Genomic DNA, 576716 nt, shown 5'->3' on the forward strand with positions numbered 1-576716 from the left:
TGTATTGCATTATAAAGCATATTTGCCATTGTCTTGCAGTAAATTAATTATGCAGGCTTACTTCTTTGTCTTTATGTTAATCTTTAATCCAGTTAGATATCACATTATCACTTATCTCTACATTTTGTTGTAACCCCCCAAAAAATAATATCCAAGGGAGTCTTTGCAAAACATGATTTTAATCTTTTCTAAATCCTGTTTTGCTGTTCTTGGGTATAGCCAGTGATTTGTTGATACTAATCATGTAAAAAATCTCCAAGCATGTTTCAAACTATCTTCCACGCTGTGTTTCAGTAAAATTTATATCCATTAAATAATTTATTTCAATGCTAAGGACAGAACTTTGAGTCTCAAAGACATTTCAAAGAGGAACAGATTAGAAGAGCACTTTTTTAGCTGACAAATAGTGGTGTAGGTAGATGTGGTGGGTAAAACCAATATTAAAACCATAAAATGTTTAATTGCCCATACTGAAAGATGAGAATAAAGAAGAGAGGGAGGCAGGGCAAAAGAACAAAGGACAGAGTGGAAGGGAGAGCGACAGAAAAGGAAGGGAGAATAGGAGGGATCACATGTACATTTCTTGTTTTAATTGTTCAGTTGCTGCTCAGAAACATATAATTCCATTGATTTTCATCCTCGAATTTATTGCAGAATATTGGAATTTCCTGCTGTTAATTATCAACACAAGGTTGAAAAAGTTCTTTGCATTTACTTGGTGCTTCTGCAGGAAGTTTGCAAGCCTTAGCCAAAATTCTAATACCTTGCCTTTTCTCATTTAACAATTTCTCTTTAGGCCTAAAATTATTCTATTAATGTGATAGGATATACGATAAAAGGTTCATCTCCACAAACATGAAAGAGCACAGAGGAACAATAGCAAGCAGGGAAACCCTGATAACCTAATATGAGAAACAAGAACACTGATTCTGCTCCCCTGTGATGTTCAGCCTCATGGGCCAGGAACAACAACCATCACCATGAGTAAGTGGAAGAGATTCTCCAGATCACCTCAGAAACTGAGAGGGGTTGCTACGCAATGGGTATAGGACACATTATGAAATGCAGAGGAAGTGCTTTTTTGGGATGGTAAAGGACATATGGGACTCTTAGAGGAAGAATCAAAGGGGAATAAAAAGGAGGCATCAAGGTTGTTTGGGAAAGAAAAAACATGGAAAAATTGATGGATAAAGGGTGTCTCTGTGTAAACAGGCTGCTGATTGGTACAATTGTCCGACCATGATCTACACCTGACCACCAGTTTTTCATATTGAAGTACAATTCTGTTTTTTGGGGTTGAGATTGCATTTTGTATATTCTGTGTAGCTCTGTGTGTGTCTGAAGGTTTATGTGCCAGTGATACCATGACTGGGATCATGGATCAGAGGGCACCATACCAGCAACTTGAGCAGGGGAGGGTGTCTAAGCCAGACTAACCAGCAAGTTGGATAAGTCTTGGGAGTCATAAGTCTGGGCCAGACTAGATAATGTATACATGAAAGGGAAGATCTACAAGTTGGCTACTGTAGGCATTAGGAAGTCCAAATTAACTACTTGAGAGACTGTTGGATCAACTGATAAGCAAATTTGCATGTGTGTGTCTGTGCATGCATGCATCAGGTAACTGGAGCCAAAAATTTCCATAGGTCTGTTACTGGGTAAGCAGAATGTCTGATTAGGGGGAGTTACTGAGACAGTTACCCTGTCTCTTTGTGTTTGTCTGTATGCATGAAAGTTGACCTTTTTTTCCAAGAACTTGAACGTGGCTTTAGGCCTCAGTGACTCACACACCAAGATGCCTGCAGCTGAGGAGAAAGGGGGGTACAGGGACAAACTGAATGTCTAAGTCCAGTTATCGATGGGATCCACTAACAGACTTACATCTCGCAGTGCCATAGAGAAGAACAGAACAAGACTGTTGGTGCTGTTTGTGTTTGCATGAGTGCTATGTTTTCTGACTTAATCTATGTGTCTGGCTTTACTTATATGTGTACTGTATAGATGTGTTTGTGTATGACTATCAAGAACATGTGCTTATCCACTCTACTAGTGAAACTTGGAACAGGGAGCTGAAAAACCTTGCCTCTAGCCAGTTACCAAATTCAGCAATGACTAGTCTACTCACTATTTCATCCTAAATATCTACTTAATTATGCTATGATTATATTTTAAGATTTACTGTAACTGCTTCATATTTTCCCCCTCATACACATGCAAAAGGATTAGAAAAAATGAAAACAAAGTTTTATTTTCAATGACTTAAAAATACAAATATATATATATGATTTTCTCTATACAGAAAAAAAAGCCCACAGCTTCTTCATATTTTCCTTAAGCTCGGCCTTTCCTTGAATTCTATATAATAATTGTAGAAACAGTGCTGAAGTAGAAATCTTAATAAAATTGCAAGGAAGACAAAGAGATTATGCTTTTTGTAGCAGGATATGTACTTTTAATAATGCTTCAGCAGAAGGAAAATAAATTACTATCCAGGTGTTGAGTATATAAAAGGTCACAAACTAAAACGAGGGCAGGAGTTTAATAATAATGACAGTAAAAAGTAATGAATAATTAACACAGATTAAACAAAAGTACTTGAAATGGTTTGTTATGCAAATTTGCCTTGCAGATTGCAAGCATTTCTCATTAGGGATGTATGAAATGCTTCAGGGAAAGTGTTTGGAATTTGAACTGATTCTTCGCTACCTGAACCAAACCTGAAAAACTTTAGATATTTTTTAAATGGAGAAGATTCAATATTTCTTAATGTTTAATGCAGACTGGAGAAATGGCCTGACAAGTTCCTCAGGAAATTTAACAAAGAGAAGTGCGAAGTCCTGCAACAACTTAAACAACTTAAATACCAATGCATGGTAGAACCAATCCATCTGGAAATCAACTTTGCCAGAAAGGGCCTGCAGGTTCTGATACACATCAAGTTTGGCCTAACCCATCAATGTGGCCTTATTGCAAAGAAGGCTAACAGTATACTGCCAGGATAATGAGGGAGGTGATCCTTGCTTTCTATTCAACACCAGTGAGTCCACAATCTGGAGTACTGAGTCCAACTCTGTGTTCCTTGGTACAAGAAAGACATGGACCAAGGAGACCAACAAATATCCACAAGTATAAAGCATCCTTAAAAGCATGACCTATAGTCTTGAAATCTTTAGGTTTCCTATTTTGCAAGTAAATGTTATGACCGGACAGGTGCTTTGTAAAAGACACAACTTAAGTACAATGTTGCTGCAGTGTGATGGAATTGGCTGTAGTTTGACCATAATAGATTTTTCTGACAAATTTTATTGAGTAGCTTTCTTCCTAAAAGTGGATATTAACAAAGCTTGGGTTGTCATTCATTGGGTTGATGTCTATCTTGGCAGTCTCCTGGACACAAAACACAATTTTCTAATACGAAGGGGAAAAAACCAAACCAAACAAATATCCACACCCCCCCCAAAAAAACCCAAAAAAACCAAAAACCCCAACACAAAATACCCCAATCCAACAAACCAATCAAAAAAGCTCAAAGAAGTCTCAATTGGAAGTCCCAATAAGGCAGGTTTTAAATGAGTTGAAGCTATTTACAATTTATACAGTTACTAAAGGAAAGATCATGGCCATTTTTTTCAAGGACTTACACAGGAAACAGGCAGTTCCTTCCCTATATGGATCAGTATGATAATTCTGAGCACTGCTTGGTCTAGTTAGATGTTACCCATTGTATTTTTGGTATTAAAAATGTGGTATCTCAGTGTGCCTTACAGTAAGATTAGCCCTATCCATTTCACAGTTAACCAACTCAGTTCACCCTAACTTAGGGTATCATTAATAACGATGCCTGTATGTGAACTAGGTGTATTTAAATTCCACTTGCATTTAAAGGGGATGCTGGTAGTGAATCTAGTTAGCAAATCCAAGAGAGCTAATACAATCGACTATATATTATGAAGCCATCTACCTCACATTTCGATGCAAGTTAGTGTTGTGGTTTTGCATGACAAGGTTCTGGTGGAGAAGCACCTTTCTGCAAGAAGCACCTTTCCACACACCCATCTGAGTAAACACCAGCTAACACGAGGCTGAATTCATTGTTGACCAAGCCGAAGCCAATCAGCAATGGTCATAGCGACTCTGTGAATCACATCTAGAAGAAAAAACCTGCAAGCAGCCACTTTTTTTTCCACTAGAGAAAGGAATGAGAAGATGTACGAAGCTCTGCAGACACTAGGGTCGGTGAAGAAGAGGAGGAGAAGGTGCCCTAGGTGCTGGAGAGAAAGATTCCTCTGCAGCCCGTGGAGAAACCCATGGTAGAGCAGGTGGAGACATATGGAAGATGCTGTGACTGATGTTGGAGCAAGCCCCTGGGGCCCAAGGAGAGAGACAGAGAGACAGCGAGAGGGAGAGAGATGCACACCAGAGCAGCTTTTTTGTGGGGGTTGTTGTGACTCTGTGGAGGACCAGGCCGGAGCAGCCTGGGCCTGAGAGACTCATAGACATTCTATGATTTTATCACTGCACCCCATAGAAGTGACCCACTCCGGGGCAGCTGGTGAAGAGCTGAAGCCCTGTGGAAAAGGACTCATGGGGAAGTTTGTGGAGGCCTGTCTCCCATGGGTGGGACCCCATGCTGCAGCAGGGGAAGAGTGTGAGGAATGCCACCCCTGGCTAAGAAGAACAACTCATGAGGAACTGACTGAAATCCTCATTTCCCCATTCCCCATCCCCCATCCCGTGCCACAGTGAGGGGGTGAAGGGAGAGAAAATATTAATAAAGTTAAGTCTGATAAGAAGGGAGGTGTGGGGTGAGGTGCTTTAAGATCTGGTTGCACTTCTCATTATCCAACTCTGGTTTCACTGTATGTGTAGTGTAATAAATTAAGAGACTTTTCTTTCCTTTATTCTGTATTGAGTCTGTTTAGCCCATGACACTAATTGAGGAATGATCTTTCCCTGTCCTTATCTCAACTCCTATGCTTCTCAATGTACATTTTCTCTCCTGTCCAGCTACAAAGGGGAGTGATAGAGTGAGTTTGGTGGGCATCTGGCCTCCATTCAGTGTCAAACTGCCACAGTTAGTGGTATGAATCTGGAACTAATGGTCTTGCTAAATTTGGTTTGTTGAATAACCCCTTGCATGTAATGGGTTACATTATAGTTTTGTATGTTAAACTTGGAGGAATTGAAGCCACAAGGAACTAGGCTTACATTAATTTTGTGAACTATACATAAGCACTTATTCACTGTCTCACTTGATGTCCTTTTTACAAGTTCCCTCTATAGAGAGACAAGTTAACTCAAAGCAATTTCAGTTTTAGGCAAGATAATTTTTTTCTTTAGATGCCCACAGACTCACACTGGCTTGCTGAGGGTAACTAGAGGTTTAATTTGATTTTTCAGCATATAGTCTAGATTTAAGTAGTTTAAAATCAAGTCAGTAACAGTTTATGTACATTTTTGCCTTCAAATTAACACATATCTTTGTATTTTAGTGTGATATTGTATGTTTTACTAGGGTTAGTGGACTTGTTTTGATATTGATATTACTTAGGTAGACATAAATTTGGAATTGAATGTTTTAGCAGAGGTTCATCATTACTTTCTGGGATTAATCTTCTGTTGAACCACAATTCACTTACTATATTTTTAAAAGCAGGGGTAGATAAAGTTTAAACTTTTATTCTTAGATTGTGATTTTACTTAATTTCATTGCATACAATTGTTTTGGATTTTTTTTTCTCGGTATTAATTTAGAAAAAAAACCACATACAAACCAAAACCACAAAACAATGTAAATTGCAGATATGCTTATAAAATAAAAGTGCAAATATTTTAATGAAGAAAATCAATGAAGCAAGCATGACAATTAACTATACTGGTTACCAGCCAGCACTTGTACTGGCACATACCAGAGTAAATGTGAAATTACTTTGCACACTGGCAGAATGTAGCAAACTACATTTGTACAGAGCGTCATGGGCATATCCTCATATTGATGAAATTTTACCATAAAACACAGAAAGTAATCGAAGGGCAAAGTAAAAGAGCTCAAAATAGCTGAAAATTTTGAAAGTATGTAATAGTGTTTAACTCATTATTAATTTACTATTTTTCATGAGACTAGAACTTATAAATTAAAACATGCATGGTAAATTCAGAAAGTATGCACAGAGTTTCTCACTTGGATTCTTCACATTTTAATACAAAAAGTTTGTCCATAGCAAGTTCTGAAAGGCTGGTGTTACAGGATTGCACACTCATCCTTTCTGTTTGCTTGCTAACCTTGTAAGTCAAAGTGTTGTTTCGTGGTGTAAGAGATGAAGAAATCTGAAATGGAAAAAAAAAAAAAAAACCAAACCCACGCTTATTTCTGCCCAGGACTTTTATCTAGACAGGAAGTGTTGTGATTTTTAATAGTAACTGTCTTACAGATCTTGGTAAATACCTGTTCTTTCTATTCATCTAATTTAAAGTAAATGGTAAGTACAACTCATAGCCATGATTTTATTCTGCTTTTAGTAAATCTCTAGCTATCCAAATCAATCTCAATTTCTTTATAAACTGTGGCTTTAAGCACTCTATTTCAATTATTTCATCTGAAATTATATTCCATGACTGGGGAAAAAATGGTATTTTATCCAAGGTATTTCTACTTTCTTGCTTTATGACCTCTGTGTCATTTTGTCCCAGTTTTTCCATTTGTACCACAAGGATACTAATTCTAATATTTCCTTGTCTATTGACATAATGCATGAAGAATGACATGGGGGAGAGAAAGGTTTGGACAGCTGAACTAATTAAAGTGCTTCAAATGCTGGCTGAGTGAAGTATTACCAATACATGCATCGCCATCTGCTTGCTTATTGATCTTACTAGTAACCCCATTATTGTGTTTTCAAAATCACTTGTGAACAATAGTAATGTTTGTTTCTGTACATATTTGCACAATAATAAGTTTAACAAAGCATGTTTCTTGTTATCCCAGCTAATACTTCAGTAATTTGGTGTACTGTTATCTTGGGGAAAAAAAAAATCTCCCCCACTCCTCCATTTTTCATGTTCAGTATTACCAAAGGCTATTTGGTGCTTGAAGTATCTATGGAGCTTTCTATTTACTTTATCTCCCAGTCTGTTAATTTAGTCTACTTTATCTTCTTGGTCTATCTTTGTTGGTCTTTTTTAACTAGTGCTTGCTTGGATGGCAGCTTTGCCCTTAGGCAAGGGTTTGATGAACTAGTGAATGGGCATAATGCCATCCAAACAGATGCAATTGATAGAAAATATTCAGCCAACAGGCTCTATGTATGTATCAAATATATTTGTAAAGACCAAGATTATAATCTGGAAATTTTCAAATAAGTGCTTGCACTATGTATATCTGTACGAAGGATCTGCCTTTGCTTATGTAGTCCTGTATTTTACTTGGGCACTTTGTTTCCAAGAAAATAAATAATACCTTTTGAAGTCACACAGACAAGTATTTTATAATGTTAAAAATAAAAATCAATGTGCTAGTAGAGCAAAAGGATTCCCCCTCTTTTTCTCTGGGTAAGAAATTTCATGCAGTGTGCCAAAGCTCATTTCTAAACCTTAGTTTCCTGTAATAGCAAGTTGCATAAGTTTCAAGCATTAACATTGGCATTCATCTCACTTAATTTTAGGCATCAAAAAGTTAACCTTATTTTTTAGATTAGTTATACAAAATCTTTTTATATTCAAAGGGAAAAAAAAAACTTTCTCCAGATGGCAGTTCAACCTAACTATCGTAGCTGTCTAATGTGGAAAAGAATACTTTACCTCCTAGAGTATCCTATCATTTCTCTTCACTGTTGCTATGGTCTTTACAAGTAAAATGAGGCAAAACCTTGGGCTACTAGAGCTATAATATAATAAATAAATATGTAAATGAAATTGATTGGAATAACCATATCAAATAAAATATTATACAATGTGATATGCCTATCAAATGTAAGCAATTTTGTTAAATGAGTACTATTTTTAACAAAAAATGAAATTAAAATTTACGGTACAAACAAAAAAATGAAGTTTGATTTACTTCAAATATGAAATATCTGAAGTTTGAAGTGGTAACAGCATTCTCAATTATTATATAAGCTTTTTTTATTCTTTTTGATAAGTAAATATAGAAATATATGGATGGATGGATGGATGGATGGATGGATGGATGGCTATTAATGTATATTTATTTATCCATCTATACATCCTCACAAGGGGGCGTCCAAAAATGGTTCACCAAAAGTATGTTGCTCATGGCCATATCCAGTCTGGTTTTGATTAACTCCAAGGATGGAAACTCCATAACCTCTCCAAGAAACCTATTGCAATGTTTTATGAATCTCATAGTAAAAACATGGTTTATTGTATCTTTAAATGGATGCATTGGGTTTGTGTGGAAAGGTTTTTGTAGGGGGAGTGGAGATGGGGCTACAAGTGTGGCTTCTGTGCAAAGCAGATAAAAGCTTCTTCCAGACCAGCTCCAAGACAGACCTGATGCTGGCCAAAGCCAAGCAATCAGTGATGGTCATAGTGCTTTGGGGAAAAGATAAGAAGGGGAAAAAAGCCAACAAAACCCCCCTAGGAACAGTATTTTCAACCAGAGAAAGGGATAAGAACATATGAAAAAACATTCTGTAGACACCAAGGTCAGTGAAGAAGGAAAAGGAGGAGAAGGTGCTCCAGGCACCACAGCAGACATTCACCTGCAGCGTATGGAAAAGGAGTTTTTGACCACATTGGACCAGTCTGTTCCTGAAGGACTGCTCCCTGTGGAAGAGACTCATGCTGGAACAGTTCTTGAAGTGCAGCCAGTGTGAGGGACCCCAGACTGGAACAAGTGAAGAGTGTGAGGAGTTCTCCCCCTGAGAAGCAAGGAGACAGAGAGACAGCATGTTAAGAACTTTTCACAATCCCTATTCCCCATTTCTCTGTTCTTCTGAGATGGGTAGGAGGTAGAGAAATCACAAGTGAAGATAAGCCTGTTATGAAAGCAGGAGTGGGGGAAAAGGTGTTTTAAGATTTAGGTTTATTTCTCACTACTCTCTTTTTCTTGCTACCATGTTTGATTTTTTTTTTTTTAATACTGGTTTTCCCGTGACAGTATTTGCTGAATGATCTTTTCCTGTCCCTTTCTCAAATCACAAGGCTTTCATCATATTTTCTCTCCCCATCCAGTTGAGGAAGGGGAGTGATAGAATAGCCTTCATGGGCACCTGGCCTCCAGACAGGTTCAACCCACCAAAGTGGAATTCCTGTGCTTCAATTTGTACTATTCCCTGTTGTCTTTTCACTAGGCATCATTGAGAAGTATCAGGTGTACTTTCCCCAATTATGTATTTAGACATACTGATAAGATCCCCCTGAGCCTTTACCAGGCCTAAAAAAACCCACAGCTGTCTCAGACTCTTTCCATATAACAGGTGATCTATTTCCTTCATTATCTGTGTGGTCATTCTGTAGATTCACTCAAGTCTGTCTCCCTTTTACCAGGCAGCCTAGAACTGGACAGAAGGCTCCAAATAATGATCTCGCCAGCGCTAAACAGAGAGGATCCTCTCCCTTGATCTGTTGGAGAATTTCTTCTTAATGTAACCCAGCTTGCTGTTGGTCTTATTTGCCACAAAAGAATGTTGCTAGCTGTTTTTCAACTTTTTGTCCACCAGAACCCCCAGGTCATCACTGCAAAGTTTCTTTCTAGGAAGCCAATTTCATGCTTCTCCTGGAAGCTAATGTTTTTCCTCTCTAGGGGCAGGATTTTGCATTTCCCTTTATTTAACTTCATTAGATACCTGTCAGATCATTTCTCCAGCCTGTCAAACTCCACTTGAATAGCAATAGAAACATCCATTATAAATACCACTCACAGAATCATAGAATGGTTTGGGTTGGAAGGGACCTTAGAGATCATCTTGTTCCAACTCCCCTGCTATGGGCAGGGCACTCCTCTAAGTTTTGTATCATCTGCAGATGATCTTTTCTGAGCATGTTCTTTATCCCATCATCCAGATCATTAGTGGAGATGCTGAACACCATTGACCTTGGTATTTACCCCTGAGTATATCTACAGTGACTGGCCTCCATGCTCTTGCTATCAATTTGTCAAGCCTGGAGGTTTTCATTCTAATTTCCACTCATTTAACAATGAATCAATTTGTCAATGACAATATTATGAGAGGTACTGCTGAAAGCTTTGTTAAAATTCATATAACCAATAAGATAATTGATATTCAATATATAAGCACTTCAGAGATGCACTGTGTCATGCTGATTTCCCAGAGAAAGCATGAAAGCTTTCCTCATAATGTTGTCCTGTTGGGGACAACATATCCTTATTTGTGTGCATACACTCAATGTTGTCTCTCTTCAGTGTTGGTTGTGGGATTTTTTAAATTATTATCAGGATCTTTTTTGTCCACTGCATCCTTCAACCTTTGCTTGCCAACCGAGTCCACTGCTTCCTCACTTGACTGTGAGTCATCTCTCTCCCTGAATGTGTCTTGTTCACAGTTTTCATCATCAGGTTGACAAGGTTCATAAAATAGCTTTTTTCCCCACTTCTAGACACACAGCTGAATTCAGTCATAAGGATGGACTCTTCATCAGGAACACAGACATCTAAATTTAGACTCCCAATTTTATAAATTTACAAGTAAAATTGTGGTCCAATTTCTTAGCAAGTATTACTTTACTGTAGGCTGTGTAGTAATCCAGCTTCAGCTGAAACTGACTATATTGACTATCTCCATTAATTATAAGGAGGCTTGAGAGACCTGGATATCATGCAGAATCCTATATTCAGTGTTCTCTTTAGGTGTCCTTTGGCATGCAGAGCCATCTGGAGTGTCCTAAATTATCCTTCTTGACCTCCAGCTACAAGCCCAGAAGCGTGTTGGTGAATTCTGTATATTCTGTGTCAAATCTGTTCCGATTTCTCAGATATCCTGGGGACCTTGGAAAAAACTTGCCTTAAGGTAACTGGTTTGAGCTGTTAGAGACCTAAATCCCACTCTAAATATTTTCAAGGGCCATAAGAACTGTAGTAGAGCATTGTGCTATTATTATCCTTGCACTGAGAAAGGAATTAGGAGAAATAAGTTGTCCTTTATATTGTTTTGTGCAGATATTTTTCCAATCAGGCATAAGGACTGTTCCAAAGCAGACACAGATTTGAAATTGCTTGCTTTACCAATGAAGGATCTTGATGCTACATGCACTCTGTAGCATGGATTGAGAGGCATGGAAAAAAAAACTGCTCTAAGTATAAGACCCTGTCATAGGCATTTGGCTGCAACAAAGCATGAAAGAAATAGGTAATATGAAATCGTAAGAAAATGGGCTTTATAAGTCCTATGGCATAGACAAGAGCATTTACTTTTTTAATAGGAAGTCTTATAATTATAAAAATATTACCAAGCAATATAAAAGAAACACATACATAAATTTCATTTTTGCTTTCTAAGTGAAAAATTAAATATAGTTTATTAATCATGCTATAGGTTAACACGTGCCTGACATTTTAAAGCCTTAAACCTCTTTTAAGGCCCGTTTCAGTATTTGATATTTTTATTAGCTTGTAGTTGGTAGGAGGACAGCTGCTGCTCTCAGTCAGTCAGTGAGGAATGAAGTGACAGCAACAGCAAGTACTATGGCCATGCGCTACTCTGAGGTGGACAGGGGGATCCCAGAGCTGAGGACACCCAAGGCAGAGTGGAGAGAGACATCAGGATCTGGCAGCTCTTGCCAATGAGGCTGACATGGCTTTGGTACTGCCAGGAGCAACCACGAGATTTACACAGCCTCAAGGAGTGACAGTGACTGACAGCATGGTGACCAAAGTGGGGCACGTCAGTGAGTGCAGGAGAGGGACGGAAAGAGCCTTTCAATCTGCTTGTAGGCCCACAGCCCAGGTAAGTGCTGTGGGTCTTTGACAAAATTATAGGCACTCACCTCAGAGCTAAAACCAGTGTTCTGAAAGAGAACATCTCTCCTGATATGTCTGATGCATTCACCCAAAATGAAGTGGTAAGGAAGTAGACATTAGTACAGGTGGTAGGCTGCAGCAAGTGCCAAGACCCTTTTACTGACGAAGAAGTAAATAACTGCACAAGGTGCGCACCAGTTGATGATCTGCTACATCAGTTGCAGGAAACAGTGAAAAGGCTGCAGAATATTACAGAAGTCGAGACAGTGATAGATATGTGGCTTCATAATCAAGTTGCAATAGCAGTCATCACTGGGAATGAGGCTTCTTCGACCATGGTGGCACACTAAAGCAGAACTCTGCTTCAGTTCCCTCCCACCGGCTTCACAACCAAAACCAAGTATGAAGCTTTAATGGCTAAAGACACCCATGAGCAAGGTCTGCAAGGAGAAACTGTACCAACAGCACACAGTGGATACCATAAAAAGAAACAATAAGTTCTCATAGTGGGTGACTCTCTGTTAAGGGGAACTGAGGTGCCCACCTGCTGACCTGACAGGGAGTCACGAGAGCCATGCTTGCTTCCAGGAACCAAGATCTAAGACATTACAGAAAGAGTGCCATAATTTGGCAAGACCACAGAGTTCTAGCCACTGCTATCCTTTCATTTGGGCATGGATGATACTGCAAACCAGAACCTGGGCTGAAACAACGAGGACTATAAAGCCCTGGGGATGCAAGTGAAAAACATCGGTGTCAAATCTTTCCTCCTGTTCCACCAGTTGGAAGGGGACAGCTAGATAGATGTATAACGCATATCAATCTTGGCTATGTGGCTGGTACCATCACAAGGGTATTGGCTTTTACAACAATGGGACATGCTCTGATGACTATAACCTGTTAAAGAGATGTGGGATGGTGGAAACTCTCAAAAAACCCTCCAAAGTGAAGGCTGGCCAACTTGGTGAAGCCGATTTTAAACTGAAGGACTTTGGGGGTGAGGTCCGAAGTGTTAATGTTTATGCCATCACATCTAACTGAGGAATAAACCAGGTCAGCCAAAACAGCAGCAGATGTTCCTCAGCTGCCTCCCAAGATAAGAAACAGAAAGCCAACTATCTGATGGGTGAGTATGGCTGTGGTTGACCTTCTTGCATCCCTCTTGCTTGATTACCTCTCTGAAATGCCACGACACCAACACCAACACACAGCATGGGGAATAAACAGGAAGAACTAGAGGTCTGTGTGTGGTCACAAAGACATGATTAGACAGATAGGGTAGTTTTCATGACTGGAATGCTGTCATGGATGGCTACGTACATTTTAGGAAAGACAGACCAGCAAGGCAAGATGGTGGAATTGCTCTTTATGCAAGAGAGCAACTGGAATGTTTTGAGCTCTTCTTAGGTGTGGATGAAGAATGAGTTGAGACCTTATGGATAAAAATTGTTATTTCTATGCCACTCACACATCTTTAAAAGGCCATGGAGATCAAGAGAGGTGGTTGAAGACTGGATGAAAGCCAATGTCACTCTAATCTTCAAAAAGGTTGGCAAGTGTGAGCCAGGAAACTGCAGTCCAGTCAGCCTCACATCCATCCCTGGAAAGGTGATGAAACTGCTCAATCCATGAGGCATCAATAAGCAAATAGAAGAAATGGAGTAGTTAACATGGATTCACCAGGGGAAATCATTCCTGACCAGTCTTGTAGCCTTCCCTGATGCCATAAGTAGTGTGAAAGACTGAAAGTATTAATGTCTTGAGCATCATGTAGGAAAACAATTACAGTCTTCATGGCAATGGGAAGCCACAGCAGGGGGGCTGCTCTACAAGAAATGGGGTGGGGACATGTCAGAAACGGTGCAGGTCTGTGTTCCGATTGCTGTACCTGGCTAGGGGTCCTACAGAGTTCATTTGAGGAAAATATTTCATTTGGACAGACCTAGATCCCTTCCACATTGCACCAAAAGACCCATCAGGCCATCCAGGTATTATATTTCTGATTGTGGATTTTAGTACCTGATAAGAAGCTAATCCTCCCTCTAGCAAGAGGCTGCATGGCTGCTTAGACAGGTTAAGTACAGGCAAATATATCTGCTATTCCTCTTGGTTTACGACATGAAATGTATATTGCCTACTTCTCAAGGAGTGCTGCTAAAATTGCTTTCTGTGCATTTTAAGCCTATAGGGCAATTTGTTGCAATAGTAAATCATTTTGGCCAGGTTCTCTGCAGCTTGCTTCCTATGTAGCTCTGCTATGATTAAAGTGGTCAAATGAAATATAGCCTTGGTCTGAACTCAATACAGCTATTGAAAAAGGAAAGGCAGAGAGGAAAATATTGCAAGTGGTACCAGCCTCTCCTTTCTTTCCTCATTGGCTATGAGCCTAAGTCAATTCTTCTAATAGGTATGGGATGAGTGACCCAGAATTTTACAAATTTTTCTTTACCCCACTATCCTGCCCGGGTAAGAACTGTTATTTTTGAGGATCCTTAGAAATGCAGGTTGGTGCACTACTGACATTTATATATAAGAATAGCATGTTTCCTTTCCAACTATCTCTCATTGCCAATAGAGTAACAATATCTAGGGCCAGGAGTCATGGATCTTCTACTCTTCCATTATATATGTTAATCATAGGATTTACCAGATAAAGTCATATCCCAGCAGAAGAAATGAAGGAGGCTTGGAGATTTAACAGGGAAGAATGAGGTGTGGGGGACCAAAATGTTCAAAAGTAGAAAACTTTGTTTATTAGGTCTGAGTACTGACAATATACTTTTTTATGCACTGTTCCTTCCAGTTTCCATGAATGCTGCATACTCCCTTTTTACCTCATGCTTAGTGTCTCTTTCTTCCATAACACTCCATAAACTCTTGTTACATTTTCTAAAGATTCTGTCTTACCATCAGCTAGCATTTGGGAAGCAGGAAACCTTTTGGCTTCTATCCAGTCACATCATTTTAGCAAGTATCCATAACTAAATAATTATCATGTATTGCTGTATTTGGTTACATGACAAGAGTTTAGTAGTGGGATGGGGGCTTCATTTGTGGCTTCTGTAAAAGGACACCAGGATCTGTCCTTATTCAACAGAACCAGTTCCAAGATTCTTATTAACTGGAAGTTCTCTTATTAATTGACAATCAAGTAATTAATTTCCCTCAACTCATGTTTTCGTTGCCTGTGACAGTAGCTGCTAAGTGATCTTCCTTTCTTTCAATCCATGAGTTTTTTCATCATATTTTCGTCCCTTTTACTGCTGAGGAGAGTGACAGAGCAAATTGGTGGACACCTGATGATAAACCAAGGTCAACCCACCACAGTTAATGTAGGATTGTCTAAAAAGAAATTCTTTTTTCAGTAAAGATAAAAGGGTAATTTGTGTTACAATCATGATCGGATAAAATAGAATGAACATAGTTGTACACCCTAACTGCAAAGTAAAAATCCCTTTAAAGAGGAGATTAATACGAATGCTTCAACAGTCAGAGTTGGTAATAGAGCTGAGAGGCACAGGGGAAAAAAATCAGACTCATCTTCAAGGATGTGGGATGTTTTTAGGGTTTGAATTGCTTTAGAGGAGGGAAAGTGAGAAAAGGAAAATGTCTGAGATACCTTTTTCAGTGAAGTAAAACCTGTTATTCTGACATGAAATAGCTAGTCTTTTGTCACACAAAAGATTACTGAGGGATGATTAGGTAGTGTTCAGAAATAGAGGCCATGTCAGAACTGTAGGGTAGCAACAACCCTCATGTCTGACAATTAATTGCTTTTGTCCAGCTCTGGCAACCAAGCACAGAGAGTAGACACTCTGAGACTCTCATGGCTGACTTAGTAAAAATCATCTGATTCTGCTAAAATAATACAATTGTGATGCTAACTGTCCAAAGGACAATAGTGAGAAAGAAGGGACGGAACTAAAATCAACTTCTTATGAAGTCTCTGCAAGACCACTATCTCTTCAGTCCTTCTTTTGGATAATCTCCAGATGAGATAGAGACTTAAAAAGGAAGCACTTAAAACACTGAATACATAGTAGTTGTACTGAGGGATTAATCCATTAAATAAAAAACTTTTTTATAATAGGAAGTATAAAACTTATGTTTCTCAGTTCCGGAAGAATTCACATTGTTCTTGTGAGTTAAACTTTTTAAACCTCTTATTTGTGGCTTCATTATCATGGCATGATTTTCTGTATCTAATTTGGCTGAAATTATTATTTGCAGAAGTCCTAACAAGTATAATGAACATAACTTCAAACATGCTTGCACTAACCACACAGGAAGTGAAGATTTTATATTTTAAAAATCTCAACATATAAAAAGTAAACCAAAACTTTGCTCCTGCAGTTTTGTTGTAGCTGTGATTGAATGGAAAGTTTCTTTGTATGGGAAACATTGAAAGTTTAAAATAATTTGCTTTCTTCCTTTTAGAAAACTTGGTCAATTTAGACTTAGGTTGTTCTTCCTGATTTTCAATCAAAAAAACCCCAAAAGAACAAAAGAAATAGAGAGAGACAGAAAAAATATAGGTAAGATATCAAGAGGAAAAAGGAAAAAAAAAAAAAAAAAGGAAAAAAAAAACCCCTTCTAGTGGCAACATGTGGGTATGGTGGAATTTATAAGTCCAAATAACCTAATGGAGATCTTATGGAACATGCCCTAGCTTGTACACTTTATGACTACTGTACGTCTGAAGATACCCTCACTATAGATTGTAGAACCTACTTGTTCATGACCTTGGAAACTGAAGTGTTTCTGAATCTTATACCTACCTAACTACTTCATTATTTATTCCCTTCCTTTTGGTAACTGGAGGGCCTTCTTCCTCCCGACTATGTCAGTGTGCACCTAACTGTTATGATTATTTAGGCTCTTTTTAATTCAGTAATTGTCTTGATTTCAAGTAATTTCTTCAAGCCTGTTGTGAAGAAATCCAGTCTGTTAAAAGATTTCACCTTTGCTTTTTCTCTCTGACTTGTCACATTCTATAGACTTTCCTAGAACAAACAGTTTTACTACTTTAATCACTAAAATGAACACCTCTGATAACATCTTTGTCCTTATCTTCTGTAATCGTCTGGTCAGCATCTCATCTGCTCTTCTTGATGTCACTAATTCTGTAAAGACATTTTGTGTCAACAAGCTTATCTACTTGGAAATGCCACTCATTCTTAAGTTGTTGGGCATTCTATGTTCTTTTATTTGAAATGTAGTCTGAAACCTATTTGAGTTTCGTGGAGTTACTGAAGTGCATTATCTAATAGGTGATATTTTCCAGAATCTGTGTTATCACAAGAATCTGAGCTACATTGTGCTTCACTCCTCTGGAAAAGTCACTGCCAGTACTTCTTCATTCACCTCTCTATCATCCCTGCAAATGCCAGTAGAATTAATAAGAATAGAATAGCTATTATTATTCAAAAGTTCTTTCACTTTTCTTCTCTCCTCTCCTTTCTTGCAGATTGACTTTCTCGTTTGCTCATGCTTGCTCTTTTCTGGAATCAGTGATAAATAGTTTTTAGATTTTGTATTCCTTGTATTGCTCACATTTTCTTGCATGATTGCAGAAGTGTCATTGTTTTATTCTTTGTTGTTTTCCCTTCCTGAACTTTTATTTAACAAGATATTTTTACTTTTTCTTTCAAGTATTCTGAGATTGGCTTTCCCTTATTTACTTGAGGAATATCTCTCCTGAGAGAAAGTTCACCAGACTTATTTCAGGTACTTTGAGTGCACACTGTAAACCTTTTCAAAATTTCATTTCGATTGCTTATTCATTTTATATCCTCAGTAATTTGTCAACAATTGTATCTCTCTGCCAACATCCCCAATTCAGATCTTTCAGTCATCTGCCTTATCTCATCACACAAGTCTTGTGTCACATTTCTACTCTCATATTTGTCTGCTGTTTTACATTCTTTGCTTATCAATTGTTCCTGTGTTCAATTTCTGGTTTGGATCTCAGTTCAACTTACTGTATTCTGCTTTCACTCATTTCTTCCATTTTATTCTTATTTAATGTCTTCTAACTGTTCATCATTTTATGCTTCATCTATTATCATCATCTATTCATCTCTTTATCTTAGAATAATGTTTTTCTGTCTGCTCCTCTAATATTTCAGTGATTCAGTTGTCTCATGGTCTTTCTTCACGTCTTCACTTTTATAAGTAGTTACATACAACAAATCAAGCCGTTTTCTTTCTACACAAATTAGACAACTTGATCCAGGTGAAGTTCACTTTCTTCACCTGCGATAAGCCAGTTTCCTGTATCATTTTCTGTAAATTATAGTTAACCTCCACTTAGTTTATCAAATGACATCACACTTGATACATCTTACAATAAGAGTTAAATGGGATTGCCTAGTGGTACCAGAAAGCAACTTTGTTGAAATGAACTCTCATCTTGGGAGTCCTGATGGGCACCAAGTTGAATGCAACTCAGCAGGACACCCTTGTGCTGGTGAAGGCCAGCTCTATAGTGGGCTACATTAGTGGGGACACAGCCCCAAATCAGAAGTAGCCAGTGGTTCCAAGGAAATGATTGTTCTTCACAATTTACCACTTGTAAGACTGCATGTGCAATAGTGGTTGGAACAACCAAATATGAGAAAAGCATTGGTAAACTGAAAAAGATTAGCAGATAACCACAAAGATGGCTGGGGGCTCTACGTTTATTCATCCTAAAGAAGAGACATAATTGCACCCCCTGCCCAGGGAAAGGGTAATCAATTGTCTTTAGCCAAGTACTAATGGCTACTAACAGGAAAAAGAAAAAAAAAAAAAGGTAAAAAATAGTTGCTTTCTTCTCAGAGGTCTGCAGTGAAAGGGTAATAGACACCAGGGACAAGTTGCAGCAAGAACAATTCCAAATAGATAAAAAGAATAATAATCACAGTGACAGTTGTCAGAAAGCGGAACAAGCTTCACAGAGGAGTTGTAGAATCTCAAACGCTCAAAATATGGGAAGTGCCATAATCAATCTAATATAATCTGACACAATTTTGGCCATGGAGGTTTACCTCCAAAGAACCATACCAATCTAATTTATACCATATTTAAAGCTAAGTACAGTTCTGGAATGACATTGTTACCTAATGTTTTAATATAGGATCATGGCCTCAACTTTGTCTAATATGTTTTTAAAAAGAGAATAAATAGTACTGCCCCTCATGCTGAGATGGAAATTCCTGTGTTCCTGTTTGTGCCCACTGCCCCTTGCCCTGTCACTGGACATGACTGAAAGCAGTCTGGCCCCATACTCTTGACGTACACCCTTTAGGTATTTCTAAGTATTGATGTGATTCCTTCTCAGTCTTCTCTTCTTCAGACTAAACAGATCCAGCTCTCTCAGCCTTTCCTCATAAAAGAGATGCTTCAGTCTTCTAATCATCTTTGTAGCCCTCCACTGGATGTTCTCCAGTAGTTCCATGTCTTCCTTGAATTAGGGTGTCTAGAACTGGACACAGTATTACACCTGCCATTGTTGAATTTCATTTGGTTCCTCTCCACCTCTGCAGCCTGGTAAGATCTCGTTGGATGGAAGCTCAGCCTTCTGGTGTGTCAACCACTCCTCCCAGTTTTGTATCATCAGCAAACTTGCTGAGCGGGCTAGTTGGGAAGAGGCAGTGTGGCTCCAGGATGTGTGTATCACCAGTTTTATATATATTTTATATGTCCTGTGGTTATTTCCTTCTCCTTTTGCTGACCCAGTAAACTGCCCTTATCCCAACCCATGAGTTATCTTTATGTTCTTACTCTCTGCAGGTCTGATTGACACTGTGTTTATATAACAAACAATTAAGAAAATATTTGTCAGGTTCTGTCTAGTAGCATCTCCTAAAATGTCAGATCTCAGATTTTGTAATATTTTGTAATGGCTGAAGCAGAAATGTTGATTGTACTCATGTGCGTTTTGCTGTAGTAATAAGGAAAATTACTTCAAAAAGATTGAATCACCCATTACCCGGCACACTATGTGTTAGATTACAAACATTTCTGTATGAAAATGGGGAGATAACAATTCTTGCAGTAAGAGAACCAAATATTTTATTCCATTTCTTCTCTCTTCTCTTTCCTACATGAAATCCCAATATTTTTCTTATTTAAACGTTATCAGCTAGATGATCATTGACTTTGTCAAGTGTTTAGTCAGCTTATTTAAAGGATGCCACACATGCCTTGTGTTAAGTAGGTTTCAGACTTCTGAAAAATTTTCATTGTATACCCCCCAAAAAAACCCTGCTTTCTACGACGGTTGTTTTTCCCTGTTTCTGAAGAGTGGGTGGGCAAACACTGCAAATAAATATTTAATCAGTACTGTATAAAAGGATACATCAGGATCACTAGTTCTCTTATGAGCCTGGAATTACTGTATGTAGTTTAGGTATCAAACCACTCTGTTTAAGATAAGTATGCACTGAAAGTCTATTACAAGAGAAAAATTGTCTTCTATACCTACAAGATTCTGTCACTATTGGGTGGAATTTTATTGCTTAATCTAATTAATGTCAGCCCTTATGTGATTTTTCCCTTTTTTTTTCTTCCACCCTGTCCCCAAGATTATTATACTCTTTCAGATTAGCATCTAAATCCTTAACTTCAAATCTAAAGGTTTTTTTCTTTTATGGATGGTTGTGAAAAACACTGATACGCATTTGATTTTTCTTGCTAATATTTGCCCTGCATCTGCCTATCATTCTCTAAAGGTATTGCAAAGCTCATATTCACTGCACAGATGTGGTTGTTTAGGTCTGGCTGGAGGCCAGACGCCCACAAAAGTTGCTCTATCACTCCCCTTTTTAGTAGGACAGAGGAGAAAATATATATTGAGAGGTTTAGGAGTCAAGATAAGGACAGGGAGAGTTCATCCTGTAATCAACAACATGGGCAAAACAGACTCAACACAGATTGAAGGAAAGAAAACTATCTAATTTATTACACTACACTATACACATAGTGAAACCACAGTCGGATAATGAGAATTGCGACCAGATCTTAAAGCACCTTCCCCCACCACTCCCTTCTTAGCAGACTTCACAATAGTCATGATTTCACTCCCTTCTTCCTCCCAGTTGTGGCACAGGAAGGGGCAGGGACTGGGAAAATGGGGGCTTTGGTCAGTTCCTTGCAATTTGGCTTCCTTCTTGTCTGGGGTCAGAGAAATTCATTCCACACACCCTTCCCCTGCACCGTGTGGTCCCACCCATGGGAGAGAGTCCTTCACACACTTCTCCAACGTAAGTCATTTCCCACAGGGCTTTGACTCGTCGCCAGCTGCCCCACCAAGGATCACTACTATGGCATCTCTCACTCATCTCTGTGTCTCTGTCTCTCTCCATGGGCTGCAAGTGCTGGAAGGGGCTTGTTCCAACGCAGGTCACAGCATCTCCTGTATGTCTCCACTTGCTCCATCCAGCATGGAGCCTCTCCACAGGCTACAGGTGGGGTCTCAGTCTTTTCCATGGGCTGCGGGGGGACACCTGATAGACCCTGGGTTTCTCCACAGGCTGCAGGGCCATCATTCTCTCCAGCACCTGGGATGACTCCTCCCCCCGCTTCCTGGCCTTGGTGTCTGCACAGTTCCTTACATCTTCTCACTCCCTTCTCTGGTGGCAAAATGCTGCTACTTGCATTTTTTTTTTTTTTTCTCTTCTCCTGTATGTGATTCACAAAGGTGCTGTGACCATTGCTGATTGGCTCTGGCCAACTCTGCCTTGAATTGGCTGACGGTTATTCTTCAGGGCCAGCAGAGAGCTCTAGCTGCTCCTTACAGAAGTCATTTTCTGCAGCCCCCATTCGCTCCCAGTACCCAGCTACGCAAAACTGCGACAAGAGAACAGACTGCAAAAAAGACTTAGGAAGTGTGTTTATAAAGTGATGGAGGGAAAAATAACTACTTTAAATTTATGATTTACATGGCTAACTTTGAAGAAAAATGCTGTGCATACTAACTAGAAAAGATGATTTCTGCAGTATTACAAGTGAAGAAATTCAAAAAAGCTAAAGGAAAAGAAGTTTATGTAACAGAAAATATTATAAATTCTGACATTTTCCATAGTCATTTCCTTTCTAAATGTCTCAGGAAAAAAAATATGAAAAGTAGGAAGTCCTGTCATAAAATACAAAATAGAAATTATAAGATATGTATTTGGAGTTCTGTGCTTAGTTGCTTAAATTTATTTATTTATGTTGATGTAATCACAATGGGGAAAAAACCCCCAATATTCATAGAATCATAGAATGGTTTGGGTTGGAAGAGACCTCAAAGATCATCTAATTCCAGTATCACTGCCATGGGAAGGGACACCTTCCAATAAACCAGGTTGCCCAAAATCCCATCCAACCTGACCTTCAACGCTTCCAGGAAGGGGGCAGCCACAACTTCTCCAGGCAACCTGCTTCATTACCTTAGTTAAAGATTTTTTGCCCATATTTAATGTAAATTTACCTCTTTTAGTTTAAAACCTTTGTTCCATCACTTGATGCCCTTGAAAACAGTCCTTCTTTAGGTGTACATATATGAACATCCCCAAGTCCTTCTCCTAGGTTCTCCTTTCAATCCATTCTCTGCCCACCTGTAGCTGTGTTTGAGATTGCATCACCCCACTTGCAGGACCTTTCACTTGGTCTTATTGAACTTCATATGGTATGCATGGGACCATCTCTCAATTCCCCTGAGGAATGTCAGTTGTTACTGGTCTCAGCTTAGACATTGAGACATTGACCACAACTTCCATGGGAACATTATTCCAATGGCTGATTGTTCTCGTGAAAATTTTTCCTCTTATACCCAGTTGGAATCTCCTCTGGATTAACTTGCACTCATTAACAGTTGTTTTTTCAATATGATTTCTAGCAAAATAGGAGCCTCCATTTTCTCTGTAGCCACTCTTTAATATTGGAACATGGTGCAGAGGTAACTTCTAAGTCTTTTTTTTTTTTTTTCTGAAGGCCGAACAGATCCACTTATCTCAGCCTTTCCTCATATGGCAGGCTTTGATCAATTTTGTGGCCCTTCTCTGGACTGTCTCCAGAGTGTCCGCATTTTATTTATACAGTCGTGACCAAAACTGAAGAGAGTATTCCAGGTGTGGCCTGCCAAGCACTGAATGGGGAAGGATTTAGTTTAGTTTAGGTATGCATTACTACTCCTAGTAACTACAGTATCCAGAAACAACCAGAAGCACATTAATTGCTTATCTAAAAATGCAAATAAGTGGAAACTGAAGCATGAAATTACTTTCTGTACAGTATACACTTGAATTGTCATTGATATGTTGCTTTAAGTATGACAATGCTATTCATTTATATATGTGATCATTAACCCTGACTCTTGTTTAATGCATTTTAACAAACTACTTGGAGGTAAATCTATGCATATATTTTACACGTGTTACTTAGGCTGTCTCATTTATTGTGGCTGACAAAAAACTTCTTCTTCCACCCACCTCATTTTGGGTGAGCCAAACACAATGTAAATGAAAACTAAGTAAATCTCTTTCCTGTCTTAATTGCTTTCCAATCAATTTTAGGAAACCTGAGTTCTCATGGCTCTTGCCTACTTTAGATTTTGGACAAATGCATACACATCTTACTGTAATCAGTGGGTCGCAGCATAAATACTTTCCCCCAGTCTTCCAGAGTTTTTTTAAAAGTACTTTTTTTAGATGCAGCATTTACGGATACATTCTTACCTCCAGAACAAATTGATGATTTATATTTCTGTGCAACTCCATATTTGTCAGAATCTCAGAATTGCAAGACCGCTAAATTAGATGTATAAAAATCCTAGAATACTTCATCATGGCATTGTGCACTTAAGTAAATGTCTTGCAAATGATAGTTTTGATAAAAAGTGTTTGTTTTCATTAAAATGTGATCTTTATATTTTAAATTTAATATACCCATTCTTACTCTAACGAGGATATTCAGATATCACTGCATGTCTACCAATGTACCTATGAAAACCTCGTTGTATGAAACAAAACCATCAAGTAGAAAAATAAATGTATCTGTACATATTTGGTTATACAATACTCACTACACATCTTGAACTATAATGAGGTCTGAGACAGAAATAAGGTTAGTTCTACCATTCCGTCATCTCAACAGCTTGAAATCTGACCCTCAGGGTTAGAGAAAGATGCTTAAAAATGGAAATCCAGAGTCATTTTAGGTGCCCTGGCTCTCATTCTTGAACTCTTGCTTCTTTTATAAAGGCTTATGTAAGTTTTATCTTCCTGAAGCACAGGTTTGTTTTTTTTTTTCTTGGGGGGTTTTAAATGAAAAAAAAAAAAAATTGGGCTCTAGATACCCATATTTTGCTAACAGAATTTTTCTCCAGTCTTCATAGAACTTCAAACTGTGCTTCTAGTGACTTCCAATGTGTCTATAAAAGAAACTCTTCTTTTTCTTTCTTTTGTGTCTTTGTCTAAAGGAGAACAGACAAAAATCTTTAAAGTTCATATGCATGTCAGATTTATGTACATCTACCTTACATTCTTAAAATTGATATTATGTGTTTTCATATATAAGTTTAATTGAATCCTGCGATCTACACTTGCTTTTCTTCCCAATGGAATCAGTGGGAACCTACTTATTTATTGTCAGTGTTTTTTACTTTGATATTTCTTCCTATAAGTATATTCACACAATAAGGGTTTTCCACAGCATTGATAAAATGAAACATGAGTTCGAAATTAATTAATTTATGTTTTTTATTGAAAATAAGCATAGTCTTGCACCTGGAATACAAGTGTATGCTGATAGTCTTTGCCTTTAAATTTCTTGTTTTAGTGTTTTGACATAATTAATTAATTTGTAAGAAAATTGATTTTCAGAACCTTTTATAATGCCTCTCTGAAAATTCTGCATGGAGTGAAAAAAACTACTCACAACAGAAGCCACATTCAAGCCTGTTTCTATTTTTCCTAATCTATTAGCTTCTCAAGAAAAATATTCTTGAAATGAATGAAATCAGTGAAATGAAAAGAAATTGGTGAAATGCCTAATTGTTCAAGATATAAGAAAAGGCTTTGCACAGGGATTAAACAAGATCCAAAAGTTACTGTTGATTCATTGCATTGCTCATCAAGGAGAATTAGTAGCTGGAAAAGTGATGAAAGACATTACTGGGCTTTGATCAATCAATTTAACAGTTTTAAGAGAAATTGTGTAAAGTATCTGCAGTCAATCAGTAGCAAAATGAAAGGGATCAGCAAGAATGTGTATGTGAGGCATCATCAGAGCTACTTTCGCATCAGCACAACTCTCATTGTGTGATGAGCAGCCAGCAGTGCTTAGAGGGCTGAATAATCCTTATTGAAGACAAGCAGTTCTGAACAGTACAGTTCATGTCCGCCTCAGCTCTCTCTTACAATATAGATAAATCAGTCCTGATGTGATCGCAATTGGGAAGAATCATGTGTGTTATTTTAAAAATTATTATTCTTGATTTACGTCAAACTCGTTTTTATCGAAAATGCTCTATGGAACGTTGACTTTTGTTTTGGGTTTCTCTCTTTTGCAAGAAACCTTGAAAAATAATCTTTTTCAGAAAACTGAAGGAAAATCTGTCTTCATTCATGGGCTAAATCTGCTTCAGGACTCTGTTTTTCTACTTCACAAAAGTCTGTGTGCAAATGGCAGATGCATGATACTCTTGAGACTTTTAATGTCACATTTACACATATACGCTATTAAGTGCAGCAATGAAATTTTTATGACCTTTGGTGAAGTAGTTCATATCTTAACAGATTTGAAAAAAATAAAGTAATAATGTTCTTCTTTCACTTGTCTTAACTACCTTTTTAACTATTAGCTGTTAGGCATGTTCATTCAATTATAACAGCTGAAGAGTAGTCAGAATTTTGATCCTGGACTAGACAGTGATTCAGAAAAGTTGAAAGTGCTCTTCTGCAGTCACAGAAGATAAAAGCTGTTAGGCATGTACCTTTTAAAAAGGGTGTTTTCAGAATGAAGCAGAAGATGAAATACAGTGCCGTTGGCTTTGGGGAAAATAACCAAGCCTGATGTTTTATTATCTTGCTTGGTTTTAATATCTATCTAAATAAAGCCCGAGTCAAACATCTAATCCGGAACTGGTTTTGTTTTTTTTTTTTTTTTTAAATTCTCACTTTGTATAGGAATAGGACATGGCACGTGATAAAGTTCAAGATCTGATTTCTAGCAGGTTTGATGTTTGAATACATCATCTAGCCTTCAGAACATGGGCAATGTTTTTATACAAAAGCAGTTTCAAGAACACAAAAGGAAAGAGGAAAAATAGGAAAAAAAATCCAATCATGTGAATGTATAAAATAATGCTGATAATCTTTGTATATCTACATTCACTTTGACAATTATTTTTTAAAACACAGAAGTAAAAGAAAGGTTTTTTTAAGTAGGAATCTAATCATTTTACACTGTAGTTTCCATTAATTTAGTTTCACATAGTGGAATTTCTGTATGTCAAAGATGATTCATGATATATCTTGTTTAATTTGGTTACTAATATTTTTCCTTCTAAACTATGAGATATCCTTTTATTATGAGACTTATCCAACAAAAAAAAAGATACTTAATTTTAAAAATAATAAATAAAAACCATTTATTTTTAATAACATTTGTCTGTGAGAAGTTAATTGCATTTCATTTTTGAATGCCATCTCTTATCTGGACTCAATAAAAAGAAGTGTGACCAGCAAGTCAAAGGAGTGATTCTCCTCCCTCTACTCTGCTCTTGTGAGACCTCATCTGGGCTCCCAGCACAAGAGAAATGTGGACCTGTTGGAGTAAATCCAGAGGAGGGCCCTGAAAATGACCAGAGGGCTAGAACACCTCTCCTGTGGAAGGGACCTGAGAGAACTGTGGGTGTTAAGTCTGGAGAATAGAAACATCTTAGCATTTTTTTACAATACTTAAAGGGAGGTTATAAAAGGAGACAGAGACAGTCTTTCTACCAGGGATTGCAGTGACAGGAAAAGTGCCAATGGTTTTGAACTGAAAGACAGTAGATTCAGATTGGAAATAAGAACTTTTTTTTTTTTTTTAATGGTGACAGTGGTGAAACACCAGAACAGGTTTCCCAGAGAATCTGTAAATGTTCAAAGTCAGGTTGGATAAGGCATGTATACTTAAAAGCAAAACACTTAAGAAAATTTCAGATGTTATTTGCAGTTTGTTACTTTTTATGGTATTACATGGATTTTGGTGAATTAAAATTTAAATATAAAAGATATAATAGTGTATTTTTTAAAGGTTATGTCAACTGAAAATTCATTGAGTTTTGAACATTTTGGAAAAAAACATACATTCATTGAAAAGAATTTTAGTATTTTAAATTATATTACACAGCAGTGTAATAATAATCTTAGTAATCATAATAATCGGTGTAATAAGCGGTGTAATAATAATCTTTTTCAATAATCTTATAATTCAGTACCTAGTGTTTTCTTGTTGGGGGTGGAAGAGGGAAGAGTAAGAAACCCCAGTGTTTCTGGTTTTTAACTTTTGATCTCAAGTTCTTTTCTGAACTATCTTAATGGTTTGTGTACAAGGTAAATCTTGATGGACAAACAGCAAAACAGTATTAGGTAGACAGGATGAAACATTATGATCCATCAGTACTGTCTCTAAAATAGGGAAGAATATAAAGAAATGTAATTTGCTTGGGCCCAAACTCTATTAATGTCTCATCTGAGGACAGCAATTACTTATTTACTTAAACTCAGAAGTTGTAATGGAAGTCTGTAATGGTTTCCACTTGATAGAGTGCTGCTGTGAACCCATTCAATGGTTTAGTACCAGTCAATTGTCCACGAACCCGGTGACTTCCTCTCATAGGTGCAGAAAACCCTGAGGCGGCCTTCAGACTTTATTGATGAGAGCCATCTGACCAAATGAAGAAGCCTGTAATTTGCACAGAACTCTTACCTCTGTGCTAGTCATCCTAGATTTCCTTTGCAGACAGTGAAGAAAAACAGGCATTTCTATGGAACAAAACTAATCCAAGAAGACATGCACATATATAGAAGGCAATGTGCACTGGTCTTGTGATAAGAGCAATATGTTGTTTGTTTTAATTAGACTTGGAAAAAGTTATCTTTTTTGCACCTCTGCCATCATACACCCTTCCTTTCCTTCCTCCCTTCCTCCCTTCCTCCCTTCCTTCCTTCCTTCCTTCCTTCTCAGACTTCATACATTTAATGGTTTTGGAAGTGTTCTGACCTGGAAGATAAAGGATTACTTAGGGGTATTATTTGCAACAGTACTTGCTTTCTTGAAAAGTCTAGGATTTAAAATGAAGACTGAACATTTTCATTTTAAATCTAATTAAAAAGAATCAAAATCAACCTCACATTACAATGAATATTTCTGAAAGTCTGTCTTTTGTTTAGAAGTTTTCTTTCCTTTCTTTGTGTGTCTGTCTATCTATTACTCCACTAGACACCCAATTTCCTACTGTGCTTAATAAATATGGATACTTCTAAGACTAATCCATACTAGGATAGGAATGCACCCTTTTTGTTCCATACTCTGTAGGTGTCAGTATGACTAACAGCACAGTCCAAGCTCTGGTTGTAGGAGAACCATTCCGCATTTCCTTACTTCTATCATAAAGAAGGATCAGTTCTGTAACATTATTTGTATAGTCACACTCCATCTTTTGGAAGAAATTGAGAGAATTGCTTATGCAGATGAGTAGAATGCCATTTACTCAAATTAAAAAAAGAAAAAGAATAAAAGTGGAAAACTGAATAATAATCTGAAAGTAGTTTCATGTGGCTGGTTTTGTTGTTTTTTTTTTTTTCCCAGCAATGTACAGCATTGATAGCACTCTCTGCCACTGTGTCTGATGCCTAAAAGAAACCAAAGCTTTATACTAACTGACCTATAAAAATAATTGATCTGGGAAACAAGTGTTGCCTCTGTTTTTGCTCAGAATATTTGCAGAGTTTTCACAGTCAGACCTTAGTTCCCCTTGGACTAAACAGTTTCCCTTTTCTTAGTCCCCTTTTCTTTCTGAAAGGCATTTGTTACAGAAATAAAAAGCGGTGTGATCTCTGAGCAGCTTCTATTCTTGCTTGATAATACATGAATAAAAATATCCATGAAACAGTAGTTTTCTTATCCTTGTATAATGGAAGACAGATATTAATACAGTATTATATTATAAGAATTATTTTTCCTAATGATAAGCATATAGAAATCTTATTCAGATTAGGAAAGCATCATTACAGATGAGAGGGACAGCTGTGATGTAAAAATATCTTTTTTTATATAACAAGTGTTTAAAATGACAGAAATCTGCACATCAAAGTCAGGAAGACAAAATAGGGAGTAAAATTAACACCAAATGATGTCTGTATACTAAAAATATATTGTATTTAAATATCTCTGTATTGCCATTTCTATGCCTTAAAAATGCATACAAATTACCAGGATTTGTAAAAACTAATGCTAAAACATGTCTGAAATGTTTTTTATTCTTTATTTAAAGTTTCTAAAGCAGAATTTAAAAACCAAATAGGAATAACTGACTAAACCACAGAATATATGTCCTGGTTATCCATAGAATGTCTTAAAGAAACAGAAGAGTGTATTTTTTATGTATGAATTTTTTTATTATTATTATTACTCCATCTGTATAAAAATGATCTCCAAACATGCTTGGTTTTTTAATAATTATATATATGTTAAGAAGTGACATTTATAAAGATAACGTGCTTGGCTGTATTGTGACATTTATGTGTGTTATCCAGATGTATTTATGGACATAACTTATTTTTTGGGGGGGAATCATTGCATGAGGAAGAAAACAACCAGGATGCAAACCAAAACCCTCAGAACAGAGGAGAGAGTTATACATCCTTTAAGTGAGATATCACAAAATTCAAAGTATATTTTATTTCCAGCACTCTTGGTTGGATGATCAGATGATTCTTGATTGCAATCAAATGCACCCAGCCAGGACTTGGAGTGTACATGATTTTTAACTCTGATTGGTACATCTCAGCTTAATAGCTTGCAGATTGAACATTCACAGAACACAATGTAAGTGAAGTTGGAATATCAACCTTTTGACTCACACTTAATGCTAATGGCAAATTTTTGGCTTAATGGAAAAACATTTAAATTGCAGGGAAATTAATGAGCTAATATCAGTGTTCAAAACCAAATAGCCTGATTAATGGTTTCTGTAGTTTGTATATCATACCTCCACAATGTTCCAAGTAAATATTTGAAAACGTAAATCATGCCTGAGTTATGAGCCAGCTCCACATAAACTGAATGTATTACAGCATGGTACCATATTTTATGTTCGTATTATCCAACACATTACAGTATTACAGAATTCTGTTTTAAGTATTTGGTTAAATATTTTTGCTCACCATTCCTATTTGCATTGCATTAAATGGAGCTAAGATTTTAGTAGGTATTTAGACATTTTCCTGTCACACCTCCGTCTTGCAACTGAGTTCATATTTCAGTTACCACTGTCAAGCCAAATATTATAACTTGAACAGTTTGCTAGGAAGGAGAACAAACAAAAAAAGACACTAGGTCATTCATTTGAATACAGTTCATGTCTGTGGCTTGTAAAAGTTATCATTCTCTGATATCTTTTCCAGTCCTCTATGAAATTAAGTCCTTGAGCAGGTCCTAATGAGCATTACAGTAAAACTGCTAGCTGGCATTGCTAAAATCAATGTATTTATTAATGACTGGAAAGATTTGGGCAGCTAGTAAGCTTGTTTGTCTGCTGAAGCTGTGCAAAGTAGTGGCTTGCACCAATTTACATTAAGAACAAATGCTTAAAATCAGTATTTCTGAAGTTACAGGCCTGTGACTGGATCTCTGCATTGACAATTCAAGTGGCATTTTCCTCCTATGTATTTGTACAGAATCTAAGACTACAGGCTACAAAGTAAAAAGCAAATTTCAGTGTTTCCACTGGAATATAAACATCACATGTTAATATGAATTAATGTGCTTTGAGGGTTTTTTGGAGAAGGTACAGAAGTTGTTTTCAAATGACAGCAAATCTAATAAAATAAGAATCATCTCAACTATTTCTCTGATGTTCAAGTTTATGATTCAATGTAAATGTTTCAATGAAGTAAAGAATCCATATTCAAGGCTCTGATTCAGCCTCATTGCAGTGATTGAAGATTAGTGTGTCAAAAAAGACTTAATGTTAAAGGGACAAAAGAATTCTAATTGCAGTGGAATTCAGAAAAGTAGTTGGGAATAACACTGGACTTGTAAAACAAATAACCACCTCCATGGTGAAAATGGAGATTTTAATCATTTCTCTCATAAGATCCAATAATATATATATATATATATATATTTAATAAGACTGTAGCTCCTCTTTTTCAAAAGTTAGTAGAAAAAGATGCCTCACCTACCGAAAAAAAAAAAAACAGGAAGAGGGGGATTTATTATTTAATTAAATTATAGTCTAGTAATGTACTGGGTTTGGCTGGGATATTGTTAATTTCAGTATTTCACCTCATATGGTGCTGTGTTTTGGATCTGTGACCAAAACGGCATCGATAACAGTCATTAATCTGTGCTTACACAGCATCAAGGCCTTTTCTGTTACTCATGCTGCCCTGTAAGCGAATAGCCTGGGGGTACACAAGATGTTGGAAGGGGACATAGCTGTGACCAAAGAGATATTCCGCACCTAGTTACCTGGGGTACCCAAGTAAGCATTACATGTGATGGAGCACTGGTTTTCTGGAAATAGCTAAGCACCTGTCTGCTGATGTGCCATAGTGAACGAATCCCTTGCATTGCTTCATTTGTGTGCACAGCTTTGCTTTATTAAAGTGTCTCTCTTTCAACCCACAAGGTTTCTTACTTTTATCCTTCTGATTTTCTTCCCCATCCCACTGTGGGGGAGTGAGTGGGTGGCTGTGTGGGTCTTGGCTGACTATGGGGTTTAATCATAAAAAGGGATAGCCATTTTTTAAAAAAAGATTCATGTCTTTCTTCCTTATTTGAAGGAGAAGGCATTGAAGGAAGAAATATAAAGCCCTAACAAAAGCTAAAAGTAATTTCTAAGTTTCAGGCTTCTAAAAAAGTTAAATAAACACAATAAAAACAGATTATGTGAGTCCTTCATACTGTGATGCTAAATTGGTGATGTGCAGACTATAGACAGTATTACACTGTCCGGTGATTATTTTCAACCAGTGATCCTCTAAATACAGGAGTCTGTAAAAGTGTGAAGTTCTAGAAATACTGGCAAAAAAAAATTATCCTGTTCCAAATTTCAGCAATTTGGCTACAAAACTGTCTTACTTTGAGTCTGAAAATGGTAACCTTTTGTTTTATGACAGAGCACAACTTCCTTGTGATGGTGACTGTCAGAGAAACCAAACCCCTTCTTTAAAGGAGAAACTTCAATGTACTCCTACACATTTAGGCCTTCAGAACTTTGCTTGAGATACTCCAGTAAATCAGAACCGGCATCAAATTGTCACACCAGAAGCACATGTGTGTCCCATAAATATTTGTTATATCTGCCTGTATTGTGTGGATAAATTTTATGCTCTAAGCCTTTATAAAATGTTACTAGACACCTGTGTGTCAGATTTCCATTAAACTCAGTCTGAGTTTAGATAGCCTATTTCACATGCAAACTTCCACAGTCAGATAAACAAACTGGGGTTTCTAAACCCTGAAGCTGCATCCCAGATAGAAAATATAGCTTTATCTAAGAGAGATGTAAAAAAATTGGAAAGACCAAAAATGAACTTTAAAAAAAAAGTTTTCAATCATACAATAATAGAATGCGTTAGGTTGGAAGGGACCTTTAAAGGTCATCTAGTACAACACCCCTCCAGTAAGCAGGGACATCTTCAGTAGATCAGGTCGCCCAGAACCCCATCAAGCCAAACCTTGAATAATACAGGGATGGGGCCTCCACCACCTCTCCGGGATACCTGTTCCAGTGATCCACCACCCTCATATTGAAAAACTTTTTCCTAATATCCAACCTAAATCATCCCTTTTCAAGCTTAAAATCATTATCCCTCCTCCTGTTACTACATGCCCTCACAAACACTTCTTCCCCAACTTTCCTATAGGCACCTTTCAGGTATTGGAAGGCTGCTATAAGGTTCCCATGGAGCCTTCTCTTCTCCAAGCTGAATAAGCATCTACACAGTAAAGGTGCTCTGGCTTTTTGATAATTTTTATGGCTCTACTCTGGACATGCTCCAACAGGTGCATGTCCATCTTGTGAAGGACGGATGTTTAAGGGACTAGGTCGAGACTGTGTTGGTAGTTGGTTGTGCCAGCAGATGTCTGTCTCAACGTTGCTGGAACATTGTATCACCTACCACTGCCACAAGACTACCCATTTCCTACTCTCATACGTACCAGCCTGTATAGAAAAGTCTAAGAACTTTAACCCAACCCATGTGCATGCACTCAGACCCGGGGCAGGAAAACAGAGGGGTCCAGAGACCCCTGAAGACCACCGAAGATGATGGGAGACTCCCTAGTGACGGTATTGGGCATGTGCACCGCTGCCGAGTGGTGGGTAGGGTTAAGCCAAACAGTTCTTAGAATATGCTAATCGATTCTTGGAAGGAGTGATGCACCTCAATAAAAGAGCTGTGACAACCAGCATCAAACAGAATTCCCCGCCTGACATAAAGTCAAGTTGGACTGATGGGACACCACAGCTCCATGATGGTAGCTATTGCACCTTTACTTTCCTTTTTTTCCATCTTTCTCTCTCTTTCTTGAATCTCCACAAATTTTGATGTAACTATTAAACAACTTCTTCTCCTTATGGCATCTGGCCTCATTTGTGTCTTAATTTCACTGTGGGAAAAACGACAAATCTCCCCCAGACCTGGTATTTACAGGTCAGGACACTTGTGTTGAGGGCTCCAAAGCTGTACACAGTATTCCAGGTGAGGTCTCACCAGAGCAGAGTAGAGGGGCAGAATCACCTCTCTTGCTCTGCTGGGCACACTTTTTTTGATGTGGCCCAGAGTATAGTAGGCCTTCTGGGCTGCAGGTGCACATTGGTGACTCATGGCCAGCTTCTCACCCACAAGTAGCTCCCAGTCCTGTTTCTCAGGGCTGCTTTCAAGCACATCATCTCCTAACTTGTATGAATGTGGTGGTTCAGCCCCAAAGCAGTGGCTGAACATCACATGCTGCTTGCTCAATCCCAGAGGACAAACAGACAGAACCTCCATGTGTTGGGATAAGGACAACTTACTGGCAAAAGCATGGTGAAAATAAAACAATAACAGCCCATCAAAAATTATACTCACATCCAATGATAACATTGAGCACTGCACAATGTGATGACCCAACACCCTGGCCACGCTTAGACTGCCCTGGAGGCACCCAGCATCACGCCTCCACTCCCAGCTCCTTTTAAGGGGGAGTGATGTCAGTTGGTGTGGAATTCTGACTCATAAGAAGAGACATTTCTTACATGTTGTTTACCACCAGGGAATGTTTGAATTAATCTGAGATTAGTATCACAGGAAAAAGTAGGGAAAAATGGGATTGATATTTCAAATTGCAGAAGAAATCTCTATGGCATGGGGCTCTCAACCTAGGGAACAGTTTATTATGTAAATAAATAACCTTAAGATAGTGTTTTGGGTTTGTGGTGGTCCCTTTTTGCCACCAGAGAAGAGAGTGAGAAGATATAAGAAACTGTGCAGAAACCATGGTCAGTGAAAAAGGCAGGGGGGTAGAGTTGCTCCAGGTGCTGGAGAAGAGATTCTATTGCAGCCTGTGGAGAAGATCGTGATGAAGTAGGCTGTCCCCCTGCAGCCCAAGGAAGGTGATGAGGAGTAGAGATTCCCTCTGCAGTTCGTGGAGGACCCCACAGTTGAGCAGTTGAAGAGACCTAAAGGAGGCTGCGCTTCAGTGGGAAGCCTGCACTCGAGCAAGCTCCTGGCAGGTCCATAGACAGAGGAACCCATGCTGGAGTAGTTTTTCCAGCAGGACTTGTGACTCCATGGGGGTAATGCTGAAGCATTCTTTTCCTGAAGGTCTGCACCCCTTGGAAGGCTTACTGGGGCAGTTCATGAAAAACTGAAGCCCACATGGGAAGGACTCATGAAGGATTGTCTCTCATGGGAAGAATCTCATGGTAGAGTAAGAGTGTGAGGAGTCCTTCCTCTGAGGAGGAAGGAGTGTCAGAGAGAACTCTTGATGAAATGACCCCAAACCCTTCCCTTTCTCCTTCTTTTCTGTTCAGAGGGAAGAGGTGGAGAAATCATGTATAAAGTTGAGCCCAGGAAGAAGGGAAGGGTGGGGAGAGATGGTTGTACTTCTCACTATCCTACTCTGTTTTTATTGGGTAATAAATTATATTAATTTTATCCCATTTGGAGTCTCTTTTGCTAAGGATGTTAATTGCTGTATGATCTCTCCCTGTCCTTATCTTGACCTATGTACCTTTCATTATATATTTTCTCCTCTGTCCAGCTGAAAAGGGGAGTGATAGAGTAGCTTTGGTGGGCATCTGGCCTCCAGCCAGTGTCCACCCACCATAGGTATGTGTACTGTTTACACACAGACCGTGTTCATACTATATTAAGAAGTTTTTATGAATTAAAAATAATAGCATTTTTTAAACCAGATATCTAGAATACACAGAAATCTTATATTACTTCTTTTTCCTTTTTCCCACTCTTCTGTAGCATGTCTGACACTAGTATAATCAAACTGTGTGGCAAAACCAAAGTGGGTTGATATGATTCATGCTGCATGATCAAAGATCCAAATAGTAACCAATGGTGAGTAAATTATATACTTCTATCTGTACTTTATTAATAATACTTATTTACTAATTTTCAACACATAAACAAAGTTTAATTTAGAATTATGGAATTATTTGAAAGAAAATCTAAGGAAGTAATTAACTGATTAGCTTCTCTTGAGAAACATTTAAATCACGTCTAAGTAGATCATCATGTAATTTTCCTAATAAAAAAGATATTCAATATTCATTTTTAAATTGTCTTTGTAAATAAATGTGTATGAAATCAAAAAGTTTTTTGATGACTGGTATGAAATAAAAAAACAGAATACAAATGATTTTTTTCCAGAAGAAACAAACAAAAAAAGTCCACTACTAGTAAAATCTACAGCTGGAATCATGCAATCTGCCACCTGAAACCTTTTTTCACCATCTCTTGAAGAAGAGATATCTTAAATGTGGTGGGAGAGGAAGGTCAGAGGTGTTAAGATGAAGCATTATTATGGCGGTAATGTGAGGACCTTAGCAGTAACTTAGTCTCAAGTATAATTTCACCTTTTTAGTGATGACAAACCAGTTCCTCACTTTTTCCTCCTTTGGGATGATGGTAGAGAAGTGCAGTGGACTTGAGTGAGGCACAACAAGGGAATATTTGCAAAGAATTTAATGCCACATTTACTTTTGAATATGTTCTTACTGTAAAGATGTTAACCTTAGCTCCACTGGAAAATTCTGAAATACTTAGAGTAAAAACAAATCCTCCCCAGTTTCTGCTATGAAATATAACTGTGGAAGGATCTAACAGTATTCTTTTTGATTCCTTTATTTGATGAATTTAGTTACTGATTACATATTTGACAGATTTACCAAAGAGATGTTAGAATACACTTGAAATGCAGCAACTACTAAATTATTTTCTTTTTGGTTAAGAGAATATAAAAATCATAACTATTAAAAATGAATGGTTATTTTTTCCTTAGTTTAATATCTGCACAAATTATAGGAGAAAATCCACATACTTTAACAATTTCTTGTTCAGCTTTGTCGTGCATTTGTTTTATGTCTCTATCAGCCATGACTCACTTCACTGATAATGTGTGACTCTCCTGTGATTTTCATCTTGCATAAAGTTACACATATTGATTGTGGGTGTATAAAGAATACTCATACTCTTTTCAGTTTTCAGATGTTACCCACATGGTGTTCCTAAACTTTTTACATGTCACAGCTTGTTTACTGAGGAGGCACTGAGCTTTTTCCACTCAAAAATATTTTGAAGAAAAGTGACAGATACGTTTTCTTAATTTTCAATGCCCTTCAAATGTGTGTCATACTTCCTCAGTCTTCAAGAACAAGTGTTTTAAAATTTATTAGACTGTGTAAATGCTACAGAAGATAAAATATTGATCACACAGTTGTATATCTCATGTCATACAGACCATATTAAACATGCTGAAATGAAACAGAAATGTGGCTATAGCATTATTTATTTAAAGAAAATTTATTGTAATCTGCTTTGTACCCAGTTCCATGCTATGCTTATGATGATCAAATCTATCACTACACAGTCTACGTATAACAGGAATTGCATCATGATGAAAGAGTATTTTAATACCAGTATTTTTTATTGTATTAATATTACTTTGCCTGCAGGATGTACCCTAGTTTTAAGAAACATTTTCTCTCTCTCTCTTTTTTTTTTCCTTTTTTTTAATTAGGTTTTGTTGAGCTTTTGTTTGTTTGCCTGTCTAACCTTTAGTGGTTCTCTCCAGACTTGAAAATGCCAATAAGGTCTTTGGATATACATTCACATGTCCATAATGCATGAATGTGCCATTCTGCCCATCCCTAAGCTCAGCAAAGGTCTTCAGTACATTGCAGGTTAGTGGCCTTTTCCACATGTATAGTCTCTTCATACATGGTAAATGAAGATTGCTCAGAATCCCTTGGGCGTAACACATCTGAAAAGAAATATGGAACACATTCATTCTTTCAAGAATAAAGAAGTAAAACAAACTCAAAACCAAACCAAACCCAACAACAACCCCCACATCCCCTCTCTCCAAAAAAATCCAAAACCACCTTTATGAATTCAGATAATTTATTTTCATTACTTTTTATTTTTAATTCTTCCCATACACTTAAATCAGAATTGGAAATGTGAAACTTCAAGAAAAACAAATACAGATCTTCAAGCTACCTGTTTCTATTTTTTTTTTTTAATAAATGATGACTTTTCAGAGGTGTTCTAACAAAACAAAAACATAGATTCTGTTCCTGGGAAAAGCAAGGAAACCATTTTGAGAACAGATATGAAGATAAAAAAAACCCAGGTCAGGAAAAAAAAATATGCAGAAAGGAACAGCAGGGCAATTTTTAAAAATAGCTGGAGGTAAAAAATTAGTGTAGATGTAATCTTATGGAAGTGATCAGAAATTCATGGCATGCAATAAAATAAAAATACTTTTTTTGCAAGCTATAAGGCCTTTTAAGAAAAACAAACAAACAAACAAAAAAACTCCCTAGTGATTTTCTAAGATGACTTTAAGATAAAGTACTAAAATATTCCCAATATCATGTGTCTTGTCTCTTACATGCAAAATGACTACTCCACTGCCCAAACATTTCTGATATAAATAGTAAAACTAGAAACCAATGGCTTATATTAGTCCACTGTGATGGGCATCCTAACCACAACAATTACAAAGACTTTATTTTTAAAAGCCTACTGAAAACACAGCTTGATGCCATGTAATTTAAAACAGAGGAATGCAGTGCATTAAAATACAGAATATGTTCACATACTTAAATTGTGCCTCAAATTGTCAAAGAAATGACAAGTGGTATATAAGCGAATCACAGAATGATAAGGGACCTCTGGAGATCATCTAATCCATCCCCCTTGCCAGAACAGGATCACCTAGATCAGTCTGCACAGGACAGCATTCAGGCAGGTTTTGAGTATCTCTAAAGATGGCGAATCCACAATCTCTCTGGACAGCCTGTTCCAGTGATCTGCCACACTCACCGTAAAGAAGTTCTTCCTCATCTTGAGGTGGATCTTCCTACAATCAAGTTTGTGCCTGTTGCCTCTTTTCTTGTCACTGTGCACCACAGAAAAAAGACTGACCCCATCCTCCTGACACCAACACTTTAAGTATTTATAAGCATTGATAAGATCTTCCCCCTCAGGCTTCTCTAGGCTAAAAAGTCACAAGTCACTCAACCTGTCTTCATAAGTGAGGTGTTCTAGTCCTCAAATCATCTTCATAGCCCTTTTTTATACCCTCTCCAGTTCTTGAACTGGGCAGCCCAGAACTGCACTCAATGTTTCAGATGAGGCCTCATCAGTGTAGAGTAGAGGGGGAGGAGAACCTCCTCAAACTGCTGCCCCTACTTTTCTTGATACAACTTAGGATGCCATTGGCTTTCTTGGCTGTGAGGGCATAAACTGGCTCATGGTTAACTGTTTACCAGGACTCCTAGGTGGTTTTTTCACAGAGGAAATATGTCTTTAAATAGATAAACACACATACACAAAAAACCCTTTTATTTGGAGGAAACAAAAGAATAGACTATTAAAATTTTGTACTATATTTAAATACTTGTAAGAAAGAATATCACCTATATGTTTAAACCATTTCTACTGGAAGATCGTGATGCTGTGGTGCCAGTGGCATGGGAAACACCTGTAGATATTGGTCATACAAAAAGGATGAATGAGTCCTACAGGATTGTCTATTTTTTTTTAATATTCCATTGTTGCCTTTGTGTGGCTGGCTTGTTCTTACCACACCTGTTATGAGGAACTCCTTGGGGTAGTATTGGCCTGTAAACTATACTTCAAGAGATTGCCACTATTTTAGCCGACTTTGTAGTGTTGTCTGCACAGAAAAACAGCCTTAGATATAGAAATGTTAGTTAGTTAGCTCTTGTCACTTAATACTCTTAAACTAACATGCATAAACTCTATTTTATGGGGACTTCTGGTAACTGGCTGCTTTCTTGTCAAGAAAGGGACTCCAGTCAGCTTATTGTAGCTAAGAAGTTACATTTTGGATTAAGGGATGGTGGTTTTGAAGGTGAGAAATTAATTATAAATTAGTAATTTTTTCTTTTCTGAAAATTAGTTACTTTTTTGGTAAGAATATTGCAATTGAACTGCTAACAAATAAAATAAGTAGAAAAAAAAATAAACATAGATTGATTCCTCCAGCTTTATGAATTGAAAGCTCATTGCTTACAATCAGCAGAACAGTCAAAATTCAAGAAAATGGACAATGGCCCCTAAAAATAAAAATGTTTTTAATGCATTAAATTAAACCTGCGAATGCATTTAACTCTTTTTATCCCAGCTCCATTTAGACTGAACTGAATATGTTGCCAGCAAATACAGGAGGTCCCTATGACTGAATCTCTTACACAAAATAAATTATTGTTCTCTTCCATCCACTATGTGTCTGAGCCACGTAATTTCCATAGTCTTGCTAATAGGTTAAAAGGTCACCCTTACATTCAAACACTCAGGATAATGGCAGGAATTTATTAGTTTTTTGGGGTTGTTTCTGTTTTTTGGTTTTTGGTTTTTTTTTTTAATCAGTAGAGATAGTGGTAAGTTAGCATTTTATATTCTAAATCTGGGGTGGGGTTTTTTGGTTTGGTTTAGGTTTTTTTTAGAAATGAAAATGCTTATTTATCTCCATTAATTTTTTCCAGGGGATGACTTAATGCACAGTACAATTGTACTTAACGCATTTTTGGGAAAAATATTGTCATATATTTCAATAATAAATGAGAAACAATTGAAAAACACAAGAAGAAAGAAATAAAATAAAATAAAGTCCTAGTCTTTTAAAAGCAGTGCCTGGGCAGAGTGAATTAAATGAATGCGCAGAATGAGAGTGGAACTGAAACATATGCTTGGTTCATATAATATAAATCACTTATATGATGCATTGCTCATTCATAATCAAATATATGGAATTTTAAAATGTTCCTATAATTCTTATCAAGACTTTTGTCATCATTCAATGTACATCGAAATAATTGAGAAACTCTCCACTTGCTTTAATGTGTTTTGGATCTGTTTTCACACTGAAAGGGTATTGTTCTACTTCTCTGATGATCCACAGATATCAAATTCTAAAAGGAGAACTGGGGCAGGAGGAGGAGGGTGTGGAGAGGTTATGGTTGGTGGGAGCAAATTAACTAGAGCTTGCTGCTATGACCAGTATTCAAACAAGGAAAAAAAATAAAAGAAAAACCCCTAACAGAAGCAGCACAAGTATCAAGTGCAGACCAAGTGAAAAGAGCTTATATATCTGAACATTATGATCCTGCTCATATCAGTTTAAAATAGCACGTTTTCCAGGCTGCAAGTAACACAGGTAGTGTAGTAAGTTGGTATCTATAAATTGATAAGGAAGTGCTTACTGCTCTGACAGATAATGTCAAACTTATAACAAGAGAAGATGACTGAGTTTATTCATTATTTACTATGGCTGGAATAAACTCCCAGATACAGTTTTCAGCAGTATTTTTGGTTGCTTGCTTGCTTGTTTGCTTGTGTGAACATTTTAAAGGTCATATACTGTATCCTTTCATGACAAAGGCCGAATTCAGCCGTGATTTCCAATTTAAATTCCTTCGTAAAGGAGAAGAAACAAAAGAAGTCATTAGATCCTGCACCAGGTGGTCTTTAAATAGATGGAGTCTTAGCACCAGTTGATACTAGCATCGAAAGCAAGAATTATAATCGTCTCAGTGGAAAGAATATCTGGGAAAACGCAACGAAAGGAAAAATCCACCCTGCTATTTTGTTTTGGTAACTTTGTCGCAGAAGACCTCTGTCTGCCCACCCCAATGAAGAAAGCTGTCATGTGAAGTATTCCGCAGATGGATCAACAGCAGGGACTCTTGTTTTCCCTCGGTAGCCCAGCAATTCTAGGAATTAACAACAATAGCAAATAATACTCTCCACACTCCAAGGGCCTTGCTGGCTTTCTGGGCCTTAAATGTGATTCCCACAGAATTTCTATCTGCTTTCATTTTTAGAATGCTCCTGCTTTCTCTGGGTAGCTGATCTTGCATGTACATCTTACTCTACTGTCTCTTTTTGTACTTTCTGGTATAAACGTAATTCCACGCTTAACTATAACATCTTTTATATTTTCCTTATTATATATCGTTATAACAGGAAAGCCATTACATCTTTAAGTCAGATATCAGAGAGAATTAATTAAGAAAATTAAATCTAAAATACACGTATTTCCTGTAAGTATAATAGATTATGAGATCATATAATATGATGTGGCTCAGTGCAGCTTTAAAGGTATAAATTGAAATTTGGTAATTAGCAGATTTTTCTACAGAGAAGTTTCAGAGAAAATGTTTTAAAAGTAAATTACTTTGTAATGCCTATCAATTACTAATGAATAATCACTTTCCTGATCAAATAATCCCCCATAGAATTCAGATCTAAAAGGACCTCATTTCTTAGTACTAAACCTGTTCAGTGGTATTTTATTTTTTGTATGTCAGACCTGTCTGGAACCAAACACAAAAGAACCAAGCATGTTATGTCATATGATAACAGGATTGCTGTTCCCAGTAATGCCAGGATTTCAGTGTTCTAAGATGCACTTTTAACACGATACTGAAATTGCCAGACCACAATCTAGTCTCTTTTATGTTTTTTCACTGGGTATTATATGTACTAAAAACCTTACAAGAGACATTTCGGGGTCAATTCTCAGATGGTGACTTTTTTTTCACCTAGCTCATGTAGTTATAAACATCTTCATGTAGACACCCAAATTTTGACCATTTAATATGGAACTGAATCCCACCTACCTAGTAATCCTACCTATCCCTAGTAATCCTACCTATCCCTACCTAGTAATGAGCTGATGGCTCATTACTATACATTGCTATTGCATATAGCATGGTGAAAGCCCATGCAGATTTTATTAAGACATCCTACAATACTCTCATGGAAACCCCGGATAACATATGAAAAGCAGAACAAGCAGTCACTCTTGTTAAAAGTAATGCATATAAGCAAGTATCTATGCGATAAATAAAGCATGACTATTTTTTAGAGAGTTTCTGACTGTACAGACAAAATAGCTGGTTACAATAAGGCAATTCTGCTGAGTCCTTTAAAGATTTACTTTGCTTAGCAATTCCACTGCGCAGCTTGTGCATAACTGTCATAGGGTACATGGTTTCAAGAAAGTTTATACATATATAAAATGAAAGTTTTTTTCATAATTAACTAGATGGGTTCCTCTGACATCTGTGACACAGTGCAGGCTATAGTAAAGACCTGGGGATTGAGCAAAATTCTGAAGATGTCCCTACTTTCTCACTCATATTAATCCCTGCCTTGTACTAAAGGTTACCTAAGAATGTTTCTTCATCTTTATAAATTACTTTCCTCATGTTCGTTTCATTTTAGGATTTTCTACAAATAAACCCTAGCTGCAGCTACTAGCAGTGGGTAGAAATTTCTGTGATTGTATACAGCAGACTTGCCAATGATTATGTGCAATATCACTGCTCCATTCATACCATACAGTGCACTGCTTCATCGTATGCAATGACAGTAACTGCCTATAGTGGGTTTCAAGAATGCAATCCTGCCAAGATGTGACCTTTGGTGCAAAGAGGAAAGAGTACAAGGTTGGTGAAGAATTCCATTGTGAGACCACAAACGAATCAGTTTTGAGGAAGAAGCAATCAGCTCTAAGAAGCATGCAAAAAAAAAAAAAAAAGGAAAACATTTAATCTTTAAGAGTCAGTGCAAAAAGGACACACTCTTAATGTCAAAATTAAATGCAACAAACAATGTTCACTCAGGTTTATTCCAAGTGCACGCTGGATGCATCTTCACTAACAGCTAATGAAAGGCGAAAGGATCAGAGGTTGCTCCACCAGGATTCCATGCATTCACAATCAGATGACAACTTTACCATCATGACCCTCAAGTCAGTTATTGGTCTGAAACATGCACAGACAGCAAAGTGCTAAATGACTGAATCTCCCCTTTGCCAGAGGGACATTTCTGAAGGTCCCCTGGTGCACAGTTTCAGCCCTGGTACTACATCAGGAAGTCATTCTAAATGCACAAGTGACACAGTGTAGTACGTAACAAATTCAGCAAGGGAAATTAGCACCAGAAAGATTTTCTGCATGCTGCAGCATGGTATAGGTGTACTCTGTGGAATTGGGAAACACCAGTGGTGTAAGAGAAGTTTTGGTTCACATGTCCACAAATACCATGGACTGCTTATGGAAAAGGGTTTAAACGCAATTTAAAGGGTTTTGAAGGACAAAATGACCAACCATTAGGCAAAACCACTCCCTGTTAGCAATCTTTCTGTAACTGTGTATTTTGATTTGAAGTATGAACTTCAAATTACTCCTGCTAATGCTTTACTACTCAGCTTCATGTTTTTCCTTCGGGTTTGTTTAGTTTGGTGTGATTTTTCATACAGCTGACTCCTTTTACTCCTTAAAACCACATTTTCTTAATAGGACTTTTCATTTCGAGATTTTTATCTCTGTACTACAGATATCTATTCACCAGTTCAGCTGGAGAAATGTTAAAATTATCATCAGAATCTATTTCATTCAGAAACCTCCTGGGAGCAGTAAGACTGAAAATAGGTCTCAGAAAAACAGCAATATATTCTAGAACTGTTTATTCCTTCTGCTTCCTTCTTGTTAGGAACTGTTCATCTGAGCTCTACCCTGGGTAGAGCATCTTGAAGGACCTCTTATGTCAACTAGAAAGCAAAAGAATGTCAAGATAAGACAATCTACAAGTTTTTCTAATAGCATAATAGCATTTTTTTGGCTATGTCCTTTCCATTTAAAATTTGAATGGCTTTGCTTCCCAAAACTTTCTAATAAAGTATATTTTAATACATCAGTACATATCATTACCTTTGCTCTTATTGGGGTTTAGGCAGAGTTTTTATTTGAATAGATTGAATTTGAAACTAGGAGAAAACTTCCTGAGTTTTATTGAGGCATATTCTGTCCTCTGCTGCATGCATTATTGACCTCATGCCATACATTTATTGTAAGCAACAACACACACTTTGATGGAAACTGACACCAAACTCTCAATGATAAAAGTAAAGCAGTTCAAGATAGGAGACAACACACTGTAACTTCTTTTCAGCACTAAAAAATAATAAGGCTAATCCCTTCAATGCTAATGGTTTCTTATTATAAGAATACATAATTGTTCTTAAGCACCTACCATTCATCCCACCCTTTGACCAAAACAGAAATTTGGTTGTTTTGTTAGTGAAGCACTTGAATTTTTTGTACATTTCTAAAATGAAAGACTTTGTGACAGTTTCTAGAACAAAGCAGACATATCTGTAGTGCTGCTTTTCTTCTCTTTGCCAGTACTGTCTGAAAAATGGTACCCTTTGATTATTGACAAAAAGTTCTTCCGTCTTCTAAATAACATCAGACACCAGTTTTCTCTGAAAGATTTTAAAGCCTTTTATGTTTTTCACAAGTATTTCTCAGTGCACTTCTGTCTCTCTGCAAGCTTCATAAATGCAGGGATGTCAGTGTCTATTTATTGCTTGAGATCGTTTTCTGTAGGACTTTTCTGTATGAACTACACACATTTAACGAACATTTGTTTTGCGATGAGCTTAACCACTTATTGTTGCACACTTCAGAGTAATACTTTTACACTAACAGTAACATGCCATTTGCCTGATACAGTATTTCTTTTATATCATATTTACCTTATTGGAGCAACTCCTAACTTTGACAAAAGTAGCGAAGTGCCCCTGCCATTTATTTTTAAGTTTTTGTTTTGCTAAATTGTTGTTGTTGTTCTTTTCTATTCTAAAATAATAAGAAACATCTGCATTCTTTTCAATGGATTTGGGGACAACTCTAATTGTAAAATATTTCTATTTAGAGATTATTTTTCTTTAATCAATACATATAAAAGTGAGTCATAAAACTCTCAGAATAACCGTGATCAGTCTCCAAACTTGGTAAAATGGACTCAAACAGCATAAAAGAGCTTTAGATTTAAAATTTCCATCCATTTGGAAATATTTGTCATGAACCTTCGTTTAAGACCTTTATAGAACTAGAGGAATTTGCAGAGTCTGCTTTGTACACATTTACACAATCCATTAGTTCAGGGTTGTTTGGCTCTATGGGCATAGTTCAGGATTAACTTTGTGAAAAATGAATGTGCTTGAAGTCTTCAATTAATGTCTTCTGAGATCACACAATTTCATTTCACTACTTTCAAAATATTATAAATGTATGAAAAGCTTTTACATTACAAGCTTGTGTAATTGGTTTTCCTTCATGAGATGTTCTATATTTCAAAATTAATTAATGCTACCAGCATACATGCTGTTTCACTTGTTTTATTTTCTAATTTGCACAGGAGGGTGCATTGTATGTTGATGTAACTGGTCTAAACAGCTTCCAGAGAGGCTCCTTCCCATGTATTGTATTTCTTTGTAGCCTTACAAATGCTAATACAATCATATCCAACCTCCCTCGGATGAGGGAGGGGGTCAATCAAAAAATAAGTTTTGTAGAATGTTTAAGATTACTTCTGTGAAAAATTACAGAAAGTATTTCAAATATGGCAAGTAGGTGGTTTTATCCTCATTTCACCTAGGTTCATCATCTGGGTCATTCTTACTTGGAAAACTGCACATTACAAGACACATTAGCTTTATGTCCTAAATTATATAACATGAAATACATTTTTAATTTGTGGAACCTGAACTTTCATTCATACAATATTTTTAAATTTAATTTCCATTTTCTTTCAATTAATTGATTGTAACATGAATCTTTGTGAATTTCTTCCTTCTCCTAGATCCCATAAACATGCAAAATGTTCCTACTTGCCCGACAAGCTTATTAAATGCCTCTGGGTTTCTGGAACTGCAACACATTTGATCAGAAAATGAAAATGCTGGCATGTAGCTGGCATTGTTCTTTCTAGTTTAGCTGGCTTTTGTACAACACTCACATTAGCTCTGTGCCCACAACCTCGAACTGAATAATACTGGATATGCAGGACGTATGGAAGAAGTTTGAGGGAAAAGTGCCAAATTAATATTGGCCTTTCATGTCCTTCTCTGTTGTTCACATGTGCAATCTGGATTCAGGGTAGAGAACAGATAGATGAATACTAAATATTCTCAATGCACAGTGAACTATAGTGTCTTAAAATTCATTTGTTTACAGCAAATCCAACATGTGATCCAGCCAATGATTTTTTTTTAACTTCTTGGTCTGGATATGATATAATTTACTGTAATAGGCAGTCATTTCCAACATAAAGAGGAACATAAAGAGTAATTTTGGGCCATAACACAAAACTAGTAAGAAACTAAATCTTCAGAGGGACAGAAGTGATTTATATTTTCAGTTTCCCGTATCTCAAACATGGACTGCTATACCTTATTTTATTGTTATAAACATTAATATTTTTTTAACATGCTCACAGTCAAAGTAATAATCTTTGAGCAAATGATGGAACATTTAGATGCTGTGCAAGAGCTTTTGTGCTGTTAGTAGTCATTTATTTGTTTCTTTAAAGGCAACTGACTTCTACCCTTTCTAAATTAATGCTTAAATATGTAAACTCTGGCTGATTCAGTCTCTGAAAAGCATGCAGGTACACATCAATACTTGAAAAGTGCATCATATTCTTCTCTTCCAGAGATGCAGGTTCTCTCCCCGATGCTTGTGAGGATCACTATGATGCAGGTAGTCACTGCAGACTGTAGAGAAGACCACATCAGGGCAGATAACCACACTGCAGCACATGAAGGACTCATCCTGGAGCAGTCTTTTCCCTGAAGGACTGTATCTTTTGGCATGGACCCCGTGACAGAGCAGGGGAATAGTATGAGGAATAACGAGAAGCAGATACGAAGTAGTATGTACTGATCACAAATGCTTTTCCCTTTCCCTCCTGCACTGCTTAACAATGGAGAGCTAGAGGCTCTACTCTTTCTTTAATTGACAATAAACTAATTTTCCCCAAGTCAAGTCTGATTTTGCTGTGATGGCAGCTGCTGATGCCCCTATCTTCAGCTCAACCCATGGAAGAGTAAATTATCATAAATTACACTTCTAAGATCTTGGAGAAACTGAATTTTTGAATGGTTGCAGAACAGGGGAAATTCTTCTACCTTCTTGCATTTTTTTTCAGTTTCTTGGCAATTAAGTTTAAGCAACACAAATGAATTCTAAGTAGCAATAAGGAGCATTTCCCGTTCTCCTCTTTTCTTTCTCTTTCCTTCAGGTCTAAGTTACATTTGTCTCCTCCTATTTTTTGAATTTGTCCTGATACCTAGATATTCCTAATATACAGATGCAACAAAATTCTTCACATTCAAGAACTTCAACAGAATCAAATGTAACCTAGTGTATGCACTTTTTCCTTTTATTTAATTTTAAAGTAGTTTGTTAAGAGAATCTAGTATTGGTTTTTTGGCCTTAATGAGTCAAATTTCCTATTAACTGTAATAAGCATTTTGCCAGAGTACTTAAAATTTAGCTGTAGCTTTTAACAGATTGATACCAGAAATGCTGAGTCTGGGACATTCTGCCTCATGGACTTCTATACTTTAATGTGCATTTAAAATAGTTTTTGATGCAAGGGTACTCATCCTCAGGTACGTAGTCAGAAAAAAAAAAGCCAGTTTTTTTGTGACTGCAGAGACATATTTTCTGTCTCCCCCACTGGAGGTTAAACCTTGATAAGCTCTGCAGAGTTTATGAGGTCTGCAGACACTCCTGGATAGGAGAGTTACAGTGTTGTCTGGAAGCTGTTATGTGCAGAAAGAAAAGTCAAAATGCTGTATGTAGTTGTTCAGGTAATGTAACACCAGTCTCAGCCAGAATACATGAGAAGATTAAAATTCATACAACAGAATCTAATCTGCACAGAGTTTAGATTCTAAATGAGACTTGGCACCAATGTTCAAAGGCCAGGATAACAACTATGTGAACAAAAATAGGCATCCATTTGTGTAGACAAACTGTATGAGCAATTGCTGTTGCTGTAGTCACACCTGAAAAACACAGTCCATACATTTAATTTTATCACAACTCTGTATCCAGTTCTAGCATTTGATGTTCTTCATTGACTGCCCTCTATTTTGAAAATCACCCCCCTATATTTTCTCATTTAGTACAACAATTACTGTAATTAAACCGACATTTTATGCTGTCATACTATCATCCCAGCAATAGGGTTTAGCATAATCTTACTATGATAATAAAAGAAAAATTTAAATCACTGTGATAAGTATTGGGCATTCACAAATATTTTTTTTTCCAACTATTTGGTCACTACAGTGCTATGGGTTTCCTTACCTGTAAAAAATATAGCTGCCTCAAGATTTTTCATTTAAACTCACATTTACATGCAAGAGCATTACATGCTGAAATAAGACGTAGACAGAAGACCTGTCATTCTTTCATGTACTTTTCTTGCTGGAAGCAGAAATCCACTTTTTTGGGTTGTTGGAAGAAAGTTGTAGCAAGGGGATTATAGTATCAAGTGAATAATAAAGTCATACAAGTAACCAAGAAGGACACATAACTTTTTTCAATTCCAAACACTGAAGCACCTAGATACATATCTGAAGTATTGTAATGAGAAATACCAGTGTGTTTGAGATGTCTTGACTACCTGAGAGCAAAGTTTGCTATCATATTTACTATTTTGTATGCAATGCCAACTTATGTACTGTTTGTATGTGTTATGCTGCAGCGGTTTACATGCAAACTGTTTAATTAGGAAATTGTTTTGGTTTGCATTGCTCCAGAAACCTGCTACATTCTTTTCACGGAACTCTTGTGCCCATGAATATTTTCATTGTTAATTCAAGACCATTTTCTTAAAACTGATTTTTCACCTTTCCACAATGATTCCTTTTTAGGGGTTTTAGTGCAGACAAAAGCCAGGGAGGAAAGGGAGGTGAGGAGAGAGGGAGGAAGGGAAAAAGAGAAACGGGAAGTAAGGATGGAAGGAAGGAAGATAATCGTATAAAAAAAATGCGCTTTAAAAAAAGTTCAGGTATAGAAATGACAGTATGAACATCTATCTGCCTTTTACAATTAGTAGATGAGGATGGTGTAAGGGTTACCATGATAAAACGTACAGTGAAAGTACATGTAAAGAATTGTGGAAAACAGCAGTGAAAAAAAGAAAGAAAAAGAAGGGAAGATGTGAACGGCAGAATGTTTCAGCTCCCAGATGGACAGGTAATACCATAATTATTATACAAGGAAGAGATAATTCTTTAGAGCATTTTAGGTCATAAATTCAACCTTGATTCAAAATATGGAGCTTATTTTTTCCTGAACAGCAGTGATGCTCTGGCAAGTGTGATTTGGTATTTGAAAAAGGCAGACGGTTTCTATTAAGAAGTTGGATAAGCCACTGATCCAGAGAACACTGCAACATGTAGTTGATAACTGTAAGGACACTGGAGCAAGTGTGAGAAAAATCTTGTTATAGATATAAACAATATATATTTTGTGAAAACTAGCTTTTTTTCTCCTACTAACAACAAAACAGTCTAGTTTTTTGAAAAAGAGGAAGAATATAATACAGACTGAGTATGAACTTGTGTTAATCTTCTATTTCCTCATGAACACAGGACAGCATCTTCAGTATGGTAGAGATCAGACCCTGAGATTCATCTTGGTTATGTTCAAATCTCTGGTGAAGAGTACACTGAGTTTATGGATTTATAAGGCCTTTTTACTTCATTTCAGACGGGGTAAAATTCTGTGGTAAAAATCACTTTCAGCAAATATGCTTCCATAGAATATAAAGATGTACACATTTTTCTCTAGTGAAATATCACTCATAGTCAAAAAGATTAAGAAACTACTTTCTTGTATTTGAGGATTGACAGTTGTTCATAGATACCAATTAATCACACCTAATGTAATCTTCCAGATCTACTCAGAAGTGCCACTCTATTATGTGCGTATACAAAACTTGAGAAATAATTTTATGTAGTTGAAACTACTTGATGAGCAATTATCACGGATGGAGAGATAAGAAAGATGCACTTCACTCTTAAGAGAGAGGCAATAATATGTTTATTGATATAAACCAAATAGTGTAACAGTGTTTGATAATAAATGTGACAGTGATTAAGGATTGATGGTAAAGTAATCCTGATTTTTTAGTACATACAGAACAGGTTCAGGTGAAGCTGTCACGGAGACCTTCCTGTTGTCATGAGGTTCAGAAAGGACCTCCTTGCTTTCTAAACTCCTTCTCAGAGAGGTACCTAGATGCAGCTGGATCTAGTCTTAGTCTCAGACTTGGTCAACTGTTTATGTCTAAGAGATTATATATATACAATCAAACCTTTATACTTCTTAGATAAGATTGCAAAGTTTAGTGCACTTATTCCCAATTCACCTACTGAGGGTCTGTTGTGGATCAGTTGGGACAAGGATTCCCTCAGCCTCCAGGAGAAACCTTGATGTGCAATTTGCTGTCATTTCAGTAGAGCCCAAGGGGCTCTTGGGCTGCTCACTATTTATGGAGTAAGATGATTGGCTCATATTTACATACCATCCACAGGTGCAGGTGGACACTGACCAGCATTCTGTCCAGGTGGGCACATTAGCATGGATAGCCCTTGGCAACTGTGTTGTTACCTGTTTTCCTGAAATTACAATGAGGTGGATGCACACATCATGACCATCACCCTTATCACTTAATCCAGATTTACGTGAAAAAGTCAGGCAAAGGTGGGAGCAGTGGGGATCAAGCATACTGTCAAAGCCATGACAGAAAGGAAAGGAAACTTAATTATATTTTCCTATACCCTGCTAGAAAGTAAAATTTGCTCCAGTTGCGACTTCCTCAAAATTGTTTTTAAGCAATTGTAAATTACGTAATCTCCTTGTGAGTATAATTTAGTTTTTTACCTTTAGTCTCAGTTGAGAATAGAAAAATGATTCTTGGAAATGAATTCTGCAGATTAAAACATGGGTGCACAGATAGGAAATTTCCAGATGTCTTGATTGAGATAATGCAGTCTATAATAGAAAAGAATGTATTTTACTCATAATGGAGAAGATTATCTTCAGGTAGCCACTTCTAAACACAGAAATAAATCTGGACTAGCATGAAAAAGTCAGAGGAGAAAAAAAATAGGAATATAGGTAATATCAGCAGTTCTGGAAAATAGAAGAACAGGTATTAGATGAGATAAATAGCATAGAACTTGAGAACATTTGAGAACAATGATATACAAATGAAGAGACTCCAGCAATTATTTGCAGAAAAACACTGTTAGTCCGTAATCAGACTTACTACACAACTTGCATCACAGAGTCTTTATTGGACATAAATAGAAAATCTTACTTAGGAAGAACTGAGAATGAAAAAAAAACCAAAAACCAAAACCACATGCTTACACTGAAAATCTGTCAGTTCTGATGCAAGTGTGATGAAAATTCTGGGGTAAAAATAAAAAGTCAAAAATGAGGAAATAAACTGCAAAGAGTAGCTAATTTGAGATTCTTCAGGAAAAAAAGGAAAATTAAACAAGGATTTTATTCTAATGAACTATCCAACAGACAGAATTTGCTAAGAATGGGATTTTTAAATACCAAACTATTCACTGGAAGCCCTCTCATAGACACACAGATTGATAACATAGTTGAACTCACTGTCTTTTGGATTTGAACTGTGATGGGTAGAAATATTATGTAAGAAGATGAATGAAGGGGTGATATGTGCAACTATACTGGCTTTCCTTTAATAGGTATTTGGATGAAAACTTACAAATAGATGAGAATTCAGTTGGATGTCCTTATGAAATTACATAATTAATTACTATTAGACAAGAAAAAAAGATATAAAGCACAAAAGGAAAAAACCTGACTTTAGAAAAAAGAACAAATTCAGAAAACTTGTGAAACTACTAAAGATATTGTCAGAAATATAATCAAAACCAAAGAAGCTAGGAGAACTGACCAGTTACTGAGAGTCTCTACTAACTGGTCTGGAAAAAATTAACAAGTATTTATAAAATATAGAAAGCCTATAGAGAAAATATTGTGAATGGTTGAGCTGAAAATCAAAATGGAAACATGTAAAAAGTTTGAAAGAAAGGAAAAGGGACCATAACAAAAGCAAAGTAAAATCAGTAAGGTTATTGTGCAAGGTGCACTTTAATTAACAGGAATTAAAGAGTAACAAGAAAATAATCTATCAATAATATAGTGTAATTAAAACCAAAACAAGATAAGGGAAGAGTAAAAAACATTATTAAGCAGAAGCACAACATACAACCGTTAAAGATTGTGTCACCATTGCTCTCTTTACTTTTGTCTTCTGTAATTAAAGATTAATTGTGATTAGGTCTTCAATAACACTAAACAGAAAAAAAGAATGCTGCCCAGTTTAGGAAAGGAAAAAAAGAAAAGGATATATACATGATATAGCTATTTTGTTTGTCAGCCTGATCTGATGAAACTGTTACTGTAGTTTCTAATAAAAGCTACTCAAAACAACCTCTACGTGATCATCAATTATCTTCTTTAACTTTTAGAGGACAAAGGGGATCTTGGAGCACTAGAGAAAACAAATATGACCTAAGCAAAGACGAAACAAAAGAGTTAAAGGAGGAACTTAACAATGATTATCATTCAGTCTCTGAAATGTTTTTGAATAAATTGCTAAAGAATTATAATATATATCCTTACTGTATATACTATGCACAAAACTGTAGCTAAAATGTAGTGGGTGAGGAAAAGTCATATCCAAAATCATCTAATTATTTTCTTTGACAAATAAAATAGTTTAATAGATGAAGGGAAAGCAGACAAATATTAAGTAAACTTTACGTTGTTAATGTTGTTCTTTACATCATGTTCTAAGTAAATGTAGTATATATAAAAATATTCACATGCATATATAAAAAAATGGTTTCAAAAGAAGATTTATAACTTCACTATCAACTGAAAGACATCTGCAGAACCTCTAGGAGATTGCCTGGATTCAGTCAGCATTTACACCAGCAAAATTCGCTTAAAGTGAGAAGTGTAGATGACATGAAGCTATGAGAATCACTAAAGTTTAGAAGACAAGATTGGAATTCATAATTATCTTTTCTGTGGAGATGGCATGATAAAAACAAGAGAAAAAATTATTCAGACATAGAATCATAGTATCACAGAATCATCATGTTTGGAAAAGACAGGTGAAAGTCTCTACCAAAAAAACCCCAAACCACAGTGGTAAAAAGGAAGGAAAAGGAAACATGATAAAAGACTTTGGTGAATGTCTGGCCTCCAGCCAGGGCTAAACCACACACATTGTTGGCTTCCAACCAGGTCACAGCTTCATTCAGATGTCTCCACATGCTCCAGCGTGGGACCTCTCCACAGGCTTCAGGTGGGATCTCTGCTTCCCATCATCTTCCATGGGCTGCAGGGTGACAAACTGCTTCATCATGGTCTTCTCCACAGGCTGCAGGGGAATTCCTCTGGAGCGTTGCCTCCCTTTCTTCTTCACTGGCCTTGGTGTCTGCAGAGTTTCTTGTGTCTGCAGCGTTTCTTGTATCTTCTCACTCCCTTCTTTGGCAGCAAAAAGCTGTTACTTGTCTTTTCATTTTTCCTTTTTAAATATGTTACCACAGAGGCACTTCCACTGTCACTGATTGTCTCAGCCTTGGTCAGCGGCAGGTCCATCCTTCAGCCAGCCGGCATTGTTTCAGTTGAAATTAGGGGAAAGCTTATAGCAGTTTCCTGCAGAAGCCAGCCCTGCAGTCTCCCCAGCCCCCTCAACTACCAGAACTTTGCCATGTAAACCCAAAAGAACAGAAAAGAGGCAAAGTGCACCTGAGCATCCTAATCATGCTTCTGCTAGTGGCTTTTGAGCAAGCAGATGTGGATTATGCCCAAATTTCCCTCCAGTATTTCTTTAACTGAAGTTTCATTCACACAGTCATATTTCAACAACCTTAATATTCACTAACTGACCATTTTATGGTTTGACAAAATTAATACATAGTTCTGTAACATTTTGTGTCATGCCTTACATGATTCCATACACAATATTCCTCTACTTTGCCATGTGATAGAAGCTCAGTTTCCCCTTATTTCAGTTGTCCTTTTGTCCAAAGCTGACGTAAGGTTGACTTAACAAAGTTATTTGTATCATGAGTTATTTTCCAACCAGTCAGGATGACAATACTGAGTGATATCATTCCTCCCAAGTAGTCAAATGATATAGGTTTCCTGTCATCACTGCTGTGAAAAACATAGGATCAGTTTTGATATTTACTAATGAAGAACATAAAACATCAGATGCTTCACAAATATCTATTCCCATATATATGCAGAGGGAGTGAAACCAGGGCCACAAACTGTACTGCTGCAGTATTAGCAGACAGAGTTTGACAGGCACTCTGTTCTTACGTCCTTTCATCTATAAAGATTATCTGCAAAGTTCTGCTGTATCATGATTATTGTTCTATCCATGCCATGATTCATCAAGTCTCCATTATGGCAATTCTATTCACATGAAAAACTAGCCAGATTGGCAAGCAGAATCTATTTTATTGGAAATAAAATATCCCTCTTTTCCTGATGTGGATCTAAGGAAGAAATTCTTCTGTAACATGGTAGTGAGGCAATGGTTCAGGTTGCCCAGAGAAGCTGGAATGCTCCATCCCTGGAAGTGCTCAAGGCCAGGCTGGATTGGGCTTTGAGCAACCTGATCTAGTGGAGAGTGTCCATGTCCATGGAAGAGGCACTGGAAGTAGATGATTTTTAAAGTCTCTACCAACCCAGGCCATTCTGTGATACTATGAAATTAATGCAAAACTGATTGTTGCATTTCAGTTGAACAGTTAGCAACATTTAAATTTTCCCTTTCAGTTATGGTGTTGTTTTTTGGGTAGAAAGAAATTATTAGAAAAACATGGTGATGACAGAAATTCATCGTTCTCTCAGCATTGATATCTGAACTGCAAAATATATATATATATTTTTTTTTAAAAAGGAGTTCTAATGTATTCTACTTTTCTTACAAAAAAAAAAAAACCTAATAATTTCAGTTTTTAGAATCTAAAAGAAGCTGTGAATTTACAAGATCATAAAAACTTATTGGCCAAGATGTCTTTCTGAATTTTACATTCCAAACTTTGCTAACTTAAGAAACTGGAAGAATCAGGCTGCTGACTGGGACTTTACATTGACATATATATTTATATATACTTACTACCAGTTGCAACATTATGCAAGTAAATGTGCTTAGGCAACCATCCAAAAAATATCAAACATTTGCTTATTCAAAACAGCCCATGATGATAATGCCAGAAACATTAGGGGTTTAGGGTGGAAAATTCCTTTTTTTGCTGTCAATTTCTATTGAGAATGATTTTGTGTTGCTACATAAGACAGGTGCTCCACAAAAAAACCCTCTTGCCCTGAGTCTCTGTGGCCCACAGTGCCTCACATGGGTGCTGCTCAGGGTCAGACACCTCCAGAGCAGATTGGATGCAGCTAAGAAGAAAACAGATCTGGATCCTTCCAAGGTCCCATGTGGTGCCTTCTAGACCTTGAACATAAATATTATTACACATTGTCATTTCAGAGTACCTGAAAGAACATGAAAGCTGTATTGCAGGCTTTCAGAGCAGTATTTTTATAGCACAAAAGTGTGGGTTGGTGTTGTATGCAATAGGTTATGCTAAGTGACCTAGTTTTATCAACACTTGCCGCATTTATTTGCTTTTATTTTTTTTAATTATTCAGTCTGGAGCTTATCTAACTACACATGAACTGGAGAATTTCTAAGAATGCTTTTAAGCTTCTGTATTTAACTGTATGCTGCAAACACATCCTTATTTTGAGACAGAGGCAAATATGTAGGAGTTCGGTCCTTTCCTGCCATGGAAGCACTGATTTCCACAGGAAGAAGACCCAAGATCGTAAGGACAGGAGCTGCGTGATGATCTGTTTCAGTCTTCAGATGGCAAAATAAGGCTATGTCTCATGCTAATAAGCAAAGAAAGGCAGGAACCAATGTCTGGCCCTTGGACCAAGCAGGACTATCAGGTTGACATCAGAAGCTGCTTAATACTACTGCCATCCATTACATATTTATCCTGGAAAAAGACAATGGGGGTGTTTGGAGTGTTGGTAGGGGTGGTACAAAGCACCACCAGAAAAGAGCTACCACTGCAGTAATACAGAGATAGATAGTTCAAGCCTGCCTATTAACAAAATTGATTTATTCATTAATATATTAAACATTTTTCTGAAGGAAAAATTACAGACCAAGTTAAACCACAACATGAATTATAGACAAGTTTTCACAATAACATCAATACGCCATCCTTCTGTAGGGCATTATTATTCTCAAAACCCAGCTATAGATATGGAAAATTGAGAAAAAATATATATTCACATGAATATTTAATTCTTATAAATAAATGTATAACATGGGTTCTGACACCCTGAGAGCTTAATCCCTTAATCCTAATCACCAAAGTACTAATTTATTTGGGTAGTCCCTACCCATTGACACTGCAGGTATTGCTCAGTTAATTTATAACTGGAAAATTTAAAGTAATGTAGCAGAATTAATCATAATCTTGGATTATAAAGACAAAAAGATATAAAGAAGAGTTATTTCACTTAAAAATATGCAAATTACCTTCACTATAGTTTTTATAGTTTTTTAGAATTGTTTCTCTGTATTCACTGAAATACTACACCATCAAAAAGTAAGTCTGCTCCAGTGTCTTCTCCTCTTCACGTGCTGCAGATCCTGCTAGGAGTTTTTTTTTTTCTCCCAGTGCAGGCTTCCCACCAGGTCATAGCCCCTTCAGGTGTCTTCCCCTTCAGCATGGAGCCCCATCATCTTCCATGGGCTACAGGGAGACAGCCTGCTTCACCATGGTCTTCTCTACAAGCTGCTGTGGAATCTGTCTACTCCAATGCATGGAGCATCTCATTCCTCCCTTTCTTCACTGACCTTGGTGTCTGCAAAATTTCTTACATCTTCTCACACTTTTCTCTGATGACAAAAAGCTGCTGCTTGACTTTTTCATTTTTTCTTTCTTAAATGTTTTATCATAGCTGCCACTGTTACTCATTGTCTTGGCCTTGGTCAGCAGTGGCTCCGTCCCTGAACCACCTGCCTTTGCCTCTAACAGACCTAGAGGAAGTTTCTAGAAGCTTCTTGTAGAAGCCACCCCCACAGCCCTCCCCATCAGTACCAAAACCTTGCCATAAAAATCCAAAAGAACTAGTCAGTCTAATTCCTAGTTGGTGTTCCTAGAGAGGTACAGAAACCTGAAAAAGTACCTGTAAGACAGTTAAAATACCAAGAGATATTGTAGGTGACTCTAGAAATTGAGTTGCCAGCAGTGGAACCAAAGCCCAGCAGTAGAGCAGAGGTCTCAGAAATTGTCTCTTGTATCTGCACATTATTTGGACTTTCAAATATCTTAGACATTCTCAAGTAGAACTAGAGAAGGAAAAGAAAATGCACATCTCAAGTGGGCAACTGATTCGAGCTTCTGAAGTTAGGTTTCTGAATGTTTAGTTGAAGGTCACCATTGGTCAAGCACTGGAACAAGCTCCCCAGGGAAGTGTTCACAGCACTGAGCTTGACTGAGTTCAGAAAGCGTCTGGATGATGCACTTGGTCACATGCTCTGACTTGGCTGTCCCTATGTGGAGCCAAAAGTTGGACTTGCTGATCCTTATGGGTCCCTTCCAACTCAGTATATTCTATGATTAATTACTGAACACCTTCAAAGAGATTTCTTATGTTTACTACAAAATATTAATCAAAAAATGGTGCTAATCTATTTAATTCAAATAAAGGGTGAATGCCATCAGCAAAAACACATGAAAAGTGATACATAGGTAACAGAATCTGAACTTACCAATCTGAAAAGATTGGTTTCAGGGGGTGGAAAACTAGCTTCCATCAAGTTGATGTATTTATAGAGCAATCATCTGACAAGATATCAAAACATGAGAGGAATTCCTGGAAATGAACACACATAATTACAGTGTAGAAGAAGTTTAAATGAACTTTCAAATTGTATAAACTTGTATAAACTTGTAATAAACTTGTAACTTACCCAAATAAAGCTGTCCATAGTGATCTTTGCCTTACTGTGTAACAGAACTTCATATGTAAAGTATGCATATACTAAAGTCAAAATGCCCACTAAGAATTAAAATTGGAACATAAAAGCAGCTCATTAATAATACATGTACATGACACACAAGATGCATTTTCACTTAAATGTCCACCCGAATGAAATCAGAAAGTTTTACATAGGGTAAATGATCAAGGTGTGCTACAAGGAACACAGATGTATCTGAGTTGCCAGTCCTGGAAAGGGAGAATTTTAATTCTGGATGACCCACTTATCTCCTCTGTGCCTATACTGTAGTTCATGCAATTCTGTTCACAAATCTAGAACAAATAAGCTCAAAATGAGATGTCAGTGCATGTTTGCAGCCTAGAAAGCCAAACTATATCCCAGGCTGCATCAAAACCAGCGTGACTAGCAGGTTTTGACCTACCCTCTACGCTTCTCTCATGAGTAGAGTACTCATGGAGTACTGCAACCAGCTCTGGGGTCCCCAGTACAGGAAAGTAATGGAGCTCTTGGAGTGAGTCCTGAGGATAACCACAAAGATGGTCACAGGTCTGGAGCACCTCTCTTATGAAGACAGGCTGAGAGAGTTGGACTTGTTTAGCCTGGGGAAGGGAAGGCTCTAGGGTGACCTTATTGCAGCCTTTCAGTACATAAAGGGGGCCTACAGAAAAGCTGGAGAGGGACTGTTTATCAGGGAGTGTAGTGATAAGACAAGGGTTAATGAATTTAAACTGTAAGTGGGTAGATTTAGACATTAGGAAGACATTCTTTACTGTGAGGGTTGTGAGATGAATGGAACAGGTTGTCCAGAGAAGCTGTGGAAGCCCTGTCCCTGGAAGCAGTGAAGGCCAGGCTGGATGGGGCTTTGGGCAACCTGGCATAGTGGAGGGTGTCCATGTGGCAGAGCGGGTGGAACTACATGGTTTCTAAGGTCTCTTCCAACCCAAACCATTCTGTGATTCTATGAAATCTATAGACAAAACTACATTTTACTTACCTATTGGAGTTCTGTGTCAACTTCACTAGTCTCTTATTCTCAGTTGTGTAATATTTTGGAATATTGCAACGTATGACATTGGATCAATAAAAATTGGATCATGTTAGCAACATTTTACTCCCCTGGTTCTGTATTACTTTTTTAACTCAGCTTGGCATTTTTGTATATTTCTTGAAGAATTTTAAATCTACAGTCTTTATGTGTGAGATATAAGGACAGTCTTTTTAACCTTCTATTTTAAATAAACCAAAAAATTTATTCTAAGGACCATTATCCACCCTTTAAGCAGAATTGGTAAACTTAAAAATACTTATAAATCCTTTTAACATGTTAAAGTCAACAAGAAAAAGCGTGTGGTACTTCCTATAATGTCAGTTTCTGTAGTCTAGACTCTTCACTAGATTTCAAGATATTGATTTCAAGCTCTTTTTAAATCTAGTTAGAATCTGTATTGTAAGACTTCTAGTCTGTATAAAACATATAGCAAAGATAATCTCTGCTTAATACATAATAAAAAAATCAATAATATATATTACCTCATGATCTTTCCCAGACAGTTATGCTTTTAAAAATTACATGGTGCACACTAAATAAGATTGATGGTATGTATAAATAAATACATTATGTGTATAACAGAGCTTAGACTATAAAGCACTTTCAAATTCATTAGTTTTTTCAGGTAATAATAATGTTAAAAGAACTATTAGGAGTTTCTACAAGCTAGCAAAAGACAGGAAACACTTTCCTACTGTGAAAAATAAATTTGAGGCTCTTGAAGTTCTATGGCACTAAATTCAAACATCTTTGGTTTAATTTCAAAAGAACAACAAAGAAAAATACCCAGTGAGTAGGGGAATGAGTTTTGTTTCCCTGCATTTCTACATCATACATTTTTAATTGAGTTTAACGTCTCCTTCCTTAGGTCCGACCACGGGGCTACAGGCCATGTAAATTTATATATTTTTCTCTCTGCTCAAAGGCAGGAATTCTTACCCACACCTGAAAATGGTCTTTAAAGAAAGTTAGGGCTTATTCATGACTGTGAGGGATTTCTGCTCTTATTTGAAGATCTAAAATATTTTGTCAAAATTCAATATTCAAAATAAATTGGATTTTCAGGTCTTCAAAACTTTCTTCAAGATGCAGATTTTTACCTTTGCAGCAAAGGTTCAAATAAGAACAGTGTGAGATAATCCATTAAAGAATGGATTAAAGAATGGACTGTTCTTCAACAGTCTCGGGGGGGTGTTTTTTAATATATTGGGAGGGAGGGGTTGTTGACTTATATTCAGCATCTTATTATGTGATTATCAATCTCTATTTTTTTTTATTATTTGAGAAGTCTGAAGCTATCTTATCATACCGAAAATTTCATAATTATCTTAAAAAACCCCTATTATTTCTACATTCATACATAGCATAATTGGCAGATATCTCATAAAAATAATAATCTAAATTTTATGTTATAAAAACAAGAAAATGTGGTGAACATTCTAATACTGAACTGAGAACTGCAAAAATCACTCTAAAAGTATCTGTTCTAACCATGCTTTCATTAAATTGTTCCTTGTAACACAGAGATACATGATTCACTTCTAATAGTACCCAGTAGGCAATTTTATTGAGATCCATAGCTTTTTATTGAAGTCTATTATATAATTTTATGAAGAATTTCCGAACAATATAGTGTACTAGCTATGCTGAGCTACTGTTGGTGAAGGAGGGATCTGCAGATGCTAGGACTGCAGCTGTTTTTTGATTACATAAGAAAACACTAAAAAACCCAAAGGTCTAAACAGAAAACTAAGTATGGACACCTCTGGGTGTCCAGGAAGAAAAGATTATGCTTCTGATTTGGATGAAGACCAGAAAATCAAATTTGGTGTGGTTTCCCTCTATCAATTACATGTAAGAATGGAGGAACATCTTCTGTTTATGTAATACACTATACAAAAGATGTGGCTTGCTTAATATATTTCAATTTGTAGTTCACGTATGCTGGAAGGACTCTTTTATACTTATTTTTAGAACAGATAAAAAGTGCATAGTTGAACTGTTGGTCCTGGCTCTGAATAGGCAATACTTCCTCTTGTTTTGCCTGAAAGACTCCTACATTCTCTTGCCCTTTAAATTTAAGGCATTGTCACAATCTAATAAGTGTAATAATAAAATGATTTTATATCAGATACCTATCCAACATTTTGTGGAAGCACCTTTTAGGTTAATGACTGCTGACACTGAAATTGCTAAACGCATTACCAATCTAAGTCTTTGAGTACAATACAAGGCATGTTGATGAATCAATCTCATCTTACAAGGATTGCAGCAGGAAGATATTGCTCATGAAATCTCCTTCAGACATCCTTGATCAGGGTATTTCTGCTTAGATTTATCTGACATGCAAAGAATCAATCATGTCCAATACAGCTAGGGTTAGTTTGTTGGGTTTTTGGGGGGTTGTTTTGGGGTTTTATTTGATTTCCAAATTATTTGTATTTTATTATCTATTTAATATTGGTTGTTTACAGCTAATCATCTGTATGGATTATAAGTTAGGTTTCATTTTATTCGGTTATTTAAGTCAGTAATAAACTAATAGTTCTGCTTATCTGTTCTAATACTGTATTTGAACATTTTGTTTTGTTTCTTCTGACAAAGTAATAGGCAGTTCTAATTCTGTTGTAGTTCACAGCACTGAAGTGTGGTCAAAACAAGCTTTTTCATTTAAAGTAATTTTAAATATGATTTATATACATGCAGATACCTGCCTAAAAACTGATCACATCAAAATGTGCTACAGACAAAATTACCTGCAGAGTTGAGTTTAAAATCATATATCTATATATTCATATTTCCCCCAAAAATAAAAATCTTTTCTCTTGATTGATAACAGTACTACATTTTTGTCATGATATCACGTCAAATTTTTTCAATAACTAGAAGTTTAAAACATTAGCATATATTCAGAGGTTCACATAATCTAAAGAAAGAAGTGAGGAATAGGATACTTCTCAAGATCTCTCATAAGGAATCTTACTTTTCAGATGTCATTAACAATATTTTTTATTGTGCCTGTAATTGGTAGTCTGAAGACACTGCATATGCTATTTATATCATTTAAGATTTAAATAATTTCAGTTAAAGTTTAAACATAACTTGCTTTCCTGGGAACAGTTCCTCACCCTCAATATCTATGCTTTTTCTGTTCATTTAAAGTAAAGGGGTTATAAAGTCTTGCTGAGAGTGACAATGTCATCTAAGAAGAAAGGAATAGAAGAAATAGAAAGGTTCCATCAAAGCAGGTACATTGAGAAATACTTCTGACAAGACCCAGACAGAAACTGACAGCAGCTGGATTATGCAATCAGTTTATGTAACTATGTAAAGAGATTGTCAAGAGTAGGTGAAGGTGTTTTTGAATTTTTTTGGATTCTATAACATCTGTGAATAGAATTTCACTGCTAGGCACAGGGAAAGCTTTTATGTTGCAACACATGAAATGAAAGATATGTCTGCAACATACAAACCCTGTTGCAGGAAAATTAATTAATTCTTTGCTACCCAGTGTACATTAAAAAGTAAGAGCAAGCAGTGAATATGCTGGCTGCTACTTTTCATGGATAATAGATATGTGCTGCATGGATCTTTAAGATCAAAAATCAGTTAGAGGAAAATTCTTTCTCTCAAGGTTTCTTTTGCCATTCCTATCCTTCCAAAGTGGTGATAGTAAACCCATTCAGTGTCCTAGCAGCAGTTTGACATTTCAAAACATCAAAAACTACCATCTTAGATGTCTAGGGAGCCTCCAGACTGCAGTAATACCAAAAAGGAAAGTAATAAAGTAAGAAGCAAGAATATGGCAAGTAGTTGCATTTCTTGCTATTGATTCTGAAACTGCTGAAGTGGAACTTCTTTATCAGCAGTTACATAATCAGCAAGTCAAAGCAATGCATCTCTGTCTGAAAATACAGTAAAACCCCTGTGTCAATTTAATCAAAAGGTATCAGTTAGAGAAACCTGGAGAATTACATGACATTACATACTGATGGCTGTAAGATTGTCAAGCCGGATAACTGACAAGCCAGTAAACTGCAAACTGCCAAGAAATGCCTGGAAACACACTGATATTGAATTATTAGACCAACGGATTTTCGCCCACAGTCATACATGGGAGTAGAGATTTGACTTACTGAAAGCGAAGATAAAAATGGATATTATAAATATCTGGTCAATATGCCATAAATATACTGTCAAAGTAGCAATTATGCAGCTGTAATTGAGGGCTTATCCTGTAGAATGTGAAAAGTTCTTAATGTTCACTAATTTTATATTTTCAGCACTATGGCATAGAGTAACTGGGTGGTAGGGCCTATTAAAAGACAGATTTTAAATGTAGCAGAGATTCTAGACTCCTGGACAAAACAACTGATCTGTGAACAATATCTGAGGAGAAATGTTAGATGTAGCCTTCTATATGTTGTTTCACTGATAAGAACCTTACACTGAAGGATTGCTGTAGGTATCTGGTTATTGGTATGCTACAATTGGAATCATCTGTGTTCCTGGCAGACACAAAAGTGTTTGGGCTCTACCTTTTGTTTCCAAATTTGTCAACATATAAGGGTATTAAAGATCAGCTGTGCTGTGCTTACAGCTTATCGGTGTGTCTAAATACCTGGAAATTGCATTTAAAAATACTTACTTGGACCAATGTGAATGTGTTGGAAAAAAGCATCATCTGTTGGAACTTCCTAACATGTATAGGAAATGCTTCCTTTGCTATACTCTTTAAAAAAGAATTATTTGTATACTCACTCAGAAGTGAGCCAGTTCTACTGACTGTATACATAGCTGGTGTTGCCATGTCTTCATCTTCTGCTTCTTGCTTTTGGAGTGATCACAATAATCAGTGGCACTTCAGCATATTCACAAGAAAAAAAAATGAGACAATTTGTAAATGTATAAAGGCTTTTTATTATAGATTTTGCTTTCTCATAAATTATACACAAGTCCAGATGCAATTTGAGTTGTCCTCCTTATTCTCTTAGATCCAAGGTGGTTTAGCTTCCAAAAAAAAAAAAAAAAAAGTTTTAACAGAGTATAAAAAAAGAAAATTAGTCCAAAGAAAGATAAAAACTAGGGAGAAAAAAATAATCATTTAACAGTATATTTAACTATGTCAATATGCCCCACTATTTAGCATCCATTACAATCCATACTTCATTCCACCGCAAATGGTAGCTCCCCAACCAAGAATTGTAGAGGAATAAGGTGGATGTATTATGCAGCATGTGGCTATACAGTACACAGATGAGGTGCTCAGGTAGAAAGGTCACATATACTTCATTGCCTTTCCATACAAAATCACAGAGAGAAGACTAACACATCTATAGTATTGTAGCTAATGATAATTTTGAAAAGACATGTGAGTTCAGTCCTTAAAAAAAATTTCATTATGAGACATGTTTTGACTTCACATTTTTTTATGTATAGAAGAACCAGATATTACTGTTCAGGTCAAGAAAGGGTTCGTTTACTCATTTTTTCAAGCAAAGTAATTATAAAAGTTTTGATTTTTTTCCATGTGCTGTTAATATCCACTTTGGCTTTTGGTCTATCATTTCAGCAGGACTGTTGTGGAGGTTTAGCCCTGGCTGAAGGCCAGACACCCACCAAAGCCACTCTATCACTCCCCTTTTCAGCTGGACAGAGGAGAAAATATATATTGAGAGGCTTAGGAGTCTAGACAAGGACAGGGAGAGATCATTCCACAATTAGTGTCACGGGCAAAACAGACTCAACACAGAATAAAGGAGAGAAAACTATCAAATTTATTATGCTACACTGCACACCCAGTGAAACCAGAGTCACATAATGAGAAGTGTGACCAGATCTAAAAGCACCTCCCACCACCACCACCCCCTCGTTAGCAGACTTCACTTTAGTGATGATTTGGTTCCCTTCTTCCCCCTTATTGTGGCATGGGGTGGGGCAGGGACTCAGGAAATGGGGGTTTTGGTAAGTTCCTCATAGGTTGGTTTCCTTCTTGGATGGGGGGGCATCCATTCCACAAACCCTTGCCCTGGGGTCCCACCCACAGGAGACAGTCCTTCACGAACTTCTCCAACATGAGTCCTTTCCCACGGGGCTACGGCTCTTCGCCAGCTGCCCCAGTGTCGGTCAGTGCTATGGTGGGCAGTCATAAATCACAATATCTCTCAGTCTCAGTCCCAGTCCTCCACGGGGTCACCAGCATCCCTCCAGCAAACCTGCTCAGGGGTGGACCTCTACCTTGCTCATCTCTGTGTCTCTCTCTCTCTCCATGGGCTGCAAGTGCTGGCAGGGGCTTGCTCCAAAGCAGGTCACAGCATCTCCTGTATGTCTCCACCTGCTCCAGTGTGTGGCCTCTCCACAGGCTGCAGGGGCATCTTTCTCTCTGGCACCTGGGGAGCTTCCTCCCCCACTTCACTGGCCATGGTGTCTGCACAGTTCCTTACATCCCCTCACCCCCTTTTCTGGGGGAAAGATGTCTCTGCTTGTGTTTTTTTTTTTCTCCTAAATGTGATTCCCAGTGGTGCAGAGAGCTGCATCTCTGCAGCCCCCCCACTCTCTACCAGTACCCAGCTATGCAAAACTGCTATAACTGTTTTAAATGAGAGCAATTTCTTAGATCTATTGAGTATGAAACCATGTTTAAAAAAAAAAGTTATAAACAATTAGAATTGAGATTTGAAAGATCAAATTTGCAGAAAAAAAAGAGAATATTTCATTCATCCTCAGAAGAAGTCCATTTTTATCTGTTAGAAGAACAACAAAACTCTCAAAGTTTTGTTTCTTTGAAGGATTCGAGGAAACAGATTGCTGCATCGGCTGCATACAAAATCATATAAAGGACCAGATCATTTGTTGGTGTTAGACATTATTGAACTTTACAAAGTGTGATATATTACTTCATTAATTTGTTTTATGACTGTAAAATCCATTTGTATGTATAATGCATAGACTGACCTTCCATAAAACATATTGAGACTTTACAGGTTGAACTTACCTGGTCCTTCTTGTAGGTTGCACCTGCAGTAGCAGGTAAAGCAGATTGGTAGAAGCAGATATAGAGTACAATATTTTTTCCTAAAAAGTCTACACTAGATACCTTTCATATTTTATTTATGCATGTATTTATTTATATCAGAATTAATTTTTGATTTTTCCACAGACTGAGTGCTCATTTGTGGCTAGATATGCTCCTGGCTATCTTCCAGTTTAAATATATCCAAAAGAAATACAGCTCATGAGCAATGTTCATTCCATGATCCAAACTAAGCACTGTAAGTGGCATAATATGAGGTTTACTTCCAACCACACTCCTGATCCTTACCAGAATGCTGTTGTAAACAGATATAGATGCTCATTGATATTATCTTTAATACAGTTCCAACGTGATGTCAAATTTGTTATTAGAGAATAGTTGGGTAAATAAGATGCTTGTTGACATAAAAGAAAGAAAAAACAGAGATGAAATGGTGGCATCCATGCTTTTTCTGCTTATTCCATTCTCTCAATCCTGTAAGAGTGAGTGCTACTGGTATGTATAGCATTTAGAGCTGATGTAAACTCTGATGCTTTGTCGAGACACCTGCATTATGAACTTAACAAACAGTCTTATTGCTTTTCTCGTCAAACAACATTTGGAGTGCTTGGATCCTACTTTGGATACAGATTCCTAACACTTCAGTAGTTTTTGCATATTCAGATATCCTCTCTACTGTTTATACTTAGTTTTTTCCTTTTTTTTTTTTTCCTTTTTCTTCCTGGAAGTACTTGTCAAAATTAAGTTACTTTGTAGAGCATTTGAAATCTAGCTTGTTATAAATTACTGTCTGTATAACAGTCATATGTACATGTATTTTCTTACACATGCATAGAAACACATATGTAACAGTCATCAAATAGAAATAACGTAATTTTTGCCTAATATGTATGTATACTATAATTCAGACATTACATATAGCAAGACGAAAATGACTGTCACACCAGTGTAAGAATTATGAAGGAACCTGTGTAAGAAAAGTCCTATCTACAGTTCAAGACCATGAATGTAGCTTTCCTGTTACCTTTCTTTCCAACTACAAACCTAGATATCAACCTAGCTGTCTGTCACATGGCCCTGGTTTTGGCTGAGACAAAGTTAATTTTCTTCCTATCATCTGGTATAGTGCTGTGATTTAGACTGAGGATGAGAATAATGTTGATAACACAGGGATGTTTTCAGCTTTTGCCAAGCAGTCAAGAAATTTTCAGCTTCAGGAAGAGGAGTGAGTAAAAGTCTGTGTGGTTGTTTTAGCTGCTGGTCAGGTTAAACCACAACACACATCTTTCTGTAATCATGAGCTATAAACAGTCTGTGTCAGTACTGTGACCGCGTGAGGATATTTTCCTTTATAATGTATTCTAAGGATTAATAACAATAATAGGTCATAGTACTACTTAGGTCCTACATGATTGCGAGCTTGGAGACCAATGTTACCTTAAGATTCACAAAACGCTCAAAGATATAAGGAAGATCCAAGTTTTACAGTGCCTGCCCTTGAAAAAAATTCTGTTCACAGTACTATTTGAAGAGTTTTGCACTGAATATACTGACATAATGATTACAGCAGCAGATTATAAATAGCTGTATTTATACATAGCTCTAAACTAGAAGAGCAGCAGCTTGCTTGAGACTTTTTTAGAAATATTTTTTTTCCCCTCCTCTTTAATTTATTCCTTTTTCCATTATGCTTCAGAGAATCCTGGGCTTGAAGCTTTAAAACTTATGATTCCTCAATAGGAAAACAGACAGTTCTTAATCAGATTTTAGGTGTTTTGGTTTTCAGAGAGAAGAGCGGCAGCTGTCCTGTTCCTTAGCAACAGAGTGAGGGGAGCTCAGGAGACTCTACTGGTGGGAGCCTGAGCTGCTCACATGTTGCTCTCAATATCTCTCCCCACCTGTCACAGCCTCCAGGAGGATCAAAATCAAAACCAGCTTTCCAAGGAAACATTCTGTATATATGATTTAATACTACTCCATACCAAAAGTGTGAAAACTGAACACCGAATTTGCTTGGTTAAGCATTCAATTTTCAGGAAAGAGGAAGAAAAAAGTTACAAACATTTATGCTAAGCTATCAGCTATGCCAGTTAGATTTTCTTATAAGGTTTGAAGTGTTTCTTTGAAATACTTGCTCACAGTGAAGATACTGAGTACAAATTTCCTAGTTGCAAGGACAGAAAAGTCTAATTATTTCCATTTCCCATACAGCCCAATTGGTGGAGCCACGGTAAATTCAGCTTTCCTATGAAAATGTAAATAACTTGTCTAACCTTCATGGCAATTCACAGCCACTAGAAAGTACATCTTAAAGGTAAGTAATAACTTAAACAGAATTTTAAAAAGTAAGAAGTAAGTAATTAAATAAAAAAATCCCAATCACACCCCTTCCCCAAATTTTTACCACTTGAGATTATATTAATCCTCTTTAATTTTTGTCACACTTCTGTGGCATTTTAGGATGGAATTGCTCTATTCTCCATCTGGAGAAGATAATGGAAAAGGTAACCTCTAATTTCTGATTCTATCCCCTCCACCTCTGTTGCAGCATGACCCCCATTGCAGCAGTGGCCTGCCAGGGTCTGGGATAAGGTCTTTTTACTTAAAAAATTAATTGAACTGATGGAGGTTTTGGTTGCAACATACATATGTTGTGTACTCCTTTTGGCCGTAACAAGATTTTGAGTATGACAGTAAGCTAAATCATCCTCTCAGAAGACCTTCATTTTTTTTTTTCTTCCCTTAGAAGGAAACCTAATGCAACTAGTTGTTTGGGACTTTTTTCCAGCAAGGTTCCACTGCTTCTTCCTCAAGTATGCGAGATCAATTTAGAAGACATCTCATGGTTTTTGGAACATGGAGGTGCCGAAATGGTTTTGTTGGTTCCAGATGCAGGCTCAAATAAGAAACACACCCCCCCCCAAAAGCCTCACCAGACACAAATCACAGAATCACTAGGTTGGAAAAGACCTTTGAGATCATTGAGTCGAACCATACCTGTCCTCTACAAAACTTATCCTTAAGCACCTCATCTACCCATCTTTTAAATACATCATGGGTTGGTTGGTGACTCAAGCACCTCCATGGGCAGCCTGTTCCAATGCCCCATAACCCTTTCGGTGAACTTTTTCTTAATGTCTAATCTGAACCTGACATGGTGCAGCTTGAGTCCACACTGCCTTATCACCTGTTGCTTGGGTAAAGATACCAACACCTATCTCTCTACAAGCTTCTCTCATTGTAGGCAATTATAAGGTTTCCCCTCATCCTCTTCTTCTTCAGGCTAAACAAGCCCTGTTCCCTCAGCCACTCCTCATAAGGTTTGCTCTCCAGACCCTTTCACCAGCCAGGTTGTCATTCTCTGGACACACTCCAGGGCCTCAATGTCTTTCTTGTAGTGAGTGGCCCAAAACTGAACATGGGACTCAAGGTGTGGCCTCACCAATGCTGACTACATCACTTCTCTGGACCTGCTGGTCACACTGTTTCTGATATAAGCCAAGATGCCATTAGCTTTCTTGGCCACCTGGGCACACTGCTGGCTCATATTCAGTCAGCAGTCAACCAATACACCCATGTCCTTCTCTGCCAGGCAGCTTTCTAGCCACCCATCCCCAAGCACTGCACAGAGTTATGTTCCACATGCAGAACTCTGCACTTGGCCTTGTTAAACTTCATCCTGTTGGTCTCAGCCTATCAATCCAGTCTGTTCAGATCCCTTCAAAGAGCCTCCCTAGCCTCAGGCAGATTGACACTTCCTCCCAGCTTAGTGTCTCAGCAAACTTACTGAGGGTACATTCAATCACTTCATCCAGGTCATTGATAAAGATATTGAACAGAACTGCACTCAGGTCTGAGCCCAGGGGAACACCACTTGTGACGGCCTCCAGATGGATTTACCTCCATCTTCTACAACTCTTACGGCCTGGCCACCCAGCCAGTATTTTATCCATCAGAGGGTGAGGCTGTCCAGGCCAGTTGTAGCCAGTTTCTTAAGGAGAATGCTATGTAAAATGCACCATTGTTGGATAACAGAGAGTTACAGGTGTTCCTACTTACTGCAAGGGTATTGGACTAGATGTCCTTTAAAGGTCCTTTCCAACCTAACACATTCTATGTTTCTATGATTCTACCACCTCATGACTTACTGAGCCAACAATCTAAACCTGAATTCTTATGCTCACAAAAAAATACTTCTGTCTGTCTCACAGATGTGATCTGTAGTAGCCTGAAATTGTGTATAGATGTCCTACTGTTCCTTGTGTGTACATTTACATTGTAATAGTAGAAGGAATACATATACTTTGGTTTTTTTAATACAAGCAAGGTGTTCATGGTGGTAACACAAAAAGAAGTGATGAGGTCTGTGATGAGGATAAATGACTCTAAGCTTTCTTAATGTATGGCATTTTCTGTGACTTTTGCCCAGAAAATTAATTTTCTTAATTATTTAAATCCTTTTTTCAAGTAATTATTATACAAATATTTACAGGATACTCAAAGCCCTTATGTGATTTATTTTAGTTCTTTATCACTTCAATCATCCACTTTGATAGACCATGAAGGAAATTTTCTTAGAACTCTTGCTCTTTATTTCTGCTGACAGAAGAGTAAATAGATTTCCAGTGAGTCAATGTATCAGGAGTTTCTTTTCTGTCTTCTAGCACTTCTGGTAAATCTTATAGAACTTTGGCCACTTTCAGGCTTTCAATTCTTTCATTTATAAAACTGAAATAATAACCATTACCTTAGTGCAACAAAAAGTGTGTGATTCAAAACTAGTCTTGTGAGATTAATTAAAATGAATAGGTAGAAGAAACACAAAGCAGCCTTATGTTTTTTCACTTGTTAAGGTTAAAACAATAAAGTAGGTGTTGAGATAGAACAGAACTGAGTAAATTTTCCAAAATCTACAGTTTATCAGTGTTTGGAAATAAGTCAGAATCACAGAATCACAGAATTACAAGGTTGAAAAAGACCTTTGAAGATCATCAAGTCCAACCATTCCCATCCTAAGCTAAACTATATCCCTAAGTACCTCAGCAACCCTTTTTTTGAACACATCCAGGGAAGGTGACTCAACCACCTCCCTGGGCAGCCTGCTGCAGGACCTGACAACTCTTTCAGTAATTTTTTTTTTTTTCTAATATCCAATCTAAACCTGCCCTGGCACAGCTTTGTGCCATTTCCCCTTGTTCTATCTTCTGTCACCTGGCTGAAGAGACCATCGCCCACCTCTCTACAACCTCCCTTCAGGTAGTTGTAGCTGGTGATAAGGTCTCCCCTCAGCCTCCTCTTCTCCAGGCTAAACAGCCACAGCTCACTCAGCCGCTCCTCATAGGATTTCCCCTCCAGCCCCTTCACCAGCCTGGTTGCCCTTCTCTGCACTCTCTTGAGGACCTCAATGTCCTTCTTATGGTGAGGAGCCCAGAACTGCACACAGCACTTGAGATGTGGCCTCACCAATGCCAAGTACAATGGCACAACTACCTCCCTAGACCTACTGGACACACTTTTTTTGATACAAGCCAAGATGCCATTGGCCTTCTTGGCCACCTGGGCACACTGCTGACTCATATTCAGCCTGCAGTCAACCAACACCCCTAGGTCCTTCTCTTCCTGACAGCTCTCCAGCCAGTCTCCCCCAAGCCTGTAGCGCTGCATGGGGTTGTTATGTCCCATGTGCAGTACTCTACACTTGGCCTTGTTAAACTTCATCCTGTTGATCTCAGCCCATCGGTTCAGTCTGTTCAGATCCCTCTGAAGACCCTCCCTACCCTCAGGCAGATCAACACTTCCTCCTAGTTTAGTGTCATCTGCAAACTTACTGAGGGAGCATTCAATCCCTTCATTGAGGTCATTGATAAAGATGTTGAATAAGACTGGACCCAGGACTGAGCCCGGGGGGACGCCACTCGTGACCGGCCTCCAGCTGGATCGTTCCATTCACCACCATCCTTTGGGCCCATCGATCCAACCAGTTTTTAACCCAGCTGAGGGTCCACCTGTCAAGGGCAGTGGCAGCCAGTTTCTCAGTCAGAATGCTGTGAGAAACCGTGTCAAAGGCTTTCCTGAATTCCAGGTAGACCACATCCACAGCCTTCCCCTTGTCCATTAAGTGGGTCACCTTGTCATAGAAGGTGATCAGGTTAGTTTGACAGGATCTACCTTTTGTAAACCCATGTTGACTAGGCCTGATCCCCTGGCCATCATGCATGTGCTGCATGATAGCTCCCAAGATGTGCCTCTTCATGATCTTCCCTGGGACTGAGATCAGGCTGACAGGCCTGTAGGTCTCTGGATCCTCCTTCCTGCCATTCTTATATATGGGGGTAACATCTGCCATCCTCCAGTCGAGTGGAACTTCCTCAGTCTGCCAGGATTTCTGGTAGAAGATGTAAGGGGGTTTGGCTAGCACACCTGCCAGTTCTCTCAGCACCCTCGGTTGAATCCCATCTGGCCCCATTGACTTGTTAGTGTCTAACTTGCCAAGTAGGTTGCTAATCATTTCCTCCTTAACCATGAGAATTTTGCTATTCTTCCCCTCTCTGTCAGCCAGTTCCTGAGGGTGAGTACTCAGGGAATATCCATCTTTACTATTATAGAGTGAGGTAAAGAAGGAATTAAGGACCTCAGCCTTGTCCTCATCCCCTGTCACTAATGTTCCCTCAGCATCCAATAAGGGCTGTACATTCTCCTTGACCCTCCTTTTACTGTTAATGTACCTACAGAAGGACATTTTATTACCTTTTACAGAACTGGCCAGTCTGAGTTCCAGTTCAGCTTTAGCCCTTCTGACTTTCTCCTTACATGATCTCACTAAATTCCTATAGTCAGCCCAAAACACCTGCCCCTCCTTCCAAAGCTCATATTTTTCCCTCTTTTACCAAAGATCTTCATGGATTCCAAAATCTACAGTTTATCAGTGTTTGGAAATAAGTCAGAGAACTAAGTATTTAAACATTAAAATATTCTTACAAGGCTGAAACTCTATTACTTAAATGTAAACATACAAAATTTTGCAAAAAATCAAGGCTATTCAATCTGCTCACCCACATGCATTCTGGCTGCAGAATGTAATTGTTAAAGGTGGTCCTCTGTCAAAACAAATCACCACACACTGTAGTTCCACTGAGAATTTTTTTTTTTAATTATCTGTGATACTTAGCCTTTTAAACAAGTTCAGGGTATTTTTATGCATTCATGATGTTGAGTTCTGTATGTGTCTTTATTTCACTCTGATTAGGACATAAAATGCTTTATGATTTCTTAAGTGTCTTGTTTTACAGCTGTTGTTACTGAATTGCTGTGTAAACTGAAAGAAATTTAGGTAGTTGTGCTGGGTTTTTTTTCCTTTTTATTAGAAATTAACACAGAAATCATTTTGCAATATGATTAGATAAAATAACAGATAGAAAGCATTAATATAGAACTAAAGAAATGTGTTTTATAAAGGAATTAATTTTCTGTAGAATGTCTCAAGCACAGACACTAGAAAGCAGAAAACTACTCCTACTTAACAATAGTCCAATATGTTATTAAAATACATCTTAGTAAGTAGTAGCAATAAGAGTTAGAAATTCAGGGGGGATTTCCTTCTGCAGATTGGTCGGCTACTTAGAGGCAGAAAGAACAAATAAAATAATAAATGCTTTACATAGAATTTTATGACATTTTAAATGCTTTGATTAAACCACTATAGCAACAATCAGGTCTTACCTAAGTACATTAATTCTGTAGTTTTAGTTGAATATTAATCACGTATTGTATTAATCTACTGCTTAATGGTGCTATGAAGCCTTAAAGAGCTGGCACATTTCACCACAAAGGTGTTTGCATTTAAGTTGCATGTAAAATGACTCCTCTGTTCCATTCTTTCCACATGAGACAACTGTGGGTTTAATTAATTCAAGTTTATAAAGCATTCTCATGTCTTTGCATTAATTTAACAATAGAAATGTAGTGTTAAATAGCAGAATTTAACAAAAACCCAACAACCAACCCCGTCCCCCAAGTATCACATCTTATGTTAAATTATTTAGATAGTAATATTTATGTAACATTCACATGGTTAATTAGAACAGGAAAAGTTTATGTTTTCATCTTCATTTCTCAATAAAATCTATGTGTAAAAGAAATTTATTTTCTATAGTTTCTGCAGAGACTTTTAGAGTACAAAATTTCATTATACCACACAATTTGATGCTGGATCATTCATTTAGCAGTTAGTAAAATATTCTAATACCAAATACTACTTCAAAACTATTCAGATTGTTTCAGGCTTAATCATGTACTCAGCTGAATCTAAAATGTACTGGTTTCAATATGGAAGTAGCACTAGCAGCTTCAATATTTTATTTAGAAAAGTAGTTTTTAGTTATGTATTCAGTAGAAAAAAAATATATATTGATTAGTATTATTATATGAATCTAGATTAATTCTTGGTTATGAACTTCCAAGCCTGCAGAATATTCCTAACCTGATAAAAACAGAAGAAAAAAAAAATCTCTGCAGTCATTTATAGCTACAATCCTGTATGGCACTGAACCTTATTAACTCCCACTGACATAGGTGAGAAAAAAAGACTGCTTAGTTCCTCACAGAAAATCTCTAAATTTTGATAAAGTTTCAATGTCTGAACAGGAAAAAATAGTGAGAATCTGTCTTTTACCATGAGACCTGCTCAATGAGAAAAGCAAAGATTTTTGTGGTTATCCTATTTGCTTCTGTATGTTGTCTCTTGAAGACCATTGTGTGCCCATGAATCCTTGAAAGACATTTGGTTCTCTCAGGTGGGCTTCACTTTGCAAAATTATTTTTGCTTTGCAAATACCACGACTCCAGGTCATTACAATATCTTGTAATGACCTGGAGTCGTGGTATTTGTACCACTTGTAGCAGCAGTCGTGGTATTTGTACCACTTGTAGCAGCATACCATCTTTGAGTCACCAAGGGGAGCTGCTCCAGTGCCAGCCTGACCTGCAGCAGAGCAACAGATCTCAGCACTCAGAGAGTTTCCTGACTATATTAAGTCAGGGAAGTGCCAGAGGAGTGGAAGACAGTTGCTGCAAGCCAGCAGTTCTCACAGGAGCTGCTAACAAGGCTTGGTCATTGCACACACATGGTACCCACTCCCACACATGTAAAAAGCAGCCTAGGGATCCCTATGGACAGAGCAGGCAGTGTGGTGCCACAGTTTGTATGGCAGTTTGTGTGTGAGGGTGCACAGGGAGGGCACAGTCACTGCTCAGGAGGTGAGTTCCATTGGTGGTCATCATCTTCTTGCAGGGTGTTTCAGCTATGTTATCCCCCTTCAGAAAGCTCTGTTCTCTGTACTCATAAGAATGGATATGTGTCGTGCTTTTACCCCGGCTGAGAGCCAAGATCCACGCAGCTGCCTGCTCCTTAAAGGAAAAGAGCAGGGGAAGAGGGAAAGGGGGGTGGGTGTGAGAGGCAAGGGAAGGGAAAAGGAAGGGGCAAATAACCCCAAAACCAAGAAATAAGAGGCCCATGGGTTGGGATAAGGATAGTTTACTAAGATAACAGAAAGATAAAATATAACAATGCTAACAGGACTTTAGAGCAAAAATATATGACGCTGTTGATACCCAATGCAGTTTCTCACTAAACCACACAACTCAGGCCGTGCCACCCAGAGCTGTCCCGGAACCCGACCGTCCCCCAAGAACCGCGCGTCCCGGAGCCGCCCTTGTTCTTCCTCCCGTCAGCCCCCGATATCCTGGGCAGGACGTAACTGGCGTGGAATACTCTCTTTGGTCAGTTGGGCCACCTGTCCTGGCTTCGCCCCTCCTTTCTCATGAAGAGCTAAGAAAGTCCTTGGCTGTCTGACAGCAACTAAAAACATCAGGGTGTTATCATCACTGCTTTCATTTTAACTCTCAAACACAGCATTCTATCCGCTGCTACAAATGAAGTTAACTCCATCCTGACCAAAACCAGGACATTATGGAAATCCAAACAGAGCTGCCACAAAAACATGCAGCCACCCAGCTCTCAGGCTGCAAGGAGTGCCAGAGTCTGTCACTGGGAATGGATGGCAGTAGTGAGAACAACTGTCTAAGTTGTGACCAAGTGGCTGATCTGCTCAGCCTAGTGGCAGAGCTATGAGAAGAAGTAGAAAGGGAGGCTGAGAAAGAGATTGACTGGTGGAGCCATGCTCTGCCCAACCTGAGACAGAAACAGGGACAGCCACCAGACAAAGCCCAAGATCAAGGGGAGCCTGTATCCTCCCCCTGCCAGATTGAATGTCATAGCTTAGAAGATACAAGTGGGTGGGAACAAGTCCACGCTCAGGGTGGCAGAAGAATGTCCTCTTTTCCCACCTCACCCTCCCAGGTGACACTGTACAACAGGTATGAGGCTCTGGCTGGGGAAGGTCAGGGAAGGACATGGATGACAGTTGAGCTATACCAAAGGTATCACCAAGGTCAGAAAGGTCCACACTCTTTACTGTGACCACCTCTGCAAGGAAGAAAAGGCAGGTTATAGTTATAGGTGACTTTCTTCTGAAGGGTACAGAGGGCTCCAATATGCTCTCAGGAAAGTTTTGTGCTTGCCTCGGGCCTGCATTAAGGACATTACTAAGAAACTTCTTAGCTTGGTATGGCCTAGGTCTACTAACCACTACTGCTCTTCCATGTGGACAGCAATAAAGCTGCAACATATAGTGCAAAAGTGATGGAAAGAGACTTCAGGGTCTTGGGATGATTACTGAGGAAATCTGTAGCACACATTATATTTTCCTCCCTCCTTCCCATTGCAGGCAGCAATGTCAGGAGGAACAGATGGACACAGTCTATTAATACATGACACTGTGGCTGGTGTAACTGCCATAATTTTGTTTGTGGTTTTTTTTTGTTGTTGTTGTTGGTTTTTTTTTAATGGGATGGCCTACACAACACTAGGTGTGCTGGAGTCAAAGGAGATTCCCCTGGGGAAAGAGGATCTTTGCCCAAGACCTAGACAGTCTCAGTGACAGAGCTTTAAACTAAGCTTGATGGCGAAGGAGGATAACACCAGTCTTCGCTATGACAAGATGTGGGATGACATGCCAAGGTTGGAAGGACAGGGTGCCACTGACCTGGACACACTGTAGCCACTTGAGGTCTAGTGGAGATGAGCCAGGGGTAATGGGTAATTTTATTTGAATTTTTTAAATTTATGACCTCTTGAGGTAATAAGAAACAAGAGGGAAACACTGTTAAAATACATCAAAGGAATTCCAACCACTGCAGCCAGCAAATCGGTCTCGTTGGAGCCCCAGCTTAAAAAAATGTACTATATAATGATCCTATAAATTTGTACAGCTTGTTTATGACCATCTTACGGACAATGTTTTCTTGAACACCTGAACTGACTCCCTAACTCCATTTCTAAAAAGGGACACATCATCTGTGTAATGTTTCACATAACTATTGTTATTTCAATTGCAAGGGTTCTCTGGTGACTATATGGTCACTACCTGGCTTGTTAATGCTTGCTTCAAAGGTATTTTAACTAATTTTCTAGTACATAAATCAGATGTCATTGTTAGATCAAAACACCTTCCAGCTGTAGAAGTATTTTCTGTGCTGCCTCTTATATACTGTTTCTTCTGCACTTTTGTATGATTTTCTATGTCTAAGAGAATGAAGTCCTGCTTCAGAATACTCAGTAAGGTGAGGTTGGACATGCATGATTTGTATAAACTGCAAAATTATCTATTTTATCTGTTCTCTGATTAATAACCAAATTTTCTTGGTGAAAGAATTGAAAAAGACACTCCACCTTTGAATTGCCTTGACCATACTTAATTTCATTATAATGAATTTCTCTTAAGAGTACTCTTGCTAATATTGAGTGGGTGTTCTCAGGAATGTGGACTAAGTCCCCTTCAATGGTTGGAGAGTAGGAGGAGAAAATATCTTCAGCCTACAACTATTTAAGATTAAATGTTGGAATTATCCTGCATTCCAAAACAAAACAATTTCTAAGTGTGTTATTTGACAAATGAACCTACAGATTTCCAACCCAGGGATGCTTAAGACACAGACAAAACTACTGTGCAACTTCCAAAATGCAAACATGGAAGAACGCTGTTCAATAAAGTAAGCTAAAAGCATTACTTAGATTTGAGTGTACAAGCGCTTCCAGTAGATAGACATCAAGATGGTACTTGATGCATTCTGTGACGTATTCTCTCTCTAGTCTAACATTTGAACAAGTCTCCGTGAATAAGTGAATTAACATTTCAGCAGAACATTAGTACATGTACTTTTAGGAATCTCTGCTTTGGAACCTGCCCTGACTTTTTTAATTTCTTCCTCAATTTCCATTCACAGGTTGGCTTAGAAAGACATTCTTATTTTCTTTTCTCTTTTTATTGCACTGTTGTGATAGATAAGCCTTTTTTCAATAAACCACATGTACCTTGAAACAGGTCGTAACATTCTGTTTTTGTAAGAATGATTGTGTAACGTGTATCGTTAGTTGCTAACGAAGCATGGAATTGAGTTATAGGTAACTTAGAAGTGGAAACCATAGAAATTAAATAGCCAATGAATGAGCTTGCTGTTAAAGATGACCAAATATGGGAGGGGGGTCAACTAAGGGACAAGTGAGGAAGAGGAACAGCTTCATCCCATCGACCACTAGGAGGTAGAAGATGATCCCCTAACAACAACTGGCACATGTGCAGTAGAAGCCTCAGTGAAACAGTCGGGACCCAGAACTAAAGGACTATAAAAACCTGAATTCGGACAGGGATGGTGCGTGCCGTTGGTAGAGCTGAGACGCTCTGGCCGCCCAGCGCTGTTTGCTTAATTGCCGCCTGCTAAATTAATAAAATTAAGTTTGTAACTGAATTAAATGTTTTCCGACTGGTGACTGGGAAACCCACAATCACACTGTCATATTTTTCTTTTTCAGTCTTTTTCTTTCTTTTGTTCTTCTTTTACCTGCTTTAACAAAATAAACCAAACCAAAACAAAACAAAACAAAACACAACAAAACAAAACAAAACAAAACATGCAAAACCAAAAAACCACAGCAACGCCCCTCACTTCCAACTTTGATGAGAGAGGGATTTACCACTATAAAAGGGTTGAGGGGGAGCATGAGGGCAAGACATTGATGGGTTATGATCTGGATGGGCTTACGCTGGGATAGGAACAGCTTTAAGGGTTTTTTAGAGAAATTTTAACATTAATATGTCTCTCTGGGACTGTATTGGAACCTTATCAGCATAGTCCTTATTTTCCCCACCAAAAGATGCATAAAATAAAAAAATCAGTTTCTATATCCCTTTCTACTCCTTCACTGGAAAGTAGTAAAAAGAGCAGAAAAAACTGAAATGTGTCAGAGAAAGTGCTGATGCACTCCTTCCAGCATAGTCATGACTGGATATTTTCAATCAATCAGGATTATTTTTATTTTGATATTGAGTGAAAAATCTTTAGGAAAGAATAAGTTAACATCTAAGACTTCTGCTTTTCAAGAGTCATTATTTGTTCTTATGCAGAAGCAAACAAAGCAAGACAGATCAAGTGGAAAGCTACAAATGGACAACTACAGTTACACCAGCACCTTGAATTAAACAATTTAACAAAAGGTTAGAATAAGCAATTTATTTTGCAGAGAACCAAAACTGACAACAGATAGAACACAAAGTTGTCAAAGATTCTGCTTATTTGGTACAGCAAAGAGAATGAAAAGAAATCCAGTTTCCCCATGTATTTTGTATCTGAAGTTTATAATAGTGTGAAGTGACAAGAAACTTAAAAAGATTTTATTATACCATGAGATTCTATCCTTATACAGGTGTGATGGTAGTTGGTAATGCTGTGACAGCACAAGTTTGACTGAAAAGTTATGAACTAAATTTCATGTCAGTTTGTTCTAATTGTGGGGCTTATTGACAGAGTAAACTTTAAAGTAGGCTTGAAGGGGGAGTAGAATAGTATCAGGCTTGCCTGGGATGATCTGTGGGATGACACTCCAAGGTTAGAGGGACAGGTTGCCATCAGGAGCCCCCAGCCTGTTTTTTGGAGACATGCCAGACATGCTGCTGCTCATAGAGATGAGCCAGGGGTTCCTAAGGAAGGTGGAACCAACAGAAAAACACCAGTGAAGAACATCAAAAGAATTCAAATCACTCCAGCCAGAAAATCACCCACATTGGATGCATAAATTAAACACCTCTATGAAAACATACATAGCATGGGAAACAACCACGAGGAATTAAAAACAGTGGTAAAGACGCCACACACCTGCGGGGCTATGATCTTAATGGCATCACAGAGATGTGGTGGGATGCTTCCTATGACTGGAATGTTGGGATGGAAGGTTACAGACAGTGGAGAAGAGCTGGGAGTGTCACCCTCTATGCCAATGACCAACTGGACTGCACGGACCTCCATATGGGGATGGATGAGGTGCCAGATGAGAGTTTATGGATCAGGATTAAAGGGAGGGCAGGGACAAGGGACATTATAATGGGGGTCAGATACAGGTCACTCAACAAGGAAGATGAATCACAGAATCACAGAATCACAAGGTTGTAAGAGACCTTTGAAGATCATCAAGTCCAACCATTCCCATCCTATGCTAAACCATATCCCTAAGTACCTCAGCAACCCTTTGTTTAATCACATCCAGGGAAGATGACTCAACCACCTCCCTGGGCAGCCTGCTCCAGGACCTGACAACTCTTTCAGTAAAAAATTTTTTTCTAATATCCAATCTAAACCTGCCCTGGCACAGCTTCTTGCCATTTCCCATTGTTCTATCTCCTGTCACCTGGCTGAAGAGACCATCGCCCACCTCTCTACAACCTCCCTTCAGGTAGTTGTAGCTGGTGATAAGGTCTCCCCTCAGCCTTCTCTTCTCCAGGTTAAACAGCCACAGCTCACTCAGCCACTCCTCATAGGATTTGCCCTCCAGCCCCTTCACCAGCCTGGTTGCCCTTCTCTGCACTTGCTCAAGGACCTCAATGTCCTTCTTATGGTGGGGAGCCCAGAACTGCACACAGTAGTCGAGGTGTGGCCTCACCAATGCTGAGTACAGGGGCACAATTACCTCCCTAGACCTACTGGCCACACTGTTTTTGATACAAGCCAAGATGCCATTCGCCTTCTTGGCCACCCGGGCACACTGCTGGCTCATATTCAGCCTGCAGTCAACCAACACCCCCAGGTGTTGGAAGCGGATGAGGATCTCTATAGGCAGGTAGGAGTAGTCCCATGTTCACAAGCCCTGGTCCACATGAGAGACTTAAGTCACACTTATAGCTATTAGAGGGACAACACAGCTGGGCAAAAGCGATCCAGAAAGTTCCTGGAATATATGGATTATAATCTTCTCCTTCAAGTGATAGAAGACCCAACAAGGAAAGGTATAATGCTGGACCTTGTTCTCACCAAGAAAGAGGGGTTGGTAGGGGGTGTGAAGATCAAGTGCAGCCTCAGCTGCAGTGACCATGAAAAGTCAGATTGCAAGATCCTTCAGGCAGCAAGGAGGGTGCACAATAAACTCACTACCCTGGACTTGAGGACAGCTGACTTTGGCCTCTTCAAGGACCTTCTTGGTAAAGCACTATGGAAGAAAGTCCTGGAGCAAAAAGAGACACAATATAGTTGACTAGTGTTCAAGGATCACCTCCTGCAAGCTTGGGAACAATGCATCCAAACAAAGAAACAGTCAGGCAAAAATACCTGGAGCCCTACAAGAATGAACAAGGAGCTGGGCACACTGAAACATGCGATGGAATCCTTCAGAGAGTGGAAGCAATTGCAGGTACCCTCTTGACTATGTGTCAGACATGGACAGTGTTTTCTAAAGTAATTTCTTCTAGGTGTAACCACTGTTTCCAAGAAAAGCAAAATTCTTACAGCACACATGAAAGTCTTTTAATCATGACAGGAACAAATCATATCAGAAAATATCTGAAAAATATCATCATCATGGCTTTTCTACTCTCATTGCCTACTGAAGTTCAAAGTCTAAAGTGTGTTTCTGACGTCTAAGGACAGATTTTGAGGGACACATTTACAATGAATTGGGACTTTAGTGAATAAATACCCAAAAGAAATAAATGTTGGGATCATATGGCATTTCTATTTTTACTTGCTAATTTCAGCTACGTTTCAGCTTGAGTAGATACACCTTTGTCAAAGAAAAATCTCAACAGTTGTATGCTGCATGCAATAGCAATAACAACATGGAAACTCCCTCTAGCCTTGAACTACTGAGCTATAAAAATCTGAATTGTGTGGTAATACCCTAATCAGTTGTACTTCTTTCCAGCATTATCAAATAATTATGTTCTTTTATTTCCCTTGTTCTTCATGAGGAAAACAGTACAAAAACATGCTATGATACAGATAAAATTCTATGCAATACAGTTTGTAGAGCAATGAAATGTGAAAAGCTAACAAAAAAATCCTGAAACCAAAGAACTTGAACTACAGACAAAACTTAAAGCTATATCTGTTTTAGACACCATTTTGGTGTCTAAACTTAAGTGGGGAGAATTTGATCTTCCATTTTCAAAACATCTTAAGCATTCTTGGACTGCTGAATAATTATTTGTGTTGTGTCTAAGTTAATGAAGATGTGTTGCATCAGACAAGCATGATGCAATATAGTGCTTTTATTGGAGTTTAAGTAAATTCTAAGGTTCTCTGTCTGTATTTATAGCTTATAACTGTGTGCTTTTGTTAACTTTTACTGATTTGATTTATTTAGTTAAGCCACTCATCTAATCCAGACATTATAATAAAAAAATCATCCTGATTTCAGGTGGACAGCAAGCATGCATCTGCATGGCCTGTCTACTCTGCACGATTCCACCCCCCCTCACACAACTGTTATCTCACAGTGGTACCATGTCTCATTATCTTCAATCACATCTGTTGACACTTACGTTCCAAAAATAAAAAATACTTCAACACTGGAGGAAAGGGAGGCTGAGATTATGGATATTACAGCAGGTGCTGGGAAGCCCACTGAGAGTAAACAGTGTCAAACCTATACAACACAAACACACAGCTTGCTGTTGCTTTGAGTAAAGGCAATTTTATGGCAAAGCAAGGGCACAGGGGAACACATTCAAGAACAAATAAGTAAATGGGAAACAGAACACAAAGTAACACAGGCAACCCCAAAAATAGGAAAATGGCCAAATGTGCATTTTTACCATCTGGCCAAGAGCAAGGTGCCTGATGCCTTTACACGTGGGATATTGGCAAAATGAAGAATACACATGATGTTTCATGCAATAAGTACAAAATACAGTTCCATCATTCATGGCTTTAACTTCAGAGTAAAAAGAAAAAAAAAATATTATTCTTCCTATCTGATTTAGTCAGGAAGTTTTCTGAGCTTCTTGAAATGCACAAATTATATTGGTGTTTATTCCTTTATAGGCAGCAGGCTGATGAAAAGTACATTGCAAACATAGAATAAACTCCACAAACCCCATTTAGGCATGACAGCCTAAATTATGTGATCAGCTGTTTCCAAGTAAAGGGACAAGTCAACTGATTAGGTCAAGTGTTTCTTTTGGTTTATATATACATATATATGTAATATATACACACACACTAATTTATTTTATATATTGGTAAAATTTAGATGTTAAAAATACGTAAAATATAGAATATTTTGTGGTCATGATACTGTGGCAAATCATGATAATATTATGCTTGTCCAAAAGTCATGTTGTAAAGCAATGTAACATCACAGAAAGAAGGATTGGGATTGAAGAACTAGGATCTGATAAACACAATTGTTTACAAATTTTAAATCTCTGAGAGATTTCTTGTGTGGTTCAGAAAATTTATTTGGTTATTGGGCATTTGTTTTTAAGAACCTTGTTTTGCCAGTGTCTGGAATAACAAGCCTCCAGAGCAGAAACACAGACTAGGTGGGACTGAACTCATTTTAACTTTAAATATCTACAATCTTGGTTACTGCAGATAGCATTTTACAGTGTTAGACTTCATTGACTATACTGACTACATCCACCTTCCCTATGGTCTTCATTCGGTTAGTTATACAGAATAACAAGTGACTCTTGAGGACTCCAGATATCACGCCTAGCCTTGAGCTGCTGTTCCAGGACACAGATCTCTATACACCCTGTGTGATACCTACCAACTCTGTGAAGATGATCACATAAACTGTAATCTCAAATTCCATTTTCAAGTTCTAGTAGTGCTTATAGAGTACCTCCCAAATTGGACAGTGAAAAAGAAATACACCACATCTCAATGTGCAAACAAAAAAAAGCTGGATAGTTACTGTGATCTCTTAGGTCTTCTCGTGCTTCGACACAAACATTCCTGTGTTTTCAGAACATTATATATGAAACTTTCATATGGTCTGTGACTGAAGTGATACGTGGCAGCTGAGTAGAATTTTGAGAGTGTCAAATTGGGTTATTCATGTGCCAGGACCATTACACTTAAATCCTTACTACTTAAATGTAATTTTATAGGAGGAAAAAAAAGAAAAAAAAAAGAAAAATAAACCTAAAAAAACCCCCAAACAACATTTTATACATGTATTAGGAATAGATGCAGAACATTATAATGTGAGAAATTTCTGTGTTTTGTAAATATAAAATGTGTGAGGTGTATGCTACCTGAGCTATCAGGTGAAAGAGCTGCAGAAAAAGGTCAAAGGCTATGCTTTAACTGGGAAGTGAATAGGAAATTTGTAGAATGCTACTAGAAGCTCTGAAAGTGCAAGAGATCAAGCCTTGAAGTGCAGACAAAACGGAAATATAAAAAGCTAGACTTGAAGATGAGGACACATTCACAGAACCAGGCATCTTGGAAACTCAGGCCCCATAGTAACCTGGAAAACTCAGATGAAGACTAGATATGGACTTGCCCAACAACTCCTGTTCAGCATGTCAAAACTGGCAGGAAGAAATAGCAGTGAGTGTTGGTAGTTGGGGCTCCCCTCTGTAAGCAACTGACTCACCCATCTGCTGACCCAGCCCTGAGTGTCAGAATTTCTTCTAATTGCCCAGAGATGAGGAAGTCATGGAGATGCTGCCTAGACTTGTCAAGCACAGAGAATTCTACCTCTTACTCCTTTTTGTACATGGGCATAAATGTGACTGGGAAAAAAATCAATAGGGAAAATAGATTCCTGGAGTGGAAATAAAAGGATGCTTATGTTCTGCTTCATCCTGCCAGTTAGTTGGAGGAGTATAGATAGAAACAGATGTATCAGACAGTTCAACCCTTGGCTGCATGGGTGATGTCACCAGCCAAGTTTCAGCTGGAATGACCATGGTATAAAGACTGAGGGCTCCTGGGCAGAGATGAGATACACTAATCAAAAAGTAGCAAAAGTCTGGCTTAGTTCATAAAGTGTCTTTTAACTTAAGCTTCCCCAGTAATTGTGTCCAAAGCAAGCACTTGTATGACAGTGTAAAACTGCACCATTAACAGGTTGGAGAAATGGGCTGAAAGGAAACCCATTGTGAAGTCCTGCACCTGGGGAAGAATAATCTGATGCACTATACATATTGGGCACTGGCTAGCTGGAAAGCAGCTTGGCAGAAAAGAACCTGGGAATTGAAAAGAGGGCTGAATCTAATGCAAACTTACTGTCTAGACTTTTGTAGATATTAGTAACATATTTTGCAGTAATGGTATTGTGGAATGTGTGTACCAGCATGTTGGAAGCTTTCTAGTAGGACTATCTCCAAGAACAAGAAAACTCAAGGCTACAAGGGGACCCAGGACCAGTCCTGCAGCCCCGGTAAACAAGAGGAAGATAAGGGCTGTAGTTCATGGCAAAAACACAGTGGTGAAGATGAGTGGATGAAGTAAACAACCACCAGGTTCCTTGAAGACCACCTAAAGACTGTAGTATGCATGTGGGAAAGGGTGGAAACCTATGATAATGAATTCCGAGGAAAACAATGCATATGTTAAACATTTCTCAAAGAGGTGGTGAATATGTGTGTATAACCTGCATATACACTGTGTAATTAACTAGTTCGGCACACAAATTAGGAGGCACGATCCTCTGTGCGCCCAGGGCTGCAATTAAGAATACGTGCTTAGTAGTTACCAAGGCTGTTGAGTTGTGATTTTGGCTTTTCACAGCATCAGGATCCTGGTGGACACCAAGTTGAACATAAGCCAGCAATGTCACCTTGAGGCAAAGAAGGGTAATCGTATACTGGGCTGCATTATGAGAAGTGTTACCAGCAGGCCCAGGATTATAAAACTTCCCCTCTACTCAGCACTGGAGAGGCCAAACTCTGTCCAGTTCTGAGCTCCCCAGTACAAATGGTGGAATATCTTGCATGATGGGAGGAGGAGGGCAGTGGATGGTTACAAGCTATTCAAGAACAACAGAAAAGGAAGGAGTAGGGTTTGCACTCTAGAAAAGAAAGTAGTTAAGAGTACATGGAGGCTAGCTGTGGAGAAAGGGACAGGTTTGCTTTGGAGTAAAAATCAGAGGCATCACTTAGTGGGACTTTACAGTATGTGTGTGCTACAGACACCCTGATCAGGGAAAATAGGTGAAAAATTCAAAGCGTCAGGTCTGCAGGACATGGTCCCCATAGGAGATTTCAACTGTCCTGATACTTGCTCAGAAATCACCAGAACAATGTATAGGCAAATCTAGTGTATTTCTGGAATGTGTCAGGGAAAATTTCATAGTGCTGTCAATAGGCATGACAGTTGTTGGGAGCAATGCTCCTCTGGATCTACTGCTTACTAATAAGAAAGCCTTGCCAGATGTGACCCTAGTAGGCAGCCTAGGCTGCAGTGATTATAGATCGTAAGGTCATAAAATTTAATATCCGAAGGCATGTGACAAATAGGAAAATAAAAACCATGACCTTCAGAAAAAAAGATTTTAAATTGCTCAGGAAACTGCTCTGAATGATCTCATGCAGATCTACCTTGGAGAGAAAGGAACTTAGGCATTCTGGAGACAGTGAAAAAGGATCTTCTCAAAAGATCCCCTAAGCAAGAAACCAGAATAATAAGAAGCCAACCTGGTTAAAGAGTGAGCTCGAATGCAAAGAAAGACGCATATGAGAGACTGTAAAGGGGACTGACTCCAAAGACAAAATATAGAAGTATTGTTCTCATGTGCATAGTGTTAGGTTATGCAATTAAAGGTGTATTTTGGCAAATACAAAGGAGAACTGAGGAAGAATGACAGATAGAAGAACTTCAACAACCTGAACAGAGAAAATGAAGAAAATTGCCATGGTTCCTCATAGGGCTTTCACAGGCAGATCAGTCCCATGGGCTGATGAGTGAGAGAGGCTTTCTAGATCACAGTACATACTGAAGAGGATTACTGACTCATTATGGGATCATAGAATCCCTTGAGTTGGAAGGGACACATAAGGATCATTGCATCCAACTTCCTTGTTTCCTCAAGACTAAACTAAGAGCATTGTCCAGACACAGGATGCAAGGGAAGAAATCTTGAACATTTGCAAAACTTACTTTCTAACTTTTAGGGTGTTTTGAGGAGAAACCAAAAGTGGGGAAAAGGAGAGGTAAAGAGGCCTTGGAGAAGGAAAAACATGGGAAAACAGATACATGTGAATTGAGAAGTTGGTCACATATAAACTTTGTTAAGTAAGTATGCTTATCTAGTCATGCTATATATCAGATCACTGGAATCTGTTCAACTCTGTATGTTTTCCTAAGCAGAAGGACTATGTTCTGTGTGCGGGAGTGTATATGGAAGTCAAAGTTCCAGCAGCTGGAGTGGGGATCATAGGTGTCTCTATGTATGGGGTGCCAGAAACTGAAGAGACCCATATATCCTGTTCATATGTATGTCTGTGTGTAAGCACTGACTGACATCACAAAATAGGATATAAGTGGCTTGGAAGCCAAGTATTCAGCCGTGAGTCTGTTCTGGATACTGGAGAGATCACAGCTGTTTGAACACTGAGTACTGGATGAACCAGGGAAGTTCAAGCCAAGTACTTGAATAGCCTTGGAGAGGCTAGGAAGTTTGCAGATCAGCTCTTCATAGTTCATAAGTCTGGATCAGCTACCCTTTCATGTTTTCCCTCTACTAAGTATGAGGCAGCTGGAATTGCCATAAATACTCTGCACATATACAGAAAGCTCAAAAAGGAAAATCCAGGAATCTACAGAATAGTCAGTCTCACTTCAGTGTCTGGAAGAGTTCCTCACACCAGCTATTAGCAAGCACATGAAGGAGTTTGTGAAAAAGCAACAAGGATGTACAAAAGAGGAATTGTGCTTGACCAACCTGATTGCTTTGTATGATGAAACAACTTGCTAAGCATCTGAAAGGAAGGTTGTGGTGACATGGTCTCCCAATGACATTTTTGTTGTAAAATGGATTGGATAGATGGACCAAAAGCTGTGTGAAAAACTGGTTAAAGAGACAAGTTCAGAAGGTGGTGGTTAATGGCAGTAATTAAGAGTGGAGTTCCTCCAGAGTTGATACTGGGTTCCATACTTAATAAATGATCTGCAAGACAGCACTGAATGCACCATCATTTGTAGGTAACACCAACCTAAGGGAAACAGTAGATATGGTAGAAGGAAAAAATAGAAGAATGGGACAACAAAAACTCCATGAAATTCAACAGAAGAAAATGCAAAATCCAGTATCTGGGACAGACTAATTCCCAGTAGAAGTGATTTGATGTAGCAATATTGGAAAATGTAGCAGTGAAGCAACTCATGTTCTGGGCTGTATAGGCACTTCAAGCCATATGACCATTTCACTCTGCCTGGTGCTTGTTGGTCCACATCTTGAATATTATTTCCATGCCTGTTCATCCTTGAACCATATGTCCAGCTTTGTTCCCTCTAGTTTATGAGTGACATTGAAAAATTTGACAGTGTTCCGACTACAGATACTGAAGAGTATTTCACAATAAAGTTTGAAGAAAATGGATTTGTTCAATGTAGAACGAAGAAAGCTCATGGGAAATCTAATCATAGTCTTTGAGTACACTATTCATAAGGCGCACAGTGACAGGATAAGAAACAACAGAAGTCACTTCAGGGGGAATGCCAGAAATGCCTGAAAATACATACACACACCTGAACTGACCGAATCTGTATGTAATTAAGAAAACCAAAACCCAAACAGACCTAAACCACAGAGAAAAACCTCAAAAAATAAACAAACAAGAAAGAAACAAAACCATAATTTGACAATAAATGTTGAGATAAAATGACTAGACAAGTGGTGGAAACTTTCAAAAAAAATCCCACAGTGAGGACATTCGGTTTTCCAAGAATGGGACATCTTTTGGTGACTATAGCTTGTTAGAAAGGAATGGAATCTTCCTGTCTAGAAGAGTTAATGAAATCTTTGGCAGCAGGCTAGCCAACTTGGTGAAGAGGGCTTTAAACTTAAGGACTCAAGGGGTGGGCTCCAAAGTGGCAATTTTAATGCCAACACATCCAACTGGGGAATAAACCAGGCCAACCACGGCACTGAGAATTGTTCAAATGTAGACCATTGAAGATAATTCTTTGATGCAGGTGGTGGAGGAACCCACAAGGAGTGATGCCTCGAAAAGACAGAATTAAAACTCAATAGCCTTGGTAACTATTAAGCAGGTATTCTTTGTCGCAGCACTGGGAACTCAGGGGGTTGCTCCTTCAAATATGTGCACCGAATAAAGCCTTTTTTTTTTCATTTTTATAATGATTAACTATACATATTCATTATAACTTCTTTTAAAAGGGCAGGGTTATGCAAATTATTCCCAGGAAGTAATTTACATTTCCTCCTAAAGAGACCATGCTCAGTGACACTCAGGGAGTCTTCTGGTGGTCTTCAGGGATGAAAGCTGGATGTCTTCTTCTCTTTTTCTCCATAGTTTCTAATACACATTCCTGAGCTCAAAAACACATTCCTGCACAAACTACTTAGTAACCCTTTTTAGCTGAAAGTAAGATATACTCTGTCTCTTAAGTGGTCAATGGTCTCATTATTTATGACTCCCCTGTCTTCACCTTCTTTATCTTCAAGGCTGTTCCACTATTATGGCTAAATTTTGTAGCTGCTCTCATAAAACAGCTCACACGGGTGTAGCCATATTCTATTAAAATCCAAAACAAATCTATTCTTAAAATATTAAAATTCTTAAGGTTATATTGATTGTCTCTTAAGATACATCTACATCAATCTACTCAGCATTGTTACATTTCATTGAATCAGCAGAGAGATGCTTCTGGACATCGTACTAACGAACAAAGAATTTGTTGAGGATGTGAAGGTTAGGGGCAGCCTTGGCTGAGATGACCATGACATGGTAGAACTCAGGATTCTACATGGAAGAAGCAAAGCAAGTAAGTGGTGATAGAGTCCTGGACTTCAGGAAAGCCAACTTTGGCCTCTTCAAATAGGTGTTCGAGTGAATCCCTTGGGCTAGGAGTCTAGACATTAAGGAGGCCTAAGAGACCTGGTCCATATTCAAGCACCAATTTCTCCTATCTCAAGACTGGTTCATCCCAGAGAACAGGAAATCAAGCAAAGGAGACAGGACACTTGCATCGATAAGCAAGGAGCTCCTGGAAGAACTCAAAGGAAAAAAGGAAGTTTCTTTTTTTTTTGAAATGCAGAAAGGGACTGGCAACTTGGGGAGAATATAGGGATGTAGTCACAGAATCAGAGAATGATAAGGATTGGAAGGGACCTCTGGAGATACACCCTTCTAGTCTAGCCATGCTACCTGAGCTGGATCACTTAGATCAGGTTGCATAGGGCAGAGTCCAGGCAGGTTTTGAATATCTCCGGAGATGGAGAATCCACAACTTGTTCCAGTGCTATGACATCCTCACAGTAAAGTTATTCCTTATCTTGAGGTGGATCTTCCTATATTCAAGTTTGTGCCAATTGCTTGTTTTCCTGTCACTAGGCACCACAGAAAAAAAGATTGACCCCATCCTCCTGACACACAGCCTCAAGTATTTATATATATTATAACATTGATAAGATCCCCCCTCAGTCTTGTCTAGGCTAAAAAGTCCCAAGTCCCTCAGACTGTCTTCGTAAGATGGATGCTCTAGTCCCCACATCATCTTCATAGCCTTTTATTGTACCATTTCCAGGAGTTCCCTGTCCTTGAACTAGGGAGCCCAGAACTGCACACTGTATTCCAGATGAGGCCAGAGTAGAGGGGGGAGAAGAACATCCCTTCACCTGCTGGCCACACTTTTTTTGATACACCCCAGGATGCCGTTTGCTTTCTTGGCCACAAGGGCTCATGGTTAACCTGTTTTCCACCAGGATTCCCAGGTCTTTTTCCATAGAGCTGCTTTCCATCAGGTCAGCTCCTAACCTGTACTAGTGGATGAGTTTTTTCCTTCCTGGGTATAGGACTCTATACTTGCCCTTGTTGAATTTCATAAGATTACACTAGACCCAACTCTCCAGACTGTCCAGATCTCGCTGGATGGCAACACAGCCTTCTGGTATGTCAGCTACTTCTACCAGTTTTGTATCATCAGCAAACCTGCTGATGGTGCACTCTATCCCTTGTTGATGAATATGCTGAACAGGGTTGGACCCAGGAAATTAACTGCTGAAGTTGTTCAATTTTGAAACAGAGCTCAGTTATAGCCTATAAAATATTTCAAGTCATCTTCTTTGAAGAATTTTATCAAACATATATTTCATTTCATATTATAGATGTCCCTCATTGTGATTGTAATTATACATCACCAACAGGGAAGGAACTTAAGGCATCTAGTGTTAAATGTCAGATTGTTTTTACTTTTTAGTTAAATTGCATCAGCAACCTCAAATTATTGTCCCTAGAAGCTCAGATTCTCTGTAGACCAGTTTCTAGCTAAAGGTGTTTTGTTATGCTCGCTGAGCAGCATATTATCCTTGAACTTTACTAAAATATGCATTCCTTATTCTATGTTATTCCTCTCTATACTCCAGTCTGGAGTATACAGTGTGAACTACTGATTTTAGATGGGGGGGTTTAAAATTATTTTTTAAATTTTGTTTTTCAGAAAGAGTTCACATTCTAATGCACACATTTTGAATTTCACAAGCTGATTTTGTATTATACTTGTGGGTACCAATATGTTTCATCCTTATCTACAACATTAGTTTCATAGCAACTGATGTAACTCAGAGGGAAAATAGTATAGAATACTAAAACCAGATTAAAATAAAGGAAAAAACCCCTAAAGATAAATGAAATAAACAGGACTATGAGGTACTGTAAAGATTTTATTGTCGCTTGTGGATATATTAATGTTACTATGGGAACTTCAGCTTTTGCGTTTGATGTGATTCAACTGTAACAAGTACTGACTGAAAACTGAAAATAACAGCAACAAAAAAGATATTGTGATTCTTTTTTCCTTAAAAAGTAAAAATTCATTTCCATTCTATGTCATCCAACAGATTTTATGAAAAAGAATGTGGAGAAACTAGATAAAGTATGAGAATTTCTGTCTCTCTGTGTCATGTGGGATTCACTGTCAAAGAAAGTAAGTAATAAGCTTTATGTGAACTTCATTTCAATAGTTAAAAGTCTTTCAATCACCCAGTGGGTGTATTTTTAACAAGACTCAATTAACTATATAAAAGAAAGTTTGCAGAACCTGCACTTAGTGCTAGAAAATATTTGTTGCCTTTTGAAAGAAGCTTGCCTTCTCTGAGCTTAAATTGAAGTCAGGCCAAAACTTTGAATGATGTCTTGCAGCAGCATATAGCAGGATATTACTTGCTTGTGTTCTGATAATTCAGCTTTTCCCTAATCCAATTTCTTATTTTGTCTATGTGAAGACTTAGATGTATTTAAAATACTATACATTATATTTGATAATCCATGAAGATGGGATCTATGCAATGTACCAGCCATTCAGTGCAGTGACAGGAACCAAATATTTCTGCCTACTATGGACAGGCTTGTCATTGATCCTGATAAGATTTGGCAGATTGGCTGCAGTAGCTGCTAGAAGAAAAGACTATTTACCCAACACTAGATGCCTACTCCCTCTGTACAGTATCACAGAAGAAGAAACCTGGTGTTCTAATCCAGGTACTTTTGTTGCTTGAAAAGCATTACTGAAAGAAAGACAGGATGGAAAATCATGAGGTCCATCAGAGCACTGTGTTGATATTTAAATTGGATTGATGAGATTCTATTTGAGAAAGAGTGGATTTGCTTATTTAAACATAGATACATAGCTATGAAAAATACGATATGCTTCTTTCAACTCTGTGACTGAGTTCTGATTTATATCACGGAATCTCATATTCTTCTACCCACATATTTACTTTAGTAGTTATTACTCCTCATCCCTCGCTTTTAAGAACAAAATGAACTGTGGAAGCACTGAAATATATACATGAAAACAGAACATCAGGATCTCTGTACTATGGCGATTAAATTTTTGAGACACTGACAAGTGAATCTTTTTAATTTAACTGCAAAGCTTTATTTAATGTTTAATTCCAGTATGTTGTGATAGATTGCAAAAATGAAGAAGAATCTCAATAGAGGCAAAGTGACAAAACAATTTAGCAATGAATACCTTCATTTTCTTAGTACTGTCCCCAATACTTAATTCACAGCTAGATGTGAGATCTTAATATAATTTGAAATGTATAAGACATTCAGAATGTCTCCATAACAGAGTTGAGCATTTGAATTGTATTTTATTAATTATCATATGGTTTCTTATTAATTCTTAAGAAGCTGCCTCCTTGAAAACTTTTATTTTTGTGGCTGACTTCTCTAGAGCTTCTGCCAGTGCCATCTGCTGTGGCCAGATCAGAGGATGAAACACACTAACATCAGTGTCTCATACATCCAAGATTCTTGTCTCGCTCAGACTTAACAGCCCAGATCCCTCTAGATTTTATGACCCTTTCATGTCAGTAGCATAGTTTTCCACATCACTGCACTGACATACATCTGATGAATTGACTACGATTCTGAGCTTGGTTAAACAACAGAAACTACCCAGACCTTTAGTAAGCAATTCCTGCTACAGAGAGAGACAATTTTCTGACTGACCTGAAAAGCTGTGAGAGAAAAATCTGAAGGCCTGTCACATCTACACATTTTCTTCCTTAATTGTTCGTGTACATGAATCTTACAGTGCCTCAGTGAGCAGAGCAAGAGTGAATTGTTTAAGTCACTTCCTTTTTAAGTAGAATAGCACACTTGGGATTTTTGTGAAAGAAAATAGTTCCTCCTGAAATTTATATGAGACTTCTTATCTTAGGAAACTAAATATATTCTCCAAACAGTTTCTTTTTTTCATACAATAAAATTGCTGCCTGTGTGATTGTCTCTTTGTGCAAAATTGAATTTCACTTTTACTACTGTAGAAATCTTGCTGATAATGTAGTGGCTGTGCTTAAAAACCTTCTGTGCTGTTTTTATGCTATAAAGCATCCTTTTCATGGCATTTGCAGGAAGTTAGAATTCCAAACTCAAATCATTAGAAAAGCACCTTTTCCTGTCAAAAAGTCTGATCTGTGTATGTTTCAGAGTCCTTCACACTTTGACCTCAAAATGTTGGGGAGTTTCTCATGTACAGGCTATTGTGAAGTAGAAATTGAGTATTTCTTCAGTGAGTTTCTAGGATGAGACACTAGTAGTTGAAACATGGAATTTGAAAAGGTCGTACCATCAGAATAGAGAATGTCAATCTTTTGTTGAAAGTGTCCTCTAAAAGTTAATAATATATTTTACAGGATTACGACTACTGAATTACATTAAATTGTCTAGTTCATGCAAACCCGAAATAGTGTTTAAAGATTAATTCAGTACTGCATCTTCAATTATTTTTTTCTTTCAAGTAACAGATGATGTTTTGGGGGTTTTTTTGGTCATGTTTAATTCAGCCCATTCATAAACCTTGTACAGCAATGCTGTACAGTAGATATACAGCATCTGCTAATACCAATCCCTTTTTGGGTCTTTACAATAATCAAACATGTGCCACAGCATGTCACTTATTGTCCTTATGGTCAATTTTGAATGAATGTGTCAAGATAGGGTTGCATAAAGTCATGGATTTTATATATACATCATATCACCTGGACACTACCCTTCATTTCAAGAATTTCCACAGACCCGATTAAGTCAACACTCTGAGATGCAAAGGGAGAATATTTGATACATATCCATGCTGAGTATCAGTATGTCTTGACTACAGCAGTAATCCTACCACACTGAACTGCTTTATCATGTCTGTCAATGTACAAAGCTAACATGTTTAACGGGAAGCTACTGGGAAAATATCCTTATGTTTTGTCACAGTCAAAAGGAATATTATGTATCTTTTTTATCCAGGATACTTGATATTAATAATATCAAGAGAAGCTGCAGTTTGAATAGAACTGTAACATTCTAATTTATAGACAATTATAAACAATCATAACACTATGAAGTGTAAGGTGTTCCACTTGGGACGGAAAAATAGATACAGACTGGGAGAAGAGCTTCTTGAGAGTAGCCCTGCTGAGAAGGACCTGGGTGTCATGGGGGATGAGAAACTGGGTGTCCCTTGGGGTCCCTTCCAACCCAGACCATTCTATGATTCTATGATAAAGGAAGAAGCTAGACAGATAACTTCATAATGACCTTTCACTAGCTCTAATATCCCCTGTTACACTTGTTACCTTTACTCTGTTATATTTTTGTGGTGCTTTTTTTTTTTTTTCTTTTCTCCAGTGCAAGTACGTGTTTTAATTCATATAGACCAATAGCACTGTAGGCATTCTAAGAGGAATGAAGTACATCTCCTTGCTTTTACAGGTCATACTTAGATTGTATTTGAAGTCATTTAATGAAGGCAGTTAATACGGATAATTAAAAAAAGACAATGCCAACCGTTTCCACTAAATCTTTCAGAGACAGAGGCCAATAAAGGTGCTCTAAATTTCTCTCTGGAAAAGCTTGTTTTTCTCCATTGAATAGGTAAGAAAGCAAGGACTGCCCTCTAGAAGGCACCCACTGTTAGTGCTGAACTAGACTGAGACATTTTGACTGTGGCCCAAATATTCATTATAAAGATCACAAAATCACAGAATCGTAGGGGTTGGAAGGGACCTCAAGAGATCATTGGGTCCAACCCCCCCTGCCAAAGACCACATACTACCTTATGGGATAACGATGATTCTAATGGAAAATATAATCATACATTCCACAGAAGTGTTCTGATCAGAATATGGCTAAGTAGATCAAGTTTATACACAAGCAAACATCATATCCTACCAAACCAAAATAGAGGTTGTGGCAATCCCTATATAAATATATCTAAAATTGGGGAAGGGGGGAAGAGGCCAGACTGATCTCCTACTGAATATAAGGAATACTAGGAAAAAAGTATGCGAAAGGCAAAGGCAGTAGGCAATAGAGACAGGAACACATTGACAAAATAGACTGTGCTACACAAATATTAACTAAAAGAAAAAAAAAATCAAATATAATCATACTGATAAATAAAATGTTGTCTTTATTTTGAAGAAAATAAAACAGCAAATTAGTGTACATGGATGTGCAGATAGCTTGTGTAGGTTTGGTCCTGATCCTTCATCTAATGTGCACTCCTGAAAATAAGTGATGCAAAAGAGCTGTAGTCTTCTATTACAAAAAGGAAGTATCTTTTGATGATACTTTTGCTGAAGGTTTTAGTCTAAAGGTTTCTGCAGGAATAATGCAAGTGGGCATCATCTAATTATTTCAGTGTTCATGACAGACAGTTGTCAAGTAGCATTTTCAATGCATGCTTTCTTTGAAACCACTTAGCTATCACGATGTAACCATTATTTAGTACTCAAAAAACAGCATGTGCACATTTCTAAGATTTCAAAGTTGGGACAAACATTTGATGTTTATCGGCTTGGGAATTCCCAAGTAAGCTGCAGATTCATTTCTCAGTTTTCTCTTTTTGAAGAGAACTCTAAATTTTAATTGCTGTAGTTAGGAAGTAACAGTACAGTCTGATGAAATGGCATGAATACTCAGAAGGCCATTACTGGTTCATGTCAATGGGTTTCAGAGTTATCATATTTTTTATGATCTATTGAATGACTTGCAAGTATAAAACATCAAGACCAATAATAAAATCAACCAATTTTTAAACTACTGGCTTTTAATAAAAATATAAGTAGGATTTATTAAACAAATACTTTAATCTTCACAAAATATATTCCTTCATTCATCTGTCCCAGCAAAAAAAAAAAAAAAGGAAATACTAAAGACAAATAATCTAGAATTAGTCATAGCTTATCATTCAAGACATTCTCTCCATTATGCCAGTGCAGACCTATTAATTTTAAAAGCATAAAAATTATGAAGGTGAAGGCATAGAAGGAATGAAGATTAATGTTAATTAGCAAAGGAATGGAAGATCTACTCACTGATATCTACTATGATAAAGGGTCTTAGCTATTGTTGTGTATTGTTTAGAGTTACTTAATATGGTCATCACTATCGTGTCTGGGGTCTGGTGCAGGAGGAGGAGGGACTGCAGGGGAAGCTTGTGTAAGAAGCAGCTAGAAGCCCTTTGCAGGCCCAAGAGAGAAAACACCAGCTCACTCAAGGCCCAAGTTGTTGCTGACGAATGCAGAACTACTCAGTGATGGGCACAGCACCTCTGGAAATCACATTTATTAGAAAAAAAACCCACAAGCAGACACTTTTTTCAACCAGAGAAGTGAGTGAGAAGATGTAAGCAACTGTGCAGGCCCCAAGGCCTGTGAAGGGGGGGAAGGAGGCACTCCAGATGCAGGAGAGAAAGATGCCCCTGTAGCCTGTGGAGAAACGCATGGTGGAGTGGGTGTCCCCCCTGCAGCCCATAGAAAAGGCCAAGACCCCACCTGCAGCCCATGGAGAGGCCCCATGCTGGAGCAGCTGGAGACATACAGGCGATGCTGTGAGCCGTGTTAGAGCAAGCCTCTGCCAGCACTTGCAGCCCATGATAGAGACAGAGATGCAGAGATGAGCAACAGAGAGAGAGATCCACACTGGAGCAGGTTTGCTGGCAGGGTGGGGGGGGAGGGGTGCTTGTGACTACATGGAGGACCAGGCTGGAGCAGGGACAGAGAAAAGCATATGGAGGAAACGGAAGTGGCACACAATTTTAATTTTGGACTTTGTAGAGTACTGCTTAAAGTCTTTTAAAGTGTTCAGCTATAAAATAGTAAAAAAGCTTTAAAACGTGAATTTAATTAAAAAAAGAAAAAAGGAAACTCATGGTATCTTTCTTCTAGAAGTAAAGCACAGATTAGAATAGACTGTGCTGTCGCTGTACACTTAAAGTTTGTCTTCTAGAATTTTTGTTAAAGACAAGAAGTCATTAACCACATTAATATTCAATGCTGCTTTATCACAGGGCAGATGTTTATATCCATACTTCATTGCCTTGTGAGCAGTGTAACAAATGCAATTGCCTTTCATGATGTGAAAACGCTTGGTATGCAGAAATCTAAATACATAGAATTTTCAAAAAGTTACAAGAACAATCTGTTTCATAGGTGGTAACATTTGTTAACTTAATTTCCTTACATACCATCACTGTTCCATTTTCTACACACAGATACATTTATTTCACTAAATTAAGCCTAGGATCCTATAATTTTCTGTTGAGAATTAATTAACTTTAAAAGTGCATATCTAGGTCTTAAAATTATTCTTATATCTGTGCTTACTAAAAAGTGAAAAAGTTTTGCTTTGTACTATATTTTTCTTTTATTAGATCAGGTTAATATTTTTCTTAGTGTAGAGACATAAGTACAATTAATCTTGCTGCAAAACAGACTAATAAAATTTGTCAGATAGGCTAATAGCTTAGAAGTGTCTTTTTTCCTGTTTGACTAGAAAGGATTCAAGAACAACAATCTATAAAGTCAATGTGCAGCTTCAGGTATATGTTGATGTGCAATCTCCTGCTTTTAAATCTTATCCTGTTACTAGACACATGGAAGAAGGAAGCAAAGGGAAAAAATTATTTAATGTATAATATAATATATGTAGAGATGACTGACAAGTGGCATTCCTCAGGGAAGTTTTATAACCTCACAGGTAAGATTTACCTTTACAATAAAATCTTCAGCCTTTAAAACTCAATCAAAATGGAAACTCCTTTGCACAGGAAGAGTTAGGTACTAATCTACCAAATCAACGCAGCATGAACTGTACTTCAAGTACAACAATGCCACTTATTTTCCTGAAGAATCTCAAAACCACTTACAAAATCATCTCTGCAGGGAACTGTATTTCATTTTTCTGCAAGCTGACAAGGTGCATCCAGACAAGATCCTCTCTTATAATAATGAGGGAAATTGATGAATACGTGAATATAAATGGAGTAACATGCTGATTTGGACATGTTCATATAAGATATAAAAATACCTACTGCATGAACAATACCTACTATATGAATAATATTTGACTTGTAGACAAGGCATGGTGCATTTCTTACTTAGATTGGAGTACAAATATGCATTTTGTAAGGCTGACCAATACTTGTCTATGGTACAAAGGCTCTTGAATTCTTACAATGTTTCCCTCTTGTAAAAGGCAACTACAGAAGATGGTAATTAGGACAAGGGTCTACAACATGAAGCAGAACACTAAGTAAAGAAATTTATTTCAATTCAAGACATAAAATTATATTAAAATATGTACAGAGATCTCAGATACAGGAAGTGGGTTTGGATTTTTTGCAACAAGATACTAGGGTAACAGATACTTTCAGAAATGCTCAACTTTCTGAGGTGGTTGTGAGAAAAGTGGAAGTTAATACCTGCTGACCCCTGTAGGAAATATGATCATTACTTATAAACAGTTTTCAGTTTCTGTATTATTTGATTCAAAACAAGAAAGGGTTCTTCAGGTACGTAAACAAGAAGCAGAAGCAGAAGGATAATATTGCCCCATTGTTAAATAGAAGAGGTGAATTAGTCACCAATAATGCTGAAAAGGCAGAGGTTCTCAACACTTTCTTCACCTCTGTCTTTACCAGCCCTATTGGACTTCAGGCTTTGGGAACAAAAACAAATGTAAATACAAACACAGACCTTCTTTTAGTGAAGGAAGTGTTGGTATGTGAAATATTAGAGGAGCTTGACCCCTACAATTGATGGGCGCTGACAAAATTCATCCAAGACTGTTAAGAGAGCTGGCTGATGTCATAGTGAGGCCACTTTCCACAATCTTTGAAAAGCCATGGAGATCAGGGGATATCCCAGAAGACTGGGAAAAGGCTAATGTCACCTCCATCTCCAGGAAAGGAAATTACAGGCCCATCAGTATTATTTCCATCCCTGGAAATGTTATGGAATGAATCCTCCTGTGAACTACAAGAAGACAAATAAAGAATGTGATTAGGAAAAGCCATTATGGATTCACCAAGGACCAGTCATGCTTCACAAACCTTATTTCTTTCTACGACAAAGTAACCTGCTCAGTTGAGCTGGGGCAAGTAGTGGACATTGTCTACCTGGATTTCTCCAAGGTTTTCAATACAGTGTCCCACAGACTCCTTGGAGAGAAAATTGTTATGTTATAGTCTAGACAAGTGGTCCTTGTGCTGGGTGGGGAACTGGATGACATGCCACACTCACAGGTTGGTGGCAAATAGCTCTATTTCAAATTGTAACCTGTCACAAGTGGAGCCATCCAGGGACTGACATTGCACCCAATGCTGTTTAGTATCTTCAGAAGTGATCTGGATGATGGGATCAAGTGTACCCTGATAAATTTTGAGGATGATACTAAACTGAGTGGGGAAGTAGGCAATTTGAAAAGGAGAGACACCCTGCAAAATGAGCTAGTAAGGTTGGAAGAGTGGGCTAACAAGAACCTTATGAAATTCAATAAGGACAAGTGTAAAGTCTTCATCCTGGTTTCAGCTGAGATGAAGTTAATTTTCGTCACAGCAGTTGTATGGGGCTGTGGTTTGGATTCGTGCTGGAAACAGTACTGATAACATAGAGATGTTTTTGTAAAATAAAGATGGTTTTGTTGTTGTTGAACAGTGCTTACAGAGAGTAAAGTTATTTTTGCATCATGTGGCCCTGCTATCCTGGAGATGGCTGAACAGCTGCTTGCCAATGGGAAACGCTGAATAAATTCCTTGTTTTGTTCTGTTTGTGAACATGGCTTTCGCTTTCCCTATCAAAGTGTTTTTATCTCAACCTGTGATTTTTTTCACTTTTACTCTTCTGAGTTTCAACCTCATCCTGTCAGGGGGAGTGACCAATCAGCTGTGTGGTGCTTAGTTGTCGACTGGGGCTAAAGCACAGCAGTCTTGCACCTGGGAAAACATAATCCAGGAGTTTGGCACAGGCTGGGATTCACCTGGCTGGAGAGAAGCTCTGTGGAAAGTTACCTAGGGTTCCTGGTGGACAAGCAGCTCAATATCAGTGACCGATGTGCTGAAGTGGCAAAGAAAGCCAATGAGATGCTGGGTTGCATCAACAAGGGCATCACCAACAGAGATAAAGAAGTCAATATCCCACTCTACTAAGCAATTGTCAGGCCTGTGTTTGCTTTTTGTTCCTGCTAGCCAAAAAAGATGTGGACAGGCTGGAGAAGGTCCAGAGAAGGTTTACTAAGATGATCAAAGAACTAGGAGCCTGCCATGCAAGAAAACCTTGAGAGAACTGGGCTGTTTCAACTGTGAGAAAAAGTGCTAGGTGAGACCTCATTAGCAAGTTCCAGTACTTAAAGGTAGCTATAAAAAGGATAGAAAAACTCCTTTTTTACAAGGAGTCACATGGAGGTGGCAAAGGCTAATGGGTACATTTGCCATCTCCTTAGGAGATTCTGACTGCACACAGGTGGAAAATTTTTCACAATAAGAACATCACCCATGGAATAATCTCCTCAGGGAAGTGGTGCATTCACCAACATTGCACACTTTTAAGGTTCTTACAGACAGGTTGCTGGACCATCTTTTCTAGACAGTGCTTTTGTCAGGACAGAGCTTTTGTCAAGAAAGGTTGGACCAGATGATCCTTGAGGTCCCTTCTAACCTGGTATTCTATGATTCTATGCTTCTGACATTTCACATTAAATGCCTGCACGTAAGATAGACCTATTAAGAAGAAGAAGAAAAAAAAAGTCAGATAGAATTTTTAATTGATACAGGGGAAAAAGCTAATCAAATCCATGATATCAAAAGACAGTTTCAAAGTCTTAGATATCCCATGTTGCTTTTTTAAAAAATAAAATTAGAAAATTGGAAAAGGATGGTGCAGGTCCCTGTAGTTGGACATGAAATATGGCAGATATTTTTTATGAAGGTGTCAGCAGTTTTGCAGAGCACGTATTTAACAAGCTTAATGTTACAGTGGAGATGATAATCACAAATACATGGGGATATGAAAGCAGTTCATGAAACAGCACAATGAATCTTTGGTCTGGAGAAGGGGTGGCCAAGATGAAAAAAGCAAGCAGTTTCATTACAGCTAGATTTCAAAACCATCATTAACAACAGCATGCAAACGAGCTGCAGCTTAATGATATGAAATGTTGGGTTTGCCTACTTAGTCATGAAGAAATCCTTTCCCCAGTATTTTGCATGAGGACTCAATCATTTCTCAGAGAACATACAGGCAGAAAATAACATAAGAATTCTTCACCATTTATCTCCCTACTGAGAATCCACACAGAGTTTTACCAATTTATAGCTGCCTAGTTGTATATTTGACATTTTCCACCATGAATTATGAATTAAATTAAGTATTGTAAAGGCACTATGGTCAGTGTTAGGAACTGAATCCCCAATCGCTTGCAATTTGGTGGCCTGAAGCCTTTTAAAAACCCCAAAATCCGAACTGTAGTATTATGACATGTATAAAATATTTTTTTTTTTTTTTTTTAGTGGGCAAGGTTTTAATTCTCATCTGTAATTTGGAGAAAAATGACATGTCATATTGCATAGGTGCACTTACATGAATAACCACAGAACCATAGAATATCCTGAGTTTGAAGACACCCATAAGGATCAAAGAGTAATTAGAATCACAGAGTAAAATTAGAAAGGACTTGATTTCTCATTGAGTGGCAGTTGATGATCAGAAAATAAAAATAAAAGGAATGTAAGGACATTTTAAAGTGTCAGGGGCAGGTATTGTTTTGGGTATTTGTCACAATATTACATCTGTGACTGCAATTGGTCATAGATGGAATTCAGTAACATGTGGCAAAGTTTTCATATTACAATTACTTTATTATTCACTATTTCCTGATGTCATAGCAAAAAGTATGAAGTTTTGACTGTGGCTTAAGTAATCCTTTTAGTTCTGCCTGCTGTTGTCATTTTATTGAGCGATATCAGTTATATTATAGTTTGCACTTAAATTATAGTGCCTTCATAGCAACATTGTAGCAATGGTATAGTAATATCAACATATGGTTCTACATCAGATCAATGTTTACACCAGACTGGTCTTGATCAAACAAGTGGAAACTTTAAGCAACTCAGAATTCTACAAGGCAGTATACTTTCAATGAAAATTCAAAACTATGAAGAATATGGCTGGGATATAAGTCTTTGGAAATTTAAAGTATATATATCATGAATACAAAACTGGCAGTCTTGAAAATAATAGCTTTTTTTTTTAATGCAGCTATATTTATTGGATATTTTAAGTGGATGTACTCTGGCACCTAATTCTTAAGCTGTAGAATTGGATTTAACAGAGCCCTAAGGGATTAATTCATAATTATGACATCTCTTAATATGTTTTGTAATAGCAACATTCCAATGTGTGCAGCTATAGTTTGAAAGAAACACAGAATTAATATGCAAATGCATACAAATATTTTTAATAGATTCTCATTAACATTGAAATGGTTTAATTAATTTGCATGTTCCAGTTGTCTGAAATTCAGAACTGCTGGGTCTGCTTTTCTGTTCTTCACTTTTCACTTATTATTATATGCTTATAAAATGTATATTATATTATGATTTCCAGTTTCTCATGCAAAAGTAAATAGTTTTTTTCTTTCTGTTTGTAATGAAAACATTAATTCTTGTTTAGTTGAGTGTTGACACCTGTGTGGTTTAGCAGAAGCATTCAGTTTGAATAGGTCTTATCAGATTTGGCCAATCAATTTAATTTTCCTCTGCTGGAAAAAAATCACATAAATTTAAAATAGAGCACACTAGAAGCAGTAGCTTTCACATATTTACAATAAAATAAAAAACAACTTGTGTAAAAGCAACTTAGTTCTGTTCTAAACTCTGCTGCTATTCTAAACTACTGAAAAATCAAGCAGAAACCTCTACTACTAGGTTTACAGACCTGTTTTCTTACATCACCTTTTACTGCATTCTGGCTTTTCAAAGATGAATCTCATCTTGTGTAAAGGTGTCTGTTTTCTAACCCAGATATCTTTGTTTCGTGTAGAGTGGCACCTGCAAGAGAGAGACAAGTTTCAGTTGAATGACTAGTCAAGCTTTTAAAAGTTTTTTTTACAGATCCCGTCCCACTGTATGCACACTAGATACACTGCTGGACACAGGTGTCAGTAGGTACATATTTCTGGCATTCATAAGGATTTTATTCATGATGAGGAATTCTGTGTGCAAATGTCCCTCCTTTGTTACTGTTCTGAGGTAACAAAAAGCAAGGGCATAAATTATCAGTTTAAGAAAACTGTCTATTAACAATTAAAAAAAAATCCTCGTTGAAAATCATTAGCAAAAAGATTTGTCATTGTCCTGGTTTTGGTCAGGATGGAGTTAAATTCATTTGTAGAAGCGGATGGAATGCTGTGTTTGAGAGTTAAAATGGGAGCAGTGCTGATAACATCCTGATGTTGTTAATTGCTGTCTGACAGTCAAGGACTGTCTAAGCTTTTCATGAGAAAGGTGGGGCGAAGCCAGGACAGGTGACCCAACTGACCAAAGAGAGTATTCCACGCCAATTACGTCCTGCCCAGGATATCGGGGGCTGACGGGAGGAAGAACAAGGGCGGCTCTGGGACGCGCGGTTCTTGGGGGATGATCGGGTTCTGGGACGGCTCTGGGTGGCACGGCCTGAGTTGTGTGGTTTGGTGAGAAACTGCATTGTGTATCAATAGCTTCATATATTTTTGCTCTAAAGTCCTGTTAGTATTGTTACATTGTATCTTTCTGTTATCTTAGTAAACTATCCTTATCCCAACCCACGGGCCTCTTATTTTCTTGGGTTTGGGGTTATTTGCCCCTTCCCTTTCCCTTCCTTTGCCTCTCACCCCCCCTTCCCTCTTCCCCTGCTCTTTTCCTTTAAGGAGCAGGCAGATGCGCGGATCTCGGCTCTCAGCCGGGGTAAAACCACGACAGTCTTTTTCTAAGTCTGTCTGTGGATTTGATTTACATGTGAAGATTTGTAGTTCAAGAAATGCATGATCTATTCTAAGGAAGCTTTAAGGAAAGACTGTAATTTTGAGAAAGTTTCTAAACATTGTTTTGTGACAAAATCAGTAATGTAGGATTATGTCATATGGTGATGTTGCCATATGAATGACTAAGATGTCTGAATTTTAATCCCAACCTTTCCTTAAGGCTACTTGCATCTTGTTTAAAAAACATATTTAAACAAATGGATAGGTCAGAAAGTTAGTCTTACTTGCAGTGACGGATGTGTAACAAAGCTGGACTCACGGAAAGTGGCAAGTTGTATTAACTAGGTTTAGTTCCATTTAGTCTGGTAGGTTCAGACCAAAGGTTTTAAAGTCACATCTCTCTTACCACAGTACTCTTGACTCTGCCCTTCCCACCACAGGCAGCTGTGAAAAAGAGGAAGAACAGAGACAATATTGACACAGTCTCCATTATGACATGTTAATGGCTATATGATTTATTAGAATCAGTGAAGTTGAAGTCATTAATGCAGTAGAAAATATGTTATTATGATGAAGTTTATTGCAAAGGAGAAACAGGTGAAAACTGGTGATTATACAAACAGTAATGGGTAACAGAATTACTGCAGCTGAGTTAGTAGTGCTGTTTCCTTTGTCTAATGTTTATATTGGTTTTGATGTAGTTGCCATATTATTTGAGGCACCTGTGGAGATTCCTCCTCTTGAACCTGATAAAGCTTATCCGTTACTCTATGAAAATAATTGGATTGCACTTCATGATGGCAGGTGATGTTCCCAGAGAAGAATAACGCATTAAAATTGTAAGTATATTTGCTATAAATAGCATTGACGCTATGACCAGAGGTCTTCCTGTCACTAGCAGCTTCAAGGAAATTAAAATCTTTTGGCTCTGTGGTGTGATTAGGGCTTCAGGAATGAATTTCTGTCAGTCTCTTGCACTTTGCAGCTCACACACCTGTACTAGGATAGTAGGCGAAGGGCTTAGGTGCTGACAAGATCCTAGCCTGAAGTGAGACATATTAAAAGGACATGGGAAACTGCAGAACAGGACATGAGTAATTGCTGAATAGGGCATGAGAAACTCCAGGATGTGACAGATAACAAGAACTAACTTACAGATATCTCCATGAATAATTGCTGGATCTCACAGGCTTTTAAGGGCAAGCTGGGAGACAAATGAACGCACAAGGGAGCACTGGAGGAACAGTCTTTCAAGGCCAGCAGCACCTAGGTAAATGATCAGTAAAACCTTTAAAGAAGAAATTGACCAGCTAGCCACATTAGAAACAGCAAATGTGAGTGTGTCTGTAGCAAAACTGGTACAAATGGAAAAAAAAAGGCATTAGGGGAATTCTCTTTATTGGGGATGATAATAGCATAGAGAAAGCGGTAGTAGGGGAGTGAAAAGGATCATGAGAAAAAGGGAAAAAGGATAATAAAGTATTAAAATTAAAGTATTAAAATTATGTATCCAGGGCTGAATGGGTTTAACTGCAGGATGCATCTCTGCTTGATGAACATTCTTGGAGCAGAACTTTAAATCACACCAGTTCTGACCACACCGAGTCAAATTTCCTTCTGTGGTCAAAGCTGGAAGTGCAGGTTGCTTGTCGTCTTTGATGAGGGAACATCCAATGCAAAGAGAAAATGTTCTGCTATTGTTTCACTGACACTGGTGTCTGTTCTGATCCAGAGGCATTGTGAAATAGAGCGGTTCAGAGGTACCAGACAAAGATAAAACAGAGATAACCAGTCAAAGGTTTTTATGATCAGTGTCATTGTATAGTCACTGAGGACTTGTACTCTTTGCAGTTATGGACTTATATACAGGGATATATTTAACTACTCAGTTTCCATATCATAAAAACTTTTGAAAGAAAAATAATAACATTTTAATAATATGGGAAATAATCAATTGAAATGAGAATCTTATTTTACTGGGTTTTCACAGATGTAGTTACTAAAATAGGAAGGTCTTTGGAGTATATGGAATTAGAGGACTTCATTGAATCACCACATATCTGAGGTCAGTTAAGATCAGAAATACCTTTTGGCCCACAGCTTATTACAGCTTCAGGTGTTGACATCCATTTGATATAGTCTAATTCTGAATTTATAATAAAAAAAATTTGGAACCATATATGAAGAAATACAACGTTAAGGCAAATAAATCAGAAGCAGATAACTTTTGTAAGGGAAAGTCAGCAAATTCAGTTAAAGTTACAGTGCATTATATAAATCACATAATTTCTTCACCGTTTTTCACATCAGGATGTATCTCATCACCTTTCCATGTTAAAGGTCACATAAATCTTGAAATTATTTCAAGTTTAATAAGTTTTAATCTATGTATTCATGTGATCCTTTGCTACGCATATTTTTGTAGTATCTACAATTTAAACTTTGAATAAAACAGTGGGAGTCAGGCACATGAGCCACACATGCTTATTCTTAAGGCATTCATAAACACCTTCTGATCATTGTAAACATTTTATGCTGTTGTAAAAAAATTGTTCAGAATTTCTCTATGCTTGCAATATTTTGTTACAGAAGGTATACATAATTTGACTGGGGCATCAGCAATTGGTTCTCATGCCCCACATCTACACCATGTGCACTTTGTGGGGTTTGTTTGAGAGTCATTTCAGTCTGCTGCTCCGGTCTGAATTTCCCTTCTGTGAATGTTGTTCAAGGTTGTTCCACCTGGTTCATTATTTCAGTGGACACTACAGTGGAGCTCTACAGTGGAGCTTCTGGTTTAAGGTTTCTCTGAATGGAATCTAGTTCACAGACATCAAATGTACTCTGTGAGCTAGACCCAAAAGCTCTAATGGACGATGGAAGGATTCATGTCAAAAACATGCTACTGCTCCCAACTAAAATGATACCAACCCACACATCATCACATAATATGATACAGCATTCTAACATGCTTTTTCCAGGCATCCCTCAAGAAAATGTCAGAAGTATAAGCATCAACTGAAAAATGTATAGTCAATATTTGTGAACACTTTATTACTAAAATTATCTCAGTTTTCTACGTTGTGGTTTTGGGTAGTGTTTGGGGTGTTTTGGGCTTTTTTTCTTTGGTTGGTTTTGGGTTTGGTTTTTTCCTCTTATGATAAATCATAAATATTTCTTCTTAATTTTAATTTTATTTGTATAATGCTGCCCCAACATTGAGGGAATGTATTATTTACAAAGGTTTTATTGTTGTTTTGTTTTGTTGATTTTCATTTAAAAAGGATTAATTTTAATTAGGAATTTATCAGTTACTATGGGTGAAAGAAACATGCAATCCCCTCCACCCACACAAATTCAGTTATACCATTTAAATGCAGCAAGAAACATAGTAATGTGACCACATTTACTATCAAACATGATATCAGCAAGTAGCTAGTGTTTATTCTGTGATGCTGTCATTCTCTTTGTTGCTGTCATTCTTTTTGACTTGTGTTTCTTGATATTTCAATGAGTGCTATAACATTTTTTTTAATATTATATGCTAATTCATTCCTTTATAAGTGCCACATATTATATATTCATCTCATGAGCACACCAAGCTTAAAAGCTATGGGTTGAATCTTGTGGCACTAGTTCAAACCTGAAGCAAACTCATTTATTGAAATTGTATTAAAATTAGATTATAATTAAAAGCTGACAAAAATTCCTTTTCTTCTTCCTGGATTAAAAATATGAAGAACACTTGGTGAGTTTATGACAGAAACTTCCTCCATGCCATTGTAGAATTGACCTTACAAAGAGATTAGAGTCATGCTTCTTCTTGAATCTTATAGTCTTATGATCTTAGATACTTGACTCTATAATTTGAGGATCTTAAAAGAGAATGTGAAAAGTATTTCCTGCTGTAGTGCCTTGATTTGTTCTGTAGCCATGTAATTCAAAGATGTTTATTAGAAATATATATGGGTTAATTTCTGAAAAAATTCCAAGTCCTTAGCTAATGAAAACTTTGTATTTACATCAATGAAAGACATTTATATATTACCAGCATATAATAGTGCTTTGAATTTAAAGTAGTTGCTGTTTATTTTAAAAAGTAACTTCCACACAGTAAGATTTACCTGAAGTTAAGCCTGATACAAACCAAGATTATATTTGATTAATCTGTTTGCTTCTTAGGGTTTAATATTTTAACAGTATTTCCCTAAGCTTTTCTAAGTTTTTATAACAAACAATTAAAAAATAATAAATACATAAATAAATAAAGTCTCATAGTCTTTAGAAAACAGGTGCATATTCAGGAAATTATTGGTAATCAAAAGTCATTTTCAAAAACTGAATAGCTTACGCTTTTGTTCTCCACAGGTATTTATATCTGAGAACCCATTTAAAATTTGATGAGTTATATATTTTAATTCACTTTAATAACAAAAGCTGTTTTTACACAACTACTGCAACAAAGAGTTTTCCATTTTACAATCATCTATTACAGAATTAAAACAAAGTACAGACGGAACTTTTTTTTTCTACTATCCTTAGGAATTTTCTGTCATCAAGTTCTTTCCTTATATCAAATCAACTGTTCAGTAAATCTTATTAGTTCAAGTCTTCATTCTCTGACTCTTCCCTGTGTATTACTTTCTTCTCTTGCTTATTCTCATATCTGCACATTTTTCTTGGGTATGATCATAGGCTGCAAAGTCATTGGTTTTATTTTTTTCTTTGCTGCCAAAAAGATTTTTATCAACACGATTAATTGATATATTAAATTTGGAATATCTTTGAAAATTATTTAATTTAAAAATATTTTAAATGACCAAAAGTTTCACACATTTCTTTTCTGAGTAAATCAAGTTATTCCTCAAATTTTCAATCGTCTCTAGAAAAATAGTAATATTATGTTTTGTTAAATGGCTTAGTATTTTTTTTCTTCAGTTTCCCTTCATTATTCTTTCTTATATTTCAATTTCAAATATGGAAAATAGGAAAAAAAATTAAAAAGAATAGTGGGAAATGAAGGACGGAATAATAAGAAATCAAAATATAATATTATTATACTTATTTCAATTTGAAGTTTCAGTATAAAAAATAAATACTCATGCAAGATAAATTTGTCATTTTCAAATAGCTTCATTATGCACTTCAAGTGGAATCACTTTTTGCATTCCTGGCTTGTGGGGTTGTTTGGGGTTTTTTTGGGGTGGGAGGAGGTTGTATTTTTGTTTTGTTTTGGGTTGTTTTTTTTATAATGGCTAAAAAATCAGGAAAGGGAGGTATCTAATTTTAAAAACATCTGTAGTTAGTGAAGTTATGGTTTACAATCAATTCACAAAGTGTTGTCCTAATTATAAGAAAGACACTGAAGAAAAGCAGTGAATATTGCAGTCAGACTGCAGTTGTGTATGAGAACAATGCTCAAAGAAGGAAAGGAACAAACAGATTTTCAGTCTTCTTAAGATGAGGAGTATGACAAACTACAGTGCAAGCAGACAGGAAAAGCATGCAGAGGAAAATGGCATCAATCTCTCAGCTGGAACTGCTAAAAGATGTCTTTGAGTGATACAGCATGACTGCAGTGCTTCAAGTATCTATTTGTACTGCCTAAAACAAAACAAAAAGCCAGAGAAATGGTTTCTTCCCTACAACTGACCTTCAAACCATGTCTCTTGACCAGACTCCGTTTAAAACAAGATTACTAACTCAGGTGTGTCAGAAATCTGATTTTGCAAGGAAGGCTTCAGCACATGAATCTTCCAGTTATGATGGTAAAATAGAATTGAGGTAACTGCATTTAAGATAAGCATATGTGCTGGAAAATAACACCTTTAAAGACATAACTTGATAGCTCTTTTGAACCTCTTGAAAGGTGCATACATGGCATCACAATTAGTATGTATTAGTTCATAACACTTTCCAAACACTGAGTATGCTGCCTTTTATAAGCTGATTCTCTTGTGGAATATTGCATGGGATTTCTAAATGTCCCCAAAAACCCAAGAGGTTGGAAGTACAAAGGGCTAAATAATCAAACTCTTCCTTTATGTACATGAGCACTTTTCTCAAAATCATCTTCATTAAATGCACTAATGTTTTGGTTTTGTTAATCATTGGGATATCAATAGGAAGTATAGGTGATGTTCGTACTACATAACATGCACTAAAACATGCATCATCCCTGAAAGCACACTTAAGACTGCACAAAAGGATGGAATTCTGATGGACTGTGCATTGCTTCCCACTTGAAAAACTAACCTCAACTGACAGAGTAACACCTATTGCTAATTTGGGTAGCTCTACTGCAAATTCAAAATGAAAATTGAAAATCTTGCTATAGTATTGAATGAACAGTTATTCCCTGTTCTCTTCTGTAGTCCATAATTAGAATATGTCATAGACATGAAATATAAGAACTAACAGGGTGGATCATGAAGAAATAAAAGATACATACATCACATTTCTATATACAAAGGGAGTCATGTTCCATAGACGGCTTAAAGGTTAACTAATGTAAGGCTAAAAGTTATATAATGTCCAGCAAAACATTTAGAAGTAACATGGACATTTATATGAAGAAGCTTGAGACCACAGGCTTCTGCCTTTTTCATTTCTATTTTTATTGTCTCCAGAGAGAATCAAAAACTCACCTTTTCCAGAAATAAGAATTAAAATAAGTAGAATTATGTTACTGTAATACTTAAAGCAAAGGCACTTTTTCTTCTAACACAAAAGGCTTTTAAAATTATCTCCAATGGCAAAAAATGTAGTGTGAGAAGTCCAGACCTCCACATTTTCACTTCAGTATCAAACCACACAGGGATACTCTTTGGATGATAAGCGTAATAATGTGTTTTAATTAATCTGAAATATATTTTGATTTTGATTGTGTTGGATTTATTTTTTTTTTTTAACCTGCCACTGACAACTTTATGAACTCTTGAAAAATATGGCAGACACCCAACCTTGCCAGCAATGTGCTGTTACCTATAAACAATAAACACTGTGTTACTTTTTCAATAATTGTATAGGTAAATTCACACTTTGTGTAGAACAGCCTACTAAATTAGATACATTTAACTAGGAGCCAGAAAATGATTGCAGATGGCGATCCTTACCAGATTATTTAAAAAAAAAAAAAAGGTTAAGGGCCAAAATTTTATATTAAAGGCAATCAGAGGGGTTCCAAAAATTATTCTTAATAAAAATTATAAATAATATAGAATATAATATAGAAATGTATAAATTATATAAAATTAAATTTTATGTAATGCATGATTCCTTTTTAATCTTGGGAGTTTTGTTTGTTTGTGATTTTTTTTCTCCAGAATTTTACAATGTATTCAGTTAGTTCCAGACTGTTAGTTTCTTGGTTGGGATGATGAAAAATACTGAAGACATCTTCAGAGGCAAGTAGTTTTAAAAAGAAATTTACTAAAACACATAGAATTTTACAGAGAGAAAACTCAGAATTTCCATGTCAGAGAGATCATATGGAAAAATACGTCTCTCACATTTTGTTAATGTATTTTTTCTGGGTGGAACTCTAGTTTTGCTTCCTATTCCAGCAACTTGTATTCTCTGCATAGTCTTTTCTACTTCCCCGGGAAAGCATTTTTCTCTTTACCCTTTCTTAACCTTGGCTATAAATCTGCTCCCTGCTTCACAGAGGTTCCTTTGTCATCTCAGAAATCTCCCATTTTTTCTCTATATCATAAAAATCTTTTAGTCATAGGAAAGTTGAGCAAATAAACTTATAGAATTAAAATTATATGTATGATAAAATGTAGTACTACATGAACTAAAGGGGAAGGGTTGGTTTGTCAATCTGACTTTCTTTTAGGCAACACTCTCAAATGCAAGACAGAATTTTCACAATTGCCAGACTACTGGTGAGTAGTGAGCAGTATCAACGGGCACATTTTTAAACAGTCAGAAGTCTCAGCCAGTCCCACAAATATGTTTTTGGAAAGTGGCTTTTCAACCAGTATTCTATTTCAAAAGTAAAAGGAGCGAGGAAGTTCTTGATCTTTTTAATGCAAAGAAAGAAGATAACTGTGGTTCCAACACGTGATTTAGCATGCTTTTTGACAGCTCATTGCCTCCATACTCTGAGTCATCTCCCTTGTGTCTCCCTACCATCAGCATGAGAAGTACTTGCTATGTTGAAAATGCCACATACAATTAGTGATACAAAGCATTTATTTAAAAGAAAAAATGATGAAATAAGGTGAAATTCAGTTACACTGTGTAACAAACTCCTTTTGAAATAGAATCAGACAGGTTCGTCACACACCTACATTTCTCCCTTTTAGTGAACTTTGCAAAAGCTTTGCAGAAAACTGCTTTTTTTATAGATAAATTTGTAAAACTAAGTTCAGTTACAGATTTCGTTAGCAAAAATAGTTGATAGCTTTCCCTTGTGGTACAATTTCTTTATTTCTTTTTTTCTCATTTTTTTTTCCCAGAACTCAATTTATTACCTCATCTGTGGAGCTATGGCCAGGGTCTTCTTCTATCATTTTCTTGTATTATTCATATATAAGCCTTAGCTGAATTTTAATGTTTATACACTATATGAAGAACATATGTCTCAGTCTTACAAAAATGAAGTGCAAACACAATATGAATCAAGAATTAGTGATGAAGGAGAAAGAACATGCTGATGCAGAAAATTAATTATAATGGAATTAACTCTTCTACTGTAAAATCTGCCTAGATACTTGATAGCAATATTTATACAAATATTTCTACTGAAATCACTGGAGTAAATTTTAGTATAAGATACAAAATTTGTCTAAATTTTTAGTCAGAATCGTGTTGCCTGACTTAGGACAGTTAACCAGGCTGTCTCTTTCCCAACACTAACTAATGTTAAGACATTTAAAATTATGTATTTTTTCCTGAGGCTTAAAGTTATATAAAATTTAATGCTAACTTTTGATGATGTTCAGAAGTATCAAGTTTGGGAGGATAAAGGAAAAGTAGTAACACACATGTCCCTCCTAAACTGAAAATAGACAGATACCCTACTGCGTTTTCAGAAGAGCCCACAGTGTCAGAGTGAGGCAAGTAAAATTCAGGTAAAATTAGCTCATTACTAAATCCTGTTTCACTTTAGCTCATTGTTTTAACAACTAAGATATCCTGAATTTTTCATAGAAGTACAAGATTTTTCTATGGTCCTGTAGAAAAACAATATTAAAAAGTTGAAGATTTTTTCATGCAAAAAGGATTGGATTTTTCTTTCTCCTGGACCACTCCTAAATCAGAATCTGACAGTAGAGGGAAACTGTGATTTTTTTTCAGGAACGTAACAGATGATTACTTAGTAAGCCCGCTGTGAAAATATGAAGTTGGGAATGAAATGAAGAAATTGAGTTTTGATGAACCTCTGTTTTAAGCTTCTCTCTTTACATTAGAGACTAGCACCATTCATAGTTCATTTCTTTTATAAAAACATCTTTTTTTTTTTTTCATTGACTTTGTAATTTGTCCTTAGGCTGAAATGCAGCCACAATTAATTAGCTTGAATGAAAACATAACCCCAGCTTGTAAAAAATATAAAATCTTCAAAAGTTTCTATACAAACTTATAAAGTTATCTGTGGTTTATTATAAATAAACTAGACTTTTTAAATAATATCCAACCCAAGCACTTTTTTTTCTGATTTTGTAATAGAAAAACATTTATGCTTCTCACAGATATGATGATGACACCTCTGCATTAAGACATGATCAAAGTTCTCTATTTTGGAAATGTAATGTAAGTGGACTAGAACTGATGCTTTTAGAGCCAAATGTCTTACAATATTATTGAATTAGATGTTTCTTCCATAGTTGAAAGACTACACTAGCAAAGAAGTATTGTGGCTTTGACTTGTGGCTGAACATATTTATCTTGACATAAATTACAATGGAATCCTGAGGGTTATTGGTAAAGATCACAGTTTATAATGGTTTGCTGTAGTTTGTCCTTTTTCTATTTACTCCAAGAATACATGGATGAAGAACATGGGTACAATAGAGAGAAGTTTTCTAACATTCTCTTACGTTTTAATACATACAACATATTTCTTTTTTCTTCTTAAAATTTGCACATTTTTGTAAGATTTATTAATGGAAATTAAATTTTATTTATTGAACATCAATTCAGAATAAAAGGAAATTTAAAGGAAAAGAGCAATTAGTGAGACATATGAAAAGATGTTGTGTAATGGATGAAAATCTTTCCCTAGGATGCCACTTAAGGAGAGAACTAAGAATGGTTTGGAGAATCTGCCTTAATGAAAAACTTTTAGTTTTTTACTAAAACCAAAGATACAAAGAAACAAAACCAAAACAGTGGAAATGGAAAAACAGTGCTTTAAGTGATGTACAATTAGGTGCATCACAGAGGCTGTCTCAAGGACTAACAGTAATGAATCAAATTCTTCAGTGAAAATACAGATTTATGGTAGGCATGATATCCCAATTATATTCCCGGAACAGAGAAATATGCTTCAAGAAATATTGCCTGCCCCTAGCTATATCTATTATTCTCAGGCTGTGTGAGATGGTGCATAAGATCATATTGACATTTCTTGTTTACTGGTTTCCAGTACCTAAGGATGTTGTGAGCAATGACTAATAGATGATATTGAAGTTTGTGTTCTTTGTACACAATTTAATTTTTAACATATACAATTGCAATTTTTTTTTTTTTTTTTTTTGTAAATGCAGATGAACTTTAAATACTTTTCCAAAACCTGGAATCTGAGTCCGTGAGCTGAGATATTTTGCTTCTGCCACAAACTTCATGGCTGGGTTTTAGTGTCTCTTGCTTTTATTTCTTCATACACATGGACATCATCTTTCCTCTGCTTCAAGACAATTCCTGCTTGCTTCAAGACAATTCCTGCTAACATTTATTTCCTCTAGAAATAGATAAGATAATATATCAGAAAAATAAATAAATAAATTACCACAGAAATTATTTACCACAGTAAAGTGATATTTGACTAAAAGCATTCTCAGGAGCAATAGTTCAGACGATATCAATGTTGGTATGACTAGCATGTGGGCAAGGCAGTGTTAATACTGAATCAGTCTTGATAGTAAATACAAATGATTCGGTTTATCCTATTGGGTACTCTCCTATCTGGATTCTGAAAATAACGGCCAGCATGCACTATTAATACCTTCAAAGCTATAATCTTGAAAAAAGAAAAAGTTAATGAACAATGTGCTCTGTCCAGTGCTATTATATAAACTTCTTACAAAACAAAAATCTCTTCCTTATAAACTTTCAGGCTACTATATGTTCCACCTGATGTTCAGCTTATCTGTAATTAATATTGCTGTAAGTGTTAATACAGACAGTACCAAGAAAATATCATTATTTCAAATTCACATACAGTTTTTTAAAACAGTTATTAAACAGAGAAAATATCATAAGTTCATATCTATTGCTTTCTATTTTCTTCCCTTTACTTAGTAAAAAAAAATTGATTTTGTTATAATAAAACTTTAAAATGAGATATGGTTGTGGTAATTCATCTTTTTCAAAACATGTGTAAGATGCCAAATTATATGATTAAAAACTATGACATTTTGAAGCAGCACTTTATTCCTTAAGAATAGTGTTCTTACAAAGTAGAAAAACTATTTTTTTATTTCATTACCAGTTTTAATTCACTTATATTATGAAACTTTAGGTTGATCCTATACAGACAGTTGGAATAGTTGTTTATTAATTTCCAGTATTGATTTCTCATAACCATATCATGTTTCAAACACTCTTAAGAAATCTAGTTTCCCTGATTTTTGATTTTGAAGGAAAAAATTAAAAAGCTCTGTCCTGATTTAATGCTGAAAATGTTATATATCTTGTTCTTTAATATGCCATTTAATACGTTTTGCATTCACAAATTACAGTCAGAAAGGAAAATCTTAAAACTGTATGTTGTTTTTCTTCTTTATTTTAAGTCAAATAAAAATATTACTATTGCTTCATTTCAGCCTCACAATTTTTTTCCCAACTGCTAATACAATCATATCTCTACATATTCAACGGTCATATTCATTTAATCTCTGGAGTAATGATCTGTGTGTAGGAAAATCCCTGTAACTTTCTGGAATGTTTCAAAGACTGTGTAATCCATGAGTTACGGGATAGTTGGACATGTGAGTTATGGGGGTTTGGACTCAATGATCTCTTGAGGTCCCTTCCAACACCTACAAATCTGTGATTCCGTGGTTATGTGACAGGATTTTTAACAGCACTTGGTTGGTTGTTTTACTTTTGATTCACAAGGGATGCATAGGAAAGCAATATGACTAGTTTATATAGATGGTACACGGTAGCATGGGTAGTTGTGTTTATTTATTTCACGTGTATATGTACTGCACTTTAATATCTGCTATCTCAGATCTGAAAATACCTTTATTCCATGTCCTAGTGACTACTATGGCAGAACATTCTCTAGCAGAAAAGGTGACTATGGGGCAATTCAACCTTTGTTCTTGGGGGCTATACCAAAAATTAAACTAAATACTGGCACAGGCTTGTATATAAAGTCTGGTCTTATTCCTTTGTGTATTTTTTTTATTATTTTGGTTTATTTTTTAGTAGAGGATTTGGAATTTACTCCCCTAATTTCTGCCCCCACTATTAATGAGACACGGGAAGTTAAAGGCACTATGTGCCAATTAAAACTATTGATTAAGTTTGCCAGAGTCTGTGAATGTCTTAATATGATGAAAATTTTTAATAGTATTCCTGCTGCCTGGTGTGTAATAACAGGAGTCACGAGTAATCCTTTCTGTTTTTCGGAAATGATACTCTGTGGCAGACAGTGCAAATGGCTTAGTGTATTTTGTCAAGGTCAGTGGAAAAAGTAACTGCCATAGTGTTAGTGTGGATTTCTTTCTGAGATGCCTTTTGGCACTGGTGGTTGCTGGCAGGGATTCATGCCTGCCTGTGCTTCATTTCAGCTGCTAATACTGATTTGACAGTTCTTGACCTGTGGGTAATACATGGTCTATCATCATCTTACTTTTCTTAGTCAATTTCTACTCTTTTTTTTTTTTTTTGGTCAGTCTAGCATTCCAAGCATTCCATCACATATCTAGTTTCAATCGAAACAGTATATTGCTGTAACTATGGCAGATATCTTTTAATGCATTTTACATCTATTCTGTTTGAAATTCTTCTACAGTGTTAACAAGATAAAACTGACTTTTTAAATTACAATTTTGTTGAAAAATGATGATAAGATATTTTTAAAACTTCACAGGTTGATGTTAGTTTCAAACTCATTGCACATAAAAAAATAAAACAAAAAATGTGGGAATAGTTTGGGGTTTTTTTCAGATCAAAAAAAGGGCTTGGTTTAAAACTTATATTTGAGAAAATTATAAGGAAACCAATCCACTGCAAATACTCTTTCTCAACTTGAGTGTGTAGATACTCACACAGCTTTTACAGAAATTAGTATTTCAAGACCATATGCATACCATGCTAGCAGTACTAAAGTTACACTAGGCAGCATGAGACTGTGAGTTTAGGGGACCTGGTAGGTTCATCTCACCAGTTTGGTATGTTTGCCTTTTATATATATATATATATATGACATAAACCATGGATATTTACCTTTAATTCATGTATATACAATACTCCAGATGGGGTCTCACAAGCACAGAACGGGGGTAGGAGAGGAGGGGGGTGGAAATTACCTCCCTCAACCTGCTGGTCACACTGGTTTTGATACAGCCTAGGATATGGTTGGCTTTCTGGAATGCAAGAACACATTGATGGCTCATGTGAAATCCATGAGTGCCTCCAAGTCCTTTTCTGCAGAGCTGCTCTGAATCCCTTCATCCCCCAGTGTCTTTTGATACTAGGGATAGTGATGACTCCTGTGCAGGACCTTGCACTTGGCCTTGTTGATCCTCACAAGATTCACACAGTCCCATTTCTCAAACCTGTCAAGGTCCCTCTGGACAGCATTTCTTCCCTCCAGCATATCAGCTGCACCAGTCAGCTTAGTGTTGTCTGAAAACATACATTCATTCCCACTATGTTGCTGATAAAGTTATGGACCTTTAAGAGACACCACTTGTTACTGATGTGACATCATAGAAGGACACTACAGTAGTCAGACAAGTATAAAAGTCAGTCTTACTCCTAAAGTAAGGGTTATTTGAATTCCATACAGTGACTGAATGATCACAAGAGGTATAATACAGGGATGAGCATTTGAAAACAATCATGATATAGACACTACCTGAATAAAGGTTTGGTGGTAAGGAAATGGGAGAAAAAAGTTTTTAAAAAAGACTTGGTTTCCTCTTGTCTCTTCTTGTACCCCACATTTATTTTTCTTTTCTTGCATAAAATCTTGGTATGTCGAATGAATGTCCATCTGTACTTGAAAAAAGAATAAAGTTTCTTCCTATAATTTCTTTATTTATTTTTGCAAGAAATGTACTACAGTAAATTATCTACTGTCTCAGGTATTTTACTACCTGAAAAACAACAAATAAGATAACAGACTCTTCTCTGTGCCCTCTAATTCCCAGGATGTGTGGCCAATAGCAGCAGTTCAGAAGACAGAGAAGGCCTTTTCATACAAGTCCAGAAGAATCTGTTCTTTCATTAAGCTGAGCAAAGAAATAGTTCGAGAAAACATAACCAAGCTGAGGTATTACAGTTGTTTTGTGGAGTTTTTTTAAAGAATCTTGTATTATATGCAAAAAGAAAAACATCTCAAATCAAATTCTATAACATAGATTTTTCACATAGTAACTCACTGTATTTTTTATTTTGGTTTTATTAGTTTTATAAAAATATAGAAAAATATATTACTTTTCCAGAAATACAGATGGAAAAACATTGTTTCCAAAAGAAAACTGTTACATTTCTATTTTCCTTATGCATAAAGTTATTTGATTTTGAAATATGTAAAGACACACCTACACTAGTTCCAGACAATACCAATGGGCAGGAAGAAAACCTTGTTTAGTTTCTTCTCCTCTGATAAAACATTACATGAACTATGAAGGAATTGATTAATAAAAATTCAATTATCATAACCGATATATTTTTATCCTAGTCATTAATGCTGCGATGTATACGTATTTTAAAAAAAAGTAAAATAAACATTGAGAAACTTTCTTCCCACATATCTTTTATACTCATATACTTATTTAACAGTTCTGTGAACCAGTCATTGGTCAATTAGTGGACACTAATGACTTAAATGTTATTTTGCTTACAAGAAGATATCTCCAATAACGATTAATGGAACTTTAACCAAGTACAAGCTAAGACTCAAATATGCAGTGAAGAAACTGACTTGAAAATTCATGGAAAAAAGCAAACAATAATTTTCTGTTGTTAAAATGATAAAAAAAAACCATGTTTTATACTAGAAGCCAACAATGTGAATGAATAACTTAGTGTGGAAAATTTGTAAAAAAACCTTCCCATTTTCTCCACAATAAACACAACAGCCATTCAAGATCCTGTAAAAAGCTTCATCTGTAGGAATATAAGTAATAATGATATAATTCTTTTCATATGTTTCTATGTGACCCATAGAAGTACGGTTTTAATTTTTTCCCTACTTTCACTATAACAGTGACGCAGTCCAGGATTTTTTTTTTTCCCTCATCTAGGCAATAGAGGGAGGGAGATGCTTTCCTAGGATTTCAGAGGAATCTAAACAAAAAACTCATGGTGATCCTTAAGAACAATTTGGAAGTATCTGTTTCTCTCCACTGTTTGGGATATCTAGGAAATTACTTAAGACAAAATTTACTCACTGTGGGTTGAAAAAGCTTCTCAAAATTAAGTGAAAACTCAGATGGAATGTCTTCCCACCAACCCTGCCCAAACCTTAGACTTGGTAACTAAAGCAATAGTAGCTTGCCTTGGCTTAGCAGAAAGAACCAACAACCTTATTCTTCTCAATATGAAACGAAGTACTAACAGGGACCAGAGATGTGTTTTATATTGATACTGATTTATTGTAATACGTGAATTAAAAAAGAACAAACTACGGTTGTGAAATCATTTGGGCCTACAGAAGTAATTTAACCTTTTTTAATTTGAAATTGGATAAACTAATATATTAATTTAAATTTCTTTCTTAGATCTTGAGAATTATAAAAGTTTGTATTTTTGCTGTTGCTGAGAATTTTCCTCCCCCCCCCTTATGTTTGGATTTTATTTCTGCATGTACTCTATTCAAATAGCTTTTCTCCTTGAATTACGTAACATATTGGGAGCTGGTACCTTTTATTCCTGTGATAACTCTGCAAAGCATAATTTTGTTTCTGTGTTTGTATGTGTATTCATTATAACAAGCACTTGGGAGGGCTACATGTGGTTAACGTTGCAGAACTCTGTCAGTACAACTGCATGCTTTCACACAGTAAGAACCCTCTAAAACGGTCTATCTGAATACAATATTCCTTGCATGTTAATTACATATCTGCTTGAAGAAGTATTTAAAGAATTTAAAAGCTCTTTTGGCAGGTCTGAGTGTGAAACAGGAAAGCAATAGTGTTTATAAGTTCAGAACAGCCATACTATGATGAATTGTATGTTTATGTGCATTTTCTGTAAAAATACTGTAGGAAATTTTGTTAAAATAAGGGAGAAGACATCACTTGCTTAATTCTCCTGGTCTAACTGGGAACTACAATCTTATCTCTTTCCCAGGAGTTTCTTTCCAACTACCATTTGCTGTGGGCAGGTGTCTCACTGTGAAAAAAAATAAAATCATCTATTTAAAAAGCTTTTCTTTATAAATGTTCTGTGATATCTTTTGATCTGAATGTTCCTTTTTTTTTTCCCTAAGTAAATTAATTTCTAGTAAAATACATTTTCACTGACAATACTCTAATAGTTTATGTGTTTTCTCGAGTGGGGTATTGCAGTGAAAGTTTTACTAAGTGCCCTGTTGAGTTTCCACAGTGCATATTCTTCACTGTGGTAGATACTGTAAATAATATCTAACCTTTATGTATTTAACTTGTACTTCTGGTTGATTATTTTAATAAAGACTCGAGATGGTACTCTTTTGTTAAGATGATGTTACAGATCTTAAGAACTCTGAAAATATATTCTGGACATTCTAGCCCTTTACATTCAGCATCGGTGTATCTCCTTATTTAGTGGTTTGGGGTTTTTTGTTTGGTTAAGTTTGATTTGTTTTTTTTTTTTAAGTTATATGATAGGTTAGATTTGACTGAGAGCCAAATACCCATCCTGCTGCTCACTCACTCCCATCTCTTAGTGGGACTGGGGAGAAAAATAGTATGAGAAACCTCATGGGTCAAGGTAAAGAGAGGGAGATGGCTTATCAATTTATATTTCAGGTAGAACAACTTTTACATGGGGAAAATTAATTTAATGTATTGCCAATTAAAATAGATTCCAGTAGTGACAAACAAAGGCAAACACTGAAATAAAATATTTTCCACTTCCATAGGTTCAACTTCACTCTGGAGCCTTTTACCCCTCCCTGATCAGCACAGGGGGTTGAATTGGACTACATTCTTTACATAGTGATTTCTCTTTACTGCTTCTTCTTTCTCACACTTTTTATTTGCTCCAGCATAGGCTCTATATGGGCTACAGTTGTTTGAAAAAATATCCATCTGTTCTGGCCTGGGACCTCTGCAGTCTGCAGTGAGTACATCTGCTCCACCACCATGGAAACCCTGTTCCTTGGTGTTCCCTCTGTTGCTTCTGCAGCTTCCGTCTTTCGCTGACATTTTTCACCCTTCCTTAAATATATTTTCACAGAATTGCCACACATTTGCATGACTGACTCATCCATGTTGTGAAATAGACTGTTTGTGGAGCCTGCTGGAACCAGCACAGGTCAGCACTTGACCTCTTACCACAGAGGCCACACTTTCAGCACCCTACCATATACCAAGACCTTTCCACCTACACCTAATATAATGTGTCATATCTGCCTTTGCTTTTCACTCTTCTGTCAAAAGTGTGTCCTGAAACTTATTTGAATGTTTGCATAATTTATATTGGTCTTCATTTAATTGTAATCCACTTTATAATGTGAAAACACCACATAAACAAAAAGGTATTTTTTACTGTGTTCCTGTTTTCAATGTTCTTCATAATTATTTCTTTTTCAAAATTACTTTCCTATGATTTCATTTTCTAAGGCCTCAATAATATATCTGTTTCAGCTGCATAATGATGATGGTCAGTAAGAATGAAGACAGTTGCTTTCCTATAGTCCTAGTTTCTTTTGTTAGCTGGAGCCAAACTCTGTTTGGAACCATGAACGTTGGACTACATACTTCAAATAATGAAAGTATTCAAGTGTACCGAGATAAACTGGAGTAAAGGCACTGACCAAAGTAGTGATGTTTTTCTTGTGTAGACACAGCTTGAAATTCATCATCATGTGCTTTTTGACAAACAGTTTAAATGAGTAGAAAGCTTGCAATATTTTTAGGAACATGAGTGAAAAGCAATTACATTTTTAGAAATTTAAAATATTTTTAAATTCAGCATTTCATGACTTCTTAATTTCAAGACTTCTTAATCTGATATGTTATTGGTGTACTTTGTAAAACAGTAGGTAAAGCAGTGGTAATATGCTTGTAATTGTTCTGTTTGGTTTTTTCCTCTGTTTAAAGTATTTTATAAAATATATTGTTCTGAAAAATAGCTATCACTTTACCTTTTTACCTTATCATCATCTTTTTGGAATCAAAATGGCACCCTAGTGTGGGAAATCACTGGAGTGAATGATAAGTATCAGTTTCTAATGCAGGTAAAAACTCATTATATGATTGCAATCTTTTTGTTCTAGGAAATAGTGAGGGACAGTAATTTACATGACGACAATAAGGATGATATTGATGAGGAAAATGCAGTGTTAGTTGAATTACAATATACTGTGATTGTATTATCAATTTAGAATGATAAAAATTTAGAGAACAGTAATTATATCGCACTTACAGAAAAATATTTTGTTACAAATTAACATACTAATAATCACGAAATAATTTCAGTCAGTTAATATCTGAGAATAAACAAGAAAATAGTTTTGGTCTTATGCTTTGTTTAGTCTTTGATTGGTTTGTTTTGTTCATTTCTCTGTGACTTTGTTCAAAACATTCCAAATTCTTGTACAAGTACTGAAGCTAGCAACACAAAATGCCTGCCTTCCTATCTAGATAAAAATCAATAAACTTAATCTGTAACTTGATTTTTCTCTTATATGATATTACAAAAGGCCAAACAGTCCGTTCTGATCCTGTGAACCATGTAAAATCACACAGAACTTTTTTTTTTTTTTGGTGTATTGAAACTTGCAATAATGCGAAAAATCCTGAACATTGTTAGTTGACATGAAGTGGATTAGTCACTCCCCAGACTAAAATACCCACATTCCTGGTTCATCTAACAACCACTCCAAGAAGCTATATAGATAAAAATAAGTTCCTTTCTTTAGCTGAGACTTCTAAATGTGTCCTGCAAAGTTTCACACTCTCTGACATCCCCTTCTATCTCAGCTGTATACAGATACAGCATGAAACTTTACTGTCATGCTACAAAGGTCTCTTCAACAAATATTATGAATAGTGTACCCAGACAATACAGAGGGAATTATGTGCAAAAACCTTCTTATTGAGTAGCAACTCACTCCAAGTGTGAACATGATTGGCATGTACTAGAAAGAATAAATATAAAAACACTTAATGCAAGGTACCTACTCCATACTAGTTGGGCTAAAGAACATGATTCACCTCATCTAAGGGATCATGATAGCAGTATAAATGTTGTCTTTGTTTGTAACATGAAATAGTAGTTCAATTCCTTCATGCAGGGATTCTATTTTCCATGCTGTGACAGGTATTTATGACTCATATTTATTATACATTGATTTGTTGTTCACAATCGTGTTTCAGAAAGAAATGGGTCAGGTTCTTAGAGTGTTACATATGTCAGAGAGATTGAAGAACCAGGAACCATCACAACTACTTGCAACTGTAGGTAGCTGTACAAATCTTTCAGCTCATCTTCACCAAATCATCTTCACTAATAAAACTAATAGTTCAATTATTTTTGTGGATTCCTTACTATGAACTTAAATGATCATGGCACATGATATTTTGCAAGTGTTATTTACTTACACAGCTTCTTTGGAATACATTTGAAACTGAAATTTTTTGTGTTTTTTATTCTAGATAGGCATGGTCACAGTTTTTCAACTGTGTTTTTTAGCAGTTAAATAAAATACCAATACAGTTTATATGTTTATGGTTTCCCTAAATCCTGAAATTAAAATTCTAGCTTTCATAATTATTAATTGTATAAACTATTTAATGCAACATAAATAAATAAGTATAGTAGAAAATTATCTTGAACTGAAACAAGTTGAGGAGTCCAGACACGTTTTTATTAGTCTGATTTAGTGTGCTGGTTTTGGTTCGGATAGAAAAAAATTCATCACAGTAGCTAGTATGAGGCTATGTTTTGGATTTGTGCTTAATAGTGTTGATAATACAGCGTGTTTCTCTCATTGCCTTTTCAGCTTCTTACACCACCCTACTTGTGAGTAGTCTGAAGTGCACGAGAAGCTGGGAGAGGACACAGACAGGACAGCTGAACTCAACTGACCAAATGAATATTCCATACCATATGATGTCATGGTCAATATAAAAAGCTGGGGGAAGACAAAGAGGAACAATATTTGGAATTGTGATTTTTTTTATTCCCAAGTAACTGTTCATGTGATGGATCCCTGCTTTACTGGATATGGCTGAACACCTGCATGATGATGGGAAGTGGTGAATGAATTTCTTGTTTTGCTTTGCTTGCTTGAGTGGCTTTTGCTTTACCTGTTAAACTATCTTTATCTCAATCTACAAGTTTTCTCACTTTTACTTTTCTAATCCTCTCTCCCATCCCACCCAAGCGAGCAGAGAGGGAGTGAGCCAGCAGCTCTGTGGTGCTTTGTTGCCATCTGGAATTTGTTGCCAGCTGGGATTAAAATATGACATTTAGCTATTATGATTTACAAGTTTTCAGTTGCTTTTCATTTGCTGATGTTTGGAGTGTCAGAACCACATTTTTGCAATTTGACCAATATTTTTATGTTTTATGGTATTTCATTAAAGATTTAATACTCTCTTTCTAGCAAATAAAATAATTCTGACACAATCTGCTGAAATATAACCCCTTGTAACTCTTCCATATTATGTTAAGTCTCTCATATTCTGTTAACTCTTCCATATTCTGTTAAGTCTAACAGTTATGGCATAAGAGATTAGGCACAATTTCTTGAAAGACATTTTAGAAGTTGCTAAAGAAAGGGTATTTGTTTGCTTGTTTCTTTTGTAATGGGCCTGATGCCCATATATTTTAAAAATACACCTTCTCTAAATCATGATTGTTGACAAAGATGTATTGTATATATTATGTCTTATCTACTCTTTGACAAACAATCCTATAAATAATTTAGTAAAAATATTTGTCATTATCTAATTTAATCCAAGTAGTATACATAAGAAATAAAGTGGTTACATATAAGTAAATATGCTAGTACTACTGGCAGTAAAACATGTTTAGTGATGTCTAGAGTCAAGAACTTCGAAAGTACTCTGTGATGGTCTAATACATACTGAAGCCCACTCCTTTGATGTCAACTATGTAAGCTCATTTGGATATATAAACTCATGTCTAAGAAAGAAGTTGAAACCATGTAGGTCTGATCTCAGTGGTTTGACTATGAATTATCATGAGTCTATTAAATTGTACAGGTTTCAGAACCATGATCTAAATCCCAGATGGGAATATAAATGGTAAAGTTTTACATTTACAGTTTTACAGCTACATTTAGTCATGCTCCTTCCTGATGGTTAGAAATCTACTGATGATTACTATAAAGCCTCAAAAGATGTTACATATCTTATACTCCTGTTGGTGGAACTCTAGGACTTCAAGACCTCATCTTTGCTCTAGCATGACCTCTCTACATCAATTTTAAGTATGTTACTAAATTTAATGGACATCTAGAAATGTAGAAGAAAATTAGCAGGAATTTTAGTACCAGAGAAATTATATCATTTGGGACATTGCTAAGACTAAGTACAGCCAGATAACTTTAAAACTGCCTTTTTATCACTTGTCCATTTAACCTTGTGATGTATTTGCAGAATGTAATGTAAGGGTAGTTTGATTAGTAAAAATCTTTCGTATTTCTTTTGAAATTACAGTTGGTATTTATCTCAACTAATTTAAATAATAAAAAGCTAAACATCTACACTTTAATTAGTCATTCTACATTTATTTTATATTCAATGGAGAGAAACAGGCACCCCCACAACACAACTTCTGTGTCCCAGTTTAGACATCTTTCTAAGAATAAAATTAATCTCATTGCAGGGCTATTTCTTTGACAAAATGGTTTGTTCAAACTGAGAAATAGAACTTCTAGATTCCTATGTTATAGCCAAATCTCATGATTAAATTATTGTTTTTTCTCATGTTAATGCATAATATTATGTGCTGAAGTCAACAAAAATATTTTGTCCTGAAGGAAAAACATCTAGTTCTGAAGTTAATGTAGAATGAAAGGGAAACACAGCTTTCTTCCTCTCTACTGGTCCATGTGTTGGAAACAATAAGAAGCCTCCCTCTCCCCAATTCCTTTTGCATCCAGTTTCAAATACTGATTGGCACAGTTACAGAATGGATGAATGACTAAGTTAATAAAGATTGTGTCTATTTTTTTATGTGTGAAAAGGATAAACTATAGAAGTAGATATCAAATTATGAGAAATAGTGTTAATTTGGTGGACACAGTATGATGACTATCTTTTTTTACAAATAGTTCAGTAGTTATTCCTTAAGTGTCCTGATTTTACTCACTGTTACGTGTTAGCAGACGATCTCCTGTTGGAGAGAACACGGAGAAGAATGTATGAGTTTGGTAAGGGATGAGCAACTAAGATAAAAATAAGAAAATATTTTTCACTTCATCAAAAATCCATCACATACACAAAAGCCTGAAATTCATAATGTAAAGAGTGTGTGCTAGATGCTCCTTACCGTACAAAGAAGCTTCTGGAAAGACAACACAGCACAGCATAAGCAATCCAGGAAATCCATGGAGTATATTGACAATGACTTCATCAATGATTTAGATTAGACATTAGGATGAATTTTTTTACCATGGGAGTGGTCCAGCACTGTAACAGGTTGCCCAGAGATGTTGTGGTTGCTTCCTCCCTGGAAGTGTTGAAGACCAGGTTGGATGGGGCTTTGAACTATTTGGTCTAGTGTAGTGTCCCTGCCCATGGCAGGGGGTTATAACTAGATGGTCTTTTAGGTCCCTTTCAACTGAAACCATTCTACAATTCCATGATTTTATACAAATGTGTGTGTGCTCATGTGCATCTGCCCACACATGAAGTATATCTATTCACTTAAGTCTGCTGTAACATTAACATACAAGAAGGTAGGAGAGATTTAGGTGAAGCCAATCAGTTTCATTTTGCAAGATATGGTTTCCACGTTTGGGTTTGTTTTTTTTTTCCAAAAAAAAAGAAAGAACTAGTGATTTTTTTTTTTTTTTTTTAAATGAAAACATAAGGAAATGTCAAAACCAGGTGACAATTCAGAGTCAATACAAAAGCCCTACATTTCTCTGGCTAAGAAGGCATATCTATACCATAAAACACAGCAAGGGAGCTCAGGCAGAGTCAAGACTGCTGGTTGCCCACATTTCTTGATTATTGTCTCACTTATTCACTCTATTTTGACAACACTAACTAGCTCTCTTCAGTATAAAGAGACAGGGTATTTAGGAGGTCATAGATAGAAATTATCTCATTCAGTTAGTGACAGGTGGTCTTGGGATATGAATCAATCAATTTATTTAACAGTCCGACTGTAGTGCAGGAGACACTACTAACACATTTTGTTCTGCCTGATACGTAAAGGCCTTGAAATGTAATGTCTTAGCTGAATGAATTGACCTTCCCTCTATGGGCTTTATTGAGACTTTGTAGAGACTATGATGTCCTTCCACTTATATAAATTATTAACTGGATGTGAAATTGAACAATAGTCTGCTTCTTTAGATAAGCAGTTATGGTAGTTTCAAGGCATCTTCCACATCTCTGCTGAAAGTAGTCATCCATTAACAGCTGGATTTTTGAATTCAGTCTTTTCCCATGGCTCTCTCTCCAGAGAATTCATTTGATGAAGAAAACATTCTTCGATAGATGTTTTATATAAAGTATGTATTTCTGTTAATAGTTTCTGCTTAGATAAATCAGCGCAATGCTATTAAAAAAAAAAAAACAAAAACAAAAACAAAAAAACCCAAGAAACTCTAATGTTAAAACAAGCTCTGCCTGAACATTATATTCTTGAAATTCATGTATTTTTAAAAGGTCAGACTCAGTACTATATATTAACTTTTTTCATGATGGGCATTAATCTTTAAGTAGAAAACATGTACTGTCATTTCCCATGATATTAACTTATATTCATGAGAATAAATAGTTCACTGCAGCTCAGTCTGATAGCTGGTTATGCAACTATTTTTCTAAGCATGACATGTGAGTAAATAACTAAAAGAAATTATAGTCTGGAGGCAATTTCCTATGCCAATTTTTCTATTCATCAACCAAAAGAATGCTGCTTTGTTTCTGACAGAAAGTTGTTAGGAAGATGCAACTTTCACCAGACCTGTAACAGTCACTGCAATGGTGATGGTGGCATCAGGATGCTTGACTGATATCGGTCAGGTTTTTCACCTATTAGCCAGAGGAAACACCTTTGCATCTGTCCCACCTAAGTCCTTCTGAGTGGTGAAGTACATCATCTGTTTGTGTGGTATGGAGAGGAAACCAGGTTTGGGTTTATTGACTAAATAATAATTGACCAAAATTCATTATTTAAGGTGAGGTCATCAAAGGCAAGGCTGCTGAACAGGTACCCTTGACATCATTGACCATGTGATTTTCATCTTTTGGTTTTTCTCATTTATTGCTTCTTTTTTTGTCTGTCCCCATAGGTTTCCTCCCAATTAAACAACCCACCTGGTGGGTTTCTCCTTTGAGTCAAGTTTTGTCCATAACCAGATATTCTGCGAGCATTATCATGGTCATCTTCTTTGTGTGGTATCACTGGTTGGATTATGAGGGTTCTGATGACTCTGATAATCAAAAAGCCCTCCTCAAAATGCCCCTAGCACTTGCCTAAAGCTCAGCTGTCTGGCATACTTTCTCCTGGACCATCTGTGTGATGCAAACATCTGTTATTTGGCTTACATGTAACTTCTTTCAGCTTCCTGCTCTGTTATTTGTCACCTCTAGCAGTTTCCTTAACCGTATCTGTCAGTTGTCAACACACTGTTCAGTTAGCTTAAACTCAGGTCAGAGCCTCAGCAGCAACCTAATCATTTGTTGAAAGACCAAATATTGTCATGACATTGATCATACCTGTAGAAATAAAATACCAGGAGAAAGTTGGTTTGTCAGGATCTAAGTTGTCTAACCTATTTTGAATTAAAGAAACATCCTCAATTTGTTTGTGCATCCACAGCTCTTCATTTCATATCTCTGCTACATAATGACACATCCTTTAATGGAACATATATACAACTGTCCTTTACCCAAAACAGAAACACATATTACTACCCAAAGTTAATTTCCTTGTTCAAGAACTATGTTAAGGGTTGGTTTTAACAGAAAGAGAGGAATACAGAATTACATCTGGATCAAGTCTAAATGTAAGGGAATTGGTAGTAAAACACAGGAAAAAAAACTTAGAGAAGAATAGAAAATAATTTTTCTCAAAAAAAAAAAAGTTTGACCAAGAGCATTTTTGATTAAAATACCGAGTGAAAAGGCTTGAGTATATTAGAAACAATGACCTGCTTGTTTGATTCCTTCTGTATTCAGGACTTCTTACACTATTTTGAAGTATCAGAGAATAATTCTGAATTCTTCATCAACTTTGTGGAAATAGCGGTAGTACCCCAATTATTGTCAATAGCTAAAAGACAACAATAGAAACCAGTTTGATGCCTCAGATGTCACCAATAAAATTATATAAAGTTCACAATAGATACTGAAATTATTCTGCAATTCAGCCATGCTGAAATGCTCTGTTCAACAAAGCGTTGAGTGAATATTATGTCTAACTTCACTTGAAATACATTTAGATCTATCTGAACAGTTATAGAATATAGTCCTTCATTCAGCCCACAGTAGAGTGCTGTAGCAGAAAAATGATATCAAAACGATCTGAAGATCCAACTGCTGATAAAGTGATTAGTAGTACTTGATACACAGGAATAAGATTAAAGTTGAAGGTCCTCACAGTCAATAGCACACTTGAGGAACTACTGTGGCAAGTCATAGGTAAAAATGAAAGAATTTGCCAGTATGAAACTAAACCTACAAGGCTTTAGCTACACTATTGCAGGTCTATGCATCTAGTAAATCTATTATAAAGGGTAGGCAGTCACCTTAAATTACAACAGAAGATATAAATTCACTATTTCTTCTGAGTAAAGTTTTCTTTCATTTAAATTAGCAGAAGGCATAGGAATAAGTATATCGTCACCTATAGATATTCCTTGCCAGGCTTTTGATTGCTCCTTGGGCTTCATGAACAAATGAAGCATTAAGCAGAATGACAAGAACATTCTGAGATGAAGATCACTTCCTGAAGTGTTCACTGTGAGCTTAACCTGCAGACAAAACTCATACTTTATTTCAATGACTATATGGTCTGAATAAAAACCGAAAATTTGCGCTCTGCCTCTAGAACCATTTCAGGGATACAGCTTTACAGAACTATTACTATTAATTAAAAATATGCATTTCTTAAACTCTAGAATAAAAATAAAAGCTTTGATACTCTTTTGTGAGTAAAAAATTTAATATTTTCCATGGGAAAATTTCAATACCTCATTATGTACAAGGACAAGAAAAAATCGCATCATAATACACATATGGGTATATGCATTTGACTTTGAAACTTCTTGACCTGAAGAGATATTTCACCTCTATGGTTATGAAAACCAAAAATTAAGTCTACAAATGTAGTGAAAGTAGTTCTTGTTCCTCTTTGGCAAACAGCCTAAGGAAAATGAACTGTCTTTCATATAGGTAACTCAATAGAAGGTGAGGAACACTTTCAGTTTGAACTCGTTTTGAACTAGTATTCTATTATTAATTCTTTTCACTATGTTTCTATTACATGAACAGAAAAAAATGTATGAGCCCTCAAGTAGCTGAATATGATATCTGTGTTTCTGTAGCTAATGTTATCTAAAGAGCATGTAGCCTGACAGACAAAATGCTTACTTTGTAATTCAAAAGGATATTGAATTTCAGTCCTAATGAAGTTATACTACTATTAAAATTTCTATTAAATTTATTCACATCAGCATAATTATATTAGTCTTTAATAATGAAAACAAATCAAAAGCAGTGAACTTGGATAAAATATTTCAGCTGCAGAACAGACTTGTGAAAAAAAAAACCCAATTATTTTAGCAAACTCTGGTTTAGTACATGTGGAACAAGATTAGGTACAAAAATGCATAGGTGACTAGGGCTACAGCCCTGGAAAAAAAACCAAAACACACAAACCTTTTAGTTTGCAGTGGAATCCATAGTAATTACCCAGGAAATAAACTGGAGGAGGGGGAGGGGGGAAGAAGGAAAAAAAAAAAAAAAAAAAACAAAGAACAACAGCCAACCAACCAAAAAAAACCCCCACACAAACAAAAAGATTGTGTTGTGAATTTTATGTTTTTCTATGCTAAGAAAAATAATGAGCTTTGACTGTGTGGTCTAGTAAATAGGATACTGATAAGTTATCTATTTCTCTATTTATAATCAATTCTATTAGCTTTGCAAGTGAGAGGAATAAGGTAAATTTCACGATTAATTCACATGTGATTCTTTTAGTATAAGCAACAATTCTTTCTTCTTAAACAGACGATGTTAATTGAAGAATTTTGAATATGAGTAAAGTTCATCAGTCAGTTCAAATGCCAACACCTATCAAGAAAAAGTTAAAATTTATTTGATGTTTATCTGGCAATTTTTTAATTATTTTACATAATCAAATTAATTCACTGGGCACCAATTCTATGACCATATTCCAATACGCAAAATCAGTTGACACTAAGTGAAAATATTTGTCACTGGTTAAATCAGGATTTAAATTGTGAATTGAATTCTACTGTCATCTTTTGATTATAGTGGATTACATTTGTTTGAAGTGAAACATTGTGCCTGATATGACAGCCTGACAAATGCAGCTTCATGGCCCCAGGTCCAACCTGTAAGTAGGCGGATCATGTATTCCCAGCTGATACATAGATGTAGACCATAGATGTAAACCAAATACGTCTGCACATGTCTGGTCACACAGATCACAGAGTAAGACACCGAGCAATCACACAAACACAGGCAATACCAATAGCCATCTCCCTGTCTGAGCAAGAAAGAGATGAGTGAAGATTTGTATGTACAAGCGTACAAGGTGGATCTCTGCAGCAGCTGGGCTCAAACACTCAGGCTCTTGAGTACCATGATTAATGGTTACAGTGGTGTAGGGCTGGCAGTTGGACTTGATGATCTGGGCGATGACTTGATGTTTTTTTAAAGGCCAAGAAGGTCAATGGCATCCTGGGGTGTATTAGAAGGGGTGTGATTGGTAGGTCGCAAGAGATTCTCCTCCCCCTCTACTCTGCCCTGGTGAGACCACACCTGGAATATTGTGTCCAGTTATGGGCCACTCAGTTCAAGGACAGGGAACTACTTGAAAGAGTCCAGCACAGGGTCACTAAGATAATTAAGAGAGTGGAACATCTTCCTTATGAGGACAGGCTGAGGGATCTGGGTCTCTTTAGCCTGGAGAAGAGGATACTGAGGGGTGACCTCATCAGTGTCTCTAAATATGTAAAGGATGACTGCTCCAGACTCTTCTCAGTGATATCCAATGATAGGACAAGGGACAATGAGTGCAAGTTGGGGCATAGGAAGTTCCATGAAAACATAAGGAAAAAACTATTTCATTATGAGAGTGACAGAGCACTGGAATAGGCTGCCCAGAGAGGTTGCGTAGTCTGATTCTCTGGAGTCATTCAAAACCTACCTGGACAAGTTCTTCTGTGACCTAATCTAGGTGATCCTGCTCTGGTGGAATGGTTAGACTAGATGATCTTCCAAGATTCCTTCCAACCCCTAACATTCTATTATTCTGTGATTCTGAGATTCCAACCCTGCTGATTCTATAATTTTAGCTCTCCCTGGATCCAGTGTCCTGTTTCTGGGACCCAGAACAAGCCTCTGAGGTCGCAATCCCCCCTCGGTTGCTCATATACTATATCTCATTCATGCTCTATCCCCGCCTCCTCCCCCCTCCCCCTCCCCACACACACAGACAGAGGTCTCCACAGGCCAACTCCCCTGTACTCATTAGAGAAACACATACCAGTGGGTCTTGTTCCTAGTGACCCCCTAGTGATGCCATAGATCCTCTGGGTGCTGTTTGAGATTCCCCTCATGCTTCTAATAGCCAGTTCCTCCCATGACCTAGCTCTCAGAGAAATGCACACATCCTTGGTGCCTGGCCATTTTTAGTTGCTGGCACGATGGACACATATGTCCCTATCACCCTTGTCCCAACCCAGTAGCTGGCACTAGACTTTACTCACTCTGGTTCCTCCAGCCCACCTTGCCTGTCCAGCAGCTGACGACCGAGACCCTCACTTGCTCCAGTTGCTGCACCATGTACACATGGGTGTCACAATCCACAACCAGATAGACTAATTTGGCAGAGGTTAAACACCCTTGTGTTCCAACTGACCTCAGATTGTGACCAGGTCTTCACAATTCTTGGGCACAGAATTAAGACTCAAAATGTAGTCAAGTGTCAAGTCACTTTATTTGGCCCATAATAAGCATGCAAGGGAAGGGGGAAAGAAAGAGAAAAGCATGAAAGAGAGGGAGAGGGAGAGAGAATGCAATAGCTGCCATTATGGATCTGCAGCGTCCCATCAGTCTGATGTCTTCAGGTCTAGTGTGGGAACATTCCTTTTTTGTCTTTGTTGGTCTTGCCTTTTTACAGTGTTATCTCATTGCATAGTCAATAAGTCCTTGGCATAGCCACACCTTCCACCTGGCTGTGGGAGGCATGCCCATTGCTGCCTCCAGAGGGTCCCCAAAATTTTGAGAGAGTCTGATCCCCCTCAAGAGGGTCTGAGCCCACTCACACTGTATATCCATTCCTGACATGTGGAATTCATTTTGTTGCATGGGTGTCGTGGGGATGAGGTTTTATGGTGATTGAGAGAGAGGAATGAGGGGGATAGAGTTAGAGAGAAGAAAGAGAGGGGGATATGGTTCTGTCAGCAATTGTTAAGGTATATCTCTAATATCTTAAAATGGGTCCTTGTGACCCTAGGTACCACTGTAGTTGTTTGCTCTTAAGTCTACTCTCTCCAGTTCCTGGTACCATGGGCACATGGGGCCTATGACCTCTGATGGAGATGAGAGGGCCTGTGTCTGATGGAAACTCAAGTCTGATGGAGGTCAAATGGCTGGTACCTACCATGGGATTAACTGACTTCTTTCATTTCCCCATATATACAGTGAGCACAAAAAAAAATTATTGAGTCAAGTTTCAGATAACTAAAGTTAGGAAATACTATTTCCATAATTTTATATCTGGTACATATAAAAACAGGTATTAAAGGAATACTGGCTAGATAAGGCATATTAGGTCATAGTTTCACATAGTTTGCATCTAAAAAGTTTCATAAAGATGGTTCTATTTACAATTGAAGTATGATCAGATGTGTTATATTGCTAAAAAGAAAAAAAAGACAAAACCTTTCCATTCAAACAGGTGGAACAAAATAGTTCCAAAAACTTCCTTGAAACTAACAAAGCAAAAAAAAAGTAATTTGCAAGATCCAAACAGCCTTTAGATAAGGAAAAAAATAAAGCTGTATATAATGTTAGCTTTTATCTACCCTGTGGTCCACTGTCTACAGAAGCAAAAAGGCATAAGGGCAGACCAAATATACACAGCATATGATGCTACTGGCAAACATATGTCTCTGCTAATAAGAGGGGTTAAACATCACGATATTCCGCAAAAGATTGTGTATACATGTTTAGTTTCTATTTTATCAAAACAAATTCAAGTACATTATTTTACTAAATTTACATCATTCATGCTGAAAACTGTTCCCTTCACTATGCATCTACAAAACCAAAAGAACCCCACATACTCCATCTTGTGCCCTGGGGGAATATGACCGTGATTACATCTGTGAAAATGTAAACACAGTTACTATACATCCATGTCCTGGTTTCGGTCGTGATGGAGTTAACTTCATTTGTAGCATTGGATGGAATGCTGTGTTTGAGAGTTAAAATGAAAGCAGTGCTGAAAACACCCTGATGTTTTTAGTTGCTGTCAGACAGTCAAGGAATTTCTCAGTTCTTCATACTTCTCTATTCATGAGAAAGGAGGGGTGGAGCCAGGACAGGTGATCCAAACTGGCCAAAGAGAGTATTCCATGCCAATTACGTCATGCTCAGTGTAAAGGGGGACTGATGGGAGGAGGAGCAGGTGGCTCCAGGACACGCAGTTTTTGGGGGACGGTCGGGTTCTGGGACGGCTCTGGGTGGCACGGCCTGAGTTGTGGGTTCGGTGAGAAACTGCATTGTGTATCAACAGCTTCATATATTTTTTGCTCTAAAGTCCTGTTAGCATTGTTATATTTGATCTTTCTGCTATTTTAGTAAACTATCCTTATCCCAAACCACGGGCTTTTGGTTTCTTGGTTTTGGGTTGTTATTTGCCCCTTCCTGTTCCCTTCCCTTGCCTCACCCGCCCCCACCTCACCCCCCCACCTCCCTACTTCTCCCCGTCCTCTTTTTTTCCTTTAAAGAGCAGACAGCTGCGTGGATCTCGGCTCTCAGCTGGGGTAAAACCACGACACTCCACCATATAAAGAGTAGTAATATTTGGATTACATATATTGCAACCCAACGACCTTAGTGGTGAGCCAGTTGTGGCTGTGACAGAATAGCCTTGACAGATAAGCGAAACAATCTTAAATATCAAGATTTGACCTTCATATGTGTGTGATGAGATTAATGTACATTGTCTAGTTGGCACCACAAGAATGCCAAGGGTTTTAAATAGAAAGTAAGTTGTTGTTGCACTAACAATATGGGATACAGAAAGTAAATTCAACATCCTTTGTTTCTGGGGGAAATGAACCCTTCAGATCACATTTGCAAGGGTGATTCTGAAGAGAGCAGGCATCTGGAAACAGAAATCATGCAAAGTTATTGGTAGGTATTCTGGGTCACAAAGCATGGGGCCTGCAAATCACCGGGAATGAAAGGATGTATTTACTCATTTCTTTATTGCCATTAACACTTTAATGTCAAGAGTCAGAAGTAACAGACACAGTTCAGAAAGGACAAGAACAAATTAAGATCTCAACCAACTAGCCCCATCATCAAGCAAAGAAAGAGCTATCATTATATTAAATATTAAACTGTACTGAGGGTGTTTCTGCATGTATCCCAAACGTGATGATAACCATATGGATTTAAAGCAGTAAGAGATATATTTAATAACTGTAGCAAGCCAGTTCTAAACTTATATTCATTAGTCAAAGGATTTTCATATAGAAGAGAGGATGACGGCTGCATTATATCCAGCATGTATTTGTGATTTGCTTTCTGTTTCAAATCTTCCTTCAGTGGCTGCAATTACTTAAATAAATTGCAACGGGTCAGTGTGAGTTCATCTGGAATCCATATTAACTAGTTCAAAAGTTCTAAAATTATTTTTTTTTCTTTACAGATGGATAGCTAGTATGAACATAAATTATTGATCCTATCAGTTTTACTAGCAATGCAGGTGTAAAATAATTTTGGGGTAACAGCCTTTATTATGGATCATTCCTGAGTTTTATACCTGGGATGGCTTTTTTTTTTTTTTCCCTTGAAATATGAGTAGCTCATATACCTCTTTTCTGGAAGTTTCATTAGGTACCACTGAGTCAAGTTTTATATCAGTTTTCATATGTGATAAAAATACAAATGAGGTTTGTTAAAAGATGGCATAAACTACTTGCTTCCAAATACCAGACCTGAAATATGAGGAGCTGTCTGGCTGAAGTTCATTTTTCAATGGCACATAAAATTCTCCTTTTTGTTTATTCATACTTAAGCAATTGTTAAATCTTTCAAAGCAAATTCAATATTAATTACAATAAATGGAAACCTTTATTTTCTATTTAAATCATTAAGTCTTAGTCAACACATTGCAGAAGCATGTGCAATAAGGCAGTGTTTTTAAATTTACTATACTATAAAGCACAATAGTTAGGACAAACCTCTCAGTGCAGTTTTATTTTGTTTCCTTGATTTTCTTTTGAACATTTCACCTTAAACAAGACTTTTGTAATTTTAACAATAAAATTAACTAAAAACTATTTCCAAGATATGTTCTGATAGTATACCATTGATACCATCATAATTTAATGCTATCCCTAAAATAATTGTGCTTCTTTTATGAGCATTTTCTGTCAGATTCCAGTTGTTTCCAGCTCTATGCTTTTCTTCCTCCTATGCACCACTGATAACCTCTCAATATTATGTAAGACCCACGCAAGACAACAGGGGGTCACAGATAAAAAAAAAGACCATGTCCTCATCCAAATCCTGATTTAATATGTTCCAAAATGTCAGGAGCAAGTTAGATGACTATAGTAAAATCTTCAAGGGACAAATCTTTCTAGACTTTATGAAGCCAGTTCATGTTTATTAATATTACTACAAAGCTTAAGGTCTTTTCAATGCTTTGATCACAAAATTGTATCCTTATTTACTTAGAAAAGAACCTTTACACGCCATTTGTTCTAATGCCCTGTTCAAAGAAAGACCAATGTAAAGGTTACATTAGGTTGCTCAGCTGTTTATACAGTCAAGTGCTCCAGACACAGCCTCATAAGTGTTGAGAAGAATAACTATTTCCTTCAATCCACTGGATACATTCCTGTGGATCTAGCTTACTAAGTGGTTAACCTTTATTTCCAGCATGAATGCTAACTGATGGTTGCTTGTATACTGGAACCTCCAGGTCCTATTTTTATGGCTTGTATGATGCCCATCAGTCCTTAGGTTATTCATGCACATACAGGACTTTGTGTTTTGTCATTGAGAAGGTCCTTTCAGGTTCAGCGCTCCAGTTGGCAGTGGAGTATACTGCCTCTGTATGGCAGCCCTATCCTCCAGTATGTGCGCAACACTCCCCCATCTAAATGTAGTGTCACCCACAAACTTGTTAAGGATGCAGTTCTTCCCATTGATCAGCTTATTAATGAGAACATTAAATAGTTTTCTCTCCGTTATTTACTTCTGAAAATAGTTGTGGTAAATAGTTTCTAGTTATAGGAATACTTTTTCATACCAAAGGTAGAGTGAGCCATCCATTCAGTCTTCATCCCCTCACTCTCCCACAGGATACCCCATCTAAAGCCTCAATAAACTCAAAATAAATGACATCTCCTCCATGAAGCCACAGACCTGGGAGGTGTCAGAGTAGAGCTTGCAGTCTTTTTTTGTTCCCTCAGGTCACGCACTCTATCGAACACTGGGTTAACAAATTTGCTTTCTTTTTGCTGTCGGTGTCCATAGAAATCATTCTTCTTACCTATCAAATCCCTTATGAATTTCAACTGTTTTCCTAATTCTATCTTAGCATTTCCAGAGACACTCTTTTACTCATTGACAGTTTCCAACTCCCAGTCACTTCCTTTATACATTCTACCTTGGTCATTGTTTGTTTGTTTAGCCTGCCACCTGCAATCATGGCCTTTTTTCATCGTACAGTATCAACAGCTCTTGTGCTGGATGCTGACCTTGAAGATCAAACAGCTCTAGTGAGCTACCTCAGCCTTCAAAACAGCTTTCTGCAGGATTATGCCTAGCATGTCCCTGAACAAGTTGAAATGTGTTCTGTTGAAGGTCAGAGTTTACTCTGCTACTTCTTTTCCTTCCTTTCCTAAAGATCTTAAATCCGCCTCTCTTGTGATCACTGCAGTTAAAAACTGCACTAGCAAGTTTTCCTATACTGGTGAGTAGCAGGCCCAGCAAAATACTTCTATTTGCTACCTTATGACAGCACTGTAGAAAACTCAGTGCATTACAGAGATGACATGGACTATTTGCATTCCAATATGTCACCCTTTTAGGAGGTGTCCCCTGTGAGAACCATAATTTGCAATTGCAAGGTATCTTCCAGTTATTTAAAGAAGACTTATCTGCTCCCTCTTTTTTATCTGATTCTGTATCCCCACTGATTCCAACTCACAAGCTCTCTGTTTCCATTTCATAAAAGACTTTTTTTCATGTGAGCTGCTCCTTGCCTGGAAAACTTGCCTGGTCTTGAATAAAGAGTTTAGAAGGAGTTCATCATCTCATTCCAGAAGGGCTATCATTTGTCCCACCATGTTGCTGTAATTCCTATGACATTGGTTTTGGGTTTGTATGGCAAGGTTTTGGTAGCAGGGCAGGGTTCAGGGGTGGCTTCTGTGAGAAGCTCCCCCTAGGTCTGACAGAGCCTAGACCAGCTGGCCCCAAGATGGACCTGCTGCTGGCCAAGGCCAAGACAATTAGCAACAGTGGTAGTACCTCTGTGACATATTTTAAGAAGGGAAAAAAAAGCCCCACCTATCAACAACTATTACAGCCAGAGATGTGATGAACTGACCACAATCCATATTCCCTGTCCCCCTTTGCAACTCAGGGAGAGGAGGTAGAGAAATTGGGAGTAAAGTTAGGTCCTGGAAAAAAGATTTGGTTTTATTTCTCATTATCCTACTCTATTTTGATTTGGTAATAAATTAGATGCATTTTGTTCCTAGTTGAGTCTATTTTGCCTGGGACAGTAATGGCTGAAGGATCTCTCCCTGTCCTCATCTTGACCAGCAAGCTTTTCATTACATATTTTCTCCCTTCTCCAGCTGAGAAGAGTGATACAGTAGACTTGGTGGGTATTTGGCCTCTATCGAGGGTAAACCTACCACAGACATCATAGTTCCATAACTGAACAAAGACTTATGGTTACCACAAGTTTCACTCTTTATTTCTCCACTCTTTTTCCTGTCTTCAGCCTTCAGATGATCCAACACTGATCTTCAATTCCTGTTTGTTGTTCCCCACTTCGATTTCCTGCAGAAGGCTGGTCTGTCATCTCAGGGTCCTTCTTGCTTTGTAGATTGTGCATGTTTATGTGTAGACATTTCAGATGGGCCTTCAATTATCCCACTTTCTCAAGGGGACTAAGAGGACACTTCCATTGTTCCAGGGGTGCTTCCTTATTGTGTGCAAACTTTGATCTCTACTCCACGACAAAATTAGGTTCTAGACACTAGCTCTGAAGAAGTCAGATTAAAATGTATAATCAGAAAACTATGCAGTGAGTCTGTTCTTTCCATCCTTAACACAGAAGGAAAAAAGTATTCATGGTAAGCAAATGGAATATAGAGAATTTGGGGGTTTTGATTCTTTTGGGTTGGGTTTTTTTTCTGTGTGCACTGTTACTTTGTCGTGTTAAAAATGCATTAAACAGTTGCTGGTATTGCTCTCAGATGTTAAAACATATAGGATTTCTGGATAGAGTAAGGAAATATATCTAACTGTTGTTAACTTCATATGGGAAGTAATCTACAATTTTTTACCTACACTTAAAAGTGTATTTTTTCTCTTAGAATTTTAACGTTTTTTCCCATGTTTCCTTCCTTGTGTCTTTCAGATGCACAGAAGCACCTTTATTGAGAGATGATGCTTCCAAAGTTTAATTAGGAGCATCTAAGAGAGTTTTAATTCCATCCTTGCTTGAAGATCAACTGATTGTCATCTGTCTTTTTAGCAGAGGAAACTATGAAACCTTTTCCTGCAAACTGTAGTAAGTAAGCAATCCTTCCAAGTATATGAACTATCGTATAAATTTCAATACTTAAGAATTTAATTTAGAGTGCAGTAAGCCTAAGATACCTAAAGAGTTAGTAAATAAGGCACATACATGCCCCAAAATCTGAATGTCCAGGGAGATTGCACTTTTAACTTAAAGTGCTTAAAGTTAGGTGTAATAAAGATAAACTCGATATTACACAATTAGAAAATTGTAAACTTATTTTTATAATAGCAGAGTTTAACAAAAAAAAGTAAATAAGACAGCTGAAAATGTTGGTTCACATTCAGGTAAAATCCTTACATAAATAGTTAAAAAGCAGACTCTTTACATGAAAAATGGTTCAGAAATACAAATTCTCAGATAATAGAAAAAATCTATCTAGACAAGTTTTCTATGCAGAATGAAGACCATTTCTACTGTTGTGGTGTAATGGGGTGTTACAGTGCAAGTAAATTCCATTTCACTCTTATTTTAAGACATCTTAAAGTGTCTTCAATAAGGCTAAATGATACCACTAAAGTGCTAATATTTACAGAACAGTATAAAGAAATCAGTCTCAAAGAGAAGTGTAGCGTTGGAGTTATTTGCAGTGAGTAATTTCACTATCATTAGCTAGATATTTCTTCAGTTCACTGTTATGCTATTCCAGTTTTATGCCAGTAAACCCAAACTAAATTAGTAGTATAAATCTAAAGCAGCTGTAAGTTTTGAATGAAGGTTAGCATTCATACATTTATGTAAGTTTTCTCATTTCCAAGCAAGAGTTCCTGATCTGTTTCAAGTTTATCAGAGTAGCAAGAATACATACTATACTCTATGCTGATTTTCTATCTATAGAATAGATTATATTTTTCAATCATATGCTGTACTAGGAAATGTATATATTTATTAAACTTAATCCGCTATTCATTCTACTTCAATAATAATTCTATTGATGTTATTTGGGATGTTCAGTTGCAGTCTTTGTTTTAGCAAGTTTTATTTAAAGAAACATAAACACTTTACAGTACACAGATGACTTTATATTTTAATTTTATATTGCTGAAGTAAAATATTGGTGTCACTTTTTTATGTTAAGAAAAATGTAAATTCAGAAAAATGTAAGACTACCTTCTTGACGTTATTAATAAATGTCTTCAATAAAATTATCACAGGATCCCTGAGTCACTGAGATTCTGTTTAGCTTTACGAGTTAAAATATTTCAGAAGAAGAGATAATACAGTATTTGTTCATGCAAGTTTGCAAGGAATAGACCGCATCTTTCAAAGCATATTTGTTCTTCATTATTTTCACAAACCCTCTGCAGAAAAACATGTTGCTGATTTAGCTTTCAATGAGAAGATTCCCCAGGATTATTTTCTCTGTTAGCCATCACTTATCAAATAAACAAAGATTATTGATTGAAAAATTACTACTAATAACACTGAAATAATGTAATCTTTAACAGGTTTGGAGCAGTAATAATCCTCAAAATCACACCATTGCTTAGTTTATTTTAGTGTCATTTTTTGACACAGAGTATAACTTTAAATCACATATATAGCCAACATTAAATACTATCTTGAAAATTAAGTAGTTTTGGTCATATGATTTGATACAAGAAAATATCTGAAAGCATTACTTTATTTGCTACATTTTCAGTATAACTATTTGGGTTTTTTTTTACAGACAACAGATGTTTTTCAAGGTGAAAATAAAAATAAAGGTTTAACTTCAACCTTTTCTTTTCCTAAGTGGTAGAATGCAACTTTAACCTTCTTGAAATTTCATGAAGGCCAGAAGAAATACTATAATCTACAGCAGTTCAGGGGGTAGATTTGTGTCTTGACGGATTGGGGGTTTTCTGATTTACAGCAGCTGCTTACAGCTGTCCTGGTTTTGGTCAGGATGGAGTTAATTTCATTTGTAACAGCGGATGAATGCTGTGTTTGAGAGTAAAATGGGAGTAGTGCTGATAACACCCTGATGTTTCTAGTTGCTGTCAGACAGTCAAGGACTTTCTCAGCTCTTCATGAGAAAGGAGGGGCGAAGCCAGGACAGGTGACCCAACTGACCAAAGAGAGTATTCCACGCCAGTTACGTCCTGCCCAGGATATCGGGGGTTGACGAGAGGAAGGCCTGGGGCAGCTCCGGGACACGCGGTTCTTGGGGGACGGTCGGGTTCTGGGACGGCTCTGGGTGGCACGGCCTGAGTTGTGGGTTCGGTGAGAAACTGCATTGTGTATCAACAGCTTCATATATTTTTGCTTTGAAGTCCTGTTAGTATTGTTACATTGTATCTTTCTGTTATCTTAGTAAACTATCCTTATCCCAACCCACGGGCCTCTTAATTTCTTGATTTTGGGGTTATTGGCCCCTTCCTCTTACTTTTTCCCTTCCCTTACTTCTCCCCGCCCCCCCCCCCCCCCCCTTCCCTTTAACCTGCTCTTTTCCTTTAAGGAGCAGGCAGCTGCGTGGATCTTGGCCCTCAGCCGGGTGAAACCACGACAGTAGCAAGGTTTCCTTTGTTTTGCCCCATCTCTATCAAATAGTGCCTCTATTTCTGAAACACTTAACAAAAAAAGCAACAAAAATTATATATCCATACAAAATACCTGTTTGTCATAAAGTAGAAAGGTTTTTGGTCATAATGTTTTGGATTTTTTTAATTTTTTTATAGCCCTTAGTACTTATGATATAGACTTCTGTTTAATGTAAGGTTACGTGGAAGGAAAAGAGGAACTGCCGTGAAGTTGTTGGATGAAGGAGTTTATGAAATGGCATGATACAGAATAGGACAAAGCCAAACAGAAAGAGATATAAACCTGACCAGGAATCAGAGACAACGGGAAACAAACCTGGCCAGTTCCACCTACTGGTAGAGGTGAAGTGTGAAAGTATTTAGTTCGGTAAACTATACATGACTGATGTCCTTTTTCAAAATTTAATGATAGGGTGAAAAGGGGAAAGGCAGTAAGAAGAGCACAGAGACATGAACCTCCCAGATGAGCAACAAGAGAGATAATGAGAAGAAATTAATTCCACCAGTCAGACTGATTGACAGACTCTCAAAAAATAATGCAAAAAATGCAAAAATCCCTTCAAAGATAACCAACCTGAACTTTGCAATTGTTAAGGATGCATGTCTGAAGATCAAGGGTACTGGAGAATGGACTGTGCCCACTGGTAAGCCAATGTTCAAGAAAAGGGGATAAAAGCAATAGACAGGGGGGTAGGCAGAAAGGGATATAAAAAGTGTAAGCCATGTGAAACAAATGGAGTGTAAGTGTGTATTCCCTAGCAAACATCAAGCATAATCACCTGTCAAGTAGGTCTAAGAAGGGATATCAGGTGGATGGAGGGTGTGTGCTTGTATATGGGAGGACCCACAAGAGTTTGTGTATGTGTGTGCTTTCCCATGTGCCTGTCTTGGGCATATACATTCAGCAAGCAGAAAAGCAGCGGCTGCATCCTTCACTCTGGGCAGAGACCTCAGGTTCCCAGGCACTGAACTGGGCACCAGGTCCTATGCTAGAGCTGCTGGAGGAAATGCCTTAACTCTACATGTCTTAATCATAATTAAAGATGGAAAGCAAGATCTGCAGGTCATGAATGTAAACACAGGCTGCAGCTTTAGAAAACATCTCTGCATTCCCTGCAGTACTCATTGTAAATTTTACCTTCAATAAAGCCTTTTTCAAACATAGTATATAATGCTAAAATTATGCATTAGAAGACATATCAGGAGTTTTCAATGGTCTGTAAGTAGTGATTACCCTTCCCCCCCCACCCCCTCCCACACACACTTCTTCATATGCAATAATGATCTTTTCCAAAGAAAATAAATGTTGCCATCACTGCTAAAGTGCTATAGTTGTCTTATCCGTTGTAATGAACTCTTTAAATGAAGAGATTCATTTGTATGAATAAAGTCAGTTTCAAGTGGCTCAGCAATTTGTAGGTTTTCATTCTGGAATTAAATATATCCTTCCTGTTGTACATAATTTGGGTCCCTTGAGAACCCTTGTTTTTGTCTGGTAGATCATAGTCCTGAGAATATGAAATCCCTTGAAATACTGTAACAATACTGTTTTCATAAAATAAATTTGAAGGAATAGCAAAGAGTAATATGATAGAACATGAAAGAATAAATTAATTTATTGTGTCCTAACTGAAAGTAGAAGCTGACATTTCAGTAATGATTATTCTAAATTCAAGAGCTTCTGCGATATTTTTACAACTACTAAATACATGCTTAAGTAATTGTTTAAAAGTATGAGAGAAAAGCTAGTTTAAATGTAAGAACAAGGGTATAACAGGGACATGCATTTTTCTCTTCTTCTGTTCCTTTTTTAAAAAAAAAATAACTGCACTAATGCTGCATCCTGCTTCTGATCAAAGGGTGCAAATCTGACTTCTTCCAGTATCTTGACTGTGCAGTTTCCATACTCCATACCATGCTATAAAAAACCAAACAAATAGGCAAGCCACCTCTCCCACTCCCTCCTCCTCCCCCCCACCCCCTCCCCATCCCAACCCCTTACATTCTTCCTCTTTGGAAAAAATGAACACAAAAAACTGCAGTTTGCAGTGATGCTGAGAACCGCAGCAATGATTAATGTAGCGAATCCAGCTTCACCCACAGTGTTTCAAGGAAAGAACACAGACAAACAAAGAAACAAACAGTTGTGTGTCTAAAATCCAGCATAAGGGCAAATCAGTAGCTGCACTTTTCAGTTTGGCAGGGCAAGAATGAGTAGCGCATTATCTTAAAATCTACTTCACCCTTGCCAGATGCAGGTGAGTCTCTAGCTGAAAACAGAACCCAAGGCTCCCATTGCACAGACATAGGGGCACTCAGCGATTGTCCAAGTTGCAGAGATCTTGCTGGTACAAATGTATAAGGCTGCTTCCCTTGCGGAAATATCTAACTTATGTGCTCTGTGAACCATTGTAACAGTAATTATAGAATTTAGCAGCAAGGCAGAGTATCAGCTTACACATTGACCTTTTCAATACTGTCAGAAGTCATTCATGGAATTGTTAAAAAAAAAAAAAAAACAAAACAAGCAAGCAAGCATCTGAAGAAAACTGCAATCACCCATTTTCTTTGGCAACCTAAGGAATGGAATTCGGATTTTCATCTGCATATTTTTGACTCTACTGTCTGTTCCCTTAATCTGTTATAATTTAAGCCAAGTACAATGTAAGTATATATTCTTCCGATGCCTCTATAAAGATGACTGGGAAGCCACAAAAAGGTGGAATCAGAGTGGGAAAGGAACAAAGAGGTTAAAATGGAGCATTTTCAATGTCTTCTGATTTACAAATAATATGTAAATATGAAAATATTTAGATGAATTTTTTTGCTTAGCCTTATTTTTAGGTTACATTTGAAGTATCTCTAATAAAAATCTTTATTCATGAAAGATCATAAAAATAATAATACTTCAAGGAAAAAGAAACCTGATCAAAGAAGAGATTACTACTTGTGGTATTTTAACCCTGGCTGAGGCCAGAGACCCACCAAAGCCACATGATTATTCCCTTTTCAGCTGGACAGTGGAGAAAATAAATATTGGGAGGCTTAGGAGTCGAGATAAGGAGAGGGAGAGATCATTCCGCAATCAGCATCATGGGCAAAACAGACTCAACACAGAATAAAGGAAAGAAAACTCTCTAATTTATTACACTGCACTGCACACCCAGTGAAACCAGAGTTGGATAATGAGAAGTGCAACCAGATCTTAAAGCACTTCCCTGCACCCCTCCCTTACTAGCAGACTTCACTTTAGTCATGATTTCGCTCCCTTCTTCCCACCCCATTGTGGCACAGGGAGGGGCAGGGAATGGCAGTTTTGGTCAGTTCTTCATGAGTTGTTTTCCTTCTTAGCTGAGGAGGGTGGGCATTCCTCACACCCTTCCCCTGCTGCACTGGGGTCTCAGCCTTTTCTATGGGCTGTGGGAGGACACCCGCTTCACTATGGGCTTCTCCATGGGGTGCAGGGACATCTTTCTTTCTGGTGCCTGGAACTCTCCTTCTTCACTGATCTTCGTACCTGCAGAGTCTCTTATATCTTCTCACTCCCTTTTCTGGTGGAAAAAAGTGTTTGCTTGCATTTTTTTTCTCCTAAATGTGATTCCCAGAGGCACTGTGACTGTCACTGATGGGCTCAGCCTTGGTCAAAAGCGACTCAAGCCTTGAGCCGGCTGGTGTTTGCTCTGTCAGGCCTGCAGAGAGCTTCTGGCTGCTTCTTGAAGAAGCCACTTCTGCAGCCCCCTCCTACTCCACCAGAATCTTGCCATGAGAAAACTGCGACACTACTTAAGAACAGTTGATTTTCTTCCTTATTTTTCATAAATAGGTATTTGAATCCCTAAAAAAAACCCTAATTGTCAGTGATTTTCATTACTGTTGGAAACCTCAGAAGACTGACCAGGGCAGTCTGAACATGAAGAGTGAACTGTGTTTTTACATCCTGCCTGCAATCACTCTGATTTAGTGTTAAGATAAGAAGCTGGCAGGTGAAACTGAAGAACTCTAACAGTATTAGGTGATATATGTCTTTTTGAATAAAATACTTAATTCCCTGATTTCCCAAAACATCATAGAAGTGAAGGAGAAGAAAAACTGTCATTTTTATGTATAGATATGTAAGCATAATATAATTTGTAACAATGTACCTTTTATCTTTCTCTCTTTTTTTTTTCCACTCCCCAGTGAAAGGAAATAGCTTCTATATGACATAACACATATATCTTATATTTCTGTATCTTTACACACACAAAAAATAAAGGGATATGGCTGACTCAGTTTTTATAGACCTTATGGGAAATAGCTATTCTGTCAGCAAATAATGTACATTCCATTAAAAGCGTCCTAGCAAAGTTTAGTTGCAATTTTTTTCAGTGTTATTAGAATAAAATTAACTTTGTTCATGTTTATAAACTGCCTACAATGATCTTTTTCATGAAATTAGTCTGCTGGTACCTTTAGTAACTGGATAAACTTGATGACTTGATCAGTCAATATTTTTCCAAAGCTATAACAAATTTTCTAAGTAATTCTATTGCAATAATACATTTTACATTCTTTTCAGTTCATTTGCTAGCTCTTTGTGTTGCCTTTAGCTGTTAAAAATCTTTAGGGAACTATTCATGAAATGTCTAGGTGGTAAGAGTAGTGTGAAAAGTATTAAGATAGAGCACAGATACTGCATAATTAAATTGTTATTCTACTCCTGTATTAGATGAGATTTAGTTTTCTGCAACTTATAATTTTTTTCTGAACTTCATAACACTAGATAAGGAAAGAAGGAGAATTTTAATAACTATGATTGAAATAGTAAAGGATTTCAATAATAGCAGCATGTGCACGTAAGGATTATACATATAGAAAAGTACATAGACTTAAATCTACAAAGGGGTCATGCTTTCATCTGTGGATGAAACTTGTCAATTCATGTTTTGCAACTGGTGTTTGAGTTAAGATTGCAGTTACAATTCTTCTTACCTCATTAAAAGTGCTTTTCTATGTCTCAGAAAAATATAGATGGGTAACAAAGGCTTTTCATCTATCAACTGTATTACACATAGTATCAGCAAAACTAGTTATATTTTTCTGTCGGAATGTAACTCCAATTTCTTTCTCCATTCTTATAGTCTGTCACATACTATACATAAGTTTTTATGCTATATATAGAAGCTTGCTGAAAAAAGTGAAATAAAATCTGAAAATACAAGGTAAAACTATGTGTTTAATGTATTTTATGTATTTCTTATGAAAAATTACTTAATTAAAGGCTCAGATATACCATTTTCCTCTTTTCTTGAACACCTCTCAATTTACAGAATAGAGAGGGTTTAGTCATTATAGACCATAATTTTCTTTGTACCATTAAATCTGTGTACCCTTTACTACACAAAAAGCAAACACTGTTTAAGGGTAAAATTAGTAATTTACTCTGAGTCTTTGTATCATGGTCTACTATATAAACTAAGCAAGACTCAGAATTAAGATCTGACATGAGCTATGCTACTTGTTTGCTAGACTAATTTGACTTTAACTACTACTTAAAACAAGAGTGTTTTCAGATTGCAGAAATTTAAACGTCTTTCTACAGAAAAAAAATAATCAGAAATAAAGACAGGAAACTACAAAATCACAGAATGTTTGATACTGGGAAGGACTTCTGGAGACCATCTGGTCCAAGCCCTCAGGTTTCACATTGCTGAGTGCTTTTGACACTCCATAGAGCTTTTGAGTGTCATAGAGAGAGAGTCCACAGCCTCCCTGGACAGCCTGTGCCACTGCTTGTGTACCCTCATAGTAAAAAAATGTTTCCTGATATTCAGATGGGATCTCCTGTCACTGGGTACCTCTGAAAAGAGACTGTTTCCATCCCCTTTACACTCTCAAGTATTTATATACATCCTCCTGAGCCTCTGTTCTCCAGACTAAACTGCTCCATCTCTCTCAGTCTGTTTTCATGGGACGTATGTTCCAGTCACCTCATCTTCACAGCCCTTCACTGGATTATCTCCCGTACGTCCATATCTCTTGTACTGGCGAGCCCAGAACGGAACACGGTATTCCATGTGTGGAATATCTCCTTGTGTTCGCTCACTACCCTATCTTATCTGTTCTTGTGTTTCTAGATGTCTTCTCCAATTCTTTAGCCCTTCTAATTGCATGTGAAATTTATATGATATTTTTTGAGAATCTGAACTACAAGGACTACCACTGAACTAAAAAGACTAGTAGAAAACACTAACTACACAGCACTACTGTAAGGCAAGTGGCAAACAGTGGCTGGGGTGTAAAAAACACCAGGCCCTACTTCAAGGATAAGTTATGTTAGCATCAATTTAGTAATTAAAATTGTCATGCAGGATAGGCTGTTTCATACTTGAGCTTTTCTCAGCCTTATGGAATATTGAGACACTCCATCAAAATGCACTGACTCTTAATATATATGATGAGGTGATTCTTCTTTGCAGAGGTTTTCCCTCCCATCTGGTTCAGACATGACATCTGCGTATAGAAAAAATCAGCCTCATTTAGTCAACCCTATTTACAACACTCTGACAGTACAATTTCTGTTCTCTGAGAAGTTTTACAGAGCATTTTATCCTTTTCCTTGCTTCATATGTGTAACTTAATACACGCATAGACCCTGAACACAGAAATCTGATGACTGGACATTCATTGTTGGTCCAGAACTAAGAGTGGTATTGAATATGGATCTTATGGGGCTCTTACTAAGGAAATTGAACTTCATAAATCTAAAGGTGTAGCATTTTGGCCAAATACAGAATATTTTACAGAGACTGGAGAACACACACATCTGAAAAAAATACCATTTTCATAAAGACACTTCAAATTAGAAGGATGTCAAGTCTCAACCAAGGTTCTCAGTTTCATTTTTCTGTTTGTTTTTTTTTATTATTAGTTTCCTTTTTGCTAACAATGAAAGCTTCAGGCCTTTTTCTCAGAATCAGATGTTCCATCTTTTATTATATTTTCCTCCTTTCATTCCCTGTCCTACAAATGAAAGCACAGAAACAAACAAAAATCACTCATTGAGGGACATCCTTCTTGAAGGATTTCAGACATGATGGGTAGCTTTAAAATTACAGAAATGACAACATGACTGACAACATGAGAAACATAAAGGAACCTAGTAACTGTCAGTGCTTCAAGTTGTGAAATTATTTTGAAGGGGTTAGCCATAATACAAAATTAACAGGTGAATTTTAAAAATGTTCTATTGCTTTCATAGAATCATAGAATGGTTTGGGTCAGAATGGACCCTAAAAATATCATCTAATTCCTCCCTCCCTCCCTGGGGCAAGAGGCATTATTCACTCGGTCAGGTTGTTCAAAGTCCCATCCAACCTGACTTTGAACACTTCTCTGTTAATCCTGTTCCAGTGTCTCACTACCCTCATCATAATTTTTTTTTATTTAATCTAAATCTAACATCTTTTAGTTAAACATTGTTACCCTGTGTCCTATTGTTATTGACCCTGGTAAAAAGTATTTCCCCATCTTTCTTATAAGCTTCTTTTAAGTTTTGTAAGAGGATAAGATCTCCATGGAGTCTTCTCCTTTCTTCACAGGAGAGGTGTTTCAGCCCTCTTATTATTTGCATGGGCCCAGGCCTCAAGTCTGCCAAGATTCTTCAGAATGGCATCCATCCCTCTCCATCTCTCTAGTGAATCAGCTGTACCACTCAGTTTGGTGTCATCGGCAAACTTGCTGAGGATGCATTAAAACACATTGTCTATGTCCTGAATAAAGATATTGAACATAACTGGCTTCAGCACAGATCCCTGAGGGACACCACATCTCACACATCTCAATGTCAACAATGAACTATTAACTGCAACTCTTTTGATGCGACCTTCCAGACAATTCCATGAAACCCTTATCTTTTCAATTTAGCAACAAGTGGTGTGTATAGGACTGTGTCAAAGGCCTCACATAAGTCAAGATGACATCAAGATCTCTTTCCCTACCCACCAAAAATGTGACTCCATCATAGAAGACCACTATATTAGTGAGGTATGATTTGCCTTTTGTGAGCCATGTTGTCTGTCTCTAATCCCCTCCCTATCATCCATGTGCTTTGAAATAGCTGCCAGGATGATCTTACTGAGCACTGAGGTGAGACCAACTGGCCAGCAGTTCTTAAGTCCTTTTTAGAAATGTCAGTCAGGTTTGGGTCTTGTACAGACTACTGTTCATGTCAGAAAAACTGGTCCAGCATGGGCTTTCCACAAGCTGCAGTGAAATATCTGCCTGGACCAATGAAGCATGTTCTCCTTATTTGACCTTCGTGTTCCCTCTGCCACTTGTTACACTTTTTGTTCCTTCCTCCTCTCTCTGTTCAGTATTTTTTTGCTCTTTCTTAAATATATTTTTCCTGAGGTAATCCCTTTGCTGTTTTACACTCTTTACCTTCCCTCAAATTAAAATATGAAGAATATAAAAATATTTGTCAGAAGAGCAGATTTTCACGTATATTCTTCCAGGTGATAAAAGAAGTTAAAAAATCATGATTTGTCACTTTTTTTTGTTGTGTATAGGAAGATATATTTCAAATGCTTTTTTATATTTTCCCTATGGTAAATGTTAGAAGACAAGAATCAGTAAAACGGGATTTAAATTCCAACAATATTGATGAAACTGCAACAGTTCCTGTGAGAGGAAGGAAACAATGAGGTATGCATATTGATAGTCAAAGAAAACAGTACTTAGTTTCCTTCTTTCTCTATCATAGGTTTAGAAACATGGAAAAGGACAGTGCTATTTTCATTTGAATTCATTGCAATCTACCATCTGAAAGTCTTTCTAAATCACAAAAGTATGGTACATAAGTGGTGCAGAATAACTATTTCAAAATTAAGGTGTTCCAGAGAAAATAAAGGGTTTTAAAGATATGCATAGGAAATAGTGTGTTTATGATATGCTTTAGATGGAAACAGTTTTTGAAGATCTAGAAATGCTGTGATGATAGCATGGGATGGTGTCCTGAAAGGAAATGTGATCAGTCATTTAAAAGAGATGCTGAAGATCTAAGGTTTCTGAGAAAATTTCTGGTTCATCAAAGGCTTCAACTTCTTGTTACAGTGTTCAATTAATAAATAGTTCTTTTAATTCAGAGTTACTAATTGTTCTGGAGTTTTCAAAGTCAAATGATTCTTTTTTAGAGTAGCCTAAATAAAAGCTGAGAAAGCCAGCTGAGAATTACAGCAGTATTTGTTTTACTGCTAATTTTTTTATCGTAATTGATGTACTTGTATATATTTTCACAAGAACAGGGTTGACATTATGTACTGTTTTGTTAACATGCCAAGAAGGTTGGCACTGCAAAAATTCTTATCGTTGACTAGTTATATCACCGTTTTTTGAGTAACAAAAATTCAAACAATATGAAATAAAAATATTAAAAACTACAAACTACTTTAATTAAATATTGCATATTGCTTTGGTGTACTATACATTGAAGCACCTTCTCAGAATAGTATTACTATTAATTTAGGAATTCTTTGATTCTTTGAAAGGAAGATATTTTTTGTTTGTATTGTTTGATTTTTTTTTTTTTTTTTTTTTTTTTTTTTTGTCCCAAGAGTGCTTGTAATTTAAATTCTCTGCTTCACACTGGGATAATATAAATTGTAGTTGTATGCTTTGTAGTCTGATATTATCAGGTCATTATTTGCTCTTAATTAACTCAAGATGCTGATAATATCTTTGCTAGGAGAAAATTAAAATATGTGTGAAGTTCTTGATATTGTCATTGATTTAACAAATAAAAAAGGCAAATAGATAAAGAGAAGTGAAATTTAACAAGTGGAAAGATTAAATAACTTTGTATCTAAATTGTATCTAAAAATTACAAGATTTCTTCACCTTGCTACAGCTAAAACTACATTTCATAGCTTCTACTTGACCTTTGAAATTGAAATTATCTTAGATTATAACTCATTCATTTGTTTTTTCCCAGGTTATTGGCAAGCTTAATAAATGAGATCGTCTGATAATTACTGCTGGAGCTGGGATTTGTATTTGACTTCTTAGTCATTGATCATTGCTTCAAAGAATGATTCATGGACTCTGCCTTTAGAATACAATTTCTCAAGGGAAAGTTCTAGTCTGAGACAGAGTTCACTAACTATCCAAAGAAACTTAAAGTGTCTCTTAAGCAAGTGGAATTTCTGCTTTTCAGGCCCTTGATTTTCAGGATCTTGACACTGCAGATCAAGAGATCCCTGGTTCAAATCCATGTGCCCCCTCCAAGGGAAGGGAAAAGGAAGGGGCAAATAACAACCCAAAACCAAGAAACTAAGAGGCCCGTGGGTTGGGATAAGGATAGTTTACTAAGATAACAGAAAGATACAATATAACAATGCTAACAGGACTTTAGAGCAAAAATATATGAAGCTGTTGATACACAATGCAGTTTCTCACCAAACCACACAACTCAGGCCGTGCCACCCAGAGCCGTCCCAGAACCCGACCGTCCCCCAAGAACCGCGCATCCCGGAGCTGCCCCTGCTCTTCTTCCCATCAGCCCGCCCGACATCCTGGGCAGGACGTAATTGGCATGGAATACTCTCTTTGGCCAGTTTTGGGTCACCTGTCCTGGCTTCGCCCCTCCTTTCTCATGAATAGAGAAATATGAAGAGCTGAGAAAGTCCTTGACTGTCTGACAGCAACTAAAAACATCAGGGTGTTATCAGCACTACTCCCTTTTTAACTCTCAAACACAGCATTCCATCTGCTGCTACAAATGAAGTTAACTCCATCCTGACCAAAACCAGGACATGTGATCACATTTTCATTTTACAGTTAATATTGTCAATAAAATGGATGGGTTTAGGATGTTTTTCTGTTTCGGAATGGGGCATAAGGGAGAGAATTTGTCACTCTGTTTTCATCATTTGTACAGTATGACAATTTCAAAATGTATGTGTTGTTGGATAATTTCTTTAAGAATTCATTCTTTCTGTTCAGAAAGTATGTTTGGCATTAAAAGATCCTCCTGTCATCAGAAAACCACAAGTGTTTAAGTAATGGAAACAATCAGATGTCCCTTATCTGGAATTATGCTATTGAAAAGTAGCTCACTGTGGCAAAAAACAAGGTCCTCACTGTTATCAAGAGACCGGGATTTTCCATACTACTACCTACAGAGGAATGTTATTAGTAGATAAAGATAATACTGTACTTCTAAGTTTTCAGATGTATGAGAAATGTGAATCTTCATATGATTAAATAAATAAAATACGATAAAGCTAAGCATAAAGGCAATAAATGGTAGGTTTTATGACTTCAGAGGAAAAGAGGATTGCAGCAGAACGCATGATTAAAAAATAAATGTGCTGCAGTAAAGGTAAAACTAGTACTTCCAAAAAGAACTAAGATTCACAATCTCCATGCTGAGGAAAGCTGAAACCCTTTGTGTTTAGAAAATAAATAGCCCAGAGATAAGAATAAATAACACAACAGCACAATGAAAAGGTAATTAACATTAGTAAAATTTTAAGTAAAACAGGGCCTATGTATACCTCATGAAATTCAACAAGGCCAAGTGCAAGGTTTGCACATGGATTGGGGAGATTATGACTATGAAAACAGGTTTGAGGATGAATGGATTGAGAGCAGCCCTACAGAGGCCTTGGGGATTCTGGTGGGTGAAATATTGACATGAGCTTGCCAAGTGCATTTGGAGGGCAGAAAGAAAATTCTATTTTGGACTGTATCAAAAGAAGTGTTGCCAGCAGGTTGAGGAAGGCAATTCTGACCCTCTACTCCACTCCCACCAGGAGTACTCCAATTCTGGGACCTCCAATGTAAGAAAAACATGGACCTGTTAGAGCAGGTCCACAGAAGTTACAGAACTGATCAGACAGCTGGAACATCTCTCCAGTGAATAAAGGTAAAGAAAGTTGGATTTGTTTAGCCTTAAGAAGAGAAGGCTCCAAGGGAGCCTTTTTCCTCAAACATATGAATAAACGAAATAATGTCATCCACTGGGTCAGTGACCTAATTGCAGGCTGGACAGGACTTTAAGCAATATGATCTAGTGAAAGATGTTCCTGCCCATGGCAGGAAGGCTACACTTAGACGATCTTTAAAGATTTTTTTCCAACCCAAAACATTCTATGCTTCTCTAAACATTTAATATGTGACAATAACAGATAATTTTATTAAAAATTTAATAAAAATGTACGTTTTTGAGTAAAGAAGAGCTTAGCAAACTTTCTGCCCAACTGAGCACAATCTAACTTATCAGTGTCTTGATGAAAATCTATTTTCCTTTTAGGCATGTAAGAGTGTACATGCCATTATTTTTCACTTTTTGTGTTCTGTATTTATTACCGCATTTAATAGCAGGAGTTATTAATTATTTCTTAAATAATGAATCAATCGATTCTGCTCACACTGAAATTCCAACACCCTAGCAATTAACATTCAAAGTATAATCTCTATTTAGAATTGTGTAGTATTTTTCATTTGCGTATCATGAAACAATTAGAAGTAAGATGTTCAATAAACAGAAACAGAATCAATTATGGGTGAAGGACATCATATCTTAAGGTACAGTGGTTATTCTTGTCAAATTATTTTCTTGGCAGAACATTTTATTTTTGTAAAATCAGCACTATTCAAAAATAGATGTTTTCTTTAATCACTTTCACTGTTTACAGTGCATAAAAATGCAGCTACACAATGAAGCTATTAATTTCTCCTTTCCTTCATGCTTTCTTGCTATTCCATTTCAAATACAAAACCGCACTCTGTTTCCATCTTTCAGTCTTTAGACATGCCTATGTTCACCTCCTAAGTTTATTCATTCTCTTTGCAACTAAATAGCAACATTTTCACTTTCAGAAGAAAACTATTAGTTCATTACTGGTTAATAGATAACTGAAAATTAAACACCTAAGGTATGAATTGTCTCATATAATTTGTCTACTGCTAAAGTAAGTATCTAAGGAAGGGCCTGTTTCCTCTTAGATACAGTGATTTTACTCCTATTCTTGACTATATTATGAGACGACCACTAGCTTAGACTAGACAACTGGTCTTAAGCAGTAAACTTAGTAAAGGATATTCCCATTATTAATTTAAGATATTATTTAGGCCTAAGAAGAAATTTAAATTATGAATATGACAATATATTTCTGAAGTAACATCAGTAACCTTATTATATTAACAAGCTACTTAGTGAAAGGGTACATTTTTTATTTTAATTGATAGCTTATACATTCTGCTTTCTAATCAGAATGGGTACTACAATCCCTTGGTGACAGTCAAGTATACTATGTAAATATATTTGATCATACATTAACACACAGATCAGTGCTATTTGGTATTAGTAAGAAAAGGAGGGGAGGGGAGGGAAGAGGAGGGACTATAATTTTTAACTACAAGTGTAAATAAAAATGAAGTACTGACAGGTTGACTCCTGTTCTTACCTTTGCTGTCAGAGTGGTTCCAAAGAATGCTTATCAATATGGTCATAGGTGCTTTATATATATAAATATATAAATATACATATATATATATATGTACGACTGAAAGTGGTGACAATTTTTTTATTATTATGGTTATCCACATAAAAACAGTGACCTTCCTCTCACTTTTAAATTCAATTCCATAGTGAAGTTGATGTTTTGTAGTGAAATAGAATAATCACAGAACATTATAATATTGCTGATTTATAAATGTTAAAAATGAACAAATAAAGATTGACTACAGTTAAAAGACAGTATAATTTGTTTGAAGATCTGTCTTTGTCAAATGAAAGCTTCCTATATTTTACTGTTTAAATAAAATGAAGCAAACACTGTTTTTCTGGCAATAGCTTTCATGACATTTATTTTTCATTAATTAATATTTATTTATTTTGCGAATTTGTCTTTGAAGTCAACTTTCTTTTTTTTTGGATAATTTGCATCATTTAGAGCTAGAATAATGATGCTAAACTTCCATGGAATTTGAATAGAAATATTTGACTGAGAAGTATAACAAAAATTTTACATTAATAGTTTTTGAAAAGATTGACTTGCGTCTTTTTTAAGAATTGTGCTGATGAATAACAATACTTTTTGGAATACTATAAATTTTGATAAATCATATTATGCACTAAAATCTGAAGTAGTCTGTTCACAATCTGTTATCAGTCATTACTGTAAATTTAGCTTGATAAATATGTGCTGACACAAAATAATATTCCTGAGACCACCATACTTACTCGGTTGCAAGGTTTTTTAATTGCAAATTCACAAAGGCAAGAGCTAACCATTTTTAATGCTTTCAAGGAGATAAAATTTGATTTTGACCTATAGCTTTTTCAAGACTTCGTATTTTATCACCAATAGTTCACCTTTATTACTCATAAAAACAGAGCTGAAATGACACATCTGGTCAGCATTTGTTTATATTCTCATATCCAATAAAGATATGCAATAACTAAAGAGAATGGGACATTTTGTATATGATAATACTCACAGGTGAAATAAATACTAGGCAAAAAATTATAGAGGGAGTAGCGTAAGCACAAAAGTTGTTTTAACTTAACCACAGTATGGGTGGAGCAGTAACTAGAATCTAGCCCAGCTGTTTTGTATAATAAATATAATTTATTGAAAACTGCTGTTTCCTTTTTGATCATCTGAAAATGTTATTTCCATGCTCATATATAATTCTATACCTTTATCAATGCATTTACTGTAGTATGTATATATGTATCTGTGTATGTACATCTTTATCTCTCTACTTCCTATAATTACTGCTGATGGTGTGATGAAACTGGACAGGAAAGAAAAATTCTAATACCAGACTTTGGTAAATTGTTATTTTTTGTGTGATTATAGGTGTCTGTCTGAAATTCGGGTACAATAAATTGGTATTTAATAACAACAGAATAAGAATATTGGTATTTCATTAGACCTTGACTACCACATCTGTCAGAAAAATTTATTGGAATAAAACGAGAAATTTACATTTTATTTTTTTATGATATTGGAAGACAGTGGAGGAAAAAACCCTGAAGAATCCAAACAAAAACCCCAACCAACCCTACCTGAAGTTTATTTACTGGTAATGCATTCTGGTAATGCATTAACATACAGTGTCTTGCAATCTGGTGCATTTTGTTTTGTTGTTTTGTTTTTCTGTGTGTCGTTCGTTGGGTTTTTTTTAGAAACTGACTAAGAATCAGTTAAAATGAAAATATCACTACATTCAAAACAGTTGTTCTGTGTCTCTGTTGCTTTTATTTTCCTTGTCTTCCTTCTAACACTTACGTCTATTTAGAACATGATTCCAATCTAAGAAGTGAAAATGTAGGAATGACATTTTATTTAACAGATTTATTCCTTATGCTCAGAATATTTTAGACATTGAAAGATGTTATGCTGGTTTTACAACTGTCACTCTACAAAACAAATACTTAATAATAAAGATTATTAAAAATTACTTTTTCATGTATCTTATCCACAGGTAGGGAAATCAGGATCACCTAAAACATAACATGGTCTGACTTCCCTGATATGCAGGGATTTTTATTATAGGGACTGCAGAATAGAACCAAACTCCTAGACGCTGAGTTAAACATCTGGGGACTTGAGGATGGTTTCTTTATGGGTATGTAAAAGAAATAAATCCAAAAAATATCTTTGTTCGGCAAAGTCTGTGCTCAAATTAATATTACATTTGAATTATAATTTCCAGACCCTTAGCTGATATAACTTAGCAGGGGGTTGAGTATTTACAACTATAGACATAACAAACTATTAAAATGCACACAAGAACTAGAAGAAATAGTCTAGGTAATTGTCAGCATTTATATTAATTCAGAAATGAATGTTGAGTACTTACATATTTTTTAAGCAAAATCTACATATTCCTTTCCAATAAAGAATATCCAGTGTAGAACTTCGTTATTGGGATTTTTTTTCTGAAAACATCATAGACACTTCATAACTTTTTGACTCATATTGATAACAAATTGTTTTTTTAATTCCCCTCAAAGGAAAGTATGTCTACCTTTCTCCCACAGAAAATTTTGAAATGATCTAATGCCTTATATATTGTTTCCTTTATTTAAAAAAAAATGGATGATAAGTGTAATTTACCTCTGTGTTGCGTTATTTCCTGTATGGCTCACAGTATGAAACAGACGGTGCAACATTGCTTCCAGACCAAATTCTATTATAATGACTTTTAGATCCATTAAATTAGGATAAGAAGGAGTCTGTCTATGCTAAATTTTCAGGTCTCTAAAAAATGCTTTATAGAGAACAGGCCTACAGAGAGATGAGTTGGACAAAGTATTAACTCCTTTCTTTTCTATTATATTGACTGAATCCTAGCAGAGTTTAACAATTTATTGCAGGCTTACTTCTCCTTTCTGTGATATTTCTAGAGGAGGATTTTGCCTGTCCATCCAAACTCATACACGAGAGAACGATGTATACACACACACAAATATAAAGTTTCACAGCTATGCATATATATTTTTACAAACACATAAACACATATGTGGAAATCTAGAACTCCTTAAATTCCAGGGGAATACTGACATCAAATTTACTAGTAATGGTTAATTATATGTAGTGCAACTGGTAATACAATAAGACTTTCATATGAAAAATACTATAAGAAAATGATACTGGAGTATTTTAACATTCAGTAAATATATGCTGTGTTTCCTGCTGAGAGGCATAGGAAAAAAGATGTAAGAGGTGTCATTTCAACCACCTCCTTCAGGAGTAATGCTCATGTAACATATTAGGGCACTTCACACATCCCGAGACTGTTATCGTCGTGGCTTAGGTGTTGTCATATACCCATAAACAAGGGCATATACAACTGTGTCCCAGTTAAAGGGTCAGAAAGCAACACAGAATGCTGAGGATATTGTGCCATATTGAGAACTTGGTAAACTCCTTTTCATCACCGTTATGTTATTATGGTTCACGCAGCTTGAATAACGATAGCAGAGTGGCCATATTGAATAGCTAATCATAATTAGTTGACACTGGCACGACAAGGGGGAATGGATTAAAACTAAAGGAAGGAAGGTTTAGATTAGATATTAGGAGGAAATTTTTTACAGAGTGAGTGGTGAGGTGCTGGAACAGGCTGCCCAGAGAGGTGGTGGATGCCCCATCCCTGGAGGTGTTCAAGGCCTGATTGGATGGGGCCTTGGGCAACCTTGTGTAGATCCAGGCTAGAGGTTGATGTCCCTGCATGTGTCAGGGGGGTTGAAGCTCTGTGATCCTTGGGGTCCCTTCTAGCCCATGCCATTCTATGATTCTATGATTCTATGATTTCCTTGTTCTTTCATTTCTACAGTAGCATAATCTTCAGGTTTTCAGAGAAAACTTTCAAAACAACAACCAAACAAATGCTCCCCAAAAACCTACAAAAAAGTAGTGCTGGTATAAACTTAATATTTTTAGTTGAAAATTTTTCAAGTTTTTGAATTACAGGCATCTGTAACTTTGGGATACTTTTCATGCAAGTAATAAAACAGCAGATATATATATATATATATATATATATATACACATATATATAATATATTATATATAATATATATGTATATTTATTACTGCTGTTTTTCATATTTGTAAAGAATAAAACCCCAAGCAACCAACACCCTTCCCTGCACTCTCAGCCAAAAAAAAAAAAAAAAAACCCCAAACATTTCAGATTGACTTTGACTGTAAAACCACTGGATACATTTCAGCTTAATGATTGCAAATTGTTCCTACACTCATAAACTCATGTCTTTTTTTCCTGAAATTTTGATTAAGATAATAAACCTAGTGTTGCTACTATGGAGTTTTCTTTTAACAACATCTTGGAGGCACTGAAATCAGTAGTGAAGCTTTCAATAACTTTAATTGTGCTTTAATGTAGTTTTCAATTTTAAGCTTGCCCTTTATTTTCCCATCAGAAAAAACAATCCAAACAAAAAACCCACCAAGCAAACAAAAACCTCTTTCAACGCTATAAAATTCTGTCTTTTTACTCCTTCTAATCTGATAACATAAAACCTTCCACACGGTGGACATATGTGTGTCTAGAGGTGATGTATTATCTTGACTGGAGGTCTGGAAGAATGTAGCCAGTTGATAGTGATTAAAGATCTTGTATTTAGAGGGAAAAAATACTTGCAGTGATAAATCTGTAAGCTTTCTTGAATTATATTTTCAAATTTCTTTTATATTCACAAGATCTCATTGTATTGCTGTATTTTTTATATTGATTCTAGCACATAATTTTCCAAATATTTCATTGAGTTTGCAGATTACAAAATGTAATACTAAAATAAATATTGTAGTCTTCTTTTAATTTTAAAATTAAAATGGTCTTACTTTCCAAATTACTGGTTAATCTTTCATTTCCAGAAAAATAACCTGAAAAATACTGTCCTAAAATTTAAAGCCAATGTATAGGTCAGAGTATGAGAGATACTTCATAACAAGGCAGGACTTCTGTCGTATATGAAGATCAGAGTAGGTTCAGTTCTGCTTAATGTACAACTCAAATTTGCACAAACTTTTTTTTGCTAACTATACTGGCCCTCCTAACTTCCCCTAATGAAAAAAGATTTGAGGACCTATTGAGGTACTGCCCACCTTGTCTCAAACCGAAGTTAGGCAAAGAACATCTGTAAAAACTCTGTGGCAAAGGCTGGAGTTATCATTTAATCCTGATGACAGAAACAGTTAATGTGGAACACTCACAAATATTTACGTTTAAAGTGGCAAGAACATGTGAAGAAGAAATGCAGCTTTTGTACATGTACAGTGGTCGTTTCCTTTGAAGGGTTCAAGACAGAGATTGTGAAGGGATTTCATTTCACCTGACTTAGATGTCCCTGATAGAAACATCTGTTTTTTATCTGGTAACCCTACTCATCATATATAGATGAAGGAAAATAGCAGTCAACCACACTGAAAGTTAAATTTATCTGATTCACTTTACTTCTACTTTCTTATAAAATGTGTAAGAGAACCAAACTACCTTCCCTTCCTCCTAGCTGTGATCTAAAGCCTAGTTTTGATAGAAAAAGTCTGCTGAGTAAGAGCCATGCGAGCCATGCAAGGTAAATATATAATTGTGGAAAGACGTAAAATTGCTGATACTTTCTGGAATCACTGAACAGTCTGCAGCTCAGTGATTCCAGAATAAGGAAACAAACCAAAACCAACTTCCCCTAGAAAATCCTAAAACCTCAACATGAACATAAAGAGATAAATAGGAAGCCTGAAGATAGCAACTGAGCAACACTGAGAATCAGGCTGATACAGGATAACAAAGGCTGAACCTTTCACCTGTTGCTGACAGCTGCCCAGCCAGAAAAGATTCTTTTGACACTGAGTCCATATTGTTTAACCTAGTAGTTTATTGATTCAAACCAAATAGTGGCTGACTTTTAAAATTTGTGTCTCTCAGACTTACTTCAAATACATATATGTATATGCACAGAACGTATTTAGAGTCCAAGGTGATTACTATAGGCTCCTATCCACCTTGTCCAGGAAAATTTCCAGAAAAGCTATGTGGACAAAGAAAACAAAACAAAACAAAAAACCAACCAAACAAAACAACCCCACACTCAATAGGACAGACAGAAAATATTCATAAATAATTCGTCCGTTGCTATGTAGGAAGAATTCAAGTGTAATATTCTTTAAGTATGTAAAAATATTTGAATTCAGCATTTTTTAAAAAATACCTTCATTTAGCACTGGTGATGTGTAGGAAAGTTCATACAAATGTGGTGATGGATGATGAAAAATGAAACATCAATGACAAGGTTAACCTTAATGGTCTCAATTGCTTATGTCAGACAGAACAGATATTTCTTCATTACAGAATTATGAAGTAATTGCTACATGAACTTATGGGATGAGTATGTTCAGTAATACATCAAAACCAAACATGGTTCATTTTTATAGACAAACAGGAAATGTAGTGGCTGTATTAAATAAAGATTAAAACACAAGGGAAGGTGTGAGTACAATGGCTAAATTTGGAAAGGAAAGTTACTTAATGACATTGAAGACTGAATTTAATAGAAAGCAGATAAAAAGTAAAAGGGATCTATCAAACTAACAGATTAACCTCATATGTTTCTTTGTTCAGAAAACTTCTAATTTGTTTTTTTCTACAGACAAAGGCAATGCTTTATCTAAACTACTTTATCTGGACTTCAGTAGAGCAGTTGATATATTGCCAGGGGAGATGTTATTAATTAAGATGAAGGAGATGGAGATTAATGTAAGAACAGCTGGACCAATCAGTGTGTACTGAAAAGGAAACAACTGGCAAGAAAGATGTTACTAGTAGAGTTTCACAAGACTTGTTTTTGGATTTGATTTTGCTTAAATTTTTGCTCATATTTTCTTTAGCAACCTGTGCACGAAAGAATTGGAAAATATGCTGATGACACAAAACTGGGATGCACCAATATAAAGGAAATATGAACAGGGTCAACTAGAGGACACCAATAATACAATATAACACAGTAAAAAATCAGATACTTGGGAACTAACAGTAAAAAATTCTGTACCTAGGTGGGACCTCCTCAGACAGAAACAATGAAGGAAGAGGAAAATCTAGATATTAGTAGATCACAGAATGATGCAATCCTTCGCATAAATTTCTTACAAACACAAGAAAATATTTCTATTTTTGTTCCCTTAGAAATATTGTCTTCAGGTCTGATCACCTTTGTTCAGAGAATATACCTTCAAAACTGGAAAGTAATAAGAATGTCCACTTATAATGAATTGAGGAATTAAGCTGGTTTATGTTTAAAGAATAAACCAATTAGGGAAAGATTTGTATTAAAGATGCTTGCTTCTGGCATACTAGTTGAAGGGGTTTGGGGGTCTTTTTGTGGGGGTATTTTTGGTTTGTTTGGTTGGTTTTTGGGGTTTGGTTTGGGATTTTTTTAGGAAATTATATGCAATGATTCTTTGAAACAAGAAGGGACTGGATTTTTTTTTTACCTGAGAATATAATCTTACACACCCCAGCAGCTGGCACCAGGCACATGGGTTGTTTGTTACCCACAGTCCTGCTACAACCACTAGTGCTGTGCCCCTCATTTTCTTCACTCACTCTGGTCCCCCCAGTATCTGGTTTTTGGGGACACACTCTGTTCCTGTCTCAGTGGCTGGAGGACCAACCCCCCACTGGCTCCAGTAGCTGACACGGTAGGTTAGGAACATCCATACCCCTGGTCTGACTCCAGTAGCCAGCCTTAGATTTCACTCGTACGTGTGCAGGTCTCACCAGCATCTGGCTTAGCCAGGGCAGTGTGTTTACACACAGACCCTTTTATACCCCTTTCTGCCTCCATCCCCATTCCTCCCTGCTTCTGCTTCCTCTTCCCCTGAACATTGCCTCACCAGTTGGTATTCTCCCTGTAATACCCTACAACATGGAGACTCACAGGTTTGCATCGTCATCTGTTGCAAGGTCACTGTTTGCCTGCAGTTCCTTGATGGCCCATCAATTAGTGTGATTGAATTTGTTTCAGTTTCTTGTTTGTTAACAGGTCAGGTTTTAAGTCTCTCTGTGTTCCAACCCCTCCCCCCCCACACCCCAGCCCCTTCCCCTCCCACCTTTCTTATCCTCCTAACTGAAAAGAAACCTCACACTACAATTTGTACTGCTGGCCACATTTTCTATTAGGATATCCCTTATTAAGCATTTGTCAGATCTTTTTGGCTCCTTTGACCAGTTACCCTTAAAGGACCACTATACTTCCACTTACTTTACTGCCTAAATCAGATTTAGCTCTTCTCAGAACAAATTAATCTTATCTAGCTATAATGACCACAGTGTAAACAGCTACAATGGAGCAAGACTATCAACTTCTACTTCAAGCTGAGCTGAGTTGTACTTAGATCTATATACAGCTCAGAAACAGTTACACTGCAGCGGTCTAAATTTTGGTGGAATACATCAACCCTAAGTACATGAGCAACAGTACTTTATATATATATATATATATGATGGAAAGTATGCCTGTTATAAATTAACATAACAGCTTAACAACATCTGGAGTTAGTACATCTTAAGGAGGGTTTGCACTGTTTTCCCATAGTTAACTTAAAGTCAATACACAAGCATCATTTTGACATAAACTCAATATTGTGTGCTTGATTGAATTAATAATATGTGATTGTGTATTTACAGATAATATGGATCACACTGGTACTTCTAAATACAAGGTAATTTACAGGTCCATATTAAAGATGGCGGAACTACTATAGAGGCAGAAATTGAGAATTTCACTCATCAGTTTCTGATTGCTGTAATAAGTCTTCTCCTAGTGCAAAATCAACTCCATAGGGTGTACATCATGATTTTTACACTTCTGTGTTAGTTCACATCATCTGCAAATTGTGAACTTCAAGGCTAAGATTAAACTGCATAGGAAGTGCAGGTATTTTCCATAAAATTATTCTATTCAAATTATTTTAGTAAACCAAATTACAATGTGGCTACACAAAAACCTGAATCAAAATAAATGACAGGGAACTGTTGTATGCTACTGGAAAGAAGGAAAGATGATAGAGATTTCTTCTGGTGACTTTGCTGGCAGACAAAATGTCTTTATTAACGCTGTCCTCATTTGGCACATTTGTAACAGTAGGTTTTTGTTCTCCATTCCAACTCTGCAAGAACCGCCCACTTTCAAGCCAGCTCAAGACTTCAGAAATTCAGTAAAAGCTTTTGAGTCATGTCTGCTTGTGGCCTGATGTAGTTGTAGAAGTTGTTCACTCTAGATGGGCCAGGGCCTAACTGTTTTCCTGAAAGAAATACTTTTTTATTTTTTTAATTATATATATAGTTATACACTCATATACACACATACATATATATAGATACACACATACACATATGTAGATACACATATATGCATTTATATAATTATCTATATATTGTATTTTATGTAATTATTATTTTAGCACATACAATCTCTCATATTGTATTACATTGCATTATAATATACGTTTTTATTAAAAAGATAAACCACGATTATTTACCTTGTGTTGAATAATATATGATTATACATTGCAGACTGAATTATCTTCTTAACATACTTAACTTTGAGGTTAGACATATTCCCCATACCTTTTCCTTAATTTTCTTTATTAAATATGTAATTTTTCAAAGCCAAATTGATACTTACTCAAGAAAAAATATAGAACAGTTTTGGTACCTCTCTGTATTATTTCTTCCTTCAGCTATTTTCTGTATACTCACATTCATTAGCAGAACTACCTACAGGCTAGGTTCTTCTAATGGAACAAGATGCATGTATGTATGGATGGATGTTCCTTACATATTGCTTAAGGAAACTTCAAGGTGGAAACTACCAATCTATTTCATAGTAGAATTTATGTTCCATCTGTCATTTGGGTTTTTTTCCTTCTATTATTTGTGGAAAGGACTCAAATGTGGTAGTGGCTGATTTTTTTTTTTTGGAAAAAAAACCTGAAGACTGAACAATTTCTGTGTTACTCATATTCTTAAGACGTAAAGGCAATTTAAATGAATTTTATTAATACTATTTTATTTAAAAAGACATTTTAATTTTATGAAATGTTTTTTTAATACTGTTTTGAAATATCTTTAAATAATAACAATTTTTTTAAAAAAGTATTATAAACTTTCTGTACAAAACCATTTCTGTTCATATTGTGCATGTCAATAGAATCTTACTGTGAAATCTGTCTTCCTGAAATTACTTAAAATATTTGCATAATAAAGGATATATTGTAATTCTACAGTAGCTCCCAAGGAAGACTAGGCTTCACTACACAGGTTTCATAATTAAACTAAGGCTTATACTTTGACTCATTTGTTCTGGGTGCTTTACTGTGTGACAGAGAAGCTAAAAGCTATACTTATTCTCTCAGGTTTTTCCCCTTGCATTTCCTGCCTACTAGAAAACAGAATCAATAGTTTCATGTACATCTATAACATGATCCGCCACGGATCATGGTGCTAGTCAGTAATGAAAACCATAGCATAAATAAAAGACTTAATGTTCGACGTCTCTTGGCAAAATGAACTCAAGGGAAGAGTAAGAAACTGGTCGGCTCAGCAATCATTGATTTGGTTTTGATTTACAGTAAATCAAATTTATGGTAAGAACAAATAGCTGGAAGTTTGCTGGTTCAAAGAGCTTGGAATGTAGCAAGAGAACAAATAAATTAATTAATAAATTATTAGTTGCACTGTTCGTCTTGATGGCTTTATAGTTACATAACTCTATTTCTATGTACTTACATAATTATTTTGTCACATAAGTTTTCCCAGAATTACCTAGCATTTCACTCATTTTTCCAAAGGTGGGAATAACTGTAATATAAATATTCACCACAAACCTGGTTCAGTCCATTGGTATCTGAATTTTTATGAAGGAAACTTAAGTAACAACTGGAAAATTCAGAGGTTTCACTACCACGACCACACTAGTCAAGGTTTACTTTCTTTAATCCTTGTGGCATTTGCAAGATGAATGTTTGCATCTGAATCTTCAAAGACATCTTAGAGGAAAGGCATTCTATGAGTACTCTTAATGCATGCAGTAATAATTGAACTCACTATAAAACAGAATAGCCGTGATTAAATCTATTAAATTATACAGGCAAAGCAAAGCGCTCCTATCTTGAATCTTTTATATAATAGTATAGTGGTTAAAGCAGTCAAACAGAAAATGAACTATTTTTAGCTATTCTTGATCCTTCCTTCTGAATTGTTTTATACCTCCTTTTGGTATTGTTTGCACATTTTATTTGATTTTTTTTTAATTAAAAATGTCAAAGCAGTACCCCGGTAAAAAGCCATTTTCTAGGATTCTTTTTCCCTTTCCCAAGCGTGCAGGGGTTACTTAGGTCTGAGTTTCAGGGTCAGTGCTTTTCTTGATTGATTTCTCTCTTGTTGGCTCCATGAATCATTATTTTCTTTTGGCACAATGATCAAGGTGCAAAGGGAAGACTAGGAAATTACTTAATCCTATATTTTTTTGTTAGGGTTCACTGCTTGGCAAGTCTTTTGGTGTCAGGGACTGCCAATGTCTCCTTCACCGCTTATTAAATTTTCACAATACAAAGTCAATCACAACCGTACTTTAAACCTACATAATGTGTTCTCAGTAAGCAGTGAACTGAAGAAAGACAAGTATCCCAATAAATGAAAAGTAATGAATCTGTATCAAGCCTCTTACTTTCAGTATGCAGTTCGGCTAATATTTACACTTCTTACCTTGAGGCCAGTGGTATCTGAAGTGTAATTTAAAGTGTTAGAAAAACAGTATCTCTGTCCTGCACTTAAATTATAAATGAGTAAACAACTTCACATGTCACATTCTTGAGAAGTATTCCCATCTCAATAGTAACCTCAATTCTGGGTCATGCAACGTTGTTACACAGTGACAGTGAATTCTTCAGGACTTAATAGAAGCTGTTTGTATCTTGTTCAGCGCAATGAGAATATTAAGAGAGCACTTTGTATTACTCCTGCAGTTCTCTTTAATGAGACATTCGTTCCTGATTTCAGTGGTAGAAGGACTAAGTATGCTTCATAGTATTTATTTGTAGTACATTTTTATTGCGTTATCAGGGCTGCTTAGAGAGGATGGGTGCAAGTCTCTGTCTCCGTCTCCACATAACCCTCTGCATGGGTGATGTGGGGGACCGTGCTAGACCCATGGGTTATTAGCTGTACCTGTTGTTACCATGCCGATCTCCTTCCAGACAAAAAACTGTAGCTGGCCCACTGACATCTGCAGGGCCGCCTGCTCCCTCCCCTCCTGAGACAGCTTAGAAGAGGAGTTGAAGAGGTTAAGGTGATGAGTAGGAACATGGCAACAAAAATGAGTCCTGTAACCAGGATCAGTATAGATTTGCATTGAATGAAAAATTTGCAAGTGTTGAAGGACAGGAATGAAATGACAGTGAACATGTGGTGGTTTTGATTTATTTTTTAGTGATAGGTGTACTCATCATGTTACTTACCAGCTGCTACATGTGCTGAGTGGAAATAAAGATTTATATTTTATTCTATCACTAGTTACTTAATTTTAACAGCTGAAGTTTGTTTAAATTATCTCCACTGCAACACAACGCATTCAGCACTTAAAAATCTGAAATGTCGGAAAAAAAAGTCACAAAATACTGAAATAATTTTCTAATCAAGCTCATGTTGAAAATGCTAGGCTGCAATTTTATATACACAATTTGCTCATCATTATGAGCTCTGTACTACAAAATCACTAGACTTTTTTTTTAATTACAACGTTAGTAATTTGATGAGGGGGACAATTAATTGAAAATTAGTTTTAACATAGTTTTTGTGTTTTGGAGGTTGCTTGGTTTGTTTAATTAAATTAGTGGCACTGCAAAAATGGTGCTGCTCATCACAGCTAAATACAGCCTTAATTTACAGTTGAACTGCTTTGGACTACCATCAGAGTTAATGACAGGAAGATGGAATCTATATGACAACTGAAACAAAGATTAATTTAAATGAAGAATTGAGTGGTTTTCTGTTATTCAAAAACTCTATTTCAGATGCAGGTGTCAGGATTTTAGATATCCTGTTTATTCAAATCAATCCTGCACATAGTACATTTCCTGATTTATGAAGGAATGAGAACAAATGTGACCAAATGTGATGAAAAGCAAAGATTTTTTTTTTACTTAGAAAGTAAGAAGGTTTAACTAAGCAAACTTTGTTTACTTGGAGTATCAAATTAAAAGCCATCACTCTCTGCATTGTTTTATCTTTATAACTTTTATATAGTGATCTTGAAGGCCTTTTCCAACCATGATGATTCTATGATTCTATGTCTCATATTCCCCCAAGTTACACTTCTCTGTTTCAAAGAAGGTAATACTGGTGTTCCATTTCTATAATAGCAAGTCAATTTCTCAGTAATTTTGTGATTACAGCCCTGATGACCAACAGTGAGCTGAGGAAAGGATGTAAAATAGCACAAGCACATTGAACATAAACCTCTATCCTTCACTTAACAATGACATTTGAAAAAAACCTATTTACTCTGACATAGTAATTTTTATTAGGTTCAATCTCATGGAGGGTATAACTAGTTCCGTAATAAAAATTGATTAATCCAACCTTGAGGGTAAACATGTATCTGTAATATTAAAGGAAGGGGATGGTTGTATGATTTTTTTTGTTTAATTTGTTAGGTTTTGGGTCTTTTATGTTCATCATGTTTTCCATTATTTTGCTGCATATCATAGAATCATAGAGTCACAGGGGTTGGAAGGGGCCTCAAGAGATCATTGGATCCAACTCCCCTGCCAAAGCAGATCCCTAGCTCGTATTGCACAGATAGGCGTCCAGATGTGTCTTGAATATCTCCAGAGAAAGAGACTCCACCACCTCCCTGGGCAGCCTGTCCCAGGGCTCTGTCACCCTCACTGTGAAAAAGTTCTTCCGCATGTTGGTGCGGAACTTCCTGTGCTCCAACTTGCAGCCATTGCCCCTTGTCCTGTCCCCATAGACCACTGAAATGGGGCTGGCCAATTCCCCCTGCATCCCATGCTTAAGATATTTATAAACATTAATTGGGTCCCCCTCTTAGTTTTCTTTAGGCTGAACAGTCCCAGCTCACTCAGCCTTTCCTCATAGGGGAGATGCTCCAGGTCCTTAATCATCTTCGTAGCCCTTCTCTGGACTCTTTCCAGGAGATCCCTGACTTTTTTATACCAGGAAGCTCAGAACTGGACACAATACTCCAGGTGAGGCCTAACTAAGGCAGAGTAGAGGGGGAGGATCACCTCCTTTGACCTGCTGGCCACACTCCTCCAGATGCACCCCAGGATCCCATTGGCTCTCTTAGCCACCGAGGCACACTGCTGGCTCATGGCCAACCTGTCATCAACCAGGACCCCCAGGTCCTTCTCCACAGAGCTCTTCACCAGCAGGTCATCCCCCAGCCTGTACTGATACAAACAGTTATTCCTTCCCAGGTGCAAGACTCTACACTTGCTTTTGTTGAATCCTATCTGGTTTCTCTCTGTCCAGCTTTCTAGCCTGTCCAGGTCTCCCTGGATGGCAGCGCAGTGTTCCTGCGTGTCAGCCACTCCTCCCAGCTTTGTATCATCGATGTACTTGTTGAGGGTGGATGCTGTTCCCTCATCAAGGTCATTGATGAAGATATTAAACAGGACTGGACCCAACACTGAGCCCTGGGGAACACCGCTAGTCACAGGTCTCCAGCCATACTCTGCTCCACTGATCACCACCCTCTGAGCTCGGCCCGACAGCCATATACTATGTTATGGGTAATATTTATGTTATCTGTCTATCTTTCGTTCTATTTTTTTATGTACATGGCAATGAAATTTCATACTATCTCTGTTTTGGCACTGTCAGATGTCCATGTGAACCCTGGCTTTAACTTCATTATTTGGTGACATAGTGGCCAATATTGAACCCTCTCATACATCTTCTTTATTTATAAACACAAACATGAAATATACACAGAAGGACTAGCACATGGTCCAAGACTGAAGGGAGCAGAGAACCAAACTGTCCTCTAACATACATGAGCAAGTAAATCTAGATATAGCTAATGGATGCATCTACACTGTTATTTTGAATCATTTCACACTTCCCTTGTATTTCTCATTCAGATGGCACATTTTCTAGGTTGCCTACAGGAGCCACTCTAGGGAAAACCAGGTAGGTCTTTTCAATGGTACAGCTATAAATGACCTGATTTGTGAGGCAGAGTTCTTACTATCTTTGGCACGAGAGAAGTAAATTTCAACTCTTTCAGAGCCTTCAGACATACTATTTATTCATCTTTCAATTGCAGAAATGTTCTCCAATCACACAAGGTTGTCTGGTGCAAAAGTATTTAAATAACTCTCAGCACTAGTGCTTGAAATTAAAAGCCAATTAGATACTGAAAAGATGAATGGGAGTTTGTGTGTGGAGGCACCCGCAAGAACATGCAACAAAGAAAGGGCTCTTGATGCTTGTGATAATGGCATCCAGATTAGCAGGTCATCAGCATCCAGCACATCCATATGCAGTTTCATAAAACACCCAGATTTGGAGGCAAGGATAGTTCTGGCTTATAGAGTTGTACCAGAATAGACACACTGCCAACTCTGAAAGGGTAAAGAAAAAATATCTGAAATCTGCACGTGGTAACTAACCCAGGAAACGTGAAGAGAACATGATAGTTGGCTTTTCCACTGTCTTGATTCTGGCCAGGCCAGAATTAACCTCCCCAAGCAGCCAGCACAAGTGAACTGAGTTACCCCAGGTGAGCTGAGTTAGCCCAGGATTTTTTTCCACATAACCTGACATAACTCCCCCATAAAAGGGTCTGGTGTGAGAAGGGTGTTCCTGGGTGCTTTCAGGGCAGTTTGAGTGTGGCTGGGGTGTTGGGTCAGTATCAACAATGAGTATGAGAATACTCATGCAGTATTCTATGTTATCATAAGGTACTCCGTGTTATCATGGGGTCTGAGTGAAATTTGCCACAGGCTGATATGGCTCTCCTTTCACAGTGCTTTTGACAGTAAACTGTCTTCCTTCCACAGATGGTCTATCTATTTCTCTTCTAGGAGTGAGCAAGTGGCCTGTAATGCTCAGCCCCTGTCGGGGCTGAACCACCACATCTTTGCATCTAACATCTAGATGTAATCACAGTGGTGGCTGACTGCTGGCAAGACAGTTTGGTCTCTGACCACTGGACAGACCTCTTGGGCGTCATATACATTCCAGTGTTTGCGTGGTAAGGGAGAATAAGACTGAGTGAAACAAGTTTTGTTTCAGCTTTGCTTTAAATAAAATCGCATTTCCCTCCTCTACTGTCTTGCATATGTATTCATTGCATTGTTAATACAGTGCCATGTTATTTCCCACAAAGGTGTGGAATGAGTATCTACAAAGTTATGGAGAGCAGGTTAAAGGTAGGTACAAGGCAAATAATCTACTGCAGCCTTTTAGGCATACAGCGAAGTAAGCCTATAGCATAGTACTGAACCATGCTTCACTTCTTACATGCAACATAGATCAGGCCAGTCTGCATCAGTAAGCTGTGTAAATGCAAACCAGTTTGTGGCAGGTGCCTAGGAACAGAGTATTACTCCTTGGCTGTTTTCCAGGACCTTTAAAAAGAGCTTTTTTAAGGAGACAGCAATAATAAACAGGTTAATATTGTTACAAGTATACGTAGCGCAGGGACTCGAGTGGTAGCTTACTGGCCCATTTCACAAAAGAAAAGCTTTAGGTTATATGTATGTAAATGAATATAGAGCATTTTTAAGGCAGAGAGACAGTTCTTATCACTTCTAATCTGCAATGAAAATTCATCATGTGAGAAATATTCATGAGGATTTGAATGGGCATGCATCCAGTGTATTATCATAACACAGGTACTGGAAACCATCCTTCTTAAGTAAGGAAGGACTACCCGCAAATAGCTGACATATGAAATATCTCCATATTGACATTGTAAAGCAGTAGTCCTTTCAGAAAAATGAAAATGGAGATGAATGGGGACTGATGTGTTATCTGATCAACTTCTTCTAGTCTGTCACATCTATAGGCAGCTTTCTTTGGCACTGCAGGCACCTTCATGCTCCACGCTGCTTCTAAATTGCTCAAAAAAAAAAATTAGTACCAGAAAGAGAAAATTGGAGGACTTCCATATGCAATATTCTTTCCAACTTTACAGCATCTGTGGTTTCCTTATTTTCAAACTTACTTGAGAAAATAGCTCAAAATTTGCTTTTCTTGCTATCGCTATCAGAATTTATTCAAGTACGCATTTTCCCTGACCAAAAAAAATCCTCTCACAGTACAGCTTATTACTATTCATTCTAGAAATCCAGGATGGGTTTTTGATTTTTCATTTGTTTCTAATTTAAGAGTGTTTGCACATTTCTTTATGATTTGTGTCAATTTGGACAATATTTCCACTAAGAAAACTGGAAATATTCAAGTTCTGAGTGCATGTCACTGCTGAAACCCAAAACTATCTCAAGAGCAAGATGTGAGTGTGCTCTGCTTTCTGTGGAAAAGAACTGTGCACGCATCTCCCAGATGAGAGATGTAGTGTACTAAATTTGACATCCTATTTTAACAACAACGAGCTTGGGATACCAAGTGTTTTGTGCTATATGCTAACATGTAAACACAGTCTTACAATGTAGTTTTAGTAGTTCTCCTAGCAGATACAGGCCTTTAATAGAAAAACAGCCACACTGACATCAGTAAGATTATTTGGGCAGGATTCTGCTCCAAATTGTTGACATCAATATTGAGTGGCATTTAACCAGTTGCATTTGCAGGTGTAGGTCATTATTTACTACAAATCTATATATCTCATTACAGTTGTTGGAACTTTAATTTCTGTATTCCCACCTTTCATAATGAAAGCAATTGTAAATACAGTGCTTTCAGATGGCAAATCAATAACCATCTTACAGCACAGGAACAATCACACTTCTTTCAGTGTCTTTTTAACAGAGGTCCCTTTACTATCCATCAAAAATGTTAATAATTAAAATCTAGTAAGATGAAAAGGAGAAAATCCTTTGGGGAAGATACAGGAGAGGGAACATATGGGAGTTTATATATCTTTATGGATATGTTGTTTTAATGGATAAAAACAAGTTAGACATTTCTCAGAAATTTCTCTTTTCATGAAATATCACACCAACAGAGAAATCAATACGCAATGAACATCAGTAAATTTAATTTGAATAAAATAAAGAGGAAGCATAGACACGCAAAAAGTACGCATCAAATACCACTTTAACAATTCTGCTTGGCAGAACAGTGATTCTGAAGGCAATTTCACAGTCAAAACTAATTTCAGACCATCAAAACCACTCTTATCTTTCTGCTTCCTCCAGTTATCAGCCTGACATATCCAAAAATCAGGTCTTCCCACCAAACAAACAAAATGTTGGCTAGTGCCAACATAAGGAAGGCAGCAGGACCACTGGATACTAGTAGATACCAACTGCTGCTTCTAGTGCACTGTAGTCTTCAATTAATCTAACCTTGCAAGAAGAACATAACTTATATTAGATGTTATTTTTTTAACTAGAACATTCCTATCAAATGTGCCTGTTCAATTTTTTTTTCCCAGATAGACATCCTAAGTTTATGTGTTAAGGAGAATTATAGCTAGAATAAAATCGGAATTGTTTTCTGGTGGAAATTCTGGAACTTTGGAAATCAGCTGAAATAGCAGCAAGCCAAAACCATAAGCCTTGGTGGAGCATCAGGTAAAGAATGTACTAGAATATTCTCTTTTCATACCACTGAGTGATTTTTAATGAGATTTTTTTTTTAAATATTGCATTGTATTGCTTGAAATATTTCTAAGTTTAACCATATAAAATATGTATTGCTCATCAATGAAGAAACTAAAACATTTTTATCTTAGTGAAACAAGATACTGTTATACTATTGCACTGAAATTCTCTGTTAAATAGTACAACCTACAAAAACCTTTGACAAATCTGTTAGTATTTCTCATAAAAAACTGTTCCAGTAAAAAAAAAATACTAGCTCTAAAAGGAAAAAATACATATTGCATATAGAAAATTCATTTCAGACTAGATTTTATTTTTTGAAACACAGTTCAAGTGATAGACAAGTAATTAGAATGCATTTTGATTCCTAAATAACACCATGTCTTATACTATGGAGAATTTTTATTGATATATTCTTGCAGTCTAAATTTGTCTTTTAAGTAAATCTATTTCATTTCCTACCATATTAGCAAATGTAAATCAGGTTTGGAAACAGTTAACTGCAAGTAAACATAAAAGTACAAATGATGCTCTAGCATTTAGGCATCTGCAAAAATTAACCACTGAGGTTCACAGAAATCATGATATCTTTTGCCACACTTCTTTAATTATTTTTTTCTTTATACACTTTACACACTTTATACACTACCAGGCAAATGCATTTTTCCTATGTAATGATTAAAAAAAAAGAAAAATAATAAATGAAAAGATAAGAAAATCTGTATTGAAAGCCAAAAATCTTTTCTCTTTTGGGATGCATACTTGGACAACTCATGACAAGTTGCCTGAAACCAACAAGCCCCATCTGTGGAGACAGGTAAAAGGAAGGAGTGGCAGCATGGAGTGCTATACCTACTCCCACTCACATCCTCAGCACAGGTTGCCATGCGGCTCTTCTGCCTCTCCATAGACGAGGGCTTTTTTTCATGGCAAATTCTGTGAAAAATTATTTCTTAGTAAATGTAATGAATATACATCTATATCAACCTTGTATGAGGCTTATGTGACTAACACAAAAGAGCTCAACTTGATTTCGTTTGTTTGCCTGAATAGTCTGAAGTCTTAGAATTGTTTTAGGAAGAAAAATTTTGCTGTGAAGGAGACAGAGGCAAAACTTCCACAAAACTCAGCTAGTAATTAAGAACCACCTTATTTTAAAAATTATAAGTAGCATAGAGTACAATGGGGTGTGACTCTGAGGACTTCAAATTCACTATAGTGAAAAGAATCAAATTCAGGCTTTCTACATTATTCTTCCTTAGTTCAGAGAATAAAATTAAAGGAGAAACTTAGAAAATTTTTTTCTCAATCATTTTAATTACATTAGCAATCAGTATGAAACTATTGGAATCCAAATGGACTAAGTAAGTATAGGGTTAGAAAACAATTTTATGAATTGGAGAGTTAAATGATTTTGCTTGTAGGTAAATTAAAAGTTTGAGCTTTCATTTTAGACTTGGATTATATAGCAAACTAGATGGAAAATTCCACAAACTTACTCAAAGTTTAGTAACGCACCCGTCTCTTCTTTTTATGTCTTGGTAAGTTTCAGTCTTCAGTGACCTTATCAATGGAAAGGATGAATTTTAAAACCATAATGTGTTAATCACAGGAAAATATTGTATCATTCTGTAATTTATTTTAGTGCTACTTATTTTGTAAGCCATATAAACACATTACCTCTGTTTATATTGAGTTGGGATGACAGCTGTAGATTCACAGCATCTCTGCTGAATCTAGAACTACTGTAATCTTCTCTCATTGTGTGAAGATGGTATCTCAATGTACAGAGTGAGGAAATTTACCGTTAGTGACAAGGTTAATGTATTAAAATCAGGTATCTGCTTGGCTGAGTTCTGTCAAATATTCTTGAGCTGCTATAGCCCTTTGAGACTCCAGATGGAATGAAATGGAAAACAATTTAATTAAATGTGCTGGGAATGTAATGTGGGACATTATGTATTTATTAAAGAAATCTGGGTTTGAACAACTGTATTACACTGGGAAATTATCATTACTGATAAACAGAATACATGTCAGCACAGCTTAACAGAGCATGTATAAAGATAATACGTAGATCTTTAACACAATTACAGATTAAAAATCTGGTAAATATTAAATCTGAAAATTTTTAAACAAAGTATCTTCATTGAACTTTCATAGTATATGAACTATGTATATGAACGTTCATAGTATATGAAAGTATGTTTGATTTGTAAACTCCAAGTAATATATTATAATTTCATCACATTGTAGTAGTTTGAATGAAGTATAGCTATGATTAATTTCAAACAAACATTAGTCCAGGGTTTTTACCATGCTAGTCTGCTGATTTACAAACTGTCATAAAAACTTTGGAATGGAAAACCTGTAGATGCAACAGTTCCTATTTAAAATTCCTTAAATCACATAGAAATTAAAATTTATTTTTCATTATCTGTATTGAGAAAAGACTGTTGTGTTTTTTTTCCCTATTTACCACTTTTTATTTTCACAAAGTCAGTATGGAAAGGGAAAAAAACAACCCAGTTACTTTCACCTAGATATTTGGATTTGAGGCTAAACATGTGTCATCCCTGTTCTTCAGGTCTGAGTTTGCTTTTATGTATTCATGTTTTTCACTGTTATTACCTCATACAGTTAATTTTGGATTTATTAACCCCACAATAAAAAAACAGAGAAACAGATTATCTGTGTTATACCCTGTTTATTTTTCTTTACTTCTTGAGTTACTACTTAGCACAGTCCATAAATTATTCAACTGAACTGTTCCCTGACAGTTGTGAGGCTTAACCAGTAAAGGGAATTTATTTTCTGGAAAGGGAATTCTTTCCTGCCCAGACACTGCTGTCTGCTTTTGGCTCCCTGAATAGATTCATATGAATAATTTGAAGTTTTTTCAGTTACTGGTCAACAGGGAAAATAATAATACAAAACTTGAGAAAATAATACAAAAAGTGTTCACATGAACTATCCTTATCTCCTCTCCCTACAAACAAGCTGTTGGGCTATTTACAATGAAGTGCTGAATGGATGATATTTGCAGAAACCCCTTTCATATGTGTCCACTTAGTGTAATTCACCAACTTGAATTCCTGTGAGCTTCATTTGATTCAGGTGTTTGAGACTTCAGCTTTTTCTCTTCCCTGTATTAGAAATACAGGGATTTTTTTAAATCAGTGTCGCAATGGAGTTACTTTGCTTTCCCATTTTGAAGCTTTTTTTTTTTTTAAAAAAAAAAGTGATTTATTGTGATCAGAAGCCTGAGTGAGAAAACTTGTTGGTTGAAATAAAAAAATAAAATAAAAAAAAAGCCCACATCTATCCAGTCTTTCAGCCCACCTCCCCTCATCTGTAAACAGAATGATGTCATAGTTTATGAGATGTCTCTTCAGCCAATTTGGTTCAGCTGTCCTGGCTGTACCCTCTACCAGCTTCCTGGGTGACCCTGACTTCTCCTTGGCAGGGCAGTGTGAGAAGCTGAAAAGTCCTTGAGTGCTTGGCAACAACTAAAAACATCAGTGTGTTGTCAACATTTTTCTGATCCTAAACCAAAAAAACACAGCACTTCACCAGCTACCAGAAAGAAAATTATCTCTGCCAAAACCAGGACACAAATAAAGCAAAAAAATATCAAAAGAGAAGGGGAAAGAGCACATACAAAAATTATCATTCAGTTGGTTAAAAAAGTGTTCAATTTCTAAACAGCTACATCCAGGCAGTTTGGTGGGGTTTTTGTTTGGGGTTTTTTAATAAATATTTATGTAGTGTCTGTGCCTGGAGTATGATACTCAAAAAGGAGATGGTTTATCCTGACTCAAGAATTTTTGTAGCTGAAGAAAAAGCAGGAATCAAACTCAGTACTGTGATATGCAAAATGAATGACTTAAACACTAGTCTATCAGAAAAAAATATATAATTCCAATTTCTTGTTTGTTTTCTTGTGGTTTTTTTCCATTTTGTAGTTGAATTTTTTGAGCACCAAGGTATAATAAAAAAAATCCTCCTGCCACTTCATTGCATCAAAGTTTGCCCTTACAATATAAATATTTTCTTGACCATCTTCTAGTTTTGTTTGCTATTAAAGATAGAAGATGGAGGGGGGGGGGAAGGTGTTTTACCTTTTTAAGAGTAAAGGGGAAAACAAAAAAGCCCGCTCATTACACAGTATGTGAGATGGACATTGAATAGTTCCAAGTGGCTACAGAGTTTACTTCTGTAGAGAAAACTTGCAAAGATCAAGTTTAACTTAATCTTAATCACATTTATTTTCATGGGTGAAATACATAGATATTGAAACATATTTTGGTCAAACAGACCAGTCAATGGTAGCCAATTTTGTACAGGATCCTGGCCTCAAAATAAAAGTATCTTCTTATGATAGACAACTTTGGGGATAGCAGATACAAATATATCCTTTAGATATTTATTCTGAACAATCTCTCTTGGAAAGAAAAAAAGTCTGTTTAATTTCACATTACACTATATATTTTTACCCCTTTAGACTGGATGTCAACTACCTAAAATAGCAGGATCTTCCTTTCAATCTGTAATGCATGCCCAAATATGTATGATACCCTTTCTTACCCTCCCCCCCCCCACACACACACACAGACCACCACCCCCCTACAACTTTTGGAAGCTGCTATAGTGAGAGAAACAATCTAGAGAGGATCTAAGCCATATTCAGAGATCAAGATCTCAAGTGCTATTTAAAGATTCATCTTGAAGATAATGAGATAACTATGTGTCTAGGTCTTTAAAAATAAAATAAAGGAAAAAGTTTTCTTCAGCCTAGAATTCATGAAAAAAAAAAAAAATAAAAATCAGATGTTGTTCCAGACTGGGTACCTTTCTCTGAGGAGGGGGATAAACCTGAGAGTAGTTCCTGTCCAGATTAGCCCTGACACTCTGATGACTGTGCTGAAATGAAAAAGCAGACATTATAAAGCTCAGGAGAAAAATGAAAACTTTTTATTTCTTCCTACCAGAAAACTACTCATCAGTGGTTAGAAATCAAAGAATGGAAATGCGTGTTGTAAAATAATTCAGGTGACTGATACTAGGTACAGTGCAGGCAATGGGGGTTAAAAATAGCAAAATGGATCAAAATCTGTTTATTAATTGAAATTTAGATGACATTTTTTACCTTTACAACACAAAACAAATATATAATTGAATATAGAGTGGGGGGGGGGCATTGTTTCAACAATGTTAATATTTCCTAAATTTCCATTTCCTAAATTACTGCACATAATGGGAAGTATAGTGCAAAGCAATACATTTTCAAATTCTTTTGGAATCTCTTTTTTCTTAAATTGACTTTCAATACATTAAATTTTCCTTGTAGTTGTTCTCACAAGTGACAATTATATTGTCCATTCTTATTGTCCATTCTCTATCAGTTTCTCTTTTATTTAAGATAATTTAAAGATTTCTGGTTTGTTCTTTGATACAGAATGTTTTTCTGAAGATAAAAATACTTCATTGAAATTAAAAGTATACAGTGGTCACGGGATGAAAATAATGCTTTCCCAGGGGGTGGAAAGCTGATGCTAAAGCGATGAAGTGCTAGTAGAAGCAGAATAAAGTGTTTAATCAAGAAAAAGAAAGGAACATAAGGGACCTTAAAATTGATAAATAAGTACTTCATCAAAAACATTTTTTGGGAGAGGGGGGAGGAGATAAGCACCACCTGCCTTAGACACTTGTTCATAATGTTCTGTGTTCATTCCTACATTTTTTCTTATATGTCAGTCTAAGATAGGATATCTGTCTAGGCAACTGCATAGAGAAGGAAAACAGACAAAATAAAGATTGTCTTTCTTTTTTTTTTTTTTTCCTCACCTTGAAAGGGGCAGAGATAGAGTTCTGAACTTTGCTTCCTGTTATCTTTAGGCAATTTGCACTACACTGTTAAGGTATTGAAGATAAAATAAGCATCTACATAGATTGGAGTTCCAGGACTTACTTTCCTAATGCTATCATCTTGATGCAAGATTGTCTGGATTTGTCTGGATATAAAAATGGCATAAGTTTTAGGCACTGTAATTCCTCATTTAGTTACTTAAATCAGTCGGAATCTTCCCCTATACTCCAATTATTTTTTTTTAAACATCATCAAAAACCCTTCAGAGATACAGAAATGAAACATAGTGAAGAGGAATCTGGGAAGTATGCTTCTATGTAGTTATTTAAGTAGACCACTCTGAAGTATTAAAACAAAACAAAACAAAACAAAACAAAACAAAAACAAACTTGTGAAAAAAAATGGAAATAACCTTGTGAGAGTTTTCTGGGGCAGAACTTATAACCAAAGCTGTTGTACCAAATTTGCAGTTGTCCACATAGACTAGGCTTAAACCTAGCAGAACACAAAGACACAATTCTATACGAAAAGTCATTGAAATACTTAAGAAATGACCTTCAGAATCTTTTGATAAAAAAAAAAATTAAAGCACAACTTGGGATACAAAACAGTTTAAAGGGAATGATTGATTCTTGACTTCAGATAGAATCATAGAATCATGGAATGGTTTAAGATGAAAGAGATCTCAAAGATCATCTAGTTCCAGTACTTCCACTACAACAGGTTGCTCCATCCAACCTGGCCTTGAACACGTCCAAAGATGAGACATCCACAATTTCTCTGGCCAGCGTGTTCCAGGGCCTCACTAATCTCATCATAAAGAATTTCTTTGTAATATCTAATCTAAGCCTACCTTCTTTCAGTTTAAAGTTATTACAACTTGTCCTATCACTACATGCCATTGTAAAAAGTTCCTTCCCAATCTTCTTGTTGGCCTCCTTCAGGTATTGTAAGGCTGCAAAATGTTCAGAGCCTTCTTTTTTTCTAGCCTAACTCTCTCAGATGTCTTTGTAGAAGAGGTGCTCCAGCTCCCTGGTCATCTTTGTGACTTTCCAATGGACTCACTCCAACAGCTGAATATCTTTTACTGATGACCCCAGAGCTGAACACAGTATTCCACATGGGGTGTCACCAAAGCAGACTAGACGGGCAGAAACAGTATTCCTCCCAGGCTACCTACCCCTGCTTCTACCCTCTCTATGATTTCTTTTTTAGTTTTCTCTGGAGCTCTTTGTTCATTCATGCAGACCTCCTGCCTTTTTTCTTAACTGTTTCTTTATTGGGATGCATTGCTCCACAGCTTGCAGTAGGAGATCCTTAATTACTAGCCAGCTATATTGGACCCCTCTTCCCTCCGGAGCTTTGTCCCATGGTACTCTACTGGCCAGATCACTGCAGAGGCCAATGTCTGCTCTTCTGAAATCCACAGAAATGAACTTCCAGTACACCCTCCATTCTGTCTTAAGAATCTTGAACTCCACCATTTCATTGGCACTGCAGTCAAGGCTGCCTTTGAGCTTCACATTCCCCACCAGTTCCTCCTTGTTGTTAAGAGCAAGGCCCAGCACAGAACTTCTTCTTGTTGCCTCCTCTATGATTTGGAGAAGGAAGATATAATCAACACATTACAGGAACTTCCTGAATTGCTTATGCTCTGTATTTTCTCTCCAACAGATATTGGGGTGGTTGCAGTCCCCCATGAAGACAAGGGCCTGTGAACGTGTGGCAGCCTCTTTCTTTAATGCAAAGGATATATGCAAAAGTGAGAATATTTTCTAGAATTCTCTGAAAATCATGCATTAGTGAAATAAAGGCTAAATTGTATATTGGAAGAATGCTAAAATTTGACTTTCCCTTAGGTTCCAAGCTGCAATTATAAAAAAGCTAAAAAAATGCATTAAAATATGCTAGAGCAGAGACCAGAAGTGGTCTATTTGCTTCCTTTCTCTAAGATACAATAGAGGCTGCTTGGCACATGATGATGGATTTCCTCACTGTTTCTCACAGCAGTCCTGGACAGAAAGCTATCAAAGTGATGGAAAACAGGAGAGGAGATGGTACATGAAGACAATCCTTCCCTTAAAATGTGTCAGATCTCTCATAAATGTATTAAATGAAAATATTAGTCATGTCATTGTGGCACACTTTTGACTTTAACATTTTCCACCATCAATCCATGTGCACATGAAAAAGAATAATTAAAAATGTAACACCAAGATGAGAATGGCAAGATTTTTATTTTATCCCAACTTTTTCTTCAGTGTCACTATTCCATTCTTTTAAAATTATATCCCAGAAGTCTAAATGAATGTTTGCGTTTGTAAGTTTATAAAATTGTATTTACCTGTTTACATTCACAAAGCAAAATCTTCCATCCTACATCTCATTAAGGTCAGGAGGGAAAAATGTGCTTCCTTACCATACTCAAGTAAGACAAGGGGTAGTGATCTTGGAAATTATTTAGCATGCTTAGTACTAGATGGCTTGCATTTCATCTCTTTGACTTACATGTTTAAACCTTTCATTGGTTTTACTGTATGGGATTGATGTGCTCCAGCAGAGTGTAGCTTATCACTGCAAGCCACATTCTATAGTGAGGCCTTTCTCAAAGAAAATATAAAAAGCATTTTCTCTGCAAATTCCATAGTGTGTGTTAAAGAATGGAAATCAAAGTGCACCATACTAGATCTGGTGTTTATATCAGCTGATTATGTATGTTTATTTGTAAACTCAAAACTACAGGGGAAAAAAAATCCAGGCACTAAAGTGAAGAAAACAAATTACCTTATAAAATACTACATAGTTTCTTTTTTTTCCCCTTCAGATTTATGGCATTTAAAGGAATTTCTACATCACAATGACAGGGAAAATTGTAGTGTGATCCCAGTACCATCTTTACAAATAATTGTTTGTGTGAAAAAGTATTATTTACTAACTTTTTTAATACACTTTTATGTATTTCATAATGTGGAAGGTAAAAAAGAATGAAAAAATGCAGACCAAAATGTTCATACTGTAATAGGTTGAACAACTCAGGTCAAATTAAAATTTATGGGTCAGATATTAACTTGTGTATTTTATAATCCAGACTATATGCTTTCATTCATCAAAATTAAATCAGAAGTTCTTGTTACCTCAAGATACCTTTCATAATTTAATATTTACAAGTTGTTAATACATTTAATTCTATATGATGGTTGTTCTTTATTTGAGTTCCTTACTATTCCAAATCTTGAAGAAACTGACAGAGAAATGATTTATTATACTTAAGCTTTTGATATGCAAATGATTTTGTTCATACAAACCCCTTTCAGAATCTAAACTGGAATAGTTTTGTAATAAATTGTGGTATTGAATCTAGACTATACTGAAGTCATTAAAAAAACAAATCTTTAGATTCTTGATAGTCTAAATATGGGAAACTTGAAGATCTTGCTGACAGCACATCTTTTTCTTGCACATGATAATAATTTTCTGAGCCCTCTTTATTTGAAAGACTTTTTTTTTTTAATTTCCATATAAATTAAAACCTCCAAAACATCTTCTAAACCCAAGAAAAAAACAAACTCAGTTTCCAAAATATTGGGAGTGGGTGTCTGTGTGTGTGAAGCTGATGATACCATGGAAACATCTTTCATTTCTTTTTGATTTTCAACTTTCCACATAGATCTTCTCATAGATATATTACTGCAAGAGTGGACATCTAAAAATATGTTTGAATATATGTAAAGCTTTGTCCTTTAGCATTTTTTTTTCAATGCATCATGCTCATGATCCTGGTTTCCACAGCAACTAAGTTATTTCCCACCTCCTTCTTTTCCTCTACCCTCTTGCCTGGCAGCGCTCCCTGTAGGACTGACATCTCTTTGTGTAAAAATAAGAAAGTATAATTTTGTGTGATACTGTCCAAATAATAATGTTGCAGTATCTGGATAAGACGTGTATTCTAACTGCCAAATGATGGGCTTAACTCCATGTTTTGTGCTCAGTTTTTTGTTGGGGTATTTTTGTGTTTTTTTTTTTTTTTTCACAGATGATTTGGGGAAGAAAAGAAAACAAGCAAGTCATTGGGAGATGCAATTTCTGCTTGTCACAAATGAGCCTGAAATATCTTAAAAGGCTAATGGTGAAGTTCTCAAAAAAACCCAAACCAAAAACACCAACACCAAAAAACCAAGAGTTTTTATGAATAGTAGAAACATTAATTCCTGAACTTATTTGAATTTCTCTGACTACCCATGTTACAGATCGGTATTCCCAAAATAGCTTTAATCAGGTATTTTCAGCCTAAGGGTGTCAGCAAATTGCTTGTTATGACTGTTTCTCATTCATTATTCATCCAGTGTAACTGTTCACATGAGTAACATGATATCACTGCTGTCAGTGCTGATGTCCAGAATTTATTCAACAAGATGATAAAAAATAGTCATCATCTTGTTGAATAGTAAGCTTTTTATATAAATACTATCATTGGTAATTACCTTTTATAAAATAAGCAAAACTTACACATTTTTTGAAAAGTTTATTTAATAATCTAGAAGCCATCTCATATATTATTTTAATGTGAACAACTGTATGTAGTGGACACAATGTGGGTTTTTTAAGTTAATAGATTAAAATTCATATAAATAAAATAAGGAAGATGAGTCTTTATGACTAGTTAGTTGCCTTTTGCTCTGAAAAATTCTGCTACATCCATCCACCAATTTATGTCAACAAAATTGCTCCAGGTAAAACCTGTGTGATTATAAAATCAAGCTGACGAGCATTCACACTTGATCATAAAACAACCATATATTAATGCTTCCAAGAAAAGCATCTAAAATTTTATGGAACATATTATTATGAATGAATTAATTTTTTTTGCATAGCTACCTATTCAGGAGGCATTCATAACAAAAAATATTTAATTATGCTGTAAATATCAAGCATTCAGTAATATTGAAAGGTTCAACGATCTTTCACATTGAAAAAAAAGTTTATAAAAATTCCCAAACACACAACAACAAAACAACAGGGTATAAAAAACCCACAATGAACCACATATACAATCATTAGTTTTATTTTTCTTCATCCAAAATTTATGGATAAAGTGTTGTCTCATATTGAGGTTCTTCTCTGCAACTATAAAATAAGAAATGTAGGAAAGATAATAGAAGGAAAGACATTATTGCACAAAACACCAGAAACTGAAGAGTAAGAAAAAAAAAGTTATAACTGCTATTTAAGTGAGTTCCAAGGGTTGGCAACAGTGATAAAAATGTAGGATTCTTCATTAATCTCTGTTTTCCTGTTACCTCTCACATCTTCACTGTTCTGTTGCATTAAAAATCCTGGTATTCTACAATCAGATAGACCTTATATTTGTACACCTTGTTTAAAAAAAAAAAAAAGTGTATTTTCATTTTGTCTTTGCTTCCCCATAGGTTTGGGCTTAATGCATATTTTCACAAATTTCTTCAATAACAGATTTGCAGGTTTCCAAGTTTTATGTTGGAAATGACTGGTTTCCAGTGACTGGTGCAAGTGACAATAGAATCATTTGACTAACAACTGGTTCTTACCTTATCACATGTGTGATGTGTCATGTTCTGTTAAAGATGATGTGATTGAGTGTTTATAAAAGTAATTTGATGTTGCTGTCCTTATTGCTCCACATGGTGACAACTAGGAACCCTTTCAGATTCCTCATCCCCTGGAGAAGTGAAAGAATTCCAGCTGGAGAAGTTTCTCAGTGGAGGAAGAAGAAAGATAAGAGACACAGCAAGACTACAGATTTGTCATATCTTGTGGAAAGCAGAATGCCTACCTGCAGCAGGGAGCAAACCTAAACCCGAGCCAAGTCACCATGAAAAGAAAGTTTCTTTCTTATGAGCAAAAATGAGACTATAGGGAGTTTTTCAACCTAGGAGGACACACTTCTGGATTAGAAAGCAAGACAAGAGAAGTGGCCCACAATATATATGAAATAGTTAGTGTCTGACATATAATTTTATATGGATGTCTCACACAGAATATCTGAGGTTTTCTTTCTAAATAATAGCTTTTCTTAGTTTATTATTCTGTGATCTAAGAACTGGAATGAAAGCTATTTGTTATTTTGGTGAAAATGGGGAAGAAAGTTCTACTTTACTGTATTCTGCTTCCATCACAGCATGCCACAGTACAAAATAAACACCAATATAGACTGTCAATACCATTAACTCCTGTGCTTGCTTAGACGCCAGGCTATCTGGAAAGAGAAGAGGAAACCTACTTCTTCATTACTAGACATAACTGGTCAAAAGCAGATGTCCAGGAAACACTGTTTAAGAAAGAATAGTACATCTTTCAAGTTCTGGTCCTAGAGTTGTGATGTCTCAAGATTTTTAAAATCTCTAAAATGTTTTATTAAATATTTTAGCCTTATTTTAGTTTTACACCTCTTAAAAGCAATATTGTTTTTCAGATCAATCTATGGCTTTGATCTGAGTAAGCTTTATTTGGTGGGAAAACAACTTTTGTAGAGACATTAACTACTGTCTCTTGCACATGATTAATATGATGGTCAACTTTTGGCAACATACAAGGGCTACACACAGCTATAGAAAACTGCTGTTTCAAAATGAACTGCGCTGTAGTTAATAGTCATAAAAACAGGTAATTCCCTTTCTTTCCTGTAACAGCACCTTCAATGAGCCGCTTGGCAGCTTGGGCCTAGGTCTGTAACATAAGTAGTTTTGTCCAAACAATTTGTACAAAAGAATCAATGCTTATGTAATCACATGTCAATATATTTGAAGGATCAGAGCCACAGACATCAACTGTAAACTGTCTTTTGATTTAAAACTTTAGCCTGTTATTCATATTACATAACTCAATATATAATTATATATTATATACTATATAATATATAATTATATGTTAAAATTAGTATATTATATATATAAATTATAATATATAATTTAATACCATATTATACTTTCTCTCCTTAAGATAATTATCTGATTGTTTACAAAGCTATATATTTCCTTGCTTATTGAACAAACACGCAAAGAAAAACAGAATAAAATGACCTCTTGTAAACAGTAAGAGAATAGTAGTTGTATACATGAGAAGAGCAAATGTTAAAATATTTATAATTATCTTAATACATAGCAATGTATTTTAATAACTTCTTCAGAAGCCTAAATATGTTGAAAGCAACATATAACAATATTGCAAAATGTATATATGCAGTGTTCTGATGACATTAAACAATAAAATATTGTTTATATTTAATAGCCAAGCTACTGTAAAAGTATTGAAATGGCTTTGAATTACTTTAGTAACTTGGAAGAAACCAAATTTCTTTTTAGTATTCCCTCAGAATTCAAATTTGCGTTTGATTTTTTTTGGTTTCTCATATTAACGGGATTAAACCAACTGGATTATTTTGTTTGTTTTCCAAATTGTTGCTTAGTGCTTTCATGTCACTTCACTTATGAATCAAGAGCTATTCCACTTGATAGATCAGCCAGCAGAGCCTGCTTTTAGACAGACAGATGGTATCTTGCCTCTTGAGATAGACTGTTCCACCTGCAAAAATAAACCTCCATTAGTCTTGAACCAGACTACTTTCCAGCATATTTGTAGGGGAAAATATTGTATTGACCATCTTACAGAGACTGAATCAATGGTGGTGGTTGTTGTTGTTGTTGTTATTATTATTATTGTTGTTGTTGTTGTTGTTGTTGTTGTTGTTGTTGTTGTTGTTATTGTTATTATTATTATTATTATTATTATTATTATTATTATTATTATTATTATTATTATTATTATTATTTCCTTGGTCTTTTTTTTTTTTACTTTTAGTCCAATTCTAATCCTGTTGTGACTTCCAAAGGGCAAAGGAGTTCAGGAAGTCTGGAGATTCTTCAAAAAGGAAATCTTAAAGGTGCAGGAGCAAGACAACTTTATGTGCCAAAAAATTGGCTGGTGAGGAGGGAGACTAACCTGGTTGACCAGGAAGCTTTGATTGGAACTCAGGAAAAAAAGGAGAGTTTGTGGCCTTTGGAAGATGGAGCAGATTACTCAGGACTACAGAAGATGGTTTTAGGCTATGCAGGGAGAAAATTGAAAGGGCCAGAGCCCTGCTAGAACTTAATCTGGCTACTGCTGTTAAAGACAAATAAATGTTTCTATAAATGCATTAACAAATAAAGAAGGACTAAAAAGAACCTCCATCTGTTCTTGGATGTCATGGAGGGAAGCATAGTGACAAAGAATGAGGAAAAAGCTGAGGTTATTAATGCTGTCTTTGCTTCAGTCTTTAGGAGTAAGATCAGTTGTCTTCTGAGTGCCCAGCCGTCTGAGCTGGAAGACTGGAGGGGTGAGCAGAATGAAGCCCCCATAATCTAAGGGGAAATGGTTAATAACCTGCTACGCCACTTAAATGCAGACAAGTCTACGTGGCCTGATAGGATCCACTCAAGGGAGCTGGCAGAAGAGTTCACCAAGCCACTTTTTCTATCTTATACCAGCAGTCCCAGCTAACTGGGGAGGTCCCAGCTGACTGGAAGTTAACAAATGTTTCATTTATCAACAAGAAGGACCAGCAGGATGATCTGAGGAACTAAAGGCCTGTCAGTCTGATGTCAGTGCTGAGGAAGGTTATGGAGCAACTCACCTTGAGTACCATCACATGGTATGCACACAACAACCAGATCATCAGGCCCAGTCATCACGGATTCATGAAAGACACATCCTGCTTGACCAACCTGATCTCCTTCCATGACAAGGTGATGCTTTGACGCTGTTTCCCACAGTATTCTATTGGAGAAACTGGCTGTTGATGGCTTGGATTGTAGTACAATTCATTGGGTAAAAAATTCTGGCTGGATAGCCAAGCCCAAAGAGTTGTGGTGGGTAGAGTTCGACCCAGTTGGTGGCTGGTCCAAGAGGTTTTCCCCCAGGGCTGAGTATTCTTTAATATATCATTATAATTATTTAATATATAAAGCAGACTGTTCTCTTTAATATCTTTATCAGTGATCTGGACAAGGTCCAGTGCACCCTCTCAACACATTTACAGACAACATCAAGTTGGGTGAGAATGTTGATCTGCTGGAGGGTTGGAAGGGTCTGCAGAGGGATCTGGACAGGATGAATTGATGGGCCAAGGACAACTGTATGAGGTTCACCAAGATTACAAGGTGGGTCCTGCACTTGGGTCACAATAACTCCATGCAATGATACAGTCCTGGGAAAGAATGGCTAGAAAGCTGCTTGGTGGAAAAGGACCTGGGGGTGTTGGTCAAGAGCTGGCCAACAGCGTCTTGGCCTGTATTAGGAATAGTGTGGCCAGCAGGACTGGGGAAGTAACCATCTCTGTGTACACGGCACTCGTGAGGCTATGTAATTAGTATATCATTAGTATGGAATGATACAACAGGGCGGAACAGAGATTTAAATAATAATATATCAATTAGAATGTCACATCTTAAAAATAAACTACAGTTATTTGATACCTTTGGGGATCTGGTCATAATCTGTAATTCTCTGGCTTTGAATAAATTAGACCTGAACTGTAATTGTATCTTTTGCCTTTGTGCTGCAGTGTAATAAGAAATATTAATCTAGTGTGATAATAAATAGTTTTGGTCTTGAAAACATTAATATAATTTATTTTAATTTCATTTAGAATAGTAAGGCTATTCTCCACCTGAAAAATGTGGAAACAGCAATTTATTCCAAGATCTAGACTGCTTAATATAAATAGTAAAATAAACACCACAGTACATAAAAATTAGATGTTTCACCAGACCAGGAAAGGCTCAATGATCTAAATTAGACAATTTCTAGGTAGCCAGTAGAATTTGTTATTCATGTTAAAAAAACAAACCAAGAAGGATTCACATTGGTACAACAGCCTTTTAGATATAACTCTAGTAGATGCATCTGAAATCCTGCCCTTTTTGTTCCTGGGCTTGCCTCTTTTATTCATAAGAATGACATTAAATGAGTGGAATCCTATCTTGTAAGTACTTTCTTACAATAACATTTTCTCATCTCCACAGAAACTATTATATCACTGCTATAATCTCTTTCTAAAAGAGAATGACTAGCAATGAACCTAGGGTAGGCATATATTCACTAATATGCTGATATTAAAATATGGTTAGTATTATATTTCTTTTACTCTGTCATCTTAATATATTTGTGTCTAGTCTTGTTTATGCAAACAATCCTGTTATTATCTTTTAATATAGCTAATTCTCTCTACTCATAAATACGTCCATTTCTTCTCCTATAAAGTTTTCCTGTGTAGAATTTTCACTTACCCTGACTTGTTTCCTAACACATACTTTTTTCTAATCAAAGAAATTTTTATTTGTTTGCTTCTTTGTTTTGCTTGTAAGGAAAAAGTCTGATCAGGTAACTGTAAGTCATCAATTACTTAGTGCTATGAGGTGAATAAACAATCTGAAGGCTATTGAATATTTCACTCTTACGTAGAATGTAGCTAAAAAAAAAAAGAAAATAGATGCAAATATAAATGAGTTTATAAATAATTTGCTTTAAATTTGAGGATCACTGTTTGAACACATCTCTAATTATAAAATACTGAGGTTATTGTAATATCCTTAATCATACTTAGTTACTCATCACCTACATTGATTTTACCATCTCTAAATGTAGAGTATATAAAAAAAAAAGGAAACGTGGAAAGTGTTTATGTATATGCAGTTTGCATATGAAGGTTTCTATTTAAACTGTACAAATCTGTATATCTTTGTGAGACTATTCCATGTTTTGGTTACAGAACATAGTAGCTAATCTGGTACATTAGAAATAAAATAGTTCATTAATGAAATAAATATGCTTTATTTCTAGGAAGTTACAATGTACTGTAAATTGCATTGGATACCTGGACAGTAAAAGAGATTAATGGATACATTAGAAGCAAATACACCACTGGAACCAAGTAACTGGAAATCCACTGCTTAACCCTCATCTCTCCATCCCTCATGAAGGTATACATCAGTGTTATTTTTAGTACTGTTATGGTTTTGTGTGGTGGGGTTCTGGTGGAGGAGGGGGGGACTGCTGGGGTGCCTTCTGCAAGAAGCAATCAGAAGCTCTCTGCTGGCCCCAGAGAGTGAACACCAGTTGGTTCAAGGCCAGAGTCATTGCTGACCAAGGCCAAGCCCATCAGCGATGGTCACAGCACCTCTGGGAATCACATTTAGGAGAAAAGAAAAACCACAAGCAGCCACTTTTTGCCACCAGAGAAGGGGGTGAGAAGATGTAAGAAACTGTGCGGACACCACAGCCAATGAAGTGGGGGGGGGGGGCGGGGATGAGGAGGCACCCCATGTGCTGGAGAGAAAGATGCCCCTGCAGCCCATGGAGAAGCCCCACTCTGGGGCAGCTGGAGATGTACAGGAGATGCTGTGACCCTTGTTGAAGCAAGCCTCTGCCAGCACTTGCAGCCCATGGAGAGAAATAGAGACAAAGAGATGAGTGAGAGAGAGAGAGAGATCCACACTGGATATATAATATATAGAATGTAAATAATGATGCAGAGTTTTATATGTTGTGTTCTTTCCAATGCATAGAGGGATGCAGGCAGAAAAAAACTTCACACAGATTTGTAAAACAATCATAAAACTATTTAAAAATTATTCAATTTTGTAACAAACTGATGACAGAAAAAAAAAAAGAGGAAACCAATGATGAAATATAAAGTATATTTTATTCAGAGGATAAAAATTTCTTCTTCAAAATATGCTAGTCTTTCAAAATAAAGGTAACAACTGTGGCAGCGTTAAACATCATCTGTAAGAAACCTCTAAAAGGAAATGGACATACAGGTTTAAAGGGAAGAAATTGTAAATCTGATTCACCATTGCTTCAATGGCTGTACATGTCTCAATTAGTTTTCAGTGTTCTTAGGAAGCTGCAGAGGTCCCAGTTGACTAGAATCTGGCAAACCTTGTCCCATTTTCCAAGAAGGGTAAGAAAGAAAACCCTGGTAATTATAGGCCTGTCAGTCTCACCTCAGTGCCTGGTAAAATTATGGAGAAAATCATACTAAGAGTTGTTGAAAATCACCTATAGGACAGCTCAGATCACAGCCAACATGAATTCAGAAGAAGAAGGTCTTGTCTATCCAATCTGATTTCCTTTTATGACAAGGTCACCAAGCTGGTTAACCAAGGGAAACAAGTTGATGTTTTTTTTTGAATTTCAGTAAGACTTTTGGTACTGTGTCTCACAGTATCTTGCTGGAAAATTGTCCAGCATACAACTAGACAAAGCCATAATGCGTTGGGTGAGCAATTGGCTGAAGGGTTGGGCCCAGAGCATGACAGTAAATGGAGTTACATCTGGCTGGCATCCAGTCACTTGCGTGTTTCCCCAGGGTTCCATCTTAGGTCCAGTTCTTTTTAATATTTTCATAAATGACATGGCAAAAGACTAGAGGGTGTCTTAAGTAAATTTGCAGATGACACCAAACTGGGAGGAGCTGTTGACTCTGTTGAGGGTGGAGAAGCCTTACAGAGAGACTTGTACAGATTAGAGAGCTGGGCAGTCACCAACAGCATGAAGTTTAAAAAGGCAAAGTGCTGGGTTCTGCACTTGGGAAGGGGTGACCCTGATTACTCATACAGTCTGAGGGATCAAATGCTGCAGGACAGCCATGCTGAGGGATTTGGGGGTCTTGATCGACAGAAAGTTAAATATGAGCCAGAATTGTGCCCAGGTAGCCAGGAGAGTCAAATGTATCCTGGGGTACATCAGGTATGGCATTGCCAGACTGTCCAGGGAGGTGAAGGACTACGCTGCAGTGTAGCATCAACTCAAGTACTGTGTGCAGTTCGGGCACCACAGTACAAGAGAAACACAAAAATGTTGGAGAGTGTCCAGAGGAGGGCAATGAGATTGGTGAAGGGTCTAGAGGTGAAGTCTTATGAGGAGAGGCTCAAGTCCCTTGGTTTGTTCAGCCTGGAGAGAAGGAGATTGAGGGGAGACCTCATTGCATTCCATGTCTTCCTGACAAGGGGGAGCGAAGTTGCAGGCCCCAATCTCCTGGGTCCACTTCTATTCAACATCTTTATCAATGACATCGATGAAGGGAATGAATGTTGCCTCAGGAAGCTTCCAGACAACACTAAGCTGTGAGGAACTGTCATTCTGCTTGAGGGTAGAGAGGCTCTTTAAAGGGATCTGAACAGTCTGGATCAATGGGCTGAGACCAATGGGATGAGGTTCAACAAGGCCAAGAACACAGTCCTTGCAGGCTTGGGGAAGAGTGACAAGAAAGCTGCCTGGTGGAGAAAGACCCACGGGTGTTGGTTGACTGCTACCTGAATATGAGTCAGCAGTGTGCCCAGGTGGCCAAGGAGGATGATGGCATCTTTGCTTGTGTCAGAAACTGTGGCCAGGGAAGTGATTGTGCCCCTGTATTCGGCATTGGTGAGGCCACACCTTGAGTACTGTGTGCAGTTTGGGCCCCTCACTACAAGAAAGACATTGAGGTGCTGGAGCATGTCCAGAGAAGGGCAACCAGGCTGGTGAAGGGGCTGGAGAGCAAACCTTACAAGGACTGGCTGATGGAGCTGGCTATGTTTAGTCTTGAGGAGGCTGAGGGGAAACCGTATCACTGCCTACATCTACCCAAAAGGAGGTTGTAGAGAAATGGGTGTTGGTCTCTTCACCCAAGCAACAGGTGATAGAACGGGGTGAAATGGACTCAAGCTGCACCAGGAGACATCAGATTAAAAATTGGGAAAAAGTTCTTCACCGAAAGGGTTGTTGGGCATTGGAACAGGCTGCCCAGGGAGGTGGTTGAGTCATCGGCTCTGGATGTATTTAAAAGATGGGTAGATTAAGTGCTTAGGTATATGGTTTAGTAGAGGACAGGTATGGTTGGACTCAATGATCTCAAAGGTCTTTTCCAACCTGTAATTCTGTCTTTAGTGACCAGTGATAGAACCTGAGGGAACAGCATGAAGCTGCAACAGGGAGCTTTAGGTTGGATGTTAGGAAGACGTTCTTTGCTGAGAGGGTGGTCAGGCACTGGAACAGGCTCCCCAGGGAAGTGATCACAGCTATGAGATTGACAGAGTTCAAGAAGCATTTGGACAATGCACTCAGCCTCATGCTGTGACTTGGCTGGTCCCTTCCAATTCAGGATATTCTGTGATTCTATGATCGATACTTTCTTTGATTAAGTAAAGCTGGTATAGTTCTGAAATAATACACAGCTGGATCATGCTCTCAATATGATCCTGTATGTTCACAGATGCATGAAAGACTTAAAAAGCTCAATCTATTTAGCTAGAAAAAGGAAATGTTAGGAAGCAATTTAATTGAAAGATTTTTTGTATCTCAAAGGGAAATTATTTCTGATAATAAAAGGCTTCTTAATCTAGCAGACAAAAGTGTAACTAAATCTAGTTGCTGAAAGCAGGTTAGTAACAAAATAAAACTGAAACTAAGGTGCATGTTTTAAAACATTTTGGGCGATTAGTTAGTATAGCATATTAGTGCAAATGTACAGCTTTTGTATTGAATTTTTAAAATACTTATCACAAATCCTTATCAGACCTACATTCGCAATCAAACAGAGATTTTAACAACCGATGTAATAGTTTGGGTTTGCATGGAAAGTTTTTGGTAGTGGGAAGGCTACAGGGGTGGCTTCTATAAGAATCAGAATAATTAATACTAGATCCTCTAGGATGAGAATTTATATCCAGATAACACAAAGAGCATAATATAGTCTTTACTTCTTCTTTGCATTGCACTGCAACACACCTGCTCTGTATTTTGGAGATGTACTTATGAACAGTTTCCTAAGTAGTTGGCCTTCAGGTTTTTTTAAATCAGTTATGCCTTGTGAAGAAAATCCCATCTTTTACATATTAGTAATTCTTAAGCACCCGCCCAGTTCTAAATTTTTGTTAAGCTGAAATAAAATTCTTCCTGCTTTAATATCCCTGATATCAGTAGAATTGTTTCAAAAGCGACAGCTTTTTCAGAAGCTATTTTGATTCTAGAAAAATAGTCCATGAATACTTAGATAATATGTCTATTGTTGTTAATATGCACTTAACACCATGTGTTTGGAAAACTGTTGAAAATCCAAAGTCTGCCTGCCACTGTCCATCTTCCTCTGCACCAATGATGTTGTTTTTTAAAAGGAAGTGCTTTTTTGCAGCCTGTGTAAACTGTAGGCATACTGGTTTTTAAAACAGATTGCCACTTGGCTTCTGTTCAGATTGGCAATCCACCTTTTATCAATTTTAGAAAGGAGATTTATACCCAAAGCTTCCCACCTCCTTAGAAGCACAATGAATGTGTTTTAACAAAAGTGATGGTGTGTTTACTGACACACTGCTACTACACACATGTGCAAAACAAAACACTGGAAAATCAGTTTCACTCTAAAACGAAGACACTTTTGAAAGCATATGGGGGAGTTGTTAGCCAGTCATACATCTCCATACTTCCTCCTTTTTTTCCATTGAACACTGCTGTCACTTCTATGCCTGTCTCCTTTCTTTAGTTACTGCAGGCACCAACACAAACAAGGCATGTCACATTGCTGACATCTCCATCCTCAATCAGTCAGATGGAGATTTTTGAAATGTTATGTAAGGTCATTGACCTAAGGATCACACATATACTACCAGCCTGCAATCCATAATGATCTTACCAGTAGCTGTAGCACACCCAAAACTTTAGACAAAGGGAGCTCTCCCATGCTACCCACACTCTCCGTGTGGCATCTAGAAATTCAGTTTGTGGTTCATTAATCTATTGGCTGGTTGTCTTTGTTCATACAAACACTTAACATGTCTTTTAGAGACTTAACATGACTTTATCTTATTGACCTCATGCACACACTCTTCTGAAGCTGAAATTTTGTTCTGGTTTTCCATTTTTGCAGACCATGTTGCCTGTGTCTTGCAGCACCATGCAAAGCCCAAAGTCTGACCCTGTAGTACTGTATTTCCATCCTATTCAGCCTATATGCTGGGGCTCTCACTCCAGCTCACAGGCTTGGGGCCTATTTGTTGACTTCCAAGGGAGTACTAAAGGACGCAGGCAGCCAGCCAGAGGACGATGTAAGAATACATGGGTATGATGGTGGCAAAAATGGCCATCAGCCAATCATAAAGCAGAATGAAAACACATGAGGAATGAAGCTCTCAGAAGTGGAATCCTCCCTGTATGTGGTGAGCAGACACTGCCTTTTATGATGTGCTTCTAAGCATTATGAAAACACGTGGGTCATGATGTCATAAAAATAAAAATATCCCCCTGTCATGAAATGGTTTATGGAACCAAATAGTGGACCCTGTGCATGTAGTGGGTGGGTCTTTCAGCTCTGATATCCTTTTGCTGTTTTCCCTTACATAAAATAGTGGATTAAACAACACGGCAGTCCCCCATGTCTGTAGGGGAAGGGGCTTCCTTGTCTAATGTACATTTGGGTAAGAAGGAAGTGGTGGATAGTCCTGCCAGTCATAATAGACTCTGTGGTCCAAGGAGGGTCATGACTTTCCGGGTCAATGATGCATAAGGCTGTCTGCAGGAGTTGGGACAATTTCTGTTGGAAGCTGGGAGTGGGATACCTGGTACTTCTAACCTTGAGTAAGAGTTGTCCCTGTATTATTATAAGGACAAGATCAGCAGAGGGCACCATGTCCTACTGCATAGTTTTGTTGTCCTTTGACACAATAAGGAAGTTCTCATTCCCATTCTGATCCATCACTGTTTTTCCATTACAATACAATCAGTGTTATAGGCTTTGCCAAAAATTGGAGAGGATCAGTGTTGATAGAGACCTACAGCATGTATTAACGTATCTTGTGTCCTGGTTTAACACCAACTGGTAACTAAGCACCACACAGACACTTGCTCATTGGGGAGAGAATTGGAAAGGTAAAAGTGAGAAAATTTGTGGGTTGATATTTAAAAAGTTTAATAATTGAAATATTAACATTATTAATAATGATGATGAAAAGAAAAATAAAAAAGAGAGAAAAAAATAAAACCCAAGAAAGACAACTGATGCAAATTAAAACAATTGCTCACCACCAACTGACCAAGTCACCAAGCAGCAATTCCTCCTGTCTAACTCCCCCCTTAGTTATATTTCCGAGTGTGATGTCATATGGTGTGGCATATCCTTTGGGTCAGCTGCCCCAAACATGTTCCTTCCCAACTTCTTGTGCACCCCCAGCCTAGTGACTGGTGGGGTGGTGTGAGGAGCAGAAAAGGCCTTGGTTCTGTGCAAAAACTGCTCAGCAATATTGACAACATCTCTGTATTACCAACATTGTTCTCAGCACAAATACAAAACACAGCCCTATATCAGGTATTTTACAAAAAAAAAAAAAAAATCTCTATCCCAGCCAAAGGCAGCACACCGTGTTTATGAAAATATGTTTTGAACAACTGATGAGGAACACATGAAACAGAAGAACTCTAAATATTAACAGACTATTATTACAGCATTTTGTATGTTGACAGCCATTATGTTTACTATTCCATTGTCCGCTTATGGTTCTTCATTGAACATATATATCTGCTGGAAAGCCCTGCATTTAGTGTACTTGAGGACACATATAAAGGCATGAGATATCATAGGAAGCTTATTCTACAGGTTGTAAGGAAAATATATGTTATCGCCCTGACCTTTTATTTTGAAAAAGGTTTAATTGCTACTTTTTTTCTTCTGTTTTTAAAATAGTATTCCAGGAATGGAAAGAATATTTTTATTCTGTGTTGGAGGCTGTTATAAATACTCTGCTTTCCTTATGACCATCACAACCAGGGAACTTGGCAGGTGCTTGCATTTTCTACAAGTGTTCCCTGCAAGCAGTGCTATACACCACTGGTACTAAGCTCCCCAGTGAGTCACTGAGATGACTCGTATCATTCCTGTGCGTCACTGACAACCCTATTTAGTATCAGGGCCTCTTTGGTTCCTTGCTGTGCTCCTGGGAGTAGATGTGGAAGATATATTTTCCTATGCAAGAATGAGTAGGAGGATTTACTCTTCCAAGATTGAGGTTTATCAAATGTCCTTGTGAGGATCATGTTTGGCTTCAGGATCATGCATAGTGTTCGAGAGAGCAGAAGGGGATGAAACAGTAGATCAAGCATGGCAAGCTCACACAGAGCCATGGCTATTAGTGGTGGTAGCTGCCTGCTGCAGCTCATCTACTCAGCCAGTAGTTTAGCAATTCAGATTTTTGCTATTTCTGGTTCAAAAAATGTAAAATGGGGCAGGGTTGGGGTCTCTCAGAGATGCTGTCATGGGACTGGGCTATTTGAAGCTGGTTGGAGCAGGCTAGATCTTGTTGGAACCAGTTTCTCCACCCTGCACTCATGTCTGTGACCGCCCTGTGGTGCTGGCAGTGGCTTGGGGAGTGCTGCTGGCTCGCCAGGATCAATGGCCTGACTGAGTTGGGGTGGGTGGAATGACAGCCTTTTGTGTCATTGTGCAAGGATGGAACCTGCTACCTCCCCCTCAAGAGCCCCAGAAGGAGATTCCAAGGCAGGAGACAAGCATGTCCACGGAGACCCAAAAGGGCCCTCGGTCCCAGGGGTGTGCACCTACTGTGAGCATCCTATTCTTCCTGGCACTGCAAAGTGTTGAACCTTACTGCAGCAACCACGACCCTCTGATGAGGGTAGTATTGCTTGGGGACATCAATAACCCAGAGACACATAACACCAGTGAAAAAGTGGTGGTGTTAGTCACTTTTCTTATATAAACCATTCAAGGGTATTATCAGTGAGACTTTTCTGTACTCAATTAAGAATTTAATTAGACAAAAATAAATTTCTGGATTCATAGCTTGAGTTTGTTCCCATTTGCCTATAATAAGATTTTGATTGTAAAGCTACATGAACTGGGAGAGGTCCAAAGTATAAAAAATCCAATAGTAACCTAATTATACAAAATTCCTGATCACCTCTTGCTGTTCAAATAGAAAAATATCTGTTTCTTTTGAAGCAATAACACATATATATGTGCATCTTGCGATGCTGGACTCTGCTCTCTGCTCCAGCTTACTGCAGAGGTCTTTGGCACAGCTCTTAGCCAATTGATAATGGAGACCCAAACTCAACAATAGGCTTGTATAGCCTCTTATTATCCTGGATGTCCCTTCTTGCCTTGCTCTATTCATTCCATAATTACATATGCCTCATTTTCTCTTACAACACTGGCACTTGTTTCTTCTTTATTGGTTTTTATGGACATATGTGGAAAATTGTTATTGTTCTATCTTTGCTACAGAGAAAATGCTTGGGTCTACCTGTTTTTCAAAGACTGTAATCCTTAGCTTATTTTTTTCTTGGATGAGATTATTTTTGCTGTTCTTTCTCACCGGGCATCACTGGCTGAAATACTGAGAAGGAAAACGTCTTGATTGTAAACATCTTGAGTTAGAATAGAGCTCTTGCCAGAGGCAGAAAGACTAGTTTATCTTCCCTCAGAAAAGCTCCTACAGACAGCAAGATACTGAGTATCCTACAGACTAAGATACTGTTTCTTACCGTTACAGGTCATGAAAAACACCATTTTTTCTCACCTCAGACCTCTTAATCAGTGTGTCCCAAAGTTGTTACTCAACCTTGTGCTGTGGAAACAGTTAACTGCAATAATGTAACTTATAAAAGATCAGTGAAAAACATTGCTAGTGCAGAGAAGTATCTAGGGACAGTTGTTTCACTGCACTAATCAGAAGTGGAATTTTATACACTCTTAGGTGTGAAGGCAAAACTGTTTGACATGTGATAAGTCCTCTGGTTGCAAAAATGTGAAGAAGATGCAATTTAGAGGGAAGGAAAATAATAAAGATCAAAATTTGTGGAGACGGGTCATAAGGACCAAGCTTTACTTTTGGAGCAGAAATTGAAGCAAATCTGATAGAGTCAAATCTGATTTGCTTTATTTCAGATTTTGCTATGTCAACATCATCATCATTTGGTTTGTATCTGATAAGTCTGGGATAATTGGATGGGAAGAGATTTAAAGAGGCACAAAAAGGGAAACACATGCCAAAAACTGCTACAGTAAATGGGAAAATTCATATAGCCAAGAAGAGGTATGTAAAAAAGACTGTGGCTACAGTCTTTTGATACTTGATTATTTTCTCCAACAGTGATCTAGGTTTCATTTTCTTCTTGAAAATAGATGATATACTCCCAAAATAAACAGAAATAGCACAGAAATATTATTTTCCCCTTGTATTTAAAGCATTACATCCACATTCCAGTTTAGGATGTGATTCTAATATGTAACATGAGCCAGCAGTGTGCCCAGGTGGCAAAGGAAGCCAACAACATCCTGGCTTTTATTAGAAATAGTGTGGCCAGCAGTACCAAGGATGTGATTGTCCCCCTCTACTCAAACTGGTGATGCTGCACTTCAAGTCCTGTGTTCAGTTTGTGCCCCTAACTATAAAAAAGATATTGGAGTGCTGGAACATGTCCAAAACAGGGCAACAAAGCTGGTGAAGGATCTAGAGTACAAGTGTTGTGAGGAGAGGCTGAGAGAGGAGAGACTGCTTAGCTTGAAGAAAAGAAGGCTGAGACCTTTCAGGTCTCTACAATGACCTGAAAGGTTGTTGTGAGGTGGATGTTGGTGTCTTGTCCTAAGGAACAAGTGATGGGAAAAAAGGAAATGGCCTCAGGTTGTAGCAGCAGGGGTTTAGTTTGGATATTATGAAAAATCTCTTCAACAAATGTTTATCAAGCACTTGAAGAGGCTTTCTAAGTATGTGGTTGAGTCACCATCCCTATAGGTTTTTAAAGGCCATGTAGATGTGGCAATTAGTGACATGGTTTAGTGGTTGGACTTGGCAAAGTTAGGTTAATGGTTGGACTTGATGATCTTAAAAGTCTTTTCCAACCCATATCATACTATAAATCTATTAATTCAATAATTTGAATAGGATACCTAGCTGCCCAACAATATAAATTTATTTTATTTGTATTCCTATAAGTCTGCCAAATATCCAGACCTTTAACATTTTTCTAGTCTATACAATATCATCAGATGACATCATTCCTCTAATTTAAAACATGGTTTACTGCACAGAGGCTACCCCTCCTTCCTGCAGCCCCAACCTTCTTCTATAGTCCATTTGAGATAAAAGTACATATGTCATGGGGAACAGAGTATGTTGTCCCTGCTGGGTGCATCTATGCCTTGGAACAGTCTTAGGAATCAGTCCAGGTGAAATGTCTCAAATGGGATTGTACCCATATACATTTAGGTCAGCTATTTCTACAGCAAAATTTGCTTGCACTGAACTCATTGGAATGGTCTAAACCAAAGCAGGAAAATGAATGAACAGTTAAGTATTACAAATAATCTAGAGTTGGTTTGTTCTCAAATTAATAGCCTGTTCCTATATTTTAACAGTCTCGAGGTCTCTGTCTCACAAGTCGCTTCCTGCATGATCTAAGGATCCACTAGCGGTGTTTCACTCTTGACCAGGACAAAGTAACCATACAGATAATGCTGGAGCACTGGCAGCAAAAGATCTGAAAAAGATCAGAAAGTGTTCAGCCAGGAAAGCATGGTCTTAAATGTAGGTGGGGTGTGTGTGTGTGTGTGTGTGTGTGTGTGTTTGTGCATCTATGTTCACAGACAGGAACAGCAACATCAGGAAGAACTGAAAAATGGGCCAGCAAAGCTCATAGGCTTGCCAAGAGAAGCCCAGGAGCATCGCTTGAATGCAAGATAATAGGAATGAATGCTTGCCTGAGGACTTACTCCATGGAATAATTTTGCATAATAGCAGAGTACCTTCATACCTGTTCAGCAGTACATAATTGGCAAGACAGTTTCGCACTCTGGTAATTACCTCTATGCTGTGGAACTATGGCATTGCTGCACAAAGTTCTATGCTCAGTGGTGATGGAGGAGGCAGGACTACACTGAATTAATGAAATTATAACTATCTGGAATATTCAGTAGCCACCTAATTCAGAGAGCCTGCCCTTGGTGCAAAATCAGAGTGGTGAGCACCAAGCAGATAGTTGGCAACTGTTCAACAGCCTTTTTACTATGCATTTGTACCTGTTTAAGACTCTGTCAACTAATCAGAAAAAGTTTAGATGACATACTAAAAATGCTGTCACTGCACATAGGGTGGGTGTCATGGGATAAAACATGCACGACTAATAAGTCACACTAAATGCACACTAATAAGCCTTTATGTATCAGGGTAAGAGGTAATTGTGAATTGGCTGCAGCAACATGAACATCTTCCTGTCCCACATTCAAGCTACCAAATCACAATATCTCATATACCCTTTTTATAAACACATCCAGGGAAGGTGACTCAACCACCTGCCTGGGCAGCCTGTTCTAGGCCTTGACAATTCTTTCAGTGAAAAATTTTTTCCTGACATCTAATCTGAACCTGCCCTGGTGCAGCTTTGGGACATTTCCCCTTGTGCTATCACTTGTCACCTGGCTGAAGAGGCCATCGCCCACCTCTCTACAACCTCCCTTCAGGTAGGCAGTTATAAGGCCTCCCCTCAGCCTCCTCTTCTCCAGGCTAAATATCCCCAGCTCCCTCAGCCACTCCTCATATGATTTGCCCTCCAGCCCCTTCACCAGTCTGATTGCCCTTCTCTGGACACACTCAAGGACCTTGATGTCTTTCTTGCAGTAAAGGGCCCAGAACTGGACACAATAAGGTTAAATGTGTCCACAATTTATGCAGCATTAATTATACACCCATTGCAAACTGCTCTTCCCAGGGCTAGTATCCAGACTTTTATAATAAATTAATACTCATATAATATAATACTGTACTGCTTTAATGTAAGACAAAACCATCATAGTCTACTGTTCTTCTCTTCTCCTCTTACCCATCCTTCACCCAAGACAAAGGTTTGGGAAGCATTCAATGAGATTTGCAAACATACTAAGAAATTATCATCCACAAACTTCAGGGTCATTAGATACGAACTATTAATTTTCAATACATTTTTGGACTAAATTCTAAATCCATTAGTTGTAGAAGTAAGTATAGTCTTCAAGCCAAGCGTTTGGAAGAGTTTATAACCAGACAGAGGAGTAGACGTCTAATAGTTGTATCCCCCTCCATAGTGGTAATGGTATATTTAACCCTTGATTTCTTATCTTCCCTTTCCTATCATTCATCCGTTGCATCATCAAAACATTACTAGTTTAGGTGATATTAAGTGAATTCCCAGTCATTTCTAATAGTTTGAAATATTATGTGGACTGTATTAAAATGCATATACGTAGTGTGTTTGTGAAATGATACCAAGTTGCTTCTTTACAAGTCCTTGAGTTCGACATGAGGAAGTAGTGAGACATTTGACTTTGCAAAGCCCACAGAGTTTTGGAAGACATTATGAGAAAGGAGGCCACCAAAGATTGTGGGTTGTTTTTTTTGTTTTTTTAGAGGTGAGGGAGATTGGCTTGAACTATGCTATGGCCATATCTGAGTTTTCTTTCAGAGGAAATTAATTCATTCTAAAACTTTGTAATGGATGAACATTTATGGGATTTGTGTAATTAAGGAGCCAGACCCATGAGTGAACCTGCTTAGTTATTTGAACCTGTATTAGTAGATAAATAATGTGCTGCTATTGTACAAATATCAAATTGCTCCTACCTTAGCTCTCAGAAGATTTTACCCAGAAAGGACTGTTACTTTCTTATTTTAAAGGTCTATTAATATTTTCATATTTAGGGAAAAAAAAAGGAATAAAAACATGTAGCAAGGAATAGTGATTTTTCTTTTAGTGTCTCTTACACAGACATCCATTGGATGGGAAAAGAAGACTAAGGGGGGACCTTATTAATGTTTATAATTATCTGAAGCAGGGGATGCAGGGGGAATTGGCCAGCCCTTTTTCAGTGGTCTGTGGGGACAGGACAAGGGGCAATGGCTGCAAGTTGGAGCACAGGAAGTTCCACACTGACATGTGGAAGAACTTTTTCACAGTGGGGGTGACAGAGCCCTGGAATAGGCTGCCCAGGGAGGTGATGGAGTCTCCATCTCTGGAGATATTCAAGACCCATCTGGACACCTATCTGTGCAATATGAGCTAGGGAGCCTGCTTTGGCAGAGGGGTTGGACCTGATGACCTCTCGAGGTCCCTTCCAACCCCTATGATTCTATGATTCTATGATTCTATGATTATTGTCCACATTTCTGAGAGACAAAAGTGATCTCTACTTTTCTCATGTGATATCACAGATTTCAAGGAAGCTTATTGTCTTGTTCTGGTAAATGCGAAAGACTGAACAAGGTCTGGCTTGGGCAGATGAAGGATCCTCATTGTTCAGTCAAGAAAGGAGTGGGAAAAGAATGGAATTATTTCTCAGCTTTTGGATTGCGAGATAGACAAGAAAAATTAATATAAAGGAATAGAACAGGGGTTTCTGAAGAAAGGCATAAAATCATCTTTTGTTTTCCAGTTAATTTCTGTATTGATTATAAGTTCTTTTTTCTGTTTTCTGACACTATATGGGTTTCATGTGCTGCCTGAATCACTAAAAAGAGTAAAAATTTGGAAACTACTTTGCACAGGCACTGACCAGTTCACAGCTCAAGTGACATCAAGTGTAAACCAGTCACATTTGAAAATAGAATTCTGAAGTACACATAGAGGGCTTTTTTGGTTTGGAGTTGAGTTGGGGTTTTTTGCTTTATTTTGTTGATTTGGTTGGGTTTTTTGTTTGGTTTGGGTTTTTTGGTTGGTTGGTTGGTTGGTTGGTTGGTTTGTTTGGTTTGGTTTTTTACTTCTGTGGGTTTTTTATTTATTAAAACATCCTATGTTTAAATCATGCCTTACATATTGTTAGAAGAAAGATACTCACACATAGATAATATAGGCTTGACAACTTAGAATAGCACCTACAGATTTTTAAGCCACTGACAACAGCACGTACTGTATACATAACCTGGTTTAGGTATGATTGGGAAGGAGAAAAAGAAGAATAAACCAAGTTACGCTATTTATCATGTTCTACATCCTGCACTTCTCTATTAAAGGCCTCCATTATTACTGTGTGAAAAAAAAGAACCTTTCCCTTTCTCCAGTTTGATAAGAATCTATGCTCTCATTTAGGCATTTCAGTCAGTTCCCTAAAGATAGGTGGAAACAATTCAGTCCTAGACCCAGCTATGTTTCATTTGGGAACTAGAAATGTAAGAAATATGGCATTAAGCTGAATGATAATTGCAAAGACCAGAAATAGAGATGAGTGAGATCTTACAAGATCTGTTTCTTGTAGGCTGTGTCTATATATATAAATCTACATTTTAGTAACTAAATAAGGTTTGGCTTTCAGAATGCTGAATCACTCAAGAAAGCTGTTGACATAGTTAAATCCATGGACACATGCACTCTTTGAAAAGAAAGCCACATCTTCTTATATACATAATTTGACTAAATTTATTTAAGTATTTTAATCAGAAATTATCTAACTCTTCTTTATGTGGTTTCCTACCATAACTTCCTGTTTTGTAATTCAGTTTCTCCATCATCATCTTGACTCCTATATATTGGACAACCAGTATCTCAAGAAACAACTTGAGATAAAAGTAAATCAAAACAAAGATCCAAATCCAGTAATTATTTCCTGGATGCATAACAAAAACTAGAACAGTTGTTCCTGAACTCTAGGGGAGTTAGTCTACAATTTTGCATGGTTGGCTGAGATCCAGACTCATCCATATTTTGCAGAAATTTGAGCAGGAATATATTTATAAATGTTTACTGCATTACCTCTCAGTTGGGCAATCTCTATGTTAAATTAAAGGATTATACTATAAGTTAGTTGGACCCGGAGGCTTCTAGAATTCTGTTTTGCAAATTATAACTAAGAAAATATTAACCACATTAGCAAGAAGAATATAGCAACAGTACAACTGTTTTGTTGATGCTAGTTCTCCTTTGGATATTAAGAGCTCACAAAGTCTAAAACCTACACATTTTAGCTATTAAATAATCAGTGTCATAACAACTAATGTTGAAAAGTAAAGGATGACATGTTAAAAGGTTTTGGGTTTTGTTTTTTGTTTTTAACTAGATGTAAGTCCAAGCGTACTTTAATCAATTATATGAAACCTAGTTTTGTCATCTATTCAGAAATTTCTGAACCTAGATTTTGGAAGGATGTTTCCAGATATTCTATATTCTTATTACGCATAAAGAGTTTAGATTTGCAATTATGATATCCACCCAGTTTATTCTCTGAGTAGTCTCTTTGATACATTAGTTCACTGTATTCATTTTACATAGCTGGGTTTTGGTACCTGGGGGCTGCAGGGGTGGCTTCTATGAGTCCTGAAGGACCGCATGCCATGGAAGGCACTCATGCTCCATGCTGGAGCAGGGGAAGAGTGTGAGCAGCAGAGACACCATGTGATGAACTGATGACAACTCCCATTCCCTGTCCCTCTGCACCACAGGAGGTAGATTAATCAGGAGTGAAGCTAAGCCTGGGAAGAGAAGAGGGTAGGGGGAGGTGTTTTAAGATTTGGTTTCGTGTCTCATTATCCAAATCTGATTGGTAATAAATTAAATTAATTTCCCCGAGCCATCTGTTTTGCTTTTTGATGGTACTTGCTGAGTGATCTCCCTTTCGATACCTTGACCGATGTTCTTTCATTATATTTGTCTCCCCTGTCTAGTTAGTGACAGAGACGTTTGGTGGGCACCTGGATTCCAGACAAGGTTAACCCACCACAACCATGAAAATTCTACTTAATATAAGCAACAGTTTACCATTATCAACCTATGATTGAACTCATAACAAAAACTGAAAACAATAGCTGGAATTGTGTAATGTAATACTTTCTAAATACAACAGAAGAAAATAAGGAAAGATCTATAATCACTGGAAGGAAAGGAAGTGCTAAAGTCAGAGGAGGCATTAATTTCCTGAAAGGAAGAGCTGTAAATAGACAAATATATAGATACACACAAACATACATAGATAAATTGATCAGAACAAAGAACCTTTGAGCACTTGGAAAAAGCTGAATTTCTCTTTGTAATTGGCTTGTTTCTAAGTTCCTGTCCAACAGCTTGGTAACTTATTTTTCAACAGGAACTACATGTCCTACTTGGATTTGCATAGCTGTACATGTGTCCAAAGACATTTGGAGAATGCAAATGACCAATGAATGTACTGAAAAGCTTAGTAGCAAGATAGAACAATATTTTAGTCTTTCACAGAGTATAACATCATTTTTCAAATATTCAACTCTTATCCTTTTAGTCTCTTTTCCTACCTTTTTCTCACAGCGTGATAAACACAAATCACCACCAGAACCCCTTGATATATGGGCAAGATATGGCTATCATTGTCTCCTTATAATAAACATGCATATATTCTTTTGTAGTATTTATTTTTCACCAAACATGGTAGGAAAATCTATAACTTTTTGCAACATATTTTAAAGGAGAAAATGTATTTTTAATTGTGGTGGGTTTGTTTTTGTGTTTTTTTTCCACCCATTAAGACAGTTCAGTTGAACCATTTCTATTTTTACAGAATTTTATCATCATTCCTTATGCAATTATCCCCTGGGACCATTTAATTGTAATTTTGGCAAACCAAAATAGTTTCAGTTATTACAACTACTGAATGCTTTCAGCTTTCAGTTCTTTTAACAGCTGGAAGCTTTCTTTTTTTTTTTTTTTGATTGGTTGGAAGCTGTAATACAAACCTCTCTTAACAGTGAGTTGAATTTCTCTGTCAGGGCTACATATCCAGGAGTCATATGCTTGGCTTACTGTATGATTGAACACATAATTTTTTGGTTTATCGTGAAAAGGACATTTTAAACCTTGCATAGAAGATATGCCATAAACAAGGAATAGGAACTAAAATTCCCATGAGTCTATATAAAAACATAAAGAGACACAACTTGATATAAATCAAAATGACTCATTTATGAAATAATCTGAGATAGTTTCAGGAGCAAAACAGAAAACATAAATGGTTTAGGTAGTCAAACAAGCATACATAAATGAAGTTTCATGCTATATATATGGTTAAGGTACTGAAATTATTCATTTACAGTCACAAAACTGTATAGTGGAAAGAAAATTAGTATTTTTGATTCACAAATTACAGAGAGTAATTTTGAAAATTCATGGTGGTTCATTATATTTTGGTTTAACTACTTATTGACATATTTATGTATTTTTCCCCCTCAGGAATGTGATATATCTATGTAAAGCTACAGTATTGAAGATATAAGTAAAGGGCTTCTACGCATCTCATATAATAAAGGATTTAGTTCTTGATCTACCAAGGTTATATTTAGTCTGTCCCAAATGTTTCTTTACTGTAGAAATCATAGAATGCTTTGGGTTGGAAGAGACCTCAAAGATCATCTAGTTCCAACGCCCCTGCCATGGGCAGGGACACTTCAGGTGAACTAAATTGTAATATTCTCTTGATTAAACAAGAAAGGCCATTTTGATCTTTTTTTCTTATTTCCAAAAGAGAGGAAATTTTACCTATGTCTGTTCTATTCCATTTTTGAGGGTCAAGACAGAAAGTTAATAACTTTGTCTTGGCCATTTGCTCTGACAGCTGGTGGTCAATTAGTATTCCCTCAACCCATAATTGGAATCGCTGATTACAAACCACTGTTGCTAAGACTCAAATATTGTGGCTCATTTGCAACTTCACTGCCAGGTGAGATTAAGGGAAATGTCCCCCTGGTTAAGACATGAGGAGCTGTGCCAAACTATAATCAGTCTTTTGCATACATCAGAGACCTACAAACACAGCAGAATGATTGTATAAGCAGCAGCTGCAAGTTAAAGCTGCATCAAATTCTTCAAACATATGCACTTTGCCAGATATCCAACCACTCTTGCAAATGCCAGTACCTCATTACTTGGCATGTTTTCTAAGACATACTTAGCTGTATGTCAAAGTAGAGGAATACCAATTGTCCACACAATGTGTAAAAGATTTTTTTTAACCACATATAAATAATAATTCTGATTCTGCTATTTATGAGATTATAATTGCTGCTCCCTCTGCATTCAGGCTCCAGAATACCTAATAGTGAATCCCAGTAAACACTGAATTTGTAGAAAATCCAATTTCTGAAGTAGCTTTTCCATTAAGAAGTACTTAGCATAATGTCACCATGTTTTTACCAAAGCAGGTCTAGCTCACACTGAACATTATCTGTGAAGTTCTTTGGGGGGTAAGAGAAAAATTTGCCATATAGATCTTTTTCAAAAATCTCCTAAATCGTGAGGTCTGAGGTGAGGAATATGGGCTCATTGCAGATGATTAATGTTTTGATACATCCATCCATCACTCTTTTTTTTTTTCCTTTTCTCAATATATCTCCATTTTTAATTCCTCAATCCTTTCCAAGGAGTTCTGTTTGACAATCAATCTTTCCAAATATTACCTCTTGCATTTTTTTGATGTGACTATTTCAGCTAGAACTATTACTGTATTCTAGGAAACAATCTGGGAATCAGGAGACTGTGGTTCTGCAGTTCACAAATGTAAAAATCCTGATCCAATGATTTATTCTTTTTCTCTAACTTCCACCACACTCCCCCCTCCTGCCCCCACCCTTTTTGTCTCACTTTGTTTAAATTATAACCTCTTTAGGACTAAGATTCTCTCACTATGCTTTTGATACCGTGTCTCAGCACTTTGAAGACCAATGAATGGGGGCTACTGTCTATTAACACAGTACAGACAATAATTGGAAGCTTAGGTCCTCAGCCCGTTCTTTCAGGCGACTGTACCTAGGAATGTGGTTAATTTTGTTCAGGTTTTCAGCGTTTGCTTCATTTTCCAGAAGAGCTTGTTGAAGTCCCCATCTTTATTAGTTGTTAGTCAGAAGTGAGCCTGCTCACTGAAAGCAATCAATGTGCTTAATGTTCTGGTATGTGCAATAGAAATAAGATTACTGTTCACTTCAGAGCAGTCCTTGCTCCACTCTGAAATGTGCCAATAGCAGTCCAAATGTCTACTTAACAGACTGCATTACAATATATGCTTCTGTCCTTATGCTTGAAATCCTTGCCAACCTCCTATCCTCTTACATCTACATGTAGAGCTGACATGTTGAAATGTGCATTTCTTAATGCCCAGTGAGTCTATGATTTCAAGTGACAAATTGGCTTTAACTGAACGGTATCTCTCACGGACTCTGGCTGCTTATCCATCCAATGTTGCAGCTTGCCAAACCAAAGTGTAAGGCCATCAGTGAAGTAACTGAGTGTCAGAGTTGTTTACTTCTCTTGCCCTGCTTGCCTTCAAAATTTTGAATTAAGAGAGTAACATAACATCTACCAAGAAGAATAACTTGCTTCATTAGCAACAAGGATGTGAATAGTCAAGGACTGGGCTGGGATGAGAAGATTAAACTCCCAACTATCCCAGAGAGTATATAAAGAGGTGCTTGGAAGTCAGCATCTGGAACAGTGAGTAGAGAGATAAAATGCAATACGTGTAAAGTTTTGAGTGTTGGCAACAGTGAAAGGGAGAAGAGATCCATTAGAAAGACAATGCCTGGGATGATAGAAAATTATAGGTGAGATGAGGCCATCACCTACCTATAACAATCTTTGGTAAAATGACTAAGGAGCCTGATCCTGTTTCTCAGCAATAAAGCTTGATCTTGCTTATACTGAAGAGGCATATTGAACATGTAAATAAAAAATGCCTATTTATAGCTTAAAATTGTCAATATTTCCATTTGTGGTTCAAAAACGAGAGGCATATAAGAACTATATATACAATAAAATCATCTGATAATGTTCTTACAATGATATATTCATGTGATTGCATCCAGTTTAATGTGTTCTCACAGATTCATTGTCATGGTTTGAACCCAGTATGCAAAAAAGTATCACACAGGCGCACACTCACCCCCTTCCCCCTCTCACCCCAATGGGATGGGGGAGAAAATCAGAAGGGTAAAAGTGAGAAAACTCATAGGTTTAGATAAAGACATTTTAGTAGATAAAGCAAAAGAAACACTTGCAAGCAAAGCAAGACAAGGGATTCATTATCTACTTCCCTACATCTGGCAAGTGTTCGGCCATCCTCAGGAAAGCATCACGCATAGCGAGCACTTGGGAAGACAAACGCCATCACTCCAAATGTACTTTCCCCTCCTTCATCTTTCCCCTGCCTCTTAGTAGTGTGAGAAGCAGAAAAGGCCTTGACTGCACAAGCACTGCTTCAGCATATTTAATATTTAAATTTGTGAGGTTTTATAGAAGATATATCAATATCCTCATTAGAAAAAACAATAAAAGGACAAAAAATATTACTATGTATTATTTGGTCTGACAAGTGCATAGAAGAAATGTAAAGAAGTGTCTTTTGTAGACAAAAGGAATAAAGTGGCCATTCTGCAGAAAAACACACCTCATAACACAAGCATTTGTATACATTGTGAGTATACAAATCACAATGGAATCACCCACTGACTATGAAAAGAACCTTTTGAAGTAACTTAGCTATATATATGTACACTGTGAATGTCTGGCATTAGTTTAAATGAACCATCACAAAGTTGAGCTTTTTCATATTCTTTGACACCAATGCCGTATACTGTAAGACTATCACTGACTGCAAAACTATTTACAGTTCTACCTTTCTTTCCCTGATTACCATGTTTTTCTGGAAGTACTGCAGATCTTATAGGACTACATTTTTATTCCGTTGTTAGTAATATGTGACAAAAATTTCTTTCTCCCCCCCCAGTTGTGTTTCAATTACATAATATCCCTATTTAAATTAAAATCTGTTTAAAACAGTTGCAAGCTTTGATACATTTAGAATTTGCAATCCAGAGATAAAAATGCAATGACAGCCACATGGAATTTAAACTAAACTTCTGGTAATTCATTCAGGTTTCTTGCTTATTATGCCAATAGTTTTATCCTTGACCTGGAAGAAATACACACTCTAGGGATTAGTGGTAATTATGTTCCAGTCTAAGATCATCTCCACAGAGCAAAGACTGCCAATTGAATCATATTGTGCTGAACTGCATAAAAATGATGCCAAATTATGTGCAGATACTTTAAAAGCAAGTTGCTCATAAAAAAAGGTAAGTAGCAGAATATTTTACCGCAAAATACTGTCAGTGACAAGAAAGATATCTGGATTTTTCCTAGGTAAATCTTTTTTTAATTTTACTGCCATACTGAAGCTTACAGAAAAAGTTGTATCTTGGAGATAAATAGCCAGTATTTACAGAAATGAAAAAAGTTCCTCTTTTAAAAGTGATATTTTGTATGCATGTTGTCTAATATTGGCTTTAAATTGCACCTAAATAGTATTACAGTATTCTGAACTGATTCTTACATATCTAGCTATTAATTTAGAAAAATAAAGTACCCTTTTCCTCATCTTGGCTTTGGTAGGTACTTCTGTTGTTACCTTCTTCAGCTCTCTTGCAAACTCATATATCTCTTTACTGAAGCAACTCCTTTTTGATGACATGTTATGTTTTTGCACTTACCATTATTTTATCATGAATTAAAGAAAATTCAGTATGACTCTAGAAGTCACAAATTAATTCCTAATTGCTTACCTAGATAAAATTTTGTTAGTTGACTGTACACAAAAATGTTTTTTATTTTATTTAATATTTTAAAATATTTTATTATTTTTTGATAAAAACAGGCATTGAAAACTACCCTGAAGTCCTCATATACAGAGTCAAACCTTCAAAAGAATATTTATCACACATATTTTAACTGTCTTTTATAAAAGCATATTATTAAGGGAGCAATCTCTGACCTCTGTAACAAGTTTTGAAGTGCATCCTGTATCCATACCAACTACCTGGACCAAGCCACTGTTTTCATAGTATATACTTGGCTGAGATGGAAGAGGATGAGAGGAAATAGCCTCAAGTTGTGCCCAGGGATTTTTAGATTAGAAACTAGGAAAAAAAATCTTCACCTATAGGGTTGTCAATCACTAGAACTCTGCCCAGGGAAGTGAGTCACCATCCCTGAAGGTTTTAAAAGACATGTAGACATGGTAGTTAGGGCCATGGTTTGGTGGCAGACTTGGCAGTGGGACTTGGTAGCGGGACTTTATGATCTTAAAGTTCTTTTCCAATCTAAGTGATTCTATGATTCTAGATTTTTATTAGATTTAATGCATGCTTAGGATGGGTCAGTTGGGGGGGGGGGGTTGTTTGTTTTGAGTTTCTGATGTTTTTTTTTTTCCTTATGACATTTTAGTTCAAGTTTTCTGAAATAATGTCTGTGTCAAAGCCAACCAGAGTAGTAATTTTTAACATGACACTAAGGTTATATGCTGTATTCAGTTGGATGTGATAGGACAGCATGGGGACATAAAAACCCACAAATTTGAGGCCTGATGAGATAGCACTTTGAGATGTTTTGTTAATTCGTTCTGTGGTACTTAATGTACAGTAGTTGCCAAGATTTTCTGATCATGTACCCCTATCAGTAAAAAAATTTTGACCATGTCCTCTCAACATGTGCAAGATTTTTTATTTATAAATTACATAAATCTCATGCTGTAGTCATAATATATTCATCTTGCACACCCCCAGGTGTAGTGTTCACCTCATTTGGACACTACTAGTCTACAGAACCTACAAATCCAGTTGGAGTTGCCAATTTAATGGCATAGCAATTTCTGCAAAAATCTAGTAATGCAATGCGAATTTCATAGCACCAATGGCATTGTTGAGGGATATCTAACTGACCTCCAGTTCTAGGTCCAACAAACCCATCTAATGAGGTCTCAAAAGTGTTCTGCTGCTAGTTTTACTTTTACTTTTGTGTATGATGCCTAGTTAGGACAATTAGATTGGTAAAACCACATCTAGCTAGTTGGTCTTGGACAGTGGTATTTAATGGATCACAGTCTATCTGGAGGTTGGTAACATAAGGAGTATCACAGGGACACATCTTGTTTAAAATATTTTATCTATACTTGGAGGTGAAAAAAGCATGTGCTTGTCAGTTTTGAAGATAACACCAAGCTAGGGAAGTTCAGGGCTGCCGTATAGAAGGAGCTAGTCAGGGTGAAGAAATAAGCTAACAGGTGCAACAAGAGCTCCAACAAGGATAAATACATAGTCCTGCCACCAGGAAGAAACATGCCCCTAGCAATGAGACAGGTTGGGGACCTGAGGGCTAAGAAGTCCTGAGGAAAAGGTCCCTGGGGACAGTGAGATGAACATGAGTCAGAAACTTCTCCTAGCAGCAAAATGGACAATAATATCTGGGGTCTGCTAACAGATCCTCACAGCAGCTCACCAGGAGAATACAAGGAGATTATTGCAAAGACAGAGACAGGCCCTTTCCAACAGTGCATGTGGAGAATAAGAGATAAAGGACATAAATTGAAAGAGGAGAGTTTCAGACTGAAGGATCTGAAGGCAGTGGATCATATTGTCCAGAGTGGCTGTGTAGACTTCAACCTAGGATAATATCAAGATGCAGCTGGAAAAATGCCTGAGCATCCTGGACGGATCTCAGAGCTGATCCAGGTATGAGCAGGAGGTCAGATCAAGGTCAATTCCAACATGAATTTGTCTGTGAAAATTCTACAACCACACAGTTGAAGTCTCAATAAACTATTTCCCTAATTAATATCATCTCACAATAACACATCAAAGTGCTGAGATCCAACATGTCACCTCAGGGTTTGGGACAGCGTTCCCCCTTACAACAAAAATTAATTGAAATATTTCTGCCATTGCACGGGTGAATTTCCAGTTCCCCATAATACTTGATGGAAAATGTTGTTTCAGGTTTCATTTGAGCTAATCAGGTAGATACTCTCTTCTTTGTTTTCATAGGACAAGTGTTAGCTAGAATTTTCTTTAATTTCTTCTTAGATGTTGCCTTTTTTCTAAATGTAGAGCTTCACAAGATTTATTTAATAAAGAAAACTGAAATTTCTAACTTTCCTTTAGTTTCTTTGACCACTGCATTTTCCACCACACAGTAGTGATTCTAGCTTTCTATAGTGTTGTCAGTTCAGCTTCAGTTTTCATTGCTTTCCACCAGTATTCTTGTCAGCAAATTTTTCTACCTACAAGGAGAAAACCCATAGTTTTTCACCTTTCCAATATAAATATTATGGCCTTTCATAAGTAATAGATGAGCAATGTTTCTCAAGATAATGGATACAGCTGTTCATAAACAAGACTTAATAATGTGTTTTCAAGCAACTCATCATGTTGTTACTCATAACTTTCAGCTCTCAGTCAGCACTGGTTCCATAAACACATTAACTGTCACTTATGCTACGACTACTACCTTTTAAGTTTTAAAAATAAAATTAGAAAATCTTTCATATGCTGTAATCCTTTTAAATGGAAATATGCTTCAAAATTTGTATCTTTAATGTCCAAACCAAGGCTGCTAAAATAAGTGGTTATAGATTTTTAGTTTGGCTCCTACAGCTGGAGTTCTAGTTTGAGTGTCATGGCTATTCTTACTGAACTTTAATGACCTATTAAGTTTCTGAAAAATGCAGAGTATCCATGTGCACAGAAGACATTAAGTTTCATAAAGCAAACTATCTACTACTTGAGCTCTAATCTCAGAAAAGTTAAATATGCATTATCTTGGTTCACTGGATGCTTTAAACATGGTCTTTTACTTAACAGACAAACCAGCAAGTTCAAGTGATTGTTTCATCTGCAGGGCAAGAACAGCAGAGATAAAGGGTCCTGTAGGTCCTGTAGATTACCTTTTTCCCAAATCTATAGACATTAAAGCCCTCTTAGTAAAGATACAAGTGTAACAGCTTCTATAAACTTATACTGAGTAAAATTCATACACAGTACCTAGAAAAAAATAAAAATATCAAAACATTCATGTTTCCCCCTCTCTGAAATGAATACTCTTAATTTTAAAAGTATTCCATTTCTTTTCTGAATGGTTACTCTTCTATGTATCTATGAATTAAGGATGTCTTTTTCTGTGGTTCCCTTGATCTGAAGGAATCTTCCAGAGACCCTAGCCTCTATTAGGCTGGAGATGATATTGCAGTTTGATAAGGGTTCTACCTTAAAAAAGATACCTATGGAATTTACAAGTATGAAGGAGAACACACTTTTCTGTATTTTCTGGGGTTTCTGGAAAAATTATTATTTATAGGTGCACTAGATGTGCTTTGAGTGCATTTTGGGTCATATTTTTCATGAGTTGCAAAAAGATACAATGTAAGAATTAAAAGCCTACTTCATGATGAAATAAGTGATGAGCACTTTGGTCAACATAGATCTTGGCAATGATCAAAATATAATTTAGGTATTCAGGGAATCCACTGGCAAAGTATTAGATATATAAGGAGCTGGTAAGGGATTTTTAGAATCAAATTTTCGATTAACCTAATTTAATTACCAAAATTGTCTTTTAGTTCTAATCTAGGAACCTAAGTCTTCCTTCAGAATTAAACATACATCTCTCTAATCAGAGACCTGAAGACCATGGTGAAGAATATGAGAAAAGAATGAAAAATATTGAGGGTTTTTTGGGTGGTTTTGTTTGTTTGTTTGGAGTGGTTTAGTTTTTCTTGGTTGGTGGGTTGGTTGGTTGGTTGGTTGGTTTGTTTGGGGTTATTTTTAGGACAAGTGTCTCACAAAGAACATTTTTACATTGGAAAAATAAATCTCAAAAAAAAGTTGGAACATAGAGGAATGTAGCAAAAAAAAAAAAAGAAGAAAGGCTTCAGAAAAGTAAAGCAATTTTTTTTGCTTTTTTTTTTTTTTTTTTAAATTCCAGCATGTGTTCAATGTGCAAATGCATTATTCTCTTTTAGAGAAAGAGAAAGTAAGTTAGCTATTTCATTTTTTTTTCCCAAGCTACAGAAAGACATGATCTTACATTTTCCCTCAGATTTTTCTCCCTTGGTCAGAAGTCACTTGGGAGCTGTGAATATGGTACTCTAAAGTTCAGCTGTTACCTGCTGAGCAGAGCAACTCTACTGCAGGATTCGCAGTTACTTTTTTTTAATCCCTCATACTCAGGCACTTCCATCACTCTCTGATGTCGCTAGGTATTATCTCTCTGAAACAGGCGTTGCTCAGACCGAAGTTGTTAGAGTGGTCTGACTACTTACACTGAGGAAAATAGAAGTACAATCCTTTCGGCCTGTTGTGTCCTTTTTTTCTTACTATTCTTTTTGCTGATAGGACAACTGTAAGTATTTTTGGGCAGCAACAATTCAGCACGAAGATACTAGTATTACTTTACCATTGTGCAACTATATATTTCAGATGTAAGAATAATGTCAGTTTTCACTCTGTTGTATGTGGGCCTGATAGGAAAAAGATAAGAAAGATAAATTTATGTTAATGCTTACTCATTTTGCTAAATTATTTTATTTTTACTTTTCATTGTTATCAGGGGGTATGAGCAGGAGGGGTTGCAGTGGTATCTTCTGCTGTAAACCTGTGTTAATTTCAAAAGTCGCTATTGATGTAATTCCTTTTTAAAGGAATTAGGAAACAGAAGTCTATGCATAAAAAAATATTCAATTCCCCATCTGAGTGGTTCAGAATTTGTAACCTGAAATACACAGACTGAACTATAAAAAGAAAAAGCATACACACACATATCTGTCCCCCAAAGAAACAAAAAAAAAGAGCAATATTCAAAACCTCATAAAAGTAACAGATAATTCTTTAATGAATGCAGCAATTTTGGGGATATTTAGTATGAATTTCAAAGGTGATTTCTGCTAAGATTCATTTTTTGCTCTGCTTAAAACTGAAAGATATATTATATACCCATGGGAAAGTTCAGACCTGATAAACCTTAGGCAATCTGCAGGAAAACAGCTCATCTGACCTTGTGTTCCTTGCAGTCTCCATAGCAGACTCTCCATTACAGAGGACTGTGTGGTCCTCTGCCAGTACTGCTGAGCTGAGATCTCATTTATTATCTGTAGAGCACCATTATGTATCTCTGATTTTGTGATCCAATATGCCAAACAGAAATAGCTGCCCTGGAATGCGGTCTGCTGGACAGTTTCCCGTGGGCTGGAGGGCACTGAGATTCTAATGCTGCAAAGGGCATGCCTGAAATATCACACTTGTGTGAATCCCACCAGAAGGGACTCTTAGCTCTGAGATTAGTAGCATCCCTCTTTCATGTTACCCAGTAAGTCTGGGAGCAGACCACAAACAGGGGACGATGAGACCTGCATCTTCTCCTAGTATTTTTTTACAAAGCTGGGAAGTGTGACACAGTGCTAAGGGAAAACAGAGTCAACAAAGGAGCTGCACTTTCATTTATGTGCTGTCATGATGTGGAGCATTCTGGAAGAGGGCCCAGGAGTAAGGCCTGCAACAACTACATATAGTGAGATTAGGAATTACTCTGTATTTTTCATATCAGCCTAGCAGATAGTCCTTTTTCTGAGAGATTTTCTACTTTTCTTCATCTGAAAAGATCTGAAGAAATAGTCTATATTCTACATTCAGTTGAATGGATTATTTATAAATAAACATGAAAGAAATCTTTTCTTAAAATCACCTTTTAAAAAAACCCAAATTTAATTACAATTGATCTAGTAATAATACAGAGGCACGTCCTGATTTCACTTTACTCATAGGAGTTATTCAACGGTTCATATAATGGTATTTTGAACTAGATACACTGTTGGATGAAATGTCAGTGTTCAAAACAAAAAATAATGTTTTCTTGAAAACAAACCTCCACACTGTGGACTCTGTCTCTTTCTTTGTCTCTTTCAATGTTAATTCCGTTTGTGACTGTAAGACTTGTGGGTGTTGGTCTCTTCTCCCAATAAACTTATGATAGGACAAGAGGAAATGGCCTCAAGTTGCATCAGGGCAGGATTTTTTTAACTTCATTTAATTATGCTTTATATATAGCATTTATAACATACATCGTACTTATCTGCTCTAATTCTATCAAGCTAAAAATAATGTTGGGGGGAAAAAGTTTGTTCATTTGGTTTGGTTTATTTTTTCTTTCTTTTCCTGCTTACTTGTTTTGTATTGGTATTCCGGTTTGACTTTTGTATTGCAAAATTCTCTGAGCTGGGAGTATTAACTCCTGTATATTTTCAGAATACTTTGCACAAAGATGTCAGCCTGGTTGAGGCTTCCTATGTTGTGAATAAAGAAAAATAGCTAGACTCTCTGGGATGTTACAGCTGTGTTAAACCTCTCTGATGGCACAAAGCAAATGCAAATGTCATTGTGGTAGCTAGATAAATCAGATTTATGGAAATTCTCAGCCCTAAAGAAGTCAAAAGTGAATAAAGCATTCAGTAAACTGCACTCAAATTCATAATACTATCCGGTTTACTGTGCAAAAAAATGGAAAAAGTGTAAATTGGAGAGAGAAGGGGGAATATAGGTTAAAGATGAATGTAGTAGCATTTGTAAAAAAGTACACCCCACAATCTATGTGCATAATATTTCATCCGATGCAATCCTAGTTAAATGGTGAAAGTGGTCATATTGCTTTACATATTAATCCCAGAAGACTTTTAGAATACATTTTAGTGATAATTTTTTTTAGTATTTTCTCTGAATGAGTGATACAGTGAAATTTATGGACTGATATAATGGTTTGCTAAAGAGTAGACCTAAATCACAGGAATTCTACGCATTTCATTTTTAATTTAATCTAAAACAGTGCATAAAAATCTTTGAAGTAAATTCTTGATCTAAATGTATCATACTAGATGGAAACAGAGGAAACAAAAATGCCTGGTCACCAGAAATATACTAAATAACTGACATAACAGCCTATTGACTACAAAGATTATTTTAAATTTGGTGTACATGTATTCAAACCCCTGTCTTTTCTATTTTAAATTTCATTATCAACCTATATATTACACTGTTCTCTCGGTAACCAGTATGGGCATTTCTTGTAATCATTTGTACGTAGGGACTCAATGTTTTTAATATCGTCCTACTTGCTCCCATTTTCACTTCAAAAGATTTTTCTGCCTTAAAGTAGTGTTGACCTTATTTCTTTTCATTTTATCTCCTGATATGTGGTTGCACATGACTGAGTTTCTTTTGCAAAGTATATTTCCTCTTTTTTTTTTTTTTTCACTTTTTTCTTAAGGGTACTAATGAAAAATTTCCAGCCTGCATCTGTCCTTAGTCAATTAGAATTTTCATTTGCATATTATATTTCCTAAGAACTCATGACAGTATAGATGCAGTGATTCTCAGACATAAGCCAGGGATGGCCACAGGGAAAGAAACTGTTAATGAATTTTACCTATCATCCTAAATTAGTACTACAAAAATCTCTATATGTAATTTAAATATTTATTTTTTTTTAGAAAAAAATTAAAAGATACTTGCTACATTGTAGAAGCAAAATAATATGAATTCCCTTAGTGATATAGAAAATAGTATGATAGAAAAAAATTAAAAATCATGTTTTAAAGAACCTTGTAAGTAAAATATGTAATTTAAGTATTTATTATGTAATTTATTTATTTATAATTTATGTTAATTTGTATGATACTACGGTGTGTTTGCTCTGTTATCTTTTGAGCTCACTCTGTTATCTTTTGAGCTAGGATACCATTTAATCCTCTCCTAAAAGTTTTGGGGACTAAATTATGTCCCACTCTCAAAAGGAGATCAATGGTAAGAATATAACAAGTCATATTCTCCTGGAAAGACCAATTTAGGCCAATCTTTCTCCAGTAGGGGTGATCAGAGAGAGATTTAGGAAGACCACACAAGCCTCATCCTTTTATGTGACCCACTCCCACCATACCTTCTCTGAGTCCATGATTTGTCTTTCTTGAACTGGGGAGCCCACAACGGGACACAGTAGTCCTGATGTGACCTCACCAGAGCAGAGTAAAGGGGACGCATAACCTCTCTTGACCATATGGCCTACTTTCTTTTATCTCGTTTAGACTGCTTTCGTTGAGGTTATCTTAATTTTAATGTTATGAAAGTTGGTGAATAACAAAGTTATCTACCACCTTTGTGATGTTCTGGATCTTGTTATTTTCGGTATCAACAGTTTCCTCTTCAAATCAGAACCCAAGACTTAGCCTCAGAGTTAAAAAAAATGATCAAATGATAGAAAAGCTGGGTTAGAAGGAGAGACTATATCACTATGATATTACTGTTATGTTTCTGTTATTCTGTGATATGCCTCTTGAGACAGTTCAGAATCACAGAACAGCTGAGATTAGAAGGGACCTCTGGACATCACCTGGAGTGAGAAAGAGTTGTGAGAGAACACACGGTCTATCCCAAACAAATTCCAGCATGTAGGTGATGCTTAATCTCTCATCCCATGTTGGATGGTAGTGCAGAACTTGAGCTGTCAAAACAACTTTCTGGGATGACAAGAAGGCAACACTGAGGTTTTTTATGCTTGTCTGGGGTCTCCGTTCCATTCACTTAGGCACCAGTCCCTTTCTGCATCTACCATTAAGTCATCTTTTAACAGAGAGACAGACTGTGGCTTCTGCATGCTGTCATGGTTTCTTTTGCATATATAGATAACCAGTGTGTTTACCTATGTATGTAGCATGCATATATATATATATATATTTATACACACACCCACCCCACTGATGTGTGTTTGTGAATGCACATATGTGCTTGTAACTAAGTATCCATCTAGCATCATTCTTTCTTTCTGTTTCATAATCAGCATATGAGCTCTTATTTGCAATTTGGGATGTCCAATGCTCCCATGGCTTAATCAAGACTCATTAGCAATCACCTTATTTTCCAGAAAAGACAACAGAAGACCATGATCACATGACAGTACAGAAGAAATGCCTGTAAAGCACAGAGTGCATGTGATAGCTGCAAAACCATCCAAAATGTTTACTGTGACTCCAGTATTAGTCAATTTATAACTCTGAGTTTCAGGGGACAACTTCTAGTTAAATACGTAAAGAGCTAAATGCTTCTTCCACAGCAGCTCTGACACTTGACACCACTGGTGGGCAACTGAGATCACAGAAACACTATATAAGATGTATCTTTTACAGTTGTATCACTCTTGGAATTTGTAGCATGGCCTAGGACTGTGGAACATCATACAATAGCACATCACTGGCCCAATGACCTCAGAGTTAGATAACAATGATGCACAAAAGTGGGACAAGATCCAGCAGCAGTTCAAAGATCTCAACCTACAGACAAGAAAAGGGCTCACTCTAGTGGTACAAGCCAGCAAAACATCAAAAATCTCTACCTGGAAGCATACATCTCGCAACCTGGAGGCTGGGGAGAAAGGCATTTATAAGGCCAAAAAAAGAGTGAAGAAATTGAAAAAAACCCACAAAACCATGCAAATTGCATGATTGCTGCTGGCTTAGGCTACCTTTTAGACAGCTCTGCACTCAAGTAGCACAGCCTAAAACAAGAAAGCCTGTTCTAAACGTACCACATAACCATATGGCCTGCTTTGGCAGTCTGGACCACCAGCAGTATGGTAGTGTGAGGTCCCTTCTCTGACCAACAGGAGAAAACATGGATGGACAGCACAGTGCCCATTTCAGATCTGAGAGTACCAAAATTTTCCCCATCACTTTCTAGCATACCATATAGCTTTACACACCAATATATTCACTATTCACAGTAGTAGGATGCAGTAGGTGGCTCCGCTGCTTGGAAGAAAGACCAATAGCTGACTGGATACTCCATTAGTTGGTAACAAATTGCAGTTTCTAACAGCTTTTGGTCTGTATTTCTTTTTCATTGCCTCCTCATTGCCACTGGGGCAGTGACATTCACTATTATAAAATTATTATTAGTTTTATGTCATTAAAATACTTTTAAAATTCCTGTTTTGGTTTGGGTTTTTTTCAGATAAAAATGTGTTGATTTTGTCCCACTGGTTTCACTGATGCCTTCAAAACAAACAAAAAACCCAAACCACCAGAGGTTCCCATAACAACTCAAAATGTTTGCAATTTCTTACAAAAAATATTGCATTAGCCCAGCTTTCACAGTCCCACACAGTTAACAGTCACCATAATAAAGGAAATATCCTTTCTTTAACAACATTTTCTGCTTCATATTCCGTAAACAAGCGTAACATCATAACAAAGGAGGAAAATAGGAGTCTAGGAACTTGGTGCAGTACTCTTCCTTTCTGTTTGTTTTTCTTTCCCTGTTTGTTGTCCCAGTACTCCCACTCCTTTATTGCATTTGCTTTTATCTCCTATATCTACTTATGAGATTTTCAAGGAAACGGCAGCATAGCTGTATTAGTTTCTGCCATTTAGCCATAAAAGACTCTGGAGTTGATACATATGAAATGATTACTCCATTGTGACATAGTATGAAATCCCAGTTCCACTATAATCAATAACAAAATGGCTATTAAATTCAGCAGGACAAAGATTACACTGACTGCATTAAAAGAGAGCTTCATCAAAAGCACTGAGAATTCTTTATTTCACACAGTTGTCGTAATCACCAAAGCCTCACTTGGGGTTACTTTCATTTCTGAAGGTGATGTTTTCAGAAGTGTTTACTATTGCCATAGAATATAATTTGGTCAGAGTTTGGTCAAAGGTGAGCACTTCTGAACGTTGCATTGAGAAGATAGAATAAATCTAGTTGCTTCTTTTTTATTATTATTATTATGATTTTTTTTTTATTGTTCCCTTATATCTGTGCAGCTATCAAAATCTTTCCATAGCTGTGCCAGATATTACAGTGGTACATTGGAAATCCCAGAACTAGCCCTATGTGAAAACATCTATGCTCGTGCTCTACAGACAGCCTAGTTCAGACTCAGCCCAGTTCCTTCAAGCCCACTGCAAAATAGATCAGCCACAGACTTCTTCAGCAGGGCTATAATGCTCCTTCCCGTTTCAGAGGCAGTCTGCCTGAGGATCTCTGCTCTCTATTCTACAGGGCAACAACATACTCAGGGTGTTCTAACAGAAACTGCATACTGCAGTGTCACTCTGAAAGCTAACTGAAGCTCAGGTAATATGTTAAGCATATTTTTGCAGTTAATTGGGTAATGTAAATACTACTTGAGGACTGAATAGGAAAATAACTAATATCATTAACAGAAACTCAGTGATAAGCAGAGATAAACAGCAGCAAATATTATTAATAATAACAATAAAAACAACAATGTTGACAATAATTTTTAAAAGAGTTCATTAGCTGTTTTATAAACATTTTTGTACTGAAATCTGCTGGTTTACTGCTATGGATGTCATACTAAAACAAAAAAAGTAAATTCAGGAAATACCTGATTGGAATGAGCAAAAAAAGACAGCCAGACTCCTTTCAGTGGCACGCAGTGACAGGATGAGGCAATGAGCAGAAATTGAAGCACAGTAAATTTCATTTAAATATAAGGTTATTTTATTTCAATATTTTTTTTTATGTGTGGTCAAACACTGGAACAGATAGTCAATAGTAAAGTGTTTCTATCCCTGGTGATGTACAAAATTTAACTCAACATGGCCCTGAAGAGCCAGTCGAGTGCTTTGAGCATGGAGGGTTAGACTAGATGATCTCAAGATCACTCTTTTTCCACAGTATTAGAAGATTTTAATTTGTTTAACACTTAATAATTTACTTTCTCTATATGCTGTTTTTTACTATTTAAAAAAATACTTCTTCTCAGCATATGCAGGACTGTAAGGTAAAATGAAATATGGATTTATAGGGCATACATTATTCTGCTGTAACAGCCTGCATATCAGGATTTATCCTACAGTATAAGAGATCGTTTCTTTTCCCTATAGATTAAAACTTATTTTGAATTAATATTTATGATTTATCAATAGGCAGCATTTTTACAAGCCTCTTGCACCAAGCAGGCCCTATTCTGTTACTCTCCAAAATGGGAATTCAATTCCATCAGATTTCTAAGAATGGCATTTATAAATCAAGAGGCTTTTCTGCAGTCATCATCGCTCTTCATAAGTTATATTTGTTTACTTAGTGGCATAATTAGAATAATGAAGTAATTTCTTCTGCCTTTGTCCCTAAGAAGGGATTCAGTTTAACAGTATAACCAGTAGACTTAACTGCCATGTAGAAAGAGAAATCATTGCACTTATCAGTTGTTTAGTGGCCAGTTAACCAGTTCATGATTTAATTTATTTCCCTTATGAAATAAATTACTAAAAGAGATGAGAAGTTAATCAAAACCCCTAAATTCAAATACCCGATTAAATTAATAGTTAATGTTTCTGATTAGAATAAATCAATGAGAAAACAGTAGATTTTCTTTCTCTATTCTTTGTTCCATTTTCCTTCTGAAATGAAAACTCTTGACAGAGTTTTGTCCTCCAAAAATCATGTTGTGATTTATGAAGACCATGTTTTCTTTAGGTTGTCTTCCCCCAATTTGAACTTCAGACAAAACTATAAATAAAAGCTAATAAATACAATTCCTAATAAATTAAAATGTAGACTTCGCTATCAATTAGTAATAGTACTAACTTAAAAGCATAATATGTGAATAATCAGTCTGTCAAGATCAAAGCTTTAATTTTGCAGTAAAAAAACCCAACATGGAAGTGGGCAAAACTTAATGAAAATTAAACAAGAACTACATATTCACAAAGGGGTTAATTGAGTCTGACATGTTATTGTTGCTATGACTCATATCATGTCACAGGTCAGTTAAAACAATTGAGATAGAATTTAGAAAGAAAAATTATTAGGCATATAGCAAAAGATTAATTACGAATAATTAGATAGTAACAGGATCAAATGCTGGGCTTATGCACATATTATCTATTGGACTACATACGATAAATCTGACATTTAACTAGATGTAGTTTTATGGCATAAGCATATCTTTGCCTGTGAAGTTTTTTTTAAGGAATTGCTTTTACACAAACACAAGTGAAACTTCAGATTATGGGGGAGTGATGGAATGAAAAGGAAAATGTGTTGATTATGGGAGGGTCTACTTGTGACCTGCTTGTTTCTGTAGGTAGCTGAGCTGGGGAAATGTAGGGAGATGTGGGTGGGTTTCTACGGTTACAGTTAATCAACATTTTACTGCTTTAGTTGCAATGAGTTATGGTATTAATAGCGTTGTGCCTGGCTAGGCGTTTTTGCAGCAACAGACAAATAATTTTTTCCTTTTCAGCATTTTCTGAGAGTTTAAAATTTAGTTTGGGTCAGTCTTGTGTGTTTTGGTTTTGGTGGGATTTTTAATTCTTTGCTTAAAGCAAAAGAAAAACTCAAACATTTAAAACAAAATCTGGACTGATTTGAATAGCTTTGTGCCATAGCTACAGTACTTCAGGAAATATCCATTTGAAAATAGATGCATAGAAAACACTGAGTAATGTGACCATTTGAAAAAGGAAACACAAGCAGGTGAGACTGTTGTCTAGAAATTTGTTTTTCAAATATATATATATATATATAAAATATAACTATATTCATGGAATCACAGAATCCAGAATGTTAGGGGTTGGAAAGGACTTTAAAAGATCTTCTAGTCCAATTCCCCTGCCAGAGCAGGATCACCTAAACTAAATCGCACAGGAATGCTTCCAGACGAGTTTTGAATGTCTCCAGAGAATGAGACTTCACAATGTCTCTGGGCAGCCTGTGCCAGTGCTCTGCCACCCTCACAATGAAAAAGTTTCTCCTTATATTCACATGGAACTTCCTATGCTCCAGCTTGCACCTGTTGCCCCTTGTCCTGTCACTGGACATCACTGAGAAGAGCCTGGCTGTGTCCTCCTGACTCTCGCCCTTTACATATTTATAGACATTGATGAGGTCACCCCTCAGTCTCCTCTTCTCCAGGCTAAAGAGGCCCAGCTCTTCCACTCCCTTAATCATCTTGGTGGCCCTGTGCTGGACTCTTTCAAGGAGTTTCCTGTCCTTCTTGAACTGGCCCAGAACTAGACACAATATTCCAGAAGGGGTCCCATGAGGGCGGAGTAGAGGGAGAGTAGAACATCTCTGGACCTACTAACCACACCCCTTCTAATACACCCCAGGACACCATTTGCCTTCTTAGCCATGAGGGCACATTTTTGGCTCATGGTCATCCTGCTGTGCACCAGGACCACAAAGTCCCTTTCCCTTGTGCTGGTCCCCAACAGGTCTGTCCCAAACCTATACAGGTACCTGGGGTTGTTCTACCCTAGATGCAAGACGCTACACTTGCCCTTGCATTTCATTAAATTTTTCCCTGCCCAGTTCTCCAGCCTGTCTTGGTCTTGCTGAATGGCAGCACAGATTTCTGGCATGTCAGCCACAGTTTTGTGTCATCAGCAAACTTGCTGATGGTTCACTCTGTTCCCCCCTCCAGGTCACTGATGAATATATTGAATAGTAGAGGTCCCAGTACCAACCCTTGAGGGACTCCACTAGGTACAGGCCTCCAGCTGTATTTTATACATTAAATTATTTCCATTTAGGTTTACATTATTTAATTATAGAATTAATATATGTATTATTATATTTTATGTTTTTAAAAAAATCTGATGTGATTTTCCTGATATTCATTGGTGTACAATTCAAAACTGAAGTTTTTTTAATTTGGTATAGGCACTGCAAGCAATAGTTGCCTAGTAAGCTCCAGCTTTCCAGCCTTCTAATTTTTTTTAATTTATTTTATTTTTGCTACAAAATATATTAAAAGCTCTTATATAAAATTACTCACTGGAAAGAAAATATTCAAGATACACAGGCAGACAAATATAAATATTTAATGAAGTTTTAAGACAATAGTCTTTCTAGAAGCTGAAAATTTGTCTGTGGTTGATTCCTAGTCAGCAGAGGGTCATAACTAGATATATTTTTCAAAAGATGTTTTAAAAGCTCTTTTGCTGAGAAGTATACTGAATTATTTAAACATTTTTTTTCTACTTCTGAGTAGCTTTAAAAATAGAAAACATTCCTGGTGAATTTTTCTATCTCTGTGTCAATCAATACTGATAAATGCCTATAGAAGTGCAATAAATACCTGTTGGAGTACATGGTGTATTGAAAACCACTGTATCTTTGAACAGCATTGAAAATCTTACAACTAAAAATCATGCCAGTGCCTTAGAAGGGAATTTCAAGTAATAATTTCAAAAATATATTTAATAGAGTCAATAAATTACTTCACAGGCCATTATTTCAGATACTTTCAAAATCAAGTGGCAAGCAATATTATTCAAGAAACACTAGGGTAGTATGGTAGGCTTTCACCTAGTTCTCCAAAAGATGTTTATCCTCCTGTACATCCATGAGGTTGTTCCGGTTTCTAAACATTTTCCAAAAGGCACCATACAACTGAATTGGGCTTCTAAGCAAAAAATCCTGTTACCAGAATTTGCTTTGGATAACCACATTTTGTTAAATGTAAAGAGAACTTAGGCTGATCAGATCAAATGTAAACATCTAATTGTGGACATCCAAATTTAATTTAAATGAATGATCCTAAGTAAATAAAGGTACAGTTTTCATAATGTTTATTATTTATTACAGCTACAGCAGTGGGTTGACCTGACTGGGCATCAGGTGCCCACCAAAGTCAGTCTATCACTTCCCTTCACAACTGGACAGAAGAGAAGATATAAAAAAAGGCTCATGGATTGAAGTAAGGACAGGGAGATATCATTCACCAATTACTGTCAGGGGCAAAGCAGACTTGGTTTGGGGAAAATTAATTTAAATTATTACCAATCAAAACAGAATTGGGTAATAAAAAATAAAACCAGATCTTAAAAACACCTTCCCCCTCCACACCCACCCCCACCCCGTTCTTCTGGGACTCAACTTTACTCCTGATTTTCTCTACCTTTTTCCCTACAGTAGCACAGGAGGATGGGGAATGGAGGCTGTAGTCACTTCATCACACATTGCCCCTGCTCCTTCTTTCTCCTTAGAGGAAGGGCTCACATTCTTTCTTTGCTTCAGAATGGGTTCCCTCCCATTGGATACAGTCTTTAATTAACTTCTCCAGTGTGAGTCCTATCCTTAGGCTACAGCTTCTTGAGCTGCTCCAACATAGGTCCCTTCCATGGGTCCTCTACAAAGTCATGAGTCCTGACAGGAAACCTTCTCCAGTGTGGGCTTCTGTCTCCACAGGTCCTGCCAGGTCCTTCAAGGATCCTGCTCAAGTACAGGCTTCCCACAGGGTCACAGTCTCCTTTGGACTTATCCACCAGCTCTGGTGTGGAGTCCTGCATGGGCTGCAGGTGGATATGTGCTCCATCATTAACCTCCGTGGGCTGCAGGGTAGGTGAATAACATAAGTATTTTTGTCAGCTTTTTCTATAGGCTAGCAAGGATCCTTTGAATAGCAGCCTTACCTTACAGAGTACCCATTGGTCTCCTCAATTTCATATCTTCTATGAATTTGCTGTGGCTACGGTCTGTCCCATTGTCTAGATGTATAATAAACCAGTACTGACCTCAACACATAATCAGTCAGCAGCAGACATGGTAATGCTAATCATAACCCTTTGAACTCAGTGATACTGCTACTTTTTCTATCACCTAATAGTCTACATATCCATGATATATATCATCAACTCTGCTAGAAGTGTATAAGCTGTCAATAGAGTTGCTGAAGTCAACATAAATAGGAACTGTTGATTTCCCACTAAGCACAAAGCCAGTATTTAGTTATAGAACAGGGTCACATATGATTGTATCTATATACTGTACTGACACATTATATATTTACATAAATGTGTGATGTTGTTTTGGGATCCATTTATGAGCACATAAAGGACAAGAAGATGCAGAGTAGCCAACAAGAGTTTAATAACATCAAATCATGTTTTAATAACTTAAATTGTTTTCTATGATAATATGACTGTGTGGATGATATAAAGGTGGTAAATGTAATAGATTTAGAGTTTCGGAATGCTTTTGACATAATATCCTTCTGAGCTTTAAGGAAAGACAACAGGAAAGCTTTAAGGCACAGTTTCCAAAGGCGTGTAGTGATAGGACAAAGGGTAATGGTTTTAAACTGAAGGAGGGTAGATACAGATTAGATATTAGGAAAAAAAATTTTACTATGAGGGTGGTGAGGCACTGGAACAGGCTGCCAGGAGCAGTTGTTGATGTCCCCTCCCTGAAATTGTTCAATACCAGGTTAGATGGAGCTTTGGTATCATGGTTTATCCCCAGCAGGTACCTGAAGACCATGCAGCTTCTTGATCACCCCTCCCCCAGTGGGACCGGGAGGAGAAATGGGCAAACTGTGGCATTGGGATTAAGGACAGTTTACTGAGACAGCATTGTGAGAGGATAAAAACAACAGAATTTAAGATAGAATACGCAGTGATAACACACTTTAATGACCAGTTTACCAACTGGATGCTCAGCCTGTACTCAAACTGTCTGGGAGCTGTGTGATCCAACTCATATTACTAGAAATTTTTTTTTTTCACTAAGAAGTGTCCAAGGCACTGCAACATGTTACCCAAATTGATGGTAGGGTCCTCATCCTTACATATTTTTGATATTTTCAAGACCTGAGACTACAGGGAAATTTTGTCCCTAGTCTTGATATTTTCTGGTTTGGGAGAATATGATTTCCTGTGAATGGGAATATGTAGGTTGTAGCTTTTATTCCTGTGATCGTGAATCAGATATTGGATGAAATTTAGAAATAATACAGGAAGAAGAGATTAGGGCCTATATCATTCCTCTTTGCTAAATAACCTAATTACACAGTACTAGTCATATCTCTCCTTTAAATTCATTTTTAAAAATGTATCTTGAAGTACATTAATCACAGTGAAAAAAGCTTTACTATTAAGACTGATTTGAACATGCTCAGATCATCTGGCAATCAGGACTTTCTTCTAGGATATTTGGGTCTGAATCTTCGTAGGTTGATGTGGGAACTCAGCATTTCCCGTAAATGTTTTTGGTTGAAACAAAAAGGCTTTTTTTAAAAAGATGCAGCTGAATGAAATCACCTATTATTCCAAGTGCATTAGAAAGTTCTAACAAAAATATTACAAAAAGCTGGAGCCTTTCAGTATTATTGACCATTCTCTGAAACTGCCAATCCCTTGGGTGGTTTACAGAGAAGCATGCAAAAGTTGCTTAGGTTACACGTAACACTGATGTGCATGGTATTGTCAAAACAGTGGCAAATGTGTAGTAATAAATGTTCTATCCTAAAAAATAATGTGGTGCTCACTGGACTCAGATTAGCAAATACTGAGGTATTCTCAGGCTCACAGCCTGGAATTTGGATGCCTAGATTTAATTTTAGTCCCACATTAGGCAAATAAAACAGACACAGGTTTGGTCACATGTGCTTCAGGGAATAGAGGCCATTAATGGTTCCACTAAAAATTAAAGGAAAGCAGCAAAATTGAAAGTTGATAAATATATTCACACCATATGTTTTAGCAATCTAATTTTACATGGCTGTGTCAGCAGCCTAAACTCTGTTCAGTTGCTTGAAAACACTTTCTGGAGGAGTCTTTATGTAGGCTGTTTCTTATGATTATACATGCTCTAACTTCAGTACTTAAATGCAGAATCCTTTTTTTTTTTTTCTGCTATATAAAGGAGATAAATGGCACAGACAGGAATAGACAAGGTTTTCAGGCTTTCTCTCTCTAGTTCCCTAGTCACTGGGCTCTATTGTCACTTGAGGGATTTTTTATCTGCCTCAAGACTATACTTTTTTTCCTTGTGTTTCTGTAAGAACAAGAGGACCTGTGTTGAACAAAATACTTCTGTACACAATGGTGTGAAAAGGAAGTAACTGGAAACAAAACAAAAAAAAAAAGGAGAGAGAGGATCTGATTACATTTTATAAATATCTGAAGTGTGGGACACAGGGGGAAACAGACAGCCTCTTTTCAGTGGTCTGTGGGGACAGGACAAGGGGAAATGGCTTCAAGTTGGAGCACAGGAAGTTCCACACCAATATGAAGAATGAACTTTTTCACAGAGCACCAGAATAGGCTACATAGAGGGGTTGTGGAGTCTCCTTCTCTGAAGACCTGTGTGACCTGTCCTAAGGAACCTGCTTTGGCAGAGGAGTTGGACTCAATCATCTCTGGATATCCCTTCCAAACCCTACAATTCTGTGAATTTGTGAAAATGGCCAAATGATTAGGGCACTTTACAATGTGTCCACTCCTTCATGGATTTTTGGTCGTTATTAACGATAGCATTTCATTGCAGCGTCTTGTATATATAGCACCTAAATAATTCTAATGTATCATACGTTCCTATGAAGCCGTAAAAATGCAGGAGGATTCAAGATTTGCAGCAGATCGTCTTATTTGCTTGAAATCGGTTGAAGCATTAATAACAGTATTTTGCAGAGTATAGAAACAAGGTAAGATCTCAAATTAGTTTGGTTTCAATAAATTTTCTATTTTTTCCTGTCAAAGAAACACAAAAAATGTTTCTATGAAGGAAGTCTAAGCAAAAAATTGTTTTAAAAAAAGCCAGTGCTATGTTTCATGTAATCAAGAACATGAGGAGATGAAAAGGTTATAAAAAACTTTCTTAGTGTGGTTTTTTTTACTTCAGAATTCTTTCTTTCATAGAACCAAAACTAGAGAGGGAAAATTACCTATTAGCTTATCATCATAAATTATTATTTTTTTACTATATTCATATATAATATATTACCATATATATATAATAATATTAACAATTTCTGCTCTACACTGTGCTGGTGTGGCCTCACCTCGAGTACTGTGTGCAGTTCTGTGCACAACAGTACAAGAAGGACAAAAAACAATTGGAGAGTGTCCAGAGGAGGGCAATGAAGATGTTGAAGGGTCTGGATGGGAAGTCTTATGAGGAGAGGCTGAAGTCCCTTCGTGTGTTCAGCCTGGAGAAAAGGAGGGTGAGAGGAGACCTCATTGAGGTCTATGGCTTCCTGACAAGGGGGAGTGAAGGGGCAGGCGCCCATCTCATCTCTTTGGTGACCAGTGATAGAACCCGAGGGAACAGTATGAAGCTGTGGCAGGGGAGGTTTAGGTTGGATATTAGGAAGAGGTTCTTCACTGAGAGGGTGGTCAGGCACTGGCACAGCCCCCCCCCAAGGAAGTGGTCACAGCACTGTGCTTGACTGAGTTCAAAAAGCGTCTGGAAGATGCACTTACTCCCATGCTCTGACTTTCCTGGTCCTTTGTGGACCTAGGAGTTGGCCTCAGTGATCCTTATGGGTCCCTTCCAACTCAGGATATTCTATAATTTTGTACTAATTTTAAAACCAACCCCCCCAAAAAAGAGTTCAAAATATTCTAATATAAATTAGAAAGCATGCTTTAGAGACACATAGGAATGTGAGATGTGTAATTTTAAAAAAAAGACAGTTTTCTGAAGTACTCTTTACTGTGTTAACATTTTCAAAATTCCTCTTCTTTAGAATAGCTAGAAGCTAATAATTGGCAGAGAAGTTTTGCCTACACTGCAGAAGTCTTGTAGACTTGTATCACACCCATTGATAGTTGTAGCAGTACAATTCATATGACATCATGCCAGAGTCCACAAATATGAGGCTAAAAATAATTCCATATAAAAAGAATAAAAAGAAAGGCTGTTTTTCCACTATTTGAGGATTTATTCATCAGGTTCTTTTATACTGATTACAATTATGGTTTTCAGTTGAAGAATATTTTTCTATAGAAGTGCTGATTGTTGTTATCTCTATAGATAAATGGACAAGCAGAAATAGAACTACTACAGATACAGATTAAAACAGCTTTTATGGTTTTGTTGCCTTAGATGACATGATCAGAAAATTCATGAAGTGGCACATCAGTAAAATATGAAATATGTAATATAAATAAGCTACTTAGTGTTGGCACTGTACACATAGCAGTGTTTAGAAATTAGAAATGGAGTTAGTTATCTAAATCAAATGTAATTGATTTAGCTCTATCAACTCAGCTGTGTTTATTCATTACACCAGAAGATCATCTAAAACTGTGCTGACCTTCATGGCTGCACAACAGTCTTGGCCCACTGGGGGGTGGTAGGGAGGGGGTTTGCAGGACTGGGGTAAAACAGTGAAAGGGAGAGTGAAAGCATGGTGGCTAGTCTACCTCCTGTGTTCTATCTGCATGCAAAATCATGAGGCACTGAGGACAATATAAGGTTGTCATGCAGAAAGATAGGTTAAATTTAATATAAGGAAATAAGAGTAGGATTAACAAATGTGCTCCATTGCCTACAGCTGTCTACATGCTTCAGCATGTTCCATCTGCCTTCCTCCTGCCTCCCAGAATGTGGTGAGTTTCCTGTGGGTGCTGCAAAATAACTGTAGGTCCCATACAAATGCTTTGGATATTGTTAGGGTCAGAAATGTCTCTAGGTAATTCAGTTGGCTGATAATGATGAGAAGATTTAGGCAAAATTAAATTATTTTGTTTACATAACTGAGTCTGCCCACTCTTAGATCACGATGGGATTCATTTGCCCAAACAGCAGTGCCTAGTGTTTTTCTGGGCTATTCCACCTTGTTTCCATTAGTCTCTCCAAAATAACACAACCATATCTGCCAGCCTGTCCAGATGTTTGGATATCCTAAGACATAGCAGATGGCACTAAATGTCTGCACGTAGGCAAACAAATTGATTCTCTGTTCAGTACAATCAGTGGTTGGGCTTTCAGTGTCATCTGAGGCACATAGTTCCATTTCCTGCAAGAAGCTTGCAAACCTCACACAGGAATTGTAGGAGACCCACGTCTTTTCAGAGCAGCACCTGAATATCAGCCAGGAATACCTAAAGACTTCTGGAAAACATTAAATACCTGTGCTTAGATGAATTAGTCATTGAGTGTAGAGAGCTATTCAGCTAAATAAGACCCATACATTTTATGGTCTGAAAGCTCTGCAGACTCCATTGACTGTGTTGAGTAGACACTAGATACAGTTCTCTGCACATGTATGACAGGAACTGCAGCCCATAGTGATGAGCAGCCTGTGGAGACTATCACAACACAGCAGACAGCTGCACTGTGCTTCATGGAGGACCCATGCTGGAGCTCGTTTAACATTAAGGACTGCAGGTCATATAGAGGATCCACAGTGATGACAGTGAAAAGTGGGAGGAAAGAGAGGCACAGAGGAACAGTTACGTGCTGACTGTAGCCACCTGTTCCCCAAACTCCCTGTCCTACTCAGGGCAAGGATGTAGGAAGTGAAGGAGTGAAATTAAGCCAGGGAAAAATGAGCAGCTTGGGGGAAAGGTGTTTTTGTTTGTTTCTCAACTTCCAAACCTATTTTAAGTGGCAATATTAAATTAATTTTCCCAAAGTTTAATAAGTTTCGCCTGTGAAAATAATTTGTAAGTGATCTCTCTGTCTTTATCTCAGACATTTAGTTTTTTTCATATTATTTCCTCCCCTTGTCCATGGAAATGAGAGCAACTGCATGGAGATCTGGCAGCCAGCATTGTAACCCACCACTCATAAGAATCTGGATTTTTTTTTTCTGTTTATCCAACTATCATGGATATTAGAGTATCTCATATTGTAATTGCAACAAATGAAGCTCCTGATCTCCTATGACTGTGTAAGGCAGTTGACTATGCAATTCATCTGTACAGATACACATTTTGACACCTAAATTTAGGCATCTGCAGCAAGGAAAAGAATGTTATCCCATGCAGCTGACAACGGAGAGATATAATTGCATGTGAACCTCCTTGAAATCAGATTCAGTCAGTATATAAGGGCAATACAGATGGGTATAATGAGAATTCAGCTATTCACCACACTTTGGAACAATGCCAAGACTACTGTCTTTTACCTAGTGTTAAGATTCACCTTTTGTAATGCTATGGTAAAAACATTGGGTAGGTAGGGACATAGGTAGGTAGGTAGGTAGGTAGGTAGGTAGGTAGGTAGACAGACAGGTAGATGGACAGATAAATCGATAGGTAGATAGATGTGTATTTTTTTTAATATATAGGAACATTTGTTTTGAAGATTAGGTTTGATTTTGTTAAAACAGCATCAACAGAATTAAGAACAACTCCAATTCCAATATAAGTCTGTAGTCAAAACAGACACACTTTCTTCAGGAACTTTTTTCAAGCTGTCAAAATTTTTCTAACGAAAGCTAGCCAAAAGAAGATGTCAAAAAAATCTTTAGAAAAGAAATAGTTGTTTTGTAACACATCATGAAGTGATTAGACTCCCCAAATGACTCCTGCTGCATAAAATGCTGCAAAAGAATTCCAGCTAGATCAAAAGATAAAATGCAAATGTGGATACCATGATTACAGTGATCAGAGAAAACAGACATTTTAGGCTGTGCAAGAAAGAAAAGGGTAAGGTCTTGATCTCATTTCATTTACTCAGAAGAGAAAGTAAGTACTGTCAACATTAAAATTAATTTATTTTATATTATTTTATTTTATAGCCATGTAGGGCTAACTCTGCTGTGATATACTGAAGCCCTGGTCTGACATGAAGACGCAGTGTTCTTTTAGGACACCAGCTTTGCTCCTGACTTGCAGTGCAGGCTCAGACAGCAAAATGCCTGTCTGCTTACAGAGTCTCAGGAGGACTCTGATTAACTTCCCTCTTCTAGTTAAATTTTGGCATATCATTTCATAAAACTGGAATACTAATTAGCTGGTACTTTGTTTTCTCATTTTGTCTCCTGCTTCTAGCTGGTACCAGCTGTATATAAATCCCACATTAGACAATTAAAGAGAAATTTTCTCATAGGGGAAATTTCTTTATAATCTCATCAGTTAGAAGCTGATTTATGCTTTCAAGGTTGATTTTTTAATATATATATGTGTGTGTGTGTGTATCTCCATTTTGGTTACATATGTGAACTATATCTGTGATTTCTCTTGGATAAGGCTTTTTAATCTGGGAATGTGAATATGTGAAAAGGTTAAATAATATTTAAAATTAAAATAAAATTAATAAATATTAGTGTCTTCCATAGTCTGGAAAAAAATCTATATGCATTTATGAAGAGTGGATAGGCATCCTGGAAAGTAATTGATCTGGTCGGATTCAGTCTTATTAGGATGTTGGATTACTGTTCATCATTAGATAAGTATGAAGCTACAGGTTATTTCCTGTAGCAAAAATAAAAGATATGTCATTTTCCTAATAAAAAGAGAAATACTAAGCAGTGAAAAGGTATACAGCATTGACTGAGTCATTATTTGAGTACCATATGTCTGTATTTTAAGAAAGCTGTAAAAATTTAAATAGTTGGTAGGGCCTAAAAATAGCATTACTTATCAGAAAGAAGCTTGGAAAAAATATATATAATGTGCACTCTATAAGAGGATCTATTTATAGTAGTTAGGATAGACCTCTTTACAAGTAGGTTTCTGTTGGAGGTGGAAGGATCTTTTAATTAGCAGGAGAAAAAAATATGAAATGTGATGGCCTCCAGTTGAAGTAATCAGAGTTTGTACTAGATATAAAATATAAACCTTTCGTAGTTAGATGTCCTAAAGTTATTGGATTTTTTCCATGACTTATAATCTTTAAAACAATATTGGATGTCTTTCTGATGTATTTTTATTTAACAACAAATTACTAGCTAGGTACAGCAAGGTATGAAATTAGTATAAGCATACCAGTCCCTTCCTGTTGCTTTGAAAATCCTCTATTTTTCCCCTCTTTAATGAGCTTAATCTAATATCCATTGAAATCACAGAGTCTTGCCATTGATTCCAGGCTGTTTATGACTCTGTTGTCTTGTCTCCAGTACAAGTCTTCCTTTTGTATTTCATAATGCAAACAAAAAGCATTGGTGCAAAAAGAATTTTATGGAAAGATTCAAAAACATTTTTTGCAAGATCCAATCATTATTAGAAATTATTTCAGACCCAGTCTAATCCTTTTTATTATCTGATTCTGACTAGTTTTCCTTTAATAAGATTCTGAGCCACTGGTTTCAGTCTGGAGAGCTTTCACTGTTATATTTCAGTGGTTATTTTTTTCCTTATGACAAAAATTTAAATTCAAATGTTTTGTCTCAACACTGCTTGCTGGATTAACTATGCTGACTTTGAAGGCCTTTTAGAAGTGAAACAGTGAAGTACAACTTGACATGGCACACTATAACATAGATCTTTACCTGAGAACCTGACCAAGTCCAGACCTGCTTCAGGTTTTAAAAACTGGGAAAAACAGCTAGATGTGAAAACAGTTGTGAGTCTTATGCTCAGCAGTGATAGTAATAGCCTTAAGCCTGGTATTTTTACTTATGATTAGGATGTAATTTTGTCTCTACATCATGCACTGTTTACTTTTCATGTTCTTCCTTCTGGTCATGAAGTCGTAGAAATGGTATACTGATAAAAGATTTGAAGCAGTTAGTATTTCACAGACTGCATCTCTGAAGATATAATTCAGTATTTTGTGTATCACATTTTTGAGCTTTTTACTGCCATCACCAAAGCAAGAAATAGATTTACTGAAAATCTGAGATTGTAAGAGATTCTTGGTTCCAGATTCCCAATTTGTCTACAATCATAGAATCACAGAATCACAAGGTTGGAAGAGACCTTTGAAGATCATCAAGTCAAACCATTCCCATTCTATGCTAAACCATATCCCTAAGTACCTCAGCAACCCTTTTTTTGAACACATCCAGGGAAGGTGACTCAACCACCTCCCTGGGCAGCCTGTTCCAGGCCCCAACAACTCTTTAAGTAAAAATTTTTTTTTCTAATATCCAATCTAAACCTGCCCTGGCACAGCTTCATGCCATTTCCCCTTGTCCTATCTCCTGTCACCTGGCTGAAGAGACCATCGCCCACCTCTCTACAACCTCCCTTCAGGTAGTTGTAGGTGGTGATAAGGTCTCCTCTCAGCCTCCACTTCTTCCGGCTAAACAGCCCCAGCTCCCTCAGCCACTCCTCATAGGATTTGCCCTCCATCCCCTTCACCAGCCTGGTTGCCCTTCTCTGCACTTGCTCAAGGACCTCCATGTCCTTTTTATGGTGGGGAGCCCAGAACTGCACAGAGTACTCAAGGTGTGGCCTCACCAACGCCGAGTACAGGGGCACAATTACCTTCCTAGACCTACTGGCCACACTGTTTTTGAGTTATCATCATTTTGAAATCCAAAATAATCCAGAAGAGGGAGAAAGATGTGGAGACCTCAGAGTATGATTCAACAGCTTAAACACTGGAACATAATGATGTTTTAGATACTTTAAGGTATTCTTACTCACTTCCACCTGCCAGTCCAGAAGGGTTGTGGTGGTTTGGCCCTGGCTGGAGGCCAGATGCCCACCAAAGTCATTCTATCACTCCCCTTTTCTGCTGCATAGGGGAGAAAATATATACTGAGAGGCTTAGAATTTGAGATGAGGACAGGGAGAGATCGTTCCGCAATTAGTGTCACGGGCAAAACAGACTCAACACAGAATAAAGGAAAGAAAACCCTCCATTTTATTACACTGCACTGCACACCCAGTGACACCAGAGTTGAATAATGAGAAGTGCGACCAGATCTTCAAGCACCTCCCCTCACCGCTCCCTCCTTAGCAGACTTCACTTTAGTCATGATTTCGCTCCCTTCCTCCCCCCACCCCCAGGATGTCATGAAGCTGCACCTAAAGGGTAGTAATGGGTTGTGGTCAGTTCCTCACAAGTTGTTTTCCTTCTTAACTGGGAGGGGGGCATTCCTCACATCCTTCCCCTGCTGCAGCGTGGGGTCCCACCCACAGGAGACAGTCCTCCATGAACTTCTCCAACATGAGTCCTTTCCCACAGGGCTTCAGCTCTTCACCAGCTGCCCCAGCGTGGGTCACTTCTATGGGGTGCAGTCATAGACTCATAGAATGTCTCTCAGTTTCTCAAGCCCAGACTGCTCCAGCCTGGTCCTCCATGGAGTTACAAGCATTCCCCGCCCAGCAAACCTGCTCAAGTGTGGATCTCTCTCTCTCTCTCTCTCTCTCTCTCTCTATCTCTATCTCTATCTCTATCTCTATCTCTATCTATCTCTCTCCATAGGCCGCAAGTGCTGGAAGAGGCTTGCTCCAATGTGGGTCAAAGCATCTCCTGTATGTCTGCACCTGCTCCAGAATGGGGCCTCTGCATGGGCTGCAGGAGGGGTCTCAGCCTTTTCCATGGGCTGTGGGGGACACACACCCCTTCCACCATGGGTTTCTCCATGGGCTGCAAGTGCATCTTTCTCTCCAGCACCTAGGGTTCCTCCTCACCACCTCCTTTCACTGACCTTGGTGCCTGCACATTTTCTTACATCTTCTCATTCCCTTTTTTGGTGGCAAAAAGTATCTGCTTGAGTTTTTTTTTCCCCCTAAAGATGATTCCCAGAGGCTCTGTGACCATCGCTGATGGGCTTGGTCTTGGTCAGCAATGACTCCGGTCTTGAGCCAGCTGGTGTTTGCTCTGTTGGGCCTGTAGAGAGCTTCTGGCTGCTTCTTGCAGAAGCCACCCCTGCAGTACTGTCCCCTTCTCCACCAGATGCCAGCCACACAAAACTACAGCAAAGGTACAAAACGTCTGCAAATTTCAAGTCATTTTATCAACTTTATGCTGATGTCCTGAGAATCCCAGATGCACTTAAATGAGAAAAACAAGATATTATGTTTAGGAAACTATATCACATCATCAGCATCTAAGCCTGTAGAGAACACCTAAATAGTGTTGCCCAGACTGCAGTAACAGATGAAAAACTGTCCAGTTGGAAAAAGAAGCAACATCTTCTGAACACCAACAGAGTCTGAGCAGCATGGGCATAAAGGAGAATAGCAGGAATGCTTACATAAAGGATTTCTTAATATCAATAATTGATAACACTGCAGTAGAAAATGAATAGTAGCTCTAAACTAACAAACAAGCAAACAAAATATTTAAATTTGTGTTGAATTTGCTGGCAAACTTACAAGTCAGTGCACTGTCAAAGTGATATTAAAAACCTGAATAAAAATGTAGAAGCTTGTTGAAAAGTGGGGAGAATCCATGAAACACATGAATTTTGGAATTGACTTGATGTCTTCCAAGGAAATGAAATTATATGATTGCACTAGCAGTTAAATGGAAATTTGCATCAGTACCAGGGGAAAGAAAATGAAAGTATCATCTACTGACTTAGCAGTTTTGAAAACAATAAATCTGGAGAGGCAATGGAGTAAATATATTTAGAAAAAATAAAACAGATCTTTCAAGAAAATAAGCAGCTCTTTAGAACATTGAAAACAGAACAATATTAGCAGCACTGGAGAAGTCTTGCAAACATGTGTTAAGTGTTCCTTTAAAGTTGTGTTTATATGAGAATCAGAGAGAAGTACGTCTAAAGTAGATTCACTCTGGTTATTAGCTAAAAAAGAACAGAAACCCTGGAAGACTCTGGTGAAGTACAGATGAAAAGAAGACAATACGTCTCTCTACCAAATACAGGAATGATGGGAAGGTGACTTGTCAAATATATTCTTCAATTTATATGAATTTTGAGAGTCGCGAGAGCAGTAAAGCAGAATCTATATTTGTTTTACATGTTCAACATTTCTTTGAGGAAGACATTGTTACTTCCTATTGTATTACTGTATTGTGCACAACATCCAGTATAGTTCATACTGGTATGTTACTGCAGCTCAGACGGCAAATGGTATCCTGGGCTCCATCAGAAGAGGGGTGGCCAGAAGGGACAGGGAGGTGATTGTCCCGCTCTACTCTGCCCTCGTGAGGCCCCATCTGGAGTCCTGTGTCCAGGTCTGGGGCCCCCAACACAAGAAAGGTGTGGAACTGTTGGAGAGGGCTCAGAGGAGGGCCACAAAGATGATTAGAGGGCTGGAGCACCTGCCCTACGAAGAGAGGCTGGGGGACCTGGGCTTGTTCAGCCTGGAGAAGAGAAGGCTGCAGGGGGACCTCATTGCAGCCTTCCAGTACCTGAAGAGAGCATACAAACAGGAGTGGAATCAACTTTTTAAAAGGGTAGACAATGGCAGGACAAGGGGGAATGGATTAAAACTAAATGAGGGGAGGTTAAAATTAGATATTAAGGGGAAGTTTTTTACAGAGAGAGTGGTGAGGTGCTGGAACAGGCTGCCCAGAGAGGTGGTGGTTGCCCCATCCCTGGAGGTGTCAAGACCAGGTTGGATGGGGCCCTGGGCAACCTTTGTAGCTCCAGGCCTGGAGGTTGGTGTCCCTGTCTGTGGCAGGGGGGTTTGAACTCTGTGATCCTTGGGGTCCCTTCCAATCCAGACCATTCTATGATTCTATGTTATTGATGCTGCAATAGTTTAAGTAAGGAATATTTTGATCATAAGGGGAAGAAAAGATTTAAAGAACTAAAACTATTAAAGGTAAGTGAATAAGAATCTTAATTATTTTGGAGAAGATAATTGGGAGAACATTTAACACAATGGAACAAATAGGTAGCTGGGACATCAGGCTACATGTACCCAAAACTAAAGGTTTGCTCTCTGCTACCTGAAAAGAGCTGCTTGCCGTAGCCCCTTCTTCCTGAATTTCTGAGGGATTTTGGTGAGCCAGCCTGACTCTGAGTACATGAAAATGATTTATTTTTTTCCCAGATATGGTACTTATACATCAGTGAGTTGAAAGCAATTTTTTATGTTATGCATCAGCTCATGTTATGTTAAGTCAGTACTCAAGCAGTACATGAAAAAAGATTTGTCACATTCTTTGCCTGAGTAATCAGCTTTCTATGCTAGCCAGTCATTTTTTTAAGAGAGTCTTTATTCACTAAAGAGTTGTGTGATTTCCTTTAAATTGGAGACAGAGACTTTTCTGACTGTTTTTAAAAAAAAATTATTAGCATTTCTATTTCTTAAAATACAACTCCAACAATGTATTGTATTCAGCAATCTCAGCTATCTACAAGAAGAAACCCTGTCTTCATCTACTGTGTATTAATTTTTTATATAGCTAAAGCTCTTTGAATTTAAACTTCTGAATTTGGCACTGCTTTTTTTTAAATTAGTATATGCCTTTTACTAATCAAAGTTATGTCCTATGTTAATGTGGAAGCAGTTTCCAAATCCTGCTAGGCCCATGAAATTTTTTAATTTTTTCAGATCGCTGATGTTTACGGGTGTGATCACACAATGTTACATTCTTCATCACTAGTTCTTTGCAAACAAAATGGAAATGCATTATAAAAAGCCTTCAGAAAACATGACCTCTGCTTCTTTTAAGAAGGTTGTAATGCATTTAAATACATTAACCTAGTGATCCATATTCCCATACGAATGTTAAAGTTGTACATGTTTAGCTTCCTGACACCACTCCTGACATTAAAGCAGGCTCAGACTGGGAAAAACTTATCTTACTATGGCTACTTTAGAATGTGCTTGGGTTTTTTTGTTTGTTAACTATGCTTAATGATTCTAGTAAATTATGTTTTTTCTCTTTTTTTTTTTTTAGAATTTCACAAATGGATTTTCTCACTATAATGATGAGGTTCTTTCCTATATCTTCCATGGAATTTAGGAATTTTGTTTTCCAGATGTCATTCAGAATCACATAAATGTATTAGAGTTAGTTCAAAGTTCTGTTGCTTTGCAAAACGTAGCAGCACAAACACTTTAGCATCATTTCAGAGTTGTCATATTTAACAGAATAATGCATTGTACTACAGGCTAGTCAATCTCACTTCTTGTCCCTGGAAAATCTTACAGCAAGTCAGATTGTCTTCTGTGATGAAGCGTGAAGAGCAACAGCATTTTTCTCCATTAACTTCAGCAGTTATCTCCTGATACCCAGACCCCTGAGTGGAAAGAAGGGGGTGGGAAGCAGATCAAAGATCCCATAATCCTAGGAGAATTGATTAGTGACCAAATAGATCCACACAAGTTGATGGATCTGCATGAAATCCACCCAAGGGTACGGAAGGAGCTGGTGGAATTGCTCACCAAGCCACTTTCCCTTACTTACTAGCAGTCCTGGCTGACTGGGGTGACACGTGATGCTCATCTACAAAAAAGGCCAGAAGGAGGACCCAGGGAACTACAGGCCTATCAGCCTGACCTTGATGCTAGGGAAGGTGATGGAACAAATCATCTTGAGTACCATCATGCAACACATACAGGACACTCAAGAGATCAGGCCCAGTCAGCATGGGTTTATGAAAGGCAGATCGTGCTTGACCAACCTGATCTCCTTCTGTGACAAGGTAATCAGATTAGTGAACAAGGGGAAGGCTGTGGATGTTGTCTGCCTGGACTTCAGTGAAGACTTCAACACCATCGCTCACAGAATCCTCCTAGAGAAACTAATCACCCATGGATTAGATGGGTACACTCTTCACTGGGTTAAAAACTGTCTGGATGGCTGGGCCCAAAGAGTTGTGGTAAATGGAGTTAAATCCAGCTGGCAGAAGGTCACAATGGGTGTTCCCCAGGGCTCAGTGCTGGGGACAGTCCTCTTTAACAGCATTATTAACAATCTCAATGAGGTGATCAAGTGCACCCTCAGTAAGTTTGCAGATGACATCAAATTGTGTGGGAGTGTCGACCTGCTGGAAAGCAGGAAGGCTTTTCAGAGGGACCTGGACAGGCTGGATCAATGGGCAGAGGCCAGCTTTATGGGGTTCACCAAGGCCAAGTGCTGGGTCCTACACTTTGGTCACAATAACCACAGGCAATGCTACAGGCTTGGGGTAGCATGGCTGGAGAGCTGCCTGGAGGAAAAGGACTTGGGGGTGTAAGTGAACACCTGGCTGACCACGAGCCAGCAGTGTGCCCAGGTGGCCAAGTAGGTTAACAGTATCCTGGCTTGTATCAGGAATAGTGTGACCAGCAGTAGGGAAGTATTATCCCATTATACTCAGCTCTGGTGAGGCAACACCTTGAGTACTGTGTCTGGTTTTGGGCCCCTCACTACAAGAAGGATGGTTGAGATGTTGGAGCTTTTCCAGAGAAGGGCAATGAAGCAGGTGAAGGGTCTGGAGCACAAGTTCTATCATGAACAGCTGAGGGAACTGGGGCTTTTTAGTGTTAAGAAAAGAAGGCTGAGGGGAGAGTTTATTGCTCTCTACAACTGCCTGCAAGGAGGGTGTAGAGAGGTGTGGGTCTGTCTCTTCTCTCAGATAACAAGCAACAGGACGAGAGGAAATATTTTCAAACTGCACCAGGGGAGATTTAGGAAGAATTTCTTTACTGAAAGGGTCTCAATTATCGAAACAGGCTGCCCAGGGAAGTGGTTGAGTCGCCATCCCTGAGGGTATTTAAAAGGCTTGTAGATGTTATGCTTGGGGATATGGTCTAGAGGTGGACTAGGAAGGGTTAGGCTATGGTTGGACTCAGAGATCTTAAAGGTCGTAAATTCTGCCATTAACATGTTAGAAATGAGAAAGGTCTTGTGTTATTTCACAAATATATCAATTTAAAAGCAAAATGTATTCATAAAAACAAGAGCATACCTCATTTACCACATCACCTGACATTGATTAAAGTTGCATCAGGCCAAGCTGTCTATGTATTTTACCCTTTTCTTAGCAACTTTTTTGTATAACTGTGAGTTTGCAAGCTGTATAGCTAATCAAGTTTATCATGAATCCACCTATGACATCTTAATCAAATCAAGAGGAAAAACTCATTGATGTTCTCATCAGATGAAAAATATGTATTGAGCAAAAAATCTGTTTAGGAATATAAGCAACAGTCATGGTAGGAAAACATAGAAAAGTATTTTTTTTAAATTTGTCTTTTTTTCTTTTTTGAGATTTTGAAGAAATGCATAAAAATCAAAAGAACAAATTGAATTTATATGTTCAATTTTATTTTTTTTAATTGACTCTTTATTCCAATGATGTAAATTGTGATTCAGATAGATTTTTGGAGACAATGAGAAGAACCCATGTTATGTGCTGGGGCGGGGGAAGGGTGACATATCTCATATGTGCATCAAATACTAATAAAGTTTTTGTTCTGATAGATCAGAGAAACCTGGCTAAAACTAAATGGAAAAATAGTTACTTTTGTAATTAAACAAACAAGCAAAACCAAGTGTACAGCCAAAATTATTAACATAATTTGTTGATTAAACTTTCTAAAATAATGCTGTAGTTTCACTAATGTCAAAACACTGGAGAAGTTTCAGAAAGTAAGACTAAAGCTTGAGTTACAATATAAAAGATAATTGAGTTTACTCAGTAAAGATGTTAATTCAGTGTTATAAATATTGTATTAGTTCGTATGTGGTATGATGATAGATAATGAACACATAACATAATACCAATGAATATCAATCATAAATAAATAGAAATTTTTAGACTCACACCTTATATGTTTGATGAGACTGTTTTAGTTGGTGAAGCTGAAAGTACCAATACAAGTTAAATCTCAGGAGGATATTTGTTTTGGTACTACTTGATATTTTCTGTAAAAATAAAACTTGAAACAAAATATATATATTTTTTACACCAAATGGATTATAAATTTAATTGAAATGGGTAGTAAAGGATGTATTTCTAATGATACTAATCAAAAAACAATTCTTAGTCTTAATATTTCATGTTATTTACTGAAAAAACAAAAGCATTTAAGTGTTAGTGTTAAAGTTTCTAAACAATATAAAATTATAATTACTGCTTTCATTGAGAAAGAAATGGGTGTTTTAATGTGAAGTAGAAATATTGGTCATTTTCTGTTATGGGTTTTTTTTTAATATAATCTCTAATGTTCTTGGCACAGTGTTGGTAAACTGACAGAATTGTCAAAGTTTCAAAGTAAAGCAGACATATTTAAAAAAAAGGATAAACCACTACTGATGAAGATGATTCTCTATGAAATTCTATATACTTTGAACATGTTTAAAGGTCTGTAAATATTCTGTTTATTTAGGGAAGCCTGGTGGGCCTGGATTCATGTTCCCAAAATTTAGGAATGTAATTAAATGTCCCAAGTTAGATAAAATGGATCCAGGCCAGAAGCTCAATTCATCTTCTAGAAGTCATATAAAAAGTTCTGCTATATAGAGGTACAGTACAGGAAGTTCATGAATCAGCTCAATCTCTTATCCAACATGAGATTCTTTGTTACTGTTTTATTTTCCAAATTTGAGCTTCCACCCACATTTCTGTTTCCAATAATATGCTGACTTATCCTTTATGATTACTTAATGGAAAATACATATTGTTATGTGCCGGTATGAAATTAAGAGCATCCAGATTCAAAATATTTTAGTTCAAAGGACTCGTGATGTTCCTTGCACTTATCCAGCACTCAGTAACTGTGTAAAGATATGTGAACAATCATGGCAAAATAAATAATTCAATTAATACTTGTTAATTGATGGAAATATTTTAGAAGAGACTGGGAAAGACACAAATAAAACCTAGAACATAGTTCTACTAAATTTTAATTCAAGTTAATTCTTATGTTTAATAAGTTAGAGACATAATCTATTTGAAAACTCACTGTTAAAATACCTGTTTGCATCCTTATTTTCTCATTTTAACATAATAACAGTTGGATGATAGCGAGATATGATGACACATGCATTTAAAATGCCAAAAGTAAACTAAAACATAGAAATCTATAAGACTGAATTCTCTTAAGGGATTATATGACAATAAAAATGCCGTAGGGAACAACTTTGCAAAACATGGAATATGATTTTAGGATGCCAGAACCACTTTTCTTCTTGCAGTTTTGATTTTACTTACAAATGCCTGTACTGTCCTTACATAACATAAGTTATAATAATCTCTTATCTATGCTGAAGTCACAGCAATCTATGCATTATGATCAGCCCTTCAGGTGTATTTTACTGTTTAACTTCAGCTCAGTTATAGAATTTAAAGCATAAAAAGAAGTACAATTTTAGATCTGTCTTTCTGATAAAGCAAGAATTTTCTCAAGCACATATACTTAAGAACAATCTTTTACTAATTTGCATTAAGATAGATTTAATGAATTTTTTTTAAGGTTGAAATTTTTAACAATCTTTGAGAGACTAATCATTGTGTCACAATGATTTTTTTTTTGTTGTCCTAACCCAGATTTTATACCTGAGTTCTTGTGAATCTATTCTTTACTTACGCCTTGTGTAGAGTTCCCCTACATCTCATAAGGAAGTCAAAACCAGCTCCCGTGCTGAAGCTGTGTCATGTGCCTGCCCGATGTCGAGTGCTAATGAAGGGATGTAAAAAGCAGTTAAGCAAGATAAATTTTGAAATGCATTGCACCTTTTATTCACCCATGGTTATCTACTGAGCACAAAATAATTTAGGTAACTATTCAGATGTTATATATTTAAATTCTCATAATCACCAGCACAGAAAAACCAAACCAAATCAAACGAAAACCAAAAAAAAAAAAAAAAAACCCACAAAAAAAGCACACATACATAGACAAAAAACATATCATCATCATCAACAACAACCAAAATGAAAGAAAACAAACCCCAACCAAATGAAAGAAAAATAAAGGTGCAGTTGAGCCAAGCATTTTATGTAGCTCTGAGGTCTAGTTACATATTCATTCTGTGATGGATGAGTGGCAACTCCAGGGATTTGTTTTTATCCTCAGTTTATGGAACACTTCTAGAAGGTATTCATCATCTCCTTGATGATGTAAGGAATGTGGTTATTTGCTTTCTGACTCTTTATCACATTAAAATGTAGCATGCAAAATATTTAAGGGTAGCATTTTCACTTCTGCTGTGATGTCATCCTTTTATTTAACTCATTCTTTTAATTTTTGTTTTTCAAACTGTTTTCAAAGGCTAAATTAATTTGCTTCAACTCAGATGTTTAGTGCCATTTAAGATTGTTTGGTTTCCAGTGGGTAGTTCAGAAGGGCAGAAGTCATGTTGTTTGTCTTCCAGTTTGAGTAGCCAAACTCAGGTACACAAGACCATCTCCAATAGTACAAAAGACACATGTATATGAAATTTAATCCAGTCACTAAAGTGTGAATCAGTTAGAGTTCCATTTTTTTCTTACTGTTTAGTTGGTGGAAAGAAGAGGCTGTTTTGAAGTGTGATTAATTTAATCCTATAGTAAACTAAAATCAAATGAATTATGCCCTTTAAAAGTCTGTTTCCCTCTTCTGGCAATAAGAAGCCTGAATAATTCTGTCATATTGATATTGTGGATTTCTTAAACTTGTAGAGAAGAATCTCACACCAAACATTTTATTGAATCTGTCTTTTAGGGTTTTGCTTACTTGCATTATGTGGGAATCGCACCTTAGAGGTTAAAAACACAGGTGTCCACTTATCTCCTAAGCAAATATTGTAGAGATCCACGATGTTGGTGTGAGAAGCAGCTGAAGGAAGGAGCCTTACAGCAGCAGTAGGACTGACTTGTTTTAGCTAGAGACTGCATAATGAACAGATAGATGGTTTCTACACAGAATTTTGAAGGCCACAGTGCCCAGAGTGAGGTCTTTTGCTTCATTAACTACAAAAATGAATATTAAAGCTGACACCCGTAAATATGCTAATGAGCAAAAATCAGTACATGATAAATGTGGATGACTATAATACTTGACTCTCCACACAAATCCCCTTAAACATCACCCCTCTGAGGGAACAGCAAAGATTAGGGTATAAGGCTATTGAGGAAGCTACCCCCATTGGGAAGAAGAGAAGAAATTGAAGACCCTGAAGACACGGGCAATGGGCTGTGCTCCCCCACCACCCAAGCAGGAACACCTACTTGTTAAGCAATTGTGATTTCACCCTTTCAGTGAGAATACCTGGATCAATATTTTGCTAGTATTTTAGTTACAGCGTTTTAATTATAATCATAGTCATATATTAGCGTTACTGCAGTAAGTGCATTTATTGATGGCAATCATGATCTTTTATATCTGTCACTTTCATAAATTTTCTATTAGTTTCAACTTGGTGAAAGTGTCTCTGTGAAAGTCCTTTGTGGGATCTGACAGGCAAACGTTGACTCTGGTATGTGTTTTTATTTATAATCCTTTAGACCTAAACCATTGACCAAGTCTGTGACTAGGTGAACCTAGCCACACATGATGTCTCTGAAGAGTTTAGAAAGCAAAGTGTCCCTTTCTGAACCTTGTGACTCAACGGAAGGGCCTCCCTCAGCCACACATCAGACTCTTACCCTTTACATGACACATTATCTTCCAAAAGTTCTTAAAATATTAGTATATAAACAGCAGTATGTGTACCCATTTGAAAAACTACATGTGAATCTGAAGTTCACTTGTTAAATACATATTTAGAATTATAATACTATAGTTAGCTTCATTTTTTTTCCTGATTGTGCAGAAGCAGGTTCTGCACCTTCTGTAAGCTGAACATATATGACTTTTCCTGGTCTGTCAGCACCTTAATACACATACTTGGTGAAATCATACCATCTGGCAAGTCCAGTTTAGATTAATGGATTTGACATTTTTTATTCCATGTAGTCTTTCTAACTTATACAACAAGGATACTAAAATTAGGTGTTCATCAATTTGTTCCAAAATTCTATCAAGAAAATAATGTAATTCTATATTTAAAAGTAATCAACCCCCTGAAAATAAGCCACACATTTTCAGGGCAAAATAACTTGGTTTTTTCTTTGGTTTTGGCCCAATCTTCAGTTTTATCCTGTCTAAGAAACAAGTTATTAAGCTTTCATAAATAGGGAAAAATGTGTAAATCAAATACAACACCAAAACTAGAAATATAAAACATAATTTCAGATACATGGTTTGCTTTTCCTATATAAATCAATAGGAAATGATTTCGCCATGTTTCCTTAACGTCAAAGTTGCAGAATATTTAAGACAATGAAAAAATAATGAAAGTTAGTCACTGCTCACAGTATTTTTCTAAGGTTTAATGCATGCATATATATTTCAAATGTATGAATTATCTTTACTTTTTAGCTTAAAATTCCAGATGATTTTACTTTTGAGAGTACTTTATCTTGAAATACCACTTGTTTGATGGAACAGCAGTATGAAGGAACAGCAGTGGTCCCAACATGAATCCCTGTAGTATGCTGACAAAAACTGTCTTAAGCTTTTAGCTCAGAGAGATTGGAATAGATTAAGCCTTTTCCACATGGTAATTTAGTTTTATTCCTTCCTATGTAGGTTTACCTAATTGTAAAGGGAAGTTGTCTTGTTTTCTGCTGTAATTGATTCTGCTGAAACCTTAGACGATTCTGTAATATTAATTATTGTTCCTATTAATACAAAGACTTTTCAAATTTACAATTTTCATATTCTTTACTTCCTGCACAGACAAAATTAAGTGCATTTTTCTCATTAAACAAAAATTAATTAACATTCCTATTCATATCTTTGCATCAAATTGATAAATAGTTTAATAGTTTTGGTAATTTTTGATTATCTAACCACTGTGTACCAAGGATGATGTTTTCTTTCTTTCATCCATTTTTCAAGTGAGTCGATTAATGAGTAAAGTTAAATATACTGCTTTTCTTTACTTTCATTTTAAGAATGTACCCAAAAATGCTTTCTGACTTTGATAAACTTAACTTCTTTCCTGAAAGCCACTATTATGAAAATAATGTACAAATTATGCTTTACGGACTATGTGGTCATTACAATCCTTAAAGGAGTCTTTTGTACTTCACAGGACTGTTGCACAACAGGTCTTTATACAGCATTATAGCAGAGAACTTAGTTGGCTAATTTTCTCCTGTGAAAAATACTTTTCCCTTTTTAATCTGCATCGAGAAAAGAGCAGTTTAGACCTTTACAAAAATCTCTTTCAAGACATCTCTTTTAAAAACACAGAAATTACTAACTCCATTATTCGCTTCTCCAGCCTGGACTGAACACTTGGAGGGAATAAACAATTACCTCTTCTTTATGTAAGTGGTGGAAAGTGGTTTAGCCCAGTAGTTGAGGTCACATAGCTTCAAATCAAATAGTTAGCTACTGGATTGAATGATTCACATTTAACTGCTCTGCAAAATCACTTGCTGTGACATTTAATGTACAGAGAAACACAGGAGTAATTATTCAGAGAGATTAAGTGCTTTTGTATGTTAAGTAAACAAATCCATTTGATTCAATATTTGAACAATATTAATTTAAAACATTATAAAAAAACTTTTTCCCCAGTGTTTGGATAACTCATCCAGTAAATCACTTGAAAACATTATATATATAAAAAAAAAGCCTAAATGAACAGTGTGTCCTAACCACTGTGAGCTGCTTTGCTGATGAAATGTAGCTGTAGTTGATAAGATACTAAACTGCTAGCCAGCTTTCTCTCAGATTTATAGAGATTTGTAGTGCTGTTCTGACGCACTGAAGAACAGTGACTTGGACTGAAACTTTAAAGTGAGGTTAAAAGATAATGATACACTTTTTAACTCTTTAAAATGTAACTATGTAACGTTTTGGTCAGGATCATGTTTTGGTGTTTGCAAGTAGAATTTGTTTTAATCAAAGGGAAAGGAAAAATATTTCATCTGCATCACAATACAAATCTATAAAGAACATAGAACAGCTTTTTGTATTTTTTTTAATTTATAAAAATATATTATATATATAAATTGGCAATTATCCCAATGCTAAGCAAAAGAAATTCTGAAAGCTTCTTAGTAATAGCCATTGCAAATTACCTCATTATATAGTTCTTATCTAAACCAACTAAAATCTTCCATAAAAATATAATTTACTTACTTTCATTCCTAATAAAATGACAGAAGTTGCAGTTCTCTGATGTGTGTATATATATGTTTAATACCGATACTGATTTCTTCACATACAAACCTGCTCTTAAACAGCTTTTTTAGCCCCCTTATTTTGTTTATCCCCTTTCCCTACGGTGACAAGCTGAGGTTAGGCCATATGCATGGCCAGAGAGGGGCTGCTCACCATCTCTTCCTCCAAGCTTGTATTGGGTTCACGCGGCGAGGGGCTGAAGGTGTGGCCTCTGCTCTGTCCCCATGTTGGACACAGCTAGTTTCAGATGACTCCAAAACTGGCCCACCGCTGGACAAAACTGAGCCCATCACATTGGTGCCACTTCTGTGATAAAATTTTTAAGAAGTAGTTAAAAACTGCTGTGCAACAGCAGTCAGAACTGAGGAGTGAGAAAGTATGAGATAAAGAGCTCTGCAGAGAGCAAGGCTGGAAAAGGAGGAGGAGATGCTCCCAGGGCCAGAGCAGAGATTTCCCTACAGCCTGTGGAAAGGATTGATACAGATTTCCACACTTCAGCCCATGGGAACTCCTTGTCAGAGCAAGTGTATGTGCCCTGAAAGAAGCTGCAGCCCGGGGAGAACCCACACAGGAGAGCAATATTATTAATTGGCAATAAATTAAATTTATTTCCCTAAGTCAAGGGTTTTTTTGCCTGTAATGGTAATTGGAGAATAATCTCCTTGTCCTTATCTTGACCAATGAGATTTCCATTGTGTGTTCTCCCTGTTCTGCTGAGGAGGAGAGTGATAGAGTGGCTTCATTGACCCCTGGCATTCAGCCAGTGTCAACCCACAACAAAGTTGCTTATAAAGGGCCCATTTAATATCTGTACTGACTACCAACAAACCAAAAATTACTAATTAGGTGAGTTAATGAACAGCTGTAATGAATACTCCAAAGTTTGCATTGGCATTACTATGGTGATATGGTGACTATAGAAATATTTCTAATAACCCAAACGTTAAAAAAGAAAAAACAAAATCAAACTCCCCACAAAAGACATTCTTCAAGAGGCAAAAAAGGCTGATGATATTTTTCAGAAGCCACCAAGAAAACCTGCTGTTGTCCCTGGAACACTTAAGGAAGATGGTGGAAATGTTCAAAATGTTCCATAGGAGTACTGACAAGCATTTGTTGAAGGATGCTTATCAATGTTATCTGAGAATTTTGTTCAAAAGTAGTTTGTATTGCTTTATGGGAAATCCTAAAGTTTATGTAAGCTTTTGCTTAGAATTTCTGTTTCTGGTTGAGATAAAAACAGCTTAATAGGACAAAAAAGATGATTATGATGATGATTATGTTATTTAATAATAATGATATATAGAAAACAAGTGATGAAAAGCACAGTTTCTCACCACTTGAAGTTGATGCTTAAAACCAAGACATCCATCTATCCAGCCTCTCATTCCCTGCCCCACCCCACCACCCACCACCCCGCCCCGCCCCCAGTTAAAAACAAAACATGACACTACGGTATGGAATATCCCTTTGGCCAGTCTGGGTCTGCTGTCCTGGTTGTGTCCCCTCCAGGCTGCTTGGGTGCCCACCGCCTTCTCTTTGGCAGGACAGTATGACAAGCTGAAACTTCCTTGGGTGTTTGGCAGCAACTATAAACATCAGTGTGTTATCAGCATTATTCTCATAATAAATCCAAAACACAGCACTGCACCAGCTGCCAGCAACAACAAGAACAACAACAAAAAGAAAAATTCTATCCCTCCCAAAGTCAGGAGAAAAATAAAGATTTTCTAAATAAATAAATAAAGAAATTAATATTGAAAAGGGAAAAGACGGATTAAAATGAGATACAGAACTAAATCATAATTTTATTGACTTCAGAGGTCAAAGGCATGCTTTTAGATCTGTTTGCAAAATATATGTAATAATTATGTCACTGCTTCTTTGCTATTCATATTTATTACAGTTCATATACTTAAAATTAAGTTAAACCAAGTGAAGTCCATTGCAAAGTCAGGACTGCTTGATGCGACTTTACCTGAGTTGTCTGGGGAATGCCATAACTCTGCATTTTCTCTACATTTTCTTATTTTTTGTGGAAAGAAAAATAACATAATACTTTTTTGTGGGGGGTTGTTTAATTGTTGACATCAAAACTGTTTCTTTGCTTGTTTTTTTATTATTGTTTTTGAATTGACCATTCAACAGATTCTCCAGGTTGTTTCTTTGATAAAATTTTAAGCATCTCTTCTACAATAAAAATCAGGGGAAAATATATAAATCAATCCAAAACTACTGTACAATGTAATACCTACTTCTGGAATTATGGGATGCTTTTTAATCACTTCACTTTTGGGGTTTTATTGTATATAATGATGACAAACCCACAATGATACATTGATGCTTTTTTCTTTTTTCCTTTCTGTGAGAAAATAACAGATTTTATTTTACAGTGGTCATAAAATGAGAAAAAAAATCTCTTCTTTCTATCTCTTCATTACATATTGCATTCTGTGATTCCTAATGGGATGCCTTGGTGCAAGTCAATGGGAAGTAAATAGAGAACAGCTGAGGTAGCAAGAGCTCTGTAATGTATTACAAAAGTGACTGGAGTGGCCTCAAGTTGTACAGCAGTGTGTTCCCAACATATTAAAAGGTCAGTCTCTGATTCAGCAGGGCACATCACAGGCATATTTGTAAGCATGTTTTTGATTGTTTAACTGATTCAAGGTCATATACGTACGGGCTAAGACCTTCAGTATGCTTAGTTGTGATGCACTGAACTAGTCCTTGCTTGAAGAAAGCAAAATCAAGAAAATTAACATATTATTCCTATAAGCATGTATTGCTATAATGCCTATTTTGGGAAAACCAAAAGGCTTCAACCATTACTGAATCTCTATTAAGCTGTATTCTGGCAGGAAGGAGTTTTTTTCTGGTGACATAGGTATATCTGTGAGGGTATCCTCCAGGAAAGCTGAGGATATTCTGTTAATGGAAGCTTCCAGGAAGGTTTTCTAGTGTAACTAGGCCGTACGAAAGTGCCATTGGATTGCCAAAAAAATGGACCTACAAGTAACGAATACTAGTCTAAGATGATTCTGGATTAGGCTCCTTTAAATGATTGATCAGTAGAAGATAATAAACAGAAAATGAAATTAATATTCTGTCCAGTTCCTCAAGCTGCATTTTCTGCAGGGTATCATTAGTATCTTACTTTACCTGAACTCAAGTCTGATGTTTTGCATCCATGTACATACCTCCCTTGCAGCAGCATGGAAGAAAGCACTAAATAAATCATCAGACAGGCTGAGCAAGAATTTAAAATCAGTTCCTCTAGCCCTTGGGAATTCATGGGACAGTGGAAAACATTAATTTTTAACTCTTCCACTATATATCAACAACAGATTTCTGCTGAATTCTTTTCTACTTCTGAGGGTTTTTTGTACTCCAGTCATATACAAGATTAAATTTGTGCGCTTTTTTCAGCAATTACTGAGTTTGGGATTCATCATGTTTTGCTTAAAAAATCTGAAGCTCCCATTATTATTCTCTTAGGTCCCTCTGTGGTGGGTAGATAAAGGGCATTTGGTGAAGGTATTTTCTTTCTCTGCAGCCTGTTAAAGGAGAATGAGCAGCTAAAAAGCCTGTCCCTGATGAACCCATTGGTGCTACCAGCTTTAATTCCGGTGATATATTAGTCGCATTTTCCTATGTGAACTTAAAATAGCAGTACTACTCAGTGTACTAAATTGTATGTTGAGTGTAATGCTTGACAAATTAAACCATAAACTGAAAACCTTATAGCCATTTTCAGAACCCATGGAAAGGTTGTTAATGCTGATGTCTTTTACGGATTATAGCCAAGATAATTCCATCTACACTCATTCACTCTGGGGTTGTAGTGTTTAACTTTTTTTTAAAAGTTTCTGTGTCATTAAAAAAATTTAAAAAAAGCCCTTTACTTTAGTGCCTAATTTATTCTGGTATAACACAATAACTGTTTAAAAATATTGCCATGCTGCAGAGCCATTTTTGTGCTCTGCAAGTCACTTTGGAATCTCCCATGATGAAATCTACCATAATCATAGATTATGATCTAGCAAATTCATTACTGAACAAACTAGACATATACTTAAGTGACCACACTCAGATTCTGCAGTTAGAGTAACAGAGATCCTGTGATGCAAGTTAGTACTATCATTTTATGTTGATGTTGCTTTCTCTGTTGGCATTGTTAACACTACTAATAGCTTGAATTTTTAGAAATTAGCTAATTTTTTTGCCTATTGTATTTTTATTATTATTATTTGTCTGCTTTTCTTTCTGGCAGAATCTGGTATAAAATTAGTTCAACAATACCCCTGTTTATCCATTCACTTATTTATTCGTTTGTTTTAGAAAAAAAGGAATAAAAACAGAAATTGCACTGAAAAAGCACTGAAAGTGGTAAGAGGCCTCAAAGCCAGATAAAGTGAAGTGACGCAGAGAAAATAAAGAATCATTCCAAGGATTAGTGCTGCATAGGATTAAGCTTTCATCCCTGCAAGAGGAAAAGCGTTAGATACATTTGAGTGGTAAGTAACAGGAATAATGACATGGGAGCAGAGAGTTAGCAACCTTGTACTTTTGCAGCTGAAGCTAAGGTGAGGTTTGCCACCCTCTTTAAGATACATGAAAAGCAGAAATTAACATTAATATAGCGCAATTGTCTATTGTATTTTAATACATAGGGAGAACAATGGGGTTTTTTTTGGATTTGGACTAGGAAAGGAAACCCAGTGAGACTAATTAAGTAATTCAAAATTAACTAACTCCAAATCCTTCTCAGATTATAAATAATTTTGTTAGGGAGACTTCTGCCAAAGTTAGTTGAGTGAATCAAATATACTTTCTCTGTTCCCGCTCTTCTCACTCATCCATTTAAAGATGTTGTTGTGTACAGTATACTGGGATTATGAACATACAGTCTGAAAAAATACAGCTGGTTTTATGTTGCTGAGGCATTGCCCATATGAGAAAGAGCTTGTGTTCTGTAGACACTGATGAGAAAATGCAGATCAGCTGTATCCAGGGTTTACAGATAAATTCTGCTCCTGCATGTGGGAAGGGGAGAAAATGTTCTTTCTAAATTTTCACTCCATAAAAGGAATTTTCTAAAGCAATGGCTTTTTTGGTTCTATCAAAACTTAGCTTAAAGTATTCCAAAGCACATGTCATGTTGTTCTGCATAAATGGATAGGAGGTCTCGTGGTGCTGAACCTACTGATACTATATCAGGAAATCACTATGCTGGCATATAAATGAGAATACACTTTAAACACTGACATGAAGTACTGTAGCCTATGAGATATTCCTATTCCTGCAAGATTCACTTGATTGCATGTTTATGGCACATGTGAAGACAATACTGTACTAAAAACTGGGAGAGAAGTTACTCAATAGAACATCTTTCTCCTTCCTGTTGTAAAACTATTTCTATATAATTATAATTAAAAACAAAGACACAGATCCAAAGCTGTCTTGTAGTATTGCATTCTTAAATCAGTAAACATGGTGCTACAGTCCAACTATCACCCTAACCTGCCAACCACCACTCAACCATATCCTTCAGCACAACATCTAACCACCTTTTAAACACCTCCAAGGATGGAGACTCCACCATATCCCTGAGCGGCACATTCCAATACTTAACAACCCTCTCTGTGAAGGTTTTTCTAATATCCAATCCTTCAAATGCAAATCAAAAGCAAAAAAATAGTGTGATTAGTAATGTGAGCAAAGTTTCTCCTGATCCTCTGTGTGTCCAACAAAGTCCTTAAAACTACATATGAGTCTTTCAATTCTTCTCCGCATCCCATCACAGGGGTGAATGAGTGAGTGGCCACGTGGTGCTCAAGCCGTCTGCTAGGGCTAAACCTCAATATAAGTCAATAACAAATGGTATTTTGCAGTTTTTCACATTTGAATTTTAACAAAACTCTGCTTTTTTTTGTTTGTTTCTCGATGGCCACATTTGTAGTTATTCTATGTATGACAATTTAGCAGATAGTTTAGCTTCTTCACAAGTTTAATCATTCATTCATACAGCCTGTTTTCAGTAACTATTCAGTACAATGGAATCCATGTGTTTTTTAAAAAGCCTGAACTAGAAAGAATAATCTAGAAATCTGAGTGGTTACCCTGATGTCATAGTAAATTATGCAATGAATATTGGCTGACTTAGCAAATAAAATGTGCGATCTTTAGCAGATTGTAGTCTTCTGATTAAGCTTGCATTGCAAGTCATAGAAGTCTTAATGCTATACCTGGATGTTTGACAATTTTCTTTCTTCTGATATTATTCAACCTTTCCATATTGACATCATCATATAGAATTCAAAATGTCAGTCTTGACGACTTCAGAAATCTAAATGATAAACGTATAACTGATAACAGTCAATTTATGACTTGAATGTCCAACACTTATATTAAGATAAAACCATAAATACACACATTAATATTATTCTAGACAAAATATTTTCTTTTCATATGTGCATTTTAATTTTTTATAACCTTTAATAAAAGTTTATAGGTGTTTAATAAATATATTTTTAAGTGACAATGATAATTGATTTTGTGAAGTTAGATCATGATCGTGAGTTATTGTAGCTTAGATAACAAGGTTCTAATAAAAGACATTAAAATGTTATTTTCAAAAGACCTATTCTTCATCTTGCATTACTTTAAGATTCTATCAAAGATGCATTAATATCCTTCCTCTTCACCAGATTTAGATTATGCAATGGAATGTAAGTTGTATTATTGAAGACACCATTTTATGCTATCATTCCATAAGTGTTTCCAGTTTCTAACCCAACAGATAAATTAACTCCTTTAGAAAAACAAGAAAAACAAAGCTATAGAGCACTTATAGCTAACGCTCCTATTTTTCATGCATGACCCAAAAGCAGAATTTAAATCCCATTACCTGAAACTAAACATGGTGCACTACCTAATACCTTAAAAATGCTGCTGTTTCTGTTTCAGATCTTGCCTGAAAATGGTATGAGGGATACACCTTTTCTTTAATGTCAAGATTATTTCCAAAACTTTTCATATTTTTCTAGCCTGCATAGCACTACATTGCCATAACTACTGTATCAGTTATGCACACATTTTTTGAGATGAAAGCATCACTAATATCAAGCAGAACATAAAATTGACATACTTCATAGGTACAGTTTCATGAAAATTATTTTTGTGTGTAATTTAAAAGCAAAACTCTAAACATTCACAATACTGGTTAATCTTTGCCCAAAACATCTTCCCATTTCCAAAATCAATTATTATGAATCAGACTGCTTTTATTCATGATTCTTTTAGAATATACTCACTTACGTGCTCTAACTCCGTTTGGATACATCTCTGCCTGCTGAGTTAGCATGTAGCTCAGTGCAAGCTAACTGCACAATTTTTTGCTTGATGTTTCATGTGGATAAACTTGCATCCTGTATCAACTTGCAGAAACTAAAGAAATTATTTAGTATGAGGGTGGTGAGGCACTGGAACAGGTTGCCCAGAGAGGCTATAGCTGCCCCCTCCCTGGCAGTGTTGAAGGCCAGGTTGAATAGAGTCTTGGGCAACCTGATCTGGTGGAGGGTGCCCCTGCCCATGGCAGGGTGGTTGGAACTTAATGATCTTTGAGGTCTCTTCCAACCCAAGCCATTCTGTGATTCTATTCTATGATTTTTATGTTTATACTCTTACCTATTAAAGACAGTACAAAACTATGTCTAAGGTTCATTACTGCGATGTCACCAATTGCAGGAAGGCTTTTTAAATAACGACAATTTTAATGATTCTCAACATCTGCAGAGAATATATCTGTGTCTTCCTTGGAGTGGGGTCTATTGATAAGGGTTATTCTGACAAAACCTGAAGATTTAAATAAAAACACTGGGACTAAATTTGACAAGCTGACTCAGAAGTACATTTTTCATAATGGAAAGCACATTTATTTATTTGGTCAATTCTTTATTTTACTCTCTATGCTAAATTACAATTGTTCTTTCCTAAACCTTTATTTTTATGGCTAAGAATGAAAGGGCTGCATTTATTGAAAAATGCAGGTAAAATAAAATGGCAAGTAGTTTTTACAACCTGTTATACAGTGTTCTAATCTATTACTTTTAAAATACTGATAGAAACAAGCAAGTGTGCAATGAGTAGGCAAAGAAGTACTTCCCAACAGCTCCTTTTCATTTGACAAAATTAATTCTATACATAGTCACAAAGTCTTATATAATTTATCAAAGAAGACCCTAAATTGGACAATTGTGTAAATTAAGATAGGATCTGATTAACTAAAAATTATTGGATTTTCTCTTTGGTTTTAAGCTATGCTTTCTTTCCGATTAGCACTTTGTCTGTATAAAAAGATAAATAATGTATATAGGTTTTTTGTTTGTGTGTTTGTTTTCCACAGAGAAGCCCAAACATTAGCTTTAGGATTAGAATTGCACCATTACGAGAAATACATTTAGGTTTCACTTGTTGTGAAACCTGTGCCTGTTGACAGTGGTGAAACTATGTTCCCTTTTAAAGCCCCATATAATCCAACATTTTTAGAAATTGTAACATAAAAATGATGGTTCATCTTGGGGTTTTTTTCTTATCTGTCCTCCATCTCTTGATTTATCCTGCCAGCTATTTGGGGCAGGAATTGCTTTATACAGCTCCTAACACAATGGTTCTGTGGCCTTTGATAGAGATGCAAGTGAGTGAACCATTCAGTTCCGTTGTGCTGGTAATCGGCTAGAAGATAGTGCAGAAAGAATTTCCTATGCTTTTCATCATGTATCTGAATTTATGATGTAAGAATAATCTATCTCTAGGTGTGATTGAACTGTACGGAGAAACATTAACCATTCTACATATCTTATGAATATGCAAGGCATCATATCTTAGAGATCCTTACAGATATTTCCAGATGCAGTTATATGCTCACAGGACCCTTTTTCCAAGAAGAGAGTGAAAAGGATGCTTACATCAATTCCCTCATATTTATCCCTCTCTTTTTTTTTCCCCAAAGGAGGTTGTTACAGATCATTGTTTTCTTCCCTCTGGAATGATTTAAATGCTTTCCCAGAGGTGTTTGATATTATCTTCTAGAGCTATAAATTAAATCTTTCTACAATTCATGATGATGCCTTGCTTTCCTGGAGATGTGTCAACACCTGCCTGCTGATGGGAAGGGGTGAGTGAATTCCTTGTTTTGCTTTGCTTGTGTGCACAGGTTTTGTTTTACCTATTAAACTGGTTTTACCTCAACTGGTAAATTTTATACCTTCTACAATTCTCTCCCCCATCCTCAGCCATGTGGTGTTTAGTTGTCAGTTGAACTTCAACAATGACAACATGTCATTATTTTTACTTTAAGAGTATACTTTATAGGATTTTTCTGAGTGAAATATTTTTATAAACACACATGATTTAAACCAATGTTCAGTTTTGAGTTTACAAGTGTTCCTCATTCTTCCACATATAGCCTATGGATGGAAAATCTAGTTGTAAAGAGAAAATAGATTGCTATTAAAACAGAAAACCACATTTCTTTCATTTTCTGAATGTTCTGTATCACAGACTCAAATTTCTTGTAGCTGAAAGTATCTATCCTCTAGATTATGATGGAGAGTTATTAATCATATCTAATAAGGAAAATATTTCAGATGCAAAAAAATCTTTTTAAAAATAATAACCATTTAACAGTATTAACTGAATAACATTTGACTATATACATAATATACTAAAGACCTTGAAATGCCTTTGAATATATCATTTTTCTTCCTCAGAATCAATATGCCATAAATTTTCCTTTGTTTCTGTTTTTTCTTCAATAAGAATATAATTTTCTTTGTAAGCTTTGCTTGGTTTTCCCCAGGTTGCTGTGGCTCACATCTTTTAACTGGATTAGCAATCTCATATAAATTGATTGAAAGAAAAGTGGGGAATAAATTAACGCTTCTTTTTCTCCCCACCATAATGTCCCTTGGGTAGCTCTGAGCTGTTTAGGTTCAGCTGAATTTTCCACTTTTATCTATGCCTGAGGAAGACCATCACTAATGTGAAATGTAGATTTCTGAAGATTACAGAAGAAAAATTGTTTTGTACTTCAAGATGCAGTTGGTTTTTGAGGTAGTTTTAACCTCTACTTACAATATTTTTTAAAGTGAGTATTCCTTTGCTTGATCATTCTTTCCTAATTAATTACTAATTTCTTTTTTCTTTCTTTTCCCAGCCTTGTTGTTGTATCTCATCATTAACTGTAGCACATTAACATAATGTGGATTTTGTTTAAGCCTAATGTATATAGCTTGCTCTTTTGGGATGTAATGACATTTTATGTTCATGTTAACGATAAAAATGTTTGTAGATCAGTGGACCTCTAAGTAGTATTCCTTACCTTTGTGAAATAGAACAGTTCTTGGTTCTGTAGCCAATGTACTCTTTCTTATTCTTGGACATTCTTATTTTTACCTAATTCAGTACTATTACTACTAGCAATTTCAGAAGTATGACTTAGTTTAATATATTTAACAAAATTCAAATTCAAATTTCCATTTTTTTTACCCAAGCAAAAAGGAATTATCAAACAACAACAAAGCCAAACCTCTCTATCTTGGGCACCATCATGTGTTAATCCATTTCTTCATCTTCCCATGGGAAAATAAAATTATGGTCACAAAAATATTACACTAAGTTAATTTAAAAACAGACTTAAAAAAAAAGAAGTGCGAGAAGAAAAATATACAGACCCTGCTTATCTGCATGTTGATTTAAGATTTGTGAGAGTAAACTCAACCAAGATGTTAGGAAATGAAGATTCATAAGGCATATTATAACATTAAATATTAAGATCTGTAATGTGTGTTTGAAACACCTAACAATGGCAGTACTTACATTTTGAGGTAATTTAGTAGGGTTTTTTTTTTAGAATATTGAAACACTAAGTTGCATTAGAAAATAACAGGAACTTTAGGGAACAATGTGAAAAGCATGGGGTTTAGAAGTTACTGTATAATAATAGAAGCTACTAGAAGTAATTAGAATAATAGAAGTTATTCTAATAATAGTTTATATTTGATTCATTATTTCTCTATGACATGATGAACCAAGATGTGCCACTGTGATACCTCACAGTAGTTATTCCTGATTTATACAGACATCAATAAATGATGAATAGGTCCATGACACAAACTCATGCATGAAATACTTGGAAAAAGATAATTTGAAACTTTTAAAAACACCCCCCTATTATTATAAAATAGAGCTCCACACAAAATTAAATATATATATATATATAGTAAATGCAAATGTTGGGTCAGAAAGGAAAGATCTTTTCCATTCAAGCCTTCTATTTTTTCTGCTTTAGCTGCCTTATGGTAGCAGGCCTGTTGTTTCTGGTGATTGGTATCACACCCCACTCATATAGAAGTAGCATAATACTTCCTGATGCATTGTCTTGCTCATGATCATGATGCTTGCCATTGCATAAAAATAAATATCACGTGTGTCATATCATCCTTCACTAGACATAGAAATTTGTGAAAGATCCCAAGTGCTGTCAGCTAACATGTGCTGTTAACAATATTTTTATTTTTTTTTTAAGTAGTCAATTATTTTTCATTTAGAAATAACATTTAGGTGCAGAGGTGATATCTTTCTCAATGCTTTAGCTACTAATTTCCATGTGAAGGACCTGTCAAGCATTTTCTAGTCTTATATCAAGGAAAAGCATCAAAGTCATAAGGGAAGCTGATGACATTCAACATCAACCTGCATTTAACATAAGTGAATCTTCAAGTATTTTAATAAAATCAGAATAATATTTACATAATTAGTCTCTGTACCTCTTGTGTGAGAAAGCTCTTTTCTTGAAAACTCTGCTTGCAAAATGACCCTTTTCGCCCTGCTTCTCAGGAAAAGTGTTCTTTCTTGACACAAGCATTTCTTGCATAAAAAGGCCTGTTTCCTTGTAACTACACTTGTAAGATAAGAGAAGACTAAAAAATTCAGTGAAACAGTAGTACTAGAAGATACCCGGAAAGAAATTATATTCAGGTCCCACTTTTAGTTAGATAATTATATATTTTAAAAATTTCGTGCATTACTGAGACAAACATTACATGGTTCAACCTGCATCTCTGCTGTGCATTCATCCTCAAAGAGGTAGATTGAAGAACAGTGGAGATTAATTCCCTGAAAATCTATAGAATCTAGCAATTCTCTACTATCTAGCTTTCAGATTCCAGCTTGCAGATGTTAGAGCTTGCAATTTAGACATATGCAGAAGTTTCTTGAAATTAGTCCATGTGACTAAAGTACATGTGAATAAAAAAAAAGTAAAACAAACACCTAAACCAACCAACATACAAGCAAACAAAGAGAAAAACAAAACAAAAAACCCCAAAATTTTAATTAGTTTTCAGATGGAAATAACATCTAGGAATTATATGGATGGGAGGATTTTGAGATAACTGGAGGAAAAAGAATTTGGCCTAAGATGTAATGCTCTGATACCAGGAAATATTTTACATTAATTATACAATTCAGTAGAAAATACTGAACCCTATAGTCTTCAGCAGACAAGTTTCCATTGCACTGAAAAGGTTTACATAAGAACTGCATGTAAAATCATAAGAATTAGAGGTCAATAAAATGTAATCAAATTCATTTTTCCCAGTCACTGCACAATAATTCTGTATTCTTCTTCTCTAGAATAATATTTCCAATCACCTTCTCTGTTTAGAAGATAATGAGGTTTCCCTGATTCTGATCATCACACTTCTACTGTTGAGTGCAAAATCACTAGAATGTATACAATATTCTCATCAGGTTGTTGGAACAAAGTCCATCACTCAATGCACCGCACACAGAATAATGCAAATAGACCCTATTTACTACTACAAATTATTTTATTAATTCAGAATGGTTTTAATCAGAATATTTTTCTTAATTCTAAGGACCTATTTCCTCTTTCCATCACAGTTTTTTCCACTAAAAAAATGATACTGTAACTTAAGAGATTCTTCTACTCCCCAACTAAATTCAACTTTTAAAGGCTTCCTGACATACTATCTTGCTACTTCCATTTCTCTGAATTGGCTATATTTACTTTTTTAAATTATTTTTATTGTAAATCAACTTTACCAAGTCAGCCAATCATTTTTGCAATTCAATTTATCAATACTTTTAGCATAATTAAATTCTTCAATTCTTATTCAATGTATGTATGCTCTGAGCATTAGATAATTATGTGCTCTGGAAAGTAAATTGATGCTACTGATTAAAGGGGTTTTTTTAGATAAAACCATCAATAGCAGTACAAATGTCTAGCGGCTTACATATGGGACCATGTTAAATGTCAGCATTCTGAAATTTGATCTAAGAGCCTATCATAAAATAGTCATGTCATATCAAAGTTGAAATGTTTCACTGTTCCTTTATTGGCCGCACAAGAGTCTCAAGCAAGGCCATAAATATTTTAAGACATCATTTTGGATGAGGTAGCTTAAATGTCTGTCAGGTGATGGCATTGTGATAGCAGTACGAAGGCACGCTGGCACAAAAAGAAACTTGATTTACAAGTTTTCTGTTCATTATACCAATTTTTTGTCATATAAGATATCCATGTGTACATCAACATTCATGAAAAACATCAGTCTAATATAGTTACCATTTTTCATAGTATTTTTTCCTGCTAATATTTTCAGAGTTCTAGCAGTCTTTTAATGTGGCCGTGGCCAGAATTGTAGAAAAAAAAATTATATATATATATTTGTGTTATGCACACATATAAAGTTGGTTTGTGGAATTTTTTTGGTTGTGGTGATTTATTTTTTTAAGCAGTACTAGTTGGTACAAAATAGCAGAAATAGCATGTTATTTCTTTGTTTGTGGGAATATGGGTGTATGTTTGCGTAAGCACTTCTGTGCATGTGTAGGAGAAAGATGGGAGGAGTTATATCTCCAGAGGGCTTTTTCTTCTGCAATCTCCATACTGACTGACAGCTAGTTATTTCAACAGACGCAAGGGAGCACACTGGTCTTCACAAGATGAATACATCTCACACACCAGGGAAGGCATTTTGCTGTGTATATGACAGTGTTGATGAATCCTTGAGATACTGTTTTGTTGAGAACAAAACACTTTTAACGTACAGAATGCAGAAGAATAGGTCTGCTGCCCTGATTTGAATATATTTGATTTTTAGACAGCAGAAATAACTCCCAATATACTTTCACTATGTGAAAGACAGATTGTGACTTCCACAAGTGTTTTCTTGGCTTACAATTGAAAACTTAAAAAAGGAAAATAATCTCCCATATATTGAATGAAATGGGTTTTTTACTGAATATTACTTAGAGTCTTGTTACACTCGTACGTCTCCAAGAAAGTTGTCTTTATTAATATTCAGCAACTATGTGTTTTTTTGTGATTTGAACAAAAGCAATAAAAAAGGGAACCTAACCATTCTTTTCCTGAAATAAATTTAAGACTTCCTCATGCCTTTAGTTTAAGGCTAGAGATTAAGTTTTCAATACAAAAATAATTTAATTTTCAGAGTGCATCTACTGATTGCAGTCTATGCTTCTTAATATGACCTTCTGTACTGAACTAATGTAGAAGCGAACATTCCTTCCAAGAAGGAAGTGAACTCATGCATTAAGGTTAGACCACCTCCACACTGAGTAGTGAATATCCTCTTAACAGCTTCAAGAAAAGCCAGTTCGGGTTTATGACTCTGATCAGTGCACACTGATTAGAATAAAGAATTTACCCTGAAATGAATATAAAGTGCACTTCTCACAATGAAATATTATAATAAAAGATAATTTGTAATTTCAAACACGAATGCATATTATGGTACCTAACTATAAATCTTTTATAATGTAGTAAGAATTCACACATAACTTTTCCTTTAGACCAGTGTAATTTCTAGCTGTATGCTGCCTACCGTAGCACTGCTTAAAACAGCTCAGGAAAGCCTGACTCAACATAGGTCTGATAATCTTAATGTGATCAAATTTTATTTTAATTTTGCAATGGTTGACTTCTAAAGGGACTGTGAGTAAGAATGTTTTAGGAAAGCTAAGCTAAAACCAAACTGCTATATATACACACCTAAAAGAGAAAGTACATCTGAGCTGGTACACTTTCAGAACCACTATTCAAAACAATAGAGCATTCATATGTCCATGCAATGAGGCAGGCCTAACATAGGAAAAAAAAACCACCCCAAAACAAGTTCAGCAAGTCAATATAATATCACATCAGTCAACTATAGAGTTAAGAAGAAAATTATTTTCTTCATTTAGAACTAATTAGGTAATGAAGTCTATAAATAATAGTAGTTTTATAAAGGAAATAATATGATAACTGAAAAATAATCTCAATTTTACTGATAATTAAAAGTTTGGAGGGGTGCTGCAATTCAAAATTATTTTTAATATATTTACAGTTCTTGTTAGCGATGGAAAAAATAATATATATAATATATATTATATAATATATATATATTATCATGTCATCGTGTCATAGCAAGATGAGTGAAAAATTGAAGTTCAATTAATGTCAGAAAATATGTGGCTAAGTATTTTTCAGCATACTGTTAACATTTTCTTATAATGATCAGAATTTTAATACCAGATTTTTCAAGCGCCCTGAATTTTTCCTGTTATTTGGGTCAATTTTCCTATATAATCTGCTGCATGTGTAATATTCAAAAATCTGGGTGCAATTTTTCATATACAATGTTTGTTTGTTGGTGTAAAATTTAGCATCTGCATTTGTGCATATTGGGTATAAACAAAATTTGCTTTTATATATATGTACATATATATAATTGTATAACACTTTCAACACTTCTTTTTCTCTCCAAATTATTAACCATATACCTAATATATTTTTCTTCCAGCTTTATCCAGGCTTCAGGCTAAATTTGTCTTGTGTTTTTCCTAAAACAAATGATTAAAAGCAATAGAAACAGTCTGTAATAATGACCAGACAACAAAGCTATTGAAACGGTTATCTAGAGCATTCTTGTAGAGCAAAAAAGATGCATAAAAGATTAGCAGCTATCAAGATATTGCTTTGTTGGAGGTCATATAGGATGTAATCACAGAATTATTATGACATTCAATATTGCAATACCTCAATAGAATGCATTTATTTTTAAAGTTCTTTCTTTATAAAGACGATCCTGAACCTAATATAATGAAAAGTGAAGATAAAAAAAACCCAACATTATTTTTTCAGTATGATATATCTCCGCACCTCCAAATCTGAGTTTGGAATAGTATTTGAAAAAAAAAAATAATACAGATAAGAACACTTGAATTCCCTTTACATGATGTCTACATGATGCACAGGATTTGCAGAAATGAAAACATTATGATGAAGCATCATCTCTGCTGTTTAAACATTGACAACTTCTTCCATGAGGTAAATACAAAAGAAAATATTAGTCCTGATGGAATTATGATGATATATCATGTTATTATGATATGGCTGTCATTTTGGGGTTTGGGGTTTTGTCATTCTCAATTATACGTGGTTGCACTGTAAAAGAGTCATCAGAATGTGAACTCTACTATGCTGTGAATTTTTATATCTGCCATATGTGAACTTTGCATCAGTTCCTTTTGAACATGTTGTACGCTAAATGAGTGACAATAGACCAAATTAGGTTTCCTGGATCTAGAATATAAATCTAATTTAAAGGTATTCGTTATTCTGAGATGCTTCACCTCAAGAAGCAGACTAAAGCACTCTGGACTCATCCTTTACACGCCTTTTCACTTAGTCTGATCTAAATCAGGAGTAACTGCCAGGCAGAAATGTCAATAGAGTTCATCAGTATGAGACGTGGAGAAATCAAGGCCACAATTTGTATAGCAATCCTCACAGGAAATCATTATGCAAATCAATTGTATATTACACAGGATGGATGCCACAGCTATCATATTTTTCTTAGTATGAAAGTTTTAGGCCACTATTTTGTTACAATCTTGTAAAAACCATGATATGGGAATCTATACATGTACTTTTTATATGTATATGTACAGAAACTAAAGATTACTACCAGCTAATTACACATATAGTTTGACTTAAAAAAAAACAGCCTGTGAAAGTTAAGGGAAGTATGTGTTACGTAACTAAATACTAATGTTTGATATAACAAGGATAGTCAGTGTTTATTCCTACCTCAGTTTTCCCCTTTGTCATCTCCATCCCCTATTCCATCCTTAAAACTACAAGACCACTGTCTCTAAACTTAATAGTCATATGGCTTACAATTGTACTACATTGCAAATCTCTGCTGTCACTTTCATAGACATAGGCACAGAACTGTAATTGCATCTCCCTCCAAACAATATCCATTTTCATCCATTTCAGTAGGTTTTCAGCTTGTCTATTTGTCATTCCTGTTGAGTCCTCCCTACAGTGTTGTTTCTTTTTTTTAAGCATGAGAGTTGTTCCTTGACACTCTGAGACCCAGTCCCGGATAATCTTTAGCTGAAGGGCAAAGGAGAGGGCAACAATAGGCAGAACCCTCGTGATTCAGTGCATGCCACGATGAAAGCTACCTGACATAGCAGACCTCCTTTGAGAGGGAGGAGGACAGATAGCAGAGGGAGGAAGATAGAAGGAAATGCCATCTCAGGCTTCTGAAACCTTGAAAGAAAAGAACACCCTGCTGCTGGCTTTAATAGTTCATAACAACAGCTGTCTGCCCCTTGTGAATGTTTCCTATGATGTAGAGTTCCCTCATATGACATTCTTCAGTTCCGTCTACCTCCGGTATTGCTTCATGCCTCACTGCACCACAGGAGGCACCGTATTGCAAAAAACCCTCTTCTCTTCTGAAGTGCCTCAGCACCGCAGGGATAGTACTCCACTGTCAGAATGGAAAGAGTCTTCATTACATATCCCAGGTTTTTGGTTTGTTTTGTTTTTTTTTTTTTCTTTTCCTTTACCCCCAGAAATATACCAGTAACAATGAAAATTATCTGACAACATTTAATAAACTAACATTGTAACAGAATTCAGGGAAAAACTGTCAGGATACATTATGGTGGAACTTTGCTGCATAATTTAGGTCTAATGTGCTTCCAAGTACACGAGACTTTATATACATATATAAGCATACATAGATATCATGTACACCTATGTTGCCGAATAAAAGTATACATAGCAAATGTGTCTATAAGGTTATGTGTATAATTTATGATGTTTTCTAATGTTTCTAATGCTTAATGTTTAATACTGCAAATATAAATATTATCAATCTAAAGACAGTCTTTGGATTATTAAGTATCTCACTGCATTTCTGAGGTATTATTTTATATTCGCTTTCTTTGCAGTTCATTAGAGGATAAAGTATCAAAAGGAAGGGTTTTTTGTTTGTTTTTTTTTTCATTGCTATAGGAAGCTGTCAGGTAAAAATACATGAACCAATTTTATGAGGTCAAAAGCTCCAGTGAATACTCAGTAGATCTTTTTCCAATTGATCAAACAATCACAAAATCAAACAATCAGTCCTGCAAGTGCTTAAATATATGAACAATTTTACTCCCATAAGTGGCTCTTTGTGGTATTATTAAACTTCTGAAAGTAAAATTAATCATATGGTTCAGAGCATGCAAGTCTAAATATCAGCCATATTTTAAACTATTAAAAGCATTATTTTTCTTATAGAACTGCACTTTAAATATACATTCTATTTGTCAACACATTTAAAACCATTCTGTGAAATTACATTGCTTGACCTTATGGGTTTTTGAATATGGCTTTTAAGGATCTATTAAAACAAATCTTAAATAATTATTAATCATTACTTATTTTGAAAACTAAGCAGCATAATGCATTGGTAAAATCCATTTTTATAATTTCAATTATGAGATGAATTTGTATGAAAATTTGTATTTTATACTCTTAATTACTATGTATATTAATTAAATTTAAGAGTACAAAGCAATGAATTCTGTGAGAGAGATGAATGCAACTGTTTCCAGCAGTTTAGATCAATATTTCTTTACTGACAGGTTTTGTTGAATTTTTGGGGGCAAGATTGGTCGTACACATCCAAATACTGAGAAATATTCACTTTTGAAAAAAGTTTATAGTTCAATATAAAACTAGATAAGTTTACTGGGATTGTTTTCATTTTAGGCAAAGTCATGCTTTGTTTGCCAGGAAAAAAAAATATTTAATAAATTCTAAAATACATTTCAAAAATAGTGTTTTCTCAGGAAATAAAAAGTTGGGGTATTTATATGGAGCTTGTGAAAAAAAAGGTTGCTATTTCCCCTTAACTTTCTAATATAAAGTTCATGTTTCCTATAATAGTTACAGATATGCCAAAGAAAACATGTTTAATGTAAATAAAAAAGTATTGTAGTACCCAGCACAGTCTTATAAAATATTTATTAGTGAAGAAATACAATATAAACGATTTTAAAGACTGGATCCTATGATGTTTCTGAGCAAGATGGAAATTAGAAAAATGCAGAATTTGACAACGGCTAATTTATTTGAAATACAAAATTGATATATGATTTTAGTATTGCATTAGGCATTTAGGCCTAGACCCTTAAAGGCAAAAGACTTCATCTTAATTATATTTTATTTGAAACTGTCATTTAGCCCTTAATTTATTATATATTTGTGTATGAACTAAGTAATTTGAAGATATTGAAAACTTCTTTACTAAGCAAAAGTGCACTGATTTATTTTGGTGTTTTGCCTGATTAAGGGCTGCAAAAACAGGCCTCAGGGAAGATCTAATAGGTAACATTAAGTGACCATGAGATCACACACTAATCCTATCCTGGGGATAAAATCTAATCCTGTTTTTTTACTGAAGTGTTAAATTCCTCCTGGCCTGGCATCATCACACCTATAGCTACTTCTTTCTTGCTTTTCTTTTTTTTTTCTTTTTTTTTTTTTTTATTTCTTTTGGGCGTAGGGTACGTGTCTGTGTGTGAGTGTGTGTGTAGTTCAGCATTTTAATATGCCTTTCTATAAACTATATAAACAAAAACCTCTAAAGTGTGTTTATTACATACTAACGTCTTTGTTAAAAAAATAATAAGACTATACTACTTTTATTGAAAACAGGTATGAAAGAAAATGAAAAGAACTGGCTGTTAACTTCAATGTTTTCTGTATCTGCCTGTAGCTTTCTGGAAGAGTTACTCAAATTATTTTTATTCATGTCATATTCTTATTGGGGAAGATGTGAGTCTTCTATCCAGAAATGTAGGAAAGAACATGATGTTTGTTCATACAAAACAGACTTACTAATTTTTGTATTTCCACGTTCTTATTTTCAGGAAAGTCTACAAAATAGCATGTTTCTAGTAGGGGGGGCATTTAAGTTCTAACTGAACTGATTTCCAGTTTAACAAATCAATTCTGAATTAAATTCTAAAAGAGTGCCTTCCCCAAACATATTCAAGACTACTTGCAAGCTATGTCTATGTAACAGATGCACACAGTATGCTGTGATTTCTCTGAAACACCTTTTTACAAACTACTTTCTTAAACTTATCTTCTGGGATGGCTACAGGAATACAGTTAAATAGTAAATATTTTATTGAGTGCTGGGTTGTTGTTTTTTTTTTGGGGGGGGGGGGTTTGTTCAGTTTTGGGGTTTTTTTTTTTAATTAAAAATTATAGTATTTCAATTAAGTATATAGAGTATTTTCATTCTGGACATGTAAAAAAATGCAAAGCTGCATCTGTGATTTTGCCAGCGGACTTAATAAATATTTATTCAGCAAGACTAGAAGGATTCAGTAAGACTACCACTGTTGAATTTATCTAGCTTTATAATCTTCAACATCTGTTTGAATATGCAGCCCGTACACATCATCTCATTCAGAGACTTCAGTCGATAGTCTATGAGGTCAGCTGTTCTGATGGTTTCTTACACATGGAGCTGCTTGTTTTTCAGCCCCATCCTAAAGCACCTAACTAGAGTCACACAAAACAGTCCAACAGCTAAGGATTGCTTTATGATGTCTTGAAAGTTTTCCTCTTCCATTTATTAAATTTTAATAATTTCAAAATTGCTAAATAATTTAATTGTTTAATCACTCAACAATCTGAATAGCTGAGAAAAAAAATGAGTGAAAAAAAAAATCAGGCCTCTTCATAATATCGCAAATAACTTCATTGGTTCTCACTTTTTTTCCATTATTGCATGCTACTTAGTGTTTTTGTAGATGACAAATTTTGTAGGAAAGGCCCTATATTAAAAATAAACAAATATATGGCATGAGGCTTTCTTATAACTGGCATCTCAGGTAGAGAAGCATCAAACCCTCTCCTTGACATACTGCATCAATCAACTTAATATGTAAAATGAAAGACTACTAAAATATATGCCAAGTATTAATTGTGATACCAAGCTTTCTTCAGGTAGCAATTAAAACATAATCAGCAAAAAGCTACAATAAATATAGAATGTTTCTTGCATTTCCATATTTATATTTTTTTGAAATTATTTTATACTATTGTAAAAAAATTGCAAATCTGAGCTACAAAATATGAGTCATGAAAGTGGTATCAGCCATTAGAACTACTAGTTTTCAAGTCTTCCAAGAAAAAAATATAAAAAGTGTTTGGATGGAGCCTCAAAAAGAAATCTTAACCAAAAGCTGGGATATTAACCCTAATATTTGGACCACATATCCCTTTAAAATTATATTTACGTTTTGAAATTTGCAATCTGCATATGATAATATTCACTTCCTGTCTTAAACCACTGGGGAGTATTGCTGTGTAAGTTGAACAGTTACACGTTTCAGTGGCAGAAGTGATGTCTGAATGCAGCTTTTATTAGCTTCTTAAGTGCCCAGTGCTGTTCCCATTGGCAGTGCTCCCATTGACTTCAATCAGGGTAGGAACAGGCCCTAATTTTGTAAGGCACTCTAGGATCCTTTGGGAAGAAAGGTGTTAGAAGAAAACAAGCCGTAATTATCAATTAGTTGTCAACAAAGTACTCTCACAAATATCTCCCATAGTCACAGAACATCATAACTTAATTTTGAATTTCAGTTTGCTGTAGCAATTTTAATGCTGCTACTGAATGATTATTTGTACAGGCACTGATACATTTTGTGACACCATAATTATCAACTTTGACCTGAAGAACTTTGATTCCTCTGTAACAAAACAAAACCAAAAACAACCCAAAAAAACCAAACAAACCAAAACTGTAAGCTGAGGAAAAGGATTTTTTCTAAGGTTATATAAAATAAGATTGACAAAAATACCTGCCCCTCTTCTGACTGTGCTGCCCCAACTATAGATAAAACCTCCTTTATATGAATGACTAATATCAAGGCTTAAAAGGTTATATATAACTAAAAAGGATGCTTACAAGTCCCTGCCCCGGGCAGGGTGGGTTGAAACTAGATGATCTTTGAGGTTCCTTCCAACCCAAACCATCCTGTGATTCTATGATTCCAAGTTAAGATTTTGTAACATCCTAAGCATCCAATAGTCTGTTTTCTGTTCAGTTTTGCATCTCTGAGTTTGGACAATGAAAATAAAACCATTTTTACTTCTGTTTACAATGGTACTTGCTTTCAAATTTTCTGCTCTGCAAAATAAAAAGTTTTGACAACATTTTTTCTTTTTGATATTTAAAATGCGGAGACAAATATAAATTGCCCATATTCCCAAAAACTCAATTCACTAAAAAGGGCTCCTATTTCATCACTGTGGCAATCTAGCAAGTTGTAACACAGCGAAATGCAAGGGCATTGGTCACTCACCTCCTAAAACCCCAGTGAGTCCCAAAAATAAACATGACCTGATTTTTCAGAGTACAATGACAACAACAGCAGCGATAATAATAACAGTTCTTATTGAAACCTTTGGATGACAGCTACTTAACATCTTTATATTTCATTCAAAGCCTGTATTGTCTGTGCAAATAAAAAATCTCTTTTAGAAGACAAGACAAAATGAAGGCATTTGGAACCTGTAACTACACATCTTCCATACATGGCTTTACAGTTCAAAGCTCTGAATAAATAAAGATGTTCATTATCCCTCCCAGCACCTTTTTGACATTAGACTTAAACATCATTGTGAGTAACTTTTTCAAGCCAGTAACATTCAATTTAAAAAAAGGAAAACAAAAAAGTAAGCATTTCAGAAATAGAACTAGCATTAACCTTCAAAGTCTTCAGGTCTTTTTGAGCGTATCAAAATGCTCTCTGATGCACACACATAATTGCATATCATCTACATGAGTAAAAACAGAGGGTTCCCTTTTTAGAGGAAGAAACACTTTGCTAGCAATAATCGTTATCCTAGTATGTTCAGAAACACTTCTCCATCAAATAAATCAGAACTCAGACTAGGGACTGACTTAAACCTGGATGTGTGTCAGACATACATCTGAATGCGTTTTCTTGAGACATGAAAGTGTGTTACACTAGACTTCTTACTGAACCTGATGAGGTTACTCACATCAATAAGCCTATTCACATGTGAACGTAGTCAAATAATAAAGATCTAGCTTTGAACCTTTGACTCCATTGTTGTGTTATCTATCCCTTAGGGTTGTGAAGTAATATTGAGCTTTAAAGATTAAATGATCACTTGTGAGTCCTTACATCAACACCACAGCGTGAGGTAAGGGTAACTAAATATAAGCTAAGGAAAAAGAGGTAAAAAAAAAAAAGTTTCACTATGTAAGTGTAAATTTAAATTATATAGTATTAATCAGGGCAAAATTGGGAATTTTTGATACTTCACCATGGATTATTACATATAGCAGTAAATAATTCCTAAGCATTCAAACAGAAAATGAGGTTAAATAAATATATATTTTAACATTTTAAAGAATAAGTCCAATTCATTTGGACAATTGTTCCTAAGATAAATATTATGAAGACAATGATGAGAGGATGTGTTTTTCTCCATAATTAAATCTCTGATCCTAACAAAATCTAGCAAAAACTTCTTAGTAATCCAAGAATTCTTAAGAAATATTTAATTACAGGTAATACTCTGTATATAAAATATATTGAAAATTATAGAACACATTCAGTATGTAAAACTACTTATGCATGAAAAATTATTGACCATTATAAATACATTTAATGATGTTTGTAAAAATTGCTGAGCTTATAATCATTACTTGAACTATTTTTCATATTTATAGAAACAGCTTTTCTCAAAAGAGTAGCAACTTCTTAGTCTTTAGGAAAAAATATGTTAAGCTTAAGAGTTGATGTACAATTTAGTACAATATGCGTTAGCAGATTTCTACCATTTAAAACTTATTAAGAAATATATTGCACAATAAAACTAATTGATTATACAGTTTGAAATTATATTATGGTACATTACCACTTACTTGTTGGTAGCTATTACCTGCCATGCCAAAAAGTTAAAAAGCAACATTTCAGACCTGATCAGAAATTGTCTTTGAGTTCATTTTACCATTTAAATTAATCTACTGAAAAGTTCATTATGTAAGCATTGACCACTTATTAGACAGTTCCCCTTTTTCAGACAAGATGCATTTAAAAAAAAATAAAAAATGAAATTAAATTTAAAAAAAAAAACAAAACAGGACCCCCCCCCCATTTCATTTTGTACTGTCTGGTGCCCTAAACATACATATATGTATGTTTACACATGTATGTATTTACACTAATGGTGCTTATAGATGGACTTAAAAAACCCCAAAAAAACAACAAACAAATCCCTACCTAGAACATAATATTCTTTGACACTGATGAGGATTTTGTGTAAGGTCTTACTCAAGTTATCAGAGCTACAAACGCAAACATGCCTCTTCACTGCCTCACAATGTAAGAATTGAGAGAGAAGGGGGAAATGTAGACCACATGATTCTGCTTAGAAAATCAATGACTATCTAATATAGAACAGTATTATCTTTAACAGAAAATACAAACACTTAAAAAACTATAGCTTAGATTCCTCTGCAGACAACTGCGCTCCATCCTTAAAATTTAAAATAAAAAATTTTAAAAAAAAGGCTTCAAAAGTAAGGCAAGCAGTTTGAGTCATTAATGACTAGGAGAAAAAGAACAGGACAAGGAAACAGAAAATTAAATAGAAAATGTGTAACAGTTAACTCCATTTTAAAGACTTAGAATGTTTTTAAACATTAATACTATAAACTTTATGAACCCATCAATATACAGTATTTTTAAATAATTTCAATAACTAGTATTGACTATATTGCATGCTGTATTTGTATGGAAAAAACCTAAAAATATCCACCCTTAAAAGACCAAGCATAATTTAATCACTGGAGAAAGAAAACAAACTTTAGAAACAGCCAATTTTGAAACCGATAGAGATATTAGAACCAACTGAAATTTCAAACACCTTTGCAGCACGTATTTTCCCTGTGCATGGCAAGCTAATAAAGTCTCTTAACAGGAAGAGACAAAAGCATAAGAAAAACTGTAAAGACATTCCATACTTTCAAAACATAAAATCAATGGGAGAATTTTCATTGAGCATCTTCAAAAGCATCAAATATAATGAATACCCATTTTTTTTGCCTTTGATGCCCTTTTCATCATCAGTAAAAGAAGATATTTGTACTTAAGAAGAAATGATTCAGCAGAATATTCATTCTGTGAAAGTATATGGTTCAAAAATAGTTATTTGATCTTCATGTAGGCATTTCTTTTAAATTTGAAAACAGAAAAATGTACATATTCCTGAATTTTGATCATAATAGTAAACATACTGTAATATATATTTGGGTTTGCTATAAATTATCAGATAATATCTAACTGAATGTACAGTATTGTATGTAACTACACATAAACTCATGTAACCATGTCATTATGTCATTTACAAGTAGTTCCATAAATGTCTTTAAAAAACAACTATGTGCAAACTATTTAAAACTGGGTGACTAATAAATTCCAGATAAAGTAATGACATATTTTATTTAATTTAATAAGCTGCCAACCTGAAAGTGCATTTAAAATGTTTAATATTATAAAATTTAGAATAGAATTTACAATGATAAATCTGTATCATAGCTAAAGAGTATCAATACTGTGAACAATCCTGCTTTAATTTTAGCAGAAAGCAACTGCCGTTGGGACTACAAGCTTTAATATAGCCATGAGTAAAAAATAGAATAGTTCACCTAAATTCTGCATTTAGAAAAAATCTTTGTCATGCAATAATTACTGCAGCATTTAATACAGTTCATAATTCAGTATTTTAAATCTAAATTCAGGTATCCAACAAGAGCTTTGCAAGCACGGTTTTCATTTTTGTGAGTAGTTCTGTTATGTGTTTATTTATCTATTTGGTGGGACAAATTATTTGCTATTGTAATGAAGTCCCAGCAAAGTGAAATTCAGGTCATTCCTGTTCTGGGGTACTACTTCAATGTAAAGGGTACGAGTTTTAAGGTGCAGCAATATTAATGTCCCTCAATCTCTGTTCAGCCAGTTGCAAACTCAATTTGGGCCTTCATGTCTGTTCCTAGAAACCTAAACCCAACATTTGTATTGCTGTATTGGACATGTTGAAGTCTTGAAGGACTGAAGTGACTTTTTGGTTACTCTGGATATAGAATTTATATGGTTCATATGCTATATGAAGCACCTCTGCTTCACTCCAGGCCTAAAAGCTTTCAAAACTCACATGCAAGTATTATTACATCATAATAAAGACAATGTTAATTAAAGAAATATACATGTATGCACAAATATATACATATATATGCATTCTTACACATATATATGTATACATGCACTTCCATACATATATAGACATATATATATTCATTTTTTAAATACAGATGGCAAAAGAATACAGATGGTAAAAGAATACAGATGGTTAAGATGTTAATCTGTATAATAATTAAACTCTGTTTTCAGAAATCAGAAAACTGTACTAGATTAGATTGTCACCTTTCAAGTTTTATTATAAGAATCTAAGTTAGTCAGAACTTTTATTTTAAAGTATTTTTGAATAAAGTTGATATGATGCCTCTGACAACAGCAATCTCACATTTTGTCTCATTTCCCAAATAGGAATATGAACTTTCTGCCACAGTATTGGTACCAAAAAAACCAGGAGGTGTTGATAATCTATTGTTCACAAAATCAGATATACTGTTAAAATAATGACAAAAAAATGGTTTATTACATGAAATACTGAACTAGACAGTTATTATTTCAACTTTTTATCTTAACCCACTCTAGACATATTTTTGGAAGGTCACCCAGAACCATGTCATGATGTACAAGAGTAATCATGTGTCCAAACAGGAAAGAAAAAAAAAAAATCATTTATATTTGACATGGTCTATAGTTTTCTGAAAAGTTTAAAAACACTGTAAATATGTGTCTGCAAAAATTGTAGTAGAAGTGGCTGCATCTTCCATGGTAAAAACACCACAAAGAGAACAGTTTTTATCAATAGTTATTTTATCTAATTCAAAGTTTCAGGACCAAGCCCACAGAATTAAAGGTACGTTATCAGTTCATATGGTCCATCATTCTGAGAAATCACATCTGTGTATGTGGCTGTAAACTAGACTTCTCATATAATCAGGACAATATGGTTCCAAGATAAATTTTACACTGTTATACTACATTAATGTTCAGTTAATTTGTCAGCAGATTGGAAATAGATGTAATTCATTTTGGAGGTACATAGCAGAACTACAAATGCATATCATTGCTATATTCAAGTTTTTCACTTTACAAAACAGAAATGCTAAGAGAATGGCTTATTTCAATGACAAAAAGCCAAACTCGTAAGAACAAGGTAAATGTTTTGTAACTTCCTCAAGTCAATTGAATCCAGTTTTGTACTTGCACAACTAGAAGCAAAATGTGGCCCATTAGCTGTAAGTTAAATAGTTAATTTGATAACCATTTAATTACAAACTTCATTACACTTTATTTCTTTGTATATTCAATTAACTAAATGCCTCTGGTTCCTAAGACCTAAATGTGCCTCTTTCTGTTTCCCAACTCTGTTCGGTTCAGTGTTTTAAGAACAAACAATTATTCTAAAGCATAACTGTGCTTAGTATTTCTGGAGTGTTATCATACCGCTAGGTACTCTGAAATGTAGTTGAATAATCAACAGAATAAAAAAAAAAGCAATATAAATCGCAAAAACTCGTAATATTTATATGAGGATAGTATTTGTACATAGATGGGTAAACACAAATCTGTAAGACACTATTGCTGGACTGCACGGAGATCTATGTGCTCTCATTTCATCAGAACACACTGAAAAGCTTCTTAGAAGGGTCGGGAAATGGTGAAAATGAACAAGTAGCACAGCCGCCCCGTTCAGAGTGCTGCTATCCTGCCAGCTCCTCCCAGAGACCCGTCTCATTTGTCTACTCCTCCATCCTCTTGTCACTCCTTAGCTGGAGGTTCTACATTTTCCGAGTAAATGGATGCTGCAGAAAGGAGGTACAAGTTTCCTACAATCAAATAATCAATAGAAATGTGAAGAGCATTTGAAAGCTGACAGCTATGGAATTGTATCTGCCATTCACTCTCTCTTTTCTCCCCATTTTTCTTGTTTAATGCCAGTAGTGCCAACAGCATGCTCAGTTCTGCATAAGACAACCAAAGATTTTGGCCCCTTCTCTAGAGGGTGGTTCTGAGATGCTGCATTTCAGTATGTCAGTCTTTAACGAAATGAAAGGTAATTCAGGTTCCCCAGAGACACTGAGCAATATAAAGAATCTGTCCTCTAAAAATGAAGAAGTTCTTGTTCACCCTGTCCTTCAGAATGTAGTGCCTTAATGGATTCTACCCCGAGAGGGAACCATATGCATGAAGCAGACTCTTAAGTTTCTGTAAGAAACACCAACGTGTTGGTTAGACATTTTAGCTCCAGCTAAACGAAAGTCTAAACAACCTACAAAACAAGGATGTTACCTTTATATTTTGCCAACAACCATGATTAGCTCTTCTTGCCTTTCCATTTACTTCTAAATTGTGTTTTCCATGGGTCGGAGGTGTTTGTTTTGTTTGGGTTTTTTTGTTTTTTGGGGTTTTTTAATCATAGCATTAGTTTTGTTATATGAAGAACTGAATTAATATGGGATATGAGAAAAGATACCACTGCATCTGTTTCCATAAATAAAAGGAATACTCCTAAGAATTAGCTGTAAGCTTTAAAAAAACCCACAAAAATATTCATAAATTAAATACTGCAGCATATGGAAACAACTGATTTTTTTACAAATATAATGGGAGGTAATTCTAAAGAAAAAAAAATAAAAACCACACTGAGGATTTGAGCTCTAGAAGTATAAAAGTGGAAGCTGCCTTTATATCAGTCTTTTAATTGATGATGGGACTGACATAGAATTTGATGCTTCAAATAGTGTCTAGAAATAATAGGGGATTTCTTCTGGGATTAACCAATTGAAATTCATCTCATTTTATCAAAGATGGGAATAAAGTATGTTGAAGAGATTATGAGATGAGATGAGATGAGATGAGATGAGATGAGATGAGATGAGATGAGATGAGATGAGATGAGATGAGATAAGATGAGATGAGATGAGAAAGAAAAGAAAAAAGAAAAAGGAGAAAAAAGGATAAAAAGAAGAAAAGGAAAAAAAGAAGAGAAGAAAAAAGAAAGGAAAGAAAAAGAAAAGAAAAAGAAAAGAAAAGAAAAGAAAAGAAAAGAAAAGAAAAGAAAAGAAAAGAAAAGAAAAGAAAAGAAAAGAAAAGAAAAGAAAAGAAAAGAAAAGAAAAGAAAAGAAAAGAAAAGAAAAGAAAAGAAAAGAAAAGGAAAAAAAGAAAAGAAAAGAAAAGAAAAGAAAAGAAAAGAAAAGAAAAGAAAAGAAAAGAAAAGAAAAGAAAAGAAAAGAAAAGAAAAGAAAAGAAAAGAAAAGAAAAGAAAAGAAAAGAAAAGAAAAGAAAAGAAAAGAAAAGAAAAGAAAAGGAGAAAGAAAAAGAGAAAGGAGAAAGAAAAAGAGAAAGAAAAGGAGGAAAATGTGTGAAAGAAAAAGTTATCTCACTCCAAACCTGACCATTAGCACACAAGACGTTAAATTGGCACAATATGAGAAAACAAAGTACAAAGACTATTTCTTTTACTTCATAATAATAAATATTCTATATTATCACAATCCATGTTTTGATTCCAGTAATTACATTGAGAAATTAGGATTCTCTTCCACCCTTTTTCCTCTTTTATCACAGAATTATATGAAAATAAAATGTGAGGCCATGTAAGTGATTCAACAAGCTCAGCATTTCCTGTCAAAAGACTAAAAAAAAAATTTAAAAGGGGAAAAAACCCCTCTAGTAACCAACCTTTACCAACCGAAATGCAGATGAAATAATATTCATAATTCTAAAAATAGAAATATTTTTTCTTCTTATACTTTTACCCCTTTGGCCAGCACTAACTCAGCAGATCATCATGCAGAAGGTTTCACTGATCTTTCTAATGAAACAAAGGCCATATTCTTACACAAACAGTTTTTCTTTAAGTAAATTACCCTGTTTTCAAAGCAGAAGCACATCTCCCTTTATTACGTCATATTCCCATCTATTTTTTTCTTACTATAATTTTTCACTGATGATATATCATTGTAGTCACTAACTGGGAAATCCTACTTCCACTAAAGTCCTCAGGTGCATTTCAGGATAATTATGGACTTAAGAATATTACTTTGCACTCTGTATGCTTTTTTAAGGATTAATGTTCAAGAATGCACTTCTTGAAGGCAATTAATGCCATTTAAATTTTTCTCCAATAAAAGAACAGGTAATATTTTTTTCTACTGAAGATGAGAAGTCAAAGAGATTTACACTAGCCGTCCCGATTTTAGTGTAGGCCATTAGAAAAGTTCTTCATTACCAGTTATTATGCACGTGTAGAAAACATGGAAGCAGCAGTACTACTGGCTTCAGAAATGGCAGCATCAGAATGTAAGCATAAACAAGCTGCCAAGGCATTTCTACCAGCTATTTCTTACAAATCCAAGCAATTCCTGCTCATTTACTCATTTGTGGATGCTGCCTCTTTGTGGCAGAATGCCATGTAAAATGTACCCTTCACATTAAGGACCTAACTCAACGTTTGTATTGATGGCTTTGCAAACTCCCGTTTATGAGTTTAGAAACATACAGAAAAAAAAAATTATATATATATATATACACACGTGTACAGACACATAGTTCATAGGGGCTTCTCTTTCAATCCTTACTGTGTAAGCCTTTCTCTTAGTGAATGACAAAGTCATCGAAGCTGAAAATTTTCTTACTTATACCCACTTAACATCAGCGTGCCTCTACTGAGTTTAAATGGAAGGAGAACCAGGCTGCTGGTTTCAGCAAGTTATAAAGGCGGGAATTCAAAATAAGGGCTCCAAAAGTGCACCTCAGGCAGCGACATTCACATCTCTCCTGAGTGTCAATGGGAAGTCTGCAGGAGACCGAGAGCAGTGCGCAGAATAGCCATGTGTTATGTCTCTTGAGACAAAAGAATACTCCTTCTAGCCCCATTTCAAACTGAAATAACACTCCACTCACTAAACTGTCCAAGCTAAATACAGTCATGCTTTTTTTTCCTTTTTTTTTTCTTTTTTTTTCCCCCTTTTGCTTTTGCTCAGTGTGGGTGGCACAGAGGGAAGAACACATGCCAACAAAACATTTATCTTGAATTCCAACAGACCGGTTATATAGCTTTGTTTTTGTAGAAAGTGACAGATTGTACATGGATAGGAAAAGCAGAACAGAACAGAGCCCTTTTGTGATAAAAAATGCACTAGTGAGCAACTCTGCAAACAATACCGAACACGACAACCTAATGAAGAAAGATGAAACCACATATGAAGTATCACTTACCCTGTTCCATATATTAAAAGAATACTTCGGTAAGGAAACAAAACGTAAATATAAAACTATCCTGTTGAGTATGTTGGTGAAACATGTATCCATCCCTGTGTTGCTCTCTGACCCATGTTATGTATGCTGGTAATTACCATATGCCATGTTTTGAAAATAGAGAACACATTATGTTTTGCCTAAAAATGTTAGATCTTTATGATGAGCCATAATTGCCAGTAAAGTGAATCCAACGTACAAACAGATGATTTTGGCAAGAAATTTTAAACTTCAGATACTCATTACTTCATGATCTTGCATTTGAAATATTTATCAAGTGTTTATTCAGAAACTATTAAAAAATCACATGTGCTGGGATACATATGAGACATCGGTTGTCCCATCTTACAGTGATGCTGTGTTTATATCCTTGCCATTGCCTGCTGCCCAAAGGGGTAAAGACATTTTATATAAATGTGTACAGTCCATCATTTGGTCTTTCAAGATGCCAGTAAACGTGGATCTGTACAAGTGCAATTGTACTTGACTAAACAATCAGAAACTGGCTACAACAGTTGTAAAATCATTTTTTGGTTAATTAATAAAAAAGAAAGAAAAAAGGGAAAAAAATAGAAGTGACAAATCAAAAATGAGACATATTTTTTTCCTGCTAAAATGAATGCCTTCTACACATCCCTCACTAGTTTGCCCAACCAGATGCCTGAGCTGGAGGTTGCTGAAAGGTACATTTTTAAATAGAGAAACAAGGTGGGTTTGTTGTTTTTTTTTTTTTCCTCTTGTGATCAGATTTTATGTCTTAGATTGTCTATTAGGATTTGGTCGTAATTGGCATTATCTGTAATGAATTAAAAGGTCCTTCTGGTACTACATCAGCTTTGGGAAAAAAAAAGCTCTCAATGTAGTGCAACACTTTAAAGCAATCTGCAGACTTTGGACCCCATCCTGAAAAAAAAGACATCATCCCAGTAGTTTTTCTTGTAAGAATGGTTCTGTATCCTCTGTCCTAATCTTCTGGGCGTTTGAGTAACTTTGCTCAACGAGTGAGTCTATGGGACCACACACATTGGCAAAGTTGCTCACATGGTTGTTCTTAAGTGCCTGCTGGATGAAGGCCTAAACTGGGACTTCTTCCACAAGTTAAACTATACTCGAGTAAGAGTTTGCAGGATTAGGCCCTAAAATAGTGAAGGAAAGAGAAATGCTAATGTGCATATAAAAATAGGTGCTACAATAAAATATTTTTTTTATATTTCATCAATAAGTTATTTTCACTAACCAGTTATGGATCATATATCTCTGCACTCTTTAATGATTTGTCCACATCTACAGTGATCCTTTTAAAGATCATAATATATTTTTTTTTTAATTCAAAAGTCCAGAAAGCATACAAACACATCCTTAAAAAAAGGAAACCTTGTATTAAAGTCGGGGTGTGCTAATCTCTCCATAAAAGCCATTTAAACTCACCCATGGCTAAAAGGGGGAAATGTGCGCTGTACTCTTCAACCAGAAAGAAAAGAAAATTAAACGATGTCTGTGCAAGAAAATAGAAATTAAAATAAAATAAAATAAATGACCGTGACTTTTGTACTTGTAACCTGAATATGACCTGACAAGACCCTCCTGCCACCTTCCCCAAGCACACATGGACACACACACACAATGTCAGCGTTGTGTCCAATTTATACAATAGGTGGTTCCCTGCTTCCAAACACAGTAAAAGAAAAATCCACAAACAAACAAACAAAAAGCAACCAAAAAAAACCCAAACCCTGGAAACAAAATAAACAGCACACCCTTTAAGAATCATTCCCCGAAGCTGAAAAATCCTGTGCCAAGGCACTTCACCCTACAATAAAATGAATTAAAGGGCGAAAAAAAAGGAGGAGGGGGCAAGGTGGGGAGGGGGGAGGTCAGCATTTACGTTTCTTTGTTTTGCGTGTGGTTGTTAAATACAAATACTCTAGAGAAGGAGCTGCTGTGGCTGGCGGGGGGGCCGGGGGGGAGGGCGGGGGAAAGGGGGGCTGTTTCTCAGAACTGGCTGAATGTGGTCTGTTTTTCCAGCACTTCGAGGTAGTCCGGCTCTGCGTTTAGTTTTGCTTTTAGCTCCAGGTACTCGTTCCTGTTGGGCTCTACATAGACAGTACTAGGGGGACTGTAGAGCACCGTCTCCCGGAGTCTGCCGTCCCCCGGCCCCGGGTGCAAGTACTGGTGGGCACGCCTAAGGTCATAGTTGGGGGAGTAGGTGTAGGCGGCGGGGAGCTTGGGGTAGTCGGGAAGGGTGGAGCCGGGTGTGCCCAGCGTGGAGGAGGAGGAGTGTTTGTCGGGCTCCAAAATGCCCCTGTAAAAGCGATCGGCGTCTTGCACCGGAGAGAGCAGCTCTTCCCGCGGCTCGATGGTGCTCACGCTGTACGCGGGGCTGCGCACGGGCGCATCCTCCCCGCCGGGCGCCGCCGGCGGCGGGGGCGGCGGGGCCGGCGGCGCTCCCCCCCCGGGTTGCAGGGGGTGGCTGCTGTAGGTGACCTTGAGCTCGTGGAGGTCTTTGTAATCCTCGCCCGCGTTGCCCTCCCGGGAGCGGTAGATGGGGTTTTTGCACATGTGGCCCAGGGGGTGCGGGATGTACTCGTAGACGTGGCCGGCGGGGGTCTTCACTTTGGGAAGGGCCGCGCCGCTCCCGCTCCCGCCGCCGCCGCCGCCGCGGTGGGGCGGGTGCTGCTGGAGGTGGGGGTGGTGGTGATGGGGGTGGTGGCCGCCGCTGTAGACGCTGTACTGCATGTTGAAGGAGCTCACGTCGGAGTTGTTGGCGCTGGCGTGGTCCCCCTGGCCCTTCTTGCGCCGCTTCATCACCAGGACGAAGAGCCCCGCCGCCACGAAGACGGACATGATGAAGACAAGCAGCAGACTGAGGATCAGCACCGAGAGCGGCACCGAGGAGCTGCCGCCGCCGGCGCCACCCGCGGGCGCGGAGCCGCCCGCCGCCGCCGTGCCGTTGAGGCGCACGGTGGAGGAGGAAGGGGTGGTCCTGGCCGGCAGCTGCCCCGGGGACGGCGTGGGCGTGGAGACGACGATGTCCGAGTAGTCCGGGCACAGCAGCTCCGCCCGGACGGCCCGCATGTCGCTCTGGGCGAACTTCTTAGGGGACTCGCAGATAACCTGGTCCACCAGGACACCGGTGTTGAGCTGCTCCAGCCACAGCTTCATGCCCACCACGTCGCACGTGCAGTCCCAGGGGTTCTCGTGCAGGTCGATCTGCAGCAGGGATTTCAGCTGGTCCAGCACCCCGCTCACCGGCAGGTAGGAGAAGTGGTTGCTCCGCAGGCTCAGCCTGTAGAGAGACAGACCAGAAAAAATGTTCCCCGGCAAAGACCTTAGCAGATTGTTGTTCAAAAACAAGAGCTGAAGGTTGGGGACAGGTTCAAAGGTGCCTGCCTCTATCTCCCGGATGACGTTGTACTGCAGGAACAGGTACTGCAGGCTTTGCAGCCCATAGAACAGCTCCGGACTCAGCCGCTCGATCCGGTTCCCATTCAGGTACAGCCTTCGCAAATTGGTTAAATCCCCAAAAGCCCGGTCCTGAATGACCGAGATCCGATTATTGCCTAGATGCAGCAAATCCAGCCCAGTGGCATCCACAAAATCTGCCCTGCGTACCAGAGCAATGTAGTTTTCCGTTAGATACATCTTCTTAGGATTGTAAGGTTTGGGTTGCAGTTCAGAGATGCTTTCGATCTTCCTCTCCTGACAATTGACATTGAGGCCCAGGTCAGAAATCTGCAAGTTGCAAGTGCAGGCAGTGGGGCACTCCAAAGGCACCGGAGATTTGGTCTGGTAAGCAATGCTGGGGCCATAGTTGCTGTATCCCAGATCTTTTGAGGGCAGGCGTGAGGTTGGGCGCACCCTTGTCTTGTTGGGTTGGCGGGTCCCTTTGGGGGGCTTCAAGGGGGATTTGTAAACAGCTGAGGAAGAAGTGGCCACGGAGTTGACAGAGGCCGGGGTAGTGTGGAAATACCCCGTGGTGCTCAGTGGTGTCTGCGGTCTCATCTCATAATCCGAGATGAGCCTCCTGGGGCAAAGCTCCTGTTTGGAGACTTCATCCAAGTCTCGACCATGTAAGCGGAAAGGGGTCTCACAAACCACGTCTCCCACCAGAGCAGAGTAGGAGATACTGTCCAGCCAATCCTTTAGAGCAATCAACTCACAAGAGCAATTCCAGGGGTTTTCCTCCAGCTGCAGCTCTACCACTTTATCCATGTGCTGCAAAAGGCCCACATAGGGCAAGAGCTTCAGCCGGTTACCCCTCAGGTCCAGGTGAGTTAAGGGCACAAAACGGAAAAGGTTGTTGGGCAAACTGGAGAGGAGGTTATCATTGAGAATCAGCACCTGCAGCAAATGCAGCTTGCTGAAGGCATTGGGTTCGATGACACTAATATAATTATAATCGACCTGTAGGTATTCCAAACTCTCTAGCCCAAGGAAAGTGTCATCCCGTAAAAGTTCCAGCTTGTTATTGTTCAGGTGCAGCCTCCTTAAACCTCTCAGACCATGAAAGGCCCCGGTTTCGATGTCTTGTATGTCGTTGCTCCCCAGATGCAAAATTGAAGCCCCCGTGTAATTGACAAACTGGTTCGGGTACAGCCTGTTCAAAAGGTTCCCCGACAGCAAGAGGTGGTAGACAGGGAACCTTGGTGGACTGATCTCAAAAAGGCTGATGATCCCTCTGTTTTCACAGCTCACTGTTAAGATGCTGTCCTTCTCCTCACAAGGACACGCATTATCACAGATTTCCCCATAATATTCGATGCTTTCTGCCCACGAAAGGACTAGCGATGTTACAGCAAACGCGATCGTCTGCAGCATCCAGATATGCATTTTTTTGTTGAGGTCCTGTTCCAAAGTTACTGTAGAGCAGCAAGCGTACATTTTATTTCCTGCAAGGATAAGGAGAAAAAAGAAAAAAAGAAAAAAAAAAAAAAGAAAGCAGCATAATCGCATAGCCCCGTAACATCTAAAATGGACACAAAGTTTATGCGTGTATCTTCAGTGGGGTAGAGAATGGGATTGTTAATCAACCTCCCAAAAAAAAAAACAACCCACAAACCACCCTCTTGTCACTTCTAATTCCCACACTTTTGAAAACTGGATGACATGCATTGATTAGAAGGTTGATGGGCAACTCCTAGCGAGTCAAATGCCTGCGGTGTTTAAAAAGGTGAGGTCACAGTAGGAATTGTTCTGGTTCTGTTCTTGTGGGGTGCATTTCAGTGCCTCCTTGGATTTCTTTTTCACGACCAGCCCCATAAATATACATAAAATGGCTGTCAGTTCTGTTTCACGGTTCTAATTTAAGAGAAAAGAAGCACCATTTTACGAGGTTTCCCACCTCCCCTATTACCCAGCTCCCCCTTCCCTTCAGAACCTCCCCAGTGAACAGCGCACCAAGGTCTTCCCCTCCTTCTACCTTGATTTTTAACCTGTGGTGGAAATGCCATGGTAGGAATCCAAAGAGGGAGGGGGGAAAAAAAAAAATCTAAAAAAATCTCAGTGCTGAAAACAGCAGCTTAATTCGGCAGAGAGAATACTGATACATTCTCCACATCACACATTTCTTAAAACTCTTTTATGATTTTTTTTTCCTCTCCTTTCCTATCTATACATTTACAAAGCACACACCCACCCACACAGGCACGCACACACACACACACACACACGCACACACAGATGACTTTTGTGGAGGAATTCTTCAGTAATGAGATTAAATATGTTAACCTCCTACTTCAGTGCACTTAACAGCTCTCTTCAGGGAGAGAAATGTTGCATCTTTACACAAGTAAATCATTTTAATTGATCCTCCACCACCACCCCCCCCGTTATATACAATATAACAGAGATGACTATCAAGCAGAGGTCTTCAGCTTTCACACACACACACACACATACACACATATACACACTCTTGCACTTAAAGGAAATGTTTTAACCACTCACCCAAAATTTGTGAAAAATGCAAAGCATGCGGATCATCTTCGGAGCCTCAGCCATATCTGACATACCGCTTATTCCCAACGTTCTGCAAAACTAGCCTGGTAGAAGTGGAGAGATCTAAATAGGTCTCATGGAAATATCTCATCGCCAACACTCCAAGCATCAGAGTTACTGATTATAAGCAGCAATGGCTGTCAGTACTCTTCATCTTTTAGGGGAGAAGACACCCAGGCTGATTAAAAGCCAAGGGGGGGTGGAAGGGAAACCCTACCATTGACCTACGTCAGTAATTTAATACCCAAATTTCACCTAGCTGGAAAGAAACCCAATTTCCACTCTTTCTTGCAGTCTTTCTGACTCCTTGGCTGGCTTTCTTCTACTTCTACTAGTCTAAAAGAAATACAGATAGGGAAAATAAATGCACTGTGTGTCGGTAAGGGAATAATAACATATTATCCAGGCTTAAATGCTGGGATCCTGAAGCAGGCTTGCATTTTGTATTGTCCACCTCAGAGCTTCAATCCTCCTGACACAACTCTGGTTTGCAGGAATGCATCCTGAAAACTGGGAAGTCTCAGTACTGCAAGACATCTCCTGTGGCATCAGGTTCAAGGCTGCAAACCTAGCACTTGCAGCAAAGGCAGTCATGCAGCAAGAAATCGGAAGTCTCGGCGAATCTCCCTCTAATTCTGACCAGACGTCAACTGGATCGGGATTACTCAAAGCAAAAGGCTTCACTGCATAAAGGCAGCAGAAATCTTACTCAAAGGCATGTATCTAGCATATTCTTTCTCAGCTCGATCAGATCCATTCATCCATTAACCAACAGTTCTTCAGACGGGGAGAAAAAAAAAAAAAAGAAAAAAAAAAATTGAAATCCTGCCCGGTCAGTGTTAAACTCCCAGGCATTTTACAACTTTAATTCAATTATGGTTAGTAAAGGAGGAAAATACAATATTGCCCCCCTCCTCCTCCTCCTCCTTTTTTTTTCCCCCTTTCCCTGAAAAAAAAAAATTAATAATAAAAATGGGGGGGGGGGGGGGATGGGAGGCAAAGAAAATAAAGTTGTAGCTGGCTGTATGCAAGGTTGCAATCCCGCCCTGGAAACCCCTCTGTGATGACTGCGTGCTGCTGTTCGCCAGCTCCCTACAGAGGTTCAGATGGGGGGGGTGGGGGGGGAGGGGGTGCTGGGGGTGGAGGGGGGGGGGAGGGGAGGGGAGAAAAGGGAAGGGATTGCATCGGGATTTTTCTTGTGTGTGTGGTTTTTCTCCCCGAAGAGTTCAACCCTTAGATTACCGCACTGCATATCCGGCTCGAAGCAGCTTTCAGTACCGCCGACAGCAGCAGCAAAGCAAGCGGCCCCAGCCGGACACTGCCACCCAACTGAGCAGCACCCAGAGTGGGGAGAAATGCCTTGCCGGGAGGGGGGGTGTGTGTGTGGGGGACACGGGACGGGGGAGGCGTTGGGGTGGAAAGCAACAGCAACGAAAGACCCGGCGGCGAAGGAGGAAGGGGGAGGTTTGGGGGGGGGGGGGGGGAGAGAAAGGGAGGAAGGAAAGAGAAGGGGGGGGGGCGCGAGAAAAAAAGTCAACCCCGGTACTTACTTCGCCCGAAACCTCCGGGGCCCAAGCATGGTGGCAACCCATGAAGATGCCCGACCCCGCTACGCGGGCGCTGCGCGGAGCCGCCGGGGCGGCGGCGGCGGCGAGAATCGCAGCAGCCGGGGAGGCTCGGCGCGGAGCGCGCACAAACACCCCCCGCACGCAGGCGGCGCCGAGACACCAGCGCTCGCACAGGGGCGCACACACACTCACACACTCACACTCACACACACACACAGGCACGCTCACTCACACACGCTCACACACACACTCACACGCACACGCGTGCACAGGCGCGCGCGCACAGAGTCTCCTCTCACACACTCCCTCGCGCGCGCGCGCGCGCGGGGGGGGGGGGGGCGCGCGGCCCCGCACGCGCACTCCGGCGCGCGCCCTAACGGCGGGGGCGGCCAGCGGAGCCCCCGCGCTCTCCCCGCCGCCGCTGAGCGCAGCGGGAAGGGGGGAGCGGGGCGGGGGGGGGGGGGGAGGGGGGAAGAAGGGGGTGGCGGTGGGAAGGCGATGGGAGGGGAGCGGGGGCGGGGCGGCGGCGGGCTGAGTGGGGCGGGGGTTGGGGGGGGGGTGCGGGGAGGAGAGAGGCGGCGGAGGGGGGAGTTTTTTGGGGGGGCGGGTGGGTGGCGAAGGAGGCGGAAGGGAGGGGGCCGCGTGGGGAGGGCCCGCGGTCCGGAGCGGCGCGGGGGATGTCCCCGGCTGACGGCGCGGCGGGGCGGGGGGCCCCGCTCGGCGCCGCGCACCCCGCACGAACAGGCACACACCGCACACGCGCGGGCACACACATGCCGGTACGAGCGCCGCGCTCCCGCCCCCGCCACACCCCCCCACCCCACGCACCGCGGGGCTGTACTCACACTTTGCCCGGCCAACTTTCCCCGCGCTCCGCCGCCTCCCCGGGCACCGCTCCCGCTCTCCCTCCACACCCTCGGGCCGTAGTCCCGGGACCCGGCGGCCTGCGCGGCAGCGGAGCCGCCCTGGTCCTCTCCCTGCAGCGCTCGCTGGCCATGGCTGGGCGGTGCGGTGCGGAGCGGGCGGCAGGAGCTGGTGGTGGGGCGGCAGCCGCCGCTGCTGCTCGCCCTGCGGGAGCTGCCGCTGCGTCCGCGGAGACCGCGGGGAATTGCGTGGTCGCGGTGAAAGTAAACGGCGAGTTTCGCTACACGCGTCCTCCCAAACCGGGGATGCGGGGTGTGTGTCGCGGTCGCTTGTTTTACCTTCTCCCGTCTGCCCACCCCAGCCACGGGGCGGAAAGGGTCGGGGGGATCGGAGGGGGGGAAACGCAGTAGCAACAGTTAAGCGAGTCCGGGGACACCCTACATCCCTGCCCGCCCGCTCTCCGAGGCAACAGGGCAGGCCGCGGTGCCGGCGGCGATCCCGGGCGCTCGGGGCGGCCACCGCCGCGGGGCTGTCTGGCCGCGGGGCTGCTGCCGCGGCTCGGTGCGGTGCCTCCTGCCGCCGCCAGGTGGCAGCGCAGGGCGGCGGATGGGCCGCGCTGCCCCAGCCGCGGGCACCCCGCAGGCCGCGGTGGTGATGGTGAAGGGGGGATGGGATGGGGAACCGGGACAGCGGCGTGCCGGGGCGCTGCGACGGGGAGAGACAGAGTGGGCGACGCCGTGCTGGCTCCTGCGATCTCGGCGTCGCCGGTTGAGAGAACTGCCGTTACTCCCTTTGCGAACGGAACACGGAGGGGCTTTATTTCGTAGCAGCGACGGTGGGGTTTGTGTTTCACTTGAGGTTTTAGTTTCCCAGGAAATTACTGTATCTGGCTGATCTTAAACAAAAGCCCCCAAAAAAGCCAATCCAATGATTTTTCCCTTAATTCTGTACATGCAGAGATAGGCGCGTATTCTCATCTGCATGTTCGGGGCTGTTCTGCGGTGCGAGCACCTCAGGCAGGTACTTCGCACAGAGGAAGGCACAGAGTGCCTCACACGTGTGCGGCACTAAGGCTGGAATCCAGCTGTAACTCCAGTGTGGTGCTAGGCACACTTCTGCCTTCGTGGGTTGTCTGGTGCAAGCCTCGATACTGAAGAGAGCACGGTGCCTGTGATGGGTGAATTCATCCCGTCCAGATCTCCAACAGGCCGCGGTCTACTTGTAACACCCTTGCATGCTAAATCTGGGGATGTAAAGGACCACATTGTTCTTAATGCCCAGCCTTGCCCGAAAGGTGTGTTCTCTTCGCCCATGTAAAAGGAGTGTGACTCAAATCCTCTTTCCTAGGCCTGAAGTACAGCAAGATCTGGTGCCTGGACGTAAGACAACTTTCTTATATAAACCAGGTAATATTCCTGACCTTGCAGAAGCTTTTGGAACATAGTGCTTCTGTTATGAAAGAATCTCTGACATTCCTGTTTTGATGCAGGAGCAATTAATCCAGTTGAAGGTTTTGAATGGCTTTAGATTGAATTCCAAGATACTACTTTTAGTCAGGAAAAGAACACCAAGCCACTTCCCCCCTGCCCCCACACATACACACTCTTTAAAGCTTTTCTAATATTCCACATGAAATATATGATAATGAAATACCCCCCCTCCCCCAGATAATAAATACGGATGTTTTACAGGCATTTCTTATGGCTTCACTATTTTTTAAAAACATTTATGTTTAGAATTAATTCTGTATTTTGAATATATGGGATTTTATGCATATATGCTTGCATTTTTAAGGCCTGTCATATTTATAGCATCTGTCTGTGTTTCTATGCTATTTTTCTGTCTGACACACAAAATTAGGCATACAGAAATGCTTTTTTATTCGTAAGAGAAGGATATTTTAAATAACCTTGGCAGCTAGGCTGAGCTTAACTCTTTCAATGACAATGTTTCAGAAAAGTTGACATTTCATAAACCTGAAATCCTTTTAAAAACTATTATGTAAAAGTCAGTATTGTACATATGTTTGAGTTTAATTATTCTGGCCCTGTGCTAATGAGATATTAAAAAGTATAATGAATAGAAAATCCGATTTAATAAAATCTTACTTTCATGTTGTTAGACTGCTAGATGATTTTAGTAGCACGCACGCTGTTCCATTCATTCTTGTTATGATTAACATTATATTTTTAGTAAAGTACCTTGAAGTTCTGTAGAGTTTTGCAGAATATTTACTTCGGTATACATGACTAGCATGAGAAGGCAAAGCTCTCTATTCCATGCTGAAATCAGTGAGGAATTAGACTCTGTTTGAATGGAGTCTACATAGTCTGAAAGTATTCCTTACAGTGAAAAGTTTTGTCTGAATGGTCATTATAAACTAGAATGAACTAGAATGGTCATTATAAACCTGAGCACACAAACATCAAATGATAAATGCTGCTAAATTTATGAGAAATAAAGAGGACTTTATTGCTACAGTGTGTTGCTTTTTGCTAATTTATCTTTCATCTGCCTTTCATTAAACCAGGATATCCTAAAAACCTTTTAAACTGAAATACTCAGGAGGGAAGTGGGAAGTAACTCGTACAATTCTCATATGGAATACAAATAGAGGGATGTGAATGAGGGTGGAACAACAGAAAAGATAGATAAGCAGAAGGATATGATAAATTCAATGGATTATATCTACAACAAATTGCAGCTGTACAAGTCTACTCCCTTCTTATAGCACTTTGATCAGTAAGAGTAGCAGGAACAGTTGATACGGAATGTGGAACCAGAGGTTATGGAACGTGGAGGTACCAAAGTCGTTAGTGAAATGTATTGAGACTGGTGGATGCACACTGTTTAGGAAGGACAAAAAGGCGGTTAAATAAATTCATATTAATGCACTAAAACCTGTTAAGAAGCAAAGACTGTTTAACATCAGTGCAGTAATGATGTTGAATTTGAGGGTGAAGATGAAACACTATCTGCTTGAATTAAAATTACTAAGAAAAGGATAGGAAAAAAGCTTCACAGGGATTTATACATATTTGATCTGGGAAAGCATGCCTAAAAGTGTGTGTGTGGGGGGTGGAACAAGAAAAAAATAATTGATACTGTGTGATTATGCAGATTTCTGTGATTTCTCACAGGCGAGTATCAGAAAAAAAAGTCAACCATTGATGTTAGGGTTGATACAAATTTGTACATGATATAGGATGGCTCCTTCTATGGAACAGGCATTGAGCAAGCAAGAGATGAGGATAACTTAGACTTAGTTTTAGTGAATGGTAGGATCTGCAGGAAAAAACTGATGATAGCAAATAATCTTAAATCTGGTGATTTTGAGTTTTTCCACTTCATGTGAAGCTCTAAGACAGGAAAAGGTGAAGGATCTCTAATTGCTGTCTCGTGTTTTAGAAAGGCAAACTGAGAAGCAAAAAAGTTTAGTGAGATACTCGAGTGTGACAAGCACCAGAATTAGAATTCAGATAAGGCATGATAATACTTTATGTTTAAAAACCACTATTGGATGTTTAGATTAAGGGAGAGGGGGAGAAACCAATGGGGATACAAAAGAATTCCTGGAAGGTAAAAACCTTAAGCAAGTTGTTAAGGGTAAGAATAAAACCTATAAAGAAACAAAGCGAGATACTGATTGGCAAGGAGAAATCTACATCAATAATTAGAAGATACAAGACCAAACTGAGAATGGTCCAAAATGTTGTTCAACCAAAATCTGCACAGAAAACTGAAACATAGTAAAAACTGAAGCATAGTAAAAACTTCTTGAGCCATGTAATAAAATGAGTATTTAAGAAGTGGGATGAACATTATGTAAATAGAGATACATAATGGAAGTAGGAATAGGGCAAGAGAAATTACATCAGCATCGTATCTGGTACTGTGTGGCACAAACATTTGGGCCAGAAAATTTCTGTCTTTGAGATGATGCAATCAGCACCTGAAATGCACACTCAGAAGTGAGCAATCTAGAACGTCCGAGAAGCTTTGACAAAGCGACAGTACATAGTGTTCAGGGGGGAGTTATCTAAATGGATGGCAGTTGTTGGTGGAATTTCTTGGTCAACAGTTTTGAGCCCAGCAGATGGGACAAGAAGACTTGTAATAACACACATATACATACATATTCACGTGTGTATATGCACACACATATACAGACATAGACATATATCTCTATATATGTATTTGTGTGTTGAGATATGTGTATATGTAAATACATATACAGTATATAAATATTTAATGTTACAATATTTTAACACAATAATATTTATAAATTTAATGTGTAATATTTTTTTGCCTGGATTGATAGGAATGATGTGAAATAGGACAATGCAATCTACAAAGTCATGAATGAAAACTTTTGCTACAAACTGGAAAGATTCAATTTCGTACAAGTTCTAAAAATCAGAAGGTAGTGGTCATTCAGGAAGTCACTGTGTATTTCCATTATAAAAGATGTACTGACATAAAGGGAAAAAAGAAATGTGATTCTATGATGTATTAGGTGGGAAGGCGTTAATACTGTTATAAATTAGGATGTGCTTTTTCACACGCTCCTCTTATGTATGGGTCTAGTTGTACCTTCAAGGAAGATCTTAACATGAAATTTAAAGATCAGAAAGAATCTAAGGTAATTAGTGCATGGAAAATATTTCTACAGAAGAGAGGGTTTTTTTGGTTTTATTTTTGTTTTGTTTTTTAAAAGGCATACATAGCCAAATAGCTATTGAAAGGCATGTGAATCCTTACAAATGCATTTTTAGTTAAATACTAAAAAAGAAAGACATTGAACCAAAGACTGATGTTGGCATGACATCAAGTACTGGTCTATTGATTATGTTTTAATGTGGCCAAAAACGTGAAGAATTTTATTGACCATCTGAGAAGTGAGATACCGGGGAGGTCTTCCAAATAGGTAATGAGGCCAATAAACTAAAGTTGTTTTAAGGTGGGACTTACAGAGAATATTGTGTAATTGAATGGGACTTTTCCTGTTAGGAAGGGGACATTTGTGTGAGCTGAGGAGGAAAGGGCTTTCTTTTTGAAAAAGATGTAATATGGTTGTTCTGCATTTACACTGTATCTGTTCTCTGCCTCAGGGCTTACTGCAGGCTCTCAGGTCAGGAAGGATGTTTTTCTCCCCTCGTATAATTTAGGTTCTGAGTTATGTTAATTTTTCACTTTCTTTTGTTCTCCTTTGTAAAATGGGACATGTTTTAATTCCTAGAACATTCTGCAAACAATTTCTAGCATATTTCCTCTCACTGCAGACACTTCAGTCGACAATTGGCAGTACCCTCGTTCCCCTTCCTCCTCCCTTTTTTCTTTTTCCCCAAGGAGCATTAGAGGCCTGTCTTTTCATCTTAACTTCAAAATTAAAGGTTTTGAGTCACTATTGGAAACTGGCTAGTACTATCCAGAGCAAAAGTTCATTTATTTTTCCTGCATGTCTAGTATATGGTTACTTGTGAGGATGTAGAAATTTGCATAGTCCCTTCCAGCTCTATGTTCCTATTACTACTTGTTACAAAAATCATATTAAAACTCAGTCCATTGTCCTAAAAATACTAGCCAAACTTTGGGATTTTCCAATAGGACATGTAATGGATTAAGCACAATATGGGAACAATAAATCTCTAAAAATTTCCTAAATTGTTCTGTGATTATACATTAGATCTGACTTCTCATCTCTCTTATCTCCTTGCTATACTTAGGATTACCATATGATTACTATTATATTATGTCAAATATGTTTAATATTAGGTATCTAAATCTATCCATAATAACTGAAATAAAAGGATTCTGATTTAATATGGATCTGAACACTTCCTCTGGGGTAGCATGTTAAGGTTTTTTTCTGATGGAAATTGATAGGAATTATACAGAGTTTTATTCATATTCTCACACACAGGGGTAACCCTAAGGTACAAACATATTAAGTTATTCTTTTCTTTCTGCTTTAATTTTCTTACAGTAAGTAAAACAGAAGAAACTAGAAGAATTACCGAGTGTTTTCTGCCTTAATGGTTAAGACATTCAATAGAAGGAGCTGGGTTATTTTTTCTACTCCAGATTACTTAGAAATTTGAATAAGGTGTGTATACTATCCCTGAGACATAGAGATTGATCTATCTTGTTCCTGCTCACTGTGTGGGAGTTAACGCATCCCACGAGAATGTCTGTTGAGTTGCACCTCACAAAAAAAACCAAACAGGGGCAATTGAAAATCAGGGATTATGTATAAATAAGTCTTCCAAGTGACTCAGTAGTAACAGCACTAATGTGATTCTCAATGTCTATTAAAAAAACCGAAACCCAAATTAAAAACCAAACCAAACCAACAAACAAACAAAAACATAGGAAAAGACCCTGTCTAGTTCAATGTTATTGGCAATGAAATATGCAGCGAGGAATGTGCTTCCTTGGGGCACATGAAAGTACCCAGCGAGAACTTTTGGCAGTCTCAGTGGTTTCTGAATACTGGATCTGGGCCCTGTAAATCATAAGTAGGAGCGTGTATATGTTTTTGTAAACTTAGCCCTCTGTGACTGCAAGTGGATACCACTGCTTCGCTTTATGTTTTATGTCAATAATTTTGCCTGCGAATACTTCTTCGCTTTTTTGGAAGTGTTATTGAAGACAACCTATTTATAAAAAAATAATAATAACAACAAAGTCAATCCTCAGCTTGCTTTCTAAAAAAAAAAAAACCCAAACAGGTCCAGTCTTACGGATTTCTATGCTGTATGTTTACACATAGGTTTACAAAGATAGTACATGCTAGTTGCACATATTTACGTAGCCGCATTCACTTAGTAACACAGAATAGGAGAGCAGGATGATTCCTGATGAGATAGTTTAGTCCTTATCTGGGATAAATACGAAGCCTAATTTGCACGGTGCTAACTTCAAACCAATCTGATATTTAGCCATTCTGCCTAACAGGCTCTATAACAATGCCATGTTGCATTAAAAGCTCAGGGATTTTTAAAATTTTTATTATTTATTTATTTGTTTGTTTATTTATCTTTTGCTCTTGTAAGCAAGTGGGTTGACTCCAGACGAAGCACTGACACCATAACTGTGAGCTGAAGCCTCCCTGCTTCCGGGCATTCCTCGTGATTTGGGTTTCGTGCCACTGGTGACTCCTCCAGGTCTGTCTGACTGGGGGAGTTTCCCCCATCCGATTCCACTAGGTGTCCCCATACGCACCTGTGTGCGGGGAAGTGCGCAATGAGGCGTGCGCTGACCTGCCAAGGAAGGGGAAGGGACATCGCGCCGGAGGGGTGAAGAGAAAAAAAAACAACCCCAAAACATGATGCCAAACTCACCTAGTGATTTTTTTAAGAGTTCTAACAACTGTCTTGCACATTATGAGAACGTATTAATAGTTGCACGATCGCCTTGTGGGATATCCAAGACAAACTTTTTTTAGACAACTGGATATTTAATGTGCTCATAGTGGTTTTGGTGTTGTGCAGGTATGTAGATAAAGTCTGGAAAAAGTGTCAGTTTAAGTTTTCTGTTTGGCAAATTTATTGCAATTTTTAAATTGTTCATGCAGTTTTCTGTCAAAATGGATTTTGAGATAGTACACTCTTTTACTTAATTATATATGCTTGAGAGAGATGAAGAAACTTGTGCTGTTACAAGCTTTTCTAGAACATCCTGATAAAGGGCATGTTAAAAAAATTAAAGGCCTTTAATGGGTTGTACAGCCGTCTAACCCTTAAACCTAATGTTTAAGTAGGTCACTGAATTATAGCATAATTCTTTTCATAATCAAGTTGTTATTAAATATTATGCAAACTTAGTTCTAATGGGCATTTTTAATCAAAGCAGCAATTAAGACATTGGAGTTTTGAAAATAATAATAAAAAATAATGATGTATAAGACTGGGAGCTGGATTGTACTGATAGTGTCTGGAAAATGTGAGCTCTTGAGCAGTGCCTTCTTTTTTTTTTTTTTTTAATACAGACCTTTAATTAAAAACAAACAGACAATATTTTGTTCTTCTCAATACTTTTTAAAACATAACTGCAGAGAAGCTGCTTTTCTGAACCTGCATGCCGTACTCCTGAAACAGTAATTCTGAGTTTACTTGTTTTGAACTTGCAGAGACTGGTAATTTTTGTTTGGAAATGACAGTGCTGTCAGACATTTTAGTGCAGGGCATTTGTATCACACATGGTCTAAGAATTTGGGAGAAAGGAAGGAGGTTTTGATTTAAAGGTATTTAGTAACAACATAAATTTGTTGGAATGTCTCTACTGGTTTTAAGAGAGTCACGGTTTTGATTTAAAATCTGAGTCCAGTCTTTTAACCCAAAGGTGAGAGAGTTACAAGTCCACTGCACTGAAGAGTCACAAATTGATGAATTCATTCATGAACCATAGCTTGTTATTCTTAGCCAGCTTTGTTTATTTCATGTTACTGGTTCTTTTTTGGAAGTAAACTGATTGAAGGTGAAAGTGAAAGCAACTTGTATCAAGACAGCTATGATAATCTCATGTTTGATTTGGATTTTCACTTGTCTATTTTAAATTAAATTTAAATCTAGATATATCTGGCTATTTGATGAGACCTACTGTTGGTTGTTTGTGTCTCAAGAAGCTGTGAGACAAATATATTATAAAACTGAAAATCCACCTTTAAAGGTATTGTGGTGTGGTCCCGTATTCTTTGAACTATGGACTGGAATAATGCTATTTTAATCAACTTTATTGATTACAGTTTTTATGGTAATTGTTGATTACAGTTTTAGTGGTAATACATAAAAAGAAAAGTAGTATGTAAGGACTGGCCTTTGCTTTATTTACTCTTAACTTTATAATTGCTGTAACTGATAACCAACTCAAATTCCTGTACAATAGGCAACGTAAAGAAGAGGGCTGCTGCTTTACCATTCAAAATGAAGAAATAGAACACAATTTGTGAGCCAGGGATTTTAACCATTATTAAAGACCAGTAGAAAACACAAATAAGAATCTGTGGTTTATTATCAATAAAATAACTGAATACCAGTGTTTTATTAGTTTACCAATGAAGGTACTAGTTAAAGTGAAAAACAATAGTGATGTATGTAAGAAAATCTTCTTTATTGCATATATATATAAATTATACGGATATCTTGCAGGTCACTAAAAATGTAATACACTGAAAAAAAAGAAAAGAAAGTCATAACTATATGATACACCTTAGCTAAGAGTATCAAAATGCCCTGAAAACATTAAGTCTTATTCTATCATTTAGTTATAACACACCCTACACCCCTCCATACCCTCTGTCAAAAAAAAAAAATATGGAACTACAGGCTTCAGAGGAAAAAATTGCTGATGAGAGGTTGTAACAGTGGTAACAAATTAATTACTCAATGGAGCTATCAGCTCTAGATTTCTGTACTTGTCTCTGTGGAACATGAACATCATACAGAGATTAAGTATAAAGCCACATGGTATTTTGCTATGTTTATCGATACTGTAGTGATACCTCATAGTTACAAATGACATCCAGATTCTCTGTTAGAGCTATGTAATGACATAGTCTTGATACATGCTGCATTATTACAGCTTGTGACCCAGAGAAAAATCAGTCGGAGTGAGAGTGCCAGTCCTCTTGAAATCCAGTAGTAAATGAATAGTGTGAAGTTACTTAACTGTACTTGGCTACCTGGAAATGTGCAGCCAAAGTAGAAAAAGCAGATGAAGGAGAGGTGAAAGGAAATATCATCCCCTGTCTTCATTTCTGGGACTAAAGCAAAATGAGATCAGTTAACTGAAATGTTGCATATGGAATACTTCAATGAATGAATTCAATTCATTTCTCAGAGCTTCCTCTCCAATATCTCATCCGGAAAATGATTCCAACTCTTAATACAGTAATATGTTGGAAACGTTTAATGTCTTTTTATGTCGTGCTTCAATCCATTTTTTAATGCAAATGTATTTCTGAAATGGATGGCAACAGAAAAGTTTAATAAATAAGAGTATCAGTACCTAAATCATGAGGTCTGTCTCGCCTAAGATAAACTTTAGCACTTTGAAGCCTGTGTAGGATTTGTGAGCTTCAAGCTTTGTTAGGAAGCTGTCTTCCTTTACAAAACGTTGCCTACTTCTGAAATGCATCTATGCAGTGCTAAATGAAATTAATTCCTTCCACTTGAACAATTTCTCAGCTGTTGTAGGAAAGGCAAGAGATATTTTACTTAGCTTTATAAAATAGAACATACTTCTTAAAGGAAGACAGGTACCATGTTTCAAAATAGTCTTGTTAGGCAACCATGCACGGTTTCTAAATCTGGGCCAATTAATTTTTAACTCTGTCCTATAGATAATGATGTATGATGAGCATCTTCAGTGGATGATTCTACTTATGTGACCTGAAGTCTGCTCTAAATGCATGTTCTTCTCCACTGATCGTGGGGACATAATGCATTTAACTTGGTGTCTGAGCTGATACCTAAAATCAATTCTGCTAAATGCATACTTTTTGGATGGTCAGTCCGTATATTAAAACTAGAGATAGCTAAATAAAACTGTAAAGAGATTAAAATAAAGATTTTATAGGTTATATGATCTCTAGTTTTATTGATTGGGTGGGACTTCTTGGGAAATGCAGAGCTACTAGTTGTGAGGCAGATATTGTATCAAAATTCAGAATTGCATTAGGACAAGTATTTATAAACTTAATATTGCAGAAAACACCTTAAATTCTCTTCCCAAAAAACAGTTCATATGGTTACTAGCAACTGCACATTAAAGCTTCTTTATGACTAAGTTTATTTTATGCAGTTATATCCATAATAATATGTGGGTATTTGTTCGTTATTCTGTTACATTGATGTGGATGAACATATGGGTTTTGAAACATTGCTGTTAACATTAATGATACAATAGCAGACCTGTGTAGCCAGAAGTGGGGATGTTTGTTTGTTTCCCTTTTTTCTGTTATACGTGGATTAAAATGTCATGTGGATGCCATAATAAGAAATCAATTTCCTTGCTTTGTGGTTATGTTTTCTTATCATAGCAATTATTATTTAGTCAGCAAATTGCCTTTAATGAAAAGAGTTTTCTGTTAATTTATATTTTATTTTCTTTCATTACATATTCTATTGTTCTCAATAATATTTTATATCTGCATTTTGTGTTTGCATACAGTTAATAGAGCTCAGTGAGTCAATAGAGCTCACATCCAAGATAAAACATAATAAGTGTCTTTGCTATGCTGAAAGAAAACTATAAAATCCCACCAAAATGCTGTCATCAGTCTCGCCAATGAAATTTTCAGATTTGGCTAGATATCCAGAATAGCAACTGCCACATGGTTTATCAATAATGACTGGTGACTGCCACATAATTCAATTTTATACACTAACACCCAAAATGCTACTATAAAACATAACATGATTTATTTTCTATTGCTGCTTTTGACAAAAACTTATGTGTCCCATATGTATTTTGACTCCAGTTTTTTAGCTGGAGTAACCTAGCACTCTCAAGAAAAATCTTCCGACCCTTGTAGGTACTACTAATATGTAGTCATTTATCATATGCTGCTGCTTACATCATTGTAAGGATCATCTGGCTCAGAGTTCCACAAACTGGTTTTGGCAATGTCAGCCAGCAGGCGACTCATGAGGGGTTGTAAAGTGACTCAGCCTTGGATTGCCTTGAGGCCTCATCTCAGCAAAGGCAGCCCATGTAGAGCTGTGTAGATGGCTCAGACTTGAGTTGTCCTGCAAAATGAGACTAAATGGTGAACAGAAACCTGGGTTGAGCCTTGGAATTGTTTCAGCAAACAATAGGCCCTATTGAGCTCTCTAGCAGTAAGATAAAGGCCAGCCAGAGGGTCTACAATGCAAAGATATGCAACAGATAGTGCATAAAATAAGGGGGATCACTGTTAATGACAAACATAGAAGGTGGCATTGTCCACTAGGACACAGTCCTGCCCACTGACATGTACATCAGACAAAAAATGAAATAAAACCCCCTTGGATTCAGTTTAACATGGGGGAGCTACTTTTCCAACTCTGCGAGGAGCTCTTCCCCCTTGGCCAGGATGCTGGCTAAAGTAACATACTGAGAGCCCTTACCAGAGAGATGGGTAAGTGAATATTTGCTATGCTTTTAGTTTGTAGTCTCAGGTGATTAACTAACATGCATGTGGTATTAGTGCGCTTGTGATAGTGTGTTCTGTGAATCTGCTGTGAGTGTAATAATGAACCTTGTGAATTGCCTGCGGGTGGTAACAGTGAGTGACCTGACTCTGTTGCTGGTGATAATGCTGCATGCCGTGACTGTTGTGTTGGCAGTGGTGTATTTTGTGACTCTCTTGTGGTTGTAGTAAGTGTAGTCGTACTTCCAAACAGCAGTAGTGCATTTCTCCACTGTATTCACGAAACCTGCAGTAGTGACGTACTGAATGCATGTGGTTCAAAAATTAATTATCCTTATTTTTATTTTTAAAACCCTGCACTTGAGTGTCTTCCCATCACAATCATACTCTTTCAAAGAAAGAGTGTATTTTAACTATCATATCTATTACTTACATAGACTAAGAAGTAATAAATATTTTTAATAGTTTGTGTCATGGATTCATGTTAGATTATCATATAGTTTTTGAATAGTAAAACAATAATCTCTTATGTTTATTTAACACATACTATTTTGACGATCCTCCATCTGGTTTCAGGGTTTTTTTTTAATCTTTATTAAATTTCAGTCATGATTTGTGAAAAATGATTAATACTTTCTGATTGTGAGGAACAACCATATCACTGCAATTTATTTATATTTTATTTTTCTAATCAAATTATCTCTGTGTTTTATTGCAGTTTCCTATGTTACGTAAATCTTTGTTTCATTCTGAAACAAATGCTGACCTTATGGGTAGGATTTCACTGCACTGATACTATTAGTCCCGAAAATGGAAGCGCTGGCAACAAATTGTGTTAGTGGAGAGATTTCACTTTTCATTTTAGGACTTCTCCGTAAAAAAATCTGTATTTTTACTCTTTCAAAGAAGTTGTAATAGGTGACATTTACCCCATTTCCCAAATCCTGTCCATGATAATATGCCCCACACATGTGCAGATTAAGATTTAAACCTCAACAACCTGTAGGTTCCTCAGTCACAAGTTTGTTCCTTTTTCTGAATTCTATTTTGCAGAATATGATGCCCGCAAAAGTTATTTATTGCCTTGAATATTCTTCCACTATGGATAGAGTCTTTTCAATAGTTTTCATGAATGAAATTGTTAGTTAAAACTGTTAACTTAAAGACTGGCAAATCTTTAAAGAGTATTTCCTTTGACATCTAACATCTACATTGGATTATTACTTAATTGGCACCTGAGAAAGTGCATCACATGGTGTTTATTATCATTATTTACTCTCTCTTATTTACATAAGTTTCAGTAGAAAGTTGTTGATAGCAACAGATTACACAATTAAAACTTATGTGAACTAAAAAATATATTAAATAATAACTTGAGTTAAACCCGTGGATAAATTCAGGGACTTCCATACTAAAAGGGAGCTGAAATGGACTTCCAGTAAACTGGAATATAGTTACAAACAATTCTGCTCAGAAAAGTCCTTCTGTGACATTTAACCCTGAAGAGGCCAGAAATCACTCCTGTGGGACACAAGTTGCTCTTACTGGGAAAATTAAAGTACAGCAAATAGGTACTGGAACCTGTTTTAACAGAGGCTTATTTTGTCTAGGCTGCCTCTGTACTGAAACAGGTGTTAAAAGCCTCCTTAAGAACTGATTCACTCTCTGAAGATAGCTGTTTCTTTTAGTTGACTATGTCCCCTTGCCTCGCAGGGAAAGTAGGGGTCTAAGATAATTTAAAGGCCCATTTCAGTATTGAAAGCTCGACGGGAGAAGCTCAAGTTCAAGAATCTATTTTTGGCTATGCCAGAGCTCTCTAAAAATGAGTAAGTATCCATGTTCCTAACCTCAGTTTCAGAAACTAAGAGAAGTAGCTTACATGAGAAATCTACACTATTATGTTACGTTTTTTAAAGAGTAGTAATGAGAGCTTGAGTTCATGTCTGTGTGAAGTCTTTAATCATAAAACAGATGAATTAAAAATTCTGAGAGACAAAAGATTCTAATGCAGACAAAAATATGTTTGACTGAGTCAGAGTTCTAACAGAAATTTTTATTATTTATCTGTATCAAAATGTTCCTTGATGTGATATAAAATTCAGTACAAGCTCGTTCAAGAGTTAATAAGACTTGCATCAGCTCTTCATATCTCTGAAGAGAAAAACAGTGCACATGAGAAATTCACACTTGGTTGCTGAGGTGTTGTGGGTCTTAAAAGCAGCTGATGACTTCAAATCTCTTCACTGCTCAGCTCAGTTTTCTGACCTGCTAACTTTTCTGCAGTCCATTTGGTTTTGGAGCATGAAAAATCAGAAGCCATCTCTTGTCTAATACTTTAAAAAAAGCTTTTTAGCATGAGTGGCATTCTATAATTTAATGTAACATCTACATCCTGCACAGAAAAGTGCAGGGAGCTTTCCTTGTGATATCCTTCAACATATGTTCCAACGAAAAACATAATTGTCATTATAATGCTTATACTAGATCAGAGAGTGATGCCTCCTCTCCCCGGCCTTAACATTATGACTCAACACACCTGACTCGTCCTGACCTCAGCCATCAAAAACTTAACCAGATAATGGTGCTTATAATGACATAACACCAGATAAGGCACTTACACTGATACTGAGGGTGCTTCAAATACTTAATGTTAGGTTAACTCTACATTTTTATCAGGTACAAAACTGGTTGGTTTGTTTGTGTTTTGAAAAACCATTAAAACCAGCTGCCATGTGAAGGCATTGACCTTAGGAGGCTGAGACAGGTAAGCTGGCTGGACAGCTGAGCGCAGACAGTTGTGGTGAATGGAGTAAAATGCAGCTGGCAGCCAGCCAAAAGCAGTGATCCCCAGGGCCAGTCTTGTTCAGTGTCTTTATCAGTGATCTGGATGAGAGGATTGATTATGCCCTCAGTATATTAGCAGATGACACCAGGTTGAGCAGGAGTGTCAATCTGCTCAGGGGCAGAAGACTCTGAAGAGTCATCTCTACAGGCTGGATCAATGGGTTGAGGTCAACTGCATAAAGTTCAATAAGGCCAATTGCCAGGTCCTGCACTTGGGTCACAACAATCCAAGCAGTGCGGCTGGAAAGCTGCCTGGCAGAAAAGGACCTGGGGCTGATGATTGACAGCCAGCTGAACGTGAGCCAGCAGCATGTCCAGGTGGCCAAGAAGGCCAACAGAATCCTGACCTGTATTAGGAATAGTGTGACCAGTAGGATTAGGGAAGTGATCGTGCCCCTGTACTTGGCACTGGTGATACTGCACCTTCAGTCTTGTGCTCAGTTTTGGACCTCTCACTACTATAAGGATATTGAGATGCTGAAGCTTGTCCAGAGAAGGGCAATGAGGCTGGTGAAGGGCCTGGAGCACAAGTCTTATGAAGAGTCACTGAAGGAACCAGTGTTGTTTAACCTGGAGAAAAGGAGACTGAGAGGAGACCTTATCACTCTCTGCAACTGTCTGAAACAAGGTTTTAGTGAGCTGGGAATTCGTCTCTTCTCCTAAGTAACTAGCAACACGAGAAGAGGAAATGGTCTCAACTTGCATCAGGGGATGTTTAGTTTTGATATTAGGAAGCATTTCTTCACCGAGAGAATGGTCAGGTATTGGAACAGGCTGCCTGGAGAAGTAGTGGAGTCACCATCCCTAGAGGTGTTCAAAAAACATGTAGATGTGGCACTTCGGGATATGGTTTAATAGACATCATGGTGTTAAGTTGATGGTTGGACTTGATGATCTAAGTGGTCTTTTCCAACCTTGAAGACTGCATGATTCTACTCTATGATTAGTACCAGCCCACAGCATTTTCAGTCTAAATGCTATAAGCAAATGCTATAATGGAGAATAAAATGCTATAAGCTTTGCCTTGAGAATCCTGGAGGTTTTTTTGACACGTTACAATATTCTGAAAAGGCCTTACAGGAATTTTAGTCTCTTTCTTCTTGTTATTTTGGTTTTGCTAGTCTGTTGGCTGTGGCATTGTTCTTTTTTCTTTATATAACATTTACTCTTACTTGATTCTGCCACAAAGCCTGTATTTCATTATATAAAAAATATATTATCTGTGCTTAATTTAATACCTTGGGGTTTTTTTCATCTCAGTGTCTCTGAACTCTGATGTAATTTGATGCCAAATTCTTGGTTTTACAGATCACTAAAACCAGAGAATTTGGCTCAGCTATCCCAAATACGTCATTCAAGAAACATTCTAGGAAGTGCACATCCTTCACAGCATGCTATTGTATTTTAAAATGTGGGGAGACAACTCCTTTCCTACAGAAATTTAATGATAAGAAAATTTGACCAAGGAACTTGATAACATGAGTTCAACGGTCTCTTCAAACAGTCAGATTTCAAAATCACTTCTTCCCAGTCAGAAGATGCTCTGAGCATAGCAGGCTAGGGCTAGGCTTTTATATTTTATGAAGCCATTAGGGATATAAACCTTTAATATTTTTACTCTGTTTCATTTGGCTGGTTTACACATCCTTTTTTCATTTATAGAAGTCAGTTAATTATCTTTGAAATGATCTGAGCAGCCTTAGCCTGGCATTCCACTCCAGGAATGCCTTTTTAGTCACTGACTGCTGTAGAATTCAATTCTTTCATATAGCAGTTTGGCATGACCTTTTCAAACTCTAAATGAACAAGTGCAGGGTTACTTTTAACCATGATTTAAATTAACCAATATAAAAAGAATTGTGTGAATCTGTAAAGCTTAGTATAGTGCTTATCAATGTTGGCTAGATCCTCCATGCGCTGACAACACTAGTAAAAAGTTGTATTTTCCTTTGGTGATTTTTTCACCAGAGAAGTGAAATGACTAAGGAACTGATGGTCAATGCTTGCAGTTATATTTCCCAGTTTAAAAATATATTGGTAAATACCACAGTTTACAAAGGTCTGGAAAAGATAACTTTGCAGTCTTCTTCAGTTCTAATAGAGTGCGCAGATAATATTTTCTTTCCTTCCACCCCATTTCTGTCATGCTTTTTCAGTGGAGAATAAATCATCATAGTTACCAGACTTTAGAATATTCTCATGTAAACTGAAACCAGAGACTCTAAAGATTAACAAGAGATGAACTTTGAGATCCAGATGAAGTCTACTGTGTGGCATTATATGTTTTCAGCTGATCACTTTTTATTTTGCAAGATGCTCTCCATTAAAATGCCAGGATATGTAAATGCACCAGACTGCAAGTGCCAAAACTTTTAACTGAATAAGACTTCAGAATTCAGTTTTGCAGCATGGAATTTGCTACTCCTCTGTGAATTAAATTTGTGGTGATGATAATTTAGTTCTTTGAAATCAGGTAGTTAATATGTACTGAAAAAAATAAGCAATACATTCTGTAACACCTACTACATGCTGAAAAATACTGAAAAAAGTCTTTTTCTTAAGAAATGGCACTAAAGCAGGACAATTTTAATTCCTAAATGTGTATTTTTCTGGGACATGCCCTCCTATTCTCTTACAATGTTATCTGTATTGCAAATATGAGAAAGTAAAAATGCAAGGATAAATACATACACTTGCCTTTGTTTCATATAGCCTATGGTTACATCACATTTCAAAAGCAGTATTGAATCTGCTTCTCCAAAAGATTGTTAAGGTCAGTCTGACCCCGAATGAGGTTTTTCTCCACTGAAAACTGATATAGCTGCATGATAAGAGAGGAAAATGCTTGCAGCATCAGTTTGAGAGAAGCATGAGGGGAAGTGACTCTGCAGATGGCAGAGTGCATGTGAAGGTCCTAGAGGTGTAACTCTCCTATATGCATATATGTATGTCTGTGTGTACATGTAGGAGAACATATAAATGTTATCTCCTGTCCAATATCTCTCTGATATTGGATCTACAAGCATAACGGAGTTTTTTGGGCTAGGGCGGCAGGGGGGGTTGCCTTGCTACTCACTAGTAACGCATCATTCCTCACTCATCTACCGTCTTTAAGATGACACACTACCGAGGAAAAGTGATCAAACAGTTCCCCAAGACACAGTGGCTGCATTTGCTCTGTGCATACATGCAGGGTACATGAATATAGGCATAACTTTTCTACATGCTCCACTACTAATCTGACCCCCGTAAAGCAGAATATTCCCTTTTAAATGAGGTTTTCACACGTTCATCATGCAGGGCTGCATGCTTTGTGAGTTTGGGTACTTTGAGAATTCTGTAAGTTAACATACAACAAAGAATTTAATGTATCTGTAGGAACTGCAAGTGGAATATCACGTTTTGTGACAATGAATCTAGATGAAGTGGAGGCATTTGAAAAGGAGCTAAGGACCATTGAGGACCAGCTTTTTGAAAACATGCTTGAAAATCAGTGGAAGTTCAGTGTCTAAATGCCTTGGAGAATCTGGGTGTACAGATTGCCTAAGTGATGTCTGAGGTGGCAGCATCAGAGTAATTGCCGAGAATGCTCTAAGTATGTCATTCTCAACAAAGGGAAAAATAAATCAGAATATACAATCAAGAGGCTTCCTAAACTGAAAGGTTGTGTGGTTAGAAAAGGAAAACTCAGGATAAAGGAGTCTTTTAAATACATTCCGTACCAAGAAAACAGCTGAATTCTCACCAATTTTAATTGGGATAGTATAAATAATGATTGAAAAGATACTGTTGAAACAAAGTCTTTTTGAGCTGAGTTGATCATGCTGCTATAAAGTAATTTTTGTCTCTAGCATCTTTAAACATTGTGAAGTTACTGTACTGACAGGGTGTTGGATTATTTGAAACCTGAGTTACTGTTTACATTAGCTCAGTGTCACTCTGTTGCAATGTGGCTCTGACCCTGCATTTCTCTGGTACTCCTTTTTACCCTCTGAAGTTCCTCAGTTTTAACTATGCGGGAAATGCAAGACAGGCAACTTGCAATCGTGATACGGGGAAAGAAAGATAGAGCATCAACAGATTTTACGTGTATTTGGATATGCCTTGTCTGCCACGCCATCTCCTAGCATGCATTTAGAGCATTTTTCAGCCACACAAGAGTGGCTGTTTTGGAGCTTTTCCAGAAGCTCAGCTTTGAGTCAAAGAGAGAAGTCTACATTTACAAAGAACCATTCACAGCTGTCAGAAGTTAGATGTCTGTGGGACTCAAAGTACAGCTGCAGTTTTTCCAGAATACTGACAACTTCTGTGGCAACCAGACTCCGTTTGCTAGTATCGGGATTTCTGAAGCTTTATCAGGGAAAAAAGCCTCGGTGCCCTATGTGTGTAATTTCCATTTCTATGTTTTTATTGCTTTTATTGTTTTGTATTCCAATGACATACTGCACTTTTCCCTAAATTAGGAAATTATAAGGCGTCGAACTTTGAAATAAAATGCTTATTATCTTCAGAGTTTGGGGTATTTTTTAAGCTTCCAGAATGAACTGAAAGCAGTAAACTCTATTATTTGGTTTTTCTGAGACATATAAAATTGTGTTTGTAGCATTTATGAAGAAGAAACAGCAGCAATATTTAAACTAAATAGGAGTGATGGGATTGTATCCTCCCAATTTTGCTACAGTCAAAAGTGTAGTAATATCCTTCTCTTTTTGCTTTAGTAAGGGTGCTATCCACAACGCCATTTATCCTGCAGACACTCTGAATGTATGTTCCTCATCTTTTGACCATACTGAATATACAGAGAAAGAAGCACATTGTGATCTAATGCAGTATAAAGGTTTAATTTTATTTTGTAGAATTCCTCTGAAACTGCATTTCTCAAAAATGCAGCAATAACTTGAGCGAGAATGTTAGTGTTATGCCACATTTTCTGAATTCTTTTTCTAGTCCTCTCATTGTCTCCTTGAGAAGTTTGCATAATTACAGGAAGGAGATTAAAACCAATTTGGAACAGAAAACATAATTTCTTATTTCTTCTGGGAAGTGCACAATCCACATCAGAGTAATATACATTGTATATCGTGAACACTATAATTTTTTAACTATATTGCAGACTTTCATCTTAAAGAATAGGTCTAATATGAAAGGATGAGGGGAAAAAAAACAAACTACTATGAAGCCAGACAGATCCAAGTGTAGATTTGATACCAGTCAAGAACTAAAGTCAAGATACTGTTTATGACCTGTATTTTATGTCTATAGCAGTTTCAAATTTTTCTTTTAGCAGTTGTTATTGGTTTGTTTGTTTGTATTTGTTGGGGTTTTGTTTTGTTTGTTTGTTTTTAACTTTATGAGTAAACCTGGTAGTTTTCAGGCTACCATTTAATATATGAAAATTTTAGGTGTCAATGCAGAGGGGACTTCAAGCTTAACCAAGGAACCTTAGCCCAACTCTCTTTTATTTTTCTTTGTGTTACTTTGAAACAGCTGAAAATGTTTGCCTGTTCATACAAGGAATTGCTGTTAAGAAAAAGGAGGGGAGGAAAGAGGGGGATGACATTTTAAGAATCACGACTTCTCTTTGTTCTGTTGTTCATAACCCTGATCCACCTTACTTGTGTGTTTCTTATTGCTTCTAACTTTATTACCTTGTTGAGGCTGACCATGTAGCACAGAAATACAGAAGACCCCTATGGAGTTACAGCAAAAATCCCTCTGCAATCAGGGCTGGGGTGTCTCAGGCTGTCAAGCTGTTCTCTTGTGTGTAGCACAGTAGCTGACTGCTGCTAAGTGGAAGCCTTTCTAGATGTCCAGTTTCTCTGAGTAGACTGATTTCATCTTTATAACCTCAATTTTGGTACTGATTTCCAGGGGGAGTGTTGGGGGCGGGAAATAATTAAATGAACTCTGTTCATGGAAAAGGAAAAGACCTGTAAATGCATATTCTCAGTACATAAAGTGTTTTTTTTAAAAAAAAACCCAACATTTTTTCCAGTTTCTTTTTCTTCTGCAGTTACAAGCAGATGCCACAGGCCAGTGATTTTGCATATGTCTGTGATACTAATATCGTGGATACAGAAGCATTTGTACGAATGAGTCTGTGTCTTATCACGTACAGGACTTCCTCAGGAAGACAATCTCCTGGGTTTGAATATGTTGTCATATTCTGAGTAGTGCTGCCTTGCTGTATTCAGTTGCATCAGGATGCCACTCAGCGAAAGTTACTTTCCCACTGTGTTGCCATTACTTGGTGTTTTTTCATAGCAAGTGGGTTTTTTTGGTTGGTTGGTTTTTATGCTTTTACGGTGGCTTTTCCTCTCCCTTCTTTTTCAAAGCCAGATCCAAATCAAAGTATTTTAATCGTTCACCATTATCAAATAACTCTAAGCACTGTAACACATATATGAGTAAGATGACCTCCATGATTTTCAAATGAATGTTCAGAGAACACTGTTGAAAGAAATGCTTAAAGATAAATTTGATATATTATTTCAAAAGACATCTTAAGAAGCATATTTTCTTCCCATTTCTGAAAAGAGGAAAGAAAAGCCATATTGACATATGTATTCGTTAATCTACCCTGTGGAGCCCAAGAAAATATTTATATCAAATAGCACATTATTATGGTTTTGCCATCATGTTGCCAGAGGTTTCTAAGCAGCCTCAAGGCATTCGCTTTCTAAACTATTTGGAGCTCTTTATCTCATGAAATTTGACATGCACATTTTGGGTAGAAAAGTACTCAAATGAAGTCACCTTTCATCATCCCAGGACTTGAGTGTTGTCAAAAAGACTAGGCTTCCAAAAGGGATTTGAAAGAGTGGATATTTGTCATTGTTTGGATTCTGTCTACTACTTTGGCCACTGTTTATGGAATAAAAGGTGAAATGTTCAGGGAAAAAAAGAAATAATCTTGCAATGTTATTGCTGTTTCTTTTTGAAACCCTTGTGCCCTGTTTCTAGCACAATAATAAACTGTCACTCAATCACAATGAAAAGCAGAACATCAGATGATGATCTTGAAAAATGTATACAAAGATATTTAGTTATACACCTGTCCATCTAATTTTCAGGTCACCCACTCTGATGTGACTAAGCACTAGAACCAATGATTATTTTTTTCCCATTGTGAAATTTATGCTGATTTAAGAGGTTAATTTTGTTTTTATTGAAGTTCTTTTTAAGGAATATTTTATTAGGGTTTATTTACCTGGTTCCAATTTTAGTTTTCATACAGCATTTGGAGACTTGATAGAGTTACCAATGTTCAGATCGCAGAATCATAAGATCATACAATGTGTTAAGTGAGAAGAGACCCTTGGAGGTCACCATGACTCCCCATTCAGAGAAGGGCCAACCTCTAAATACCAGTCTTTTTGTAAATACTGCTGTTGACACAATCATCAAGGGAGTAACTGAATATTTATACCTGTGAAGGAATTTCTGTTGACTTACCTCGACTTTCAATTAGTCCAGACTCATTGATAAGAAATGCCTTTTGCCTTCCTTTGAAAATCAGCTTGTACTACTTTTGAGTTGTATGCAGTCCAGACAGTTCTGTGGAGACAGGACAAGGGGCAGTGGCTGCAAATTGGAGCACAGGAAGTTCCGCACCAACATGCGGAAGAACTTTTTCACAGTGAGGGTGACAGAGCCCTGGGAGCTGCTTTGGCAGGGGGGTTGGACCCGATGATCTCTTGAGGTCCCTTCCAACCCCTACAATTTTATGATTATTGCATATATGTGGGTGGGCTGACCATGGCTGGAGGCCAGGTGCCCACCAAAGTCACTCTGTCACTCCCCTCCTCAACTGGACAGGGGAGAGAAAATATAACAAAAGGCTCTTGGGCCAAGATAAGGACAGGAAGAGATCACTCACCAATTACTGTCATGGGCAAAACACACTTCAACATGAGGAAAACTAATTTTACTTATTAACAGTCAAGTCAGAGTAGGGTAATGAGAAATAAAAAAACCCAAACAAAACAATTTTCCCCCACTCCTCCTTTCTTCCCAGGCTCAACTTCACTCCCAAATTCTCTCTTTCCTCTGAGCAGTCCAGGGGAACAGAGAATGGGGATTCATTACATGTTGTCTTGTCCACTCCTTCCTCCTCAAACTCTTCCCCTGATCCAGCATGGGGTCTCTCTCACAGGAGACAGTCCTCCACCAACTCCACTCACTCCAATGCGAGTCCTTCCCATAGGCTGCAGTTCTTCACCAACTGTGGCTCTCTTCCACAGGGTGCAGACCTTCAGTAAAATACTGCTCCAGCAAGGGTGTCCCTTGGGGTCACAAATCCTGACAGCAAGCCTCCTCCAGTGTGGGCTCTTCTCCACAGGTGCACAGGTCCTGCCAGGAACCTAGTCTAGTGTGGGCATCCTATGTGGTCACATTTTCCTTCAGGGCACATCTAGCTGTTCTGGTGTGGGATACTCCATGGGCTGCAGGTGGATACCTCCTGCACTGTTTATCTCCATGGGATGCAGGGGAACAGCCTGCCTCACCATGGTCCTCTCCAGAGGCTGCAGAAGAATCTCTGTTCCAGCTCTGGGGACATCTCTTCCCCCTCCATTTTCACTGACCTTGCTGTCTGCAGAGGTTTTCCTCTCACATATTCTCACTCCTCTCTGGCTACAATTACTCATGTTTTTCCCCTTAAAGGTGGTATCACAGAAGTGCTGTCACTGTTGCAGGTGGACAGTGGGGGGACCTTATAGTGGCCTTCCAATACCTGAAAGGTGCCTATAGGAAAGCTGGGGAAGAACTGTTCACGAGGGCATGTATCAGTAGAACAAGGGGTAATGGTTTTAAACTAGGAAAGAGGAGATTTAGGTTGGATGTTAGGAAAAAAATCTTCAGTATGAGGATGGCAGATCATTGGAACAGGTTGCCCAGAGAGGTAAAGGAGGCCTCATCCCTGAAGCTATTCAAGGTAAGGGTCAATGGGGCTCTGAGCAACCTGATCTAGTGAAGACGTCCCTGCTTACTGCAGAGGGGTTGGACTACATGACCTTCAAAGGTCCCTTCCAACCTTACACATTCTATGATTCTGTGATTCTGTTACATGGCTTCAGCCAGATGGAACTGGCTCTATCAGACACGGAGGAAATTTCTGGCATCATCTCACCAAAGCCACCTCTGCAGCCCTCCTGATACCAAAACATTGCCACCGAAGCCCAATACAATACATAAAACCAGGCTATATATGAAGTGCAATGGGCTATGTCACAGACATATTTTTTAGCTGATAGCTCATCACTTCTGCAAGATCCAGTTCTACCCACTCTGGAAATATCTGTGCAAGAACTCTAAAAAATGTCCAATGAACTTGGCTTTATTTCCAATAGTCTCCTTTCTGCACCTTGACAAAAATGTCCTTTATATTAGGAGTTGTTTAGGCAACAGGAAATTGCCTTTCCTGTCTCATGAAGTTCCTGCAATAATTATCCAACATTCCTGGGTGAACAAAGTGTGGGAATTAACTTACTGTTGATTAAGAACAACAAACAGTTCTTAAATGTAGTTCATCTCATACTAAAATACGCCAAGTAAGGTGTTCACACGCAATTTCCCAATGTATAAGAAACCATTCCTCTTTATATCACTCTAAAGGGAAGCAAGGCAGATCATATCACAAATCCTATATATGCACTGAAGACACCTAAATTTTTGTCAGATAATTTCTTATCCAAAGAATAAAATCCCCATTTTCTTATTTTTTGCTAAAGATTGTCAGGATTGTGATTGAGGACACTGCTGCCTCATAGCGCTTTCACATTCTTTGGATTCTCCATATTGTAGCACTAGTATTGACCTTTCTTTCACAATCTTTTTGTCATTTTGTTGGCAATAGAATCACAGAGGTTGGAAGGGACCTCGAAAGATCATCGGGTCCAACCCTCCCCAGCTCATATTGCACGGATAGGCGTCCAGACGGGTCTTGAATATCTCCAGAGCTGGAGGCTCCACCATCTCCCTGGGTAGCCTATTCCAGTGCTCTGTCACCCTCACTGTGAAAATAGCTTTAGTTCATCATGCTTCAGCCGTATGCTTTCCGTTCTTGTGAAATCCAGTTGAAGGATGATATAAAGTTACTCCAGGTCCTTCAGTGAGTTCCCAAAAAAGGGAGAAAAAAATGCATTTGCTATTTATTCTTGGTTTATCTAATATTTGCAATGAAGTTCAATGTGATGTCATTTGTTTAAAATTTAAAACCTTTTTCTCTGTCATAGCAGTATAAATATTGTTCTTTGTTCATGAACAGGAAAATGAAAACCTTAAGGAAATCTGTTATATTTATGGTTTAACTACCTATTCTTTTGTAACGAGTATCTTTCTGTCTTTATGATGTCTTTTTACTTTGACAAACCACCAAACCCACAGATCTTTTATGTCCCTACTTCTCCACAGGCATATCTTTCCAAGTGCCTATTATTTGAAAAAAAACCCACGAAACTTTCAACCTAATGTGAGACCCTATTAAAATAGATTTTTAAGGGTATGTCTTTTGGCCTAGTGACTTATAAAATTAGCTTGATTTGTGAGAGAAAAACATGACCTCAGCCTTAATGAATGGAATCCCATTCTTTCCAGAATTACAGTTTGTAAAATGGACCAGCACAGTGAATTATCTATTCAGACTGAGACACTATAAACTCCAGTATGATTAGCAACTTGTATGAGGTAATAAAATAGAAATTAATAGAAACAATTTTATAAATAATTAAATAACAAAAAGTCAAACACAGAAGTCTTTATTTCATTCTTCAGCTTTAGCAACACTTTACTTGGTTCAATTGCTTTGAATGTGTTTTGTGTAGGAAAGTAAAATACCTGCTCTTTTTGTCAGCATTTGGATCTATATTTAAAGTATGTTCTCAGATTTATTTAACATATATATACACATATATAATATTTTGTGTACTTTTTGCCAATATTATTTGCATTGATGCATCTTATCATGACATGATATTGCATGCTTTATTTATTTCAGGAATACCATGAAGCATCTGAGCTGTCCTTTCATTGAAATATGAAATCCTCGTATGTCAGTCTGATCTACTTCCTAAACATTTGGTGTGGAGGTAGTGGTTTTATTATTAAGCTGTTTTTCTAAGGAAGTTCCTACAAAAAAATTAGCACTTTTAACATTTTCTGGATGGAATTAATATGGGTGCCAATACTGAAGGATGGTCAAAATTAAAAAAGAACCCAAAACCAAACCTAAAAAACCACCAAAACAAAGAAAAACTGTCAGTCTTAGAAGGCTAAGAAAAGTGGAAAGTATTGTAGGAATATTTACTGTCATTTGTATTCACTAATAGTTTTAATTAGAGAGTTGGGATAAGTGATACTAACAGAAGTACTTTGAACAGAGATTGCTATGTCTATCATTAAGTAGGTCATCCAAACAAATTAGCGTAACCATTTCACTAAAGGTGTGTGAATTATCACAGAATCACAGAATCACAAGGTTGGAAAAGACCTTTGAAGATCATCAAGTCCAACCATTCCCATCCTATGCTAAAACATATCCCTAAGTACCTCATCAACCCTTTTTTTGAACACATCCAGGAATGGTGACTCAACCACCTCCCTGGGCACCCTGTTCCAGGTCCTAACGACTCTTTCAGTAATTTTTTTTTTTCTAATGTCCAATCTAAACCTGCCCTGGCACAGCTTCATGCCATTTCCCCTTGTCCTGTCTCCTATCACCTGGCTGAAGACACCATCGCCCACCTCTCTACAACCTCCTTTCAGGTAGTTCTGTGTGGTGATAAGGCCTCCCCTCAGCCTCCTCTTCTCCAAGCTAAACATCCCCAGCTCCCTCAGCTGCTCCTCATATGGTTTCCCCTCCAGCCCCTTCACCAGCCTGGTTACCCTTCTCTGCACTTGCTCAAGGACGTCAATGTCCTTCTTATGGTGAGGAGCCCAGAACTGCACACAGCACTCAAGATGTGGCCTCACCAATGCCGCATACAAGGGCACAATTACCTCCCTAGACCTACTGGCCACACTGTTTTTGCCATTGGCCTTCTTGTCCACCCAGGCACACTGCTGGCTCATATTCAGCCTGCAGTCAACCATACCCCCAGGGTCCTTCTCTGCCTGACAGCTCTCCAGCCAGTCTCCCCCAAGCCTGTAGTGCTGCATGGGGTTGTTATGTCCCATGTGCAGTACTCTACACTTGGCCATGTTAAACTTCATCCCATTGTTCTCAGCCCATCGGTCCAGTCTGTTCAGATCCCTCTGAAGAGCCTCCCTACCCTCAGGCAGATCAACACTTCCTCCTAGTTTAGTGTCATCTGCAAACTTACTGAGGGAGCATTCAATCCCTTCATCGAGGTCATTGATAAAGATGTTGAACAAGACTGGACCCAGGACTGAGCCCTGGGGAACGCCACTCGTGACCGGCCTCCAGCTGGATTTTGTTCCATTCACCACCACCCTTTGGGCCTGTCCATCCAGCCAGTTTTTAACCCAGCTGAGGGTTCACCTGTCAAGGCCAGTGGCAGCCAGTTTCTCAGTCAGAATGCTGTGAGAAATGGTATCAAAGGCATTACTGAAGTCCAGGTAGACCACATCCACAGCCTTCCCCTTGTCCATTAAGCAGGTCACCTTGTCATAGAAGGTGGTCAGGTTAGTTTGACAGGATCTACCTTTTGTAAACCCATGTTGACTGGGCCTGATCCCCTGGCCATCACGCATGTGCTACATGATAGCTCCCAAGATGAGCCTCTTCATGATCTTCCCTGGGTCTGAGGTCAGACTGACAAATCTACAGCCAAATCTTTAAACAGAAAAAATATTGCCTAGAGATGGTTGTCAAAAGATGTTAAGCATGGGAAGGGTATTATGGGTTAGCCCCAACAGATGGTTTCGGCTTGTCATTGCCTCAGAGTGCGTTAGGGAGAAAACTGGAAGGGTGGAAGTGATAGCAATCCAGTGATAGTCATTCTTTCTTTAGACAATGTGAAATGAAAATTTCTGACACACTGATTTTTCAGCTACATTAATAATGGACTAATTTTTTTTTCTATTTTATTTTTATTTAATAGGAGGGAGTGTACACTGTTAGCAAAATTCATTCACCATTTTATGTCTCTGACATTCAAAATAAAGTAGTTGAGGATGCAATGCATTTTAAATAACAATAATAACTACTATGGATAGGAAAAATATCATGTAGCATAAGTGAAACCCAGCTGCATTTTGCAAAAAAATATACCCTACTCACCAAAAAAGACCTGAAAACAACTAAGTTGATATAGTAGTTTTAACACAAAACTTAATATCTCCATGCATAAAAATGATTCTCATGATAGAGAACTGAGATTGAGAGACGTGATTCTGCCCCTCTGCTCTGTGGAGACCTCTCCTGGAGTACTGTGTCCAGCTTTGGAGCCCTCAATACAAGAAGGGCATGGAGCTGTTGGAGTGCATCCAGAGGAGGGCCACAAAAATGATACAAAGGACTGAAGCACCTTTCCTATGAAGACAGGCTGAGAGAGTTTGGCTTGTTCAGCTTGGAAAAGATAAGGCTCCGGGGGGACCTTATAGGTGCCTGTAAGAAAGGTGGGGAAGAACTGTTCATGAGGACATGTAGCAATAGGAGGGGGTAATGATTTTAAACTAGAAATGGGAGATTTAGGTTGGATATTAGGAAAAAAAAAATATGTTCAATATGAGGGTGGTAGATCACTGGAACATGTTGTCCAGAGATATAGTAAAGGCCCCATCTCTGGAGCTATTCAAGGTCAGGCTTGATGGGGCCCTGAACAACTCAATCTAGTGAAGATGTCCCTGCTTACTGCAGGGGCATTGAACTAGATGGCCTCTAAAGGTCCCTTCTAACTTTACACATTCTGTGATTCTGTGATTCTGTGATAACATGTTGTAATACAAAAAAAATACATCAATGAATATGTGTAGTGACAAAGAAAACATGTTTTCATATAACCATATTTTGAAGAATAACTGTGAAAAATTAAGAACAGTGCACATGAGAAGATTGTTAAAAAGATTGGTGTTGTAAAAAGAGATAATTCCCAGAATTACAGAAAAGCAAATCCCTAAGATAGGCACTGAAATATTTTAGAATTCTAATTAATCTATGTAGATCAGCATGGTCAAGAGTCTTGATTAACAGTAGACTCAAGAAATTTTAGGATCACAGAAAAAAAATAATCTTTGCTAAGTGAGATAACAGACCCTCATTGTTGCCATGGCAAACGCTGGCACTCATCAGTATATCCTTACATATTATCACCAGCTAGCTGGAGTACTCCTTTCAGGACCCGAAACTGCTGCCTGGTACATTGAGATAGTGCCATTGCAAGAGATACGGATGATAAAGGCTAAAACCAAGAGGGAATGATTTCCTATCCCCAGCCATCAAGCTGAAAAACTGTTTAGGTAGGAAGTAGTTTAGCTGAGAAAAAAAACAAGTCAGTTTTGGCTGTAGTTTAGTGTTATATTGGGACAAGAGTCTCAGATTCTTGTCTCTGCAGACAATGTTTGTGCCTTTCATTTACGCTGCAGGAAAGCTGCAATATAAAGAACATTTTATGCTGTGACCAGAACTCTGTGTTTTGCCTTTTAAAAGGGCTAATGAAAAATTTTAACAAGCTTGATTTCAACCTAAGTGTTCAAAGAACATTTTTATTGTACTATGAAACCAAATTTAAATAAACAGGTATACACATGTGAATAAATCAATACAGACTAGAAAAAAATATTCTAGCATTGTTAATTTTATATATAAAGCACAGTAGTAGATTTTTTTTTCTTCATGATTCTCTAGTGTGAAGATTCACAGAATCTCAGGGGTTGGAAGGGACCTCAAGAGATCATCGGGTCTAACCCCCCTGCCAAAGCAGGTTTCCTAGGACATATTGCACAGGTAGGAGTCCAGACGGGTATTGAATATCTCCAAAGACTGAGACTCCACAACCCCCCGGGCAGCCTGTGCCAGGGCTCTGTCACCCTCACTGTGAAAAAGTTCTTAGGCGTGTTGGTGTGGAACTTCCTGTGCTCCAAATTGCAGCCATTGCCCCTTGTCCTGTCCCCACAGACCACTGAAAAGAGGCTGTCTATTTCCCTCTGTGTCCCACACTTAAGATATTTGTAAACATTAATAAGTTCCCCTCTCAGTCTTCTTTTCTCAAGTCTGAACAGCCCCAGTTCATTCAGCCTTTCCTCATACAGGAGATGCTCCAGGCCCTTAATCATCTTCGTAGCCCTCCACTGGACTCTTTCCAGGAGATCCCTGTCTTTTTTATACCAGGGAGCCCAGAACTGGACACCATATTCCAGGTGGGGCCTGACCAGGGCAGAGTAGACGGGGAGGATCACCTCCTTCGACCTTCTGGCCACGCTTTTTTTGATGCACCCCAGGATCCCATTGTCCTTCTTGGCCACCAGGGCACATTGCTGGCTCATGGCCAACCTGTCATCCACCAGGACCCCCAGGTCCTTCTCCACAGAGCTCTTCTACAGTAGGTCATCCCTCAGCCTGTACTGATACAAACAGTTATTCCTTCCCAGGTGCAGGACTTTACACTTGCTTTTGTTGAACTTCATCTGGTTTCTCCCTGCCCAGCTCTCCAGCCTGTCCAGGTCTCTCTGGATGGCAGCGCAGTGTTCCTGCGTGTCAGCCACTCCTCCCAGCTTTGTATCATCGGTGTACTTGCTGAGGGTGGATGCTATTCCCTCATCAAGGTCATTGATGAAGATATTAAACAGGACTGGACCCAACACTGAGCCCTGGGGAACACCGCTAGTCACAGGTCTCCAGCCAGACTCTGCTCCACTGATCACCACCCTCTGAGCTTGGCCTGTCAGTCAGTTCTCAACCCACCTCACTGGCCTGTCATCTATCCCACATTTTCTCAGTTTTGTTATCAGGATGTTGTGGCAGACCATTTCAAAAGTCTTGCTGAAGGTACCCTGGTAGTTGCGAACATTCTTTGATTATGAATTAAATTTAGGTTGAGTCTGAAGAAAAATATAAATGAAAAATTATTATATCTTTTCTATATGAGTTTAAGTTTCTTTATGATTCCATACTTAGCTAATTATCAGGGAGAACTCAATTCTAGCCAGAACAAGGACAGATTATTATTTCCATCTGTGTTGTCTAAAGAAATTTAATTTTCCTTCATTCAAACTCAGGATACTTCACTGTAGTGTGTAATTTCTGTGCATTTGAGGGTTTTGTTTTGTTTTGGGGTTTTTTTGGTTGGTTGGGATTTTTTGCTTTTGGTTTTTTTTTTGTTTGTTTTGTTTTCTGAATGGTGAAACTAAATTGAGGCATACAGTAGCTTAAAAAATATGCTTTCAGTAGTTAAAATGTAAAACATCTAAGATTAAGGTTATACATAATTGTATCCTTTTTCTTCTCAATTATCTTCTTTAGGAATAATATTTGAAAAATAAGACAGTGTGACAGTTATACCATTACTTTGCAGATCACGATTAAGATCAAACTGGAAAAAGTAATGAATACAGTATAGGCAGCTTAATGTGGACATTCAGTATCTACACTGTAACTCACTGAAATAGCAAAGGTTTTAAATTACACATTTAATACCTGTAAGCCATTCAAATGCATGAAATACTTGTGTTTATATGTTTGTATAATTCGCATACATTTTATTGACATGTGGATGTCTGTGGTGTGATGTGATCTGTTTTATGTTATATAAATTTGCAGAATCAATAATTACTACTATACAATACAGCAGTCTAAAATGTTATAAAATCTAATTCTTTATTTGCATAGAGGTGCTGAGATTATGTGGATTTAATGACACCATCACAAGGAAATTCACAAGACTATTTTTTAACAAGAAAAAATCCAGTGCGTAATTTCGCTTAAGATAAACCTACCCTTCTTCAGTGAAGAGGCTTGTAAAATATTTTGGATCAAAAGCATGTAAAGATTTGGATTTTGGAAGGGTCCTGGGAAATAGGCTGCTATTGCCTTCTCCATTGGTCTTCTTGGCTATTCCGTCTTGTAGTGAAATCGTCGAGATGTAGGATAAAATAATTTAACATCACAGTAATTTTTGATTAACTTTCCCCTCTTTTTTTCTAGTTTAAGTAAACAACCCACAAAATGTATTAGTCCTACTGCAGTAAGTCAAGGAAATGATGCAGTAAAAGGCTGGAGCACCTCTTAGATGTGACAGTCCTTGACCACCCGTATCTTGCCTTAATTTTCAATGAGCTTTATAGTAGGTAAATAATTTCAGTCAGAATTAACAGACAGTTAATCAATACCATCAACAATTATATAACCTAGAACAGGTACACCAAAAAGGATGGAAGTCTCAACTGGAAGTATAATTGATAACACTTCATTAATCAAACCTTTCAAGAAAGTTAAAGAATTTAACATGTAGGGATTTAATCTGAGGAATTAGATGAAATTAATATGAATAGCCTGAAATTACTCCTGAACAATTAACTGAGGATAATTAAAATTTACAACATTTGTAAAAACTGAGTAATGCTACCAATGTTCCTAGATTTCCTAACTGTCCTGGTTTTGGTCAGGATGGAGTTAACTTCATTTGTAGCAGCGGATGGAATGCTGTGTTTGAGAGTTAAAATGAAAGCAGTGTTGGTAACACCCTGATGGTTTTAGTTGCTGTCAGACAGTCAAGGACTTTCTCAGCTCTTGATATTTCTCTATTAATGAGAAAGGAGGGGACGAAGCCAGGACAGGTGACCCAAACTGGTCAAAGAGAGTATTCCATGCCAATTACGTCACGCTCAGTGTAAAGGGGGGCTGAATGGTGGAGGAGGAGCAGGGGTGGCTCCGAAACACGTGGTTTCTGGGGGACAGTCGGGTTCTGGTAGGGCTCTGGGTGGCAGGGCCTGAGTTGTGGGTTTGGTGAGAAACTGCATTGTGTATCAACAGCTTCATATATTTTTTACTCTAAAGTCCTGTTAGCATTGGTTTTTTTGTATCTTTCTGTTATCTTAGCAAACTATCCTTATCCCAACCCATGGGCTTTTGGTTACTTGGTTTTGGGGCTGTTATTTGACCCTTCCTTTTCCCTTTCCTTGCCTCTCACCCGCCCCCACCCCACCAGCCCCCGCCTCCTCTTCCCCTGCTCTTTTCCTTTAAGCGTGGATCTCAGCTCTCAGCCGTGGTAAAACCACGACACTAACTCATCTAACTAATCAGCAATCAAGAACAACATTTACAGTCCCTTTTTTTGGCCTGCACCGCTAGAGAAGTTCCTTTGCTGGAAAATTCAAAGCAAGTGAAAGAAAAAAGTATTACAAACATGGTTGGAATTTATTAATTTGGTTTGTAAATGTGGAACTTCAGCAGTTCTGATTGTATTCTTCTTACTGGGTGAGTTATAGTTTATGTGGTCACGTATAATAAATAAGCAACCATTCAGCTGGCTTCAGGCAACATAATAGACCTAAAATAAAATAAAATATCTTAGTGCAATTATAAATAAGTATCCTCACAAATCCATTTTTAATGGGGAGCCTATCAGACATTTTCACATGCCAGATAGGATGCCAGCTAATTTCTCTATTTTTTAATCACATCCTACATTTTGGCCTACTGCCTAATCTGAGCTCTTTACGCTCTCTTTTCAGATTTAGCAAATGCCAAACACTGATTGCTTCATAGTCACCTGTGTGTCTACCTTTTTCTTCCACTTGGATTTTAGAAAAGAGCCCATATTCCATTGCCATCTGTGAAACCAAGACATATCCACATCTGTAAGCTTACTGGTTTTGTACTATAGTATATAGTATTTTGATATGTTTAGCATTAAAATTAAATGTATGTATTAGCAGTGTATATATTTAGAAATCCTGGAATGCAAAACCGTGTATGAGAGTGATGGGGAGAAGGAAGAAATTTTAGCCTTCACATTAGCCCTCGTGTCCATCTTTCCTGCTGCAGCACTGGTGCTCTCAGAGCAGCAACCCAGCTGTTAACTTGTGCCTTGATGTTATGAGTGCAGTTCAATTACTTAAATACTTGAAAGGATTTTGGGTGTCTGAGACAATTACATGGAACCTGCATATATGAAACCTGATTTGTAGAAAGCCCTTGTCTTTCTGAAAAGGAAAGACTATAATTTAGTTTATTATAAATATAATTTAGTGATTTTGGTATTTTTAGTAATTTATACAGCATAAAAAGTGCAATGATACTAGGTTGTAATGTAAGGAATTAAAGAAAACAGGAGACAAGAACCTGCTGTTTTCAACTGTGAGAAAGTGGAGACTGGAGAAACAGCACATCTATTGGACCTCTTTGATCCTCAGAGGTTGACCAAAAGAAAAAAGGGCATCTTAACACAGCTATGTATGAATTCGCAGTTGTGTTTAAAATGCTTCTTTCATGGTGTTTTTTTGAATTTGTTATGATAAATTAAAACTGCATAATACCCAGCCATATGAATATTTAGCAAAGTTCTAAGGAAAAAATAGATTTTAAATGGACTGATGTTCTGAGCAACACAAGAAAACAAACAACAAAGGAGAGATTCTAAGTAAGAACAAAGATCTAGAGTTTAGAAAGGATTCATGTTTCTAAAGGATATAATCTCCTATCATAAGACTTCCTTTAAGAAAGATTAATTCTATGACATTACTCAGTGCAAGGGACAGGGTAGGTAAAATTAAATATTTTTTTTTCTTCCCTTCACCTACTGAACTTAACAAAGGCAATAATATTTAATTTACAAAAGTTCAGTAAAACTCACCTTTGCTATTGGATGGTATTTATAGTCTCTCTCCATGACTCCTGTGCCTGTACAAATGTCACTGATTCCTCAGGGTTGAGAGTAGTTAAGACCAGGCACTACATTTTATTGAAATCCATGCTGGGTAGGAAACAACATCTTGAATAGCCACAATTTACAATTTCGCTTTCATAACAGCTAAGCCTTCGGTAATGTCAGTTTAAGGTGGTGCTATGACTTGAAACAGAAGTGTCTCAAAATTGCTTGACACACTGAATAGAAAAGCAGTGAAGGCCCATTATACTCTTTTCAAACAGCAGAGCCACAGAAGTACAGACAGCATCATGAGCCAACGTTTTAAGATGCCTAAGCTGGCATAGCTACCCTTTGCATCTGTCCTGTTCCCTGTAAAAGCTGTCTATACACTGATGATTTTCAGCAGAGCTTTATTAATGTCTAATAGTAAGTTAACAAGTTTTCCAGATATACTTCTTCTAACTTAAAGTTATCAGAAATTTGAATTTCTGACATCATTTTAAAGAAGTTTACTTTTAATAGCGTGACATACATGACTATGAACCATATTTTAAAGGTAACCATCTACCTCTCTCTCAATGTCACCGAGAGATTGGCATGTGCTTGTTTTTCTTTAAATACCTTGTCTCTTCTGCGTATTTATTTATAATAGAGTGCATATTATACAATCACATGCTTGTTTTAATATGGTGTGATGGTTTGACCCTGATGGGAGGCCAGATGCCCACCAAAGTCTCTGTATCACTCCCCTTTTCATCTGGACAGGGGAGAAAATATATCGAGAGGCGTAGGACTCAAGAGACTCCTAAGACCTGAGAGAGATTTGGAGATCTTGGTTGACAGCAAGTTAAACATGAGCTAGCAGTGTGATCAGGCAGCAAGGAGGGCCAACCATATCCTGGGGTGCATCAAGCAAGCTGTACACTGTGCTGGTGTGGCCTCACCTCAGTACTCACTTCAAGTACTGTGTGCAGTTTTGGGCACCACAGTACAAAAGGAACACAAAAATGTTGGAAAGGGTCCACAGAAGGGCAACAAGGATGGTAAAGAGTCTGGAGGGGAAGTCTTATGAGGAGAGGCTGAAGTTCCTTGGTCTGTTCAGCCTGAGGAGGCCAAGAGGAGACCTCTTTCAGGGATTTCTTTCCCTTCTCCCCCTTCCAGCGTTGCACAGGGTAGGGGATGGGGACAGGGAATGGGGTTTTTGGTCAGTTTCTCATGAGTTGTTTTCTTTCTTAGTCAGGGGGAAGGGGGAGGCATTCCTCAGACTCTTCCTCTGCTCCAGCATGGGGTCTTACCAATGGGAAATAGTCCTCCATGAACCTCTCCAATGTGAGTCCTTTTCCACAGGGCTTCAGCTCTTCGCCAGTTTTCAAATTTTGACTCTATATAGTCATGAAACTATACTCAAAAAACTGTATTTATTCTTTTGATAATAAAATACAAAAGAAGCAGAATACATCATTTTTTAAACTCTTTCTTCAAGCAGTTAATGAAGCAATAAAAGTAAGATTAAAGCAATAGTCACTGGATTACAAAATGTTAGAGATACAGGGACCTTCTCCTTTTAACCTGAAAACCATTTAAATCTATTTTAATCTTAAAGCCTACAAGCCTTAGCTTGTATGCTTTATCTCCTGTGTATAAGAAGCAAAAATATGTAGTATATTTATATAGTATAGTGTGTGTGAACACTGTTTATGTATGTTCTTTCTAAATAGAATAAAACTGGCAATAGTGAAACCTTGCAATCCCCTCCTACATTCTCATATTCACACTTAAAAACAGGGCTGGAAATAGCTCTGATGGTACGCTGCAATTACATTACCTTGTAATTTCAAGAGAGAACTGGCTGCTAATAGCTAGAGTTAGTTTTGGCTGCATCCATCTTCTTCTTGACGTCCTCCTCATTCCTGTCATGTAACAGGAAATGAAAAAAAAAAACCAAAACCCCACAAAAACAATGAAACAAAACCCAGTCTGGAGACAAAATCATTTCTCTATGCCAACTCGAGCAACTATTCTCACTGCACAAAGGACTTGTTAGAAATCTTTTTGAACAAAGTGTGTTTAAATGCTTGCCTTGGAGGGAATCTGAGACACATGACAGTTTCTGTAAAATCCTCATCAGTACCTTATGATCTGTGAAAAGGAATGTAAGAAATTTGGTAAGAGAATATATGTATCAAGACCTTATTTAATTCTTCTCCTTGGTCAGCCTTCCTCTGTGTATTTTTATGGTCCAACTGTCACACAAAACCACCTCTTTAGATGAGTATTCCCAATACAGTTAATCCTATATAGTTGTGTCTGTGCAAACTTGCACTTACAGAACAGGTTTGCCTGCCCAAAGGGGTCTTGACTTCTCTTGCAAGACTTTTTATCAAGCATTTCCCATTGTTATGCAGGTGTTCATGATGTTGGGGATGCTGCCAAAAGAAAACATTCCTTTAAAAGAAATTAAGAACCAGTTCAGATGTGGTATAATGCAGCTCCTTTTCTTAAAGCAAGTAGGGAATGGAAGAATCACAGCAGCAGTACTGCATTCAAAACAAACTGAATCAGAGCTGGGTATCACCTAAAGGCAAAAGTAGTTCTCTGAAGATTTGGAGACACCTGTAGTTGTGACAGATAATAATTGTGTTGGAAGAGTGAATTTCTGCTACATCTGAAAATGAACTGAAGAGTTTGAGAAAGTACCAGAGGCTAGTAGGAATGTATGCACAATCAAAACAGCATTTGAGAAGGAAGAGCAGACTACCATAAATCACAGAATCACACAATCACAGAGCACTTGAGTTTGGAAGGATCATCTGGTCTAGCCCCCTCAAGCAGGGCCACCTAAAGCCAGTTGCCCAGGATCATGTCTATATGGCTTATGAATATTTCCAAGGAGGGACTCTTCACAACCTGAGCAACCTGCATCAGTTTTCAGTACTTCACAGTGAAAAAGTGTTTCCAGATGTTCAGAGGGAACCTCCTGTGTTTCAGTTTGTTCTGATTGCCTCTGATCCTGTTGTTGGGCACCACTGAAAAGACATGGGCTCTATCTGTGGTACCAGTACTGTTTAATATCTTCATCAATGGCACAGAAAGTGGAATCAATTTCACTCTAAGTAAACTTGAACATGACAACAAGCTAAGAGCTGGAGCTGACAAACCTGAGGGACAGAATGCCATTCAGAGGGACCCTGACAGGCCTGAGAAGTGGGCCAATATCAACCTCATGAGGTTGTCCAAGGTCAAGTGCAAAGTCTTGCACATGGGTCAGTGCAGTACCAGACACAAATATGGGCTGGGTCATGAAGGGATTGAGAGTAGCACTGAATAGGAGGGCTTGGGGCACTGGTGGAGGAAAACATGAACGGGAGCCAACAACATTTCTCTCAGCACAGAAAGCCAACTGTATCCTGGGCTGCATCAAAAGTTGCATGGCCAGCTGGTTGATGGGGGTGTGTCTCTCTGCTCCTCACCCCCCTCTCCTTGCCCTCCACAGAGTACTGTTTCAAGCACTGGGGTTCCCAGTACAAGAAAGACATGGAGCTGTTGTAGTGAGTCCAGAGGAGGGCCACAAAGATGATCAGAAGGCTGGAGCACCTTTTGTATAAATAAAGAGAGGCTGAGAGAGCTGGGCTTGTTCAGCTGGGAGAAGAGAAGGCTGGTGGGATACCTTATTGCAGCCTTCTCTTACCTGAAGGGGAATACAAGAAAAATAGAGACTTTTTAGCAGTGCCTTTAGCAATAGTTTGAGTAAAGTTTTTTAAACTAAGGGTAGATTCAGACTAGATATAAGGAAGAGATTTTTTATAATGAGGTTGGTGAAACACTGGGACACGTTTCACCATATTGTTTCCCTGGAAACATTCAAGGCCAGGCCGGATGGGGCTTTGAGCAAACTGAAGTAGTTCAAGATATCTGAGTTCATTCCTGGGGGGCTTTGGACTGTATGACCTTTAGAGATCCCTTCCAACCCAAACCCTTCTATAATTCTATGACTCTGTGATCTTCTTTGCACCCTCCCTTCAGGTATTTATATACATTGATGAGATCCCCCATAGCTATTAACGGCTGAGTGCCACTTCCCTAAATGAAACTCAAGAATTACCTCCTTTGAATGGCCTCACTTATCAGCAATTCCAGTTAGTACAAAAAGTCTGTAACCTCATCAAAATGTGATACTGTTATTAATGGACAAATACAGTACTCTAGATGATTAATTTTTCAAATACCCTCTACTCTTCACAAAGGCAAACCAGAAATATGATATTCACAGATGCACACCAGCTGATTAGCTTATCGCCCTGTTAGTTAGAAACGAGATTAAATTATTATTTTCAAAGAAATGTACTTGCTACTGAGTGATAGGTCTAGTAAAGTACCTTGAGTTCTTAAACACTGCACTGATTCATGGATTCTACCTCACAATCCACGAGAAAAGTATGCAAATTATTTCTTCTCCTTCTCTATTTTGAAATGTTAATTCATCACACATATGTAAATATTAATAAAAAAATATTTTCAAAATCATTATTTATGCTCTTGGTGTTTGTGAGTACTGCTAAATATATTTTGACAAGTGACACTTCTTCATTTCTAATATATATTTTTACATGATATGCTCAGCATTTAAGTCAGTTTGTGAAGAACTGTAATGGGGAAACATGTAAATTATTACAGCTAAATAGAGAAAGGAAAATTTCATTACAACCAGCAGTTTTTCCCAACCCCCTGTATCCAAATTGCAAGACATATGACCTTATTTCTCTTTTCTTTTGAAGGAGCACTTCTGCAACAATTTTTCCTATTAAATTCAGAAAACATTTTATTTCTACTTAAAAAGAAATAAAAAATCAGAACAACAAATCAGACGGGATGTACTCGAAAGTCTAGAGCAGCTGAGCAACATGATGCAAAGCTGTCATTTCCTACCCTTCTACCATTCGCATTTCAAGTGATCTGTGAAGTATTGTCAGTATGCTGAGGCAACTGTTCTAAGCAAATGGCATTGATTTAGCTTCAAGGATGACATGAAAACATCCAGATGGCATGCATGCTTTACATTATAAACATCAGATAAATTATGACTTAAAAATTTAGAAAGGTGTTCACAGTAACTATTGTACCAGTAAACAGGAAAAAATAGACTGGTAATGGGTTTTCAAAATAGCAGTATACGTACGCCTTTTTTGTCTGAGAGACGGTGATGTGTACCATAGGCTATAATTAAGATTTGAAATCTAATCAGAGTCAGCTGAAATAATTATTGCCCCTTTCTGAATCTAATATTACTGAAATGAAATAAGAAGGAATTGTGAGATATATTTTTTTTTTTGATCAGCTGTCACACACATCTCCTGAAGAAAGATCCTGTTTAATGAATGAACAGAAAGTAATTTTGAAAGGAATTCTCTGAGGAGGAATTTTCTTATCATCTACAATTCATGTTAGTAACAGGGGAGTATTATCTTATGCTACCAACCCATCCAGTAATTACATTCAAAGGACACTGAAGATTTGTCATTCTGTGCAAAAGTCAAAACTCAGAATTTCATTCACTTGCAAAGCTTGACATTTTGGGGAAGGCAAGGGAAACAAACTAAGAAAAATTGCTCGTAAAGAAATTGATGCTTAAGAGTAATCTCCTATGGTAGGAAAAAACCCCACCCAACCTTAATGGAAGCAACTGAGGAAACATTAGTCATAAACTGCAAGTTTTGAGGTGTGAGAAGTGCAAAGATGTAAAAAAGCTAATTAAGTTGTGTTTCATTGTATACTGAGTATCAATATACCACTGGAAGAAAAATAAGTCATATTTTAAACCTAACTTTTCTGTATTGCATACTGCAGCCAGTGACAGTACAACACAGGCATTTTTGAGCCAAACATCTTCTTAGGGCAAGATTATTCAGACTTAAATGGAACACTCAAAAACACTCTCCTGCAAATTTGTTTTTATGTAATTGTTGTTATAATGATTAAGAGCTCTTTGTTTCCAAAGACTACTCAGTAATTAAAGATTAGTTTAAGTGCAGAAATAATTACAGAAAACAAAAGAGCTTTTATCATTAAACTTTCCACCAATATTGTAAAATGGAACAATTTCCTACTTTTGACAAACATTTGACTAAAGAGATTACTGGATCTACTTTTAAGTACGTAGGTGATGTTCAAATAAATTATTTATTTCAACATATGCCGTAGCAATATTTATCATACATAGCATTTGGAAGACAATTTAAGAAATTCTACTCATTTTGGATAAGCAGATAAGTAGTAGAAAACTTGATTCGATCTTCTATGTCTATATGGAGAGTAATCAAAAAGGATGTTTTTTTATAGGAGTTCTTACCCCCCTGCTTCCATATATTTAAAATACTAAGAAAACAAACTATTTATAGCCCATGGTAGCAGAAAAATATCCCTTGTGAGAACAAAACTAGAAAGTGTAGTCATATTCAAAACTTGAACACTGCCTGCCCCCTCCCAAAAAAAAAAAACAAACTAAAAAAATCATGTTAGATTTGGATAGCAAACTTTGGAGCTGCTCAGGTGTTAAACACCAAGGGCAGTAAGCCACTTAATGTTGAAAGAAATTCACATGTCCAGACAACACACAAGAACATGTTGAAGAACATGTTTTTCCCTTCTACAACACAGGGAGTTAATTCATCATTGATAGATTGATTAATTGATCATTGATAGAGTAAGGACAGCAGTATAAATGTATGATTTATGTTCCCTGGTTTCAGCCTAGTTTAGGCAAAAAAATCCAGATGCTTAATAACTATTCTTTCAATAAAATCCCTCTAATTTCCATTACAATATTTTGTTAAATTTGGCCAAAGAACACAGATTAAAAAAGCATTTGTAGCACAGAGGGGAAAGGTGACATTCTTTGGCTTGCCTTCTCCTGGGAGTAACATTAGTTCACTCAGCAATATGTTTAAAGGAATTCATAATTTTTACATTTTCTTAGTCGCACCACCAAAACTTTTCTGCTGCAGAGATCCAAAACCCCATTATATTAAGTGGCCAGGCCAAGTTGTTCTACCAGGAGAAACAGGTTTTTCTATCTGTGGCTACATTTACCTATCATAACACTGCAATTAAGGATTATAAATGCATTCTCCAGCTGAAGAATGAAGGACTCTGGTGGGTGGAAGGTGGAAGGAAACCTTTTTTTTTTTTTTCTTTTCTCTCAGGGAAATTAAATCATGGTAATATTCCATAAAACCAGTAAAACCAGTATGTTCTCTTTAGAAGAATCAGTGCATACTATTTTTCACTATAGTAGGAAAAGGCTATACCATGGTACCAAATAAAAGCCAAAATAAATCCAAATATTGACAAAGTGCATTAAATAACAGGAAACATTGGGTAGTAATAATTTATTTACTGTAAAGATAACATTAGTGAATTTTACCAGCTACTTTTGTCTACTGAAATTGAAATGGTATCATGTAAGCTCTGTAGAGGACCCAATGATCTCTTGAGGTCTCTTCCAGCCCCTGCAATTCTGTGATTCTGTGAACAATACATGTAATACAATACATGCAATTACCATTGGAGATAAATCATGCTAAACTAAGAGTAAAAAGAAACATAGTGATGCTATTGATATTGCTGGCTGCAGTATCTCATTTGCAAATTATTATACAGTAACTACTCTCAGTAGCACTGCTGGAATTCCCAATCTTTAAGTGTTTTAATTCTATGCCTTTTCTTCAAGATTTAACACCTCAGCCACCTACAGGGCTGCATATATAAGACACATAAAACTGTATCTTAAACCAGTATTCAAGCCTGTTTAACTGTGTTCCATTTAGTAAAAAGGAAAATGCTTTAAATTATATGAAAGTTTTCTTTAAAAATAAAAGTAAGTCTAGACAAATATGACAAAATAAATAACACTCTAAGACAGTGTTTGCTTTTTATTGTTATGATGACTCCCATAACTCCTCACTGCCCTTTACTCTTGAGACTGAGTTTTGATGGAAATCTTGCAATTGCCCTTGTATTTTGTTTTTTCCACCCAGAAGCCCTCATTCTCTTACTCTCACAATCAGCAAAGATTCCAGAGGTACCCTTACAGGCTGGAGAGGAGGTCTCGTGTCTTCTGCACTGAAGTTCAACAAGGCCAAGTGCAAGGCCTGCATGTGGATCAGCACAATCCCAAGCACAACTACAGGCTGAGGGGAAAATGGATTAAGAACAGCCCTGAGAAGAAGGACTTGGGGGTGTTGGTGGATGAGAAACTCAACATGACCTGACAATGTGCATTTCCAGCCCAGAAAGCCAAACATAACCTGAGCTGCATCAAAAGATGCATGGCCAGAAGGTTGAGGGAGGTGTTTCCCTCTGCTCTGCTCTCATGAGACAACCGCTGAAGTACTGTGTTCACCTCTAAGGTCCCTGGTACAAGAATGACTTGGAGTTGTTCAAGGCCAGGTTGGATGGGGCTTTAGACACCCCCATGGCAGGGGGGTGGGAACTAGAGGGTCTTTGAGGTCCCTTCCAACCCAAACCATTCTGTGATTCTATGATTCTATGCTTTTATGATATCTTGCTATTTAGGTTTAAAACAGTTCAGCTGAAGCATCTGAATCTCTTATTTTGTTTTTTTTTTTTAATTATTATTTTATTTTAAAATTATATTTTGAGAGGGTTTGGGTTTTTTTTTTAAATATATAGAACAAATTTACCTCAATATCTCATTGTATTGTAAGCAAATAAGAATTTCAGAATTAGCCTACAAAACATAGCCAGCAGTTCTAATTATAATGTATATATTAACATTTTCTAATTGAATTACAAGATTTATTCATAAATGAACTTACTAAGAAAGTATACTGCAAAGTATATAAACTGCAAAATGTATATATTGTGAAATATGTATATACTAGTACCAGAATTAATCTGAGCCCAACAGTCTCTGTTGAAGTGTGTGTGTGTGTGGGGGAGGGGCTGTAAATGGAAGAGAATTAGTTTGAGGGGAAAAAAATAATGATGAGAACTCTGGAGCTTTTCCTTTGTCTTCTTATTTCTCCAAACAGGGCTGAGTCTTTCATTCAGCTTTAAAAAAATATCAATAAATCTACTCCTCCCTCCCCCTTATTTTTTGGTAATAATATGGAATTTATTTAGATCCATTTTAACTTTCAGGTCTCAGAATTAAGGAACAATTCAACATTGTGAGGTTTGAACACCACTTGGCAGTGACAATAGACGTAGCTTTGAATAGTCGTGTTTTCTTTATTTCCCTCAGAATCACAAAAGGACAGTGGTGATAACTTCCCTACTTGTATTACAGAAGCTTTGATCAGAGTCCAGCAAGTGCTTTTTGCAGTATCTTTAAAAACAGTGCTTTGATAGAAGGAAGAAGAATCTGTGCAATTCGATTTAGCTTCATGAAACACATAACATTTAACACAAAGAATTCCGGAACACTTATTAAATAAAGCACAGCTCAAAGCCTTTCAGGAACTTCTGGTTTTTTTTTCTTGAGAGAGGAAGAAATTTCTGTAATGTTCTTTACTGTCGGTACCCCAAAAATCTGGCTTGACTAAAACATAGTGGTTTTGATCATAACTTTGAAAATACAATGCTTTCAGGTCAGATTTACTTTCAGCTCTTCAGTTTTCACCAACACAAAACCTGCAGTGAAATACATATAGACCAAAATAATACCGTTGCATACCACTTCACTCAGCAGTCTGAACAGCAGGATTTGCACTTCCGTGACAGCAGCAGTCCCTTTTGAGTTTCATTAACTTCCTATGAGATTCTGTGTAGAATTAATACGTTAAGGATTCACCTTCAAAAGCCTAAAATGTTTCTGGCTAGCCTGTTTCTTTTCTTGCACCGTATTGCCTGAGCTATGATAACCAGAAATTCCTGACCTAGAGCTTCCTTCCATGTAATCAGCTGTCAGGCTGTTTGATTTAGGACCAGTTGATTCAGGGTGCTATTTTTTTTCCCTCCTTGGTCTGCTACAGCTCATATCTGTTAATCTCATGGTCTCATTATAAAACCCATCTTTTCTCCTGTGCAGCTTTATAGAGTCTGGATGAAACGCATTAACGTGATTGCTGTTTTCTGGTAAGCATACATTTAGAGAGACAGGTTAATCTACTATGTTGCAAATAAATGTAGGTAATCTCATTTATGTCAGGGGTATAAGGGATTGGAATCCTTTGGATTGTATTATTTTAATTAAAAAGAAATAATCAGTCATACATCATGTTTGATGAAGTCTAACAAATCTGTTAGGAAGTGCCAAACCGGCCAATACATTGTTATGGGAAGGATGAAGTGAAATTTAGTGACTTCAGTATTTTATTCTACACACATATTGGGATGATCTAAATATTGCCTTATTTGTTTATGCATATCTATTTCTCAAATAATAATAATAATTAAAAACCTTTAAATAAATATTTTTGCAAGGTAACTAGAGATGCAGTTCATATTTTTCATTATTCAAGATCAGTTTGTAATGAAAAACCAACCATATGCCTTTACATTGTTTGAATAATGAAAGACCTAAGCTTCATCAGAATTATAGTTTCCCATCTCAGCTACAATGGATTGCCATTTTCATTGCATTAATTTGGATTAAAATAATCACAAGAATAATAAAGTTTCTGGTGAATCTAATATATTATCATGAATATGGAATAGGTGACTGTAAATTTACCTGTAAAAAAAAAAAAAAAGAAAAAATTAGAGTCTGACTAGACTAGATCAGGCCAGACTATTTCTGCTGGAAGAGTCCTACAAAGATGATCTAACCCAACTGCCTGAACAAAAAGTTGAAGCATATTATTAAGAACATTGTCCAAATGCCTCTTAAACACTGACCAGGATGGGGCTTTGGCCACCTTTCTGGGAAGCCTGTTCCACTGTTTGACCCCCACCTCAGCAAAGAAATCTGTCCCAATGTCTGGTCTAAACCTCCCCTGATGCAGCTTTGAACCATTCCCAGTGCTTATCACTGGATTCTGTTGAGGGAGAGGTCAGCACTTCCCTCTCCACTTCCCCTCCTCAGGACACTGTAGAGAACGATGAGGTCACCCTTCAGCATCCTTCTCTCCAAACTAGACAAGCCCAAAGTCCTTAGCCACTCCTCATAGGATATGCCTTCAGCCCTGTCAACAGCTTTGTTGCCTTCTTCTCAACACATTCAAGTACTTTAAACGGATCCAGAGGACTACCATGGATTTCCCTAGGCCCTTAATTTCCTATTTGAATTTCTATTAGATGTTAGCTTTTTTAAAAAAGGAACAAGGTCAAGTAGTTGATCTATGTTAAACTCATCTTTTTGTAAACAAGGCCACTATCTATGTACCTAAATAAGAACAAAAACTTACTACCGTTCTACCTCTTTATTCAGATATTGAAATAAGAATTTCTACAGCTCCAGAGCTCACAGGAGAGTTAGAGATCAGTCAGTTCATTTCTCTGTACTTGTGAAATGTTGTATTAAAAAAAAAAAAACAAACCAAAAAGTATTTGGACCCTTTATTTAGAGCCTAAATGAATAGTGTTATATACTCCCTCAGCTATCTGTAATGCTGCAATTAGTAATATAAATGGTTTCCTAAATTCTGTTGATATCACTATTGTGCTTGTCCTCATCTATAATTGGTTTTAGGCTCAGATAGAAAATACTTTTCTTTGATGTTTTCAAGAGTGTGAAAAAACTACGTGCCTTTTTGTGCATATCTCAACAGAAAGTAAACAATATTAATAGCCTGTGGGATTGTTAATTAGAGCTAATTGTGACTTGATTGACCTATCTTGACAGTAAGTACCTTACAAAACTGTCTTTCTTCACAAAATGAGGATTTGTTTGTATGAGTAACTTGTATGCACTGAACCTCAGAGGAAGAGAGATATTTGGCTATGATCCTCTGAATTTGTTAATTTATATTTCATAACTTCTTATCCACTTATAAAACAATGGCAAAAACTCAGGCTCATCACTTGTGTATTGAAACATCTACTTTCTTATTCTGTTGACGTCTACAAAATCAGAAACTAACACAAAGTCTGTAGTGAATAAAGATCTGAATATCATAGATAAGTTGTTCTCTGTACAAACACAGAAAAATAGTCAAAAGCAAAAGATGAAATTCCCATATTTTAAGAGTAAGGTAGACTAAAATGAAATTACGGACTTTTCCAGATCAATAGAAAAACCTCTTTCTCATTTCTCCAGACATAGGGTTTTCCTCCAAATTTTTGTTGTGTTTCTATTAAAAAATTTTGTCAAGTGCTGAATGCTTTGCATCATGTGTATTGCCATACAGCATTCTGAACTTTGTGAATGTTTTTTTTTGAACATGCTTATTACTTCCTTTTGACATATCAGCTGCTATAACTGAATGTAGCCTACCCAGTAGTACCATGCCGACAAAAGAGACCTAGCTAAAACTGCACTGCACCCCTTTAAATGACTAGGCTGACTCAGTATGATCTGGGTAACAATGACAACATTTTTTTCATAACACGCTCGGGCAACAACCTAGAGTGACAGAAATTGGAGCTGTAAAACTAGTTGGCCCCTGGGATGGAAGAAGTCAAAGACATTGACCCAAGGTTATAAAAATAGCAGCCATTGGTGGTTTATGCTGATAGGAAGTGATAAATAGTTAAAACAATATCACCCCATGGGGCAGAGGGTCACACAATATACAGTATTCAGTGCAGAAGCTGTGCAGAAGTTGAAACCCAAGGAGAAGGACTTCTACCATGTAAGAGACAATCTTAGCTATGGATTGATTGGAGTGAGTATCTTTTTCTACCAGGTCACTGGCTTTCAACTGGTTTCAGATGAGCAGATGGGCCTGCAGACACAATTTGTTGGATGGGTATAAAGGGTGGATAACAATCACTGTCCTGCAAACGTAACTGTTACATACCTGCTATACCCATCCTATCAAGCAAATGAACTAGACTTATGTCCTTGAAGGGTATGCTCTAGCAGGGCTAGCAGCTACCTTACCCAGTCTTCCCACACTAAACTCCCATGGACTGTGTTAAAGCCTAAACTGCGTCATTCCAAACTAGGTTGTTCAAATAGAAACCATACAGATTTTGAGAAATTACTAAAAGTGGTTTACGAACTTGTCAAAACCAGGTTCAAGTCTTGATTCTGAGCTACTCAAAGTCAGTGGAGAAACACACTAAATAAGAAGTAAGTAGCAGACAAAGTGAGTTTGTATTTGGAAAGTAATGAGCATACAAAACCATGACAAAAATTAGGAGGAAAAATGTGTTCTGGTAATTTTCCAGTAGTTGTTTTCATGATAAAAAGAACTAGGGGTTTCATGATACGAAGAAACAAAAATTAACTTTCTAAGAATACTGCATCTAGGAATGACTAAGTCTATTCATTATGTCTGTTGCTCTGTAGCTTAAGTCAAGAATGACACAGTCCTGTTTGTTGTGACTGCACACAAGGAGCTAGAATGTGTATCCCCAAAAAGCCCCTCAAGAATGGATACCCAAGGCAAAACTGAAAAAAATAAGCACCTGGAATACAAACAAAAGAAATAAAGAAAGGAGAATAAAAGCCAGGCTTCAAAAGTTACACAGTTATAGCTACATTATACTTGAAAATATCTGTATGATTTTTTATAGCTCATTATGCATAGGAATTAAGAAGGGAAAGTATTTTCTGTTTATACAGATGATTACTGTGTACTATGTTAGAGATTTTAAGAACAGGGGAGTGTGCACAGAATAGACATAATCTATTAATATAATATACATTTAATCTGCTTTTTTGGATTCTGACATTTGCATAGTACCTGAATGTTGTTTTCTGTGTTATTCAGAAAGGACTCTGAATTTGTAGGGTCTGAAAAGTGAACTCTTACAGGTTAGAGGGATCCAGCTACGTCAAGATTCATGTGGAATGGGTAAAATATCACTATTTGCCACAAAGTGCTTCCTTCCATGCAGTTAGTATCAATGGTACCACAATAGTAATGTACTCTATATAATTTCAACAATTTCTCTGTGTTTGTGCAACTGTCTTTAGTATCAAAGAGACAAAGGGTGAATGTGAGCCTTTACATAATAAACCAAAATATAGTAAAGGGAAGAGTGTAAGAAAGGAAGGAATATAAACTAAACTAAGGAATATAAACTAAACTAAGGACATGATCTAGAGATGGACTAGTCAGGGTAAGGCTATGGCTGGACTCGATCTAATGGGTCTCTTCCAACCCAGGTGATTCTATGATTCTATGTTTCTACTGGATTAATTTAATTATTTCAGAATGCATAAATAAATGCAATTATATAGTTATAAAGACAATAAATTGTCAAAAATGAAGATTGAATAATTTCTTCATGTGATCATTTGTTAGTTAAATGGTCTGTATATGTTATTTGACCAATAGCAATATATGAATCTGCTTGGATGATGGATGTAAATGGGTGCTTCTCCAAAGAGCTCAAACAGGAGAAGTGACAACCCAAGCACAGATTACAGATTGAAATAAAATAAAATAAAATGGTTCAGTATTTATTCAAGCTGCCTACATTAAAACCAAGAAAAACAAATATTCCACTCCTGTACATACTGAAGTACCAAAATCCAAATACCTGTCCTGTGTGGACTTTGAGCAAGAATACAAAGAAGAGTCAGAGAGAAGTTCTGTTTGTCAAGGAAAAGCAGACAAGAGTAACATTTCTCAGGACAATTTAATTATTTTCCTAATTTTTTTGACTGAACTTCTTCATGCTTTCTCCAGATTATCTGTGGGTTTTAAAACAGCCATGTTTGATGAACTCATTTAACTTCATCTTTACATCACCAGCCTTGCTTATCTCCTCCCATTCCTCTGTCCTTTCAAACTGACTCATTCATTTTATCTCCTCCTAAATAACCTCCTAGTTAAAACTATGTGTAGTAATAAATTTTGTTTTAATTTCTCCAGAGGCTACTTGAACAGAAACCATGGTCACCATGGGAATAGGGCTTTTAATCTGTGCTTTTCCAGGAAATGTGCATCTTTATGTAACCTAATGTAAAGGACGAATTGCAGAAAGACCTTTAATGTAGTTTTGATATAAATTGTTTATAAAATTCCATTGTCTTAATATAGGCTCATATAGAACTCTGAGACAGAGTGAACTGTGTAAGGCTTGTAGAAACATGCTGACTGTGAGCTGCAGTATTCTCATCCATTAGGTAAAATTTTACAACAATTCCCTCTTACGTGATGAGTGAATCAAATGCAGAACATGTTTCCAGAATTTAAGCAATCGTCATTTTGAAAAACAGCCAAAAAAGTGCTACACAGTTCTTTTTTTTTGCCTGATGACTGAAAAAGCTCACTTGTGTATGTCATTCTTAGTAAATTTTACAAATTTGCTATCCTTACTGCAATGTCATGTATAAAAAATATTATTTTCCTGTTCTAGGAGAAGAGAAAATCTGTGTAATTTTTTTGCATTAGTCCTTCTGCTATAGTATTTTTACCAGAAAAAAAAGTATCTAAACCTGATATGAGCCAGTATCTGATCTCGCAAATGACTACTGTGTAGCAGGCAAACTACAAACTGTTTGTTTTGATGCCTTGAGGGGAAGGCACAAATAAAACTAAAGAACACAGCTGGACAAGCCTAAAGCCTTAAGAAATTTTAAGAATTTCTACATGAGCCTAGTAGTCTTAGGGCAGCACTTGCTATAGCTCCATGCCACAATTAAAAAGCTAGACTTGTATTTTGAAATTTGAACCATAGACTCACAGAATACCCTGATTTGGAAGGGATCCATAAGGATCATTAATTCCAATGCCTGTCTCCACACAGGGCCAGCCAAGTCAGAGCATGGCACTGAGTGCATCATCCAGATGCTTCTTGAACTCAGTCAAGCTCAGTGCTCCCTGGGGAGCCTGTTCCAGTGCTCAATCACCCTCTCAGTAAAGAATCTTCCTAATATCCAACCTAAAGCTCCCCTATCACATCTTCATATTCTTCCTCAGGTTCTATTGCTGGTTGCCAAGGAGAGGAGATCAGCACCTGCCCCTTCACTTCCCCTCATCAGGAAGCCATAGACTGCGATGAGGTGTCCCCTTAGTCTCCTTTGAACAGACCAAAGGACTTCAGCCTCTCCTTGTAAGACTTCCCCTCCAGACCCTTCACTGTCCTTGTTGCCCTCCTCTGGACACTTTCCAACACTTTTGTGTCCCTTTTGTACTATGGTGCCCGAAAGTGCACACAGTACTTGAAGTGAGTACTCTCTTCCTCTCTTCCTGTTGTCCTGCCATACTCAGATAAAGGGCTATGGGCTGAGGACAAGAGCAACAAAAAAAAAATTGAAATCATAATCTTACAAATCTGAGTTGAATGCAGGGGGTGTAATATACATAAGACTGACAAGGATTTTGACGTGACAGTCAGGATTTTTCAAGTATTCCATCATTTCAAGCTCTGCAGCACCTACAGTAAACTATACCACAGAAGAAGTCCTAGCAAACTGTCAGAATTTCAGAAGTGTCAGAAAAACTGGCTGAATTACAAAATAGCTTCTACGAGGGAAAAAGAATGCGAATCAAAGACCTTGAATGATTCTAAACTGTAAGGCAGACAGAGAATTATGCCTGAATACACAAGTTGACTGAAGAAAAAAATCAGGCTCCAGGGTAATTCTAAAATTAAAATGCCTAAAATTTCTGAACAGCCTAGGAAAATGACAAGACTATTACATGTCCAAGCATGTGAACATTGTCTCTTTTCACTGTAGGACTTTGTCAAAATTAATTTCCTCTATTATGGTTGTCAAATACCAGTTCCATGATCTGGTCCATAACATTCTAAGGACTTGATTGATTAACTAATGGGCATGCACACCACTTGTGTATTGCAAAGCCTGTTGGAGATGTGCACAACTAAGTCAACATTTGAAAGTTTAACAGAACTGTGGGACCCTGAATCGCTGTCAAAGACTTGGTCTGTGTGATAATGCTAAAAAAGTTTCAAGATACCTTTTTTCAGGTGTTATCTGCTCCCATCACATTCATTCTTCTTTTCATGAGATTCAGATATTTGCTCTGTGTAACTTCATATCTGAGGTTTTTCAGACATCATGGAAGAACTGGAAAGTTTGACATCTGGGTTCATGTCAGGAACTTCCAAATCCAGTAGCCCAATAGAATAGAGGCTGTTGCAGCTCTCTGTTCCCAGGTCCAGCCGTCAGTGAGGCTGAGCATGTATTGCCAGTAGACATATGCCCAAACACACATACACAGTGCATACAGGCATGTATACATAGCTGTCTGCACAGCTCAGCACACTCAGAAACACTCAGGCAAGTACAGCTGCCACAAATAGCTTCACCCCATTCCCAACTCTGGATGATCATGTTACAAGTCTGCCAGTGGGAAATTATATATATAGGTTTTTTTTTATATATAAAAATATGGATCACATCAGTAACTAACCTTACACACTTATAAAGGATGCCTCAGTAATTTGACCTTGATCTTCGCTCTCCTCAGACACTGGCACCTGAGTGTGTAAACCCCTAAACCCCACAGTGTCACTGTAGTTTCTCATACCCAGACCCCTGGCACACACCAATGTACACATAGATAGATACACTATGGATCCATCCAGTAAATGCTGTTAAACACCCTTGTTTACCAAGTAGCTGTCCCTTGGATCCTCTCCTGACCATCTGCCTTATACACACACACTCACTCACATGCAAATGAATTTCCAATTAACCCCGAGGAACCATGGTCTCTCCAGCAGTCAATCCAGTATTAAACTTGCAGACCCTCTGGACTTTCCAGTACCCAGCCTGGACTTGTGGCTGCTTCAGTACCTGGTTCCCAGGTATTACTAGCAAGTCTGATGATATTTGATTTGAATTTATAGAGCAATACAAATCTATAGGGAGCGTGTAAGGGAAGAGGGACTAAGGAAGAACAGAAGATGAGACATAAAGGACAGGTTGTATGTAAAGGCTTTCAGAAACAGACTGCTCCAGTGTGGGTCCTTCATGAGCTACAGGTCCTGCCAGGAGCCTGCTCTGGGATAGGCTCTCACCAGGCTGCCATGTCTCCCAGTGTGAGGTTCTCCAGGGACAGTAGGTATGTGCTCCACCATGGCTCTCCACGGGCTTCAGGGTGACATTCTGCTGCCCAATGGCACCAGGGAGCCACTGAGAAGACCTGGGTGTTGCCAGAGTGGGAGAATTAAATGTGCCAAGGGGAGCTGCTCTGGTGCCAGCCTGACTCACCATGGACCAGCACATACTGACACTCAAGGGTTTTTCCTGACTGTCCTGACACTGGAAGCACCAGGGCAGAGGAACAGGCCCACCACTCTCTGGCGGTTTTTGCTGCTGAGATCTGGGAATTGCCAGGGCACCCACGCCTGTAAAGAGCCACCTGGGGAGTGCCAGTGACTCAGGAAGCAGAGGAGAGATGTGATGTGACAGTTTGTGTGGGAGGGCGCGCAGGGACAGCCAAGTCATACTAACTGCTCAAGCCATGAGTTCCACTGGTGGTGGAACACCCTCGGAAAGCACTTAGCCATGGCGCCCACCCGTCAGAGAGCTCTGACCTCTGTACATGCCAGAATGGATGCAGCAACCCAGAGAGAGCTCCTGCGAAAGCATGCAGCCCCCCAGCTGAATGCTGCAGGGAGTGCCAGAGCCTATCAGGGGTTTTTTTTTCACTCATTTCTCACAGCTCCCGCGAGGCAGCTTTTTACCCTTTCTTTGATGTAATATCACAGGGGCACCACCATTGTCACTGGTGGACTCAGCTTTGGCTAGCAGTGGGTTCATCTTCAAGATGGCTGGAGCTGGCTCTGCTCAACATGGGGCTGCTCCTGATCTCCTGGAGTCAGTCCCTGTCATGATCCCCTGCTACCAAAACCTTGCCACAGAAATCCTCAGTGCCAGGTAAACACAAAAACGTGCTAATAATAACAAAATCTTGTTTACTGACATAGATATTTCACTATAAATTGTGTTAGCAAAAGACAAAATTCATTTTCATTAGATAGGATGTTTCCATGTAGATTGCCCAGGCAGAAAATAAATTTGAGTAAAGATTTATAAAGTACTTTGCAAAATACCATTGTGTAGTCTGTGTCAGTTTGTCTCACCTCCCCATGGTCCAAGTATTGTTGAGCCAATAATAAATACAGTAGAGCTATATGTATTGTTTTGGCCCACATTAATAGTTTCAAATGGTTTTCACATTTTTTATGAACTTCTCATGAAGACCCCCATTTTCCTATTGATTCCAGATAGCATTTTGTGGGTGAAATCCTATATACCCCTACAGTTCCTATGTATACAGTCTGAGATAATTGAAAATGCACACCAAAATCAACAAAATCTTATGATAGACCTCAAAGAAAGTGAAAACTTCCCAGTTCAAAACCAAATGATCATCAACAAATCGATGAGACTGAGCAGATTTTCTACTCAAACATTGCAATATATGTCTATGTGTAGATAATCTGGGAATCAACCCAGATTACAGCAGCAAACTGATGTCAATTCCATGTTCAATCTTTGTGTCAACTGTTCTTACTGCACTTCCACTGACAACAGCAATTCAGGATTGACACAGATTTATAAGGAAGTATATGCTAATAAATAAGAATGTTATATTCAAAACCAGCCACAACAGTAGTGCAATTTAAATGATGATGGATTTCTTTCAAGACTTTGTAGTCTACAGTTTCAACACAGAAGACCAGAAACTTTTTTTATTTTTTTCTGTTCTGTTGCTAAAATAATACAAAATGCGGTATTTTATCTGTTCACTAGCTCTACATTTTCAGAACTATAAATACTTACATGTATTTACATATACAAAACAGAATCTGAATTTGACTGTTAGGCTTGGCAAGCATAGAGCTTTAAAACCAGAAGTGTTCTAATTATGAAGGTTTGGTTATAGATTTTAGGGCTGAATTCAAGAAGACTTGAGTAAGTAGACCCTGTAAGAGCAAGATTAGTAACACATGTATGCAGTAAATGTCTATAAAATATATGAAATTATTTTTCCATTAGTGGTACACCATATTAATATATTTTTTGTTAGTGCTTCTCTGACCATATTAATCAGTTCTTTATACTCTCACTTATCTTGCATCTATTTGTAGATAGGTGGATGTATAGATAGAGGTACTGTACACTTCAAAACATGCTGAAATTGTATTTAGAAAGAAGCATTAGGACAATGATGTATGGAAGAAAAGTTGAAACAATAAGCTGCTATTTTCAAAATGTTTAGAGAGGACAGTATATGAGGCAATCAGAGTGGGGGGCATTTACATGTTCACTCTGTGTATATATGTGGAAACAACATAGATATATCTGAACTTGTATAGTGAAATGCATGTTTAGTGCAGCTAATACAATACAGCACCTTTTTTACTGCTATAAAAGGAATAGCATTAAAGCTTTTATGTAAAGAGTTGTTAAGGCTTTTTAAGTAAAACTGAAAGCTAATTTCACAAAGCTATTTGTAGAAAGAATGTTCTGTCCTGTGGGCTGTGTGTCAAGAAGCAGAAGCAATCGCATCTGAATTTTCTGTTGCTTTTATTCCTGTTGCCTTGACATCCTGTATTAGCTGTTTGTAGTATTATATATGCCCCTGTGATAGAGGAAGTGGCATTCTGGGATGATTATTTTCTTTAAATTAAAAAAAAAAAAAAGAGAAGAGCCCATTTGCTTTTATTTCCAATAAAAATGAAAACTGGTAAAGGAACCACAGCTCTGTTCTTACTTGATGTTGCTAGTACCTTTAAGCACAGTTCTTTAAGGAAGGTACAGAAAGAAAGGAGGGAGGAAAGGGGGAAGGAGGGAACAAGAAGGGAGTGACAAATGATATTACTAATCACAACAGAATTTTTCATTACTGATTAATAAATAGGATTAAATCAAATTAAAATGAAAATAATTTTGGTTTATGGAAAGAAGATAAAAGGTGATTACCAAAGACATTAATCATGTTTTTGTACGTAATTTCTTCCTCACTATGCTAACAAAAATGGCTTTTTTTTTATATAAGGGACTATAAATATTCCAATGCATTATAAAAATAGATACCGATAAACTAAAGGTTCAAAGATGATCAAATATAATTTAGGAATATAAATCTTAATAACTCATTAAATGCTAAAGATGTGTTTTGTGCTAACTTGTGTCAACTAAAACTTCTTAAAAGAGATCAAGACTATACACCAATATCTGCATCAGTAACTATTTGCTATTGACTACAGAAGTGGTGAAATCTAGTTTACAGGTACTAGAGAATCTCAGTATAAAATATTTATAAATGTCTGTATTCCTTGGAAATATGAATGCCACCTCCACAACTTAATAATCACATTCCTCTGTAAGCCCCTTTGTTGGGATTTCACCAAGAAAAAATCCTCAATGAACTTAGCTGAATGATAAGCAGCAAGCTTATGCATCTTCCTTTCTTTCTCAGGTCCTTAACTTTTATTCAAAACCAAAATTATAATCCCTGTGATTTACCTGTGATATCCTGTATCAGTGAAAATATTCATCATCTTGTTGCATCTGAGCAAGTCATAGCCATTTTAATGATTCACTAACAATGATTCTTCTGAAATCTTTCTTGCAATTCACACTACAGTGGTTAGCAATGACGTAAAATATTAGACTATTAAGACAGAATCCCAATTGACTGTAAAGATAATAATAAAAAAAGTACTTGACACAAATACTCTTGAGACTTTAAAAAATATTCTTATCTTGTTTTCTGAAGGACAAATGAAATACTCACATTTACAAAATAATGTTTTTTATTCAAAGTTGTGGTGGTTTCACCCTGGCTGGAGGCCAGACGCCCACCAAAGCTGCTCTATCACTCCCCTTTTCAGCTGGACATGAGAGAAAATATGTATTGAGAGGCTTAGGAGTCAAGATAAGGACAGGGAGAGATCATTCTGCAATCAGTGTCAGGGGAAATCAGACTCAACACAGAAGAATGGAAAGAAAACTCTTTAATTTATTACACTGCACTACACACACAGTGTATTTAAGAAAGGGTAAAAAACACTGTCCAGCAGCTGCACAAGGGAGTAGTAAGGAAAATGTGAGACAAAGAACTATGCAGACACCAAAGTCAAAGAGGAAGGAAAGGGAGGAGGTGCTTCAGCATCTGATGGAGCAGGTACTTCTCTGCAGCCACTGAAGAGGACCACACTGGAGGAGATATCCAGACTGCAACCAATGTAGATGGTAATTTCCTGAAGGACTGCAACCAATGAAGAGGACCCACACTGCAGCATAGGAAAAGAGTGAGGAGGAAGAAACAGCAGAGACAAACTGTTATGGGCTGACCAGAACACCCCATGGCTCAGCAGGATAGGGAGAAGATTGAAGAGCTGGGAATGAAGGAGGGAAGTTCAGACTGGAAAACTGGGAAGGTTGAGGTAGAAGGTGTTTTAATTTTTTTTGCCTTTGTTTCTTACAAGCCAAATTATTTTAATGGGAAATAGATTACATTATTTTCCTCCAAGTTAATTCTGTTTTTCCCAATTGCAGTAACCTGCAAACAATTTCTGTGGGTTTATTTCATCCCACAAGCTTTTTCATCGCATTTTCTCTCCACGTACTACTGAGAAGGGGGAGCAAAAATGTATCTGTGTGGGAGTTTGGCCCCTAGTGGAGGTTAACCCTCTACAAAGACAAACTCGTGTCTTATGAAAGCACTAAAAAAAAATAGTTCCAAATATTTCATCTCAGTGTTACATGCTAATACAGAAAAGAACAGATTTATTAGCTGCCATCAATTCTACTTTGAACTTTATTTTTCCTTTATAAGTTACCTCAGCTATCATCAGTTGATTGTAAAAAAACAACTTCCTGGATCAGAGAGATATGTTTCTGTGAAAGGAAAATAGGTCACTACATGCTACATAAGAAAATACAAAGAAAACATTGAAACAAATAATCATTCCCAAGGTCAATAAAATACGAAAGCTAATATTTTAGATGCAGCAAAGTGAAAAACTTACAAAGTGAAAAAAATTCAACTGCGTATTTATGGATAGAAATTTACAGATGCTAGAGGATGCAAATCCGAAATCACACATAAATCTCATTCAAGTTCAAGAATTTCTATAGAGTCCAGAATTTCTTACTTAAGATCAGTACTACTCTAGTTGGTAATCACATTTACTTCAGTGAGATGTCAAGATTTAACTCAATGTGAACATGCATATGGAATTACTATTGATTTCAGGTAGTACTATTAAGACAATTAAGTCCAGTCGTCATGATCTCTTTCATTGCAGAGTTGGTTATGTGATTAATATAATTGCTTTCAATAATGATACAAATAACTATCCACATTTATAATTTTTTTTCATACAGATATATTGCAGTATCTGTCTTTAAAACTTTACAGTAGGATGCAACTGTTTTAGCTTACATAATTCTCAGCTGAGCACTCCAGACTTCTTTTTATACTCAAGGAAGAGAAATAATCACTTTTAGGGAATAATTCTCACTGTCTATTTTAGAAGTCTAAAAATTTTATGAGAGGGGAAATGTTTGCTTCTCTCCATTGCTTTCTATTGACTATAAGCAAGACCTTGCTGTAAATTCAGATGTAGAATTCTACTTTGTATTTTGCTGTAGTCAGCCATGTTTCAACTGATGAGTCCCATCCCAGTAATTGTTTTAGGATAAGTTTTTCTATGTATGTAATGCATAGAAAAAAATCCCACCCAAGCAGCATTGGAAGGTTCATCAACATCCTAGCTTGTATCAGAAATCATATGGCCAGAGGAGTAGGATCATCCTCCTACACTCGGCACTTGTGAGGCCATGTCTTTTGCACTGCATTCAGTTTTGGGTCCCTCCCTACAAGAAAGGCATTGAGGTGTTGAAGTGTGTCCAAAGAAGGGCAACAGGAGTGATGAAAAGTCATATAAGAACAGGTCATATGAGGAGTGGCTGAGGAAACTGAGGCTGTTTATTCTGTAGAAAAGGAGGCTGAGGGGGGACCTTATTGCTCTCTAAAACACCTGAAGGAAGATGGTAGCAAGGTGAATGTTGGTCTCTTTACCCAAGTAACAAGCAGTAGAACAAGTGGAACTTACTCAAATTAAGCCAGAGGAACTTTAGACAGGATACTAGGAAAAATTTCTTCATAGAAAGGGTTCTCAAACATTGGAACAGGCTGCGCAGGGAAGTGGTGGAATCTCACCACCCCTGGAGATAGTTAAGATACATGTAGATGTGGCACTTAGGGACATGGCTTAGTGGTGGATGTGGCAGTATGAGGTTAATAGTTGGACTTCATGATCGTAAAGGCATTTTCCAACCAGAACCATTCTATGACTCTAAAAATAGTACAACATTTTTCATTAAATATCTGGTTCAGTTCTGAACTACATACATCTCATGAAAAAGAGTAGTTACTTTTACAGGATTTCAGTCAATCTTGACAAGTGAAATGTAGATAATAAAAACATTCAATCTGGGTATATATCTCAAACTGAATCAATTTATATAAATACTGTCACTCATATCACATAGTATCTAAACTTTTTTTGAGAATATTACTGTGGCAGTTTGATCCTGGCTGGAGGCAAGATGCCCACCAAAGTCACTCTTCTTTTAAGCTGGACAGGGGAGAAAATATATAGTCAACAATGACTCTGGCCTTGAGTCAGCTGATGTTTACTCTGTTGGGCCTAGGGAAAGCTTCGAGCTGCTTCTTGCAGAAGCCATCCCTGCAGGCTCCCCTCCTCCACCAGAACCCAGCCACACAAAACTACAAGAATGAGGCCAAAGCTTTTTCCAAATCAGTACAATTCTCCTGTGCTTGGAATGCATTATGTTATGAAGTCATACTGCATGTCATTTGCCACAACTTGAGAGGATTAGTTAATGGAAGCATTACTGGATTAGGTATATTTTCTTTTTTGACACTAAAGCCAAACTGAATTCAGTCTAATGATGGTCAAAGGTAGCTTCCTGATGTTCTCCTTTCTTTGAGAGAAATGTCTTCATGATGTTCATAACTTAAATGCCCTCAGACTACCTGTACTGCATTGCAATAAAAATTATTGAAAGTTACATTGTTTTGAACAACAAACTATATCAGGGAAAGGAATTCTGTGAGATTGCTGCACAGTAATTTTTACTTGTGTGAATGACAAGCTTAGTCGAAAAATATCTTTGTAGGACCTTTCATTGTTGCAACCTTCCTGGTAAACTGGTTACTTCATGACAAAGTTATGAGAGAAAATCCTGTCAAAATTTAAGTCTATTTGGTGCATGACTTTCTGGTATTAGGGGAAAGATTGCTGACCATTATGTTCTATATGATAAATAATTCTAAAAAAAAAAAAAAAAAAAAAAAAAAAAAAGACCCTAGAATTCATTATAAAGCTTGCATTCCAGTTTTAAAATTTGTGATTGTTTTCTGAAAGAGGTATAATTTTACAAATAAATTGTATTTTAAGTCTACTTCAGGACAACCACATTTGTAGAGAATTACAGAAAAGCAGCCAGTTAGAACATACTATTTTGTTCAAGAGACAGAAAAACAACTCCTGAAATAATTTTCTGGAAGGTGATTTGATAGCCTTACATGTCAAACTATTTCATTAATCTAACCTAAGTTCCCATAAAACATAGGCCAAAAAGTTTTGAACATTGATTCCTGCAATAAAGAAATTGCTTTTCCTGGGTGTATTGACATTCTTTGTCATAATAACTAACTGGTCACGCTACAAAAATGACAGGTGTCGTTAGGGATTTGTGAGTCATTTCATTTAATGCTGAACTATCTATGATGCAAGACAGCTATTTCTTCCATACTTCAAAAAATACTCAGTTTAAGTCTTCCTAATTAAAATTGTCAAGGCAATTCCTAAATTCATCATCATAGAATCATGGACCCATAGAATCATAGAATTGTTTGGATTGGAATGGACCTTAGAAATCATCTGGTTTCCAATCCCCATGCCTAGGCAGGGATACCCTGCACTAGACCAGGTTTCTCAAAGCTCCATCCAAACTGGTCTTGAACACTTCCAGGGAAGGGACGTTCCTCTGTTCCCTCTCTTGCCTTTAAATCTTAAGGTTCTCACTGATTTCCAAGCATGTTACAGTTTCATGATCTTGTTTTTATCTCCATGCTTTAATGTAATTTTAACTACTATTTTGGAATCAGGGACAGGCATGAGCAGAAGTATATTTTTTCCTACTACCTCAGAGTAAATATTGCACTCTTTAAATAACACAGGCACACCTAGACCTGGATGTGTTTTCCTGATCTCAGTTGAAAGTGAGTATTTGTGTACCTACAAAAGATGCAGGGAAGATGAAAATTATGATTCCTTACAGGAAGTCTGTTCATTCTGGATGGCTGGCGAACTAGGATACAAGGATTTTCTAATGCACACACACAACCTAATCCCTCAGGTTATTTTGTTTTCCTACCATTGCCCACCATGTTATTGTCTTTAACTGCTAAGAAATTTTGTTGTTGGAATTCTTCAGGATACGTATCTCAGGAAAGTCTTCCTTACTTTTTGCTTTTTAATCAATAAATCTCTGTGCTCTTCCAAATGTCCCCAATCAAGCAATTCTATGCAAATGGTCCTTTTCCCAGAGTGCTATCTAATGTCATTCCTTTTAAGCAATTGTCTTACTACTATTAAAATTAAAAAAGTAATAAAAGATGATACACTCACAGCTACTTATTTGATAAAGTCCTTTATGCTTCTGCTAATACAATGTATTTTACAAACACTACATTCATTAAAATGGAAAGAAATGTACACGTATTTTTTCTGTTTTCCTGATTATTTTGTAATGCTACAGGAAATATTTTTCATTCATTCAGCTGGTATCAGCAGGAAATCTAAGCATATTAATGAGTCATTAATGGCATTGCAATAACTTGGAGCAGGTGCACCATTAAAATCAATAATTGAAATTATTTATGGACCTCTGGATAGGAATGTATGGGTAATTTTAATAACACTGTCACATTTGATACAGAAAATAGGTAAAATGTCTGGCACTGGTTGTCTAAGAAAGGTGCTAAAAGGTAGAGAGAAGAACAAAGTGTTTGCTATATGTCTCACTTTCGAAACTTCAGACCTCTTTTTTCAAAGTGAAGATACATGGACTTATATTTAGACTCATGGATACATCTACACAGTTAAACAAGCTTGAGCATTCACCCCCTAATCATCCACATTGATTGAACATTAATTTGCTTCCTGATTGCTTGGCTAACTACCCCTTCCCAAAATAACTCTTTTAAGACAAAGCCTGAATACATTTGTGGGGAGTCTATGGGCTGCCCTCAAAAGGGGAAGAAAATAAACAGCCTTCATCCTCCTTTGTCTTCCAACACTACTGAGGCTTTGCCTAAGTAGCTCTTTAAATTGTCCTTCCTAATGATCATGCCACATCCCATGACATAGAGCATTGTGCACACTGAATTTTGAACTAAAATGATGAGTCTGTTGGTCTTCCACACAGCCCTCACATTTTCTTTTGCATAATTTGAGCTGACAATCACAGTCAAAGAAAATGGCAAAGTATTCTGTCAGTAGGGTATCACTTGCACCATGAGGAGACCCACAAACAAGTGCTACATGTCAACCTCTTCTCTAACAAAAGCTAGTCCTTCAGCAGAGAGGAAACAAACCAATTGGTGTCACCGTGCCTCGGAACCATTTAGTCTGGTAGAAAGAGCATTGCCATCGCTAGTACAGGCCAGAGGCTTTGCACCAGCTGGGATGAGGCTCATCAGTGTCTTAACTCCTCTTGGTCTGCTTGGAGATTTGTTTTAGACTGTTTAGCTGTAACAGCAATTTCTTAATGACCACGTAGTTATTAATTCATTTGTTTCACTTTACTTAGTTTTCTAAGATTGTGTGGCATAACCACAATTTTTATCAGATAGCAGTAACATGTTGGTAATATGTGTGGATAGAAATATTCACTATTAACATAAAAAGTAGTGTAGACACAATTGGATCTAATATGATAGAAAGTCAAGGTTGAGGATGCAGGGTAGAGGAGTCCTGATATGAGACAACAATACAACAGACACAGGGTTATACTGGGGATCCTGGGACTATAAACAACTAAACAAACAAAACAAAACAAACCCCAAACATGTGCTATATGTAGAACAATATATCAAATTCAGGACCAAAAGACCCTGAGGGGCAGTGGGAGGGTAACCTTAACACAAGAAAAAATGATAGATACATGGAAGCATGTCTGCAATAATTTAAATATAATTACATTATTATGAAACTTTTTCTGAAATGTATTCTTTTTTATTTTTAACTTCTTTAATAATTAAACAACGAAAAATAATTTATTGTATAGACTGTTAAGATTTCAACTACATTAAAAGTAAATTCTTCATTTTATATGTGAGATAAATTTCCTTTCACCCAAAACGAGGGTTTGAGCAGCTGACTCTACATCTTTTCAAATTGTTTGTGCATACCCATACTTGCTTTGAGTTTTCAAAAGCAAGACTTCTCTTAATTTGTTATTTAAAAGAATATATAAATACAATGAGTACGTATAAAACTTTTTAAAAGAATTAAAATCTCATATTAACTTAAGTTCCTCGAAGAGGCAATGTCCTATTACATAATACTTCCTGTAACTTTATGTTACTTTACTTCCCTTTGTAGCTTTATGCTACTAATAATCCATAAATAGATGCATTTTAAATATTTTTATGAAGCATTTTTTCAAAAAAAAATGCATTGCTTTGGTACATTAAATATTTTTCAATAAAAAGACATTTTTTTAATGTATGAGCATTACAGTAATATTGATTACAACCACAGTAACATTCACTTACAATTATTTTTAATTAACCCCATTCAAAACATGCTTATTCAGATTTAACTTGTCTTATATATTTTATCTAAATTCAGTGAGATATTTAATATTTCCTTTTAATGCTCTAGGGTGATTTTTTCTGTTAACAGCTACATAACTATAAAACATGTGGAAAATAAAAGATTTTGTATTTTCCAATCCATTCACACAGTGATTTATTTAGATGAAAAAAACTTCTTTTCAATTTCAGTTTAGGAAAATTCAGAAAAGTCAGAAGATCTCAGTGAATAAAAATCATGGTTGGTCATCTCTACCTAAGGTTGTAAATAACCCATAATTAATTTATTAATTGTATATGCAATTAAACAGCGCATAAAATTATATATGTTTTCATATCTTTAATTATCTGCCCTTAAGTATGTTTTATTTTAACAAGAAATTCAAGGGAATTTGATTTTTTTTTTTTTTTTTGGTAAATGTGGTTGCTATGGTGAGTCAGAAATCCACAAAGATAATGTGTCCATAGATTCAATGAAAATTCCTTAACAGTATGATTCAGTGTAGTTAAGTAGCTTAACAGTTCTGATTCACTCCCTTTTTGTTTCTCCAGTTCAGTAAAATGCCACATTTTAGTAATTTCATTATGTATTCTTAACCTACCATGGAAATAGTTTTAAAAAGGCACATATGCACCTTATCACAATAAACATTACTGTGCATGATTTACCTTTGAAGTTGTAGGCATTTTGAACATATGAGGATTTTATTTATTTTTATCACTTAACAGATATGAAATGTGGTAGCAACTTAATGGCTGACCTTATTGTCCTGCATTGACTAGGCAAATTTCCAACTAAAAGAACTTTAGGATTCTATGCAAGACTGGAGAAATGTAGATACAATATTCTTGTACAATAGGAATTTTCCAGCATAACCTCTCTGATTTAATGTGAATAATTCTTGCTTGCTTTAGGCTCGGTAGCAGGTGTCTTAATAATTATTACCCTCCACAGATTCTCTGGCTGTAAAATCAAGCTGTAAACGATCAAGATAATCATAGCTGGTTTTAACAGACAGAATATATTTTTGTGGCCCGTTTTCAAATACCAAACTAGTAGGAAATATTTTATCCAAATAATCCAAGCAATGCAGCATGAGAGACCAAGAAGGCATTTGCTACCTATGCTAGCCTCACAATCTGCAGCAGATAAAAATCACAATCAGAATCACAGAAGAGAAGAGCATTGGCGTCAGAAAATCATGGTGGCATCTTTCCTTTGTCTGAATCGTGAAGAAGGGAAGGATTTGCATTTTTAAGCACTGGTCAAAGACTTTGTTATTTACAAGTCAATTTTTGGCAAGAAACTGTAAAAGAAACCTGGCAATAACAGACGGATAAATATCGTGAAGTGGTGAACATTTTGGGAGCTATCTGCTGCCTCCTGTAGAGTCTGTTAAACAGTACTGCGGTAGGTCGTGAGCTGATACTATATATACTACTACAGAAAATGTTAGCAGCAGTTCTAGATAATAGAAAAGTCCATCAAAAATAATTTGCTGTCTATTTTGCAAACTTTTCACCCATAGAAACTCAGGGTTACTCAAATCTGATGAAGGCCGTAGAGCTAGAGTGCTAGCAGCTGAGCCTCTCCTCTTCATCTGCAAAGTGATTTCCAGGACCATTTCAAATCAGCGGAGGCTCCAGCATGGTCTGTTACGGCCAGCTGTAAGCTTGGAGGCTATTGCTTTGTGCTAATACAGATTTTAATCATTTGCTAAATAAAGATTAGGTGGCAGAAATATAATGTGGATTTAGTGAGAAATAGAGAAATTAAAATATACACAGAATGAATCCCGTGGGTTTAACTCCAAAGGCATATTAGACACAGCAAATACGCCTCAAATTTTATGGTTCACGTTGTATAATGTTTTAGCTCTGTCTAAAATTCCTAAGCTTTGAAATTGATTCAGCCATGCATTTTGTATTTGACTTATATCCATGAACTATTTTTTTTTTTTCCACAACAGGGCAGACAATATTCTAAAATAAAATTATACAGATAATAACATAAAGAAATTGTATAGAGAGAATTTTCAGACATTTTCTGAAATATTTAAGATTTTCCTATGTTCTGGTTAAAATAAAACAAAACATAAAATATTTCTTGCATTTATTAGATTCATAGCACCCAGAGAAGAAAGATGCATATTTCTCTCTCATTATTGAAAGACTGTTATGATGGGCCAATTTCCACAAATTTTTATTGTCTCAGCTTGACCTCTTGTCAGAGAGAAAGACAAAAGTACAAAATATGATTCATATCACAAATATTAAGAATGGAAATTGACAGTGCACTCTACTGCAGTTTCTTGTTTGTAAAATAAGAATACAAATACTTACTAGCATCAATGAATGTATTATATCTAAATCAGTAGAATTTATTGCCTGGTCAGATATTACATCCGCAGAAGATGTATCTAGAAATGAACAACTTAGTGTATTTTGAACAAAACTTGATATGTTTATTTGCTATTATTGATTTCACCTAGGATAGCAGCTATGAAATTTCAGATTTTTAATTATTAGGAAGGAAATTTTTCTCTTTCTTGCTTATTTTATTTGAAAAGTTATGGTCAGGTTGAATGTACCCAAATTAAAACCAACTCAAATTCTTTGATCATACTATCCAATGTTTTGGTACAAGTAAGTAACACGGAAATATTTAAGGTGTTTTGGGGTTGGTTTTTTTTTGGTTGGTTGGTTGGTCGGTTGGTTTTGTTTTGTTTATAAATTAAAGCTATATTGTATGGAAATTATCATCTTTCAGTACTAGTTTCTCTTCAATCATTTAAAAGAAATACGTGACTTTTAGATATCAATTCCCAATCTTTTATGAAGATTCCACCTTGTAGCCCCAAGATTCCACCTCATAGCCCTGAGGACTTGATTGTGAATCCTCTCCTATTGAATGACTGGTTAAAAAATCTCTGACAAGAAAACCTTTTATCTTCCAGTTATCCCTTCATTCTAATGAACTTTGATGTACCACTTCATCAGAAGAAAATGTAAGGCTTATATTAAATCATTTAGGGGGGCTTCATCTATTGCTTATTAATTTTTCAGTAACTTCTAGCAGGTCAAAAAGCGTAATTTTCACTTTTATTAATTTGTGCTTCTAGCGTGATACTGAGTCAGATATTTTACTAAGTTTACTTTAATTACTTTCTAAATCAATTTCATATAGCACTGAGATGAAGCACCAAGGTCTGTAATTCCCCAGATACATGTCACTCACAACTTTTAAAATAGTGGTTTCTTTTAAGGAATTTAATCAAAATGCAGAAAACCAATCTAAGAACCTACAGAATGGGTAAATTCAAATTCACACTGATTTTCTATAACAATGGTAGCAGAAAATACAAACAAACAAACAACAACAAACTACCAAAGACATTGCATGTTTAGGTCATCATTTCCTAAATACATCAGAATGTTTTAAAGCATTTGTTTAATGAATATACAGTGGAAAAGCCTAACATTAATATCGATCTGAGGCAGTATTATTTCTCAGTAATTGGAGTAGTCAGAAGGGAGAAGTTGTGCTATAGAAACTAAGGTGTATTTCCTCTAGTCCTCAATGACTTTGTTAATATTTACCAAAACACTGTAATTTCAAAAAAGAGAATGGGTTCCACCAAAATCTTATTTTGCCAGAATGGTATTTATTTGCCCTTTAATTACAACCTATATGTGGACTATTGTCATTGAAAATCAGTAATTTAAGTACTTCATAGCTTTTTCTTACTATATTCTCAGAAGCATGAACATGACTTGCCAAATGTCCTACCCTTCTGAACTGGGAGGGACAGAAAAAATAGAGTATTATCTCTATGATACAGAACTGTAAAAAACGAAGCATATTTTTCATTGGGTTGGCAAATTGTTCCTATCCTGCTTACAACTGAGCATCGTAAATTGCCCTGTATCTACAGCAATAGCACTAAATTTAAAAAAAGCAGGAAAAGGTGTATGACCTTGAGGCCAAGTGGAACTGCCTGTTCACAGTATTTATTGATGGTCCTCTCCAGAGGAGCCCTGGCCATCTCCATACCCCACACTTGGGCCTGATTTTCCTATGAACCTCCTGTGGTGCTCCATGCACACAATTACTCTTCTTTTTATTGTTTTGATGTGCCTCAAATAAATTTGTGACTATGCTGCCACACCCAAGAAACTGATGTTTTTTGAACATGGAATCCAAGGTATATGTTGCATACTCATGTGTGTGGCTGGACAGTATGAGTCATATCTCTGTGTTTGATTTTTTTCTAGGACACTGGAGAGAAAAAACTGTCTGAGAGTACGCTCTCCTGAGGTTTATGGCCAGAAGCATACAAGCTTTATCTTGGAGAGAGCTAAATGGAGGCATCTAAAAACATATCCAGAGTGAGCTAAAAAGTGCTGTGACTGAGCAGAAGTTGAAGCTGATTCTCTCTTTCATTTAGCATTATGGACATAAAGTGCAATACTATGCTAGTCAAGGGAGGAAATTTTACCATAATTATGGTATAAGCTACTGGAACACAATCTTACTTCTATATAGCCTTCTACGATCTCATGACAGGCTGGGTAAATGGAGGGAGAGCAGTGGATGTCATTTACCTTGACTTCAGCAAGGCCTTCGATACTGTCTCCCATGACATCCTGATAGCAAAGCTGAGAGAGCATGGGATAGATGAGTGGACAGTGAGGTGGGTTGAGAACTGGCTGTCGGACTGAGCTCAGAGGGATGTGATCAGTGGAGCAGAATCTGACTGGAGGCCTGTGACTAACGGTGTTCCCCAGGGCTCGGTGTTGGGTCCAGTCCTGTTTAATATCTTCATTGATGACCTTGATAAGGGAATAGCATCCACCCTCAGCAAGTACACCGATGATACAAAGCTGGGAGGAGTGGCTGACACGCAGGAACACTGCGCTGCCATCCAGAGAGACCTGGACAGGCTGGAGAGCTGGGCAGTTAGAAACCAGATGAAGTTCAACAAAAGCAAGTGTAGAGTCTTGCACCTGGGAAGGAACAACCATTTGTATCAGTACAGGCTGGGGGATGACCTGCTGGAGAAGAGCTCAGTGGAGAAGGACCTGGGGGTCCTGGTAGATGACAGGTTGGCCATGAGCCAGCAGTGTGCCTCGATGGCTAAGGGAGCCAATGGGATCCTGGGGTGCATCCGGAGGAGTGTAGCCAGTAGGTTGAAGGAGGTGATCCTCCCCCTCTACTCTGCCCTGGTCAGGCCCCACCTGGAGTATTGTGTCCAGTTCTGGGCTCCTTGGTATAAAAAGGACAGGGATCTTCTGGAGAGAGTCCAAAGAAGGGCTACGAAGATGATTAAGGGCCTGGAGCATCTCCCCTATGAGGAAAGGCTGAGTAAGTTGGGACTGTTCAGCCTTGAGAAGAGAAGACTAAGGGGGGACCTAATTAAAGTCTATAATTATCTTAAGCAGGGGATGCAGGGGGAATAGCCAGCCCCTTTTCAGTGGTCTGTGGAGACAGGACAAGGGGCAATGGCTGCAAGTTGGAGCACAGGAAGTTCCACACGAACATGAGGAAAAATTTTTTCCCAGTGAGGGTGACAGAGCCCTGGAATAGGTTGCCCAGGGAGGTGGTGGAGTCTCCATCTCTGGAGATATTCAAGACCCGTCTGGGTGCCTATCTGAGTGATATGTCCTAGGGAGCTGCTTTGGCAGAGGGGTTGGACCAGATGATCTCTCGAGATCCCTTCCAACCCCTACAATTCTATGATTCTATGATTACTGTCAGTTAGAGTCTCCTAAATACCCTGTCATAACATTTTGCACTCTGTTGGTCTTAGAACTTAACTTGCAAGAGTTTTGCCTATAAAATCTTTGAATCTGTTTAACAGGTGCACCCTTGTTCAATTTAATAAATATTTACATACATGTGCACACAAATACATATATAAAAGAGATTTTTATCATATATATTTATATGACAATTTAAAAGGAAACTCTCTGATGACACTCTAGGTTTGTGGTACACAGTTTCAGCTGCCAGTGCCTCACTCACCTCACTCCAGTCCTCTGAGTAGTTGGGTTTTGGGACACACAACATTCCTGTCCCAGTGGCTCAGGGATTAAAAACTCCTGTTGCTGACACTGAGACCCCCACTGCCTCCCACAGCTGACATCATGGGCCAGGGGCACCCACACCAACATTCTGACTTCAGTGGCTGACACCAGATTTTGCTCACAGAGACACAGCTCTGACTAAGAGCTGGCACTGAGTCGTTGAAGTACACACACACACACAGAGGACAGAGAGTGAGATTATGCAGAGAGTGAAGAAAAGGTTTATTGAGAAGATGTAAGAAGACAGGACAGGTTGTAATGATTGGTCATAAGACACAGCCAAACAAGTGTATTGATCAGTCCTCTTTTGCATGTGACCAGTCACTTCTGTCCCCATATCTGCCCATTCCCTTCACTGTTCCCCTCTTCTCCCCCTTCTCTGAATATTGCTTCATCAGCTGGCACAGTCCCACTGACCCCATCCACCATGCAAGACCCCAGGTTTGGTTTTCTTTGGTGGAAGACTGTATCATTTTGATAGTGAATAGAATCCTTTAGAATCACAGTATCATAGAACAGTTTGGATCAGAAGAGACCTCAAAGATCATTTAGTTCTAACCCCCCTGCCATGGGCAGGGACACCTTCCACTAGATCAGTTTGCCCAAAGCCCCATCAAACCTGGCCTTCAAACTTGGAGGGTGGGGGCATTGACAACTTCCCTGGGCAACCTGTGCAAGTGTTTCACCACCCTCATTTAATTACTTTTATAGGTTTTAAGTTTTAAGATGGGGAGAAAGAAAATGAAACAAAACATATTTTCAGTATTTGTTTTGAGAGGCTAAACTCCTAATCATTAAAATACTTTTTTTTTCATTTCTGTCTCAGTCTTTTAGATAAAAATATGCTACATTTATAAACTAGACAGTTGCAGTAAAGAATATTTCTTTCCTTACTTAAGAAATTATATGGTAATTTAACCTTTAGTCTACTGTTTTCAAATGTACTCACTAAATTAAATTAGCTATCAAATTGTTATATTCTGATATTTAATATGTCCTAAGTCATTCATTATTTTTTTCTGGTCCAGAGTTCCTGCCTATGAGTTATACCTATATAAACACTAAAAAATTATTATACAGTCACAATATTACAGGATTTTCCTGAAAACAGCCCCAGATAAAGTGTAGGCCAGCCAACTCCTTCATATTTAAAAGGTCACACATTCAATAGAGAAAACTCAAATAAAATCAGGGTTTATTTGCCACTCAAGTTCATAAAAGACATAGAATGCTTTGAGTCGTTTAGCAAGTAACTTCAGATCCAAGACAAAATGACCTTAGAGCATGTCTGGTATAGTAACTTTCATAAAAACTCTTGACCCATGCTCCTCTAAGAAATTTTTTAGAACCCTTAAACCCATATATAGTGCTTAGAAATTCCACTGTAAATACTTTAAGATGGCTTAAAGCTGCAAACTCAATAATAAAAACAGATCTTGTTTTATATTTTTTGTCTGTTCTGCTCAGTTGTGTTTTAATTACTGAGGCCTAACACAACCACCAATAACTAATACCTCACAGTTCGGTATCATCCATTTTTAGTTTAGCTTCTGTTCAGCATTTTAAATCTCTGGGCTAGGAGACCACTGCTTCTTGTTTACATGTTTACTGAAAAGAATGGTTACACCTCCTAAAATCATGTAGGAAGCGAAAAATTACTTCAGAGACTCAGCCTATGTTTAATATTTGGGATTTGGATTCCATCAAGCATTCTTCCTGGACAAATGCCATTCAGGATTTAATTTGCTTTAAAGAGTAAAGGCGTAGGGCCAAACTACATACTGAGGGGCAATTCATGCAAATCCTGGCTTTAAATATCCATTCAATTGCATTTAGTCTCCCAATTCCTGGAATAGTTTAATCTTTTTTGTAAGTGAAATGATGAAAGAGGTGCTGTGTCACAAAAAAGCACAAATAAGGGCCAGGATGATCAAGGTTTGATAGAAGAATAGGAAGAAAACTACATTTAAACATCTTCCAGTTAGTTGCCAAGAAAAACAAAGAGTTCAGAATGCATTTATAATTAAATTTATATACATAGTCTTTAGTATGCAATCTTTAGACCACTAGTAAGAATTTCTACTAGAGGACAACATTTCTTTAAGAAGAAAGAAGAAATATCTCAGCCTTTCATGTGAAGAGACTTCAGCATGGCAAGACACAACATAAGTAAAATAAAAATTCAAGTTTTCGAACAGGAATTCCTTTCAAAATCAAACTTTGTCTCAGTCTTTCCTACCTCCAAGAAGTTTGAAAGTAGAATTCTAATCATAGACAAACTAACTGTTGATATAGATAGAAACCTAAGGCCAGGGACGAAAACAATGTAGAATGTTCAGGAAACAAACACCTGATCTCTCCAAAGATGGCTCCCCCACAGAAACAGGACCTGCTGTTACACAATAGGAATTTCTAACATATGCAAGCTGGAGAAGCTTGGTTTTGTTAATAAGTTTCAGCTTGCTTTCTTTACATCCCATCTATTAGATGAGATCTAAATCTGTGATATTTCCTTAACATCTGTTCACACGAGAGCTTAGTTATATGTAAAGTACATGGACAGACTTTGAATCCAGTGGCCATATTCAGGAATTGGAAATATTCAGTATTAATTAGTATATCTTCCTTCCCTCTGGAGATCAGTTCCAAATGGTACTCTCAAACTGTCCCTCCTAGATAAATTAATCCCATCCCAAGATGTTTCTAGCTTCCAGCTTTCTATAATTTTATTATGTCCCCTTTTGTTGGGAAAAGGGAATTAGTTAATTTTTCAAGCTTTTCTAATTAAGAGCATAGAATTTTAAACATTATTTCCATTATTCAAATAACAGGCAGTAATATTTCTTACAAAATGGCCCTTGTGGCCATTTCTACAATCATTCCTAGGTCCCTAACTTATACCTAGGAGACTTAACTCCTGTTGAAATCTGTACCAGTTTAAGAAAGAGGTGTCTCCCACATAACAAGTTTAAAAAAAATCCAGAAAAGATTTAGGTGCTTAACTCCTAAACTGTAATTGACTATTCAAGTCTACTCTGAGGAAACAATGTATTTCCTCCATAAAGTAACTTAGTTTCTTCATAAATGACTGCTAGGCAAACCAGCTTCATGATATAAATAAACATTGCTAGGGGTTAGGAAAGAAAACAAATGTTTTGCTTTGTTTTTTTTAACTTTACCAACATGCGTCCATAAAGAATGCATAATGGACGTTACTTCTTTTTATTGCTTCCAGGTGGATATAAATCTGATCACTTAAGAATGACCCTTGTTTACTACTTTTGGAGAGAAAGCAGCTGGCTGCAGAGAAATGTCATACTCTGCGTATATACAGAAGTGGGCAGAGAGAAAATATAATGAAATACTAAGTGGGAGAAGGTAAAATAGTGGAGATAGTTGATAGGACCTCACAACATGCAGAAGTCTAGGAATCATATAACAGGCTGAGATTAAGAGAAATGTGAGTTACAGCATTATTTTGGAAGATGGAGAGGAGGAAAAAAAATAAGACTAGATACATTATTAGATTTCATGCTCATTTTCAGCTTTCCTATCATCAAATTTGGTTGTTTTTACGTGTTTAAGACTATGAAACTATTTACAAATTTGACATTGTCCTTAGCAGTATCTGTGTTCATTACTGTTACTTACTGATGATGTTAATATTTGAGCTATGTAGACTCCGTATCTGACTACTGAACTTTTAATGTTCTTCATAAATGACATGTAAAGTGACTTTTTTCATGCATCAGAGCAGATTTTTGGGTTTTTTTTTCTTCATGTAACTATCAAAATTATTTCTTATTGGCACAACTCTACAAAGGTAATGTACTAAATCAGAGATTTTTTTTCCTTTTCTAACTTTGTAATTGCATTCACCCTTTAGGAAATTGAAAATTTCATCTCTATGGTGTCCTACCACATCTATCAACATAATCAGCGATGTGCTTCTTTAACGATATGTTGATATTGGAAAAATGAGAACTACGACCTTTGTGCTAATTAGTTATAGAAGAATCCAGTGAGATGCAAAGTGTTAGACTTAATGGTACCTCAGATTACACATTCTAATCAAAACTGTGAAGGTAATACATAATGCTAATTATACCACAGAAATGAATTAAAACAGATACACTGTAACATACTTGTAGGCTTAAGTGCATTTCTCTTTAGAGGTTTCTAATCTGCTTCCTAATTATCTAATTAGTAACAAGCATTTCTAATTATTTAAACTTTTAATGAGAAATCTTGGCAGGCTGAATACTGTTCCTTTTTAGGCAGAAAAATATATAAAATGCAATTGCTACTTTGTGAGCAGCAGTGTATCTATATCAACTTGTATGACAAAATGTCAAGACAATATGTTAAAGCTTATACTTGGCAGTAAAATCCGATGACTATATAACCTTTCTATGAGGTCTAGCACTTTGGAGGGTGCTAAGGAAAAGGTTTAGGTAGCAGCAATATCCTTCTGGACATATTTTGATGCTCTGCATATGTTAACTAAAAATGTTCATGCCCTTGTCTATTTTCATTCTTCCAGAACACCAAGGTTTGAGAAGATAAAGTAAAACAACTTCAGCTCATGAATTTTGTACTTCCTACTCCAGTGAATCTGACTCATTTGTAGCAATGATAAGAGACTGATACATTAATCTGGACCCATTTATAAAACCTTTATCCATGTGCATAGTATTCCATTCTTTTAAATAAATGGAACTGCTAATGTTCTATTCAGTGAGGTAAAAGAGAAAAGCAAGTAAGCAAGCTTATGAAGAATATAAATTACTTATACATGTGATTTTCTTGTGCATTTTACTAGAGTAGAAGTGCAGTAGACAATTTTTATTAGAAAACAGAACACTCTACAAAAAAACCCAAAAAACCCCAAAAAACCCACCAAACCACAAAACAAATCTCTTCTACTTTCCTTGGAAATTCAAGGTAAAATTCTGTTACTCAGCTAAGTGGAAGCCTGACACAATTTTTTTCTCCACCATATATCATCACTTACCTAGTCTGTAGAGAGCAATAAAGCATCCCATCAGCCTCCTCCTCTCCAGGCTAAAAAAACCCAGTTCACTCAACTGCTTCTCATAAGACATGTGCTCCAAACCCTTTGCCAGCTTTGATGCCCTTCTCTGGACTCACTCTAACACCTCAATGTCCTTCTTGTAGCCCAGAACCGAACACAATACTTCAGGTATGGCCTCACCAGAGCCAAGTACAGGAGGGAAATCATTTCCCTAGTCCTGCTGGCCACACTATACCTGATACAAGCCAGTATGCTGTTGGGCTTCTTGGACACCTGAGCACACTGCTGGGTCTTGTTCAGCCAGCTATCAACCAACACTCACTCTTTTCTTCCAGGCAGCATTCCAGCCACTCTTCCCCAAGCCTGTAACTGTGCACAGAGTTGTTGTGACCCAAGTGCAGGACCCAGTACTTGGCTTTGTTGTACTTCAAACAGTTGACCTCAGCCCATCAATCCAGCCTGTTCAGATCCCTCTGCAAAGATATCCAATCCTCAAGCTGATAGACACTGCCACCTAATTTGGTGTCATCTGTAAATTTACTGTGGGGGTACTCAACCTCCTCATCTGGATCATTGATAAAAGATGAAGATAATAACAGATTGATAAAGATATTAAACAATACTGGCCCCAAGACTGACCCTTGGGGACACTACTTGTGACCTTCTGGACAGTTTTTATGCAGTGGAGAGTGTACTGGTCTAAGTCATGACCCACCAGCTTTGCAGGAGAACTCTTTGGGAGACAGAAGAAGACTTTGTTGAAGTCTGGATAGATAATATTGACAGCATTTCCCTCATCCACTGAACACATCACTGGGTCATAGAAGAAAATCAGGCTGGTCAAGCCAGGCCTGATTTCATGAACACATGATGGCTGGGCCTGATCCCCTGGTTATCCTGCATATATAGTGAGTGCACTCAAGATGGGCAGGTCCATGATCTTCCCTAGTACAGAGGTCAGTCTGAAAGGCCTCTAATTCCCTGGATCTTCATTTCAGACCTTCTTGTAGATGGGTGCCATATTGTCAAGCCTCCAGTCATGCTCCATTTGTTAACTGCTGTTAACCAGGACTGTTGATAGTGGCTGAATGGAGAGTGGCTTGGCAAACTCCTTTGCCAGGTCTCAGTATTTTTGTGTGGTTCCCATCTGGTCCCAGGGACTTTTTGGCCTTCCCCCTTGTCCTTACCCATAAGCACTTCACCTTATTATGATCATCGAGCTCTATGCTATTGACACTCTCCCTAACATACAGTCACCCCACTGTCTCTCCTTAAATTTTTACCCTTCTGAAGAGCTTATAGCCATCTATTGCAGCACTGCAGTCATAAGAGTCATCCCACCATGTTTCTGTGATGGCAACTAAGTTATAGCTATCTTGCTGCATGATGGCTTCCGGCTCCTGTTTGCTGCCCATGGTGCATGCATCGGAGTAAATGCACTTCAGCTGGGCTTTTGCTTTTACTGCCAACACTGGCATGCCACCCCTGGTAATATCCCTCTTCCCCTTTGGACTTAGTTTAAAGCCCTCTCAATGAGCCCTGCCAACTCATGAGTTAGTATCCTTTTCCCCTGTGAGACAGCTGGACTCCATCAGTTCCCATCAGGCCTGGTGCTGTGTAACCTCCCCATGATGAAAGAAAATGAAATTTGACCTCTGACACCAGCTTCTGAGCCACATGTTAATCAGATGAATTTTACTTTTCCACCCAGTTTTGTGTTCTGCCAATGACGGAATTGAGGAAAACACTACCTACATTACCCTAGTGCCCTTAAGTCCCTTTTGATTGTTTTTGGGTTTCTCTCTGCAACTTCATCACTTCATACCTGTATAACCAAGAATGGGTAGCAATCAGAGCGCCATACCAGACCAGGGAGTTTCCTGGTAACATCTCTAATCCAGGCTCCAGGAAAGCAGCAGACTTCCCTGTGGGATGGGTCAGGTCAGCCTGTTGGGCCCTCTATATCCCTCAGAAGGGAATTGCCTATGACAATTAGCCTTCTTTTTTTTCCTAACAGAGCCAGTTATAAGGCGTGGAGTTCACTGGCTCATCCTAGGCGACCCCTTAGATGGACCTTCACCTACATATTTGCCTGGCCCTCCACTTTCAGAGCACCATAGCTGGTGCTCTTCTGGAAGGGTCATGACCACCAGTGGAGTTCCCCTTTAGATGGGACTGCACCTTAGTTGCATGCCCTGCCTTCATGAACTACCTGGAACACTGACTCACCATGCCCTACTGATGAGCCAAGTGTTGTTCACCAGGGTCCTGGTAGATTCTGTTCCCTGGGGGCTGCTCTTGTAGGGGGTGGAAGGGGTGTGTGGTGTGTATTAGCTGCCTTCCCTCTTGCCCCTGCCCACATTGAGTCAGAGCTGCCTGTTGTTGGATGCTCCCTCCTTTCTGCCCTGGGGGACCACAGCTGAGGAACCCTCACTCCTGTGCTTTAGCCTGTGGGTTTTTTGCAATGTTTCTGCTGTTTTAGGAAGGGACCTCAAGACCCTCTGTCCCAGAGCCCTTCACCTTAGTGGCTTTGCTGAAATGGCAGGTTCACTGATTTCTTCCCTGAACATCAGCTCTCCCACAAAATAATTTCACTATGACTGCTCATGCATCAGAAGGATCAGATTTCTCTTCAGTAATAAAATATTGATCTTTATATCAACATTTAGCTCAAAATGAGCTTACAAAAAACGTTTCTTCTTAAGATCTTCCTTCAGTTACACAGTAAAACAAATAGAATAATTTTTTTCCACAAAGAAGTTTCATGAAACACTGGAAAGAGTGTTTTGTTCAAAGGGTGGACAGTAAAAAGTAAGGCATTTTTGCCAAAATATTTCTCATAATCTCTGTATGGTTTTTTATATCAAAATCTTATGGACAAAAAGGAGTACACCTCCTGTTAGTGCAATTAATGGTTCAGCATTCTAATATTGCAAAATACTACAGAAAAATCTTACTAATGATACATTTCAAACTTTCATACAATAAATATATTTACAGTATCCTTTCCTCTGGTAGTGTGCTTGTTTTCCCAATGTCCCCATGGGTTCCAAAGCTAACACTCCCATTTTCCTTAGGCATAGTGAGGGTGAGCAAGAGGGTTGCCAGGAACCATTAGCATCATTTGGTACTTGCCAGAAAAAATACTATGGCTACGTTAGAGTTCGTTATCATGTTTTGAGTAGGTTGGCTGCTCCCCAGGGACCACAACTTACGTGTGCTCCCTAGGGGAGTGAGGCAGGCCATGATCTGGCAACCGAAGCATGTCCCTCTGCCCATGGGTGGGAGCAGAGCAGCTGATGAGCACTGTGACGGCCCTGTCCCTGGGAGTCCTGGCACGTACCAGGCCACCAGCTGGGTGTCTGTCAGGCCAAAATCCCAGTCTGGTGAGTGGCACTCCTGAGGCTGTGACAGCCTATGATAATCAGTGACAGTCGTTTGGGTGGGTGGAGAACCAAATCCAACTGACTCTAACTAGCTAAGGCCCTGGGAGAGACCTGCTGTTCCCCTGCCCAGGCTGCAGCGCTGTGGGGGTCTGGGAAGGTAGACACCAGCTTCCCTCATTGACTCTGAGCACTCACACCAGATTGAAGTGACAGGTGGCTTAATAAACTGAAGGTAGGTAATGCAGGTGTAAAAGACTATGCTGAAGACAGGGATGCTTGGTGAGTTATAACCCACTCTGAGCTGAGTAAATTAGCTTTACAAAGAAAATTGCAATTAAAATTGCCAATTTTACCTCTTTTGGTAGTCCGAAGTAACGTGTTCACATTGTCTACCTGTAATAAAAAAGGAAGAACTGAAAATACGGAAAGCATTTTCAAAATAAATATTTGGTTCAATTTGAATCTATTTTATAGCTTATCTAATAGATAATTACAGAAATACAATTAGTATGTTAAATATAAAAATATCAGCAGCCCTACTTTAGAAAGCCAAGGAATTATTTCAGATTTTTTCTTATATCATTTTTTTATGCTTAAATATTTTTTACTTCATTCATATTCAGAAAAATCTTTGTTTTACCTTCCTGTTTATTTTAAATTGTTCTGCCCTTCATCATAATTAATTACTAAGAAAACTGTGTTGGCATCCATAATACTGACAATTTTGTAGCAGAAGTCTCTCACTGGGATCTCACTTCTAGATCCCAGAGAATTGTATTAAGGTGTCTTTCACAAAGAGTCACAAGTAAGTCACTAAGGCAATCATTCTAATCATATAGCAGTGCTTCAGAGTGTGGATTGCTTTTGCTCTTTGATCAACATAGAAGTGCTGAACTCTAGTGGTTGGGTTTGTTTTGGTTTTTGGGGTTTTTTTGTTGGGTTCTTTTTTTTTTGGTTTAAATCCATTTCTAATGAGTGCATTAGAGAGAACAGATAATGATAGAAGTAAGGTAGATTACAAAGAAAACATATTTGAAAATGCTTTTAATAAATGACTCACAAAAATGCTAAACCACAGATGTCAAATTACTCTGACTGTACAATCTCAGATACTCTCTGGCAAAATTTTCCACTCAGCGGGTGCTCTGTATTCCATTGTGTACTGAGTAGCATTGGTAGAAGCAAATTAAATTCACCCTCAGTTTCTTTCTCTTCCCCCCCAAAAGCCCACTGGAAGGTCTGAAGCCAGTAAAATTGAAACCAAATATTTTTAAAACCAATGTTCTCAATTGGTAAAATGAAGCTCAAGTGATTTACTGCTTTAAATAATAATCTCAAGGATTTTTACATTAATGCTTCAAAATTAGAAACCCCTGGAAACCCCTTCCAGTTCAGCTTTTAAAACTGGATATTCAGATTCTCAGCTGATGTAAACCAGTTTGATGGGATTATCCAGTTAAGAGCATCAGAGAAATTGGCTAGAGTGTATTATCACCCTATTAAAATAGGGAGTCCTGTCTTTCTTTCCCCGCCCCCCTCCCCCCCCCCCTCCTTAGTTTGGGGTACTTAACAGCCACAATGACGTACAAGCAGAGACAATGATACAGTGCACATTGTTCACATTGTTCCCCAGAGGGACTGGGGCACTTCATTAATAATACCAGCCAACACTATCACAGGGTCAGTCACCCTTCAGTAGTCTAATCTCCAAGACCAAACTACTCTAAAAGTATATGAAAACCCCATCTGGCTAGTTCATGAAAACTCAGAAGCTTATCATTTGTCAAAAAGTGAGCTTTCTTGCTCAGACTCTCCGTCTTTCTCTTTTATTAAATATAACTGTTCATCCTCATCCACAAGTGCTGCAGATCTATCTGCCTTTTTGACAGAACAGAATCTTCTGAAACTTCTGAAGTTTTCAGAATCAACTTCTGTGGCCATTTTCTTACATTTCAGCCATTTAGATCTGGGTGCTATATTTTATAATGTAGATCCAAACCTCCTAGCTCCTAGCATTTTTCTGAGAAAGAAAAAGGAAGGTAAAACAGTAATTCACTTACAGTCTACACCTATCAGGAAAGGAAAGAAAAATAAGGTAAAGTTTGTTAGTTCATAAAACAGGTCTTTTCTAAAGGAGATTGCTAATAAAACAAACCAATAAATTAAAACAGCAGCACTATAGAAAATTATGTTTATAGTACTTTTATTCTTAAGTAAACTCGAGGACTGCTTTTCTAAAATATTTGTGGAAAACTTGAAGATCTACAAATAAAAATTAATTGAGTGAAAGCAAAATAAAGAGCATTTTTTGGAAGATTTAAATTTTCCAAAGAAGAAAAAAGTTACTTGAAACAAAGCACAGGACATTAAGCCTGCCTTGTTCAATAAGTAATCTTAACCTCTACTGAGATTCTGTGACATAAACCTGCCTCTAATTTTTATGTATGTTTTTTGGAAAGTGAGAATGAATTTTTTTCCTAATAGCATTCCTGTGTTGGTTTACTGAAGATTCACACAATTATTTTCAGACTCTTTATTTCATTTAGCTGATCAATACATTTGCTTTAATTACATTATTTGGTGTGCACGAGACTGAGAAATAAACTCTTGGTAAGTCCCAGACTGGCATGCTTTCTTTGTGAACACAAGTAAGCAATTTAATTGTCCTAATTTATCAATTTGTAAAATGAAAAAAATAAATCAATGTTTCCTTATTTAAGGATTTTTTCTAAAATTATCTGTGTCTTTAGAGTCTTCAGAGCATATAAAGATTAATGATGTCTAAATAAGACACAACTTTTATAAATTAATACCAGTTTAAATATAGAAAATAAAGGCTATGGTTAGTTTTCATAATTCAGGGTCATTTCCAGCAATGTCATCTATGACATTTCTGACAAAAAAATATATGGAGATGGATTCCTTTGACACCCCACAAGGTATTTATTCTGAGGCTACTTTGTCTCATCTCAGATTTCCATTTTTATCTACCTTATTACACCCTGAGCTGAGATCTCACAATCTACAGCACTTGCCAAAGGAAATGTCCTGAATGGCTGATCTTCCATACCTGTCTTAAAAAGTCCAACCTTCCCTTCAGTCATAGCCTTTCAAACAGGTCTAGTTTCTTCTGCTCCAAGTAGCAACTAGTTTTGCCACCAGACTTGGCTCCCTCTCAAGTCCCTAAACCTCTAGATTTTGTCATGTTTCTCCCCTGCCTTTGACTTTGGTATTCCACCAAATCTGTATTCCCAGCCTTGAAGTTTCTGTGTTCATAAACCTTTTCTTTCTTGTCCTCCAAGTCCTATAAATAGTATAGTCAGCTCAACTGCTTTTTACATAATTTAAAAAGTGTCTCCTGGGTCTTGTGACTACTGCTGGTTCTCTCCACTGATCACAGAAACATGCTCTTCTTCCCCGTCTTCCTTACTCTCTAATTGGCCAGTAACATAGTCTTGGAATTGCTGTGGAAGGGATTTAGCATAAGAAGACACTGGCCAAAAGCCATTTTGATACAAACAATGTCACAAAAAAAGACATCCAAGAACAAAAGGTGGAAAAACATCACCCAAGAATCTATGTTATTTGACCCTTTTTACAAGTCTTAAATGATAAAACGGAGAAGGGAACAAATGTTGTAATTGTTGGACAAATGTGAAATGGATGGTAGAGACTTGTGAAGGATTTGAAAATTTGTTGTGAGTAGCTGATGGAATAGAAGATGAAATTCAGTGTTGATAGGAGCAAGGTAATAACTCTGAGAAAGAAATTACTAGAAGTTAGCTTACTTCTCATGAAAGTGATCCTGAAACTAGTGTTGACAGTTCTTTGAAAAATTTAACTCAATGTTCATCATCAGAGAGGCAAATGATATATTAACTTAAAAACCAAAACAAACCAACAACCAAACATACACACACACACACAAAACCCAAAACAACCCCCTCCCCCGCACCCCAAAAAACCAAAAATAACCAAACACCCAGGAAAGAAAAGAAACAAACTAAAAAGATTTTTTTATTCATATTTAATGTATGGCTTGCAACTACTTCCACTGCTATGTGCTGTTCTTTTCATCTGTATCTTCACCCAAAAAATACCTCAACAGAAGCTGAAGATTTCTGTATCCAAAATTAATTAATATTATGGGGCATGGGGGTTTTAGCTGTAATAAGCACATCAGATAATGAAAATAAGCTATGTTAGGGAGACCTTGATAGAGACAGTTAAAATTGTGAATAAATCGAAGAGGTGAATAGTGATTATTTGCTATTTCTTGTTTTCCTAATAATAAGTAATGCCTAATGAAATTATCAGGCAACTGTTTAACTGGTTTAATCAAGAACTTCAGTGTACCTTTGTGTGTAATTAGCATGGTTATGTAACATTGGAATGTGTATGTATATTCATGGCTTGGGTCCACATTTAGCTTAGTAACATTTAGTCATAGGCTAGTTTTGGAATGACATCTCATATTGCAGGGAAGATTTATACAGTCCATGCACTATTTCCTATACAATGAAATTAAACATCTGCCATTGGACAGTGTCAGAACTACAGTTGGTTAGTTGAATGCTTGACAGACACAATACAGAAGATAGAACAAATTAAACCCAAAGATCAATGGAAATTATTCATTTACTGTGCATTTTTGACAGTGATTGGAAGGTGTATTGACATTAAACACACCCTTTTTAGTCCTGATGTCATGTTACTTACAACACACTTACTTTGCTACTGGTTCCAATTGGAATGGAGGTTGCTAGCAAATTGATAATATCCAGGATCAAACTGTGCAATAAAACCTATGTGAAAGAAAAAGGAACAAATGTGAAAATCCTTGAGGCTTGCCACAGCTCCCCTACCACACATATGCACACAAAAGATATTCTATCAAAAAAGAAAAAATACCTTTACTGTTTAAGAATAAAACATCGTACTTGATGGAAAAGTGTCACCTAGTGCGACCAGACTGCTGCCAGAATGGTGTAGATGTTAAAGGTGAATTATGAATCAGATTTGCAGGGAACAAATGTTTTTAATGGATGAGCCCTTGAGAAAAGTGTATCGTTTTATAAAATGGTCCTGAGGAAGTCAGCTTGGAAAAGAAATTAAGATGAAATTCTGGTGCCTAAAGCCAAAGATCTAAAAAGAAGGAAAAATATTAAATGTAGTTAAAAAAGAAGAGGTGCAAGAAAAGGATTTTAATAGATTCATAGAATGGTTTACATTGGAAGGGACCTTAAGCATCAGCTAGTTCTAACCTGCCTGCCATGGACAGGGAGACTCTCCACTGGACCATATTGTCAAAAGCCCCATCCAACCTGGTCTTGAACACTTACAGAGAAGGCACATCAATAAGATCTCTGAGAAACTAGTTCCAGTGCTTCACCATGCTCAAAATATAGATTTTTTACTTATATACAATCTATAACTAACCTCCTTCAGCTTAAGGACATTAGTCCTCAACCTACATGCTCTGGCAAAAAGTCCCTCTCCAGATTTCTTGAAGACCTCTCCAGGTACTGTAAGGCTGCAATAAGGTCTCCCCAGAGTCTTCTCTTCTCCAGGCTGAAGCCTAACTCTCTCAGCCTTACTTCACAGGAGAGGTCATCCAGCCTTCTGGTCATCTTCATGGCACTCTGGAATTGCTCCAACAGCCCTATGTCTTTGTTACACTGGGGACCCCAGAGCTGGATACACTAGTTCAGGTAGGGTCTCACAAGAGTGAAGTACATGTAGAATCACCTCTCTTGACCTGCCGGTTATGATGGTTTTGATGCAGGCCAGGATATGGTTGACTTTTTTGGCTTCAAGTGCACATTGGAGGAACACTTTAAGCTTCTTGTCCACCAACATCCACAACTCCTTCTCCTTAGGGTTGCTCTCAATCCATTCTCCTCCCAACCTGTAGCTGTGCTTGGGATTGCATGAGCCATGTGCAGGACCTTGCACTTGGAATTCTGGAATGCATCCCTCTCTTTCTCTGTGTCTCTATCTCTTTCCAGGGGGCCACAGATCTGCTGGCAGAGGCTTGGTCTGACACGAGTCACAGTGTCTTCTGTATGTCTCCAACTGCTCCAGCATGGGTTCCTTCAAAGGGCTGCATGTAGGATCTCTGCTGCCCATCCTCTTCCATGGGCTGTGAGGGTACACCAGCTCCACCATGGTCTTCTCTACGAGCTAGAGGGGAATCACTCCTCCAGCTCCTGGAGCAACTCCTCCTCCTTTTCTTCACTGACCTTGGTGTCTGCACAGTTTCTTACATCCTCTCATTCCCTTCTCTGGTGGCAAAAAGCATCTGCTTGCAAGTTTTTTTCTCGTAAATGTGATTCACAGAGATGCTATGACTGGTGCTGATGGGCTAAGCCTTGGTCTGCAGTGGGTCCAGCCTTGAGTCAGCTGGGGTTTAGTCTGTCAGGCCTACAGAAAGTTCTAGCTGATTATTGCAAAAGCCACCTCTGCAGCCGCCCCCTTCTCCACCAGAACCTTGCCATGTTAAACCATATTCTTCACCTGCTCTAACAGATCAACTTCATCAGCCCCTAGTGGACCAGGCTTCTCAAAGCCAGTCCTGTGGTCTATCTAGCTGAAGCCCTGGCTGTGGTATAGTCTTGTAATCATTTGCTGACCTGCCAGATTCAACTGGCCCTTTCAAAAACCTTTCCTTTGACCAGGATGATTGATGGAAAAACTACCTGTGCACCAGAATCCCTTACTGACACTCCCAGGGCTCTGTAATCCTTCTTTATACTCCTCAGACTGTTCCTGCCTGCATTGCTAGTGCCCATGTGAAAAACAGCAGTACACAGAACAAGACTTAGTCTCTTGGTGACATCCTTGATCTGGTGACATCCCTGATCTGAGTCCCTGGAAATCAACATTTCCCTAGAGAGTGCATCAGGTCAGTAAATGGGTGCTTCTGTACCTCTCAGAAGAGAATTGCCCACTATTATCATGTGTCACCTTTTCTTAGTTGTGCGGATTGTTATGCGAGGAGCAGATTGGGCTGCCTTACTCAGCTTCAGTGTCTCTTCTGATGTGATGGGTCTTTCCTCTTCTTTCTGCAAAGCAGTGAAGCAGTTCTGCAAGGGCACCTCAGTCTTTGGGGGAAGTCTTTTCTTCCTGCTGGTCCTGGCCATCGCAAGCTTCCATTCTTCTGCATTATTGGTTCCTTTCCTTTCTGTGGTTTCCAGTGTGGGAGGTTTTGGCTGTTTAGCTGCGGGATCACTGCAGACTACACTTGGAACCATCTATCTAACTTCTGATCTCAGCACCCCTGATGTTCCTCCTGCAGCTCAGACACCTGCTGCAGGAGGTCCCTGCCCTGGACACACCTTGTGCAGGCAAATCTGCTGCCTGTCTCTGCCCCAGGAGAAAGGTCTAGGCACTCCCTGCAGCCTGAGGGCTGCACTGCAGCCTCTTCCTTCAGCAGCTTCATCTGGGTGGAGGCACCAGCCACTGCTGGGGGAGATGGTGCAATCCCTCCAGGTGGAGCTGCAGCTTTTGCTCTCAGACGAGTGCCCACCATTCTGCCTTGAGGGTCAGGCAGGATGGCTGCCCTTGGCCTGTCACAGAACATGAACACACAAGCAGGGGTACAGGCATTGCAGATCTCGTTCCATAGTAGAAGTTTACTGAAGCTGATGGTTTTGCCTGTATTTGAAGAATTGAAGCAGCATCATAGTTTACCACTGTGCTTTGATCTTTCCCACAGCAGGTCATGAATCTGAAGCATGTTCAATAGCTGCCTCTGAGTCTATGTTATCTGAAAACAGATGTTCTACTTGTTCAACTCACAAAGCTAAACAACAATTAGTATGATATATGTGGTGCTCTACACCCCAGATGCAAGTAACTTTAGTGTGTTTCACAATCTTCCTCACCAAACTTCTGTTATTTTCCCACAGAGGGTTATAAATAGTTATAAATATGTTATAGATATAAACAAATGTGAGGGATTATCCAGCCAGAGGTCAATAAGGATGCTATGTTTTTCTTGATGCCAAAAAATATGTGTTTTTCACAGCTAATATATGTTCCCTAGTGTTTTATGTATAACTGTGATAGAATTGATGTAGGTACAAATTGATGTTCTAACAGGGAAGGACCACTGCAAACATATACATACCTTGTAATTTTATATGTTGAAATAAAAATGGATTTATAGGCAATCTTTTTTTCCTCCTAGATTAATATGAACTCTTTCTTATTTTTTTCCAATATAGTTATTTTCCCCTCTTACATCTAAAGGGACAAATGAAACCGGAACTTGCAATTTTCTGATTTATTTAGTGTATTTGTCCATGTAGAGGAAATTTTGACCCCAAAAAAAAAAGTCAGAAAAATAGTGTCATTCACAAATGAGAGAAAGAAAGCAGGTCTTTGAGCCAAATAAAATGTGTACGTTTCAGAGATAGCTGTAGTGTATGCCATGTGGCTGTTAAGAAAGCAGTAGGGATTTAGAGAATCAGAGAAAGAAGAGAAGGATACTGTAGCTCAGTCAGGTTCAGTGAGCTATATAATCTACTTAAGAGTTTGATTAGAAATTCTATTGTGTCCGGACACTAGGCAGGCTGCCTTGTGGACATGAAGGAAAGCAACGGGTTCTTAAACTTTCATGTGACAGCACTCCCATTGTTGCCGCTTTTTACTTAATGACATGGAGGCAACTGTGATAAGTCTAAACGGGCAGAGCATGGATTGGCTTAAGTGAACTTCCTATCTATAAAGTCCTGATATTCTGCTTGTCTGCTGGATTTCTATAGCAACAACCGAAGGGCAGCAGCACATTGAGAAAAAAAGTAGTACAACACTTTCCAGCAGTATAATTTGTTCTTATCTTAACTCTAGTTCTTTTTCAAAGATTACTCTTACTTTATTGGGGGATGTCAAACTGTGATTGCTTCACAGAAAGGAAAATGTTTAAAACAGTCATGCCTGCAGTCCTACAATAACATCCACTCCAGAACACATATAAACGTACATGAATATCTGTATTGCATGCACACATTGTTAATATGCACTCATACTCCCTACATGTATCTTGTATTTTACTACTTATTTATTTTAATACTTTCAAAAATTATCTGAGGTAAGTTCAAAGGATGAAACTTGAGATTTTTTTCTAAAATTTTCATCTGGTTTTGCTCGAAGAAGTCCTTGGGACAGTTATATGTTATAAAAGTAAATCAGTAGAATGTGATTTTACCGTAACCCCTGTAAACAAGCTATAAAAGGGAAAAAATGTCTTTAAACAGCCTGTAAAAAGTGAAACAATTTCAGTAGTGCATATATTAATGAGTTTCACTATACTATCTCAGCATAGTAATCTTTATATAGTCTAAGACTACAATTTTTAAATATGCATGCTATTATAGAAAATTCATTTTTGCTCATTTCACACTGCAGAGACCGCTGCATGTTGCAAAGTGCATAAGTGCTGGTTTGCCATTAACACTTAAGATTGTAAGTATGATGGGCTTTAAGCTTACTTCACTTACAGGGTAAATAAAGAGGATTACAAGGTCATAGGATAAATATATTTCTATACTAGCACTGCATATGCAATAACACTAACTATACACCACACATTCATGTCATCATTATTATAAAGACTAATGTTCAGCATTTTGCTACATGTGAGATTATATAAGTATTCAAGCCTTTCCAACAATTGTTACTTTTCCTACAGCTCATTACAACACATTAATTTTCTTCTCTATAAAGTATATTTTATTCCAAGAGCATGCAAGGTGATAGTACCAGCTATACCGTAATGTGTTCATGTTATCAACTGTTTTGAGCAGAATTTTACCTGATGTATCCATTTCAGAAAGGTATAGTGAATTAACTGCAAAATCCTTGAAAAGATGTCCTTAATCTGACAAACTTCAAATGGTTCTTCAGAGTTTCTAATATAAATTTATATGAGTTTCTACTAAATTGCTTAAAAAAAACAGGAATAGCACATATTTTATCCCTTAATAACAGCCTATGTTCACCAGGTTTCAGTAAATCTGTTTCAGTAAATCTTTTTTTTTTTCCTTGATTGCATTTAGGAACAGAACTTCAAAAATCAAGCGAGAACATTCAGATGGAAGAAAGATTTTAGGTTTCTTTATTATATTTTATAATGGATGTTTTTCATCCATTATGTCCACTGAAGATTTATTTCACTATTGGGGATTTTTAGTTTTCCCTTCCTTTCAAATACCTGCAGAAATTGCTAGATAACTTATTGCTGGCTGCTGGATTTGATGTACATCATGGATTTTTATGCTGGTAGGCTCAGGTAAATTAAGTTAACATCACAATATTCTAAAATGAAAATAGTCACATTTCAGTAGTGAAAAGTGAATTACTTTAATTATCATAAGTCTTAATGAGGATAAAGTCTAGTTATTGAACTCTGCTTTACATCTCAGAGATGGTAATGAAGGCTTCGCATTACATACAACATGTTTTTACTTTTTCAGCATATTTATATTCTGCTGAATGAATTAATAGACAAAAAAAGATTAAATTTACTTCAACATATATATGATATTTCCTTTCATTTCAGCAGACCTTAATAGTTACGGGAAGCACTTTCAAGAGAACACAGAAAAGACATGATCAAAATGCATTTTAAGCCCTCAGGTCTTCCAGTGCTTGGAAAACAATGTAAACTCCTGTGTTAAAAAATGTCTCCTGTGCTAAAAAAAGTCAGCATAAAATTCCAGATCAGCTCTGTGCCTCAGAAAAGACATGATCTACTAGCTTTTATAGGACACTCTTCAATATTCATGGGAGCAGCAAAAAATATTTGCAGCATCATGGACACTAAAACATATATGGAAAAAATTGCAGAAGGAGATAAACCAGAAATAATACAATTCAAAGTCATCAAAGAAACATTATAGGAAGAAAGGAGGAACAATGCAACTAAATAACTATGAAGCATAGCAATGCCCTTTCCCTTGCTGAATATTTGACAAGGAATTCTTAGAAAAGGACAGATATATGTGTGACAGGGGCAGGAGAGATAATCTGGAGAAATCTCTGCAGAAGAAAATGTTTCTTTCCTGTTCTGTTATATACTGAAGATGTGAGGACATAACTGATGCTGAGATAATGTAACTACTGCATTTTGTCTTGTAAGTAGATCAGCGAGGTTTGTATCTGCAGTGAAAGATGAAGCAAGGCAGTATCTGCTGAAATGAAACACTTCTGGAAGAACCATTCAATGTATCTTATGCATATCTTTGGTGGAGATGTTTATAATACTTTATAAATACTTTATACTTTATAAATATATAAGTACTTTATCAAATATAGAGATAGTATTTTTAACAATCATTAAGAAACTATTAATATACTTCCACAGTTATCATAGCAGCATATTTTATTTCTTTACCTTACTTGGCCACTAAGGACTTGATTTCATATGTTTTACTATCTTTGTAAGATATAACAGGTGAGATTCCATCACACGAGTAGGATTCATGCTGCATGACTGCCAGATATAAACTAAAGCATATATTATGTTTGTAATGTTTCTAAGACAAATGCTAGTATAGGCTTTTTATGTGTAAAGAATCTAGATAAATAAGATAACATAGACATTCAGTTTCTAGATTGGTAAATGTAGGTGTCGTGACTTCTACCCCTGAAACTTCAAGTTTTAGTCTAACTTATTTTAGTATCTGACTGAGTCAAAATATCTATAATAACCAAGAAATCAGAAGCATCAAACAAGTGATGCTCTTCAGTCAGCAGCTATTGAACAAATATTGATGATAAGAAAAAGATAACTTAATTGTTAACTTAAAATACAAAGAGAAAAAAAAAAGTTAATTGTAATACAGCAGAAATTGACATATTCTAAGTTCCTAAACAGAAACGTACTGTTATTTTTTTTCCTCAACAATATGACATGGAAAGCAAAGGATCACTTAAAATACAGAATTAATAATTCCTGTACTGAAGGAAATAGAAGTCATAAGAAACTTTGGAAATGATGAAAAACAGTGCAAATAGGAGATCAAAACATATTTTTTCCTATTTATTTTTTCTTTTCCAGGCAACTCAAATTTGTGCAAATTAATTCCTTGTGCACTTTGTTTTTCAGAAGACTACAGAAAACAGGATAATTGCATTGCTTAACTCCTAGAAAATCAGAGAAACAATAAGGAAAATGTCCAGCTGTGCATTGTGAGGTCTTCATAACAACACAAATCCCCAAACCAGCATGATATCTAATGACATGCATTTGATGTGCTTACCCTCTTTAGGGTGAGAAATTGTGAAGGGCAAGTACAGTGAGGCTGTTATCTCAAATCTGCAGTCATTCAAAGGAAAGACATAAAGAAAACTTTGAAATTGTAAAGAAAATAGTTAATGATCATCACAGGATAAATGGTATACATAGAAAAATGAGATGTGCATGTGTGAGTGTGTCTGAAGACATCAGAATGAAGATGAGGGAGAAGCATCCACTAACTTGTGATATTATGGAAATTGCCACCCTGTAGAGGGATTAGATTATGCTACTTAAAGGATCTTGAACTTTAAGGATCCTGCACTGCTTGTGCATGGGACAGGTGTTCTGGAGCATATTGCAAACATCTTGGTTGTTCAATGAAACAATGTAAAGAATTGTTAGAATGGAAGTTAATTTTCTAGCTGCTTGAGTTCCAAGGGTGAAGTTTTGTCTGTCTTTGCCCACGACAAATTGCAACAGGACAATGGGAACTTTGATTGGGTCTAGAAGACATATTAAAGCAGAGTGAGTTTCATTTAAAGGGAGTTGCCACAGTCAGTTCTGAGGATCTAACCAAATCTGTTAGCATCATATAAGAGTCTGCATGTAGCAAGTGGGTGACATTTCTTCCACACAATTAAACAAATTTACTTGCAGCATGTCGCAATATAAAAAGAAATGAAAGGTGGCACAATGGGATAACGTAGGTGGTAGACCCAAAGGAATTCAAAGCCTGTTGGTAAAACCTCGGGAAACAACACTAACCCTATAACAACAACAACAACAACAACAACAACAACAACAACAACAACAACAACAACACAAATAAAAATTAAAGTGGGTTGACAATGGCAAGTTACGTATTGGAGTCAGTAGCTACAGTAATTCAAATTCCTTTCTAACCTATGTTCTTTCAATGCACAAGAGATTGCAGATTAGACTGGTGATGAAATCTGGAGAGAAATGATAGTCCCTTACATTGTCCCAGAGGACAGCAAGCAGAGTATAAATTTTGGACAATAAGGAAAACTGAACACTTCTGGCAGCTAGCCAGTCTTGACCAGAATGATAAATATATAACAGATGAGCTTGTGGGACTGTCCAGGTTTTTGGCTGGGATAGAGTTAATTTTCAGAAGACACTTTGAGGGGGTACAGCCAGGACAGCTGACCCAAACTAGTCAAAGGCATATTCCTTGTCATGTGATGTCATAGTCAACATATAAAGGGGGAAGCTGCCTGGGAAGGAAGGGTTGCAGCTTGGAGACCAGCTGGGCATTGGATTCCAGGCTGTGAACTCATTGCTTTGTGTATCACCTACTTTGTATATTCTTTTGTAACTGTTACTGTTATTTTCTTCTCCCTTTTGCTGCCCAAGTAAACTGTCCTTCTCCCAACCTACGAATGTTGCCCTTTTCTTCTGATGGTCCTCCCCATGTACAAGGACCTTCCCTACATGGGTAAGGGGTGAGTGAGCAGCCATGTGGTGCTCATCTACTGGTTGGGGCTAGCTAGACCATGATGGAAAGACATCAGGGCCTGGTCATTCAGATTAAGCAAAAGGAGGAACACCTGGCTATGCTTTCTGGAAGACCTTGCCTTGTGATGCCCAGGTGATGAGAGAGGAGGGAAAAAATTAGCCTTTTATTCCTAAGATGTTTTGGTGTTTTTTTTTTTTTTTTTTTTTTTTTTCTTTTTTTTTTTTTTTTTTCTGCCTAATGCTTTGAATTGAAGAAGAGTGCAGGGAAGTGAGTGTCGAACCTTTTATCTCTGAGAAGAAATCAATGAGCAATTTCATAAATGTTTCCATGTGATGTCTGCCCCCTGAGGTTTTCACAGAACAGCTTTTTGGAAAAAAAGAATATAGATCTCACTGATCTTGAAAACCATCCTGAAAATCTCTTATTTTCAAGAAACTCAGCTTAAAATGCGAAGGCAACACTGGCTGTTAGAGTTTAATACTTCTGAGTTTCTGTCCTGAATAGAGAAGTCTATGTAATACTGTTCAAACCGATTAGGTAAAATTTAAAAATAAAAATAACACTACTTTAGAAATGAGTAAATTAAAATTCATAATGATGACCTTCAGTTTTAAGTATATCAGTTTGGAACCATAAATACATTAACGTGGGCTCCTTGTTGAAGCATTCTTAAGCAAGTATTTTGGTCTATCCGGCATCCTTCCTTTTCCTACATAGTCTGTTCTCCAGACCACAGGACTGTATTTTCCCTTGCTATGAAATAAATTTAAAAAAAAATAATAGTAAGATCGGACAGACTGCATCATCAGGCACAGGGCTTGGTCAGACAAATAAACTAACCAGCCACTATTTACACATGACCAGAGGCTTTTATATCCCTTTCTCTCTGTTCCTCCTTTATTTCTCTCTTCTAGCACTTGCCTTATCAGTTGGCACAGTCCCATCATCCCTGCTCCAGCATCCTGGACCCTCAGGTTTGCATCCATGCCAGCTGCAAAGTCAGTTTGCAGTTTCATGATTCACAAGATCATTTCACACTCCTCAATTAGTGTGACTTAAAAAATGTTTGCTTCTTTTCTTTGTCTCCATTACATTTTTCTAGTCTATGCCTCCTAATGTTTTGATTAAGGTGTTCCTCTTTTCCATGGTGTTCTATTTGAAAAGTTTATCAGGTGATCTTACTGAAATAAATATTTCCACATTCAAGATACCTTTAGCAATTAGTCTGACTGGCTACATTTGGTTCTCATTGCCTCTTCCTTATCATTTACCAGTCAGGTTTGTGTCTCTGTGTGTTCTTGTGTATGGCTTTCCTCCTATCTCATTACCCCCTTTTACACTGAAAATGTCCGTGATCAGACATTCTTAAAGGAGCAGAGGTTCTCTACTTCCTCATTTCCTTAAGTATAACTTTCATCATATTTTTTCCATTTCTTTCTCTTAGTTCCTTTATAATCCAACACAGTGTCTCCTAAATACCCTTAATATTTCATATATTTGCTAGTTCCAGTCTTATGAAACAGGCCAGTGCTTTCTGCATCCCTTTCATGGTCAGCTCTTAGTTGCCTGGCCTAAATTGTCAAAGATCTTTCATCGCACCTTTCTTCACTATTCTCCATTCCGAGCTTTTTCAATCAGCCTGTCTCTTGCCTGTCCTTTGGTTTTGGTTGGGGTTTTTTTGGTGGGTTTTTTTTTTTTTTTTTTTTTTTTTTGTGTGTGTGTTTCCTTATCTTTACTTAATGCATTTGCTTTTCAAAATAATTAAAACTAGATGAAGAAAGAAGCAAGTAGATCAAAATCAAAAGAAAGAAGTCAGAGCTAAAGTGGCTTCTAAGTCTGAGTTACAGACAACTTCTATAAAGGTAGAAGATGTTGTCATTTCTAGGTCAGATTTTCCTACCACTTGATCATTGCTTATTTTCCCATTGGCTACTGTTATAACTGTGAATGTAAAAAACCAAGAGCTGGTATGTCAGGCCTGACCTTTAACAGACTTTCTCACAGTTATATTTGATCTTACACTCAAAACATTACATGAAGAAACTCTTTCATTCACTCTTGTCTGATTAAAGTTGAATAAAGCAGGACAAAAGATTAAAAAGTAACAAGGGGTATATACAGACCAAGTGAAATGGAAAAAGTAGGATTTCCAGTTGTATTGCAGATAGTGCTGATTTCAGAGATCTGTGAACGCTTGCATCACATCAGTATTGGAAGTATTAGTCAAATCTGTCTGTAGTTATTTATGGTCAAGATATTTGTTGATTTTCCAATTAGAAAAGTTTTATTTTTATGATTGTGAAGTAGCATCTTGTAGTGATTTGACCCTGGCTGGAGGCCAGATGCCCACCAAAGCCATTCTGTCACTCCCCTTTTTGGCTGGACAAAGGAGAAACTACATATTTAGAGCATTAGGAGTCGAGATAAAGACAGGGAGAGATCATTCCGTACTTAGCATAATGGGCAAAACAGACTCAACACAGAAGAAAGGAAAGAAAACTCGCTCATTTATTACACTGGACTGCACACACAGTGAAACCAGAGTCGGGTAATGAGAAGCACAACCAGATCTTAAAGCACCTGCCCCCACCCCTCCCTTCTTAGTAGACTTCACTTTAGTCATGATTTCGTTCCCTTCTTCCCACACCATGGTGGAACAAGGATGGGCAGGGAATGGAGGAATGGGGGGTTTGGTCAGTTCCTAATGAGTTGTTTTACTGCTTAATCAGGGGAGGAATTCCTAACACTCTTCCCCTGATTAAGCATGGGGTACCACCCGTGGGAGACAGTCCTCCATGAACTTGGCCAATGCGAGCCCTTTCCCACAGGGCTTCAGCTCTTCACCAGCTGCCCCAGCATGGGTCACTGCTATGGGGTACAGTCATAGAATCATAGAATGTCTCTCAGTCTCTCAGGCCCAGACTGCTCCAGCCCTGTCCTCCATGGAGTAACCTCCCCGCCCCATCCACACCCTCTCCCCCGCTCTCTCGCTCATCTTTGTGTCTCTGTCTCTCTCCACGGGCTGCAAGTGTTGGCAGAAGTTTGCTCCAATGCAGGTCACAGTGTCTTCTGTAGGTCTCAGGCTCCCTCAGCATGGGGCCTCTCCATGGGCTGCAGGTGGTGTCTCAGCCTTTTCTATGGGCTGTGGGGGGACACCTGCTCCACCATGGGTTTCTCCATGGGCTGCAGGGGCATCTTTCTCTCCAGCACCGGGGATGCCGCCTCCTCCTTGCTCCATTCTTCATAGACCTTGGTGTCTGCACAGTATCTTGCATCTTCTCCCTCCCTTCTCTGGTGGCAAAAAACAGCTGCTTGTGGTTATTTTTTTCTTAAATATGATACCCAGAGGCACTGTGACCATTTATGATGGGCTTAACCTTGGTCAGCAATGACTCTGGCCTTGAGCTGGCTGGTGTTTGATCTGTCAGGCCTGCAGAGACCTTCTGGCGGCTTCTTGCAGAAGCCACCCCTGCAGCCCCCCTCCTCCACCAGAACCCAGCCATACAAAACTACAATATCCTATTCTTTTTTATAATTGGATTTTATAGGTTTAAATATGCATTTAATTTTGAATTTTCTCATTATCCAAAATAAAGTATGGAATATTACAGATTATATTATTTAGATGTATACACAAATATAAAAATATACTTTACAATATATTGTTTTACATGCAATGATTATGTATGATTAAGTATTTGCAGTATTTTTTCTTCTTCTTTTCTTAATTTATTTTGAAGGACAAAACCCCAAAGTTTCTTTCCAAACAGCATCATAACTGAACTAAGAAAGATTAAAATAATGAAAAATGCCTAATTCAGTTAATTATGCCTGCAAATGACACGTGAACTTTTTATTATAATATTTTCCCACTTATATTCCATCTCATTAAAAAAATAAATTATTGAAAAAAAACCACTAATACATAAACATGTATATTTTCTTTTAGATGGTTGTTTAATAGAACCATGGAATCATTAGTTGGAAAGGACTTTGGAAGCTTACAGAGAGAGTGGTGAGGTGCTGGAACAGGCTGCCTAGAGAGGTGGTGGATGCCCCATCCCTGGAAGTGTTCAAGGCCAGGTTGGATGGGGCCCTGGGCAACCTTGTGTAGATCCAGGCCTGGAGGTTGATGCCCTTGCCTGTGACAGGGTGGTTGGAGCTCTATGATCCTTGGGGTGCCTTCCAATCCATGCCATTCTATGATTCTATGAAGCTTACCTAGTCCAACCTCTTACACAGCTCTGAACTGAAAGCAAAGTTCTTCAGAGCTTTTTCTTGAAACCTCCAACCTATCACTAACAACCATGATGCATAACTTTCACATCAAACGGAGCATAGCAGCCATGTATTTCCACCACTGTCCACAATTAGGAACAAGAGAAGACACAGACAACCCATTTACTGTTACCTTCTGTTGACTTTTAAAAGACTCAGCCCCACTCAACTAGAGGCACCCATAGAAATATTTAGGATTTTAATATTAAATGAATGTAGATGCCTAATTTACAGTGTTCTCATTGCATATGTCTATATTGCTAAATGAAGGATGTTGAGTGAATGAGCTGTTGTACTGCATCCCTGACTATTACTTGCTTAGTTGTTAGACTGTTTCCTGGCTGAGCTTTAGATTACTCCTGAATAACTCGGTCCTTGAGTATTTTGACACAGAAAGGGCTGTTCATTAGCCATATGCAAGCAAGTGCCATCGTGCCACTAGACCTTAGGGAGTAATCACTGGGGTTGGTTTCTGTTAGCTTTAGGAATAGATATTAAATTAACATGAACATACATTTCTGAAACATCGAATATCTTTGTAGCTACGTGTTTCTTACCTGAAAAAACAAATCACATGATTAAAAAAGAAATCATATATATGGTTATCATCTAGTTACTCCATATACATATGATTTTGGAGCCTATATATCTCATACAGAAATTAAGAAAAGAAATCATAGATTTGCCTGCAATATCAAATCTGAAAGATTAAAATATATAATTTCCATTTTATTTTTTCATTCCCGAATATCATACCATTTGCACTAGACAAGTAAACACTGGATGCATCAGTTCAATTACTACATTAATTATTCAGTTCAACTACATTATTCAATTAAATTGGAATAAAAATTATGTTTAAATGACAATCTGCATAAACTGTAATGAAGGAAGTTATAAGAAGTTTTGTCTTTGTGCTACACTTGTGTTGCATTTCATTTAAAATTCACATAGAAATATAATGAAATAGGTATTAGTCACTTAGTTTCGTCTTAATTATATTTTATTGGAAACACAAGAATAAACAGGAAAATCACAATTAAGCAAGAATTTTATTTACAGGTCTAATGATAACTCCCTAGGGTTTTTTGTTTAAAGACCATACTTTTTCATACTTGTGTCTGCTGTAATGGAAAACAAAATGGTAGTTAATGTATACAAGGATATGCTTGAGATCTCTGTTGATGGTTTGCAATACCTTCACGTCTTGTTACCTCTAAATTATTTGTAGAGTAAATCGCTCCTCAGTGTAACATCAAAATGTAATACAAAAATATATCAAAATAGTCATTGGCATATCTTAGGCTTTATAGAAAATGGCTTCTGTCATCATTCCCGGTTAGGAGTGTTTGGTTTTGGTTTTGAGCATTATCAAGCAAGCATTTTTTTCTACAAATTTAATAACACATAAAGTCTCCCAGTTTACATATGGCAGAAGACAATCTGACTGTTTTCAATAACAATAATAAAAAGCTGGGCATTTTTTATTTGCTTAAGTGCATATACTGAAATTTTATTTCTCATGTATCATCATCACAAAATGAAACTATAATAACTCATGCAGGTCATTTTACAGTTATGAATCCAACTTAAATATATGTTATGCTGGAAATGATATTTAAAATGTTTAAGCTAAACATTAAAAAAATATTTTAAAAAGTATTTGTGCACATTTTTAAAATCTTTTTTCAACAAGGAACTGTCAAAATGTTTGGTTAGTGTTTGAAGGTAAAGATTATAGAGTATTGATAGGGTTATAAATTATTATTTTTATAGCAAAATCAGCTAAATAAATTGTGTGGAACAACAGATGTAAAAATTGAAATGGTACAGCTATGAAGGAAGAACTTACTTGTTCCTAATTTGCTTGCCTTTATTAGTAATGATTCAGTATATCTAGAAAGATTCTGTAAGTTCTGAGAATTACATCAAGTAGTCTTCTTCATGACTTGAGATCATGAACAACCAGTCTTCAAAAGATGTAACCCTTTTCAAGGAAAACTTGTTAAAAAAATGACTTGGGCACATGAGACCTATTGGGTATATTGTACTGACTGCAGGGAGAAATTCTGAAGCACATATGATGCAGTTTGTCCCTCACCATTGCCTTTGTGGAGAGAATGAGTTTTTATCTTTAAAATAAAACCCAGACAAACATCAAAGAACAAAAAACCACAAACATTCAATGTATGACTCATATACTGTTACAGTGTTACATGTTAATGGTGACGAACATATGAGCAAATAGTGAATAGACCAGCCTTTGAAACAACAGGAATAGAGTCTGAGTGGAATAGTAAAGGTCTACTCATGGGAATGTCTATACTCAGAAACCATGTGTGGTGGTTTTGTCTGGGAGAGTTAAATTTCTTCATAGTAGCCAGGATGGAGCTATGTTTTGGATTTGTGCTGAAAACAATGTTGATGATATAGAGAAGCTTTTTGTTGATAATACAGAGAAATTTCTGTTATTGCTGAGCAGTGTTTACACAGAGCCAAAGCCTTTTCAACTTCCCACATCACCCTACCAGCCAGTAGACTGAGACTGCACAAGAAATCGGGAGGAGACACCTCTGGGTCAACTGGCCCAAACTGACTGAGGGGACATCCCATATCATGTTTAGTGTATGGAGCTGAGGAGGAGGGAGGGAAGAGGAAGGGGACATTCAGAGTTGTGGCATTTGTCTTCTTGAGGGGTTGTTGTTTATGATGGAACCCTGCTTTCCTGGAGGTGGCTGAACATCTGCCTGTATGATTCTTTCCCCTTTCCCACCAGTGAGGAGGAGTGACTGAGTAACTGCATGGTGCTGGGTAGCTGCCTGGGTCAAAACAATGACACCATGAATACATTAATAATCTAAAAAAAAAAAATTCAGTGATCATAATGTTTTAATTTCCTAGTGGAAAAGTATGAGAAAACGTGCAAGAAATCAAGAGAAAATGCTTGGTAAAAAGAAAAAATAAAAGGACAAATAACACTTATGCTCATTTACTGTCATGTAAATCTATAATGTCTTTAATACATAGTTGGAATACAGAGTAAATGTATTCCTCTGACAGATTTATTTCCCTTTCATACTTTAATTTATGAAGATTTCACCCTCAATAGGGCCTGAGTATCAACGAGGAACAGCAAATTTATTCTTTTAATATGTTTGGTCGCTCAACGTACTTGATATCCATATTTCACTTTTCCTTTTTGTCAATTGAACATATTTCTCCTTTATGAAGTAGTTTTATACTCCATTTTGTTTGAAATTAAATATGTATATCCATTGTACAATTTATTTTTGTTGTATCACTCTCTTTTCTTTAATGTTATTCCGACACTTAAATTATTCCAGGTTTTCAAATGCCTAAAACTACACTGCTAAGATGAATTTAAAAATATAATTTATTTTAATTCCAATATCCTTATAATGCTATCTAAAACCACAAACATGGCATATATATATATATTTGCTTATTTTATGAATTGCACTAAGATACTTACCTGAGATCAAAATACTGTATTTTGCGAAAAGCTATTTTAAAATTAAAAATGATGTATTACAAAAGCAGCATCTCAATCTTTTCAAACTTCCATCCAATCCCTGAGCATTAAGTAACCACATTTATATGTAAGCAAATATATTTACATATATGAATATACATAGATATTTATATATGATTACATATATGCATGGAGAGATATTTATGGGATTCTATCATTCTTTCAGCAACACTAAAGTGCACTGAAGTTCAAGAAAAGCTGGCCAATGACTTCAGCAGCTACTCTAACAAGATAAAGACTAATAATCTTTTCCTGCAAGTACAAGAAACAAACTGCTGAACTGATGAACTTCTCTAAAGATCTGCTGTTTACCATACTCAAGAGGTCAATTTTGTTAATCTGTCTGATGCAGTTTCTGAACCTTCTGAGGCTCCTGGAGTAGCAGACAGCTCCTTAGAAAGCTGGGCCTATGGATTTATGGCCATGTGCACCAGAGTCTCTACTTAAAAAAAAACCAAACAAGCAAACAAAGGAAAAAATAAACAAATATTTCCCTTTCAGCTGTTCAGTCAGGTGATCTTAGAATACAATGCAAGGTACACAAGAAAAAAACATGCAAACGTACAAAACCAGCATTAAGAGAGTATCACTGGGATGCCACTGGATCATCATGAAAGCTAAAGAAAACTGAATGCAAGAGAATAACTACTGAAAGTGCATGAGTTATGCTTTCAAAAGCATTTGATAGTACTAACTCAGAACAGCATTGCTAACACCTTACATTATTAATGAGCATACAGCTTACGAAAGGCTTCTTATTTTTGCTCATAAATAAGGAGGTTTTCAAACGTTTTACAGACACTTTTGCACTTAGGTATCTGTAGGAGAACATTACTGAGTTATATATGGGATGGATGCACTTATTGACAAGGAAAAGATGATCCTCTTAGCTTCTAACATAACTGTCAGAAACAGTTTCTTCTCATATACAGCAAAATCCTTTAATGACAAACATCTTTGAAACCTGCTGTCTCAAGCTCAAGTGCCTGATTCAACACTAAATTTATTCAGTCAAAACCTCCCCCTTTCCTCCTGTTGGTAACCCAACTTTTATCCTTACGCTATAGGACAGCAGCTGTTTTCCTGGAGACTGAGAGGAAATGAGACTCCTTTCAAAGCAGCTGTAAATAACATTTCATGAAGCCACTAGAAGTAGAACTCTTACAACTGTTTTTATAATAAATGGCATTTCTTAATGAGTAGCAGAACAGTTTTATAAATAAAAATGCTGAATTCCTTAAAGAAGTGTCAGAAAAATTATCATTGTAGAAAATGTTTGCTTGGAAAACATGTCAAACTTTCAAATCAGTTTTCAGTAGTTATAACTTCATATAGGGATACAGACTGAGTTCCTCTTACTTCTATCATTTAGCTTGCTTTGACTAATTGCAAGGAAGTTATTCTTGATTTATAATAGAGAGGAAAATAACCTCTATATTTTATGTAATTTATGTCTGTCCATATTCCAACACATTAAATAAATCATACTGTATTTCAAGAGAATTACTTTTCCTGACATACACTTGAGTACCCCTTAGTAAGGAAATAAAAAAAATCTTCTATGAATTTTTAAGATTAAAATTGGAATCAAACTGAGTATGCAAGTAGGATACGGGACCTACTGATTAAAGGCTGGTTATGGCAGCTCTGATTCCTTCAAATGCCTTTTTGTAGCTGCCTTGGCTCTGATCACATCCTTCAAAAGATGATTGCACCAAGCAATTTTAGTAACCTTAATAAGTTATAGTTCTTTCTGCAGTACTATCACAACAAATAAAATCAGTGGGGCAACTAGTAGGGTAATGTGTCAGCCTGTGACCCATCTAATAGTGTCATGTCAAAGCATCTTATCCATGAGACTCTATTTAAATTTCCCCTTTGAATATTTGATCATTTTTTGGTACTATCACATTTATTCAAAGTTTGATTGGCTAACTTGTTGCAGGTCCTGCAAAACAGAAATTTGTTGAGTTAATTCTTTTTTAGAAAAAAAGAAAGGACAATATACAAACAAATACAATTTAACTATTGTGATGTTTTTGTCTGAGGTGGAGTTAATTTCTTCATAGTAGCTAGAATGGGGATGTGGTTTAGATTTGTGCTGAAAAGAGCGTTGATACTACAGAGATATTATATAATAATAATAATAATAATAATAATAATAATAATAATAATAATAATAATGACGACCAGTGCTTACAGATCCAAGGCCTTGTCTGCTTCTCACATCACCCCACCAGCCAGTAGCCTGGGGGTGCACAACAAGTTGGGAGGTGACACAGCTAGGACATCTGGCCCCAACTGGCCAAAGGGATATTCCATACCATATGATGTCATGCTCAGCATATAAGTCTGGGAGAAGAAGGAGGAAGGGGAGGACATTTAAGAGTGAACACTTGCCTGCTGATGGGAAGTGGTGAATGAATTGCTTATTTTGCTTTGATGGTGCACACAGCTTTTGCTTTACCTATTAACTGTCTTTATCTCAACCCAGGAGTCTTTTTACTTTCACTCTTCTGATATTCTCCCCCATCCCATGGGAGGTAAATAAGTGGCTGTGTGGTGCTTAGTTGCTGGCTGGGGTTATACCATGACTCTATAATGTATGGAACCAAGGCTTTTTAAAATGGTATATTAATATGAGGTGAATTCAAATGGGCACAGAGTAATGATCCTGCAGTCATAGTCAATAGAAGGTTTGGGTGTCTTTTATGATGAGAGTGCTTCTCAATGTTACTAATATATGTTGCAAAAGTGATGGCCTGAAGACAAGTGGAATAAACAGCACCCCAACTGAAAGACTGTATTTATAGTGCACTTGGACATTTAAGACAGGGAAAATCAGATAAACTATTTCAGGTTTTCTTTTTTTAATGGTGTAACATAGTTAAATCTTTTTTAAAAGGAGCAACAAACCACAGTGAGAAAACCAGTATTTTTTGTTGATTTAAGATAACAAAGCTAATACAGGAGACTAGTGTGCAATGGTAAATAATATTTTGAAAATTATCAACATTCAGGAGTGTATTGTTTAAAGGGATGGCCTAATAAATGCTTCATAAAAGAAAAAAAAAAAAGGCTATATGTCTTAAAAAATGCCTAAAGCAATAGCAATACCAAATATAGAACCCTCTTAAATGCATAGGCTACATGGTGTTCCAGTGCTGCTAAAATTCAGGTTTACAGTACATATAATTCTTAGAAGCATCATAAGCTTTTTAGATAAAAGCATTTGGTTATGTAGTTTATGAACAATATAAAAATTGCATGCATCAAACACTGTAAAAGATGTTTGAAATAATATGGGTACCTTTCAAAGATAGATCATTAGGCTACAGATCTAATAATGATAGTTATACAGATTTTGCCCTTCTGATGATATTCCATACAATCATATAAAAAGCACAAACATATGTGCTTGCATATGCTTTAGCAAATGTTGATATATATATTTTCTTCTGTGGGTTTTTTTGAAAGATAAATTAGCAGGCTTTATGACATATGCATCTCTTGTGCTATGCAGTGCTTGAAGTCTTCATAGGTTTTAAAGTAGCAGCTTTGTCCTTCAGAATTACTTCACAATTATGTCAGGAAACAGTAGCAAAAAAGCTTCAAAAATCAGCTGCATTTTCGCTGTTGATTTTTACTGTGAATAAATAATCAATGAGACATTAATCAATAGCTAAAATGCAGCTGATTAATTACTTGTTTGTAGTAAAAAATAAACTTTCAGTTTCACAAGAAGTAGTTTTGGTCCGGCTACGATTGCGTGCTGAGCCTGCATAGATGTGTGTGATCCGGTTACCACTCTGTTCCCTGACAGCTCCATTTTCATTGGACACATAACAAAATCTTCTTTCAAAGCTTCACAAGAAGCTACAAAGAATATTCACTACTTGTTATGTTCTGTTTCTTTTTCCCTCTGGGACCTTCCCTCTTAATAAGACATTCTGCCTATCTATGGAGACAGAAAATTCCAACTAAAATCTTTCTACTTTACCCTACCTTGTGCTTTGACCTTGGATGAAAGGTCATCTTTCATCCTATATTTATGCTGTGTTCTGCAATATTTAGGTATTTCTATTTTTTCCTATTAATATAATTCAAAAAATTCAGATATCTCTGAGCCGTATAGAGTGATACATTCTTCTCCTTTAAGGTTTTCAGAAGAAATCAGTCATGTGGCAATTATTCTCTTATTTCATTACCTCAGAAAATGATTTTTTATGCATTTTAATGCTACAGCATTAGCTTTGATATAATTGCTTTTGAAAGAGTAGAACAGGATGAATAAGGTGGCAGGAAATGGTCTGTTATGTGATACTTCCTGCAAGATACTTCCTGTGTTATGCTTTCAGATAGCTAGCTTTAATATTATAGAGATGAATAAACAAATTATGTTAATGCTGATATATACATATACATGTTTACTTGCTGCATATTGTTCATTTGTATCTTCATAATTTAAAGAGACACGCATAAGTATGTGTCTAATCACTCAGAAATTGAATATTAGAATATGTGGCACCTTAACTTAAGCAAGAAAGGAACATACATCTGGGAACCTTATGGGAACATAGCTTTCTGTATTGGCCACAAAGAGAAAATCTCCTCAAGGAAAGTCAGATATTGGATGTATTTCCTTTCCTAATTTTATAGGTAGCTTAGGGCAACGCTACTCCTTGTTCTAAGTGTCTTATTTTGATCCTTTAATAGGTACCACTGTAGATATGGAAGATGGATCAACAGAAAAAGAAAAGGAGAAGTTTTGGGAACATCAGCTTTTCTGTGAGACATGATCTCTGTGCAGTAATAAAATGCTTTACTTCTTCATTCTTCTTTTTCTTATCCTTTCCTTTTCTATATCCTTTGATTGAAGCCTTAATCAGTGAAGGCTCAACAATTTAGGAATTTCAGTTTCATACTGCTGCGAAGTCCAGAGGATTTAGAAAAGGCTTTTGATGGGAATCACTCATGAATAATTTTGACATTCTACCGATTCTCAGATAAAGCTGTCATAATTGTTGCATGCTATTAGACCAAAAATCAACATTGTATCATTAACAGAAAAAAATAGAACAGTTGACAGCAATGGGAAAGGAATTATGGTTGTTACTATAATCCTACTAACATAGAAATCTATGGAAAAATACATATATATATAGTGAATGAGAACAAACATGAGCATTCTATTACATAAATTAGCCTGGGATAATGTAAACAAATATAAACTACATCTTTTTTCCCTGCTGTGATCACCCATGTCCAGGAAAGATTTATCCATAGAAAAAGGAGGTAGATGTTTCTCCATGAACCAGCACCTTAGGAAGGTTTCTAACTTATAACAGCATTTAACATTATACATGAGTTCCCAAGAGCTCTGACACTAATAAGCTGCTTAGGGAGTACGTTGAATCAGTGTACCCTTTGACAGTCTTAGTTGCAATCACTTCCTCTCCCCTTTCAAGTCTGTTTTGGCTTCTGGAAGATTCCTTAGTAAAAGAAGAGATGAAAGTTGATCAAAGATAAGCATTCAAAGAAAGCTTATCAAAAGCAGTTAGTCTGTGTGAGCCTGACCCCATGTAAGGAGCATCAGGCTGAGCTTGAACACTTTTGAAAATGTTACCTCTAGCTCCCTCAGGAACTATGATGTCTTCCTAGTAGTCAGTGTAATTATATACCCCAAAAGCAAAATACAAGCCACTAGCATGACACAGTTAATATTCACACTTATGTGTTGGCATCTAGATCATGCTGCAGTAGAAAGAAACAGCTTTAGGATGGGGATACTACTGCACATAATGTGGTGACCTATTTCCCCACTCTATCAACGTATTGTGGTCATCGACAAATGGAGAATGGAAAATGTTAATTTACAATTTAATTTAAATGCCTGCTTTAAACAATTGTCACTTCCAACCAAGGTGACATGACAGAAAAAAATCCAGTTCTGAACAATATGACAGCAGTAGAGAAAGGAGAAAAATCAACAACAGAGTGAGTACTTCCAAATTAATCGAGAGGGATAACAAAAATCCCCAGTTTATGTATATAAATAGACAAATTGTGCTGCAAGAGGAGGACTGTAACTGTGGCACAATAACAGAATATCTTTGGGCTTTGAAGAGCTTGATCCACATGACATTCTGATACTACCACAGATTGTGACAGAAGCTTATAAATATTAATCACCTATCATGAGGAACAAGAAGAAACAAAATGGAGGCAAAAAAGGTAGTTCTATTTATATCAGGATCAATAAACTGACATTAAATAAAAATATAATCAACAACATTAATATTTGTTGATAAATTAACATAAATAAGATTAAGATTAATATTAATAGCTGATGGGGAATTAAATTTAGACTTCTGACCCTGTTTTTAAATGAAAATCTGATTTTTTTTCTGAAAGACTGCTAAGTAAGAAAGATCATCTGAATTTATATAGTGATATCTTTATTCTCAGGAGAAATGGTCTGGTCTAACTAAATTAATGGTTATTATACATGTATATGAACTTTAAGGTAATTAAGGCCCATTAGGGATTAGGTAAATGCTAAACTTTTGAACTGCTTGGCAGTAACTTTTTTTCACATGACTAGAGATTTAAGTTATAGATTCACTGGAGAATTTATGGCATCATTACCCAATACACTTCTAAAAGTGCATTTCAACTCTCTCAGTTTCTAGTGTGATTCTCACTGCTGTGGGTGAGATTTGCAGAAAAGATGATAATGGACATACAGATCTAGCTCCTGTGGACTTGCATTAAATAATCATTTGGTAAAATACAAAACCAGTATTGAGGCAGAGATAAAACCATCAACTCTTTGCATCACAGAATTATCCTAGCCATTACATAAAAATGTCATAGCTAATATTGCTCAATCTTTCTTTCTTGAGAAATTAATTCTTAATTCTGTTATGCAGTGAGGACCAGCTGCATAAAAACATGTCCTCAAAAACCCCAAAACAAAACAAAAACCAAACCAACCAACCAAACAAAAAAGCCCACAAAAAACCCCCTTCCAAAAACCTAGCAGAGCACGTGTGACTTGTTTCCTCACAGAAAAGAGGACTCTCCAACATCTTAAACAGATGTTGAGTAAAAATTATGTTCTGAATGCATGCACTTTATTTTGGCCTGTGGATCTGAATTGGTTATTCTGGGGGTTTTGAGTGTGATGGTGTGTTTTTTAAACAGAATACACTAAAACACCCAAACCATTAGATGGTATAAATTCAGGCAAAAGTATAGCTCATCAGTTCCAAGATAAGGATGGTAAGATTCTAGTCTATCTACACCTATTTTTCAGTGTCTTGTTGACCGCATCAGAGACACATGGTGCTGATTGCCACGAATCCCTTTACCACATAGCCAGCCATTTCATAGAACCATAGAATGATTTGTGTTGGAAATGACCTTTAAATATCATCCAGGCCAAAGCCTCTGCTGTGGACAGGGACATCTTGTGCTTCGTCAGGTTGCTCAAAGCTCTATCCAACCTCACCTTGAATACTTTCAGGGATGGGGCGTGCACAACTTTTCTGTGCAACCTGCTGCAGTGTCTCAGTATAGTCAGTGTAAATGATTTATTTCTTATATCTGAATCTAAACTAAATCTACCATTTTTTAGTTTAAACCATTACGCTGTATCCAATGGTGGGGGTTGGAAGGGACCTCTGGAGTTATAGTCCAATCACCCTGCTAAACCAGGATCACCTAGGGCATGCCACACAGAATTGTATACAGGCAGGTTTGGAATATCTCCAGAGAGGGAGACTCTTCATCCTCTCTTGGCAGCTTGTGACAGTGATCTGTCACCCTCAAAGTGAATAAATCTTTTTTCATATTGAAATGGAACTTCCTGTGTTCCAGATTGTGCCCATTGCACCTTATCCTGTCACATAGGCATCATTCTCTGGACTGAAAACCCTCAATTCTCTTAGCCTTTCCTCACAGGAGAGGTATTCCATGCATCTGATCACTTTTTTTGCCTTCCTGTGGCACCACCACCATCTAATAGATACCTGTCTTTCTTATACTAGAGGTGTCAGAGCTGAAGGCAGAACAAAAGGTGGTATCTCACGACAGTGGAGCAGAGGAGGAAAAACACCTCCCTCACCCTGTCAACCACCCTTCATAAAAAATTGGAATGGTGTGGTGGTTTCACTCTGGGTGAAGGCCAGACACCCACCAAAGTTGCTCTATCACTCCCCTTTTCAGCTGGGCAAGGAAGAAAATATATATTGAGAGGCTTAGGAGTCGAGATAAGGACAGGGAGAGATCATTCCACAATTAGAGTCATGGGCAAAACAGACTCAACACAGAATTTTTAAAAAAATAAAGCCATCTGATTTATTACGCTGCACACACACACACAGTGAAACCAGAGTAGGATAATGAGAAGACTAAATCTTAAAAAACCTCCCTCCACCCCTTCACTTCTTTTCAGGCTCAACATCTAGCTGCTTCTTGCAGAAGCCACCCCTGCACCCCGCCTCCCGCTCCCACTACAACATTTCCATGCAAAACCACAACAAATGGTTTGGGTTGGAAGTGACCTTTAAGATCACCTAGTTACAACCTGCCTGCCATGATCAGGGACACACTCCATGAGGTCACGTTGCTCGAAGCCCCATCCAAACTCCCCGTGAACACTTACAAGGAAGAGGTATCCACAGCTTCTCTGTGAAACATCTTGTGGTGCCTCACCACTTTCACAGTAAAGAAATTCTTCCTAATATCTAATCTAAATCTACCTTTCTTCAGCTTAAAGCTATTGCCCTTTGTCCTATCACCACATGCCCTTGTAAAAACTCTCTCAAGAATTCTTGCAGGCCCCTTCCTGGTAGGATAAGGCTGCAATAAGTTCTCCACCTATCAGGTCTTATTCTGTCCTCACATGACAGGTGCTCCAGCCCTCTGATCATCTTTGTGGCCTTCCTCTGGACTTTCTCCAATAGCTCTATGTCTTTCTTGCACTGGGGATCCCAGAGCTGGACACAGTATTCAATGTGATGTCTCACAAGAGTGGAGTAGAGAAGGAGCCTAGTTTTTTTCAAGCCTAGTTTAAAGCCCTTTCAATGAGCCCCACAAGCTCCCGAGCAAAACCCTTTTTTTCCTCTTTAAGACAGGTGAATCCTTTGTGATCCGAACAAACCTGATGCTGAATAGGCCATCTCATTATCGAAAAACTCCAAATCGTGTTGGTGACACCAGTCTCAGATTCATGTATTAATAACTGTGTTCATCTGGTACTTTTTACGTCTCTGGCCACAAATGGAAGGAGAGAAGAAAACATGACTTGTGCTCCATCTTCCCTCAGGGACTGTCCTAAGGTCCTGAAATCTCTTTTGATAACTCTTGGACTACACATTACAGCTTCATCACCACCCACATGGAAGACCAGTAGTGGGCAATAGTCCAAGAGCTGTATCAGGCTAGGAAGGTTTCTGATGATTTCCTTAAATCAGGCCCCTAGAGAGGCATGAGAGTTCCCTTGGAGGAATTTGTCCAGCATATTGAACCCTCTGTAACACTCAGAAGGGGACACTTGGTGCAGCCCAGGATGCAAGTACACATTGTCACACATAATACACAGAAACGGTTTGCAAGACTTTTGGATTCTGCAACAGCAGTCAGATACTTAAAAAGGCATTAGTTTGGTACTGAATTCTGTAATAATTAAGAGAAATATGTCTATAATCTAAATAGTAAGTCTAATGAGTGATGCAGTAGATGAGTAACATATTAAAAAGGGGTTTATATGAGGATCAGCACACTGAATTGGTCAAATTGAACATAAGGAAATGCTGAGATTAAGAGTATCCTGAAAATATTGCTGTTGAGATTAAGGTTATATCAACAACAGCAAGATATTTTTCAGAGAAATTCCTATTCTTTGCTAGGAATTTATCAGTAAATCAAAACCATTTTGATGAGGTTTCTGCATTTACAATGTGTTGGTTGGTTGCTTGCTTGCTTGCTTGCTTGTTTTTCCTTTAGAGTAAGTTTGGTTGTTCTCTTGGACTGAATATCACTAACGTGCATATTGTTCAAAGGTATACAGAAGATCAAGCATTTCTGCATTAGGCATTTGATCAGTGCCTGGAACAGAATTTGCAATTAAGTTTTTTTCTATAGGAAGGTGTTTTTCAGGGGAGTGGGGGATGTGGCAGGGGAGAGATATAAAAATAATAGTTCACCTTCATCAAACCTCATTAAAACTGCTTCAAAAACCCAACCAGTGAGTGGCATGGGATGATCAGGAGAATTTCTTCAAAAACATATTTTTGTTCCAAACTACAGTTTAATGTAGATGTGGCCTAGGGCATCTTAGCGTGGGCTATAGCTTTATGCAACAAAGGGAAGCGTTTCAGAAATTATTTTCTGAACTTCAGTTCAAAGCTGTTATGAATCAGTGATGCTATGGGTCTTGAATTCGTTATTACTTTTGTGAGTCTGTCTCTAAGAACTGTTTTTTATAAAATTTATTTTATTAATATGTTTAAGCAATTAAAAGTTCAAGTAGCAAAAGTGCCAAATTCAAGGCACGATTTCTGCATCTACTGATAAAACTGTTCTTCGCTTTCACATGACAAGATCAAGCTCAAAAATTTGCTATGTCTAATAATGAGGATAGAGTATTTGGGTATTAACCTCTGCTGTTTTAAATTTTCTAGGTCCAGATATTATTACTAAGAAGTCAGTTACAGTGTTTAGAAACTTCGTGGTGCTTTAGTACTAGACAGTTGTAAGAAAATCTTAATTTACAAATGAAATATACCACTTGTTGACAAAAGATATTAAATCAAATTTTGGACAAATTATGTTTGTATGCTTAGTGATGTACAGTGGCATAAGACATCATGCATTAATATAAAATTGACCAATACCTATGTGATGAAAGATGTGAGGTTTTGTTTCATCAGTTTTGGGGTTTTTTTAAAGTTAATAAATACATTTTAAACTTTAAAGATTATGAAATAGAAGAATTTTAATTGTCCCAACAGCAGATTTTTTTTCTGCAGAAATGCTATAGATTTTGCATCTCTACTCCATAGTAACTAAGGCTGTGAGGATGCACTATTTAAATGTTCTTTCTTTACTTGAAAATGGAGAAAAATGGTAATATTTTGTCTTATCCTCAAGAAAGTGTTTATCTCAATAAATAATTATTTGATACTATACATATGCCAAGTACTGGTCTGATCTGAATTCACTTTCAGTTTCTAATTAGACATCTGCTAAAGTCCATAACAGGAAATCTAATAGAGTTGTGGTGCAATTTGTCAAAGTGATTAATGATTCACAGTGTTAAAGTACCCATAAATGGAGCTCTATGTGAATCATTATACAAGTTGGAATTAAGCTCTTTTGCTTTTATGAAGAATGTTTCGAACTTGTATTATTACCAGCAATTACTACAGAAAAACACACCAAAAAGGAAAAGATCAAATGATAAATTTATTTTTTGCCATCATTCCCTAATTGGAATACTTATGTTCAAAGTAGCTGCCAAAACTAATGAAAAAAATGTTTTGTCGCCTTTTTTTTCTGTCCTTTTCTCTCTAGCTTTTTGATATTCCAAGATTTTAATGAAAATGTGTAGAGAACTCATAGCTGTACATTTTACAAGTTGATGGGAAAATTTCTGAAATAACCTTCATTATTGCTGGTACTATTTAATGAGTTACACAAAAAACTCTCTTGTATTGAAATTCTGATGAATGCAAGTGAAGGATTCATATTATTTTCTATAGCCACTTACAGTTCTTCAGAAAATCAGCAGAAAGTCAGCATGGCAGCAAGATTTTTTATTGTTGTCAACTTCAGAGTATTTTTCAGTGTTAAATCTCTGTCTTATTTCAATCAGGTTTGATTAAAAAGAAAAAACAACAAACAAACAACAAAACAAAACAAAAAACATTATTGGCAATAAATATAAGACATTTCCTTTGGCAAAATAGGTAAATAAATAAATAAATCTTATATGTCAGTGAAGTTACCATGGGGCTTGTGAGCCCCATGACTTAACAATAATTTATTGAGTGAAAAGATGATGGCAATCTGTTTCCTCGCTTTGCAGAGGAAGTCACTTGTGTTCTGTCATGTAAAATTCCCTTTACACATCTTCGAAGGCAGATGGTATTCAAGATTTTCTCCTGCTGCTCTAGAAAATATGTGTTTTACCAACAGTGTGTCACTTGTCTGTGGCAATACCTTTTCTTACTCACCATGTAGACAGATAGTACAAATCACTGAAACCCTGCCCACAGTTCTTGTATACCTTCAAAGCATTTTTAAGAGGCTGTGACCTTTAGAACTTGTACTATTGTGGTTTCCTGTTGCTCATTTTTTGGGGGGTTTTTGATAATGGGAGTTGTCCCTTATTAGAAAAAGAACAGAATTGTGACAGTACATGGTGAATCAGAGAGAACACAATGTACAAGGTCGAAATTCCATCTGTTTTTTTGGAGCAAGCTTGGTAACGTTCATCATGAGATCAACAAGTTCCATTTCATATGGATTATGCTTTGGAAGGTGTCGTATTTTGAGTAGTTTATAAAATATATGGCCTTGTAAAGGTTTGTATATGCTTTCCAACATCCTTGACTTAAAATAAATGACAAAACATGACATTTGGATGCTATGGATAAAATTCTAATTTAAAAAAAATCAATGCTAAAAAAATAAAATCTAATGCTTTATTAACGTCAAGTAATATCTGAAAACTTCTCTCTGCAAAATCATCATTATTTCTTTGAAAGAAGTATATGAAAATTGCAATCATATGATGGATATTAATAAATATAATCATGTGCAAATTAGGAAAAAATGCTACATAATACCTTAAAAGTTATTTCACAGAATAATAACATATTTGAGCTCTTAGTCAAATAGATCGAAAATTTATTTTGGAAATAGACATAAAAAAGCATTCTACATGGTAGAATATTGAAAACTTCTACTTTTTGATGAAAAAAAAACCAGCTTTAACTCTTATTTGTAAATATCTAAACTCAGGACCTGATACTATTGTGAGCAGCTGTTATCTCTCACTGCATTACATGATTAGCATGAAATAAATGTTGAGACATTTTCTTTACCATTGCAATTACTGGACACTTAAGCTAGCTTTGGGCACTAGGACATGTAAATTTTTTCACAGCAAATCACTAAATTAAACCATAGTTTTTTCTACTCAATTAGCAAAATTAGCTATTTTAAAACATTGTATGAACTAAAACAAAACCAACCAATTAGCCAAACAAAACCCATCCTCTACCAACCAAATAAAACTGGCACGGATAACTGAAAGTGTTCTGAGAAGCTGAAAGACGTGCTTTAGATATTGTGAATAAAGTTCTGAAGTCTAGCAAGTAGAATTCATGTGCATTAATTAATATGTACTTTAGCATTCATAGTTACATACAGTGGCCTCTATTATAACTGAATTCTGATGGCAGCATTAATGTATCGCTTTTTTATTTTTACAATATCTGCTTCTCACATAATGTATTACAGGTGGTTATGTAATCAAACTCAGAAGTAGTAAGGGAGACCAATCCACTTAAAATGAAGGATATAATCGCATGAATGGAGTTGTTCACCGACAAATCACTTTAACTGTGGCCTAGTTATCCCACTGAATATTTACACCTGAAAAGGGAATGTAAAACTTAATTTGTGTCTACGGAACTGCTTGAGAATGACTTCCTGGACAACTTCAGGATGTATTACCAAGAGTCTCTGGAATGCAGCTAAGCTGAAAAGACAAAGCTAGACAGTTTGAATGATGTGTGACACACGGGGAAAGAAGTCCCCCTTTGAAAATATTATCCGGAAAATTTTTACAAAATTGCAGGAAAGTGGAAACGTCCAAGGATTATCAGAGAATCACAGAATCACAAGGTTGGAAGAGACCTTTGAAGATCATCAAGTCTAACCATTCAAATCCTATGCTAAACCATATCCTTAAGTACCTCAGCAACCCTTTTTTTTGAACACATCCAGGGAAGGTGAGTCAACCACCTCTCTAGGCAGACTGTTCCAGGCCCTGACAACTCCTTCAGTAAAATTTTGTTTTCTAATATCTAATCTAAACCTGCCCTGGCACAGCTTCATGCCATTTCCCCTTGTCCTATCTTCTGTCACCTGGCTGAAGAGACCATCGCCCACCTCTCTACAACCTCCCTTCAGGTAGTTGTAGGTGGTGATAAGGTTTCCCCTCAGCCTCCTCTTCTCCAAGCTAAACGTCCCCTGGTTGCCCTTCTCTGCACTTGCTCAAGGATCTCAATGTCCTTCTTATGGTGGGGAGCCCAGAACTGCACACAGTAATCAAGGTGTGGCCTCACCAATGCTGAGTACAAGGGCACAATTACCTCCCTAGACCTACTGGCCACACTGTTTTTGACACTAGCCAAGAAGCCATTGGCCTTCTTGGCCACCTGGGCACACTGCTGGCTCATAGTCAGCCTGCAGTCAACCAACACCCCCAAGTCCTTCTCTGCCTGACAGCTCTCCAGCCAGTCTCCCCCAAGACTGTAGCGCTGCATGGGGTTGTTATGTCCCATGTGCAGCACTCTACACTTGGCCATGTTAAACCTCATCCCATTGGTCTCAGCCCATCGATCCAGTCTGTTCAGATCCCTCTGAAGAGCCTCCCTACCTTCAGGCAGATCAACACTTCCTCCTAGTTTAGTGTCATCTGCAAACTTACTGAGGGAACATTCAATCCCTTCATCAAGGTCATTGATAAAGATGTTGAACAAGACTGGACCCAGGACTGAGCCCTGGGGGACACCACTCGTGACCAGCCTCCAACTGGATTTGGTTCCATTCACCACCACCCTTTGGGCCCGTCCATCCAGCCAGTTTTTAACCCAGCTGCGGGTCTACCTGTCAAGGCCAGTGGCAGCCAGTTTCTCAGTCAGAATGCTGTGAGAAACTATGTCAAAGGCTTTACTGAAGTGAAACCGTGTCAAAGGCTTTACTGAAGTCTTTATGTTCTCACATGCATATTTACCACATGTGTTTAGAAGCTGAGCATATCAAAATTGAAGTATTAGCAAAATGGTGTATCTTGTTATTTTACAAAGAGAGCTGTGCCTGCCTCAGCTGTGTCTGGACTGTCAAATTTTAATCCGACACTTCAGTCATGTTGGAGTACTGAAGACCCCAGTAGTTAAGAATCAAGCACTATGAGTAAGAAGCTGCTGCAAAGCATCCTTTCCAGGGCACCTTGACACACCTGGCAGGATGCCCTGGCTGATCTGTGCTTTGAAAGTGGATTGTCAGGACCAATAGAGGAGTCTTGTGGGCCTTTTTGGGTTGTGAGACCTCAGGGATTTGATGATTGCCTATCTCAGCCATAGTACTGGATTGCTAGTACTTCTATGACAACATATTTCTTATAACTATCCACTGTCATTGTCATACTTTTCTCACAGTTATCTCATTATTTTAGTAATCAACTGCTACAGTTTAGTTTAGAGTTATAGTTAAATATTGCTAAACTATAGTTAAATATCACTAAACAATTGTTTTATCTGCTACAGCTGTGCTTAAATGTGATGCTTTTTTGAGAATTAAACAATGAAGCTCCAGGTAATTGCCAAAATACAGCTATGGAGTGTCATTTAGGGGTGTATAAATTTAGATGCATGCTTAGCCACTATCTGCTATTCAAGAAAATTAGAGGTGTCATATGTCACACTTTCGGTGACGTGGATGTCTAGGATGCCTTAGAGTATTTAAAGTGGCCTAAACCCCTGTCTTTAAGCAATTGTCTTGTGTCCATGGTGTCAGGTATTTGCTGTAGGATTTAACCAATCCAATATATGGAGGTCATAGTGAGTCTGGCTCTTGCAACTAGTGGTAGCTACTCATAGAGTGCAAATTTTGTTTTAAAAATACATATTTAGTATTTATAAATACTAGTTCATCCACCTAGTTCAGGGCCCTGGATTGCATGCCTTTCACAGAAAAAAAAATTCCTGGCCAAAGAAACCTAAAATTCACAAAACTCTTTTTTCCCATGTTTTCCTTCAGAAATTTTAGCATGTGATGGCTCATATTTGAAGTCCTCTCTTGGAAGCTCAGTAAACTTATTTTGTCTTAGGAACCGAATCATTTAGCAAGGGTACTCATGGCAGTCTTGTGGCAATTTTAGACTCCTATTCTGGAGGGTAATTCCTCAGTTCTGGGAGGACACTTATTTGGTTGGCACCTGATGTATCACCAAATGTTGGGTTTATGGTTTCATTGCTTGGAAAAGATTCAATTTTTTATAATTGTTCTGGGTTCAGATAGAATAGGGTTAGCTTTTACCAGAAGCTGGGATAGGACACAGCCAGGACAGGTGACCCAAACTAACCAAACGGAGTATTCCATACCATATGACATCATGCTCAGTATAAATGGGGCTAGTCAGGGAGGAGAAACACAACTTCAGGGTGTGTTTTTTAGGAACACTCCAGCTTTGGAATGGATCTGAACGGTATGTTTTGAGTTGTACCGTTCAGTGAGAAACTATTGCTTATCACCAGTTTTTTATATTCTAAGTCCTGTGTTATTATTTCCCCCTCCCTTTGCTGTGTCAGTAAACGTTCCTTATCCCAACCCATGAGGTTTGCCTTTGTCTACCCATTATCCTCCCCATCCTGTGGGGAAAAGGGCAGAGTGGAAGCAGGCAGTGAGCAAGCAATCACCTGGTGCTCAGCTGCCAGCTAGGGTTAAACCACATCAGTAATGTAGGAGTCTACAAAATTACTAGGTCAGAAGCAATTGAAGTTATTATGACCTAAATTTCAGTTTGTTCTCTCCCATAGGAATAGCCTGGCACTAGGGAAAAAATGGGAGATTCTTCTTCTGTCACAATCTTCAAAACATCAGCATTCAGAAGCTCCAGGATGAGAGTGTCTGTGTGTACCCTGAACTACTCTATGTATTTCTTACATGCACATTTAAGTGGATCGGTATCACATATATATTTTTTTCAAATAGACCTGAAGCATTTGCAGGGTTAAAGTTGAGTGCTAATTTCAGCCAGCCTGGATGAATTCCAAAAATTAAGATGATGGCAACAGTCTCTATGTTTCACTGTTAGTGGGAACATTTTGTTTGATGAGGCTATTCTATCTAAATCAATTTCAGCATGGCAGGATTATTCAGGTCCTAAACATCAGGTCCTAACCTGCCACCATTGTGATTAACAGCCCCAGAGAGGAAACTAAGTGCGTAAGTGTTAGCAGTCATTTAGTTCAAGGTGAGCAATAACAGAGCATGACATGCAACATCTGGGTCCTCATGGTCAGTGAATGAGATCTCTGAATGACCTAGATGTTCTTACCCCCTCCCTTTTTTATATTTTTCTCCTAGATAAATGAAGCAGAAATACTAACCAAGCCATTTCTAAATTCTGCTAACAGAAATGAATCCCTTCCATATTCATACACACTAAAGAAAGTACACTCAATACCTTCTCCGCATACATATAAATTAGACATTTGGCTTTGCTTCTGTAGTTCCATTAACCTTTGTGAGTATATTTTCTTTCACCAATTAATTCAAGAACGTAGTGGTTTGACCCTGGCTGGCAACTAAACCCTACACAGCCACTCACAAACTCCCCCTGCTCCCAGAAGGATCAGAGGACAGAAGAGGAAGAGCAAAAGATCCCAACAGTTTTGGGTCAAGATAAAAATAGTTTAATAAGTAGAGGAAAGAGGAAAAGGAAAGAAAGCAGAAAACCAAACAAAATGTGATAGAATGACAATCACTCACTGCTTCGAACTGCAAACCAATTCCCAGGCAGTCCCTGAGCAATAGCTACCTACCAACACCCACCCCCATTCCATTTTGTTTATATCTGAAGATTATATGGCATGGAATACCCCTTCAGTGATTTTGGGTCAGTTTTCCTGGCTATAATAGCTCCCCACTTGCCCACTCCCAGCCTACTCACTGGTAGGGCAGCATAAGAAGCAGAGAAGGCCTTGACTCTGTTTAAGGACTGCTCAGTAACAGCTAAAACATCACAACTATTTTGTGACACACCCAAAGCATTGCACTGTAACAGGCTGCTATGAAGAAATTTAACTCCATCCCAGACAGACCCAGCACAAAGAACAAAAGGTAGCTGTGACCTTCTGTCATCTAGGGAGAGGCTGAGAGAACTGGGACTGTTCAGCCTAGAGAAGAGACGAATCAGGGGGAATCAAATCAATATGTGGAGTGGAGTAAAGGCAAAGTCAGACTCTACTCAGAAGTATCCAGTGACAGGACAAGAGGTGATAGCCACAAATTGTTCTACAAGAAACTCTGTTAAACTGTGAATGACAGTCTGAGTCATACCTTGGAACACATTGCTCAGAAAGGTGGTGAAATCAGCATCCCTGGATCAGTCAAAAACTTGACATGACATGGAGGGTGTACAGCAACCTAACCAACCTGCCCTAGCCAGCGCTTCTCTGATTACATCAGTTAGACTAAGGGTTGTCAGGCTCGCCTCTGTACCTGGGAAGATCACAGAACAGATCCTTCTAGAAGTTATGCTGAAGCACATGAAGGACAGGGAGGTCATTTGAGACAGACAGAATGGCTTTACTAGGGGAAAGTCCTAGTATCATCTGGTCCAACCTTCTTGGCAAACAATCTGTCCAGATAAAAGCATTGTCAAGATATGATGTCCCATCTTCCTATACAGATGAATCTTAAAAGTGTCCAATGTTGGTGAATCCACCACTTCCCTGGGTAGATTATTGTAATGGTTGATTATATTTATTGTGAAAAATTGTCTTCTTGTTTCCAATTGGAATGTCTCCAGGAGTAATTTGCACCCATTACTCCACATCTCTTCCATGTGACTCCTTGTAAAAAGGGAGTCTCCATGCTCCTTGTAGCCACCCTTAAAGTACCGGAACATCATGATGATTTCTCCCCTAAGCCTTCTTTTCTCAAGGCTGCAACAAACCCAATCCTCTCAACCTTTCCTCATGTGGCAGTCCATTGATTATCTTAGTGGACACTCTCCAGCCTGTTCACATCTTTTTTGTATAGCATGGAACAAAACACAGTTTTCCAGGTGTGGCCTGAGAAGCACTGCATAGAGTGGAATAATGACTTCATCTTTGCTGGTGATGCCTATGTTGATGCAACTGAGTATCCCATTGGCTTTCTTTGCCATTGCAGCAGACTGATGACTGATACTGAGCTGCTTGTCCACCAGGACACCTATGTCCCTTTCCACAGAGCTTTTCTCCTGCCAGGTGGATCCCAGTCTGTTCTGCACTTCTGTATTATGTTTTCCCATGTGCAAGACCTTACATTTGCCTTTGTTGAACTTAATAAGGCTCTTGTTATCCTACTCTTCCAGCCTGTCTAGGACTTCCTGCAGGGTGGGTATCCCCTTCTAAAATGTCCACTTCCCCACTTAGTTTGGTATCATTTGCAAACCTAAGCAGAGTGCATTTGATCCCATCATCCAGACTACTTATGAATATATTAAATGGCATTGTGCCCAATATTGATTCCTGGGTGACCCCACTTGTGACATGTTGCCAGTTCAAAAAAGATCTATTTACCACCACCCTCTCTATGTAGCCTGTGAGTCACTTCCCCATCCACCACTTGTCTAGACTGTAATACATCACTTTCTCTAAGAAGAAGCTGTGAGGAACCATACCAAAAGCCTTGGAGAATGCCACGTCTTCTGCCTGCTCCACATCTACCCAGCAGGTTACTTTGTCATAGCAGGTGATCAGGTTTATCAAGCATGATTTGACCTTGGTGAATCTGTGCTGGGTTTTCTCCATCATGTGCTTCATTTGACTTGTGATAGTGCCAAGGAGGATTCGTTCCTTTTTCTTTTCTCAGAGTCCTAGTCCTGTCTCCGGACCTTTCAGTCATTGTCATATCTTTTGCAGATATTCATAACAGGCCAACAAACTAACCAGCTAGTTGAGTAATAAGAAGGATGCTCTGTAGCCTGCAGGAAAAAAGAAAAACAACCCACAAAACTTTTTTACAGTATGCTTACAGATACATTCACAGATACAATGTGTGAGATGTGTTCACAGGGGTGTTGCATGAAAGGAGGGAAGCGTCCTGTGATGCCTGGTGCTGTTGTAAGTGAAATAGTTTTTAAGATTGGGTGGGAAGTGTGAAACTAGCTCTTTCACTGTCCATATTGTTTGTAAGGAACAAACAATTTTCATAATTGCTTTTTCATTTTCTCCTGAAGGAAGATTTTTTTTTTTTTTTTTACTAAAAATGAATGTAGAGGAACAAAGTATCACAAGTCCAGTGCAAAGAGTCTAGGGACCAGAGCTCTGTGGAGAAACAGTCACCATACTGACAATATAAACACATCTAAAATCTTGTCAGTCATTTTGTTACTCTCCTGTAGTGAATAAAGTCCATTGAAAAGAATACAGGACTGCAGTAGTAGCTTTTGTGCTTCTCCTTATGCTATTTGATGACTAAACATACCAGAAAGCAAAGACATAATTACAAAGAATAAAATATATTGCACAGATGTCATGGCAACAACCAAAGGAAACTAGAGAATAGGCCCTTCAAGGCAATTTTCACTTACACAGATGAGCAAACCAGAGAACAGGGATGAGGGGAAAAACAGTACAAGCATATCCACAAAAGAAAACCTTGCTACCTGTTTAGTAGCTGGATAATTATTGTTCCTTCCTTCCCTCATAAAATACTGTTTTTCAGTTTGCATATAAGCATTTTCCTAAGTCTAGATCTTACCTGAATCCTGATGGCCTCCATCATATCTCCCCCATCTGTGAGAAGGAAAAGGGCTGCTCTGGAGGCACCCATGTGTCACACCATTTTTGAATGATTCATGTATCAGCAGCTGTCAAGCATGTGAGCATAGCCAGGGGGTCATGCACACATGGGACATACCAAACTAACTGATACACTTTGCTCTTGAAAAGATCAAATTAAAGAAGAAGATGACTACTAGTAAGATTAAATTGAAAAACTAGCAGTCAGTAGCTAAGGGGAACCTGCTTCAGTGCTAGCCTGACCTGCAGTGGAGCACTGGGGGTGTTCCTGAAGCAGGGAAGTGCTAGGGGACTGAAAAGACCCACCAGGAGCTACCAGCATGTCAGTGGGAGTCACTGGCATGGTCTGGGCATTGACAGAGCAACACTACCCTCCCCAGTGCCTACACACAGCAGTCCAGGGAGGGTGAGCCACCAGGAGCACCTGGGCAAACAGGGCATGTCGTGGCAGCTTGTGCGACACTAAGCATGGGAAGGCGCTCAGGAAGGCAGTTCAATTGAAGGAGGCGTGTTCCACTGGTTGAGTGGGAGAAATGAAGTACGCATAACCCAGAAACCTGCATGGTTCTGTGACAGGCCAAGGGCAGCCATCCTGCCTGACCCTCAAGGCAGAATGATGGGCACTCATCTGAGAGAAAAAGCTGCAGCTTTGGCTGCACCACCTGCCCCAGCAGTGGCTGGTGCCTCCACCCAGACAGAGCTGCAGAAGGAAGAGGCTGTAGTAGAGACCTCCAGCTGCAAGGAGTGCCTAGACCTTTCTCCTGGGGCAGAGACAGGCAGCAGATCTGCCTGCACAAGGTGTGTGCAGGGTGAGGACCCCTTCAGCAAGTGTCTGAGCTGCAGGAGGAAGCGAGAAGGCTGAGGAACATCAGGGAGGCTGAGAAGAAGTTAGATAGATGGTTCAAGGTGCAGTCTGCAGTGATCCTACAACCAAACAGCCAAAACCTCCCACACTAGAAACCACAGAAAGGAAAGGAACCAATAATGCAGAAGAATGGAAGCTTGTAATGGCAAGGACCAGCAGGAGAAAGAAACTTCCTTCAGAGACTGAGGTGCCCTTGCAGAACTGCTTCACTGGTTTGCAGAAAGAAGAGGAAAGACCCATCACAACAGGAGAGACACTGGAGCTGAGTAAAGCAGCCCAATCTGCTCGTCATGTAACAATCAGCACAACTGGTGGTAGCAGTAGGTGACTCCCTTCTGAGAGGTGTGGAAGCACCTATTTGCTCACCTGAGACACTCTCTAAAGGGGTGTGCTGCTCAGATCAGGGATGTGACTATAAGACTACCAAGGGACATGCATTCCACTGAATGCTGTTGTTTCATGCAGGCAGGAGCAGTCTGAGGAGTATCAAGGATTACAGAGCCCTGGGAGACACAGTAAGGGATTCTAAAGTGCAGGTAGCTTTTTTATAAGTTCTCCTGGTCTCACCCCAACCCCCTGCCCAGGCCAGACAGTACAGCAGCTCCTTGGGTGATGGGATCTGTTTGCACCTAGCAGTGACTTGACAGTGTGGTGCCAGCATGCAGGGTCACCCGCCTGAGTCTGGGGACCCCTCCCAGGATTTGTTTTCACCATCTGCTACATGAGGAGTTCCAGAGGGGCATGCCAAATTGGGGAATGGGTGACAGCAACCCCTATACCCAGGTGATGCACGTGTATTGCTGGGTTGCAACTTCACAGAATTAGCTCTTAACAGATGTTTATAAATTATTAGGCCTTTATTAGGATCTCTTAATTTATCTATAATTATGATTTGTTGATTGTACTAAGGATGTTGATTCTGAATATATAGTTCATAGATTGCCAGTTAGTTACATGTCATTAATAAATCAATAAACTGCTTCAATCCTAATTTCATTTAAACAAAGAGTTGAGCAGTTTTTCACTGTGACAGGATAGTAAAAATAATTATCCACAGTTTCAAAAGGACATGTATTTTTAAATGCCCTCTGCTAAAAAGAGCAACTTGCTGTTGTCGTTTGCAAACTGCATCAATAAAATGTGTGATAGCACGCTTCCCTTTTAAAGCCTCTAAATGGAGCTTCATAGCCTTATTGTCTTCAAATCCTTAACTCAGAATTCGACAAAGCAGTTAATAATTTAATTTTTATCAGGGTTCCTTGCAGTTTTTGATTCTATATGAGGATCGAGAAATTATGAGTTCTTAGCACTAATGTCTACCCAGTTTAACACTGCTTAAAAAACCCCAAACAGACAACAACAAGAAACCCACCCCAAAACGCCCCAGAACCCTGATTTGGTTATAGCTTCCTAGGTTTCCACTCCTCATCCCAGAATACAGAACTACAGAAATAGAGTACAGGGTACATCTCTACTTCCCACCTGTTCCCTTGTTTACCCTGTTCTCTCCCAAAAGAATCACTTTAGATGGATATGATGTACTCCTCTTGGATGTACTTTGTATAGACAAATATGTGTATTATAGCAAATTACATGCGCCTCAAATACAGTTGCAGGTTCAAAGGCTGTTATCCAGTTTGAGCTCTGCAAACTCTGCAGCGCTTCTGACATCAAAGAAAAATCATTGTTTGATGGAAGGGAAAGTAGTCAAAAAGGCAACCAAAGTGGGCAGATCATTCAGAAGAACAAGATTTGGAAAAACAGTATGTGGCTGATGAAATTCTGGGGCTGTTAAATAAAGACACTTTTCCTTGTACAGAATCTTTATACTGTGATTGCCCATATTCCAGTATATGCTGTTCTTTTTACAGTGTGATTAGATAAATGACAGTACCTTAGTGAGTTACAGCATGGCATTGTCTTTGTGCAATGCAAACTGGTACTTAAATTATGCTATCTATGTTTCTATCTGGTGCAGTAACTTTTTGTTTTCTCATGTTTACTATCCTAATGCAGTATTTTCACTTTATTCACCTGCTATATAACAGTTTTGGTTACACGGTGTCTCAAATCGATTTTGCACATTTTTGAGGTAGCAGCTATTTAAGATTTATTAACACTCATGCTAAATCACAAGATGAGCTTGTCATTTGTCAATTATCAGCCATTTAAAAAAATACGTGGTTTAGCACAGTTTGATATATTAAAAATTTTGAAAGAATTCTCCTTTTTATTTTTGGGTTCATGTGATCACATGCTTGAGCTATGCCATTTCCATGGGAATCTCTGTGATCAGGTTTTTGTGCCTACTTAACTAGCATCTTTTCTGCACAGAGAATGAAGGTGAACAGGTTAGTCTTTACAGATATTCAGCAAGTATCTGTGGTTTTGTTTTTTTTTTTCTTTTTTTTTGTTTTGTTGTTGTTTGTTTTGGGGTTTGTTTGATTGGTTTGGGGTTTTTTTGTTTGGTTGGTTAGTTTTTATTTATTAATATAGTATTTTAAAATGCTTTCCTGGCAGACTTTTCCAAGGGGATATAATCTCCATTTCAAAAATCATTCAATTAATAGTCCAACTGTTAATGAAACAAGTATTTAAAGTTTGCAGTGAAGAAATATAGAAAAGAAGGTGAAAAATCAGAGTGTTCTAGAATTTGTAACATCTTTTCTAAACATTTTTTTTTTTCAAATGCAAATCATATTTCATTTGGGATGTGCACTTTTGATATGTAAGCACTCCTTTCCTTCATGAATAGAATAAATCTGTGTGTTTAAAATCTGTTCCTCAACTCCTCTGAATCTTAATTAGACATATTCACCAGATATAAAAGGCAAAATTAGTTTTAACCAGGAGTTGTTGATATTTTGCTTCTCTGTTATTTGTTTGGAGATTTTTTTTTCCCTAGAAAGAGTAAAATTCAGAAATAATCCAGTACTGTATTGAAGAAAAACTTTAAAGGCCTTAGGATTTAATAAGCAATTTTCTTCATTGTCTCAAAATATAAAAATATAAAAGATCCTTATTGCCTTTAGCCATGGGCAATTCGTTGTTTAATGGTTCAGATTTTCATTCCTCAACTATTTTGAAGCCATTTATGATTTTTTTTTTTCAATAATATTGTTTGTACTTTATTTCCCATTTTCGCTGGAAAACTCCTATATTTCTCAAAAAATTGCTTACATATGCTATTACCACTAGTGTGTATCTAAAAATATATAATCATGGTGGTTTTGTAGCTCAAAATATTCTAGATACACTAGTCTAATGACTTCATAAAGTCATTATGCACAGTACTCATTCTAGCAGATACTATGTGAGAGCATATATACTTCGAGTGGTTCTTAATTTAATTATAAAGCAGTATAAAGACAATGAGTGGCCATAGAGGTTCATATCAAGGATACATCACTGCTGTACCTGACTCCAATACAGGCAGCAGCGAGAGGGTGATCATTCCCACCCACTTCCTTCAGCTTTGTCAGGAGAAACCACTCACTGTCATAGAAGCAGGGTCTCTTGCTTCTTGAAACTCTACCTCTGTTTTCTCCAGGTAAGAGATGGTGAACTGAGCAGAACCAACAGTTCTGGATTGTATCAGCTTCCCTGGTCTGATGAAACATGCATCGTGACTCCTGATATTTTTTGCCAAAAACTACCACCTGAGCTCTCTGTACTGTAACTCTTAACTTTCTCAAGATGTAGAAGCTACTACACCTAATGCCTCTCTAGACTGCGAAAGAGGTGGCTCCTGTGGGGTCCAGGCTCTCCATGACACCTCATCACCTGTCCCAAAAAAGAGTAGGATGCAGATATAGGATGTACCTGCAGATTAGGATGGATGGCTATGTGCCTCCTCATTGCCCCTTCATCATCCTCGGCAACCTAGACACAGACACTGACATGGATTGTGGGGCTAGACCTAGGTGAAAACCTGCTGCTAGTCTTCTCATTTCATACTCCACTGATACCAGGGAGTCTGATCTCCCCCTTCCTCCAATCCACTGCTGCCTTGCAAGACCCAATTCTCTGCCATCTTTGGATTCACACTTCCTCCATCAGAGACCACACAAACTTTGCAGCTTCCCTGGACCCTGAGCAAATTTGCTGTCTGCTTCACCAGGAGGAAAATGCTTCATGGAGTGGATCCTCGGAACTGTGAGGACAGTTTCTGACAAAAACAGATTTCAGGGGAGTGTATCTTCAGATACAGAGCAAATTGGACCCTTTTTATTCAGTTGTAGGTATATTTAGGTATTTCACATCAGATGTGTTCATCCTTTTTCATAATTGTGTTGCTTATTTAATGAAATGCACTACCTTTTCTTCAATATGAAAACCTAATTTAATCAGATTTATTTGACACTACCCCAGTTCTTGTATTAGAAAGAATAGTATTCATCAAACACTACTCATCCTTTCAAGACACTAATTATCTTTCTGGCCTCAATCTTGTTTATATTTTCTAGATTTCAGAGTTACAGCTTACTTAGTCATACCTCACAATGCAGACATTTCACACTTCATAAAAACACCTGATGTTTTTTTCTTTTAAACCTCTACTGAACAGTGAGCTGGTATTTAGTTAGAAATGTCTGTCATAACTATTACAAACTTTTTCAGAATTAGAAGTGGCCAGTTTAGATCCCATAACTTTATGTGCAAAGGGCTTTTTTTCCCTTATTTACACAATTTGCGTGGAGTGAATTTAATTTGCTTTGTTGTTATTTGATTGATCTCACAAGATCTTTATTCAGTTCTCCACAGTGGTTTATTTTTACTGTCCTGAAAAACTCGACTGTCACTTTACAATTGTTTATGGACTTCCTGACTGGACAGATCCTGATTTCGTTCCAGATAGCGAACCAAAATTTGCAAGTTTGTCACAGCTGGCCAAGAAACATATACTAATTCCCTTGTACCTGGTTAAGGAATTGGAAATTAGCCAAGAAATATTTTACTCTGAAAATGAGGAAGTGGTGATGAGCCAGTTAACTAAAACTGAGACCACCACTGACACTAGCCAAGGTGGGGAAGCCCCACAAGTTACTACTCGGGTGGTGCCATACTTGGTGACAGAAATGTCACAAAATCAGGAACAATACACTGGATTAGGTCAAGGAACTGAGACAGAGTATGCATGGAGAGTGTCATTGACCAGTAGTGACCGAGTTTTGCTGCCAACAGATGAGGCCCGGGCATGATCCAGGAGATTCATGGTCACTGGATAAAATGGGCCACGTATTGGCTAGGGTACCTGGACACCTTGGAAAGGAGAGAACCAACATATATCAAAATTCCAACTATAAACCATCTAACTGAAAGTCTGTAAAAATTGCTTATCTCCAATTAATGCATGATAGGTGTTATCCCTCAACAGCCTCCTCCAATGTTATTACATCCTAACCCTGATAGAATGACTCCCCTGACTCAAGGTTTACCCAATTCCTTGAAATAATATGCAGTGCAACTGCACAACAATTTGTAGGACGTATTGGCCCCATGAGGGGGTAGAAAGGCCTGATGGGTTGCACCCATGACTTGGGGGAGGTACCCTGAGTTAATAAACTCTGTTAGAAGGATGGGAAATGTGGGGGGAGCTACAAAATCAAAGTCTGCGGTAAGAAGGATGAAACAGCAAGAAAATTGCACCCCACTGTGAGCCTTGGGGGCAAAAAGAAAACTATTGTAGGCTGAGGGAATCAAAGGGGGTTTCCCTGGGATTTAATGAATAGGATGCCTACTGTCATTCAAGCTCATTCAAGCATGGAAAAATAAAGGGGAGGTACTGCCTCAAACTGAGAAACCCACTCGCATGAGCATGAGGGTGGAACCTACATCCAAAGACATGTCAGTAACTGCTTCAAGGGCACTTTCTGCCCCAGAAAAGGACTTGATAAGTAACCCCCACTTCCTACTCCCCCATGGTATTTGGGGTGGGTGGGCAAGGAGTAGATTTGAGACGGGAATGAAGGAGTGAACTTGAACATGGGGAAAAGGAAAGTGGGGGGGAAGGTGTTTTAGTTTTTTCTCTTTATTTTTTCCCATTCTTTTCTATTTTTAATTAGCAATAAATTAAATTATTTTTTCATAGAATATCTTCAGTTGGAAGGGACCCAGGAGGATCATCGAGTCCAACTCCTAGGTTCACACAGGACCAGGCAGAGCATGGGACTAAATATACCACCCAGATGCTTCTTGAACTCAGTCAAGCTTGGTGCTGTGACCACTTCTCTGTGAGCCTGTTCCAGTGTTTGATCACCCTCTCAGTAAAGAACCTGTTCCTAATATCCAACATAAACCTCCTCTGTTGCAGCTTCGTAGTGTTCCCTTTGGTTCTATCAGTGGTCACCAAAGAGAGAAAAAGAAAACGTTAAAAAATGTTAAATGTCACAGAGATTAACAGTTTCAAATTAAAATTCCTACAACCAATTATCAAATTAATCTAATAACAGTATGTAATGCTAATGTTTCAAATACACTAGGTCATTTATGCTACACAGGTTGGTGATTACCTTTTTAACACATAAATAAAAATGTATGTAATATTTTAAACTTTGCAGAACAGGGAAGAAATGTAAAATTCTTCCTTTTATGTTCTGATGATTTAAAATCTTCAAGAAAACATAAGAAACACTGTCTCAGGGTCCAACTGTAAAATGCTGTCATTGGTAATGAGACACTTCTTAGACATAATCAGTATCATTAATGGCTTTTAAGTCCATTAAAACAAATCTGTGGAGGTGCTTGGCTGTTTGTCAAATAAACCCTCTGACAATACATATATCAACACCTCCTGTTAATTGAACATGTACATTATCTCATAGTTAATAAGACTATGTAAGGCACTTGAGTTTATTTTACATTCCTTCATGCAGACTGGGGGTTCAGATGCTGGAGGCCAGCCATGCTGAGAGAAATTTGGGGGTTTTGGTCCACAGCAAGTTAAAAATGAGCCATAAGTGTGCCCAGGCAGCCAAGAGGGCCAACCTTGTCCTGGGGTGCATCAAGCACAGCATGGCCACCTCGTCCAGGGAGGAGATTGTCCCACTCTACACTGCACTGGTGCAGCCTCACCTTGAGTACTGGGTGCACTTTTGGGCGCCACAATACAAGAGGGGCAGAAAAATATTGGAGAGTATCCAGAGGAGGGCAATGAGGATGGTGAAGGGTCTGGAGGGGAAGTCTTATGAAGAGAGGCCGAAGTCCCTTGGTAAGTGGTCACAGCACCGAGCTTTTCCGAGTTCAAGAAGCATCTGGAAGATGCACTCCATCCCAAGTGCTGACTTGCCTGGTCCTGTCTGGAGCCAGGAGCTGGTCTTGATGATCCTTATGGGTCCCTTCCAGGTCAGTATATTCTATGATTCTATAATAACTCCACATTTACCTGTGTTCATCTTATTTATTATTATTTTTTTCTTCAGAGTATTCACTTACTCTTTAATACTAGGATATTTAATAAAGTAGACATTAATTTTGCATTCTGTTGGATTCACTGTGATTACTGTAACATCAAAAGCTTTGAGTGAGACATTCCTGCCAATCAAAATCCTCATAAAGCTCAAAAATTTCTTCTAACATGGTTCCCATTCTCATTCGCATTCTAATCCAAGTTGAAGAGTGGTAGACCCCTCCATTTACATATCCTACATGAGCAGGGGCAGAATCTGACATATAGAATATTAGAATTTTTCTGCCAGGTTTCACCACTGGTTCAGACTAAATTGTTCTCTATTAATCTCAGGAATAGTTTCCTCCACCTAATATTATTCCATCCCACATGCACTGCTGCTGAAAATAACACTCACTAAAAGCCTAAATTCTTTTAAGTGCTTCATCAAAGCATGTGTATTAATGAATTCATCCAATAGTGATAGCACAATATGTGTTGATAAGGATTCCATGCTGATGGTGCACATCTCTCTTTATTGACTATAGAGGAAAATTTGGTAAAAAACATTCTATATTTAGCCAACTTAATTTAGTGCCTGAAAATAGGTGGGATACATTTGAAATTAAGTGTTTATCAGATTAATTTATCATCAAATTTGTCTTTATTTCAAATTGCTTTTTTTTTTCCCAGCTACCTTACATGAATGGTAACAATGATAAACATCTACTGTTTAACCAAAGAAACCGAAAGACAATATTTTCAACAAAGCTGAAAATGTAATGGCCTCACATCTGCAGTAGTTATTTCTTGTATATTATTCTCAGGCATAAAAATAAGCAAAAGAAGAAAAATAAAGAAACATAAACAGCCAACACACAAGACTGAATTGCTGTATATTTCTTTGTAAGAGAGAGAGCATCTTCTGTCCTCTACAGCAGCAAGCAGCTTACACTGTCACAAGACCGAACTGTTTTGCTCTTGTTCATTTTATTGAACTTCTGTTATCTACAACTATTCGACTGACAATAAGTAATTTAAAATCTAGTTGATCTTTTCTAGAAACCTCATTACCCACATTTACTCATTTTATTACTGACATGGGATAAAGATGCTATGTTAAAAATAGTTCAGTAACAGCATTTGTACAAAGAAGCTGAAGTAATACCATTGAGTAGATCAAATCTGGGCATTTTTCACCTTTTGATTGCGTAACCATAACACGTTTTTAATATAAATTTAGACAAATTGTTAAATGAATTACACAAGCATTTATTGCACTAATAGAATATATTAATGTCCTCTCTTGTATGCTTTACTAATCTACTCAAGAGGAAAATAACTGTAAGTTTTAATTACTGTTATTATTAAATCATTATTAATACAAGGAAATGTTCTGCTTTGACTTTAGGATACATTTCAAAGTCTGAAATTTAATCTTTGCATATCACCACGCTAAGAGGCTTCCAAAAATATCCATTTGGAATTGATCATATGAAGTTCTCCTAGCTTTGCTGTCTTTTACTTTGCAAACTGAAACTCTGTCCTGTTAGTTCCATGTAAAATTATAAACTGGTAGTTGAAATCACCATGTGGTTAAACAGTTTCTCATGTTTTACTAATTTCTATTTATTTGCTTTGGTTTGTTTGCAATTTTTATACTATGAGAAGAGAGAGAGTTTCTAAATCTCTCATGTGATGCACTGAAGTGGGGATGGGGCCAAGCCAAGGCCAGGCCAGGATGCCATCCCACAAGTAGGGATCATATTCAGCTTGGATAATGGGAAACAGGGTTAGCCACAGGAAAACTGAGCCAGGGAGATGGGAATGGGATGGGATGTCTGTCTGTGGGTTGGACCTTGGTGTGTTCAGACCTCTCCAGGGCTGTGGTGGAGCTGGTGAGCAATACCGCTGCAATATCGCTGGTGTGGGAACTGACAGCCTTGGGCTTGAGTGCAGCAGGGTCATAGACCTATGGGCATTTTCAGCTGTGAAAAGCCACTAAGAAAAGTAAGAAATGAAAATGTTATTGATTTGTATTTAACAGATCCTTTTCTTGCTGCCTTGGTGTCTTAGCACAGGATGTGAGCCTCTTAGCCAAGCCATCTCCCCCTGTAATTGATATTGATCTCACCACCGGGCTAGTCCCTGAACTTGTAACCCTCCTGTTTTTATTTTCTAACAGAACAAGCAGGTAGACCCAGGGCAGCTTCTCCTGGGTAAAGCTTTTCTTTGGTTTTGTTTCTCCATAGACTTGCAACTACTTTGTTTCTCAACTTGTTTGGTTTGATCTATTACTTTTCATTGATTCTTCACAAGTGCATGCTTTCTTACTCTCCAGAACTGGCCAGGAGGATATTTATGCTGAGGCAGGAGAATGAGGTGCTTCCTTTTTGTCCTTGTTAATGTCTTTCAATTTACATGACCACTTTATTCCTTAATTTACGTGTCTTTTCCTGGCAGGTTGTTACTGCTAATTACTTTCTTGTAACATTGGTAGACTACAGTAATCATCTCTCATGATTTGTACACAGAAATCAGTGGCTTAATAGCTTGTATTTCAGACTACACAGAGTCCATCACCATCAGTTAATAGCATAGATGATAGCTTCAAAATTCACTCTCTAGTAATCAGTTCTAAGGGTTATGTCAATACATACTTGAACATACAAAATAAAGTGTCTGTAAAAGAAAGAATAAAAAGAAAGAAAAGAAAAAATAGTGGTTGATGTCTTCTTGTACTGAGTAAATCCAATGTATTATCACTGATTAAAATGGAAGTGTCTAATAATAAAGATTTCCAAGACAAAGATAATTTACTTAAAAGGAAGTTCCCTGAATTAGATTGCCAAATAATATAGTTAATAGATAAAAAATAACACGGAAATGGGGGATAATATAGAGGGAGTAGGAGGCAAAGGGGGAGAGGAGGGAAAAAAGATAAAAAGGAAGAAAAAGGTAAAAACAGAGAAAAATAGGGAAAAAAAGAGAATCAAATTTCATTTAAACTTAGATCAAACATTGTAAAAAACCCAAGAATTGACTAATAAAACTCCTAATTTCAGAGTTCATATATCCAGCTTTTGCCATCTGGATCAATTCTTATCAGCAAAATTAGTTATTATTAGAAGTAATATTTTTTTCCACTACCTGTTGGGGATGTGGCAGAGTGTACTATGTTAAGATTGAGGTAGACATCCTTTTTTTTAGGTTAATTTCTCATTTGAGATTATATACTACTTCAAATGGTCAGGAGGTAAAATTAGCATGACTGCTGCCAGGAAAGACTGAAGACTGAGTACAAGAAGGAGATGTGCTGAGAGGTGTTTTGTGACTCTGCAAGTACTACTGAAGTCTGAAGATCAAAATATGTTAAAATGTCATATGGGCTTTCTGTGATGCCATATATTGTTCCATATCAAATGTTGTCTTCATATTCTTGAACATCATACCATAAATATACAAGAGTTTTTACAGGCAGGTTTTTTGTTTGGGTTGGTTTTTTTTTTCAGAATGTTTTTGACATCTGTAATTCATTTAACTTATTCCCTTAGCAGCGAACACGTGTTTTCTGTAGACTTTGCTCAGTTTAACATTTCGTGGTTGATGACAACTGTGATAACCACTTTCCTGTGAAGTAAATCTCACTCGTCCTCTAATTGTACTTTCCCCGACATAGTAAAAAATATTCCACATTTACTTTTGTTGTAGTTTTTGCATGTCTGAGTTCTGGTGTAGAAGGGGCGGTGTGGTGCGGCTGAAAGCGTGGCTTCTGCAAGAAGCTGCCATTTAAGAATACATACCTAGTCACAGGACCCCATTAATTGAATTGCTGTTCTTCATTAGGTTCTCATGTAAAACATTAAAGATTTAATTCATGCTTGTGGACCCCTTTAGGATGAGAAAGCCTCACACTAGTGATGCTCCTAGTAGTGGGAGCTTTAAAATGCAGAAAAGCATCTGCTCTTAGACTGTCAGAAGGAGCACTTGAGAGTTTTCCTCAGTGAATGGGAAGGAATTAACTCAGGGAAGGACATTTACATAATCAGCTGATCCACCCTGATGATAAAGAGACAGCTGATCCATTTGTCTAAAGCCACAGTCTTATGGCCACACTTTGTCCCCTTTGTATTGAGATAATTTCAGCTTTCTTTAGACCAGCTGTGATCATTCCCCATATTCTACCCTGAGCTTCATAAGCGTACTGACCGTGTTCATCTCCTCTGAGCCTCCTTTCCCTGTAGGGGTTTTTTGATCTGACACATATGTATATATCTCTGTGCATGAATAGCTTCATAACTTTCTTGGGAACAATTTTAATACCACTGTTTTGCAGCCATGACACGTAGGCTTGATGTGCATATGAAGAACTTTTATCCCGGTGTCCCTACTTCAGATTTTCCCCTTCATACAGTTCTTACATGTACACATAAAGTAAACATAATTTTGACAGGATTTTGAGAATGAGTATCAGAGATTTGTAAAATTAATTGGAGCTATTGAAGACTGTGAAGATTGTAGTGTAAGACATGAATGGGGAAAAACTGTTACTCAGATGAGGAGAAAAATGTGGAGTTTCTTTTAAACGGTTATAGGAAGTTTCTCATTCATTAATCTGGCAGACCTATTAATTTAAAATAAGAACTATACTGTTTTAATTATGTCAGATATAAAAGTCTATGAAGTCTATAAATTAATATTGTATTCTGCTTTTCATCATCATTTGCATCAGTCTTTTCTCTCTCTAGAATATATACCTAAAATTTAATGAAGTTCTTAACATGTGTTCCTGATTTAGGTACCTTATATTATGCACCAGAAATACCTTACTAGGCTTTATGTCATTTGAAACATGCTGTCATTAACCTCTTAATACAAAACCAAATATGTTTTTCTTTGTGTTTCCTGTGGTAAAAGTATTCTGCAGTTTTCTATCCAATGTAGTGCTGTAAGCCAAAGGGTTTTTCCGTTGTACTACTGATATGATATTAAATGGAAAAGTAGTTCCTGCTCCAGTGTGGGGTCCTCCACAGGCTTCATTGTGAATATCTTTACCAGCAGGGTCCTCAATAGGCTTCAAGGGCAAAACCTGTTTCACCATGGTCTTCAACACAAGCTTCAGGAGAATGTCTGCTGCAGTGTCCTGCAGTGCCTGGGCCATCTCCTCTCTACGTTTCTTCCCTAACCTTGGTGTCTGTCTATCTCTTCTCTCACATTTTCTCACTCCTCTCTCACAGTTCCTGTGTGGTGTTTTTTGTTGGTTTTTTTTTTTACTCTTTCTAACATGTTATCACAGAGTTACTACTAACATCACTGATAGGCTCAGGTTTGGCCAGCACTGTAACTGTCTGACACGGGGGCAGCTCCTGGTGGCTTCTCACAAAAACTCCCCATGTAGCACCCCCTGCTACCAAAACCTTGCCATGTAAACCCAATACAGAGGATAAATTGAACGTAAAGGCTTAGGAATGGTAGCAATAGCAAATTATAATAACATAAAGAATTTTTAAAATGTAATTACTTCGTTAAGTGTGTGAGTTTTTTGTTTACTTGATTTGATTTGTTGTGGTTTGTTTTTTGTTTGTTTGCTTGTTTGGGTTTTTTGTATAGGACTTCATTTCATTATCATTCATTTTGAATGATAATCTGGATGACTAATTCTGTAGGTGTCCCTACCAAGGCATTTCAAATACTAGAATTTGGTTATATAGGCCCAAACAAATATAGTTCATTAGGAAAGTTAAGACATTTTTTAACAGCTCAAAAACTACATGAGCGGAAAATTCTTCTACTAAATCAGAATTATGTGAGTCTAAGTTCAATTTGTACAACATCACTTTACAGCAGTTAAAACATGTCTTGACTGAGGTCATGTAATGCTGCTCATTTCTTGTATCTACAGGAACATTAAAAAGCTTTGTTCAAATTCCTGACTGTAGAAAAATAGATTGAAATGCACTCTTTTTCACATAAAGTAGTAAAATGTTCTATTACATTAAAGTTTAATTTTAGTGGAAGTAAAATATGATGGTATTTCAGTGCCCATACTCATTCACTGCATTTTCAAATGAAGAGATATTTAAAATAGTTAGGACATTTTAGTGCAAAATTATATATTTTCTTGGTAGTTTTGAGAACAAATGAAGAACTAATGAAACACTAAAAGCTTTTTGCATCAGCTAAAGAATAGCTATAAATTTTATAAAATTGTTAGGACCAACTTATACCAGTGATTCCTGATGCCAAGGGGCTGTTTGGACAACTAGAGATTAAAAGCCTACATAAATGTGTATACGCATTGAATTATGTTGGATTTTATCAGCTGAACTTCTTAAACCCATGATATCTTGTCTAAATTATGCACTGTCTGTTTAATAAACATAAAATGTTTTATTGGACTTAAAAATACAGTTTGAAATAACAGATGAGCTTGGTTACTTGAAAAAGACATGGTGTTTCTAAAGGTTGTCAGGCACAGACACTTCAGGATAGATATCTAAGGACAACTGAATTATCCTGTAGGTATGTTCCAAGAATTAGTTTTGAAAAATTTGTTTCGATTGTCCATTAACTCAGAATTTTTGAGAAGAAATTTCTGTTGGGAACACCTGAGAGCTTTTCTGCTTCTTTTGTGTAGCTGAAGTCATACAGCAGATTCCACAATATGGTACAGGAAAACTCCCTCACTATTACTGCTTTGTTGAAAAAAATCTAGTTTTATGTGCAAACCTGATAGAGTATTATTTAGGTTAGCATACCACAAAGCATATTGCAATTTTTTATCTCATTATTGTAAAATTCTGAGTGTTCAGGCTCATCAGAGTTTTACTAACGTTAGCAAATCAATTATTTGATTAAGTCTTCATTCCTATGGGTGTCACATACAGTTTACGGCTTTATAATTCTGATCATTGTAATAAACCCAGTGTAACATGCTTGGGAAAATCTTGAAATGACTTGAATGACACAGAAGTTACTTGTGTTTTGGTCATTCACCAGCTTTTGTTTTTTGCTGCAATAAACATATATGCTATTCTCACTTTACAGTTCTGCTTTCTGCTAAACAGGGGGAGTTTCTGCTGCTGTACCAGTGAGCTAGCCAATAACGTAATCTTTCTTCCTCACTGTCTGTGTTTCACTTTTTACATCACGACAGCCTGGCCCTGCTACAGATACGGTGTCAAATGGGTACATATTGGCATTTCTCCCAAAGCCCAGGAATGAATGAAATATTTTTCATTAATTATTGATTTTTTATAAAGATGAAAGTTAAAGGTGTTTCAGGTGTCCTTTTTTGCCTCAGCTGTGTGTCTTCAGTAACAACCAATCAATATGAGTCATTTATCATACATTTTGTTCCATATTCAAATACTTTGTTTAATTGCAACATAATTCTAGAAGCCACAAGTTTTTCCATAAATCTTCCAACAGAAATACTATTCAGTTTGGATAAAGAGATACATCTTTTATACATAGTTTCCACCCATTCAGTTGTATAAATAAAATGTTTCACATGCTGCATGTCACATGGATTTCCCCAAAGTAGCTGTTTTTCTTGCTTTCTTTACTAAGATAAGTATTGATTATAGATAAGAATTGAGTACATTAAAATTTTGTTTATATGATCTTGTCATCTATTGTACCTACTATAAAAGTTTAACAGTTGTTTTTTCCCCTCCTTTTTCCAAAGTCTTTTTTCCAAAGTTTTTTCAGACATTGTATTGTCTGTAGGTGTCAAGGTTTTGGTAGTGTGGGGATTGAAGGGGCGGCTTGTGTGAGAGGAGGTCAGGGGTTGCACTGTGCCAGGCACAGCTAGTTCCAGGTGGCTCCAAAATGGACCCACTGCAGGGCATGGCTGAGCACCTCAGACAAGATGGTGGTGCCTCAGGGGAAGCATTTTTAGGAAAGGCCAGAAAGCAACAGATAGGCTGAAAAAGAGGAGGGGAAAAAAGAGTGAAAATGGCAGATGGCTGACAAATTTCAGAGACGGAGGAAGGTGTGGTCCATGATGCCAGAGCAGGTATTCCCCATGCAGCCCATGGGAGAGACCAGGTTGTAGTAGACTGCAGTCCATGGAAGACCACATGTTGGGGCAGTTGGTTATTCCTGAAGGAAACATAACCTATGGAAAGTGCACAATGGAGCAGAGGAAAGGTCTTAGAAGGAAGGAGCAGCAGAGAGAAACTTCTATGTATTGACCATATCCACTCCCCCACCAGCCTCTTGCTGTTTGGGAAGGAGGTACAGAACTCTGGAATGAAGAATCAAAGCTAACCCTGGGTTAGAGGAAAAATGTTGTTTTAATGCATGACATTCTGTTTCTCACTACTTGAATCTATTGTACTGAATAATGATTTAATTTCCCCCAGGTTGAGTCTTTTTTACCTGTGTCAGTAACTGGTAAGCTTGAATATTCTTACCAACATATTACTTTTGAGTAATAAATTTCACTATGACAACTAGGCTTACTCATGCATTTTGTAGAACATTATTTTCTATCAGTAAAGAAAGTCTCTCCACTTAAGCTTTTTTTTCTACTAAGGGATGGATGTCACGGATGTATTCATTTTCTATAGTCAGTATCTACAAAACTTTTAGTCTGTTGCTATCAATCTTATCATTCAAGTATATTTTATAAGTACTTTTTCAGATGCTTAGTATTTTTTGTTACCCACTCATTAGTGGTTTTCACAGGTTTTAATTACAGCATGAGTCTGCCATTTACTAGCATGCAGTCTGGAGAGTTTCACATTGGCATTTTAAGGTGGAATATCCCTTTCATGTGTTCAGGGGAAAATATCCTTGAAAACATTACATTAACCAATGAGAAATACTTGATGCAGACTGCTTTTTTTTTTAATCTCCATTACTATGGCAAACCTGTGAGCAAACATGTTGGCCTGCATGCCTGCCTCCTTCTCTCTCTCTCTCTCTTACTCAGTCCTTTCCTCCCACACTTCTTCCCTTTATTCCTTCCTTCTATGTAATTAAAGATGAATCTGTTACTATATTCAGAATGTGTATAATGTATAAGAAAGCCAAAGGTAGGTTCTGTAACTTGAGTTAATTCAGAATATTGGGAGGTTGTCTAACTGTAGGGAGGGGTCATTTATATTTCATATTTTAACTTACATTATAATTTGTAACAGAATGAGATTGAGAAATACTGCTAACTTGTGCAGTTTTCATTTACTGAACAGTTTTAGTAAATCCCAGATGTTGTTTATCTTATCTTCAGTCAATCAAATGCTTTTTGTCAGTATGATCCCAAAGCTGAGTTAATCTAAGTTCTCTCTGCAGATATAGAGGGAGGGACAGAGTGGGAGAGAACAAATCTGCAGGGTTCCCAAGGTAATTATCTTGCCATCCTGAAATGCAACCTAGAATATCATCCTAAACTTTTAAGAAGATACTAATGATAGGTGAGATTATAATAAAAGGCAGTCAATTTAATAGATAGATTTTATTTGGAGCCTAAATCTGTTCTGAATATAGAATTCAGATCTTTTTAATGCTATCCATATTGCACAGCTATTTGAAGAAATGTCTGGAAAAAAATACTGCATGCAAACCCACATTATCCAGGATGGAATAAGAGAACAAAATGCAAAATAATATCCTGACATTTATAAAAGTAGCACTTAAGCTGCATATAAAGAGTAATTACCTGGCAAAGAAGTTATTTGTAGGAAAAGCAATCACCTAAGGTGAAAACCTCAATACCTAGTTACATTCAAATTATATTGATAATAATGTTAAATGAAAGTATTTCTACTAAATTATTATTAAAGCCATAAATACCTGAAAGCTTTATCATTCACAATCACTGTGAAATAAGTATAAATTGTTTTTATCAAAATACAGGCTATGATTTTTATCATAAACCCCCAAAATTATGGATGTTAATATACCCAAAAGAGTAAGAATGAAACGCAATACCCAAGGAAACTGTTAACCTTACATATAAATGACTTTCCCTACAAGCAAAACAAAATAAAACAAAAAATTGTATCAGATGGAGGAAACATAGGAAATTTAGGGTGTCTTCCGGAGTACTTATTATTACCATTTTTGTCATCTAACTTTGTATTCAAGGCTTGAAAAATATGATTAAGCCATGAATCTGCTTTCTGAAAAAAAATAATTGCTCAATAATTCTTCTTGAGATTTTTATAAATAATGCAATTTGCCTCGGCTGTAATGCAAACAGACTGAAACATTTAAAGAGTCTTACTGCATACTACAATTATCATGCATTAAAATGGTGCTACTATCCTACTTCACACATAAATTTTCATTCAGTAGTTTATACTCTAATATAATTAAACTCAAATGTCTGTCTTGGAAGCTATCATTCAAGTAGTTGTGGGTTGATGTTAGATCATGTCTTAACCTCCACTGTGCAAGATTGAAGAAGACCATCTCTCTGTTTGCGTTTATGTCCTCTGGGCTCCAGGCCAACTTGGCAGCCTTATCCAATTTCTTCACATTCCTTTTGAGCAGGAAAATCCCAAACTGGACACAGTATTCCAGGTGCAGGCTCACTAGATGCAAAGGAAAAAAAAACCAACCCAAAACCAAACAACCCAAAACATTTGTTCATTCTGATGATCGTATTTACCCTAATGCAGCATAGCAGAGCTAGCTTTGCTTTAAAAGACATAGGAGCACACTGTTACCTCACGTTTGGCCCAGCTTGTACTGTGTCTCCCCGTCCTTTTGCCCAGGTTTCATCTGAGATAGAGTTAATTTTCTTCATAGTAGCTAGTATGGGACAAAGTTTTGGATTTGTGCTGAAAACAGCGTTGAAAATTCTCATGGTTTAGCCCCAGTCATCAATTAAGCATCATGCAGCCACTTGCTCTGCTGCTCAGCCAGGTGCTTCCCAGATTCCTCTGTTGGTAGGACTCCCTATTGCCCCTCGGGTGCAGGCCTTTGCAATTCTGCTCATTGAACTTAAGGAGTCTTGTATAGGCTCCATGTTCAAAGGTATCACAGCTTCTCTGGGATGTGAGTCTACTATATGGAATATCATGCATTTTGCTTCCCTCACATTTCTTATTGTTCTCACATTTGCTGAGTGTGCATTCTGTCTTCTCATGTTGATGAAAATGAGGTAGTCTGCTATCTACCACCTGTCTATGGGCAGCTAAGCTCTTGCTTATTAGTAGCTGATGCTCCAAATTCAAGGTCTTCATCTGAAATTCTGAATGTTTGGGTGAATTCAGAAACAAGCTCACTGTGTGGAGAAATCGCAAAATCCTGATCTGACATAAATTTGTTGATACTTTCAGCATAATGGGCAATAAGTATCTCTATCCTACAGCCAATATGTGCTCTTTACACTCCTATCAGGAAGAGTGTTTATATAGACAAAGAAGAGTGAAAAAGACCTATAAAAAATACTGAAGAAGGACTGAAGAACTGAAAGGAAGTATAACCTACAGACTATTGCTGACCAGAATTCTGTGAGGTAATCAGAAGATTTGGCTTTGGATCAAGTGTGTCTGCAGACAAGGTTGCTGGTTTTAAGATACAGTCTCATTTTATGTTCTTTATTATCATTATCTTTCATTGTTGCAATAATTTTTATGATATTTCATTAACCTTTTTAAAAAATTTTGTCAAATTATGTGTTATCAAAAGAGTGGATACTGTTTCTTAAATTCTTGGGAACAGAAACAATGCAGTAAATACTGTTTGTCTTCCTCAAGCATGCCTATAAAATGGAAATCCTCCTCAGAGTTCCCTGCTCATCTATCCATTTAAAGCCATGAAGCTTCAAGATATGAGAGTAGTGTAGAGCAGATAGGTGTTAACATTTCTCATACGTTCCACACACTAATGTCTCCTTAGAATTTAAGATGTGTTTTCTTCACAGCACTTTGAAGTATCTTTTTAGAAACTGCAGAAAAGTAGGCCAAATCATCTGAAAAACAGAAGCAGGGAACAGATGGTTCTTTGGAAATTTGAACTCGAGTACACAGTGAAAAAACTACAATAAATTCTTTGGAGAAGTAGTTTAATCTACTTTTAATTCTTACATGTTCAAATAATGTCTAATATTTGATATTTATTCTGGACACTGGCCAGAAATATATTAATCACAAACCAAAGAATTATTTATTGATTAAAATGGTCTCATATTCACAGGAGGTGTACTAGATTACTCTAGGATGGAGTCAACTTTCTTCATAGCAGCCAGTGTGGTGGTGTGTTTTGGATTTGTAACAGAAATAGTGTTGACAGTAAATCAGAGTTTTAGCTGTTTCTGAAGAGTGCTTACACAGCATTTGGGATCTTCTCACTCTGCACCACCAGTGAGTAGGCTAGGGGTGCACAAGAAGCTGGATGGGAACACAGCCTCCTGGTTCCCCAAATGAACAGAGTTATATTCCATATTGTATGATGTTATGTTCAGCAGTAAAAGTTCAGGTGTATTTGTGATTATGGTATTTGTGTTCTCATTTATTAACTGTTATGCACGCTGAAGCCCTGTTTTCCAGGAAGGGGCTAGACATCTCTCTGCTGACAGGAATTAGTGAATTAATTCCTCCTTTGGTTTTCTTGTGTGTGCAACTTTGTTTCATTTATTAAACTGTTGTGTTTCCTGGTTGTATTTTGTTGGTGGTTTTTGTTTGTTTTTTCCCAACACACTTGTCTTCAGCTTTTGTTCTTCCAATTCTTTACCCCACACCACTCATTGTGGAGTCAGCGAACAACTGGGTACAGGCCTAGATTCTGGACAAGGTCAACCCACAAAAGTAGGAAAAGAAGATATTTTCTTTAAAATGTCCTATATTTCAATTAATTTAAGTAAGCACATTGCAGTGATGAACAATAACAAAAAAGAAAAAAAGAAAACACAAGAAACTGCTGATAATATCAAGTAAGATAGATGGAATACCTAGTTCTATAATTTTTTGCCTGATGTAGAGTTCATTCAAAGCATTGCTGAAGAAACTTTCTAATAATTCTTGAACACAGCCTTTAATATTGTCAATATAAAAATGTAAGTGCTTTAGGGTATATATTTCAGGGTTGAAATTAAGGAGTATATAAAGTAATTGTACCTGGGTTTAAAGAGATAATTAGATGGACTTTTAATAATATTTATCATTTTAGATAAAGTTGGCTATTTTCTTCTTTATAATCTCAATTTACTCATTACAGTTCCCTAAATGATGTGCATGCTTTCTATCTGTAATGTCTTTTTCATGTGATTTCACATATATTGTTTTGTCTTTTCTATCCATTCTTTCTCCTATCCGTATTCTTCTTTAAAATGTTTCCCAACATCATATTTTCTCTTTTTGTGTCAATACATTTGTATTTAAATCCTAACTGCTACTAGTTAAATAAAGGCAAGAGTCCAAAATAAACATCAAATAATCGATGTAGTACTTCATCTATTGAAAATTAGCACAGGATCTATATCAGAATATATATTCACTTAAAGCAATGTGAGAAAAACAAATTAGTCCTGATGATGTTATTCTGAATTGTCTCCAGATTAGTATGATAACAATAATAAGAAAAGATACAGAGCAACAGAGCAATATATGCAATTACAGTGTCTATATACTGAATTATGAAATAGATTGTATGATGGATCGTGAGACATCTTGGAGACAACCAAATGTCTTTAATTAAGAAGGAATTGTTGGTTGTAGAGAGCCACTGTGTATCCTGTTCTTCCTAAGTAGAGCAGTGTAATCAGCCTTGAAGGATTAATATCCTAACATCCCTATGCTGAAGCCAAGAGCCATAGACTCATAGAAGCAATAAACACTTCCTTTTTAAAAAAAAAAAAAGCCATCAACAATATCCTTCTCTCCCTGTACTTATTAATTTCTTTACAAAATTACCCATTTTGTTTTGGAATTATTTACATGAAGATGTAACAGGGGAAAATTCTTACTTTATACTTCCAAGAAAGCTAAAAGGTTTAATGAAGACAAGCATCAGATCCTGAACTTGATTTACAACAACCCAATGCAATGCTGCTACAGGCTTGGGAAAGAGTGTCTGGAAAGGGTCCTGGTGGTAAAGGACCTGGGGCTGTTGGTCCCCAGCTGGTTGAATATGAGCTGTCAGTGTGCCCAGGTATCCAAGAAGACCAACAGCATCATAGCTCGTATAAGAAATGGTGTGGCCAGCAGGAGTAGGGAAGTGATCATGTCCCTGTGCTCAGCTCTGAGGAGGCTGCATCTTGCATACTGTGTTCAGTTTTGGGTCCCTCACTACAAGAAGGACTTGAAGGACATTGACGTGCTGGACCATTGTGGTGGTTTGACTCTGCCTGGAGGTCAGATGCCCACAAAAGCCACCTATCTCTCTCCTTTTCATCTGGACAAGGGAGAAAATATACATTGGGAAGTTTTAGGAGTTGAGATAAGGACAGGGAGAGATCATTCCGCCATTAGTGCCTTGGGCAAAACAGACTCAACACAGAATGAAAGAAAGAAAACTCTAATTTAATACACTGCACTGCACACCCAGTAATACCAAAGCTGGGTAATGAGAAGTGTGACCAGATCTTGAAGCACCCCACGCCTCCCTTCTTAGCAGACTTTATTTATGATTTCTCTCCCTTCTTCTCCCCAGGGTGGAATAGGGAAGAGGGGAGGGGTGCAAATGGGGGGTTCGGTCATTTCCTCAAAAGTTGCTTTCCTTCCTGGAGGCAGGGAGGGGGCCGTGGCATTCCTCACACTCTTCCCCTGCTCCAGTGTGGGGTGTCACCCAAGTGAGACAGTCCCCCACAAATGTCTGCAATGTGAGTCCTTTCCCATGGGGCTTCAGCTTTCCACCAGCTGCCCCAGAGTGGGTGACTTCTATGGGGTGCAGTCATAGACTCATAGAATGTCTCTCAATCTCTTAGGCCTAGACTGCTTGGGCCTGGTCCCCCCAGAGTCACAAGTCCACCAGCAAACCTGACCAGTGTGGACGGTCTCTTCACAGGCTGCAGCTCCTTTCAGGATCTTGCTCCAACACAGGCTTCCCACGAGGTCACAGTGTCCTTCAAGTACATCCACCCTGTCTGGTATGAGGCCTCTCCATGGGCTGCAGGTGGGGTCTCTGTTCCCCATCATCTTCCATGGGCTGCAGGGGAACAACCTGTTCCACCATGGTCTTCTTCATGGGATGCAGGACAATCTTTCTTTCCAGTGCCTGGAGTTCCTCATTCATTCTTCACTGACCTTGGTGCCTGCAGAGTTTCTTACATCTTCTCACTTACTTCTCTGGTGGCAAAAAGTGGCTATTTGTCGGGTTTTTCTGCTAAATGTGATTCCCAGAGGCTCTGTGACCATTGCTGATGGGCTCGGCCTTTGTCAGTGATGACCCGGGCCTTGTGCTCCACTGGTGTAGCTCTGTTTGGCCTCGAGAAAGCTTCTAGCTGATTCTTGAAAAATCACCCCTGCAGCCCCCCATCCTCCACAAGTATGCTGCCACACAAAACCACAAGTATGCATGCAAAACCACAAGCATGTCCACAGAGGAGCAGCAAAGCTAATGAAGAATCTATAGCACAAAACATATGAGGAGCAGTTGAGGTAACTGGGATTATTCAGCCTGGAGAAAAGGAGGCTGAGTGTGACCTTTTTGTTCTTTGCAACTACTTGAAAGGAAGCTGTAGCCAGGTGGGTGATGGTCTCTTCTCCCAAGGAACAAATGATAGGACAATTATAAATGGCCTCAAGTTACACTACAGGAGGTTTGGACTGGATATTAGAAATGGTTGAGTTACCATCCTTGAAGGTATTTAAGATTCATGTAGATGTGGTACTTTGGGGCATGCTTTAGTGGTTGGCTTGACAGTATCAGATTAATGATTGAGCTAAATGATGTTATTTAACATAATTCAGTGATTCTATGACTTCCACATTTAACATAATTACTTTAGTCTCCTTAGTTGACAACAGAGAAAAAATAACACTTTAGAGAGATGTATTGTTATGCTATGTTATATATTTTTTAGAGTGTGATTATTGTCTCTCTAAGCCTGCTGAAGTAAACAGGGTGTTGGAATCTGATACATATATCAACATTTATTGAATTGAATCTGACCTTGGAACAGAAATCTTGCCTGCCGACTGGGTGTACTAGCTAATTGCCTAACTTTCTCTCTAACCCTGTCACCTCTTCTGCAGATTAAATATTTTGCACAAAGAGGTCCTGGAAAGGACAACACAAAAATATCCATTCTAACTTTTTTTTTTTTAATGTAAGAGGTAGGTGCTCTGCAGGATACAGCCAGTTTTAAGTAAGTTCCTGTGGTTAAGTATGACAGCTGAGCTAGATACTGTCTATAATAATCCATTTCTATTCCTCAGGAGTATTGCAGTGTATTTTGATCTTCCTCCAAGATTTAGAAATATAGTTAACAAGATGACATGTAACTATCATTGCAGGAGAGAAGTGTTGGCACACATCTCTACAATGACAAACTTGAGGAGTTAAGTATCAGTTAATAGGAGTTAAATAATACTGTGAGTTTTAGGAGGTATTCACATCAAGATTAAGACAGCTCAGATTAGGCTTCTATTGTAGGAGTCTGCAAATGAGCAAGATATCCAGGCTTCCATTGTAGACATTGGGGAGACTATATTTGCCAAGATGTGTGTGGTTTTTAGTATCATTTGTCATTCCTTAGATGATTGTACCTGGCCTCCAGCTGCCTCCCCAGAAGTGCAGGTTTCCCATACATCCCCTTTCTTATTTGCCTGTGCCCTGAAGTTTCTTAAATATCATGAAATGATGCCAGATTGGCATGATTTAGGAAGTGAACTGGGCCGTAAATCTCTAGTTAAGTATTTTGAATATCTAAATTCCTTTGAATGAACATGATTTTAAAGACTGTTTCTGTTTTGGGATTGGAGCTTTTTCTCTACACTGTATGAAGCAGTTAAAATCAGTGCAATTATTGATTTTGGTACTTCTGATTTTAACTGTATCAGTGAATGCTTTAAGAAAACCAGATTTCCTAATGGTTGTTCTCAGTGTACATAGAAAAACTGAAAAGTACCTGTTTTCTTACGGGCATTAAGAGAACTTTTCTTAACTTTTGAAAACTATAACAAAGTAGGAGGGTAGCAGATGACCTAATATTTCTTCAAAGGGGGGAAATTTACAAATGTGCTATTTCTTTTCTCAATTAAGATATTACTAGATGAGGTTAGATGTTTTGCTTCATGGCATGACTGGGAAATTGTCAAATATGTAGAACAAAGGATAAATAAATACTCTTACAAGGTGCAAATTTTGCTAACAGAAATTACAAATATTTAACAGATCACTAGGAAACAAACCCAAACTGAACTAGATTAATTCATACATTAATATGCTTTTTAAAAACCCCATCATATAAACAGAGATGAGACTGTTTTTTATGAATATTCTAGAAATGAAAAAAAATAATTAGTATTAGTACTACATATAGATTGAAAAGACAGCCTGTGTTTTTGAGAATTTCTGACTCTCTATCTGCCTGTTGTTCCTCTCTGCTGGCAAACCGACAGGCTGCTTCTGCTATAAATTACTCTAAACCAATTTAACATAAGTGCTGATACAACATGAAAGGCTCTAATAAATGCTTTTCATGTTATCAGGTATCTTTGCCACCAGAAGGCTTACAAGGCTTTTTTAATAATTTGAATACAGAGATTTTCAGAGCAATGATAAATGATGCAGCCCCTTATGGTGAAGGACATTGTTAAACCAACTAAAATTATGACTTTAAAAGTTAGTGGAAATATTTCAAATAGAAACAATTGAAAACAGATTGGTAAAACAGTTTATCTTAGGTTTCTATATTAGAGAGTATGTACATTCAATAAGAAATAGAGATACTCCATAAAATTAATTAATACCTATAGACTATATTAAAAATCACTGTTGAAGCAATCTGTGGTCTTATACCTCTAATGTGGAAACTGAGGAAAATATGCAGAAGCAGTGTGTGAAAAAAAAAGGATGTTTTGGGGTTTTTTTAATTAAAGATTTCTCTCAGTAGTGAAGTAGATGTGTGTGTGACTGGCTGTGGGTGAGTGAGAGAGTGGGAGAGGGCTACATAGTGACTTAAATTCATGGAGAGTTAAATTAGTAAATTATGTCTCAGAGAAGTGAATTATGAAACCGCAGACTTAACAAATGGATATTTTATAACAATTAATAAGATAAAACTTTAAAAATTTTTGGATCAATGTTTTGTGAGGTTAGTTTGGTTTTGTTTTTGTTTGGGGGAGGGGGGCTGTATGTTTGTGGGGGGTTTTTTGGTTAGTTTTCTTTTTTTAGTTAATTTTTGTTTACCTTTTTTGAAACATGGTCCATACACTTGTCTGTGATAATCCCGTGGGAGCTCTATGGCAGGTTATTTTTTTGTTTGTTTTTATCATAGACTTCTAAAATCTTTAATGATGTTCCAAAACCTTTAATTCTGGAAAAGACCACTAAGATCACAAAGGTAAACATCCCCCATCAGGATGACTGCCTGCGACCGCGATGCCTCCTGCAGCTGAAGGCAGAAAGCCTCATCAGAAGTCTCTCTTTGATCAGTAGACCCCTATCACCAGCTATTTTTTATTAGTCCAATCCCTAATTCTGACCCACAGGCTCTCAACATGCTCCTGACCACTTATCAGAGAGCGCTCCTCACAGTCTATTCACTTTTTAACATAGAGGGCAACTCCACCACCCTTTCTACCTAGCCTACCCCTTCTAAAAAGCTAATACCCTTCTACGGGGGTATTCCAGTTGTAGGAATCATCCCACCATGTTTCCATGATTGCAACTAGATCATAATTTTCCAGTGACATCACGGTTTCCAATTTCTCCTGCTTCTTACCCATGCTGTGTGCATTCGTTTATAGACACTTCAGCTGGGCTTTCTGACTCAATACCTTTTCTGAGGAGCCCTCCCTCAAACCTCTGGGACAAATCTGCAGTTTTCCCCCACTGCCTCCTAGAGGGACATTAGAAGGTTCTGGAAGGGGTGTCAGCAATACTACCTTCTCTGAGGAGTCCCCAGAAGTTCCTATGGGACACTTCAGATGTATTTCCCTGCAATCTTGTAGTATTTCAGCATCCCCAAGCCCTTCTCTATCTCGTTGAATATCACCCTCTTCACCCGTCGAACCTAGTATAAAGCTAGAGGCTACTTGCTCTAGCCTAGCAAGCCTCACTATATCCCCACTATGTATCAATTTTATTAGTAAGAAACTACATTTTTCAATACACCAATGCACTGAAATGATCTCTATTTTATAGTAGTTTCAAGTTAATATCTATGCTACTATGTCTGAAACAAATGTTTCATAACACTGTTCTATGTAGCGTTCTAATTACCAGTATATTTAGTCCCTATTAATAGTCACTATCAGCAATGCCTAGTGGTAACAACTCACATAGCGTGATACAGTTTAAATATCTTTTGAAAAGGGTTGAATATGCTCAAATTTTCTTACCCACGATTTTAACTTAGAAAATACAGGTAATGTTCTATACAAATCTTCCAACAGCATGATATCAATTACTCAAATAATCACAACACATTACAATTTGAATTACAATTATTATTTTTCATAATTTCATGCAATCATAGAATGGTTAGGACTCGAAGGGACCTGAAAGATCATAAAATTCCAACCTCTCTGCCATGGGCAGGGATACCTGTCATCAGACCAGGCTGCTGAAGGCCCCATTGAACCTGGCCTTGAACAGCTCCTGGGAGGGGGTATCCACCACCTCCATGGGTAACCTGTTCCAGTGCCTCACCACCCTCATAGTGAAGATTTTTTTTCCCTAAAATCCAACCTAATTTTACCCTTTTCTAGTTTAAAACCATTCCCCCTGGTCCTATGACTACATACCCTTCTAAAAAGTCCCTCCCCAGCTTTCTTGTAAGCCCCCTTCAGGTACTGGAAGGCCACTATAAGATTTCCTTGGAGCCGTCTCTTCTCCAGGCTAAACAAGCCCAACTCTCTCAGCCTGTCTTCATAGGTGAGGTACTCCAGCCCTCTTCTGGACCCATTCCAACAGTTTCCTGTCCTTCTTATGTTGAGGATTCCAGAAACGGACACAGCATTCAAGATATGCTCTCACAGGATGAGAGTAGAGGGGCAAAATCATCTCTGTTGACCTGCTGGCCACACTCCTTTTGATGCAGCACAGGATGCAATTGGCCTTCTGGGTTGCGAGCACTCATCAGCTCATGTCAAGCTTCTCATCAACCAGTACCCCTAAGTCCTTTGCAGGTCTGCTCTCTAGCACATCATCTCCCAGCCTGTATTGATGAGGTGGTTTGCCCCAACCCAGGTGCAGGACCTTGCGCTTATTCTTGTTGAAACTCATTATTTTCACATAGACCTGCTTCTCCAGCTTCTTCAGGTATTAGTACATTCTTCTTCACAGTCATTACGATTGTTATGCACCCATGAGAATACCTGATCTCCTCACACAGTTAGGTAGCATGTTCCTTTTCTGGAGATACTATGTCCAGGTCTATGCACAAAGCAGATTAAAGACAACCTAGGAGAGCACCATAAAAACTTTAAAAAATATCGAGTATCTATAAAATAAGTGTTTGTGTTTTTTAATTCTTAACTAAGAAAAAATGAGGTTGCATATATATAGTTGCTCTCCAAGTCCAGAGACAGAACTGCCAGACTCTGTTCATCCAGCTGTACTAATCTCATTAAATTTAATTAACACCTTTTTCAGTGGCTTTTGCTTGTGCCAAAATGGCAATGTGGTTTTCTTTCCTGTACATTTGCATTGACTATTTTAATAATCAAATCATATCATGCATTAGTAGTATAAATCTGCTGCAAATTAAATTTATATTTACTTATAATACAAAATAATTCAGAATCATGAAGCCTTGGTAGTTGGTGAACCATTAGTGGGGCATTTGTCTCATTTAATTTAGGTCACTTAAAAGAGTCTTTAAAGCTAGGAGCCTGCCTGCCTTATGTTCCTTCTACTGTCAATGGAGATTGAGAATTCAGGTGTGAGCTATCTTGGCAAGGTATTTACTCTTAGGTAGACACATTTTCCTTACAGAAGCTTTTGCAGTCAATAACTAGATTCACCTCACACATGATTAGAAAAACAGTATAAATGGTAATCTATCATTTAAAATTATGACCTTGTTCTGAATATTATTTTCTATTGTGAATCACTCCTGTAGTTAGAAGTGATATGAATTTATTTAGCCTGTCATTAACATTGCAGTATGTCTACCCTCTTGTTGGATGCCTAAGGGAGAATTTAGGGTTTGAAGACACAAAACATGAACCCAACTGAACTCACTTGGATATCAGCTTGTGAGGCCTCACATACTAGTGCTTAAGTCCTTATAAAATAAAATGGGTTCAGTGAAAACTTTTTCTGAGAAATATTTTCTATGACAACAGTATGCAATACATTTCAAATAGTGAAGTTAAAACATCATCAACAAGTAAAACCCCCAGTTACACAGTTATTTCTGAGGTCATTTATGTTACTTTACTTAAAATTAATACAATGTTGAACATTCATATATTTAAAATTTCTATGCATTTTTTGTTTATTTAGCATTATAATCAGAAAAATTAGTGATTTAAAAGAACACAACCACTCAGCTGTACAAAGGGAACTCCTGCAGACCTCATTACCTTTGTAGTATTACACTGCCTGCACAGAACATGATCAAAGACACACATGAATGCTAGTTTCCTTTTATTATACTCACAGATAGCGATCAGGGCTCATAAAAAGTATAGCTGGCAACTTTGTGAAAACATAACAGTTTGTTTGTAGAGGTTCCTTCAAACTATCTAACAAAATAGTGCTTTAAAATAAAAATAGGTAGCAGCTGTTTATGTCATCACTAGCTGCCTTATTTGTCACAGTTCAATTCTCACTGTACTGTAGTTTATAAAGAGAGGAACTCTCTACTACCTATTGCTCAAAATCAAATGCACAATATTAGGATGTTAGATGAAGTCTAAATATTAAGGATTAGAACTTTCTGAATTATGCAGAGGTCACCTTTAGATGGGTGCATTCAGATTCCACTTAGACATTGCTATACATTTAATAGTTCATTTTCTGAATAATTACATAGAAATATACACATTGAAAAATATTTAGGAAATTATATTCTCATTAAAAATACTATTTTTTTCTTGTGGACAGGTGTTTTTTGTGTTCTTTTATTATTCATCACTCATTTGCTTATTTTGCCATTTTAAGAATTACAGTTATGCAATAACAAAAAAAAAAAAAAAATGTGCATCACAAAGGTGAGCAGTCCTGCCAGTCGTGCACTGGAATGAAAAATGGCAATAGAGAGTTCAGGTAGTTGTAGAGACCAAAAGTCTCCCCTCAGCATTCTTTTTTCCAGTCAAAACAACCCCCTGTTGCCTCAGCCACTCCCCACAAGACTTGTGCTCCTAACCATTTACCATCTTCCTTGCCCTTTTCAGGACAAGCTCCAGCACCTCCATGTCTTTCTTGTATTGAAGGGCCCAAAACTGAACACAGTACTCATGGTGTGGCCTCACCAGTGCCAAGTACAGGGGACGATCTCTTTCTAATTCCTTCAAGCCAGGATGCTGTTGGTCTTGTTGGCCACCTGGGTACACTGCTGGCTCATATTCAGTCAGCTGTGGACCAACACCCCAGGTCCTTCTCTGCTGCCAGGCAGCTTTCCAGCCACTCTTCCCCAAGCCTGTAGCAGCACTGCATGAAGTTGTTGTGACCCAAGTGCAGGTGACCTAGCACGGACTCTTGTCGAAGTTCATACAGTTGTCCTAAGCCTGTTGATTCAGCCTGTCCAGATCTTTCTGTACAGCCTGTCTACCATCAAGCAGATCAACACTTCTGTCCAACTTTGTGTCATCTACAAACTTACTGAGGGTGTATTCAATTCCCTTGTCCAGATCATTGATAAAGATATTAGTGCCCCCAGTGCTGAACCCTAGGCAACTCTACTTGTGACTGGTAACTGCACTTTACCTATTTCATCTACTGTTCTCAAATCATCCACTGAGGCGATCAGTTCATTAGCTAATGTATTGTGCTTGGTCAGGCATGATTTTGCCATGGTAAATCCCTGCTGAGTTCTCGTTATGACATCCTTCTTTTTCCCATATTTGAAAGGATATTGTGAGAGGTCATTCTCTATATTCTTTGCAGGGACTAAGGAGAGCTTGCATAGTTTATAAATCCTGGGTCCTCTTTCTTGCTTTTCAGAAAGATGTGCTTTGTATATATTTTATTCAGTCTCCAAGGGTCTTTTCCAATGTCCAGGATTTTTCATAGAAAGTGAGGTAAGGGGATACAGTTATAAAAACTGACAGTGAATGAATTGGATACCTACAGTTAGGAAAAAAAAAAACCCAAACCATACAATGGTGGATAGGAGAATTGTTAGAAGGATTTAATATCAGCCATATATGAAAAAAAGTATGCTTGTTCTTTGAGATTTACAAAGTAGAAAGGGAGAAATTATTTGGATGGACAGAAACAGATTTATTTATAGATTATGAGTTGGAAGAAAAAGAATAAACCGATCCATGCAGAATCAAGATGGGAATGTAAAACTGGAGAAAGTGCACATTAAGATGAAATGGAATTTGAAATGTATGTTTGTCTTTCTAGACAGTGGTAAAATTCAATGAGAAATTAATGAAAGACCAAAAATCAAAAAGTTTTTCTAATCTATTCTGAAACAAAATACATTAATATAGATATATCATCAGTGTAAACCAAGAGACTGAATATTAGAAGAAAGGCAAATGAAACTTGAAAAGTCTGACAAAGACTGGAAGAGATTAAGTGCATGCATGGAGAAACAAGGATTTTCAGAGAGTAGTTGAAGAAGAAAAAAAAGTGAGCAAACAGGGAAACACTTTGTGAAAATAATCTGCACATATATATTTAATTTTTGCATCAAAATCTATATATGCTATTAGCCTAAAAGTTTCTCAGAAATTTTAAGACAAGCATTTCCTCTTGATTCAATATTGATAACTTTTTTTTTGTAACCTTTCTTCACACCCACATATCTATATATAACAGTCATATATATGGATGATCATTCACTGTTCTTCAAGATGCTGTAACATCTATTTTATTAGTTGATACCACAGAATTCAGGAATGTAAACTGGAGAGATAGAATTCATGAGTTAAGCAGTAAAACCCCTCTTGTCCTTTCCTGCTATATCACTTTATAAACAGAACTGATACTACTTCACTTAATTTGCCTACATAAACATCTTACTGGCATTCCATTAACAACACAAATTCTGGTGGGATAGAAATCTTGGTGGTAGTCTAAAATGTGAGGATGCATGGCTTCTAAGTGTGAACCAGAACTAAATTCCCTCTTTAAAACACAGGCTCTCAGTAAAGCCTTTGAAAAATTGTAAGCAATGTAGGACAATATGTCTCACTGTGGTTTGCTTCACTGATTGTGCTGTAATTGGCCAATCCACTGACTCTCACTGGGAAGGTTTTACCTACTTGTGGAGCCTTTTGAGTTTGTTTTGTGAAAGACATAAGATTTAATGTCTTTAAATAGGCTATTCAGTTCAAAGGTTTATGGTCATTTAATGAGCTATTGGCATACAAGGAAGCACAAGGCCATATTTCTTCCTTTTTATTTTTGATGGCAGCAAGACAGTGATCTTTTTAACAGATGTTCTGTGTTGGTTAAGGAGGACCTAAGAGGCTTAATAGCATGGATTGCTTTCATAGTTATTTTGCAGTAGATTATACACTCAGTAACTGTACAGATAATTAATTAAAACCAGATTCCACTCTGATTCGATATAGTCTATAATCTTTGCAAGTTCACATTCACTCCTTCAGGTTCACATTTACTCCTTCAGGTCATTACTTCAGGAATTTAAGGTAGCCCTGCTTAAAAAGCATCCTTAAAAGAGCAAGTTGGTGTCAGGAGAGACAGAAACTTGAACTCTGGCTAATGATCTTCCTACTCACAATCACAGTTCATTCATTGCCTTGAACTATGACATCTATTCAGCACTCAGAAAATCTGTGCAGACATTTTTGCACTCTTTCCAGGAACTTGCTGATAATGATCCAGATTCCCTGCACTGTCAAGACACTACAGATGTCTCTATTGCTATAAAGTTCAGCATCAATATTTGTCCCTAAGTTACTTTAGAATTCCAAGAATAACTTTGTGATGGGTAGAGGTATTAATATAATAATTTTTTTTGAATAACAGCTGAGAAAGATCTGTTGGAATAAATTTCATCCTTTCTATGAAAATTTCAGAAGAAATAGAAGAGTCAATTTCATTGGATAAGAAAAACAGTTAATAATCTCCAAGGAGATGGCAGCAATCAGTTGATACAAGAAAATAAAAACAAATCATCCTATTTAAGAAATATTGCTTTATTTTGGGACTTTTTAAAATTATTATTTTTCAGATGGAGGTAATGATCCAAATCCTATTTTAACAAATGACCAGATTTCAATTTCCATTACTGTGCTTTGCATCATGCCTTCAAGGAAATATTTCACTGTCCAAAGGAATCTATATCTAAAATTTATACTTTTGTGGGTTCAGTGCATTGTGTGGTATGAGTTGGGGTATTTCAATGTATTTCTTGGAGTTACAATATACATTAGGTAACTCTATATTGGACTTTGATATGAAGATCTCAAGTAATGTTGAATTCAGGTTATTAACTTGAAAAAAGCCAGAAAAAAACCTAAAACACATGAAAGAAATGTTTTAATGCTAAATGTTATAATTTGTCATTCTTAAAATAAGTTAGAAGTCATGTCTGTTTTGTTTCTCCTGACATGGTTACAAATATATGAACAATCTAAAGGTTACTTGGAAAAAAAGGTTTTCTGATAAAATGCAAAACTAGTTTTAAAATTTTGATGTTGCTGTTTTCTGATCTGATTTATAGCTATAAAAATACAGGGATAATATTGGGTTGTAAAAAAGTATTTTTAAGGTATTTCAGGAGTGCAATAGAAAAGGAAATTTTATGGCCATTTTTTAAATTATAATTTAAAAATAACTTTGAGTCACCCAGAAATCCTCCAATCAGATGCTTTATTTGCACATTCTTACATTTTGTTTTATTAATATTTTCCACATAATGCAGTTAAAAATAAACAAAAATCCCCAATTAGTTTTGCTCCCCCAATAAGGCTGTAAAAGTTTGTTTTGTCGTTTCTTTTTGTTTGTTTGGTTGGTTGGTTTTTGTTTGTTGGGGTTTTTTTCCTGGTTTATGCATACTTCAGAATGAGACAAACTATGACCTAGTGATTCCACAGATTACAACAGGAGCACAGGGAACTAACTCCACTGTACCATAGGTGTCCACATACAGTCAGGTCAGCCTTGCTGAAAGGTTCTGACAGAGATAGGTTTTACAATACAGGGAAGGAAGAAACATTGAGAAACCATTTGTGATTCTGAAGGTGTGTGCAGATGACCCAAAATGCAAAGATAAACAGAGATTACTGTATCGTGCATGAATTCTGGAAATGAACACACCAGTTGGTGAAAAAAAAAACAAACAGATTTTGTTTCTTAAGTGGGACTAGTATAGTAGGTAGACAATAGTTTCTATTCCAAGGTTCCTTTTCTATGGCATACACACTCTTCAGGCTCTCAACAATTTGGGCCCTAGGAAGTCTGGAGACAGAGGATCAAGACACTGACTTATTACTATTCACTATACCCAAGTCCTGAGCAGAAGTCTAGCTTTTATACATAGCATTTCCTCCTTGGTTTCAGATTTCTTTACAGTGTTGGGACATCTCTGTCTGTTTTCCCTTCAAGAAAACCCATCCTATTGTCTGCACTACTTACTATTTTCTAACTTAGCTGACCTTGTTTGCCATACCTGCAACAGGCCAACCTGTTTGACTTTCTTAATTTCAGAAGCCACTTAACTCTTGCTATCCAGGCTACTATCACTTCCTAATTTCCCAGTCCAAAAGCATTATACTGATCAAAAGTCCTCAACAGTCCACTTGTGTTCCTTTTCTCCTTCCCATACATACCCAAATTGTTCAAAGAGGTCAGGTGTAGTCCAGAGCTTTTGGTAAGCTTTCTGCCTAGCAAATATCTGTCCTTCTTTATTTCCCCCAGCACCAATTGGAATAATCTACTGAGTTAAAAATATGCAGATACAGTCAAGGTTTCATTTATCTGAGCAGTGGTTTTGAGTAGGGTTCAACCTGTGACACATTGAGCAAAGAGAGATTATGCAATATGGTTGGAACTATGAAACCTCTAAATATTTTACTAGTTTTCCTATATATGATTATTTTACTTGCTAATTAAGCAAATTTAAACACTATTTAATATTTAGGACTTGCTGTCCTTCAGGAATGGACTGTTCTAGCAGAGGTGGCCCAAAAGCCACGTTTCCTGGTAGAAAACCTGCTCAAACATAGGTTTCTCCCCACTGGCACTAGCTCCTTCCAGGACTGTGCGCCAGTATGGGCTCTTCACAGGCTGCAGATTTCTTCAGGGCACATCTACCTGCTCCAGTGTAGAGTCCTCCACAGCTGCAGTGTCAATATCTGCTTCACTGTGGATCTCTATGGGCAAGCTGTGTCACCATGATCTTCTCTATTTGTTGCAGGAGAATCTGCTTTGGTTGCAAGAGCACCTCCTTTCCCTCCCTCTTCTATGACCTTTGTGTCTGCAGGGTAGTTTCTTTGACATTTTCTCACTCCTCTCTCTCTTTCCATTCCTTGCCCCCCACCCCCTGCCCCCCTCTCTCTCCCTTTCTCCTTCCCTCTTCCTCCCTCTCTCTGTCTCTGTCTCTCTCCTCTGCCTCTGACCCCCTCTCTCCCTCCTTTTCCCCTCTCCCCTCCTCTGTCTGTCTGTCCCTCCCTCTCTCTCACTCCCTCTCCCTCCCTAATATAGAGCAACAAAGTCTCTCCTCAATCTCTTTTTCTCCAGGCTAAACAACCCCACTTCCCTCAGGTGCTCCTTATAAATTGTACAGATAGACACACCATATATTCTTACATTAAAACCTCTATGATTTACAGGTATTGTTAGTGAAATGCATGGAAAGAAAGTGAACATGAGGTAAACTAACACATACTGTAATGTAAAAAGACTACTAGATAAAATGTAATTTTAGGACAAACCAAAATCTTCAAATCAAACATTTTTATTAAAAATGATGACACTGGTGAAAAAGTTACAAAATTCTATCTGCAGTGATTTGTTTTCTCAGTCATGATTGTGAATGCTCTATGATTGCATAAAATAGAAAGAAACATTATTTAGGTGCTTATTAAGACAGTTCAGAAGTTAGAGGTAGTGTCAGAAAATGCCTATAAAAGCTTAGTGATATTTCTAATGGCAGTTGTATGTATATCACTCCTGACACAGTTTTAGGTGGGTTTTCAGATCTCCATGACCAAAAGGAAACTACTTCATCTAGTAATAGATGATTTCTAATTTAATCTCAAAAAGTGTCTCTGGAGGTGATTTAGACATACAGTAAGAAAAAAATTGTCTATAGATTGTTATAACAAACTTAAAATTATAATAGCTTTAAACTGACAACATATTAAAATTAATGCAATAACGTGATGACAGTGATTAAGATGAGACATAGATTTGTAGGACCATTTACACATGTTTTCTAAAGAGTAGGCATTAAAGTGAAAACTGAAAAAAAATACAATAAAGAAATCTGCACAGCAGTAACACTTCTAGACTTCAAAGAGATTTAAGATGAGGTATAAAAGGGTTGTGTAGTTTTTTCTACTACAGTTATGTTAATTGAAAAGGAAAAGTAAGTACTAAAGCTACTTAAAAGCACTTGGAGCTTTAATGAATAACTTTGTAACTGTGCTTGGACAAAATTTGTACCTTGAAATGAATTCAGCAACGATTACAAAGTTACCCCCACCTTGCCTTGCTTTGCCTTGCCTTGCCTTTCTCCTCTCCTCTCCTCTCCTCTCCTCTCCTCTCCTCTCCTCTCCTCTCCTCTCCTCTCCTCTCCTCTCCTCTCCTCTCCTCTCCTCTCCTCTCCTCTCCTCTCCTCTCCTCTCCTCTCCTCTCCTCTCCTCTCCTCTCCTCTCCTCTCCTCTCCTCTCCTCTCCTCTCCTCTCCTCTCCTCTCCTCTCCTCTCCTCTCCTCTCCTCTCCTCTCCTCTCCTCTCCTCTCCTCTCCTCTCCTCTCCTCTCCTCTCCTCTCCTCTCCTCTCCTCTCCTCTCCTCTCCTCTCCTCTCCTCTCCTCTCCTCTCCTCTCCTCTCCTCTCCTCTCCTCTCCTCTCCTCTCCTTCTTTCTCTCTTACTTGGAGACAAGTTACAGTTCAGTGGAATTTTAAAAATCAATTTAATGGCTTAATTCTCAAAAGTCAATTTGAACAGAGACAGTTTAAGACTGGGGATTTTGAAAAGGTTAAATACTTAATGAGTTGTTAGAAAACACACAACAAGGCAGTGAAAGAAAACATCAATATGTCCCTGTTTTCATATATGATGAAAGTAAAGTAGGGCAGCTGAGAGCTGCAATAAAGTCACTAGCAGATCTATATTAAAAATCAAATGGCATTTATGTTTAACTTAATTAGACCTTATTGTTGATTTCAATATTCTGTTAATTTTCAAATGTGCAAGACAGTAGCAGCTGTGAAAAACCAATCCAAAGAACTTCTGAAGCCAGACACAGTTTCTGCCACTATAGAAAATGTGCAAAATTCTATCTGTGATATTACCACATTTCAGGAAGAAAATATTCAATTTGTTTTCTAGTTTTGTATTAAGGAGCTATTTCAGTGGTTGTCAATCATCTGTTTAAGAGTATGAGTCATAAACTATACTCCAGCCAATTATTATTTGAAATATGACTGATTTAATTATATCATTTTAGGAAACAGGTTGGTTCCTTCCAGCTTGTGATGCTAATAGTAATATTGAAATAATGCCTAGATATCTTAGGATGGGATTGGTTCAGCGTGTTTGGTGCAATGCATATGTATGAAATAAAGTGAGAGAGACCATACTCATGATTTAAACATATGACAAACTGAGAGGAGATACTCTAAGGGCAAAAGTTATATGGGATCTGAACATCCAAATGCAATTGGAAGCATACTTTGTGGCAGATATTATCCAGCTCAGATTGTTAGTGTCGGCTCAAGTATTTTTCAGAACTGCAGAAAAATAATAGATTTGATGCCTGCAAGTGTTAGGTTGCTGTGGTTGTGATGTTTCTTTTTGAAAGAAAAGAGATGGAAAATGGGGACCAAACTTGAAGAGCTGGTACTTGTGGATCTGGCTGGTCTGCAGTGTGGGTTGGGTGTTTCTTCAGAGCTCAGTGACATGGCTTTTTTGCAGTTACTACTTCATACATTTTAATTGATGGAAGTAGCAGTGACCTGAAGGCCATGCAGAAGTTAGTCACATAAATGTGACACACTGTGCCTCATCACACATCCACCTCCCCCATGGAACAGGATGACAACTCTAGATAACAGCTGTATACCCTTTATGAAGGCATGTGAGACCTGAATATCTCTCACTTCATATTTAACCTGGATGAGGCAGGAAGTAATTTACCCATTTGGGGAATAAAAGCTGAAGTAACTTGCGGGCTTTGATTCTCTTATGCCGAATCATCTTAAATGGCATCCTTAAGCAATTGTCGATTTGTTTATTTGTTCAAATTATTGATTTTTTAAAAAAATGTAGTACTAAATTATAGGTGCAATATACCATTGTGAAACCAAAAGAAATAAGAATGTACAATGAACTACTTAAGACAGAATTTGGTTGCATAATACAAAAAATCTCAGTGTTTGTGTCTGACAGTATAATCCTCCATTTCCCATATATAAGTGGGATCAATCATAGAATCAAAGAATCATAGAATCATAGGGGTGGGAAGGGACCTTGAGAGATCATTGAGTCCAACCCCCCTGCCAAAGCAGCTCCCCAGCTCATATTGCACAGATAGGCATCCAGATGGGTCTTGAATATCTCCAGTGAAGGAGACTCCACCACCTCCCTGGGCAGCCTGTGCCAGGGCTCTGTCACCCTCACTGTGAAAAAGTTCTTCCACATGTTGGTGCGGAACTTCCTGTGCTCCAACTTGCAGCCATTGCCCCTTGTCCTGTCTCCACGGGTCACTGAAAAGGGGCTGGCCATTTCCCCCTGCATCCCATACCTAAGATATTTATAAACATTAATAACAATAAGTGGGAATAAATGATAATTAAGCATCAAAACTTAAAAAAGATAAATGAATTTCTAAAAAAATGCCTTTAAATTTTCACACTTTATCTAGAACTTCCAAATACTATGTTGATGAAACAGTTACTAAACCCCCAGTAAAATGTGAATAAATAAAAAATGCATGTTAACTTCTATTGAAAAACAGATCATTGCTATTTTGCGAAAAGGAATTTTCTGAAATGGATAGAAGGGTGGAAAAACGCAAATCCAAAGCAAATTAATTTTCTGTAGTTACAGAACCACATGCACTGGGAAAATGCCAGCAGCTGCTTTGATGCAGGATGTGTTATAGCTCCCTAATTCTCAAAATTACAAAATCCTACTGATCTTTATAATCCTTAAAATATACTGCAGATATTTTTGGCAAAGTTCCTGGTTTTGAAGGAGTGGATTATTATGAGTGGTGTTTGTTTTTGTTTTTTTTTTATTTTATGTTGGCTGGTCAGTTAGATGCTTAAGACCAGAAAATAAGGAGCAGATGTTTTGAAACAGTCTACCAATAACAACTAAAAATAGCCAAACAAACCAACCAACCAAAAAACCCAACCCAACAAACAAACAAAAAATTCTAAAAAAAACCCTGACAAAGAGTTTATGTGAGAGAAACACTGTAGCCTTTACCTTCTTTAGCCTGAGATCATAAGTACTAAGAGAAAGATGTTTCCAAAGTAGTTAATGTAAATTGTTTGGAAAAATCATTCCTAGAATCAGAGATTGCATTTGGTTGGAAGGGGCTTCCCTGCCGGAAGCAGGGACAATTTTAACTAGATTATGTTGTTCAGAGCCCCATCAAGCCTGACCTTGATTTGCAGGGATGGGACCTCCACTACTTCACAGGTCAACCTGTTCCAGGGTCTCACCAACCTCATTGAAAAGAACTTCTTCCTAATGTCTAATCTAAACCGGCCTTGCTCTAGTTTAAAACCTTTGCCCCTCATTCTACTGCTATATGGCCTTACAGTCCCTTTCCTGTATGCCCCCTTCAGGTACTGGAAGGTGAACAACCCCAAAACTCTCAGCCTGTCTTCGCAGGAGAGGTGCTCCAGCCCTCTGATCATCCTCATGGCTTTCCTCTGGAACAGTTCCAAAAGGTACATGTCTGTCTTGTGTCGAGGGCTCCAGAGCTGGATGTAGCACTCATGGTGGGGTCTCACCAGAGCAGAGTAGAGGGGAATAATCACTCCTCTTGATCTGTTGGCCGTCATTCTAACATTCCTCCGCAGGGTAAAGGCTTATGTTTAATACAGATATTTCCAATGACATGTCAGTCTGAACTGTGGATATTTAAGTTTACAGTCTTAAAATATATCCTCAGAGCCAAAAGGTAGCCTCTCATGGCTGTAACTGACAACTTTGATGAAAAAAAATACTTGTCTCTAAAACCAAATATGAAGAACCCTATTAAAAAAATAAACATGTTCACATATTTTGACAATAATTTCTAGCAATTTCCTTTCATGTGAGGGAGAAATGGGGAAAGAAATTTATTTTTATTTGAAATGTATTTTAAAACAGAAATAAGTGTTTTTTACTTCTCTGTTGTACTGTCTGCGGCAGAAAAGTTACTCTGACAAAAATAGCTGAAGTGCTTAGATATAAGACAGGATAGATAGATCTAATAATCAGAAGTTATTAGTATTAATTCTGGTAATTACAATTTAAAAAAACCCCAGCAAACAAACAAAACACCCAAACCAACCAACCAACCAAACAAACAAAAAATCCAACTCTATTGAATTACTTATTTGCTTGATTTGAATATTACAGAGACTGAAAACTGCCTGGAATTTCTAGGTCAGAGTCCTGCTCTTAGAAAGACTGATGGCATTAATACGTCTTGAGTGTTACAGGTTGCAAGGATCTCCTAAGATGAGGAATCAGACACCTCTAAGTGCCTTTGCAGAGATCACTGGAATTCATCTCGGATAGTTATTTTGGCTACCTGCTCTTCCTATAAGTCATGAAAGATTTGGTGTAGGAAGGGTGCTGGAGCTCAGTGAAAAGTCAGGGTAATAGATGCCTAGAGCTAGAATTCCAGCAACAACTAACTACAAGTGTTTTATTCTTGAGGTCACTCTCCAACCCACTTCATTCTGTGCAGATGAATTTGCAAGTAGCAGTGATATACAGGAGATGGGATCCACAAACAAAATGGAAAGTGATCTAAACCCAGTATTAATGGTTTATATACCGTCTGTTTTATTTCTCTTCAACTGCCTGTTTTGGTGGTATTGTTGTAATTTTGAGCAATTTTCTTTAATTTGCTAATATAACATAAAAGGCAGTGATAATTATTTCTAAAATCTTCATTGACTCCTAATTAAAAGAGTATTGTAAATTAATTGTATGGAGGATATGATATGTACCAGGAAAATGGTACATATCTTGATCTTTTAAAGTGAAGCCCATACAAATAATTTCATAAGAAAGAAATTTATGCAATAAATAATTATTAAAATTAATTTGGCTTTTGCCTCCCTTCCCCCTTCCCTGTTTCCCCCTTGTTTTAAGGAGAATTTATCCTCATGTACTGTCTTAACCATTTCATAATCTGTGGACGAAAAATATCTGCCATGTATTTACTCAGGATTAATAGATTCTTGGAACAGAAGAAAACAAAGCTGGAGGTGGATGTTTTCTACAGCGGATGTCTCTCAATGTACATTTTTATATACTGTGTATATACACATACTTTACATTTATATATGTATATAACACTAGTTACATATAAATATGCATATTGTGTATCTACTAGATAATGTGTACATGAAATATGTATATGTATTATGTGTATGACATAATGTGCATTGTAGTATAGGAATAATAAAAATGGTTTTGTCCTTAATGCTTTAATTTTCTGCTCCTTAAAAACATTGATCTTATTTAGCATTACTTAAGTGAATCTATTGCGATTCAGTGAGATTCCATGAAGTTACATGAATTTTCTATCAGAATGAAATTGGAAATATCTCTTTATAATGAAATATTTTAATGAAACAAGATTCTGTGGGAATTAATCTCTCCATTCTTTCAGTCTCACACCTGGTGTTCCTATTAACTCCAATTTTTCTTCTTTCACCACTGTTCAAGTACCTTATTTTTATAATTTTACAATGCTGTATGATACATTTTACATTGTTTCATCAGCTTCCTTCAAATTAGTAATTTTATTCAAATTTTCTCATCTCTGTAGAAGCACACAAGCATAACATCCTTTCTAACACAATTCCCCTTGAATAGAACCCTTTCATCCCATCTTCCTCACATTTTTGTAGTGGATTAATCTCAGCCAGAGGTCTGGGGGAAAAAATTACAGAATCACTAGGTTGGAAAAGATCATTGAGTCCAACTGTTGCTATCCTATGCTAAACCATCTCCCTAAGTACCTCATCTACCCTTTTTTTAAAGACATCCTGGGATGGTGACTCAACCACCTCCCTGGACAGCCTGCTCCAGGCCCTGACAACACTTTCAGTGATATTTTTTTCTTAACATCTAATCTGAACCTGTCCTGGTGCAGCTTTGTGCCATTTCCCCTTGTCCTATCTCCTGTCACCTGGCTGAAGAGACCATCGCCCACCTCTCTACAACCTCCCGTCAGGTAATTGTAGGCAGTGATAAGGTCTCCCCTCAGCTTCCTCTTCTCCAGACTAAACATTCCCAGCTCCTTCAGCCGCTCCTCATATGATATTCCCTCCAGTCCCTTCACCAGCTTCGTTGCCCTTCCCTGAACATGCTCAAGGACCTTGATGTCCTTCTTGTAGTGAAGAAAAAATTGTAAAACGAAAAGCAAGAAAAATACATAGATTGAAATAGAGTTTAACAAATGAAGAAGAGAGGAAAAATTCCTAAGTGATGCAGAGTTGATCACTTACCATGTCCCACCAGCAGATCAATACCCATCCAGCTCTGACCAATGGGTATTTTAGAAAGACTACTTCTCAGTTGTTACTGAGTATGACGTTACATGGTTTGAGACACCCCTTTGGTTAGCTGGGGTCGGCTGTCCTGGCTGGGTATGCTTTTAAACTCTTGTCTACTTCCAGCTTTCTCTCTGTGAGGAAAGAGAGAAATAGAGAAGCCTTGATGCTGTGCAAGAACTGCTCAGCAATAGTTAAAGCATTGGTGTGTTGCCAACACTGTTTTAGTCACAAATGTAAAGCACAGTGAAATATAAGCTGCTATTAAAAATATGAATCCCATCCTACCCAGACCCAAAACAACTCTTTACCTCTAAACTTGGTGAAAGAATTGCATCTCACTGTTGCTATAAATTTGTTTGTGACATGTCTTCTTGGTACTTTCCAGCCTGAATTCTGTTTTACTAAAATTTGATCCTACTAGAAGAATGGCGTCCTTCAGTGTCTTTTATCAATTCTGTTTCACTGCTTTTGATGAAAAATTTTTATGCTCCCAATTTTTTTCCCCTTGGCTGTATTTCATTATTGGATCCTCCATTGTATCTCCTGACTCTCAATTCCTGGGAGAAAGAGAAAGCTGGGGCTATTGAATAATACTGCTCTCCTCTTTGAAAATTACTGTCACACAGAGTTCTGCCATGTTCTCACGCAGAAACTAAGCCTTTCTCTATTGTATATCCTACTTATCATATGCTATAGCTACATTACAATGCAGTTCGTACTGGAGGTCAAGAAGCAGAACTGACCAACTTAGTTTTGCAATTGAATTGAGCAGTGTAGATGTTGCACAAGAAAACAAGCTGGAAGAAGCCAAGAGTATTTGTTCCCAAATTAGTGGATCTACCAAATATAAGTGTGCATGTGCATCTTTTATCTCATCCTGTGACTTTTGCATTTTTGAAGCTGTGTCACTGAGCAGCAAAATGTACCTGGAAAAGATTTGCAATCTTTTATATGGACAAGGTTACACCCTGATGAATCGGGAAATTCTCAGTAAAATTGGGAGCTATTATTTTTTAACTCATGAGGAGGAAAACAAAATTAACTAGTATATCTCTTGGGTAAGCAAGAGTTTAATTTCCCAGACATTATTGATGCATTATTAAAAATGTGCAGTGTATGAAGTCACCAATTCCTCCCCTCAATTGAACAATGGAAACTTAAGAGAGGGCTGTGGGAGTGCTAGTCCTCTGCATAAAAGTGAATTTAAGCTAAAGCAAACTGACTCAAATCTTTTCCTAAATTCAGAACATATACTCTAAGGTGCAGTTGTTTTCAAAACTTTCCAGTACTTAGCAGTAGAGCTATCAGAAATGCACTATGAAGATTATCATGCTCTAATCTTGAATGAACAAAGCTTCAACAAATTAATGTATTATTCCATTGAACTGAGGGGAGGCACTGTACTATGAAAGAATTCAAAATTTGTAATGCAAATTAGACAAAAGCAAGCCAGACTTAAACATGCCTTTGAAACAGACGACAAGCTATGCTTTTCAAATGTGCAGTGTATTTCAGGGTGTTCTCACTGTTTTCATTATGAGAAACAAAAATCCTACATAGTCATGGGTGACAGATTGTTGACAGATTCTGCCTTCTTTTCAGAAATTCAAGGCTTTTGTTTTGTTTGTTTATGTTTTGAATTACTTTTTTTTTTGTTTAGCAGTCGTTAACACACTCCTCTTTTCAATGACAAGAGCCCTTCTACGTCCTCTAAATTCTTAATATATTTTTTCCCTTAGACTGTGTTCCAGGCACTGATAGTCTATAAAAGCCATTCTGCCTTCATTCTTAATAGGAATTATTTCCTTGGGCAAAAAATGCATAAGACAAAGTTTTCTTAATATCTTTATGCCTAAATTGCAGTATGATTTATCTATAATCGCACAGACATTTAATACAGCATTGTTGTTGCTAGTAACAGGCAATAAGATTTTTAGTGAGCTTGCAAGGCCTCAGGATAGAGGTTTGTTCCTCAGCCTTAACATCTCTTGCAGTTGTGACAGCAATTTCACTAACTGACCAGGTGTCTACAGCTAAGTTATTTTTTTTGTTAATCATTGTCTCCATATGTAGTGCAACTATAATTTTATACAGAAAGCAGCAAGAAACAGTTGTCATATGCAGACTGAGATATTTACAACTCTGGCACAATGATGTAGTGTAGAGAAAGACTGTCCAGGTAGGATAACAGAAACCTGGACTAGTGGAGACACAGTATGTGGTATAGTGGGGCACAGGTACAAGACGGTAAGAGATGAGGCAAAAGCTTGGCCCAGGAGATGCAATGTTTGTGAACAAAACCCACAGTTTCTTAATCAAACTGGGACCTTGACTATATTGGTATTAGGGATAAAAAAGGTAATAAACATGTACTTTATGACATATGCATAAGGCACCATGTATAGTAAGCTCAAATAAAATGTGGTGCTCAAAACAATGAAGACAAAGGTGTAAACATGTTAGCAAATGTGTGAAAATGACCCTAATGGATCCTATAGTGATGAAAAAGAAACCATTATCATCAACAAAGAACTCCAGACACCAACAGTTAGAAGTAATACCTACTGCAACACCAAAATAAAAACACCAGCCCTCAACAACTCTGGGGAGCAGTGGAAGAGTGAGCATAACACAGGGCAAAGTGTAAGAAAAAAGTGTGTATAACAATATTAAATACATTATTATGCTTCCTTCTCTGTAAATATTAGATCTAGATTTATAATGTTTATTAAATTACATTATAAAGATTTGTATTATATTAACGATGAATTCTGGTCGCTCCTTATCTGTATAGTTCTATAAGTCCATAAAAGGTATTTTGAGCATAACACTTAAAAACTTTCCAAGATTCCTTAAGAAAACATTTAAATTACAAACTTCTTATGCCAAACTCTTTCTTTTTCTTGGGGGTTGTATTTTTTTTGCTTCTTGCTCTCAACAACCACACTTTCTAGCATCTTCACTTTCCATTAATTTCCCATAGAAGTACCTTTTTCTTAGGACTACTGTCTTTAAGAACCTTAAAGGCTAATGAATGAGAGAGCTCCATGCTCTTCTTCTGAGTAAAAAAAAAATTCTTTTTCTTCAGAATTCACAGATCAGAACAAATCCACAATTCCCTGACATCTATACAGTTTTCCAGTTTTGTCTTGTGAAACTGGAGTTCATTTTAAAAAGCAAGAATAAACGTTATTGGTAATGCAATTTACTATGAAATAAAATTCCCAAGCCTAATTTATTTAGGCATTGTTAGTGACAGATTCCAGTTGTGACTGCACAAAGAAGTACCAACCATGAAGAAAGAGCACACAGCAGTACAGGTGGCTACAGGAACAGGTTCTCTATCTTTTAAGGAGAGGCTGAAGTCCATTGGTTTGTACAGCCTGGAGAAGAGGAAGCTGAGGGGAGACCTCCTTGCGGTCTATGGCTTTTTGACAAGGAGGGGTAAAGGGGCAGGTGCTGATACCCTCTATTTGATAGCCAGTGGTAGAAATAAAGGCAATAGTATGTAGCTGAGAGAGGGGAGGTTTAGACTGGATATCAGGAAGAGGTTCTTGACTGAGAGGCTGCTCAGGCACTGGAACAGGCTCCCCAGGGGAGTGTTCACAACACCGAGCTTGACTGAGTTCAAGAAGCATCTGGATGATGCACTCAGTCCCATGCTCTGACTTGGTTGGCCCTGAGTGGAGCCAGGAGTTGGAATTGAGGATCCTTATGGGTCCCTTCCAAATCAGGATATTCTGTGATTCTATGATTGCATGATCCTTTTTCTTTGCTCTTGTAACATATTTCATTCCTTCAAAGCAATTCAAGTTACAGCTTCACCTTCCTCCATCCTTCTGCTTTTATTAAGTAGTATCTCTCTTCTTACTCAGCCCTACTTCCCTAACACTTGGTGACCTATTCCACTATTTTTTTATACTTCTGCCACACTGATGCCACAGTCCATGCTTCAAAGAAATGTCTGCAGTCATAGCTTTACAGAAACCTTTCTTTTCCTATTTAGAAATAGATGGAAGTCAGTGTTATACTGTGTGCATGCACAGGCTCGTCAGATACAAGACTTGGGAATCAGTTACTGAAACTCCTTGCAAAGCACTGAAGGATCCAAAAGCTACCCCCATCTTTGCCTGTGGGCAGGAACTGGTGATAGCTCAAAGCTGCTATTTGACTCTGACTGCACATTTTGATGTGGGAGCTCCCTTATTGTGCTGCCTTCCCTGAGCTGACAGCAGAGTCGACTCTTGGCTCTGCTAGAGGTCACTGTGAGGTTGTCCTAGTACCACATACAAAATTTAGGAAGCCTCCCTATAAAAACTGTGGTGATAGTAATTGGCCACTGTGGCTCAAACCTAGAAGAGTCAGACGTACAAATGCCTACATATATAACCAGCATAAACTGAGATAAGAAGGTATAGATCTAAATAGATATGCACATGTACTGTCTTCTAGGAAAAAATACAAGGTTGGGTTAATTTTTCAATTTAAGGTAGCATAATACAGTAAAAATAGTGTGAGAAGAAACATCATGAATGATTAGAAGTGGAAGGAAAATTTTTCTCAAGTTAGAATTTTGGAAAAGATAAATTGTATCAGTTTTACAGGTACTACATTTGAAAGTCTTCTGCAAGAAATCAGTGCGCAAGACCTTTGACTGTAACCCACCAAGGTGCAAATGATCTGAATTATATTTTTGTGTTTATGTATCTACATGCAATGAGGTAATTGATCACATTTATCACTTTCTCAAATCAGGAAAACAAAGATTATTAAGATTAGTTTAAATATTCTTTTATAATTTATGAGGTCATGCAATTTCAGGATCAATCAGGAACCTGTTAGCTTGCAGGGAATTTTGCTTTGCTAGAGGGGATATTCCAATAACCTCACTTTTCCTTTATAATATGTATTAATCATATTAAAACTGTATTATAATTAATTACTTGAGAACTACTAACTGTAAAAAAAATATAGTAAACCTCAGTGATTTCTTTAAAAATGACTGCTCAACAATCTTCCACAATTATGAATGGTTAAACAACAATAATAGTAAACATAGATAACAACTTCAATAAACAATCATTTGGATACCTAAAGTGAGATTTACAGCCTACATTCAGAATGTCAGTCTACCAAAGTCAAATGAAGTCCTGTAAAGGGTCCAGGAAGCTCAGATATCTGTCCAAAAACCTATTGTGTCCAATGTTCTTCAATATGAATTTTGAAAATCACATTAATGAATTGAATATCAAAATATACATCCTGATTAAGGCTACATGGGATCCAGATACTAAGCTTGTCTAGGTTCTTAAGTAAAGGTTACATCAGTTAAGAAACACAAAAAGTGAGACAATAATTTTAAAGCTTGTTCTGAAAAAGTGTTTTTTCAGGTACACTTGTGTCCATAAAAATATGAAACTGACTCCCCCAGTAAATGTTTTAAATGCCAAGAAACATCTGTTGTGTCTTGTTTATAAATTGGGTCAATATGCAATGTACTCCCAGACAAGATTTTTCATGCAACCTAGTTGGAAAGGAATTCCCTTAAGAGTTGTGATCCACAACTTGAAGAAAAAAATGAATAGCAGATTCCCTGGTGTGCTGTATCTCTAACCCTGCTGTTGTCATGGGGCTGCCAGTGGCCCCCAACCCTGGCACCAGCACAGTATCTTTGCATGAAAGAGGAAGGGATCATATAAACTTAAATGTGCATTCACAGATTCACAGAATTGTAGGGGTTGGAAAGGGGCTGAAGAGATCATTGAGTCCAACCCCCCTGCCAAAGCAGGTTCCTTAGGACAAATCACACAGATAGGCATCCAGACAGGTCTTTAATATCTGCAGAGGAGACTCCACATGTCTCCTGGGCAGCCTGTTCCAGTGCTCTGTCACCCTTACTGTGAAAAAGTTCTGCATATTGGTGCAAAATTTCTTATGCCATTGCCCCTTGTCCTGTCTCCATAGACCACTGAAAAGAGGTCGGTGATTTCCCAGTGTCTTTAATAAGATCCCCTCTCAGTCTTCTTTTCTCAAGGCTGAACAGCCCCAGTTCATTCAGCCTTTCCTTGTAGGGTAGATGCTCCAGGCCCTTAATCATCTTTGTAGCCCTTTCCTGGACTCTTTCCAGGAGATCCCTGTCTTTTTTATACCAGGGAGCCCAGAACTGGACACGATACTCCAGGTGGGACCTGGCCACGGCAGAGTAGAGGGGGAGGTGACCCAGAGAAGTTTCCCTTCTCTGCTTCTCCTCAGGAAGCCTGAAATGGGTCTTGAGAACACAGACTGACTTAAGAAGGGAAACATAACACCGACATAATGGGTAGGTATTAGAAAAGCAACAATTTAAATGTACTCATTAGACTACTCTGAAAAAGCAAATTACATAATTTGGAGTTTAGGGCTGTTAAAAAGTTAGGCTAACAATAAATTTTCCCCTGCATATTTATTGTGCTCCCTTTGGCTCATAATAACATTTCAAATATAAAAAAGCTCTCTTTCTGGCCTACACATTTTGCAGTTCTAAATATACTTTGGTCAAGCTGTTGTAGGAAAATGACAAACCAATCCAACATCCTCACAAGCTTACAGCTGAGGTATTTTCCTGGTGGGTAAGAGATAGAAATGCAAATGAAGACAGGCTGAGAATTGGGCTTGTTCAGCCTGGAGAAAAGGAGGCTTGCAAGCAGCTCTGCCTGGAGCCTCCAGGCTGAACAAGCCTTACAGGACAAAGGTCAGTGTGTTTAAAAAAAAGATGGTAGGTTTAGAGAAGACATTAGGAAAAAAATCACTTTGAGGGTGGTGAGGCCCTGCCACAGGTTGCCCAAAGAAGTTATGGCTGCCCCCTCCCTGGGAATGCTAAAGACTGGGTTGAATGGGGCTTTGTGCAAGCTCGTGTAGTGGATGGTGTCCCTGCCCATGGTAAGGTGGTTGGAACTAGGTGGTCTTTGAAGTCCCTTCCAATCCAAACCATTCTATAATTTTATGTCTTCTCCTCAGTGAGACAGCCATAAAGACAAGGTCTAAACATCCTTTTCTGGACATCAGCTGCAATTATCATGGAAGTAGATGGCCTCTTCTGTACATAAATGCTGAAAATTGCTGAATGGAAGTGAATTTGTGCTCTGAATTCCACTTTCATAAAGCTGTTTAGCTTTAGTTGACATATGAAGACTCAAAGCCATGCAAAATGGAGTGTTTCAGGTATACTGAATGCACTGACCTTGTGACTCCTGACATAGATGTCTTTAAATTATAGGATATGTCAATGCTTTACTCATCATTTTAAGAATTCAATTTATAAAGGCAGCTACTGGAGTTCATTTTTTTGCAGAGCTGAGAAGACTGCTGATGTTCCATAATTTTATTATGTGTCCAGATGTCAACAAGATTAATTTTGAAATACATTGAAAGCATAATGCACTCAGTTATAAGAAAAGAAATAGCAGAAATTTGAAACTCTTTAGAGCCTTCATAAATATAATAATAACAATGGCTACAATACTACTCTGGTAACTACCTGGCTGACTAGCAAAACTGAGTTTAGACTAGTCAATCCCAAACTGATGTTATAGTTTGCTTACCCGACAATAGTCAATTATATAAAATGTTGTTGAAGTGACTACAAAATATGTGTAAATTTTTCAGTAGTTAAAATGAGAGTATCAGCACAAATATACAACTGATCTGAAGCCCTTGTTTTTTTCATTGCATTTGTTTCATCCGTAATTTTTATTTTTGTATGAATAGTTGAAATAAAAGATATGTTTGCTCTTCATATTCTTGGTTGCTATCTTGCCCACAAATCTGTGCCTCTTCACAGAATCAAGATGACCTAATCAAAAAATCTAGCTAAATGATTGAGTTTTGAACATTCAAGGTTAAAATAACTTCAAAGGAAAATAATTAGATAGTATTTTGAAGTGAAAGTAAAAAAAAAAACCAAACCCAACAAAAACTATAAATAAATCTTCTGCAAACAATTCAGTGTCAAGTATTTTAATTATGGAACTTGGTTAAAAAACTGTTAGAGAATCTGTGGATATAATTACATATCCCAGATAAAGTTTTTCCAAATCATAGGAGTAAATTATTATTATTATTATTATTATTATTATTATTATTATTATTATTATTATTATTATTATTATTATTATTATTAATTACTGATTTTTTGTTTACCTCATTTCTTGATTGTTTCTTGTCCACTTCTATGTTTGATTTATTTAGTACAAAACATTGAGAAAAAAGTATGGAGAGGAGAAAAAAGAAATACAAAGTCCCTTTCTTTGGCAAGCATTTTAACATAAAATCTTTCCTAAAACTGAGTCAAAAATAACTGAAGTAATGAGATAGGGAGAAATACTAAGATGAAATGATTTTTAAAGAGAAGACTGAATTCATATTAATATTATGTGAAGACTAACACTTTCAGATGATTTTGAGTCCTTTGTTCACAGTTGAAATACAAAGACTTCAGTTAATTGTTTCATAATTTAGTCTTAAATATTTATTTAACTGGGGCAAAGGATAGACTTATAACAGGCATGTTTGTAAGTAGGAGTAGGCTGGAAAGTTGGGGGGAAAATCATGAGCTGCAGTGTTTCCATTGAAATGATATCCAGCTGGTCTTGCAACAAAGGAAGACTAGTGGAAAACATTAATTTTGCCCCAAAACTCAACTACATTATACCCAACTTGATCCAATAACAGCAACAGCTAGGACCTGGGTAAAACATATCTAACAAAGCCACTGGCCACTGTTAAGGCCTGGAGTGAAATGCTTGGGAAGGCAGTTTATGATGTCCCTAAAAGCACTTGGATCTGAGGACAACCATCAACAGGGCAGTGACACCCTGTGGGGACTTCAGCCTATGAACACCACTTGCTGGGGCAAGGATGTCCTTGAGGGACTGCATTTCATGAAGGAACCACACCAGGACCAGAAAACCCATGTGGGACTGCAGTCCATGGACAACCAAAGCTGGGTCAAGAAATCCCTGAGGGACTGCATCTCATGAGGGAATCATACCAGGGCAGGGACATCCCTGTGGGACTGCAGCCCATGGGTGACTCATGCCAAGCAGGGACTCTTAGAAATGGACTAAAAGGAAACATTAAAGGCAGGAGCACATGACACCTCAATATTCAATGTCAGGCAACATCTGGCTGGATGAATTGCACAGACTGAATATAAACTATGGTGAAAATAAATAAAATTGAGGTAGAGCAGAGGAGAAAACAGATATTTATGTATGCATATTTGTGAAAGTGTATATTAGTGGGTTACGTTATTTTTAATACCTTAATCAGTGATCAGCAACTTGCCTTGAATGGCAATAACCAAGTCAGGTAAAGTTCCCCTATCCAAGCATTTTTGGGTTTTTGCCTGTGAGTGAAAGCAGTTAATGGAAAAAATATCATCCCTTTTGTTTGGAAATTGGATACTATGAAAACAATGTATAACTTGGTCTAAAACTTATGACTATATTCACTTTATTAACTTAAATTAAATATAGACATATCACAAAAGTTTAGTCAGAGATACAAGTAAAGCAATATACAAAGAAATACACCCTTTTATTTATTTAAGGTAAAAATTTTAATATGTGCCTATCAGTAAACTAGTATTAACAAACAGGCAAGAACCCTTCTATGTAGAACTCAACCTTTATATACTTATAAGGATAAATCTATATATAATGCACATAAATATATATGTATATAGCTGCATAACTTTATATATCTATATATTAAACTATCACTTTATATCTTTAAATTTAAAATATAAATACATAAGTAATTTAAGAGTGGAATGTTATTAGAGACAGATTTTTTCTCGTTTTCTTCCTTTTCAAATCTTTTTGCATTCTCAGAATTTATACAAGTTGCAATCTTCCCTTGATAATTAAGTAAATATTATTTAATGAATCAGACTTTAATGTATCTTCACTAAAATACACTTTGTATTTTACAGAATTCTTTCATACTGCATAACACAGTTTTGTTAAAAATTTTTAGTGATTGCATTCAATTCAAGGTAGATAATAGCCGTATAAATGCCTTTAAAAATCTTCCCCATTGGACTTGTATGATGTTGGAGTTGTATCAGAAAACAAAAGTATGTCTATAGTGAGATTCTCCTCAATGGCAATGAGAGCAGTGAGTTAGATTCTGATTTTGTCAGTATCATATTACCTGAAGATGCTTTAGTAATTTTTCAGCCTGTCACTGATTTAATCATCCATTATTACAAATCTTTCCCATTTTATTTGGAAAGTGTAGGTATTGAAATTTAATATTAATGTCGTGTTAAAGACAACTCCCTTTCCTGTCAATATATGAGCTGTCGATTTTTTAACCCACTTAGACCTTTGCATCTGCATCCTAACTTTCAACCTTGTCATACAAACCTTTGTGTTTTGTCATGTCTGAAGATGACTATTAAGAATATATACACGGTTGAAAATACATAATGGTAGAAAAATGTATGCAATGAAATTGGAGTATAGCAACTCCTGAACAGTGTAAAGACATCAATGCAAGTCACATTTTTGCACAAAGAAAATTCTTTCCTATATACAGAATTCAGTATTTCCTTCTAGACGTGTAGATCATCAATAATCAGACCTCTGATAGAGGTAGCTAATTGATAGATAGGAAGGATATAAATTATCATATCTATTAAAGTAATTACTTTGTACAGGATTATATCAGGTTTTCCCAGATGCGATTTAAAACATTTCAGAGAGAGATAACAATATTGGAGAGTTCAGCAAAATACAGCTATTATAACAGCGACTCCTAGGCAAGACATTATTTCTATGTTCCAGACTTATGCATGCTACATTCAAATAGAAAGTTTGCTTTTGCTTGTGCCTAACTATGAAAAGCATTCTGAATAGGACTCTCTAACTTATTTCAGTCTTTTAGAGCCCACATTTAATTTAAATAAAACAAGAATTACCCACTTCCTTCTCCGCCCTCCTTGTCACTTGATAGCTTTCTCTAAATTTGTGATCTAGTAGGCCACTATTTTCTGCAGATAGAAAAATGTGTCACAAAAATCTTAACAAAGCTTCTCTTTATATTCCTTTTCTACCCAGCTTTCCTACTGATGAAGATAACATCTTCACAGAAAACACCTTACCTCTGCATGATTATAACAGGAAAATGTTATCAGTGTAAGAGATTAAATATGGTTTGCTATCTAATTGGTAATGCATTTCAATTGAGGTCCTGTACATACCTCTCATGAGATTAGTACTATTCAACTTTTTCATTATTTCTTTAGCTGATTGATAGAAATGGCACTTAGGAAAAACGTGTATGACCCCAAAAATGAGGAGGTTAAAACCACTTAAAAATATGACAGCAGAATTTTATCAAAGTTTTGGACAACTAGACCCAAATCAATAGGATTACATTCAATAAAGTACTTGACAGGAGAAATCCAACACACAGCTACAAAATGAGGAAAAAATGGCTAACCATCAGTGTTCCAGAGAAAAATATGGAGGTTATAAAGGACTGAAAACTAGTTTTGAACAGAAAAGATAAATCCCATCCTCAGACAGAGTAATAAGATTGTTGCATGTCAGGCAAAAAAAAAAGTAATAGGAAACAGTAATAGTAAAAGAAAAATTGTTTTCTACTATCTGATGTTGGCAAGACTGCAGCTGTAATAAAGTGTGTTTTATAAGAATGGGTTCTTAAATTAATAAAACAGTCCTTTCCTCTCCTTACCTCCACAATTTCCCTAATCGTGAAGATGTCCAGGAAGGAAGATGCCTTATTATGCTGATTTTCAGGCACCAACTCTAAAGGAAGATATTAGAGGTCTGGAGGAAAGCAACAAAATTAATTGAGTAGAGGCTGAAGAAAACAGACATAACTATAAGATTAAAAGAATCTAGAAATAAGATTAGAAATAAGATTAAAAGATCTAGAAAGTCTCAATATGGAAAATGGAGACTGGTAACACAATTGCTCTTTTTAGTAATTTGGGTGATTAAGACATTATGGGGAAGAAGGAAACAAAGCAAAATGTATTCTAACTACAAGTATCATGAAGTAATAAAAGTATTTGAGATCTCCCTCTGAGGAGATTTTTAAAAGTGGGTTAAGCAAACAAAACACAAGTATACTTACTTATCCTTCCTCAGCAAACAATGGACTCAATGTTTTCTGAAAGCACCTTCAAGACCCACATATTTATGGCTGTGTAATTATGATGGGTCATGTAATCTGTAACTCTGTACATGGTTCGCAAAGTATGCTTAAGCAAATAGATCTGAATTATATGAAAGTATCTGGTTTATGTGTAAATGCCCTATTGTAATTTGCAAGGCTAGAAAAGAAGCAGATAACTCACATCTGATTTCAGAACAGAGTTCAGAAAGTGAAGGGGTAGTGCTCCATGTAAAGGAGGGGTTGGATTGTACAGCACTTGCAGTTAGAGATGACAAGGTTGAGATCTTCTGGATAAGGATTAGGGGAAAAACTAATAAAGCAGATGTTGTAGGAGTCTACTGTACCTCACCCATTGAGGATGATGACATGGATGTATTATTAAATAAGGAATTGAGGGAAATCTTTAGATCAGTCACCCCCCCTCCTTCAACTTCCTAGATGTTAATTTGGATTATCATACAGCAGACACAAACATGTTCAGAAAATTCCTGAAATATACTGAAGATAACTTTCTTATTCAAGTACTAAGACATCTGACTCTGAAAGGGTAACACCTTGTTGGTGGCCAGTCACTAGTGATGTTCTCCAGGGCTCAATTCTAGGCCTTGTTCTACTCATAGTTTTACCAATGACTTGGGCACAGGAGTTGAGTACACACAAAGATGTTTGCTGACATTAATAAACTAGGAGGAACAGTTGAAGGGTAAAGAAGCCTTACAAGTACAAGTGCAAATGTTGGATTCCATGTGGGGACTGACCAGGGCTAACCTGCTGGCCACACTCTTCCTGATGCACCACAGGATCCCATTGTCCCTCTTGTCCACCAGGGCACACTGCTGGCTCATGGCCAACCTGTCATCCACCAGGACCCCCAGGTCCTTCTCTGCAGAGCACTTCTCCAGCAGGTCATCCCCCAGCCTGTACTGATTCAAACGATTATTCCTTCCCATGTGCAAGACTCTTGCTTTTATTAATCCTCATCTGGTTTCTTCCTGCCCAGCTCTCCAGCCTGTCCAGGTCTCTCTGAATGGCAGCACATTGTCCCTGCATGTCAGCCACTCCTCACAGCTTTGTAGGAGTACTTCCTGAGGGTGGAAACTTTTCCCTCACCAAGGCCATCAATTGCAGTATTCCTGCATGTGTATTATAGTACAAAAATAAATCAGATAAAGGTAACAATATAAATATAGGCTATAAGTAATACAATGAACTTCATAAACCCATTTTCAGGAAATTTTATAAAAAACAGCAGGCTTGAAGTAGGTTTAAAGAAAAAAAAAACCAAAACAATTTCACCCTCTATTTTTCTTTATATTTTTTTTCCCTATTCAGTTTTTTTCCTAATAGGGAGTGCACCACAATAATATATTCTGCAACTGTCTGGATGATATGACAATGTCTTTTGTTGATCTGAACATAAAAACACAGACAGAGATGCCCTGAGCATATCCTGTTAGTGTCTTCTCCATATTTAAAGAAATCTCCCTAAATTGTCTTTATCACTGGCAACATATACATTCACAATTTTTAATGTATATAAAATATTTATGAACAAAATCACACTTCAAAAAAATAAATAGAACTAATGGATCTGAAGACTATGAATGAAATCTAATGAAGCAGAAAAAACTCAATAGTTTTTCATTCACGTCCCAGCTCTGAAAACATTTCTTGGTACTCTATCAGAGAACAGTTTCCATCAATTGCACCTAAAAAAAGTCAGCATATTATTAAGTTGTACATGCAAGACAAGCAAAATAGACACTAGCAAAAATATGGTCCACCTGCTGAATAGGGCATGGGATCTAGTGACAAAGGACATGAAAGATACAAAAGTATATAATACATTCATGAAGAAAAGATGAACTTGATTTTTACTGGTAAGGCTAAACTTCAGAAGTTTCAGATCCCTGAGACCTGAGACAAAAATCCAAAGCAAAGTGTATTCACATTCAGCAGAAGTGAATATCACAGAATCACAAGGTTGAAAAAGACCTTTAAGATCATCAAGTCCAACCGTTCCTGTCCTATGCTAAACAATATCCTTAAGTACCTCATCAACCTTTTTTTTTTAAACACATCCAGGGATGGTGACTCATCCACCTCCTTGGGAGGCCTGTTCCAGGCTCCAACAACTCTTTCAGTAAAAATTTTTTTTCTAACATCTAATCTGAACCTGCCCTGGTACAGCTTCATGCAATTTCCCCTTGTTCTATCTTTTGTCACCTGGCTGAAGAGACCATCGCCCACCTCTCTACAACCTCTCTTCATGTAGTTGTAGATGGTGATAAGGTCTTCCCTCAGCCTCCTCTTCTCCAGACTAAACATTCCCAGCTCCCTCAGCCACTCCTTATTTGACACTTGGCATCGTTAAACTTCATCCCATTGGTCTCAGCTCATCAGTCCAGCCTGTTCAGATCTCTCTGAAGAAACTCCCTACTGTCAGGCAGATCAACATTTCCTCCCAGTTTAGTGTCATCTGCAAACTTACTGAGGGAACATTCAATCCCTTCATCGAGGTGATTGATAAAGATATTGAAAAAATCTGGACTCAGGACTTAGCCCTTGGGGATGCCACTCATGACCGTCCTCCAGCTGGATTTGGTTCCATTCACCACCACTCTTTGGGCCTGTCCATCCAGCCAGATTTTAACCCAGCTGAGGGTCCACCTGTCCAGGCCAGAGGCAGCCCAGTGGCAGCCAGTTTCTCAATCAGAATGCTGTGAGAAATGGTGTCAAAAGTTTTCCTGAAGTCCAGGTAGACCACATCCACAGCCTTCCCCTTGTCCATTAAGCAGGTCACCTTGTCATAGAAGGCAATCAGGTTAGTTTGACAGGATCTACCTTTTGTAAACCCATGTTGACTAGGCCTGATCCCCTGGCCATCGCGCATGTGTTGCATGATAGATCCCAAGATGACCCTCTCCATGATCTTCTCTGGGACTGAGGTCAGACTGACAGGCCTGGAGTTCCCCAGATCCTCCTTCTCACCCATGTTAGTGAATATTTAAACAAATTTCTTGCACAAAAATCCATGGCATTTGATGGGATGCATCCACAAATGCTGAGGAAGCTGCTCAATGTCATTATGAAAGCACTCTACTACACTTTTCTTCAAGAAAAGGTAGAAAAGCTTTAAGGAAAATCCAGGGAATTAGTGGAAAGTCAGCCTCATTAAGATCCTTGGGAAGATAATTGAGCTAATAGTCATTTCCAAACACATGAAGATGATGGAGACCCACCAGTATGGATTTATGAAGGGCAAGTTATGCTTAACCAACCTGATGGGTCTTATGTTTAGGTGACTGGCTCAGTCTGTGAGAAGAGAGGAATGGATGTTCTTTATTAAGTAAAACTGAACATCCATAACATCCTTATAAATAAAATGGTGAAGCGTAGCGCAGATAAAAGAACAATGAGGCAGACTGAAAGTTGCAGTCTCAATGGAAGATAAGCAGTTTCAAATCCAGCTGAGGCCAGTCACTGACTGGTGTACTCCAGACATTGAGGCTGCATCCAGTTCTATTCAACATCTTCATTAATGAGCTGGATGGTGGTACATAGTGCACTCTCAGCAAGTTAGCAGACAATACAAAACTGGGAGGTGGTTGATACACCAGATAGATGTGCTTAAAAGATCCTTGTCATGTTCAAGAAATCAACCAACAGGAATGTCATGAAATTCAACAAGTGGCAATGCAAAGTCCTGTTGCTGTGGAGGAATAACCCTGTGCACCATGGCAAGTTGAGGGTCTGGCAGAGGATGACCTAGGGATTCTGGTGGAAAGTAATTTGAACATAAGCCAGCCATACAACAACAAAGGCAAAAGGATGAGCCAGACAAACGTACTGAGCTGACCCTTTTTACACATGACCAGCCCCTTTTATATTGCATTCTGTCTACCCTCCTCTCTATTCCTCTCTGCACCCCTTCCCCTGAATATTGCTTCAACAGTTGGCACAGTTGCACCAACCCTGTCCAACATTCTGGATCCAAGGGTTTACATCTGTATCAATTACAAAGTCCTGGATTAAAAAGTCATGGTTTGCCTTCAGTTTCTTGATAGAATATAAATTAGTGTGACTATTGAAATTTGTCTCTTGTGTTCATCTCCATTGTGTTTGTCTGTCACACTTGTGACTGTATTTTGTTTACACCTTTCCTCTTCTCCTTAGTATACCACTTGGCAAAGTCCTCCATCAGGTAATCTTACTGAAATAAACATTCCCACTTTCCACCTACCCTCACAAATTAGTGTGGCTAACCAGTTTTTGTTCTCCTGTTACTTCCTCACTTACTGTTTGTAGGTCAGGCTTGTACTTCTGGTGTTCATGCTTATGGCATACTCTTCTTATTATCCCTTTCTGGTCCTTGAGCAGATTAAAGGAGCAGATACTCTCTCCTTCCATATATCCTTGGTGAGATCCAGATCCATGTCAATGCAAGACATGTTCTGAAAACGTTCTCTGTTTGTTGCTTAATTCCCATAGGAAAGACAACATGCACATATTGCAGGTACCTACCCTTGGTGATTGAGTGACGAAGACTAAACACACCTTCTCAACAGTCTGCACGGAGGCTATAGAGCCTTCATACTAGTGGAATTTTTCTAGCACCCTTCACTAATCTGAGCAAATGTCAGGAGGGATATTACACAAAGTCTCTTCACATTTGTTCTCTACAGAATGATTGATTTCTGGAGCAGAGTCGCACCAAAAGCAGCTCTTGAATGTTAAAAACAATGTTCAGGATGTAAATAATAAAATGCCATTTTTTACACAGTGTTACCAGATTAAGTATATCTGTGGAAGGTAAAAAGATTGAAAAAAGAAAAGGCAAAAAACCCCCCACAACATCTAAAGTTAAATGTTATTTAGCTTTAAAAGGGAAAAGAAATTAAGAGGATACTAAAATAGGATCAGCTGAACAGATAAAATGATAACATTTGGTGAAAAAATATGTCATAGTTACTAAGAGAGCCAATGGGATCCTGGGATGCATCAGGAGGAGTGTGGCCAGCAGGTCAAAGGAGGTGATCCTCCCCCTCTACTCTGCCCTGGTCAGACCCCACCTGGAGTATTGTGTCCAGTTCTGGGCTCCCTGGTATAAAAAGGACAGGGCAATCCTTGAGAGAGTCCAGAGAAGGGCTACAAAGGTGATTAAGGGCCTGGAGCATCTCCCCTATGAGGAAAGGCTGAATGAGCTTGGACTGTTTGGTCTAGAGAAAAGAAGACTAAGGGGGGACCTTATTAATGTTTATAGATATCTTCAGTATGGGATGCAAGGAGAAATGGCCAGCCCCTTTTCAGTGGTCTGTGGGGATAGGACAAGGGGCGATGTGTGCAAGTTGGAGCACAGGAAGTTCTGCACCAACATGCGGAAGAACTTTTTCACAGTGAGGGTGACAGAGCCCTGGGACAGGCTGCCCAGGGGGGTGGTGGAGTCTCCATCTCTGGAGATATTCAAGACCCGTCTGGACGCCTGTCTGTGCAATATGAGCTAGGGAGCCTGATCTGGCAGGGGAGTTGGACCCGATGATGTCTTGAGTTCCCTTCCAGCCCCTGTGATTCTGTGATTCTGTTATTCTGTGATTCTATTAATGTAATGATCTATTTCTTAAAGCAACTTCAATATCAGAGGAATTGAAGACAGTGAAGTGATAGCATTTTTTTTTCAAGGATGATAAAGATGAATTGGGGCACTACAGACCAGTAAGTCTGAACTTTGAGTTGTGTGAGTATGTAGAAACCAAAATACATAATAAATAGAGACATAGACAAAGTTGTTATATTGAAAAAAGATTTATATATATTCTCAAAGAACAACTTCTCTCTACAAAAAAACTACTATAGATTTTTGGAGAAGTCAAGGAGCAGACAGACCAGAATGAACCAATGTTGTTAAATACTTTCATTTTCTTGTGTCCTCCAAAAAAAGTTCATCAGAAGTGTTTAAAGAACGTAGTCATTGTCAGATAAGCTAATTGTCATGCAGTAATGATATATTAAAATATGAAAGAATAGAAAAAAGTGGTTGGTTTTCCTAGTTAAAAAAAGCAGTTAAAAAAATTGTGAGATGTCTCTCTTGGGAATTTGTGCTTTTCAGTGTATTGAAAGTTGACTGGAGATGGAAAGCAGTTAGGAGAATCATATCTGAGCTTACTGTGAAGAACTATAGAATATTCTTATAAAAATCTAAGTTGGCTAATTTCTCCAAAACTGAAGCAGTTCTGCAGTATAGCCAACTATGATCCGAGTTAATTGTGAACACCCCTTTTACACTACTTGGAAAGAAAATACACCTTTAGGATAGTCTCATTTCACCTTAATGCAGATATGTAAAATAGGTTGGTGCTCATACATGATATTAATTCTGAACCATCAGAAAACTGGACCATCTTGAATCTCCCCATTGACTAGATACAGATATGAGACATAGATGGTCATCTCATGCATATCTGAAGTAAGGCAAGTTGAATTCTAATGTGATTATTTGGTCAATAAAATCATAAACTCAGAACATTTTGGGTTGGATTTGGCCTCTGCAGGTCATCTAGTCCAACACTCTACACACTGACTACATCCTTTAATGTCAGATTCACAACTGCTAAGATTCCAATATTGATAAATGGATAAGTATGAAAGGCAAAACTGAAAAGAAAACCCTCTCTACTATCCTAATTATATATTTACAATAGAAAACATAACATAAGATCATCTCAAATTGTTAGCATAGTGCTGAGCTGTGATCAAAACAGACTCAGTATACAAGGAATTATTAGGAAAAGAATGTAGAAAAAGCATAAACACTGTAATTTCACTGAATTAGTTATAAAAGCAGGAAAAATGTTTCTTACTTAAGAGAGAAATTGAGCTAATATTTTTATACCTTAGCAAAGAGATGACATAAGTAATATGATAGAAAACGACATAATCATTAAAATATATATTATAATTGACAGTTATTTAGCATTGCTGATTACATCTGATAGTTGCATATTAGAATATATATGTATAAAATTAATTAGTATAAAAATAAGCAGAAGAAACTATATTAAAAAGTAGTGTTCAATCCTGTATATATTACTCAGGAGGTACTTCTGATAGGTCTAGATATTGCTTACCACTGTAAAGGATCTTACTGTAATAACACAGTTAACAAAGTAAATAACTGTATTTGTTATTGATTGTTATTGATATTGATCTATTGTTATAGATTGTTTTATCCACAAGTTAAACTAAGAAAACATAATCTCCATAATTTTCTGAAAGCTGCATAATTTGTGGAAAAAAGTAAATCCAGAAGTCCTTACAGTGCTATTTCTCCCTCTAAGTTAATGTGAATATGCTTATACATAGAACTAGAGTGCAAGAAGTGTTACCATGATATCATAGAATTATAGAATGCGTTAGGTTGGAAGGAAACCTTTAAAGGTCATCTAGTCCACCCCCCCCTGCAGTAAGCAGGGAAATCTTCACTAGATCAGGTGGCTCAGAGCCCCATCAAGCCTGACCTTGAATATCTTCAGGGATGGAACCTTCTCTTCTCCAAGCTGTACAAGCTCAACTTTCTCAGCCTGCCTTCATAGGAAAGGAGTTCCAGCCCTTTGATAATTTTTGTGGGCCTTCTCTGGATGCACTCCAACAGGTCCATGTCCTTGTGTTGAGGGATCCAAAGCTGGACACAGCTTGTCATTTTAGTCAATGAAGTAGGGCACAAAGGGACCCAGAATCTCCACTCAAAACTGTGCACTGATGGAGCTATCACCACCCCCAACACCAACTGAATCTATTTCTCCTCTAGCAGACATCTCCATCCAGACACAAATCCTGCAGTGTGGAGCTGCCATACTAGCCTGTTAGTGCCCGCTGCTCTGGGAGTGTCCTCACAGTGCCCTGTGCCTCTCCATAGGGCAGTAAGCAGTGGCTTCTCCTGTGGCAGATGTGCTCTGGTTTAGGTGCTATGTCACCAGCTGAAAAGGGCTGTGAGAGGAGGTGAGCAAGTTCTGCACCATTAGGGAGGACAGGAGATTCTGCTTCTTGCAGAAGCCACTCCTGCAGCCCCCCTCCTCCACTTCTCCACCAGAACCCAGCCAAACAAAACTATGACAATAACACACTGATGTTGTAGTCATTGCTGAACAACGTTCACACAACATCAAGACAGGGGCACTGCATGATGGGGGAGGTTCTTGCCTGTGAAATCAGCATGACTAGGGTACATCTCAATTGCATGGATTTCAGACACAGGCAGAATGGAAAACTAACACTTCTGTTCTGTTCTGTTAAACTGGAAGTTCTGTTCACAGCTGCAGAGCTATTACCTCCCTGGAATTACATAGAGGTGGTGGAATAGGATCCATGACTAGAGCCTTAGTGGCTGGGTGCAGGATTTTCTGGAAAGACAGGTGAAGAAAGTGAGAAGGGTTTGCACTCATCGTGGTTTTACGTGGTGGGGTTGTGGTGGAGGAGGAGGGGGCATCAGGGGTGGTTTCTGCAAGAAGCAGCTAGAAGCTCTCCCTAGGCCCAATGGAATAAATAGGAGCTGGGCTCCAGGATGTACCTGCTGCTGACCAAGGACAAGCTAATCAGTGACAGGGTGATGAAACTGTCCAGTGGGAACCTCAAGAAGTCAAGTACCTGTGGCAGAACAACCTCCTTCAACAGGGCAGGCTGGGGCCCAACTGGCTAGAAATTACGTTTGCAGAAAATTGTCTGGGCTGCATTAGGAAGACTATTCCAGCAAGTTAAGGGAGAATAATCTTTTCCCCCTATCCCACATGGGTGAGACTGCAGTTGGAATGCTTTGTCCAGTCCTGGAATATTGTGAAATGGGTGCAATAGACTGAGTCCAGTAGAGACTCAATCAAATGGTTAGGCATATTGTCTAAGAAGAAGCAGAGAGAGCTGGGATGGATCAGAAGTTTCAGTGGAAACAGTTTTATTGTCTACAAAATGGATCAATATGAAGAAGATGGACTCAGACTTTTCTGAGTTGCACTGTGGAAGGACAAGAGGAAACAGACACAAGTTGCAATGTCTCAATATAAGACAAGGTTTTTTGCATTACAAGGGGGATCAAAAACAAAGATGTTGCTGAGGCAGTTTGTAGAATCTCCACCATCCTGTGACACATTTGAAAGAAAACTGGACACGTGAAGGTACTAAAATTGGATTTGTGTTGAACTGAAGGCTGTACTATCTGGCATCTAAAGTCATCTTCTAACCTACACGGTTTTGTGATTCTATGATTCTTTGAAAAAAATTATTGTTGCATAACCCCAGTACTAAAAGTATTTATATTGTTCTTGTGTTTAACATTTGCTTTTGTTCAACCACACCACTGTAGTTAACTGAAACTCTTTTTCCCCCTCCCTTCCTTTCAGGTTTTTTTTTCTTTTGAAATGTGATGGAACGGTAGAAAATCCTTAGACTCTTTTTACCTACTTCTTAAGAATCTCCCTACCTCCAAAGTACTTCCCAAGACTGTGGCAAAATTACTGAGCAGAAGCCTTCCCCAGTTAATGTATTTTATGTTATTATAATAGGGAATAGAATCTGAAGATTTTGTTTCTGTGAAACAGAATAAAAATCACACTTATATAAAAGAGAACAGTTAGAAGGCCTTCTTTCTGATCAGCTCTCTGCAGGAACTCTAACTCTCCTTTATCTCTGCCATGCTGTCAAGTTCCCTGCTATTTATAAGGAAGTAGTACCTATATCTTTGCACAAGTTTTATTTCAAGTTATGGCTTCTTATGTCAGAATTCTTCTAAAAGAAAATAATTCCTTAACTCATAAGTGCTTCTGAATTTTAACAGTAGCTATCTTATTTAAGCTTTCTCAATATAAAGATTGTGTCAAGAATTTTGCCCTTGGTAGCTACTAAATGGATATGAAATAAAGAAATATATAAAGTGTTCATCCAAATCCTGTGCTGTTTTATTCAAGGGATGTGACATGATGTGCTTTATACAGAAAAAAGTTACAAAAGAAGGGATTGAATATCACAATTATTTAATAATTACACTGAAAGGCTTATTTGGATTTTTTGTTTGTTTGTTTGTTAATTATTTGAAGTAATGAGAGTTAAAACATTGAATTTCAATGTAAAGTCTGAGTACGTGGTCATATATTCACTGCCATTTTAGACCAGATTTATTGATGCTTATGGCTGCAAAGACTTTGATGTAGAGGTATGCACTTAGGATGATATTTAAGTAAATGACTATAGTGGTAGACTACAATTAAAAAAATAATTTGTGCATGAATAAAAGATCTTTAACAACCTCAAACAACATGAAGACTGCACTTCAACAGCAGATGAACTATGCAATTATATTAAAAAAAAAAGAAAAACAAACACCCACACACCTTTTAAAGCATTTTGAATTTTAGTAAAATTATTCTGTAGGCATTACTAGAATGCTCCCCCCATCATAAATATTAAATCAGTTGAAAAAGAGTGAGTCCTGGTTTGAAGACCCCATCCTGTTCATAATCACTGAAGTTCTTCTATTGTGTTTTAGGCTCTTGAATATTCAAATATACAAGAAGAGGAAGATGGGTCCCTTGCTGAGTAAGTGCTACCAAACTCATCCAGAATTCTTCTGGCATTTTCTTTAGCCAAGTTAAGGTTAATTAATGCAGATTAAGAGCTTTTAAGAAATTAATAATAAAAAAAATAAGAAGGAGTATTTCCAACCTTTCATGTAACTATGCACATCTGTTCAACTAATAAAGCACTTATATACTTCATGATGCAGACAAATCCTTGAAGTCTCTTCTGGAAGCTGATTGCACCACCAAAACTTGGACATTTGTTCCAGTAGCATACTGTGTTTTCTTTTGCAACGGTTGTAGTTTTGTGTGGCTAGGTTCTGGTGGAGGAGGGGGAGTTGCAGGGGTGGCTTCTGCAAGAAACAGCCAGGAGCACTCTGCATGCCCCACTGATCAAACAGGAGCCCATCAGTGATGACAGTGCCTCTGGGAACCACATTTAATAAAAATTAAAAAATAAAAGTTGTAAGCAGCTGCTTTTTGCCAGCAGAGAAGGGAGTAAGAAGATGCAAGAAATTGTGCAGACACCAAGGTCTGTGAAGAAGGTGGGGAGGAGGTGCCCCAGGTACCAGAGAGAAAGATGCCCCTGCAGCCCGTGGAGAAACCCAGGGTGGAGCAGATGTCCCATCGCAGCCCATGGAAAAGGCTGAGACCCCACCTGCAGCCCATAGAGAGGGCCCACGCTGAAGCAGGTGGAGACATGCAGAAGATACTGTGACCTGTGTTGGAGCAAGCCTCTGCCAGCACTTGCAGCCCGTGGAGAGAGACAGAGATGAGTGAAGGAGAGAAAGATCCACCCTGGAGCAGGTTTGTGACCCTGTGAAGGATCAGGCTGGAGCAGTCTGTGCCTGAGAGACTGAGAGACATTCTATGATTCTGTGACTGCACCCCATAGAAGTGACCCACACTGGGGCAGCTGGTGAAGACAAACAAAACCCACAAAACCCAACACAACCAAACCCCCCTCAACCCATGGAATTTAAAGCACTCTTACTTAAGAATATTATTGAAGAATTGGTAAGCTCTTTCTGGTATCACAGTGTGCTGGCTAGGACACTTTCCTAAGAAACAGAATACATGAATTTGAGACCTTCTTGAATTAGAAAGAAGTTTCAATAATAAATTAATTTCTTCAAAAAAGCTCAAAGTCTCTGTGAAGATGAATATTTCCCATATTTGCCCAAAGACACATATCAGAATGCCAGTCATCAGTAAGGAGTGTTTTGCTTTCCTTTTTTTGTTACTCATATTTCTGTAGCCATAGTGGAAGGTATTTCCAAATCCAAGGAAAAATTACTTCAGATTTCTTTATTACGAAAAAAAATCACACTCTTACTGGAAATGTAGAAGAAAAATATTAGAATTAAGTGAAGGATTATATAACTATTCTTGTTGCGTTTACTGTATTTCAAATTTTCATTCCTTTTTCAGTTTTATCAGAGGTGAATGGTTGAGAAATAGGTACAACATGTTTTTTGTTCTGTTCAGAAATATCAATAACTTTACAAGTGTTTTCTAATGACCTCTGGCAGATTCTCTTTAGTAAAGCTTGTTCTACTTGATTTCCAAACATACACCTGTCAAGGTAATTTAAAGTGTACCAAGACTTATTCCCCATAAACAGGCAGAAGTTTGGACAGTCTTAGCCAATGCAAATTTTCCTTTGCTGAAACAGTGGATGACTTAATACAATACTTTTCAGGTTTTCTCAGGGGTTCTCAGTAGTATTGAGGCACTATTTCGGGAAAGAAGTAATTTTTTTCCCCAAATAGTCCAGATCTTGTATCCAAGGTATTACCTCCTTCACTGTCATATTCAAATTCTTTATAATTTACTCATCCTCACTGTCCTGATGAACAGGACTATATTTGAATGCAGTACCTTTTTGACTGAAAGTATTATTTAAACAGAGCCAAAACCAAAACCAAATCAAACAAAAAAAAAAACCCCAACCTACGAACCAAACCAAACAAGAAACCCCCAAGCCCCAATAAACGGCAAAGGACAAGATTGTGAGACTGTGATTTGATCTACATAAGAAATAATCAAGCATAATATATACTTATGAGCTAATGATATTTCCATTTGGGCTGTGGTAAGCAAAGTAGCCTCCGGTGTGCACACAACTATGGGGCTTTTCATCCCATAGCTCACCTGGGGCTGAGGCTAGGAGCAACAAAGTATTGAACTATTGGTCTCAGATCTTCAGAAGCAGCTATGTTAAGCATACATAACCTAGAGCAGTTTTACAGTGTGGTGGGTTGACTGACTGCTCCAGCGTGGGCACTTCTCTCCATGGGGCCACAGCTCTTGCCAGGAACATGCTCCAGCACAGGTTTTCCACAGGGTCACAGCCTCCTTCAGGTATATCTACTCATGGGTTCCTCCACAGGCTGTAGGTAGATTTCTGCTCCACTATTAACTTCCATGGGCTACAGGGAAACAGTTTGCTTCATCATGGTCTTCTTCACAGCCTGCAGGGGAATCTCTGCTCTGGCACCTGGAAACCCTTCTGTCCCTCTTTCTTCACTGACCTTGGTGTCTGCAGAATTGTTCATCTCACAAATTCTCACTCTTCTGTCTGTCTGTAATTTCTTCTGGGTTTGTTTTTTGGGGCTTTTTTTGGTTGGTTTTTATTTTCTTTTTCCCTTAGTAACTATGTGGTGCCACCATTGCTGTTGGGCTCAGCTTTGGCCAGTTGTGGGTCCATCTTGTCTGGCATTGGCACTATTGGACATGGGACAAACTTCTAGCAGCTTCTCACAGAAGTCACCTCTGTAATAGCCCCTCCTCTACCAAGACCTTGCCATGCAAAAAAAATACATCTAGGCTGCTAAAATCTATGCTGGAGGCCACAGTAAGTTGAAAAAAGTATTAAAAAATAAAAATAAATGTACATTTTAAAAGCATATTTACAATTCCAAAAGGTAAGTATGTTGTACTACGGTGTGATGGTATGGTCCCCTCCTCCCTTCTCCTTACAGCCACTAATAGGTGTAGTCTCAAGATGGCTGAATTCAGCTTTGAATTGAATGTCAAGAAGCAGATAACAATGCTAGACCCAAGATCTAACTGAGCATCCGACTATGGAATACATATCTGCTATGAAAATATGACTAAAAGTCAATTACCTTACTCCATAAATAGTGGACAGCCCAAGAGTCCATTGAACTCTCCTACACGGCAGCAGGCTGCTGCACTCTGGGATCTCCCCTTGAGCTGGGATGCCTCTCGAGGTTTCTCCTTGAAGTTGAGAGAATCCTTAATGCACTATATATTCAGTGAATTTTGAAACTAAGAATCATAGCTAAGTGATATAAAGGGTTGATTGCATCTATCTGTCTATCTCTCTATGTATCCAGATATGATTCTGTGGTTCTGTGATCTATAAATCTTTTAGACATATACCTAGACTAAAACATAATCTGGGACTATGTCCAGCTGCTCCCAGACTCCTTCCTGAGAAGCAGTTTAGAATGCAAAAGGGTGCATTCCGAACCTCATGACTCAAAGGGAGGGTCTCCTTGATAAGCTTTCTCTGAACCCATTCTCTGTGCAGTAAATAACCAACTGTACCTTTTCACAGAACCTTATTAAATCAGTGTTGCATTTACCATCAGATTTTGTTAACTATTTTATATCTATATCAATAAATATATTGTTACTCCTCTGTAATAAGTTAAGTGTATTCACTCCTTGATCCTTCTTTGACATGTGGGTGCTGTGTCATTTGCATTGGTCATTCAAGGTGAATGTGTAGGCCAAGGAATTTGTCCTGTGTCAAGTGATAAAACAAAAATAAACTAATGGTAAGTGGCTTCAGTCAGCAAGTTTTTATCTCTGTTTTTTTTCCTTTTTTCCTGCTCCCTTAGATACAGCATTAGTACAGCATGCTTAATGTGATAGTGCAGTTTCTCAATGGACCAGAGAAAACTCTAGTTGGTGAAAATGAGATCCATCTCTGTGATTGATCAATAAACTACCAAGGAAAAAGGCCCAGAGATGGACACAGGAGATGTGCTCAGTAAGCTCAGGGAAGAACACAAGGAGTGACCACAGGTGGTGTAAAGAAAGCTGAACTTGCCTGAAAACAAAGGGGATCAAAAGGTGGCTTTTGTGCTAGATACACTACTGCATGAGTTGAGAGAATCAGATGGTAAATGGCCTTCCCTGAATTAATCAAAACATGTTAATGTCTTCCTGATTAACCAGACCAGCAAGAGGGAAGTGTATTTGTGGCTCATAAAACCTTAGCAACCAACAAAATTAACCTTGAAGACAGCAGTGGGCTTGAGCTGATTTATCATAGAATCATAGAATGGTTTGGGTTGGAAGGGACCTGAAAGATCATCAAGTTCCAAGCCCCCGGACATGGGCAGGGACACCTCTCACTAGACCAGGTTGCTGAAGGCCCCATCCAACCTGGCCTTGAACACTTCCAGGGAAGGGACTTCCACCACTTCCCTTGGTAACTTGTTCCAGTGCCTCACCAATCTAAATCTACCCTCTACCAACTTAAAACCATTCCCCCTCATCCTATCACTACATGCCCTTCTAAAAAGCCCCTCTCCTGCTTTCTTGTAGGCCCTCTTCAGGTACTGGAAGGCTGCTAAAAGACCACCCCAAAGTCTTCTCTTCTCCAGGCTGAAAAAGCCCAGCTCCTTCACCATGTCTTCACAGGAGAGGTGCTTCGGCCCTCTAACCATTTTTGTGGCTCTCCTCTGGACCTGTTCCAACAGTTCCATGCCATTCTTAGGTTGGGGACTCCAGAACTGCATACAGTACTTGAGGTGGGGTCTCATGAGGGCAGAGTAGAGGGGCAGGATTGCCTCCCTCGACCTACTGGTCACTTCAACCCATGCAATCCTTCCCAGCAATTAAGGATGCCCAGAATCATGGCAGTGAGCATTCTGCTAAATCAAAATATTGAGTAATTTCAAATAAGTAAATTTTTTTATTAAAAGTTTAAAACTTCCCTGTGTGACATACCTAAATGAACCTGGTCTGAGTATTGGACACTGACAGTTTGGTACCAATGCCAGGGAAGTGCATGAAATAATATATAAAGACAGACTAAAACCTTCTCAGTCCCTCAGTGAGCTTTGAATAACTTTGAAGATCAATATTTTCAAGGCTGTAAGAGATTTCTGCAGATAAAATTTCTACCAGTCCTAGAGACAATCAGGACTATAATATCCCATTTATCCCATATCTATCATCAATGGTAATGCTTCATTTAAGCTTGAAAGGAGGTGTTAAAACTAAGATAAAGCTTTTACTTCCAATAGCTAAGATTTCCTCAGAGTGAGTCACCACAGGACTCCTTTTTGACAGCTGTACCTCATTGTAGAAGATAGCTGTACCTGGCATCGTAGAAGAGACATACTCCATGCCTATATGGAAAATAAAAGATATCCAGGAAGAGTGGAGTTGAAGCAAGTGTAACAGTAAGTGTCAATTTATTTTTGCATATGATATTGATTGACAAGTATTCTAGAGTACTTACGGGCCCATGTTGAAGGGATAGAGGTGGGGGGAAAAAATCCACAAAAAAAACCCCAGAAAACCATAACAAGAATGACAGAATGGTTTGAGTTGGAAGGGATCTGTAAAGTTCATCTAGTCCAACCATGCTGACATGGGTAAACATCTTTCACTCCATTAAACTGATCCAAGCCCCATCCTACCTGACCTTGAATATATCCAATGATGAGGCACCCACATCTTCTCTGGACAACCTGTCTCATCACCCACATCATAAAAAAGTTTCCCTCATGCTCAGTGCAAATGTACCTCCTTTGGTTTAAAACTATTACCCTTTGTCTTGTCACTACAGGTCTTGGTAAAAATTTCCTTTTGTCTTTCTTATATGCTGCCTTTAAGTATTGAAAGGCAACAATAATGTCTCCATGGAGCTCTTCTCCAAGCTAAAAGAACCGAAATTTTCACAACCTACTCTCACATTAGACGTGTTCCAGAACTCTGGTAATTTTTGCTACCTTCCTCTGGGCCTGGTCTAGCAGGTCCAGGTCTCTCTTTTGATGGGAACCCCAAAGCTGTACTCAATATTCAAAGTAGGGTATCACAAGAGCAGGGCAGAGCACAGGGGAAGAATAACCTCCGTCAACCTGCTGGCCACTCTTCTTTTTAAGCTGTCCAGCAAATGATTGATATTCTGGGCTGCAAGGGCACACTGCTGGATCTCATCCAAAATGCACACTGGAAATTAAGATTTTTGTTTTTCTTAGGTAGTAGAAGAAAGTGTATTACAGTTCTGAGTGTAATGCCCTTTTCTTAAAACAGTGTTTTTGGTGTGAGGTTTCTGCTAGGTCTATTAATTCTTATTATTACAAAACCGGGGCTCACAAAGTGGTGTAAACTGGCTTTGAACCTTTCACTGAGACTGATTGTATATCTACCCTTGGCAATCTTTTCCAGAATTATTCTACTATAACTGAAGTATTTCCTCTCCCACCATTACTATTCCTTTGTCAATATTGATTTTCCAGGCTGAAGTTTCAGACAAGTATTCCTCATTTTAAACTCCTCTTACATAAAAATGAAATTAAAATATTACTTATATAGTATGTAAATGACATAGTCTAACAAAATAAGTGTATTGCTTGCTTTTATTTCTAATAGCTGGGGTTTCTTTTATTGGTGTTTTTGTTTTTTGGTTTGGTTTTTAAATAACAAACCATTTTTTTATCATAAAAAGAAGAGGCCAGTTGTAAAACTCTGCCTTAGTAATTCAGTTTATGGACTACTTCTAATAGGTCACTCATGGAAGAAATTCAGACAACCAATAAAAGCTTTCAACAAAAGAACATGATTTGCAAAAGCTGTAACTAAACTCAGCATTATAATGGTGCTTTAGGAAAATTAAAAATGTTAGATTAGAAATACCCTAACCTACTCTAAAACAAAGTACTTCTTCCCAAAATACTATTTTTATTAGTATGATTCTTCCTGCTTCCTGTCCCACTCCCCATCACTTCAGTTCCTTTTAATAACAACCTTGTTCATGTACTTCAAGAAAAATAAATATTGTCTTAAAGCTAAAACATTCTAAAATTACAGCATCGTAGAATTATAAAATGGCTTGGGTTGGAAGGGACCTTGAAGATCATCTAGTTCCATTGAAAGTACCTTGTTTTATGAGATGTTTTTAGCATCTATAAAGCATATTTCTTTGCTGTGTCCTAAAGGAAAGCTCTTTCCATCAATAGTACAAAGCTTTACTCATAAGTAATTGGCTCCAGTCATACTATTTCATCATTATCCAAATTTTATATCTTTGTGGTATTTTTTTTTTATTCCATCAATCCCTAAAACTCCAAACTCAAATTGATTCCCGTCTCTACCATTTTCAGACAAGATAGCCCCATTTAAATATATGTCCCTAGGGGAGAGATTTTTGTAGTAGTGTTGAAGAGAAATACAAGTAAACAGGGAGGGGGAGCAGGGGGAAGCAGGTGGGGAAGAAAACAATATTTACATCTTCCCAGGTACAAACCATAGGATAATTCTATTCAGGCAGAATAGTTGGCAAGATCCTACTTTTCCATTTCTTTCCAAAGTACTTTTCTTTATTATCTCAGGATATGATACCACATTAAGAAAACATAGCTGATGTGCAAATTTTCATTCAGCAGGTACTCTGCAATTCCTAATGTTGGGTTTTTTTTTAATTAAATATGTGCAAAAGTAAAGGAGATGCTTGATGTTTCAAAAATAAGGAAGATTTTCAGAAAACCAGCATTTGGAGCCTGACAGCTATATATTATTTGCACACCATGAATCTAAGCAGATTTTCTGTGATTATCACTGTTAGCTAGAACATGTCATTATCTTGCTTATTGTGATGACTCTTAAAAGAACACACAAATTGTCTTTTATACTTTTATATCATTATGAACTATTACAGATATCAGCAGAATGACAAATGTGCATACAAGTCAAGTGTGATGATGTGTATAGAGACTGCTTATAAAAGTCCATGAAGTGCTGAAGGTGAAGAAACAACAGTAAATCATTTTTACACAAAACATATATAAAGTCACTCAGATCAGTTGCCATATTTGAGATATGAATCTCCTGCATCTTAATTTCTAGTTTCTCTAACATTTTCTTGCTACGCATAAAATTTAGAAGTGCAGAGAACTAAAACAAACAAATTATATGAAGTTGGAGAAGAGAACCATTTACCTTCATCTATCAAGTGTTATCTTTATGGGAAAAAGGCAAAAGAAGAGTTTTTCTAGTTTTTATTTTCCATATTCTTTATCAAATTAAAATTTCAAACAAATTGTTTTCGACAAATTTTCTTGAAATATGTAAGTATACACTGATTTTTACTTTTGAATTTATCACTGTATTTTTTTAGTGTAATTTGGCAAACATGTTAGTTTAACTATTAAAAAATGTAAGCTGTAAAAACACATCTATAAACTAAATTTTATGTTTTGCAGAAAATATAAATAGAATTCCCATTACAAGTTTAATTTGGCAAGGATTCTAGAATTTTTTACAAGATGGAATACTATGGAGAAATTCTGAAGACTCTATATTGCAGTTATGAAATATAGCAAGAAACTTTAATTATTACTAAAAAATGCCTAAATCTATTGTGATCTTTCAAAACTGGATTGACTTTCCACAGTGGAAATTAATTTATATGAATATGAACTATTGTTGTTTGTAGATAGCTGGACAACAGTTGTGAATTTTCTGTTTGTAGCCATTGTCCCTATCTTTTTATGTAATTGCTACTGTCACCCCTTCACAGAGAGGAACAATCTTGTATGTTTCCTGAATTACCATCATCTCCCTCATGGTTAATTCACTCAGTACTGGATACCTCTCTCCATGGTGGTCCAATTACCTGGGTGACATAACATTTTCACTGAAAGGGTATCTTTCCCTCTTTCTGACAAAATTTACATCCAGAGTGACTGTCACACTGCTGTTGCTGATTATTTGTCTGCTGCTGAATACAGATACAAAACTGGTCAGATGATAAATGTTTTTATAATAAAATGAACTAGTGGTACACCAAACAGCAAATCAATAACCTTAATCCAATGCTCAGAGGTGACAAGCCACAAATAAACACTGTACATATATGGCAAGTAAGGTGTTGCATGACACAACTCTGAGAACAACCCTGAGAACAAAAAAATTATATTTGACCATCAGACTAGTAATTGTTAAACTGGTGACTAAATATAATAAATGCTTATGTTTTGGATTTGTGTGGCAGAGTACTGGTGGAGAAGGGGGGGCTGCAAGGGTGGCTTCTGCAAGAAGCAGCGAGAAGCTTTCTGTAGAACCTACAGAGTAAACACCATCTGGGCTCAAGGATGGACCAGCTGCTGACCAAGTCCAAGTCCAATTCCGTCAGCCACAGTCCTGGGAATCACATTTAAGAGAAAAGAAAAAGGCAAACACACTTTTTGCCACCAGAGAAGGGAGTGAGAAGAGGTAAGAAACTTTGCAGACCCCAAGGTCAGTGAAGAAGGAGGGAGAGGAGGAGCTTCAGGTGCCAGAAGAGAGATTCCCCTGTAGCCTGTGGAGAAGATCATGGTGGAGCAGGTGTCCCCCTGTAGCCCATGGAAGATGATGAGTAGAGATTCCACCAGCAGCCTGTGGAGGACCCCACAGTTGAGCAGATGGAGACAGGTGAAGGATGCTGTGACTCAGTGGAAAGCTCCTGGAAGCACCTGCAGCCAATGGAGAGAGGGACCCATGCCAGAGCAGGTTTGCTGGAAGGACTCTAGGAGACCCGTGCTGGAGCAATCTGTTCCTGAGGGACTGCAATCCATGGAAAACATGCTGGGCAGTTAATGAAAAACTGAAGCTTATGTTGGAGAAGTTTGTAGAGGACTGTCTCTTGTGATAGGAACCCCATGCTGGAGAAGGAGAAGAATATAAGAAGTCCTTTCCCTGAGGAGGAAGCAGTGTCAGAAACAACTGGTAATGAACTGACAGCAATCCCCATTCCCCATCCCCCTGTGCCTCCCAGCAGGAGGAGGTAAAGAAATCAGATAAATTTGAGCCAGGGAATAATGGAGGGGTGAGGGGAGAAGTTTTAAGATTTTATTTTATTTCTCATTATCCTAATCTGCTTTGATTGGTTAATAAATTAGATGCATTTTATTCCATGTTGAGTCTGCTTTGCCCACGACATTAATTGCTGAATGATCTCTCCCTGTCCTTGTCTCAATCTGTAAGCTTCACATTATATATTTTGTACCCCTGTTCAGCTGAGGAGTGGAGTGATAGAACAGCTTTGATGGGCATCTGGCCTTCAGCCAAGGTCAACCCGCCAGAGCTTATAACCAATTTTTTTTAAATGATGTGGTCAGATCTGCTGTTATTACAACCCTTTGTACTCCACGTGGGGTACCAAAAAAGACGGTCATGTTTTTGCACCAGCTGGCAGCTGAGCACCATGCAGCTGCTCGCTCACCCCTCCCCTGGAAAGAGATGGAGAGGAAAAAAAAAAAAAAAAAAAGCTTGTGAGTTGAGATAAAGATAGTTTAATAGGATAATAGTAACAATAACGGTACATTTTAAGAAGTGATGCATTTTCTTATCACATTTTGAAGAAAAAAGCTATGCCCAGTCTGTTTCCATACAGTGATTCCTCCCCCTCAGCTAGCTCCCCAGTTATAAACAGAACATAACATTGTAAGGTTGGGAATATCCCTTTGGACAGTCTGGGTCAGCTTCTCCTAGCTGTGCTCTCTTAGCTTCTTGTGTACCTGGCAGGGTGTGCAAAGCTTTGAAAAGTCCTTGACTTAATGTAGGCACTACAACATCTGAACATCTCATACTAAATCCAAAACACAGCACTACACCAGCTAACAGAAAGAAAATCAATTCTATTTCAGCTGAATCCAGGACAGCAAGTCACAGCAAGTGTCTTTGTTTATTTTATAGATTGAAAAAGCACACAGCAATAAATGTGGTCTCCATAGTGGTCTCCATACTTTATAAAGACATAGCAACTCACGATTTTAATTTTTAAAATATTTGAGATTATTTTGAAGAAAATTAGCAACATTTATGGTAAAGTGCTTAGACAATGGTGGCATGCATATATATTAATTCATATGATCAGTATATTATTAAATCTAGTCAAACAGAAACCCGATTGAATATTGTGTCAGGGGGGTTGGAGCTCTATGATCCTTGGGGTGCCTTCCAACACATGCCATTCTGTGATTCTATGATTCTATGACTGTCTCATTTAAATCAGAAAACTGGTTCTGGATGGGAAAGAGATGTATGTAGGAAAATTGAATGACTGAAGTGAAATGTAGACCCTCTTCCTCCTCAGACCTTTGATTTTCTGCAGAATGTTAGGTACCTGTATAAAGTCAACATGCCTTCTTAAAATATGCTTTGTCATCTTCCATTGATCATATTGGAAATACTAAATAACTAACTGTTTAACCATTACATGAAAGGTGGACACCGGTACCTTGTTCTGGAAACAAACCATAAATAAGTGATAAATACCCATGTGCTATGGGATTTTGGGTGTGTTTACAACTAAGGTTTATCACACAAAGAATATTTCTGCTACATACAAAGCTATATATAGATGTTGAGTTCCCAGGGTAGAAATTACTTGGACTTCGGAGGACTTAGGGTATCAAAATTTAAATTAGGAAGGACTGAGATGAACTGGACTTCTTTCAGCTATGTCGCTAAAGATCTAATATTTATCTACATTTTCAAGGTTATGGCTCTCGAACACTAAGGTCCTTTTAACTTTTATTGAGACTGAAGAACAATTCGAGCCCTTTCCTGAACCTCCCCCATTCGGTAAACCACTAATATCCTCTTCCCTTTCTTTTTACCTTTGACTCCTAGAATAATCACTAAAACTGTGTCAGAACTTGCTAGCTTTCTGTTTATGGGAAAATGGATAGATTGAAGAAGTAAAATATTTCAGAAAGATGTAAAAACTAGTATAAGACTATGATGTGTTAAGCTACTGACAAGAATGACTATGCAGTATGAATAGATTGAAGGAAAAAAATTGCACAGTAAAAATATTTTAAAGTATCTTAAACACATAGGTTGTCTGAAGCAGTTTTACATCATCTAATCCTCAGCATCAGTCATATCAGCCTAAAATATTCTATGTACCATAGGGAGGATTACAGTACCAAGAAGCTTAAGAAGAGGTAAATCACTTTCCTTTCCTTGGTAACATAACCATGATTGTTTCTTGAAGTTCTTACTAAAAGCTATCAATATTCAAGAAAAAGGTGTGTACTTGTTTTAATGGTTTGTGGATCACACTACACAGCCCCAGTTGCCATAGTAGGCAAAAAGCTAAGAAAATTGCAAAATCAACATCCAGAGGTGGGGGTGTTGGTTTGGGGTTTTCTTGTTTCTTTTGCTACTTGTTTTCCTATTATATTGCCATGGAGTTAACATTATTTATTGCTTGGAATAACTGTTTCCAAAAGAAATGCTGCTTCTGTAAGTATTCTAATAGCAAATGCTATTTGCTATTCTGCTTTCCATGCCAGGACTCAGAATGAACTTCCACCACATGGTGTTTTTGTAGCCGTGCTGTAAAGTAAATATCTGGAACAAAATGGAAGGGCTCAGATATGTATTTAGGTATGTAAATTTATTCCTCTGTTTGCATTTTTATAGAAAAATAGCTCACATCTGACTTTAGTTGAGTTGATAAAATACATGAAGACTGGCTAAGTGTCATTCCCTAAGGTGTACAAACACTTACATTACTAGTCTGAAGGACACTGACCTGAGTGTCATGGCACAAATATCATTTCAATCAAGGAAAGTCATGCCAAATTAAAGATAGTTCTTTCATTAACCTGTAAGCTAAAGACTTGTCCAATGCAAGAGAAGATTAATGTGTTTGCCTTGACAAAGTATTCTCTGAATATTAATTCAAAAGTATTTGTTTTTTTCTTTCCTTAAAAAGTCTGTAGGGACACCTTGTGGACTTGAGTCTGTTTTATTTGAAATGTTTGTTACGGGAATGCATTATAATGTGGTCTTTGCAGGGTATTCATGGAGAAAGAATCTAACTTCTTACCAAAAGAAGGATAAAAAAGGTAGAAAATCACACAGTAGATTTTCTGTCATATGCTTTTGTAACACATTGCTACACATTAAAAGCTGACAGAAAAAAAAAAAAGGAAATTGGAATCTAAATGTAAAATTCGTTTTGAGAAAGGGAAAGACTTTGTTTTAGGTTATAGGCAAAACAGAAACTTGAATTAATTTTACTAAGCCATCAGATTTACACTGTGAGATGAATGAGATGAATTTGACCTGTAATTTAGGCTCGCCAGGGAACATCAGGATATTAAGAGATTAGGAGTTTAATAGACCCTTCATTTCCCCATGGATAAGTAGACTTCAGAAAATATTTCTGATTTTTTTTTTATTCCAGTTGTTCATGCAGTTGATTGATAGGTTTCAAATACTGATCTCTACTATTTATCTCTGACTATCCTCATCTGGAGGCAGAAGACCTGAGAAGAAAACTACCTCCCGTACGTCAGGTAAATCACAAAAAAATATATGAAAGAAATGACAGCATTTAGATAGGAATCTGGATTTAATGTCTAGCTTAATTATTTTCTAAGGAATGATAGGACATAGAAGTCAAATAATAATCAGAAAATACTTCTGTATATATACTTTATATGAATATACACACACAGAGACTCTAAACCTCAGAGATAATAGAATGCTGAAATAGCAAAAATAACATCCAGAACTCGTCAATATGTATTTCGGGTAGATGTTGTGACTGGTACACATGCTTTTAAATCAAAATATCCCCTAAATAACATCAGTGGTTTGTTTTAGGTTTTTTATTTTGGTTTTGTTACATTGTTTTTCCCAGTGAATATCCAGAGACATGCCTATGAATGCATATAATGAATATTTTCAACTACTTTTTATTATTTTATGTTTATTGAAACTAGTAAATATTAAAAGTTTCCTTCCAGAGCATGAAAATATGATTTCATATACAAAGTTTTCATCCAGGACAAACCCATTCACATTAGGTTGAGATGAAGCTTTGCTTCAGAGAGACACACATAACACACTATTGTGTGATGCATACTTCTGTGGATGTAAAATAAATGGCAATGACAACTTAATGTATCTTCCTGATGATGAAGAGGTGTTTTGTGATCCACTGGTTTAATGTGTAATATCTAACACTCTGAAAACCTAAAGAAAAAGAAGCACTTTGTTAGAAACATTTCACTGGCTGACAGTTCATCTTCCAAAGTTGAGACTGGAAGCTCAAATTCAAAGATCATTGAAATCAGAAACCTCAAACTGACAGATCTCTTCAATATGGTATTTTATTTGTCTTTTTCCCCTCTCTTATTTCCTTCTGTGCTCCAAATTCATCCAGAAACAAATCTATATTTTTCTTACAGTGTGTATCTCCTTTCCCTCTTTCTTCTCTCTCCCTTGGTTTCCTCCTATTTTCTGTGTCTCCTCCCAACTTTCAAATAAAATACCTACTTTTTCACTGATTCTAACTACCACTTCTTTTGAAGAAAGCCCATTTTATACATATTACACCAAACTGATAAATTATTCTCAGTTCACATTTAGACTAAAATAAAGAATTGCATGTGTGAAGCTTCCTAGTTATAATAGCTGGTCCTGTGAAAAATGTTTTTCAGCAGTCTTGTCAGTGTTCTGTTGTTGCACCAAAACAATTTTAACAGACTATCAGAGTAATTTCCATTCCTTTAGTTGGGTTTTCAAGGGTAAATAATGCTAAGAAGATATGCCTTCTTTGCATATGTAAAATAATCTAATTAGAGCATTTTATAACTAGGTCTCAATGAAGGGTGCTAAAGTATAGTAGTAAAATTACCATTTATGATAATTTGCTTATACAGGTATTTATAATAAACAGAAATATTTTCTTATTATTGCCATTTTCAAAGAAGAAATCTTGCTATCTGCAAAGTTAAGTTTTCCTTCAGAACCTTCAGGACACTTTGATGAAATGTGCCATAGACATTTTTCTAATTTTTGCAAGTGTCAATATCCAACTTTTAAAGATAAACCATTGCAAACTGAAGATTCATTTTAGTTACAGACGAAATCAATTTCTGATATCAAAATTCTAAACACAGAGGTTTTCTCAATATTATTTCTGATTAGCCATAAATTCTTCAAGCTTAATAATACATATTTTCCGTGAAAGCACTTTGAAAAAATCAAGCATCACATATGTAACATGCAGTAAAACCCTTAAAGTTTCACTGGTAGTTCTTCTGACTGAACCATTCACAAATTCCTTACAAACACTCCCCTTTATCTACTTTTTTACTTGCCCCTCAGCTCCCAAACTTGGATGCAATACTGTAGCTATCTTTTTGTATTAAAGGCAAGGATGACGTAAGAGAGGAAACAGTTATTAAACAATATCAGGGTAGAGGTCTATATGCAAACAGGCACTCTGAAGGCTCAATAAGCAAGCTTATGAAAAGAAGTATAGCATATTTGTTTTTATTGATTGTTATTACCAATATCGTCAAGAATGGGGGGGGGGGGGGGGGAATTACAGGAGTTTTCTGCTTAGATGAAGAAATACATACACAGTTCATGGGAGATAGCAGGAGCTGTTTTTCCTTCAGCATGGTTTTCTGTATGTACTCACTTTCAGAATGGACCAGAGTTGACAGAAATTTCCAAACTCATACAAACTTCCCATATAATCTTCAATCGCATCCATCTGATGTCATTCACATGGCAGATTAAGTCAACCATAGAGTTCTTGAAAAGTCCTACACTCTGCTACATAATCATATCACTTCTCTAAGGCCTAGCGGTTTTGCAGTGGGATGTCAATGTCCATCACTCAATCATGTGCAATTCAACCAAGGATGCAAAGTTTAGAACACTTTTTTTTTTTTTTCTCTTGCATTTCAGAAACATTTTTTAGTTAGTATACTGGATTTTGTAAAACCATTTCTGAAGAGCTTAAAGATTCTTGAGCACTAAGAAATGAACCTGTGAACATATTTCTAGGTTCATTCAGTCCACTCACAAGTTCAGGCATAGGTGGTGTTGTGATGAGGTAATTTGTGGCTTTTTTTTTTTTTTTTTTTTCATTTAATCTACTATACCTTCTGGATAACCTCCACAATTATTACTTCACAGAGAAAATATTTTCAAAACAGAGAGAAAGAGATAATAGAGATGCCAAATATGTTTTGTTTCCTTTGCAAAGTCCTAGCAAGAAGTGTTTATTTTCCAAATAAATGTGGTGGTTATTTCAATTACTCTGTAGTACTGACAGGTATATTTGACTGTTCATGAACCAAACCAGTGCTGAAAGGCAAGTATAGGTTTTTTTCGGTGTTGTCTAAGAATTTAAGTAATGACATTTTATAAATTATGGGTAATCTGAAGATGAGAAGATTTAAAGAAGTCTCTACAGAGGATTTTTTGTTTCCAAAGCAGAAAGAGAAATTTTCAAATTCTGTCTTTAGTATATGAAACACATATTGGGACGCAAGGAGAAAAAACATCTGAATCTCCCGATGTGATCTGAATCTTATAGTTGTTGGAAAACCGAAAAAACCCCAACCCAACCCAAAACCTCAAATGGATATTCTATTAAAAATTGCCTGCCCTCTAGCTTTAAGCAAGTCTGTGCAGAATGTTTGCACTGATCCCATGAACCCATTGATTCTTCTCAGTGATTAAAACAAACTATCCCTTTTATGTAGGTTTGTTAAAAGTGACATCAATGGAGCAGTTTAGTTTGAAGTCTCCATACCTCCTGCTGTTACATAAAATTATTCTTGAGCATTAAAGCTAAAAAAACTTCCAATCATTCAAGCACAATAAATGCAGACATTTTTGCATCACTTAATTTATTCGGGATGCTGGCCAAATTAACTTGTAATTCTAAAACCGCAGCTGCCAATGCAAAGTAATTTGAAGTGACAACATATCACTCTAAATAGCAATCACAGCACAAGGTGTTACAAGGTTGGTCTAGTATTTATTTTTATAGCTTTTTTTTTTTTTAAAGGATGAAGATAGATTTGATCAAGGAAAATCAAACTATGGTCCAAGCATAATTTTGAAGGGAGGAAATACAAAAAAGATATTTAGAGTTTACACTTGTATGCATACTTTTAAACCTCTCCAGAAATTTCTGCTTTATTTTGTAAGGAAAAGAGTTACAGATACTCCGAGGTCACAGTGGCTTTCATAGGAAGAATAACTGCATTTTAGGACAACAGAAGAAAATGGTAAAGGCAGCAAAAAGAAAAGCATAACTGCAACTGCCATTTTCACTAAAATAATAACTTGCAAAGAACATTAAATCACAGCACTGTGTATCCTTTCACTGCAAACTGCAATTGTGGATTAATAGAAGAGTAGCTCTGTTGGGTTTTTATCACTTTTAAAGTTACAGTTTGCAATTTGTTGGCATCCTGATGAACAGGTAGCTAGATGTAGTTTTGCATGTGTGTATGTTCCATGTTGTATTTTTAGAAACTATTAAATTTAGAAAAATATAAGATATTTTTAGCAGGGTTTTTTTTCCCTTTTTGTGTTTTTTTGTGGGTTTTTTGTTGTTCTTGGGGGTTTTATTTGTTGGTTGTGGGGTTGTTTTTTCATTTGGGGGGTTGACAATTGCATTCTGAAAATTTGTGAGCTCTGGAAAGAAAAAAAAACATGATAAAATAAATGTAAGACGTATCCACGACACACCCTCCCAACATTTTTTTTTTTAATAATCAAATTTAATTAAACAGATTTTAAAGTAATAAAAATTATACCCATATTGCCCATATTAGATGACATAAAACTCAGTGAAAATATAGAGATATTTTCACCTCAATTGTTCTTATATTCAAATCAGCGAACAATATTTCAAAATCATCTTTGCTGCAAACAGAAAATCAGAAAATTGGGAATCTACTTAGTCTTCTTGGATCACGTATTTCCGTTGCATCTGGACACTGCACTCAGTCAGGTGATCTGACTTGGCAGGCCCATTGTGGAGCCCGGAGTTGGACTTGATGATCCTTTTCACTCAAGATATTCTATGATTCTATGATTGGAATAAATTGGTTAGTTTGTTTGGCTATAGTAGCTGGTCCTGTATAAAAATATCTGTGGTACCTCCCACCAGGTGGCAACAACGTATGGGAGAATGGCAACAGAGCATGGGAGGTTGTGGGACAAGTAGGGTCCCCTGCTGCCTGGGCTTGCTGAGCTGTCTCAGATGACTTTACTTCAGTTAGGCTATGAAGTAAGGTTTCCTTAAAGTTATCCTGTTTATCAGACAGCTTTCTCCTCCCCTGGTAATAAATCTTTTCCATGGACCAGAGAAGACCTCAAGGCTTAGTAGTTTAGCAAAGCAGTGAAAATGAAGAATGTTTCTGTATCCCAGCCGCGCTCTCAAGAGTATATACCTCCACAAATTACTGATTAGTATGCTTGCATGGGTTATTCTCCCTGCCCCTAGTAGTGCTCATGTATTTTACATAACTAATTAGGCAAATTAAAGAAGCGGCTCTAGAAACAAGGATCAGAATCCTATTTCACCATTCTTATGTGTGTAGCCTACATAGTAGGTTACAGAGCCACTTTCTCACTGCCTTCCTGTAATTATTATAGAATCCTTTTCTGTACACTGGCAGTGGAGGGTGGAAAGCAGCTGAAGTCCAAAATGCTTGATGATTATTTCTTGGCAATTGAAGCATTTGAGTGCCCTTCAGCTGAAAGTGATAAATAAACTCCCTTTCTGAGCAGTTATGTGCCTCCTGGGCCTTAGAAAGACTATATAGCTCCCTTTATATGGTCAGTAATGACGTGTCCAGGCAAATGAACTTTGACGGATCTCTACAGCTTATATTCTATATATTCCTTAAATCTTTATACAGCAAAAGTCATAATGTTATTTTTTTTGTCCTCAACTACAGCAGCGAATTCCTGTGTAAATCCAACACATTCTCAAGGTTACTCTAGGTAGACCGTAACGTTAGATTTAATTACAACAAGAAAATATCGATAATGTCAAAATGTATCTATGTGACTATGGATGGTAAGGAAGTGAGTGATAGTCTCTCAAAAAGATATGCATTTTTAAATATCATTTATATTTTCCCCATTAACTATATAATTGGCTAAATATAAATATTTTGAAAATACGTATCATATTTGACAATCCTTGATTCCAAGGATGTCACTGACAGACAGCAGTGACATCCTTGGAATCAACCTAGTCAAGACACAGATTTCCAGCAGAACACCTCAGCAATTTTTACTTCTGCAGCTGCAAAAAGGGTTCAATAATTTATTCTTATTTCATGTTTGTTTGTAATAGAATTTCATAAATATGTGAAAGATAGGGATAAGCAACATACTGAATAAAAAATTTTACATCAAATATTCTTCTGTCTGATCTCTTTGAGTAGGTAACTAAAGTTAGAGAGCATGAAGATACTTCTCTTCCATTAAAGAAAATTTTACCTTCCTCTTAAAAAAGAATGTTACAGATACCGTGTACATAGTGTGGTTCTTTGGTTTTCCTTTTCCTATTAAATAACCAAATTTGTAAAACCACCAAAACACTTAACAGGTTTTTGTTCTTTTTTTCTTCTGTGACTTTCTATGATGAAATTCTCCTTTTTTCATTCATTTCGCTGATACCAAATTCTCATATTTGTCTCAATTTGTTTAAATTAAATTTTCATTTTGAAATTTTCCACTGAAGTTGAAATTGAAAAGATTTTATATGTCCAAAATAAAACAATTTTATCAGACTAAAACAATTTATTCTGCTGTGAAAGCAATTGTTAGATTTTTATGTCACTAAAAATGATGCTGAAATTTGTTTCAGTTAGAATTTAGTATTTATTCCTACAATTGAAACTTACTTTAAAATAAGTCACTTTCTAATAATTAGTTGGTAGATTAAATATTCTTCATTGGTTTTGTATCTATTTAAATAGAATTTACTGAAACATCTGTAGACGTGGCATAAAAAAATTATTATTATTTACCAGCTTAAAAGGCAGAAAGGTGGAAAAGGAGAGGCAGCAGAGAGCTCCTTGAACCCTTCTTTACATACCCATATTTCTTCCATAAGCAAAACATGAAATATTGTAAAAATGTACACTAAGCTAGAATTTAAGAATTTTAGAAATAGTTCTATGCTTTTCAAGTCAAACCATGCATGAAGTTCTGCAAAATAATATCTGTACAATTTAATTTTTTATATATTTTTGTCTACCTGACTAATTTTTAAAAGCATTTTTGTTTTGCTTCTATGTCTAATATGCTTTTTTGCATAAATATGAACATTGTAATGAAAAAAAAAGTTTGTAATTGTAGCTCATTTATCTCAGGTTCTATGTAGCTGTTTTCATTTGGGTGGATGTTTATAGCATTTAAATTTAGGCAACTAACTTAAGCACATAAGTTAGCATCTTAGTCTTCCTCTGTAATCAGTGTAGATGTGGACTTTTCTGAAGGATGGCTCATATTAAAAGTATAACTGAATTATTCAGGCTGCACTATTGAACTAGCCATTCCATCCTCATCATCCACCCCCCATACCCATTAATAACCACCATTAGCCCCTTATATTTTTGATGCAGGTTCAGAAAATTGTGACTGTGCTCGGGGAAAGAAAACACCTAACCCCACATGTCTTTAAATGAAGATGAGTTCTGAGACAGAAAGTCCCATTTGTAGATGCAATGTCATATTCCAAAGAGTCCTGAGTGTGGCTGGTGGAAGATCTCTTTTCCAAAGTCTAACTATCTACCAAATTATTCAGATAATTTTCTTCACATATATTCTCTTATTTGTGAAAGGAAAAAGGTAGTAGGGTACAGAAATTGGACATACTTTTAAAATCTCTTCCTTTCCTCAGAAAATTTAACAATTCAGTACATGCACAGGCACACAGAATAATAATAATCTGCTCACTTCAGTCCTCTTTAAGATAGCATTCATCTTAAAAATAGTGGTATTACTAGAACTCTTTGCATATTTTTTCCTGATTTTTTTTCCCAATTTAATTATATATTATTATTATCCTATTCCTCTTGGTGACATCTGTTAATTTCATTTGGCTGTGCAATGTGATTACATTTACCCAATTTCTTAATGATTACATTGTGAATAATTAATACTTTTATATTCAGTTTCATTGCCAGGAAAACATTTATCTAAATTACAAAGAAAACCTTTTCATGTAATCAACTGAACACATAGTGTTTTCCTCTTTTCAAATTAATCTTAACTGTTAATTTTAAAAGTTACTTCTGGAAGATTCTATCATTCCAGCAGTGCCTTTATTAAGCCCTCTCGTGCTGAGAATTGTCCAAATAAGAATGCACAGTCCCTGCCCTAAGTTGTTTTCATGAAACAGAAAAATAGGAGAAAATAAGATAGCAACTAAAATGACATGATTTGGAGGCTCAAGTCTTGTGCAGAACTGTGTGCTACAGTGTGATTGCCCTTGCTAGTCTAATGTTTCTTTGTATTTTTTGTCTATTGAATATTCCTGTAACCCATGAATATGTTTATTCTACGATTGATGATCAAGTTTTGAAGAATTTATTTCTTAAACATATTGAGTGAGATTTTCAGTCCTTGCTAATGATGTTATATCTGCCCTTCAACTCTAGTATTTATATTTTTTCCTTTGGGAAGGAAGAGCTGACTTTCAATGGTCATGGTCAGTTGTTTCCTGAGAAGCAAATCCATATAAAAGATTGAAGTTGATCCCAAGATGCCAGGCACCAATGATGAATCTGTGTTTCTGAGAATCATTAGTCTGATTCTGCTTCTAGTAATTGATAGCTTTGGTAAGGCTGCCTCAGTGGACTGAATAATAGAAATACAAATTCTGCTTACATACATTTGTTGGAATATGAAGTACAATGTAATCAGTTAAAATGCAAGATCTCATTTTGTTTTCTGGACTGTGAAAGCCCAGGAAATTTATATAGACTCTGGCAATTTGGCAGGCCACTACCATAACGAGATGAATTATCTATATAGGTAAAGAGAAAAACAACCAAACCCACAGCCTGATGCATTCTGTAATTGCAAAATGTCACTGAGGAAACAATGTAAATTAGTAAACCTATAGTCTCCGAATCTATTTCTCTAATACATGGTTTTGTTTGCAATTTAATTTCTATCTCAGTAATACGCTGATGATAATAAGCTGGGAGGAGTGGCTGACATGCAGGAACACTGTGCTGCCATCCAGCTCCCCTATGATTGCTGAGCTGATATCTAAACTTGGATAACCACTAATGGAGAGTCTGCAAGTATGATCTATGCTTATTTTCAGCAAATCTACCAAAAACGCATGAAGAAAGGCTGAGTGAGAGAGCTGAGTCTGTTTACCCTGTAGAATAGAGGACTGAGAGAGGATCTGATTAATGCTGATAAATATGTAACAGATGTATGTCTAGAGGAAGGGGGTAGACTCTTCTCATGGGTTCCCAATGACAGGACAAGGGGTAACAGGCATAAACTGGAAGACAGAATGTTCCGTCTCAACATGAGAATAAACTTCTTTACTGTTTGGGTGACAGAGCACTGGAACAGGTTGCCCAGGTATTTTGTGAAGTCTCCTACTTTGGAGATACTCAAGACCTGCCTGTACACAATCATGCTTTAGCAGGAGCATTAGACTAGATGATCTTGGGAGGTCCCTTCTAACCACTACCATTCTGTGAATCTGTAAAAAACCCAGAATACTCTTTGCAATCAGTTGCAGTATTATTGTTGATGTAATACTTGAAGACTATTTCTATTGCTCCAATTCCCACAAAAATATTTACTTCTTAAATCAACCCTGTTCTGATAAAAAATAAAAAACATTTTCAAAAATGCATCAGCAAAATAACTACATTTGAAATCCAAGTTAAGATACATTACTATTCCATGAAGCACTGATAAAGCACTGAAATAAATTAAATAAAAAAAGGAATGAAAGGAGATAAAAGAAAGGACTTCGGCGGTCTGAGATTAGGAATGTTAGCTACTGAATAAATGTTATTTTGCAGTAGCTATGGAGGTATAAAAAAAGCTAACAGGGACAAGAACTGTGGTAAAGGTAACAGTTTTTACTGTAATTTGTCTAGTATTGAACTGTAGCCACTTAAGTGTTGAATGAGGTCCATCTGTAGTCATCAGAGAAAGAGAATGGCAACAAAATGGAAGAGAACTAAAAGATTTAAGGATACAGTATCAAGGGGTGTTAGACCTGTGCTTACTCACCAGTCACTCAAGCTAGAGCATCAGACAGGCAACTTCTGACTAGTGTCTTCCAAGTGTTTTGCTAAAGCATTTGAAGTAGAGAAAGGCACCCATAGAAGCAACCACTACCATGTCCACTATCGTTTTGTAGGTAATAAAGCTGGATGATCCCCAAGTGGGGAGCAGATTCAGACAAAAAGATGTACAACAAATTATTTTCTCTCCTGTGTTGACACAATTCAAACAGTAAATGCTTCCAGTCTTCCCTAAGACTATATGACTTCTGGGACTAGCTTTCCTTTGATTCTTCCTAAGTGACAAAACATAGTGTTAAGTCTCCAAACATATGGGGGAGTGTTGAATGATAAACTCCCACTGAAGGCCTTAGGCCAGTAAGAAAAGTTTCAGATAAATTGCTTATCTCGGCTGTACTTCCAAGCCTGTAGAGATTCATTCATTTCTAATTTACCGTGAGAGTTGTGGGAAAATAATCCTTGCTGCTGGCAAAACTCATGAAAGTCATGTTTTGCAGGGAAAACAAGGCCTTTTGGGGAAGTGGGGAGACTGGAAAAAACCCACGCAAATTTAGAAGAACATGGAATTAATTCCAAGAGCTAAAGTATTATGAGATGAAAGCACATTTGCTATTCTATATGGAACACACCTGTTTTATTTTGTCACCATCTTAATGTTTTTGTGTGTGTACATCATGCTATGACACTTGAAGTTGTGTCTTTTCCTGAAATATAAACATAGTACAATTTTCAGTGGATTTAATAAGCGATGATTCTTTTTTCTCATCTGAAATAAAGATGTGCAGTGTAATGCACCTCATCGCAATACCATATATTTAACTTTCATTAACTTTGAGTTTTGAGGTAACCTGTCATTTTTATTTCATTGTATATAAATAAAAAAGATACAAAAATAGTTATTTACACTTTCCTAACTTTTTTTTCTTCTCATTGATATAAACCTATATCCTTTGTATGTTTATAAAGGGTTGAGCATGAAAACTGAATTGTTCCTACTTGAAATCTCTAAAAATAACTTACAGAGTCACTATGCAACTTTTCCAGAGCAGTATTCAGGCTTCAAAATTTAAAAAACAACCAACCAAACAAAAAAACCCAAAACAAACCTCCCAAAAAACCCCAAACCCAAAACTTCTATATTAGAGAACTTTGGGATTTAGACTATTACATCTTGTTAGGAGCAGGTTCCTCCTCCACAGCTCTAGTCCAAGATTCCCTCCTGCCTGGCCAGGATCAGTATCCAGGGTCCTAGGGTATCTGCCAAGGCTGAGAGATGCAGCTGCTGCTTTCCTGTTTGCAGGGGGAAAGAAAGGATTTGTGTAAGAGAAAGATAGGATAGACACAGGTGACCTGCTGGTGGACTCACTGTTATCACTTCTTCTTAGGACTGTGTATCTGTCTTTAATTATCACTTTCTTTGTTGCTTATTTTCTTACACTGAATAGTTCTCAACCAAGTAACTTCAATATATGCCATTGCTTCCCACATTCTCTTACACAGAATATAAACATTGTTTTGTAAACTAATCAAATATGATCAAATTACTGATGAAATTTCCTGTTTGGGTTTTCCATCTTCAAGTTCCTGAGTATGGCATTCGGTTAACAATTTATGTGATTAAATGAGTTTCCCTTATTTTCCTTCTTTATTTTTACTGCATAAAGACTATTTAAATAGGGGTAATAAATAACAGATTTTAGATTCATGTGATTTTTCTTCTTTCACTTCTAATTTTATTTTCTGTCAAAGAAAAGCTATTCTTATTGTTTTATAAAATGTCATCCATTTATACATATGAAATAACCGTTTTCTACAACTCTAAAGGAATTACAGTTCTTGAAATTCAGAGAGCAGTATATTAATGGTAAAAGTTACAAGGACCTGTTGAGATTGCTGTTCTTCCATGTACAATTTTCGATATGGTATCCAGGGAAATTGTTAAACTCTGACAAGTTGAATGCAGAACTTGGAGATGGAAAACCTGAACTGCATATATTTCATCAAGGATTTAATCTTATTTTGTTACAAAACAATGCTTAAATCTTTGCACACATACAGGTCTTTTTCCTTTCCTTTTCTTTTATTCATCTATTTATTTATTTATTTATTCTAAATATATATGAAATGTTTTTAATCATTGGCAACATTAGTTTCATCCGGATAGCAAAGCTGAGAGAGCACGGGATAGATGAGTGGACAGTGAAGTGGTTTGAGAACTGGCTGTCAGACCGAGCTCAGAGGGTCGTGATCAGTGGAGCAGAATCTGAATGGAGGCCTGTGACTAGTGATGTTCCCCAGGGCTCGGTGTTGGGTCCAGTCCTGTTTAATATCTTCATTGACGACCTTGATAAGGGAATAGCATCCACTGATGATACAAAGCTGGGAGGAGTGGCTGACACGCAAGAACACTGCGCTGCCATCCAGCGAGACCTGGACAGGCTGGAGAGCTAGGGAGGGAGAAACAAGATGAAATTCAACAAAATCAAGTGTAGAGTCTTGCACCTGGGGAGGAATAACCATCAGTATCCGTGCAGGCTGGGGAATGACCTGCTGGAGAAGAGCTCTGTGGAGAAGGACCTGGGGGTCCTGGTATATGACAGGTTGGCCATGAGCCAGCAGTGTGCCCTGGTGGCTAAGAGAACCAATGGGATCCTGGGGTGCATCAGGAAGAGTGTGGCCAGCAGGTCTAAGGAGGTGATCCTTCCCCCTCTACTCTGCCCTGGTCAGGTCCCACCTGGAGTACTGTGTCCAGTTCTGGGCTCCCTGGTATAAAAAGGACAGGGCTCTCCTGGAGAGAGTCCAAAGAAGAGCTATGAAGATGATTAAGGGCCTGGAACATCTTCTCTATGAGGAAAGGCTGAGTGAGCTGGGACTGTTCAGTCTTGAGAAGAGAAGACTAAGGGGGGGCCTAATTAATGTTTATAATTAACATAAGCATGGGATACAGGGGGAAATGGCCAGCCCCTTTTCAGTGGTCTGTGGAGACAGGACAAGGGGCAATGGCTGCAAGTTGGAGCACAGGAGGTTCTGCACCAACATGCAGAAGAACTTTTTCACAGTGAGGGTGACAGAGCCCTGGGACAGGCTGCCCAGGGAGGTGGTGGTGTCTCCGTCTCTGGAGATATTCAAGACCCGTCTGGACGCCGACCTGTGCAATATGAGCTAGGGAGCTGCTTTGGCAGGTGGGTTGGACCCGATGATCTCTCAAGGTCCCTTCCAACCCCTACAATTCTGTGATTCTGTGATTTGCAATATCATGTGCTTCTTTGCTTGACTGCTACACTACATTGCATACCCTCCAATTAGCTAGTTTTAATGATACTTGTACATTTTTGTTCAAATACTTTAAGATCCTGCAGTATAATGGTAACCTATTTTGACAGTGATCCTCATTATAGGTTAGCTTGCAAAATTGCTGAGTCATCTCTGTTACTACTGATGAGAGATTCCATGACATAATATTCTCAAAAACCTTATAAACTCTTGTATCTTTTAAGATATTTAAATTGACCTTCACCTTCTTCTTATATATGTGTATTTTTAAAATTCTTTCAGATTAGCTAAAGCATTTAGGACATTTTATTTCCTGGATCTTGTCTCATGTATATAAGTATCTTCTCTCATAGTTTAAAAATCAGTAATTTTGGAGTGTAAAATATAATATCCAAAACACTATAAATATCCCCAGTGTTTATATGGAAAATATGAACTCCCTATGGAGCTAGTTACTTAGGAATTTTAAAATGTTCAAAGAAAAATGCTGTTGGCTTTCAATTTTTAAACATTAATTCCTAATTTATTAAAAACATGCTGTATGTACTTAACACATTTCTGTGACATATAGATAACTTCAAAATTAATGTTTTCAGATTATTGAAATATTATTCGCTGTTTTCTGTTATATTTTATTCCATCTTGGAACAGAGATTTTTTTTCATTTTAAGTGACAAAACCAATTTTCCATTATTTCTAGTTAGTTAATGTGCAAATAACACCATGGCATGGTTACGTGTAGCCTATAGAGGCAATTTCTTAACATATAAAGATGATAGTTGATGGGAATAGCATCAGGATGGCAAAGTGAGAGAAACAGTGAGACACTTTCCAGGTTTTAGAACAGCAGCGTGTGCTTGATTAGAGGTGGCAGCAGATTGCTCAACTGTCATAGTCGTTTTCTTCAGGGAGTCGATTTGCTATCTGACTCCAGCAACAGGTAGCTCCTTACTGCTCACACCCCCCTGGTTTTTTGCTTGGTTCAGCAATGACACTGTAGCACGCAGAAGACCATGAATTTAGTAGACTGTCCAGCAGTCAGAAGTGGACGGAAGAAAGAGGGGCATAGACTAGAAAGTTGAGCATGAATTTTTTCACCTACCTTTCTTCCCCCCGTCAGTTCTATGTTGTCTTGACAGAGCTGGGAATATGCTCTGGGCATTAGCGTGAAGATAAAAGAGAAAGACAAGCAGAGAGAAGAGCCAGGCATGCAAACAGAATGACTACTTCAGCAAGCAGCTACAAGGTATGATCAGTCCTCAAAGTCTTGGGCTATTTGTGGATGATGCTGTGCCCATGTGAACTCCTTGCTGTCACAGTTGGAGTTAATTATGTCAACATAAGTAGAAGGACTATAGTTTTGCAAAGATGCCTTCAGTAAACCTGCAGATCAATGTGTTTGCATAAATATTGCTTATGTCTCATCTTTATGCCCAGTAGATGCTGCGACGCTTATTCTGGGTATGACTCCTAGCAAGTTAGAACAGCTAAACGAAGCAAAACAATGGACAGTCAGCAATAGCAGCACAGTTCTAACAAAGACTTGCTTATCATGTCTGGATACCAATCTAATCAGACAAATGAAAGCTGTTGTCTTAAGCCAGGGAAGGAAGTAAAAAAAAAAAAAAAGTTCTGTACTGCTTGCTTGCATACATAATTTATTAGAGCGGTATTTTCTTTGCGAGTGTTGTGAGGATGGGGTACTTTGATCTGTGGCAAGTTATAATGGATATAAAATTTATAATAGCCTTTGTCTCCAGCAGATATAAAAGATGTTGGTGGAAGAAAGATTATTACCTCATACACCCCTACCTTTTGTCAGTGAATCAGAAGTATCTGATGTGAAATGCGGTGGGTAATACTTCTGAGGATAAGGAATTGCTGTGGTTCCTTCTGATTTCAGAGCCATGAAACACACTCAGTTTGACACTCCCCTCCCGCTTTCTCTCCACCTTTACCAGAGTGAGAGCTCCTTTTGAAAAGCAAAACCAAGTTTTCTAGGATACTTCATATTCAGCTTAATTTCAGTAATTAAGCTGTTAATTTTGTCTGTACAGAGGCTAGAATAGACCACTAAACCACATTTTTCTGTATTATCAAGCGTATGATTATGATGAGATAAAGTTTTGGTTGGTGTTTTAAAGTTTACTTTAAAAAAAAAAAGACTATTCACAGAATGTAGTATTCATCCTTATTTTTTGGATGTGAAATGTGATTCTAAGAATTCTAGTTGCAGTAGCTCTTTTAAAAGCTGGTTCATGGTCTGGTTTGTGAAGCAGTACAGCTACATGTATGCAGTTATTTCTTCCACTTTGAAGGTAGTAATATAGAAACAACTCTAGTGCCTGCCTCTATTCCAGAATTAATCTAAAATCCAGGTCTACTGCAAGATTTAGTAGACTGATGTATTTCCATTAAAATAAGAAGAAAACAACTAACCTAACATGTTATTTTCTCCTTAAACTTCAGGGATTACTTGATGCACTTCTATGCTCTTTTTCAGACCAGTGGAAATAGGGCCATTACGAAATTATGTCAGTTTGATTTAGAAATCTGCTTTGGAACAGATTTCTATGTAGTCCTCACCACTCACTTTGGATGAAACTTACTGAGAAGACACAGTCCATGTCTTTGCCTGGTGCCTAAACAGTAAAGTTGCTTTGAAATACTTATTGTATGGACATCACATCCTCAGTACCAGCTGTTTCACTGTGCAAGCCCAGTCCTATTTATCTGCATTACTTGCTAATGTAGACATAGTCACCATTTCCAATTCAGTTTGGGCACACAGAGTAACTGCACATGTGCCACACAGATGGCAAATGGATATGAACAGATTACCCCACACCATAAGCATGTCAGACTTCTGAATATCGGCAGCATGTTTGATAGGGCTGATCTGTTCATGCATAATATCCATATCCTATGGATATTGAACAACTGTCCAAACAGACACACACACACTTCTCCTGCTGGGATGAGTGGACTTCCAGTTAAGTAGTCAACGATTTTGGCTTTTGGAAAGAGATTTTCTTAACAGAAAACAGATGTATAAATAAAAGTCTGTCAACTGTTCCTGGAAGATTATAATGCAGCCTTAAACAGAGGTCACAAAATAGCATGTCTCCATTTCCTTAAGGTATTTATTCTTTCCTGCGCATGAGAATAGAAAGTAAATATTTCAATAATATTAATGATACAGACTTCCTAACAGACTCTGGATGCTCTAAATGATAAGAAAGAGTTTCACTGCTAGAAATCATTACATCTAACAATATAATATTAATATTTAAAAAAGAATCATGCCCATCAGAAAGTGTTTTCACACTGAGACTAATTTCTGAAAACTTTTAAAGATAATTACACTTGACTCATTCACTGTCCTGTAGCAATAAGTTTCGGGTTTATTTGTGAAAGGAAAGTCTAGGCTTGTTGCTCCTAATTTAACCAGAAATATGAACAGCTTTCATGTGAGTCAAAGGGTATCATTTGATGATGACAGCTGAAGAGTGTAGTCCCCATTTATAGTGTAAAGTGGCAGTCAATGCTGAGCATTTATCCTTTGCTTTGCTGTAAGAGCTTGCTCTTGAGTTACATTGAGAGGTGCTGCTATTTTTGCTCCTACAAACTCTCCCACTTAATCACACCTGATATTTTATCTTTTATTTTTCCTCCTGGCTACTGGGATTACTCTTCTGATATTCATGTGATCAAGAACAAAAGATAAGAAGTGCCAAATAATGGTCTGTGGCGCTGATCTGAAGTAATATTTTTGGTTCTTTCTCACTCTGACAAGATTTATCTTGATTGCACTTATCAATTGACTAGTTCAATTGCATACAGAGTTTAAAAAAAATATAGTGGGAATTTCTTCTAAACTATGGAAAGAATTCATAGAACATACTTCACAGAAAAGGTAAATGTCTATCGGATGTGAATTTTCACATAAAAGAAAATAATGGCTCTTTTGTCTATATATGTAAATAGTTAAATGCAGAATTTTGTGAAGAAGTCATTACTTTCTTATGTTATTATAGTCAATGCTAATAACTGATTTAGATAAAAGGTTTTAGATTATTCTGGACGTCATGGAAGTAAGAAATGAGGAAAAAAATGTGCACTGAGATTAAGGACTAGTTATTGGTTCATTAAAGAGGTCATTTTATGTTACTAAGAGATATTTCCTGAATATATCACAGAGATATTTCTTCTTCCTCCTCAGACTGTTTTTTCCATTGTGAGTGGGTTTTTAACTATGAAATATCAGGTTAAACAGTCCAGAACTGAAAAAGGTAATGAATAGGGTAATATGTGTTAGTAGTTTGAACTGAAACTTAGTGTGACTGCTCAGTTCACAGCATAATTAGTTAAAATGTTCAGTCTCTAACTTGCCTTTACATGCCAAGGTAATTTGGTAAGCAAGGCAATGCATGTTTCTTTGTGACTTATATCCAAATAAACCAAGATTATTAGAGCACAATCTCATTAGGAAAAGGCTTTTTCTTAAATGAGAATGTGAATTCCTATGTCAAAGGAAGGCATGAGGCTTTCAGCTTTACAGATATGAACACTGGGCCTGAAGGACACCTAAGTATTATTGGTTGGGGTTTTTTTTGGATTTTTTATTGGTTCTCAACATACCACCCCTATCCCCATAGTACAGATGTAGTAAAAACGTTGATAAAAGCTTTAAATTGATTTTATGATGAATTTTCAGATAGATCATAGGATGAAAGCCATACAAAACCCCAAAGAAACTAAGATATTCTCAAATAAAAGGAGAGAGAAATTAATAGAAAGGAAACGAGCCAGCATTATGAGATATATGTATAACTAATAGTCCATCTCTACTTCCTGATAAAGTCAGACCTTCAGAGAAACTACTTGAAATTAATTATGGAATAGAATTTTGTTACAAGTGGGATATTAGAAAGCTTTTCAACCTAAAACTCTGCTGTGGTCTACGGAATGTGTGGGAAAAAGAAACCACAAACTGAGTATGTCTTTACTGAGGGAGCCTTCTCTATGAATTATTCACTCAGGTTTCAGTTGAGGTTTTGGGTGTTTGTTTTTTGGTCTTTTTTTTTCCTCCCACTCGAGGTACTACAATTTCATTTAAAAGGCCAAGGGTTTGTTTACTAGGCTTACTTTCTCCTGTTCTATTCACAACCATGAAGAAAAAAGTAGTCAGTGTTGATCTTGTCTTATATTTTACTGTTTACAACCCTGTTAAAAGTAAAACTTTTTGTATATAGCCCTGCAAGCTGTGCGCAAACACAGTACTTATAACTAATAATAATATGTAAATAAAGTGCTATTCCACTATATAAATAGAATAGCCAAGAATTATAACTAGAGATTGTTTAACAGTTGAATACTTCTAGAATTAGTTAATATTTTCTATTTGGAAACTGAAGATGAGTTTTTAAATATATGTTCTTTTTTATTAAAAATATTTTTTAATTCACTTTAGATTTAACAAAAATTTATCTGTTGTTATAAAGACATTGTATTACTTTGCTATAGGGTTTATGTCTGATTTGCAGCTATCTACAGTCAGTATGAGTCTTTCATTTTGATCCAACAATGACCTTAGGGGCAAAAGAGAACAAAAAACCTGCTACATTTTACCTCTTTATCACAATATTAACCTTCACAACCCAAAATAAACCATCTGGGCAACCTTGTCCATTAGCAGTTTTGGAAACTAAACAAAACAAAACCAAAAAAACCCCAAACTGCTTTGTGACTTCGAAGAAAAGAACCCAGGGTTTGTAACATTTTGGTTTATCATGACCTGTCACTTCTAGCATTGTATTATCGCAAATCAATAAACATAGGAGAGGATTCACAGACAACCTCAGAAATGATTTAATTGAAGCAAGCACTTGGGAATTCACACAGAGGTTAGCAGTTTAATAGTTTGAATTTTTTTCTTCTCTTTTCCTTATTTTTTAAAATGTATTTTCTCTGAAGAGAAGCTGTCTTTAACCACTACAAATATTTTATAACATATAATCCATTCTTTATTTATTAGATTTTACAGTGGAAAACTAATAAATTCATCATAATTGTTAAGCAGGTGCCAATAAAACTTACAGCTACAGAAGATACACAGTTTAATGAACACCGAATTTTGATTCCATTATGAATGTCACAAATACTTTATACTTTATACTTTATCCCCCTTTCTTGCACATCTCCATTAAAAAAAAACCCCAAACAACAAAACCCACAAAACCCCAAAAAACCCTAAACAATTCATTTTGGTCTGCATTACCGTTATATTACTATGTTTTTGATAACCCCTTTCTTATGTAACATTTTTATGTTGTTATTTTAGTCATTGTACAGTTCATAATTTTTCCTTCTCCATTACTTAAACAACTTGTAGGTAAAAGTCTTAGTTGACTTATGAACATTTGACTCTCTGTGTTGGCTTGATTCAAAAGTGGTAAACATTAAAGAAGGAATGACGATTATAGAATGAAAGCAGTGGGCAGACATTTTGCAAAACCTTGGTGTGCATTAAGATCAGGTGCTTCTACCATCTAATCTAATAGGGTATCTATAATCTAAAACTTGAACAAATCAAGGATATCAACATCAATTGTGAGGGGATAGGCCATCTAGAAATGCTAAAATTTAAGCACAAAGCAGGTACCTTACAGCAAAAATGTAAAGAACATTCAGCACGTTTGAGATCATAATGGATAATACATTATAATTCTTGCACATCAGTTATGCACATTCTTAGAAACTTTGCTGAAAATTTGTGCCCCATTGTCTTTGATACCAGCAGACATCCAACAAGTGGACCTTTGTACTTTTACCAAACAAGTAATGTATTACTTGGCATGCACTATGAATCCTGTGAAGATAAGATTTCCATGTGAAGATGAGAGATGTACATGTCTTGTTACTGCAAGTGGCTGGAAACTAAAATGACCTCGCAGCTCTTCATAACACCAAGACCTTGTATTGTGAAGTAATTTCCGTATACAGGAACAAAGACAGTCTGTAAAGGCATATATTGTGAATTTCTTAGCTAGTGTGAGCACTGCACTTAAAACTGCTATTTTTAGTAGCAATAGCTATTATCAATCTAAATGAGCAACCTAAAACTGCTTAATTAATTGGGTAGTAAATGGATTATTTAACAGCTGTTTTCATAATGTCAGGGCGCTGTCATTAGTCAATAATGATTTTTGCCTGAAAACTATGAATAAAAGCAAAACCAATACTTGTGAGCTGACATCTTAAGTATCTAATGGTAATTGTCATTTAAAAATAATACTATTAGTAGCTCAATAAAGCTAAGTAATCACCTTTAATAACATATGGGTATTTAGAACAGCAAATATTTTACTGCTTCAGTACTTACATTAAAAATACCATTTCTGCCTTTATAATTTCCTCTAAAATTAAGCTAACTTTGGCTTGGTCTTCCTGGAATTGCTGAATGACTTACATATGTATGTGTGTTGGGAAAGAAATGTGTTGAACATAGTGGGTATGCTAGATTTTAAACACATTTCTTTTAGTCATCTGGATTTTTATTCTTGATCTAGTGACATTCTGAATTGTGAAACAAAGGCATATGTTTATGATTTTTTTTTCATTTATTGAATCAAATTATAGTATGTGGCTAACAAATGGCACAAGCTGGAGTAGAAGTATTTACTGGGATACCTGTAGATATATACATACACCTGGTATGAGACAGTTGTTCTCTGCATCAGTGAATAGAAAATAGAAGTAATATTAGCACGAAAATCTGTTGAACTTGCTCTTTGAAATAGATCATATTAATTATACTCTAGAAGTAAATATTTTTCCTCATTACTGAACACACAACCTACTTCTGCTTGAAGAAAACTCCTCCCTAAACATTGTTTTAGCTTGTAAAATAAGGCCACTTGTGGTTTGTACCCAAAGATGTTATTTATCTTGTTTATTATACTTTTGAGCAATTCCATGGTAGTATAGCTGTTGACAAATATGTCAGAATCTCAGTAAAGTGGACTAAACAGAAGTCAGGAAAAGATTTGTTGCAATCTGGACTTTCTGAGTTTTTGGGGGTTTGGGTGGGTTTTTTTTGTTTGTTTGTTTGTTTGTTTTTTGTTTGTTTGGTTTGTTTTTTTAGTTTTTGGGGTATTTTTTCTCCTTATCTTCAGTGCTACAGATTTTCTAACCTAAGCTGTTGTCCTCCTTTAGGGATGACATGTCATTCCATTCAAATGTTGACAGAATAAACAGAATACAATAAGCTATGTAAAATATTCTTCACCTTATGGAGAGAGACAAAGCAGGTGGATTACAATAGACAGTTGCATTTTAAAGCAGCTAAAATTAGGTAAAATGACTCTGATCCTGCAGGGGTTAATCCCACAGAATTAAATCAGTGCTAGTCCATCTATGAAGATGGAAGTTCAGATAATATGGAAATTATCTCATAATCCTTTGCATTTAAGTAGGATTAAGTATATTATTTTTTCATTTTATACACACGTACACACAGAGAGGTTATAATACATATATGTGTGTGCGTGTGTGCATTTCGCACATATACATACTCAAATACTAACACAGACACGCACTCGTATGTATATGAGATGTACATATAATGCACATACATACATACTCATATAAATATATCTATAGAAACATATATAGATATGCTTCTGTACATATGTTTATATATTTACAAACACACACACACATATGTATATGTCTATATATAAGAAAATCCTGGGGAAACACTTTTAAGGTTCTCAACCAACAACTAGACATATTTGGAGAAAGTTCTTTTCTGATTTGCCTAGAGTTTTCTCCAATTTAATAATTTATTTTAATTAGTTAGTTAGTTAATTCACCAAAATATTGTCGATACACATGCAAAAGAAGAGGAAATGTTCTTGTACAATGGAGGCTAAACTTCACAGAAGCATAAAGCAGCATTTATCCTCAGGATTAATTTCCCTGTGGTTGTTCCGCAAATGTGTCTACAGTTCTTTAAACTCACTCTTTCACATTTCTATAATTCTCACAAAAGTTTCAGAAATATAATTTTTAAAATTCTAAAGTAGCCCTGGTTTGCTTAATGAACTGTTTTTTGGTTTGTTTGTTTTTGTTTTTGTTTTTTTTTTTCTGTGACGTGAGACAGTTCAGGATGGTTTCAATTTATCACACATCTGCTAGAAACACAATGTAGCAGAATGGAAAAGGTTCAGGAGGTTCCTTGAAAGTGTGGTAGATAACTTTGTGACACAGATGATGAGTAAGTCAAATAAGGAAGGTGCTCTTTTGGACATGTTGTTTGCAAGCAGAGTACTTGTAGGTGATGTGATGGTTGGAAGCTGTCTTGGTCACAGTGAAGATCAAATGATAGAGCCTTTGATTCTTGGAGAAGTAAGGGTGGGATGTGGGTGGGGAATAGAACTGCTATCTTGGACTTCTGGAGGACAGACTATGTCCTGTTTAAAGCCTAGTTGGCAGACTCCTTTGAGAGGCAGTCCTGAAAGGCAGAGGTGTCCAGGAAGATTGGACATCCTTCAAGAAGAAAATCTTAAAGGAGCAGGAGCAGGCCATCTCCATGTGCAAAAAGATGGACTGGCAGGGAAGGAGGCTGGCCTGGCTGACCAGAGAGCTTTGGCTGAAACTCAGGAAAATAAAGAAAGTTTATGACCTTTGGAAGAAGGGACAGGCAACTCAGGAGTGCTATAAGGATGTCATTTGGCTATGCAGGGAGAAAATTAGAAAGGCCAAAGCCTTTAGGCTTTGAGTTAGGACTCATTCTGGTTACTACCATTAAAGGCAATTAGATATGTTTCTATAAATACATTAACAACATAAGGACAACTAAAAAGAACTAAGGGAAACATTGTGATGAGTATGAGGAAAAGGTTGAGGTATCTAATGCCTTCTTTACCTCAAACTTTAGCAGTAAAACCAGTTGTTCTCTAGTTAGCCAGCCCCCTGAACTGGAAGATGTGGACAGGAAGCATAATGAAGCCCCCATAATCCAAGGAGAAACGGATATTGACCTGCTACACAATTTATGTACACACAATCCTGTAAAAACTGAAATGCTATTTACACAAATATTAAAGATTAGTAAATGGAGAAAATCCTTACTTGACTGTCCTAGGTAAGGACTGAACTGATCAAGCTGCTAAAGCTTTCAGGTAAAACATTCCTCAACATCTTCATCTTTGTTACTTAACATAATTCTTAGATCCCCTGGATTTTATGAGTTGTTTGTATATCTCATATCTAACTTTAGTTGTGAATGCACTTACTTTCTTATAATCTTATCTGGCAAGTGTTCAGTTCTCCACACTTACAAGAGTGTGTACTCTGTTCCCTATTCTGTTTGAAACTGATGCTCACCTGGGTCATTTAGTATTCACCAGAATTTAGGAAAGAAAAAATAATTCTGCATATGCTGGCATAGGCAATATTATTGAGATGTCATAGAACTTATGTCCCATGAAAACTCATAAACATTGGCTAATCTGTTCAGCCATATGTTGTTTGTACTTATTTGACCTCAGTAAAGGTCAGGATTCCTAGCACTATATAAACTTTATATAAAAAAGAGACAGAACTGGAGGTGCTAAGTTAAACTTATCAGGTTTAACCAGCTTCATACTTCGTAAACCACTAGACCACACAGGGGTTTTATTTGTGTCTCCATTTAATGCAAAGGCCAAAGGGAAGGTTTCCTAGACTGGAAAAAGAGTAGGTGAAAGAAAAATATTGAAATGTAGTTTAAAGGAAGTTCCTAGTCACAGTAGTTGAACAGAATAAATATTCAAACAAGGCAATAGAAGTGTAAGTGCACTTTTATCGTTTGGTACCCAGGCCAGTGACAAAACAAATTCAGGAGCCTAAATTTCTTGCTGAATACATAATGGATAGGAAGGCTCCTGGACTAGAACACACAGGATACAGGATATTCCCTAAATCAGCCAAGGAGTGTACTAGAACCTTAAGCATCATCTTCTGTGTAAATTTAAAGACATATCTCAAGACTGTAGTTGAGGAACTGGGTCACAGCCCTAAATTACTCTTCTCCCCTGGTAACATGGCTGAGAAATGAGTTCTCGGCCTTGATTATGTCCTATATTTGTTCCATAATATTTAATTGGGTTGAGAGTCCTAAATGTCTTTAAATATAAAGGTGGAGAATCATACAATTTTCACTGAATACTTCTCTGTGTCCATGCAGAAGACAGGCCTTCAGTCAGGCCTTCAGTCTGAACTGCATGGACTACTGTGGTTTTGACATTTCACACATACTTTATATTTTTTAAAAATCTTTTGTCTTTCCTTATGCTTGTTTACCACTAGACAAAATCTCCCACAAGTACTGAACAATAATCTAAAAAGCAATGTTGTGTTATTAGAGAATACTCTTTATAGGATCAAAAGCTGAAATGTGGATTGCAAAGATGACTAAATTTTTTTAAAGAGATTGGACTATAAAATTCAGTCTTTGGTTGTCCTGTTGACAACAATGTCTATAGAACAGGGCAGTTCCTTCTTAATGATTCTTTTTCAATAAAAGAATTAAAAATATAATTTCTCCTATAAAGCCTTCTCAGATCCCAGACATGTATCTCCTCAATACACATAAGCCATAAAGACAAGTATTTCAAAATACTTGACTAACATCTGTATAACAGTTGCACAAAAAGTACTTGAGAACGTTGATCTTCATTAAGGTGATTAAAAAAACAAATCAACATGCCCCTAAAATGCCAGAAATTTCAACATCCTCAAATAAAAGATTAATTATAGTAACTAATATATTTACAAGTAAACCAGTCTTAGTCTAAGTCATAATCATTGGGGTGTTAATTCTTCTACCTCTTCCAGATGTTGAATGGGGGAAATAAAGGTTTGGAATTTCAGTTAGCACAGAAGAAACCAAGCAAAACAGTTTTTATACATGCACAACAAAGCATAGCACAGCATATTTTCTGTTTAGTGCAGCAAGTTATTCATAGCCCTAAGCATATTCTAAATGTCAAAACATAGCTCAAATTTTAAAACTTAACAAAGTAGTATTTCAGTCATATCACTGAATCATGGAAGTGTTATTAATCTTTTAGAAAAGATAATAAAACCTCCCCAACATTACTTGGTCATTTCAAACCTTTTAAATTAAGAAAGCAAGGCATGCAAGGTAAGGGATTAATTCTGTCTTCTGTTTGTTAAGCGAAGATTCAAATTGCAGCCACATTAATATTTATTGGTGTGGGAATGGCTGAGAACTATGGAATGAGCTTCCATAGCAACTAAGCACTTACCTGTTCCACTCCATGTGCTGTTAGGTTTATCTAATCTGTTCATGAAGACACATGATAATAAACACCTTATAAACAATTGTGGCACACTATATGGTCCTCTCAGTGATGCAAAATAAAAGTCATGTAACTTGTATAAGACATCATTTAAAAATCTACTGAAAGACATCTGGAAACCTATGATAACATGAATTAGTCCTGACACAACTCAACCTCCTCTTTCACTGATTGATTTCAAGAAAAATACTGGCATTGGGATACATTTTGAAGTTTAGCAAATCCAAGATCTAATGAATAAATTTTAGTTAACAAAAATCAAATTTCATTACGTATACTGAAGAAAACAGTATGATACTATTCATTTGATATCACTATGCAATCTAAAGGAAAAATCCCCTACTTAGCATATCACTGTACTCAAAATATGGCCAACTTTAATTTAACCTTCTCTGAACTTCTGATTAATGTCATCATACAGATGCACTTTGACTGCATCATAGAGATTGAATCAAAAATCTTAATGATCTAGGAAAATATACCAGAAAAAGAAAAGAGCTTAGGAAAGGTTTACAGTGCTTTCTGTTTCAGTCTGATGATTACATAGGTGATCAGAAATTGGAGCTGTTTCTGTTTATCAGCAAAATGTTCCTAATGAGAAATCCTGAAATTTGAAATTCATTCTTACATATGCTTGAAAATGGTTGTTGCATTTCAAGAGTTACTGTCCAAGTGGAGCTACACAATGAGAGGCATTCCTCAGGAGTCAGTATTGGGAATGGTGCTGTTTAATATCACTCTGGTTGACGTGTGCCTACTTAGAGCTGTTCTATCTTAGCTTTAAACATCCACATGGGGTCAGAGATTCTTGTGCAGAGTTCCCGCTCAAAGGATAATTGTTTCATTATTTATTGTTTTCTAACTTTTAGAATATTGGCAAAAGCTGCCAAAAGCCTTCCTAGTTACCTAGACCAATCCCTTTGCCTTTCCCTGTATCTAAGTATAAATAGGAATTTTTATCTGTGTTACTATCATGTCCTAGCTTTCCCCTCAAATGTATATCTTTTATATCTGAATGATCTATTCAGTCAGAGCTAAGTCGATGCAGTTCAGGTCTTATTTACAATGTTCTGAAGCTCACAATAGCTAATTAACAGAATTCATCTATTCCTTCTTTGTTTTACAGTATATATAAAATTATTTTTTTTTTCAGAGTGGCACAGAAATAGTCTACACATTGCTTATCTTAACAGTGAGTTTGGGTAGGTTTCATCCGGGGAATTCTGATCCTCTTATAATTTAATATCATAGATACTACCATCTGAAGTTTATCAAGGGATTGTGTACTGTTCTGGATCTTGCAACAACATGAAAAAAAAAATCTGAATAGTTTTAGTCCAGTAATACAGTTCCACCAGATATGAAATACATGGGGGAGGGGGTAAAAAAAAAAAAAAAAGAAGAAGAAATGGCAAAAAGATTCTGTTGTGGTATGGGCTATACATGAAAATGGCTGAGAGATATATTTTCCTGCATATTTCTTGTTGAAGTGAAATTGTATTGGAATTATGTATTTTAATTTATATATTTTCTTCTAGAAAGATAGGAAAATTGTAAACGAGCAAACACTAGGGCTACCTAAATATCTGAAGAAACCTCAGGAACCAAACTAAACAAGAACTTATTCTCTGAATGAACGAATTCAGTAGGACTCTTTGTCCTCAGAGGGGAATAGATTGAACTAGCAAGCTCTCTTAAAGATATCTATATTTGAAACAGACTTAAGTCTGCTTACATAAAATGTTAATAAACAGAAAAATATTTGAGTTCATAAAATGTTTGTAAAGACCAGTGATCAGAACAGTGAATTATGCTGTCTGTCAATAAAGTAAACTCTGGATGTATTGTCACAGCAGAAAAAGATTAGGCTAATACCCATGGAAAACCTTATCTTTTGAAAGGATAGAAATTTAGTAAAATAAAATGAGATGTCATGGCATTTAAAATAAAATAATGATGATTTTCACGTTAAATATGCTATTATTTGAGAAGAAAAATATAGCAGTATAGCTGATCTTAGGCACAGAATCAAAGACATGATACAGTTCTTGACACAAAAAGCAAAATCAGGGCTGAAATGCATCAGAAGATATATTACAATAGATTTAGGGAAGTGTTAATGCCACTGATGGGACTTCAAATTAATATCATGTTCAGTTCTTCCTGCGGTGTTTAAGCAAATGAATTTAAATTTAATTTGTACAGGCAAAGAATATTTCTTATTTAAAGAAAGCACTCTGTAAGAAACAATGTACTGAGAAGCTCTCCACAGGTGAAACAGCAGAGTAGCACTAGGGATAAGAAGAGGACTAGCATGCAAAGTGCCGTCTGTAAGCTGGCAAATGAGTAAATGCAATGACTTTTCTATTCATCAGATCATTGAAACTCTGAATCAACCTTTTTTGCAAGAATATGGGACAAAAAAAATCAACTTTTTAAGCTCTTGTTTTGATTAGTTTATTAAAGAAAGGCATGTAATTGGCTGGTATAGCCCATCAATCAGTTCAGAGTCCATAAATAGTACAGTAAGTGAACCTTACATGGAAATGGTACTGACCTTTCTAATTATGAGTCTTCAAGCTTCTTCAAACCATTAAAGACATTGCTGGCTTTATTCACAATAAGTACTTCATTAACTAGTAGTCTTACATTACTTGAGTAAGCCTCTGTTTGCAAAGAAATGGATCATATCTGTATATTCAGATAATAATATTTCAACGATTAATGAATTAAAAACACATTATTTTTTAATATATAAGCCATTCTAAAATTCAGATATTTTGGAAAAGAACAACGTACATATATATGTTGATTTAAGGTAATATAAAAATATATATTTAATTTTTTTCTGTAACCATGGGAGCACATCTGCCTTTTTTTAAGAAAAAGCTCTCCAAACCCGTATCAGTAAAAGAGATGAAATCCAAATTTACTGTGAGCAGAAGTTCCCTATAAAAGCATAAATTGATTACCAGTACAAATGAAGCCAGGACCTCTCTTTCTTTACTGGTTTCCTGCTAGACTGTTCATTAGCGAATCTTTTTGGCTTTGACTGTAAAGACTCTGTCTTCATCCTGTGGAAGAGAAGGATTAGAGTGATGTAAGCAAATGCTTGATTGGAGGAGAAAAAAAAAACAGATGAGGGAGCTAGACTCTTCTCAGTAGGGCCCAGCAACAGGACAAAGGCAACTTGCACAAGTTAAAACACATGAAATTCCATTTAAACACAAGAAAGAAACTTTATTCTTGAGGGAGGTCAAATACAAGAACAGGTTGCCCAGATAGGCAGTGGAGTCTCAGTCCTTGGTGGTACTCAACACCCATCTGGACACAGTGTTTGACAACCTTCTGTATGTGACACTGCTTGAGCAGGGGGCTTGGACAAGGTGATCTCAGGAGTTCCCTTCCAACCTCAATCATCCTGTGGACTTAATTTTTAAAGTACAGCATCCTTGGTGGGGGGAAGAGGAAGGATAGTAAAAGCTGTCAAAAATTCTAGTATAAAAACTATGAAACATAACTTAAATGTCCTTTGGCTCTATCAGTCAGACACACTCATTTTAGGAACTTAACCTCATAATAAATCCTATCCTTGAATTTTGGCGAGCAGGTTGAGGGAGGTGATTCTGCCCCTATACTCTGCTTTCATGAGACCCCACCTCAAATATTGTATCCAGTTCTGGAGTCCCCAATATAAGAAGGACATGGAATTGTTGGAACAGGTCCAGAGGAGGGCCATGAAGATGGCTGGAGGGCTGAAGCACCTCTCCTAGGAAGATGGCCTGAGAGACTTGGGGTTGTTCAGTCTTGAGAAGAGAAGGCTCAGGGAAGATCTTATAGTGGCTTTCCAATACCTAAAGGGGCCTAGAAGGCAAGTTGGGAAGATACTTTCTAGAATGGTATGTAGTGATAGGACCAGGGTATAAGGTTCTATAAATATGCCTTAACAATTGCCAACAGAACCATACCCCCTCTCTTTCTTCTATAGCCTCCTCTTTCCTCTCTCTCAATCACCATAAAACCTCATCCTTGCAACTCCATGCAACAAAATGAATTCCACCATCAGGCTTAAATTGGCTTATGCCAAGGACTTAATGACTATATGATACTGTAAAAAGGCAAGACATCCAAGACCATTGCACCATCCACCCTGAAGACAAAAGAGAGTATTCCTTCCACCATCCACCCTGAAGCATTCTCACAGCCAGGTGGAAGGTGTGGGTATGCCAAGGATGATTACAAAGGGAGAGCATTCTACTATTGAAAAAGAAGAGAAGACATCAGGAGAAAAAGGGACCACAAAGGAACGTTCCCTGCCCCCATCAGACCTGAAGACATTGAAGAATACTCTTTCCTGTAAAGAAAAGATAATACGAGAAAAATCAGTTTTAACAGTTTTGGTGGTAGATGTCACAGTTGCAGGACTATTGTGTGTAGGCCTAGGGTGTGATTGGGTGAGTGACATTTTGCAAAGCATGAGGCTAAACTCATCCTCATTCATCATTATTTAAACTTTATCTACATTTCCAGCATAGGTACTGTATGGATTTTTTTTCTGGTCTGCATCAGCTTTTTAATCCTCCACACCCTTGTGCATAACATTCACACTCAACAGTAGTTAATCTTATTTATACAGTCTGTCTCCTTCTTATCTTTTCCTTCTTTCTCATCTATTGTTCATTGAGTCCATTTTTAAAGTATTCCCCTGTTTCCACTGAAGGACTTAACATATTTATAACTACTATAAAGTATTAAATAATAAGGATTTTTTTATTATTATACAATACTAAATGACAAGAAATTCTTTATCTACACATACAGGCAGAAGCGTTAACACAAGAGTATATTGCCACTCATGTCTACGTCAGTGAAACTGCTATAAAATTTCTCTGAAGTTTTAATGTCTGTTTGTTATCATAAAACCTTTCTTTAATTCCCTTATGAAAGAAATAGCAACACTCTTACAGTGTCTTGAAAACAGAAAAATGAAGTCATGCATAACTCAAGTTATAGTTCTAATCTGGAAAATGAGTATGATTTTCACTTTTGAATGATTCTTGAACATTTTAGTTTGAGACTTTCAACAACAAATCAAAGACATTTCTTAGTGGAGAAAAAAATCATCCTTTGAGAAAGGGAATAAGAAATATTTCTAATGAATGCATGTTTTCTAAAGACTGAGAAAATATATTATTTGTATAGAAAGGTTTCAGAGACTAAGAATTATATGAAACCTAAGCATTAGTAGTATTATGCAGTAAACACAGACTTGCCTTGATAATAATAGTGTGAACTACTTCTAACACTATGTTTGGTGAAATACAATATTGTCTTAACATGACAAATAGTGGTGCACTTGTGAATTTATCAGCAATATTGAAAGCAAAGGAAGAGATCATTGTGTGCATCATTATTCCACCAAACCAAATCATTCTTGTATAAAACCTTTTAGCTGTTTGCTACAGATTCCTTTATGAAATTTTATACCTTCAAGGTTTAAAGTAAGTTTATATTGTAAAAATTGTAAATTGTTTAGTAAAATAAATAATTTTAAAAGTGAGAAGTACTTTTTAAATTCTAAAACCTATGTACAAGGTAAAGGAATCCAAAAGCTTTGAGACTTTTTTCTACTATCCTATCTCAGTATATCTGATTTTTTTAAACATTTTTCCAATAATAAGCTTAATTCACACACATATTACTTCTGAAGAGTTTAATCTAAGAAGAGTTGTCATCTAATTTAGGTGCTTTTATTTGGTTTTTAAAATAATTTTCCCAATTTACCAAGCTGTAATTAAAAATGTATTTTAATAACTTAAAAGTGTTTTGGTTTTAGTTATTGGCAGAAAATCGTAGTGATATTCATGCATGGACCCTTGAGTTATGAAATTTATATATAGAACATTCAAGTGTAGTGCAAATAGACAAGTTGTGAAGTCTGTGAATTGTCAGCATCCTGGTGGCATGGACTTTTGGAGTGAAAATTTATTCTTGTAATAAATACATGGGTTGAGAATTTAAAGGGGGGATTTCTTCATGCATTTTTACTCACTTTACACAGAAATTATTCACAAGTCCAAGCACTAAGAGAAGAGTTCAGATGTTTAAGATTTCTTCCTGCCTTTATCTGATTTTTTCCATCCATAGTTACTATGACAGCAACTGAAGTCCTCTGCACACTGTGCCAGGTTTGTGTGGATGCAGCAGTAAAATCATAGAACACTGTAAAGTGTATATATCTTTCTTTCCTTCCTTTCTTCTCAGTGATGGACAGTGATAGGACAAGGGGCAACAGGTGCAAGCTGGAGCATAGGAAGTTCCATGTGAATGTAAGGGGGAACTTTTTCACTGTGAGGGTGACAGAGCACTGGAACAGACTGTCCAGAGAGGTTGTGGAGTCTCTTTCTCTGGAGACATTCAAAACATACCTGGATGCGTTCCTGTGAGATTTAGTCTAGGCAATCCTGCTCTGGACTGAGGGGTTGGACTAAATGATCTTTTGAAGTCCCTTCCAACTCCTAACGTTCTGTGATTCTGTCATTTACAGATGAGTTTCAAAAAGAGTTTTCAAATAAAGAAAGACTATTAGCTATTAAACGCCTATCTTGTCTAAGTAGACAACCATCTTTCAAATATTAAAATTAAAGCAAAAAGGTATATATATTTCTGCAGTTTAGGGTAAGTTAGGAAGACATTTCACATCTTGGTGGGGCCTGGTGGATGCCAAGTTGAACATGAGCTAGCAATGTGTTCTTGCAAAAGAATGCTGGTGCAAACTTGAGGAGCATTAGGAGGAGTGTCACCAAACTGAGAGAGGAGGTCCTTCCCTTCTATTTGGCATAGCTGAGGCCACATCTGGAGTCCTGTGTCCAATTCTGGGCTCCTCAGTACAAGAGAGACATGGACATAGTGGAGAGAATCCAGTGAAGGGCCACAAATGCAACTAAAACTCTGGAGTTCCTCACATATGAGGAAAGGCTGAGAGAACTGTGACTGTTCGGCCTAGAGAAGAGAAGTCTGTGGGGAATCATTTTAATGTACATAAATGCCTGAAGGGAGAGTGCACAGAGGACATGGGCAGGTACTTTTCAGTGGTGCCCAGTGATAGGACAAGAGGCAATAGGCACAAGTTGAAACAGTGTGGTCCATCTGAATATCAGGAAAGACTTTTTAACTGCACTGTCTGAGGTTTACCAGAGAGATTGTAAAGTGTCCCTCAGCAATATTCAAAAGCTGTCTGGACATACGTCGTGGTTTTACCCCGGCTGAGAGCCAAGATCCACGCAGCCGTCTGCTCTTTAAAGGAAAAGAGGAGGGGGAGAAGTGTGTGTGTGTGGGGGGGGGGGGGGAGGGAAGGAAAAAGGAGAGGGAAAATAACAAGCCAAAACTAAGAAACCAAAAGCCTGTGGGTTGGGATAAGGATAGTTTACTAAAATAGCAGAAAGATAAAATATAACAATGCTAACAGGACTTTAGAGTAAAAAATATATGAAACTGTTGATACACAATGCAGTTTCTCACCAAACCAAACAACTCAGGCCGTGCCACCCAGAGCCATCCCGGAACCCAACCATCCCCCAAAAAATGCGCGTCCCAGAGCAGCCCCCTGCTCCTCCTCCCATCAGCCCCCCCGTTGTACTGAGCAGGACGTAATTGGCATGGAATACTCTCTTTGGCCAGTTTGGGTCACCTGTCCTGGCTTCGCCCCTCCTTTCTCATGAAGAGCTGAGAAAGTCCTTGACTGTCTGACAGCAACTAAAAACATCAGGGTGTTATCGGCACTGCTTTCATTTTAACTCTCAAACACAGCATTCCATCCGCAGCTACAAAAGAAGATAACTCCATCCTGACTGAAACAGGACAACATAGTTCTGATAATCCAGCTATAAGTGCCCCTGCTAGCATTGGGAGTTGGACCAGGTGACTTCCAGATGTTCCTTCTAACTTCAATCACTATGTGAATCTGTGATCCTGTGATTCCTCTATGGTATGAACTAAAGCAGGTTCTTTCCGTGAGAGGAAGGTATTCTGGTGATAGCAAAGTTTGGAATTTAACATCTAAATCTAAACTAAATATAAATTTTTTGTTTATTATTTCCTGAAATTGAGTGAGCACGTGCATGATAATTTAATCCCAGAGCAAGATATGGGTGCACACCATTCTCCACCACAGCCTCTTTTGCACCTGAAACAAATATTAAAATTGGACAAGGAGAGTATCTCTATATAGTGCAGAAGATTTCTATGATGTCAGCCTACATGGAAGGCTTGCATGTAGCCTCCGTGGGGAGTAAACAGGTGTCATCACTTAGGAAATTCCATGGAATTGCAATGAACTCATAACAGCAAAAGATTCCAAGGAGCATCCAGGTCCTATTGTCAACCACACGTTTTTCTTTTCCTTAAAATTTTGAATTTCAAAGAAAGTATCTTGAGTTGCTAAATCCTGTCAGAAAGTAGATAGATCCTGAATCTCTTTTGCTCTCAGTCCTTACAGAAATTCATCAAGATCAATGATATTTTAAGAATATCGAATTCATTTTTTTCCCTGAGAAAATTTTAGAGGGTGACTATTACATACTATCATATATATTCCTCTTTAAGCAGTAAAAAAAATGTAACTGATTCCAGCACAAGTAAAATTCGTGCATGTTACCTTGGACTACATGTTGATAATTCTTTATTGTGATGTTATTATCATCTGCATAAGTTTATGTCATGGAACTACTCCCCCTCCCCCCTACCCACCCCCGCTTCCTCAATCTCTTATGCTACAGCTTTTGACATAATAAAAGTTAATTTTAATGCTATCTCTGTTGGAATCCTCTCCCTGCTGCTGTGACATTGCTTTAATTTAACATCCTCTTTAAATCAGTGGAGCACTGGGGTATATGAGGGAAATCTGGCAGCACAAATTGTGTTCATCCTGTTCAAGAGAGTGGTTCTTTCATCTGAGTTAACCAGGCTTAATTCAACATATCTCTTATAGAGTCCCCTACTGTCTGAACATGTGTAAGTTCCTGGGGGAGGTTTTTCAACATGACATAGCTAGTATTTCAGAATAGACTTTTTCACCCTCTAGTATCAAAATGCATCAGCAGTGTCTGACCATTAAAATATAATTGATGAAAAAGAGCCAGTATTTAAAACATCTATAGCTTAATCTTGATGGGTTCCAAATGGTGCTATTGACCTACAGTTATCTCAGATGTGTGCTGATTTTCAAGATGGCCACAGTACTTTTTCCAAGATCACAGTATGAGGTTTTTCAAAGACAGACATAAATATATCCCTTTTTAAAACCAGCTACTCAAAGTTGTACAACACTATTCTTCCCAGTTAGCGGGTTTGTTGGTTTTGGTTTGGTTTGGTTTTTTTTCTGAAATACATTAAAGGAAAACCTATATTTTCAAGGTGCCAAACTTTTATTTACACATGTAAATGAAGAAACCAATATAACGAATTTTGCAGTAATTTTTCTAGAAGAATTTAGTTGGCATTGAAAGTCTGGTCTGTGGATGGAATCTTTTAAACAGAAATAAAAGTGGCTAAATGTGTGCCTGGGGAAAGAGAGGAATACACCAATTTGTACCTAGGCTGCAAACTAAGCATAGTTCATCTATAGTATTTCAGTGGACTGGTTTTTTTTTTTTGCTGAAATACTACATTTAATGATTATCTTTCCACATTAGTTCTGAAAAAAATAATGGTACTGAGTTGCAAATGAAAAATAGGAAGTCAAGGGCAACATGAAGAGTTCAGTTACACTATCTTAAACTGCTTCTATGCTAACTGAACAAATGCATCTTGCATGAAAAAAACCCAAACCCTGTAAGAAAATACTCCTATTCTCAACATTCCAGTTATTTCTACTTTCAGAGCAATCCATAATTCAACTGTTTTTATGCTATTTTCTAACTTATTAATACCATTATTTTAATTTGCATGACTGCAAAGATCATCAATTGCAGACAAAGAACATACCTATATTTCAAGGCTTATGTCAGTATTTTTCCCCATGTTTTTGCAGCTGTTAGTTGCAATAAACAACATTTAATATAGCAAGGATTTACTTTAATTATTTCAAATCTCACCGTTCTTTTGAAGTACTACCTTGAAAGGAGCTAGTACTTCAGACAATAGGATAAAAATTGTTTTATTCTTGTGATACAAAGAGCTGCATTGCTTCTGAGGTGGTTATAAGTTTAACTGATGTTTGAATCACTGTTCTCTCAGACAGAGGTTTGCATTTTTCTTATGCTTCTTGAATAGCATTTTCCATAATTTTTTCTCTAGATTTACGAAGGGGAAATTCAACTGATAACTGCTCAGCAGTAGTAATTTGTGATCAACAAATGGTCTTCGATGGAGTACAAATAGGCTTAACTGCAGATGGGCTTAAACCGACTGACAGCGGGAATGCCAGGGACAGAATAACTCCATGTAACAGGTGAAGTTTCCATCAGTGATTTGAGAAGAAACAGACACAACATAGTCTTCTAGCAATCCCGGAATCGAAGCACTCAGACTACCTTTGGGCAGAAGATCTAGGTTGCAAGATGGATCCAGGGAAAATGCTGAGTTACTTGTGCAAAAGCTCACAGGACTGATGTTGGTACAAGTGTATGTAAGGAATCATCATATCAGCTTATGACGCATCTTTGCAGACTCCTTGTAGAACCACTTACAGTGGTTCAATACATTGTATATTATTTTATTTATGTTTTAAAATTTTAGCAAAGATATTTGTTTAATTCATTTCAAGGGCTGCATTAAAAATTCCTCAACACATCCAACTGGCTTCTTATTTTCATGAGAAAGACAAAAATACCAATAAAAAAAAGAAAAAAGAAGACTAAACGTCTCCAAGTTCTGACCTTTTTGGCTATGACGCTCACAAGTGCCTCTTTAAGCTTTCTGGCCTTGCCATAATAAACAGATTTGTCTAAAATATATCTTTTAACCTTCTCTCCTGGGTTGATAAGGACATAGGAAAAAGACAGCAGTCTTATTACGTTATATATACTATTTAAAATCATGTATTTAACCTGAGAAATACAAAATCCCATCATTCAGTGGCTAATAAGGAAACTAGATATAGATCCAAACTCCTTCACCTTGATACAAGGATGCATTTTTAACTGATTTTGGGGATGAATATTCAAGGTGGAAAATGTGAAGCCTACAATGGAGTTTATTGATATGTCTTTATTATGTAGTCAGTAATGTAGAACAAGTTATACTTGTTGTTCTTTACAAAGTGTTTAATTTCATTGCAGGTTATTCTTTTTCTGCCTATTCACTAGCCTCTCACTACAATCTGTAAGAAAAGCTGACACGATTGATGTGATGTGATGACTTTGGTGCCCAGCAGGGCACTCTATCATTCTCCTCAGATGGACTGGGGAGAGAAAATACAACAAAAGCTCATGCAGTGAAATAAGGACAGGGAGAGATCACTCACCAATTACCATCATGGGCAAAATGGAATCAGCTTGAGGAAAATTAATTTAATTTATTGCCACTCAAAGCAAGACTAGGATAATAAGAAATAAACCCAAATTTTAAAACACCTTCCCCCACCCCTCCCTTTCTCCTGGGCTCAATTTCACTCATCATTTCTCTTCCTTGTCCTCCCCCCAAGAAGCACTGGGAGACAGGGTATGGCACTTGTGGTCACTTCATTATGTCTTGTCTCTGATGCGCCTTCTTTCTCAGGAGAAGAGCTTCTCACACTTCTTCCCTGTTCCACCATGGGATCCCTCTCACAGGAGATAGTCCTCTGTCAAATTGCCTATCGTGAGTCTTTCCCTCAGGCCACAGTACTTCAAAAACTATTCCAGCATGGTTCCCCATGGAGTCACAAGTCCTGCCAGCAAACCTGCTGCTTCAGGAAGAAAGGGTCTGTGGCAGTTCAGCAAGCTGCCATCATTCTGCAGGCAGGAGATCACCATGATGGAGTGTCTTGTCCTCTTGGCTGGGGGCCCACTGGGGACTTGATGGGTATGTTTGTCTCCTGTCCTGGAGGTACCTTCTGTGGGCCACTCTGGGAAGGCAATGGGTGCCTCCTCAGCCCTTGACACAAAGCACTGTTGGTCCACCCATCCTGGGCCTGGTTATTCCCAGCTAACCAGTGGCAGATATCACCAGGAAGCAAGAGTCACATGAGTGTGGGGAAAGTGATCCAATTCATAACAGTAGCTATGCTGAAATGTAGTTCAGGTCTTGTTCACTCTTTCTTTACACATCAATCTGAGTTTATAAATAACTAATGAAACATCAGCTTTGGAGCTGTGGTGCTCTTTGAAGTTCTTTTGATACACCCTGAATTTTGAATTTATAGGGCAGATAGATATACGTCCAACACGATTAATGTTTTGCAGCCTTTTTCAAAGGTGCTCAGAAAACATGCAGATGGCTAACTTGTGGAAGTCCATAGAAGGTTTAGAATTGCTGAATATGTGAAGAATTTATGTGTGTCTTGGAAATATATAGGACCTGTTCAGGCTCAAGGAGTTTTTTCCACACCAAGTTGAATATTAAAATTTAATGGGAAAGAAAGAGGTAAAGATAGGCAATTCAAAGATTAACCTGACATAGAGTGCATTTTCAGTGGGGGCTTTTTTTCCCTGAAACAAAGAGATAAAGATAGGTAATTCAAAGGTTAACCTGACATAGAGTGCATTTTTAGTGGGGGGCTTTTTTCCCTGCAGTTTGAGACATGTTTGCTGTGTGGTAGAGTTGATACACTGGGGGGAAGGGATGCCATCCAGGGGGACCTTGACAAACTTGAGAGGTATGCCCATGAAAACTGCATGAAGTTCAACAAGACCAAGCATAAGATCCTGAACATGGGCCGGTGTAATACTAAGCACAACTACAGGGTGGACAGATAACGTACAGAGCAGCCTTGTGGAGAAAGACTTGGGAGAGCTGGTGGACAAGAAGCTCAGCATGACCCAGAAAAGTGTGCTTGCAGCCCAGAAAACATATCCTGGGCTAAACCAAAAGAGGCTTGCCTGTCTGCTCCACTTTTGTGAGATCCCACCTTTAATGCTCTTTTCAGCTCTGTTGTCCCCAGTAGGAGAAAGACATGGAGCTGTTCGAGTGAGTCCAGAGGAGGACCACAAAGGTGATTAAAAGACTGGAGCACCTTTCCTATGAAGACAGGCTGACAGAGTTGGGCTTCAGCCTGCAGAAGAGAAGGTGCTGGGGAGAGCTTATTGCAGCCTTCTGGGGGATGGGGGTTGGGTGGGGCTGCAAGAAATCTGCAAAGGGAATTTTTATTGATAGGACAAAGGGTAAAGGCTTTAAGGAAGATAGATTTAGATAATATATTAGTAAGAATTTCTTCCTTGTGACCATGGTGAGACACTAGAACAGGAAGTCTAGAGATCTTGTGGATGCCCCATCCCTGGAAGTGTTAAAGACCAGATTGGATGAGGCTTTGGGAAGGTGTAACTGCCAATGGCAGCAGTGTTAGAATAAGATGATATTTAAGGTGCCTTCCAACCCAAACCATTCAATTATTCCGTGTTTAGGTGTAGACAAAGAGTAACAGAGGAAGAGTTGCAATATGGATAAAAAATACAGAAATCCATCTAAATTAACTTTTAGGTGAACAAGTTTCTTATTTGTCTGAGATTTTAGTAATCACACTTAAGACTTCACCTTCAATCAGTTGCTGTTACTCTTTAGCTAATGTACAAGTCTCTACAAATCTTTAGCTATCAGTATATTGACGGAAAAATTGTTTCAATAACTTCTATAACTTTATTTCTACTTTAGTCACTAGAGTATTTTTTGTTAGACGGTCTTAGTACCATTGAATTTGCTTTCTCATTTCAAATGTGAACTGAACATACATAGTACTTCGATTTATTTGTATTCCTTACTGAAATGATTTCATTTGCCTGATTAAAGTACCTATTTAGAGACCCTTCTTTAACTTCAGAAATGATATGTGTATGTGTGTATGTATATGTATAAATACAGTTCTACCATTCCACAGATGAGGAAATTTAATGCAGAGTTTGGCAGATAATTATAATTTATGGAAATAATAAAATAAAACCCCCAAAACCCTCAAAATCATTCATCCACCACTTATACAAAAACAAAGACATTGAAAGTCTGTATGTCTTGTTTGTTTGTTTGTGTTATTGTTATTATCAGAATTCATCAGATGCTTTTATTTGAGAACACAGCTGGAGAAGGTAATCTTAAAGTCCATATTTTGCATAATCCTCTAATGATAGAAATTGTCTTCTAAGTACTACTTTCTTTAGTAAATTTCCACCAACTTTTTATAATACCCAAGAAATATCTGAAGTTTTGTAGTCTGTTCCAAGGGGAAAAGAAACTTTTCTATTAAGCTAAATATTGTGAATTTCATCACAGCAGCTGGGATGTCCTTGCTCTTAAAGCAGGACCTAAATGCATTTGAGTACAATCCATCTTTGTTTCATATACAAAAATATTTTTTATCTTAGAGACAAAGCTCATATACTGGGAAAGAGTCAAGTATAAAAACAAAGGAATAGGCATAGTAAGTTTTGGGAATGCTACTTTACTTATATCTCTCTTTAAGGACCTTCTTTTTGTGTTCCTTCTCTGTGCAGATTTCTTTCCTTTCCTGAGCTGTAAAAAAGATTTAGGTGTCTTTGTGCTATAAGGCCTTTAACAGATTGCCTCATGAGGGAAGAAAAAGAAAAAAAGAAAGATGAATAAAAAAGACAGGCATTTATATTTCAGTAGACCTTTTTTTTTTTTTTTCAACTAAATGCTCACTAATGTATGGCAAGTATAGTATTAAACTTGTCTCAAAAGACAAGCTCAGTGTTGCAGTACAATGAAGGTTTGTCAAAGTGGCATAGGTTATCTCACTATGAATTTCTTTACTTCTCTAATCAATATCTTGCCCCAGAGAGATCTGTGCCATAAAATAATACTTTTACAGACTTATTATTACACCAATAAGAATTGAAAATAGGAACATGGCTGAAATAATGTGCGTACCAAAATTTTAACAAATGAGGACATAGATGCAGAATGTGAATCAATAAAATTTGAAAAGCCATAGGTTACTCAGCCTATCCATTATAGCATTATACATTCACATTCTGCTGATGAATAAGATGTTCTTTCATTCATTCATTCATTCATTCATTCATTCATTCATTCATTCATTCATTCATTCGTTTATGTACTTGTTACTGGGTTACAAAACAGAGGAAATAATTTGAAGCTTCTTTGTCCGACAGGTTTCAAATAGAATACAGCCAATAGCTCCAGTTGTATAGTGATGTTTAGAGTTTCTATGTAAATACTGAAAATAAATAGTATTGTATGAAGTAGTACAAATAAGTTTGAAAGGGTGAATAAGGAAACCATTTATCCTTGATACATAATGTGTCTCTGATACAGTAGAACGATCAAGGAAATCATAAAGCAAATATAAGAAAGTGGTGTTAGAAATTATTATCAACACGAAAATACTAGCGTTAATAACCTATTTTCTTCCAGAGGTATATTATGTTTTTCATAATAATGGGTAATTAAAATTCTTAGTGTTCTAAAAATTCAAATTTGTAAGATGCCTTAGATCTTTTTATACTGCAACTTGACTCTAAACAAAAAACATTGACATAATTTACCTGAAACATTAATAATAGCATAGATTTTCAAATTACATACCATATTTATTTAATGAAAATTGGCATTTCTAAATGTTCATCGAAGTTGTATACACATATGCCACATGCTGTTATATTATTTTGCACAGCTAAGCAATACCTATATTGCTTAATGCAAATAAAAAGGCATCTGGGTCCACCTAACCATGACGTTTCCAGTTATTGTATAATACTGAAATTTCTTTCTGAGAAATCAGAGAATATCGGTAAAAGTTTCACCTTTAAGTTAATTGAGAAACTCCAGTTGACTTAATCTGATAAAAAAATTGCACTCTACCTGACATGTTTTATCTTGAGACAGTTCAGTGGCAATGTCATCAAAACATAGAGGAACCTTTGAGTTGAATGATATGATTCAGGATTTTTACTTTTCGTTTCAGGAAATAGGTCAGAAAATTATGTAGATCAAGAAATACACTTTTTACTTCGAGGGTGACCAAGCACTGGCATAAGATACTTAGAGAGGTTGTGGAGTCTCCATCCTTGAAAATATTCTAAGGATGTCTAGACAGCTTTTGAAAAGAGCTATAGATGGCCCTGGTTGATCAAGTAGAGGACTGGCCATGTTACCTCCAGAGGTTCCTTTCAACTTCAACCACTTAGTGATACTGTGGTAATTCATGAATGGCTTCAATTAAGAAACTTAAGTTCTACTTTATACAGAATCCAATTGCTGCCAAAGTGTTTAATTTTCCCTATGTTCTTGTCCATACACTTTATTTTCTAAACTGGAGCATTCAGATATCTTTTGCCTTAAATAAGATCACCTGAGGGTAACAAAACCGTGTATTCTGGGTAGTCTGATCCAAGAGTACATCTCTCTGCCTATCTAATGTATACAAACAGTACTGAATTCACTATAAAATCCAAAAAAACTAATGAAATATAATTAAATTTGACTGCTGAGTGAATTGTATGTTTCTCATTTTATACTCAGAACTTTATTGTAAATTTGCTAATGCCCCAGTGACAACTTTGTTATAGCAGGTAGTTAGCTATGGTTAGTTCCGTAGATATCTTTTAATAGGTCATTATGTTGGTAAACTGTTTAGTGACACTAGTCAAAGAATATATGCAGGACTAGTTTAAGCTAACTTAAAACTATCTGTGTTATCAGGTAGCTTTATCTTAGAGGTCAGTGAAGAAACATTTAAAAATGTAGCCAGACTCACAAGGATCTGAGCACATTACTAAAGCAAAGTACTTAAAATCACGACTATAAAATGATACCAGAAACTTGTACAGAACAGAAACATGCAACTGCTTGTCACTAAGGAAATCCAAAGAAATGCAATGAAATATGAACTTGAGAGCTGTATAGGATTAATTCCAGGGCACAACTTGAACATGTATAGAATTGTGTACCAAACCTACTACCACTGGCCATAATTGATTGTATAGGCAGAAATGTCCTTAATTTGTATAAATAACTGCAGTGAACCAACTAGCTGCACAGGCACCTGGTTTCATAATTGGGTATGCTGTGTGTGATCATTCTTATATCTCATACTGCCAAATAGATATACACATTTGGTCTTGTAACCCACTTCTAAAACTTGGCTGTAATTTAGATGGAACCACAAGAACAGTCATTTCAGAGTTGATGGCATAGTTCAGTGTTCTCTTCAGTCTGAGGTCATAGAGAGTGCCTTCTAACACAATCACAGGGCCCAGAAAAGCCGGATTAAAAGCATGAAAGTGTCCAGCTTGTTATCATTCTTTCTGTTGAAGTTAGACTATTGATTTTGCACAGAACACACCCTTTAATTATCTATTGGCTTCCTCTATCTCTTGTGATGTCTCTTGTGCCTCATGGTAAAATAACAGCATCTTTTCTTTCAAGAAAAAAGAAAATTATACACAAAATTTTCCCTGCTGGAGCCAGATAGGTAGTAATGAGCAGCAGTGGAAAAAGACTAATTTATGGAGACACTCCAGTTGGATTTCAGTATTGCAAACCATGTCATTTCTAAGGCTTTGGGAATGATCCGTTGTATTAATCAAAAGAATGAAATATACAAAATATGGAAGGAATGCTTTGGGGAAAAGCATTCTAAAGCAATTCAAAAGATGCTTTATCATAAAAATCAACAATCTGAAGTTAAAACAAACAGAATCATAGAATCATTTAGGTTGGAAAAGGCCTTTAAATTCATCAACTCCAGACTTCAACCTAGCACTGCCAAGCTTATCACTAAAAGATGTCTCTAAGCACCACATCTACACTCCTCTTAAATATCTCTGTGGATGGACACTCAATCACTTCCCTGGGCAGCCTGTTCCAATGATTGACAACCCTTTTGTTGAAGAAGTTTTTTCTTAATATCTAATCTAAACCTTTTCTGGCAAAACTTATGCAGTGTCCTCTTGTCCTGTCTCCTTAGGAGAAGAGACAGACATCCACCTCACTAAAATTTTCTTTCATGTAACTGTGGAGAGCAAAATGGTCTCCCCGCAGCCTCCTTTTCTGTAGGTTAAATAACCCTGGATGTTTTGTGAAACCCTTGTTTGTTTATTTTTACACTGGTTTGCCTGCAATGAAAGCAGTGAAAAATTGGATTAAAGATCTAAAAGAACAATTTAGTTTTGCAAGGCTGTGGTACAGTGAATTCAGTACCCTTTCTTGCCTTTTCTTTTAATGCATTGGTCACTGTCTTTGTCATTCTCTAATGACTGCCCGAATCCTACAAATTCCATGTTTATTATTGCACATTTAAAACATATTTATTATATTTGCTAAGGAAAATAATGTTTCTATTCCTTAGATCTATGAAATTATTTAATATATATATGATGGTCTCACCTAAATTCTGATCACGAGAATGTTTTATATCAGGCTTGTTCTATTTATGATCATTTATCAAATCCATGATTATTTTTAATAAAAAGGAAAAAGAAGATTTATTTTCCTTTTCCTTAAAATGCATTAGCATTTAAGATTCAACAAAATGTATGACTGAAATCATTACGGGGGAGGGTTTGTTTGTTGGTTTTGTTGTGGGTTTTTTTAATCTTAGTACTAGTAATTGAGTATTTTAATGAATATTGAAGCTGCCATCTTAAAATTTCTGAGAACTGAATTGAAAAATCATAGTGTAGTACTTACGTTTCTTGCAATTGAATCTAAAGAAAGGGCATGTAAAATAGAATTCAAAGCACTAAGAGGGAAAAAAACAGAGTCCTAACCCAAAGATGGAAAATAGGAGGGTCTAATAATAGGGCTATCTAAAATTCCCTGTAGATAAACTTGTTATGTGGAGTTTTAAATTAAGAAAATTGTAAGACTTCATGCTTTGAATCCTCTCTGTATAAGAAAGCTGGGTCACATGTTTGAGTATAGGAGCTGGTAGCTCACAGGGGAGCTGCTGACAAGGCTTGGGTGTTGCTAGAGCAACGGTAGGAGATTTAAATGTGCTGTAAACAGAACCCAGCAGTCAGGGCTGAGGGAAAGAATGCCATCCAGAGGTACCTTGACAGGCTGGAGAACCACATGAAATTCAGCAAGGCCAAATGCAAGGTCCAGCACATGGGGCAGGGCAATCCCAAACACAACTACAGCCTGGGAGAGAATGGATTGAGAGCAGTCCTCAGGAGAAGGAGTTGGGGTGTTGGTAGATGAGAAGCTCATCATGATGCAACAATGTTTACTTGCAGCCCAGAAAGCCAACTGTATCCTGGGCTGCATCAAAAGAAATATGACAACAGATTGAGGACGTGATTCTTCCCCTCTGCTCTGGTGAGACCCCACCAGAATCTAAGCAATTGCATAGAAGAGATGATGTCAAAGCTCAATAGTAGGGTAATTTCTCAATTCAGTCTCTACTAATACATTTTCTGAGCTGTAGATAAGGTGTTTTATTCATTCTTGCAACCTACACTATTAGCTCTATACCTTTCACACTTGTGACAGGATTCCAGCTGGACAGTTTTGAGGTCATTTGACCTACAGGTTTTTTACTATTTGATATAAAAGTCTCAAAGTCACCAGGTAAGATCAAAAGAAAAGATCTTTAGCAAGATCTTCAGTTTCAGCTGCCTACTCCTGTCTGTGATCCTTTATACTGCCACATCTTGCAGTTACTGGAAACAGCTGTATTTAAGGATACCCAAGAATTCCCCAGGAAATGAGCAATATCCTGTTCTTCCAGGTAATTATATCTTCAAATCCATGTCCTTTTAAAGTAAAACAGCATAAGAAATGAGAGAAAAGAAGAAAAGAAGAAAAAGAAAGAAAGAAAGAAAGAAAGAAAGAAAGAAAGAAAGAAAGAAAGAAAGAAAGAAAGAAAGAAAGAAAGAAAGAAAGAAAGAAAGAAAGAAAGAAAGAAAGAAAGAAAGAAAGAAAGAAAGAAAGAAAGAAAGAAAGAAAGAAAGAAAGAAAGAAAGAAAGAAAGAAAGAAAGAAAGAAAGAAAGAAAGAAAGAAAGAAAGAAAGAAAATCTCAGACCAAACTAGATAGTCCATCACAATTCTATTCCAGCTACACTATTCTTTCTCCCTGAAAATGAAAATGTACACTTGCAAACTCTGTGCTGTTATCCAGTTTTCTCGGTGTTGTCATCTTCCACACGATGCTCAAATAGCTTAAGTTATTTTACTTTTCTTTCTGTTAGCAACTAAGTATTTTAGCTGTATCTTCTGACCTCAATTAATTTTCTGGATGTTAAGCATAGTCCTTTAACTGTCTGTATTGCTGAAAACTTTTTCAATCAATATTAATATTTCTCTTCTACCAATTCTGTGACATTTGTTTTGCATTGATATATTTTCAAATAAAATCAAATATAAAACAAGATAATGTAAAGAATTGCATAATGCCAGTTAAACGGTTGTCTTATTCTAAATACTTAGTTTTTAATGCCTCTAACATTATTTTGTTCATATCAATAGAGTGACACCAGAAACCCTATTGTTTTGCTATATTAAAATTACATAGCATTAAAAGCATGTTCCTGGAGCTCATTCCATTCAGCTGGAGGCTGAGTGACCTTTTACTATGGTATTCACCCTTCTAATTGTAACTGACAGAACAATTTCCTGATTTCCATTAAGTTACAGAAAGCTGGGTATGGGCTATTTCTTACTTTGAACAAAATCAGAACACCTTTAATTGTAATTGGCAGGACAGACTTAGTAAAATTTTTCCCGGCGAAATAGTTTAGGCAGAGAGATTTGTTATTGCAGTACGAAGCACGACTCAGGGACACACACATGTAAATAAATTAAAAAAGAATGCTTAAGATCTCATGCATCAGAAAGTTTGTGGTTATTCCTATAGCTTGTCACAGGTTTGCATGGCTGGATCCTGATAGAGAAGGGGGCCGCTGCAGAGATTGCTTCTGCAAGAAGCAGCTAGAAGCTCTCTGCAGGCCCCGGAGAGTAAACATCGGCGGATTCAAGGCCAGAGTTGCTGCTGACCAAGGCCGAGCTCATCTGTGATGCTCACACTGCCTCTGGGAATCACATTTAGGAGAAAAAAAAATGGAAGCAACCGCGTTTTGCCACCAGAAAAGGGAGTGAGAAGATGTGAGAAACAGTGCAGATGCCAAGGCCAGGGAAGAAGGAGGCGGGGGAAGAATGAGGCACTCCAGGTGCCAGAGAGAGAGATTCCCCTGCAGCCCGTGGAGAAGACCATGGTGTATCAGGCTGTCCCCCTGCAGTCCATGGATAATGACGGGGAGCAGAGACCATCTGTGAATAGACCGACCCATGCCACAGAAGGTTTGCTGGGGGATTTGGGACTTTGGGGCTGGAGCAGGCTGGAGCAGTCTGGGCCCGAAGGTCAGCACCCCATGGAAGGGAGCCATGCTGAGGCAATTGGTGAGGAGATGACTCCCCGATAGAAAGGAAGAAGGCGAGTAAAATCATTAATAAAGTGAAGTCTGTTGTTTTGCATTTGCAGGTAAATCAGTGTTGGTAATGCTCCAGTGAATTACTGAATGGTGCTTCCAGAGTGTCAAGATTTTTTTTTCCCGCTATTTGCTCCAAGAGTAGGCTGGGGTAGGCAAGAAACTGGGAGGGGACAGAGCTGGGACAGTTCACCTCAACTGACTAAAGGGATATTCCATACTTTGGTTGGTTTGGTTGGTTTTTTGTCGTTGTTCTAGAGTCATCATGGTTGGAAAAGACCTTCAAGATCATCAAGTCCAACCATCAGCGCTACACCACTGTAAACTCTAAACCATCTCCCGAAGCACCACATCTTTGAACAGTTCCAGGATGGTGATTCTACCACCTCCCTGAGCAGCTTGTTTAAAGCTTCACCATTCTTTCAGTGAATAATTTTTTCCTGATATCCAATCTGAACCTCCCCTGGTGCAAGTTGAACCCATTCCCTCTCATCCTGTCATTAGTTATTAGGAAGAACAAACCAACACCTGCCTCACTACAACCTCCTTTCAGGTATCTGTGGAGAACAGTAAGGTGTTCAGCCTCAGCCTCCTCTTCTCCAGACTGAACAGCCCCAGCTCCTTCAGTGTCTCCTTACAAGACATGTTATCCAGAACCCTATTCAGCCTAGCTGCCCTTCTCTGCACCCTCTCCAGTACCTCAATATCATTCCTTTACTGCAGCACCCAAAACTGCACAGAGTACTCAAAGTGTGGCCTCACCAGAGCTGAGTACAGCGGGGAGACCACCTCCCTGTCCCTACAGGTCACACTTCCTGATACAGGCTAGGATGCCATCAGCCTTCTTGGCCACCTAGACACACTGCTGGCTCGTGCTCATCCAGGCATCAATCAACTCCCCCACGTCTCTCTCTGTTGGGCAGCTCTCCAGCCACTCTTCCCCGAGCCTGTAAAGCTGCCAGGGGTTGTTGAGGCCGAAGTGCAGAATGCGACACTTGGGCTTGTTGATGATCATACAATTGGCTTTGGCCCATCGATCAAGCCATAATATTTTTAGGTTCACAGAATCACAGAATTGTAGGGGTTGGAAGGGACCTGAAGAGATCATCGGGTCCAACCCCCCTGCCAAAGCAGCTCCCTAGGACATATCACACAGGTCGGGTCCTAAATACCTCCAGAGAAGGAGACTCCACAACCCCCCTGGGCAGCCTGTGCCAGGGCTCTGTCACCCTCACTGTGAAAAAGTTCTTCCACATGTTGGTGCAGAACTTCGTATGCTCCAGCTTGAAGCCATTGCCCCTTGTCCTGTCTCCACAGTCCATTGAAAAGAGGCTGCCCATTTCCCCTTGTGTCCTATACTTGAGATATTTATAAACATTAATAAGATCCCGTCTTAGCCTTTTCTCAAGGCTGAACAGTCCCAGTTCTTTCAGCCCATCCTCGTAGAAGAGATGCTCTAGTCCTTCCTACTTGATATTCCTTCCCAACCACAGTATTTAATGCTGCTATCACATGATATTATTTTCACACAATTCCCATGATCAGGATGAATAGTGCTCCTGGAAGATATCACAGTTGCACGCTGAGTTACTCCCTTTTCTGTAATATATGTTTCTTTTCTCTCAGATATTTTGTGGTGAAAATGAAGCAAAAAGTAGTAGGAAAAGAGATAATATCTTTCTTGTTAAGAAGACTGAATTAGACACTAAAGAATTATGATCACTTTTTCTTAAACAGAATTCTTTTCTGAGGCTGGTGAATCAACATTTTTATAAATACTATTACATATACCTTACATTGTGAATATCCTTTAGAACAAACCAAGAGTCAAATTCACAGACATGGTGATGGTTCACTCAATTTATATATAATCAGTGATATGCTTTGAACATGTGAATTTCTATGTGAAAATTCTATATGATCAGCAAAAATAAAATTTTCCATGCTTCAATTTTGTTACTGAGGTTACTGGACTTCTGACAGCTTTATCTTCACACTCTCTGAACCTCTTATCTGTACAGATGATGACTGAGGTCTACTTAGTTTCACAAAGATAAGGTTGAGATCAATTCAGCATTCAGATGCTGTGGTCAGAACACTTTAGTAAAGTTCTCTAGGAGACTACTTATTAGGAGATTAATTAATTATTTGGAGATTGATAATTTTACATTAAATAAAAAAATGGATCGAATATAAAAAATTGTCCTTGAGGCTATCTGAGAAGAATAAAGATAAATACAAAGAAATTTTCATTCACTGAATGTACCGTGGGTAGAAATTAGTGTGGAATCTTGTCATTAAAAGCTGAATGATAATGTACATATAAGAGGGCATTAAATTAAGTCATTTACATTTAATTCTGTTATTTTACGGATAGTAAGTGCAGTTCCAGTGCAAAGTATCACAAAATTCTAGGAACTGTAGTTGCTAAGCATCTGGAACTGCAACATTTCAGAGTGAAAAAATGACAAAGATTCCAAACACAAACTTTATGGAAAAAAATATATGTGATATTGGTTTATTATTTTAAAAAAATCAATTTTGCCAGAAAATGTAATGCCTAATTTTATTTTGATTTTTAAAGTTATTCAGTAAGAATATTGTACTAAAATGGGAGGACTGGATGACATATATAATCAACATACATAGAATCATAGAATCATAGAATGGTCTGGGTTGGAAGGGACCCCAAGGATCATAGAGCTCCAACTACCCTGCCACAGGTAGGGTCACCAACCTCCAGGCCTGGATCTATACAAGGTTGCCCAGGGCCCCATCCAACCTGACCTTGAACACCTCCAGGGACGGGGAATCCACTACCTCTCTGGGCAGCCTGTTCCAGCACCTTACCACTGTCTCACCATTCTATGATTATATAATCCATACAATTCAAATACATACATATTTGAATTGTATGGATTATATAATCATAGACTCATTTAGGTTGGCAAAGACCTTCAAGATCATCAAGTCCATCCATTAACCTACCACTGCTAAGTCCACCAATAAAGCATATGCCTAAGTGTCACATCCACACACCTTTTAAATACTTTCATGGCTGGTGACTTAACCACTTCCTTGGGCAAGCTGTTCCAGTGGTCGACAACACTTTTGGTGAAGAAATTTTTTCTAACATCCAATCTAAACCTGCCCTGGCGCAACTTCAGGCTGTTTTCTCTCCTATCACTTGTTACTTGGGAGAAGAGACCAACACCCAGCAGGCTAGAGCCTTCTTTCAAGAAGCTGTGGAGTACAAAAAGGTCTCATGTCATCCTCCTTTTCTCTGGGCTAAATAACCCCAGTTACCTCAGCAGTTCCTCATAAGACTTGTGCTCTAGACTGTTCCACAGATTCATTCCCCTTCTTTTGACATACTCTGGCACCTCAATGTCTTTCTTGTCATGAGGTTCCCAAACCCAAATGCAGCATTGGTGCAGCATCACCAATGCCGAGCACAGGGGTACTGGGAAATATCGCTGGGGGGATGATCACTGTTGATAATCACAACTGGGGGTGATCACTTCTCTAGTTCTGCTGGCCACACTACTTCTGACACAAACCAGGATGCCTTCTTGGCCATCTAAGCACACTGCAGGTTCATATTTAGGCAACTGTCAACAAACACTACCAGGTCCTTTTCCACCAGGTAGCTTTCCAGCCACTCTTCCCCAAACCTGTAGTAGTATCGTATGGGGTGGTTGTGACCCAAGTGCAGAACCTGCCACTTGGTCTTGTTGAACCTCATAGAGTTGGCCTCATCCCATCAACCCTCTGTACAGCCTTCCTACCCTCTATCAGACCAACACTCCCATATAGCTTGGTGCCATCTCCAAACTGAGTGTGTGTCGATCCACTTGTCCAGATCATTGACAAAGATAGTAAAGACAATTGGCCCCAGTAGTGAGCCCTAGGGAACTTAACACTTCCCTACATAAGTAAGATATTATTAAAGGACTACGGACTTTCCTACTTGGATAGTATCAAATCTTTCTAATTTCATTAGATCAATCATATAATTCTCCTAATCCTGTATATAAGAAATGTGGATAAAAACACTTTCAGTACTTCTGGACATTTTCTCTGTTCATTGTAGGTGGAGTTTTCTTTGAGTGATCTGTTTCTTGTGAAGGACTGTGTATTGTTTTTATTTTCCATATGGAATGAGGAAGGCATGAGAGGGGGATTATCAAATTTCATTTTTTTAATAGTGCTTTGTGCATCAAAGTAGTAGTAGTTTGGTTTTTATGCCATCCAGTATAATCTTGAAATTTTTACAGTGAAATAGTTATAGCATAGAAGAAAAGATCTTTTTTGGCACTTTTAGTAGTCTGTATGTCCTACAAGGAAGTAGATTACCTTCCTTTGAAACATACATTATACTTCTTTCATTATCTCAGTAGCCCATGGATATTAACTACCACATAGAGTTTAAAAAATGATGTTTTCTACTCAATCCATAGGGGATATTTTTTTCTATAGCTAGTCTGATGGATATGAAACATAAAAAGAGTGAAAGGAACTGCCCTAAAATAAATAATGATATTTGGAATGCTTTCTTTGACACATACAGGAATTCTTCATTCTTCAAGTATTCTACTGCCTTAGGTGTTCCAAAAAAAATCCCACTCTTTTGAGTAAAATAAATAAATAAATAAATTGTAACTAATTAAAAAAAAAACAATCTATAGTCCATATATTTGCAAATTTTGGAAAAGAGGTCTTTGGGGGAAAAAATACATGGTTAGTTCAAATAATCTAAATAAAATGGTCCATGTCTTCAAAGAGCCTGGAGGAAGTCAAATAAAAAAAATCAAGATCTGCTATTATATGAATATCCTAAGTTAGTTATGAGAAAGTGGCGTCTGTTCATGCAGTAGGAAGCATAACCAGTACGTAACCAGCACCTCTTAATTGTAATATTTAACAATTTACTCTCATGACCTCTACAAGTGATTTGAGCCATTTTAATTTTATTCTGCATTGAAGCAGTTTCATTTTAGTCAATAAATTCCATGAGATGTATGGTTTAAATTGAGTCTTAATTGCCACACTGATCTGATATAAGACAAAATTTCAACTTTTCTGAAGTGCCATACAGTACTCTGCTTTGAATTCTAGAATGTGAAAAATCCCTTGTAATGCAGTTACAGCTTGATTTTTGTCAGTCACCCTTTTCCTCTCCACTACAGCTACAAGTTTAATGGTATATACTTACTCACTGGAAAAGAATATTAAAATGCTGGTTTACTCAGATGTAGCCTTTCTTATTCTGTTCCCTACTTTTCATTTATTCTGTAAATAAATATCCAATGATTACCTAATGTATTTCCCTCCAATTGACAACTCCCAAGTAGTCACTGAAGGGAGCAGTCAGTCTCTGAGGGTAGCTGCTCCAGTGGAGTGGCAGACCTTGCTGCACAGGGAGTTTTCCTCAGGTAGGGAAAAACCAGGGGAGTGGAGAGATCCCACCAGTTGGCAGGTCTAGTTGGAGCCTCTGACAATGTCTGGGTATTGACAGAGCAATGGCAGCTACCCTCACGCCTATAAAAAGCAGCCCAGGGGTGTCAGTAAATAGAATGGGCAAACAGAGCATGCTCGGTCAGCCAGGGCGTGGTGCAGCATTTTGTGTAGGAGGGTGTGCAGGGAGGGTGCACAAGTAGCTCCCAGTCGTGCTACCAGCTCAGGAGGTAAGTCCCATTGGTGGTCATCGCCCCCTAGGAAAACACTTACCACGGCACCCACCCACTAGAGAGCTCTGACCTCTATGCATGGCAGAATGGACCTGATTTAAAGACATCACTAGGAAACTTCCCAGCCTGGTACAGCGTTCAGACTATTACCTACTCCTGCTCTTCCATGTGGGTGGCAATGAAGCTGCAATGCATAGGACAAAAGCAATCAAAGGAGAGTTTGGAGCCTTAGGACAGTTCCCAAGGGAATCTGAAGCACAGGTTATGTTTTCATCTCTCCTTCCAGTTGTGGGCATCAACTTTGAGAGGAAATGATGAACCCAGTCCATTAATACATGGCTCCATGTCTCGTGTGTCATGGTTTTACCCTGGCTGAGAGCCAAAATCCACGCAGCTGCCTGCTCCTTAAAGGAAAAGAGCAGGGGAAGGGGAAAGGGGAGGGTGAGAGGCAAGGGAAGGGAAAAAAGGAAGGGGCAGATAACCCAAAACCAAGAAACTAAGAGGCCCGTGGGTTGGGATAAGGATAGTTTACTAAGATAACAGAAAGATACAATATAACAATGCTAACAGGACTTTAGAGCAAAAATATATGAAGCCGTTGATACACAATGAAGTTTCTCACCAAACCCACAACTCAGGCCGTGCCACCCAGAGCCGCCCCGGAACCTGACCATCCCCTGAAAACCATGCGTCCCGGAGCTGCCCACTGCTCTTCCTCCCATCAGTCCCCCCTTTGTACTGGGCAGGACGTAATTGGCATGGAATACTCTCTTTGGCCAGTTTGGGTCACCTGTCCTGGCTTCACCCCTCCTTTCTCATGAGTAGAGAAATATGAAGAGCTGAGAAAGTCTTTGACTGCTGGACCACAACTAACAACATCAGGGTGTTATCAGCACTGCTTTCATTTTAACTCCCAAACACAGCATTCCATCCGCTGCTACAAATGAAGTTAACTCCATCCTGACTGAAACCAGGACATCGTGTCACTACAATTTTGCCTTTCTTAATTATGGGATGGTCCACACAGCACCTGATTTGCGGGGTTCAAATGAGGCTTTATCAGCACCTTTATAAAAGGGGCAAAAGGGTCTTTGCCCAAGAACTGTCAGGGCTCACTGACAGAGCTTTTAAACCATGCTTGAAGGAGTAGTGGGATATCAGGCTTGACTATGACAAGCAGGGGGATTGTAACTAGATATCTTTAAGATCCCTTCTAACTGAAACCATTCTATGATTCTATGATATATATTTTATAAAGAAGTAAACACTACTTTACTAGTTTACCACTAGAACAGCGTAGGGTAAATAACAGCTTTCAACAAGTGCTATATTTAATACCAAGAAAAATTAAACAAGTTTGTGGGTTTGGTTTTTTTACTATGCATCTTAGATCATTTTCTGTACATTAAAATGAATCTACAGAAAATCCTGGTTCTGTTACTTGGATATTTAGATTATCTCCTATTCAGGATGTTTTTATTCTTATTTTTCGAACTTATCTGTTACTCTATCAACACCAAAATACCATGCAAAAAAAATTTCTTATAACCTTCACCGAATCACAGAATGTTAGGAGTTGGAAGGGACCTCAAAAGATATCTAGTCCAACATACCCACCAGACCAGGATCACCAAGACTAAATTGCACAGGAACGCATGCAGGTGTGTATGAATATCTCCCGAGAATGAGGTTCCACAACCTCTCTGGGCAGTCTGTTCCAGTGCTCTGTCACCCTCACAGTGAAAAAGTTCCCCCTTACATTCCAGCTTGGACCCATTGCACCTTGTCCTTTTGCCGGCCATCACTGAGAAGTGCCTAACTCCATCCTCCTGACTCTCACCCTTTACATATTTATAAACATTACTAAAGTCACCCCTCAGTCTCCTCTCTTCCAAGCTAAAGAGGTCCAACTCCCTCAGCATCTCCTCCTAAGGAAGGTGTTCTACTTCCTTAACCATCTTGGTGGCCCTGTGCCTAACTCTTCCTAAGATTTCTATGTCCTTCTTGAACCGAGGGGCCCAGAACTGGACACAATATTCCAGGTGCATTGATAAACCTCAGCAGGGACTTCAATTTTGAGTTCAATATTACCTGTTTCACTGGTCTTCAGATTTTTGTTTTTAATTTATTTAATTTTAATTTGAACTTGTGTAACACTAAATTAGTTCAATACAAATAAACTTTTATACGCAGTTCAGGTGTTTATTAGTTTGGTTTTTTTTTAAATATTATCTGAAAGAAGTATCCTGGGGACAGCATTAACAACTAAATATCAGTGTCATCTGCTGCTTCTTTAAAATATTTGTTATTTATGATATGCTGTATAGGCTTTTTGGAGTCTTCATCTACAACTGTAGTTGTATTTGAGCTGTATGGAGAAGAATTGTTGAAATATAAGCCCAGGCAATTTAGCATAATGAGGGAAAGTTACAATAGAATTTTTTTTTTCCCCTGGAGAGATGTTCTTTGCTTTACAGAACAAAATTAAAATTGTGCTGATTTTTAAGTGTGACCAATGCATTTTTAAGTTTATGTATGTTATAAAATCTGCTGCTCTAATTTTCAATTTTCATAGCCTTTAATTAAAAAACAAAAACAAAACCAAAAAACAATAACCCCACCACCACCACACAAAATGGAAACCAAACAACTAATGCTCTCAAATTTTACTTTGTAATTTTGTTGTAACTTGTTGTTCAAAATGGTAAATCTGTTCTGTATCTCGGTACATTTTTCTAGCTAATGTCCTCAGCTTCTCCAAATGAATGATATACTATTATTTCCATTAGCCTGTCACTAATTCATTCTTTCTTATCATTCGAGTGTAAATGTAGTCCTTAGAATAGTACTCTTGAAGGTATCCCTGGGAACCACTATTCATTCCATCATTTGAAAAACTGTTTCTCTTTGCTAGTCTTTTAGCTGTATTTCAGTCCATGTGAGATCACCTGCAGACATGTAACTTAAATTAATTTTGACTGTTTGCCACTTTGGAGAAAGAAGTTCTTTAAAATGAACTGCTTAGGGATTTGAAACATGGATTACAGAATCCAGAACGAACATCTTTAGTTGTCCTCTGCTTTTCTGCAAACATCTAAAGCTCCATTTTCAACTAGCCCCATCTTAGCCACATTGACAGATAATTCCTTGGCTTGCTCCTATCTTAGTTATCCATGTCTCTCTACAAAGTTTTTCTCTGAAAAACAAGTATTTCTCTCTCTCTGAGTCATGTTTGGTACACCTACACTGCCAGTACACATCACACACATTGCATTCCTGAATCTAATTCCAGTGGTCACTCACACCAAAGCCTAGCAATGGTTGTGGGCCCTGGTATCCGATATGGACAGAAATGTGTGTATAAAATTATATTGTTAATGATAAATTCCAGTTTTTAGATAATGATACGTGGTCTAATGATGCTATGTATGGTCAGTTATGCTTTGTACTTTTACAACAATCTTCTCTTTTAAATAATTATTTTTGTGATGTCGAACAGAGACTCCATGGCAACGAGACAGTTTGAAGCAGAAAATTTAAACCTAGAAACTCAGGTGGTCTGGTCTCAGAAAGTCTCAAATTTAATAGGCAGAAGCTCAGCATGTGTAAAGCAGGGACTGAAAAAAGTGGCTTCATTTAAACCAGCTTATAAACATGCAAGCAGTATTTCAAATGTCAGTTGGTCAATTCACAGTTAACAGAAAATGTGAAGTCTCACAATTTGGCTCCAAATGTTTTACTACTGTAAATAAATAATAATAATAATTAAAAAAAATATTTCTAAAGCCACTACTTGAATGCAAAGCAGTAGCTGTAATCTCACTCTCAGTGAAATCGGATTCCTTTATTCATTGTCATTCTATAAGATGAAGGTAGGCATGACTTTCAGTTCACTACATAAACCCGTGATGCCAAACATGTTGCTATTTTTTCTCTTGCATGTGTCTGTGTCTGTTTCTTCCTCATATTAATTCTCACAATTTTTCTATTTTCCAGTCATTATATGGGTCTTAACCACCAAAAATTGTCCATTTTACAGAATTGTTGTGAGCACATGATGGGGGGGAAGTGCCTTATATCAGCAGTATGAACAGTCTGTACTATTTGTCAGTGTCTCAAAAAGTCCAATTTAGAGTACAAGTCATAAGTCTATATTCTGTGCCACTCTTCTTTCATTACCAATTAGCAGTTTTTGTGAAAATTTGAAATAGCATTTTCCTTTCAGAATTCTCTGGGTTTTAAAATGTGGAAAAAAATTTTATGAAACAATAAGAGGAACAACACTATATATATATATGTACATATATGTGTGTGTGTGTGTGTGTGTGTGTGTGTGTGTATGTATATAAATAAATAAATACATAAATAAACGTATATGCATGTTGCTACACAGCACCTACACAGACACTTGCTCACTACCCCCTGCCAGGACAGGGAAGATGATAGGAAGATCACAAGTGAGAAAATTCATGGGTCAAGGCAAAGACTGTTACTGCATGAAGGAAAGGGAGGGGAAAAAAAAAAAAAAAACCTGACACAGGCAATCACTCATCAACTCCCACAAGCATATTGATGCCCAACCAGTCTCTGAGCAATGGTCTCCCCTCTCAGTTTCTTGCCTATCCCCAGCCTACTCTCTGAGAAAAATAGAATACCTTGACAGAGAGCAAGAACTCTTAAAGAGTAGCCAAAAGACTGATGTGTTATCAACACTATTTTAACTACAAATCCAAAAACATGGCACCATACAGGCTGCCAGAAAGAAAGTTAACAATCTCCCAGCCAGACACAGTACACCTATAAACTACTTCTGTCTGAAAGTAAAAAGCAGGTACGCTAAAGAATTTTACTACAGTAAAAGTGTTAATTTATGTTTTATATTTTTAGTAACCTTGTTCCTCTCCCATCAATATCTCTGGAGGATATTTTTATTGATGATATTTTGTTAGAAAGATCATGCGGCCTATTCTTTTAATCCAAATTTCATGTCTGGTTAAGTGTTAAGAGTTTATCAGCAGCATGGTCACACCCTCATTATTTTTTTCCTTTGAATTCTGTAAATTGCTCTGCAACATGTCATTATAATTAAATTCAAGATAACTTTTATTGTGATAAAATGCCTAGTCCAAAAAAATACTTCAGAACCATAACCAAGATCACTTCTGTACTTAGAGTTAATTTTTAAAATTTTTTTATTAAAGTTTATTTAAAATGTTTTTTATTTTTCTCCTTTGAAGACTCTAAACTAACGTTCATTATTGTGGAGAGTCTTTGCTGTTGCATATGAAATGTGCAAAATAGCTGAAATGCAGAGAGGAATTTTAATTTCTAGCCTTTCCACACTATGTAAAGTAAAAATAATAGAAACTTAATATTGCTCTTCTTCTATGAATAAAAAGATGCATTGAGAAAACATATAATTTCTACAGATTAAATATATGCTATCTGCTATTAAACATTATTTGTGAAAAACAAAATGAAAGAAAACCACCAAAAAACCAAATCCTAAGCCTACAGAACTGTATAGGTATAAGACATCCATAAAAATCTTGAGTAGTCAACTATGAGATCAGACCGGGTTTCTTGGCTTTATGCAGTGGGTCTTAACAACTTTCAAGGATGAATACCACAAGGGTTCTCTAGAAAACCTGGTCTCCTCAGTGCTTGTCCTCATAGTGAAAACACTCTGCTTCAACTGATTCTTATAAACTTCCCCCTTACATGTTTTTCTATGACAGAAAACACCCTTAAAATTACCATTAAACCCATAGATGCTGAATTTTTCAGCAATTAAACTAGTTTATCGCGGTGTATTACTGTTGCTATGCCACTCTGTGATCTTCTGTCTTCTTCACAAGAGTGCCTTCAGAACAATTCCTAAGAAAATAAGAGACCTTTACAGAAAATGCAGTGATATTCTGGGAACTGAAGCTGAATGTAGGTGCTATCAGGGAGGATTTTTAAATATTTGGGGATTGACTTTAGCTCCATATTAACATAATTTTCAGTTAAGAAGCCTGAAAATATGTATCTCAACATGAGATTTTCCTAACATCCTATTGTATTCAGTGGAACTGTATTCAATAAGTTAGGTGGTTGCCTAAACATGTACATGTAGTGCCATTTTTGATACTATAGGATAACCTGGCTGGTCTCTCTGTCAGTACAGAAGACAAAGTTGCATTGATATTCAGTTGGCAAACACCACAGTGACTGAAATTACTAGCATGTCACAATAATGTTTTGAGGAGATGATAAAGTAATTCAGGGGTTGTAATTTCAAACTCTGAGTAGCAGATATTCTTATTTTTTTCAAAAATAATAGATTACTTGATTTAATGTAAAAGTATGTTTAAATATGTGAAACAACAGTTTGTTTCATTTACATTACTCTTGAATTTTCATCTTTGAAAAATTCCATTTTTATAAATGTTGTATACTCTCGATGTTAGGTTAGTTATTGTCCAGCCTCACCTGAAAATACCTGTTGCCCATGGGCCCAGGAGGTTCTTTTATTCTCAGGTTTCCACCTCTTGGAAGACCATTGCTTTTACTTGTGCTGTGGACAGCCTTTGCTCCAGTTCATCTCAGGGAAGAGTCCCGCTCTTGCTGTTCCCTTTAAGTTAAGCAGACTCCCCAAAAAGAGAACAATTACGTGAAAATATTTTGAAAGATTCAAAGAGGAGCTTATTAAAGGTACAAATGGACTCTTCATAAAGGAGGATCTTGAGACCCACAAGTAGCAGGCAAACTGCACGGGAGTTAGCTTTCATGGGCTTAAGAAACTTGTTCCAGTCATCATCCACACATAAACATTTAATGATACCTCAAATAATATTTGACATCTAGAACAATAACACAGAGATGAAAATTGTGACCCAGGATATACATTGGTCTTTTAACTTCTTGGAGGAACTGCTGAACCTAAAAAGCATATCCTAGAACATGTTAAAAACTTATGTGTAGTCAACTGCATAGACTCTTGATAATCAAAGTGTAAGTGACTACAAGTGAGTAAGCTGTATAAACTCCCACAGAGGTAGGTTAATTAATACATATAATTGACTAATCTCACCATAAAATAAAAAGGTAATTTAATACAAATGAGTAGCATTTCACTGACTTTACTGACTATAGAATTCATTTTCTAAACATAGATGTCTGGTGTAATTTGAAATTCCTTAGGTTATCTGAGAAATGAAGCTCTTGTTTATGACAGAGGACTTAATGAGACCCATGCCCTTCTGAATCAGCAGCTGAAGGACAGGAGGGTAGGTATAGGAAGTCTCAGATGGCAGTGTACATCTATAATTACAGAACTGAGGTGCCCAAGATCTTTTCCTGCCATAATGGTGACTTTCATGCCTAAGAGAATTATACAGTTTTGATACCATTTTAATGACCCACCTGATATCCAGTTTCCACTCTACAAAGCTACAGCCATCCTGTATATCTTCTGCCATGCCTGCATCCTCCGATAGAAAAGTCAGCAAACCAGTGCCTCTCAAACGACTTAGGCTGAACTGTTTGTTTTATGTAGGAAAAATTAGGTAGATAGCATGTAGAGGTTGAAAATTAACCCCCTAGGTGATGTGAAACCCCTCATGTAGCATATTAAGCATGTTGCACCTATAGGTAGTAATACGCTACTAGATCTGGCTTCTTTGCCTCCTGTACCAGCTGTCCAAAGAAACATGATACATAAGAAGAATAATGTATTTCACAGTGTTGAACAGATGGGAAGTGGGAAGTGTGGGTGAATGAGATTCAGTTCTGAGCAATATCATACTGGATATTCCCACATTCTTTAATTTTATTTTGATCTGTGAGTTCAGAAAGCAAGATATAAGAACCTGTAATTTTCTATACAGTGTATAACAAGCGTAACAAATATTGAAAAATTGTGATGATACTTAGAAAAAAGTATGCTAATATTCTATTTATAGAATTTATATTAATATTTCATGTCAGCTGTATCTAACATAACAAATGGTATAATTTAAATTTAAATGTTTTATTGAAAATATACAGGTCACTGGGGTATTTTCAGTACAATAATTTTTGTGGGTGCAAGCTAAAGCTGTTATTGTTAATTAAGACTTAAGTCTATATTAATGGGTGGTTTTGGTTGTTTGGGTTTTGTTTTGTTGTGGATTGTTGTTTTTGCGAGTTTTTCTCCTGCTAAAGCCAAGAAAATGGGAGATCTGGATTCCAAACTGACAATACGAGTATATTTTTTCACAATCCCTGGATTTTTCACATTTTGCAAATAAAACACCTTGGAAGTTGAACAAGCTCCCAGATTATTCTCTTCACAATGAGCTACAAAGTAAGGTTAGGACAATTTAACCTAAAATTACATCTCCAGAATTCAGATATCTTGGATCGTATTATTCACCCTGGGGTAATTTAATAGTCACTGTAGAAAATTCTTGTTGATTTATCTGACCTGTTCTGGAAAGCTGTTTCATGAGTGAGCATTTCTAGACTCCTGATATTCTTACTCAGTAGAAAATAATTGTTTTATTTAAATACTAATATGCTTGAATTGTACTGCATCTATGCAACTTGAAACGATCTAAATCTTTGTGCCTAAATTCCCATCAAGATCAAAATCAATCTATTTACTACAGTCAATAAGCTCTAGAAGGTGATCTAGATTACTTTGAAGTAAAAAAGTAATGTAAGGTGTGATCTAGGTGCCCACACAGATATTCATGCAGTACCATTAGAGACCTGTGGCTAGGAAATCTGACATTGCATGTACAGTAGATTCATTTCCTCCTGGAGGAGTAGGAAAAAGCCTGATGAGGTATTCCAGATACTACAAGGTGAAACCTACTTAAAACCACAGTTCAGTCATGATGGGAACTTGATTGCATCTACCCAACTCTTATTCAGATGGTCGTAATAGGTGTTGGGAAACCAAGAAAAGCACTAGTAATGCAACTGGTGTATGAAATCAGCTTTCTGAAAAAACTCTGGGCTTAATCTGCTTTCCTTTAATTAAGTATTCCTAGTAAGTAAATTAACAATCATAGATGAACTCTTAATATCTTTGTATCCATGTAACATATCAGTGACCCAAGTAACAACTGCTGATTTGCTTCAGATATGGAGAGACTAGCCTGGAGTGACATAATCCATGAGATCATTGGTAAATTGGTCTGACCATCTAAGTTAGAAAGCAATGAACAGCGAAAGCAATAGTTCTGTGTGGTGAAGGGAACATTTCCAGGACTGTGCAACACTGTGCCAAAAGATGAGCCCAAGCAGGAACTGCTACACACTCCTGCCAGGAGTCAGGACTCAAGTGTTGGTCAGCTGCAGTCCTCTTCCCTGAGCCTCAGCCGCGGATTCACCTGGACCTGCCACTGTGTGGTGGGCACAGGTTCTATAGAGTGTGAGCCTGTGTCATAACATTGAAATTGCTTTCCACACTCTGTACATATTCCACTTAGTAAATAAATCTTCTCTAAATTCCCATGCCAGTCAGGGTGTCTCTAATAGCCCTTGATACTTGTCTTTCAGGCAACTAAATTAAAACTTTTGGTTGATAAGCTGTCTTGCTCTGGCTGTTTTAATTAAAGATAAGATTAAGTTGCTTACACACTGGCTTCTTATATTGTTTGAAATATCCTGGGGTTTCTTAACTGGTATCCAGTTGTTAGTCCAGAAGGTGAAGATATCTCTGAAGTCCAATGTAATAGCTGATAGCCCTATATGGATGATTTAAATCATTATGGGGTAGCTGGAGGCATTTCCTTTTGGTTGACTGAATTTCTCTCTGTGTCTTCATCTGCTGCAAGAGGAGTTTAGAGATAGCTTATTTGCATATACAAAGATTGTTTGCACCTAAATTTATGGGTCTGAATCTCAGTTGTAATCCTTAAAGTTCAATTACTTTTATTACTGGGGTTTTTTGAGTGGTTTGTTTTGTTTTGTTTTGTTTTATTTTTGCGGGGGGGGGGGGGTGGGGGTGGGGAATGTACCTCTTAAGGATTTTTACTACCGTTTCGGAGCTATTTCTCTACAAGGAGAATTATGGACCTAAACCTTTGTCATGAACTAGATCCTATAATCAAAATTATTATTATTATTAATTTTAATTTTATTTATACTGATTAGGTTATTTTAATGGTACTATGTGTACATTAAAAACTATCATGCATATTCAGAGTGTACACATTCTCAGCGGTGTATCACAGTTGCTTCACTCTGGCACTAAGAGATGCAGAATGTTTCAGTGATGTTCTCATGGAAAAATGTTTTCTCTTCTTGATCTCTTTTAGCTTCCACTGGCATTTCTTCGCCTTGGGTGCAACGTGTCAAAAGAAATTGCTCAACAGACTTATTAATAGCAGTAACAGTATGCCTAATGCGATTCAATTAGCACAATCTAGTAGAGTCACCCTGTGAATGCTTTAGGAAACTTGTCATTGGATTTTAGTTCAGATTATTCAAAAGGTCTAGTTTTTGGGGTTTTTTTTAAAGGATATTTAAATACATTCTTTAATGGTTTATCTTTTGCTTTCCTTTACCTCAGAAATTTTGAAAGCAGCAGCCAAAACATAAAGAAAAAGAAAGCAACTGATTCCCAGGAAAAGAGTAATGAATAAAAATATTTTTCAGATTTCAATCTTCATGATATTAGCTTTTAGAGACACTTGAAAGTTGATCGCGCTGAAAGGGGCAAAGAATAAACAGCAGATACAGAAAACTAATTGAAATAATGAGGCTCTCAGTAAAGATTTTGGTATTTTATTTCTTGCCAGTTACTATTCAGAGAAAAACACACATATCTCATAGAAGGATTCAGAAAGATATTTTGTGCACAGGTATGGCTAATGACAAAGTTATAAAAAAGCAATAATGATGACTAAAAAGGACAGGGCAGGGAATGAAAATGGGTAAGAAATAATAAAGATGGAAAAGCTTTATGGAATGTTTCCTGTGCAGGCAAGGTATTCATTGAAATCAACTGAAAAGAAAATGTATTTGCTTCATTAAGCAGGCACACAAATTGAAAATAACTAAGTAGGAAAAAATGTTTGTGCTTGTCCATAATGTGATAGGCTTTTTTATCAGACCAAGTTAGATAAAGCCATTATAAAAGCCTATGTGTTTCAGGAGAAATGTTTGATGTCTGAACCTGACATTTAAATGCCAACTGTCCCCACTTTCCTACTTCATACAAACTAGTGGAGAGTTAGACCATGGAAAAAAGTAGTTAAGATGGAGCTGTGCTACGAATGACATATGAGCAGTTCAGACATAATTTGCTCTGGTATCTGCACTACCTTTGGTTTGTGAAGATGTATTTCTTCACTAAATTTAAGCACAGCCTTGAGAACTAGAGTGTTTTTATCAAAAGTCCAAACTAAAGTTATTTTCCCACAGCTGACCAATACTGGGCAAGAAAATGTTAAAGCTCTTAAATGGATTAAGCTGTGTATCAATACTCAACCTATTTGAAACTACCAAAACTTCCTAACTTTTACTGAAATTTTGTTTGTCCATCCTTCAGTACAAATCACTTTCAGTGCCAGCATCTTACATTTTTCTCCAGCCCCTCTCCTAGAACACTCTGTTCCAGCACATAAAAACAAGTTTCTAAATGGTTATCAAAAGCCTTGAGAACTCTATGTCTCACTACCTACATCCTTTCATATTTTGTATGTTATTTCAGCCAGCTCAACATGCTTAGTAGTGGTGTTTCAGTAGTTCATTTACTGCTACTTCTTCTCTTCTATGTGCACATCATTTGCTGCTACAGAATACCCTCTCCAGTCTCTGTAAGTTTTCTTTCTATAAAACCATATGGGTTTGCAGTGATGAAATCTCAAACCTATGTCAGTAAAAACAGATTATAAAATACAAACCTTTTGAGATTTCTCTTTTGAGCAGCATAAGTAGGTAAACCAAGGAATTTATTGGCAAAGGCTGGGGGAAAAAATCACTTGAAAATTCAGTAGCGTAGATGTCATTGCTATAAAGAACATATAGAAGAGTGGGAAAATGAAAATAAAACTAAACTTCTAACTTGTAAAAATAGAGAAACAAGGTACCATAGCTATTAGTACACTGGGGACTTGGACCACAAACTCAAAGAGCTGCTTCAGAATTCCCTTAAAAATTATATTCTAGAAGCTTCTTCTCGCTCGTGATAACTTGAGAGCTAAAGAAAATAAAGGTATTGATATAATAGTAATAGCCTCTAAAACCATACATGATTTCTATATGCTTTTCATAATGGAGAAACTCTTTCAAAATGTTAAAAGTAGAGCAAACCTATAGTTTATTATTGAAGATGAAATCATCCTATCCCCATAGATTTAACTGTTGGTGAGATTATGATTCCTTTACAACCTAAGTGTTTCAAAAAATCCATGCTGCTTCCCTTTATGCTGTTGTCTGTGTTCTGCAGCCTTCACAGAATTGTCTTCAAAGGACAGAAAACTGAATGTCGTTCCCTGATGTGCAGTCACTGAACTCAGAATCATTCAGTGCTCTTGTGTGGGCATTAAAAATCCATAGTACTTTTAAGCATTAACAACATGTTCTATTTTTCATCCCATTACACTACATTTTCTACAAAGCTTAACCTTTTTCTAGATCTGTTTGCTTTATCATCATTCTATCCAATATGGAAAATATCTAAATGAATTCCAAAGTAGAATGGGAATTACATTGACCACATCAGTAAAAGCTGTGATTGTCTGTTATTGGAAGAAGAACACTACAGAAGTCAAAATACGAACAGGACAAGTGTGTTTGGAATTTAGAATAAACATTCAGAAAACTTTTTAAAGTTACATTTTCTAGTAAAAATAATATTTAAATTGCTTTCAAAAGTAGTGGATTTCATTGACAGTTTTATCAGATCATTGCTTGGGTGACCACACCACCAGGATGATGAAGAAAAATCTATTTTAATAACAATAATATTTACAAATAAAAGCAGAAAAAAACAAGAACTTGGTAATTATTGACTGATAATTTAATGCAGCTAATATATTTTTATTACAACCAGTAGAAATCATAATACTTGAGCAGTGATTATCTCATAAATATCTAGATTTCCATTTTCCTCTTATAAAATGGAAATAAATTGTCAAGGAATTTAGTTTTTATTTTTTTTTTCTCTAAAGCATGGATCTTCTAAAAAACCCCCAAAAAATCCCATCTGGGTTCTGCTTGATTTTGTTCTCTCAGTGGTTGTCATGATATGCCTTCTCAAACATTTCTGATTTCATATGCAATCATTTCCAGTCAGTATGTCTTGAAATGCTGTGATAAGTAAAAATTATTTTCACAAAATCTCAAAACATTCAGTAACTCTTTAAAAGAAAACTGAGCTCTTCTGAATAGAAATTTCACATAGACTCAGAAGACCTCAAGGGGACAGAATGGATATTACTAGAGGAACTTTCACTCACTCAGTGGTGAGTGATTCTTAGAGACAGACTTGTGTCAAATATTTGAAAATGTGCAAACAAATCATCAGTGACAAGAGAGAAAGAGCACATCAGATGTAATGAAAACAAAGATAGGAAAATGTTTGACAGGAACTCTTGTAATATTTAAATCTCACTGGGGAAAAAAAAAATTATCTGTGACTGTCATCTTTATTCAGAAAAATTTTCCACCAAACTTGATACATATTTTGCCAGTAAATGTATTTCCATTTGTAGCATAAAGCTCTGTAACATCTTATAATGTTACAATTTCCTCTAATGTATTTTTTCCTTTCTTCAACTAATGTAGAATTTTAACAGCAGCTGCTCTCTCTTTTCCATTAGATACAACACATAGATTTCCACCTAAATTATGATATTTTCAGAGAGTATTAAAATATGCTTAGTTATAATTAATAAAGATTGTACACTTAGTTTGGAAAGTTCCAGCATACTCAAGTGGTATGAAATTATTGTGTTGGGGAAAAAAAAACACAAAATAAACCCCTCTAAAACCAAACCAAAACAAACCACAAACAAATAAACAAACAATCAAAAAGAACCCAAACAAAAAACAGTACTACTTTCTGTGGCATTCTGTGTGAAAATTTATAAATATTTGCATATTGGACTTTGGAAGTGCTACAACTACAGCATCAGTAGCAAAATCTTAGCAAAATCTAAAAAAAGGTTTTCGTGAAGACATAATTTCTGCATTCATGAACTTTGACAACCATATATTGAAGTTTTACTTCTAGTCCCATGGTCATTTCCAGTACTACACTGATCCATCTGGCACTGTTTTGCTTTCAATGTCGACCTAATGTTGTTCATATAAACACGTTTTTGAAAAAGATTACTGGGTTAATACCATAAGTAATGTTTCTGAGAGATCTTTTTGTGGGAACAAGAAATTGTAGAATGTGGAGTTTTACTGTACATATATGTAAGCCAAACCAACATAAACCAAAACAAACCCAACAAAAACAAACAGGCAAAAAACTGTGGCACTGAGTTCAGTGGGCTTTTCTTGTGGTTACTTCAGGCCATAGATTTCAATGAGGTAGAACCTGAAATTAGACTTCTATAATTTATGAATCAATACTGTAGCTTATGGAAGTTCCATACACTAACCAGGTCTGATGATTCTTATCCAAGAAAAAAAATGTGTTAAGAATTTTTAAAAAGTAACGTAGGATATTCAAATGGACTGATGACCACAAATATAGTCTGTAAGAATACTAAGAATTAAATACTCATTCTTAAGTCTATTGGATCACGTTGAATTTGTATTTCTCCCATTCAAAATTCCTCCCCCTTAACAATATCAAAAGTTAAACAACTCAAACCTATCAAGTAAACCAGCAAAACAACAAAATAGTATTATTGACTTTGTTAAATTTCTTTTGTATCATGTTTCTGGCATGAATATTCATTATTTCATTATTCGAAATTACAAATTTGCCAGGTTTATAAAATAAATTCTGATGCTTAATTTACTCATGCAAGTTTGAAATTCAGATGATAGTCTTAAAGTGGAAATACTTTTACTTCTGAACTACTTTCATGCTACCTTTATAACAAAATAGTTAATTTAACTATTACTGTACATAAAAATTCCTCCATGTCATGATATGTCTTGGAAAAAAACCCTAAACCCTGAAACTTCCAGTATTAATTACAGAGTCATAGAATCATTAAGGTTGGAAAAGAACTCCAGGATCATCTAGTCCAACCATCCCCCTACCACATATGCTGTGTCCCCTCCCAGTTTCCTGGGTGCCCCCTGTCTTCTCATTAGCAGGGAAATATGAACAACTGAAAAGTCCTTGACTGCTTGGCAATAATTAAAACCATCAGTGTGTTATCAGCACTGCTCTCATCCTAACTCCCAAACACAGCATTCCACCCACTTCTAGAAAGAAAATTAATGCTATTTCTGTGAAAAACATGAAAATGATGTGGTGTTTTGCTTGGTTGTTTTTTTTTTAAAATTTGCTATTGTCCATTTAATTCTGCCAGCTTTGGTCAGCTGGTGCAACTCTCTTGGTAATATGATTCGCATTAGGATTCCTCTACATGTACTGAAATTTTTCTTCGCCACTTTCCCCTACATTTATCATATAAAATATTCCTTAAAAACCTTAGAACTTTTAACTACAAGAAGTACCAATATTATAATTTGTGAGAGGGTTTTTTTCTATTAATTGAGTGAAATTTTTAAAAACCCTAAATAAATGCAAAATGATACAAGAAATCCTGAGATCCAAAACTGGTTCTGTTATCAAATTAAAGTCAGGGCTGCAGAAGCTTGTAGTAAATGATATGGGAAGAAAGTGAAACAGTGGGGTAGATGGTATGGAAAGTAACCACAGGCTAGGGGTAAGAAGAAACAGAAGAAAATAATTTATTGTACCTGCTCACTGTCAGTCATCTGAAGTTAAAGTCACACAGTAGTGACAGTCACTTATTTGTCCCTACTATTATTCTCATTCATGTCAGCTCCAATGTCATTCACAAGAGACTGCAGGCAGACAGTTTGGTTTCTTTTTAAGTTCTCCCCCTGGCACTGAAGTATTTTGAAAGGACTGAAAAGGTTTGCCTCATTTCTCATTGTCTCTGCTGCTGAAACTCTCACCTGCACAATACCTGTCACTGAAGGTCGTAGGTGACTTACACTACATCCTAGCTCTTAGCAGCAATATATACTGGAGGCATAACAACATAGAGAAGCCAAGATACTAAGGATCTTATAAAGACATTTAACAGAAGAAAAAAATGAATGGAAGAAATAAAGATAGAAACATTGTGAGAAAATGGTATTTACTGAAGAAAGATAGATTCAAAACAAAAGGGGAAACCAACAGAAAAAGTAAATCAACAACAAAACCAGAAAAATCTAGTCAAACTAGCCTAGGAGAGGGAATGAAAGCCTGCTAGAACAAGAGAAGAAGGAATTTTGCCTGTCACACAGCAAAGAGACTAAGGGTTCTTCTGTTCCATTCCCTGCCCTGGTTCTACTAGTGGCTGCAAAGCAAACTTTGAGATATCATATTGATTATTTTCCTGCAAGGACAGTGTCTGGAGTGGACACAAGCATAATGTTGTTGTTTTTTCTGCTATTTGACCACAGTAACTGTCACTCTCACAGCCTATTTCTGGCATCAGGATAATTCTGTGTTCTGTGATGCAGGGTCTGTGCTCTGTGATAATATAGTTACAACTCCATATCTCTGCTTAAACCTGCACTTCACACAGTCACAAAAAAGTTGAGGTTGGAAATGGCTGCTGCTGGCTATCTTGTCTAGCCCGCCCCACTTCCTCCCAGACTCCCTAATCTCTCAAAGAGTCAGCTAAAGCTGGTTGCTCAGAACATTTTCCAGTTGAGTACTGAGTATCTCCAAGGAGGGAGACTTCACAGTCTCTTTAGGAGACTATTCCAGTGTTTGACCATCCTCACAGTAAGGAAATACTGTCTTGCGTTTAGATGGAATTTCATATGCTTTGTGTCCATTGACTCTTGTCCTTTAACTGGGCATAACAGAGAAGAGTCTGACTCCCTCGTTTTCATTCCCTTCCATCAATTATTTGCACATATTTATAAGATCCCACATTGCATTCTCTTCTTTAGACTGATGAATCCCAGTGCTCTCAGCCTCTCTTCATTTGAAGGATTCTCCAGATGCACCAGATGAGCCACTTGAAGGCTCACTGCCTGAGTAGGATGGTTTAGACGATGGTTAGACTTGATGTTGCAGTTTTGTGAGGCTGTGCTGCTGAGACGGTTTTTGTGAGCAGCAGTTACAGTTTTCTGCCAGCCTAAACTATAAACAACGAGCAATTCAAGGCCAAAGTCGCGGCCCGAGAGATAGTCGAGCGCCTCTGAGAATCACATATAGGAGAAAACAACCCGGAAGCAGCTGCATTTTGCCACTGGAGAAGGGAGTGAGAAGGTGTAACGAGCTGTGCAGACACCAAGGCTGGAGAAGGGTGGGGGAGGAGGTGGCCTAGGTGACAGAGAGAAAGATGCCCCTTGCAACCCGTGAAGAAACCCATGGAAAAGGCCGAGACTCCACCTGCAGCCTGTGGAGGGCTGGATGGAGCCCCTGCCAGCACTTCCAGCCATGAGGAGAATCAGAGACACAGAGATGAGAAAGAAATATTTGTGTTGGAACAGGTTGGGTGGGGGGAGGCTTGGAATCCCGTGGAGGGCTGGGACTGAGAGACATAAAGAGATAAAGCCCTGTGGTAAAAGGATTCATGTTGGAGAAGTTCGTGGAGGACTCCTGTGAATGCCCCCCACCCCAGTTGAGAAGGAAACCAACTTTCAAGGGACTGACCGAAGCCCCCATCTCCCAGTCCCTGCCCCCCTGTGCTGTGAGCAGGGGGAAGAAGAGTGCAAAATCATGACTAAAGGGAAGTTTGCTTAGAATGGAGGGGTGGGGGAAAGCTGTTTTCAGATCTGGTTATGTTTGGTTTAAGATCTGGTCACACTCCCAACTCCAGTTTTCACTGTTCTTTGTAGTGTAGTTTCTCTCTTCTTCACTTTGTGTTGAGTCTGATTTGCCCACTTTGTGTTGAGTCTGTTTTGCCCACATTGTTGATGACACAATGATCTCTCCCTGTCCTTATGTTGACTCCTGAGCCTCTTAATATATATTTTCTCTCCTGTCCAACTAAGAAGGGGAGTAATAGACTGACTTTGGTGGGCATCTAGCCTCCAGTCAGGGCTAAAATACCACACTTGCCCAACCTCTTTTCTTTTATTTATTTATTATTATTATTAATTTTTTATTTTGTGTTCTGGTTTCGGTCTTTTCGTTTTGTTTAAATTTGTTTTTTATAATATACAAAGACTGATGGTTCATTTGCCACGATTGAAATACAGCAGATAATACTTCAGTCTCTCTAAAGAGCTTTGCCTCTGGAATTATTAAACAGAACAAAGTCCTGAATGTTTACCTTGTGACTGAAAGGAACTATAGCATTAAATGAGGTGCAGAGTGAAAAAAAAATTGTAATCTTTCTCATTCTCACTATATATGATTGCAATGCCCAGCATCAGATATGTAAGTTTTTAATAGGAAATCTTCAGTTAAGAATGAGATAAAAACAGTATTTAAGCTGAACATTCAAGATAATTGTCATCTTCTAACACATTTTGAATAGTTTCTTTTTGCTATCAAAATCAGATTTCTTTCAAAAAAGACAAAGTCAGATATTTCAGTACTCGGTATAGTCATCAGAGGCGGTGTTATTAAATAAAAGCCTGTAACTAATGAAGAATTTGAATTTAACAAATCCTAATAGTTAGAACCCTTAGACTAATTAGAGTATACATTCATAAATCTGTCACAAGCATTTTAACTTACTGAATGAATGACATGATCTGTGTGCAACACTGATGTCTAAACATATATACATTACTAAACTTATGTGACATCAAAAAATTAATATTCTTCCATTTATATAGCAGAACACTTTTTTCCTAATGCTAAATTTAAGTAGCCAATAGAATTTTTCTGCAAGTAAATTTAATCACATATATAAAAATAAAACAAAGTATAAGATGTAAAATGTAACACCAGAAAACAGTAATTGGGAGTGGAATTATGAAGAAAAAATATAATAGTCTAAGAAGTGCATAGTTCTATATACAATACACCTCTAAAATTATATGGTCTAAGGTCAGGAAGATCTTGTGAAAGCATTAGAGTGAAAGCATTTTTTAAGAACAAGATATACATAGAATTGAGAACTGCCATGGAAAAAGCAGTCATGACTTTAGCACAGACAGTAGCTAGAAATGTGCACTGCTGTGCTTCATTGCACAGCTGGGGAAAAGATGTGGGAGAACAGTCCTGATGTCCTTTGGCTCTAGTGAATGAATAACTACTAGAGTATCACACCTATGAGAAAGAGTCAGAAAGACTACACGTCACATGCATCATATTGTAGTTGCACTTCATCTACCTCACGCTACTGTATAGTTTATAACAGAAAACCTAACTGATGAATATAGTTTTAAACTGTTTCAGTAAAAAAAAAATTAAAATTACCAAACTTTTGCTATTACATTAGCATAAAGTAAGGAAATAAATCACAGAATATATAATTCATGACAGTTGAAATAAGTGAAAGTCGGTGAATGATGATCAGCAGTGACAGCGATCACTCAGGTAAGCTCAGGGGCTGTGCGACAGATCGGGCTGTGCAGAGAGGTTCCCTACATCTGGGCACCCCGTGTGCAGCTCCTTCGACCTGCGGAGACTACCCAGAAGTTCCCCAAAGCTCACCCTCCCCCTGACATCACGTGACCCAGCCCTCTAGCCTTAAAAGGGAAACAGGAGGGCAGGCAGCAGAGCTCAGACAAGCCAGCCAGCCCGCCCGCCTGCCAGGCAGAGGAAGTAGGGGAGCTCAGGCAACTGATAGGTGAGGCTCACTAATCTTTGGTAAGGTATTGCGTGATGGTGTCTACCCAGCATAGGGCCATGACCCCAACACCTTCCAATGTGGAAGTAGGAACCCAGTTCAAACAACCACAGAAGCATGTTGCAGTGCAGGTCTTGGGTGCAGGGAATGTAACAACATGCTTGCAGCAGGAGACAGCTCTGATCATGGCTGTGTCCTGTGTGAGCTGATTAGGGATCTCCTCAGCCGAGCAGTATACCTACAAGAAGAGGTAGATGTTCTCAAAGATAAACTAGACAGGTTCATGAGCATCAGGGAGACTGAAATGGAGATAGATCAGACGAGCCAGGTTCTGTCCTCCCAGCCACAGAAATGTGAGTACCCAGCTGACAGCGTCCAGGACCAGAGTGACCCTGTACCCTCCCCCAGGCAGGACAGTCTAAATGAAAGGGATGAACGGAAGCAGGTACATGGCAAGGGAAGTAGGAAAGTGCCTTCCGTGCCTGTCCTTCCTCCACAAGGTCCTCTGAGCAATAGATATGAGGCCCTACTGCAAGGGGACCAGCCAGATAATGAGACAGCTGATAGGAAAATTACTCCTGAGGTTGTGTTCCCTAGGAGAAGACCCCCTAAGCAAACCATCAAAACAGCCTCTGTTAAAACAAAAAGGTGGCTCATTGTCTTAGGTGATTCCCTTTCTGAGGGAACTAAGTGCCCGATCTGTAGGCTGGACCCTCTACACGGGGAAGCCTTAAGGGAGCTTCAGTTAGGGACTTAACAGAGACTCCGAACCTTGGTCAGGCACACGGACTATTATCCACTTTTAATTTTCCAAATAGGTAGTCATGAAATACATAAAAGAAAACTGAGGACCTTTAAGAAAGATTTAAGGGCCCTGGGACACATGGTACAAGGATCTGGAGCACAGGTAGTGTTTTCCTCTATCATTCCTACTACAGGGAATGGGGAGGGATGGAATGAGAAGAGCCAGGAAATTAATACCTGGCTCAGAGCACAGTGTGAGAAACAGAACTTTGGGTTCTTTGACAATGGTCTGGCTCGAGCCTCACCAGCCTTGCTTTCTAGGGATGGGGAGCACTTATCCCCAAGGGGCAGAAGGATACTGTCAAAGAAGCTAGCAGGGCTCATTAATAGAGCTTTAAACTAGATAAGAAGGGGGAGGGGGACAAGGCCAGGCTAGATGGAAAAAAGCCTGGTTATGGTGGTCAAGTTACTGAGGAATGGTGTGCTGGCAATGACCTCCGGTCAGCCACCCTAGTTAATCCAGGGGTAGTGTGATAATTCAGAGTAGAAATGTAACTGCTACTGATGGGCTAGGTAACTTAACCAGCTGTCACTTGGGAACCAAGGCTTCCCTAAGGACCATATCAAGATGAATAGACCAGATGAAGAGCATCTACACCAATGCACGCAGCATGGGCAATAAACAGGAAGAATTAGAAGTCCTTGTTACTAAAGGATACTATGATGTGATTGCCATCACTGAAACATGGTGGGATAATTCACGTTTGGAGTACTGCAATTGCTAGTTACAAACTATACAGGCATGACAGGCTGGGTAGGAGTGGAGCTGGGGTAGCCCTGTATGTCAGAGGATGTTTTGACTACCTGGAGCTGGAGTATGATGATGACAGGGTTGAGTGTCTCTGAGTAAAAATCAGAGAAGAACGAAATCAGGGAGACATAGTGATGGGAGTCTACTATAGACAACCTGACTAGGAGGAGGAAGCTGATCAATTGTTTTTTAAACAACTGGGAGAAGTCTCATGATCACTAGCCCTCATCCTTATTGAGGACTTCAATTTACCGGATGTCTCCTGGAGGTAGAATACAGCAGGGAGGAAGCAGTCTAGCAGGTTCCTGGAGTGTTTGGAAGACAACTTCCTGACCCAGCTGGTGAATGAACCTACCAGGGAAGGTGCCCTGCTGGACTTGTTTGTAAACAGAGTAGGCCTAGTGGGGGATGTGAAGGTTGGAGGACGCCTGGGGCATAGTGATCGTGAGTTGATAGAATTCTTAGTACTGGGAGAAGTAAGAAAGGGAGACACCAGAACAAGCACCTTAGACTTCCGTAGGGCTGACTTTGGTCTGTTCAGAAAGCTGCTCAATAAGATTCCATGGGAGGCAGCCCTTGAGGGCAGAGGAGCCCAAGAGGGTTGGTTGCTCCTCAAGAAGGAAATCTTGGCGGCACAAGAACAGGCTGTTCCAGTCTGTCCAAAGAGGAGTTGGTGAGGAAGGAAGCCGGCTTGTCTGAGTAGAGAGATCCAGGAAGACCTTTGGGAAAAGAGGGGAAAATATGAGCTTTGGAAGAAGGGGCAGGTGTCTTGGGCTGACTGCAGGAATTTAGTGAGATCATGTAAGGAGAAAGTCAGAAGGGTGAAAGCTGAACTGGAACTCAGACTGGCCAGTTCTGTAAAAGATAATAAAAAGTCCTTATATAGGTACATTAACAGTAAGAGAAGGGTCAAGGAGAATCTCCAGCCCTTATTGGATACTGAGGGAATATTAGTGACAAGGGATGAGGACAAGGCTGAGGTCCTTAATTCCTTCTTTACCTCAGTCTATAATAGTAAAGATGGATATTCCCTGAGTACTCATCCTCAGGATCTGGCTGACAGAGAGGGGAAGAATAGCAAAATTCCCATGGTTAAGGAGGAAATTATTAGCGACCTACTTGGCCAGTTAGATACCAACAAGTCAATGGGGCCAGATGGGATTCACCTGAGGGTGCTGAGAGAACTGGCAGATGTGCTAGCCAAACCCCTTTCCATCATCTATCAGCAATCCTGGCAGACTGAGGAAGTTCCATTCGACTGGAGGCTGGCCGATGTGACACCCATATATAAGAACGGCCAGAAGGAGTATCTGGGGAACTACAGGCTTGTCAGCCTGACCTCAGTCCCGGGGAAGATCATGAAGAGGCACATCTTGGGAGCTATCATGCAGCACATGCATGATGGCCAGGGGATCAGGCCTAGTCAACATGGGTTTACAAAAGGTAGATCCTGTCAAACTAACCTGATCACCTTCTATGACAAGATGACCCGCTTAATGGACAAGGGGAAGGCTGTGGATGTGGTCTACCTGGAAAGACTTTGACATGGTTTATCACAGCATTCTGACTGAGAAACTGGCTGCCACTGGCCTTGACAGGTGAATCCTCAGCTGGGTTAAAAACTGGCTGGATGGACAGGCCCAAAGGGTGGTGGTGAAAGGAACAAAATCCGGCTGGAGACTGGTCACGAGTGGCATCCCCCAGGGCTCAGTCCTGGGTCCAGTCTTGTTCAACATCTTTATCAATGACCTCAATGAAGGGATTGAATGCTCCCTCGGTAATTCTGCAGATGACACTAAAGTAGGAGGAAGTGTTGATCTGCCTGAGAGTAGGGAGGCTCTTCAGAGGGATCTGAACAGACTGGACCCATGGGCTGAGACCAACGGGATGAAGTTTAACATGGCCAAGTGTAGAGTGCTGCACATGGGACATAACAACCCCATGCAGCACTACAGGCTTGGGGGAGACTGGCTGGAGAGCTGTCAGGCAGAGAAGGACCTGGGGGTGTTGGTTGACACCAGGCTGAATATGAGCCAGCAGTGTGCCTGGGAGGCCAGGAAGGCCAATGGCATCTTGGCTTGTATCAAAACCAGTGTGGCCAGTAGGTCTAGGGAGGTAATTGTGCCCCTGTACTCAGCATTGGTGAGGCCACACCTTCAGTATTGTGTGCAGTTCTGGGCTCCCCTCCATAAGAAGGACATTGAGGTCCTTGAGCAAGTGCAGAGAAGGGCAACCAGGCTGGTGAAGGGGCTGGAGGGCAAATCATATGAGGAGCAGCTGAGGGAGCTGGGTCTGTTTAGCTTGGAGAAGAGGAGGCTGAGGGGAGACCTTATCACCACCTACAAGTACCTGAAGGGAGGTTGTAGAGGGGTGGGCGATGGTCTCTTCAGCCAGGTGACAGGAGATAGGACAAGGGGAAATGTCATGAAGCTGTGCCAGGGCAGGTTTAGATTGGATATTAGAAAAAAAATTTTTACTGAAGGAGTTGTTGGGGCCTGGAGCAGGCTGCCCAGGGAAGTGGTTGAGTCACTTTCCTTGGATATGTTCAAAAAAAGGATTGATGAGCTACTTAGGGATATGGTTTAGCATAGGATGGGAATGGTTGGACTTGATGATCTTCAAAGGTCTCTTCCAACCTTGTGATTCTGTGATTCTGTGAAAACATCAATCCAGTTATATTCTGTAGCATCATAGTAAATAAAAACAAAACCACTAAAAAAAGTTTAAAACTTGAACTAACTAAAGTATGCTGGTATTGTTTTGTGATACTGAAATGCAATTAAAGCTTTTATTTCACAGAAAAGAGAAATGACATAAGTAATTGTAAATCAAATTGGCAATTAACACTGTTTTCAACTATCTTTTTATAAAAAAATTAATATGCATTTTGTTTGTGGTTCATGAACTCAAATTTATACTTTTCAAATCTTTGAATAGAATAATCACAAGGGTAATTTATAATCAAGTATATCATTCTTCTATCAAATGAGCTATTCAAACTCAGCATCTGTACAAAAGGCTCTCATTCATCTTATTTAAGATTTTAATGCTTCTGAATACCAACAATAATAGAATCTAAATTAAAGACAGTGCATGAACAGGTGTTACTAGACTGATTTTATCACAAGCTAGAACATCTAGCCACATAGCAACCTACCAAAATTTGCTTGTGCAGGTTTGATAACATATATTATGAAGTCTGACAAAGCTAAATATCAAGAAGAAACTTTAGAAAAAGCAAGTTTCTACTTCGGACTATAGAATAATATTCTGTTTTGTCAGACTACGAGTTTTTGCTTCCATTTTGTGATTATGGATAAAAACATTCAACTACCAATATAGATAGCTTTCTGAAACAAGTTAATGAATATATGGATCAATAATGTGATTGAATAACAAAACACTTTTAATTATGAGAAAAATATGAAAAGGTGGTCTTACTTTATGGATAAGCTGTAGTATAAATGATAGTTCATATGGCTCCTGCTATAGGAAATTTCACAGCATGCAATTCAAATCCCATGTTAAAACAATTAAAAAGTATTTGCATCACAATCTCTACCCCTGGTCCCTTTGGACCAAACCATTGGGTTTAAAACTGGAATGACCTCCTCCCCCATCCCTGTTGGACTTATCCACACACTTCAGTCCTTTAGGAGTATACCTGCTCCAAGAAGATCCTTACTTTCAAGTCAAAGTCTCTCCAGGAATGGACCTGCTGTGGTATAGATTTATCCACAACAACAATCATTTTGAGGTGCACTGTTGCAGCATGGTCTTCTCCACAGGCCACAATAACTTCAGAGATATACCTGCTCTAGCATGGCTTTTCCCACAGCCACAGTCCCCTCCGGAGTGAAACTTTTCTTCTGTGGGTTCATCCATGATTAAATACTTTGAGGTGCTCCGGTATGACCTCATGCATCACAACTGATGTTTCAAGGTGCACCTGCTGAAGCATGGATTTATCTTTGCCACAGATGCATCAAGGTGTGCTTACTGCTGTATGGCTTTATCCTTGGACCACAATCCCTTTAGAGGTATACTTGCTGGGGCACAGACATAACTACAGGAAGAGATGCTCCAATGTATACCTGCTCCAGCATGGGCTTATTCATGGCCATAGAAACTTTGAGGTGTCCTGCTCCTGTGTGGACTCATCCACAGGTCACCATCCCTTTCAAGGTAAATTCACACTGGAATTCCAGCTTGTCCAGTACAGCAGCACAGTAGTAGCAGTGATGTCATGGCCATCTGCCAGCCCAGACGCATCACCACTGCTGTTATTAAAATGTTCCCAGGCACAGAGGAGATGATAGCCAGCACAGCACTGTAGCAAACACTGAAAGCAAAAAGCAGCCAACTGTAAGCGCTGTATTCTAATGTGCAGTAAAGCAACCAAGCCCCGTACCAAGCATAGGAGCCTGCCAGTTAATAGCTAAACAGGAATAACAGGTATAAATTCAATCTACCACATTCCAATAAAATCTGTAGTTATTCTGAACCCTTTGAGCTCCACTTTGGGCACTAAGTAGCACTGTTGTGTTTTTGCCCCGGCTGGAAGCTAAGCCCCACATGGATACTTGCTCACCTCCTCTGGTGGGATGGGGGAGAGAATCAGAAGAGTGAGAAGACTTGTGGGTTGAAATAAAGACAGTTTAATAGGTAAAGCAAAGACTGTGAGTGCAAACAAAGCAAATCAAGGAATTCATTCACCATGTCCCATTGGCTGGCAGGTGCTCAGCCACCTCCAGGAAAGAAGGGCTCCATCATGTATAAGGGTTACTTGGGATGGTCAAACACCATCACTCTGAGTGTCTCCCTCTTTCTTTTTCCCCCAGCTGTGTATGCTTTAGAAGCTGATCATGACATATGTTATGGGATATTGTTTAGGTCACTTGGGGTCAGCTGGTCACCTACTGGATGGTGGGAATCACGTGAGAAGCAGAAAAGGCTTTAACCCTGTATAAGAACTGCTCAACTATTATGCACAAATCCAAAATACGGACCCATACTGGCTACCATGAAGAAAATTAACTCTATCGATTAATAGATCAGTTAAAATCAGCACAGGTTTCAAGATTCTTTTTGAATTGATGGAGAGAATTAAGAATCTCAGTAGCACAGACATCTGTGTACGTATTTGTCTAAGAGTAAATTTCACTTTAAGAAGTGTAATGTTTTGTCTGTTGAATGTAAAATTGGGTTTGAATAAATTGTTCAAATGTAGATCTTTCTTTGGTGCAGTTTTATCATGTTTTGTCAATCTACACTTTTAGAAATTGTCATTCCCCCTGATTCTCAAATCAGTCCAATATTCACAGCTAGTTTGGCTTTGCTTTTCCTTTATTCATTCTGTTCCCTGTGAAATTTACTCTCACACAATCACTGCTGA

The 576716-nt window shown here is 37.3% G+C and overlaps 1 protein-coding gene across 1 annotated transcript; it reads right to left on the minus strand.

Annotated features, from left to right (window-relative positions):
• Positions 1–290521: 290521 nt before the first annotated feature.
• Positions 290522–296304, minus strand: SLITRK5 (SLIT and NTRK like family member 5; the record flags this gene model as incomplete). Its single annotated transcript, XM_084279121.1, has 2 exons — positions 296077–296304; positions 290522–293418 (listed from the first exon to the last, which is right to left on the minus strand). The coding sequence occupies exon 2, from the start codon at positions 293408–293410 to the stop codon at positions 290522–290524; it is 2889 nt and encodes a 962-aa protein (XP_084135247.1). The 5' UTR covers positions 293411–293418; positions 296077–296304.
• Positions 296305–576716: the final 280412 nt, after the last annotated feature.

Source organism: Gallinula chloropus (assembly GCF_964237585.1).
Source record: "Gallinula chloropus genome assembly, chromosome: 1".
NCBI lineage: Eukaryota > Metazoa > Chordata > Aves > Gruiformes > Rallidae > Gallinula > Gallinula chloropus.